Genomic DNA, 576,716 nt, shown 5'->3' with positions numbered 1-576,716 from the left:
CATTATGGGGTTGATCACTTTTTAAATTTTATATTTTTAGTGAGTTATATCCTTATGTTATGAATAAATCATTACATGTAACATTTAGTTTCATTATTTCCTCAAATTTGATATTAAAAATTTAAATTTTTCTTTTTAATCTAATTGAGAAACATTAAAGAATACAAGAGTAGAATAAATTTATTTTAAAGCTGCATAAAAAATTCTAATTTCACCTCGAATAAATTCCTGGAAATTCCGGAAAATTCTTAGGAACTCCTTTTACAAAATTTGGATAAGCATCCTAATATATAAAATATTAAGGACCTTACGAAAACATAAATTTTCGTCATTTTTGTCACATAAACTATGCAAGTCAGTTGATTCTCTTGTTAATACTTGCTCGACATTATGTTAATAATATTCAAATAGCATTTCGCGTACAATCGTTGGCTGCTCGGCGTATTTGATAATATAACGGAATAATTCATGCCATCAACCCATTGACTCCCTCGATGCTTCCGTTTCGCAAAGAACGCGCAAATCTCAAAGGCTAACGCTCCCGTAATTTACTTAAAAATTTCGTCACGTCTCCGCAAGTTTCGGAAACTTGCAAGCGATCTCATCTATCGTTCAGCCCTGTTCCATCAAGCTGAGCCACGGCGCAATTTAACGGTCTACCGACGATCGCGATTTTGCAGCTTACACGCGGGAAGGGGAGTCCATTAAGTTGCGATCATCGTCTCGGTCGCGATCGCGCGATCGCAGTGCGGAAGGAGAACGTTGTGAAAGGTTTACCAGGGGCGGTAAGGCTAGTGTGTACCTCTCGGTTAAGTGATCGATAAGCTATCCGTGAAACGGGTAAGAAGCACACGCGCGCTCTATTTGCTCGCCGTCAAGCTTGCCGATCGCTGCGGTAAACGCAACGCGTTCGCAGTCGCGAATCGTTTGCGAGGCAATGCGTAAAACACGGCGGATTTACAGGACATTATCCCGAAGTCGAGATCGAGAATTAATCCCCGGTAATACCCGATACACGGCGGAAACTCGAGTAATCCCCGCGTCTCGGCGAACGATCCGGGGCTCTAGCTGTCATTCCTGAATTTATTACGACGGGCAGTTGATTATTTCATTTAATATTCCGAGCGTTGTTCTCTCCACCGCACCAGGTACCGTGCAACAAATCGTTAACTCTAATGAATTCTTGCAAATTAATTTATTCCGTTGGTGACGGATATTCGCGATGAATGTGTAGACCGTCGTAAAAAAACGCACGTTTTCTTCCTCCGTCGTCGTAAAAACGTATATTTAAAATTGTTTAAATAAAATCTGTGATTTTTATACATTAAAATAGTACTTGGAGTTTTCAATTATTTGATTCTTTAATGACTTTTAACTTGTTTTTGTAAATTATAAAATAATTGTGTTATATATAAATGAATTTGTAAAATTATCTTTAATTTTTATCCATAAAAGAAATATATTTTTATAGAAATAAAATAATAAGTGTGAGGAGATATTTAAAGAAGTAATAGATATTTGAAAAATGCGGAAGTAGTTCAAATATAAATAAGACCCTTGCGTGAATATAAATCAATATAAATAGATGTGATTACTGAAGATTTAATTATACATCTCACAAATTTTGAATAGTTGGATATTAAAATAAGAAAATTTGATAAAGTAATATGCAACATTCTAGGCGCTAATGGGTTGTAGTTAGAAAACATTTTTTTTGCAGACAATATTTTTTTTTAATATTTATTTTTTAAAATTTATTCAAAAAAAATTGTTAACAGTCTTATATACGTATATAACATTTCCCTTTGCAAGAAACCTGATAACGCTTTGCACAATAACGCTCGCTATTATTTGTATTTAAAAGTACTGTTTGCAGTTGGATTAAATTTCAGATAGATTATATTTAACATACGATTATAGAAATACGATATAAATAACAGATTTTCATATGACGAACTCCAATTTATAAAGTAATACTACAGAGATGTTTGCTTGTGATTTAGCCTCGGAATACGAGAGGGTTGTTAAGCCACCGCTAATTCCAATTGCTTGGCGCGATCCTAAATTTCTGATCCTCAGCAGACTTATCTACGGTACGACGGTGAAAGCAACTCCCTTACAGTTTCGTTTACGAATCCTCGAGAGCTCTAGAAGGCGGCACGGCTTACTCTAAGGGGGGTAGTAGGGAATAGGCTGCGAACAGCTATTTCCCTCGTCTCGGCACTTAGAAGAGAAAACATTTCTTCTCCGTCACGAGTGTCGATTGCCAGCGCTAAGGATATACCGTCACATAATTGCATCCACTCGCCGTATTCAGTAGCGACATCGTCACGGGGTGTCTTGTAACGCTCGGTACAAATATTTAAGGGACAAGGGAATGAGACTGGGGTGCCACGGCACAGAAAGAAGCCGCTGCAGCCCGCGAATCGGCACGATAAGAAGTTGAAGCGAATATTTTGTTTCCCGGCGTAGAAAATCGATTCGAGGTTTTTCCCCCGCGTCGCCCGAAAACTTGGGGAATACTTTTTGCGGGGTTGAAGTTCCCAGGAAACGCGCCAAGGGGGGTTGCGTCATCGAAGCGAAACGCGATCTCCTTCTCCCCCTCTCCCCCCCCCCCTCCCCTCCCGCCGAACTTCAGCCCTGATCGCAAACTTTTGCAAAAATACACGGCGGACGCATAAAGTGCACTTCGGTATTTCGTACCCGACGTCGGCGAATTGGCGAATATATAACGTAGAGAGAAAGGGAGAAAGGGGTGGCACATCGGGGAGACGCGCGGACTGCATAAAGCAGGTCTCTTCCGTCTGATGTCTCTGGTTCGCGCGCAAGAGGAGACGTGAGACGGAGAACGGAGATTATATTCGTTTTGCGGGACGACAGGCGCGACAGTGTACCCCCTTGCCGCCTCTTGCAGCCCTTCCGCAGGGAGGAAAATATCTCGCCACGGCGGGAATTCGCGGCGACGCGGAACGACGAGCGTCTTGAATATAAACCGACTACGGGAGTGATTCCGGTTGCACGCCGCCTACGAGAGAACGGCTGTCGCCGTTCGTTTGGGGCGGGAGGAGAAAGGAGGGGAGAGGGAGCTGGGGGTGGCGAACGGGGGCTAGGGGCGCTCATCCATTTTCGTTCGGGATCTGAAATTCAGCCGCGCTTCTTCAGCCGCAAACCTCTCGAAATCCGGAAGCGAAGGGGGGAAGTGGCGGGGCGGGGGAGGCGAGGGGGGGGGCGGTGAGATCGAGCCAGCTTGAATCTAAATCCTCAACGTTGCCGCTGCGCCGGTAACGATTTCCTTCCTGCGACGAGAGACGAGACGATGAGACGGCACCGGCTCCTTCTCCGAATTCCTCGGTCGTTCTTTCCGCGGGGCAATGAAGAATCACCGCCCGCGCGAAGCTCGTTTCCCCCTCGCGCGACGAGGATGCCGGGCTTGATTTCACTTCCCAATCATATCCCGCATTCTCCGCGATCTCCCACCCTCCCCCTCGCTGCCCCTCCTCTAGCGACTCCCTGATTCGGAAACGCGGGAGGTCGCGAGAAGTACGTGACGAGGTAGACAAACTTCTCAGACAAACGCATATGCATTAGGCACCCGGTCGCAACGGTGCAGCGTAATAAATTTATAATTTAGGTTTAATTAACTCGTTTCTTAATTCTTAAGCCTGGACAGAGATAGGGGGTAGGTAAAATCGTGTTCAAAGTTAAGCTACATCGGCGCAACTGTGGCCTCGGACGCCTCAAAACCCATTTAATCCACAAGGTGGTTAATACCCGGGGTGAATAAAGTCCACTTGATTTATTTTCTAAAACTTTTTATTTAATAAAGTTTCTTAAAAGCCAAATTAAGCGAGCCTTGTTCGACCCAGGTCGCGATTTCTCAGCCCTCGCGTGCCTGCATAAGCGTCGATCAAAATTCCCGAACGATCGAGGAGCCGCGCGAGGAAACGTATCGGATTTGCGCGAAATACACACACGGACGAAATTGTTTGCTTTCAGGATAGCGCGGAATGGCGGCGCAGCTGCCGCGCGACGATGGCGGCGTACAAATTGTCAGTGGGAGAACACGTTTCGGATTCCTCGGTGAAATAAGCAGCCGGTTGGATACCGTAAGTGGTAAAGCCGCTTATTCGGGCCGGCGGCGGAGGACTTGCAGCCGTAGTAGAGACTTCCAGACTCCCGCGCGGCGCCGCGCTGCCGTGTGGTGAAATGAAACTTTTTGTCGCACCTGTTGCACAACAGGTGTATTTTTGACGGATGCGCGCGCCCCCGTGCGCCATGTGAAGCTCGCTCGTACTGACTCGAGTCTGACGATTCTGGCCTGACGGAAGAAAGGTGTCCCCAACTCGGAAGAACGCGACTTTTCTCTCAGGCAATTATTGATCGGACAAGATGAGCGTGCGGCGGCTGACCGAACGAGTTCGAAGATGGATCCGCGTGTGCGATAGGACGGAAGGATTTATTGCGAACTGTGCTGAGAGGTGCTGAAGCGTGAAAGAAAGAGAGAAAGAAAGAGAGAGAGAGAGAGAGAGAGAGAGAGAGAGAGAGAGAGATCGCGGCAAGATGACGGGCTTGTTCAATACGAGCGAGATTCGGAATATCTGCCTGCTACCGGAAGACCTGGAAATGCTGGAAGATCCCCGTACACCGACTTTGAGAAGGGTCAGTTATGGTATCGTGTTGCCGGCCATTTGTTGCCTCGGCATCATCGGGAACATTTTGAATCTCGTCGTCCTCACGAGGAAAAATATGCGCGGCACCGCTTACATCTACATGAGAGGTAAGCATCATTCACATCTGTATACCGTTACTTGTTTCCGCATCGCGAAACCTATTTTACGCCTTGGCCGAGAATATATAATATTTTGGCCGAAAAATCGAGAGTGTTGTCGTAATAATCCATTTATTATTATAAATATTACAATTAAACTGTTAATCAGGCAAAATAACAATTAAATCTTGTAATTTAATGAATTACTGTTTAATTATAAAAGCACATTTAATTGACAAAAACCTTCCTCTGATCTCTATAGAGTTAATACATTATATTTATTTGTCACAAGAACATAGTTCATTCAAGGTTGGTAAAAGAATGAAGTTATCGACGTCGCGGCGCATTTTCTCGGCGGTGAAACAGAAACGAGCTTATAACAACGAAAAGTAGATGCGAAAGTAGCTTTCCGTGTTGACAACATCTTCCTAGACAAAAGAAAATGTCGAGCTGGGTGCATTGAAATAAGAAACGACAGGGGGGAGAGGAAGGAGTGGCGCCATTAGCAGTGTAATACCTTTCAATAAAATTATTCCATGTTTATGTAATATAGGGACAGGAAGCTCGATTGCATTATTTTCAGAAATGCATTATCGGATGCTCGCGAGCGATCACGTTAGCACATGCGTTTGTGCACATCGATTATCCACATTTATTATCCGCTAATTATTTTAAAAAATTACATCTCTAGAGAAATTGAAAAAGAAATGACACATCCACACATACACACACACACACACACACACACACACACACACATACAGTACACACATAAAGAAAATTTTATGTAGCTGAAGCTAGCAGCAAAAGGCAGGAGCCAAACGCCGAGCAGCCAGAGCCGAACGTCATATAGACGTTTCCAGGGGACAACATTCAATCAAACGTTAAATTAAAAATTCTCTGGATATGAGATTTTCATTCGCGATCGTTATTAATTGTTTAATAGTGGTTTTTTAAATTGTTAATTACGTTAGCCAAATAAATACAAAAAACGCTGTCTTCAAATTTCTAGGAAAATATTGTTTGAAGTCCAGAACGACTTAATTAACCGTATATGAGAAATTTTTATAAAAATGCATTTTTGCAAAACATAGTAAATTACCAGAATAATGCAGCGATTTCTTTTGTAAAGTACATTACCGCTTTTTGCCGCACCCAGAGCCGACGACAAGGACGTAGAGGTTTCACGGCTACAAACGATAAAAATTAATTTAAAAAATATTCATAACAATTAGGAAAATGCACGTCCTCTCGCGAATGATTGATCAGTCGATTGTACGTCACGGAATGATATTTTCAGCCAAATTTGGAGGAAATCGTACATTGCGTTTAGGCGTGAGGCGCAAAGAATGATAAAAATTAATTTTTTAAATATTTATAACAATTAGGAAAATGCACATCCTCTCGCGAATGATCGATCAGTCGATTGTACGTTACGTAAAGATATTTCCACCCAAATTTTGAGGACATCATATTTTGCGTTTAGGCGTGAGGCGCAAAAAACGATATAAATTAGTTTAAAAAATTTATAACAATTGGTAAATTACAAGTCTTGTCGCAAATAATTGATTATGTATTATAATGACTAAACTCTATGCAAATTTTTCAAAGTTTGTTAAAAATCTCCTAACCAGGGAATTTTTAACGTTTGATTGAATGGTGCCCCCTGGAAACGCCTATATGACGTTCGACTCTGGCCGCTGGACTTTTGGCTGCTGCCTTTGGCTGCTAGCTTCAGCTACATGAAAATTTTATAGTAAAAATTATTATGGTAAATGGTAAGCGCGGACTAAGAAAGGAATTATGAAAATTTTTACTATGTTTTTCATCAAATTACCATAGTATTAATACTTATGGTATAATTCTTTGAAATTTCTTTTTATGGTTCATAACTACTACAGAACATAGTAATTTTTTTCCGCGTGTATACATATTAATCCTTTTTATGATCCAAACTTTTTTTTGTAAAGAGAATTCATCAAGCATTTATCTAATAAGTTAATCTAACATAAAATTGTAATGACAATTTGATCAGCTATGCGAGTCTGGGCCATAGTAATACAAATAAAATTTTATAATATGTATAAATAATTATAACGTATAGAATTAAATATATTAAAAAAATATATTTAAAAAAGCTACAAAAATATTTAGCACCAAATCCCACTTTGATTGAAAAAGTGGCACTTTTTTGCTCCTTAATTTATTCATGTCGATATAATATCTCAATGTATTATTACAAGTAATTTATATTATGATTGTGATTCTCAAAATCAATTTTGATTTCTACTGAAATCCTCTTCATACTCTTTGATTGAGTGAGCACATTGCTGAGTTCGTTACTCCGGTCGAGAGAAGTAATTATTTATATTATAAAATTTTGTCGCACGATACAACTGCGTCAAATTTGCACTGGTCTTACGGAATAGTAACTACGATTGCTAATGAGACAAACATATTTATTTAATCATGAATTTTTATTATTAATCACTTATAATTAAGCGATGCGCGCAATTTTGTGTTTCTTTTCTTTCAATTGGACCATCACTTACACGCGCGAAATTACCTAAGAAAACTTAAGCGAAGGCTTTCGATCTATCCTTCTCGTTTTCTTCCTCCTCTGTTTTAGAAGAAAACACTCCACCCGTAGAATGCTCGTGCAAAGAGCAGTTTGTTCGCACCTCGTCCTGAAAGCAATCATGGCATTTCTCCTTCGAAACCTCGAAAATTCGACGTTACACATACGCCACGCGAATTTTCCGCGAAGATTAACGATCTGTTTTTCCCCGACCGGAAAAGGACGAGCATTACTCTCAATTAACCTACCAATCGTTATGCCCGCCGATTCCAACCATTTTACTGTAGAGCGTCATCATCAATATTCATCACCATAGTTTCACGGGACAACGCGATCGGATAACGTGTATCCGTTTCGGAAACGCGCGTATTGGATACGTCGGAAAGCGCTTTCGGCACGTTTAACACTTTGACTTCCAAGTTGATTTCGGCATCGAGCTCCGGAAGAAGTGAAGAATCAAAGTGTCTGCGAGAAATGCACGGCTGTTCGTAAAGTCTGCAGTTAGATTACAAAAAAAAATAAATAAATAAATAAATAATGAATAAATAAATGTGAAAGAAAGATTATGCTAATTTGATATGTGATCTCTCAAAAGTCGCAAATTAAAATATTATAGAAAAAAAATTATTTAAAAAATGAAGTAAAATAGTTACATGTAAAGTTTATCTCAAAAAGTAATTTTTGAGACATAAGAATTTAAAGCTCACCAATCACAAACTACGTGTGGACAATATGTTCATGCATGCAATAGTGTTAGTAACGATACGAAAGGTGACTATCGAAATGCAACCTCTGATTGGCTAATTTTTAATTCTATTTCAAAAATTACTTTTTAAAATAAAGATTTACATATAATTATTATACTTATTTTTTTGAGAACTTTTTTGCTCTAGTATTTTATTTGCAAATTCCGAGATATTTTGTACATTATTTAGATATTATTTATTATTATATAATTAATAATATATAATTTTGGACGTATGTAGAAAATATTTGAAAATGGAACAGTTATTTGTAATTAATAATTTTTTGTGATAACTGTTTTTATTATATTTTGTGTTATTTTAATATTTTATTACTTTCTATGTGTAATATCTTGTAATTTATTATATGTTGTTGTTTAATGTCTTCAAGTAGTCAGTAAAACTATTTGAATAAATAAATTTCATTTATGAACGACGTGCGAGTAATAAACATCACTTGCAAATGGCTAAACGAATCGTTATAGAAGCATATATCACTCAGATGTGGGTTACATGGCAGTTAAAGTATTAAATAGGCGTGAATCTTGTCATATACCGAAAATAAACGACGATATTTTAGTCGATGATTAGACGCGCGTATGGTTCAAGCCGATTATGAGGGAACCTGTTTTTCATACGGGAAGGTGTTGGGATGCGATTATAGCCAGTAAAAATCTCGCGATCGCGCGCTTCTTGTGGCAACACAGCCCGAGGATACCGCCAAATGGATCGACAATTTTGACACGGGGCCAAAGTAATCGGCGACTTGTTTCCAATCCCGAGCCTCCTTAACCGAGATTCCGAATCACCGTGCATATCGCCCTCGACGACTCGGTTTATTTTTTGGCGGCGCGCCATTATTCGTGCCGAGCACCGCCCACGATTTCGATCATTAGCCGCGTTTCGCCCTTATTAATAGTCCTTTCAGCCGCCCCGTGTATTTATAGACATTCGTGAAAGAGGACGGTATGTGCTATTGACATTGAACCTGTTGCTGCGGCGATCGATATCGATGAATTAATTTGTCGTGTGAAATAGAGAAAGGGTCCGTTATAGGCAAATAAAGTTACAAAATTATTTTAATACATACATATTTATTTAACTCCAGCAATATCGATTATATCTGCATGACGGTTAAATTTATTTAACACTCTGTACACGCGATTTAACACGAGTAAACTAATATATTTCTTTTTTTTTTAATACGATTAACAGGTGGTTAAATAACGGTCTTTATTCTTTCTCTAAAAAAAATAATATCTAGGGAACAGGTGTTGCCAGTCTCAATTCGTGAATGTTTTTTATTCAGAAAGAAATAAATATATCATCTACTCTAGTAAAATTTTATTTTTTTATTTTTTTATTTTTAACTAATTTTCGTTTATATCGAAGGAATTTTATAAAGTTGAAAAAAATTAAAATTTAGCAATAATTTTGATCTAAAATACGAGAGGTATTATTATATATTCAATATAAATAATAATATAAATAATATTAACAAATGCTCCTTGTGAATTATGTGTATATAAAATACATTTTCAGATTACTCAGCTTCTAAATAGCCATTCTTCTTGTTATTTTTTAAATTTCTCTAAAATGTCATACAAAAGCATTTTTTCTACTATTATTTAAAAGATATTGTTACTATTGTTTCAAAGATATTGCACATAAAAATGCATTTTCCTGATTTTGTTCGCCATTATCAGATGACATTTATATATCTATATTTATCATATAATTTTTTAATATTAGCAATTATACAAAATTTTTCAACCGATGTTAAACTATGTAAAGATATGTAAGAATCACTGTCGAATTTTTTGCACTTGTAATAAAAATTGACTCAAATGCGAACGACCAAGTCTTACGCAGAGAAAGTGCCTGAGACACAACAATAGGGTATTAATAGCCAGAATGGTTATTGTCTTTTCGATTCTTCTTTCCACTTCGATCAAAGAGTGTTGAACTTTAAGAGAATAAAAAAGAATTTCGTGTTTTCAAAATATACACATTCTTACACGCGCATATATCGCGCAAGTCTCTTACTCTCTACATACTTTACCGTACAAAATACGTTGCCCCCGAAAAACTGTTAATTTATTTTTCAATTTGGAGAGTGGCGTAGATATATAGTATATCGCGCATACAGAAGTACAGCGGTCGCCTTCGGGGAGAAGAACAACAACGAGATTTCCCGCGACGCGACGACGACGGTCGGGTCCGGCTTTCTCGGGTTCGTGCTCGCTAGCTGTGTCCTCTATAGCTTCCGTTCCGAGGGGACACAGGAGGATTCAGCGGTTTTTGCGGCGCCCGCCGACGTCCGCGCCCGTTTCCGGGACAACGTGGCCAGCGCGCATTAGGAGAGGAAATTACTCGGCAATTCGATTTTCGCATTTTCGCCGTTGGCGCGTTTTCGGAATGGAAACCGGATTCACGACGCTCCGTGCCTGCCGAGGGAAAGGGCCGGCACGTGTCCTTCCGTGAACCGTGTCCTTATCGCCCGGTGTGTTTCTTAAGGATTATAGACCTCGTCCACGGCCATAACACGTCTCCGGCTCACGTATATGCCGAGGCTTTCTTCCTTTCGCGCTTAACTCCGGCGCGGCTGCAAAGCCACGGGAATACAGCCCGGAGCTCTTACGCTCCCACGGAATCGCGCCGCAAGAGTGCAAAGCCGGGCTCTAAGTGGTTTACGCTACCGAAGTGCGCTCCGTTGCGGAAGCATTGTCTCACGTGCGCTCAATTTCGCCTTAGTCTAGTCCCGAGCTAACGTCTTTTTCCTACAAATCTGTCCTGGATTAGCGTGAAGCTAAATCTCTTTCTACGCGAATGCAAGACGCGTCGGGGATAAAAGGGGGATCACGCTGCATCGAGTAGAAATAATAAGAAAAGACCAAAGCGGTCTTTTTGTTTCTTAAATAAGAAACTCGATGAGTATTTGACGTTGCAACCCGTTGAAATTCTCCGTACGACATTTGCATCGAAATTCCTTTCCCCCTAATCGAAGAATATTGCGAGACCCGCCGTGGAAGTTCGTCAGCCAGGCACGTTGCACATTGGATCACGAAATCCGGTGAAGATATTCTGGAAGATATCAGGCAAGGCCCCGCGTGTGCAAACGATCGTGCGAAATTTCCGATTCGCGCTGTTTCCACGCGCGTGTTGGGAACGCAATCCTAGAGGGGTTTAGAGGATTAGAGAAGAGGTCGACGAAACAGAAAGAGATGGAAAGATAAGAAAAGAGAGAGAGAGACATAAAGAGGAAAGGTACAAGGTGCAACCTTGCTTGTTCATAGTTGGAGCCTTTTTTGCCTAGCTCTCTTCCTCTCTCTCTCTCTCTCTTTCTGTCGACTCTCTATAGCCAATGTATATATGTATTCCAGATCCTTTATCCAGATCCTTTAATTGCCTTCCTCCGAGTTTCTATGATGCCCGGCTCAGCCGTCCTTGATCCCGGTATCCATCAAGGAATTTGGTATTCGGACTAGGTGTGCCGACATGTTACTCTCCCGTGAAAATTTCTCACTCGGTTTCACCATCAGGCTCGTCAAGATTAATGATTTAATTAGTAGTCAGCGAATAACGAAACTAACGAAACCTCTCACATCCGAGAGAGCCATAAATAGAGTAAAAGTCACCGCAAATTACGACCGGTTCGTAGCGCGGGATGAATAAGGTCGTTTATTACAGTCACTTAGAGTTAGATATTACGTACTCATCGTATCTTACGTGATAGAAACACGCGCTAAGTGTTGCACTTTATTATATAACAACTAAAGCTAATCGTGCCGATTAAATAATGGTAGAAACGATCGGAGAGAGTCCGTTAGCAATTTTATGAAGGTATAGAAATTAAATATTAACACAACGAAAATACAAAAAGTTTACCGGCGTGACTAATACTTCTATCGAGAAATCTGTCTTACGGGAAGGGACGTTCTGTACACGCACGTAGTGTGGCTGTAATCCGACTTTGTGTAGGAATGATGGAATAAAATCTTCGGAGTATCTCGTTTCTACAGTGGTGTGTGGGAATTGGAGTTTCCATTGATCCACTATCCTTGATCTTGCTACCGAGCAAGGGTATCCGCCTACGCATAAAGGAAACGCGCAAGGAAAGAAAGTGCCCCTCGCGAGGACTCGTATTCGTCTATCAACGTGCATCCTTTGCCGTTGTAGAAAGAACACGAAGCTTAAACGTATTTTACAGAACGCTCTGCATACGGTGGAAAACATTTGACCGATAAAAATAGTAAGATCAAGAATGTCAAATTATTAACTATCGTGTAATATTCCTATCTATTATGACTCAATCATTTGTATTCATATTGTTTTGCATTACTTTCTATTTTGCTAATTGCTTGCTCAAGAAATATTAATATTATTATTATTTTGTTATTGTAGAGGAGAAAGTGATATTGTTGCCCTTGTAACTACATACAATGTCCACTTGTTATATTTCTATAATTATAATAACGATACGCAATAGCTGATATTTGTTGAGTCATTTTTACTTTGGAACATTTTCAAACTTTTTCAAATTTTCACATTTTAGTATTTAATTACACATACTTCTGTATTCATTTTAAACTTGATGGTATTACATGAAAATACGCTGCAGTATGCTTGAGTATTTATTTTATTGTTTAACACTTTCACACATTTCAGGTTGTGCACAGTTAATCAATAGCATTAGATTTTGCTAATGTAGCCCTTTAATCATACTAATATCTCAACAGGCTTCTGTTTCGAAATTTTTATATCAAAATTCGATCTGTTTATTATAGTTCTACTGCTGTATTCTATAACTTTTGTTATATATACTATAGATTTCTAATATTTTAGTCTATATGAGGAAGGATTATTATGTACATTTGCATTGTATATATTTTGCAATAAATTTTCTCTTTATGCTGAATAAACATAATAAATATTTTCTTTTGGAGGAAAGCTTAATTACTATCTTTATTCTTTTTTAATTTATTATATTTCACATATTTCACATTTTCATATGTTATAGAATATATCTTATATATTTTTTTAAGTAATAAATATTTTATAATTTTGAGCCAAGAATCATTTAAACATTTTGATGAATGTAATTATAAAATGTTCAACTTAAAATTAATGTTAATTAAATAAAGTTATTGCATAAAATGTAAATTGGGATCCGTACACCATTTTTTTTTATCAACATTTGATTTTAACTATTTAACTATTTAACTATTTAAATTCCATCTAATTCTGAAATAAACTGTTTATCATTATTTTTTAGCTACTTTTAATCTCTTTTACACTGAGAAAAAAAATTGCTAGATACAAATAAATATTTTTTTGAATAGTGCTAATAACATATTTTATAGAAAATCAATAATATTTATTTCAAACAAGTAATTTTTTCTAAATTATAGAAAACTAGTACTTGTTTGAAATAAATATTATTGATTTTCTATAGAATAACGTTATTAGCACTATTCCAAGAAATATTTATTTGAATCTAGTATTTTTTTTCTCAGTGTACTATATCCTGTAACAAGCTCGTCGTAAGCGTCGATAAGATAAGGAACTTTCGGAAATCACGGAAACTCGTCAGAGAGATTTCCCGCTTGTGGGGATTTATCGCACGGCAAATAGGATATCAACGCTACATGAGAAAATTGAGCGGCGGCGAGACGACCTTCGCTATTCTACCCGAAATGACAGACGATGGGGCGCGCTCCCGCGTCATCCGTATGCGCATACGTGTTGCACCGCCGTCGTTAGAATTCCGAATAAGTCGGCGCCAATTCCGTAGATAAGTAAACGCGCGTGTAGCGCGCTGGGAGAAGACCGCGCGTCCTCCGCGTATCCCCGGGCGCGCGCGGCGCGGGGTGGAGCATCAAAATTCTGACCGCGTCAAATATCAGAGCGACGGCGGCGACCGTCACCCGGGTGAGGGGCGAAGGGAGGAGTCGGGTGGAAGGGGGTGAAGAAAGGCGAGAGTCTTTACGCTCCGTGCACGCGCGGCATCGCAGCGGCGCGTATATGTAAATAAGCGACGTGTTCGTCGCAGCAGTTCGGAGCAGGCGTGTATCATCGATATGCGCGACGTGCGTCGTCGCCGAGGACGAGGATGCGGGCGGACAGAATTTAGGGGATGCACGGGATGCGGGAGGAGAGGCGGGGGGCCTTTGAGCGCGCGCGGCCCGGAAGTGTCGCGCGAAATGTCGGGGACGGAAGATGGTCTCATCCGCGCCCGCCCGGCGCTATCGCGACCCGTTAGAGTCAGGCAAAATTCGCCGTGGATTTTTCTGCCGTAACGCGGAAAAGAGGAAAAACAACCGCCGATTACGCCGGAACGACATCGTTGGATCTGCACGTCGCCGAAAGACGGCGCGGCGCCGCGAGTAAGCGGCTCTTCCGCGGTTTTCACGTGGCTTTACCGCGCGCCACGACCTATTATCCGTAACACCTTTTACCGTAACCATTCTCTGAGCTCCATGGTGACCCACTTTGTATCCCCGTCTCGTTTACAAATGCCCGACATGCCCTTCGCTTCTTCATCTCTCGATTCGCTCGATTGTTGTCGCGAGCGAAGCGCGTCTTTGCTTACGGACTTGCTACATGGAGTGCAAACTTTCGCGGCACGCGAAATTATTTCGAGACCGAGAACCAACGTCACCGGGCGATTTATTTGGAATTTTCTAAATCCAGAGATCCGCGAAAAGACGGTGAAACGTGTCCCGACATAGCGACGCAGAGAAATAAAGGAACCTTTTTCTAAATATTTTTCTTTGACGGATGCGAGACACCTGTTAACGCCGTCTGGAAAAATTCTTTAGCGGAAACTGCTGTATTATCGAATTGTAATGTTGCGTAGCGAAAGTTGAAAAAAATACCGAACCACGATGGTTTTTTTTTATTAAGAAGAAGAAACGTTTTGTTAAAAAAAAAAAACCAGATTTGTTTCTTTCTAAAAAAAAAGTCTTTGTGGTTTGTCGCACAATCTTATTGATGCATCGAGATACAACGAGGAATATGGTGGAATAAAAAGACTATTCAAATTTGATTATTCCACCGAGAAGACAATTCCGTAACAAACGCTGATCAAAGGCATCATTAGAAGTGGAGTACATGTATCTGCCTCTCAAAGTAATTTCTTTAACATGTAGCACCTGCGAGCACGAGCACGTGCAAATTATTTATTGCATTTTTGATACTTTATTTTCTTTAAGGATATTTATTGAACCAATTCTGTTGTCTGTTTATTGATAAAATACTTCTTAAACAAGTTATGCTTCTCGCGCATTGGTTTTACAGAAATATAATTTTTTTAACCAATAACTAATGCATACAGTTTTAGTCTAGTGCTATAAAAAAAGAAAAAATAAAGAAAAATTAAAGATTTTTTATTAATTATACCAGCGTTAAAGAAAACAAAGAGATTCATTTAGCACAATATTGATTTCAGTCAATTTGTTCAATGAAGAACGCTTGGGAAGGAATGGGGTACATTTATAACCCATTTTATTTCTTACTTTTTAAAAATAAATCACAATGATAATTGTATAACCATCTATAGAAAAACAGCTGTCAAAATTCAATCGCAGTTACTCTCGCAGAAGTAAGCGCAGCGAAAGAACCAATCAACATCGCGGAAAAACGGCAATGCAATCGGTAACATCTCTTTAAAAGTGGAACAATCAACAAAATTAACAATGTATAGAAATCTTTCACCCTTGTTATTTTGTGTACGATAAAAGTATTATCACAAACAATATTAGCTAATATGTATCGTAAAAGTATAATCAAATAACTTATAAGAAGATTATGGGACTCTGTAATTTAACAAACCTCCTGGTTGAATTACGCTGCGACGTATCGAATGTTGCTAAAGTAGAGGAAGCGGATAAGTGTACGACATCTATGCGTACGACTCTGACGTTTGCCCGAAGGCAAAGGCCAAAAGTCCGCCGGTAGGCGAAAGCCAAGGTCAGCCTAAGGCAAAAGTCAATGGTCAGTTCATTAAAAGCGAATCTACGGTGAATGCGCGATTTAATAACAGCATACTTTAAGTAAGCATAGAAACCGAAATACGCGCCGTAGAAAATGCGCTAACGTAATCTTATGTTGCCCCATTTATTCATGCACGCGTTCTATTAGACCAGACGATTCTCCGCAACAGATTCAGATTCGCAACACTCTAAATTTCCTAGCGTGAAACATTACTCTAAAAGAGTGAAAATCGTATCTAAGTTCGATTTTCACTCTTTTAGAGTAATGTTTCACTCTAGGAAATTTAGAGAGCACACGCAAGTAATTCATAACTTTGAACGCAGACAATATAACTTTACACACTAATGCATGCACACATTAGATCAAACATTAAATTACATCTTTTAAAAACCATTCTAGCTCAACACTATAATGTTAAGAATTAATGTTAAAAATTAATACCCAATATATATCTCCAAACAACATCAAGATTTCACATCTATAAAACTTTCAGTTATTTGCAATATTAATTGCAATATTAAAATGTAGTTTTAGATGTAGTTGTAATAACTTAATAAACACTAATAATCAGTAACCATGCATGTTATGACATACAACAGTATGTAAAGAAGTAACTTAGACGATTATTCTCGGAACATAATATATGTATAGCTTCACTTAACGTCGCGGCGCGTCTCTCCAAGCCACAGTATACACATTTTTTAATACACAGATGAAATCTGTCGCAGGTTACACATGTGATTCTTTTTCCGTGATACTGCACATCAAGTATCGTAACGATTATTTATTAACAGAACCGTGGGTATGCGAAAACTCGCGAATTTACACTCTTATTACGTGAATCGAGGAAGGAGAATTACTTTGAAAGATTTGAAAAAAAGAAACAAAAAAAATAATTAAAGACTATTTTACATAAGACGTAGAAAGACTTAAAGAATATGAGTCGCAATTCACAAATGTGAACGCAACAGTCAATCAGGGTCAATGGTATTAATTCTTTTGTTATTGCATTCTCGACCTGAGATCAACGTTTTATGTATTATAGATAGAAGAACGCTGAGTTTTACTTAACGATAATAATGGCAAAACAAAACGTTATCTGAACTGAAAAAAATCCGTTTGATTGAATAAAACAAAATTTGATTAAATCAAACTGTTTGGATATGGGCAAACAAATGTAATTTTTTGATGCAACAAAACGATTTAGTTGAAAATTTTGTAATACTAAAGAATAACATCACGCGTCATTGAAATTATAAATTACAGTCTTGTTTACAATCTCGAATTCAAAACTATAAATGAGACAGTTGTAATTTACAAAATTTTCCAAAAATAGTATATTGTGTAACAATTGGGGAACGTCGACTATTCCCTGCGAGCAGTGGCGCCTACACTGGAACCCCGCGTTAGCGTACTCCGCGTTAGCGGAAACTATCCCTTCCATATGCACTCGGCTCACATGAGTAGCGTGTGTGGGGGATAGCAATGAGCAATGCAGTCGCGTATTTCACGGAGTGGGAGTGAAATCAAGCAATAGGAGATAACCCCGCGTTAGCGGACCAAAGCCCCGAACAGTCCGCTAACGCGGGGTTCCAGTGTACTTGGAAAACTTTTTTGGGGGGGGGGGGCAAGAGAAAAATTTTTAACAATTTTTTTTTAGGCCAGAGAAATAAAAGTTAAAAACACTTTTACATATTACATTATATCATTTCTTATCGAAAGTTGGAAAGTTCCTTAGCATTTTACAAACAGCCCGCAAGAATGATGCCGCAGGTTCTAAAATAGCTTCAAATATAAGTATGCGAGCTTTAATATCTTATATACTTACATATATTTTTATTTACATTGCACAAAATCAAGAAAGTTTATTTCAAATATTCGAGAAAGGAAGCTTATTTTCTTTATTTTTAGTTGGTAGTCTGATACGGGCTTAAGCAGTGCGCGCGGTTTAAAAAAAAAAAACTTTTTCAAAAAAATAAAAATTATTGGCGGGGGGAGAGGGGGGCGTCGCCTAACCCTAACTAACTCAGTAATCTGATTGGTGGTGTCCATTTTACACTGTGCACATCTAAGACGTTCTCGCACAATCGGCGACTTTGCGACCATAGGAAGCCATGAAAAAAGTCACTTTTGAAACAAAAAAAAATTAAATTATTAAAATTGTTTAGAAGCAAAAATAATATGATAAACAGATCAATGTATCAAGACAAATTTTCTTAATACATTATAATTAATTAGATAAACATTGTATAATTATAATCGCGACTAATAACACTGTGTTAACGATTGTTGAAACGTTCCGACTATACTTAGTTCTCTTCAATCATAATACATTACCAATATGTATGAACTTAAAACATGAATGAAATGATGGACAAATGTAATTAAACAGTTAAAAAAGATGAATATTGAACAACCATAAAACTGCTCATTGCGTATCAAATTATGTCATAATAAATAAAAACGTAAACCAATTAATAATACAATTAATAAATAATATGAATTATTGAAAAATTAATGAATAATAAAATGAAAAATAATGAAATTTTTTCATAAGTCGGTTTTCATATTAAAATAAATTTATAAGATCAAAAACGATGGAAACCGTGTTATGAATAACATAAACTGGTATGCGTATTGTAGAAAACTGTCAACTCATATATGTTAATCGCAGATCTTAAAACACAATATTAAAAAGATCAACAACACACAGAGTATTCGACAAAGCGCTAGAGACAAGTGTAATATTCGGTAGTCAGAGGCAGAATGAGCGAGACTTATTTTCTGTTAGTCATTTTCGACAAAATGTCAAACAAACAATAATAAGAGTTGTCAAAACACTCCGTGTCCTTATGTAAATTGATGTCATTAACTTGCTCCTTAATATTATAATTAATTAATTATAATGTATTAAGAAAATTTGTGTTGGCTAGATACATTGACCTATTTATCATATTATTTTGGCATTAACGAGCCCTTTATAATTGTTTGTATTTATGTTTAGAAGGTTAATTTAGAGAATATATTTGACAAATTATGAATATGTGTATATAAGAGTTAAATATAAAAGTACGTAGAGAACATTCGTTGATATTTCATAAGTAATATATTATGTATGTATTGCAAATTATATGAGTAAATCGAGTTTAATCTGATGGCACCAACATATTTATAATACGCAAAGTAACTTTGTTACGCGACGATTTCAAGGAAAAAGAGAAACAAAGATTTGGATCTTTATTAATGTGTACCTACATTATATTCTATCGTGACATTCACAAACAGTACAAAAAATTTTGCACGGTAGTGTCCTAGAGCTCTAAATTATTAAACCATTATTTATTTTACTCTCATACATATTAAAAAATTTTTTATTATGTTAAAATATCAATATTTTATTTTATCTACTTTATGTTGCAATGTTACAATAATATTAAATTTAAGATATAGTACCTTATTTATGTAATAATCGTATTTCGGATATTATATGTTCTTCTTTGTTCAACATTTTTATACGTTATAGATTCCGTGTTTTGACTATAATTTTTAATGGCTCTAAGGTTATTAATTCTGTATTCATGTTTAATTTAATTTTGTCGATTTCAATAATTTCATTCACTTTAAAAACAAACGTTCTTATTAACGTTGCCAGAATAACCTTCATTCCCATCATTGCGTATTTTTCACCTGTAAGTTTGTCAATTATGAAATGATTTTATTAGGGACTAGATGACAAGTATTTTTAACATCTTAAAATGTTGTTATCAATCTGTGACGTTAGTTCATCATTTTGTCGTTATTTTTTCGTCATTTTAATGTCTTCACATTAATTATTTGGGTTATTCTCTAATCAAATTCTGATGTCACTTTCCAAAATTTATTGACAATACTGAAAATTTATAATTCATGTATGTATAATATAGATTTTTAGTATTGGCAGTAAATTTCGGAATATAATCTTTGACGTCTGTTAGCTGAGTTATAATTTATTTATACATACCTATGCAATTTCTTGGCCCGCTACTAAAAGGCATATAGCAAGATAATTCAGAATTTTGTAGGTTTTGCGGAAGAAATCTCTCTGGATCAAATTTTAATGGATTTGGCCAATATGTTTCGTCTCGATGCATTTGGAGAATTGATATACTAATATTGGTACCTTTTGGAATAATATTATTTCCTAAAATATATTTTAAAATATAATGTTTAAATATATTTAAATATTCAGTAATAAAAATATAATAGAAGCAATAAATAATACAAGTTAATTTTTACTAATAGACTAATAAGTAAAATTTTTTTTGAATTTTTAATATATATTTTTATTTTTTGAACATAAAATACAATTAATCATTTTAACTTTAATATAATTAGGAACTTTGCATTTGGAATTGTTTAATTAATATAAATAATTCATGTAAAAGAAATTATTAGTGACGTGATCAAAGTTGTAATTAATTTTAAAGTGTTTAAAAATGTATCGCAATAAGTCTAAGCATAGTTTAATAGCATAATTTAATAGATTTTGTGTTACTGATATTTTCAACGAATAAATCGTTTTTTATGCACCTATATTTTGTGATGACTGAATTAAAGAAATTAACAAAAAGAAAAAAAATTGTTGCATCCACGTTAGTTAAAAGATCGTGTCCGCGGTACAGAGTAGTATTGTGATAAATTTTGTCACTGATAATAAGGAATATATTTATTGTGTAAAATTAAAAATACATACATTGTGTTATCTTTATCCTTTTTTTAGTAAAATAGTTTTTGTAGTAAAATATATACTATTTACAAAATATATACAATTTTACGTTTCTCTTTCTAATAGACCATTTTTATATATAGAAATCATAATAAATAAGTTTCATGGATTTTTTAGCAGCTGCTGCAGCCTCTTGCTGCGTAGTACACGCGTGTGGAAGGGGGAATTGGCGGAGACTCTTAAGCCTATATCTCTGCGAATCTATTTCTTTGGATGAATTTAAAATGTTGAGAGAACAATTTTAAGACGTTCTATTTTAAGAAAAAAAATTTTTCAGAAAATTGATATTTTTAAGATTACTGACTGCATATAACGCATTAAGATTTGCTTTGATCGTTTATGCGTCTATCTCTACTTAAATCATAAAATAATTAAATAATTATTTGTTTACAGTAATAATTTAATTATAAAAAAAGTGAACAAACCTATTTTTAAGTCAGTCTCTAGATATCGTCCAATTAAAGGAAAAGTGGGGAAAAGTCTTAGAGTTTCCTTAATAACGCAAGTCAAATAATGCATACGTTCTAAATCTTCATATTTAATTGGTGCATCTTTTGGAGTTTTTGTGCCATAAATTTCTAACAATTCTTTATATACTTTCTCCTATTATAAAATAAAATAATAATAGATATTACGAAGTAAAATAAACATATCAGTGTATATTATAGATTTTTTATTAATTAATATTTTCTTATTAGTTTAATTTAACTATATTTTAAGTTTACTTTAAAATAATACATACTTGTATTTCTGAGAAATTTGCTAACATAAAGGTCGCAAAATTTATTGTAACGGCCGTGCTAGCATAGGACTGTAATTAAAAAAATATTATATTGTGTAATAGGTGTAAGAAGTCGGCTATTATCTACGAATGCGGAAAATAAACGCACAAGCCAAAAGCGAGTACGTTTACCTGCACGCATGACTTTTTCTTTTTTTATTACAAGTGAAACGTCCCCTTTTGGGTCATTGTGTCCTCTTTTTTAATAAAACAAATTTATAGCTAAGGTTAGGTTTATGAATGCTACAAAGTATTTTGCAATATTGTAAGAGTTTGTACATGTTACGTATGCGCAAGATGACAAGCTTGCAAATGTATTTACGAGAGGCAGCGTATGTAAAACGAGCGGAAAAGTAATACGAGAATGTATTGCTGCATTGTTTGCACTAACTATCGACAGGACAAAATTTATGAAATAATAAATTATTTGTATAAGAAAATTGTTTCTTTGGACATGGCAATTTTCTGTACAAAAAGGGACGCGTAATGAACAAATTTCCACGTATATGTAACGTAATATTGCTTTATATAATAAAAGCGTAAAGTAGGCGTTTTGTACAGTGCGTTTACACGCATGAATGCAAAAGGCCGTTACGCCCGTGTTGCACATTGTATTTTGTATTACTTGTGCGTCAATGTACGGATCTTTAAATATCTTAGATTTTTGCAAATTGACAGCTTAGCCAAGATTAAGTTTTCAAAAGCGCCGAATTATAACAAGATGGCGTGCATACGAGTGTTGAAATTAATCAGTGTTGAAAAAGTTCTGGAATATTTTTCACCACGATTCACGCCATTTATTAGAAAACAAGAACTGTGCAATAATGTTAAAGTGCTAAAATTAATAACTTTATCCCCCAAAAATAATAAGAAAAGGAATATTTTCAACTTACATGTAACAAAAATATATTTTATAATCTTTTTGTATGTACTAAAAGTTTTGTATACGCACCCCTGTCAGCAGTGTAATTATATTGAAGTGAATGTCCTTTTGCGTGAATTGTTTGTTATGAGACGAATTCATTAAAATGTCAAGAAATCTGTTATCTATATTATTAATATATACAAAGAAAAAGAATATTTAATTTATTATATGATTAGTTTCATATGTTTTGCCAAATATTTATGACAAATTAAAACTTTGAAAGAAAAAAATTACTTTTTAATAATAAGAAGTAAGTAATAAATATATAGAAACAAATAGATAAATAAATAAAACAGAAAATAAAAACTGTTTTAATATATTTTTTTAATTACAAGTTTTAAAAACAATTTATTTTGGAACTAATTTTAAATATAATGTAATATTATAATACAAAGAAATGACATAATAAACTTTAAAAACTTACAAGCTGTGTCACTGTTAGCGGTTGTTGTATTCATTTTACTTGCCCATTGTTGTATAATCTATTTAATAATAAAAAATGTGTAGAAAAATAGTAACGTGTAAAATATTAACAAATATGAATGTACCTTATCAGAAAGAGTTTTCCAAAAGGCTATATTATTTTGCTGTATTTGTGCAATGGAAGTGAAATTAAATGGAAAATCAAAAGACATGATTAAGTTGCGGAATCTATATCCTATTCCGTTACACGCACTAAAAGATATTTAAAAAAATATATTTTTTAATATGTCACGTGCAAACACACACACACACACACACACACACACACACACACAAGACGTTCCACGTCAAATGGAACAAGTGTCTATGCAAATTATAAGATTAAGACTGTTTCAACGTAAAACCCAAAGAATTTTACAGACAATGCAGCAATTTTGAATTCGCTATTTAAAATTTCGAAAATCTGACTATTGTTTAGGAGGGTCCGAAAAGAGGGGGCACTTGCCTACAATCCCAATTGCCTGCAGCTTCGTTTGCACACAAATTTAACAGAGCTCGATTGCCTACATTCCTAATTGCCTACAATCTCAATTGCCTACAGCTTTATTTGCACACACGAAAATAATTAAGGTACAAGTGTAGGATTGCACATGACATTATTGCCCCCATACATATCACACACGACAATATTGCGCGCAGACATATTGCACACATGATATTATTTTGCTCATACACATGGCACCCATGATATTGTTGTGCCCTTTATTTAGAGATACGGTATTTGGGGATCGCTGCCGTAACTTCTCGGGATCAGGTTTCGTAAGAGATAAACCCGGTAATGATTTAAACACAATATATATTCTTTTAACCGAATTACACTAACTTGTTACTGAATAAACCCGTGACAAGATATAGTATCGCGCGACATACGTTCGTCGCTGAATAATGTACAAGTAAGCCCGCTCGTTGTCTTTACAGCGGTGTTTATATACACCGATTTTTGGCATATAATCGGGGAGGGTACTTCCGCGGTCATTGGTCTTCGGTCAGTGCACTTGCTTAGCCAGCAATTGCTGGCTACACAGATTCCACCCCAAAATCAGGAGATTTTGGGTGTTCTTTATTAAGCAACCGGGTGCGTTGCCCGGTGCGACGCCCGGTATGTAGGCCGGGAAATGTTGCACGCGCGAGGTGTCACTTGACACCTTTATCGCTTGCGATATTCTTTGTGTGAGTGCATCACACTTACAACAATATTATTATGTTCATACACATTACACACATGACATTATTGCGCATATGCACATTGCACACATGGTATCATTGCGCTCATACACTCTGAAGCACGATTCCAATAACTTGGGCGCCTTGATTTGACAGTGGTTTTTGATAATAATTTTTATGTTTAACAAAAAATTGTATAGATCTTATTATAGAGCTAACTGCTTTAGTTTTTGAGATATACCATATTAAAAATAAAAATAAAAGTAGATTAAAAATGAAAAAAAAGTAGGTACACCTCGCTTTGCAGGGAAAGTCGCAAACTCATGTGGTAATTGTCATGTGTGCAATATGCACGTGCGCAATAATGTTATGTGTGCAATGTGTATGAATGTAATAATATCATGTGTGCAATGTGTATGAACGTTTTAATATCTTGTGTGCAATGTGTTAATATTGTTTCTTTAACTTATGTGTGCAATAATGTCAAGTCTGCAATGTGTATGAGTGTAATAATATCATGTGTGAAATGTGTATTAGTGCAATATTATTATGTGTGCAATGTGCATGTGCGAAATAATGTCGTGTGGAATGTGTATGGGCGCAATAATGTCATGTGTGCAATTCTACTCTTGTACCTTAATTATTTTCGTGTGTGCAAACGAAGCTGTAGGCAATTGAGATTGTAGGCAATTGGGAATGTGGGCAATCGAGCAGCTCTGCTAAATTTGTGTGCAAATGAAAATGTAAGCAATTGGGATTGTAGGCAAGTGGGACACTTCCGTTCAAAAATTCTAAGATATTTATTTTTATAGAAATTTAATAAATTTTGGACCATGGATAAATAAATTTAATGCTTTTAATAAGTTTTTTATCTACTCTAGTCATATTGGAACGGTCATTTTGAATTATTTAAAAAGTTATTTCTTTCTTTAAGACACACAAAAACAAATATTTTGAACTTTCAAACAATATGAATATTTCTCATTTCGACTTAATAAATTTTGCATAGACTTGTTTCTCTTGACGTGGAATGTTCCATATAAAATATATAAAATTTAAAAAATTTAAATATTTTATTTAGATATGTACATCCTTATATATTTTGCATTTATGTTAATTATATATTTACCTTTATAAGAATTAACGTTTTTAGAAGAAATTATATACCTGTTAACAGTTTTCAAAGTTTCGTTGATTGTATTTGTGTCCATTTTAATGCCAAACATAGTGTCTTTACACAACAATATATAAAAAATTGAGTTTTTGATTAATGTAATGTATCATGTATAAATAAAAAATACTAATTAAAAATAAAAAAGTAATGGATCACGTATGAAGATGTAATGTATTATGTATAAAAATAATAATTAAAAATATAAAAGTACTTTACTATTTTTATTGCTTGTATTGTTATGCTTATTATTCGACATATATAATTTTTAAATTATTATTATACGTCATAATTACTGTTTTGGTATAGCTTGTTTTAACAATTTTTATATCAAAATATCTTAGACAATAATATAATCAAATGTAGAAATTGCCAGTTTTATATTATTAGCTTCTAACAAATTTGTAAAAATAAGCAATATGCAAATAAGATTTATGAATATGATTTTACTTCTATAAAATTGTTTCACAAATTTAAATGTAATATATTATATATTATTTTAATTTTATAATACTTTTTTGAAATTAATAAAATTTAATTTATAATTAATAATTAATTTTAATAAATATTTAAAAGTACTACTTTAGAAACACAAGTTTTCTTCATAGCAATTAGCAAAATTAATAATGTAAAAAATTTTTGACTCTTGCGGATTTGCGTACATTAAAAGTATTATCACAAACAATATTAGCTAACAAGTATTGTAAAAGTATAATTAAATTACGTACGAAGAATCTATACTTGGATTTACAAGTAATCCATAATCCTGAACGCAAACAATATAATTTTACATGTCAAATGCACGTACACATCAGACCAAATATTAAATTTAATTACGTCATTTAAAAGCCATATTCAAGCTCTTCAAGTTACACTAACTAATGTTAAAAATTAATACTCGATATATATCTTAAAATGACATAAAGTATGTACATCTTTAAAACTTTAGTTACCTGCAATATTAAAATGCAGATTTAATTTAAATGCTGATTTCCAGAATTCAACATAAAGTATACGATATATTAAAAATTCCATAACTTTACATCTCCATAATCGCCTCTTCTCTATTATACAAAAAGAAATATTTGATAGTTTTTAGGTGAGAATATGTCTGTATTAAATAGTTATTAACAATTATTTAAAGAATACGAGATTAGTTATGTAGGAATTTAGTAATATAGATAGACGTCATTTTGCTTTGTAAGCATGGAGAAGTGGAGTGGACATCATTTTGTGATACAAAGTCGAAAACTTATGAAACAAAACAATTCTAGATTTCGTGATTTTTACAAACAAGCAAAATGCATTCTATACCCTCCTATGCTTACAGTTTGAAATGAGATTTATAATTATTCCCACACGAGTTTCCGAGTTTCCATGTAAAGCGAAATTCACTCCACCTTCATTGTGTTTACGGCACAAAATGAGATTTATGTTTACATTATTTCACATGTATATCTTACAAATATTTTTGTCTTAATAACCTTTAATAAAGAGATGCTTTTTCTTAAAAACCATTATATATTTTTGTACTAATTTTATATACTATTTTATTGATTGCTATAGAGAAAACTTGTGTGGGTTTGAAGGAGTAGCATTTTTAAATATTTAAATATTTATCCTAATTTTTTAATTATATTATTAATATATTAGTAGTTTTTAATTTTTATTATTTTTATTATTTTGATCGTAATTATAATATATTTTTGGTCTTTATGTTTATATTTACGATACTAACGTTATATTGAAATAAAAGAAATTGTGTTGCCTTACCAAATGAAGTTCTTAAAGTACATTTTTGTATATGTTCAAGAAAAATAACTTCGTTTCCATTAATTGTTTCTAATTCTTCAATGAACGTTAAAGATTCTTGAACAAAGGTATCAAAATAGTTTTGCAACATGCTTGCATTAAAAGCTGGAGCTATTATTCTCCGATTTTTAACCCATATGTTTCCTAAATTAAATATATTACAAAAATTAACAAAGAAAAATAACACAAAGTATTATATATGTAATATACAATAAGAAAAGTATTAATAAAATAGACTGCTCTTTATAAGAAACTCGTGCAGTTTTTAAGCTACTAATATATATATTTTATAAAAATTATTAAGAATTGATAGAAATACAGTTAAATATATAAGTATAAAAATAAAAGAGTGCAGTTATAATATAATTAATTTATATTGCATTTTTTATACACTACTACTAGAAAAAATAAGAAATATTCTTTGTATATTAAAAATTTGGGTCATTTTCAAATCGCTGAAACTTAACAAAAAATTATCGTAGAAACAAAATTCAAAAAAGATCTTAAAGCCTGAAACTTCTTCTTTTAAACATTTTTTTACCAATTTTAATTATCTTTTTTTCTGTAAACATGACACAATAATAAAGCTTGATCCATTGAAATAAAAATTTTTAATACCACTTTGCTGCCTTACATTTGGCGTAAAAAGAATTATAAAAAATTTTTGTTATTTGCCTTTTCCCTTTATTTTGAATGGTTGCTGATTGCTGTGGGATTTTTTAAACCGAGTTATTACAATTTTGATAAAAAATAGTTACTTCGACTTTCATTGCTTATTACTCATAAACAGATAAGCGTACAGCGCTCCGCAAAAAAGCGATGGAAAGATGAAAGTTTGTAAACTTTTAAATGTTATTATTGTTTTTCATAGATTTAATTTTTTCCAACAACAAATCGCATTCAAAAATTACGTAAAAAACCGCATATTTTACGCTTTTTATTTAATTCGATATATTATCGTAAAAAAATATTCAACCACATCGTTAAAGAAAAATTTATAGTATGATTTCTCCCCAATAATAAACACTAACGTTTATGGAACAAAATATTTTTATTTCATGTGTTTATCATTTTTGGAATTATTAAAATTCCAAATGTTTTTAGTAATGTATTACATCGTACTATATTACCAAGTAATTATACAATGGTCATAATGGTTTATTATGTGAATTAAATAATTTTTAAAAAATTTTACAATTAGATAAGTGTTTTATTTCCTTAATTATATCTTACCAGAAATCGTTACTAATCCTGTGCCAAATATTGGTTTGTAAATTTTATATATCTTATGTTTATTTAAACAAAAGCGACTTTTTAAAATAGTCTGTAAAGTATGTAATATTAATTTATTAACACTATTATAATATAAAAGTTTGAAGTCCAATGGGATTGAGCTTTATTTATAAATATTTGTAGCACAATTTATTACAGATATTGTCGGAGGTGAGGTATATATAGTAAACTAAATAAAAAATACAAAATCTGAGCACTTATACAGAGAGCCCGAAAATTTTTGACATAGCGCTTGCACAGAGGTAGAACGGACTTTTCTACTTAGTTTGGTCCGTTCTCCCTCTGTACAAGCGTTATGCCAAAGATTTTCAGATTCTCTGTACTTGGCTATTGCATTTTAACTTTAATTATCTCTCTGTATTTAATGTATCGCAAAATAACCATTAAATCTTTTACATTTATTACAGTCTGTTACAGTTTACTACAATAATTTTACATTATTTGTTATTAATGTTGTAAGGTAAGGCATTTAATTACATGAATCTAGATTTAATGCAAAATGGCGTGTGAATTGAATTAAGAAATAAAACTAATAAAATTTACAGATACTTTATCTAGATACTTTTTGTGTATCTGCATATGTAATTAGTCTTATTTCTTAATTCAATATTGTAACTGTAACTATAAGTAACTATAAGTTATGCTTTTTGTATCTTATCTAAAATGACATTTTAGATACATTAAAAATACGTTCAGTATATACAACTGAGTACCTCAGTAAATAGCTGAGTAACTATTTATTGTGATGGATTGGATTTAAAAGTAAGAATCACATTCGGTTACACACACACACACACACACACACACACACACACACACACACACACACACACACACACACACACACACACACACACACACACACACACACACACAACTTAGTCTCTCAGTGAGTGACCATATTGAATGCACCTAAACAATATGCGCAAAAAAGTATAGGGTGAATCTTCATACAGCTCAGGAAAGTAATTTGAGGGATAAAATTTCGTTTTTTGTTTTGTTTTTCTTTTTTGTTTTTTGTAGCTTGTTTTTTAAATAATTAATTTTTTGAATGTAACAAAACATGTAAACAATCTCTGAAACTTTGATAATATTCTAAAAAATTAAATTTTAATTTGATTAATTGTGAATTGCTTCTTATATGGATTACTAACACGTTGTTATTTTTAACTTTTTTTTCGCCATCTAGCGATAACAAAAGAATTATACTTAAGATATTAGAAAAAATTTATAATTGTATTGTGCAAAAAGGTTTTTTATTAAAACTTTATTCAATTTGTTCTAAATATAAGTCCAAGATTTTCTAAACATAAGTTTACTATTTTTAAGAGCAAATATAAAATAATTCTAATTTGCAATTTAACATTTTTATGTTTTTAGTTATTGAAACAAAAAAAGGTCATAATCATTATAAATACTCAAATATTTTGTAATTTAGAAACACGCTATTTTGCATTAATAATTTTTTAATCTAATTGGAAATTTAAAATCCAAATTTTAATCAATTTTAATATTTTCTATAAGTTACAATAAATAATCTTGTACGTCTATAAATGTCATGCACACTTAAGAAATTAAAATTATCCATTTTGTGCAAGATACATTTTGATGATTATGGATTTATATGTACAAAACGTAAATATTACTACAATATTACATTATACCTTGACTTGATTTGGTTCATATATTACGATCGTTAAATATGAACCAATCCATATTTGGAACGGAGACGAAAATTTTTTGCACAAGTAATCCATAGCATCAAAAAGACCTAAAAAATTTTTAATGTCTTAGAAACATATAATTATTTACAATCTATTATATTGTTCAAAGTTTTTATTACGTTAAATGGTCTATGTAAAGATAGCACCGCATCTTCCAAAATTGGAAGTTTTATCAAGAGTACTATTTGCATCTCGAAGAGTACTAGAGTTTCTGATAGGTATTAACCAAAGTACCGCCGAAATACTTAGAAAGTATAAGGTGCTAACTTCCCGTGATACCGCGACATGAAAAATATATTGTTTTAATAATCCTATCTTAAAGTACTTGAAAAGTACTAGAGTTTCTGATACATTTTAACAATAGTACCAACCGCAAAATATTTTTTTTTAATTATTTAAATTTGGGGATGGCACCGCAAAATAAAAAAAATATTATTTTAATGGTTCTATCTAAAAGTACTCGAAGAATTGTACTTGATACATTTTAATAATAGTGCCAATAATAATAGTACCAAGTAAATACTAACAAAAATTTTTGAAAGTTACAGCCGACACCTAATTTTTCATAAAAATGACCGTAACTCTTTTGTCTTAAGTTTTACAGCTTTGTGCCTTAATAACTTTCGAAAGTACTTGCTGGGATGCCAAAAGTACTCCAGTTCAAACCCGGGAATTGTGAAAAAATTTCATCTCTCTCTGGGAAATTGACTCTTTCTAAAAGTGGCCATAACTGTTTTATCTTAAGCTTTGTGCCTTAATAACTTTTGAAAGTACTCGCTGGAGTACCAAAAGTACTGTAGTTAAAACGCCGAAATTTTTTTATTTCATGAAATAAATTTAATATGAAAACGAATTACCATTTAACTTTCCACAAAGTCAAATTAAAAAGTAAATCAATTGTTCTCTTCATAGTTGCTTTGTGTGATACATGAAAAGAATAACTTTTGAAATTTAATACATATATATTTATAAATACAAGTTTTTGGAAAACATAGACTAATATATATATATATATATGACGTGCAATTTGCCGGCACTTTAAAGGTACAAACCTATGAAATTAAAAGCAAAAGAGCCACTTTTAATTATGTTAAGTCCTCAAAAAAGATAAAATTTATTCGCGATTCCGGCGTTTTAACCAGAGTACTTTTGGCACCCCAGCGAATACTTTCGAAAGTTATTAAGGCACAAAGCTGTGAAACTTAAGGCAAAGGAGTTACGGGCACTTTTATGAAAGATGAAGTGCCAGCTGTAATCTTCAAAAATTTTATTTCGTTTTTATCAGTTGGTATTATTATTAAAATGTATCAAGTACTCTAGTACTCTTTGAGTACTTTTAGATAGGACCATTAAAACATAATTTTTTCCATTTTGCATTGTTATTCCCAAATTTCAATAATTTTAAAAAAATATTTGGCGATACTATTGTTAAAATGTATCAGGAACTCTAGTACATTTTGAGTATTTTAAGATAGAATCATTAAAACAATATATCTTTTATGTCGCAGTGCCACGAGAAGTTTAGCACTTCATATTTTCAGATTGTCATTTCTCTAAGTATTTCGGCGGTACTCTTGGTAATACTTTGATAATCATGATCTCTAGTACTTTTTGGAGTGCAAATAGTACTCTTGATAAAACTTCCAATTTTGGAAGATGCGGTGCTAACTTCACACATGCGTTTAAATGTACGTTTTAAAATATTTGTAAAAAATTAGATACATATCTTAACTTTGTTTATATATATTATATTTTTTATATTATGTTAAGTAATTTTTGTAATAATTAAAAAAGTAGAATTCCTTAGAATAAATCAAAAATAAACAAAAATAAAGATTACCAATGTGACCCACCAATCCCACCATTGCAATTGACACAATGCATGAGTTTAGAAATTATTTATAAAAAATTAATTAACGCAATGCGTTATCGATATATGCTGCAAACGTTTAAATCCTTGGTTCTTCCTCAATGCCATAGAAAAGCTGAATGTAGAAATGAAATAGAAACAATTTTTCCGATGTTTTGTTTGACCCATTATTTATCCCAATCATTGTTTGATCTATCTATTCAAATCTTTTAAACTTTTAAATGATATCGTTATCTAGGAATAGTAATAAAATTTTATTGGGGGGGATATATTTATATTTTACATTTTGCATTTCTCCTTTTTTCATTTTTGTTTCTTATATTAATTTGTTATTGCTTTTATCATGTTTCAATCTCTTTCACGTAGTTTATATGTTCCTACTATGTTTTACAATGTGACAGTTATTTTAACAATTTTTGACGTGCATTTAATTTAAAATTAAGTTTTTTTTAAGCTAGATTATTATTTGCCTGTTGATATATTATATCTGACGTTTGGCTTCTTCGATTTTTCATTATTGTTGGAAGTGGCATTAATATTAAAGAAAAACTTAACACCAAGGATCGAAATGTTTGTGTCAGTACATTTATTTGGTGCCAATATATAATGAAATTCCGTTAATTAATTTTTTGTAAATAATTTTCGAACTCATTCAATGTGCGCACGCACATGTGGTGTGTGTTTGTATTTGTGTATCAGTTTCGTCAATTTACATTGACAATCTTAATTTTTCTTTAATTTTTATAAATAGTGCTCTCGAAATCAAAATAATGTGTATAAAGTGAATTTATTAATATTTAATTGAAATATTAAAATTGAACTTCTCTTTATATTATTATATTAAATTTGTAGTAGAGAAAGCAGATGTATCTCTTTTTTGAATTATATTACTTACAGAAAAATTAAAAATAAAATTTTAAAAACTAAATAAATATAAGAAAATAAATATACCATAAATTAAAAAGCGTCCCATATCAAATAATATAACAGTTGTTATGATCGTGTTGAATGTGGTAATAATTAAATTTATCATAAAGTAAGAAGAAACAAGGGCTTAAAAAAATTCCAAAACGACACAACTACATACACTTTTTTTTTTAACTTAAACTATCTGTTAAAATACTTGTTATGAGAATTAATGTATGTGAGAATTTCTAAAAGGCTTTTAATTCAATGTGTACAATGTTCTTTTTGAATTATAAAAATATCATTTGTATAAATTTTCCGGAAAACGCAACATGTAGCGTAAAAAAAATATATACTATAAAGATTAGGTTATTAATTTAATAATTAGGTCTTATAATGTATTTTTTTATTCTGCACGATTTTACTATTTATATAATTTGTCTTTATTGATAAGTGTATAAGTTTATGCCATATTCCTATGATTTAACATTTAAAATCGCAAAAAATATAAGAAAAAGAAAAGAGTCAGTTTTAGAAATTTATAAACACGTAAAATAATTTATTATAGTATTATGAATAATACATTTACTACTGCATGCAATTTATAAAAGAAAATTGTAAGAATATTATTCACATATCTTAAAAATTTGTTTTTAACAGATTTTATATAAAAAAGTTACTAATAAATACATTAAAAAATTTTAATTATTTAAGCAGATCATATTTCTGTCAGTATTAATTTTATTAATTAAGTGTTATGTTTAATTTTTCTGAAATAAAGGGATATAGGTTTAGAAAACCTATATTGATTTGTTATCTGATTTCCTTTAAAGTTAAGTAATTAATTTTATTCAAAATGTGTTCAATTTTAAAAAATTTTTATGTTAATTTTATAAATTTGTATAAATAAGGTTTATCATTACCTTTTTGTAGAAAAATATATGAACTACCGATAAGTGGCAGTCGTATTGGACCGGGTAACGATTTCATTGTCCGAAAAGGAAATATAAAATAATAATTCCAAATAAAATAAATTATTGTACACATTATACTCAATACAACAACAATGAACAGCATTGTTTCGACAACAATAAAATATTGTAGTACTGCTCGATAGTAAAGTTATTTCTGAAATGCGGATGTCACTAATCGACAATGATTTTATAATTGTTTCCCCACTCAGTTAAAGAATTAATGCTAACGCGTTTGTCGATAAATTTTACGAAATTAAAAACTCCCACACAGAAGTATCAGACAATTTTGTGGTACATGTGTACTATATGAAAGATATGTATGGGTTTTTGGTTTTTAGCAGACAAAACATCTTCGGTATTAACCGTTTTAAATTTTGATAATTTTCTATTGAGAAAAAGGAATATGCCATAAGACAGTGGCATATCATAAATTTTACTTATGATACACACAATTAAGTAATAAAAGCAGTGATGTATAAAAAATTTTTATTAAAATGTATTTAAATACGGATACCAATTAATATAAATATAGATCTACATACTCAGAGATTTTTAAATTATTTTTTATTGTAATAATATTAAAAAATACGCACAAAATATATTAAATAAATTATTCATTAATGCTTTTTATTTACATTATTATAAAACATTTCATTGATGTATTTATTTTTGTTATATATTTAAACAATATTAATAATTTAAATAATATGAATCTTATTGACAACGATAACATTAATATACGTTTGTAAAAGGCCAAGATGCATTAAAAATAAGTAATAAATACTAACTTACTCTTAAAATCTAAAAAGTACAATATATTTAAGTTTTAAGTTTAAAATACATTTTTTTTTAATTTTTAAACATCTTAAATTTATAAGTAAATTTATAATATTAATTACTCACAATTAATAATATGTAGAAAAAGTAGAAACATATCAAATAATTTTTTAATAAATAAATATTGTTATAAAATTTAAAGAACATTAATATTCTTTATAAAATTGTAAAAATAGCGCTGCACGCAAATTAGAAAACGTGTGTTTGCAGAAGTATGCCAGTACACCGCCATTTTAAACAATTACAAATAAATAAATTTTTTAAGAACAATTTTATATGTTTATAATAAAATAGTTTATATTTGTTTTTTCAATAAAACTGTTTATTTGGTCACAAAAAATTCCCGAATTTAGGTAATTATTTAATTAAGAATAGCGTTACCCTTAACATACCGTTTCTTTATTCTTTTTTAGCATTTATTACGACAAAGACAGTATCGCAGATGAAAACCGATTACTTATTCCGATTACTATGGAAACTTTGAACGGAAACTTACATTAGACTTTTAAATATCAGTAATTGTTTAATTTTCTGTATTATGATGTTGACTTTATTCATTAGTTTTACAAATCAAATACGTTAAAGAAATTATCATTCATTTTCATTGCGACACTAAAGAACAATGTAAAAAAATCGTCGATTTTAGCCTGTGGTTTTAAGCGGAAAATTTGAATTTTCATCGGTTTTCTACAGATTTTGACCCACTGCATATTACTATTAATTTTTAGGTAAAGTAAAGGGAACATAACAATTTTTAGACTAATATATGATTTTTACTTTGTCATAAGATAAATCGCTACAGAATCTATCGTGAAGACAGTACTTATTCAACTTAATTTATTCAGATTCAACTAGGTAAATCTACGTAAAATATTTGTTTATATTATATTTATGATATATAAAGGAAAAAGTGGTATTATGGCCACTATCGACAATATAACCACTATATTATCTCCGTTATCTCTATTATTAGCTGACAAATTCTAGTAATTACTTATGGAATTATTTATTTAGTAGCCTGCTGTTATGAAGTAGCGCTAATATGACAATTCACAATACCCAACGTTTGTTATAAAGCATTTTTAGAATTTTGAAACTTTTTTAAGGTACATTTTAACATTAAATTACACATATTTTCTAAACTTAAACGCATTATCACCACAAATGTATATGCACTTAAGGATTTTTTTCTTATTTAACTTTTTATTTGGTTGTACACATTTTGAGTTACACAAAGTTAAACAATGACATAGGATTTTCTTAATATAACCATCTAAGCATGCTGGTAATATGGTCACTTTCGATCGTCTTTTAAGTAAGTCTGTCTACCTTTATCTCTCTTCGTAATTATGCTACAGTTTTTTCAAATCTAACAATTTATTTTATTTAAATATATAATTTTGCAACAAAATATTGTGACTTTTTTTAAACAAAACCATTTTTTTACATTAATTTCTGTGATGATCATATTACTATCTTTTCCTGTATTATGCAATATATACTTTGAGGAGAGTTAGGATGAGTTATTTATTTACACAAAAACAATTCGTCAAAACCGAGTAGCAATTATTAAATTACAAGATATTTTTTCTTAATTGTTTTGGTAATTATTGTAATATAAAATTATTTTCTTAATCATTATTTATATTAAAGAAGGGCGGAAAATTACATATAACCTCTCTACTCTCTAAGTTTTGTAAATACTTCTATAACAATTCCTTGGAATTATCCATGGATATCCATAGATGTTATTCAGTACATAATACAAAATGTTATTAAATATATAATAACATATATTAAAAAGAATATTAACATACAATAACGCGCGTTTAATTATACCGGTTCTTAATTAGAATATATATATAAACATTTTATAATTATATATACACAGTAACAGGATAACAAGATAATGTAAAATAAAAACACAACAATCTTTAATATTTTTCGGATAAGAAAATCTTACAGATGCTTCAAAAGTTAGTATTAAATAAATAAGACAATTATATTATAATATTACTTATAAATTTCAGAACTGTGTTGAGAGCGAAAGTAACGATGCACGGTTCAAAGAATTGGAAAATGTATTTAAAAATTACATATAAAATATTATTTCTCCACTAAGATTTTACTATGACCATATATAAATCTTTTCTCAATTGATTTGAATTGAATTATACAAATTGCAATCTTATTTTAATCATACAGTAATTTTTTTATAAAACTGTCATGTACATGTTTACTCTTTTTACATTAATATTAACATGTTTTTTAAATGGTAGATCTTTAAATTTTACGCAAATAAAAATTTTTTAATCTTAAATATGACCTATTGAAAACATTACTTTACGACTTTACAAAGCATACCTCGCGTGTTTCTCATTGCACATTCTCGATAAAAATTAAAAGTCCTCTAAACAACTGTTACATTCTTATATCGCTCAATGACAATAGGTCAACTCCAACATATTCACTCCGCGGAACCTAGCACGCAATTTAAACATCTTCAACGTTAAATGGATGCGCTATCGAGAATCCATTAATGTTTACATGTAAATAAAACAAGCCTGTGGCCAGTTTTTATTTTTCAGTCGATTTTTGCAACAGTATCCCCTTTTTAATTACTCCATCTCATTTTAAGTTGCTTATGGAAACGTAAGACGCCTAGAGACAATGTGAGCTATGTAAGTTACATGGACGCTTTAACATATGTATCCAAAACGTTATGCGCAGTTTACAGCATTTTTTTCTTATTATTTTTTACTTCTGGGAATCGGTTTTTAAACAGTTGGTGTCAAAGTGGACTTGAAACAGTTTGCATTCTATTGTATATTTAAGAATCTGTATATTATTGTAGTTATAATGATATAGATTAGCCTTGACTCTGAGTCAAGTATTGACAGCCAATTAGATGCGCGTGACAAGTAAAATTCAAATAATATTACGTTAAATGTTAATTATGCAACGAGAATAAGTACTCCATTCCGATTTTTAGAGTTTCAATATATTGCCGCCGTTCCAATATATATGATTAAATCGAGCTGTAGACCGAGCACTGAGATATCATTATATAGGCTGCGTTCTAAAATTTATTGTCAATACTGAAAGTTTATAGTTCATGTTACGTGTACTATACATTTTCAGTATTGGCAGTAAATTTAGGAACGCAGCCACAGCTTTATTAATTAACAGAATCGCGTGTGCAAAAACTCGCGAATTTACACTCTTATTATGTGGATTGAAAGAACTAAATTACTGACGAAATTACCTTGAAAAATTTAAAAAACAAAAAGAAAATTAAAGAAGATTGTACATAAGACGTAGAAAGAGACTTAGAATATGCGTTGCAATTTACAAATGCAAACGCGAGAGTCAATTGGGGCAACGTTATTAAACTTTTGTTTTGTTATCGCATCCGCATTTGCGACCTAAGAACGCGGGTACTGATTTTGCATAACGCATAATGCATAATGCATAAGAGAATTAATCAATCAGAGGTCTTTATTTTTATCCTAGGGAAGGAAATAGGTGATTCTGATTGACTGATTCTTTTATGCGTTATACATTATGCGTTATGCAAAATTCTGCGTCCAGGCTTTTAGAGCCATTACATACGAAATGATATAAGCAATCCCTGATAGCACAAAGAGTTTCAGTTATGTTGCAGAGACGTTTCAATGTTTCAATTGTGTATTATCACATTTTTAATATTTCTCAGACTATCTTTTTTTTAAACATTACATTTGCAACATTTCTGCAATCATCTTAATTGAAACTTTACATTTGAAATGTACCTGCAATGTAGTATTTTGTAATATTACAAATACAAAGTTTCTGAAACCTTTCATATATGTTTGGTGCACATTCTCGGCAACGTGGGTACAGCGCCAAAAAGCATTGTCCAAGTTACGTCTCATGTCATGGCATCCTCATGTATATGCATGTAGATTATAGGTGTGTTTATAATAAATAAATATATAATTATATATAATTTATTTATGGTAAATAAAAAATAAAGATTTGTACAAGTAATATTCATGGATCATCGCGAAGTGCTAGGTTGCGTACAATTTTCGAAGTCAAGCAGTGTCGACGGCGGTTCAGAATTGGATGGGTGACCGCAGAAGTTAGGTAATGCCAGATGTGACAAACGATGCTTGTTGAGAAACAACGTAAATTTACCTCTTTTTTACATTATAATTATGTTATTTTAATATTTTCACAATGGAAGTGCTGCATATATAGAACATGTATCCAAAATGTTTTCTAAAACATCAAAATAACGGCGACTTTTATTACCTGGAATAGTCATATTCCCGTAATATTTTAGAAACGTTCTTGCGGACCAAAGCGGACATTTTGACATTGCTCAAACCAGCCGCTGCAAACCAGGCGCCTCCACCCAAGTCTATGGTGCGAGGTATTCGTCTCCCATCCTAGACCGATCCACGCCTTAGAGCAATCCAGCGTCCTCCAAATAGTAATAATTGTCGCGCGAAGCATTGACCAAACGCGCCGCCCGACAAATCAAATCGCAATTTCTTATTCCGCGCACTTCTTAAATAGAGAGAACTAAAAGATATGGCATTCCCCGTTGCGGGACGGGAAGATCAATTAATAAAAATACGATTAAACTCAACTTCACATAATGTGCTAACCGTGCTGCATATCCAACTCTCTCTGTTTCCGCTCGGCAGAGAAGAGCTTAAATTATTATAAAAATACGGAAAAATAATAGCTTTCGCGATCCTGACCCCGCCGGACGTAATAATGTTGTAATTTACAAAATTTTCCAAAAATAGTATATTGTGTAATAATTTGGGGAACGTTGGCTATTCCCTGCGAGTATGTTCACCCACCGAGTAAGGAACAGTTGATCCACACGTATTGCACATGATATTTTTTGTTATCTGTGCGTCGAAATGTTCTTTTAGAGTATGAATAATTTATAAGTTAACCAATGTTAGAGTGCGAAAGCAATAAGGAATCGATAAATGTTGATTATGTCTGAAAGAGTTACCATACGCTTATTGCGAGATGACGTGTCTGTGGTATGATGCGAATGTGGAAATGAAGGCAAAGGTGTAAAATAATAATTAAATATGCTGAAATATTATTCTTATACAACTATTCCAGCACGGTTGATCGGTGGGAGAATAAGTTACTTGTGTGAAAGAACTGTCCGTGCACAATCGAGTGAGTTCCAAATGCGCACCACGTAAAACGGACATCACCAATCAAATTTTATAAATTTATCCTAACCCTAACTAACTCAGCAATCTCATTGGTGGTGTCTATTTTACACTGTGCACATCTAAGACGTTCCCGCACAATCGGCGACTTTGCGGCCATAGGAAGCCACAAAAAGGGTCACTTTCGAAACACATGTAACGAAAAAAAATTAAATTATTACAATTATGTTTAGAATGTTAATTTAGAGAATATATTTGACAAATTATAAATATGTATACATATATAAGAGTTAAATGTAATAGTATGTAGAGAACATCCGTCGATGTTCTATAAGTAATATATTATGTATATATTGTAAATTATATTATAAATCGAGTTTAATCTTTAAAAACTGACGACACCGTCAAATCAATCGACGATATTTTTTTAAAAGGCAAAGAAACTTTGTTACGCGACGACTTCAAGAAGAAAGAAAAACGAAGATTTGGATTTTTGTTAATGTGTACTTACATTATATTTTATCGCGACATTCACGAACAGTACAAAAAATTTTGCACGGTAGTTTTCTAGAGCTCTAAATTATTAAAACATTATTTATTTTACTGTCATACATATTAAAGAATTTTTTATCATGTTAAAATATTATTGTAACATTGCAAAATAAAGTAGATAAAATAAAATAATAATATTTTATTTTATCTATCTTTATTTTGCAATGTTACAATAATATTAAATCTTAAGATTAACTTATTTATATAACCTTATTTATATAATATTATCTTATTTATATAATAAAAGTAGTTTACATTTCGGATATTATATGTTCTTCTTTGTTCAACACTTTTGTACGTTATAGATTTCGTTTCTCGACTATAATTTTTAATGGCTCTACGGTGATTAATTCTACATTCATGTCTAATTTAATTTTGTCGATCTCAATTTTGTCGGTTTCACTTACTTTAAAAACAAACGTTCTTATTAACGTTGCCAGAATAACCTTCATTTTTATCATTGCGTATTTTTCAGCTGTAAGTTTATCAATTGATGAATTATGAATTAATTTCACTAGGGACTAGATAACAAGTATTTTTAACATCTTGAAATGTTAAATTGTCATCAATTTGTGACATTAGTCCATCATTTTCTTGTTATTTTTTCGTCATTTTAATGTCTTCCCAAAAAAATGTTTCATATAAAAACATATATAAAAATATATAAAAAATATGTCCATATATGATTATAACTGTTTCCTTTCTTTTGTAAAATTTCTGTTTAATATAAAAAAATAATAGTCATACTGAAAAGACAGAAATTAATTTAAAAAATAATTTTTGTATCGTTTCTTTTAAAAAAACTAAGTGTAAAAAATTGTCCATATATAATCATATATATTTTGGAATATATAAGATTGGACAATTTTTCACACTTTTTAAAAAACTTTTTTAAAAGAAGCAATGCAAAAATTATTTTTTAAATTAGTTTCTGTCTTTTCAGAATAATTATTACTTTTTCATATCAAACAGAAATTTTACAAAAGAAAGGAAACTAGTATAAACATATATAGACATATGTTATATATATTTATATATGTTTTTATATAAAACATTTTTTTCCGAGTTCACATTAATTATTTTGGTTATTCTTTAATCAAATTCTGATGTCATTTTGCAAAATTCACTGACAGTACCGAAAATCCATAATTCATGTATGTATAACATAGATTTTTAGCATTGACAGTAAATTTCGAAATATAACCTTTGACGTCTGTTAGCTGAGTTATAATTTATTTATACATACCTATGCAATTTCTTGGCCCGCTACTAAAAGGCATGTAACAAAATAATTGAGAATTTTGTAAGTTTTGCGGAAGAAATCTCTCTGGATCAAATTTTAATGGATTCGGCCAATATGTTTCGTCTCGATGCATTTGGAAAATTGATATACCAATATTGGTACCTTTTGGAACAACATTATTTCCTAAAACATATTTAAAAATATAATGTTTAAATATATTTAAATATTTAGTAATAAAAACATAATAGAAGCAATAAATAATACAAGTTGATTTTTACTAATAGACTAATAAGTAAAATTTTTTTTGAACTTTTAATATATATTTTTATTTTTTGAACATAAAATACAATCAAGCATTTTAACTTTAGTATAATTAGAATCTTTGCATTTGGAATTACTTAATTAATATAAATAATTCATGTAAAAGAAATTATTAGTGATGTGATCAAGGTTGTAATTAATTTTAAAGTGTTTAAAAATGTATCGCAATAAGTACAATTCTAAGCATAGTTTAATAGATTTTGTGTCACTGATATTTTCAACGAATAAATCGTTTATTTACGCACCTATATTTTGTAATGATAGAATTAAAGAAATTAACAAAAAGAAAAATAATTGTTGCATCCACGTCAGTTGAAATATCGTGTTCGCGATACAGAGTCGTATTCAGATAAATTCTGTCACTGATAATAAAGAACATATTTATTGTATAAAATTAAAAATACATTCACATTGTGTTATCTTTATTTTTTTTTAGGTATTTTAATAATTTAATACTTTACTTGAATTAATACAATAACAATATGTTAAAGTGTAACAAGCAAATGTATTAAATTTTAACAAGGACCAATTTTAAATACAAAATGCTTTTTACTGTGTATCAAAAGGCATGGTAGTGCCTCACGCCAAGTGTACGCGCGCGACGCACCGCCGTGCATCTATTACGCGAGATGCCGTTTACGAGATTCCGTTATCAGATTCTCAATAACGACTGAATCGATTAATTTCTAAATAGACTTAATGGATAGCTTGCATTCGATTAATAAAACAAAAGTGTTTTTATTTTTCTATTACGTGACTTACGAGCAAAGATATCGCGATTTAAAGTTTCGCATCAAGAGTAAAATATAAAATATTTTTAAGAAATGTCGTAGTCATTTTTATTATTATTGTCGTCGTCGCCCGGGACAGATGGTGGAGATTTGCTTTCCTCGCGATAGATGGCTTACGATTTTATTTATTTATCAGTTGACACGGACACGAGAAGTTCGTGTCATGATTAGCGGTCGCGTCCGCGCCGTCCGCGTGTCGAGGTAATGGTTAATCCGCGGCGAATTTCATGTCTATGATGTGATAGTTCGAGATTAGTGACGTGTTGACATGCGGTTAATGGCGAGTTAGTTTTTAGTTTTATGCATTATTTGCATATGACATTATGGATTACATCGTGGAAAGGGATACAATTGTGCCTAATTTAAAGATTAGTATAATACTATAATTGTATTATATAATTAGATAAGTTACACAATTGCGTCGTATAATTAAATAAGTTACACAAAATTTTATATGTTGTATGGTATAAGTATTCTGAGATAAACGTAATACTTTGTGTTATGTTTTATTTTTATTTGTTTTAAAAGAAATTTAGGAAGAAACACTTTACTTGAACATAAAGTAGAAGAATAGAACAAGAAAAAAAAGTGGACGAGTAAGGAAAGACACATATAATTAACCACAAAGCTCGGAGTTTACAATGTGCCCGACAGAATATGTGGACCTCTTGAAGGTATCATATAACGTAGTTTAAAAAAAAAAAGATAGGATAAAATGAACGATTTACTTATTGTGTCAGAAAGTATCTGTACTACAAGCTTTAACTTGTTTGCAAAGGAAACCTTTGCAAAAGATTTAAGAAAGACCAAGCTATTTGATGAGTTTAGCATATTAATATTATCATTTGATTATTTACTATTTGAATTTATGAAAAATTGTTGGCTGTTACACCAAAATTCTTTTTCTTCTAAGCCGGTGTATGCTGCTATTGATAAGAAGTCCACCGAGGTTTATCTCTTTTTAAATTCAACGAACCATCATAGAGAATTGGCAGTGCAATTCGTATCAAACAAATTATCTGAAGATGTACTTCTTAGTTTTTAAAGTATGTCACTATTTTATGGCAGGCCAAGTAAGAGAATAGTTACAAGTGTAATATTTTTATTTCAAAAAAATATCGTATTGCAACTATGTGGCTTTTAATGATACGTACAATCATCTCTTTTAGGTCTGAAATAGGTAAAAAATGTGATATCTTGTCTCGAACTATTACAACAATATACAGACTATAGTGTCACCCAGCTGGCTTGTCGATGACGTAGTCATAGGCTGTAATATCGGAGATATGTTTATATGGATGCCAAGGATCATCTTTATGGTCTATTACTATGAATTTTATGCTAGTCAGATATATGGATAAGGCACAAAAATATACCAATAAGGCTCTTAGTCAAATCAAAAACTAAAAAGTAAGTATTTTAATACTTTATTGTTCCCGAAACAATTTATTCTAATTAATAAAATTCTCTTCATATGTTCACAAAGATTACATTCAAAATTTTTATTTATATTTTTAATTGTCTAACTTATTTTTTTGTAAATTGAGACATACATAAGAAAGACTACAAAATGACTACGAATTGACTTCTCAAATATGAAACGCCATATTTTATTTTTATTACTTTTGCATTAATTTAATATAGCATTATATTTAATTGTATTTATTGTCAATTTACATTTAAATTTGTAGTTAAATCGTAATTGTACATTTATAATTGTATTCATTGTTTTTTTATTGATAATAAACTTATTTTGCCCATGTCTTAAGTAATGCTTTTGGAACATATAATCGTATGCCGGCTTGTAATGGGAAATATATAAAAGCGTGGCTCTTACGAAAATTTTTTAAGTTTGCCAACTTTGCAGGTAACAGTCTAAGTTACTAAAGGCCATAGACCACATTCACAATTTCTATAAGAGCCACGCTTTTATTTCCCGATACATAAATATATGTTTCTAGAGCATTAAGTGAAACATGGACAAAATAGATTTATTATCAATAACTGTAAAGAAAACAATAAACATAATTATAAAAGTACAATTATAATTTAACTACAAAAAAAATTTTCTGAATGTGATCTTTGTGAATGTATGGAGAGAATTGTATTAATTATAATAAATTGTTTTGGAAACAACAAAATATTTAAATAATTACTCTAAAAAAAGTAATATTTTAATTGATAAAAAATTATTTTTTAAAAAAGTAATTTTTTAATTGATCAATTAAAAACATTTCCGAACAGCACATATTAATTGTTGCAAATAGTAAGCCAATATTGCCAATATTTAAGATTAGCCAACAGTTGACCAATGGTAGGCCAATGAACTGTGCTACTATTGAACGAATAACTCCATCCTCTCTCTTCATCTTCAACCCTACCACCAGGACAAAGGGTATATAAAGACAGGTACAATCACAGAGAGCTCAATATCGGAGTTCCTAGCCCTAATGATGCAAACTGCAATGTTTGCGAAACGTTGGCACAACGCTGTACCAAGACGCGGCATGTACGGAAACCCTTTCTATTGGAAGCAACATCAATGGCCGTGAAAGCTTTAAGTCTAAAATTACGTTTCAGTTTTTCATTTTGACTAACAAGGAAACCTCGCCAACTCGAAAATTCTGATTTTAATGAAACTTGGCATAAATGTAGAGGGGGTAAATACATGAATTTAGAAATTTTTCGTAGCTGCCCAAAAACGGTTTAAAAGGGTGAAACCACCCTTCAAAGATTGAGACATTTTTCATTTTCTTGATATATCTCGTAAACTAAACAAAATATTGTTGAGTGCCGCGTGTCGCCCGATACATCCCTGAAGCGCCAGTCAGCTGACGGACCGATCGATATTTTCGATCGGCCGGTTGCCGGAAGAATTTGTTATTTAAATAAATGAATTAAACGGCTGGTTGCCGGGAAATATTTTGTAAACAAATATTGTAGACAGTTTAACGTCGGACTCCTGCCGAGGAGGACGTGTCACGCGCTTTCTCTGTTGCAATAAAGCTTTTTGAGTTCCATAGACGTTTTGATTTTCTCGACGCGAGTGTGTGTGTGAGTGCGGGAGTGTCTTTCGACGTTTCGGCGCAACAATATTAAAAAACGTTTTAGACAAAAGTTTTACAATAAAAGTACTTCTATCTAACTACAGTAATTAAATTAACAAAAAAATTTTTTTTTACAATTTTTTTTAATTTAAAACAAAAATTTTTTTTCAAAATTTTATTAATATAGTTAGATAGAGATATTGTTACTATAAAACTTTTGTGTAAAACATTTTTTGATATCCTCAACACTTTTCGAGATGTATCGGAAAAAGCAAAAATCTGCTCTACACTATGCACTAAAAAAAGCTTGAGAGAATGCGATAGCACCGCGACGGAGACCGTTAAAAAATATTTTAAAGAAATTTTTTATTAAGATTTATTTATGATATTGAATATAATATGAGAATATAATATGAGTTTACGAGATATATCGAGAAAACGAAAAATGTCTCAATCTTTGAAGGGTAGTTTCACCCTTTTAAACCGTTTTTGGGCAGCTACAAAAAATTCCTAAATTCATGTATTTACCCCCTCTACATTTATGCCAAGTTTCATTAAAATCAAAATTTTCGAGTTTGCGAGGTTCCCTTGTAAGAGCCTTATATTTTTGTGACTTATCCATATATTCGGCTTGCATAGAATGCGTGACAGTTACTAAATAGTTAAGACAATTCTTACAAATTATTTTTGGGCATCTATATAAACATATTTCCAATATTGCAGCCTGTGATCACGTCATTGGCAGGTCAGCTGGATGACATTATAGTCTGTATACTTTGTTGTAATTGTTTCAGGCAAGATTTCATGCTTTTTACCTATTTCAATACATTGTACAAGAATAAAAACCATTCGCTCCATCTTATCATTTTTTTTGTAAAACTACGTTATATTCGGTCAAGTGGATACATTTTGTCGGCTACACTGTTAATTCCGAGTTTTGAAATTATTTATATTATTATACAATATTCAGAGAAGAGAATTACTTATGTAAAGAAAAAGAGAAAGATATAAAATACACACACATGCATATATATGTACATAAATGTTCATACATATATATGCGCATACGTATATGTATAGACATTATTACACAATGCTATTCTCTCTCTCCATCTTTCTCTCTCTCTCTCTCTCTCTCTCTCTCTCTCTCTCTCTCTCTCTCTCATTTTAACAATAATATTTTTTTAGAACAATAATTATAATTTATTTACATGTATAAATAACGTACTTTATGTTACTTTTCCAACTTTTTCTTTTTATTATTTCTTAAATACTTCTAACTTTCTCGCTCTCTCTCTCTCTCTCTCTCTCCTCTCTCTCTCTCTCTCTCGTCTCTCTCTCTCATCTCTCTCTCTCTCTCTCTCTCTCTCTCTCTCTCTCTCTCTCCTCCCTCCCTCCCTCCCTCCCTCCCCTCCCTCCCTCCCTCCCTCCCTCCCTCCCTTCCTCCCTCCCTCCCTCCCCCCCTCTCTCTCTCCTTACTCGTCTACTCATTTTTCTTTTTCTATCCTTCTACTCAAGTTCAAATAAAGTTTTTTTTCTTCTCTTTTTTTCAATATAACAACTAAAAATAAACCATAACACAAAATATTAACTTATTTCCATAAAATATGAAAATTTTGTGTAATATATATACTTATTTAATTGTACAACGCATAGTGTTATATTAATCTTCAAATTAGGTACAGCTTTTTTTTTCCTCCACGATGTAATAGGCATATTGTAAAAATGAATTAAAATATAATCAGAAAAGAAAACAAAACCAATATAACTTTGTTTTGTCATTTTAATTCAGTCTCAATTTCGGCCTTTAATTTGATATGATATAGACTTCAAAATTGTTTTATAAATCTTCACATATATTATAAAAAGAATAAGATACTTATCTACAAAATAAGTAAAATCACAACAAAATTACGTTTAAAAAAAAAAGGTATAAAAAAGTGCCAAGTATACGCGCGCAAGAAACGTCTTCAAAAATCTATTCTTGTACAAAATAATTTTAATTTGGCACTACAAATATGTGAAATTTTAATAAAATAATCTTTTTCTAAAAAAGAACAAAAAATTTGTTTTTTCTACAAAAGTAATAATATAAAAAAATAGGCCACCTATGAAAATGGATGTTTATATAACTAGAACATTTATTTTTACAAATAATTATTTGTACAAATATTACAAATAAGTATTTTAGTACAAAAACTTGGCGCTGCTAAACCGAATAATTTGCCAGCTCTCTTTCTTTTTCTTTTGTGTGTGCATCTGAATATATATATGTGTGTGTGTGTGTGTGTGTGTGTGTGTGTGTGTTTAGTACATAACTTCGTTTATAAAGAAGCGATTTTTAATATTTTAGTCTCTTATGCGTGAGTACGTTAGAATGTCTCTTTCTCTTTCTTTCATGTGTGCGTGTATAATGTTATATGTGTATAATGCCATTACAATTTTGATTGTAAAAAAATTGTAATTTTAGTAATTATTATTTGTTATTAAGTAATTATTATTTTAATATGTAACTTAGACTGTAAGAAATTAATTTTGTATTAAGGAAATCAATCGGTTTAGCGGCGCCAAGTTTTTGTAATAAAATATTTACTACAATTTCACGTTTCTCTAATAGAGCATCTTTATATATATAAAAATCAAAATAAATAGGTTCCATGGATTTTTTAGCGTTTGCTACAGCCTCTTGCTGCGTACACGCGTGCGAAAGGGAAAATTGGCAGAGACTCTTAAACCTGTATCTCTGCGAATGTATTTCTTTGAATGGATTTGAAATGTGGAGACAACAATTTTAAGTTGTTCTATTTTAAGCAAAAATACTTTTTAGAAAATCAATATTTTTAAGATTACTAACTGCATATAACCCATTAAGATTTGCTTCGATCATTTATGCGTCTCTACTTAAATCGTAAAATAATTAAATAATTATTTGCTTAGAGTAATAATTTAATTATAAAAAAGTCAACAAACCTATTTTTAAGTCTGCCTCTAGATATCGTCCAATTATAGGAAAAGTGGGAAAAAGTCTTAGAGTTTCCTTAATAACGCAAGTCAAATAATGCATATGTTCTAAATCTTCATATTTAATTGGTGTATCCTTTGGAGTTTTTGTGCCATAAATTTCTAACAATTCTTTATATACTTTCTCCTATTATAAAATAAAATAATAATAGATATTACAAAATAAAATAAATATATCAATGACATCAATGTATATTATAGATTTTTTATTAATTAATATTTGGCTACTAGTTTAATTTAACTATGTTATAAGTTTATTTTAAAATAATACATACTTGTATTTCTGGGAAAATTGCTAACATAAAAATCACAAAATTTATTGTAGCGGCCGTGGAAGCATGGGACTGCAATTAAAAAATATTATATTGTATAATAAGTGTGAGAAGTCGGCTATTATCTACAAGTGCGGGAAATAAACACACAAACCAAAGGCGACTACTTTTACCTGCATGCATGCCTTTTTCTTTTTTTATTACAAGTGAAACGTCATTGCATCTCTTTTTTTAAATAAAACAAATTTATAGCTAAGGTTAGATTTATGCAAGTAACAAAGCGTTTTGCAATATTGTAAGAGTTTGTACATGTTACGTATGCGCAAGATGGCAAGCCTGTAAGTGTAATTACGAGAGGAAGCGTATGTAGAACGAGTTAAACGCACGGAAAAGTAATACGAGAATGTATTGCTGCCATGTTTGCACCAACTATTGACAGGACAAAAATTATGAAATAATAAATTATTGTGTATGTATAAGAAAATTGTTTCTTTGGACATGGCAATTTTCCGTACAAAAAGGGACGCGAAATGGACAAATTTCCACGCATATGTAATGTAATAGTGCTTTATATAATAAGGGCGTAAAGTGGGCGTTTTGTACACGAGTGCGTTTACATGCATGAATGCAAAAGGCTGTTACGCCTATATTGCATATTGTACTTTGTATTATACTTGTGCGTCAATATGTGGACCCTTAAATGTCTTGGATTCTCGCAAATTGACAGCCAAGGTTAGTTTTTTAAAAGCGACGAATTGTAACAAGATGGTGTGCATACGAGTGCTAAAATAATCAGACGTGCTGAAAAAATTCTGGAATATTTTTCGCCACGATTCACGCCATTTATTAAAAAACAAGAAATGTACAATAATGTTAAAGTGCTAAAATCAATGACTTTATCAAAAAAAATGATAAGAAAAGGACCAATTTCAACTCACATGTAACAAAAATATATTTTATAATCTTTTTGTACCAGGGGTTTTGCATACGTACCGCTAGCATCATTGTAATTATATTGAAGTGAATGTCCTTTTGCGTGAATTGTTTGTTATGAGACGAACTCATTAAAATATCAAGAAACCTGTTATCTATATTATTAATATTTACAGAGAAAAAGATAATTTAATTTATTATTTGATTAGCTCCATATGTTTTATTAAATATTTATGACAAATTAAAAACTTTGAAAGAAAAAAATTACTTTTTTAATAATAAGAAGTAAGTAATAAATATATAAAAACAAATAGATAATAAATAAAGCAGAAAATAAAAAGCGTTTTAGTATTTTTTTTAAATAATTACAAGTTTTAAAAACAATTTATTTTGGAACTAATTTTAAATATAATGTAATATTATAATACAAAGAAATGACATAATAAACTTTAAAAACTTACGAGCTGTGTCACTGTTAGCGGTTGTTGTATTCATTTTACTTGTCCATTGCTGTATAACCTATTTAATAATAGAGAATGTGTAGAAAAATAATAATGTGTAAAATATTAACAAACATGAATGTACCTTATCAGAAAACGATTCCGCAAAGGCTACAACATTTCGCTGTACTTGTGCAATAGAAGTGAAATTAAATAGAAAATCAGAAGACATGATTAAGTTGTGTAATTTATATCGTACTATGTTATTTCCACTGAAAGATATTTTCAAAAATATTTTTTTTAATATGTCACGTGTACACACACACACACACACACACACACACACACACACACACACACACACACACACACACACACACACACATACACAAAACATTCCACGTAAAATGGAACAAGTATCTATGCAAATTACAAGATTAAGACTGTTTCAACGTAAAATACGAAGAGTTTTACGGACAATGTAGCCATATTGGATTCGTTATTTTGAATTTCAAAAATCTGACTATTATTCATGAAGACCCGGGAAGAAAATTCCAAGATACTAATTTTTATAAAAATTTAGTAAATTTTGGACCATGGATCAATGAATTTAATGCTTTCGGTAAGTTTTTTATCTACTCGATCTAGTCATATGGGAACGGTCATTTTGAATTATTTAAAAAGCTATGTTTTTTTCTTTAAGACATACAAAAGTAAATATTTTGAACTTTCAATTTTGAGTATTTCGACTTAATAAATTTTGCGTAGACTTGTTTCTCTTGACGTGGAATGTCCCATATAAAATATGTAAAATTAACAAATTTAAACATTTTATTTAGATATACAAGGCGTTTTATATGTGGTATGAACGTCTTCATGGGAAGATAGACAGGATCAAGATGGACATAAAAATCCACCATAGTTGTTGGTTATTTCCAATGATAGCCAAGATATTAATTTTTCAAATTACGTGAATGAGAGCACGTCCTGCGCGCCGAGGGAAGGACTCGAGTCGCTCGAGTAATAACACGGCTCACTGTGTCAAGCATTGGCTGCCGGCGGCAAGCTTCTTCTCCTTCCCTTCTGCCGCTGAAAAACTTTCAAGCCACATATGGGACACCCTGTATATATTCTTATATATTTACATTTATGTTAATTATATATTTACTTTTACAAGAATTATTTACAACGATTTTAGAAGAAATTATATACCTGTTAACAAATTTCAAACTTTCGTTGATTGTATTTGTGTCCAGTTTAATGCCACACATAGTGTCTTTACACAACAATATATAAAAAATTGAGTTTTTGATTAATGTAATGTATCATGTATAAATAAAAAATACTAATTAAAAATAAAAAAGTAATGGATCACGTATAAAGATGTAATGTATTATGTATAAAAATAATAATTAAAAATATAAAAGTACTTTACTATTTTTATTGCTTGTATTGTTATGCTTATTATTCGACATAAATAATTTTTAAATAATTATTATACATTATATATTATTATTGTTTTGATATAGCTTGTTTTAACGATTTTTACATCAAAATATCTTAGACAATAATCAAATATAGAAACTGTCCATTTTATGTTATTAGCTTCTAACAAATTTGTAAAAACAATATGCAAATAAGATTTATGAATATGATTTTACTTCTATAAAATTGTTTCACGAATTTAAATGTAATATATATTATTTTAATTTTATAGTACTTTTTCAAAAGTAATAAAATTTAATTTATAATTAATAATTAATCTTAGTAAATATTTAAAAGTGCCACTTTAAAAACAGAAGTCTTTTTATAGCAATCAGAAAAATTAATAATGTAAACAATTTTTGACTTGCAATTTTGCGAACATTAAAAGTATTATCACAAACAATATTGGCTAACAAGTATCGTAAAAATATAATCCAATTACGTATGAGGAGTTATAGGACTTAGATTCGCAAGTAGTCCATAACCCTGAACGCAAACAATATAATTTTACATGTCAAATGCATGTACATACACATTAGACCAAACATTAAATTCAATTACGTCATTTAAAAGCCATATTCAAGTTCTTTAAGTTACACTAACTGATTAAAAACTAATACTTGATATATATCTTAAAATAACATAAAATATGCACACCTTTAAAACTTTTAGTTACCTACAATATTAAAATGCAGATTTAATTTAAAGGCTGATTCCCAGAATTCAACATAAAGTATACGATTTATTATAAATTCCATAACTTTACATCTCCATAATAGCTTTTTCTCTACTATACAAAAAAAGAAATACTTGATAGTTTTTAGGGGGGAATATGTTTGTATTAAATAGTAGGGTTGGGAAAGTTACTTTTTAAAAGTATCTTGTTACCGTTACCGTTACTCTTAATAAAAAGTAACTCGTTACCGTTACTCGTTACCGGTCGTAAAAAGTAACGCGTTACCGTTATTTTAAAAATAACGAAAAATTGTTACTTATAAAATAGGATACTAAGACGTACAGAATATAAAATTGGAAGATATTTATCTTTAAATACTTTTATATATTTTCAGTACACATCTATATTACATTTTTTATATACTTTGTACACTTTAAACGTTTATTTCATATACCTATTATCCAGATAGCACAAAGAATCCAAAATAATTTTATATATTTTTTTAATTTTTAATCTACTTTTATTTTTATTTTTAATATTGTATATCTTGAAAACTAAAGCAGTCAGTTCTATAATAAGATGTATACAATTTTTTGTTGAGCATAAAAAATATCAAGAATCATTGTCAAATCAAGGCGTCCAAGTTATTGGAATCGTGCTTTCAGAGTATATGAACGCAATAATATCATGTGTACAATGTGCACGTGTGCAATAATATCATGTATGCAACGTGTATGAACGTTTTAATATCATGTGTGCAATATGTTAATATTGTTTCTTTACCTTATGTGTGCAATAATGTCATGTGTGTAATGTGCATGTGCGAAATAATGTCATGTGTGCAATGTGTATGAGTGAAATAATATCGTCACGTGTGCAATGTGTCTGCGCGCAATATTGTTATGTGTGCAATGTGTATGGGCGCAACAATATCTGAAATGAGTTTTATAATTATTCCCACACGAGTTTCTGAGTTTCCATGTAAAGCGAGATTCAATCCACCTTCATTATGTTTACAGCACAAAATGAGATTTATATTTACATTATTTTACATGTATATCTTACAAATATTTTTGTCTTAATAACTGCCTAATAAAAAGATGTCTTTTCTTAAAAACTATCATATCTTTTTATACTAATTTTATATATAATTTTATATATTATTTTATTGATTGCTATAGAGAAAACTTATGTAGGTTTGAGGAAGTAGCATTTTTAAATATTTAAATATTTATCCTAATTTTTAAATTATATTATTAATATTTATATTAGAACTTTTCAATTTTTATAATTTTTACTATTTTGATCATAATTATAATATATTTTTGGTCTTTATGTTTATATTTACGATACTAACGTTATATTGAAATGAAAGAAATTGTGTTGCCTTACCAATTGAAATTCTTAAAGCACATTTTTGTATATGTTCAAAAAAAATAACTTTTTTTCCACTAATTGTTTTTAATTCTTCAATGAACGTTAAAGATTCTTGAACAAAGGTATCAAAATAATTATGCAACATGCTTGTATTGAAAGCTGGAGCTATCGTTTTCCGATTTTTAGTCCACATGTCTCCTAAATTAAATATATTACAAAAATTAACAAAGAAAACATAACACAAAGTATTATATATATAATATACAATAAGAGAAGTATTAATAAAATAGACTACTCTTCACAAGAGACTCGTAGTGCAGTCTTTAAGCTACTAATAGGTATATTTTATAAAAATTATTAAGAATTGATAGAAATACAGTTAAATATATAAGTAAAAATAAAAGAGTGCAGCTATAATATAATTTATGTTGCATTCTTTACTACTAAAAAATAAGGAATATTCTTTGTATATTAAAAATTTAGGTCATTTTCAAACCGCTGAAACTTAACAAAAAATTATCGTAGAAACAAAATTCAAAAAAGATCTTAAAGCCTAAAATTTCTTAATCTTTCAAACTCTTTTTACCGATTTCAATTATCTTTTTTTCTGTACATGACATAATAATGAAGCTTGATCCATTAAAATAAAAATTTTTAATACGACTTTGCTGTCTTACATTTGGCGTAAAAAATCATTAAAAAATTTTGTTATTTGCATCTTTTCTCTTTATTTTGAATGGTTGCTGATTGCTGTGCGATTTTTTAAACTGAGTTATTATAATATGATTTTGATAAAAAATAGTTATTTTGACTTTTATTGCTTATTACTCGTAAACAGATGAGCTCCGCAAAAAAGCGGAAAGATAAAAGTTTGCACTTTTAAATGCTATTATTGTTTTTTTACAGATTTATTTTTTTCCAACAACAAATTGCGTTCAAAAATTACATAAAAAACCGCATATTTTACGCTTTTTATTTAATTTGATATATTGTCGTAAAAAAATATTTAACCACATCGTTAAAGCAAAATTTTATAGTATGATTTCTCCCCAATAATAAACATTAACGTTCATGGAACGAAACATTTTTATTCTATATGTTTATCATTTTTGGAATTGTTGAAATTTCGTATTTTTTTAGTAGTGTATTACATTGTACTATATTACCAAGTAATTATACAATGGTCATAATGGTTTATTATGTGAATTAAATAATTTTAAAAAAATTCCACAATTAGATAAGTGTTTTATTTCCTTAATTATATCTTACCAGAAATCGTTACTAATCCTGTGCCAAATATTGGTTTGTAAATTTTATATCCCTTATGTTTATTTAAACAAAAGCGACTTTTTAAAACAGTCTGTAAAATATGCAATATTAATTTATTAATATTATTATAATATAAAAGTTTAAAATCCAATGAGATTGAGCTTTGTTTATAAATATTTATAGCACGATTTATTATAGATATTGTCGGAGGTGAAGTATATAAGCTAAATAAAAAGTGTACAAAATCTAAGCATTTATATAGAGAGCCCGAAAATTTTTGTCATAGTGCTTGCATAGAGCTATGCCAAAATTTTCGGATTCCACGTCTATTAAGCTGGCAAAGCCACTTTAGCACAATCGAATAAAACTTACAGAAATTTAGTGCTCTTTAATTGCTTTTTTGTTACTCAAGTCCCGATCTTTTTGCTCCAACCGTTTGGGAGAAAATGGTGGCTGTGCTAACTCAAGATTAAAGTTAACACAGCCATAGAAAAAAATTTTTTTATTAAAAAAACGGAAGATTTTTTAGAACTAATTTTTTGCTAATTATTTACTCTAATATCGATTTATTTTCTCCATTTTTAAACTCCAAAAACCACCTTTAAATTTACTCCCTAGTAAAAAAACATTCTAAAAATTAAAACAATAAGATTTTTCAATTAATAACGCTTCTGGAATTTTGTTGCTCACCGTTTATAATAAATTTAATTTTGTTGCTCCAGTTTTAACCCTTAAAAACTACTCCCAACCATTGTACATTAGCACAATACTTTAAAATTGTAAATTAATAAAATATATCAATTGACAGCGTTTCTTAGAATTTATTTCTCGCAAAATACACCGGTTAAAAATTTATTGCTAATTGTTTATTGCAAAATTCCGTGGCTGGGCTATATTCGACTCAAGAATAAAGTACTCCAAAAAAATTTATTACTTAGCGGATTTCTTTTCCAATGTGTTTCTAGATTTTGTTGCTTGCGAAATACACCAAATAAAAATTTATTGCTAATTGTTTATTGCAAAATTCCGTGGCTGTGCTAGATTCGACTCAAGAATAAAGTACCCTAAAAAAATTTGTTACTTAGCGGATTTCTTCTCCAAAGTGTTTCTAGATTTTATTACTCGTGAAATATGCCGGTTAATAATTTGTTGCTAATTGTTGCTATTTTTGCTATTGTTGCTATTTATTGCTATTTGTTGCTAATTAGCAATAAATTTTTATTTGATGTATTTCACGAGCAACAAAATCTAGAAACACATTAGAGAAAAAATCCGCTGTGTAACAAATTTTTTTATAGTACTTTACTCTTGAGTTGAATTCAGCCCAGCCACGGAATTTTGCAATAAACAATTAACAACAAATTATTAACCGACGTATTTCACAAGCAATAAAATCTAGAAACACTTTGGAGAAGAAATCCGTTGAGTAACAACTTTTTAAGGGTACTTTATTCTTGAATCGAATTTAGTACAGCCACGGAATTTTGCAATAGACAATTAGCAATAAATTTTTATTTGGTGTATTTCACGAGCAACAAAATCTAGAAACACATTGAAAAAAAAATTCGCTGAATAACAAATTTTTGTAGAGTACTTTACTCTTGATTTGAATCTAGCCTAGCCACGGAATTTTGCAATAAACAATTAGCAATAAATTTTTAACCGGTGTATTTTGCAAGAAATAAATTCTAAGAAACGCTGTATATCTTATTAATTTACAATTTTAAAGTATTGTGCTAATGTACAGTGGCTAAGGATGGTTTTTAAGGGTTAAAACTGGAGCAACAAAATTAAATTTATTATAAACGGTGAGCAACAAAATCCCAGAAGCGTTATTAATTAAAAAATCTTATTGTTTTAATTTTTAGAATATTTTTTTACTGAGGGGATACTTTAGGGGTGGTTTTTGGAGTTTAAAAATGGAGCAAATAAATTGGCATTAGGGTAAATAATTAGCAAAAAATTAGTTCTAAAAAAATCTACCTTTTTTTTATTAAAAAAATTTTTTTTGTAACTGTGCTAACTTTAATCTTAAGTTAGCACAGTCATCATTTTTTCCCAAACGGCTGGAGTAAAAAAATTGGTACTAGAGTAACAAATTAGCAATTAAAGAACACTAAATTTGTATGTAAGTTTTATTCGATTGTGCTAAAGTGACTGTGCCAGCATATAATAGACGTTCGGATTTCTTGTATTTGGCTATTGTATTTTTTCTTTAACTATCCTTCTGCATTTAACGTATCGCGAAATAACCATTAAGTCTTTTTTGCATTACAGTCTATTACAGTCTACTACAATCATTTTACATTCTTTGTTATTAATGTTGTAAGGTAAGGTATTTAACTACACAAATCTAGCTGCTTTATCTAGATACTTTTTGTGTATCTGCATATGTAATTAGTTTTATTTCTTAATTCAATATTGTAACTGTAACTATAAGTTACGCTTTATGTGATTGATTGGATCTAAAAGTAAGAATCACATTCAGTTTTATATATATATATATATATATATATGTATATATATATATATATATATATACACACACACACATATACATATATATACATATACATATACATATACATATACATATACATATACATATACATATACATATACATATACATATACATATACATATACATATACATATACATATACACACACTACTTAGTCCCTCAGTGAGTGACCATACTGATGCATCTAAACTTTATTCTAAACAATAAGCGCAAAAAAGTATAGGGTGAATCTTCATACAGTGCAGGAAAATAATTTGAAAGAATAAAATTTTGTTTTTTTGTTTTGTTTTCCTTTTTTGTTTTTTGTATCTTGTTTTTTAAATAATTAATTTTTTTAATGTAACAATACATGTAAACAATTTCTGAAACTTTGGTAATATTCTAAAAAATTAAATTTTTATTTGACTAATTGTGAATTGCTCCTGATATGCATTAATAACATGTTACTTTTAATTTTTTTTACGCTATCTAGTAATAATAAAAAAATTATACTTAAGATATTAGGAAAAATTTATATCTGTATTGTGCAAAAAATTTTTTTATTAAAATTTTATTTAATTTATTTTAAATATAAGTCCGATATTTTCTAAACATAAGTTTACTACTTTTAAAAGCAAATTTAAAATAATCTTAATTTGCAATTTAACATTTTTATGTTTTTAGTTATTAAAACAAAAAAGATCATAATCAAGCGACGCGGTAGCGGCGCGACGCCAATGTACATAAAGAATCGTGCTGCATGACGCAAACTTCAGTGCGCAAATGTCACGCCGCTACTAAGCTTTGTCTGGAATTTAGCTGTCAAATTCACTTTCAGTTAAAATATCTCAGAAATTAAAATCATAATCAAAAATCTAATAGCAATTTTGTTATATAATATTGATGTGAGCGTTCGATTGCGACCAGTCCGATTAAAATTGGTACACTTATTTCTGAGATCTCGTAATCTTTTGCGCAAAAAAGCTCACTTGAATTATTTTCCACAGATTCACATGTACACACATACGTAAAGCCAGTTTGTTCTTCAAGGGGCTTCACAATGTGCCTACATACAATTTTATAAAACTAAAATATATAAAAACTATTTTTTTATGTAAGTGGTGAATATTAATTGGTACGCGAGAAAAGTATAATAAGTTAATATATATAAAATAAATGTATAACATAAATAAATACATGATATATATGTAAATGTGAAAAATAATATAAAAAATTAATAAAATTACAAGCTTCTGAATATTCAAGTTATACCTACAGTAAAAATATTTGTTAATACATATATGTATAAAATTAGCACAATAATATAATTACAATCATATATGTATAATATGCATGTATATACATATATGTATATACGTAATGTAAGTGATAAATACTGGTACGCGAAAAAATTTTAAAAATTAAAAAATAAAATAATAATAATTAACATAAACAAATAATATACGTGATATATATATATATAATAAATGTCAAAAAATTATATTATTAATATAAAAATAATAAAATTACAAGCCTCTGAATATTCAAGCTATACCTACGGTAAAGTTACTTGTTAATGCAAATAAATGATGTATATTTCATACATATCAAATTAACACATTTAAAGTATGTACTTGGTAAAAACTTGGCGTGCCGGCTCATTAAAACGCAATGACCCATCAATGTTATACAATATGAAAATTATTTATACGAATAAAATAATAAAAAAACAATAATCTATAAAAAACTTTACAACGTTAAAAAAGATATGTCAAGTATATAAACGCATTAAAAAATTGTTTTATTCAAAAATTATTTGAAAAATGGGAATATCAATAATAACATATAATGAAGCAAAAACTGACAAATAGTAAAACAATATCCGAGTTACACATTAATTGCATTCTTATATATACATTTATCAATATTAATAACATAGAGTCTTGGAAATTCAGAAAAAATACGAGCCGGGCACGCCAAGTTTTTGCTTCACTATAATCCTGTTGGTTGATTTCATCATTTAATCATTTAATCTATTTAAACAAGCCTGTTTAAACAATTTTTAAATAGATGTTTATTAAACTTTTTTTAAATTACTTGGCTAACTGCATTGATCTCAAATTTATTTTGGAAAGCACGCGTTTATGTACTTGGCGTATCTTTTTTACCTTTTCAAGATTTTTTGATGGGATCAATTATAAATTCTCAAACATTTTGTAATTTGTAAACACGCCATTTTGCATTAATCATTTTTTAATCTAATTGGAAATTTAAAATCCAAATTTTGATAAATTTTAACAATATTTACTACAAGTTACAATAAATAATCTTGTACGTCTATAAATGTCACGCACACTTAAGAAATTAGAATTATCCATTTTGTGTAAGATACATTTTGATGATTATGGATTTATATGTACAGAATGTAAATATTACTATAATATTACTTTATACCTTGACTTGATTTGGTTCATACATCATGATTATTAAATTTGAACCAACCCATATTTGGAACGAAGATGACCATTTTTTGAAAAAGTAATCCACAGCATCAAAATAACCTAAAAAATTCTTATTGCGTTAGAAATATAATTATTCACAATCTATTATGTTGTTCAAAGTTTTTATTACGTTATCACGGCCTGTGTGAAATTAGCACCGCATCTTCCAAAATTGGAAGTTTCATCAAAAGTACTATTTGCACACCGAAGAGTATACTAGAGTTCCTGATAGGTATTAACAAGAATACCGCCGAAATACTTAGAAAAATGGCAATTTGAAAATATGAGGTGCTAACTTCTCGTAGTATTGTGACATAAAAAATATATTGTTTTAATGATCCTATCTTAAAGTACTTGAAAAGTACTAGAGTTTCTGATACATTTTAACAATAGTATCAACCGCCAAATATTTTGAAAAAATTTTTGAAATCTAAAAGTTTGAAGAGTTGTAAAGTACTTGATACATTTTAATAATAGTACCAACTGATAAATACTAAAAAAAATCTTTGAAGATTACAGCCGACATCTCATTTTTTATAAAAGTGACCGTAACTCCTTTGTTTTAAGTTTCACAGCTTTGTGCCTTAAGGGGGCATAGCAGTTTGGCGCTACCAAAAAAAGACATTTTTCATGAATTTTTTTCACAGCCAAGAGACTAACTATAAAAATGAGACTTTTTGCATAATAAAGTACACCTTTTGTAATTCTAGTACAAATTTTATTGTACTAGTTTAGTTAAAAAATTCGTCCCTTTCACCGTCGTGTAGTTACTCGTGCGCGCCACGCATGACCTTCTGCGGTAACCATAATATCTCCTTGCCCGTTCATCCGAAACACAAAAACCAAACGGGATCTTAAAGAAGAGTAAATTCCCTTGTCCTTGTCGTATCCGATTTTTAAAATTCAAATTTTAAACAAAATGGCGGACCTTTAAAATTAGAATGCCAATTTTCGGCCAAAAATTTTATTTTTGTTTGTTAAAAAAAAATAGAAAAAATTTGAATTTTAAAAATCGGATACGACAAAGACAAGCGAATTTCATAAGCTTTTAGTTAAAAAAAAAAAGGTAGATCGGTTGATCCGTTTTCAAGTTATCATGGTTACCGACTTTAAAAACATGGTTTTGAGAAAAACGCGTTTAAAATTTTCGAACGATGTTACTCTATTGTAAAACTGAATTCATTAAACTTATTATCGTCAATTCCTGGGCCATTACAGGGAACCCTCCTGTTTAAGATCTGTCTCTATTTGTTCATTTTTAGAGAGACGGCGAATTATACGAGCCTTCCGTGTCGCGTGCTGTGCCCGGATGTCAAAAAGGGCAAGCGCACGCCTGTGCACTGCTCGATAAAATATATTGTGTAACTTTTTTACTTATTGGAATTTAAAAAAACAGTTTTAGGACAACATTCTTGAAGGTTTAAACTGTCGAAAAATGCAATAAAAAAAATATCGATTTTTTGAACCCGACAAACTGCTATGCCCCCTTTAACTTTTAAAAGTACTTGCTGGGATGCCAAAAGTACTCCAGTTCAAACCCCGGAATTGTGAGAAAAATTCATCTCTCTCTGGGGAATTGACTCTATCTAAAAGTGGTTGTAACTCTTTGTCTTAAGTTTCACAATTTTGTGCCTTAATAATTTACGGAAGTATTCGTTGGGGTACCAAAAGTACTGTAGTTAAAACGCCGGAATTATTATTTTATGAAATAAATTTAATACGAAAACGAATTACCATTTAACTTTCCACGAAGTCAAATTAAAAAATAACTCTACTGTCCTCTTCATAGTTGCTTTGTGTGATACACGAAAAGAATAACTTTTGAAATTTAATCCATATATATACATAAATACAAGTTTTTAGGAAAAATAGACTAATATATGACGTGCAATTTGTCGACCCTTTAAAAGTCAAGGTACAAACCTATAAAATCAAAAGCAAAAGAGCCGCTTTTAATTATGTTAAGTCCTCAAAAAAGATAAATTTTTTTCGCAATTCCGCCGTTTTAACCAGAGTACTTTTGGCACCCCAACGAATACTTTCGAGAGTTATTACGGCACAAAGCTGTAAAACTTAAGGCAAAGGAGTTACGGCCATTTTTATGAAAGTTGAAGTTCCAGCTGTAATCTTCAAAAATTTTATTTCAGTTTTAATTAGTTGGTACTATTATTAAAATGTATCAAATACTCTAGTACTCTTTGAGTACTTTTAAATAAGACCATTAAAACATTTTTTTTGCGCTGTCATCCCCAAATTTCAATAATTTTTTAAAAATATTTGGCGGTTAGTACTATTGGTAAAATGTATCAAAAACTCTAGTACATTTTAAGTATTTTAAGATAGGATCATTAAAACAATATATCTTTTATGTCGTGGTGCCACGAGAAGTTAGCACCTCATATTTTCAGATTGTCATTTCTCTACGTATTTCGGCGGTACTCTTGGTAATACTTTGGTAATCATGATCTCTAGTACTTTTCGGAGTGCAAATAGTACTCTTGATGAAACTTCCAATTTTGGAAGATGCGGTGCTAACTTCACATAGGCGTTTAAATGTACGTTTTAAAATATTTGTAAAAGATTTAGATACATATCTTAACTTTGTTTATATGTATACAGGGTGTTAATAAACCTTCGCATAATATTTATACTATCGTGTTGCCCACGAAAATCGAAGACGAAAAGCTCTCTAAATTTTTTCGATTCCATGCGTACAGTTCTTATAATTATTGTCGGAAAATAGTGAAATATTGCCAATGTACGCACGGCTACAACGGAAACACGAGTGCAGTGGGAAACAAAACGATCGTCGCTCGTCGCAAGGCGAAAAGAGCGCAAACAAAATTCATTGCTATCCGCAACTCTGTTCGTAACGGTCAGCGATAGGGACTAAGGATGGTCGACGATAGCTTATAACTAAAATTTACACATAGACTTTTAAACTGTACTACATAAATTGCAAAGTTAAAAAAAAATTAAAAGTTGATTGAAAGCTTTCAGAGAATTATTTCATAGTATTTTCATTGATATACTTAAATTTTAAATCAATGAAGACGGATAATTCGTTGAAAATCCACTACAGCTTATGCCCTCTCGTAATTTTGCAAACTTATCAGAACTCTATGTAAAATTAATATTTTTTATTACTCTCTTTATACTAGCAGGCCACTTTACAGCTTTCAGAAGATGCGCCATAATATTTTCAATAATAATCTAGAGTTTTAAATCAATAAAAGGGAATAATTCATTAAAAGTCTACCGCTTCTGATTTTTTCTCCCAATTTTCCAACTTTATTGATTAAATATGTAAGGTTAATATTTTTGGCCACATATTTTATACTTGCATTTAACAGTTTCCAAAGAATATATCATATTAATTTTATTGATATACTTGAATTTTAAATAAATAAAAGCGAATAATTCGTGAACAATTAATTGTTCTCTATTCGTTTTGGAAATTTTGCACGTTGGAATAAATTCCACAAATGGTGAAGTCCGGTGTCCGTGAAAATGTCTACTTTCATTTTATAAATATTACGTTTTGTGTACGTTTACGATTTGTGACAATACAATTGCCAATAATGTATAAAAAGTTTTGGTATGGCAACATAATTCCTTTTTCCCTTATCAGGATTGTCGTGTATGTAATATTAAATAACGAATATTTTAGTTTAATTTCTTGATGTGACTCATATATATTTGGTTTTTATGGCTAGAATTGTAGTTAGCTTTTGTATCATGAAAATAATTAAAGTACATTGTCATTTTATTGTAGTATATGGAAAGTTTTAAATGATACTTTTCAGAGTGTATAATAATATAATACTTGAAAAAATGAACGACTAAATTTGAATGCCAATGTTAATCATTGATTATTTATCAATTCAAACGAGTAAAATAATTTTGAGTTCATAAAGTAATACTATCTTACTAACATAAGTGAAGGGCAAGTATGATTAACGAAATAATGAAGAAGTTACAATAAAGTTTAATAATTAACGTCAATAATTATAATTTATTTTATCAGTGAGTACAAAATAAAGTCAACATTTCTTCAAAGTTAGATAATAAAAAGGTATATGCAGCAATAATTTTATTAACGAATAATTGTATGAAAAACAATTTTATTGTATATGCTCAAAGTGACCACCCATAATAAACTTTTCGTTGATTAATTTCTTGTAAATAATTTCCAAACTCACTCAATGTGCGCACGCGCATGTGGTCTGTGTTGTGTGTATTAGTTTCGTCAATTTATATTGACAATTTTAATTTTTCTTTGATTTTTATGAATAGTGCTCTTGAAATCAAAATAATGTGTAAAAACTGAATTTATTAATATTTAGTTGAAATATTGAAATTAAGCTTCTTTTTATAATTATTTGTTTTTAACAAATTTTATATAAAAAAGTTACTAATGAATAAATTATAAAATCTTAATTTTTTAAGCAGATCATGTTTCTGTCAGTATTAATTTTATCAATTAAGTGTTATGTTTAATTTTTCTGAAATAAAAGGATGGTTTAGAAACTCTATATTGATTTGCAATTTAATTTTCTTTAAATTTAAGTAATTAATTTTATTCTAAATGTGTTCAATTAAAAAAAATTTTTATGTTAATTTTATAAGTTTGTATTAATAAGGATTATCATTACCTTTCTGTAGAAAAATATATGAACTACCGATAAGTGGTAGTCGTATTGGACCGGGTAACGATTTCATTGTCCAAAAAGGAAACATAAAATAATAATTCCAAATAAAATAAATTATTGTACACATTATACTCAATACAACAACAATGAACAGCATTGTTTCGACAACAATAAAATATTGTAGTACTGCTCGATAGTAAAGTTATTTCTGAATTGCGGGTATCAGTAGTTGACAATGATTTTATAATAGTTTCCCCACTCAGTTAAAGAATTAATGCTAACGCTTAAGTTTGTCGAGAAATTTCATGGAATTAGAAACTCCAACATAGAAGTATGAGACAATTTTGTGGTACATGTGTACTATATGAATGATATGGCTATCTTTTTGGTTTTTAGCAGACTTTGATAATTTTCTTGATAATTTTCGCCCTCATTTTAAATTCGCTATTTGGCCATAATTTCAAATCTAATGTCGCAAATCCTTGTGGTAAAGTACAAGCGTGAACGTCGTTTCGCTTTGTAAGCAGGGGGGAGAGGTAAACCTCGCTACACGTGGAAAGTTGCAAACTCATCTGATATACTTTTATACTGAATAATTATATGTCGTAATTGACAACATATGTCAAGGCCAAGATTATCGCAGCGGGCTCCCCTAATCGGTATATTTACCATATATGTTTCTAACAAAATACTGTGACCTTTTTAAACAAAACCAATTCTTTACATTTATTTTTGTAGTGGCTATATTACCCTCCCTATTTCTCTTAGGCTCATTATGTAGTATTGTTATATTTTTATAAATAATGTATAATATACTAAATATTTTATAACTTTGAATTGAAAATGTAATGAGCAACACTTTGATGAATATAATCGTAAAATTTCAACTCAAAACATTGATTATTAAAAAAGTTATTAAATAAAATATAATTGGGTGGCTATATTACCACCTTCTCCTCTAATAATTTAAATAATATGAATCTTATTAATAACGATAACATTAATATACGTTTGTAAAATAGGCTTCTAAAGGCCAAGAATCATTAAAAATGAATAATAAATACTAACTTACTCTTATCTAAAATCTATAAAAATAAAATCTAAAAAGTACAATATATTGAAGTTTTAAGTTTAAAATACAATATATTGTTTTTAATTTTTAAACATCTTAAATTTAAGTAAATTTATTATATTAATTACTCACAATTAATAATGTGTAGAAAAAATAGACAAATATTAAATAATTTTTTAATAAATAAATATAATTATAAAATTTAAGGAACATTAATATTCTTTATAAAATTCTAAGAATAGCGCTGCACGCAAATTAGAAAACGTGTGTTTGTGGAAGTATGCCAGTACTTCCGCCATTTTAAACAATTATAAATAAATAAATAAATTTTTTTTTAATAATTTTATATGTTTATAATAATTTTATATGTTTATAATAACATAGTTTATAAACTACAGGACAAAATTAAAGGAACAAAAGTTTAAAGTAGCGCCATGTTCGTAAAAGTTGAGCAAAAAATCTGAATTTTTTATATGATATAGCCCAAAGTGTCGACCTAATCCCTGCAAAATCTCCCCGCTGTGGGTCTAGCAGTTTTGAAGTTATGCCTCTCGAAGCAACTCTGGGTCAAAAACAAAAGTTGCAAGGTTGTAATTTGTAAAGTACAGGACAATCTGATGCGAAAAACGAATCAGAAAAAATCGGAAATGGGGTAAACCGGTTCTGTAGGTGTCGCTCAGAGTGTCCCTGGTGCGCCCTGATATCCTCATCCTTTTTCAATTCTGATTCACAACCCCTTAGGACTGACAGTGGTGACAGCGTTTTGCGTCGCGTCCGTCCGAGGACAACTTTCTAGCACGGCTCGACTTTAAAACCGTTACATGTCGAAGGTCTCATCCTTCTATGACCCTTACCCCCCGAGGATGGGTTAGACAACTACCCCTAACACTAATCAGCACCCGCAGGTGCTTCCATGCGTCCGGAAAATTCAGAAATGGGCCGAATTGTACCCGTAGAGGTTTCTGGTTCTCCTCCCTAACCACGCACGAAATCAACTCCTTTTAATTTTTACCTGCTACTTCTTCAGTCGGACGGCGAGTCGCGGTTGTGCTAAACTACAGATGATCGCTTTAGGGCACGACTTGCATTCGAGATCAAAAAATCCTTGTTCTCTCCAGCCATTTCCTTTTCATCCCCTCTTTTTGTGTTAGGTTTCCTTCTCTTTCTAGATTGTAAGTTGTGCCCTGAAGCAATCACTTGTAGCTTAGCGCAACCGCGACTCGCTGTCCGAATGAAAGAGTAGCAGGTAGAGATTAAAAGAGGTGGATTTTGTGCGTGGTTAGGGAGGAGTGCCAGAGACCTCTACGGGTGCGATTCGGTCCATTTCCGAATTTTCCGGACGCATGGAGGCACCTGCGGGTGTTGATTGGTGTTAGGGGTGGTTGCCTAATCCATTCTCGCGGGGTCATAGAAAGGTGAGACTTTTGACATTTAACGGTTTTAAAACCAAGCGGTACTAGAGAGCAGTCCTCGGTTGGACGAACGTGACGCAAAACGGTGTCACCACTGTCAGTCCTAAGCGGTTGCGAATCAGGGTTGAAAAGGGATGGGAGTATCAGGGCGCACCAGGGACACTCTGAGCGACACCTACAGAACCGGCTTAGCCCATTTCCGAATTTCTGATTCGTTTTTCGCATCAGATTGTCCTGTACTTTACAAACTACAACCTTGCAACTTTTGTTTTTAACCGGGAGTTGCTTCGAGGGGCATAACTCTGAAACTACTGGACCCATAGCGGGGAGATTTTGCAGAGGTCAAGTCAACACTTTGGGCTATGTCATGTAAAAAATTCAGATTTTTTTGCGCAACTTTTACGAACATGGCGCTACCTCAAATTTTTGTTCCTTTAATTTTGTCCTGTAATTTATATATATTATATATGTTTTTTTCAATAAAACTGTTTATTTGCCCACAAAAAATTCCTGAATTTAGGTAATTATTTAATTAAGATCTCAAGAATAGTGTTATCTTTAACATACCGTTTTTTAATTTTTTTTTGCATTCATTACGACAAAGACAGTATTGCAAACTGATTACTTATTCCGATTATTATGGAATCTTCGAACGGAAATGACTTACATTAGACTTTTAAATATCAATAATTGTTTAATTTTCTGCATTATGTCGACTTTATTCATTAGTTGTACAAATCAAATGCTTTAAAGGTATTATCACTCATTTTCATTGCGACACTAAAGAACAATGTAAGAAAATCGTCCATTTTAGCCTGGGATTTTAAGTAAAAAATCTGAATTTCCACCGATTTTCTATAGATTTTGACCCACTGCATACTGCTATTAATTTTTGAGCAAAGTGAAGGGAACATAACGATTTTTAGACTCATATACGATTTTTACTTTGTCGTAAGGTAAATCGTTACAGAATTTATCGTGAAGACGATATTTATTCAACTTAATTTATTCAGATTCAACTAGGCAAATCTACGTAAATATTTGTTTATATTATATTTATGATATATAGAGAAGAAGGTATTATGGCCACTATTGACAATATGGCCACTATATTATCTCCGTTATTTCCATTATTAGCTGACAAATTCTAGTAATTACTTAATTATGGAATTATTTGTTTAGTAGCCTGCTGTTATGAAGTGACGCTAATATGACAATACACAATACCCAACGTTTGTTATAAAGCATTTTTAGAATTTCAAAACTTTTTTAAGGTACATTTTAATATCAAATCACACATATTTCCTCATTCATTTTAAACGCATTATTACCCAAATGTATATGCACTTTTTTCTTATTTAATATTTTATTTGGTTGTACACATTTTGAGTTATACAATGTTAAACGATGACATATAATTTTTTTAATATAGCCATCTAAGCATGCTGGTAATATGGTCACTTTCAATCGTCTTTAAAGTAAGTCTATCTATCTTTATCTCTCTTCGCAATTATGCTACAGTTTTTTCAAACCTAACAATTTATTTTATATAAATATATAATTTTGTAACAAAATATTGTGACTTTTTTAAACAAAACCATTTTTTTACATTTATTTTTGTGGTGACCATATTACCATCTTTCTATTATGCAATATATACTTTGAGGGGAGTTGGGGTTAGGATGAGTTATTTATTTACACAAAAACAATGTCGAAACCGAGTAGTAATTATTAAATTACAGGATATTTTTTCTTAACTTTTTTTGTAATTATTATAATATAAAATTATTTTTTTAATCATTGTTTATATTAAACAAAATGGAAAATTACATTTAATAACTCTACTGAGTTCTGTAAATACTTCTATAACAATTCCTTGAAATTATGATATTCATAGATGTTATTCAGTACATAATACACAATGTTATTAAATATATAATAACATATATTAAACAGGATATTAACATACGATAACGCGCGTTTAATTATACCGATTCTTAATTAGAATATATATAAACATTTTATAATTATATATATATATATATATATATATATATATATACATACATACAGTAACAGGATAACAAGATAATATAAAATAAAAACACAACAATCCTTAATATTTTTCAGAAAAGGAAATCTTACAGATGTTTCAAATGTTAGTATTATTAAATAAATAAGTCAATTTGATACTGTGATATTACTTTTAAATTTAAGAACTGTGTTGAGACCGAAAATAACGATGCACAATTCGAAGAATTGAAAAATGTATTTAAAAATTATATATGAAATATTATTTCACCACTAACAATAAGATTTTGCTATAACCATATATGAATTTTTTCTCAATTGATTTGAACTGAATTATACAAATTGCGATCTTATTTTAATTATATATACAGTAATGTTTTTATAAAACTGTCATATACATTTTTCTTCTTACATTGATATTAACTTTTTTTTTTATGGTAGATCTTTAAATTTTACGCAAATTAATAAAAACATTTTAATCTTAAATATGACCTATTGAAAACATTACTTTACGGCTTTACAAAGCGTATTTTTTGTGTGTTTCTCACTACACATCCTCGATAAAGATTAAAAGTCCTCTAAACAATTGTTACATTCTCATATCGCTCGATGACAATAGGTTAACTCTAACATATTCATTCCGCGGAACCTGGCATTCAATTTAAACATCGTTAACGTTAAGTGGACGCGCTATCGAGAATCCATTAATATTTACATACATGCAAATAAAACAAGCCTGTGGCCAGTTTTTATTTTTCAGCCGATTTTCGCAACAGTATCCCCTTTTTAATTACTTCGTCTCATTTCAAGTTGCTTATGGAAACGTAAGACGCCCAAGGACAATGTGAGCTATATAAGTTACATGGACGCTTTAACATATGTATCCAAAACGTTATTCGCAGTTTACAGTATTTTTTTCTTATTATTTTTTACTTCTGGGAATCGGTTAAGCAGTTGCTGTCAGAGTGGACTTGAAACAGTTTGCATTCTATTGTATATTTAAGAATTTGAATATTATTGTAGTTATGATGATATAGATTAGCTTTGACTTTAAATCAAGTATTAGACAGTCAATTAGATGCGCGTAACAGGTAAAATTCAAATAATATTACATCAAATGTTAATTATGCAACGAGAATACATGCAAAGTACTCCATTCCGATCTTTAGAGTTTCAATATATTGCCGCCGTTCCAATATATATGATTAAATCAAGCTGTAGACCGAGCACTGAGATATCATTATACAGGCTGCGTTCTGAAATTCACTGTCAGTACTGAAAGTCTATAGTTCATGTTACGTGTACTATACATTTTCAGTGCTGGCAGTAAATTTGGGAACGCAGCCATAGCTTTATTAATTAACAGAATCGCGTGTGCAAAAATTCGCAAATTTACACTTTCATTATGTGGATTGAAAGAAGGAAATTACTAACGGATTTACCTCGAAAAATTTTAAAAACAAAAAGAAAATTAAAGACCATTGTACACAAGACGTAGAAAGAGACTTAGAATATGCGTTGCAATTTACAAATGCAAACGCGAGAGTCAATTAAGGCAACGTTATTAAACTTTTGTTTAGTTATCGCATCCGCATTTGTGACCTAAGAACCCGGGTATTGATTTTTCATAACGCATAATGCATAATGCATAAGTGAATTAATCAATCAGAGGTCTTTATTTCTATCCTAGGGAGGGAAATAGGCGATTCAGATTGACTGATTCTTTTATGCGTTGTACATTATGCGTTATACAAAAGTCTGTGTCCGGGAATTAAGAGCCATCACATACGAAATAACCTTCATGAGCAATAGTATAAGACCGTTGAACTAATCAGTTCCCATAAGCATAAAGTCGCCATATTTATTTACGTAAGATGCGTATTGGCCTAGCGGTCTTATGCTATGCATATGTAGGTTATGCCATTTCGTGTGTGATGGCCTTTAGACCTCTAAGTTTTATGTATTATGCTAGCGCCACACGTGCCAGTGCAGAGAGCGTTTTGTTTTACATTATTATCGATGCGTAAAACTCAGCGTTTTTTTATTTATAATGCTAGCGCTACACTATGCGTGTATTCGCGATTCGTAATTCGTAATTCGCGATTTATCTGACTACTCGACCAGCGAATCAGTGCGAATGACGAATCGCATGATGAATCAACGAATTTTCTCACCACACTGTTTATGAACGTCAGATAAATCGCGAATTACGAATTACAAATCGCGAATACGCGCATAGTGTAGCGCTAGCATTATAAATAAAAAAAACGCTGAGTTTTACGCACCAATAATAATGGTAAAACAAAACGTTCTCTGCACTGACACCCATTTGATTGAATAAAACGAAATTTGATTAATCAATTCAACTGTTATTTGGATATGGGCAAACAAATGTAATTTGTTGATGAAACAAAACAATTTAGTTGAAAAGTTTTGTAATACTAAAATACAACAACGCGCGTTATCAGAATATAAATTACAGTTTTGTTTATGGTCTCGAATTCGAAATTATAAATAAAACTGTCGTGACTTACACTAGAATCAATAGAGTCAAATCAAGCATTAACGCATGCTTGAGATTCGATCACCTATTAGAAATAAAACAAATTTGTACGTTAACTTTTACAATTGCTTTTTTTTCAATTACGTTGCAATTATTATTTTTGCTAACACTTTAATACTAATTTTTGTCCTATTTCACACATAATTCTATCTTCCAATTTCAAGCGATTTAAATTATCCGCGGGATTATGCTCGTTTAGTTTTTAATTCGATCTGAGTTTATAATGAGATTAACGCGTTAGGAAGTACGCCACGTCTCCGTGGGACACGTGGGCCAAGTTCTCTGAGCGAAACAATTTGCGCCACGTTGTCGCGCTGCAAGATCCGTCTTCGCCGACGGATACATCCGTCTCAACCGTCGTTTAATTTTTTTGATATAACAACCGGAGGAGGGCCGGATTTCACAGCGGATATATACGGATGCGTTGGTGTCCGATTGCCGGGCGCGATTTAGGACAACGGTTAATCTTCCGGGAAAGTTTCGTCGTGCCGTTCCGACGTTCACCCAACTTTTCTGACGCTCAACATAGCGAAACGCTCAATCGCGGCTGTCACGTCTTACCGCCAGCGGATCCTTTTTGCTCCCGTTTTCTCGTCTACGCTGCTGTTCCGCGGCGACGACGACGATGACTATGCCAGTCAATCGAAATTTGCGACATAGAGGAGACACCGGAGCTCGCTGGCACAAGAAGCAAAGTTGCCATCACATTTATGTATTTATGGCGAAAGAAACAATGGAAAAGTTATCGCAAAATATCTGTTTTGTGACAAAGGGGTAATTTCTCCTAACAATAAGTTTTAGTTAAATCAAAACAAGTATACTATATATATGGTGAAACAAAAAGAGCAATTTGAAGATAAAGCAAGTAAATGGCTGACTTGCGCAAATAAGTTTGTTCAGAAACGGATCAAAGTAAAAGTACACAAAAGACAGAAAATTATTTTGAAACAAAGTGACGAAAACAACGTTTTGTTAACTGTTGTTTTTATTTAGCTGTTTTTATTTATTACATGTAAGATATTTAGCAAAAATTGTAAAACCAGCAGAAATTTTAAGTCGTCTTTTTATTGAAAATTATAACACTGCAGTAATTAATGAAGACAGTAAGTAATGAAGACTGACCTAAAATTAATATTTTAATTATATATTTATAGATACATTGTTTTTGTATTAAAAATATTTTTAAAACCTTGTAGTATTATATAATTATATTTATAATTGTTACAAGAAAATAAATAATTTTATTGTTAAAATAATAAAAAAAAAGATTATTATTTTAATTTTTTTGCTATGTTGCACCAACTCAAAAAGTTGAAAAAATTTGAAAGTAATAAGATATAAAAATAATATAAAAAGAATATTCCGTAAAAGCTTGGTAATTAAACCTCGAAAGGAATACATTAAAAAAGTCATTTCATAATTTTATTTCTTTTTCAATCGGGTTTTTATTTAAAATTAATAAAAAATATTTTTTGTGTCCTTTGTCAATAAGTAATCTATGATGTTAGATTATATTAAACTACAGTAGAAAAAAATAAAAACTAAAAATGACATTTTTTGCGATAACTCAGAAAATAATAGTTAGAGAATAAAAATTTTGAGGAAAATTTTTTTCAGTCAGGAAATGTCAAGCTAAATGTTATTTTGATAATCGCCGGGGGCACATTTGGTATGCCTATTTGACTATTGCTTTTGTAACGAGTATAGTTTAAGACAATTATTAAGAAAATATTCTTTATTAAAGATAAAATGTCAATACTCACTAGAAAAAAGAAAGTATAAAAATTGAGTTTCTTGGCAGTATTTTTCTATGTGGGCAATGCAGCATGTTGATATTTCATTTATCTAAAAAAAAAAATCGTATCATATATCGAATCGTTCACAGCACGAAAATGTAGAAAAAGCTTTTATCTTATTAGTACAGTTTAATCATAATAATTGGTTGTTTAAAAAGTCAATAAGTACGTAATTGTAAAAACTATGTCAACGAGAGTTGGTTTCCCCCGTCCGACGTGCGACATTCATACATTTGGGCACAGAAAGCGCCGGAAGCTCTCGTCGAAGATAGCAAACGACTAAAACGACTCGTAACTTAAGTTACGTATGTTTACGATCGTAGGGAAGATGTGACTTCGCTACGGGCTATAAACCCCCGCTGCTGATCGTTCCGATCGATATTTTCGTCACAAGCACGTAGCGTGGGCATATCTTCGGCGAGGTCGATTTATTTTGATAAGGCCGCCCTCGGTTTACCTCGTCGGCGCCGTGTAACTTTATGAAATTACGACTCGGAAGAGAACAGAGGTGGGTAAACGCGGTTCACTGGCTCGCCAATTAACTTACACGTGGTCGTTCGCCGGAAGATTCTGAGAATCAATTTCTTATCATTAAAAATAGAACCAATCCGCTGTTACTGAAAGAAATATATGTGTAGTTTACGAGATATTTAACCCGGAGCATTCTCTGAGTGGAGGCGGCTAAAACTGTTTCGGACGGACTCGACTACGGATTAGAGTAGATTTCTTTTTGTATACTGCTGTTTTCACGCGGAATAATTAACACCATGATCTATTCTCAATCACTGAGGGTGACTAAAGTGAAGTCAAGCTGAAACGTCGGCACAGTTTACCCCCACAACTGCTGCCCAATAAGCGTTTTGAAAAAGTGGTACTTTGTCTCGGCAGAGACAGCAATCCATTGGGCAAAAGAAGAAGAAGAAGAAGCTGAAACGTCCGCAAAATTATTTTGGCAGGTTATAGCAACACATTTTAACACAAGTCGCTAATTTTCTTACGCACCGATCACTGCGTCTGACCTCTCACATGGCCGATTTACCATTAATTTCATTGTTGAATAATTAGAAGCTCTTAACAATTTGCATTAATTACTTTTATAACTCCATTTTTATTACTTAAAAAGGTCTAGAAAGAGAATTCACTCCATAGGGGACTTTTATTTCCTGGCAAAGGTTCCAAAGATAAAGATAAAGTGTCCGCGCGAAGTTAAATCCATCACCTAACACAAGCTTAGCGCCGTAACGTCCGTCCGCGCGCCATTATTCGCGCCTGCGTGTCCCCACCTCATGATAATAAGGGACAAACGACGTTACATAATATTTTTCATCCAACTTCGCCTCTGTATGAGGCGCTGTAAAACGAATCCTACCCCGGAGTTTGTAAACCTGCATACACCGCCAATAACGGAGTAAATTGAGCGCCGTAAACGCGGCGAGCGTCATTGTCGTCGTCGTTGTCGTCGTCTGCGGCGTCGACGACGGCGGGCGTCCCGGAATCCCGGATATGGATAACGATTTAATTTCTTTCGCACACCGGAGTGTCTATTCCCGGCGGAAGGCCTCGCATTCGCGGAGAGCTCCCCAGGGGCGTCGCGCAGTAAAAAGGATAACGAGGGCCCGGCGGCGCGGAGGAGAATGCACTTTGTATGCAAACGCACGGCGAGGACAGTCGTTAATTCCCAAGCACCGAACGAACCGAGCGTGCGGCTCGTCTCTCTCTCTCTCTCTCTCTCTCTCACTCCTTAGATAACCCCTCGTTATGTCGAATGACTAGTTAAAACTTCTCTCCAGAGCCGCCGACGAGAGTGCAACTCAAATCCTACGGAGTGGTCGCGCTCCGACGCACGAATGCATCATGCACCGACTCGTTAACGACGATCTTCTCTCTCGTCGTCGTCGTCGTCGTCGGGGGGCAAGTCGATTATGTATTTTTGTGCGCGACATTGGAAAGAGAGAAAGAAAATTACTTTCTAGCGGTCCCACGTGCGTTATTCCAACCAGCGGGAGGATCTATCCCCGTAAGCTTCCCCGTTGTCCCTTCGAATCGTCTCGTACATTTTTAATCGAACGAGTCGCGTCGTCGTCGGTGGACCGGTTGCATAGGAGAGATGTTTCTGCAGACAAACGCGACGGGGAAAGAAAAAGAGTTATTGTGTAATTCCCCTCGCGCGCGTCTATCATCTAAGGACGGTTCCTTCGGATGCTCGGAATATCGAGCGATATGCACGGCGATACTCGACGGTATTTCCCCGGAGATGCGTGTCTAGGACACATGCGAATTAAATCTCTCTATGTCGCGCGGTATAGGGAAAAGGGGGATGAGATGACAAATTGATGATTTAAGCTAATAACAAGTAATAAACAGATGCTCAACTCATTAGAGATTTTAAATGATAATAAATAATCTCTTATAGTTTGACTTCAATTTGTCAATAATAATATAATAAGAAAATTGATATAAATAACAAACAATTGAAATGTTATTTAAATATTTCATAAGTCATTAAAGCAATCAAATTTCAAAATATTCTGAGTATTAACAATTTAATATTTCAATGAAGAATTTTAAGATTTATTTCAAAAAATTAAAGTAAAATCACAATTCTATAATATTTCATTCATTAGTTTAACTTTTTCTAAAGAAAATAAAATTTTCTTTAGAAGAGCATACATTTTTTCTTTGAATATATATGTTAATAATAAATATATATGAAAATTTTTTTCAAATTTGTAATAAATAAATTTTAAGATCAAAAATATTTTTGTTAAATATAATTGTACACAAATTTATTTTAACAGTATTAGTTGTTTTAAGTAAATTATATTTTAAGCCTGTTATCAGAAAGAAAATATTTTTTGTAAAGATATCTGTTTAAAAGAAGAAAGAGTAAAATTGAGTAACTACTTTTCTTAGTACAAATGATATTTCTTTACTTGTAGAATTATATGATAGAAATATGGTAAATAAAAAATTATCCGCATCTCTATTACATTACTGAGGTGACCGGACGCACTGCTCCACACATCACAAAAAAAACAAATCACTGCACGCTGCTCTTCCTTGATACGAATTACAAGTGGGGCAGCCATTGTTTATCACATCGCAAGCATGAATGAAATGACATGAAAAGTTCAAACATGCACAGAAGAGAACTGCAGGGACAGTGTTCTCATACGGAAATGTATATGGGGCAGTGCGCCCGGTCACATCAGTAATATAAAAGGAATACGGATAATTTTTTATTCATCCTACAAGTATGAGAAAACATCTTTTTGAGCCTTGCTAATGCTCTCGAGTTTGGATAGTTTTACTTTTAAACCTTGAGTAATATTTTATAAATTTATTTAAAAAAAACCAAAAATTGTATATAGAATTAAGAATTAAGGTACTTTATTTTTGTTGTCTTTTGTTTTATTATTCTTGGATTGCTAAAGATTATTTATTAAAAAGAGCTTATCAATACTTATTAATTGTGTCATAAATAAAACTGAAGAGATAATTAAAAATGTCTTTATAAAATAAAATTTAATTGAATTTAAAAAATTATATCCAAATGATTTATGTCGACTTCCGAAATCGTCCCGCAACTCTTCGTATCGCTAATAACTCGTGTCACTGCGCGAGATATGCAATTTATCTGTCTAAAAAGAAAAAAAAAGGAATCTCGGACAAACGTGTCCCCTTTATAATCTGTTAGCTTTGTCCATGTCGTCTGATATAAGCAGCGATTAAAGGGACGACGGTAAATCTCGAGGCATCTCGGCGTGAACACATCGATAATGTTCCGAGGGCCCTTTTTTTCGTTGTCCTCGGGCTACGATATTACCGCGGCACAGTTTATTACCGGGTGTGCAATATTGCAGCACTCACCCTCGTTTCTCCCGCTACAATTTCCAGTCGTTATGAATTTCCAACAGCGACCGGGTCGCCGTCCCGGTTTCAACGCCCAACCCTTTCTCGTTTCAACAGGTCTCCACCTGTATCTCTACGAATTATTGCACTAATAAACTACAGATAAAAATTACAAATTCTATGGATTCTTCTAACGTTTAACGAGAGTGTCAACGAATCTATCCGTCATCGGTTTGACCCTGTGTGTCTGCAACAGATCATAGTTATCACAAGGTTCTATTGTGCCGTAGCGAAATTTAATTCCAAGCTAAGATTAGCGGAGATCCTGGAGGGCGTCTAATAACTATTGTTCGGGAATATCTACCTGGAGCAGTTTATTAACTCGAGAATGAATGCAGCGGCTGCACTCGACGGAGATGCGAGTAAGATATAGGACGCATCGGGCGTCTGTAGAAGTAATGGGAACTTCGTATTACGTGCGTTTTTCAACAGGTGGTGTGTACACGGCGCAGAGGCGCGATGAGTACGTATCTGCTAACTGCAGAAGGAAAACACTCCGCTAAATTCAAAGTATGACTTCTGCTGCGCTTCCTCGGATTAAACATATTTTTTAATAAATGCTATAAATAATTATTCACAGCATATGTTACATTATTTATTATTTAGTTTTGGATTTCTTATCAGAGTAGGAGAGATCGGGATGAAATAATCGTCAAAAAGCTCAATATCAGTATGTCGTAGGATTTTCTCTTTTTTATATTATATATCAGGAATTTGTCAAAATATGAGTCAAAATATGAGTCACGAAAAATTTTTTAAAGGTAGGAATTGAATTAATTCAAAATAAACTATACAATTATTAAGTTTTTTGTTTTTGAAAATAATTCGCGTCAATGCGACATCCAAAATAAAAATAGAAATAGAAAATAAACGCATTATCTTGATATTACTGACAATGAATGAGGTCTGCTTGAGAGAAATGGATTATAAAATTATATTTAATAAGAAAGTAAAAAGTACAATAGAAGGAGTAAAATAATATAAATAAATAATATAATTCTCCTTTTTATAATCTTTAAACTTAAAGCTACTTAGATCATGAATGTTTGCTGTTTTAACAAATCGATTATGATTCATATAATTTTGAAAAATCCTGCTTTAGATTACTGATGTAGTATTAATTTATTGTGCAAAATAGTTTGTACCAAAACCATCGTGCATATTACATAATTACTTTTAAGAAAATAAAATTTATGAGTAAATATATTTCCTATCTCTTCTTTTATTTCTTTTTGTTAGTTTATTAGTAGGCGTAATTTCTTTGATCCCTGTAATCGTAGAAAATAAATGTCTTTAATTATTTTTACTGTATTTAATTAATCATTGCTGTAATAAAGTTTGTGAATATAAGTATAAGGTAGATTGACCCAATTGAGGTGAGATTAGTGACAGCCAATTTTATCCTCTTTGAATCAATATGTCTTGAACTGTTATTTAGGGATTATGTTTACGAATACAGTATTTTTTGTTTTTTTCATTTTTCATCAAAATTATGGAATGAAAACAAAAAGGATGATGGATTAAAATAAAATTCTACTTGACATTATTTTTAAAGCTCTCAGGGTCGTGAAAATACATAAATTATCTCTCCAATAAATCATTTTAGAATTTAATATAAATTACTGTCGTTACTGCAAAAAGACTTTCCATTACAAATTTCCATGACAACCAATTCCAAGTATGCAACAAATTATTACATTTTCCCTTTTTATTAAAAGTTAAGTAACTTATTTTTATATACAATATAATTTAAACTAATAAAAATTTTTTTAAATATTTACCCCTTCGAAGTAGATTAATTTTTTCTGTTTATATTAAAAAATAGAGTAGAATAGAAATAAAATGCGTCACAATAGTTACACACTGCACTTTAACATTATGATATCGTTGTGATACTAAGCTTGAAAGGGTTAAGGAATGTACTTTAATATATAGTACATCTGTAAGAAAAAATTACATCTTTCTTTCACTTTTTTTAAAAATAATTATTCAAAACTGACAACCAGTCTATTCACAACTGTAGACAATTTTTGTAGGAGAATTTTAATGCGACTTAATACAATTAAGTATTTCTACATTAATTGATAAAAAATAAACTTGGTTGCAATTTGGCCTCGATTTTGTTTGATGTAGATGTGGGTTCAGCCAGTCTTGGCCTTCATCCGGGAATAACATCTGGACATGTGTCGTGCCGTTGTCATTTGTGTAAGAAAATGTTTTCTTCTTTCTTATATCATTTCGAACGCGAGACATTGATATTCCATAGATAACACCCGGCGATGTGACACGAGTAAGGATATACCAACATAGGAGGGGGGGTCATCCTATTTTCGAAATTCGTTCACCCCGATCGGCCGCGAGTCATTCGAGCCACGCGTGTACCGTAGCTCTCTCGGCATGATAAACGACGCGTTTAACGATCTGCGCGAAAACAGCCGCTTTTATGGAGTTAAAGTGGCCGTTCAGGTGCGCGACGTCCCGTCGTAGCGTATAGTTGCACCACCGCCGCGGGGATGTTGACAAATGGACGCTACAGCTGGCTTCTCCCTCAGGATTTCGATAAATTAAACATGCCGGGAGGACGCGATTTGTAAAATGTCGCCGCGAGATGCTGGGCGACAACGTCGCCCCGGCTAGACATCGCGACATTTTTCTTTACTATTCCTGTATTTGTCGACACATACACATACACACACACACACACATTCTCGTATGAGAATAGATGCAAAATATTAACTTCAGACAATGATGAGCATCTTGTATATGAGCATGGTATCTACCAGTGGTGAGAATTTCATTATGTAAGTAATTTGAATGTGATTATAAACGAAGTGACGTTAATTGCGTAGACTGAATGATCTTTACGATTCACTCGAGATGCTCGTAAAAGATATCAAACTATGACACGTTGTTGACTTCATGATGCAAAGAGCGCGGAGAGATGCAAAGGAAAAGGAAAGAGAGATTATTTACGTGTTTTATGTTATGTACATATTCGTTCCAATGTTAATTAAAAAAAAAAAAAAAAAACGTAGAACACTAATTTTCAAAATAATAAAAAAGTTATTAAAAACTTATTAAAAAATTGCCGTTTTATATTTTATTTAAAATTAATGTAAACAATTTTACGATTTTCTACTTGGAGTAAAAATTATTTCAATAAGAAATAAAAATATGCTTTAACAGAAATACATTAAAAAGAAAAACAAATCTGAATTTCTTATATACGGTAAATAAACTATTATACATATGTTAAATAATACTTTATGATAAATAAACTATGTACGTACATGAAAGTTGTGTTTATAAATTCCATTTTTTATTCCATTTTTATTAAATAACATATTTTTATGATCTATTTTATTTGTTATTATTTTTTATTGTTATAATACTAAAATTTAATAAATAATAGTAATAATCTAAATTTTCTTTATACAAGTATTTTAACTATTTAACGTGATTTAAATTTTATTGTGACGCAGAGATTAATAAAAACAAACAATACTTATTTATTTATTTATTTATTTATTCATAAAACTAAGGTAAAAAATGGCAATAATATTTGGCATAAATTACTTTACCTACACACTAGGTACGTTATATATTGTTTAATATTCCTTATCACGTAGTATTATATTTATATATAGTTTATTTAGAGTCTAAATATAAACATTTGTAATATATCCTTAGTGTAAAAAATGAATCCGGTTAGAACTTGTCCATTCAGCATTTATGTAATCAAATAGAATAATCGCGCATTGTTTGCAAAGTTTGAATACTTGATTTTATCAATGATTCAAGTAATATAGATATCATCACTGAATATAGGTAGTCTGTACGACTCACTCGAGATGCTTATAAGAGATATCAAACATAAAAGATAATACTGGCGCTTTCATCAGATGTAAAGGAAAGGGAAAGAGTTTTATCCACATTTTATATCACATAAATCAGTGATACAGCTGTTTCAGAAAGGGGGAAGAGGATGGAGACAAAATAATCCGCATTTCATGAGAGTTCGCCGACCTTTGTTTCGCACGTGAGAGGCATCCGCGCTAAATGTGCGCCTTAGGATTTACTTCCGTCCGGTGGATTTTTACCAATCGGGAATCTGTCACTTCTCTCGCGCCCCTTCCTCGTGTCGGCGTGCCGGTGGACGAGGGCGAGCAAGAAAACGCCGGGGAATCAACGTGATAGGGTTTGGTAAACGAACCGTGACCCGAAAACGGGTCACTGACACATTAATTCCAGCCGCAGCGTCTGCGTGCGTTAACGAGCGTCGACGCCCACCAACATCCGTCTTCCAGAAAAATGGAATTCGCGGATCAGCCGCGATGCTTTCCGGTAATTCAGGCGGGACGGTCATTTTGATGCTGCTTCCTCCCGTCTAACTAAACTCTGAGCTAAAACTATGTTCTTCGTACGTGACAAAAAATAAATGACTACAGCTTGAAAGCCTACATCAGATTATTGAAGACTGAGATTGCGTGTTTGAGATTAGATTCTGATCAATTAGAAAAAAAAACAGAGATTAAAGTTACAGATTAAAAGTAGAGGTCAATCTAGTTTCTCATTTTTCAATTGCAATATTAACTAATGTCTTTGATAATTTTTTGGTCAAGTAATGATAAATACTTGATATTTGTATGGTGAGAAATGTTGTACAGTAATGTAATTAGTTTATATTTTGTTAATATAATTATCCACAAAGCAATATTATTGTGTTAAGACTTTCTACAACACATACCTTTCTCTCTTAAAGAAAGAATTTGTCTATACAGAAAAAACTGACTTTTAAATTAAAATTTATGTATTTAAATTAATGCAATCATCGTTTCATATATCTAAGCAACAATATGTAATTTTCTTAGACAAATTTGAAGATCTTAAATTTTAAAATATTATAGTCTTATTTCCATACTATAAGTGTTATTTCAAGAATATAATATAATTGTTTTATTACCTTAGATAATTTTATTCTAAGCAATTATAATCTTCGATTTGAACATGAGACAATAATTTTCTATTCAAGAAAATTATTCTTAAATAACAACAATTATTTTTGGGAGGGTTAAATTATATAAAATTTTAAAATAAATGTTCATTCAAGTAAATCTTTTCGATTTAACACAATATAATTTCATTTCAAGATTTCCGTTTTGAAAGTAAAGATATTGTCAAAGCAATAATATTCTTTTTTTTCTATGTACGTACGACGATGATTTTTATGCATGCGTTTCCTTTTATTCCGGTAATTGTTAATAAGAAAGCAGCAACATCAATATTATGTTTCTTTTAGCTTATATTTATGCGATTTATTTCTTAAATAAAAATGATCATCATAATATCGATTGCAATGCATGATTGCAGATCATAATAATAGTGAGATTGGACAATCTTACGTCTTTAACCGATAATCTTCAATGCGTATCTGATACGGGCTTAAGGCTTATTACGCTGACTCGTTACATTAGGTTACATCGCATTATTACGTCAATGCGATGAAGAAAGAAAACTTTACGGATGCGAAAGGTTCAAAGCATATAAATTACGAGGCAATAATTCTTGCATAATTTTCGATTTTAAAAGTACTTCTGTTACTGCAATTTCAACCAATAAAGAGAGAGAACGGAACAATTTGTATACTGCAAAAGTTTAATTTCGTAACTCCGTTCTTCTTCGCACGTAAATAACGATGGTTTTAAGGCTTATTAGGATTATTACATTAGATTACATCGCATTATATATTAATGCGATGGAGAAAGAAAGCCTCGCGCACGTAAAAAGTCAAAGCATGTAAACTATGTAAAGGAATAATTATTACGCAATTTCTCGATTTTAGAAACATTTCTGATACTTTAATTTCAATTAAGAGAGAATGCAGCAATTTATATATCGCATTTCGGCGGTATACAAATTTCCGCACAAGTTTAGTTTTTCTCGATAAACCAATATTTGATATTACATAAACAAATAATGTTGTAACACTATCTGGATTGCAGAATTTTACTCGAGTACTCGTCATTGTTTTGCCAAAGTAGATACTTACGTTGCGATAAATGCTTGATACGTGCGTATATATAATGTACGTACGCGTGTTTATTCGCGGGCAGGTTTGCATTTGCGGAATTCCGTTCACGCGTCAAGGGAGTAATTTCAGGAAAGCGACGAAAGCGAAGGGAAGGTCGAGAGTAGTAAGACCCCGCTCACTCACCGATACGCGAAGAGATCGAGAGACCCATTGAAATCTAACTGGTTCTTCGCGACTGTTACTAACGGACGAAAGACGACGAGAGATCGTAATTTAAATGGAAAGATGCAATTTCGCCTTAATGCGCGACGGCACTGACGTAAAAGTTTTACGAGCCTCTCCGCGACTCGTAGCGGAAGCCGGGCGGAAAACTCGACTTTCATTCGCGCGGCATTAGCCAATTGCCGATCCTCACGACTTTCATACTCCGACGAGCGTGTACCGCACGCTTTAATAAACTTTCGGGAAGGAAGGAAGGAACTTTTCTCTCGCAATTAAAGTGACTGCCGCTCTACGGGGAGACGAAGGCGCCTTAGGGAAGGCTCTACGGGGCGGCTACGGAACGTGAGACCCGCGGGGTCGGTTGGTAACGGAGGCAGCGGCTGGTAAGGGGTTGAAACTACCCTTCCCGTTCACTGCTCGGTTATCATCGACCAAAGAAAGCTTACCAGCCAGGCCCGTCGAGCTTATCGGCAGCTGAAAGCCTCGAGGTCGACAGGCTAACTGTGATGTCGGTGATTGCGACAAAGCAAGGGTTGATAAAACTGTCTTGGCTGAAGTGCGCTCGTTGCATACTGATTGAGGATAATTCAGAAATAATTAAACTGAAATTAATGCGCATCTTTTATTCGCCTTGTATAATTATCGAGCGATATTTTAACGCTAAATAACTAAAGGCTTCGTCAATTTTATACAAAGTAAGAGTAATTGTTTTAAATGTAAACAGTTTTTCTGAATCCAAGAAATGTTCTTTTTATCGCACTTTGGAATATGTGCGCCATCCAATTTGCAGCCGCACGAGGCAGCAAAGGACAGGAACGTCTAATTGCGCTTAGGAAATTCCGCGAAGCAAAACGGTAAATACGGGCGTTAATTGGTTTCAATGAACGGTAAAAGCGTAATAGGAGACGAAGCGGCAACTAGCGGCGCGGCCGACCGCGTACGAAAACAGAAAATCAATGGAGATTGGCAAAAGGCGCGTATTCGATTAATGTCCGGGCGAGCTTCGATTTTCGATTGAAACGCGCGGAGAGTAAAAAAAAGAATATCGCGCGCGCGTTCGCCCGGTGCTAAGTGGCCGATTAACGACTGTAAACCGAAATACAATTCCGCACAGTGACACTTTAGAGCCGAGGGGAAGAATTCAGATGGAAGACATTAACAATTTTATGCGACTAGGAACTGGCGGGTATCAAATGCCCGACGGGTATAAAACGATGGGTAACGGCTAAGAACACTCGGGGCTCTCGTAATAGATCCTGAAGAATGATTTAATCCTATTTCCGCGTCGTTCCGCACGACGCGGTCCCGTGGAGGCGGAATGAAAAAATTCCACCCGCGCGGTGACAGAGAATATTCAGGGAAGTTGCGAGAATGATTAAGTGAATCGCGCGCAACGTCCCGCCCGCTGCTCTGGATTTATGAAATCAAGTTAACTCGGTCTCGGTGCCTTTGCCTCTTACTTCCCCCCCGCCCCGCCCCTTCTCAACCGCGAGTTCGACTCTCCCCGCCTTTTTTTTCTCTTCTGTTGCAGGTTATTCCGCGGCGGCGCTTCTCGCGATCCTCTTCTGCATCCCCTTCGCGCTGAGGGTGCTCATCCACAAGGAGACCGGTGGATGGACCAGCTGGCTGCAGGCCTTCTATCACGCTCATCTCGAGCTCTTCCTCGGGAACGGCTGCCTGGGTACGGCGAAATTGCTGCCGACGCGACGAAGAATTCCGTGGAACGTGCCGCAAAATTCCACCCCGCGAATAGTTCAATAAACTTGCTCCCTTTTCCTCTCCCCTCCCCCTCTTTAAAAAGTCTGAGCACACAAAATAATGCAATAACACAATCGATATGCACTCAACGTAAAATCGATATATTGATTTATGTGAGATGCTCATTAGTCCAGCGGTCTTGTACTATTTTTGCGTTGGATTATACGTTTTGTGTATTATAATCCTTTTTACAACTCTTTTTGTAACTTATTAATTTATATTATATGCATATTCAATCGCTATTTTAAATTATTCTTACAAATATACACATTTAAAGTAATATTAAAGGAAAGCATTTACTTAACGTTAATTTTATATTTTTATTGTAATTAAAAAAATGTTTTAATGTTTCTCTTATTTATTTAATGTTTAGCTTACAATTTTGATTGTTACTGTTTCAGTATTCTTTACCAATTTCTTTCATTTTCCTTTTACTTAACACCTTTATCTTTTAAAGGGCAAATTTACCTTAAAATATGAATAAACGTCTTTATCTATTAATACTCTTCTCTCTTTTTTCTTTTAGTTGTCCGCTCGCTCACTCTTGCACTTCTTATCCCTCGTTAACACGATTCTCGCGTAAACTGATACAATCCTCGCGACGGAGGAGAGGGAGGAATAAATTTATTTGCGTTATCTGCTCTCTGCTCCCTTTTCCGCGCGCCGAAAGAAATAGAGGATCGCCCGCTGCGGAAAACTTTTGCTTCTCCGCGTGTATCTCGCAACCTTGTAAGTTGCGGCGATCACGGCGATTAGAAGTTCGTCCCGGTTCAAAGAAAGAGAATTGGAGAAAATGGGGCGGAAGAGGGGAAAAAGATTAAAATGTCGTGGATATGACGAAAGTGTGTTGCAAAAGTTTTTTTTACGGCCGACACTGTTGTATAATATCGCGTGCGCGCAAAACGCACAAGTGCCTACGTGACGGGGAGTGCTTTTAAGGCTTACTCAATATAGCACTATATTCGAGAGATATAGGGGTTAATCGTATGCACAGGGGTTGGAGTAATGATGCTTCTGGCATTGACAGTGGAGCGTTACGTAAGCGTCTGTCACCCTGGACAACACACGCGGCCACTCTGCGGACCACCTCACCTAACAGTGGTGCTCATCCCACTGGCTACATTTCTCGTTTATCTGCCGGTCGTATTTCGAGGTGAAATTACAACCTGCCTGCTGGCGCCCGACGGTCCCCTGATCTACCAGAGGAGAGACAATCAGCCGTTTCTCGACTCGTGGTACTATCAGGTAATGTTCATGTTTCCTTTTCCCTCGATATGTTCCTTTTTCTGCTCTTTCCTTCCAGCAACAACTTTGAAACGTTTTACTTTGTGTGCTAATGCATTAATTACACTAATTTAGAAATTTTACAGTAATTTTAATGCAAAAAAAGAAACAATTTGTTAAAAATGTCTTTATGCTGACTTCAAATCTGTCGTTCTTAAAAATATCACGTAGAATTGTTGCTTTAGTTTATTTGCGTAAAAATATCGAGAAAAATTTTTAAGACTAATGTAAATTATTTTTTTTACGTTTGTGTGTAATTGTTGAAAAAAATCTCATAATCACAGAATTACTTAAATGTACCTATTTACATAATTTTTCATATAAAAAACAAACACTTATTATTACTGATTATTTCCTAGTTTCACCAAAACTTTACTATATGTTGGAAAAACGTTTTTCCTTATATCTTAAAAACTAACGGAATCATTTTGATGGCAGATTTTCTACGTCAAAAATTAAAAGGTTTTTTTTACACTCTTGCACAAAACCTTTGTAAATTATCTAATTAATATCTAATACAATTAATGCTGCGTTGTATAGAATGTGTTCCATTGATCTAAATTCATAGAAGTATCCAACGTCCAAAAAGGGATCTGACATTTAGATTAAGGTCAGCATTTCTAGAACGTTCAGTGTATTTAGTTATATTCTGTTATGAGAGCTTAAAACGAGCCGTACCATATTTAACTGGAAATTCTAATTTTAACGGGCCCTTACGTGTGTATGTGACGCAAACGTAACATTTCAGGTTTACAAGGTGGTGCTGGAAGTTGTTTTTAAAGTGGCGCCGACGATCCTCCTCGCCGGATTCAATCTGAGAATAATGATAGTGTACAGAAGGTCCTGCGAGCGGCGCCGGCGGATGACCTTATCGAGAACCGTCAGCAGCGACGAGGATCCGAGAACTTTCGCCGAGGAGCGGAGGCTCATTCTCCTGTTAGGCAGCACCAGCATCCTCTTCCTAGTCTGCGTCAGTCCCATGGTTATCTTGAACGTCACACTCAGCGAGAGTAATCTCAACAATTATCCTTACCAGGTAAGGAGAACGAAATGTTTACATTACATATATCGCCCGCCTCACGTGCCGAACGTGAACAATTACCGGCCGGATATTCAACCCTTGCGATTCAATGTGAATCAACAGAGCGGAGCTGAATTCCAAATTGAAAGTTAATTTACGAAAACAACTCCGCGCCCTTCCGCCGACCCATTTTTTTACCCTCGTCGTTTTATTGCCTTGCGAGCGAATGCTTGAACGAAATTTACTTTTCCCCGCCTTGCACTCTCTGAATAATTGATTTAATTATACCGGCACATCCTCCCACCTCCCTCCCTCCCTCCCTCCCTCTCTCCCACCCTTCCTCCCACCCCTCGCGCGCCTAATACGCGACTTCATCAATTATGAATCCGTCCATTAATTCGCCGTGTTCGGTTGCAGGTGTTCCGAGCGCTGGCCAATCTGCTGGAAGTGATCAATTACTCGATCACGTTCTACATTTATTGCCTCTTTTCCGAAGACTTTCGAAACACTCTAATTCGTACTCTGCAGTGGCCGTGGGTCAAGAGCGACCAGGGCGGCAGGAGCCTGCCTATGAAACGCTCGCCGATCCCGAGGCCGACGACGACGACGACGACGACGACGACCCCGCCGACCACCACCGTCGCCACCCCCGGACATCTGACGCGCGCCAGCGTTTAACGCGGATCCTTTGCCGTCGATCCTCTGGCGTCGACCGCCGGAACAGAGGGACTAGAGTCTAGCGCGAGAGCGGGGGGAAAAAAAAAAAACTTTATAAAATGGAGCGACGCGCGAGACAGCGTGCAATTGTCGCGCGGGACAATCGCGCGTGTACAAACGTTTGCACGACGGTGATAATGGAGGATTGATTAAACACGGTCGATCGTCGATTTCTCTCTTGGTTTCATTTTATTTCCCACAAACGACTGCGGCGAATTGCGGACGTCGATTTTCAGCATTCTTCCAGCATTTCCGGCGAATCTTCCGATTACTTACGGGTCCCCTGTCCACGAGGAAGGTATTCGAGCTATGTGTATTCTCTGCGTACCCGGTGAACTCCGGAATAGTTGCCAGGGTGTACGTCCATTTACGAAACATTCCTGCGTACTAGCGCTGCTTAAAGCCGGGCGTGTCCTGCACCGGCTGTGTCGTTGCTACTGCCGCTGCTGCAAATTTGAACGTTTGACCATTCCGGGGGTTACCGGGGGGTCAAATCGACCGACCTGATTAAATTGCCGATATCCCATTATCATTCCCCGTCGAACGATGCGCTCGAGAGAGAGAGAGAGAGAGAGAGACCGTGAGTGCTGAAATCGATTTTGCGAAATAACGACGAAAGCGTGTAAAGACGAGGAATTTTGTGTAAGCGCCATCGCCGGCTGCCCCGCAGGACTCCTTCGTGCTCCGAAGTACAAGCTGGAAAAGTTTCTAACGTTGTCGACCAAGTTTGCGTGAAGACGGGAGTTGTGCAGGGAGCGAGGAGAGAGAGAGAGAGAAAGAGAGAGAGAGAGAGAGAGATGCAGACGAATAACCGTTGGCGGAGAAGAAGCGGGAGTCGCTGCAATGCGTCCATTGCGACGCAAGAGAAGAATTTATCAGAATTCGCCACGGAGACGTGGCGACAAGACTTGTGCATCGGGTCGCGCGAGCAATCGCCGTCGCGCTCGTTGTAAATTAAACGAGAGGGAGCGCTCGCCGGCCGGTTGAAGCCGGGGAGGGTGAGGGAGCAGGAGAAGGAGGGAAAAGTCGAAATGCGTCGAGTACCTGATCGTACAAAGGAACCTTTCCCGCGAGGATCTCCACGGAGGATCGCCGAGGCGAAATCGAGATGGAGAAACGGGAGCGCGAGTTAATTCCGGACCCGCCGGAAACTAGAGACTCTAAGAGTGAGAGCTCGGCTGTAGAGAGACGACTTTATCAATGAATAATGATTTCGTTAAGGAGATCCTAAAGCCGTTTGTTTTCCGTTACCGAGATTTTCTGTTTTGACTATATTTTTGAGTGCCTTTATAAAATGTAAAATTTTCTTATCAGAATTTAAGTACGTTACAAAAATGTAGGGGTGGATCAAGTTTATTATATTATAAAAAACAAAAAAAAATTATGTTTAATACGTCACGGTCGATAACTGCTGCCACTTTACGATGATATTTGCTTAATATACGAAGTTTACGATATATATATATATATATATATGTACAAAATAAGACCAGTCCTTCCTAGGAATATAATATAAGAATATCCTGAATTTGAATAAAATTAAAAGTCTAGAAAAAAAGGTATTCTTTTTTAAAAAGCAAATTTTTTTATTATAAAATATCTTTGAAATAGTTTCACGGAATTAAACATTTTTTTACACAATTATAGTTTGCACCAAAATAAAAAGTACAAAGGGCAATTTTATGTCAATAAAAAAATGTTAACATTAAAAAATTAATAAAATTTTTTCTTATTATTAACATAAAATTGCCTTTTGTTCATTTCCTTATCGTCCCTCTTCATTTTTGTGCTTACTTCGATTGTGTAGAGAATTTTGAAATTCCATAGCCAATTTAAAGTTATTTTCTAATAAAGAAAGTAGGCGATTTGACTTTAGGATCCCCTTAATGTACAATGAAAAGCACAGGCAAAAGAAACAGAAAATAAGAAATAGTTTGATATGTTGCATAAGAAGAACATATAAAGCGTTTCTTATTCAGCATATTGAATTTTTCCTTATTTCCTGTTCTCCATTCCCAGTTCCGCTTCCGAAATGGCTGCCTTTGGAACAAAGTCCTATTAGCTGTTCAGAAATGTGCGGCTCCCCAACATCTTATCCTTTATCTTCTATTCACTAGCTCTTCTTCTCTTCCATCTTTTTCATCCTTTTCTCTTCCTTCCTCTCCTGGGCTGACAAAACATGGCGGACCAAATCAAAACTGACTGCCTTAGGGCCATCACACACGAAATGACATAAGCTGCATAAGCATAAGATCGTTGAACCAATTAGTTCTCAGCATAAAATCGCCATATTGATATACATAAGATGCTTATTGGCCTAGAGCTCTTATGCTTGTATGCTTATGTAGCTTATGACATTTCGTGTGTGATGGCCCTTACAGTCGGATGCTAGGGACTCTACCGGAGACAGAAGGCAGGGCGCGCGATAAAGGCGTGCGGCCGCTCCTCTTTTAAAATAACGCCGGGAAACGTTTTAACGTCGCCCGGTGAATCGTCGTGTGATTTATTTCCGTGCGTGCGTGTGTGTGTGTTATATAATTAAAGAGCTGCCGAGCGCACCAGTGAGAATTATCCGCCCCGTCTTCATCCCCTGTTATCGGCATTAATCTTTCACACGCGGCGATGTATCTTCGCCGTCGATAAGCTACGTTCGATTAGACCTAAGCAATTTATGTATGGCGATTCCCGATAACGTTCCCCCTCTCCCCTTCTTCTCCTTCCTCGTCCCTCGGGAGAACGGGAATTGAATTTCAAGGAGGTCCGCGTGCTGAAAGAGCGAAAGGGCGATATCACAATACACGAGCGCGATATATAAACCGTTCTGGCCTCGCCTTTCGGATCTAACGAAAGGACCGCTGCCGGCTACAATAATAATTCCATCGAACTATCCCCCTCTCTGTCTCTCTTTCGCCCTTTCTCCGAAATAAACCGCTATCTCCTGGTTGCATCGCGTTTCGAAAATAAACGTCGCGCACCTTGCCGAGAGATATTCTCTCCCGCGGGGAATCGATAATTAAATTTGTCGCAACTGGTCCGTCCGCGCTCCCGGTTCGATGGTAATATTATTTCGCTTATTTGCATACGTAAATCCCCCAAAACAAAGAATATTTCGCGGGCGCACGTACCTCCCGGGCGTGGGCGTCTGTACGTGCCCGAGGTCTTCGTGGGAAGTGTGCGCGTGAATGGAAAAATAAACGCGGAGGGACTGTCCATTTTCTGATTTTCTCGCGAATCCCTGCGTCCCCCTCGTCCTCATTATGCAAACGGGAGCGCGAAAGGGACGGCGGACCTGTAATTTTGCTCAGAAATCGAGAAACGTCGCGTGGGAGGGTCGATCACCGTTTCCCCCCTCCCCTCCCCTTTCCCAAAAGTCCTCCGTGTTTTTATTGCACTTTGCTCCTCGTAAAAAACGAATTACGGTTTATTAGTGTTCACGAACCTCCCACGTTCCCCGAGTCCCGCGAATCGGGACCCCGTACGAGCGATTCACGCAGACGCACCTCGGGCTTTTATTTTCTATTTTTTCGACGACCTGTAAAAATATCCGCTGGAGGTGCTTCAGCCGACGCTCGTCATCACGTCGAATGCGACAGCGGCGCGGCTCCGCTGTCGGACCAGATGACGAGCGCGTGACGACTCTCGGGGCATCCCCGGCCCCGCGGAGGAACTCGTGGAAACCGGGCCGCCGCGCCGTCCGATCGTTCCGCGCCGATCGATTTTTGCGTCATGCGTCAGTCCGTGAAATTTTGATATTTACCGCGCGGATCGATCAACCCTCTCGCGTGCAAAGCTTCGCGTGGAAGGAGGAGGGGGAGGGGGGACGGATAACACGCGGGGGTGGATAGCACGTGCATGTTCTCGCAATGTGGAGCACCGATTAAGCGCGACGGAAGAGCGGCGGAGGGGGGGGGAGGGGAGTGAAAATCTCCGGCGCGGAGACGTACCGGTTTCCGTTCCGCTGCGCGGGGAAGAGAGAACCACCCTCCGCTGCGGCGCGGCGGGAGGGGGACGAATACAGGAAAGAGCGGAATTTTCACCGGGAGTTAAAGAGGCGGGGGCGGTGACCGAGCTCCTCCGCATCGTCGGTACACCGCTATTTGGAAATAATTCAAACCGTTAGCGATGCACACCGTGGGGGGAGAGGGGGATGAGGCGAGGAGGGACAAGGGGGTTTATTTCGACCACTGCACGCCCAACGGGGATGGGCGAAACACATCGCGCGCGTACACAATAACGCGCGCGCACGGCGAAATGGATGGGTCCCGTCATGGGTTTCGGGGGGGGGGGATAATTTAAGGGGGGCGTATTTCCTACGTCCGCGGGAATAACCGGGATATATACTGCGGCGAGAAGTGTGTTAGGGGAGCGAATATACCACGTACGTCATAATAAAGTTTCGAAATACGTAGGCGTCCGGGATATTTACCGTCGACAGTGCACCATCACTCGCCTTGATGTAACGTGGATCTCTCCCTTTCTCTCTCTCTCTCTTTCTCTCTTCTAGGTAGAAAGAGAAAGAGGGGGAAGAATCCTCAGTTGTATCTAAAGAATAAAATCGCTTCGCGACCAATAGTCCTCTGCACGATGAAGACGGGGCCCAGCGGCTGCTGTGAAACGGCTGCGGCGGGTTCAGCGACGGTCTCCGTCGTATTCTTTTTTTTTTTATACGCGCCGACACACGGTGACGTGATAAATTTCGCCGGATGATTTACGCGGTTTACTTCTCGCGGGGCTCACCCCGCGCCACTCGTTCCGCCTCGTTCCTCGTGTACCGTGTAGCTCTTCCTTTGATTTGGAGTTGTCTCATGAATTATTTTTCCCACGTCGTTGTTAGCCCATAAATCACACGCGCGGTGCGCGTCGGGCACGAGGGAATGTTTCACGTCGGGAGCACGAGAGCGACAATTTGGACGGCCGTATTATTCCCAATGTATCGCGATATGTCGCGTCGCGCGGTTCCGCCACGTCTATGATTCGCGGACTCTCGGGTCTCGGTTTTTCGCGGCTGCGGCAAATCCGTATTCGGAATCTCGTCGGAATGTCGTCCGACCAAAAAAAAAAAGCCAGCGGCAACTTGGCGCGCTCCGGAATTTTTGGGTGAAACGGTCGCCGGTGGATGGGGTCATCCATGGTAGGGGGAGGAGGGATTGCTCTTTGGGGTGGGCGTCGCACTGGGTCGATACAGGGTGGCTGCGTTCGCCGTCGAAGACACCGCCACGGGGGTGAACGGGTACCTTGTCTAACCTTCGGCCTCACTTTCGGGGAGGGAAGGGGGGCTACGGAGGTCGCGCGACTCCTCCTCGGCGAATTAACTTGTCCTTTTTAAGCGTTCCCGCTTATTCATTGTTTGCCGAAGGGGAACGTCAATCGAAGACACGTTACGGAGGCAATTCGTCACGTTTATTAATTACCTTTTTCCTATGAGTATATAGGGACACTACGAGCTCCTCTTAAAAGGAGTAAAATGTCACGACGGCGGAATCGTTACTCAATTTGTGAAATTGAAGAGCAAATTAAATATAAATTAAATTGGAGGAGTATTTCGGTTGTTAATAATATCGTAAGAGTTACTCGAAAGGAGAAGGAGGAGGGCGCACGAATTTCAAACGACATTCTATTGATATTCGATATTTGAGTACGCTTATAATTGTTTACGTCTACCTTACAACTAAATGCAGACATTCGTCGCGCCTCTCAATTACATTTCTTTATATATACACCATTATGTATGCACCTGATTAATAATGCGGTGGACTGTACTACCATAATTGTCGTTAAAAATACGCACGAAATTGCGAGACGTGTTTTATGACGTGAATAAATGAACAGTCGGCTCAAATCCCGCAGATGGATCCACCAGACTGATAAAAGGGAGCGAATGACGATCGGGGGATTGTAGTATATGCACGGAATTCCGGGAATGGACATAAAGCGCGACTCTCGCACGTTATGTATACGTTACGCGCACGTAACGTGATTCGATTGTGCCTCGCATATTGCATAATGTGACGCGCGCCGGTAGGGCTGTACGTCGGTGCAATAATTATTGTTGGAAATTTATTAGGGTGTAAATGGAGCCCCGCGCTAGGCGACCTCGGGCACACAGGCTGCTTATATCGGTGCGCGTGCGAAATTGGCGGTCATGCAAATTGCTCGCGTGTACTTTGCTGCCCGTAGTTAACGACTCTTCCGGCCGGCTGAGCCTCTAACGAAGCCGTTTTACTCGCACGCGCGCACGTTCCCCAACACGCCGCGCTGATGAAGAAGCGATTGCATCACGTACATACGGCGGAAGAGACATTCGGCCGGAAATAGATCGATAAATCACAGATCCAGCGTCGCCGTAGCGCCGTCTCGCCCCCGCTCTAATTGCCGCCCGTTGCGAGGGCCCCGTACGTTAACTCGTAATTATCCTAACAATCGCGGAACGTAAATGAGATGCATTTACATGCTTTGGAATTGCATATCGGGGACAGTGCATATAACACCGATTACGTCTGTAACACGGTCCGGCCGCCAATCACTTCTGATCGTCGGACAACCAAAAGGGATTAAGGTAAGTGAAAGGATTAATTATCACCGCTAGAAGAAGGATCGATATATCTGCTTGAGAATTTGCATTTGATAGCCGCTTCCGACGTACGTGATCTGGCGATTAAATTCGTAAGCTCGAAGCTTATTTAAATTCTCGCGTCACGTTTTTCCAAATGCGAGATAAAATCAAATGTAGTATATGAAATGTCGACACAAAATACCTTCCATTTCGCCGGAAGCTGATCAAAAAGCGCGACATGTAAGATACTGATTGAGTCAAATAAGGCCAATTTAACTTATTCTTTAAAAACTAAAATTACACAAGGATATATTTTGAAATAAACTAGCAAAATAAAATCTTTGTGTTAATAACTCGTAAAAATGTTTTATATAAAATATTTGTAAACAAAAAAAAAAATTTATATTGTAACATCAAACCTTGTGCTTTCGAATATAATATTTTGAATGTAAACATTATTTCCCAAAATAAGTTTTAAAAAATTATTAATCATAAAAACAAAATTTTTTACGATAACTCTACTGTTAAACATTTACACCCTGTTAAACACAATTATCTCTTGTTTAATTTTTAATTAATCTTTTAATTTTTAAAAAGTTTTAACAATTTGGATATAATGTTGGCTTCTCAAAAGTTAACCGCATTTGAAACTATTATCCTCTGATATAAGCTTCATGCATATATAACAAGCAAATAATATTATATAAATGATCTAGTTAATGAAAAGTTAAATTGTTTCTAAAAAGATACACTTATTTTAAAAAACGATATGCATATGTTATAATATTATTCAACTTCTTAGCTTTAAAAAATATTATATCTGTGTGTACATATGTACGTGTGGGTATGTTATTTTTTATATGTAGTTAGGATGTTGAGTAATATTATAATATATTCTGTAATAAATCATAAATTAATGTATACTTAATAAACTTTGTAACGAATTTTCATAGAAACAACTCATATACCAAGTTTGTCGCGAGTTTACACTAAACGATGATAAGGCATCTTTAAGTAGTAAATTTAAAAATGAGTTTTAATTATTTAGGGTCGGTTGTTTCAACTTCTTGGTAAATTTACTTATTAGGTACACAGGAATAAAATTACTCTCAAATTGAAACTTATGTATATTCAAATTAACGATCCTTATTTCATATATAAGCAACAATATATAATCTTGTTTGAAAAATTTAAAAATCTTGAATTTCAAGATATCATAGTCATATTTCAATACCATAAGTACTATTTAAAAAATATGATATAATTGTTTTGATAATCTAATTCTAAGAAAATTATAATCTTTGATTTAAACATGTAGTATTTTCTATGCAATATTTTTCTTTTCCATTCAAGAAAATTATTCTTAAATAACAAGAATATTATTTTCTTGGTTAAACTATATAAAATTTTGAAATAAACCTTTTTGATTTAACGTGATATAATCTCATTTCAAAAGATTTCAGTTTTGAAACTGGAGATATTGTCAAAACAAGAATATTCTTTTTTTCTGTGTAAATATATGTTTGTCTTTATTTATTTAAAAAAAGAAACGAAGATAGACACATGCTTACCTGGTATATAAGTTTACCAAAAAGTTGGAACAACCGACCTTTAGTTCTGAACTTACTCGGTTCAGGTGCAAATAAGCAAATTAGTCGAGCGAGGCATTAACGCGTGGTGGCCAGTTTGAAAGCAGGAACTCGCGAAATTCGAATCACACGGCTCTCTCATGGAGCGTTTGAAAAAGAGAAACCGCTGCTGTTTGTCCCTCGCTTCGAAACATCGAGAATCCAGGCGCAACCTGGTCAAACGGAGAACTGACCAAGAACTGTACGCCGGCTGCGTAATTCTCGTTAAGTCCCGAGCTTAACCACGACGGAGACAAAGATGGCTGGTCGAGTTCTAGCGGCGGCAATTTACCTCGCAATTAACGTGGCTATCGCTAAAGTAAATCACCAAAGTAGTGAACGCTCTCCCGCGAGAAGGCGAATGCAGGAAAACGTAGACGGCGACGTCGACAGCAGCGACTCGGTCTCGCGGATGCGAAAACTCTCGGCTAGATCGGATTTTTTTCCTTCGGAGATGGTTAAATGTATTTTTCAGCGACGGACTAATCCGATTCTCGCAGCGGACTTTCATGCACTTTCGTAATTGCTTCACTTGTTACAGAAATATTCAATAAGCGCGACCTCATCCCGCCCTCTCTCCTCCCCTTTCCCGACTTTGGTGTACGCTTTTTCGCAGGGCAGGGGAAATTCCGGCAGGAACGGGAACGACAACAAAAATGGAGGATAATAATAAAAATAAAATGTAAAATTCAAAACAAGCGCATAAATCCAAGCGACGCATCGCGCATGCAGATATTCAGGTTAGATGTGTGTTGCAATTCCGACGCTGCCATTCCAGACGCGCTTTTAGCGCGGAGAGATTCCATTTTCCGCTCGGAACATCCTCCCCATCGCCGTCTTACGCCCGTATCCCGTGCACCTCTGTCTCGGCCCCGCAAATAGAATCATATATATCCCACCAAGGGATCACGAGAGTCACGTTTCCCCGCGATTTATTTCGTCGGCAAATCGACCAGCTCTTACCGCAATTTTCGCGCGGATACTCGAGGGTACGCGTGACTTGCCAAAGCACCACCGAGATTTTCTTTCGATTTCGTCAGCCCGTCACGACGAGGAAGGGAAAACCCTGTTGCGCCGGAATTTTGCATTTCCCCTCGCCTCCTACAAAAGAGAGGATTACTGAGGGATCGATGAATCTTAAAGTGAGGCTCGCCCTTCTCAGGATCTTGAAGAGTGCTTCATTAAGTAAAGTGCAAAGGGGTTAAATATTAAATATTAAAGTTACGTCATGGACTACGTAAAGCTGACGGGATATATCGCGTTTAACTGCCTTGAAAGGGAATAAATAAAACGTTACTCTTTATGCGCGGCCGTACAATGCAAACGTATATAGATTTAATTGTGATTCGCTATTTCAAGAAACGAATGTGCATTGTTACTTCCCGAGAGAAGATCAGAATAGCACCACCGTGGAAATATTATGTGTGAATATTTATAACCGCCCGCGAAATAATACCCATCGAGCATCGAGCTCCCGCGTCTTCAGTCCCTTTTCTCGTTAGCGCGCTTACCATTTTCTGCGCGGGGTGGATGGTTGGAGATACGACTTTAATTTCGCGAAGCGCAGCGAAAGAGCGGTTCATTCCCGCGAGATGTATCTTATACCTTCTTCTTGAATCTTAATAAAGCAACGACGGTAAGCCGTCAAAGATACATTAGACAAATAAGAGCGGCGCGTATTAAATAATAATTTTTTAAAAGGGGGAGAGAATCTTCGGGAGCTAAAAATTAATTCGCCGTGAAACGACGATCGTTTCGCACGGCGAGTTTGTCGCGGCGCGAAAGTGTCGTTTTCACGTGCGCTGCATCAATTACGGCGAGCGTTATTTCGCTTTATCAACGTGTGGCTTCCTCCGCCGGGTAAATCGGTGCAGGACCCGCGACGGCTGAGGTTGAAGGATCGTCCTGCCGAGGAAACGGACCGGCCACTCGCGCCGGGCGAGACGACGACAGGCGGCAATTATTCACCGTGTGCGATCGCGATGGCTGTAAACAGTTTGACGAATCGCGCTTTACGCTCTGCCGCGCGTATCTCTACGGGAATGTATGTTATTGTCGTCGACACTCTGTTGTTGATCGCGGCTCCATTTTCGCGGCAAGAGAGAGAGAGGGCGAGAGAGAGAGAGAGAGAAGATCATCGACGTTTTTATTCCAGGGGCTGCTGCGGCGCGGAGGACAACTGACGTGCTCCACTTTCGTTTACGCTTTGTTCGTTACCATTCGACGTACGCCGCATCGAACACTTTTGTTATTACTTCAGGAGGAGGAGGAGGAGGAGGAGGAGGTAGAAGTGGAGGGAGATAATACTGTGTTTTCTAGAGGATGATGCACACTCACGATGTGCGACTTTCGTAGTTAGATCACAAAGACGGGATTAAATCAAATTGCCGCAGCGTCCCGGCGATAGTCAGCGAAAAACTGTCACGAGTTTCGAACGTGGTCTTCAAGAGAGGAAAGCACGTAGCGCACTTCAAATTATTATTACTGGGAGGTAATTAGAACGTCGCTGAAAACTTATTATCGCGGTGTCACTTGATTGATTATAAAAAAGATTGTAAAAAAGAGAGGATTAAAATTTTAAAAAATGTTACAAGGGAATATGCCACTCCACGAGCCGTTCTAAAAAGCTCTCTTAAATATTTTATGATATTCTTTTTCAAATGTAATTTTCATTTATTTCAAAATTTAATTTTTCTATTATTATATTACACGGAGGGAGAATAATTTTACCGCGGTAACTAAAAATTTAGCTAGGTACAGATCACAAAATATATTTATGTTTTAATTATCAAAATAATTACACCAGACCTTACAAATTTTACATTAATTTTAGTACAAAAAAAGAAAATATTTTTAATGTATTTTAGAGCGTTAAATTTAAATCTACCGCCAGAAAAAAGTATAAAATTTTCAAGATATATATTTATGTTTAAAATTTTGTCAACAATAAAAGAAGTTTTATTATTGTAAATTATGATAATTTTAAAATATTAAATGATAAAATACCAAGAGAAAGAAAGAAGTGCATATTAAAACTGCAATGCATATTTTTAAGTAATAAATGCAGTTATAAGTATCCTTTTTAATATTTGTTTACTATTTATTTAGTAATATTATCTAATAGCAATAATTTGCATAATGAATATTTAAAACAATTATAAATACATAGCCGGCATAATAAATTACTGAAAATTATAGTTAAATTTTAAATAATGTTAATTATAATATTAAATATTTACAATACATACAGTATATGTTTATCATATAGATAATATATATTTATAATAATTTTAATCACCTTTTTACTTTCAGTATAGCGTAACACTGTCAAAAAGATTATGTAATCTAAATTATTGCTGCTTAGTGGGAAATATATTGGAAAGAAGGACTATGTAATAAAACTGATTAAATTTGCCTATTAGCATTATTCTTCCACATAAAATATACAAATTAAACGCTTAATATCATTTTTATATTTCCAAAATCAAACCTGATAAAAATATTTCAATGCTTAATGATAAAAATTATTCTTGAAACAGTTTTCATAAATCTTTCTCTCTTGAGAGCAAAACCTTGTAAACCAGTGTTATGTAGAACGCTTAAACTAATGATAATATTGCTGCAAAATGTTTTGACATTTTAGCAATCAACTTAAATATTCAATATAAATACTTTAACATTCCAACACAATTATTTTCAGATCTGTATTTCAGCAAAATCGTTCTTTCCGTGTATATATCTCTTATTACATATATCGTGCAATATATAGCAATTATGTAACAAGTTTGACGATAATGTAAACAACCCCACCGATGCAGCATCGCTGCATCGGTGGAGATAAACGTGGAAGTCGAAATAAACCGTTTTGTCATCGAACCAACGAATCAGCGATATCACGCAAACCTTTTCTTTTATTCATGTATCTACCCCGCGAATCCGCGTCGATTTAAATCCATCGCGTCGAATTCATCGTGCAGACTCAGAGAACGCGGTCAAAATGCGAAAATCCGCTACCGACGAAATACATAGTCCGCGAGCGTCGGTATCTTCTCCGTCCCTTAAGTTCCGTTCAATCGAAAAAATGTTGTTCCGCAAACCGCACATCGCTTTTCCCGCAACTCCACAAATTACGATGTTTTTAAGTGATTGATCTCATCACGATAAAACACGACGACGAAAAACTTTCGCTTCAAAATTCTACACGTATATCACTTTATGCGATTCATATCTTCCCCTGCACGCTTCATATCTCATTTTGATTCCGTCTTCGGAATAAATGTATTAATGGACCGTAGCACGATCGTTTCATTAATCTATCTCAAGTCTTTGGCACATTCTATTTAATAGCACAACGATAATTGATCTTATCATTATATCGTTAGAAAAAAAAAAATTTATTAAATTTTACATTTACTTTATGCTTATTTTTCACGTATACAACGCATTATTTCAATTTTACAATAAAAATGTAATTCTATATACACAAAAAAGTAATTTTCTCAAATTAAAAATTTTCTTATTATAATATTTTTTTGTAAAGTAGATACCAAGAAGATTTTTTTGCTTCGCCGAAAGTTCTTCTAAAATAGATTAGTAGTAAGATATTCTTAATTTTTATAAAGATATGTAAATAAGATAATATTTTATAAGTTTAACTAAAGGAATAACTTTATACAAATATAAGAAACCAATGTGTGTTATTTTTAAATATTATATTTTAATAAAATATACAGTTTTCATTAAAAAGATTAAAGTAAACTAATAAAAATTATAAGCACTCATATTATTATTTTAAAACGTGCATGTTGTCTATGTTGATTAGGCTAAGTCTTCAACCTATTGTTTATTGTGCCACGTTATTCACTATTTGAATATCACAAAATTTAAGATTTTAAGTACTAGACACTACACTGATCATGCTAAATTATATAATTGTTGCAAGCACCTGAAACGTGATTCGCATACAATGTCATTGTTCAAAAGTTTGTCAGGAAGGATATATTCTTAGCTTTCAGAGAATATTTTTGAAAAGAGAATACATTTCTATTCATTAGGAATGTTTTAAGAGGACTTGCAAAGTATATACTCTATAGAAAATAGAAATAGATAAACGAGCTTACAAAGTATATAATCCCTTTATTAAAAAAATACAATTCTACCAGCGTTACGTATTCTAGTAGAGCATTTTTACTTCTCCTTACTTTCTGAATTTGATTGATCAAAAACAATAGTAAAAAGAATTCCAAACCCGAAACGAGAGACGCGAGCGAGCAGAGCAAAGTGATATTTATAGTTCATGATAAAGTTGGAAACGGGAACGAACGGCGGTGGCGACAACGACGGGCAATAAAAGACTATGATAAATAATAATAAAAACGCGAGCTTTTCTCCCTCGAATACGAATATTCGCCCGGGTTAATTTCATAATGGAACTTTACGAGGCGCGCCGGGACCGAAGTTTCCCCCGTAAAGCGTCAAGGGTGCTAACAATATTTGTAAGACGAGACTTATGGTCAAATGGAAGTGAAGAGGTAAGGGTATCTCTCGATGTGGACGGCAGGGGATGAAGTGGCAGAAACGGATCTGCGAAAGAGACGACGCGCGGAGAGACGAGCGCGAGAAATCGAGGGAAACGATAGCGCACTCGTGCGTGCAGCCGAGACGGAAAAATCGCCAGCGAGGGAGATGGAGGAAGAAGGAGAGCGAGCGGAGGGGAAGCATTTGGAAAAATCGGGAAAGGGGAGAGAGAGAGAGAGAGAGAGAGAGACAAGGGTGAAAACGACGCAGAACGCGATCGACCGAGACGGCGAGAGAGCGTAGGGACGAGAGAGGGAGCGAGAGAGGGTGAGAATGCGCGAGGAGGATCGAAGGAGACGGCGGCGGCGGCGGCGGCGACGGAATCGGAGGAACCGCGCTGCGTGGAGGAGAGAACGGGAGGGTGGACAGTCGAGCATCCTCCTCGAAGTTCGAGAAGCCGCGCCTGCGCCAACGTGAACTCTCCCCCCTCCCCTCCTCCAGCACACGTCCACGTAATGCCATCGCCGAGCCAGTCTGACGCCAGGCGCCGCGACGCTATGACGTCACTGATCCGCGCTTCGCCGACGAACACACCTCGCCTAACGGTTGAGAATTCATGAATGAAATCCTATTTACTATCAAGTATCCGGATAGAGTACGCGCCTGTACGTGGCGGAGGTTCGCACGAGCGCGCGCTACCCCGGGGTTCGTGAGGTCCGTTGGTGAACGACCGTTGGGGACCAACTGGTCCGCGAACTGGGGCTGGGGGTTCGCCAGTTTCCCAAGCGCGGATTCTGCCTATGTTAAATGCCGTGTCAAGTTAAATGCGTGTGGCGGGGGCAATTTCGCGCAATCCCGCGACGCGATCGCAACGCGATGCAATCGCGCGGCGAATCGATACGGTTCGAATAGCCGGGATGCCGATTCGCGTCGTCGGGAGGAGAGGAGAGAGCGTATCGCTAGCTAATTATCGGAACGCGATATCCCGGGCAGTGTGTATCCCCGATCGGACCTGTCCAGCGGCTTAATCTCCGCCAGTGATGGTCCCTGTTGATAGCGAGCACGTTTCGCGAATGACGCGCAAGATTCCCGCCCACTCAGCTGGTCTCTTCCCCCTCCCCCCCCCCCTGCCCGCGCTGTCTTCATTCAGTGCGCCCGATGGTGCTTCTCCATCGGCGGCCTATCGACGTTTTTGTGCGAAATTTACGCGTGCAGCACATGACGATAATACCCTTTATCGCTGCACTATCGGCTGTCACGATCGAAAGCTACGGCGGAGACACGGCGCTTTAGTGCACCTTGGAGAACACGGGAGCTCACCCGTCGATATCCGGTTCTGTTTTATGAATGGGCTACGCTATTGCGCCAGGAGAGAGCCTCTCGATAATCAGGCTTTCGTGGCCTTTCAACACAAACGTTCTCCGGAGAATTCGTGAAACGGGAAATTGCTACCATATTTCCTCATTCGGTTCCGCTCTCTCGCTTTGCGCGCTCTTCCAATTTTTCCCCTCCCCATCACCGATCAGCTTGATTACGTTAAAACGTTACGATGTGACGATAATAGAAATTTCGCGTCCGATCTTCAAAGATCCAGGCTCAAGTTTATATCAGATTTTTAATTGATTATTATCTTTCGGCTTTCCGAAATGGCAAAACCAAGTACATCTTTGCCAAGACCAGTCATCATGCATGAACATGCATGAGCATACGTCAAACAAAGACGACAATCTTTAGTCATGAAGGATCAATTTGGAACAAAGAGAGGAAGAGAGAAAGAGAGAGAGAAAGGCACTGATCATATTCTATACAAAATAATTGTTAAAACTGCTCACTAGACAGTTTGTCTACGCACAATATATCCGTGTGCAATTTTTAATTCAAGGATAATTCTTGTGCACAATTTTTCCACGTACACAATTTTTTGTGTACAATACATTTGTGTAGAATATTCTGATCGTGTACAAGTATTTTGTGTAGATTACGATCAGTGCTAAGAGAAATGATCATTTCTTTGCAGGAAATGTACATCCAGATGTAATATGAGGTCAGGAGTGCAGCACGACCTCGACCAGAAGTTAATTGTTCGGCAAGGACCCCCCCCTCTCTCTCTCTTCCTCTTCCTCTCGTCCCGTCCTTCGATATGCCCGAATCTCGCTTGAAGGCCGCTTGCATGAAGGTTGATATCGCGCGTCTCACTCTCTCTCTCTTTCCCTCTCTCTCTCTCTCTCATGCAGATCGACTTCCGCAATTTCAGTCGCGCGACACGGCATGAACAACGCATGAATCAAAATCTCCGCGGTATCGGGGGCGCTTAACCGAACTTCGCGGGGAACGCGACCACGACGTGACGTGAATTCGCATTAGCCGACTGATCCGTACTCGGTTTCATGGATTCTCCCTGCGAGAGTGAGATCTCGCTCAATTCCTCGCTCGCCTCGTCTTTTCGCCGTGCCGCATTACAGAAATATGCGGAGATCTTCATATTAAAAGAGGAAAAGGTAGGGAGGAGGAGCCAACTTTGCCGCAACTTCATCCCGGGAACCCGCTCTCTCGCGCGAGGACCGCGCGTCCTATTCGCCCATTGTTATTCCGTTCTCAAGTTTTTACAAAGTTCCGGGGAACACGGTGAACGACGGGTTCTCGTTCCGAATCAGCTCACGGCGTGTCGAACCGTATTTTCCATCCTCGTTCGATCTCCGCAAATCGGAGCTTTTTCCCTCAGCCGGGAATTTTCGCTGCCTTCAATCGTGACTCAATTAATCCGCCTGGGCGCTGCGAGGAGATTTGAGGCAGATATAAAAGGTACGGGAAAGGGCGCGATTCATTATTCATTGACACTAATGACGTCTCGATAAATACGCTGGGTATAACCGAGTCCACGTTTCCTTCTGTCGTATAATCAATTCGCTCATCTCTAGTATGATTACTTCAACGTTTCTTTAACAATTCATTGTCTTCCCTGATTGTTATTTACTGCATCTTGAAAGAGATAATCTACCGACAATAAATTAATTTCCTTTTGCCATTTTGCAAATATTCAGGAAAGTCGAATTAATTTTTTTTCTGCAATAAGTAAATTGAACTAGACGGACATTTAATTATGACATAAGTAGAAAAGGATGAGTTTTCTTTTAAAATCAAAAGATCTAATAATATTTTCTGTCTAAATTTATATCTTCGCCGACAATTTTATTGATTTTATAACGCAGTTCTGATAATCAATTTTTTGTAATAAAAATTTCTGTAATAAAAAAATCCGTAATAATAAACGGATGGAAAAAAGCGTGGGGGAAAAAGAGAACTACAGCATAGTTATTGCTTCGGAGTAACAAACGCTCTGGTATACATTCTTTCATGGCATCCGGAAAACGATAGGATTAAAGACGGTCGTAGCGGAACAAGCAAATCGCGACAGCGAGAGCTAAGGAAATACATTTAGTGGAAATTCCGTTTAATCCCGGGATAAGGCCGGGGGTATCGTAACGCCGTTGGCCTTTAAAGCCCTTCACATAATGGCCCAGAAGGGATTGGCTAGCGCAAGTTCTGGGAGTGGTTTGTATTGGTCGTCTGGTCTCGCGACCTTTGAAACTTTAATGCGCTCGACATCCGAGGCAACATTGTATCTTTTGCATGTGACATTTATTTTGCATTACACTCGAACGTCTCGACATCTGTCTCGAAAGAGAGAGAGATAAAAATACGCTCGTTCGACGAATCCGTTTGGCCTTCAATTAGGAACGAGTTTCTAATGTAACGCAAAGTTTGCCAGCCTCTTCTCCTCGGGCTCGTCTTAATTTTCCGATACGATCTCTGCGAATTGAAGCGCTCGTTGGCGCCCCTTCAAAACTTCGCCGAAGAGACCGAGCGATGCGATTAATGATCCCGCGCAGCTTATCGCGGCGGAAAATTGTCCCCCTCCCCCACCCCCCGTTCGTCTCACGATGCTCGCCTTCAATTCGCGGTTGAAACGCGGTTGAGCCTCTAATTTCTGGCACTAATTTCCGCGCTGACGCCGCAAAGTGGTTTGCGCATCGGGTTGCGAAAGAAAAATGGGAAACTGCGAATCCGCGGCTTTCAAGCTCAACGGGGAAAAACCTCCTCGCGTGAATTCCTCATTAAAATTCTCTCTTGTCTTCTTCGCAGAGAGAACAATATCGTCGAAAGGAAAATCTACGTGGGAGGTATATCAACGAATCGACACGGTTAGCAAGACAACGTCGCGAGTGCCACCGAATCTTGCGTCGTAATTAAATCGATTGGGGACGCTTCCGCTCTCCCTCCTTCCCTGCCCCCTTCTCTCTCTCTCCGCCTGCACACCTCGAGCAAATTAAATCAAACTGTATCGCTCGCGTTTCGGCACCTGCCTCGATCGCAGATTAATTCGTCGCGGGAAGCAAGGCTTCCGCCTGCGGATTGAGATTCACCGGCGAGCTCGCCGAGTGGCGACGTAGTGTACTGGAGGCTCGGGTCAACGAGGGAGGAAGCGTCGCGGTCGCACGCGGCCGAGTGGAACTTAGCGAGTGGAATTCGACAAGGGATATCTCCCCGTGGCTACAAAGGAGAACTTCCCCGGGCGGGGTTTCTAAGAGGGACGTGAGAAATCCCGCGCCTCGAGAAACTTATCGTCCAGCAAATCCCACCTGTCTTCTCTGGGAGACCAGCGCGGAAACGTCGTACGTCACACGTCGGTTGAACTCCCGGGCGCAACGCTCCTCGGTGGTCTGTCGTCTGTAATTTAGCGAGATCAAGAGATGCGAGGCGGACGGTGAAAATCCGCAACGAAAGAGAGAGAGAGAGAGAGAGAGAAGGAAAGAGACTAGACAGAAGCGAAGTACTCTTTTAGGATCCTCTCGGCGAGGGGTAGATCGGTGCGAAACACTCGCGCGCGTTCAGCTCCAGGTTACGAGGATGGGTAAGAAGAACAGCAAGCTCAAGCAGGCTACCATCGATCGCCTCACCACCGACACGTACTGTAAGTAGCAATAACCTTCTTAGCTGTTGTGAACGCTATAACGCCGTTGCTCGTTCGTCGCGTCGTGCAAGTGCGTGCGAAACCGCGCGATGCCGATTTCAAGATCAGAGACCGGACGAGGGTCGAGTAGAGGAGACGACGCGCATATTGACAAAGCACGCGAGTGTGGTTTACTAGACGCGCCACTTGTAATCGGCAACGCCGCGCCGCCGGTGTGAAATCGCGTCAGCGGATTAGATGTTACATCACACCCTGGATGGCGCGTTGTCCTCGATTATCGCAGCCATCCCGTAAATTCCGGAGCCGCACGATATTTCCGTGGTCCGCCGGTCGTAAACGCCGAGTTAAATCGTCCGGCGCGGCCCTTTTTGAAAAAGTGGGTCTTCCGAGTCGCGGATTCTTCCGGGCGAGCTGGCGCGAGGCTCGCGGATGCTCGAAAGGCGGGCTCCTACGATCCTTCCGACTGACCTGTCGCAATTATTTTCGGCGATCCAGCGACCGCAGCCTCCGCTATGACTCATCCCTCTCTCTCATTCTTTTCTCTCTCTCTCTCTCTTTCTCTTTCTCTCCTAATCCGTTTATTGCTTTCTCTCCGCATTCCCTCTGTCTACACGCTAAACGTGCATCGATCGCACGGTCGTTCAATACGCGCCGCAACGACGACGTACCCTCCTTCATTCGATAAAACGCGTTTAATCCATTCCGCAAAGTTTGCCTGTCGGAAGCGACGGTACACCGCGCTTCCACGCCACCACGTGGCTTTGTTTCCGTTGAACGAGAGCGCGATTCGATAGCGAGCGCGACGCGACGTCTACAACCGCGGACTACTATTTAATCTTTCAGCAAAAAGTTGTGTAACACTGGCGACTGCATTTACCAGCTCGTAAGTCTAATATTTATGCATCAAGCGGTTTTACACTGGGTCTGAATAGTCTAGGGAACAATCGTAAGCGCGGACGGTAAAAAATCCCGTTGTGTAAAAATCCCGGTGGCGGGCGAACGGCGAACGCGGACATTTCCCTCCCCCCACCAGACGTTATATAATACACGTATGATTTTCACACGTGAAAATTATCGCATCGTTAACGAACGGCCGCGTACTTCCATGGTCACCGGACGCGCAAAAATTGGACAGCGCGGCGGGCTGAGTTACTCGGGTGAAAATGCAAAGGACAGGTAAATGCTTTTAGACCGGACATTTCCAAGTGATTACTCTGGCACTAATGATAGCCTTCACCGTGAAACCCTTATTAGGATTTTCGCCCTTACCCGTCGGATCTCGTGCGCGGAGCAGAGATTCAATTAATAAACATCACGCGCAAATCGTTTGACAAGCGTTTTCGTTAAGGCGGCAACGACAGGTCTGAGACTTCGAGTCAACATTTTTCTATGCCAGTGTCCTTTGTAAACGCGGACCTCTTTGGATATCGATCGTAACGTGATTAATGATAAAGGGACATCGTCCTTTATATCGTGTTGTTCGGTCGTTTGCTCGCGTCATACAGAAAATAATTACTATAATAGATGAGAATGATATGAACCCTGTAAGATTATCTTTTTTTTCAAAATATTATAATCATCACGTTGTCGCCAGTAATGAATAATAAAAAAATTATCGTTTTTAGATTATTCATTACGGGCGACAATATAAGTTTTAACTACATTTTTACTCTCTTTCTTTATTGTAGAATCCATAGAATTTGCATTACTTCTTAAAATTTTCGTTATCGATACGTATAATACTTAAAATTTAATAGATGTTTACGTTTCTAGAGAAATCTGGAACATGCATTAAACGAAAACAACATTTCCGTTTTGCACTCTGTTAACAGTTTCTATAATTAGACGAAACTGTGTCATGTTGTTTAATCGTTTACTCAAATTGTACAGGGAGCAATTATTGTAATAGACCGGAATATTATCATTGTTACAAAGGTACATTCGTATTTCATAACATTTGCATTACATTTCTTCGTTTTTTCTTTTGCTCATAATATTAAAGTTTAACGGATGTGTACTTGTCCTACGGAAATCTCGAACATACACTAAATAAGAACAATATTCCTTAATATCCTTTCACACTTCCTTAATAGTTTCTAGTTTCATATAGTTCATATAATAGAAAATGATTATTATACCCAAAAAAGTTTTTTGCTGATATTTCTTGATATTACAACCAAAATGTATTGCTAATTTTTGTATCAGCTAGAATTTTGGCTGTCACGTATAGAATTTGAAAATTCTGCTTCTATCAGTTGGATTGATTAGGTGCGATACATACACATATCACAGTATTTGCTAATTATTTATCTATTTCAGCTAAATTTTACACGCATACAATTTTTGTTAAAATTGCAAGATTATTTCTTTGAGTGTATGACAGAAACATGCCAATTTTATAAAATTGTATTTGTATTTTATGGAATTCGCATCACCTTTTAGTTCCTGTTTTCGCTTGCAATTTTTAAAATTTAATAGAGTACAGTGTAGTTACAAAATTATAGTACATTTTCTACAGAAGTGTGACACATATATACACTAAACATTCCTGTTTTGCGTCCTGCTTACAGTTTGCAGTTTGACAAAACTGTGCCATGTCCTTCAGTCGCTTGCTCACATTTTGTACAGAAAATAATTACTCTAATAGATGAAAGTATCACTTTCGTAAGTTTAACCCTTACCTTTTAGAATTAATTTCTTAGATTTCATTTTAGTACGACTTACGATATTCAAAATTTAACAGATATGCATTTTTCTTTTAAGAAACTGGAGCACACGCTAAACGAAAATGACATTTGTCTTGCACTCCGCTGACAGTTTCTAGTTAAACAAAACTGTGTCAAATATAGACAGAAGTGTATATGTAAGATCTCCGTCAGTCCGGTTATCGTAACTTATCTGTCTTTGCACCTCAACCGCCTATTTGTTACTTCGACCAGCTGGATGACCCAGTATAATAAAAAGTTGCGTGCGTCGGGGGATACCGCGAAGTACACCGGCGGCAAGACCAACTTTATTAAACAAGTGGCTCCGCGTGGGCTTGCGTCCGCATTAATAATGCTTACCAACGTGCATTCTATCACCGCATCACATTTAATATTATACGCCATTGTCGACGTCATCGCGCTTTGATCTCGAGAATGAAGTAAATCGTGCCAGAGGCTTGAATGCAAAGTGCGCACGTGGCGACGCTTACGTGGACGTTTACCCCGTTTCCGAACGGGGTATTATCGATGCGAAATATTACTTTGCTTGAACGCGCGGCCGCATAAATATTTATCGACACGCAAGGAAATTGACCAGGCTTCAATCAGTTGCGCGCGCGTGTTTGCCCTGCAATTAATATACAAACATGATAAAGAGACCTGGAATAACGTCATCACGCCTTGATAATGCAGGATACGAGTTTATTAATCCCAAAGCGCGACTGCTTGCCGAAATTGACCGAGAGCTGAAAGCGTTTTGTGGCATTTATTGTGATGTGACGTTGAGTCGCGTCGACAAAAAAAAAAGTGTAATCTCGTCCGACAATATTCTCCGGTTTCCCGCTTTTCTTTCAAGCACAGAGGGCGGCTCATCGTACTGTAAAATTCGCACATCGCGCTCGTTTACCGTCCCGTTTCCGCTATGTCCCATGTATAGGAATAATCCAGGTGCAACTTTACGCGCCTAACGAACATCAAAGCCTTGCTTTGAATTACCTTTTCCACAACGATATTCTATTCGCTTGTTTGTAGTGTAAAAAAATTATTTTGACTACCGTCGATTTGAACAGTTTGTTTAAAGAGGTTGTAATCAAACAATTTTTTAACATTGCTATTTATACGGTATGTAATTAAATTCGTTAGATATTCATGCGACAATAATTTTCATCCAATTCATAAATTTAAAATAAAAATATTTTTATTATATATTTTTTCAAAAATATTTATGGCATGTAATGTTTGTAAATCAAATAATTGTTGACAAATTATTAATATTAATTTTAGAGTGCTACTCAGGTTTCTTTATTATTACTCTAACTGAAAATTTATCTTACGCAATTAAAAATTATTTAACATTTTTTGTATACTATATATTTATGCAATGATAGATACAATGTTTGTGGCAGAATGAACTAACATTAATGTAAAATGAATAAAATTTAATTTTTAAGTCAGCTGTAAAATTGGATATATTATTTTAAAAAAGATATTAAAAAATTGAAGTAAAAGATGTAAGTAATCCCAGCTCTTTTTATTAATAAATACTTAATTAATAATCTCGTCTACTTTTTTTAGTAGAATAAATAGATATAATTATTCTATAAACATAATATTAAATGACGTATAATAATTATAAATTGATTTATTCTATTCAAATTATATTGACTTTTCTCTGTTACAGTCGAAAAAATTATTGCATTAATTTATTCAAAATTATTAAAATAATTCTTTTGTAAGAGTATTTTTCTATTTATGTTAAGTAGTTTAATAGTAGTTTACTAATTTTTAAAACGATCTCATTCTCCCCCCTAAATCAAATATAATTTGTAAAAAATTTTGAATAGAAAAAAATTACATTGTGGATAAATATTTACTCAGGCAAGATTAAAATCATAGGTCATTTATGAAGAACGTAATACAAACTTGATATTTACGAGCGCAGATATAAAGAGGAAAACAGATAGAATCACAAGCCCTTAGCGCTGCTATTTAGCGTTGCTGCACAATTAATAGGAAATACTTGAGTTAACCTCTGAATGAAAATTCATCCACAGTAGCACTTAAGAGTTAAATATCAGGATGAAAACAAGCTAATTTTATTACTGCTTATATAGGATGTAAAATATCTCTTCTTGGCTTTGTAAACTGAAGCTGTTAGATATTATCAGAATATATAAAGTCAGAATAATATTGATTATATAGTCTTGACAAATAAAAATTAATTTTCTGCTAATTTAATATCGTACAAAATAATTGCCACTAATGTCTTTATATCATTAGAATAAATTACAAGACTGGGCTGGGAAGAATCTTGATGGATAGTTTTAGTCTTCAGATGGCAGGTCCGAACTCTCATCTAGAGCACCGCGGATGGAAGGCCCTTTGTCGAAGATACGCACGCCTCGATGATCAGCCGCGAGGTTGAAAATCTTCCGCTGTCGCGTCTATTATTCCACCCGAACGGACAGACCTTTCGATGATTCGCTCCTTCGATAACTTCCGATTCGTGCACGACTCGTTGTCGGGAGGCGCAACTGCCGAGAGTATCTTCAAGGATCGCTCGAGAAAACCCTACCCCGGAAATTTACCGTTGATCGCGTTTTAAAAACCCACGCCGTCGGGATCTTTAAATTATTTTGCGCAAAGGGAAAATTTCTCGAAAGTCGCTAGACACTAAACCACGCTCTTGAACTTTAATTGCAATCGTTGAGAGTAGACTTCTACGGAAACGAATTTAAACTGCGCATCGCTTTTAGCGTGCTTAACGCGGCGGAAAATACCTGTCTTATCCGAAAACCAATTTGGAGGTCCGCAATTTCTGAACAAGTCGATCGATAGGAGAAAGGGATTTTCGTGAATAATATCTCCATAAAATTTTCCATGAACGCATGAGTGGCCTCATAGATAGATCGGGCCATAAAAAAGCAGAATGACAGCGCTGACCCTACGCGAAATTTACGGCAATGTTGGCGTTGTCTATTTTACCGATAGAAACACCATTTTGTTGTACAATTTCTATTGATCGCATTAATAGAATTATAGTTATTTTTATATAATTAAAATACAAGTGTATTAATGTGGTATGGCTCTAGTAATTGTCACCAAAAACAAAAAAAATAGATTTATTATTAATTTTCATCTCAACATAACGACCAAAGCTGTTAATTTACCAAGACTTACTTTTTAGAAAAATTATGCAGGTCATATGTATCAAATAAAGGCCGAATCAAGCGTAAAATAAATGAATAAATAATGATGAATTGCTAAAATTAAGTTTAGAAGACTAATTTATTGAATATAATGTTTGATAAATTTGTATATATATGCATAAAATTTCGATGATAGTATAATATATACATGTTGATGCAAATCATGTAAATCATAAGTAAGTGTTATAAACATTTTTGCTAGCTCTACATTTTCAGCTGGAGATTCCAGCTCTTCAAATAAACATCCGGCTCTTTAACAGACTGAAAAAGATCTCTTAATCTTGATGATTTTTTTTTAAGTAGCGTAGCTACGTGTTTGGTTTACAGTCGAAGATTTGTGAATGAATCTTTAGTCAGATAACCCTTTTTTATAAAGTTAAACAATTTAGATAGTGTGTTTAAGCTTCGGTAATTTCAGACAGAAGACCTCCAATAAAACATTCATAACCATAATTTTTAAATCATACATAAAAAAAAATTACTCTCAAATAAAACTTATGTACACAAACAATATATGTATAATCTTCTTAGAAGAATGTAAAAATTTTGAATTTTAAAATATTATAGTCTTTTTTCAATGTTATAAGTATTATTTCAAAAGTATAATATAATTATTTTAATAATTTTATTCTAAGAAAATTATAATCTTTGACTTGAACACGTAGTATTTTTTTATCCAACATTTTTTCCTTTCCATTCAAGAAACTTATTCTCAAATAACAAGAATATTATTTTCTTAGTTAAACTATATAAAATCTTAAAATAAATCTTCAATCAAATATATATTTTTGATTTAACGCAATATAATTTCATTTCAAAATTTCCGTTTTGAAACCAAAGATATTGTCAAAACAACAATATTCTTCTTTTTTGTGTATAAGTCACGTTCAATCGGTAAAATCTAATGACACCAGCACCTTACTCTGAGATTAGACTCGACAACGGATCAATCGCGAAAAAAAAATTGGCACAGTAATATCACTGCCCAACAGCGTTTACCTCGAATCGAACGTTAAAAAAAAAAACGTTACAAAGCAATTGCGAAATTAAACGCCGCTCCGAATTGCGAGGCTGGGGGATATGCATAACGCATTAAACGGGCAAATCGATCGTCGATGATGGAAACATGACATGGAGATCGCACGAAACGGACACGAAACACGAGAGTGCGTGGGATTATATAATATTCAGTATCGCAAATCGTCACGAGCGGATGGAGATCGCCCGGCGGCGCAGTCGGATGTGATCTCGCCGTAACGTCCAAATTATGGGCTATCGGTGCGACGTGTATACGCGCCAGCAGGCGAACGTCGAGCTCCGTGTCCGTCGCGATTCAACGCGATAGCGCCGCGCCGGGAAGCGTCCCACTAACCCCCATCCCTCCCCCCCCCACCCCTCGGCGATAAATTACTGTCGCGAGTTTGTCAGCTGGACGGATCTCGTGTGCTGGGGAGATCCGGGCGCGCTCATTACGGGAATAATAACTGTAAAATTACGAGTTATAATACGGATTGCGGGGCTTGTTGGAGGCCGGTCACGAGGAATTTCACGCGCGGATGCATCTTTAGGGGGGGCCACACCGCCGCGGCCGTCCTGCTGTATTACAAATTCAGACTCGCGGTTGGATAATCCGATTCCAACTTTCAAGCGAGCGCGACCGCACCGAGCTCTGCGAGAACCGGGCTGCGCGGGGACAAAGGCGCGACTGTTCTCGCCGCGCAACTGCGCTGCTGCGAGTAATTAATGATCAGTAAGTATTAATTACGGAACGTAGAGAACGCGCCGTATACGCGGGTAATGTTTCCGAGGGCGCGTGTAACCCCCGATAAAATTCAAATTAGCAGGTACCCTTGACATAACTGGGAAATATCTAATTGATAGCGACGTGTGTGTGTAATGCACCCTCGTCCGCGATCGTTATATTTAGCGCGTTATATTTAGATCAAATTTACTGCAACTTTTTGCTCCCCTCCCTCTCCCCGCGTCGCGCATGCGCTCGCGCGAGTAGAGTTCCGCCCTTTAAGCGGATCGCTATACATGACAAATTATTCTGGCATATGAAATTAACCGGCAAGTTATAAATTGTACTATATATCGTGTGCAAGCAATTTCATCATCGATTTACAAGTGCTCTTTTTTCTTCGTGTCTGCGTAATTCAACGAAATCGTAACGAATAACCCCAACGCTTGCAGCGGCGATTCGAATCTCGCTCTCCAATCCCGTATCACGTGTTACGTTCTATTATGGTACAACGCGATATTACATGAGCGACGGTGTAAGGAAGTGCCGCATTAACCCTAGTTGAACGCTAATGCCGACTACAAAGCTAATTATGTCAGTAATTAGATTTATATAAATTTTAATGTACAACTAACCAAATTAACTCTAATTTACATTCAGAGCAATCTCAGGTATGTAAATAAATTTCTATTTGTACGTGACGATAAATTTCCCGAAAAAAAAAAGAAATGTCGGCTTTGTAGAAACAAACTCACATTGTTGACGAAAATCCCACTCGATTTCCCGATTAAGCCTGACATAATCCCGAGCAATAAAAGCAGTGGTTTCGTTAATGCCACATTCACGAAAAAGACACTCGAGATAACCACCGAGCTCGAAATTAGAATGAACCGTGCTGCGGAGCATATTGTAATGAAATTAACAGTAGATATATAGGTATATATTTCATAACTACATTTGTAATTTCTGGAAACTTCTACCAACATAAATCAAGACAATAGAATTTATTCAAACATGCATTTTCCCTGAACAGGAGATTCTCATGCCATAAAACAGTCAATAAACAAAACATAACAATATCTCTGACTTGACATTATTTTCATTCCGTTACTTATTAATGCTCTACGTTAAATATCCATAAAATACATTTTATTAATAATTAATAAGTTATATTTAAATAAAAAATCTAAATAAGGAATCGTCTAATTATTTTATAGTTTTGTATTTAATAATAATTTTAATTATTGTTAAATAATTATAATAATAAAATAATGACAATAATAATTTTTATTGCATTTATTATTTAATAATATTCTAAATGCTGTTTTTGTAAATATTTACTTAAGTTTTGAGCTTAATCATAGAATGAAATATGTTAGGTATATGACGTATTATAGGGAAGTCAAATATATTTTATAATATTGCATTTTATTCATTTAAAAGTTTCACAAATAATAAAATTTATTATTCAACCGTGCAATTTCTTGAACAGGGGATTTGCATATTCCATTTAACATGAATATACAAAACATAAAATTACTGGGTATCATTTTTATTCCGTCATTTGTCAATGTCACTTCGACATTGGGTATTCATAAAATATTCTTAGTAAGTAATAAATTATACTTAAATAAGTAAAATTATTTAAACATTTTACAGTTTTGTATTTAATGGTAATTTTATCTCTACTTAATTGTCGTTTGTGTAAGTATTCACTTATTTTTCTGATTAAACTTGACATAATCCAGAGGAACAAAAGCTTCGTATTTTCATGACACATTTATGAACAAGATATTTGAGATAATTATTAATTACAGAGTTTGTGAAATGAAATATGATACGCGATATTGTAATACAATCAATGATATACATTTCACAACTGTATTTCTAATTCCTAGAAACTTCATATACCGAGATAATAGAATAATCGTTCAGCTATGCAATTTTCCTGAATAGGGGATTTTCATTCTATAGGGCATAGTTAATATACAAAGTACTACAAAATTACTGACTCGGTATTATTTTCATTCCGTTATTTCTCAATGCTATATATGTTCAGTATTACTTAAATATTCATGAAGTACTTTAAAAAATAATAAATTATATTAAAATACGAAATTATCTAAATATTTTATTTTATATAATAATAATAATTTTAACTCTATTTAACTTTTGTATAAATTTTTAGATAAGTATTCACTTAATTTTCCAATTAAGCTTAGTTTAATTTGAAGCAATGAGATTAGACAAAATCCTAAATAGCAATTTTGTTCGATTTCAAAAAAAGTCATTCGATATAATAATTGTCAATTTCGCCTAAACATAGATTAAAGCCTACTACATAGCGTATTGTAATAAAATCGATGCACATAAATGCACTTGTAGCTCGCGGAAGCTTCGTATACCAAAACAATAGAATTCATCATTCAATCATGCAATTATCTTTAATAGAAAATTCTCATAAAATAATTATTATACAAAACACCATACAATCACTGCACTGGTTTAACTATTTACAGACTGTTATTCATCAATGTCACTTCGATATTGAATATCCATAAAATACTTTTAAAATCAATTAAGAATAAGTTGTATCTAAATTAAAAAGGTATTTGAATATATCATTGAATAGAAAAGTACTTGATATTATAATCAAACACATTAACATTTAATAATTAAACTTGATAATAAAATTGATATTTTACAAAAACACATTATTTGTTACAATGTAACATAACAATTTTATTTTTTCTATAAATTATTTATGTTAAAGAGAAATCAGTAAAGTGACACTACAGTTACGTGGCATAAATCACAAAACAATTTCAGCGGACATATTATATTCAGCACATATGCAACTCACACTTGATTCTTTTATACGTATAAACAATTTTTAACTTTTACATGTATTTTTGCTAATTTATAAAAAATATTAATCTTAGTATAAATATAAAATTTATAAGCTTATCTAACAGTACTTTGTTCTTTTCAAGTAACCTCTCAAAAATTAGTCTTTTTTTAAAGTGGCGTCATTCTGTAAATTTACCCTAATAATTAAAAATATAACTCCTAATTATAATTATTTTAACATTCAACTATAATTACAAATATCAATACAAGTATTTGAATCTCAATGTGGCTTTGTATCTAATAATACTATTTAATTCTACTTAACTTTTGCCTGTATAAATATTTACTCAATTTTCTAATAAACTTGACAAGTTATCTTAATCCCGAACAAAAGCAGCGATTTTGTTACTGCAAAATTCAGAAAAAGACATTCGAGATAACTGGTAAGTACTGCGTCCGAAAATCACGTAGAATATTACAATATGCTACGTAGTATATTGTAATGAAACAACGATATATACATTTTATAACTGTACTTGGAGCTCCCGGAAGCTTCATATACCAAGACAATGGAATTTATCGTTTAACCTTGCAATTTCCTTTGATAGAGGATTTTCACCTCATATAATACTCAATATACAAAACATCATATCTTTTACTCGGCATTATTTTTATTCTATTATTTATTAATATCGCTTCTTTCCGACATTGAATATCCATAAAATATTTTTAATAATAATAAAAAAGTTGTATTTAAATCAAAAATATAAATATTTCTTAATTTCGTATATCTATCCTAAAGTTTTTAACTCTGCCTAATTGCCGTATAAACATTCACTCAATTTTTCGATAAATTCGACATAATCCCTCGGTAAAAGCAGCGATTTTGTTAATGCTACATTCATAAAAAAGACACTCGAGATAACTGGTGGAGTACCGCGCTCGAAAATCGCGTAGAAAATGAAACGTGTTACGCGGCATATTGTAATGAAATCGACGATATACACATTTCATAACTGCACTTGTAATTCTCGGTAACTTCATATATCAAGACAATAGAATTCATCGTTCAACCAGGCAATTTCCTTTGAAAGAAGGGGAGGGGGGGAGATGAAGGGTTTTCACCTCATAAAATCACGGAATATACAATCAATGTACAAAACAACATAAAATCTGGCTTATCGTTCTATTATTTATCGACGTCGCTTCGACATAGAATATCCATAAAATATTTTCAAGAATAACAAATTTGTTTTATCTAGACAAAAAATCGTCCGAACATTTCATGCTCTGCAGTCACAACGATAATTTTAATTCTACCAATGTAATTGTCACGTGTGTATATAACACGTTTATTTCAAACGCGCCATTACCCGAGCACTAGTTCGCTTGTTTCAAGAAACGATTAAGAGCCGGGAGGACGTCCGGCTGAGTTAAAAGTTACCCGGACATTATCTGTACCATTTCCCTCCATAAAACTACTCGGTGGCAATTCCGTTCGGTGGTTAACACTCGCGCGCAAATGACTGAATGAAATACAAACACATTTGGAGTTTTATTACGTCCATTCTCGTAAGGTTGAGCACCGTCCGCGTGTATCAGGAAACTTCCACTTAATCTGCCCGCGAAAATCAATAATAGGTAGTCGAGCGATGGCAATGTTTCGCGACTGCACATTACGCTACGAGCGTTTACACGAGAAGCCCGTGCTCGAGCAGCCGGCATTCGTTTCCCGCGATCGCGTGATACACGCGCCCCGTTTTATCAAGAGGGGGGTAGCTTATTAATTTATCTGATGCGAGATTACGCCTCTCGCCTTTCCCGTCCCGACTTTATCTCGAGTATGCTCCTGATCTACTACGTTCCTTGCGTAGTTTCTTACTCGCTTACGCACGCTCGCGCGAGCCTCCACGGTGAAGTTCGCGCGGGCGCGCAATTTGTCTGCATATATGTAATTTCATGCTCTCAGCCTCCTCGCGACGCTTCTCGCGCACTCTCCGCTACGCGACGGTGAACTGCGAAAAGTGTCGTCTATCTTCAGTTACTCGCGGGAGAGCTTTCGTTACTCAATTTCTTTCCGGAATCTAGCCAAAGTATTGCCACGACGAACAATCGAGTGTCGCGTTACGACGAAGTTCCGCCGTTTCTTTCGATCGACGGCCGCCCGCAGATTCTGGCCCGCACACGTGGAAGAGTTTATGACTTTATTTACGAGCGTTTAAAAGGAATACCGACGGTTAAATCCCTGATATTTACTTGGTCCCACCTATCTTATTTCCCACGTTCTGTGATGCACGGAAAAATAACCATGCTTTTATCAAAATTTGTAGATTCACTGAATATGTATTATAAATAGATGTTCAAGCTAAAAACAAAAAATCAGTATTGAGAATTTTATCAAAATTTTTTACATATATTTTAATATATTCTATTAAAACTCTAATAAATATTTATATGAAAATTCATAAATTTTCAATAAAGTTTATTTGGATTTACTCTTTTAGAAGTAATATATCTAAAATTGCAACAAAATTACTTATTGTTTTATTTTTTGCAGCATATTTCAGAGTGTTTATAACGAAAACTGTTTTTGTTAATAAAAAACATTGAAAAAGACATTTTTTAGCGACGATATTATTGGTCTTTATAGCTGCACTGAACTGCTCTACTGAACCAGTGCAATAAGTTAAAAGTCAGTATAATTAAATATGTTAATGTATATTCATGTTTATTAATACGTTAATATATATTTTTTTATGTGTATTATTATATGTTTAGTGTTTTAAATACTAAATATGATCATAATTTTGGAAAAATTATTGAAAAGATATTTATAGAATTTATTAAAGAGAACTTTATTAATGATTACTTTTCGTTTTTTCCTAAATATTAGTAATAATTAAGCGTGTAATTTTATATTACAATAATCACCAAAAATTCTGGAATGTAAAAAATTTTCTGTAATTTTATTGCTACATATATATTAGTAAAATATTTAATTTTGTAAATTCGACTCGTAATTGAGACCGTAATTTAAACCGTAGAGATTTATACATTTTTAATTTTGATTATAACTTTCGGTTGACATTAGCAAAATGAACTTTAACAAATACCGATATGGACGTCGATTGATCTTTATTTCGTCCCGTTTCATGCTATTCTCCACGTCCGGCGAGACAAATTGAAATACCTGCGTGAAGCTGCATGGGAGAAGGGGGACTCCGCTTTTATCGCCATATGACTCCGGCGTATCCCTGGCTTATGGCTTCCTTATGTACTGCTTGAATGGTATTGGATACTCCGCGCTTTTACGTCGTGTTACATTACAAAGTCAACGAAAATGATAAATTCACCGGCACTTTTATGGCAGACGTTTCGCCCCGTTCATTTTTCCCGCATCAGCTTTATGTCCGAGCGAAGTCCTTACCGTCGGGCGAGAGAAAAGTAATACTTGCCGAGTTTCGTGCCGACTTCAATCCCCGGCTTAAATCCCGCCATCGAGCGACGGCGGCGGGCGCATCGACCGTGAATCATCCAGAAACTCTCGGAATCACGTTTCATCCTTCGGGGAATCACGAAAGATAGAGAGAGAGAGAGAGAAATAGGGCTGCGCGTACAACAATTTCCCCGGAAGTTCGTGATACCCGCAAAAGATCGATGGTTTATTTAGGATCATATTGAATGTTATTTCTTGCCACTGACCCTCCCCCTCCCCCCCCCCGCTTTTCTCTACAAAAGAACCGGAGCGGAAAAATCGAACAAACGCGGTATCGCGATGAAAGTTGATACCCCCCTTGACTTGGCTCGCGCCGGCAAAACGCCTCCGCGACGCGTCGGCGTCACTTTAAAACCGCCGCGCGATTCGTCCCCCGGCATTTCTTCCTTCCCTCCGGCGCGGCGTCGTCGCGAGAAACGTTTGCCCGGGTGGTCCCCGTCATCCCCCGGCCGCGCCGTCCGCCTTTCACCCTCGCGTCTCGCGCCCCGATCCGGGATGGAAACGACGATCGTGATACGTGAAGCGTTTCCTTTTTTTCACGTCTTTTGTAGACGTGACGTCGACGGGTTATTATTCATTTTTACCCGTCGGTCGTCCCTCTCCTCTCCCCCTCCGCACCTCACGGAACGTCCCACCGTCATCGTCGTCGGCGTTGTTGTCGTCGTCGTCGTCGTCTGTCACGGCGAACGATCGATGCATATGATGCTTTTTCACCCTAGCCTATGCGCCTGCACGGGGATGTAATGCACCACGCGTGCGAAAACTTAGACGTCGACGATTACATCGCCGCGGTTGCATATGTAATCGTTTCCGCCTGTCGAGCCTCGCGTTTTGCGCCGCGAGTTTCTAACTCCGGTGTATACACGCCCGTCAACCTCCCGCGAAATGCAAAGCCCGCGTGCGAGAGATTTCTAAATATCTCTCCGCTACTTGCGCTCTGGATGAAATTAACTAGAAACTTCGCTCCGGCAACATTAATACACTTGCAGAGCCCAGTTTCGATATTTACATTGTATTAAAATATTTATGCATCTAAAGTAAATTGAAAAGTTTCATCTAGTTGCTTGGCAGCTGGGGGGCAGCTAACGTTAAATCGAAAGTTCGAAAGCTCCCGGAACGTACTTTCGAACCGTTTCAGATCGACGAATCCGCCAAATTCGACATGAAGTTTGACACGAACCTCTCTAAGTTGTTCTACCCGAAGATGAATAAGAGAAATGTCTGGAGTAATTCCACGTCTAAACGGATTAAATGCAACATTAAGTGAAATTTGATCAATAAAAATGTCAGAAATGAGAAAACCATTTTGATCATAAAGGACCTTGGTATCTAATATTAATTTTTGTGTGAATCCTTTTACAATTTTCAGCTCGTGCAAACTGCGCGCCGCATATTCCTTTGGTCTTGAAGTACGATCCTAAACTAAGAATAAAATACGTAATATAATAAATTAAATTAACAAACATTTTTTTTTTTTCCTCCTAGAAGCGAACGTCTGAGTTCTTGAATTGCAGAGATGTAGCATAAAAGTTGATTCTGAAATTTTATGATTTTTTATTTTTACACACAATACTTCTACATTATTTTTATATGGTTATTCCTTTAATTTTATTTAATACAATTTTTGTTAAAGACTGAAAATGTATGTTTGTTGAACAAGAATGAGGATTAATAATACTGATGCTAATAAACATTTTTAAAAACCGTAAAGAATTTACTGTTTTTTATTTTCGAAGATTCCCGCCACGGAATGTATACGGAGAGAATCATTAGATTTTATCACAAGACTTGCTACAAATTTTATCATGGATGATTAACTTGGAATAATTTGGTAACCTATCAAATATTATGTGAGTAACAACAGGAATTGTGAAATAAGTAAAAGACATTTAAATTGTACAAGATACAAAGAATTTTTATAAATTGCTTAATAAAAATTATCATGCAGCATTACAAAATATTCTAAGGGAAAATTTTTACAATTTGAAACAAAATTTCCTTATATAATAATATATAATTATATACAAAATTTATCTATACTATGACTACTTTTAATGTATTTTTAATATTATATTTTTTGAAAAATACGTTTACTCTAATTGAACTCAAATTTGAGACCTTTGAATTATAAATTTTCTGTCCTGTGTGCTACACCATTTCTTTTATTAATAAATGTATTATTTATTATCAATTTATGATATAAACAGCAAGTCAACAAATTACTATGTTGCATGATAAAATTATCATGATTGACTGTCAGATTGAAAATATGATAATGTGTGTGCATTGTAAAATTTATGTTAATATTATATATTGTCGTTATTTATTCTATTAAAAACAATAAAGAGTCATAAACCATTCAACATATTTTATTTTATTCTTACTGTGTTAAAATGTGTAATATGTGTAGCACATGTTAACAAATTAGATAAAATCATATAAAATTCTTTGAAATACAATATTGTGCTACGGCTACCATTTTCAGAATAAATTTAATGAAAAATTTCTCTCTCCGTGTAGCAAATTCCAAGTTTGAATCCTGACTGTAATGTGATTTTGTTTTTTTGCAATAAATTATTCATTGCGTTATAACATGCTTATCATCAATATTATTAAATTATTTGTCTATTTAATTTGTGATATTAAGTTCTCCGTCCATTTCGCAGATGTGTGAGCTGAAAATTGTAAAACAATTTACGAAAATATTATTATTATGCATCAGGATTTGCTACGTCTGAAAATCCTTATATTCAAATGGATTAAATTGCGCGATTCAAGTTTCCGAAAGGAATTATTTAATGAAAGTGATGTTCAACAAAGGATCTTCGCGAGACGCTCCGAGAGCTCTGCAAACGATATTCCTCCTTACATATCCTCTGACAATAAAAATGTAACAAGCCGCGTAAACATAAAATAAAACCGTTTTATGAAATTGTATTATACGCGTGCAGCCCTGCCGTTTTCTTTCTCGACGAGAGTGCCCGCCTTCCTTCTCCCCCCATCTCGAGCTGCTGTCGCCCTAAATTTTTCAGCCACTTGCACGAACGCGTGCGTGCTTAATTTAATTTCTCAAAGACACAGCAGCCGCAGCGAAAAGTGCATTCTCTTGCATGCACGTCCTTTATACGTCCGTTATACCCCCGCGGGACAAGTTCCTTTCGCCGGGTTACGCTCGTCTACTAACTCCGCATGCTGACGGGGAGAGAAATCCTACCCGATCAGTTCTGCTCCGTTTTCCTAGAGAGACGTAGCGCACAAAAGCACCGCGAGGCACGGCGCGCAGCAATTATCCCGACGGAAAGAAGTTCGAACATCAGTGCGAATAACGTTGAATTGAAACGACGCCCGACTCATTTATCGACACGTGCGATATCTGCCGTTAAACGAGCGCTAATTGACTATCGAGCGGTCGTCGTTTCCCTCCTCCTCGGCGTCGCGAGGAGAACGCGCGGCGCGACCAGCTTCTCCCCGACGTTAATTTCCAGGCGCCTGTAATCTCGTTACACACAGAAGCGTCCTGAAAACGCGCGCCATTGAAACTAGAATCTGGGACGGGGCGATAGATACACCGGCGCCCGGCTGCTGGGACCGCCGGGAGGAGCCCGGATGTGCCCCGAGAATCCGCCCTTTGTTCAAAACGGAGGTGAATTTATGGGACCGCTCTTCCCGCGTAATCCCGCGGGCCCCTGCGAGCACGGGGCTGCACGGTGTTACACCGCGCGCCCTGATACCGTCGGACGTCCTGTTAATGATTCATACGTCAGCGATTCCGGCGAGACCGGGGTTTTGCAACGTGAGAAAATTTTAGAGAGGATAAAAAACTGTTTTTTTACAGAAGTGGAAATGCGAACGTGAAGTGCCGAAGTGAAAGCATCCTAAAAATTGTGAAAACACCCCCTGAATGTCATATTGCGTTTAACTCTCGTTTTAACGAAAGCGACAGCTGCACTGTAATGAAATCACTGAAGCAAAAAATTAAAAAAAGTGCAATATTATAACGAGGAGAAAAGGTAAGGTAGGGCTGAAAAGTAAAGCGTTGCATTTTTACATCAACAAATGTGATTGTTATTTTTACTGTTACATTATAAACTACAATATAATTATGCGTAAATGTAACATTATGATTAACCAAAACCATTATTAGATGTAATATCGTAAATAATAATATAGACATACTGTGAATTCCATTCTAAAAAAAATTAAATAAAACTGAATTACTTTTTTACTGAAATGACGGATACAAAAACGTAAGCAGTCAGCAAGCGAATCGGTCGATCACAAGTGAAAAATTTAAACAGCAAAGTGTAAAAGGCAGCAAATTAAATATGTCGACTTTCTTATTGCTTACATCTTACTGCTCAAGTTTTTTTTTTCTGCGCGCCTTACTTCCTAATGAACGGTCGGGAATTACTTTCCGCACAAAGAAGTATTAACGACAACTTTTACAAAGTTTGCAGCTCTGATTAATGGCGCAGTGCTTTGACAAATTTAGTTTCTCATTTAATGTACCGCAAACTGAAAAAGACTGAGGAAAACGCCGCGGTCTGCCGCCCGAAGTTTCGAAGTAACGAAGAAATAGATGAAACGAAAACGCAGAGGAATATAGGGATACCGCGCGATCAGCTCCTCTCGCGCGCGTGCACCCGAAACTATGCGAGCGCATAGATATTTCCTTTGTATCGTGTGCGCCGCGTTGTATCGTGCAGATTACGAGACCGTGCGATTACAAATTCGTACGTTACACGTTCGCGTTTCCATCTACCTTCGATCTACCGCACGGTCGGCGAAACTATTCCCCGATGCACACGCGGCTCTCCGTTTCTCTCCCAAAGACCGTTCCATGTACGCCGGAGTACATACGAGAGATTTACGATATGTATGCGTGTTATATGTGCTTAAGAGAGAGAGACTTTTTATTAAACCGAACAAAAATATCATTGCGTGAGTAAGTTATGGCGAATGAGTTAAGCTGCAATCGGAGAGAGGTAATTGGAATCCGAATGGAACTGTTCCATTTTTTTTTGCGCGCGCGCCTTCATACGCCGCGGCACAACGATAAAAATAAAATTATTGCCGGTGTCATTGCTGCATCGAAATACCTATAAATCTACATTTCAGTGATTTCAAAGCGGCGAGATTATCTTACAGGAACCTGAGTCACCGGGAATACATTGACATATTTTTTTTGCTCGGGTTTTAACAGCGTCGGATGCCGCTATACAATTTTTATCCGGGAAGCTGTTTCGTGATGAATATTTAGAGATCTGATCCAATCAAGTTATATGTAACCTTTCCCTGACCGTGGCAAAATGAGGAGTAGCTCAAAGGAAAATATTCGGTACATATATAACATTGCGGGAACATACATAATGTTGCGTTTCTCATGCTGAAGAAGACCAAATGCGATTGAGATCAAGAGCACATGGTAAAAATTTTTCGCCTGGCCTAATTCACACATTATGGCACAGTTTTGCGTAAGAAATGCAGCAACAAGATCGCGTACATTTTCCTTTTTTTTCATACACATACAAAATAATTAGTATCGAATCATCAACAATCTTATATATAATTTTAATTTTTTTCCATAATCATTTTCATGAGTTGTGAGAGAAAATACATACTGCATAAAAAATACAAAGAAAATGAGAATATCTTTGAATCAAGAATTAGCATTTAACTTTAAAGGTTATTAAAAAGTATAAGGAAAAAAAGAATTTTATTATTTATTTACTCTACTCTTTATACTTTTCAATTTTTTATTACAAATATAATTTTACATATTTATTTTTTTTTAATATATTGAAAAAAGTAGGTGTGAAAAATACGCTTATTATCTATTTGATGATAGTTTTTATTTTATTGCATTAAATTACTTTCATGTACAAAGATAATTTAACATTTGCTTATTTCAAAATTTGTTTTCAATTCGTCATATTTTTGGAATTTTTGCTTTAGATAGTTGTTATTAAAAGTAATTAAAATAAAAATATAATATTTTGTTAAAATGTAATATTACTCTTAAAAAAAATTTTATATAAAATAAAATACTTATTTATTTTTTTATTAAGAGGAGAAATTTTGTTTGATTGATTCATTATGAAATAATGATTGTTATTTTGATACTAATTTTTTTTGCATCTACATATGATATAATACAAATGTAAGAATATTTATTAGCAAAGGGATATGAAAAATTCCGAGCGCTTTAACGAACTTAATGAGATCAAAGCACACAGTTCCTTGCGAAGAAAAAGTTGGCCTCCGTGCCGTTCGATCGATAGAGGAAATTCGATTAATGAACGTAAACGAGTGGAACGAGTATATTTCAGGCGAGCCGGAGAGAGAAGACCTCAAAGACGTCTTCGGGTGTTCGACTTTAATCAAACGACAGCAAAAGCGGTTTCCTTTTATAACGTAAAAGAACGTTAGCGTGTTCTTTACATAGAATTGCTCGATAATGTTAATTAAATATCTATCGAATGTACCGAAAAATCTTATGTACTCTACATTATTACCGAGTCTGAGAAGAGCAATCACTTTATACATTAAGCTCACCGCCGCTATATTAAGTCGTTTCGCCGTGCAAAAAAGGTACAATAGTATCGCATAGTATTTCTGTGCATTTACCTCGACTCGGTAGTCATTTCTTTCTCGAACATTTCCGCGCCATTTAAAAAACACGATCGCACGCGATAAAATTCGCGATTAACAGACAAAGAGCATAGCCTCCGATGGACTAGGTTTTTTTTTTTTTTTCAATTCGAACAGCTGCTAATCTTCGAACGATTTTGCCTTCGCGTGGAATGAAGATAAGCTGGATAGACAAAGTAAAACGAATTGTTTCGCGATTAGCGTCGACATGAATTAGTACGAACGTGAAAGTGATTTTTATTAGCCGGTAAAATCTAAGCCGGGTATTAAGCGGCTCCGCCATGTTCCGTATCGTAATGTTCCGTAAGCGAAATATCGATTACGTTTGATTTTGCGAGCCTCGGTTTTTCATAGAACATAAAAGCGCGATGCACTCGGCTGGAACACGGACTGCAAGATTACGAATGATTTAAGGTGGCTCGTCCGTTGCCGTAGGTCTCTTTTGTCTCTCAAGAAATGCAGAACACGCGCAATTGCGTTCATATTTTTCTCCTGATATTTATCCTCTATTTACGACCATTTATTTAATATTTAAAATACCACGTGACTCTGTGTGTGTGTGCGTGTGTGTGTACAGTACGACAGCAAAGAAAAATGTGATCAATTTTTATTAACACGTTAATAAAAATGGGTAATTCAGTTGTCACCTGAGGATTTGTTTTCTTTTGTTGCGAATACTTCCAAAAGTATTTATAAAATAACAATACCTATCGTTGTTTTAATGAAAATCTCTCGTAACTCAATTTTTACAGGAAACAGACTTTAATAAACGGTTTTGTTTAAAATTCGATAGTCGTGCACGGGACTTAGACTCAAATGTTTACAAACGACGTATTGTAAATAAAAGTAAAAAAATTTTTTATATCGTTGTAAAATGTAACCAAAAAGTGCTACCGAATTTTTTTTCAGTCATGCGTATTAAAATTCGAAAAGATTTTTGGTTCAAAAATTTAAAAAAGGTTTCAAAGATTAAAAAAATAACTATTTTTACTTGTCAAGATCCCTCATTTATGATATATTTTTTTGAAACGATAAATTTTTTAAACGTTAAAAAATATTTAATCTAAATTTTTGTCCTTAAAATACTTTGATACTGCGTGGATTATTTTTTCATCCCTCACCGCGACTTAGCCTTTGTGACTTTTTTTTTTAATGAATGAAATCGGATTCGAGTGGAAAAAAATTTGCCGGTGATGAAGAAGTAATCTCCGCAAAGTTAATCCATTTCAAAGGCAAACTATTTTAATATTTTTTTATTAACATAAAAAAAATTATTTTTATTCTAAAAAGTACATTAAAATATAAGCGTAATAATATTATTAAAACTAGTTTTTTATTTTACCACTTTCCCATTTCCCGGAGCTGAAAACTTTTGGAACCTGTTAACTTTTCCCCTTTAGATAGAAAAATGTGCAAATTTCTCGTACGTAACGCGACGCTAATTAACACGCCGCAGAAATTTTAGATACAGACCAATATCTCTGTTTTTTTTTTTGCAACCCAAGGTAATAGAAATCGCGGGACAGCGAATGCGAGCGGTGAACATGAAATGCATTTATTTTCGGAATGCCATCCACGCGGGGTGCCATTCGCGTGAGAGGTTTTTTTCCCCCCGGTTATTCGAACGTATCGCACGCGCCTGCCATCGCAGCAGCCCCCCGAGTGATTTCCAGTAGTAAAATCAGGAGATACGGTGCACCACGGCGCCGATGGAGATAACTTCTTATTATAAGAAAATGGAATACAGATGGGCCGGGCTAGGTCTTTTGCTCGGCGTCGGGGCCGTCTCTTTACCTCTTCTTAGAATTCCCCTACCAAGCTCCGTCATGACCGCGCAAACACAATTCTCATTTTTATGCCAAGAGTGGAAGATGAAGATAAGGAGAATAAGGATGACGGACAATCTAATAGAACGAGCGAACGAACGGACGGACGGACGGACGGACGAATGGACGAACGAGATCGTAGATCTTCTCGCAAAGTTATGGCTATTACTCCTGCCGTGTTTTCCATTCGCTTTAAGTAGATTTTTTTATGAAAACGAGACTACGGCAAAGAAATACTAAAGACGTATCCAGCGTGGCCGGAGAAATTTATTCTGACAGTCAAGTTTTATTTAGAAAATGTATGAATTTTATCAGGGAACATAGAAATTCAAGAGGGTCGAGCATTTGGAGCGCGCGCGTACCTTCGAATGTGACCGACACCGCTGGCATCGTCGGTTCACCGAATAAATCATATTTTTCCTTCGTTCGATTCATGAGAGATCGCTGGGAACGATAAAACAATAGCGATCAAATCGCGAGTCTTGCGTGAATAACTGTAAACTCGACGTTGCCACGACGATGATGATTTTGGCGACAAAAATCTGTAATTCCTACAAATCGCAACGAATATGTATAAAACTTTATATACGAGGATTTTCGAGATTGTTGAATCTGAAAAAAGTGCCTAAATTGTACGAATCAAAATGGCGAATTTAATATGATTGTCGCAAAACCATATTTGGCCTGAAAGCACAAGTATTTTACACATGATTCACTGTAAACCATACTGTAGCACCTTAAACTAAGCAATCTCGAATCAAGAACCGAAAATAAACGTAAATCCTTAACTAAATAAATAAATCAAACAATAAAAAATATTTTGGCTATAAATATTTGTTAAGAGTTTCACAGTTAGTAATTTTAAGCTTAAAGGTTTAGCTAGGTGTTTTAGAGTTTTAAGGTTTTTCGTTTTGGACATTGACATAGTTTAAAATTTGATTTGTGGCTAATTGTTTAGATTTAATAGGTTAAGGGTCAATTAGTTAAGAGTTGATGAATGTACGTTTATTTTCGGTTCTTGATTCGAGATTGTTTAGTTTAAAGTGCTACAATATAGTTTACAGTGAAATATCCTATGCTTTCAGGCAAATGAGGTTTTGCGACGGCTATTTTAGATTTTCCATTTTGATTCGTACAATTTAGACACTTTTTTCGGATTCAGCGAGCTAAAAAAACCCTTATATATAAAGTTTCACACATATCCGTTGCGATTTGTATGAATTATAGATTTTTGTCGCCGAAATCATAATTTTCACCCACTGTGCGACGACTTGATTTTACGGTAATAACATTGATGGAAGCGGATGATAATAATTAGGTAAATTATAACAAACAAACTGTATCTGCCACTTGAAGATCCTCATTCACACGGATACGGAGTCGACCGGAAAAACACGGCTAATTACGCACCGTTAATTAATCCGATGTATTTTGTTCGACACACTCCCACCTACGCGCGGCGGCGATGTTTACACGCACGAATCGCTTTCAGCGCGCTGAAAAGTATATTAATAAACTCAGACGCGGTACAACAGTTGTGCGAGGATTGCGCGCGTTAATTAACGCTACAGTAATCACCCTTATTCTATTCCACGCTCCCTCCGCGCTCGATCGTGCGAACGCGAGGGGAATGCGCGTTACGAGTGTCAAATTACTCATCGTGTTTGATCGACGTTCGACCGTGTAGACCGCGTTTTTCGACCGAGTTTCTGCTCCTCGTTTCGCGAACGCGGGATTAATTTTGGATTCGAAATGCGGCGTACTGCACCTTTCTCTTTTCCCCCGATAAATCGCGCGTACCCGACCGCTCCGCCGGTTGGAAAAGGAGATTGAAAGGGAGGGAGATTAAAAATCGACTCTCGGCCCGGCTCCGTTTCGCGCGTGCACGCGACTGCCGCTGTCTCCTGTCGCGTTTCGAGAGACAGCAGCCGAGACAATGTCTCACGTCGCACGGAAGCCCGAACCGCGACGCACGTTTCCGCCGTCTGTCAAATCCGGCGTTATGTGTATCCCCAGTAATTGGAGATTGCGAGTGGAGACGAGGCCGGGGAGCGGGACGCAACGTGCGGGAATTAACGCGAGCTTTAGCCGTAGGATCGACGGCTTATCGATCGGCGAGAATCTTGCCCGAGTTTGTCCCGCAAGATTGACAAAGGAATTAGCGCATTAGCGAGGAATTTCGCGACGTTCATGCGACCTACACGCAACCGCGAATTGATGCAAACAACGAGCAATTTGATTAATTATTGCCATTAATTAACTTCGTTCCCTACTTACATGTATGTACATATTAGAGGAGAGCCACCAATACCGACATAAATTTTCTAAAGCGATTCCCTTATTTCTCAGAAACTAAACATTGGATTATTAATATCAATGAAACTTATATATTTATAGTTCATATATTTATAGCTTTTTTTCATATAAATTCTGCTAAAAATGTTTTTTTTTTTTAATAAGAATAAAATTTACACGATTTTCTTTTACAAATTGTACAATTGAAACAATGGCAAGTATGTAAATGATAACATTGTATATAATAAATAATAACATTAAATAACATTAAATTTACATTTGTAGCATTTTATATTTTTATTATAACTCAATTTTAAATATAAAATTGAGATATAAATGGGCACTTGTCGATAAAACAGACTATAAAAAATAATTAAAATTATATAAGATAAAATAAAAGACAGCGGAAATCAATTTACCTGTTGAAATATTTATAAATATATATACATCGACAAAAAACGTTTTACATAGAAGTAAAAAATAATCTAGAAATTATCATATAAGAATTCTAATTATTGCAAACTTTAAAATATTATAAAAACTATTACCTTATATAATAAAAAACTTTCTTAATTTAATTTAACTTTTATTTTAAACTGCGCGCCGACAGGATTTGTTAGACTTAGGGTGCGTTCGGGAAGACGCTATTAGCGCTATCAGCATCAGTCTATCCTTGTTCTACTTTTAATGAGTAATGAAGACAGACTGATGCTGATAGCGCTAATAGCGTCTTCCCGAACGCATCCTTAAGACACAGTTTATAAACCAAATTTCGATGCTCGAGAGCATCCTACAATCCCCCCTTTTCTATCTTAAAAGCTAAAGAAAATTAAATTTAATAGAGAAAAAATCATATCCATCACTAAAATCTGATGTTTGACCGTTATAAACGAGTTACAACTCATAGATTTCTTAATTTAGTTTTAATTTTAGTTTTTGTTTAAGAAATGCAATCCAAAAACAAAATGACATGTCGACATTAGCGATATTCCTTTATTAATTATCAATTGTCAGCTACACAGATTGCCATTAAATAATTACTATTCACCCAATTCCAACAATTAGACTATTATTTGCAATAATTAAGATTGTCTAGCGTAAACTCATGTTAAAAAGACTAGCCAATATGAATAATAATAAATATGATTGGACCAATATTCCGCGAAGTCGGGACGAAAGCGCTTTTTGTGATTTTTCTCGTTTCTCGCTTTCCACTAATAACACACGCAGAGAGATCCAATATACCGCTGGACCATGTGCCGCGTTGTACGAGCGACTAGAAATTTAATTTACGTGACATACCATGGCATGCATCCTCCTCTCCCACCGCGATGATATTTTATTATAAAATAATATAATAAAACGCATAAAGTCGCATTTTCCATTTTCCCCGAGCACAAGCTTTCCGTGCGCAAAGATAATCGCGATGGGCGCGAGAGTCGTCAAAATTTAATTCAATTCGCTTCTATCAACGCGCGTGAGATATCGTCGCAATTGTGTTACACGATTGCGCGCGAGACACTGTACCTCAATTGCGCCCGCGTAAATAGTTCGCACGAGTCGTTATACCATATTCACGCGGGGTATCGCGCAACCGCGTATTCACAATGCGTTCCACCGGATTCGATCGCGTTACATCCGGGACAGAGTCGTTAATTCGAGCGTTCTATTAAAATACGCTTTGCAACCAGTTGTTTCGCGAAAATACACGGAAATACCGCGAATCTGTTCGTCTCATCGAGCGAATTTGGTTCGAAGATCACACAACTGTTCTTCAATTGGTGATACAGTAGATCACGATGAGATTGTTTAATTAAATTAGTCGAAAAGATATTTTACAAGTTAAAACAAATTGAAAAGAAACTAAATATCCAGCGAATTAAATTTACTCTCGATCAACTAATTATTAAAAGGAACTTTTTTTTTCGTTTTTGCGATTGTTACATCCATGAATTGAAATCTAAATTAAAACATTCCAAGCAAAAGTTGTGCATTACAATAATAGTGTTAAAAAAGTTGTGAGTTACATTGTACGGTACGCTGTTTGAGACCAGGTAGATTATTACGTTTACAAATCTTCTTTGTTTACGATGTATGTTACATCTCAAAGCATTACGAAAAATACAGAAATTTTTTAGGTTGTTATATTATTACGAGTGTAAAGTTTGAGAACAAAAAGTTTTTCTTATTAACTTAGAGATTTTTTGTTTGCGTTAGTTTTTATTTAAAATTGCGTTTTGTAGTACATATTTAACAAAGAAGTAGTATTATAAATTAAATCAAAGTTTTTTACATATTTACTACTAAATGAAATCGATAGTCAAATCTGTCGAAATGTCACCATTTATCCGCGACGCTGATTGATTCTTTTACTATGCTAACATCATAAGCGATTGTTATCATGAGTTAGTAAATGATAATTTATATAGATGTAGTTTATTGCAATTTAGTTTTGAAATGTAGAAAGTAAAACATTAAATACTGCGCGGAAAACGCACTATAGTGTCTATTTCGTAAATAGCTTACGACGAATAAACATATATCTGCTCTGTAGTAATCTTTTTTACCTTCTACATAATTGTTTTCATTGACAATTTATAGATTGATAATACTCTATACATCCTATACACATACATTCTTGTATTATTTTTCTATATAATATTTAAGAAAGTATCAAAATATTTTTACAGTGATAATAAATATTAAAGACATATGTAAAAATATATGTAAAATTTTCATAATATTATTATATTAAAGAGAAACCATATTGGGAAAGAAAAACAGTGACAAAACATCTATTTTTCTCTATTAAAGAACTTGGAAAGAATACGACAAAAAAAGAAATAAATTTTCAGAATTACTCTTCTGAAGAATTAAAATAGGAAAATTCGAAAATTCTGCAAAATTTAGAAAAATATTATTCAGATGTTTAATTAGAAACATTTTTATATTTATTATTGATCTATGATCTAACTTTTGTTGAGTACACAAAAAATTTGTCTAATATAGATTTAACAATTAATTCTACGTTTCCAACAAATAAATATGTAACAACTTATGAAAGAATATGTACATATTTAATATAAATCTGCACTACCGACTGCTTAGCCATCAGTATTTATAGCATTTTATGAGCATTTTACTTACTCCAGAACTCGAGTGATCACTGTGATCATTAACTAAGAAAGAGAAGAAAAAAAAGAAGTACAGAACTCTTTAAAGTTTCAAAAAAATTCCATAGAAAATCGATCAAATACGAAGAATTCGTATTAATACATTAAAAATAGAGTTTTATAATAATAATCAAGTTTATATGATAGTTACTAAACTTTAATGAAATAGTTTCAATTAAATGTTCAATTAATATAACTAATATTGAGTAATATTCAATATTATTCAGTAATATTTAGTAACATTCACCATTTAATAACCATTTAATTAACAATGGGTTACTATTAATATAATTATCAAGTATGCCGGATTACATTAATCAATTAGTTAATTGAAATTATTTCACCACAGCTTAATTATTGTTAGCAGATTCTTTTTTTCAATTTAAAGTAGGGTTTAGTCGAGTATGAGGAACGAAGCTAAAAATTGGAATTCCGCCTCGAGTACATCAAGATCGGTCCTCTAATAGGGGGCGTGACGTGACCCTTTCGTCGACGATTTTCCGTCGTTATCGTCGTCGTCGTCGTCGTCGTCGTCATCGTAACGATACGTCGGTTATCGTCGCAAATTACGAAGGCGCCGTGTTACGCACGTGCACGTGCATCGGATAAGCGGGGCGATTGCGTCGTAAATTGTCGATGCCGGTGATAAGAGGCGACGATAGGATGCAGTGAACGCGTCGGCGACGGATCTGCAGTCTGCATAGCGTAGGAGGCGGCGGAGGTGTACGGTCCTCGATAACGCTCGCGTGGAAATTGAATTCCGTCCGGAAACGAAAAGAGAGAGAGAGAGAGAGACTCGGTCACCAAACTACTACCGTTGCTGCATCGGGAGTTGCATTGTACATCGTCGCCGATGGCGATGCGACGCGGGGAATTCCCCGATCGAGACCCCGAAACCCGTCTGTTTTCACAGAAATAAAATTGCACGATTTGCCAGCACTTCCCAGCCAAATCTCCCGCACACGAATAAAGAACCGTACGTATTAACTCGGTTGAAAAAGAACCGCGACGCCCGCGACGGGGGTTTCAGACTCCCGGATTTTGACGCCGGGACCGCGGGGGACGCGTTGCGGGGATTTAAATCGGCAATGAGAGCTGCGACAACAACCCGTTAGAACTTATACCGCGCAGCCCCCGGCAACCCCGCGGATCCGCGTCTACGACCAGAACACGCGGAACTTCGAAAATTAATCCTTTACGCCGTATGCTCGCGCGTTCTCCGTTCCAATTACGGAGCGCTCGAGCGGGGGTGCGGCGGGGGGGGGTGGAGTATGGCGTATGCGCAAACTCGTGAACGTAACAACTATCCGTGTATATAAATTGTATTTGCACTCGCGCGCATAATGCCCCCAAAATTTCTCTCTCTCTCTCTCTCGTCTCTCTTTCCCTCCCTTTCTCTTTATCTTTCTCCCTCTCTCGCCCTCCCGGCGAAGCTTACCGCATTGCATCGCCGGGCGCGTCCGTCGTATTTGCGCAATCGTTCACGTTCCCTTGCGTACGTGTGTGCAAACAGAATGCATACCTGTGCAGCGGCACACGGCCGCGCGCGGCGGCGAATCCGCATTTACGTGCAACCGTGCGTTGTATATCGCCGCGGAGAGAGAAGCTTACGTAGTAGCGCGCGCATTACGACGACGCATATTTCGCAGCGACCGAGCATTCCCGTCCGCATTATGCCCTTTAAACGAACTGAATGCCGCACGCCTCCACGCGTCAACCGTCGCAAAAAGAGAAAATACAACCTCTTCTTTTTTTTATCGCGAGAGCATTCTCTTGTCACGATAAAAAATTGTCCCGCTCTCGTTTTTCCCTCCCTCCTTCTTTTCCTCGTAAACTTTAGTTTCTGGAATAGTTTTACCCGAAACGAGATATGTATTTTATCATTCGCAGATCGTTTCATTGGTCTTCTCTCGTCGCTTTTATTTTTAAACGTAATTAGGAAAGTTGATTTCTCAAAATATATCCGGACACACGTACGTAACGAATTAATTACATTTAATTTTGAATGCTGAAAACGTTCGTTTACTTTTACGTCACCTCTGAATATCTTTTTATCAAGTATAAGCTATATGTATGAGATAAATAAAGATTTAATTCATTAAAGCGCACCGAAAATCGAGTCTGTCAAAAAGTGTCGCATAAAAAGTGATAAAATGAAACAGGCGTGATACCTGTGTATTGCGTAACAGTCACATTTAGCATGTTAATCGTTAATCCTAAAATAAACGCGCGAGCTGCATTTTACAAAACGTTCATAAATTATCATTTGTATATATTGCATATAAAAATACACATTTCATAGAGACATATAAGGTGATGTCCTAATTATGGGTCTAATTTCGAAATTTGATTGCAAAATTATGTTTTTCAAACACATATGTATTTATGAAATTATAGAAAAATTTTTTTATATTTCTTAATTTTAAAAAATTATTATAATACGAAATCATTTTCTCAATCATTGCTAATATTTAAGAAAAAAAGGTACATTTAATAATCTCTCTAATATGCTTTTTAAATACTTTATTAATAATTCCTTATAATACTCTTGTTAGATTAGATCATATTTAGTATACTAAACTTATAATAACATACAATACATTAAATGTACGTGTAATTATATCGACCAATAATTGAGATTTATATATAATTTTCAATATTTTTTTAATTTACAATCAAAATTTATTAAAATAATTTTAATTTAAAATATTATAGTATTTATTACTTGCATTAACATTAGCAAAATTTTTAAATGTTTGTTTATTAAATTTACACAAATTGATAAAAATTATTTTAATTTTAAATGATTTTTAATTGAGACCGTTACTTTACAGAATGATTTTAGTAATCAAGTTGAATTACAATTCTTTCCCGAAGCAAAATAAAATAAAATGAGAGAAAAATGTTTTTTATTGTTTTAATTTAAACTACTACTCTGTGGTTTATATTTTTTAAATAATAGCACTGTGCTCTTCTATGATGTAATTGCATTTTTTAAATAGAAATATATTTTCTTTTCAACAAATAATTTCTTTCATTTCTATGTGTAAAAGTAGAATTTTTAATAAAGATAATTTAATAATTTGAAAGATAATTTGTATTTATAAAAATTTATTTTAAAAAGTTACTTGAAAAAATAAAATTACAAGTTATTCTATAATATAACTACGTAAAGTATTTTATTGAAATATGATAAATTTAGCTACACATGAGTGCAGATTTCAAAATAATTTTGGACTACTAGAATAATTATGTTATTCTACACTAAAGCAAAGCTGCAAAAAGTTTAACATTCTAGCAACCAATTCTAGCGTCCTACATAATTATTTTGATGGTTCAAAAATTACTTTTAGAATCTAGCTAAATTTTTAAACATTTCAAAACGGTCCTTTCCATATAGTGACTAGCTTAACAGTATTATAAAAAACATGGAAAATATTAACAAATATTTAAAATGTCAGTATATTTGAGTATATGATATAATTATATAGAATAATGAATGTTGCACAAAAAAAAGAAAGATTCTTCTCTATCTTGATTTAATAAAAAAACTATAACTTGATTATTAAAATCACTCTGTATATCTTACCGCAATACTCCGTCAGTCGCACTATCGGAACTCGAAATCGTAACATTTTATTCCCAGGGGTCATTCGTTCCGGTTAACGGAGAAATAAAGCTTATTAATAATTCCGACGACTCAGCACGAAACGGGAGTAATGGTTTTTCGATTATGAGTCTCCAAGGCGTAAATTACATCTCTCCCGCAACCAATCCTCGTTAACCCGGGTTAACGAGACTTTAAGGAAGATCGGAGAGAGACTTACCATAAGCTTACAGAACGATCACCTTTTGCGTGCGACAGCCGTTAACAACGCTCGAAAGTTTTCCCATCTCCATGTCATCGCGCGCGTCCTAACGCTCAAGAGTTTCCGAGGGCTATTTTAATTAACGACCCTCGCCAACTCCCGAGGACTTCTAAACGCGGTCAAAGAGGACGCCTTTTTTACTTTCGTATGATATAATTCGCAGGGAGGCGCGTCATCCGGGGATCTAAAAAAAATTGCGCGATTATCATCCGTGCTCGAAATGGCTGTTCGCCATTTTCGAGTAACGCGTACGTCGAGACGCCCTTTAATTGCACCAAGTTATTACGCGGCGATAACGAGTCCACAGCGAAACCCCGCAGCAACGGTCCGTAAGCGAGCATCCGAGACTTGATTGCTCGTAACGTCAATCTGCTGCTCTCGACAACGCTGCGCATTCGCGAAATGGACCCGGTGTTCACCCGTCTAACAGTTTTCTGAGACCGACAACTTCGGAAAAATAATCCCGCCGCTCAATCAGAATTACTCGCGGGGAAACTGGCATTCCTGGCAAAAGTTTTTATGCCTCTTTTATTCCGACGCCACTTCTTTCGCCCATAAAGAACAACGCGTAACCTGCGGGAAATACACCGGAGACAATGGACCCCGAGGAGGTCGAGGAGAAATAATAAGAGGAAACGCCTATCCTGCATCCGTCGAGATGAAATCACGGACATCGTGAAAAATGGATCGCTATCAGAGATCTGGTATCCCTTCGCAAATTTCCGTCTGATTTTTTCTCTCTCTCTCTCTCTCTCTCTCTCTCTCTCTCTCTCGCTATTATCCGACCGACTGGCTAATAAAACTTGCGCAAAGATCGACGAGGTGGTTTCTCTCGATGAGCTACGGGAAGGGAAATGGGGGGTAGTATTTTATTTCGGAAGGATCGAGGATTCCGACCGATTGATCGAAACCCTGGCCCAATGAGTCGGCGGCGGGGGAGGATTCCTGCCGGCTCTCCGCCGGGAAAATAAGCGGAGATTACGTTCTCGTGGGATAAAGGCGGTATACATCGAGATGAGTTTTCGGAGCAACTACGCTTCGAAAAGGCGTACTCGGTGAGGCGCTCTTCTCTGCCCGCCTTTGCTTCTTCTCTTATCTATCGATGCTCCACCATGCGCCAGTCCAAATGATTAAATGGACCCTGGAACTCAACGAAGTATCTCAAGATAATGCTGTTCTTACGCGCACTCGTTCGAAATAAGATAACTCCAGTATTTAAGTAAAGATTTTTACTCCGCAAAAGTCAGAAAGAACGTGAATAGTAAAGATAACTTGCTCGCAACTACCCTGTTATATGCTTTTATATCATATTAGTATTGTAGTGTAATTTCAGTTCTTTACTGTTAGTATTAACAAAACCATCGTGAGTTGAATCAATTTCTCAATGCAGTAAGCATCATGTATTATGACCTACGTAAAATGTTTATTGCAAGAACCGTAAAAGGCTTAATGGTTATTTCACGATACATAAGCGCACAGTAAAGGATGGAATATAGCGAAATGTACAAGGGCTCAGCTTTCGTAGCCTTCATCATAGCTTGATATCTTATATGTCCCACTTATGTTTGAGATATATTGTTAGAGCGCGTTGTGATTGGAAAGCAACATTTCTTTCTTAAAGTTTTTCTAAAAAAATTAATATTTCATCAATATTTCATTTTTTTTCTAACAGTATAAAGTTTTTATTAATAGTATAACTCATTTTTCTTTAACATAATATTTAATAAATTAAGCTTTTGTTAGCGTATATGTAATGTATCAGAGTTACATACATTACGACTCTACATTTGTTCGTTGTGTTACATAAGCCGCAAAGAGAAACTGCGTAAAAGTACCATCTTTTTAAGAGTACTATAAAAATTTCACACGTACTCAAATTACTATAAAATGTTAGCCACCCAATTTAATCTTTTTCGTTTACATTAGTTGAATGTGAAAAGCGACGAGTAGAATTGCGTGTTTATTTTTGATTCAAAAACATTTTAATAAACTCGCAGCGTTTTTAGTAATAACGAAATTAAAAAATTAATGTTGAACAACTTTCCACTCGGTATTTAATATATATTTAATAAAAAATTGAGTTTTATAAGGTCCACACGTAGAGAAATGATTTAATAATGTTAGCTAAATATCGTAAGTTAAAAATTTGTCTGTCGTTGCCAAAAGTTGAGTGTTAAAGGTAAAATATATTTGCTGCGAAATATAAATCTATTAGCTATTTTAGAAGCGTACTTTAACATGAGTAGCCAAGAATATGGCATCTCAATATCTCACGCATGTGAAACCGAGCGTTCGATTCGCAATTGCGCACAGCACCGTCGACAAATCGACACGGTAAAGTGTTTCTCGTATATAAAGAATTACACGGAATAGAATAAAAGGGGAAGCATTATTTGATTTTTCACTCTTGCTTGAAATAAGAGGATCCCATTTTTATGAAAGGATTCCTCGAAGTCGAGTTTCCAAGATTGGTTCTAAGATAAAAATAGAATTGTAGATTTGACAGTACAATTTCGTTTATTTATTTCTGCTTACAAATCAATTTGGAAACACGATACTTCCCTTAGGAAAGATTCAAAGCATCGAAGCATGTAATCCCAACTAAAATCCTTAATTTCGCTACAAATATTATTTTCTATTGCGAAAGAAAATAACATTATAAAACAGCACAATAAATTCAGCCGAACATCATTTAGTTCTAGCGAATACTTTTTTTTTTGTAGCATTTCTATTTTAACGCGCGGTGAAACATGAGCTTCGGCAACGACGACATTAGCCGTTCTTATACTTTAAGGACACATTTAAGTTGCCACGGCTATTTTAGCCCCGTGTTTGACCAACTCTTTCTACACGTGCATAATTACTATGCATTACAGATTAGTCATGTCTCGTCTTTGGGACGCGCGAAAAATTAAAATGCAAATAGTACACGTGTCCCGGGAGATTGCACAATGCCGCGCGCAAACGTGCTCGTCCCTCTAAAATAAGAATGGCCGTGTTTAAGGCAAGTCATTTTGATAAACGCCTCGTATTATACCCGTCCCGGCAGTCAGTTGGCAGGCGTTTCTCTCTCCCCCCCCCCCGGTGAAACGGGCAAATTTGAATAACGGCGGAGCGTGAGGGAAGCCGAGCTCCGCGGCATTAATTCAAGACTCGTGCACCGCACTTACGGCACGCGATTAAACACAACCTCGTGCTTACCCCGATGGTACTAAGCGCGGTCGCGCAATATCGCGCGTTTATACATCTGTCCTATATCCTATTTAAAAATTCATCAGGCCTTGAGGCAAGTTTTCCCGATATTTGGCAAACTGACGGCGAGTAGGAGGCGCGCACTTTTTACCTTGGCGTCGCGTCACCCGCGCGTACGTCTCTGCGAGAACAAACCGCGGGCAAAAACTATGACGGGCGAGCGAGGAATTCATTTGAAAGTCGGAGGGACGTCGCGTCGGTTTGCCAAAGCGTACGTCGATTGATTCGACAGTTTCAACTTTATCGTCGGGACGAGCGGCGAGCGCGAATGAGACCCGGGGAGGCCAGGAAAAATGCCAACTTGGATCGACCACTAAAAAATAAGCTGAGATTACGTTAGCATGTGGTGACAGACGGGCTGGCAGTAATATCACTGAATTTCTGGGCGATGGTCCCCTCTGACGCGACACTCCTCGACGCTTCCATTTACGAGCGTCGTTGAGAGCCGCAGATTAGAAAAACTTGCTCGCCATGACTGAAAATGCGCTTGAGAGAAGCATCTCCCGAGATTATTATCAAACGGAGAGAGAAAAACAGAGTGAAAACGAAAGAGAGAGAGAGAGAGAGAGTCTGTGACAAAGTAATGTATGAGAGACATCTTTAGTATTGCGTTTAAATAAGTGAGAATTATTTAAATAAAGATGTGATAAATTAAGACGAGAATGTTTTCTTCTTTTAAATTTATCCTGATAAAATATGAAAATTATAGAGGAGAAAGTCACTAATACAGGCATAGGTCTCTTAAAACGACATCCTTTTATTTCTCGATAAGTAAACATTGTATTATATATTAATACAAGGTAAAACATGATTTGCTTAGACGTGAAATAAAAATCTATAGTATGTACATTCATTTCTTTCCTATTAAATTGATTAAAAATCAATACTTTAAAAGCTGGAATAAAATTTGCACAATTTTCTTTTGCAAATTGTATAATTTAAACATTATTGAATATATTATAGATAATTAAGTATTTGTAGCGTTCTAAAATTGCTTTATTTTTCTTTTTTTCTTTTTTTCTCTAATGCAGCTTTAACATAAAGTCATGCAGTACAATGCACACTTGTCGATAAGACAGACTATAAGATAGTAAAAACTATAGAATAGAATAAAAGACACGACATTAAAAGACCAATCTATATTAAATTAATAACATAATTTAATTTTTATATAGTTTTTGTTCTACTTTATATTACATTTTGTAGAACAGAATAAGTAAAAAGCTTTTAGAAATTCCCAAGATATATATACATTAACTTCTGAGTGTTTTGTACAGACAACTCATGTAAAAGAAAAATTCAAGAAGAATGTTGCGTTATTGTCTGCTATGTTCGTTGTAGGGTTTATTTTGTCAAACACTCATTATTGCTTATCTTATGAAAAACTTAATTATTACAAAATTAAAAGTGAATGTTATAAAAACTGCTACATCATTGGATAGAAGACATTTTCTAATTTGTATTCATGTTTTAAGATAAAACTCTCATTATCTTATTTATCAAAGGAATGTATTCTTTTTACTGACTTACGATAAATAAGAACGGGAAATCGATAAGCGGCATCATAAAATATTTAAAAATTAAACGTCCACGTGTGCATATGTACGCGTAGTTTTAGTTTGTGTGAAGTTTTAATCTAAATGTTAATTCTTATTTTTAACGAACATGAGCTTCATTGCTTATTCGTTCATTACCCTCGGCGTCTCAAAGGAATAAATGTCGACAAGCTTTTTCTTCGACCATTTCCTGGCTCGTCCAACCGTTATATTATTTTTCTAAATAGTGCCTTTTTCTAAAAAGCACAAATGACATGGCTCTCGTATCCGAGGCGTGACATTTAAAATTAAATGCTATTCGCTTTTATCGGCCTTTTATAGCCTTTACATCGTTCGCTACGTAGTCAATCATTGATACACACAATGCAATATGTAACGCGGCGGTACAGTGTATTTAACACTTTACACAAAATCCCCTAAAATTTGCATTCTCTATTACAATTGATTTTCAGCGATATTTCAGTGGAACGATTAAATGGGCACGTAGTTGCGGTAAAGTAATTTCATATTTAAACGATAAATATCACTCGGAGTTCTCGGTGCCGCGGGTAATCCTCGTTTCGCGAGCGCATTTGTACAAATTAACGTGATAAAGCGGATCATATTATTCCGAGCGGCGCGTTCTTTTTTTTTCCCCCATTCGGGGGAAAAAAATTCAGCAGCGGCAGAGATATCGAGAGATTTAATGGAAAACGTGGAAGAGGCGGTAAATGAAGGCTGCGAACGGCGAGAAGAAGAAGAGCGGTGCAATTTGGTCGGTTGGCATGCTCTAACTCCTACGCCCACTAAACCGGTTAAAGTATTTAAGTATTAAGTATTAAGTAACTACGGCCAATTAAGTCGATTCGAGCGTAAATTGAGCAGAAAGGGAGAGAGAGAGGAGGAGTGACGTGAACTCGCGCGCTCGCGAAACATATATATATATATATATATATATATAGCTCGTGCACAAGTTTCGCAGGTAACTCGTACGTAGCTCGATATTTTTACTCTGTGGGAATTACTCGTTTAAACGAGCCGCGAAAGGTCCGCCGCTGTGCCCCCGGCGTGCACCGGAATAATTAAACGGACCGCGAGAACCTGACGCAACGGGCGCGAATCCGTGTGTCGCTCCCGAATATCCCCCTCCGAATCAATCGCGTCGAAAAACGAAAAGAGAAAACTCTCGTTCCCGCGTCGACCCGTTGCCCCTGCCGACGCTCCTCGTCGTCTAGACACCACCCCGAACTTTCTCGACGAACGGTGATTCCACGTCGGAAATCGCCAAGCGCTCGATCGTACTTGAGATAAACACGAGATCGATATCCCCCGAGATAACCCTTCGGGGACTATCGGCGGTTAATCTGGCGACCGATACAGCCGGGATTCAAGGAGGCGGACGAAAGCGGGGAATCCCTCAAGAGTCACAAATGTCGCGCGTCACGCGCGTAAATCGAATTAGTAATCGGAGTTTAAGTGAGCTTCTTTCCCTTTCGTCACGCGCGAAACTCCCTCGGAGTGGAGGGAGGAAGAAAGGAAGGTCTACGCGACCGAATCGTTTCCTCCCACGCCTCCCACGCGAATCTGATTTGCATAGTTATAGGAATATTTCGGTCGACCGTCCCGGGCCACCGCCCCGTCAGCCCCGAGGAATAACGATCGGCTCGCGAGCTCTCGCGATCGATCCTCGCGACAATCGCCGAGACGATCTGCCGCGCATAATTACACGCCTCGACATTCCCGCTCCGGGTGAGTCGGTCTTTCGCGAGCGGAAATATCCAATCTGGCGAAAAAGTAAGGGAGACAGATAGAGAAAGATAGAGAGAGAAAAAAAGAGTGATTTTATTTTTGCGCTGAGAGGCAAAAATATCCCGCGAAAACATGCTGTCCTCCCGCAGAAACGCGGTGTCGCAGAAACTTTCCGTGCCGCCTTCCTCGAAAGGGAAGGAAAATCGCACGACTGTAATATCGCGATAATGTCCTGATTAGAGCGGAGAGACATCGCACGTGCATTATCCCGCGCAGCGCGGGAGTTTCTGCGCGAGGCGAGACGCGCGGCTGTTTGCCGAAAGCTAATGGTATACTCGGGGCGACGCAAGATTACCATATAAACCGCAAAACTCTTCATATTCTCTCGTAGTTCTATCGATCCCGAGAGCGTTTGCCTCTCCCCGCGCCCTTTACCCTTTGTCCCCTTCCCGCGGCACAGGCACATTCGGTTCAGCTGACGTGTGTGGGGGGTAGCGAAGCGCTCGTACGCGGCACATGTACTTTAGAGAGTATAACCTGCAACCTACCCACATCCGGTTGCCAATTAGAATGTAATCCCGAATAAAATAGTTTTCTATTATTAAAAAAAAAAAATTGTATCTCCGCGCTCGTCGTTTCGGAGTAAACCCCCGGGCCGTGCCGAGAAATATCCATTTCGCATTACGATTTCAGCACGTTAAACCAACGTTCTCCATCGCGCTCGTTTTGCGCTCTCATTGAAAAACCCCGCTTCGACAGATGCGTCGCGCGTGAAAAAAATTTTGAGAAACTCGAAATTTAAGAAAACAAATCGGCGAGAGGTATCTGCACCTCCCTTCACCGTTCTCCCTATTTCTTTCCCCGACCTCCGTCGTCAAAAAAGAAAAAAGAAAGAAAAGAAAAAAGAAAACGCCGAGTAATCAGTTCGTTTAAGCACGAAAGGTTCGAAGGGAAAACTTTCGTTACTTCAGCGGCTCGCACATCCGTCTTGAGATGGGGACAAACGCCGTTATCGATTGTCGTTCGCGGTGATATTGGTTCCCCTTTCGCGCAAATAAATTCAATCCGCCGAACGAATCGCCCCTGCATTGCGACGACTTTTCCCTTTCCCCCTCTTCTTCTTCTTTTTTTTTTTATATTAGTCACCTCCAGTCTCCGGGGGATACATTTTTGTTTCATGTCCCGTCGAAGTAAACGCGAACGTCCCACTTTTCGTCCGGTGACGCAAAGAGAAACGATTCGGCGGACCCCGCCCACTTGCCACGGCGCCGTATAAAAATTTGATCGCTTTCACGGGGACAATCGGGTTTTTCAGTGACACGTACCTCCGTACTGAATTTACCGAGTAAATCCGTCGCGCAGTAAATCACACGGCAGTTGATACGAGCCCATGGCGGGCGCGCGCCCGAGAACAATATACGAGGAGCCACTCTCCGCCCCGCGCTCACTCACGGACTCTTTCCGTCGCGCTTTTTTCCTCGCCGCGGGCACTTTTCACGCGCGGAATAACTCACCCGATACACATCGGCTGCCCCCGATAATTAATTATCGCTCCAAATGTCGTTTCCCGTTTCTGTTTCAGTTACCGAGAAGGAGATACGTCAATGGTAAGTCCGACTCTAAGAAAGGTAATGGGCTATTATGCGAACTTGCACGAGCACCGACAGGATGATTAAAGATCCCGTCTACAATCGGAGAAAACGATTTAACGAGGGAATCGATTTAATTTTGCGCCAGATTATATATAGAGCAAAACATCGTTCGGATAACTGGACTATAGAAAATCTTTCGTAATTTCTAACTGTTACGCAAAATGATTTCTTTTCAAAGTCTAGTCATTTTCTATAGTTTTTTGGACGCCGAATACGAACTCGGTGTCCAAATTGCTTCATTATGTCAAGATTTTAAGAAATTTGTAATTAAATTTAATTACATTTAATTTTAATAAATAAAATTTTTTTAAATATTTTGTTGTATGCGACATGCTGCAGAAATTGTATTGGAATCAAATCATTAAGTACGTTATCAGTATCTTCAGCTCTCAAAAAGAGTTATTTGCCAAATATAATTAAAAAGAGGTTTAAATATATATTAGATTTATTGCGGAAAAGCTTTGCGGAAAATTAAATTAATTGACAATTTACCAAATAAATTTCAATTTCGTTCATTTAAATTTAATGCTTTCTTTAGGTCGCTGAATGCAAACCTAATATCAAAAATTGATCAATTTAGTATCATAAAAGATCTGTAGATATAATCTTTTAAGTTTTAAAATTTTCTATATAAAATCCATCATTTCTTTACAATAATCTAATTTATGCCTTTTTTCTATATAAACTCAAAAAATTTACACAAAAATTTTTTAAGAGCTACAAAGCTTAACAATTCTTTTAATTTTAATTGTAACAAATTTTTTCCAGCACGTTACATGTCGTAATTATAATATGACGGAATAAAAAATGCGTGAAAATAACGTAATTTTTGCAACTAATTACAAATTTTTTAAAATTATGACGGAGTAATTTGTAAACCAAATTAATATTCAGCATCCAAAGAAACTGCGAAATAAAGAAATAATTAGTCTCGCTCAGGTGTTGAACTGTGTTATTAACGTTGCAAAACTTTTACTTTAATTTTCCCGAAAGAAATAATTACTGATACAAGAACTATATATCATGTAGGCACAAAGGATTCCTGAAGGATTGCCCCGATGGATTACTAAAGGAACAGGTATGTACTGTCATATGTATAATGTCGAAACTACTATATTAACTCTTTCCTTTCTTTTCGCCTGCAAGAAAACGTCGTTTGCAATATAAGTGAGACGTGTGGCGAGAAATTAAATTGATATAAATAGCTGAGTGCGATACCCAGGACGGAAAGTACATTAATCAAATGTCACGTGGCGACAATAGCGGAGGAAAGGGTTAATCACTCGCAATAATCAATACAGCGGGTAAGAAACTCACGATGAACATGGCGCTCGCGTGATTTCAGGGCTTCATAAAGATCTACAAGCAGTTCTTCCCTCACGGTGACCCGTCAAAGTTCGCCTCCCTCGTCTTCAGAGTCTTCGACGAGAATGCCGTGAGTTTCTTCTTGTCACGTGTGTAAACGCCGTGGTTTTCCGCGAGCCTTCGTGCCCCCTTCGGATTCGCGTCCGTCAGATATTCGACGTTCGCGTGCAAAAACGACGGATCACGCGATTCTCTCCCGGCACTATCTCTTACTCAAATTATTTTCCCTCCCCTACGCTGTACGGCGCTGCCCCTCGCAACGTCTTTATTGCCCGTTTAACCGTCCGGTTGGGCATTCGGTTCTGGTTTCAGGTAAGAATAGCCTGTTAATTTGCATTGCAAATTGCACGCTGAACAAATTCACGCGCCAGGACCAAGATAACGATCGTATATTGATAACCGCAATGTTTAATCAGTTCGCTTCCTTTCAAGCGTGAATATATTTAGCGTTCGCGCCGCGAAATTGAGTATGTTTACTGAAAATATTGGGAAAAATATTTGAGACGGAAATTTTCCTCGGATTTCTCTCTCGCGAGACTATTCGATTTGCGGCCCGAGAGAAAAATACAAATACCCGGGAGAGGGAAAACTATTTGCACAATGTATGCCGACACAATTGTCAGACTGGCAGGTCGATAGCTATTCGCCTTTGAAGAAACGCGATCGCAAAGTGATCCTCGAATATACCGCGATCAATACGAGAGAACATCTCGCGTGCGACAAAATAAAGATACGTCGAATTGTTGTTTCAGGACGGCACGATAGAGTTCGAGGAGTTCATAAGAGCGCTCTCGGTGACGTCGCGCGGCAACCTAGACGAAAAGCTTCAATGTGAGTACCTTGCCTTTTATTTCTTATGGAAAACTTATCTACTTGAATTTCAAAGTATTCTCCCGCGTGGGTACTCTGTTTACATATTTACTTTAGACACATCGCGGTCAGTCGCTGGAGTCGCGCCGCGAGTTCTCTTTGATTAACCTAACGCGATTAAGTCAATTAAATTGAATTTTATTAAGAAGTAAAAAGCTAGTAACTTTTGGCACAGTAACATTGCACAAAAAATTAGAATAGATATCGGAGACGAATCTCAACTGCTCTTACGTTTTGATAAAATCGATGGAAAGACACGGTTTCATCAATAAAAACATATATTTTTATCATTCAATAATAATTTTTATAAGCTAAGAGAAAAAAATATCGAATGTGTGTTACATACGTCACTTATATACATACTCTCTTGAAATAAGATACTATTTTATATTTCGATATGTCATGAATCAATAAATTTTCTTTAAAAAAATAGTACTACTTTATTTTTTCATATTTCTCTGGAAAAATTTTTCTCAGAACTTTTATGTAAATTTTAAAATTATTCAGAATTTCTGTAACATTTTGTAAATATCTCAAATTTTTAAATAAGTTTTATAAATCTTTAAATATTTCAGATTTTATATATCAATAAAATTCTGAGAAAAAAAATATTGATTTTCCCATTATTTCTGGTGTTTTAATTTGTATAAAAATTTTTATCAGGAATATTACGCAATACTTATTTCAAATATTGTTTCTCATAGATACACGTTTTAAATGAAATATTTTTATTAAATCTATTTCAATTTTTGCCTAGTGAAAATTTTATTGCTCAAATAAAAGCAGAAAAATTTTAGTAAAACTGTATTCAATTAAAACAAAGTAATTTTATTTCATTGTCAAGCAATAACGTCTACGCTTTTTGCAAATTCAAATCTAATAGTGCAATTCTGTAATTTGATGAAAAATGTTGGTAGATATATATCGCGCAGTTTTTTTATCATATATAATATTTGCGACAGTGTAATAATATTGACATAGTCTTATCGAGTTACAGAATCGCGCGACAGAAAGGATTTGCATATTGTAATCGTTACACATAAAATTCATGTTGACCTATGAAAGGCGATCGCTACGTAATAATATGACCTCGATTGTTCGTCTCGAGGGAAAACTGTTATTGATGAACGATCATAATCCGAACAAAAGTAAAGAATGAAAGCGTTGTCGAGAATGTCGCGGTCAGAATATCATCGAAGAAAATCAAACTCACGAGCTCGCGAACGAATCGTGCGTGAAACGAAAGATACCGGTTTCTCATCCGAACAAAGCGCACCTTTGTGGATTTTGTGTGTCCTCCAAGAATTTCAGTACCAGAACTCAATTGCGTTTTTCTCCCTTCTCTCGTCTCTTTTCAGGGGCCTTTCGTTTGTACGACTTGGACAACGACGGCTTCATCACAAGGGCTGAGATGTACAATATAGTCGACGCGATATATCGGATGGTTGTAAGTACATCTACTTCAAATTACTTTCTGACCCGCGTGGAAGCTTTCGAAACGTGAAACCTTGCTTGCTCTCCGATTGAGTCGAGCTCTAATACGTTTTTCTTACCAATGCCTATTCTGAGATTTTCTCAAAATAACTATCTTCGCTTTACTAACGTCATCTGAATTTGAATTTCAAATTTGTTAAGTTCTTCCTACGGAAGTATGTTGCTTCGATAAAATAAACAAAACTGAATAATCTGTATATCGCAATATTCTATTATGCGTTCACTTGTTTGATATGTGTAATATTGTGTTCCGCTCATTTCACGTTTATATCATTGCATTTCACTTATTCGTCTGTAAATAAGGTCACGATAGCACAAGATTTTCGTATTTAACAACTTGGTAGCTGCGATCCAATCGTAAATGCATTGCAGCGTACAAACGCTTAACATCAAGTCGATATTTTATCTGAACGCGGCGCGTTATGTGTAACCTATATAGTGGAAGTTATAATCTTCCTCTGCAGTTTCCGAGCAATACATGTTACAAGCGAGTTAGCAACGTAAACTATAACGTCACCTCCACCCGGCTATTACTCCTGACGAGCACTCGTACGCGCGGCTTCTTTTGAGTTACAATGCATCTTCGTACTATGCAACCCGCACTCTAATCTTTCGTCGTTTGTAACATCTACTAAAACTTTAAAACCCATATTTACATATAATCGTTACTCGCGAATCTCGCCTCAAATATCAGCCGAGATATCCAAGATGACGTTTCATATTTTAGACGTGTCATATTTTAATTAGAGATAAAATGAAGAGACTTAAATGGGAAGCAAAACAATTACTCATGTTTGCGAAAGCACCGAAGTTTCCGTTTCGCATTTGTTACGATTGTTAAGAGTTTAATATACTGCCCCGATTATTTGAAACTGAAACGCTATTTTGTTACATTATTTTTCACTTTGTTTTAACTGATATGAAATATGAATATACATAGAGAAATGAATAGATTTAAAAAAGTATATATAAGGTAAACGCCGAATAAAAATAAGGAAGAAACAGTTCTATTCAAGCTAAAGATTTACCTAGTTACAAATCTGACAATAACTTTTTATTGGATTATCAAAATAATTATGAAAGATGATTATCAAGCATGGTGATTAAAAATTTTTACTAATTTTAATAATCTCGAGTCTTTAACTCAAAAGATTAATCTGTCACTTACCAATACGACGCACAGCAGCAAAGTTGGAACTTACCTTGCAATTATGTTAATCTGTAAAATACAAATAAGATCAAAATTATAGCAATGCACAAAAAAATTAAGATATATTTTATTAGTAATAAAATCAACGAATTATATAATTTTCGAAAAACTTTATAAATATAACTTTTTATCAAATTTTATAAATAAAAGTTTTTTGCTTCCATTTTTATAAATTATCCAAACAAATCTAATAAGTAGATAAAAGAAATTTCCTCGGTTGTCATGATTAACGACAAATAATTATTAAATGCAATTTTAAAATCACCCTTAAAAATTATTTAAAATAATTAAATAATTTTAAAAAATTAATCTTTTTAAATACATGCCTTTGTAAAATTTTATATAAAAAATCTCACTTTAATTCCTTCTTTAAATCATCAAAATAAACAATTAACAGCAAATAATTTGTTATATATAAATAATAATACACTCACCCTCTCTTTCGCTCGATGCCGCTTAAGTTTCCTTCTCCTCCTTCTCCTCTTCTCACTATCAGATTTCTTGGTAGTCCAACACTCGTGTAAATACTATTAATTATGATCACGCGCGAACGAATATAATAAAGAACGCGACAATCAAGTGACACTTTATATAGCACTCCCGTTAAAATAATTGTTCACGACACTTTGTTCTTTCAACCGCATTTCCCCGACGCGTAAAACGAGTTCGTCGCATAAGAGCCATGACTTGTCTCACAATCTCTACGTTTCTTCCTTTGTTTCTGGTATAAAGATGTCAAATCTTCGAGCTAAGACCCCATCATTTGCGTCATAATATCAGGTCAGTCTAAAAACAAGCTCCAAGTGCCAATTTGTCTCCGTTATAATATTTAATTATAAAATCCATTAAAAAAAATTTATACTATAAGAAATTTATTATATTTAAATATCGGATATTTCGTCCGGTGCGTTACAATTTCAATATTAATAAATGGTCGATATGTAGCGGGTCCCCGTTAATTGAATCGTTCGATCGTTCGCATTTAATTCTGCACTTTAAACCCGTTAATGATTTTTGCTTTAGAATTCACGAAAGATTCACAGAGCGCGACGAGAAATGATATAATTCCCAAGTAACATTAAAGGAATTAATTATTAATTAAGTAACCCAAATATCGCAACGGAACAGTATAGATACCGATGTAGTAACATAGTCCCGTTAATAATCCCATACATTCTCTATTACTTCAACTTCTATTTCAAATCTAATGCTTCAAGTGAATCGCGCGAGATATCCGCTAAATAATTGTTGTCGATAAGCACGATACACGCGAGTCATTAGCCACGGGAGTTAATTAATCGCTCGAAATATCGTAAACTACTGCAATCGGAAACGATCGCGTTTCAAAAGATAATAACGTGGCGACACGCACGTGTCCCGTTTCAACGTCTGCGGCGGCACATCACAATACAAACACCGAGGCCGTGTGCTCGTTTATTGTCCCGAACATCTGACGTGTTGAAAAATAAAAATGCATTCCGTTATATCAAATAGTAGTTTCGACAAATATTATCTCTACAGCTCCATTGCCGCGTATTTTACGGACGTTAGCGTCGTCTATGATAATGATTTCTACTCATGAGAACATTTGTGAATCATTCATTACGTGTATTCTATTCAACAAGTATGTAATAATTTAGTTGATAAAACAAATAAATATGAGGTAAATCTATTTTACCTGTACTAATTAAAATTTATCATATATAATTATATATATGTATTAATAATAAAAATTAAATTATTTCATATAAAAGTAGAAATTAATGTGTTTTTATTTTTGTTTATGTAAATAAATAATTTTACAAGTAATCACTAGAACTCTTACGGAGATATTACAATAATGGATCACCACTTTCTTTTCTACTATTACTCTTCTTTTAAATTTTTATCAAAACGTGTGAAATTGTGTAATTCTATTAAATAAAAGATTTATAAAATGTAATTTATAAATATTGTGAATTTTAATTGCAAATAATTTAAATTGCTATAAAAAGTATAATTTAATTTCATATCTTTCTATTAATTTCTTCGGAAATCATACAATTTTGCTATCAAATAATATAAGGAAAATAATAAAAAGAAGTTAATTTCTATAAATACTTTTTAATTAACACTAAAATAAACTTTATTCTCTTCAAATGAATATTTGATTGCCGTTGATATCTTGATATGTTTGCAAAAAGCAAATTGATTTCTAAATAATTATGCATTATTGATCGATATGCGATGCAAAAATATTATTATCCAACATTATTGCTGTACGTACACAAATAAAAGTAGTGTTCTATATTTCTTGTTGTCACACTGACAAAGTCAGTTTTTTTAACCTAAATCTAGTTATTTGTATGAAAAATCATGCAATCTTCTCATCTGAAATGGAGTTATTTTAAATGCAATTTTTTCCTCCAATCACATCTCTCTTTAGAATCGACTATTAAGTCAGAAGAAACAAAGAATTCGAGCTTTATTTTAAAGCAAACTTTATTTGAGTTTCTCATTTAAATCACGACAAATATAACATTACAATTGCAAATATTAAATTCATTTTCAAGATATAATCAAGATTAATTAAACGATACTATGTTTCAAGATCGATTTTAACCTACGTATTTTAATAAAGTTTTGCTCAAGTATTTAAAAATTTAAGTTAGAATGAAAATAATATTTTGTTGGATCATTAAAATAACTGTAGAATGTTCAAAATGGTTGCTTGAATGACCAAACTTTTTATTTATCATGCTTCCGCATCCTGCATAATTACTTTGATGGACCAAGAAAATGATTTTTCAGAACTATATCTCTTTCGCTAAATTTTTAGATACTTCAAAAGAATCATTTTTTCTGTGCGGGTTTAATTTTTGTTGTTTAGGATCGCATCCCTTAAAGTGCGTAGAAAATCTACACTAGTAAATTTGCGTGCAGTTTACGTCGTAACACTAATTAAATTATGAAGTCGCATATATTTATGATTATACTTTACGTTAAAACTAAATTAAAACTTTTTATGAAAACTATGTTACTTCCACCGAGACGCGAATAACTCATAAACTGTCCACTTAGAAAACCCTAGAGAAATCCGGTAAAATATCTCAATGTATTCATAAGGCTATACAGATGTGGGCCCAGGCAGATTTTAACGTAAAATTCGACGCGGCAAATCCGTCTCGCGACAATGGTTCGCCATTAATCACCTTGAAGTCTCGTTAATATTAATTTCAAAGAGAAATACAGTGACGTATTATATACATACCTGCGAAGCGTGCACATAGTAATCCATAAACACGCAGGTCGACAAAGGCGTATGAAACTTTGAGGGTCGACTTTAAAACAATAAGCCCTATCAAGCCGCGTAATGCGATTGAACGCAATTGATAAAGTCAGATCGTGATGTAGAGAATTTAGTGCAGATCAGCCGATATCAATTAAAACCCACTAGATCAAACGAATGCATTAAAAGTCAATATCGTGAATCATCATCTATCAGCACTATCAGCAATGGATTTCGGGCAATAAAATATTAACGGGTAATGAAATCCGTCGTATTTACCGCGCGTTGTTGTAGTAACGTTGAAATCTCACGATAATAGGTATTACATTTTTTGCATGTCACAAGTGATAATAAATGTTCAACAAGGGACAGAAATTTTCTAACGAAGTGACATTTTCTATCCAATAAAGTTTGTAATCAACTCTATAATCAAATATAAATACAATTACACATATAAAATATATATATTAATATATGTTTTCTTTTTCATATAAAATCTCTGTCTAAACATGTAGGAAAAACATAATAAAATAAGAATAATTAAAAGATAACTAAAATAACACTTTTATATTTTTTGTTACAGAAAGTAAATTTCGATTACATTTATATATAATTACATATATAATTTTATACATTATTATATTAAAGTAATTTTTTCACATTTTCTCAAGCTTCGTTTTTCATTTAAAAAATGAGAAAATTATCTTTTATTATTTTAAAGAAGAAAATCTTCTTTTATTATTTTTCTTGTATACGTATATAACACACATGTTATACAAGGGAAAACAGATATATGCACATATTTTATACATATAATATTTTGTATATTTATATTCGATTATATAAGTTTCTTTATTGGACGAAAACTTTGTTCGGTAATTTTTTTTTCTAATTTAAGGAATGGCGTGCTATTATAGCCTCGTAAACTGTAATAAAGATCTATTTTAGCGCGCTGTAATAAAAGTAGAATGGCAATTTGATAATCCCCCATTGATCAACGGGAACACTGAGCGGAGAACAAATGTCGGATGTTCCAGGGACAGCAGCCGCAGGGCGAGGACGAGACCCCGAAGAAGAGGGTCGACAAAATCTTCGATCAGATGGACAAGAATCACGACGACAAGCTCACGCTCGAGGAATTCCGGGAGGGTAGCAAGGCCGACCCGAGGATCGTCCAGGCGCTCTCGCTGGGCGGCGGCGAGTAACCCCTATTTTCATCGCAGGCGGCACGCGATCCTTCGAAAACGGAATTCTCCACGTCGTCGTCGTTATCGTAATTGTGTCGACGTCGAGCTGGGCGAGCCGCCCGTCCCGATAATCGGCCGACGAGAAAAGACCTCGGGTGAGAGAAAAAGGCAAGTCCACATCCGCGCGATTTGGCATGCACGTGCGAGTAATAAGATAAGGCAATAACGGTGAGCGAGGCCGGGGGACGTCGTCGTCGTCGGTGATGCTGAGACTTACGAATACATTTTCGGAGAGATCTTTCTCTCTCGTCTCGAAGAGGAGCTAGTCTACCACTTCTTTTCTACTCTCTTATTCTAATACCGATCTCGTTCTCTCTACACTGTACTTCTTGCTCTCTCTCGGAGAAGATCGGTTCTCGTTTCCCCGTTGGCGAATCGATCCCTCCACCTTAACGAATCCGATTTCGAAGATCTCGATAGTGTGACAGTAGATGTCTAGCAGTTTTCGAGCAGTCGTAGCTTTCAAGGAGACTGGGACATTTTTAGCCTAGGAAGCATGCGGGATTTTTGACTACGAATAAATTGTTAGTACGAACGATGAAGACATACAAATCACGGGGGAGAGAATCCCCCGTTCGGGGCGGTTCTCTCGAAAGTTGCAGTTTCCTTTGTCACGTCGTTTCCTTCCCTTCCCACCCCCCTCCCCCTTTCCTTCGCGTCTCCGTTATTCCGTTGGCAATGTAACGTCACGGTAATACGGGTAACGAGTGAAATTCGAATACACTCGGCGCGAGCACGCGGCTCAGAATTTCAACGAGGCTCGCCGGGGTTATTTCCGATTACTGCGAGCGCGCGCGATGCCACATTAGGGAAAATGGAAAGAAAAACGAAAAAGGGTCGGATGGCACGAGAATAAGCATTCAAATGTGGACAACTGATCGCGCATTGCGCGTGAAGCGGACGCGACCGCAAACAAACATTCCAGGAAGTTACAATGAGCCCGTGCGTATTTCAATAACGTCGAGTGAAACAGCCGGGAGAGACACGTGAATTTCCGCGATGGATAGCACAGTGACAACACCGCGGTAACGAATTCCACTACGGAAAGGTTTGATGATAATAATAATCAAGCCTACACCCAGAAAAATGCTACTGCGGAGAAAAGCGATTGCTCAGTTCACGTCTTTTCCTCTAATAAGTAACAATTATTTTCAATGAAGGATATTTTTTTGATTATAGTCTTAAAATATATTTATACACATATTTTAGAAAACACTCATGTTGTACTTGAAAAAAGAATTTTTATTCTTTTGAAAAATATTATAAAACTGAATCGAAGAGAAAAGTCTAAATAATTATTTTAACTTAATGTTCTTAAAATATTAAATTACTAGGATTCAGAATCTATTTTGAATAATAGATTTGCGAATATGTGAACTTCTGAATTATTCGATTATATTTATTTAATTCAATACATATTTTTTTGTGTGTACACAGAAGTTTATTTTAAATAACTTGTTTTAAATAAATGATGAGTATTTTGAAACTATTACCAAGAAGATATTTTTTGCAAAGATTATCTTTAAAAAATTAAAAAAATGATTAAATTGTTTTTCTTAGTACAAGAATATTTTTATGTGTGTAGATAATTGTTACTAAGTTTTGATGAAATGATTTCAATTTAATGCTTAGCTAATGTAATCAAATATTTAGTAACCATTTGGTAATCGAGTGGTTATTATTGTCATTGATTACTATTAATATAATTATTAAACATTACTGAATATTTGGTTAGGGTAAGTTAGGGTATGATGATCATACGGAAAAAAATGGCCAATGGTTATAATTCCTCCAATAATTGCTAAATAATGTGTTCTCGTAATTATTTTCAAAGATAATCAATATTTACTGTAGTTTATGTCTATATACTATTCGAAATAACGATATTGTGGATGTCATATCACGTTTTTTACTTTTGACTGCCTGCAAAGTTTTTCATGTGTTCATTAAAAATTACCACAATGTCAAATAAATTACAGTTGTGCTGTCGCAATAAACGTTACCCACGTAACAAAAGTATATATGTAAATTGTAATGTGTAACTATGATTATGTTTTTCTCACAGTTTGGGCAAGATAGCCATGACATTTCGGGGAAAGTATGTATATATTTTATTAAAAAAGACGAGAATTAAATTGTGCATCTAATATTTTATCTTGACATATCATATATTGCGGCGGCTATGATCGTCGACAATTGACAGCCGCACATATTCTGAATTTGGCCTCGTCTGAATTTAACTTCAAACAAATTGAAGAATTTCTTTCTCGCCGACAAACGTCGCATAGTGAATTTACTCATAATTAAGATAACTAATCAAACTGTATATAAGAAGGGACGATTCGATGTCTTTTTGCTTACTGAGCGAATGTAATACTTGCTCCTACTTAAGCGAAGATTTTCCTGCTGTCTGAGAGATATACGGAATACTTCCCTTGGACATCAGGAAGATCTTCGCTCAAGTAGGAGCAAGTATTACATTCGCTCAGCGAGCGAAGAGACGTCGAATCGTCCCTTCTTATATACAGTTTGATTAGTCATCTTAATTATGAGTAAATTCATTATGCGACGTCTGTCGGCGAGAAAGAAATTCTTCAATTTGTTTGAAGTTAAATTCAAACGAAGCCAAATTCAGAATATGTGCGGCTGCCAATTGTCAACGATTATAGTCGCCACAGAACCTCTCTTATATATTTTTTTTTCTTTTTTAATAGTGACAATAAGTTAAATTAATCCTAAACTTGTGTGAACATTTAATATTAAAAATGTTTAAAAATAAAATTAAATATGTGATAATATGTGGCAATAAAACTAAATTATAAGTTTTTTTATTATTCTATAAATGTTAAGTACATAAAAAATGTATAGCCAACTGTTCTATAATACTATAACCGTCTTTTCCCTAAAAGTTGTGAAAGGCCAATGTTCATGTTTAAATTTTGATTATAAAAAATTTTTATTAAGTATTTTCTCTTTAATGCCGATAATTTTACATACTTAAAGCTTCAGTGAAGTAATATACCAAACGTTATTGAGAAATAATAAAAATCAAAGTATGTTCTTTGCATTTAAAAGAACTATGGCCATCTTACCCGAGTTTACCCTATATTATTTAAAAATTTAATTGAAACTATTTCAGAGCTTTGCTATTATTACCACATTTCAGTTTATTCTTCGTTACTTTCTTCCATTTCCTCTTTTTACGCAACGCGCGCTCCACTGAACTCCCGCGTCATTCCGAATTCAATCGCCGAGTCGTGAATATTAACGCGGGCATTCATGTAACGCTACTTTATGTAACGCTATCATCTAGAAGCGCCGCGCGCGGATTATTCATTTTCAAATGTCAAAAAGCATCGAGTACTAACGACCGTTGCGTGCCACCGACAAAATTGCAGCGAGTCGGATTCGACGCCGGACACGGCGTCATTTGCGCCGCGCGATTTCTTAACAAAACGCGGCGGCGCGCGCGCGCGTGTGTGGCGTAACACGCGCGGTATTGAGAGCGCGGGCGCGCGCAAAAATTCGGAGATACGGAGACGGTGACTAAGCGAAAGGGGGAAGATGAATAATGGCAATCTGCTTTCCGATATTAATGAGCGTTTTACGTCGGTTACGCGACGTGGTGGTCGGCCGTTGCCAATTCGCCAGCTGCGGCACGCGTATTATCAATGGATATCTTAGCTTCAATAGAATTGAGGAGCAGCGCGAGGAGGATAAATTCAAAGTGAGTGTGAAGTGTAATTACATCTTGCTTATTTCTTAATTATAATAGGAGAAGTTGCGTTATTATTGATCTCCCGGCTCCCGTAATGGGATATCCGTCAGAAGCTACGCAAACAGAATTATACGAGAAACCGGGACCGGCGAGAGAGAGAGACAGAGAGACTAATGGATGGTTCTTATTAAAAGCGAATATACCGCGTCATAATAGCGGCCGATCGTCGGATATTAATGAGCAAAGTTGCATCTGGCTCGTGGATCTCTTGTATTGTTATCCCCGCGGGGCTCACTTTTTAATCGCAATCTCTTCAATCGCAGTCATTGACGGCGTTCTCGATGCTCCACTTTTGAACTTCGACGACCCAAATCTTCATATTCAAGATTGGAATAAGGGTGACGATCGATTAAAAAAAAAAAAAAAAGAAAAAAAGATACGCCCGCCGTCATTCGGAACGAGTATTTTTACCTGGCATAAAATTACGCGAAAAAAGGGAGACAAAAGGCAGAAGTGGCGTAAGGTGATCTGCATCCTTTGCGAGCAACGGCGATCGATTAATCATCGTCGCAACGAATGTCTCTCCGTAGAATATTAAACCGGAGCCGCGGAGCAGCGGAAGGCGGGCGACATCAGAGATTGAAATAAAGCGAGCGCGGATCAGGGGGGGGATGATTGAGTTAAAAGGATCGCCCGATATCTCGGATACTTGCACGTCGCGACGGGGATGCGGTTGAGGAACGAAACCGTAGAGGACGTCGGGAATTCGGCGCAACTTGACTTTCCGTAATCGCGGAGAGAAGACAATAAAGCGGGGGCGGCGGCAGGAGCGAAATGCGATAACGACTTGCGTTTAGTTAGTGAGCAACGGCCAACATTACTGGTACACGGATTTATCGGAATTTCGGATCTCTCTCCTATTCCCCGATATTAAGGAGAGAGCGTCAGATGGTCGTCGAATAAGAACGGAAGGTGAGGAGGGGAAGGGCAGGAAGGGGGAGGAAGTCCAACGCGATAGAGAGAGAGAGAGAGAACGCCAAGGACGATTAAGGGGAGTCAGGTGCGGGTAGAGGTGAATAGATAGAGAGACGCGTCTCTCTCACGTCTCTCGCCGATCGATCCGTTATAACGTTCTGCATTCCGCGGGATACGGACGCGGCGGCCGGGCTTGTGCGGTTGGAACAAAGGGACGAGGAGCGCGTGGTGCGAGAATCGCGGAGAAACGAGACGAGAAAAGCCGCGTGGGCGGGCGAGAGGAAGGAACGAAGGGAGGAGGGTGTGCGTGACCGACTACGTCGATGGCATTTCTTATAGGTGCGGGGTTGGATTCCTCTCGATCCTCTTGACAATGAGGGACGAGCGGAGGAAGACGGGAGGGGAGGGGACACCCTGATTAAGTCCGGGGTTGGGAAGTACTTGTACACGTTACTTGTAACGCCGTTACAGTCATTTTTCTTATTAGTAACGGAATGATTGTTTTTTTTTTTTTTTTATAATGATTGTAACGATATTTAAGAGTTACCTTTATCATTATTTGTTTAACTACGAGTTTAAAGTTGTTATAATTTTTATACGCAGAATTGAGCGCGTAAAAAGATATAAACTCCGCTGCATTTAATAAATTTAATAAGAACAGAAAAAAAGTTTAATTTATATTCTCTTTAAACTCTTTCCGGTCTTGCAAAAATTGAAATACAAAATTAATATTGTTTTTATTAATATTTCAACAAGAAGCGTTAGAAAAGAACATTTCATCAATCAGATTTTATTTTAGCACAAGGAAGAAACGAAAAAAGTAGTCAATCGTTACTTTTCAAGTAACGATAATGGTTACTTTCAAAAAGTAAAAATTCTCCCAATCCTGCATGGTTCGTGATTCTCTGGACTTCTCCCGTGCAGGGGAAAACCCCTTTAAAAAATAAACTAACGTTTACACGCAACCGCGGGGCGTCGTCGTTGCCGAGGAAATTGGGAAAATATCTCGTGGGGGCAAATACCACTCCGCGCTCGGACAGAGATAGCGGCAAGTTAAATAAGCCCCGGACGATTTATGAAAAATGCATAGCCACTCGGTCCTGGTGCCGGCTATGCAATATGTAGCCCGGCTGCAGCCCAAAACTGCATGACGGCGCTGTTAAGGTCGTCACGCTCCCGCGCGTAAAAATGAGGTTTCGGGTGGCAAAGCTCGTCTATCAGGGCGGAGGGGTGGCGATGTGCCGAAAATCCCTATTTTCTCTTCGGTAACGCGCGCGTAGCTGCCATCATTCGATTTCGCACATTACGCGGCGCGAAATGGGAATTAAAATTGCGAAAGTGCCAAAAAAAGGGGAGGAAAATTAATTTGTTCCGTCCCGGCAAAAAAAAACGGGACAAATAAGAATGCAATCGCGTTAATGAGCGAATTTTCAAACGAGCTTACAAAACGCGTGAAAAAAAAAGAGAGAGATGAGTTTCCCGAGTTGAATGAAGAAAGGTCGCCTTTTGGATGGCTGGAATTCACGATGTACCATTGAATTTTCAAAGCAGCGCGGTATTTCTTTTCGTCGCTGCCGTTACTATATATCTATTCACCGATTGGGTGACTGTAAAGCGAAAGGAGATACGAATCCCAACCTACTATGCATAGAAATGAGAATCCGTGCGAGAAAAATGTCGCGTAACCAGCAGGAAAAATTCACAAGCGCGGGAATGCCCCCAGAGACGTAAATGCGACGCACCGCGCTGCAAAGCGCATGTTATTGCTCTAAATAACGCGTGTACGCGTGGGGCGACGAAAAAAAAAATTCAGGCACCAGAGATAGAATCTGAAAGTAGAGCGCAAAAATAGACTCGACAGACATAATGGAACGGACTGGCCCGGCATGATAAATATTAATTTCGCAAGAATGTACTCGTTGTGCCGCAAGTCCACTGCAAAAGGTAAATTGCCATTTAAAACTCCACTATTATCTCGCGTGATTTAAGAACCGTGTATTCATTTTGCGCGTAGGTATCAAACGTGCGCGGAACAATTCAAGGAAGCTTCATGAATCTCCCTGCTGTTTGTCGCTTTTTTGGCACTACACTAATTATCACGGTGCACTACATTAATTGATTCTGGATACGCTGAAAAAAAATCTGATAATAATAATCAAGCCAAAGTAATAGTTAGTAAAGTTTTGATAAAATAATTTTAATCACATATTCGGTGAATATAAACAAAATTAAAAATTATTAACAAATGGTTCGATTATTACAAAAGAAACTATAGTGTTAAATTCGTAATGTCGAATTATAACTTGAGATATTTTTCAATTATTCCTACTTTTATTTAAGGTGTCGTTAAAACTAACTGAAACAATACAATTAAATAATTTCATTTAAGAAATGTATTAAGTTAGGCTCAAATTTAATTAATTATTTATTAAATGCATTAATTAATAAACACTACTCACTTTAATACTACAACAATCTATTTATAGAAATAAATTAATATAAATTTAATATTTTGTTATTTAAAATAAAAATGTAGTGATTATTGTCAAATTATTTATTATTACTATTATTGTTATGTAATATTTACCAATATTGCATATCAAATAATATGATATGAGAATTTTTCCTCAGTGTATTACTTTTATACGCATTTTCATATACGTAAAACACTTCCTTTTTTCCAGATTTATGCGAGTTTGCGTACGATCTTCCGCGCACGGAGAATTATGAACGGTTCGCCTAACATTCGCATTGCGATAAACACCACCTTGCTCGGCACATAGCAACCCCTTCTCCTCTCGGCGAGAACGAAATAGCGGATCGTATCGAAATTCTTCGCGAGACGTCGCGCTCAGCACTGGCATTTTTCGGAACGCTCGATGAATACAACTGTAAAAATAGTTCGTATTTCAGTGCTTAACACTCTGTGCACACGTTTTCTTTAAATATTCTTTAAATGTTATACTTATATAATTATAACCGACAAAATCAGAGAAATAAACGTTTTCATAGATAAATTCATGATTTTGAAGCAAACGTAACTTAAAGAAAAATACTTTTACGCCTTAAATTTGATATTTCAAACAACAAAAGAAAAACTAAGTTTAAATTTAAGTTTGGCTGTTTAAAAAATTGAATCTTTAGTAATTCAAAAACGATATGTTAATAAATAAGTAAATAAATATAAATTTAAGATATATTGCATTTACATTTTAAACGATGTATTTTTTACTAGCTCAACGTTAAGAACTCAACGTTAAAATTAATTGTAAGAAATATTTGTCAATATTATTTATAATATACAATTAACACAAACATAATAGTGAAGTTTTTCGCATTTTAACGCAAAATTTTTGCTTAAATTTTATTTCTTTTTCAATAACTTGTGAAATCTTTCGGATATAAACAATTAGTTAGAAATAAAGAAAAAAAAAATTTACAAGTATAAAACAACCAGTCATTCTATGCATCATAGAATAATCCAAGGCAGTTTTCTAAAACTTCCTGAATAAAAGACTTGCCTGAACTGAGGCTGGCAACTCACCAGCCCTGTTTCCTAGATGCCAAATTTCTTTTTTAGAGATCGTTATTTGGCCAAGTGTTTTTTAGTACTTCAAAAAAAATATATATGCACTGGGTCACTCGTGTCGAACCGTACACAGTAGAGCTATTATTTTCTACCAGTTTAAATATTTAAAAGGATTTGAAGCTTCGAAGTTTCCAATCTTCTAAGTTAACTTCGAAGATTCGAGGTTTCAAATTCTTTCGAAACCTTGAATATTAAAAATTGCCAAACGTAACAGTTCCAGTACAGAGTGTTAAAATTACAAAAGAGCCCGAGAATCGCGTCCATATTTCTGCAGTCTTTATCTACCAAGGCCTCCGTCCCCATCTGTTCCCGTCACGTCGCAAATTTGCAACATCCGGCGTCGCAGGCATCTGCATATCGTCTCACTCTCTCTCTCTCTCTCTCTCGTCTTTTCTTAATTTTTCAACCCCGTGCGAAACTCGCAGTCGCGTCGGCTCGCCATAAATTCAAGACGCGCGCGTGCCTGCACCTCCAGCGTCCTCCGCGTCCTTCCCACCCCGGCAATTTTACCGTATCGCCTCCCCCCCCCCCCCTTTGCCGCATTCTCGCTCTCGTGTGGCGAGAATTTCAGTGGCCGGCCGTGTGGATAAGTTTATTTCCGAATAAAACTTGAACGATGGCCAAAGGCGCCCCCGACTCTCCGGGCGCTCGCAAAACTCATTTTCCTCGGTAACGGCGTACCCAACGAACGGCGTTCGTCGCCTCCCGGTTCCGTCGTTAATTTCACCGCCCGACTAGCTGCAGATTTCCCCGCGAATAAGAATTTACAATCTGAAATTCGCGCCATTCCTCATCCCTTTCTTTACCTTTCGCACGCTTCCATTCGCAAAATCGTCGAACGCATTTTTCGTTCGCTCCGCATTCTCCTTTCACGCTTACCTTACCTCCCTCCTCCCTCTCACGGCGTTGTTACACTCGTTTCTTTATCGCAGGCAGATGCGCTACGTTGAATGCAACGTATATACAACGAGCGGCGGTGCGGTTAGCGAGTTTCCCGGCGAGGTAAAATCGTCCAGGGCGATAACAACAACGGCGCGGGGCGAATTCCATGCAGGATAAATGTTTGCATACTGCAATACATCAGCAGCCAAGAGCGACGATTAATTACACCCATGATAAACTCGAAAGCCATTACGGCCCTCGGCATTGTGCTCGTGTTGCGCGCTCGTGGAGCAACTCCACCGCGCTTCAAAGACATTTAAGAGTTATCGCGCGCACATATCATTTTCCTTCAAGAAGTTCTAATGACCTGGCACTGCTCCGTTTCATATGTACGATTTCAAAACGCCATTTGGACAAGGCGGAAGCCGGATCGCGAAATTCGCATCCGCGACCTGCCGTCCCTCCCAATCCGCTCCGAGCGGGGCGACAATTAATCGACGGACAAAGGAACAAGGAACCCCGAAACTCGGAGGGGTACAGAGCGGTGCCGCCAATGCGCCATCAATCACTTTCCCGGATTCGGCTCGTTATTCAGCCGCTTCGAATATTTATTTGCGATACCCGGAGAGTCGGGAAGACGTCGTCGTCGTCGTCGTCGTCGTCTGCGGAACGGCTGCAATTGGCAAACCTCCCGGCGACAAATTTTTCTCCCCCCTTCCCTTCTCTTTCGAGATTAAGTGCTGTGGAGTAGCTCCATACCGCGAGGAACCGATATTGGCAAGTAACGTACTCCGAGGCGCAGCATTAACGTTATTACCTGCAATCCATTTTCCGCGCGGAAGCGCGAAATAGCGCGCCGCGCGATCCGACATCGTGCGCGGCGACTATTGGCCGCGATATATATTCTCGTTTACATAATTCGCGGGTCAGGGATTATGACGCATCGCCTTCGAGGGGGATACTTTGTCATGTCGCGCGACGCCGGGGAGGGGAAGGGGTGCCGCGCTTAAGGGCTTCTCGTCCTCGAAAACGTCAGCTAATGCCGTCGATCACAGGAGGGGAGGGGGGAGGGGAGGAAATAGAAAGTTGTTAAACTTCGAGGAAACGCGGAGCGGACAATGATTAACGGTGTTTTGGCCTCCGCCTTAATTGGCGATGCGATAGAGACGGAGGGAATAAAATCTGGCGAAACAGTCGCGACTCGACAACATCGACTTGTTGACTACGCGAGCGTAATTGCGAGAGGAGGGGAGGGGCTGCCCTCGGGGAGGATTTATTTGTCATGTTTGCGTCGATCAGGATTTAAGCGCGGATAGCCGTCGCTGGAACTTCAGCGAGAGGACGCGTAAGGCTCTTAAGTCCAAGTCCATCCCGTTCAATCATTCCGCTCTCGGGCTACGAGAGAGTTGCGCGCGTTCTCACTCGCGCGGAAGTTAAGGCGAGGCGACGGCGAAGCTGCAGTGCACGAACTACCCGCGCGGTAATCGCTACCCGGGTTGCATCCGGGATCGATCCCGGGTATAGTACGCGTTTCGACGTAACTCCCGCTCTCTCACGAAGTAACTCGCGCTTCACGTCTCGGCGGACCGAACGCGATACGCGGATGTGCAGCGGGAGCAGCCCGAATTCCGGGTGGGCATTCCGATATCCGTTCAATTGAGAGAATTGCTCCGCTAACTTTCGCGACATTACGAACTTTACGGTGTCGGGGTTCCGCTCCAGATCGCGCGTCGGCGGAACTCCGCCGCGAAAGTGCGCGCCCGCGGCTGTCAAACTTCCCTCAATATTTGAACCGCGTGTAAACACATAAATTCCCCACGCGATCTGCCGATACGTCTCCCCGATATCTGCTCCGGCGATATCTGCTCCGATGTATCGCTACCCTTCACGTTTCGCGTTTCCACCGCCGGACCCGTCACCTGTCCATCGTGTAAACGCAAAACGTTACGGCGAGAGATAATATTTATGAAACCCAAGGAAAAATAGTTTGTGCGGTAGCAACGACGGCGAAGCGCTTGAAAAACATTTCGAGCGACGAGACGCAAAGTCGCGCGAATGTTGGCGAAGCGCCATCACGCGAGGCTCTCGCGGCTTTAACGCAGCTTTGACTCGAAGTTTGCGGTACTCTCTCTCTCTCTTTCTCTCTTTCTCCCTCCCCTCTTCAATTGTCACGCGCACCCTGGCATTTAATCAACGCGTTAAACAACAAACAGCAGCGAGAATTCATCCGCAACGTCGGCCCACGCGGGTCACCTCGAGACAATGCGCGCGCCCGCACGTGCACACACACACACACACACACACACACACACACAAAGTTCTCTTAATCGAGTATAAATATTGGCGAAGATCAACACGTGTCGCGCGCGCCTCTCATTAGAACCGCACTGCGGGGTTTCCCGATGCGTTCAAATAATGACCACCATTTCCCGTCGCGTGTTTTACGCCCGAATCACACTAGCATCAATGATTGTCTCTTGACCAATCGGTGGGCAGCTGCTGGCGATTACGATTAGCGAGTCTTATTTAGCCGTCCGTCTATTGGTCAAGAGACAGTCGTAGACGCAAACGCGAACGCAGACGCAATCGCTAGTGTGATTCGGGCATTACGCCGGCGCGCAAATTCACCCTACATCCCGACGCCGCGAAGGTCTATTCGCGAGCCTGTCATCGAACACGTGGAAAAAAAAAACTCGATGTCACTTTCCGACGTTTCCTCGCTTCGAGTTGTCGCAGTCGTTATACACGACCGTCGAGAACCCGATCTATTTTTCACGGCGATGTATAGCGTGCAGTGGATTCAGATTAATGTGAACGCTATATGCCGTTAACGGCCGACTACTCGGGGTAGCGCGGAATAAAATCAAAATAACATAATAGCGATTATGAGAATTCTAATAGGATGTGTGACACTCGTCCACATTAATCTAGCATGACGAAAATTCTGTGTATGTTCTTCATCGTTCGTACGACTAGTATTCGAGAAATATATTACTGTTACCAACCATTGTAGCGCCATTAAAAAAGAATAGTGTTTAGTGGAAATATCTTTAAAAAGATTCAACCTTGTCACGGTCGCTTGGACTTACTTGTGCATTTTCAGTCTCTTACTTTGAAAGTTACTCGCACGGGGGAATTCCGGACGTGAATCGTCAGCTCGTTATTTTTATACTTCTACGTTACGCTAAGGTAAGGCTTTAAAAGCTCTCTCGACTTCACGTTACTATCATTGTACTACGTAAGACGTACTATCTACATTTTTCCTGGTAAAAATACTTTACACATAAGACTTTACGATATTCTAGGATTACGTGTAAGGTGACGGTCTAATTTCGGTTTCCGTTTAAGTAATTTTTATTAATATAATTACAAGTATTAAATATATTATAATTTTAAAGAGAAATTATTATATATTTAATAAACCGATTGTAAATTTTGGAAAAATATTAAGAATGTTTATGCATAAATCTTAATTATGACATTTAGCACAATCAAATATTAATGTTTACTAATGTACGTTAATGTACACTTTTAATGTATGTTATTATACGTTTATTATGTGTGAATGAAATCCGTTTGAATATCACAGTTTCAAAAAATTTAGAGAAATTATAAGAAAAATTATTAATAGTAACTTTCAACATTTTTCATAAATATTATTTCTCAACGATTGAAAACGTGATTTCATTTTACAATAATTATACAGAAATTTTCTGCAATTTTACTAATACATGTATGTCCATAAAGTACTTAATTTTGCAAATTAGATCCCTAAATTGAAACCGTCACCTTAACTCACATGCGTGCCCGCCACGCGGAACTGTGGACGTTGCCCGAGCGAGCGGTCGATGAAACATCATTTTTGTAGCATGCCTCGAACACGTCCTTGGCTCTGACAAGTCGGAGTGAGAAACCTTTCGACTTCGCGAGCAAAGCGATTTTTCCTACAGGGAGGGAGAAAAGCAAGTGCAACGCGCCGCTGGTAGCGCCGGCTCCTCCTGGCTCACTCCGACCTGTCCGAAAGAAATGGATGCAACCACGTTTTAAAGTCTGCTCCGCGAACGCGGCCTGGATATCACATGAACCTTAGCAATAATCGTGGAACACTTTGTTAGAGGGTGGCGATGGCTTTTTTAATCGCTGTCGAGCGCTAAGAGCTGGTTGCACCAACATTAATTAAACGTGAAACATTTCTCTCTCCGTCTTGCGCGATATCTGCCGCGAGAGCTCTCCGCCGCGTATATATATATATATATATATATATATATATATATATATATATAAAAGCAGTTGCGCATATATATATATATATATACAAGCGCAACTCCGATGAGAAGTTGAAGAATTTCGTATTTCTGATGCCGCCGGAGCACTTCGCTACGTCGCGAATTTAAAGGCCTCCTCGAGATAAACGCGCCCGGGAATTAGTTGAAAAATAAATGAACGCCTCCCCCTCCCCCTCTCTTTCTTCCCGTTGTCTTATTCGCGCTTGTGGGATTTACTTCCACCGCGTAACTTTGACTTCATCAGCGTTAATCAAATCCGGTCTCCAAATTTATCAAAGGACTCGCATTAAGTGGAATTACAATCCCCGGCTGAAGGTATATAATGTGAATCACTGACCTGGAGTTGGTTAAATCAGATTGTCGGCCCGAGTTGCGGACGGCGCGTGTACCCGCGCGAAATGGAGGATGTTGAATCTTGCATCACTCCCCGCCGGGGCGGGACGTGACTTTCCCAGCGATCGACTTCAGCGGGAGAGCCTCCCTCCTCCGCAGCTCCTTCGTTTCGAGTTATCACGGCGACCGAGAGTTCTATTTTTCTAACACACTTTTCCCGATTTGGCGTCGACGCGTCCGACAGCGTTGTTGCGACAAATGTTGCAAGATCGGGGGAAACGCATCACATTGCCGTCACCGAAAGCGAATTTTCGATCGGGGACTTCTGTCGCGGGCGTTTCGCACATCGATCTTGGCGACGGCGTGTCAAGTGGGAGAAGATTGCGCCAGCAGAGGTAATCATGCGCCACAATAGAGAGAGAGAGAGAGAGAGAGAGAAAGGTGTAGAAATTTTTTAAACGTTTAATGGGAAGAGAAATAATCCATCAGCTTTAGCAAGCTTAGCTTTTCCAATATCCGCGGGCATCTCCGTGGCCCTGATTATTTTCTTATAAACGCCGGCTTTGAGGCTGTTTCTCTACTCTGGCGCAGTGAGTTACTCTGCCGATGGACTCTTGCCCCGAGATTAGCGCGGAGAGCGGAAAAACGCGCGCGTGAGAAAGAGAGAGAAACGAGCGATGTGTATCTGGTTAGGTTTACCTCACGTACGAGGAATTATTAAGCGAAAACAAAAGAAAAAGGGAGAATCGTCTTAAGCAATTTTTACAATTTTCAACGGGAAGCATAAGTGTAAGAGCCGAATCTCGCTTAGTGGAAATTCCTAGATGCTTTTCGTGTTAACTGAATTCTCGTAGCGAACGCTTTGTGAACGCGAAGCCGAAAGTCTTCACGTGATGAAGAATAAGCAGCGAAGAGGGATGGGCGGGAGGTAAACGGCGCGCGGCGAAAAGTCGCCGAGAGAGGGGGGGGGGGGAGAAAAGGAAAGCGCGGAAGAAAATCAAAAAGCCCAAACGTGCCTGCTCCAGGCGATGTTTCCCCATTTTTCTCTCACGCTCGTCTCTCGGCGGCGACGACGCGTCTTTCCGCGAGCGCAATTAACGTTTGATGATTAACGATTGGCCGGGCAAACACGCCGGTGACGTGAATCGGCATGACGGAAGTCGAAGGAGGAAAGGCACACCGCGCCGCGAAAAGTAATCGCGGCGGGGGACCCCGTCGGGTTGGTTTGTTACGCAACTATCGGCCCGGGATAATTATTCCATTTGTATTCGTTAAGCGCGGGCTTGTGCGCGCGATTTATCGCGCGCGGGATCGGAACGCGACGGGGAATATCTGTCCGTTGCGTCGCGCGGTTGCGCAAGTTTATTCTTTACGGTTTAGCATAATTTTAAAATCCCCGCTCGGGTCGACTCAATTCCATTTCGATAGCGCTAATGGCTGTGAAATAAGCGTTTTCAATGCAAATTTAATCCGGCAAACAAGTCTCAACGTCGCATTCGTACCTGTAACCGCGTTTATCGCGCGTATAATGCAACGCGGCAATCGGCTCGAATCTCCCCTACCCCCCTCCTCCCCCCCCCCTCGAAACGCATTAAAGATAATTAATTTAAAGCCGCCGCACCGGTGACAGATTTAATTTCGCCATATTATAGCGGCGCGAGAACGAGAAATTAGTCATTCCGCAGGTGGCCTTCTCGCGAGTATCGCAGTCGCAATCGGCCACTCTCGCGGGGGTAACCGCCCCCTTTCTAATTTGCGACAAAGGCTTTTGAGACGCGCGGCGGGCCGTCGGTGACACGCCACGCCGGAGAGACAAAAGGCCGCGCGCGGCTTTCGAGGATAAAGCTGTCCCGGACGATCGCGCGTCCGTGAGAGCGGACTGTTCCCGTCCGAGCGGAATCGCGCTCCAGAGATTTGGAATTTTTTATCGCGATCTCGCGAATTTCGCCCGTACCTTTCCCGCGGCGCGCTCGCCGCAGAGATAAACGGCACACCGTTTTATGGTGATTAGATTCGATCGACGCGTGCCGCGAGATTTCGATAAGATTTTTCGAGATTTACATTTCCGTATTTCCGACCTTCTCTCCCGTTCCGCTTCTAATTTTTTTTTTTTTTTCTGTTATTAATAGTCAGAGATAAATCAGTTGCAGCTTTATACGTGCCTCGTAAAGGATTGTGAGGCTTAACCTTCTGTAACCCATTTTCCGATTGTTATTGAGCCACTCGGAGTGTATTACTCCTCCGGGAAGCGTTGGTTATTTCACACAGAGGTATACATACATGAATCGATATATCTATCACGATAAGCGTGAAAATAGATGTTAGGACGTTATTTCACTGTGAGTTATAGAAGGTTGACGTTAACAAGAGCGTTTACGTGATAATATAGCGTATCCAAAACTGTTGCCGCTTCTCCCATTTAACGAATCCTTTGACCACGCGCGAGACAATTTAGCTAGAATATCTCGTTTCCGTTGTACTCTCCGACGTTTTACGTTGTCCAAAGATCGCTTAATTATAATTTGAAATAAACTTTTAATACGCCTAAGTGTAAATTATCAGTACGTACAAATTTAATATTAACTAATAACTGAGCGTAAAAAAAAAAAAAACAATTTGAAGTCGAGAAAACATCATTCGGCTATATTTCTCTAAGAATTGCAAACGGTTTAAGAAATCGTAGGTGGAAAGAGTAACGGCAGTTTTGGAACAGTCTCGGTGTACTAATCCTAAGTTTCACTCTGCGGTAAGCGGATTTTAAGTTGTAAGCATCCTCGCGTTAAATATACTACTTGAACGGCATTGCGAAATTGCAAAGTGTAAATACGGCGGTCAATACCGTGAATTATTCATACGTTTCCTTCGATAGTCACTTCCGAGGACAAGCGCTCTGGGAGGCGACAAATCTAAAACGGAATTGCAATGGAATTGAACGGAGACACGATAACCTGGGATAAGCATGAGTTTTTTCCGACATTTCTCTCTCCGCACAATTATATACCTTCTCTCACACTCCTTCTATTGTTCTCTCACACACTCTCTCTCTCTCTCTATTCCTCGCCACTTGTTTTACGCATCGGCGACCTCGGAAAGGGCAACTTTTCGACGATAATGTTAAAAATAAAATGGAAAAGTATATTCTCTATACTATAGTAAGATATCGCTATTCTTAAGCGTGCGAGATGCACGAAGGCTATTCTAATGTGTACCGTTATATACTTATCGCTACTTGTACCGCTACTGTTACCGCTAGTATGTACTCTAACGCTAAACTACTGTTACTATATTTGCAGCAACATGCGAAACTTTTCCGTCTAAAATGCATAATATACATTCTCGAGGGAGACACGCCCATAAACACATCGTATACTGTCCACACACGTACACGCGCGCAAACACACTCGAAACAATTGCATCCGCTCCGTGCACACGGAAGGAGGGGAACACGACACGTACACTTAATAAACGGCAACATCATTGTTTTACGAACTTTCTGTGATAATTATTAACAATCACTAAATACGAGGAGAAATACTAAGTATGGAGCGAAGAAGATGGAGCGAGATGACGGAAACGAGGGAGGGAAGGAAAGGCACGATGTTAAACGATAGGGAGGTAGAAGCGCGGTGCTGATGGAACGAAAGGCGACCTTGTTAGGTGATGTAAAATTATTGTTCCGTAGTTTGTTGTACGATCGACGATCCGTTGAAATGGTTGCATTTGCTCTGAGTCTGCAACGGAGAGGGAAAAGGCAAAAAAAAAATGGGGAGAAAGAGCAGGTGGAGAAAAAGAACGGAAGCAGAGAGCGAATGCAAGCAGGTGACGCGACCTCGAGACGTTGCTCGGTTACCACAAAAATCTAAGCGCATTGTTATTTTGTATGGCCCCATGCGTTTTTTCTAAATGACGACATCGTGACATACGATATGATGGCGAATAATAAAAATAACTTCAAGCACACACGGCTGTTTTTCTTTCTACGTAACTTCCGGCGCCTGTCCTTCTTGTAGAATCCTTCCAGCTGCTATTCCTTCCTGTAGAACTGCGTAATCCTTAAATATTCAGTCTTTGGGTATTCTGTTAATAAAAACAAAATCTTTATGCATCATCCCTAAAGTACAGAATGTACAAGTACACTTATCTCTAATTAGTATCGCTATTTCTCATCTTTTTACAATATCGCACAAAAGTATTGTGCCTGTGGAAACAAGAGAGTCGTTTCTTTAAAAAAGAAAAGTTTACATAAATAATATAAAATTTTCTTCTAACAAATTTTTCGTCAATATAATGGTTGCCCCATTTTATTAATTATTTAATATATAATCCTTTAACCTGCAATGTTAACGTGATTCAATACATTGAATTATTGCAAAACGGAAAAAATAATGTACACTTAAACTATATATCGTATATTTAAAAAAGTGCTTTTCAATAAAAAATATATAGTTTTCTACACTTTATATGCTGTATAAATATCCCTCAAGGCTTTACTTTTGTATATCTATTCACAGTATATGTTACCAAAAATTAACAAAGGCAAAAATTTAATTTACCTGAAAAATATTAATGGAGTAATAATTGAGATATTTTTTAGATTTTCGCAAGATGTCGTGCAAATATTAAAGTCAAGGGACTTTATTTTACCGCAAAATAAATTCAAACGACACGTAAGTAATCACGAGGCTCATTCCGCGTTGCAACATTGACGCTATAAACCTTCTGTACAATGTCGCAAAGGGTATTACGTGAAAATATGTTTCCATGAAAAATATTTTCCTTAACGATTACGGTAGATTTATATTCGAAGGCCAGAAAAAGCTCTTCGATTGAACGAGACATTAGATTATCGGGTCCCTCGCGAAGAAATCAAACGACACAAAACTGGCGCGCGCACGCGCGCGTGTAAAGGAAAAGGTAAGAGATAAAAAAATAATGAACCTATTGACTGCGGACGACAAAAGCGTATTGCGGAGAATAGCGCTTTTGCGCTATCGCGTTGGCAAGAGATTCGATCGGGCTTACCGCTTGAGCCGTCGCAAGTGCCAGATGCAACTCGTGCAGCTCATCCGCGCGTCGAATGTCCTCGTTCAGAGCCCGGATCCTGAATCGAATCTCCTGAATAGCCATCTCAGCGATTTTCACTTTCAGCCGCTTCTCCTCGGTCTGCAACATAATCGTTCTCTGTAGTCGCCGAGTTCCGCTCTCCCCGCAGAATTGGGGGGGGGGGGGGGGGGAAATCGCGTACTTCCAGCCGGTGCAGCGTCAACCGGTAGTTCAGCTCGTCCCGCAGCGCCGATTCGACCGGATCAGCCCGATCCCGATCCCGTAATCGCGCATCTGGAACACACAGCCCCGCAACCCCGTCGTTCGCCTCACTTCCGTCGGAATCGTCGTCCCGCTGACTGCGCGACGTTGCGCCCCCGCCAACTTTCGATTCCTCGTGTCTTCCTTTGCGGCATATCGAATCTCGGCTGTCCCGGATATCAGCAGCAGCAGCAGCAGCAGAATCTTCCTTTGCCGAGTCTTCTTTGGTCGTTACAGAAACCTTCTTCGTTGATACCGTGCACGAAACTTTATCCCGAGACGCGAGTTTCAACGGCAGAACGGCGGCAGACTCTTCCTTCGCCGAACCCAATTTCCGGCGTCCTTCAATTGCATTCCTTCGGTTGCTAATTACTTCACCGTGATTATCAGTCTGCCGGGGCTGCAGCAAGAAGCAGCGTCCTTTCGCCGCGCCCGCAGCGGTCGGGAAAATGGACTGATCGTCGTCCCTGCGTTTCTTGCCCGACGGTGCAGCTGGTGGTTAAACGGAGAGATGAAATTTTTTGTCGCCCGGCGACGCGCCAGCCATTTGTCTCCAATTTCGACTCTACTTCTTGCGTTCTTTTTATTCGGAGTATCGCGGGGTCGTATTTATTGAAGCAAGAAATAACGTTGACATCTTTCTTCCCGATAAAATGATCTTTTGAATTTCACCGAACGAACGCGGCGTAGGAAATTCGATTAGCACACTAACTTTCATATGTAAAAAGATTAATCGCTAGAAGTTTATCGCGTTACGCTTTTCTTCCTGCGTACATTTTTTTGCGTGTTGTAATATCAAGCTAGAAAAAACTTGTATTTGATTATTCTTCTACTAAGCGCGCTAATTTCCTTCGCTGTATGATTGAATAAAGAATTTCGCGTGTCATAGATGATTAATAGTAAAAATAAAAATGGAATAAGAAAATAACAGTTACGGAGTTGTTCACGTTATTACATTGGCTTAATGCACAGCCAATCGAGAAAATTGAACGACGAGTAAAATAAAATTATTAAATTCTTTCACCTGCGACGGCGGAAACGCCGCTTTGAAGAGAGAATCTATCTAGAGGCGCGTCGCCCTCGCGTTTTCTTTTCGGCTGATTCTTGCTGAAAAGCTCGGGGGTCCTTTCAGGGCAAATCACTGACACAGTCACGCTATTGTCCGAGACGTCGGTGTTAGATACTATCACGTCAGTGCCTATTGGTTTCTCCAGTTCACGGTCTATCACTCCCGATGGCCTTGGCTCTTCGTAAACCTCACTCGAGAATCTCTTATTCTGCGAGATTTCCGAGCCAGATCGATTTTCTCCAAGTGAATCTAAATCTAAAAGTTATAAGCCGCTTTATAGCATTTATCTATTACCCGATATCTGCAACTCCTTCTATTTTTTTTTAACTTGGAAACTCATATTTTTCTTAAACTAACAGAACTCTGAGTGGAAATTCAGTTACAGGATTTTAAAAATGTATCATATTCTTTAATGTTTACTTCACCTCTATTTTTTTACGTTTAAAGTTACGACGTGTTACAAATAATTGCACTAACACTACTTTATGTAAAAGAAATCTTACGTTATTTTAAGCTATCAAAATTTCAATAACAAAACTGTACTAAATTAGCACTTACAAATAAAAATTCATTCACCGTACCATTCCAGAAACAATATACTTTTCCTTTTTAATTTGTAAAGTAAATATTCCGTAAAAATTGTAAGTTTAAAATTTCATGAAAACATTTTTTCGTACGCAGCAGCATAGATGGAATGAATAAAACTGTCATATATATCTATCGGACAAAATCGTAAAACGATGGATGGCTGTTGGAGATACTACCCTTTTTTTTAACGGCGCGGTTGATAGCCCGCACGAGGGCCTGAAAGGTCCGTGACGACGAAAGTCACGACACTCTCCGGGTACACTTACGATAAACGAGTAGAATAATAAAAGGTATAAAGAACTCGGCCGCATTATTGAGCCTCGATAAAAGCTGCGGTCTCGAAACGATCGAGCGAATCTAAAGGAGAAGCTTATCGACTCACGAGAGCCCGACAGGTTTGAAGAAGCGCACGAAATATTCTTTACAGCGACGACGACGATAAGCGAATGGAGTCGTAATAAGGATAAGGGACGTAATAAAACTTAGGGCTTCATAGAAAACAGCCAAGTACTTTCGCAAAAGTGGCTTATCGTCACGAGGCACGCGTTAAGAGATTGAAAAGTTTAGATATTATTTCAGAATACCCATAAAAACGATATTAACGTTGAAGCAAAGTAAAAATCGTCGTCCCTTTTATTGCACGCAAACATACTGTCTATATAGAGTCACTACACCATTCATGAACAAATAAAAAGTCACACCAATCAATGAGCAAAAAAACAATTTATCTACGAAAACCAAACAATTTTTAGCGTCAAATGGTGAACAATTTTGTTTCGACAGGAATTAAAGAAAAAATAGAAATTATAAATATAATAAGTAATACATACACAATTTTTGACAAGAATCCAATGAGGCTAGAAGTGTTTTAATTTTTAAAATAGATTTCTGAAAATATTAATTTGAAAGTCTAAATCTTTACTGATAACTTTATATCTTATATATTTTTATAAAAATGAACTTATTTATATAATAATATAAATAAATATAAAAAAAATAATGTTATTCAAAGCAATTTGTAAAATTTTGTAAATAAAAAGTTAAAATATTGTTTTTTTATTTCAAATAATATTTTCTTTTTCATATTTTATCAATTATTTATTACCGTATATTATTATAAAATATGTATGTACTATATGTAAAAAAATAAATTTAAAATAACATGGGATAAATAAATAATAAAAGTAAAATTTTCGTAAGAACCAAATAAGAGAATCTATATGTTTTTTATTTTACTTTCTTTTAAATATAGATCTTTAAAATTAAAGTCTATAATTTTATTCTTACATTTATTATATTTAAAAGAATTATATTTATGTATTGAACGCTTTAAATAAAAAGACTTTTATTTCTTAAAAATTTAATCTTTTAGTTTAACTTGTAGTTTGTGACTTTTCGTGGAAATTATCCAATTACATTTGCCAGTAAAAAATTATATTTTAATCAAATCTGCATAAAAGCTAGCTCTAAAAATATTAATAGACTTGCAATTTATAATTTCTTATTATTCAATATTTTTTTACAATAGCCACTAATTATTTAACGACTGGTGCAGTGTAACCTTAATATAATTCAGTGCTGACATAAAAGACATTTTCAACGTTTGCGCGCACGTGGTTGTAACATCGTGAAACGATTATTTCTATTATTTATTTATCCCATGTTATTTCAAATTTATCTTTTTACATATAGTACATACATATTTTTAAATAATATACGGTAATAAATAATTAATAAAATATAAAGAAGAAAATATTATTTAAAATATAAAACAATATTTTAACTTTTTATTTACAAAATTTTACAAATTGCTTTGAATAAAATTATTCTTTTATATTTCTTGTTATATAAATAAGTTCATTTTTATGAAAATATATGAGGTATAAGGTTATCCGTGAAGATTTAGACTTTCAAATTAATATTTTCAGAAATCTATTAAAAAAATTAAAACACTTGTAGCCTCATTGGATTCTTGTCAAAAATTTTGTATGTATTACTTATTTACATTTCACTTTCCATATTGCAATTCGGACAATGCATCTTCTGACAGCGTCCCGTTAAATCGCCCTAATTTGCGAAAGTGAATAATTACAAGTCGGAAGAGATCGATGGATGGATTAGATGCGTCACTGCCGCGAGGGACCTTAAAAACGGAGACATTTCCTTAAAGGACGGATGGAGGGGAAGCGAGATAAGCACACATACCGGTCGGGTGGATCGGCGTGGCACTTAATTTCCGGAAGAACGTCCCATTATTCTCGTGTACCTCGCGCCGACGAGCCGATCCCGACTCGTCGATGTTCCGCAGCGACGCGTCGTGGCGAGCGGCGACGCGGGGAGCGGCTGCTGGTTGCTTGACGTTCTTGGTTACATAGCGATCACCACGGTTTTCGGGGACCACTTCCGGCTGCGGCGGCGCGCCTCCCTCCGCCGCGTCTCTCGAGGTCCCGCTCGGCGGATGCTTCCTCACACCCTGCACACGAGTTTTCGATTTACGAGAGAGAGCGTGGTGCGGCTTGCGGTGAGATAACAGCACGAAAATGGAAAATATGACCGGGAAGATGTAAATGAAGCCCCCGAGTAACTTTTGGCAAACGTTCAAGCGCACTGGCATGAGCGGCGTGCCGCTGCTCGTAATCGTGACTTCGGTGAGATATTTTGCTCTCGCGAGAAAAACAAAAGGGCTAAAAACGGAAACGGATCGACGGAAGGGAACCGCATCGTTCTTTCGTAACGTTTAAAGGACCGTTCGGTGACGCGTATAAGCTGTTGTTGTACATCTATAATTTGTTATCTTACAAGATTACAGATCTCGAGCTCTTAAGAATACAAGAGAGAGAAAGAGAGAGAAAGAGTAAGATAAGATCGCGTCCGATAAGCGAGACAGCCGAAGGCGAGTCCGGGGTGCAGAAGGGGAAGAAAGAAAAGAACGAGGAGCGTCGTTTAGCAGGCGCGCAGTTACAGGCGCCGCGCGTCCTGTCGGTGCTAATTTCATTTCGCGCGCGAGCGAGAAATCCGGGCCGCGATGGTCTCTTTACCGCCTGGGCTACCCTCCTGCCGTGGTATTTGTAGTTCTGCCAGTACTTCTTGAGCTGCGCGGACGTCTTCCCGGTGAAGCCCGCCTGATGGAAATCCCGCTCGATCGCGCGCCAGATCTCCCGGCGGTCAAACACCGACGCGCTCTTGTTGTCCAGCAGTGGCGCGTACTGACTCATCACCCTCAGCAGATGCAGACGCTCGTCCTTGCTGAACTGATTCCTCCGCGGTGCGTTGTCCTCCTCCTCCTCCTCCTCCTCCTCCTCCTCCACCACCTCCTCCGCGACCCGCGACAGACGGCACGGCCACATCCTTCTTGCGAAATCCCAACCCGGTCGCGCTGAACTTTCGCACGCTGAACTTTTTGCGAGACGCCAAACTCTCGGGAGAAGAGAGAAAGAGGGAGAGAGAGAGAGAGAGATAGAGAGAGAAAGAGAGTGACACGGTCTCTTCACTTCCGCGATCTCCCCGAGCGGACTCGCGCGAGCGAGCCTTTTCGCGGAGCAGTCGTCGACCCTAATCTCGGCTTTTGTTTCGACATGCGAAACATCGCTATACGCGATGCGCAGATTTTTCGTCGCGATGCATGCGCGTTTGAAACGCTTGACCCGCGTTGGTAGGAGGAAGAAAGGAGCCGTCGGCGGTTTTAATCGGACGGTCGTAGAGTACGCAGCTCCGTCCTTGCGCAATCTCCCGGGGAGATCGAGGAAGGAGGAGGGGGGGGGGGAGAGATTTTTACGAGGCGCTCGAATGAAATGAGCAGCAACAATTGTAATGATCGTGTACGGCGGTATTATATAGGCATAAGCTATTCATCTACTCCACGGTGCTCCTTCACGCTGCACTTATCCCCCTTATGTGCCTCCGATATTACAGGAGCGTATCGTCGCTCAATTGTAATTGTATGCCCACGGGACACACTTAACTTTCTATCGTCCGAACGGACCTCGCGTCTCCAAACGTGATGACTACATCGGCGTATCGTTGTTTGCGTAATGTTTGCCGTCCTCGGGCTTCCTGAAGAGAATCTCATTGCCGGGCAAACCGGGCAGGAGTTAACGCAACTTACGACAGTTCGGGAAGCGGTTTCGACCTACCCAAAATAAAAAAAGGAGAAAAAGACGGAAAAAAGAAACCAGAGGGAGATCCGGTCAGCCTTGTTTGCACGGGAGAGAAACCGTACGGGTACAAAACAAATGCCACGTGCCACGGGCCTTTGTCCGTCGTAAAAAAAAAAAAAAAACGAGAGAACGTTAATTTCACGTGAGATAATCCCGTGAGGGAATCGGCCGTCGCCGGACCGTCTACGCAAATTTATTTCGCGCTCCTTTTCCTCTTCCTGCCCCTTCCGCCATTTTCCCTTTTGTTAACGCAACGACCGTAATATCTGTAACCCGGGATCGTCGTCCGGTGGTATTCTGAAAGAACGTCCCGAGAAAGTGACAGCGCTCTTTGTGCCGGCGATAGTAAGGTCGTAAAGCGCGCGCGCGCGCGCGCGCGCAACCGTCACGACGACGCGCCGAGCGGTTCAACAATATATCCGCTGATTAATTACACATTTTCTCCGCGGTCCACCACCGCCGCCGCCGCCGCCGCCGCCGCTGCCGGGCCGGAGGACTTTGCATAATCCCGGCGGCGAACGACAGGTGGTAACCCAGAAAGCGAATCGATGGACGGACGAACGGACGGACGGACGGACGGACGGAGATCGCTTCACGCTTCAGGAACCTCAAAGAAGCCAGCTCGAAAATTCGTCTTTAGCGCCTCTTGAAGTGCCTCATTCTTTTTTTTTTTTGCGAGCGGAGAGACTCTCGCCCCCGTGAAACGAGGTATTCTCGTCTCTCTGGTGTGAACCGCTTATTACGCAGACCGGAATAATTGGCGCGCGCGAACAATTGCGAGAGAGAGATAGAGAGAGAGAGAGAAGCATGAGAGATTGGCTTGGATATCGATATTGCGAAATCGCAATCAAACGGCGCCCGAGAATGTGCACGAGATTAACGCACCGAGAAAGTTACAAGAGCTCCGGAGTGGTATAAACTGGCCGCGCGCGCGCGAGAGTTTGTACGTATTATTATCGCGAAGTGACGCGGGATAAAGCGTTGCGAAATTGCACGTTTAAACGTCGCGGGGAAACGCGACTCGCGATCGATTTTCGGATGCACAGTAAACTTTATGGCTCCCTTCCGCTCGCTTGATACGGGTACAGCTTCAGTTAACCGCTCTAATCTCGCTACCGATTAAAACGCTCCCCTTCCGCTCCGGATTTTCCCTCGTAAATCTTGTACGGTCTCTATATCCGCGCGACGTGAATTAAAAATCGGACGCCCGGGTAAGGATGCGGGGCGAGCGCCAGCGATTTTTCAACCGTCACGAGAAGAACCGCGCGCGATTTTTAAACGATACAGAAATCTGGCGATTCAAATTAAAGTCATAAATCCACTTTGCTGTAAATAACGCGACGCCACGAAACGCGGCATACCGAAGCATTAATATAATATGCATCTGCCGGGAAAGTATAGTTTGACGATTTTTGGTATACGTTGCCGAATAAGGTCAATAAATTTCCGATAAGATAATCTTAACGGAATGAGGAGCTTTAATAAATAACGGGGTTTAATAAATAGCGAACGGAGAGCGTTTCATCAAAATTCCTCGATCGTTAGCACGGCGTGAGTAACGTTGACAAACTGACACGAAAATAATAATCCTAAGCGGCGTTTTTCGGTGAAAGAAATCAGTGATAAATGGAACTCGGATGAACTGGCTAATCTCGCAAAATCCTCGATGAGGTTATTTCCGACGTGAAGTAATTACCAGATTTTCGTCGCGAAAAACTGGTGACAAAAGCCGTCTCGACTTTCGGCACGAATTAATTCGCGTATGATCATCGTTGATCGTGATTAGGAGATGACTCAACGTGATTTAAGCTAAACGGGTAGTGTGTACCGTTATCTATGTGTAATTATCTAGATAATTATCTAGCTGAAGAAATGGTTTCATATTATCTTGATCTAAATTACTGGAATGTACATTATCTCCATCTTCATCTTAGCTAAAAAAAATTGTTATCTTTTCCAAGTTAATGTAAACAACTATGAAATAAAGTATTATCCTTAATCGTCAACCTCTTTTACCATTTATTCTAACAGGACAGTTCTTTGAAGTGATAACAATGAATCGTATAGATCAGAAAATAAGCACAACGTAATAATTTGCCTCAAAACTATGTAATTCGAAAAACTTTTACAAGGAACACTGTCAGTCATTATAATGTGGTTTACACATTGCCTTTATATTTTTCAATTTTTATTTGCGTATTAATTTGAATAAAAAAAAAAGGAACTTTTTGTCAGATTAAATTATTTGAAGAACTCTTGTCTTTTCTTAAGAGAAATAAAGACATTTATAAATGCAAATTGAAATATAATGTTTTTATATCCTAAATTATTTTTCCCAACAGCGATATTATCTTGAAATTATCTAGATAAATTTTAATCATGTTTACTTGACCTAAGATAAATTTACATATAATTTATCCTGTCTTTATCCGAATAATTCTAAATTATATCAAAGCACAACATTGCCACGCCGGGCAAATTCCAGATGAGAAGACTGCGAAGGCAATTGTGTTACACGAGGACAGAACCGTGGCACTTCGGTTTCCAAATATCTCGAAGCGAACAACGAAATATGATTTCATTAATAACCGGCACACGCTCCCGTATTTGCGTTGTAAATATCGCATCTGGCAAACTAACCGACGAGCGAAATTAATGCCTCGCAACGAAACACACCTCCCCCTCTCCCCGTCCTCGCCCCGACTGTATTTACCATTTGTAACACAGTACAAACGTGCAAAATACGTGATCTGTTTAAATAAATAGAGGATTCGGGAGGATATGTACGCATTGCGAAGATAGAATTTCAGCTCTCCTCTCCACGCCGATTCGGAAAAAGCCATTTGCGAACGGCCAGGAATAATTTTCGCGCCTGCCGACGAGAGCGTTTCCGCATTCGTCTGCCGAATATCGAAAAATTAGACGGGAAGCTATCGGATATTAAGTGCCTGTTGGTAACTTGATAATTATCTCGGAAACTTGTGCCGGAGTGCCGGCGCGGGCAATTGATGGCACTTTAGGCACGGCAGCACGGGGTAATTAATAATCTCGAGCGAGGATCGGAGAAACAGAGGCTCGCGCAACAGCGGGGTATCCAATCTCGCCGTCGACCGGCGAGAGTTTGGCTGCGATACCCGTGTGGACACCGCGTGTGCACGCGGGGTCCTACGACGAGCGTGATGCCGACGTGATTGATGACAAGTGGTTATCACGCGGTGCCGATATGACGCCGCGCGACCATCGTCACCGTGTTTCGACACGCACCGCAGGACATAAGGCGATCCAGCGAGGATTGTGTAAACGTCCCGGCTGTGTAATGGGTCAGCTAATACTTTTATCTTACGATTCTGTGCGTGTTTGGTGTGTGTGTGTGTGTGTGTGTGTGTGTGTGTGTGTGTGTGTGTGTGTGTGTGTGTGTGTGTGTGTGTGTGTGTGTGTGTGTGTGTGTGTGCGCGCGCGCGTGTGTGTATGAGAACCGTGCAATCGCGCGTGCGGAGGTGCGCGATTACGATCGCGTCGTAGACGCGGAATAGCGGAAAGTCACGGATTTCCCGGAGATGAACTCGTTCGATCATGTTTTGCCACGGTTTCTGGTAATTTGTACGCTACGCAAGACACTTCCGATATTATTATTGTAAATGAATATTGATACCGTTTCGAATAATTACTCTGTTTGGTTAACTCGTAACAAACCTTAAAAATTATGATAAATGGAATGAAATTTGTTATTGTCACGTGTTATTGATCTCCGCGGTTTGCCACAATTTAATGCTGAATACAGATCTGTTTAATATTCATTGTGAGTAACAGCAAATCGCATGAAAAAATGGCAATATTCATATTTTAATATATACACTTGTCACAATAAAAAAAATTTTTTTTTTTTAATTCCTTTAATTTTGTAAAATTAATTAACAAATAGTACATGCATTTTTATCTTATTTATTTCTAAATCACAAAATCTAAGGTACTTGAACTGAATAAGGTTTATTTGTTTTACTTTCTACAAATTTTGATATAGTTTTTAAAATAAAATTTAAAAAGCTTTATTTTTAATAAGAGTATTTCTGATTATTGTTAAATAATACTCAACAACAAAAATTAAATTAATTATCACTAATTCTTTAACAATAAGCAAACTTTAGGAGAATGTGATTTCATAAAAAATAATTACAATATAATGAAATTTTTCAGAAGCCTTTTACAGCTTGAAATTTTTATTTTTTAAATTACTTTTTAAATCATGACTAATTTTTTATCTTTTAACATTAAATAACTCAGTGTAAAAAATCGGACTGCGCTCAACGCAAATTAAAGAGAGTCATGCTTTCGAAAACTGTCGTAACTGTGTGTGGTTTTTAATTCACGCCATGGAAGTTTACAAATGTCATTTAAAAAAAATGTAATTGACACTTTTCCATTTGTGTAGCTTTGTAGCTTTGTAAACATCAGAAAGTTGTTTACAAGGTATTAATTTAAAAAATAAAATTTACTGGTTGTAAAAAATTCTTTTTAGCAAATTTTATTAAAATATATTATTTTTAACAAAGATGCACTCTTTGGAAATTTGCCAATTTTTGAGAGGCAGAATAAATAATGCTTTTATTTTGTTGTCGCGAATAAATAAATTAAAATAGAACAAATTAAATTTTATATTCAGTCCAAAGACGTTAAAAATATTTTAATTCTAAAATATCAACTAAAAGTTATCAAAATTGAAAAACTGAAGACTTTTATGGTTATTCTTGTTGTCTCCTAATTAAGGACAAAAATTTTAGTTGCAAATACTTGAATTTGGACCCTGAAATCAATTGCAAAAAAGTAAACAATAAAAAATTTGGTTTACAATGGCTTATGTAACAAAAATAACCTTATTTTGCTGTAATTTTAAGCAAATAATTAATATTAATTGATAATAAATAATTGATAATAATGAGCAAGTAGATCCAAATACATTTTTGCATAAATATTCATTAGAGTTTTATTAGTAAAAAAAGGTCGCCAAATACTAGCACAGGTCTTTACTTTTTTGAAAATTAAATCAACCTCTATTAATACTGATAGAGTACAATCTATATATATAATATCTACTTAAATATTATATAATATTTGAAGAAATAAAAAACCTTCATACATTTATGTGTCTTCTTTTTATACAAAATTTGCTAAAAACGAATAAAATCCTCATAAGCGATAATAAAATTTGCATAATTTTCTTTTGTAAATTGCATAATTTAAACAAAAGTGGATATATTATCGGCAATAATAGATTATTTTATATATCAACATAGAGTATGAACTGCGCAACACGAGTCGAAAGTAAATCCAACTATGGAAGGACAGCACAAATTGTCGACCAATATCTATCTTTTTCTAATCAAGACAGTAACATCTGTTTATAAAACCTCGTGCAAGCATGTCTCCATTTACACAGAAAACATTTATACACCATTGTTTATTTTTAATAACGTATAGTAGCATTCATAATAATAATAATAATAATAATAATAATAATAATAATAATAATAATAATAATAATAATAATAATAATAATAATAATAAATAGTAATAATAATTAATAACAAATAGTTCTTATCAATTTAACCTTACTGTTGTAAAAAGAATAAAAGTATGTATCACATTTAGACATCTACATTTCTGAGCAACCGGCTCTTAACTAATTAAATTTACAAACTAAAACGGAGCAATGTGACGATCACTTGTTATCTCACTCAATTTTCCTGAACCCAGTTCCGCGTATGAATAAAATAGGGATGACACAGCCATCTCCATGCTCTATGTCGATAAGTTTATATTATATGTATATATATATATATATATGTATATATATATACATGTTTGTAGAGTCTTCCTTAAAACTGTTTGTTTAAATTTTTCTCTTTCGTATTTTTCTCATGATGCAGACTGAAACATAGAATTGTTGTGTTGTCGTGTAGCATAAACCGATTTTCTTTGTTAACGACAGATCATAAATATGTATTCTGTTTTTTTCATAATATAATTTTATTTCATTTTTCAGTCACTTTATATTACTTTTATTTTTTTAATGTTTATTTAGGTATAATCTCTACATAACAAGAGACATTTTCTCCTTTACGTATGTTTCCAAAGTTTTACTTTTTGCTTTTGTTTACTATCTAAATCTAAACAACAAAGTGACGCGCTAGTATTGACCTTCCTCTGTAAAAAATATTAATTAAAAATTTAATTTATAATACTACTTCCCCTTCTTAATTTCAATTTACAAATAAGTACTATGAAATGTAATTTTACAGATTTGAGAATCAACGACAAACAAAAAATTAAATCATAAAAGAAGAATAACAGTTAGTTATATTGGACTCACCAAATTTAAAAATACAAATTGATGAATATACGGGTGATGTGAGTCAGCGCGGAAATCAAAGCGCAAATAACAAAAGCTTACAAATTTATACAACACGAAAAATATTAATTTAACTTAAAATATCAAAACAACCGCTTGGTATATAAAAGGTGACACCACAACGCTTTAAAAATTAAAAAACTTTTATAAGAAAAAATTGTGCTTGAATTTTACATGGCTACTCAAACGTTGTGATAAAACAATCTATTGAATTAAAAAATTTTTGGAAATAATACTTTGAGAGATAACACGTGCATTTTTAAGATTCAACATAATATATTCCAAACTTTATTAATTATTTATAACATGTTTCTCTGCAGATATAAACTATGTATATCGTATACGTTTATATACATTTCTCCCACATAATTCCTTTCTACATGTTTTCCATAGTACTATCTCTTACTATCTCCTACTACGCATATAATACGTAAGACGTATATTTCATTCCTCCGTTCCGTCTTTAAATCGTACGTTTAAGGCGTAATAGCGCGCGAGGCTTACCGGCAATTTTTCTCCGCGGTTCTCCGCGCGCGATGTGCGTGTATGGAAGTAATTGGTGCCGGGGCACGTGATGGTTTTATTATTTGGCGTAACGGGGATGCTTAGGAGAGTTATGGTAATGAGGTATAATTATATAGGCCCCCGGTAATTCGTCGATTGTACGATAACGGATATACCGCCGTATAGCCAGCGGGGAGCCGTCCCGGAGGAAATAAAATATTGCCGAAATAAAAAGTGTCGTTGTAAACCGGGAGAAACGCAACTTAATTTCGTTATTTATAATCTACCCCCGCGCGTAATTTTCCAAACGGCCTTGCGCTCGCGTGTGCGAGACGCGACGGCACGCGAATGAAACTCGTGAAGCGCGAACCGGTGAGTAACCCCCCGGATTATCTCGTTAAATTTACGGAGCCGCGCGTGGGCCCCGAATGGCGAATTCCGGGAAAAAAAAAACGCAACGGCCGCGCTTCGAGACGCGATTCCAATAACCGTGGAACGTTCCCGCTCGCGTACGTCCCGTCCAGTTCCTGGCGGCGATGCGCGTTGCTCAACCGCTAATCACACCGCACCGGCCACGGAGAAAACTCTAACCACGCCGTAAACTTTTTCCCCGAACGTAACAGCGCGCGATTTAATAATAACTCGCGCGCGTTTCTCGCGTAAAACGCATCCCGACGGACGTATTGATACAGCCCGAGATAGCTCGGTCGCGATGATGGCCCGTTGCAGCTTTTGCGTCAGAGGCGCAGAGGCAAGTCCGGCCAGATGCACTTTGCCGCACTTTCGACGAAATGCGTAACGCACGCGACCGACGAGATTCCAGCTGCGAAATTTAGACCCCCGCCAAATGCGCCGGAGGCGCTAATGACACCCTAATGACGTGTGATGGGCAGTTGCGGCGCATCGGATGCATCACGTTGCACTCACGTCGTCGCCCCTGCACCCACCCTCGCGTGGACGGGAAGCGCGAATGAATATTTAACACGTCACGATGGCCGATATTCGGCGATGTTGGGATTTTTCGCGCGCACCAGAGGCGATTTTTTCCCCCCTTCTCGCTCCGGCACGATAAGCCCGACGAAATTTTATCGACAGATCAGCGCGCGCGCGCGCGCAAAAGAGGATACTTTTGTCCGACATCAAAATTGGCCGTAAATATATTTTCGTTCGTATATTGTTCCCATATCGACTTTCTCTTTTATAAAATCCTCTCCTTGGCGAAAGGTCAGTAAAATCTTCAAAATTTGTCACGGTTCTAATCTCCATCATCCCATACTTGGCCGAAGGTGATTCGCGAATGACGCAGGACCGAGTCTCGTAATAATAGTTTAACTAAAATTCAATCTGTGATTCCACGGCGTTTTATAGCTCAGTCTCTTAGAGAAAGCCAGAGAAGAAGAAGTATGCGATGGCGACGTTAACACGGATTGTACTTCAGCTTTAACGTACTTTAATGTTGAGGAAAGGAAAAGTAGTAAATTAAATTCGATGAAATTGATAATTGTGTTAATTACGTTATTCTTAAACCGATTAACTTATGTTAGCTATCTAGAAATTTTCGCGCGTTTTGTTTAATAAGTATCGCAGAATCAGAACGACGTGTCAAGCGCGCAAAGGAAAACAGCCTCTTTTTAATTATCTCGTTATTTCGAGTAATACGGCCACGCGCGATTACCATAGAATACCGTAGAAAAGTTTTCAAGGCACAGTTGCATAAGGATCGTAACACGTTCCATCTGTCATGTGAATTATAAGCGAATTCGGAGCGGATGAATTAGGTCGCGCCCGGAAAATTCATTTCTCCTTCCCCGGCTAAAGAGGGAACGATCATATTTCACCCGCGCGAAAATATAGGTTCGCCAAATTAGGGATTACACTGGGATACCCGGAAGCGAGACGTCTCGTCTCCTTGTAAGGGTGACGAATAACTGGATGTAGAAATTCATATATTATCATCATTATTCGCAAACGTGACTCGGAAAGCCACTTTCCTGAAGACAAATCTCGCGAAGCTACGTTGAACCGACGATAATACCGCGCTGATAAATCATTTAACGGTTTGCCCATTGATTTACTTTTATTTTGTAGAACGCTCAATCAACGCTCTTATGGACAGGACGGAGGATGTGGGATACGTGAAACTATTTTTACACAGAAGAGAGTATTCTTGGTCTTTCGTCGATGCCCCAAATTACATTGACCTCACAATCAAAGTTTTACACTGTTATCTTTGAATTAAATATCGATATACCGAAGCTCTATTTTTACTTTTACATATTTTAAAGTAATTAATAAGTATTGCAAGAAAACTCGCATAAAAATGCGATTTTAAATAACATTGCATGCCACACCGTATATAATTTCGTTTACTCTTTTATCCCCCCTAGAATGTCCCATTTATTGGTAAAAATTTATTTCTTTGTGATTATAACAAAATATGTTTTTAAAATGACAGCGACATTGGTACAAAAATATAACTATTTTCTAACAAAGTTAGCGATTAAAGTAAGTCAGGGGCTAAACTTTGGCGGACATTAGAACATGAAATAATTTTGCTTAATGCAATTTCGTCAACAAGTACTTTTTTCATCTCACTGATGATAAAATTACAGCGGACACGGTAAGAGAGATGGCACGCTCTTTCTACAGAGTCTACCTAGGTAAGGGGGTACAATACCTATATAAAGCTTGAATGAAGATGCTCCCAGCTATTCACTCTCACCTTTCTCATAAGCGCGCGCACAACGCAAATCTTCCGGCCGAATCGTGAAGGAAGATCGACTTCAGCTACCTTGGTGGCAATAATTTTCTACGGAAAGGATTTCACTTACAGGTGAGTGTCTCTCTATCAGGCTTTAATATTTATTGAATATAAAATAGACGCATAAACGTTGGAGAACAGATAATTTTCATACTAATTTTATTAATTATTTTATACTCGACGTTTAAAAAAAAATTTAACATCTCTCATTTATCACTTCGCACATAACACACAAACACATATGCGTACATTTATTTGTTTAATTTTTAGAATATATCATCAAATTATGAACGTAACATGATCATGTATGTTAAAACGCAAGTTAAATTTGATTTGTTATTACAAGCAGCGATAAAAATATTAAATAGTAAATTAAAACGTTTGCAAGTCATTTCGTGTTTCTTATCCAACACATCTGACATTAACATTAGCAGCATCTTTCATAAGCAGTGGTCGCAAGTTTGCACTTTTAAAGATTATTCGGTAGATTTCGTCGGGGAGATTAAGATCTCTGACGTAAATAGATTTTTTTTTTAAATAAAATTGTTCTATTGGTCGCGCGACTTTCCTTGAACGCATATGATGTCAAAACCGCAAGTAAACTGCAGTTGAGGGAGAAAAGAGAAGCGAGTGTGAGAATCATTGTGCGAGAGTGAGAGTGAGAAATGATGATTGCTCGTTTTGGTCACCGCATCCTCGAAGAAAGTGAGTACACGTGTGAATATATATATGCATATATATATATATATACGTACATACATGCGAGGACGGCACGCACCGCACTACGACGATGGTGCAGAAACACACTTGTTGCACGCATGTATAGAGATACGCAAATGTCGTAGAGTCCCTCTCTTCAAGTATCTCTGACAACAAACAGAGTCAATCGCGTCAAGTATCGAAAAACAAACCGCAAAGTCTTTACCCTTTGACCGCAGTAACCATCTCTGTATCAAAATACACTTTCTAGGTATTAAATAATTAAAATTTAAACTTTGAAAATATAAACTTATACGTGGCAATCACAATCGGAAGTAGAACGACGCGGCATCGATAGGCTACGGAAGACGGCAAATTTATATATCGGCATTAAGGATCTTTACGAAGATCCCGAAACCATGCGGAAATAATACCGAAGTTCAAAAGCAGGCGTATTTTATTTTCCATTCGGTACGTGGGAAGAAGATAAAATCATATTGCTCGTTCGTACAATAGTAAAAGTCATTTCGCACGTCTTCCGGCACAGGCCGAGACTTCGCGCGGAGATACGGAAGAAAAAAAATGATTATTGGAGTTTTCGTTGCACACGCCTCGTGACATTTATCTTCGCGGATTAGACGTTACGAAACGCACGGGGGAACAAGAAGAGTTTGCGACACGCTTGGGGCTCTATCGTATCTGAATAAAAATATAAACGCAGTGATGCAAGAGTGACGAGGTCTAACCTCTTGTATATCAAGAGTTATGTCATTATTACTTGTATTAATATTATAGTAATTATTAATAATCGTTGAAATTGACACCGTTCGTCTGTACATCGGGCTCGTAATTATGGAATTCGCAATGGATCTGTTGCATCTAAAAAGAAAGAAATTCATCAACAACAACTTTTCCGTGTTAAGTAACACGGATTCGAGAGCATAATGGAGTACAAAGAATTGTGAAATACGCGCTATGTAAACTCTCCAGCAAAATTTTTGATGTCATACGAAATTGATTTAAGAGAGAAATAATATTCGAGTAACTGACGGTGATATTCTCCAATGCATTTGTAATGAGAGAATGTATGACAACGATGTTGCGTTGCATATATCCGACTTAATATTCTGCAATTCAATCGTGATGGGAAATAAGTTTGGCCCGAAAGGAAAGTAATTTCGTTTTCGTCGTAGAAAAACAATGACTTTAAAACCACACAAGTTTCGAAAAGATTTCCAGATACATTATTTGGAAAAAAGAACACTTTACAAAACAATTAACACAAGTATTTTAAATAGATTTTTAATCGTGCAAGCCAATAATCTGACTTTACAATGTAACCTACACGTTCCAAAGTTTTTCAGCTTAAATGCATCATTTTTAAGAAGAAATTATTTCTACAAAGCCATAATTAAAAAAAATGTTATCAAATTATCATATATTATTACAAATTTTGTTAAATTCATCTGATATATTTATAGATTTTGTTGAATAAAATTGTTGAAATAAATTTTTCGTAGTAAAAATCGACGACCTACTTTAAAAACATTAAGCTTCCAACAAAATTTTTAGCTTAAACACGTTGTTTAAATACTATCAGAACGTACCTACAAAAAATTTAGTCACAAAACACGATGCGACATACGTGTCAAGATTTTTATCGAATAAATATTTCAAGTTGACTTTTTCGAAGCAAGAAGTTTGCAAAATATTTTCTACAGTGAGTCGTCAAAAGTGTCCCGCAATGTTTCATATAACGTCGCACTTTTGTACCGCCGTCCTTACGGTATTGACATCCTTTCGCTAGTCACGATACTTAAAATGCGTTTTCTACAGCACTACATAATAGTAAAGACACGTGCGTGAAGAGCTTGACAAAAAAAAAAAGGTGAAAAGAAGGGGATCGCGCTAGGAGAAAGAGGAGGATAGACCACATGCTCGTACGTGCGCAAAGAATATATTAAATGTCAATGAACGGGCTTGAAAAACGCGCATACCTCACCACGCCGAGGAATTTAACAGTAAGGTTCACGCTTTCCCAGCGTACCCGGGGGGGAAGCGCGTTATTTTTGCCGCCGCGACTTAAAAATTCGCGAGCGTCGTTCGTCGCAAGACAAATTATCCCCCCGGCGCGGAATCCCCGCGGCCCCCGGAATCTCAGATTACAATCGTAGATTTTTTTTCCTCTCGAACACGTGACAGTTGCTCCTTCTCGAAAGGGGGAGGAGGGAGAGCGGACAGTGCGTAAATCGTTCGGCGCGAGAAAAACGCGGTGATGAACGGCGAGGGGGAAAAAACCGCGGGCGAAGATGCAAGATCCCCGGTCGGATAACACGGTCAAGGAGTACGAGCTCCTCTCGCGCGGCTTTTCGCCGAATGTGGCGCGCGTCGCCGAATAGAAGACCCATTTTTTCCCCTACTGTCGCGCATTACACCCGGGGGGGGTGTAACGTATTTGGCATGGCTGACAAGACGCGCCGACATTGTGCCGTGTAGAAATCATCGGCGATTTTTCACGCCGACACGGCCAGCTTCAGCGGCACACCGGCGCGCAACGCCGATGTATAAGGAAATCGATGTCCCGGTAACCCAGACCTATTGGACGTAACAGTTTTCACTGCGCGAGATCTCGCGAGTCGCCGGCGGTTACAAGCCGCGCTGCGCTGTCGCGCTGCTGTTGTACACTTAAATCGTTTCGTCGTTAGCATCATTCGCGCCATTAGCGTCCGGCAGCTTGCTCCCCCACCACCCCCCCCCCCTCCCCTCTCTCCCTCTCTCCCGGGCTGACGTCGAACTTAATTGAACGTGCTACGAATAATTTCGCGCTCGCCGTCGCTGAAATATTGCGCGTTTCTCGGAAAGAGATGCATCGCTGTAATTTCGTCTGCCACCTGCCGCTTATGCAGTGCCGTTGGATAGTATCGACTCCATTATATCGCACGTGTAGTATAAAGAACGTATACCCAGCGGAAAGTCAGATATGACCTTTGAATGGCGATTTTAAAATTTAATTGCCGCAAGTGGAAGTGGAATTCCGATAATCTTAAAGACACCGTCGGAGTACTGTCTACCTACCGTGTCGGAAGTTCGACGTAAAGAGAATTTTGTCCTAAATCAGAACGCGCGCGTGATTTTTTACGTCCTTTCGTTGTACGTAAGAACCACGCAAAATGAATTAGCGTGAATGATGCGACTTACTCGGCAGTTAATTATCCTCAAGCGGGTTACAAAGAAAAACTTTAACTTTCTATGTTATATAATTGAGGATATTTTACATTAACGATATTTCGTTCGATTTCGATTTTGATTCCCGGCGCGTCGGTGCGCCAAGCGGGAGATCTCTACGCATCTGATTTAAAAGACAAACAATAACGTCGAGTAGCCCAGTTCCACGAGGCGAGACACAGTCCCCCCCCCGATCGTTACGAAATAATAAACGAGTGCTGGTCCCGCCTCGTTATTAAAATGCCGACATCGACGATGAAGCGGGCCGGCGGTGCGGCGGGAGAGAAAACCGCAGCATCTCAAGTGCACGCTACACTTGCCTAATCGCGCGACCGCAAACAGCGACGTTACGGCCGGACTGCCTGCGCGGAGTTACACGAAATTCGCACGACAATTGCGACGCGGGCGTCACGGCGTCTTTCTTTTCAGGCGCAAATTATGATAACCTAATACGCCGGCGCGACGTCGGCGAGGATTTCGAAAGAGTGCGCGCCTTCCCCACGCAGCGACGGGGAAGAGCGCGAGGTAGGGCGGGCGTTAATTAACGCGTAATTAGTACCGGCGCGTTAATTTGATTTGCGACGTGACGGGGGACCCCCCAACGAGATCGGGAATATCGTGCCGGGCGGCGTATGTACCGTACCGCGGTATTGCGTCCGCCAGATTATGGAAGCGAACGGGAAAAATGAGACGCGCGCATAAATCCCGCGCGGCTCTCGCACGCGTCGCGAAACCGCAAACAATCAGCCGTTCATCGCTCGGCAGTTTAATGATATCGACGTGGGTATCAATTACATGTTGCGCGTATAGACGATTACGTTAAGCAGAAGTGATGACTAATGTTGTCACACGGAAAAAAAAGAACATGAGTAAATTACGGCTAATGTATTTTAATTGTTTTTATAAGAAAATGACTTTTCTTTCTTATATATGAAATAATGACCTGTTGATACGTAATCTTGTCTTAGAAATTTAGTAATGTTAAATTTATAATGCAAAATGTTATATTTTTATTTTAATGTTATAATAGTTACCTAAAATATAATTATTTCGATGATGATAATAATAATATTAAAAAATTCTAATTTCTTAAAATATACTTTTTTTTAACTTATAAAATTATTGTCGAATAATAACAAATTTGTTTCTTAATAAAATTTTATAAAATATTTTATATAAGTAAATCATGTCTATTTAACGTTCATATAATTTTCCTTTTAATGTTGAACACTTTGAAATAAAAATATTATCAAAAGAATGTTCTCTTATTCTGTGTGGATATAATAATTATATAGCACTTGGCAATGAAGATTTTCATTTAATCTCAACTGTAAATATAGAATCTCTGGGATCTCTGCTTCTTATTTCATTATATTTCTCTTAAAGAGAGATGAATAAAATTGAATTTCGTGCGCAATTAACGCTAAGAAATATTACATTAAAAAATACAATAGGTAGTATACCAAATAGAAAGCAATTACTCCCTTTTTTTATATTTATAAAAACAGAAGTCCTTTAAGATTACGATGTGATATAATCTACTATTACGTAATACTCATACATGTTACACAATAAAAATTAATCGATTAAATAAGTTTTTAGATTCTTTGTCTTTTTTCTGAAAATAAAAATTATTACTACATAACAATTTGTTTTCTTTCGAAATAAATTCTTAAATCGGGTTATCTTAATGGGTTTGTTTTGCCATCACACACTCTACATATATTTTGCAATTTTTATTTGATTAAGCCTAATTGGAATCTCGGATGTGTGCAATCGAGTCAATCCCCCCGCTATCACAACGGAAATTTCTTTCCCACACTTATTTTCGTAATTTAATGTATCCATCGTGAGACTCGAGAAAATCCTCACAGACTCGTTGCAATAAAAATCATCGGTCCCGAAATGAGATTGATACGTGTATAAAATCAGAGATTCGAAAAAGCAAGAGTTCTACAATCAGAACTTCGCGGGGATGAGTATTTTTATTCGACCGATTCCAAATACGGAACTAAAATTCTAGAAATCCTAGAAGGTTAAGAATCCACAGCTGTAAACGATCAATAAAAAAAAAAAAAAACCCGAACAAATAAGTGGAACGTATAAGTGGAAAACACACTGATTTATCTGATTTATCGGACGATAGAAAGATCTCGCGATAGATTTCGCATTGCGTACGTATACGGTCTAACGTAAACACGTGTAGAAGTAAGCGCGTGTATCTGTACGTTCCACTAGCCGGCGCGGTGCGACTTTCACCTTTCACCTTGCTCAAGCACGATTCCACTGTTGACTTCTCGATCTTTTACCCCACCGGGACCCGATGCGGCATCGGCACTCGGATCGCATCAGATCGTAGCGGAGTTGCGGGTAGGAACCAAAGGCGGCCGCGCGTCACGATTCGGTTTCACTGGCGGGATTCGTGGCATAAAACTAAGGCGATGGAAAGCATCGGTGCATCTCCACTCGCACGGACATGCTTTCCCGTCCTTCCCGTAGGTATACAGCATAGGATTAACCGAGAGCGGCCGATTTCAAGTTCGTGTAATGAGATAATGACGCCCGTTCAGGCGCGGGGACCCCGAAGGAAAAGGTTCATTAAACCGAGGGAGAAGTCGTGCGGAATCCGCATTTCGTAATGCCGGCAACGAGTAATAATTATCTGTCAGGTCGTGCGGATGATTGAATATCGCAATATGTGGTCGATATCACTACCGCAATTATCGCATTCTAGTAATTATTTTAATGATTACTGCTTTGACTAGTTGTCGCATGTCGAGAGAAAGAGAGATAGGGAATCGGAATTGTTGCTTACTTATTTGTAATCGCGAATTTAATCAAATTAAATATTCAAATTTTAATCGTAATTGACAATACCGTCCGTTTTACTTGTAAATTAAATGATAAATATCATTCCAGGCGTCAACAGAGATAAAGAAGTTGTACGTACATAATTATCATCCATAATAAATGTATTATAATTTATTTGCTTTTTACCGGAACAGAAACGAGATTAAGTAACGTGCGAACGAAATCCTGCTGGTTTAAAGACGCTAGATTTACGACTCGGGCTCGCTATTAATGACAGGAATCACCGTGAAAGGACATCTTCGCGAAAGAAAGCAACGCCGGGGGGATCCGGGCTGACTAAAAATACGAGATTAAGTGCTCGTGAAACATCACACTCATAAATTATCTCAACTAGGTAGCCTAGGAATTACGGGACATGTGGGACACAAGACGGAGCGCGCGATTACGCGCGCGCGCGTAATCCGCCCTGACGAAACGCACGCCGCGCCGCGGCACGTGAGAAGACCGCGAACAATAATGGAAACGACGCCGGCTCCGAATTAAAAGATGTTTAGCGATCGCGATCCGAGATTAGGGAAGCGGGCGCCATTACTCGCACGCTAAATTTTCCGCCGAAGCTCTCTGTCGTAACAATTATTACGCGCGGTCTCTCTGTTTCCTTTTTTTTTTCCCCCCCCTCTATTCTCTTCTTTCTTTCTTTCTCCATAGCGATTAATTTCGCCACGTTCTCGGGGGAGACCTTGGAAGAATGATCCATCAACACAGGCCGGCTGCAGCCTGCCGGCGGCAGGACAATTATTGCGTACAGTCGCCGCGTTGCCGAAATAATCCTTGCCTGTTAATCCTCGCGGGAAGGATGGGATTTCATTTCGCGTCCGCGATACGGAACCTTGAGCATATTCCATCACGGCAAATTACGGTCCAATTAAAAAACCACCGTGATATCCTTCGGTGATGCTACTTTCGAAATTCGCGATGGATAGTCGGCGGTCGGGCGCTTAAAGTAGTCAGGCTCTTTGTGCAGGCTCATCGCGCGTTCCGCGGCGACGCACGCGGAGACCTTGAAGAGGCGGCTCTCTGATCAGCGCGCTCTTAAATCCATAGAGCACGCATGACGTGTAAATGGCGATTTTCATAACCGATAGAGACGCGTAATTTTTCACGTACGTACGTACATACGCCGCGCGGGACGAACGCGGAAGCCCCAGACCTTGAGGAGAAATCACACGCGCTCTCGCTCCCTATTCTCGCAATAAGTCATCTCGCTTGCACGGTGACGTCAACTGTCAAAAGCTGCGATCACGGTCATAGATTTCATAATGATCACTTTCTACTTTCGACGAGGAGGCCGGCCTGCGCCGCATCCGCGCGACTCATCATCCTTGGATGAATCCTACGTACCTTCGTGTATTCTCAGCCGTGTGTCAATGGCACTTGACCCTCACACACACACACACACATACATGCACGCGCGCGCGCGCGCGCACATCGAAAGCGATTTCGCGCGGGCCTATTACTTCTATTGAAATCCTGAAATCGAGAGTATTGACGTAGCGTGACGAGGAGAGAAGAAAGAGAGTCCCTGATCATTAACTGAAATAAAATTTGCAGGTCAAGGATGAGGCTCGTCGCCGAGGCGATTCTCGTCGTCGCTCTCTCGGGTGCAGCAATGTGCGGTCAGGACTTCGGCGGTCACGCGCTCTTCGTGAGAACCGCGGACGTGGATCCCGGTAAGAAAAAAATTTACGAGAGAGAGAGATTCCGCGAGAGAGTCCGCCTTTTAAACGCGATTGGCGAAGGAAAGAGAGAGGCGCCTGCAATATTTTCTTTTTATTCTTCTGCGGCGTACGATAAGTGTGGATCTGATCATAAATGAATGGTTTGAAATTCATTAGCGCACACGAGAGTCCAACGGGCCGCTGCCACGGTATCGCCGGCAGACGTGATGGCGCAAAATATCCTAGAGTGGATTCAAGGGATCTACCAGCAGGGCACACGTAAAAGTAGGTTTTCTCCGAGGTTTCATCCTCGTCGCCTCGACAGGAAACGGCGCGGATACGAACCCGTCCCGCCGCCCGCAAAATTAACTAGCATTCTTTCTCCCGTTTTATGATCGAGATTTAGCTGTCCAACGTTGCGCGCTGATTTATAGACAGTTCAGTGCCGCCGGTGGTCAGAGATGGACGCTATTTACCACGGACGTGTATTGCGCAAAAGAAAGTTGCGACTATGCGCAACCCGATACTAGCCGCACTAATTTAGACGCACAAAATTGTTAATCCATAACTCGCCGCGCTATTAATCAATCATTTTAACGTGGCACTTAGACGACACGGAAGTATTATGGCTTCACGTTCGACGCTGGGATTGGCTTTTGATGCACGCTTGTTCCGACCGACAATAAATCGTTTTCTCTTACGGAGCACCATTAAGTCGATGTACTCTTAATTAACTCTTCAGAACACACTTCTTTTTATACTCCTTGCTTTAAATTAAAATTCAAAGAGCTAATGAACATACATGTATATAGTCCTACTATAATTTCTATTATTATTAAGAAAACCGGATTTATTTCATAACTGATATAAAGAGCATGGAATGTATATTTGTTGCGAATTGACTAATTACGGTATAAAAATAGCCATGACTATTAAAATCCTACCTTTTGATTTTACGATTTTTTTCGAAACAATCCGGATTTGAATTCTTACGGTACATAAAACCTCAATGAGTATTGACGTTCCCTTCATCAAATAAATCTTTTAGAGACTCGATATTTCCGTGAGATTGAGAGTTTTCTTTCCTTTCCTATAAAATTTAAATGAAAAAACGTGTTTTAACCTTCACCGAAATATCGAGGTTGAAGATCGATCTGATAAAAACAGTAGCATCAAGATTTTCTGCGTTGATGTAAGAACCCTTATAAAAATATAATACTGAGCAGTGTTGAATTGGCCAGTAATTATTACTTATTTCAAGTATTAAATGTACTAACGGCAGTGGTTTTAATACTTAATATAAGTATTAATTACTGGCCAATTTAATATTGTGCAGTATCAAATTTGTATAAGGGAATTTAAAGTCTGACCGCTTGAAGAAAGTTGTGAGATCAAAAGGTAGACCTTTTAATAAGTTACGTAGTTTCGCAATACTTTAATATCTTTCATTCTTGCGCCGTCGTCATGTTTACGGAAATTATTACAATGGATTCTTACTCCCGACGAGCCCGTGTATTTTTACAGTTCGCCAGCAATCAGATTCAAATGCGTACTTGCCGCCCTACAGCACGCAACGACCGCCCGAAAAACCGCGACCCTTCCAGACGGCTTCTCAACAGAACGAAGTAACGGGCTACACTCCTCAGCGGCCATCAACAATTTACACCCCGCCGAATGTCGGTTACCCGGGATCCGGGCAGCCATCCACGCCATTTTCTACTCCAAGACCAAGCCAGCCGCCCTCGTCAACGTATGTGCCGCAAGGCTTCAGAGGCTCCACGTCCTACAATCCTCCGAGACCGAGCCAGCCCTCGTATTCGAACGCAGGTTCGTCAGCTTTTCCACCATTGAGTTCCCCGGAATCGTTGTCTACTTACCTTCCGCCGCAGCCGCCGCTTTTCCCATCGACCAGTCCAAGACCGTTTCCTTCCGAATCCATGATCGGTAAGCCCCTCTCTTTGGGTGGAGGTACAAGTATAGTATCAGGCATCCAAAAATTACCAAGGATGATACTCTGAAAGAACCTTTGAGTATAATAAGTGACGTAAAAAATAAATTTTGTACATTAAATCAACTGAAGATTACCTGGATTACGCCACCTGCTAATTCTTTAGGATCCACGGGACCTTCAAGACCTTCAGGACCACCCCCGACCAGAGGCTATCCTAGTTCAGGTTATCCTAGTTCGAACGGGGGAGCTACTCCGACAGCTGGATATCCATCTACCGGAAGACCGCAACCTCCCTTTCCTACACCAGGAGAAGTTACACCAGGAGGAGGCGTAGAGATTGGTACTGATGGAGGTACAGCTACCGAAGGAGAAGGTCCTCGAACGCCTGAAACCGATGTTACTGGTACAGGTACTGGTGTTACAAGTCCTGATACTGGTGTTACAGGTACTGGTACTGGTACTGGTGTTACAGATACTGGTACTGGTGTTACAAGTACTGGTGCAGGTACGTATATTTTGTTACAATCAATAAAATATCAACATAGAAAATACATGAAAAAATAATATACAATTTCTTTTTCCAGAGAGTACTGACGACGATCTCAATCATCCCCCGCATATCCATAGTCTTGATGTCGAATGCAGTAAAACCATGATGACGATCAATATTGAGTTCAATCGTGCTTACGACGGCATTATTTATTCTAAGGTAAACACGAAATAAAACAATTTCTTATATTAAAAATCATTGACAATAATACGTGTATATATATTATATATGTTTGTTTAATTTCAGGGATTTTTTATGAACCCCGATTGTACATATGTAAAACAGAATTCTGGCTCAACACAATATTCTTTCACTGTGAATCTCGACTCCTGCGGAACTCAATTCATAAACGATTTCGAGGGTGAAGCTGGTCAAGCGTATTTGGAAAACGTCCTCGTGTTACAAGTCGGTGTCGAACTAACTAAAATTATTAGCTTCATTTTTCATCTTTTCCTCGGATTTTATTTATCTACATTAAGCTCGCAAAAAACATCGCTTATAAATTATTAGACTTTGAAATAAAAAATTCTTATTGCTAAAGAATGAACCTGGTATACAAGAAGTCTGGGATACAGTTCGAAGAGTGCGATGCCTCTGGGAAGGAAACATCAATAAGGCCCTAACGGTGAATCTCTCAGTAGATATGTTGAACCAGGAGATTGTTACCTTCAGCGGCGATACCGCGACGGCTAAACTAGATATTCAAATCGGCAGAGGACCTTTCGCACCCGCAGCCGATGGACTCGTAAAGATCGGAGAAACAATGACCCTGGTAGTCTCCGTAGAAGGTGATCCTGGTTTTGATCTCCAGGTGCGCAAAAATTGTCTTAATAACGCGTAATGATAATTTATGTAATAGAATTATGTGTTTCAACATATAGAAAAATGTTCTCGGTGTAATTAATTTATAAATATATATAAGGAATAATTGCAAGCTAATAATTTGTCCTCGACAAGTTTTAGTTTCATTTTTAGGAAAATAGAATTTTGTCTGCAAAAGTTTGATTGTAAATAAGAAATATGAATTAAACAAATATTTGTAATTGCTTTCAAGGTGCGCGACTGTTTGGCACGAGACGAAGCATCGACGAACATGCTGCAGCTCACCGACGAAAGAGGCTGCATTTTGAAACCGAAGCTATTCGGTGCCTTCCAAAAAACAAATGATACCGGCAATACTGGCGCTTCTATTATCGCTTACGCGTTCTTCCAGGCCTTCAAATTCCCCGATGTTATGGATCTGTTCATCGAATGTAATGTGGAATTATGTAAAACTAATTGCGAACCTTGTCCGGATGAAAATCAAGTAAGGCACAAATATCAATTCAAATGCAATATATAATATTATATAAATTAATTAATAAGTAAAATTATCTATCACATTCCCTGAAATCAATGTACGATGCATGATCCTCGAACTGTATCCTAACATAATCCTATTTTTATAACTTGAACAAATCTTTCATAAAATACTTTAAAATAAATTGTTATTAATTTTGATTAAAACAATTATACTTGACATGTTATACTTAATAAAACAATTTATTTTAGCAAATTGAACCAGGAAGACGTCGTCGATCGATAATGTATGCACCATCTTCGAACAATTCGACGAATGCGATTCTGCTGTCGGATCCGGTTCGTGTCGGACGGCGTTTCAAAGTGATCATGTTAGATGATCTCAGCACAGCATCCAGTCAGGTCCTGGATAGAATGGAGGAAACAGCCGTTGAGGAGATGATAAAAACGAAAGAGGTCTGCATGAGTAACAGTGGATTTTACACGACTTTCTCTCTTATGTTGAGCACCATCTTCGTCGCGACCATAAGCGCGGCTGTGTTATATATTAAATTGCAACGGATTCGTAGTCCGAAATTTGTGGATTCGTAGGATGGTATTATTTTTGCGACATCTTTATTGTAATAATACCACAGAAAAGGAGTTGTGTAGGAAATGACGAGCGCGTGCCAGTAATCAAATAATAATTTAAACGATAAGAGATTATTATTTTATCTTAATCATTCGCTTAATCATTCAATCACGAAAAAATTTCCAGAATATGGAAAGAAAGCATATACCGAGATATTTTAAATAACCAATAGCTGAGAAATAGCCAAACTATTATCAAGAATCTGTTGCTTCTAAGTATTTATATAATAAAGTTTTTTTTATCTTCACAAATATAGAAAATTTATTCTGCATAGCAGAACAGGGAAGCAGCCATATTTATATTATATATCAATTTATAAATATCATAAATAACAAACTACTCGTGCAGTCCTCGGACGACGATAGTGCTCATTTCGCGTAATCCTTGAATACCAATACGATATGGTGTTTATTGCGATATTTCAATATCAGAATAATGTAAATCTTAAGTATTCGAAAATAAATTATATTTTTAAAAAAGATATAGCTTTTTTATCATCTCCTTCTTTGAACAAACAATTATAATTATTGCATAGTCAGAAACATATAGTTGATTTTAATACACACACAAAACGTTGAATATATCAAAAAACTGATATCGACATTAATTCGACGTTAAATCAATTATATGTTTTTTAAATGTAAAAATAGTAAAAGTATACATGGACAAGGAATTATATTGTTACAGGTAATATGCGATTATGCATGTATTAATTGCAATTATGTAGTACATAACAAGAGTTTACAAATGATATAAATAGTGTTACAATTAACTACAAAAAGTACAAGGTAACATGATCTAAATAAATGTAATTCAGTTTACTTATCCTTATAAATCTGTAAATAGTAATTAGACCTAGCAATAAAATGTCTTTTTCATTCCATAAAATTACAAACTTTTATAAAATCTCCTACGGATGATATACCCTGATGTTATCTTTCTGTTTCCTTGATTTTACGAAAACGTAAAACGTACAAATGCTCTCCTCTTATCTTCCGCTCGTGAACAATTTCACCGGACATACTCAATTTTTGTAAAGCACTCAAGATATATTCAGGATCATTTTCTTTGATAACGACTAAATAAAACAATCCTGCATCTGACAGAATTTCGGGAATCGTAGCGAATACCTGTTCCATAACTTGCCTACCATTTTTACCACCTGCCCAAGTCTTAAATAAAAGTCTGTCGTCTAATACTTCCTCATATTCTGTGACTACATATGGAGGATTAAATAGAATAATGTCAAATGTACATTTAACTTGTAAACAATCTAATAAATTCATTTGAAGGACGTCTACATCGACTGAATTAATCAGACTAGTTTTTCTCGTGGCCCTGCATGCATTAGGATTAATATCAATTGCAATAAAGTGACTGTTATGTCGCTTTAGTGCCATTGCCAAAGCCGTGATAATTATGCCGGAGCCGCTACCTATTTCTAAACAAATCCTTGGTCTCATCGCCTGCAGAATCTTCAGATCCGCTTCCAAAGCATCAATCAAAAGATACGAATCCTCAGAAGGCTCATATACCGTTATGAGCTCCTCATCAGATAGTTGAACTACTGGAGTCTCCATAATTAATAAAAAAAATGTAACAGAAATTAATATACAAAACTTATACAAAATCTTTTAGTAACAACTTGGACATGATGTTCTATCAATCAAACATGTAATGATATTAGAAATTATTGCTGCTTATCAGTCTCAGCTTTAGCTGCTTCCTCTTTGTCCGTGTCGCTAGTTGTGCTGCTGTAAGCAGAACTATTGTCTAAGAGAGTCTTTCGTTTGGCAGTACTCTTCTCGACAGCCTGATGCACCTTATTCAGGCGTTCCTGGGTGGTTTGTAAAATGTTACTAACAATGGTGATCTTATGCTTGGCATTAACAAGTTTTTTTACATAGGTGTCTATATCTAGCGGATACTGCAGCGCTTCATTGATCCTCTGAAGTTCCTCCGTTAAGGATTCAATCCGCTGCTTCAACTCAATTTGGCATATTCTACACAGAGGAAAAAATAGTTATATGAATATAAACTTTTGTTGAGTTTTGCTCGTAACCTAATGTATCGAATAAATAAGTAAATAAATAAGAAAAGGTAAACATAATGTTGTTCAATATATGAAAAAATTTCGGAAACAAGCGCACAAAGTGTGACTATATACGATCGAAGAGAAGTTCATCGCTCGTGCATGCGCCTTGCGATGAAAAGAATGGATTGCAATGAAAAAAATCGCGATTACCTTGTAGAGCGAATTTTATCGTCCAGTTGGTCCACTGTCGGTTTCAGAAGGCTCATAAGACCCTCCGTCAACGCATCCCGCGTGGGATTTTCGCAAAAGTCGTCTATCTTGTCGTCAATGGACGTATTGTCACTCGCCGTATCGACATCCATATTGCAAGTTGCCGTACGCTCTGAGGTTAGGTGCGGCTGCGACTTAACTGCCTGAGCCTGACTTCACTATGAAGCGCCTCTAGCTGTGTCCATAAAATGCGGATATTGAACTGCATAATGAAACTCGTAGGTAATATCCGCGATTTTGTGGTTCTTTTCCGTGCTATAACCAGATAAATTATATAAATTGGATAAGCTTATTCACTATATTTTTATTTTTTCTTTCTTTTACACCGTAAATCCCGTGCAGTATAAATACCGAGGTATTATTACATAGCTCGTTATTAGTGTTACACTTAAATAACTTAAAATTGTTTGGATAAACATAAAATTAATTACATATAAACGTATATTTTATAAATAAAAAAAAGATGATTTAATTTTAAATTTGTCTAAATAAAAGATAAATTTAAATCGTTTCTTAATTATTTATAAATTTAATTGTTTATGTCATAGAGCATTTAATCAAATTCTTATACAGAATATATAATAGTATATACTTATTACTATTTTTATTTAAAAAACAGTATTTAAACTTAATTTCTATTTAAATATCTGAAGTTATGTTTATGTAAAGTTTTTGTTCTTATATATTCCAAGTTCGAATATTTTTCTTTATATTTATATTTTAATTGAACGGAGTAATATTTAAACTCAATTTATTTTAACATAATTAACAACACAAGTGTACATTAGGACAAACATATAAAAGAATGCAAATGATATTTCTTGCCACACCATATCATAACATTTTGTTTAATATCTATTCCTTTTAAAACATATTTTTAATTGCTAAAAATAACTTAATTGTTATCACAAGATTAAACCATTATTAAATATTGTATGATGATAGCAATGTAAATAAAATAACAATTATTTTTGTTAATTTTGATAAATTTAATTTGACCGAAATTGATGGAAATTGAATGTGTAATCTTTAATGAAACTTTGAATATAGAATTTTTCTAATGCAATTTCATAAACACAGTAAATACTTTTTTATCATATACTAATGATAAAATTACGACATACATAATGAGAGTGATGGTACGCTCTTTTTGCAGAGTCTATATCTAGAAAGTACAATATCTATATAAAGCTAAAATGAAGAAGTGCTTCCAACAATTCACTTTTACTTTTCTCATAAGCGCGTGCGCAAAGCAAAATTATTTGGCCATTAAAACTTTAGTTATAATTATTTATGTGCTGTGCAAATCATTTTCTATAAAAAAAGGATTTAATTTATAGGTGAGTTTTGCAAATGCAATAATTTAAATATATGTACAAAAAGATTTATTATATATATTATTTTATATACATATATGAAAACAAATTGTATACAAACGTTTATTAAAGAGGTATAATAATTTATTTATTCTTTTAAATTATTATTTATTTTACTTGTACATTGATAGATCAGATATGTTAAAAAGCAAAGCAACTAAATTAAAAAATATTAAATATTAAATTGAAATATTTGCAAATCATTCAGTTTCTTAGTCAATATCTGATACAAGCATTAGCAGTATTTTTATTTTAAAAATTGTATTCTTGCAACGTGTTAATAAAACCAAAAATAAAAAAATGTATGTATGCTTATATCTAAAAATGCTTTAAATAAAAAATTATAAACGTTCAATAATTGTTATTACTGTTGTAATACAATAAGTATAATAATTAAAATAAATGTTTAAAAATGTTTTCTTCTGCAGGAACAGAGACTTCTATTCGGTAAACTATAATTGAATAATAATTGAATTTTTTAAAATGTTTTTCTAATACTTATTATAATTATTTTAACAATGATAAAAATCTTTAAACGTTCATAACTTTTTAATAAAGCACTTATAAACTTTGTTAAAAATTAATATAAACAAAGTTTATGTAAACTTTTTTAACTTAATCGACATTATGTTTATAAATTTGGTCCGGACTTTTCTAAATATTCTGTATTACAGATTTTATCGGAGAGATTAAAATATTTGATACAACTAAATATTTTAATAAAATCACTCATTTATTTATTTTTTTTTTCAAACATATATAACATTAAAGCGGCAAATAAACTGTCGACAAGAAAGCAAATGTAAGAGTCAATGTAAGACTAAAAAAATGATGACTGCGTTTGGTCATTATCGAAGAGAAATGGATATATATCTATATGCATGTAAGTGTAAATATATATACATATATGCATATGTAATATGTAAATATATCAAGCATTACATGATGATTACGACGTATGAATATTTTTATAGATATACATATTTATTTGGTCTTGTAATAAATATACGGATGTTGTAAAGTATGTCTCTTACTATATCCTTTGGCAAGAAATAATTAACCGTGATTATCAATATTGAAAAATATATTATAGATTTTTTATATATATAAGCTGTCCTAAATCCTTATAAAATATATATTAGTTATAATTGTCTTTATTTTTTAATATATTTTAATTAAAAAGAGAGGTTGTATTATTATAATTTAAAGTTCAAGTTTAAAATTTAAATTTACGTTAATTATTACGTTACAATCATAAAATTTACAAATCACGATATCAAAACATATGTATAGGAAATACAGCATACGTTTTCAGTACTAACTGTATCTTTCAAAGTTTTTATAAAAACTTTGAAATGGAAATAATACTGTAAAAGTTTAAAAGTGAATGTATTTTATTGTCTATTACGTGAAATGAAGATGAAAATTATTTTGCTCATTCACGCAGTAATAAAAGTTATTTCGCACAAGATGACTTCGCGCAAAGATGCGAAAGAAAAAATTATTTTTGTTGCACACACTTCGTGACATTTAACTTCGCAGATTAGGTATTATGAAACGCACGAAGGAATAAAAAGAGTTTGCGGCATTCTTGGGCTCTATCAAATATAATTATGTATACAATAATATAAAAATGACATTTTAACTTCTTTTGTATCGACTTGTGTAATTATTATTCATAGTAATATAGTAAATATTAATTTTTGAAATTTATGCAATTTTTCAATACATTTGATCTATTTATAATTATAAATTTGTAATGAGTAAATTAAGCTTATAATATTCATGAAGTAAAAATATTTATATACATATATTTGCAATTTAAATATTAAGTAACATGATCCAAAATATAACAATACGTACAAAGAATTATGTAATATGCGCCATGTAAATTTTCTCATCCTTAATTTTATATTTGTAATTGATTTGAATAGAAAAAAAAATCTTTGATGAAGATGTTCTTTAAAGTTTCTTAATACGACACGCATTAAGGATTGACAAATCGCAAATCATGGTACTTAAAATGCATTTTCTATAGCACTAACGGTAAAGACATGTGCATGAAGAACAAAAAGAAGAAAAATACTTGAAGTCGGAGAAAAAGATAAATGCAGAGTGAAAGGATCAGATATGTGCATAACGAATATTAAATGTCAATGAACAGGAAACATATGTATACTATCATTTAATAAAAAAATATTTTTTCAATCACATGTACCTAGCTATAAGAATACACTTTTTACAGCTGCTTAAAAATTTTATTTATAAACCCGTATTGAAAAACAAATTCTTTCATTAAAGAATTTACGGCCAATTCTTTGTCAGACGACTATAAATTTTTCCTCTCAAATGCGATAGCTATTTTTTTTATTGAAGTGCGAAAAATGACTACACAATAAATCATTTCTAAAAAAGAAAAATAACACAAAAATCAACAAAAAAAATAGAACAAATAAAAAATCCATTGGTTAATACGATAACAAAGTTACACTTTCGTAATTCTTGCAGTTGAATGAAGTGATATAAGCAAAAATCTATTCTCCCGATTATCGTGCTTATGAAATTATGTACATGAAGTCGTCAATTGTAAATATCGTGATGCAACTGTACGCAAATCAGAGCGCTCATATATTTCTTTGAAATGTAAATTGTGATATTTAATAATGTCTATAGAAAATATTAAATAATATACAACTGCATCTTCTACATGTATCGTTAAAAATGTAAGAAGAGGGAATAATTAGCATCGACATGTCAATTTGATTTGCGATAAGGGGAACTCTAACTATCTAAATGACTTAAAAATCTTGTCTCAATATGTACACTACCACCAGAGTGTCTAATTACGGAAACAAATAAAAAAAGGACGAGCGTAAATCCTAGCATGTATGCTATAAATGACAATTACGTCATAAATGACAAAATTGCAAAACAACAAATGCAATGACAAATGTAATTTTCTTAGATATAACGACTTACCTCTGATGATTTTTGTTCTACTTTAATCGGTAAAATGTGCTGTTTCTACATAACTTTTTTTATATACTTTTTCAAGAACTGTGTCATCAAACTGTATTACGAGACAATTTCTTTCTACCAATAACAACTTAAATTGCAATTTATCATGATATTGCATTTTATGAAATTTTAATTTAATTTAACTTGTAAAAATGTTAATTGATGCAATTGGACAATTTTCTATTATTATTGCAAAGCAGTAACTTTTTTCTTATATTTATTTTAACAATTTAATGTTTTTTCCGTTGTGAAATTCAAGAAAATCTTTACATATACTTACATGTTAATTGTTATAAAAGTTTGTCGCTTAAAAATTTGAGGAATTATCTTTATGTGGATAGAAATTTATAAACTTTGGTCAAAAGTATTTTCGTGGGATATTTAAAAAATAATAAAAAATAAAAAATAGAGTAATAAAAATTTCTATAATTGGAAGTTTATAAATAAGTTGCTCTCTACCTCATTAACGTAAAGCACGAAAGTAATAATTTAGAAAATCAAAAAGTTGAAATGTTATTGATCAAAATGAATAAACATATGACAGGAAAAAATGCATTAATCCTATAGATTTATTAGATTAATTGAACGATAAATTATAGATAAAATCCCGCAATAAATCTCACAATGCGTACATATACATGTCTTCGATGTAAATACATGTCAAAGCAGGCGTACTTGCTAATATCTGTACGTTCTTCAAACTTGGTATGGTGCGACTTTCACCTTTCACGTTGCTGAAGCACGATTCTGTTGTTGACTTTCCGATCTGTTATCCTATCGATCCGATGAGATATCGAACGAGTACGGCCAATAAAATACACCAAATGTGGTGTGCGACGACTCGGTTTCACTAATGGATTAATGAAACATAAGACTTGGATAAAGATGCACGGTACTTTATCACACTTTCGCAAATAGATGAAATGTCGAATCAGTGAAGAGTGATTTAAAGTTCACGGAGGATTTTAAGTCCACATTAGAAAAGAACAACCAAAACAGTCATTTTATCTATTTTATTTTCTTTTTAAATATTAAATCTTTTTTATTTTGTTATCTGTCATAAGTATATCCTTTTTTGTTTCAAACACAATTAAAGAGACTATTCAGCAAATAAGTACCCAAATTAATATTCTTATTTAAAATTTATTTAAAATTTTTATAATAATTCCGGATTCTATAAATTAATGAAGAGCAATTATCAATCAAAGAAAAGTGCTATACGTAAATAGAAAAAGCTGCAACATTTGAATGATTAAAAATAAAAAATTAAATATTTGTGAACACATCCATATTTTTATTCGTTTAATCACATTCTTAATCTAATCAAGTAAATTAGAATTTTGGGCAACAAAGTGAATCGGATTATACAATGCACGCGGTTCTTTTTCCTTTATTTTTCTACATTTAATGATTAACTCTTTTACATGTTTTGAGATCATCTAGAAAAACTGTAACTTACCGGCAGAATAATTATCTTAAGGTCATTGCATTGCCGAAATAACCTTCACTCTTAATTCTCACAAAATAAACTTGCGTTCCCAATTTGAAATACTTTGAGATACCTAGAAATACCTATTCCGTTGCCAATTATAAAACAAATTAGAAAACCACTGCGTATCCTTCAGTGTGCTGCTTTCACAATTTGTAATAATCAAGTTATGACATTCTTTATGTATCTTATGCGTTTTAACATGCACGGAAAGAAAGATTTCTTTAAATTTAATAAAATTGATTGAAAACAAAGAAGAATGTATGCTTTGAAATAGTCAAATAAAATTATTTATTTAAAGAAAACAAATACGGTTATTTAATTATTTATTAATAATGCTACTTGATTCAGTGAAACAATATTTTTTTTAGTCAATAAATATAACGTTTTCTATAATATAATGTTGTTTGAATAAAATTAATAAAATAAGTAAATCCAAATAAGCGGAGAAAAAGTATTGAAAAAAATCGTTCTCCTTGTATGCAAAGAACTTTTAAAAAATATATGTATACCCTATAAATATAATACAACATATAAAATATATTTGTGTATTTGTATCTGTGTATAGATACATTTTTTCATATGTATCTGCAACTGTCCGTATTAAGATATATTTTTATCCGTATTAAGATATATTTTTAAAATATTTTATTTATTATTACATATATGCAAATGATAATTATGTAAGTAGTAATTTTTACAATCATTGATAAATTTTTGTATGGTTTAATCCAAAATACAGAAATTCAAATCTTTATGACTCAACACTTACAACACTCGCATACACTAGTTCTTTTTCTTATTACATATTACCTTCTCTATTGTAGCTGTCTATTGTCAAATGTCGAAAGCTGTAATTACAGTCATCGTTTTCTGCTTTTTACAAGAAAACCAATTTACCGCATCCAAGACTCATCATCTTTAAATATACTTTATCTATTCTCAGTTGTCATCATTTAACTTTTATAACAACAAATTTACATGCAATGATCATTTCTGTTGATAGAGTTCTATCCAAATTATTAATAATAATTAATTAATCATCAAATTATCAATGCTAAGAAATAAAGAACAAAGCCATTAATTAAAATAAAATTTATATTTTAAGGATGAAGTTCATCACGGTGATTGTTATCATAACATTTTCGCATATAATAGTACACAGTCAAGATTTCGATGGTCACTTTTTTGAGAGAATCATGAACAAGGATCCTGGTAAGAACAAAAAAGTTAATCAAAGATTTCTCTTTAAATGCAATCAATGAAAAAAAAGTTTAACTGTTTTAATATTTAATGCAAAGATTATTAAACAATAACAATTTTTTAAAAATTTATTTATTAATTAGAGTTTAACTTAAAAACTCAATAAGCTATTGCACTAGACATATTGCGGTTTTAGCACAAAAAAACTGCAGCTATGCGCAGTCAAAGCTAATTTAAACATTAAATAATTCCTAACTCGCCGCACAATTAATCATAATTTATCATAATTATCGTGATACTTAAAGATTACTCAAGTGACTTTACGTTCGTCACTGAGATTTACTATGATACATGCCTGTCCCAATGACAAATTATTTTCTTTTGTAAAACATTATTAAATAAATGTATACTTAATTAACTCTCAAATTAACTCTCAAAAATATATTTTTAATAACTTTTCTTTACTATTTTTTAAATTGCGTTTTTTACAACTAAAATTTAAGAAGTAAAATAAAATACATAAAAAACAAATTAAAGTTTATAGATTCTAGATGATATAATATAGATATCATTGCGAATTTTATAATAAAGAATATAACATTTTGATATTTCTCGATTACACTCTTTCCAATTTTATTTTATTGTTAGTACAAGTCTTTAAAAAGTAAAAAAATACTAATTTATGTAGTAAATTTAATTTATGTATATTACACATTTATTATATATAAACACATACATTAATTTATTTTTAAAAAATTACGATTCTAGTGATAAAGTAATTTTCTAATATTTTGCAATACTTCTTACTTTTCATATTATATTCTTATGTTCACGAAGACGATGAATTCTCACTTCCTCTAGTAAGAACTAAATATCTAATTACTAAAAGATTTATATTTTTACAGTTCGTCCGCAATCGGATTCAAACACATATTTGCCGATCATGAATATTCAACAATTCGAAAAATCACAAAACCTCATGTCGGGAATAAACTCTCAACAGAATGACGTAACGAATTACAACATCCAACGGCCGTCATCACTCTTTACTCCGCCAAAGATCAGTTATTTGGCATGTGGGCAACCTTTCTTTACCTCAAGTTCGAGTAACCAGCATTACTTCTCAATGTGCGTGCCACAAGGATTTAAAGATATCTCGTCCTACAACTCTCAGCCTTTATCGTCTTCTTTGTCACTAAACATCCCGGAATCATCGTCCACTCAATCTTCACCACAATTTCCGCTTTTTCCAACGACCAGTCAAAGATCTTTCCGTTCGGCTTCTAGAACTGAGAAACAATTGGGTAGATCTACTGGTGGAAATAAAGGCATTTCGACATTCGAAATCGCCGCACCTGCCTTACCTGCAGATATAGAAGATAATCTTTTTCTCTCTAGTCCTGCCAGACCCTTATTTCGTATTGATGAGAGTACGTTATTTTTTGTTACAGTTAGTATAATATAAACGCAAGAGTAAATAGAAAATAATTTCCGATTTTAACATTTAAAAACCACTCAAGCTGGCTACGATCTCAAACATCCCCCACATATCCATAGTCTTGATGTCGAATGCAGTAAAACCATGATGACTATAAAAATCGAATTCAATCGTGCTTTCAATGGCATTATTTATTCTAAGGTAAGAGTAAAACACACCAGAAACAAACTAAATTACTGACAATAATATATTGATTTTATTCAATTTTAGGGATATTACACGAATCCGGAATGTCTCTACGTAAAACAGAACTCTGGCTTAACCCAATATTCATTCACTGTAAATCTAGATTCCTGCGGAACTCAATTCATTAACGATTTTAAGGGTGCGGTTGGCCAAGCATATTTGGAAAATGTCCTCGTATTACAAGTCAGTGTCGTACTAATTAAATTTATTAGTTTATTTTTGCACATCTTTTTAAGATTTCAATAGTTGTTAGTCCGCAAAAAATATAATTATTAAAATAAATTCTTTTTGTTAAAGAATGAACCGGATATACAAGAAGTCTGGGATTCAATACGAAGAATACGATGCCTCTGGGAGGGAAATATTGATAAAGCTCTAACGGTGAATCTCTCAGTAGATATGTTGAACCAGGAGATCGTTACCTTCAGTGGCGACACTGCAGTAGCCAAACTAGATATTCAACTCGGTAAAGGACCTTTCGCACCAACAGCCGATGGACTCATAAAAATTGGAGAACCAATGACCCTAGTAGTCTCCGTAGAAGGTGATCCTGGTTTTGATCTCCAGGTGCGCATTAAAAATCATCTTAATAACGCATAATGATAATTTATGTAATAGAATTATATGTTTTAACATATAGAAAAATGTTCTAAATATAATTAATCCATAAATATATATAAGGAATAATTGCAAGCTAATAATTTGTTTTTGACATGTTTTAATTTTATTTTTAAGAAAACAGAATTCTTTAAAAATAAAATTTTGTTTAAAAAAATTTGATTGTAAATAAGAAATATAAATTAGACAAATATTTTTAATTTCTTTCAAGGTGCGTGACTGTTTGGCACGAGACAAAACATCGGTAAACACGCTGCAGCTCACCGACGAAAGAGGCTGCATTTTGAAACCGAAGCTGTTTGGTGCTTTTCAAAAGACAAAAGATACTGGCAATACAGGTGCTTCTATCATCGCTTATGCGTTCTTCCAAGCCTTTAAGTTTCCCGATGTTATGGATCTATTCATCGAATGTAATGTGGAATTATGTAAAACCAATTGCAAACCTTGTCCGCAGATAAGTCAAGTAAGCGCCACAAATATCAATTTAAATACGATATACTATTATATGTAATATTAAATATAAATTATCTATTACATCCAATAAAATTAACATTGTATGGCATGTTCTAAAATAATACATTTTGATGATAACTTATAAAATTTTTATACATACGAGAGTTTATAAAATATTTTTAAATAAATTATTCTAAATTCTATCAAATTTCTTATTTTACAAGATAAATTGTGCTTTATATTCTTCTATGCAATATTACAATTAACTCGTTATATTTAAAACAATTATTTATTATACTATTTAAAATAATTACATTTTACATTATATTTGAAACATGTTTCAGCAAATCGAACCAAGAAGACGTCGATCAGTGACATATGCATCACGTTTAAATAACTCGACAAAATCGATTTTATTATCTGATCCATTTCGTGTTCAACGACGGATTAAAGTGATTCTGTTAGACGATTTAAGCACAGTATCCAATCACATTCTGGATAACATAGAAGAAACAACAGTCAAGGCAATATTAAAAGCGAAAGAAGTTTGCATAAGCAATAGAAAATTTTATACGATTATTTTTCTTGCGTTAAGCATGCTTTTCATCGCGATTATAAGCGTAATTGTGCTATATGTTAAATTACAAACCCATAGCCCACAACTTGTAGAGTCTCAAACATAGTATTATTTTTGTATAATATTTTTTTTGTAATAATATTTAAAAAAAATTGCGAAAAAAACCAATAAAACAGGCAGAAATTTAATAACATCTTATTAAGCTAATAGACCGTTATTTTGTCTTTGTAATTATTTAGTTGCAAAAAAATGCTAAAGATCTAAAAAATAATAATTTTATGAAATAATGTAAGAGCTGGTTTGTATGTTCCGTGTTGTGTAAAATTCATTATCATACGCCATCATTCATAAGGCAATAGAGCCTCTATGAGAAATTTATTCGTTTATTTGTGTAAGTAACCGAAAAATTTAGTTCATTAATATTTAAACTCTTCGTTTAATTCTTCATTCTCACTTCTACTGTACTTAGGCCTTACACAACTGTTTCACTTCTCTCATAAACATTTCAATATCAATATCTAATCTGTCTCATGTATATTTTTACATTTGTTTCTTGAAAAGAATTTGTTTCAATCTTTTTCTGCCCTTTGTTTTGGATAAACTTTGGTCTCTATCTCGAATTTTGTTGATTTTAATTCTTCAAAGTAAGCTAGTATTAATTATTAATTACATATTCATATATTACTATTAGAGTATTTCATTGTTCAAAGAAAACTTTAATTATAAAATATATGATATCGTATCATATCAGTTTCTCGATATTATCATATTATGCATCAAAATACATCAAGATATCATACTTATCTTTTATTTCTAATTATAAAATAACTGACCTAAATAATATATAATAATATAAGAAATTTTTATAGAGCAGCAAAATTAATATAATTATTAATGTTTCAAATTTGTCAAATTGTCAATAACATCTGGTTTTTTATTAAACTAGACACTAGAGATCCTTCAATTAGAGTTGCGTCAAGTTAGAAGAAAAATAGCGGATAAAAAGATATAACAATATTTACTCTCTTTTTTGCATGAACTCATGCGCAGAAAAACCAACATTAACATTTTCTATTTTACCTTATAAAAATTATATGCACAATGGTTTTTATGTTATACAATAATTATTTCTTACTTTTACAACTTGTTAATTAACTTTCAACTTATAATATTATATTATAATATTAATTTTATATATTAAATATTATGTAATAAATATTAATATGTTATCTTTTTATTTTCATTACACTCATTTCTCTTATATTTGTCTTTATTTTTCTCGCTTTTTCATTGCCCGAAAATGTACGAAGTTATCCGGCATGTACCGAATGGAACAAAAATGGCAGACCAATCAAAAGTCCTGGGTCGACTTGACGTAACTCTAATTAAAGGATCTTTACAGTTAGTTCAGCGGCCTGTTCTGCATCGGCGACTCCTGCACCAGCAAGTCTATCAGCAGCTTGTCTAGCCGCAGCTTGTCCCGCATCAGCGAGTTCCGCGCCAGCGAGTTCACGTCAGCGCAACCCGCGCCAGCGCGTCCCCCGCCAGGGAGTCCCAAAGAAAAGTGGGCATTTAATCGCAAAAATAGGTTCACGAATGACAATAACAAAAGATATATGATGCCTTTGATGAATTTCTTATTGCTTACAAATCGGTGTAATAGGCTAATCCGCTGCTTGTATACTTGCTTCGTGTACTTACACGGGGATTTTTCAATTTAAACTGTCATTACGATTACTATTTACATTATGAAACAGTTTGCTGACCCATTTGGGGAAAAACAGAGTCTGGTATTTCAAAAAAACATTCTGATAAATAAAATTTATTCTTATCAATGGTTTTTGCGTAAAAGAAAAATATGATGCCATTCCTTCAAAAAAAAAAAAAAAAAAAGTAATTTGAGGTAATGCTAAAAGCCAATATAATAACCGAATGAGCAAAGTAATTACAGAAATTATACAAAACCATTCATTTAAAAATATCACGAAATTGTAACCGTCACGCGGTGTGTCTTAACGGAGGCAGCTTGAGTATCAGCAGCCTGACCAGCGCCAGCTACTCCCACAAAACCTTGACCAGTAACAGTCTGTTCAACAGTAGCACGTTCTGCGGCGGCTTGTTCAGTGACAGTTTGTCCAGTAGCAGCGTGTTCATAGGCAGTCTGTCCAGCGGCAGCCTGTCCAGCGGCAGCCTGTCTATAGACAACTTGAGTAGCAGCTGCCTGACCAGCATTAGCTACTCCCATAAAATCTTGACCAGCAGCACCCTGTCCAGCAACAGCATGTCCTGCGGCAGTTTGTCCAGCAGCAGCGTATTCATAGGCAGTCTGTCTAGCGGCAGCCTGTCCAATGTTAGCCTGTTCAGCGGCAGCCTGTCCATAGGCAGCTTGAGTAGCAGCTGCCTGACCAGCATTAATAACTACCGTAAACCCTTGACCAGTGGCAGTCTGTCCAGCAGCAGCATGTCCTGCGGCAGCTTGTTCAGTGGCAGTTTGTCCAGCAGCAGCGTGTTCAAAGGTAATCTGTCCAGCGGCAGCCTCACCAGCGGTAGCTTGTCCAGCGGCAGTCTGTCTATAGACAACTTGAGTAGCAGCTGCCTGACCAGCATTAGCTACTCCCATAAAATCTTGACTAGCGGCAGCCTGTTTAGCAACAGCATGTCTTGCGGCGGCTTGTTCAGTGGTAGCTTGTCCAGCAGCAGCGTGTATATAAGCAGTCTGTCCAGCGGCAGCCTGTCTATAGGCAGCTTGAGTAGCAGCTGCCTGATCAGTATTAATAACTACCGTAAACCCTTGACCAGTGGCAGTCTGTCCAGCAGCAGCATGTCTTGCGGCAGCTTGTTCAGTCGCAGCTTGTCCAGCAGCAGCGTGTTCAAAGGCAATCTGTCCAGCGGCAGCCTGTCCAGCGGTAGCTTGTCCAGCGGTAGCTTGTCCAGCGGCAGCCTGTCTATAGACAGCTTGAGTAGCAGCTGCCTGACCAGCACTAGCTACTCCCATAAAATCTTGACCAGCGGCAGCCTGTCCACCAGCAACATGTCCTGCGGTGGCTTGTTCAGCAGCAGCCTGCCTAGCGGCAAAATTGATACAAGCTGCTTGAGTAGCAGCAGCCTGACCAGTGCCAGCTACTCTTGCAAATGTTTTAATCTGTCCAGCGGCAATAAGTCCAGCAGCAATTTGTGCAACAGTTTGATCAACGACAGTTAATTTAGCCAAGGTCTGTCCAGAGGCAATTTGTAAAGCGGCAATTTGTACAGCAGCTTGTTTAGCAGCAGCAGCATGTCCTGCAACAGTATAACCGGCGACAATCTGTCTAGCAACAGCCTCTGCAGTAGCTTGTTCTGCAGCAGTTAGTCCTGCAAAAATCTGCCTTGCAGCAGTCTGTCCAGCGGCAACTTGTGCAGCAATAGCCTGTGCAACAGCTTGTCCAGCGGCAGTTTTTTTTGCAGAAGCTTGTGCGGCAACATGTCTAGCCGCAATTTGTCCTGCGGCAATCTGTGCAGCGGCTTGTTCAGCGGCACTTAGTCCTGCAGTGACCTGGGCAACGACAATTCGTGCAGCAGCAATTTGTGCAGCAGCTTGTTCAGCAGCAGTTAGTTTATCGAAAGCCTGTCCAGCAACAACGAATTCAGCAGCAATTTGGGCAGCAACTTGTTCAGTGGCAACCTGTCCGGCGGCAGCCTGTTCAGCAGCAACTTGTCTAGCAGCAGCCTGTTCAGCGGCAATTTGTGCAGCAGCTTGTCCAGCAGCAGTTTGTTCAACATCAATATATTTAGCAACAATCTGTGCAATAGCTTGTATAGCGGGAATATGTCCCGCAAAAACCTGTGCAGCGGTAACCTGTCCAGCGGCAGTTAATCCAGAGGCCTGTCCTGCATCGGCGACTCTTGCACCAGCAAATTTATCAGCAGTTTGTCTAGCGGCAATCTGTTCTGCGAAAACCTGTTCCGTACCAGCGAATTCCTTGCCCACAAGTCCCGTACCAGCGAATTTTTCATCAGCGCGTCCTGCGCCAGCGAATCCCGCGCCAGCAAGTTCTGCACCAGTGAGTTTTACGTCAGCGCGTCCCGCGCCAGTAAGTTTCACGTCAGCGCGTTCCGCGCTAACAAGTCCCGCGCCAGCGAGTCCTGTGTCAGCGAGTCCCGCGCCAATGAGTCCCGCGCCAGCGAATCCCGCGCCAGTGAATTTCACGTCAGCGCGTCCTGCGCCTGCGAGTCCTGCGCCAGCGAGTCCCGCGCCAGCAAATTCTGCACCAGTGAGTTTTACGTCAGCGCGTCCCGCGCCAGTAAGTTTCACGTCAGCGCGTTCCGCGCTAACAAGTCCCGCGCCAGCGAGTCCTGTGTCAGCGAGTCCCGCGCCAATGAGTCCCGCGCCAGCGAATCCCGCGCCAGTGAATTTCACGTCAGCGCGTCCTGCGCCTGCGAGTCCTGCGCCAGCAAGTCCCGCGCCAGCGAGTCCCGTGCCAGCGAGTCCCGCGCCAGCGACTCCCGCGCCTGCGAGTCCCGCGCCAGCGAGTCCCGCGCCAGCGAGACGCGCAGCAGCGAGACCCGCACCAGCGAGTCCCGCTCCAGCGAGTCCCGCTCCAGCGAGTCCCGCTCCAGCGAGTCCCGCGCCAGCGAGTCCGGCTCCAGCGAGTCCCGCGCCAGCGAGTCCCGCTCCAGCGAGTCCCGCTCCAGCAAGACCCGCGCCAGCGAGTCCCGCGCCAACGAGTCCCGCGCCAGCGAGTCCCGCGCCAGCGAGTCCCGCGCCAGCAAGACCCGCGCCGGCAAGTCCCGCGTCACCAAGTCCGGCGCCAGCGAGTTTCACATTAGCGAGTCCCGCGCCAGCGAGTTTCACGTCAGCGCGTCCCGCGCCAGCAAGACCAAAAGTGAAGTGGGCGTTCAATCCCACAAATAGGTTCACAAATAACAATGGCAAAATATACATGATGCCTTCGATAGGTTTCTTTTTGCTTACAAATCGGTGTAATAGACTAAATGGCTGCTTGTGTACTTACTTTATGTACTTGCACAGGGATTCTTTAACTTAAACTGCCGTTACAACTACTACTTATATGAAACAGTTTACTGACCTCGTGGGGGAAAAACAAAGTCTGGTGTTCCAAAAAAATATAATAATGAATAAAATTTATTCATATCAGTAGTTTTTGCATAAAAAAGGTATAATGCCATTTATTCCAAAAAGTTAAGTAAATCAAGATAATGCTAAAAACCAATACGATAACTAAATGAGCAAAGTAATTACAGAAATTATACAAAACCATTCATTTAGAAATTGTAACCGTCACGCGGTGTGTTTTAACAGTTTGCTGCGACACGTGTGAGACGCAATTTAAACAGGTGTGTAAAAATTCTTATGCCGCCACGACTCAGATGCACGTGGAGTTAATCAGTATTGCTGGTAAACGTTTGTCAGCAATACTGATCAACTTCACATCCATCTGAGTCGTGGCGGCGCAAGAATTTTTACACACTTGTGTAAATTACGTCTCACACATGTCGCAGCGAACTGTTAAGACACACCGCGTGACGGTTACAATTGCGTAATATTCCTAAATAAATAGTTTTATATAATTTCTGTAATTACTTTGCACATTCGGTTATCGTATTGATTTTTAGTCATTATCTCAATTTACTTAATTTTTAAAATAAATTAATAGTACCATACCTTTCTTTTATGCAGAAACCATCCATATGAATAAATTTTATTCATCAGAATATTTTTTGGAAACATCAGACTTTGTTTTATCCCCACGGGGTCAGTAAACTATTTCATATAAATAGTAGTCGTAACGACAGATTAAGTTGAAAAATCCCCGTACAAGTACACGAAGCAAGTACACAAGCAGCGAATTAACCTATTACACCGATTCGTAAGAAAGAAGAAACTCGTCGAAGGCATTATGTATCTTTTGCTATTGTTATTCGTGAACTTATTTTGGGGTTTAAACGCCCACTTCGCTTTGGGAGTCTCTGGAAGCGCGGGACTTGCTGGCGCGGGAGTCGCTGGCGCGGGACTCGCAGGCATGGGAGTTGCTGGCGCGGGACTCGCAGGCGCGGGACTCGCCGGCGCGGGACTCGCTGGCGCGGGAGTCGCTGGCGCGGGACTCGCAGGCGCGGGACTTGCTGGCGCGGGACTCGCAGGCGCGGGACTCGCTGGAGCAGGAGTCGCAGGAGCGGGACTCGCAGGTGCGGGACTTGCAGGCGCGGGACTTGCAGGCGCGGGAGTCGCAGGCGCGGGACTCGCAGGCGCGGGACTCGCTGGCGCGGGACTCGCTGGCACGGGAATGGCAGGTGCGGGAATCGCAGGCGCGGGACTTGCAGGCGCGGGAGTCGCAGGCGCGGGACTTGCAGGCGCGGGACTCGCAGGCGCGGGACTCGCTGGCGCGGGACTCGCAGGCGCGGGACTCGCTGGCGCGGGACTCGCTGGCACGGGAATGGCAGGTGCGGGAATCGCAGGCGCGGGAGTCGCTGGAGCGGGTGTCGCTGGCGCGGGACTCGGTGGAGCGGGATTCGCTGGAGCGGGACTCGCTGGAGCGGGACTCGCTGGAGCGGGACTCGCTGGCGCGGGACTCGTTCGCATGAGACGCGCTGACGTGAAACTCATTGGCGCGGGACGCGCTGACGTGAAACTCGCTGGCGCGGGACTCGCTGGCGCTGGTCAGGCAATTGCTACTCAAGCTGCTTATAGAGAGGCTGCCGATGGACAGGCTATCGCTGGACAGGCTGCCGCTGGACCGATTGTCTATGAACACGCTGCTGCTAGACAAGCTGCCACTGAACAAGCCGCCGCAGGACATGCTGCTGCTGGACAGGCTGCCACTGGTCTAGGTTTTATGGGAGTAGATGGTTCTGTTCAGGTAGCTGCTACTGAAGCTGCCTATAGTCAGGTTGCCGCTGGACAGGCTACCGCTGGACAAGCTGCTGCTGGACAGACTGCCGATGGACAGACTGCCTATGAACACGGTGCTGCTGAACAAGCTGCCACTGAACAAGCCGCCGCAGGATATGCCTCTGCTGAACAGACTGCTACTAGTCAAGGTTTTATGGGAGTAGTTGGCAATGGTCAAGCAGCTGCTACTCAAGCTGCCTCTAGACAGGCTACCGCTGGACAGGCTGCTGCTGGACAGACTGCCTATGAACACGGTGCTGCTGAACAAGCTGCCACTAAACAAGCCGCCACAGAACATGCCTCTGCTGGACAGACTGCTACTGGTCAAAGTTTTATGGGAGTAACTGACGCTGGTCAGGCTGCTGCTATTCAAACTGCCTATAGACAGACTGCTGCTGGACAAACTAGTACAGGATTGGTTGGCGCGTTGAGGATTGGCGCAGGAAGAACTAGTGCTTTAGCGGTAGCTGCTTAAAAGCAAATGGAAATAATTTTTTGAAAATAACTAACGACGGCGCAAGCAGAAAGGAAGATCAAAACCTCTTACGCAACAGTTAACTAAATTACAATTTTTTTATCTTTTATTTGATGCATACTTTTGCAAGCATTAAATGTATTATTCATGTTTTGCGCCTAATTTAACCTCGAGAAAAATGTAGTGTGATTTTATTTTAATAATAAAGTAAAAGATTTTTATCAGCATTTATTGTTATATTATTTCTTTCATATTATTTAATGTTATGTTTGATTATAATAGAAGTCATATTTCTTTAAATCTTCGTAAATTAACCTGTTTTTCTCTATTTAATTACACCTGATTCACTGTGTAAACTTATACTTTTTGAAGAATTTTTGAGCTCAAAAAATAAAAACTAATACTGGTATACTTATTTAACATTTAAGAATACGATTGTGTTGTAAATGTTACTTAAACAGATTAGAAATTTTGAGTCTTCTTTAGTACAAAGTGTAAAAATGTAAAAATGTTTGTAGTTTTAATTAGTTTGTAGTAAAACATAAAAGTATAATATAATTTATAATTTAATTAAAAATTTTACTTTAAAATAATTCATAAAATATGTCATATAATGATACTATCTTTTAAATTTTAAAATCTTTCAGAAAGAAAGAAGTAGGAAAGGAAAGAGATAAGTAGATAGATTAATATAGAGATAGAATGAGAGAGAAAGAGAGAGAGAGAGAGAGAGAGAGAGAGAGAAAGAAAAAATGATAAGGAAGAAGGAAAAAGAAAACATATTAAATAATAATAACATAGAAAATAACATTACAACATTATAAAATGTGTAGTTGCGGATTATCAACTACAGATATACTCAATACAATAAAATTTGCTGTTAATGCAAATACAACGGTCTCGATTAAATTAAAGCGTTATAATATTGCAATAACATAAATTATTATACTGATATATCTGTAGTTGACAGCCCATAACACATTATGCTGAATCAATTACTTTTTTACATTATAAATCTTAAATTTTGTAAGTACAAATAATAGTTGTGTAATAATATAGTATTATTAAACATCTCCAAATAGTCTCGCATTTTTGTGCAAGGTCATCAATTTTCTAAGTTTAAAATGGTTTGCGGTTTTTCTTTATCGTTCTTTATCGGGAAACAAAAATGTTTCTCGCAATTATGTCACGGTCATTACACAATTACATAATGGCTATTTCGAAACGATCTTTTCCTTTATAATGTTCATAAATTGCGCGATAACCTCGTCTTCCGATTTAGTTTTTTAATTCCATGTCTCGTTCATTTATCAACAATTACGATTAACTCCACGTGCGTCTAAGTCGTAACGACGCGAGAATTTTTACACACCTGTTTAAATTGCGTCTCACACGTGTCGCAGCGATCCGTTAAGACACACCGCGTGATGGTTACAATTGCGCGATATTTCTAAATGAATGGTTTTGTATAATTTCTGTAAATACTTTGCTCATTTGGTTATCGTATTGACTTTTAGCATTATCTCGATTTATTAAGTAATCGAGATAATGCTAAAAGTCAATACGATAACCAAATGAGCAAAGTAATTACAGAAATTATACAAAACCATTTATTTAGGAATATCGCGCAATTGTAACCATCACGCGGTGTGTCTTAACGAATCGCTGTGACACATGTGAGACGCAATTTAAACAGGTGTGTAAAAATTCTCGCGCTGCCACGACTCAGACGCACGTGGAGTTAATCGGTACTGCTGATAAACTCCGTGTAAAAATTTTACCTAGCATATAGCTAGGTTTTGGACAGTTCTTCTAGATTCTGTCTAGTATCTATTCAGAAAAAATGGCTAGTACAGAGTTATATATGTAACTTTCTGCATCCTTGCCCCAAAATATATAATCTATCCAGAAACTAGCTAGTGTTTCTCACTATTTCCTGCCAATTGCATAAGGCTAGGGAAGCTTAAAATTTTATTTTTATTTTTTTTCTTAGATATTAAACATTAGGAAATAAATAAAAAATACACTTTTATTTAATTTAAAAACATTTTTCTTGTATATATTTGTATTATATATACATTAAGATTTTGACTTGATTACAGTTTTCAATTTTTATGCATAAATTATTATTTTCATAATTTTTTTTACCTAGCAAACACTTCGAAAAAGATGTATCTTTAAAAAACTCTTTTCCATCAACTTTTTTCTGTGCTGTAAACATTAATGCTATATCTTTTGATATAAATCTTTTTAAAGCAGCATTTGTAATTTTGTGTTCTATCACTATCAAAATTTGATACAACAGTTGCACCAGAAATAGCAATAATCTTATTATTGCTAGAAATTTCATACCAAAATAAGCTCACATGACTTACAAAATGTATCCGGCACTCCTTATTTGTTTCCAACATTTAATCATATTCTTTAAATTCTTGTAATGTTTTTAATGGTAACGTTAAATTGTAATGAGTTACAAACATGAAGAGACAATAAAAAGACATTTTAAAATATGTTGTATAAATTATCTTATTAGCTACGAAATATATCTCACAATAAACAAAAACCGAATTTCAATAAAATAAAAAGTTTAAATGTAATATAGCTCATATTATATACAAATATAATCAGAGATCTTTTTACAGACAATACGTGATATTGAGTAATGATGCAAGTAATGATAATCCTGCAGAATTCTATGAATATCTGACAATAAAATATCTTAAAATAGATTGAAAATTGTAAACACAAAGGTATCTGATATATTTAATATACCTGATTATTTTTCATAAATTTTAATGTATGAGTATCATCATGTTCGATAAGTGAAAACATTAAAGATAAAAAGATGTTTTCTTGTGGTAAAAAAACAACCGAGATTGTACGGGATAAATTAGTCTTATAGCAGAAAAAAGAAAAATGTTTAAATAAAACGTTGCCTTTTTAATTTTTTGCGTTTTATTGTATTTACGTACATATGATTTATGTATTTATATTTATAGCATTTTAATAATATAATTCAGGACAATTTATAATAATTTGTAAATATACTTTGTAACTGTTTTTTCACGATTTTTCCGGTAAGTGTACGCGGAAGTTTATCTATAAACTTGACACCAGCCCGGAGTCTGCAATGATCGGGCAAACTTTTTTCTACGAATTCGATAAGTTCTTGTTCTGTTACCTGTAAAACGCATCATTTAATAAATAAATATGTTGTTAAATAAATCTAAAAAAGATTATTTATTGTATTACATACTTCGTATTTGTTACAATTTTTGTATGATTTTTGAACATTGATCGTGATACCTACCGTTTTACCTGGCACCACAGAAACAACAGCCATAGGACGTTGCCCATCGATTTCATGAGGCATTCCTATTACCGCCGCTTCGAATACCGCGGGATGATTCTGTAAAACAGTTTCAATTTCCGTAGGCGAAACATTGATTGATCTAAAAAGAATGAAATCTGATATTCGACCAACAACGAAGAGTTCTCCATCATTGTCATAGTATCCCAAATCGCCAGTGCATAACCAACCTGAAACGTTTCATTTATTTTCTCTCTGTTGCAGCTTCGGTCATTTAAATGTTAATATGGCTAAATAAAAATTTTGTGTAGTGTCTAAGTTATCTACCGTCTGAATCGAAAGTTTTTTTAGTTGCTTCAGGATTCTTATAGTAGCCAATCATTACGAAGGGCGCTTTAATACGTATTTCTCCAATTTTGTTAACCTCCAAGACACTTTCAGTTTTTGTATCTGTTATTTTTATTTGGACATTATGCGCAGGAAAACCAACAGATCCGGGTTTACTATATTTATTTTGGCCAGCAATTGGACCTCCTGAATCGGTAGATCCTTGCACAAAGCATTAACAATATTATATAATATTGATAAGAATATAATATAAAATTAATATTTTAATTAATGAATAACTCAAAACATATCTGATTAGTTTTTAATAAAAATTTAAACAGAAAATTTTCTCTTCTCAAACATTTACTTTTTAATAAAAATTTAAGCAGAAAGTTTTCTCTTCTCAAACATTTTGAAGAAATTTAATATATTTATTGTTGCACGTGCATGTTTAAAATATTAATTTCTATTATTTAACTAATTATTATAAATAATTATGTAACATAAGGCAATTAGAGATATCTTCTAGAGAACTAATAAAATACAAATTTTAGCATGACTAATTTAGAAAAACAAATTTGTTTAAAAAAAAATTAATCAGTAACTTTTCTTAAATTTAATTTGATAACTTACCATAATCGTTAAAAATTAAAACATGTGGAATTTTTTTTGTTAATGCTTCTTGCTGTTGCTTCGAGAAGACAGCACCGGCGCTAATAATAACTTTTAATGTCGGCAATTGATATTTCTCTAACACATCTGTTTTTACGAACTGGATTAGAATGAATGGATCGGTAGCAAAAATCGTTACCTAAAAGTTACCAAGTCAAATATAACAGAGAAGATAGTGTTATGGCCTTATTAGATATTATGAGCACTCGTAATCTCTGTTATCAGATAAAGAATTCTAATAATTACTTATGGAATTATTTAATAGCTGGCAGTTATGCAGTGTTAATATTAAAACAACTAATATTTGTACAAGGAATTTTTATTTTTAAGCATTTTAAATCTTGTTTGCAATACACAATTTTTTAGCATTAAATTATGCATATTTTTTCAATTTTTTAAAAATTTGAGCCTATTATCATACGAATAAAGATACACTTGAATACATTGTGTTTAACATTTTATTTGACTACAAACCTTTCGAGTTATACAAAATTAAACAATAGCATGGAATTTTGTTATTGTATTAGTTCCCTAAGCGCGCTGATGTCTCAACAGTCCTAAGACTCTTTTCAAAAGTTTTTATATCAAAAGTTATTTGTTAAATTCACTGTAGTTCTATTGCTTATTTATAATGTACACATATTACATGTATTATATTACAGATTTTTATTGTTGCCTATATGTATACTAAAAAAATTAGTGTAGGTACATACAGTTGTATATGTTCTACAGTATTTGTTTTTTTATTAAATATATAATTTGGATAAAATATTATATATTTAAAACCAATTTTTAAAAGAATGGCCACGTTTTTACCTTTTTTTGTTCGATCTTTTGTTTGTTTAAAAACAATGTTAACATATTTTTTAAAATACTAGAACATTACAGGTGCGCGCTGCGCGCGCGCTATTTGACTTTTCACTTTAAAAATAATAATAATTGCAATTTGATCTTCTCTATTTTTTGTTTACATAAATCAAACGTTTTCGGCAATTTTGAATAAAAAATGTAAAGTTTAATTATACATATATATACATACATACATACATACATACATACATACCTACATACCTACCTAGATACATACAGACCAACATACATACCTACTTGCATACTTACTGCTACCTAGCTACCTAGCTACCTAGCTACCCAGCTACATATTTATCTAGTTACGCTCGCTCGTTGGCTCACTCCCTCCCTCCCTTTTTCACTCACTCCTGGCTCACTCCTCGCTCACTTCTCGCTCACTCACTCGCTCACTCCTCGCTCACTCCTCGTTCACTCCTGGCTCACTCTTCACTCACTCACTCACTCTTCACTCATTCTTTACTCAATCACTTACTCACTCACTGCCAACCAGCCAGCCAGTCAGCCAGCCAGTCGCTCACTCGCTCACTCCTGACTCACTCCTTGCTCACTCCTGGCTCACTCCCGGCTCACTCCCGGCTTACTCCCGGCTCACTCCCGGCTCACTCCCGGCTCACTCCCGGCTCACTCCTCGCTCACTCCTCGCTCACTCCTCGCTCACTCCCGGCTCACTCCCGGCTCACTCCTTGCTCACTCCTGGCTCACTCTTGGCTCACTCCTGGCTTACTCCCGACTCACTCCTCGCTCACTCCCCGCTCACTCCCGGCTCACTCCTCGCTCACTCCTCGCTCACTCCTCGCTCACTCCCGACTCACTCCTTGCTCACTCCCGGCTCACTCCCGGCTCACTCCCGGTTCACTCCCGGCTCACTCCCGGCTCACTCCTTGCTCACTCCCGGCTCACTCCCGGCTCACTCCCGGTTCACTCCCGGCTCACTCCCGGCTCACTCCTGGCTCACTCCCGGCTCACTCCCGGCTCACTCCCGGTTCACTCTCGGCTCACTCCCGGCTCACTCCTGGCTCACTCCCGGCTTACTCCCGGCTCACTCCCGGCTCACTCCTCGCTCACTTTTAGCTCACTCACTCGCTCACTCCTCGCTTACTCCTCGCTCCCTCCTCGCCCGCTCCTTGCTCACTCCTCGCTCCCTTCTCGCTCCCTCCTCGCTCAGTCACTCGCTCCCTCCTCGCTCCCTCCTCGCTCCCTCTTCGCTCCCTCCTCGCTCCCTCCTCCTTGCGCCCTCCTCGCTCCCTCTTCGCTCACTCCTCTCTCACTTCTCCCTCACTCCTCGCTCACTCACTCGCTCACTTCTCGCTCACTCCTGGCTTACTCTTGACTCACTTCTGGCTCACTCCCGGCTCACTCCTCGCTCACTCCTTGCTCACTCCTCGCTCACTCCCGGCTCACTCCTTGCTCACTCCCCGCTCACTCCCGGCTCACTCCTCGCTCACTTCTGGCTTACTCCTGACTCACTTCTGGCTCACTCCCGGCTCACTTCCGGCTCACTCCCGGCTCACTCCCGGCTCACTCCCGACTCACTCCCGACTCACTCCCGGCTCACTCCCGGCTTACTCCCGGTTCACTCCTGGCTCACTCCCGGCTCACTCCTCGCTCACTCCTTGCTCACTCCTTGCTCACTCCTCGTTCACTCCTGACTCACTCCTTGCTCACTCCCGGCTCACTCCCGGCTCACTCCCGACTCACTCCCGGCTTACTCCCGGTTCACTCCTGGCTCACTCCCGGCTCACTCCTCGCTCACTCACTCGCTCACTCCTCGCTCACTCCTCGTTCACTCCTGACTCACTCCTCGCTCACTCCCGGCTCACTCCTCGCTCACTCCCCGCTCACTCCCGGCTCACTCCTCGCTCACTCCCCGCTCACTCCCGGCTCACTCCTCGCTTACTCCTGGCTCACTCCTGGCTCACTCCTGGCTTACTCTTGACTCACTTCTGGCTCACTCCCGGCTCACTCCTCGCTCACTCCTCGCTCACTCCTCGCTCACTCCCGGCTCACTCCTCGCTCACTCCCCGCTCACTCCCGGTTCACTCCTCGCTCACTCCCGGCTTACTCCCGGCTCACTCCTCGCTCACTCCTGGCTCACTCCTGGCTCACTCCTGGCTTACTCCCGACTTACTTCTGGCTCACTCCCGGCTCACTCCCGGCTCACTCCCGGCTCACTCCCGGCTCACTCCCGGCTCACTCCCGACTCACTCCCGACTCACTCCCGGCTTACTCCCGGTTCACTCCTGGCTCACTCCCGGCTCACTCCTCGTTCACTCCTCGCTCACTCTTAGCTCACTCCTCGCTCACTTCTCGCTCACTCTTAGCTCACTCCTCGCTCACTCCTCGCTCACTCACTCGCTCACTCCTCGCTCCCTCCTCGCTCACTCACTCGCTCACTCCGTGCTCCCTCCTCGCTTTGCGCGCGCTACTTAGCTCTTTATTTTTTACTTTTTAAAAATAAATTACAACAATAAATGTATAAATAATATTTGTACAAATTTGACAGCTGTCAAAATTGCAATGACAGCTACTCTTGCAACACGAAGTATGCGCAGCAAGAGAACCAATCGGCATCGCGGAAAAGCGACAACAATAAACTTCGAGAAATGCGAGCAATCGACTTTACATGCCTTTTTTAGATAGGAACATTTTAAATTAATAACATTTTATTTAGATAGCTTATAATTTTGAGATTTTTGACTAAAATTAAATAAATAACATATAATGAATGTCAATTTTTTAGTTTAAAATATTAAATATTAACAAAGGTATTGTATAAAAAGTAACTGGAAAACACAATATTACCTATTCTATTAATTATAAAAATCAAATACTTCAACTCTATTTCAAAATTAAGTACTTAAAGCTTTGCTTAAAAATTACTTTTACTTACTCGATATTTCTTGATAAAACTGCAATATTTAGTACATGCATCTTCAGCGTCGTCTGTGACACAGTCAGGTGCAACAATTCTGGTGAAATATTCCAAAATAGCGTTAAAAGCGAGCATAATGCCATAGAGCCAACGTAGTGTTGGTGTAAATAAGCAAATGTGCCCGTTCATTTCATCAACTTTTGCAGGAAACAGACGATTGTGCATAAAGAAATGCGAGAGTTCAGTAGCTTTTGGCATACCCGTAGTACCTGAAGAAAGAACAATAAGACAAACTTCATCCGGATTGCTGATCGGAGTACAGGTAAATTCGGCAATCTCGCGACTATTGTGACCCCTTAAAATATCATCTAATGATTCATATCCATCTAGCTTGCCAAGAACCACTATTTTTACATCCATTTTTAGTTCCTTTGCTGCTTCTGTTAAATTTCCAGCTGATAACGGGATCGTAAAAATGATTTTTGGTGATGTCAGAGAGAGAAAGTATCGTGCCGTTACTGAAATACAAATAAATAATTGTGACTAATAAATGTTTAAAAATTATGCTACATCAATTTTCTGTTTAATTTTTTAATTTTTAAAAAAAGTGCAAGTCTAAAATATTGAAATCTTCTTTATAAATTCTAAACCTTGTAATTATATTAAATAATTACATAAAATACATTTCAAAGTATATATTTTACAAATTATGTGTAAGTTTTAATTTAAGTATAAAACAAGCATAATTCAATACATATACTCTTATAAAATGTTTTTCTTTAGGGTATAGTTATTATAATATTAATAATAACAAATTAACAATAATAAGCGGGATTACATACTTAAAGACAGTTCATGATCCCACGTATTGCATTTTCCGTTTAGATACATAACGCCCAACAATACCATAATCGCATCTAAATTATTATCAGTACATAGACCAATTATGTCACCTGCTTTCACGCCTTGTTTTTTCAGCCAAAGTGCACATTTAATACTACGTTCACTCATTTCGGCATATGTGTTTTTTTTATCCGTAAGAGCATCTATCTGTAGACTCACACATATGTTGATCATTTATGATAGTTATATAATGCAATAAAAGAATTAAAAAATATCAAATTATATATTTAAAGATATTGTTTATTTTTAATATACCTGGCCGATAAAATCAGGCTTGCTTTTTAAGGTTTTTAAAATTGTTTCAGCAATGTTGACAGATTCTTTATGTATTGGATATTCTGGTCCTAATAAGATATTATCCTTGATATTTTTAAATCTTGATGCTTGGACCTTTATCATAAAATAATTCGTTAGGTAATTATTAGTAAGACATAATAATGATATTTTATATAATTTGTAATTTTTATAAAATATGGAATATATAAATTACAAAAATTATAAAAAAAGGGTTACAAAGCTAAACTATTAAAAAAAAAAACGGTAATTATGTTATGAAATGAGTAAGATTTCATTATACTTTTTTATTACATTTTTTATTATATTTTTTTATTGGATATGTAATATGTGTAATTGATAATTAAAATTGCTGTTGCAAAGTGATATTTTAATATTAAAATATTATAATATTATTTTGCAACAGCAATTCCTAGTCGTCATAGTCGCAACTATATTCGCAAATATATCCAATAATTATTGTGTGTAAATCAAACGGAAGTCATTTCTTAAATTATCCATTTTTTTTAAACTAGTATAACTGTTATAGTCAAAGCCCGTATCGCGGGCGTTTCTAGGATTGACTGGTCAATGCGCGGAACAACCAAGCGTTTGGTCAAAGTCTGAAGTAATTTTTTTAATTTTTAACTTTGACCAGTCATGTTAGTCACTCTTAGAATGGACTAAAAACACATCTAACAAAAGCCAAAATACAAAACTATTTCGGACTTTGATCAAAACGCTTGGTTGTTCCGCGCATTGACCAGTCAATCCTAGGAACGCCCGCGCTATGGGCTTTGACCATAACATAACTACTGTATTTTCCATATTTGAACAACTTTTTAACAAAAATATTATGACAATACAAACAAATATAAAGGGCTCGTAAAAATATTATGACCAAATGCAAAATAATACTTTGTTTAGTTTGTATTGCTGTATTTTTATATTTTCGCTTGTAATTTATACCCTTATGTGTGTTAAAATTATTGTTATTAAATTAATCTTATTCTATGATAAATCCTGTCCGTACTCTCTAAATTTCTTAGAGTGATAATTCACTCGAAAAATTAAGTGACTGGTCGAATCATTCGAGTTAGAGTGACTTTTTATTCATATGAAGTTAATTCTCTTACTTTTTGTTGTAGAATAAATTTTTAATTTTACAAAATAAAGTAAAAAATGTGTACTTTATTATATAGAGTATATTTTCACTCTATGCAGTAAATATTTTTACTCTACATAATCTGAAATGGAATATTTTCATTCGTAGAGAGTGAAAAACACATGAAATACGCACGAGTGTGAAACACGTTTGCGCTTGTTTGCGGCAAAGACCGAAACTACGGCACAAATCAGCTTGTTGTCTCGCGACGTTAATGTGTCTCGCGTGTGTACGTGCTCAATACGTAGTTTTGAGAAAGATTTATTTGCGGTAAAGACCGAGATTACGGTACAAGTCGGCTCGTTGTCTCGCGACGTTAACGTGTCTCGCGTGTATGTGTTCGATACATTGTTATGAGAATAGATTTATTATGTTTAGAGGCTAAGGTACTATGTTAATACATACCATGTATAAACATGTATGATTTATAATTTGATATAATTTTTTTTTAACTTGTGATGTTTTTTTCTTAATTTATTTGTGTGAAAGCCGACTTACATTACAGATTTATAAGGTCTGAAGCAGAATGGTTTATAATTTTAAGACAATGTTTTATATATATATATATATATATATATATATATATATATGGTTTAAGTCTTTGTCTTTGAGTAACGCACAATAACTGTCTTGTATGTTATCGTTGATTCTATAATCGCATCCACATAAATTCTAGTACCGTTTTTGAGCGGATGTTCATTCGAATATTACGTGGATTTCACGTTGCCGATCCACGTAGCATTAACGTGGATATCATGTACTGTTTTATTGGAGTAAGGCCCTATGATATGAGTGAATCTGTTCATTCGTAACATAAAAAAGAAAAATCCACTTATAACATAAAAGAGAAAAATTCACTCGATGAAATAGTAAAGACTTTATTTTCTCATCGAGTAAATTTACTTTGAAATGAGTAACGTTTTACTCTATGTTCAGAGTTGAAACAATCATTTTTGTAAAAAGTAGATTTTCACTATCGAGGAGTTGCAGTATTTCCATTATCCCTTGATACGTAAAATCAATTTATTTGGAGTAATATTTTACTCTAAGAAATGTGGAGAGTATATTGAGAACACAACATTTAAATTTAAAACATTTTTATTACGTATTTTTTAAGTTTAAATTTATACTAACATTATGACGAACTAGTGCGTTTTGTCAATTCATCTTTTATTATCTCGATTTTTGTTAAACCTATATATATAGTTTTAATTCTTAAAATGTAAATTGTAAAATTAGAAAGTATTAATATAGAATAAATAAGAATGTTATAATTAGAAATAGCAGATTTAAAATTGTATAGCAAATAGAAGAAATTGTATATAATTGTATTAATATTATAAAGTTATTACATTGAAAATAAAATTATTATACCTCATTTTTATTAGTAGTTGAGTTTGGTTCACACATTTTCACACATAAATTATATACAATCTTTATTAAATGCTTCTCATTTAATAATACGATTGCCAAGTGATCACTGAAAAGTCACTGAAAATCATTGAAAGTTTGATTAAGATAATTTGTGAGTTTTATCATGAACAGATAAATAGCGTAAAATTAGAAGAAAAAGGTGCTGTATACAAATATCTCTTTGGAGAAAAATTACTATTAAAATTGTAGAAAGAAGATATCTTTTTTGGGAGAAAATGAGTTTCTGGAGGAAGATCTAGAAAATGCACTTTCCAATTGTGAAGAGAGAAATCATAATATATGTAAAGAAGACTTACGTTATCAAAATATATTATCATTTATTCTTATAAATTATTTTATTACTATTCGTTATTATACAATCTCAAAAAATTTAAATTAATTTACGTAAATGTATAGTTATATGTATATTTTTTTATGCATATTTAAAAGTTTAAAAAGTAATAACATTATTTTAATATTTAACTAATTTAGTTACCTGGTTCATACTTTTATTATTGTATAAGCTACCATTACAGCACCAAATATTGCAATAAAATTATAGATACGTTACAATCTTACATATGTTAGTGACAATTAGTATATTATTGACATATCCCACTAAGGCGTCAATAATACCTTCCTACATGAAATAAGTCGCATTCAAGACCAGTAATAACTAGGCGCATCACATCAAGCTATTCGTTCATCATGACTGTTGGTTTAAAAAAGATATTATTTTCAAATGGTGTGCACGCACGTTCTCGACAGCTTTAAATGCACTTTGCAAAATATTGTGTCATGTAGTTAAAAGACAATAATTATTTATGCTAATTTTGCGTATATAATCAAAGCAGCATATATTTATAAAAAGTTAAAGTAGATTAAAATTATCTTTATATATTGTTAAAAAGACTAAGTAGATCAAAATAATACAAAGATATACAATAAATTAGAGAAACCTAATAAAAAATTTTTTATACAAAATATATATAAATATATATAATTATATACCAAATATGTCCATATATTTCTATATTAATTTATTTTTGTAAAATTTTTATTTAATATCAAATAATAATTATTATACTGAAATGACGGAAATCAATTTAAAAAATTTTTGTACTGTTTCTTTTACTAAATTTAAATATAAAGAATAAGAAAAAAAATGTTTATGTATAATCATATATACATACATATATATATATATATATATATATATATATATATATATATATATAGTCGCGCGTGTCGCGTTCCGCGCTACGGAACCGCGACACGGAGCAAAAACGGTACGAGAGGGAAAGGAGGATGAATGGCCCCTCAAGCATCCTTCGAATTATCGCCGAGCCATCCGCGGGAATTATTAAATGTGAGACGCCAAACGCGCGGTTCCGTCGCGTCGAATCACCAAACGAGCGATCCCGCAAAAGTAGCTCCAAAGTCCCGCTTCACGCTCGATCAGGGTAATTAGCCAGCCGCTCCGATTTCGGTAGAGGGGCGGGAGGCAGCATGCCACAGACGGACGTTCGTTCACGCGAGACAAGAAAAGAAATAATTTATACTCCTATTGTAGAACAAATTAAGAGCGCGTTTATTTGAGAGAAAGAAAATAACAATAATAATTAACAAGATAGCAAAAAATGGAACAGAAGTTTTGCTTAACGCGCAAGTTACAGAATTTAAGAGGAAAATCGAAAATAACAGAATTAATCAGAAAGCGCGAAAAGAACAGCAAAAATAGAAGGAGGCACAAAACTAATGATAATGATAAGACACAGGATTGCGAATAACGTTAGGACGTAAAAGTAACGTAAAAAACGGAAATAGCGCGACGCGGAATTAACAATACGATTAAGACGCGATATCAACGGAACAGGATGAACAGAGATAATAATGACTCAAAAATATTGGAGAAGCCGGAGCCCAATGCACAATCGCACGAACTGCGGCGCGAATGCGCGACGTACGCACTACGATCCGACGAGGAGTGCAAGGGGATGGCGGCCGCACTACCGGCTTTTTCTCGCGAACGGATGCTTTTTCCATCGTCACCGAGAGCCATAATCTTTAGCGAGCGCGTCTGACGCACGCGACGCTTCGATACGCGAACTCCAGCCTCCACGAACTCTCGACGGTCCGTCGCGCTTGGCCATCGATCGCTTGTTCCACTCAAAACTAATTAGTACGTCCTCGCGTACTGCGCTACATCAAAGAGCTCGACCCCAAAACGCGGGAACGATCCGCCGACTCACGAGTGGCTTTACAACGACATTAATACGCTTCGGGCAACCTCACCGGCTTCCTGGTTCTTCCGGGTCCTCGTCAAGGCCCTCGCTCAGCACGGGACACTCGTCCTTCTCTCACCACGATAATGATCAGAGGCCGGCCGGGTTGCCGAAACGACACAGGCTGGTGCGGAAGAGAGCGATCGAGACAAGAGGTGCCCAATTGCGAGTCGATGGTACTCCTCCACGCAGGGGGAATGCGTTACTTGGCTGACGCGTGGGGTCCGCCAATAAGGGGTACGCGTTACGCGCTTCGCGACAGGTTGCTATCAACTAATCAACGGCGTACGCGTCCCAATTTCGCGAGGCGTTCCTTCGATCGCGGGGCCCTCGATCCATCTCTCTGGCTGGCGGCCTTCTGGTTCGTCTGGTCTCTCCGGAGCCGATACGGGAGGTTTGCTACAGCTGGAGGGTCCTCCGCCGTTGCTGGCCTTGTCGACTTTTCCGCTGTGACGTCTCGTCGAGTTTTCTGCCGTGCCGCCTTTCCGCGGCTTAAATCGGGAGTCTCAAGCCCCCGCGATACTTTTCTCGTATCCCGGCCCTGTCCTCTATTTTCCTTTGCTTCGCCAAGACTGATTTTCTGCGCGACGTCCCTCGACTCCCTCGGTATTTCTCGCGATACGCTACCCACACCTCACGGCCGCTCTCTCGAGCGCGAGCTCGCATTCTTCTTGCAAATGGGCAGCTCACGGTAAACGCCTTTGGCATCTTTTAAAAACTAGCCAGCTCACCATGAACGCCTCAGGCTCTACTACTACCACTATCACTATTACTTAAAAACAAAGCAAAGAATAATGAATTTTACATGTAATCTCGTTGCAATAATTTTATATGCTTATCCCTTTTTAGAAATACAGATTAGGAATATAACGTGCAACTACAAAATGTACAATTAAAATAAAGTTACTGTTAAGAATATCTTATATGACAAAAGAACGGCAAATCTGACTTAATTCTTTAAGAGAATGATGTGCACATAAGAATAAAGGCGAGTAGATTTAACGAAAGTTGTTACACTGGGTACAGTGTATCCATGTGTCAACTTTAAAGTCAAATAAGTCTTACTTATAGCCTGCTTATGGCACTAGTTACGCTATTTGTTGCAAGATTGAAGTATCCTCTATGACGCCTAGCTATTGTGAATCCGCGAAACGCGTCAGTTTAATTTTGGCATTCAATAGAATCAGGTCTAGGGTACGCTGTACTCAAATGTGATAACGGTGTCGTTTTTTGTTGTCTGAGAAACACTTCTGTTTTCACGTGGTTCTTAAATTAAAAAGGATAAATATAGGGTGCAATACTAAAGAATTTTTTTTCAACTTAGTGATTAATTTTTAAGGTTATGTATGTTGTAAATGTGTAGCGCTATGGCATATAATCTACGAAGCAGCCGTATTCAAAAAACGTATTGTTGAAAATTAACAATGCGGTATTTACATACCCTCAAAAGACCGGAAGACGTGGCTCCAGTGTCCGTCATGCTGACGGCCAATGTGACAAGCATAGAGTATATATCTATGCACAGACTGTAGGGACTCTGATTAATTTTATTACTTATTTTTATATATTCTAAAGAAGCAGTAATAAAACTATTTTTGTACGTTTTCCTAAGAATTAATTAATCTTTTTTACATAAGCGTATCATTTTTTTATTCAAAAAATGCCTTACTTCTATCTTTAAAATAAATACTCTTATTAAAGCGCAGATTAAAAAACTATTTTTTTCCCTTAAATTACTATATATCAACAGTATCCATCTACATTTTTAACTTAAAATATTTAATATTAAAAAAGATATGATTATTTTTTGTAAAAACTGAATTTTTGCGGAAATTACAATTTTCAAGACTTTTTTTTAACATAAAGTTTTTCAAATTTTAATATTATAATAATTAAATAATATTCTAAAAGGTTTGAAGTTAATCCCCAATTTTTTTGGTACCAAGAAAACGTTAATCGGTGACATATGTGTTATGGTCAAAGTCAATGCCCCGGGCGTTTCTAGGTTGACTGGTTAATGCGCGGAATAACCAAGCGTTTTGATCAACGCCCGAAATAGTTTTGTATTTCGGTCTTTGACTGATATGTTTTTAGTCCATCCTAGGAGTGACTAACATAGCCGGTCAAAGTTAGAAACTTTGACCAAAACGTTTGGTTATTCCGCGCATTGACCAGTCAATCCTAGAAACGCCCGCGCAACGGGGTTTGACCATGACATATGCATTACGTTTAAATAGCTCGACAAAATCGGTTTTATTATCTGATCCATTTCGTGTTCGACGACGTATAAAGTGATTATGTTAGACAATTTAAACACAGTATCCAATCAGATTCTGGATAATATAGAAACAACTGTCAAGGCAATGATAAAAGCGAAAGAGGTTTGCATAAGCAATAGGAAATTTTATACGATTATTTTTTTGCGTTAAGCATGCTTTTTATCGCGATTATAAGCGTAATTGTGCTATATGTTAAATCACGAACCCATGGATCACAACTTGTAAAGTCCCAAACATAGTATTATTTATATAACATTTTTGTCGTAATAATATTCAAAAAAGAATTGCAAAAGAACCGATAAAGCAGGCAGAAATTTAAAATAACGAAACCGTTATTTTATGTCTTCGTAATTATTCAGTTGCAAAGAAATGCTAAAGATCTAAAAAATAATAATTTTGTAAAATAATGTAAGAGCTGGTTTGCATGTTTCGTGTTGTGCAAAATTCATAATCACTTGTTATCATTCGTAAGGCAATAGTCTCTATAAGAACTTTATTCGTCTATTTGTGTAAGTAATCAAAAAATTTAGTTGATTGAAATTTAAACTCTTTGTTTAATTCTTTATTCTCACTTTTACTATACATAGTCCTTACACAACTACTACTTCTCTTATAAACATTTCAATATCAATATTTAATCTGTCTTACGTATGTATATTTTTACATTTGTTTCTTGAAAAGAATTTGTTTCAATCTCTTTCTGCCATTTGTTTTGAATGAACTTTGGTTTTTATCTGGAATTTTGTTGATTTCAACTTTTCAAAGTAAGCTAATATTAATTACCAATTATATATTCACGTTTTACTATTATAGTATTTTATTGTTCAAAGAAGACTTTAATTATGAAATATATAATATGATATCGTATCATATCGTTTTCTCGATATCATATCATGCATCAAAATATATGATATTACACTTATCTTTTATTTCTTATTATAAAAACACTGACCTAAATAGTATATTTAATATAGGAAATTCTTATGGAACAGCAGAATTAATATAATATAATTATTGATGTTTTAAATATAAAACTTGCTAATAACATCTAATTTCTTATTAAATATTTTGGATTAAAACAAAAAGATACTATACATCGGGAATAAAAGAAACTTATTCCTGATGAATTCGAGGAAATATTTGTGTAATAATTGGAGAATATATACATGTACTACAGGAAAACAAAAAAGCTCTTCTCTAACGAAATATAATTCTAAATGTTTAAGTTGTAAGAATAAGTGAAGTAAGTTACAGGTATTTTGGAATACATCTTGAATAAACAGCCTTTCAGAAATGTAAATACATATATCTTATCAGATATACATTTATCAGTTAAACAATTTCGATAATTGGATAAACCAATATTACCTAACAAATACCAAATAAAAATTATTTAACTGTAATATAATTTTGAGCAATTTTAATGCGCGATAATGAACTGGAAAATCCCACTTTGTCAGAGAATAATAAGTGCAAATAAAAAGAAAAAAAAAACAGTTTAAAATTTAATTATTCGCTGGTTTATATGTTCCAAGAAAGTATATACATATATTATATGTAGAAAGACTACTCACACAGCAAAACATATCATACAGATATATTAAGAATATATGTTGCATAGCATTGTGAAGAATGTTTCTGCGATATCTCTAAGATAGTAAAAAGTCTTGATAATTTCATCTCAAATGTGATATTTAATTTTTATGCTTAATTTTAATTTTAATTCTTATATCTAAAAGTCTGAAATTTATTTTAAGATCTGTTGTATAAATTATCTTATTGGCTACGAAATATATCCCAAAATAAACATAAAACAAATTTAAATATAATAAAAAGTTTAATTGTAATATGGATCATATTATATACAAATGTTCTAAAGATCTTTTTACAGACAATACGTGATATCGAGTAATAAAGCAAGTAATGATGATCCTGCAGAATTTTACGAATATCTGACAATAAATATTTCAAAATTGATTTAAAATTGTAAACACAAAGATCTGATTACATCTCATATATTTTGCTGTATGGGTATCATGTTCGATTAAATGCAAACGTTAAAGATAAAAGGATGTTTTCCTCGTGGTAAGAAAAAACAACCGAGATTGTACGAGATAGATTAGATCTTAGAGCAGAAAAAAGAAGAATGTTCAATTAAAACGTCGCCTTTTTTATTTTTTGCATCATCATTTTTTGCATTTATCATATTTACGTACGTATGATTTACGTATTTACATTTATAGTATTTTAATAATATAATTCAGGACAATTTATAATAATTCGTAAACATACTTTGTAATTGCCTCTTTACGATTTTGCCGGTAAGTGTATGCGGAAGTTCATCCACAAACTTGACACCAGCCCGGAGTCTGCAATGATTGGGCAAATTTTTTTCCACCAATTTGATAAGTTCTTGTTCTGTTACCTGTAAAACAGATTATTTGATAAATAAATATACTGTTACATAAATCTAAAAAAAAGTTATTGTATTACGTGCTTCATATTTGATGCAATTGAACATTGATCGTGATACCTACCGTTTTACCTGGCACCACAGAAACAACAGCCATAGGACGTTGCCCATCGACTTCATGGGGCATTCCTATTACCGCCGCTTCGAATACCGCGGGATGATTCTGTAAAATAGTTTCAATTTCTGTGGGCGAAACATTAATTGATCTAAAAAGAATGAAATCTGATATTCGACCAACAACGAAGAGTTCGCCATCATTGTCATAGTATCCCAAATCGCCGGTGCATAACCAACCTGAAACGTTTCATTTATTATGTCTCTGTTGCAGTTTCGGCCATTTAAATGTTAACATTGCTAATTAAAAATTTTGTGGAGTATTTAAGTTGTGTACCGTCTGAATCGAAAGCTTTTTTAGTTGCTTCGGGATTTTTATAGTAGCCGTTCATTACAGTGGGCAATTTAATACGTATTTCTCCAACTTCGTTAACACCTAAGACACTTTCAGTTTTTGTATCTGTTATTTTTATTTGGATATTAGGCGCAGGAAAACCAACAGATCCCGGTTTACTATATTCATTTTGGCCAGCGATTTCACCTCCTGCATCGGTAGATCCTTGCAGAAAAGATTAACAATATTATATTAATATCACCAAGAATATATAACATAAAATTAATATTTTAATTAATAAATAAATCAAAACATCTAATTATATTTCATAATAAATATTTAAACAAAAAATCTTTTTTTTTAATTTTTTGAAAAAATTTAACATATTATTGTTACACATGCATGCTTAAAATATTAAATCCTTTTATTTATTAATTATTATAATTAATTATGGAACATAAAGTAATTAGAAATATTTTCTAGAGGACTAATTAAATATAAATTTCAGCATGACTAATTGAGAGAAACAAATTAATTCAAAAAGAAATTCTTAAATTTCTTAAAACTTTTCTTAAATTTAATTTAATGACTTACCATAACCGTTAAAAATTAAAACATGTAAAATTTTTTTTGACAATGCTTCTTTCTGTTGCTTCGAGAAGACAGCACCGGCGCTAATAATAATTTTTAATGTCGGTAATCGATATTTTTCTAACACATCTGTTTTTATTAACTGGATTAGAATAAATGGATCGGTACCAAAATATGTTACCTAAAAATTACCAAGTCAAATATAACAGAAAAGATAATGTTAATAGATATTATGGTCATTTGTAATGGTCCTAAGACTTTTTTTAAAAGTTGTTATATCAGAAGTTATTTAATAAATTAATTTTAGTTCTGCTTATTTCTAATTTATAGATACTAGAACACAACAATGCGCGCTTCGCGCGCGCCACTTAGCATTTTTATATTGAACATGGCACTTTTTTTTCATCTGTAATATTACTCTCACACACTTTATCATATTTAATGCCCTCCTCTATCTCACGCTCCTTCACCCCCTCTCTAAATTACTAATTATATTATTAATGATATTAATTATATTATTTTCATATTGTTCAATATTACTCTTACATTTTACTTTCTTATTTAATCCTCGTCTTTATCTCTCACGCTCTCCCACCCTACGCCCCTCTCTCTCTCTCTAAATACAAATTAGTAATTATATTATATTTTCATGTTTCTTAATATCACTCTTACATACTTTCACTCCATACTTAATCCCCTTTAAATAAATTAAAAATTATAATATATTATATGTAATGTTACCTGTTAATTTTCAATCAATTTTCAAAACTTTTACTTTCTGGCGAACTCTTTAGAAAATTATTGTACGCGTCCGGAACTATATGAAAACTGCGTTAAAATAAATAAATCTGTCGATATTCTATTAGCACTTCACGTCTAGCCCAAAAATTCAAGTTTTTCGGGCAAAATAATTGTTTAAAAAATGTTCTAATTAATTATATCACCTGAACTTTATAGAAACATATTGTACGCGTCCCGAACTATATGAGAAATACGTTAAAATAAATAGATCTGTCGATATTCGATTAGCACTTGACGTGTAGCCTTAGAAATTCAAGTTTTTCGGGCAAAATAATTGTTTAAAAAATGTTTTAATTAATTATAACACCAGAACTCTATAGAAACATATTGTACGCGTCGCGAACTATATGAGAATTACGTTAAAATAAATAGATCTGTCGATACTCGATTAGCACTTGACGTATAGCCTTAAAAATTCAAGTTTTTCGGGCAAAATAATTGTTAAAAAAATGTTCTAATTGATTATATCACCTGAACTTTATAGAAACATATTGTACGCGTCCCGAACTATATGAAAATTGCGTTAAAATAAATAGATCTGTCGATATTCGATTAGCACTTGACGTATAGCCTTAGAAATTCAAGTTTTTCGGGCAAAATAATTGTTTAAAAAATGTTCTAATTAATTATATCATCTGAACTGTATAGATACATATTGTACGCGTCCCAAACTATATGAGGATTACGTTAAAATATATAGATCTGTCGATATTCGATTAGCACTTGACGTGTAGCCTTAGAAATTCAAGTTTTTCGAACATAATAATTGTTTAAAAAATGTTTTAATTAATTATAACACCTGAACTCTATGGAAACATATTGTACGCGTCCCGAACTATATGAGAAATACGTTAAAATAAATAGATCTGTCGATATTCGATTAGCACTTGACGTGTAGCCTTAGAAATTCAAGTTTTTCGGGCAAAATAATTGTTTAAAAAATGTTTTAATTAATTATAACACCAGAATTCTATAGAAACATATTGTACGCGTCGCGAACTATATGAGAATTACGTTAAAATAAATAGATCTGTCGATACTCGATTAGCACTTGACGTATAGCCTTAAAAATTCAAGTTTTTCGGGCAAAATAATTGTTTAAAAAATGTTCTAATTGATTATATCACCTGAACTTTATAGAAACATATTGTACGCGTCCCGAACTATATGAAAATTGCGTTAAAATAAATAGATCTGTCGATATTCGATTAGCACTTGACGTGTAGCCTTAGAAATTCAAGTTTTTCGGGCAAAATAATTGTTTAAAAAATGTTTTAATTAATTATAACACCAGAACTCTATAGAAACATATTGTACGCGTCGCGAACTATATGAGAATTACGTTAAAATAAATAGATCTGTCGATACTCGATTAGCACTTGACGTATAGCCTTAGAAATTCAAGTTTTTCGGGCAAAATAATTGTTTAAAAAATGTTCTAATTGATTATATCACCTGAACTTTATAGAAACATATTGTACGCGTCCCGAACTATATGAAAATTGCGTTAAAATAAATAGATCTGTCGATATTCGATTAGCACTTGACGTGTAGCCTTAGAAATTCAAGTTTTTCGAACATAATAATTGTTTAAAAAATGTTTTAATTAATTATAACACCAAAACTCTATGGAAACATATTGTACGCGTCCCGAACTATATGAGAAATACGTTAAAATAAATAGATCTGTCGATATTCGATTAGCACTTGACGTGTAGCCTTAGAAATTCAAGTTTTTGGGGCAAAATAATTGTTTAAAAAATGTTTTAATTAATTATAACACCAGAACTCTATAGAAACATATTGTACGCGTCCCGAACTATATGAGAATTACGTTAAAATAAATAGATCTGTCGATACTCGATTAGCACTTAACGTATAGCCTTAGAAATTCAAGTTTTTGGGGCAAAATAATTGTTTAAAAAATGTTTTAATTAATTATAACACCAGAACTCTATAGAAACATATTGTACGCGTCCCGAACTATATGAGAATTACGTTAAAATAAATAGATCTGTCGATACTCGATTAGCACTTAACGTATAGCCTTAGAAATTCAAGTTTTTCGGGCAAAATAATTGTTTAAAAAATGTTCTAATTAATTATATCATCTGAACTGTATAGATACATATTGTACGCGTCCCAAACTATATGAGGATTACGTTAAAATATATAGATCTGTCGATATTCGATTAGCACTTGACGTGTAGCCTTAGAAATTCAAGTTTTTCGGGCAAAATAATTGTTTAAAAAATGCTCTAATTAATTATATCACCTGAACTTTATAGAAACATATTGTACGCGTCCCGGACTATATGAGAATTGCGTTCAAATAAATAGATCTGTCGATATTCGATTAGCACTTGACGTGTAGCCTTAGAAATTCAAGTTTTTCGGGAAAATAATTGTTTAAAAAATGTTCTAATTAATTATATCACCTGAACTTCATAGAAACATATTGTACGCGTCCCAAACTATATGAGAATTACGTTAAAATAAATAGATCTGTCGATATTTGATTAGCACTTGACGTGTAGCCTTAGAAATTCAAGTTTTTCGAACATAATAATTGTTTAAAAAATGTTTTAATTAATTATAACACCTGAACTCTATAGAAACATATTGTACACGTCCCGAACTATATGAGATATACATTAAAATAAATAGATCTGTCGATATTCGATTAGCACTTGACGTGTAGCCTTAGAAATTCAAGTTTTTCGGGCAAAATAATTGTTTAAAAAATGTTCTAATTAATTATATCATATGAACTGTATAGATACATATTGTACGCGTCCCGAACTATATGAAAACTGCGTTAAAATAAATAAATCTGTCAATATTCTATTAGCACTTCGCGTCTAGCCTTCAAAATTCAAGTTTTTCGGGCAAAATAATTGTTTAAAAATTGTTTTAATTAATTATATCACCTGAACTTTATAGAAACATATTGTACGCGTCCCGAACTATATGAGAATTACGTTAAAATAAATAGATCTGTCGATATTCGATTAGCACTTGACGTGTACCCTTAGAAATTCAAGTTTTTCGGGCAAAATAATTGTTTAAAAAATGTTCTAATTAATTATAACACCAGAACTTTATAGAAACATATTGTACGCGTCCCGCACTATATGAGAAATACGTTAAAATAAATAGATCTGTTGATATTCGATTAGCACTTGACGTGTAGCCTTAGAAATTCAAGTTTTTCGGGCAAAATAATTGTTTAAAAAATGTTTTAATTAATTATAACACCAGAACTCTATAGAAACATATTGTACGCGTCCCGAACTATATGAGAATTACGTTAAAATAAATAGATCTGTCGATACTCGATTAGCACTTGACGTATAGCCTTAGAAATTCAAGTTTTTCGGGCAAAATAATTGTTTAAAAAATGTTCTAATTAATTATATCATCTGAACTGTATAGATACATATTGTACGCGTCCCAAACTATATGAGAATTACGTTAAAATAAATAAATGTGTCGATATTCGATTAGCACTTGACGTGTAGCCTTAGAAATTCAAGTTTTTCGAACATAATAATTGTTTAAAAAATGTTTTAATTAATTATAACACCTGAACTCTATAGAAACATATTGTACACGTCCCGAACTATATGAGATATACATTAAAATAAATAGATCTGTCGATATTCGATTAGCACTTGACGTGTAGCCTTAGAAATTCAAGTTTTTCAAACATAATAATTGTTTAAAAAATGTTTTAATTAATTATATCATATGAACTGTATAGATACATATTGTACGCGTCCCGAACTATATGAGAATTACGTTAAAATAAATAAATGTGTCGATACTCGATTAGCACTTAACGTATAGCCTTAGAAATTCAAGTTTTTGGGGCAAAATAATTGTTTAAAAAATGTTTTAATTAATTATAACACCAGAACTCTATAGAAACATATTGTACGCGTCCCGAACTATATGAGAATTACGTTAAAATAAATAGATCTGTCGATACTCGATTAGCACTTAACGTATAGCCTTAGAAATTCAAGTTTTTCGGGCAAAATAATTGTTTAAAAAATGTTCTAATTAATTATATCATCTGAACTGTATAGATACATATTGTACGCGTCCCAAACTATATGAGGATTACGTTAAAATATATAGATCTGTCGATATTCGATTAGCACTTGACGTGTAGCCTTAGAAATTCAAGTTTTTCGGGCAAAATAATTGTTTAAAAAATGCTCTAATTAATTATATCACCTGAACTTTATAGAAACATATTGTACGCGTCCCGGACTATATGAGAATTGCGTTCAAATAAATAGATCTGTCGATATTCGATTAGCACTTGACGTGTAGCCTTAGAAATTCAAGTTTTTCGGGAAAATAATTGTTTAAAAAATGTTCTAATTAATTATATCACCTGAACTTCATAGAAACATATTGTACGCGTCCCAAACTATATGAGAATTACGTTAAAATAAATAGATCTGTCGATATTTGATTAGCACTTGACGTGTAGCCTTAGAAATTCAAGTTTTTCGAACATAATAATTGTTTAAAAAATGTTTTAATTAATTATAACACCTGAACTCTATAGAAACATATTGTACACGTCCCGAACTATATGAGATATACATTAAAATAAATAGATCTGTCGATATTCGATTAGCACTTGACGTGTAGCCTTAGAAATTCAAGTTTTTCGGGCAAAATAATTGTTTAAAAAATGTTCTAATTAATTATATCATATGAACTGTATAGATACATATTGTACGCGTCCCGAACTATATGAAAACTGCGTTAAAATAAATAAATCTGTCAATATTCTATTAGCACTTCGCGTCTAGCCTTCAAAATTCAAGTTTTTCGGGCAAAATAATTGTTTAAAAATTGTTTTAATTAATTATATCACCTGAACTTTATAGAAACATATTGTACGCGTCCCGAACTATATGAGAATTACGTTAAAATAAATAGATCTGTCGATATTCGATTAGCACTTGACGTGTACCCTTAGAAATTCAAGTTTTTCGGGCAAAATAATTGTTTAAAAAATGTTCTAATTAATTATAACACCAGAACTTTATAGAAACATATTGTACGCGTCCCGCACTATATGAGAAATACGTTAAAATAAATAGATCTGTTGATATTCGATTAGCACTTGACGTGTAGCCTTAGAAATTCAAGTTTTTCGGGCAAAATAATTGTTTAAAAAATGTTTTAATTAATTATAACACCAGAACTCTATAGAAACATATTGTACGCGTCCCGAACTATATGAGAATTACGTTAAAATAAATAGATCTGTCGATACTCGATTAGCACTTGACGTATAGCCTTAGAAATTCAAGTTTTTCGGGCAAAATAATTGTTTAAAAAATGTTCTAATTAATTATATCATCTGAACTGTATAGATACATATTGTACGCGTCCCAAACTATATGAGAATTACGTTAAAATAAATAAATGTGTCGATATTCGATTAGCACTTGACGTGTAGCCTTAGAAATTCAAGTTTTTCGAACATAATAATTGTTTAAAAAATGTTTTAATTAATTATAACACCTGAACTCTATAGAAACATATTGTACACGTCCCGAACTATATGAGATATACATTAAAATAAATAGATCTGTCGATATTCGATTAGCACTTGACGTGTAGCCTTAGAAATTCAAGTTTTTCAAACATAATAATTGTTTAAAAAATGTTTTAATTAATTATAACACCTAAATTCTATAAAAACATATTGTACGCGTCCCGAACTATATGAGATATACGTTAAAATAAATAGATCTGTCGATATTCGATTAGCACTTGACGTGTAGCCTTAGAAATTCAAGTTTTTCGAACATAATAATTGTTTAAAAAATGTTTTAATTAATTATATCATATGAACTGTATAGATACATATTGTACGCGTCCCGAACTATATGAGAATTACGTTAAAATAAATAAATGTGTCGATATTCGATTAGCACTTGACGTGTAGCCTTAGAAATTCAAGTTTTTCGGGCAAAATAATTGTTTAAAAAATGTTCTAATTAATTATAACACCAGAACTTTATAGAAACATATTGTACGCGTCCCGAACTATATGAGAAATACGTTAAAATAAATAGATCTGTCGATATTCGATTAGCACTTGACGTGTAGCCTTAGAAATTCAAGTTTTTCGGGCAAAATAATTGTTTAAAAAATGTTTTAATTAATTATAACACCAGAACTCTATAGAAACATATTGTACGCGTCCCGAACTATATGAGATATACGTTAAAATAAATAGATCTGTCGATACTCGATTAGCACTTGACGTGTAGCCTTAGAAATTCAAGTTTTTTGAACATAATAATTGTTTAAAAAATGTTTTAATTAATTATAACACCGTAACTTTTTAAAAAACTATTGTACGCGTCTAGAACTATATGAAAACTGCGTTAAAATAAATAGAACTGTTGACATTCGATTAGCATTTCACGTCTAGCCCTCAAAATTCAAGTTTTTCGGGCAAAATAATTGTTTAAAAAATGTTTTAATTAATTATATTACCGGAACTCTTTAGAAACTTATATAACGCGTCCGGAACGGTATATGATTTGCGTTAAAATAAATGGAACTGTCGATATTTGAACAGCATCTCACCTTTAGCTTTCAAAAGTCATGTTTTTCGGCAAAATAATTGTTTAAAAAATGTTTTAACTAATTATATCACTGGAACTTTTTTGAAAATTATTGGACGCGTCCGGAACTATATGAAAACTGCGTTAAAATAAGTAAATCTGTTGATATTCAACTAGCTTTTCACGTCCAGTCTTCAAAATTTAAGTTTTCCGGGCAAAATAATTTTCAAAAAAATGTTTTTATTAATTATAACACCATAACTTTTTTAAAAACTATTGTACGCGTCCGTATCTATATGGGAACTGCGTTAAAAAAAACAGAACTATTAATATTCAACCAGTATCTCATGTCTAGACCTATAAATATAAGTTTCCCATCTAGATAGTTGTTGAAAAATACTTTAAAAATTTTTAAATTAATTAATTTTGTCTATCTGAGATGCCAGTTACACCAAATCCACGTGCGCAGACGTTAACGCATATATACGTATGTTTTGTAACAAAAAATTATTTTTTCATTAATTTAATCATCAGAACTATTGATAGAACGTCTCTAAATGATAGGACTCTATAGATTTAGTCTTCTCTGTGGTCGTATATTCGAAATACGGTGAGATGCTATAATGTGATTTTGGAAGTTAGCATCTCATTTATAAAATTTTAATTAAAATAGATAATTCAATGGAACTATTGTTGATACCTATCAAGAACTGTAGAACTATGCTGGAGGCAAGTAATTCTGCAGTATTTTTATGAGATGCTAAACTTTGAGATGCTAACTTCACACACGTTTAATCGGCATCGCGGAAAAGCGACAACAATACTTCGAGAGATGCGAGTATCGATGCCATGCCCTTTTTTAGAAAAGATTACTTGTATTATATTACAGATTTTTATTGCTGCTTATATATATATATATATATATATACACTGACGAGATTAATGTAGGTACACATAGTTGCATAATTATTTTTTTTTATTAATTGTAAATGTAATTAATAAAATAATTAATAAATATATTTTTAATTAAACACTATTTTAAAAATTAATTTTTAAAAAAATAGCCACATTTTCACTCTAATTTAATCGATTTTTTATACAATGTTGACACATTTTTTAAATAAATATTTTAAATTAATAACATTTTATTTAGATATCTTATAATTTTGAGACTTTTGTCTATAGAATTAATTGAACAACATATGGTGAATATTAATTTTTTAGTTTAAAATATTGAATATTAAGAAAATTATTGTCTAAAAAGTAACTAGAAAACACAATATCACTTACTCCATTAATTATTAAAATCAAATTCTACTCTATTTCCTTCCAAATTAAATACTTAAAACTTTACTTAAAGATTTTTTTTACTTACCCGATATTTCTCGATAAAACTGCAATATTTACTACATGCATCCTCGACGTCGTCTGTGTCATAGTCAGGCACAACAACTCTGGTAGAATATGCCAGAATAGCCTTAAAAGCGAGCAAAACGCCATAGTGCCAACGTAGTGTTGGTGTAAATAAGCAAATGTGTCCGTTCATTTCAGCAACTTTTGCAGGAAGCAGACAATTGTGCATAGAAGAATGCGAGATCTCAGTAGCTTTTGGCATACCCGTAGTACCTGAAGAAAGAACAAGAACACCAACTTCGTCCGGATTGTTGATCGGAGCACAATTAAATTCGGCAATCTCGTGACTATCGTGACCCCTTAAAATATCATCTAATGATTCATATCCATCTAGCTTGCCAAGAACCACTATTTTTACATTCATTTTTAGTTCCTTTGCTGCTTCTGTTAGATTTGCAGCTGATAACGGGATCGTAAAAATGATGGTTGGTGATGTTAGAGAGAGAAAGTATCGTGCCGTTGCTGAAATACAAATAAATGATTGTGACTAAAAAATATTTAAAAGTTATGCTATATCAATTTCTTGTTTAATTTCTTAATTTCTAAAAAAGTGTCTAAAAAATTGCATTCTTCTTTATAAACTGTAAACTTCACGATTAAAACAATTACATAAAGTACATTTCACAGTATGTATTTTACAATATTATGTGTAAGTTTTAATTTAAGTATAAAACAAGCATAATTAAATACATATACTCTTATAAAATGTTATTCTTTAGGGTATAGTTATTATAACATTAATAATAACAAATTAACAATAATAAGCGGTATTACATACTTAAGGACAGTTCATGATCCCACGTATTGCATTTTCCGTTTAGATACATAACGCCCAACAATACCATAATCGCATCTAAATTATTATCAGTACATAGACCAATTATGTCACCTGCATTTACGCCTTGTTTTTTCAACCAAAGTGCACATTTAATACTACGTTCACTCATTTCGGCATATGTGTTTTTTTTATCCGTAAGAGCATCTATCTGTAGACTCACACATATGTTGATCATTTATGACAGTTATATAATGCAATAAAAGAATTAAAAAATATTAAATTATATATTTAAAGATATTGTTTATTTTTTGGATATACCTGGCCGATAAAATCAGGCTTGCTTTTTAAGGTTTTTAAAATCGTTTCAGCAATGTTAACAGATTCTTTATGTATTGGATATTCTGGTCCTAATAAGATATTATCCTTGATGTTTTTAAATTTTGGTGCTTGGACCTTTATCATAAAAGGATTTGTTAGGTAATTATTATTAAGACATAATAATGATATTTTATATAATTTGTAATTTTTATAAAATATGAAATATATAAATTACAAAAATTATAAAAAAAGTGTTACTAAGCTAAACTATAAAAAAAAACGGTAATTATGTTATGAAATGAGTAAAATTTTATTATACTTTTTTATTACATTTTTTATTATTTTTTTTTATTGGATATGTAATATGTGTGATTGACAATTAAAATTGCTGTTGCAAAGTGATAATATAATATTAAAATATTATAATATTACTTTGCAACAGCAATTCATAGTCGCCATAGTCGCAACTATAATCGCAAATATATCCAATAATTATTGTGCGTAAAAATCAAACGGAAGTCATTTCTTAAATAAGATTTATCCATATATTTAAATTAGTATGGCCACTGTATTTTTTATATTTAAACAACTTTTTGACAAAAATATTAATATCAAATACAAAATAATAATACTTCTTTAATTTGTATTTTTGTACTTTTATATTTTTGTTTATAACTTATATTCTTATGTGTGTGTTAAAATTATTATTATCAAATTAATCTTATTCTGTGTTAAACAATGTCCGCATATTGAGAACACAACATTTAAATTTAAGACATTTTTATTACATATTTTATAAGTTTATATTTATACTAGGATTATGACAAACTAGTACGTTTTGTTAATTTATCCTTTATTATCTCGATTTTTATTGAGCCTATATATGTATAATTTTAAGTTTTAAAATGTAAATGTTAAAATTAAAAAGTATAAATAAGGTAATTTATTTTAGAATAAATAAAAATGTTCTAATTAGAAATAGCAGATTTGCAAATAAAAAAATATAGTAATGATATTACACAGTTTTATTACATTTGATATAAACAAAATTATTATACCTTATTTTTATTAGTAGTTGAGTTTTGTTCACACATTTTTGCACATAAATTATATAATGATCTTAATTAAATGCTTTTCACGATTGCCAAGTGATCACTGAATGATTACTAAAATGTCACTGAAAATCATTGAAACTTGATTAAGATAATTTATGAATTTTATCATAGACAGATAAAAAGCGTAAAGTCAGAAGTAAAAGGTGCTGTATACAAATATCTCTTTCAAGAAAATTACTATTAAAATTGTGGAGAAGCGATATTTTTCTTGGGAGGAAATAACTTTCTGGAGGAAGCTCTAGAATGCACTATACAATTGTGAAAAAAAATCATATAATATATGCAGAGAAGACTCATATTATCAAAATATTTTAGCATATCTTTATAAATTATTTTATTACAACACGTTATTATATGCTATCAAAAAATTGAAATTATTTTACTTTAATGCATAGTTTATATCCATAAATTTATTTATATAATTATTAAAATGTAATAAAATTATTTTAATATTTAACTAATTTTATTAACTGGTTCATATTTTTATTATTGATAAATTAAACCCTCACACCACCAAACATTGCAATAAGATTATAAGTATGTTACAATCTTACATATGTTATTGACAATATTGGCGTATCCCACTAAACTTATAATATAAATATTGATTTAATATTGTAAAAGATTAATAAAATGTTATTGTAATATTTCAGCAACATTACGCGTTACAATTATATCATTTTACTTATATGTAACAGGTATATTTTTATATCTGTTATTAATACATATATGTAAGTGATAATTATGTAAGTGGTAATTTTTATAATTGTTGACAGATTTCCGTATAAGTACATACTTTAATTTATAATAAAAATTTACCATTCTAGTAATGAAGCAATTAGGAGGTTCTATCATCGCTTATGCGTTCTTCCAAGCCTTTAAGCTTCCCCATGTTATGGATCTATTCATCGAATGTAATGTGAAATTATGTAAAACTAATTGCAAAACTTGTCCAGAGATAAGTCAAGTAAGCCACAGAAATTAATTTAAATACAATATACTATTATATGTAATATTAAACATAAATTATTTATTGCATGCAATAAAATTAACATTGTACTTATGACGTATTCTAAAATAATACGTTTTGATAAAAACTTTTAAAATTTTTGTATATACAATAGTTCATAAAATATTTCTGAATAATTATTTAATTAACTTAAGTTATTCTAAATTCTATCAAATTTCTTATTTTATAAAATAACTTGTGCTTTATATTTTTCCATGCAATATTATAATTAACGTGTTATATTTAAAAGTAATCATTTATTATACTATTCACTATTTAAGACAATTATATTTCACATTGTATTTGAAACATGTTGCAGCAGATCGAACCAAGAAGACTTCGTCGGTCAGTGACATATACATCACATTTAAATAACTCGACAAAATCGGTTTATTATCTGATCCATTTCGTCTTGGACGACGTGTTAAAGTGATTTTATTATGATTTAAGCATAGTATCCAATTAGATTCTGAATAATATAGAGGAAACAACTGTCAAGGTGATGATAAAAGCAAAAGAGGTTTGCATAAGCAATAGTAAATTTTATATCATCATTTTTCTTGCATTATTATATTATACATGTTAAATTACAAACGCATAGATCACTACTTGTAGAGTTCCAAACATAGTATTATTTTTGTATAATATTTTTGTCGTAATAACACTCAAAAAAGAGTAACAAAAAAACCGTTAAAAACAGGCAAAAATTTAATAATAACTTAAGCTAAGAAACCGTTATTTTATGTCTTCGTAAATATTTAGTTGCAAAGAATGCTAAAAATATAAAAAGTAATAATTTTGTAAAATAATGTAAGAGCTGGTTTCGCATGCTTGGAGTTGTGTAAAATTTATTATCACTTACCATCATTCATAAAGCATAGTTTCTATGAAAAATTTATTTGTTTATTTGTGTGACCAAAATATTTAGGCGATTAAAATTTAAACTCTTTGTTTAATTCATTTTCAGACCTAATATACTTAGGCCTTACACAACTGCTCCACTTCTCTCATAAACGTTTCAATATTAATATTCAATTTGTCTTACGGAATTATATTTTTACATTTGTTTCTTGAGAATAATTTGTTTCAATCTCTTTCTGCCGTTTGTTTTGAGTGAACTTTGGTCTTTATCTCAAATTGAGTTAATTTCAATTCTTCAAAATAAGCTAGTATTAATTACCAATTATATATTCATATTTTACTATTTACCTATTTACTATAGTATCTTATTGTTCAAAGAAGACTTAAATTATAGAATGTATGATATCGTATTGTATCATCTTTTCGATACCATATCACATTATGCAACAAATTACATGATATCACACTTATCTTTCATTTTAATTATGAAATAACTGACCTAAATAATATCTAATAACATACAAAATCCTTATAGAACAGTAAAATTAAAATAATATAATTGTTTATGTTTTAAATTTGCTAATAACATCTAGTTTTTTTATTAAGTACTTTTGACACATGGATTGAAACAAAAAGTTACTAATATTGCAAATAAAATAAAATTATTTCTGAATTCAAGAAAATATTTCTGCAATAATTTGAGAAATACTGGGACTATACTAGGACTATTAGGTAATATGTACAAATTGTGTTTTAATTAGCGCAATTTTTTAATATAATTATTTTTTTAAAAGAGGATTGTAATTTTGAATTTTATTTTTCTCTTTAATTAAAGATACTAAGGTTTTATTTCTATAAATTAGATACATAATAATCATTTTTCGAAGAATGCACACACTTAGTTTTTTCACATAACAATTTATGATAATGCTCTTTATGCAACATTTCCACAAATTTTGAAGAACGAGAAAATAAAGAAAGCTCTATTCTAACAAAATATAATTCTAAATGTTTAAGTTGTAAAAATAAGTAAATTAAGTTATCGATATTTTAGAATACATCTTGAATAAACAGCCTTTCAAAAACGTAAATACATATATCTTATCAGACATATATTCATCAGTTAAAAAATTCTGATGATATGATAAATCAGTGTCACTTAACAAACACCAAATAAAAATTATTTAACTGTAATGTAATTTTGGGCAATTTTAATGCGCGATGAATTGGAAAATCCAACTTTGTTAGATAGAGAATAATAAGTATAAATATTTAAAAAAAACAGTTAAAAATTTAACCATTTGCTGGCCTATATGTTCCAAGAAAGTATTATGTGTAGAAAACTATCCTCAGTGAGGCGCCCTCACAGAAAAATATATCATAAAATATATCTTGAAAATACCTGTATTGAAAATAACTGTTGCAAGACACGGTCAAGATATCTTAAGATTGTTTCTGAGATATATCTAAGATAATAAAAAGTATTGATAATTTCTTAAATATGATATTTGATTTTTATTGTATAATTTTAACTTTAATTCGTGTAATAAAAATAGTCTAAAATTTATTTTAAGATATGTTATATAAATTATCTTACTGGCTACGAAATATATCTCAAAACAAACAAAAAATGTATGTAAATAAAATAAAAAGTTTATCTGTCATATCGATCATATTATATACAAATATACCAGAGATTTTTTTACAGACAATACGTGATCAAGTAATGATGCAAGTAATGATGATCCTGCAGAATTCTATGAATATCTGATAATAAAATATCTCGAAATTGATTTAAAATTGAGAACACAAAGATCTGATTACATCTCATATATTTTGCTGTATGGATATCATGTTCGATTAAGTGTAAACGTTAAAAATAAAAAGGTGCTTTTTTCGTGGTAAAAAAACGAACGAGATTGTACGGGATAGATTAGTCTTAGCGTAGAACATAGAAAAATGTTTAAATGGAACGTTGCCTTTTTTATTTTTTTGTCATCATTTTTTGCGTTTATCATTTACGTACGTATGATTTACGTACTTACATTTATAGTATTTTAATAATATAATTCAGGACAATTTCTAATAATTCGTAAACATACTTTGTAACTGTCTCTTTACGATTTTGCCGGTAAGTGTATGCGGAAGTTCATCCACAAACTTGACACCAGCCCGGAGTCTGCAATAATCGGGCAAACTTTTTTCCACTAACTCGATAAGTTCTTGTTCTGTTACCTGTAAAACGGATTATTTAATAAATAAATATACTGTTACATAAATCTAATAAAAAGTTATTGTATTACGTGTTTTATATTTGATGCAATTAAACATTGATCGTGATACTTACCGTTTTACCTGGCACCACAGAAACAACAGCCATAGGACGTTCTCCATCGACTTCATGAGGCATTCCTATTACCGCCACTTCGAATACCGCGGGATGATTCTCTAAAACAGTTTCAATTTCCGTGGGCAAAACATTAATTGATCTAAAAAGAATGAAATCTGATATTCGACCAACAACGAAGAGTTCTCCATCATTGTCATAGTATCCCAAATCGCCGGTGCATAACCAACCTGAAACGTTTCATTTATTATGTCTCTGTTGCAGTTTTGCTCATTTAAATGTTAACATTGCTAATTAAAAATTTCGTGGAGTATCTAAGTTGTGTACCGTCTGAATCGAAAGTTTTTTTAGTTGCTTCAGGATTCTTATAGTAACCAATCATTACGAAAGGTGCTTTAACACGTATTTCTCCAATTTTGTTAACCCCCAAGACACTTTCAGTTTTTGTATCTGTTATTTTTATTTGGACATTATACGTAGGAAAACCAACAGATCCCGGTTTACTATATTTATTTTGGTTAACAATTGCACCTCCTGAATCGGTGGATCCTTGCACAAAGCATTAACAATATTATATAATATCACTAAGAATATAACATAAAATTAATATTTTAATTAACGAATAAATTAAAACATGTCTGATTATATATTTTAATAAAAATTTAAGCAGAAAATTTTGTTTTCTTAAACTTTTTAAAAAAATTTAACATATTTATTATTGCACATGCATGCTTAAAATATTAACATCTATTATTTAATTAATTATTACAATTAATTATGGAACATAAAGTAATTACAGAACTAATTAAATATCTTCTAAAGAACTATTTAAATATAAATTTTAGTATGACTAATTTAAAGATAAAAAAATTTATTCAAAAAGAAATTAATCAGTAACTTTTCTTAAATTTAATTTGATAACTTACCATAACAGTTAAAAATTAAAACATGTGGAATTTTTTTTGTCAATGTTTCTTGCTGTTGCTTCGAGAAGAAAGCACCGGTGCTAATAATAACTTTTAATGTCGGTAATCGATATTTTTCTAACACATCTGTTTTTATTAACTGGATTAGAATGAATGGATCGACAGCGAAAAACGTTACCTAAAAGTTACCAAGTCAAATATAATAGAGAAGATAGTGTTACGGTTTTTATAGATATTATGATCATTTGTAATCAGATGTTTTATATGATCATTTGTAATCACTTGTTATCAGATGAAGAATTCTAGTAATTACTTATGGATTTATTAAGACTGCATTCCGATATTTACTGCCAGTACTGAAATATGTAGTTTACGTCACTGAAGATTTTCAGTACTGGCAGTGAATATCAGAACACAGCCTTAGTAGCCGGCAGTTATGCAGTGTTAATATTAGAACAACGAATATTTGTTACAAGGGATTTTTTAAGCATTTTAAGTTTTGTTTTTAATATACAATATTTTAACATTAAATTGTACATATTTTTTTAATTTTTTAGAAATTTGGGTCTATTTTTATACGAATAAAGATACACTTGAATACTTTGTGTTTAACGTTTTATTCGACTACAAATCTTTCGAGTTATACAAAGTTAAACAATAGCATGGATATTTGCTAATGTATTAGTTCCCTAAGCGTGCTAATGTCTTAACAGTTCTAAGACGTACCCTTATTAAAAGTTATTATATCAAAAGTTATTTAATAAATTAATTGTATTCTATCGTTTATTCGTAATTTACAAATACATACATGTATTATAATACAATTTTCATTGCTGCCTAAATGTGTATTGAAGAGATTAGTGTGATTACGTATAGTTTCATATATTCTGCAATATTTTCTTCTTATTTTATTAAATATAGTTTTAATAAAACTATATTTTAAAAATCAATTTTTAATTGAATGACCACGTTTTCACTCTTGTTTGTTAGATCTTTTATACGATGTTGACACATTTTTTTAAGAAACATTTTTAATTAATAACATTTTATTTAGATATCTTATAATTTTGAGACTGTTGTCTAGAATTAATTGAACAACATATGGTAAACGTCAATTTTTCAGTTTAAAATATTAATTATTAACAATGTTATTGTATAAAAAGTAACTGAAAAACACAATATCACATACTCCATTAATTATTAAAATCAAATTCTACGACTCTATTTCCTTCCAAATTAAATACTTAAAACTTTACTTGAAAATTCTTTTTACTTACCCGATATTTCTCGATAAAACTGCAATATTTACTACATGCATCATCAACGTCGTCTGTGTCATAGTCAGGCACAACAATTCTGGTAGAATATGCCAGAATAGCTCTAAAAGCGAGCAAAACGCCATAGTGCCAACGTAGTGTTGGTGTAAATAAGCAAATGTGTCCGTTCATTTTAGTAAATCTTGCAACAAACAGACGATTGTGCATCGAAAAATGCGATATCTCAGTAGCCTTTGGCATACCCGTAGTACCTGAAGAATGAATAATAAGACAAACTTCATCCGGATTGCTGATTGGAGTACAGTTAAATTCGGCAATCTCGCGACTATCATGTCCTTTTAAAATATCATCTAATGATTCATATCCATCTAGATTGCCAAGAACCACTATTTTTACATCCATTTTTAGTTCCTTTGCTGCTTCTGTTAGATTCGCGGCTGATAATGGGATCGTAAAAATGATGGTTGGTGATGTTAGAGAGAGAAAGTATCGTGCCGTTGCTGAAATACAAATAAATAATTGTGACTAAAAAATATTTAAAAGTTATGCTATATCAATTTCTTGTTTAATTTCTTAAATTGCATTCTTCTTTATAAACTGTAAACTTCGTGATTAAAACAATTACATAAAATACATTTCACAGTATGTATTTTACAATATTATGTGTAAGTTTTAATTTAAGTATAAAATAAGCATAATTCAATACATATACTCTCATAAAATGTTATTCTTTAGGGTATAGTTATTATAACATTAATAATAACAAATTAACAAGAATAAGCGGTATTACATACTTAAGGACAGTTCATGATCCCACGTATTGCATTTTCCGTTTAGATATATAACGCCCAACAATACCATAATCGCACCTAAATTATTATCAGTACATAGACCAATTATGTCACCTGCTTTCACGCCTTGTTTTTTCAGCCAAAGTGCACATTTAATACTACGTTCACTCATTTCGGCATATGTGTTTTTTTTATCCGTAAGAGCATCTATCTGTAGACTCACACATATGTTGATCATTTATGATAGTTATATAATGCAATAAAAGAATTAAAAAATATCAAATTATATATTAAAAGATATTGTTTATTTTTAATATACCTGGCCGATAAAATCAGGCTTGCTTTTTAAGATTTTTAAAATCGTTTCAGCAATGTTGACAGATTCTTTATGTATTGGATATTCTGGTCCTAATAAGATATTATCATTGATGTTTTTAAATTTTGCTTGGACCTTTATTATAAAATAATTCGTTAGGTAATTATTAGTAAGACATAATAATAATAGTTTAAATAATTTAAAACTTTTTAAAACTATAAAGTACGGAACATATAAATAAAATGCAAATTATAATATTGACATATGTCATAACAACAAGTATATCGGACAATTATTGTATATAAGTCAAACGGAAGTTATTTCTTAAATAAGATTTATCCATTTTTAAACTAGTATAATTACTGTATTTTCCATATTTAAACAATTTTTTGATAAAAATCTTATTACCAAAAATGATAATATTTTTTTAGTTTGTATTGCTGTAGTTTTGTAATTTAGTTTTATAATTTTGCTTATTACTTCTACCCTTATGTGGGTGTTAAAATTATTGTTATTAAATTAATCTTATTCTACGGTAAGTCCTGTTTTTATATTGAGAACACGTTAAATTTAAGACATTTTTATTACATATTTTTCAAGTTTAAATTTACTACTGTGATAAAAAAATAAGATGAATTTTTCATATAAACTTTGCGAATACTATAAAATCATAAAATTATTTTTTTGTAGATTAGTAGTACTATCTTTGACATCTATGCAGAATTTCATGTCAATATATTCAATTGCTGTAGAGCTACACGTGTGTTTGTAAACAAAAGTGTTTTTGTATACAAAAGTGAGTTTTTCGATTTTTACTATGTCTGATCTGATTTTGTTGAGCAAAAAATTTGCATTAAAGGCTGACACCAACAAAGCTATGGGCCATGGATTTATTTTTTTGCCAGTAAAATTTGCATGGAAACTTGGTATGGAATGAAAGATCTCATCGTCCTCATTACAACGATGTATATCATTAGTGGTACCGGCTTGTCGTTCCAGAAAAAATGGACTTTTTGTAAAAATAATAACTGTATTGATGGGATGGGGTAAAAAAAATAAATGTTAAATAAATAAATATCAAATAAATGTTTTTTTTTGCGTCCAAATGTAATTGCAACTGTTTCTGATTACAATTGATCCGGTGTCCAATAGATTTTTTAAAAGTTTTTTACAGCTTGAACTATATTGCAGTTTGATCTAGAAACCCGCCCCTAGGGCCCCAAAAAGTTGAATATTCATTTTTGAGCATATAACATATCAAATATGACTGCTAGAACCATAAACATAGTAAGATTCTCCTTATCAATCGACGCGAGGAGATGAGGAAAAGTGCTCCCCACTTCTCCGGCATTAAAAAGAGAAAGAAGGTCTTCTTATATTTTTGCTCTTTCTTTTCGTATGCATCAACGCTTATACAGTGGATGCCCGGTCTATACTTACTATGTCTATGGCTGGAACAAATTATAATCCATTTAGTGAACCGAAATTGCTGTCTTTGTCGTAGCGCCACTTGTCGGACTTGGAACACAAAAGGTCCATTTTCTCTGGAACGACAAGCCAGTATCACTAATGATATACATCGTTGTAATCAGGACGATGAGATCTTTTATTCCATACCAAATTTGCATGCAAATTTTACTGGCAAAAAAATGGGTCCATTGTTGGCGTCGGCCTTTTGTTTGCGGAATAAATATTCTACCGCGGAAACGTTGAGGATGTTGCAGGAGGCCTTTGGTGATAAAGCTATGTCGCAAAAAAATGTTTACAAATGGTACAAAGACTTGAAAGAAGGCCGAGAACGAGTTCAAGACGAACAGCGCCCCGGACGACCATCAATATCTACCGATGAAAGCCACGTCAAGAAAATGAAAGATTTGGTGCTCGAAAATCGTCGATTGACAATTAGAGATCTTGCTGATGCTGCGGGCATTTCATTTAGATCAACACAAACCATTTAAAAAAATATTTTGTGCCTCAAACGCGTCAAATATCAATTGGTTCCAAAAACACTCAATTTTTTAGAAAAAAAGCGTCGCGTTGACATATGTGAAACAATGATTTCTGACTACCAGGACGTCATGAAACGCATCATTACGGGAGATGAGACTTGGATTTATGCATACGACCCGGAAACAAAATTTAATGCAAATTCTTTGCTCAACAAAATCAGACATAGTAAAAATAAAAAAACTCACTTTTATATATTTACAAAAACATGTGTAGCTCTGCAGCAATTGAATATATTGACATCAAACTCTGCATAGATGTCAAAGATAGTACTACCAACCCACAAAAAAATAATTTTATGATTCTATAGTACCGCGAAGTTTAAATAAAAAATTTACCTTATTTTTTTATTACAGTAGTATATTAGTATTATGATGAACTAGTGCTTATCTTCTATTATTTCCAATTTCTATTGAACGTATATATATTTTTAATTTTTTAAATGTAAATATTAAAAGTAGAAAGTATGAATATAAAATAAATAGTAATGTTATAATTAGAAATAGCAGGAATTTATAAATAGGAAAAATAGTATAATAATGACATTACGAAGTTTCATTATATTTGAAATAATTAGAATTAGTATACCTTATTTTTATTAGTAGTTGAGTTTGGTTCACACATTTTTACACATAAATTATATAATGACCTTTATTAAATACTTCTCACGATTGCCAAGTGATCACTGACAAGTTATTGAAAAGTCACTGAAAATCATTGAAACTTAAGATAATTTGTGAGTTTTATCATGGACAGATAAATAACGTAAAGTCAGAAGAAGCTGCTGTACACAAATATCTCTTTAGAAAAAAATTACTATTAAAATCGTGGAGTAGAGGTATCTTTGTTGGGAGGAAATAACTTTCTGGAGAAAGATCTAGAAAGCACTTTACAATTGTAAAGAGATAAATCGCGTAATATATGCAGAAGAGACTCACGTTATCAATATATTTTACCGTCTATCTTTATAAATTATTTTATTACTACACGTTATTACACAATCTCAAAAAATTTAAATTATTTTATCTAAATGCATAGTTATATGTATATTTTTTTATGCATATTTAAAAGTTTAAAAAGTAATAACATTATTTTAATATTTAACTAATATAGTTAACTTTTATTATTATATAAACTATATCGAACAATACCAAATATTACAATAAGATTACAGGTACGTTACAATCTTACATATGTTATTGACAATGAGTATATTATTAGTATATCCCATTAAACTTACAATATAATTTTTTATTTAATATTGTAAAAGATTAATAAAATATTATTTTAATATTTCAGAAACCTTACGCGTAATTATATCATTTTTCTAATATTTAATAAGTATATTTTTATATTTCTATAATGTTTTATTCATTGAAAATTGTATTGAAATTAAATTAAAACATTAAATAAATATTAAATACTGTATAATTTAAAAATATTAAATATAAAAAATATAAAAAATATTTAATTACATTCATATGAATGTCATGTCGATATAGGCCACGTGGATGCAACATGAAATCCACTTACCTGTTTTCATTGAGCGTGTTTGTTAATATCTTTTTTTCGTAAAATTTATGCATGGCAACATGTGATCTATATTTGTCATATACACTGAGAAAAATGGTTTTATTATAATAATAAAACGGTTCTGGTTGAGCGTATTCTTATTAAACTGTTTGGAATTCGAGATTCGGGGAGAATATTCGAGTTCTACAACATATGATTTCCATCATCTTTTGTTTATCGTTGGTAAAGCGTCGTGCCAGTGGAGTGCGATCGTATACCAATATTTCGATTGTTGCGAGCCGTGATGCTCGAGCTCCGCGGACGCGTCGGCGCTGCATGATCGAGTCGTGATCGTGGGATGCTGCATGTATTTCCTACATGCTACACTCCCTCCTGTTATGAGGGAGAGTCTTTGGAGCGATCGCTTGCTGAGCGACGTTCAGAATGTTTTCTGCAAACGCTCTCGCCTCTCAAACTTTCGCTCTCGTTTTTTCTCGATCGTGCGGCTCGCCGTTCGACGTGTCGTTAAGGAACACTGATCACTCGCCTGATCATTAGTGCGGGTTAATCGCTTTGTTTGTGACGTTTAATGTGTGACGCAAAGATTAGGAGGATCGACGGGTGATTCGCTCGCGAGAGTACGTACGCTTCGCGGATCTCAGTGCGGCGCCCTCGGTCAAGATCTCCGATCCGACGGGGCGTACCGGCTTACGCTCGGCCAGATCTCCGTCGCGCCGACGAACAGCATTTCGATAACGTATTCACCACGAAGATCTCCGCACGTCTAGTTACTCCGTCGCTCCTCCGGGTCTGCGCAACGTTAATTATATGGTGGAATTGATGTGTGAATCAAACAAATACATTTTCTTGTCAGTACAAGTCTGAGTAATCTGTCAATTATTTCTCTGTGCACTCGCCCAGTCCTCCAGCGGATTCACGGATTCGCGTAACGAGCACTCCGCGCTCATTACTGAGCGGTGCCGGCATCTCGCGCTATCGATCGCATTCGCTCGATTCTCGCGCGAACATAGTTTTGGTCCTTCGAGCCGGATCGCGAGTGTTGGTGGAGGATAACACATTACTTCAGGGACTTGATCATCAATTTCATCATGTCAGAAGCCTTATCAGGTCAACTGATGCGACAGCATTCAATTGAGCGGGCATTGGAAAACTTCAAAAAGATTGGCCGCAATAATCTAACGCCGGCGAAGATTCGGTCACGGGCCGCTTCTCTCAAGGATCTCTGGCGCGCTTACCAGGATGGTCACGTCACCTTAACGCAGGTGATTCCGGTTCCCACTCAGGCAACACTGGACTACTTCTCCAAGACTCAATTTGATAAAACTGAAGAAGTGTACAATGCCACCCTGGATTACATGATGGACTGCTTGGAGGATCTCGAACCTGTCGTGAGTCAACACAATCAGTCGAATGAAACTGTCCATTCGATTCATGACGCATCCTCTCTTTCGTTGATGCATCTGCCGTCTATTGATATGCCGCCCTTCGACGGAAACTACGCCGACTGGGAAACGTTTCGCGATCGCTTCACTTCCCTCATTATTCAAAATAAAGATTTAACGGATTTTAGTCGCATGCATTTTCTCGCGTCAGCATTAAAAGGCCGCGCAAGGGAATCTATCGCGAGTCTAGCCATAACTGCGAACAATTTCAAGATTGCGTGGCGAACGCTGTCGGGACGATACGAAAGTAAGCGACGACTCCTTTCGTTCCATCTATCCGCGCTACTCGATTTACCCCCTGTAACTCGGGAATCCGCAACAGAACTACAGCTCTTATGTGACAAGGTCAACATCGCCATCTCTTCGTTACAAAAATTAGACCGAACCCCGAGTGAGTTGTGGGATGACTTTCTTGTGTACTTAACGTCAAAAAAATTGGATTCGAACACACGGAAAGCATGGACGCTTCACACGAATCAAGCAGCTTCACCATCTACATTCGAGGTATTAAGTCGATTCCTCGACTCTCGCATTCGCGCTTTAGAGGAGTGTCAACAAAATCCTAACTCGAAAGCAACAACAAAATCTGCATCGTCGGCGCGCGTTCATGTTGCGACGGCATCCGACAGCGCTACGTTGACTTGTCCGTTGTGCAAGTCTCGTCATTTCATAAATGCCTGTCCACAGTTTACCGCAAAAAATGCTTGTCAGCGTCGCGAACTCGTAAAGCGGTTTAAGCGTTGTTTCAATTGTCTAAGCACTCGCCACTCTGCGTCGGAATGTCCTAGCAAGTACAGTTGTCGGTTATGTGACAAAAAACATCATACGACGTTACATATCGAATCTGAAACGAGCTCTGGTCCAGCAACAGTTACGTCGCAAACGGCGCAAGCATCTCCATCCGTCGAGCACGCGGATGAAATTAATTCTTTGCTCACCTCCGCGAAACCGGGCATGACCGCTCAGGTGCTTTTAGCTACCGCTTGGGTCAACCTCAAAGTTGCTTCCGGTCGATCTGCGACGGTAAGGGCCTTGCTCGACCAGGGCTCTGAAGCCACGTTCATATCCGAGAACGTAGCGCAACTGTTGCGCGCGAAGCGCATTCGAATGCCGGTCTCGATTTCTGCCGTCGGCGGAACTCGCGTTGGTACGGTTCAACATGCCGCCTCTGTTATTATATCTCCTCGCGTCTCTAATACTCCGGCTCTCGAAACGACGGCACTCATTCTCCCCTCGCTAACGTCTTACGCTCCGAAACGTGTGTCTGAACCGTATTGTCTGGCGCACCTCGCTGATCTGTCATGGGCTGATTCGAAGCCAACAAGCTCCGATCCGATTCAAATCATTATCGGCGCCGATCTTTATGGCGATATCATTCAGGCGGGCGTTCGCAAGGGGAAAACTGGCCAGCCGTTTGCGCAAAACTCTATTTTTGGCTGGATTATTTCCGGGCCTCTCGAAACAACGTCTGTCGCGTCGCGATATACCGACTATTTCTCTGCGAATTCGCGAAATTCCGCTCATCTAACCGTTCATCATTGCTCCTCTTTAGATTCTCTCGCCGGCGAGATTAAACGATTCTGGGAGATCGAGGAAGTTCCTCGATCCCCATCGCTAACGCCACAGGAAGATATTTGCGAGTCTCACTTTCGCGCCACGCATTCACGTCAACAGGACGGCCGATATATCGTTCGGTTGCCTTTTAAAAGAGATCCTCCCATTGAAATCGGTAGTTCACGGCGCTCTGCCGAACGTCTGTACAATACATTGCTACGTCGTTTTCGTTTGCACCCGGAATTAGAAAAGGAATACGATAAATTCATGCGTGAGTACGAACAGCTCGGCCATATGCGACGGGCGTTACCCCCTCTCGACTCACTTCAGCAGCACGTTCACATCCCTCATCATCCAGTCATTCGGGAGGATAGCGCTACAACGCGCCTGCGCGTCGTGTTCAACGCGTCGTGTGTCACGTCAAACGGATCGTCATTAAACGATCACTTACTCGCTGGTCCGAAACTGCAGGCGGATCTACCCACTATATTATTACAATGGCGTCATTTCAAATTTGTTTGCACGGCTGATATCGCAAAAATGTATCGACAAATCTTGGTCGACCAACGAGATGTTGACTACCAGCGTGTTATCTGGAAAGGAGAACAGAACGAGCCTGTCGAGTATCAGCTGCTTACCGTCACCTACGGAATGACGTGCGCTCCTTTTCTCGCGCTTCGCGTGCTTCAAAAATTAATCGACGACGACGGACAGCGATTTCCGCTCGCAATCCCGATCCTGCGTGGTCAAATCTATGTCGACGACGTCCTGTTCGGCGGTGACGATATTGAGTTCGTTCGGCAATCTCGCGATCATCTTGTCGGTCTACTGCGTTCCGGCAAATTCGAGTTGCGCAAATGGGCCAGCAATTCCCAGGAATTGCTTGACGACATTGATCCGTCGGATCACGGCTTGGCGTGTAACAAACAGATCGCAGCCGACGACAGAGTCAAAGTTCTTGGCATTGTCTGGAACCCGGTTCGCGATATTTTTCAAGTAAAGGTATCTCTCCTTACGGTCATCCCTCGAAGCAAACGGTCAATTCTTTCAACCATTGCAAAACTTTACGATCCATTAGGCTGGGTTACTCCGGCTACAATTTCGGCTAAAATATATATGCAACAGCTATGGCGCCTACACATAACCTGGGATGAGGACATTCCTGAGCCTCTTCTCAGCAAATGGATATCAATCTACTCCAAACTTTCTTTCCTAAACGACCTTCAACTATCCCGGTGGACGGGCGTTCATTCGAACATCTCATATGTCGAATTACACGGTTTTGCCGATGCATCCACCCTCGCTTACGCGGCTTCCGTGTATTTGAGGGTTATTTCCGATTATGGGAGCGTCACCATCTCATTGCTTGCCGGCAAATCAAAGGTAGCTCCCCTTGCCCCCCTCACCGTCCCTCGCCTTGAGCTGTCCGCGGCGTTACTTCTCACTCGCCTCATGACCTTCGTGTTAAAGTCTCTCGCGATGCCATCCGTTCCATGCGTTTGTTGGACGGACTCAACGATCGTGTTGACGTGGGTACGCGCTCATCCATCGCGTTGGAAAACGTTTGTCGCCAACCGAGTAAACGCGATTCAAAGTCAGCTGCCTGATGCCGAGTGGCATCACGTGCCGACTTCGGATAACCCCGCGGACTGTGCGTCGCGAGGGCTGCCCGGTGACGAACTGATCCGTCATGACCTGTGGTGGCAAGGACCTTCCTGGTTACGAGCTCCAAGAGAGGACTGGCCTTCCGAGCCTACCTCCCAGACCATGGATGCTGGTATTGAGGAAAGAATTGTTGCTTTACATTCTGAAACGTCTGCTAGCTGGGATCTTGCTACTCGATACTCGTCATGGCCACGATTGGTTCGCATTACGGCATATCTCTTCAGATTTCTAAAGGCTTGTCGACGCTCTAATGTCGATCCGCCTCCCCTCTCCTCTCCGAATAAATCTCTTTCCTGCCTCGAATTCCGCTCAGCCAAGACATTTTGGCTCAAATGCATACAAGCCGAACTTTTTTCAGATGAGATTAGCTCGTTAAGTAAAGGGAATCAAATCTCTCCAAAAAATAAATTAACCGCTCTGCGGCCTTTCCTCGATCGTGACGGGGTGCTCCGCGTGGGGGGCCGTCTTCGCCAGGCTCCGCTCCCATATACTGTGAAACATCCCGTGTTACTCGCATCTCACCATCTGGTGCATCTCATCGTCCTGCAAGCTCATTCGCGGGTTTTACACGGGGGCTTGCAGCTCACTCTGAGCACCCTCCGCCATGATTTCTGGATCATTCGCGCTCGAAGTCTGGTCAAGGCTGTAATCCATAAATGTATCGTATGCTGTCGGGAGCGGGCCGCGATTCCCGTGCAGCTAATGGGAGACCTTCCCCCCATGCGCGTCTCGGTACCTTCTCGTCCCTTTTCTCACTGTGGCGTTGATTATGCCGGGCCGATCAAAGTGCGTTCGGCAACCGGTCGCGGTATAACGGCGAGAAAAGCTTATATCGCTTTATTTATCTGTTTGGCCACGCGAGCTATCCATTTAGAGTTGGTCGGGGATTACTCGACTCCGGCATTTCTCAATGCATATTTGCGATTCTGTTCTCGCCGTGGTCTCCCGTCTGATATGTACTCGGACAATGGAACGACATTCGTGGGCGCTGAGAGAGAGCTTCGATCCGCTTATCAATCTGCTATGCGCGACCCCAATTTTCAAAATAAAATCGCGACTGATGGTGTTTCCTGGCACTTCATTCCTCCGTCTGCACCGCATTTCGGCGGAATGTGGGAAGCGGGCGTCCGCAGCGTGAAGCACCATCTGCGTCGCATTTTAGGTGAACACACTCTCTCCTTCGAAGAGTTCACCACTCTTTTATGTAAAATCGAGGCATGTCTGAACTCGCGTCCAGTCGCTCCATTGTCCGATTCCTACGACGATTATGAGATCCTCACTCCGGGGCATTTTCTAATAGGCTCCGCTCTGACCGTCCCGCCTGAACCTTCGCTGTTGCATCTGAGGGAAAATCGATTGTCTCGATGGCAGCTCGTTCGTCACATAACCGAGCGTTTCTGGAGGGTATGGACAAGCGATTACCTCAACACTCTGCAGCAGCGAGGCAAATGGCGAAAGGTCCAAGCAAATATAAAAATCGGACAAATGATTCTCTTACGCAATGCGACGTTGCCCCCGTGTAAATGGGAACTCGGACGGGTCACGCAAATTCACCCTGGCCCCGACGGTTTAGTGCGCGTCGTGACCGTGAGAACCGCGACTTCGGAGTATAAGCGTCCGATTACGAAGCTATGCCTTCTACCGATCGAGAATGTGACGCCGAGCAATGACGATTGCACCGTTGGCAGTGTTTAGTTTTAGTTTAAGCTGCGCCGCTACTGTATATTCTCTGTTCGTATTACTATTAAGATTCGTTTGTTCAACTTCGCTTTCTTCTGTTCAATATGTTATGTTCGTCTCGAATTTGAATCTGTATTGTATTGCGGAGCGAATAATTAAGCATCATTTTGAAACGTGCGTTTCAAGGCGGCCGGTATGTTTGGAATTCGAGATTCGGGGAGAATATTCGAGTTCTACAACATATGATTTCCATCATCTTTTGTTTATCGTTGGTAAAGCGTCGTGCCAGTGGAGTGCGATCGTATACCAATATTTCGATTGTTGCGAGCCGTGATGCTCGAGCTCCGCGGACGCGTCGGCGCTGCATGATCGAGTCGTGATCGTGGGATGCTGCATGTATTTCCTACATGCTACACTCCCTCCTGTTATGAGGGAGAGTCTTTGGAGCGATCGCTTGCTGAGCGACGTTCAGAATGTTTTCTGCAAACGCTCTCGCCTCTCAAACTTTCGCTCTCGTTTTTTCTCGATCGTGCGGCTCGCCGTTCGACGTGTCGTTAAGGAACACTGATCACTCGCCTGATCATTAGTGCGGGTTAATCGCTTTGTTTGTGACGTTTAATGTGTGACGCAAAGATTAGGAGGATCGACGGGTGATTCGCTCGCGAGAGTACGTACGCTTCGCGGATCTCAGTGCGGCGCCCTCGGTCAAGATCTCCGATCCGACGGGGCGTACCGGCTTACGCTCGGCCAGATCTCCGTCGCGCCGACGAACAGCATTTCGATAACGTATTCACCACGAAGATCTCCGCACGTCTAGTTACTCCGTCGCTCCTCCGGGTCTGCGCAACGTTAATTATATGGTGGAATTGATGTGTGAATCAAACAAATACATTTTCTTGTCAGTACAAGTCTGAGTAATCTGTCAATTATTTCTCTGTGCACTCGCCCAGTCCTCCAGCGGATTCACGGATTCGCGTAACGAGCACTCCGCGCTCATTACTGAGCGGTGCCGGCATCTCGCGCTATCGATCGCATTCGCTCGATTCTCGCGCGAACATAAACGAAACAGAATTTCTGGTTATCATAACAAGATTTTACAGCTTATAACTACACCGTTTGGTTAACTGTACTATAAGGATTTGATTAAGTTTTTCTTGTTGGATCTACAAAACTTCTTGTTGAATCTACAAAATAATACAAAACTTCTTGTTATATTTACAAAAATAGCGATAGTGCTGGCGCCTTCGTTCTCGCAGCGCAAGTCGGTACATGCCAATCTCGCGCAAACCAACGCGGTATCGATGCGATACTAATATCACGCGGTACCCATAAGGTAGCTTTTATATTTGTTTCGTGTATCTTACAATCGTGTATTTACATTATTCTGTTCAACGGCATGGCGGACGAAAAAACGTCTTCTCTTCTGCGCGAATGGAATTTCGACAGATATATAGAGATTTTTAGAGGTTAGTAAAATATATGTAAAATATATGCAGTGTACTTTAAACCAAGATATATTGTTATTATTTTAAAAACTCTATCCGAACTCGTTTTTTAATCAAAAAATTGTGTTAACCTAATAAAACAATATAATAAGATTAACAAGAAATTTTTGTAGAGTTTTGTAAACCTAACAAAACGATGTAGTAAGATTAAAAAGAAATTCTGGTAGATTCAAACAGGATGGAATTAACCAGAATCCTCTGGTAATTCCAACTACAAAATTTGTATCGTCCATTTTCGAACAAACGGACAGGTTGAATCAACCAGAATTTCTCATAAAACAACAAAACTTTTTTTCCAGTGTAGTAATGTGTAAGTTTTACATAATATAAAAATTATCTATAAAAATATTCTACGGTTATACACACATTGTTGAGATTAGATTATCTTTACACTTGCATAAGTCGTACAGAAAGTATAAAGATGCAATTCAAAAATTGGCTAACTCAGATTCGTAAAAATTCTCCAAGATGCAATTCAAAGTTGCTAATTCCGATTCGTAACAATTATTTCTTCTAGTAATATTCTTTTTATCGGGGAATAACGTCACTAGCAATTCGACTGATAAAGTCATGAACAACCCTCTGGCACAAGCAAAAAATCCTTTGCTATAGCCAAATGTCTTGATTTTGCAATTACATTGCCACAATCGTGCAGGAACTAATTTAGACAAATTCGGAAAGGTGAGATTATGTCTGTTACATTGAACCCATATGAATTCTATTTTTAACAATATCAAATTGATAGCAACGTGTCAGCATTAATTTGTTATCAATCATTTGTTGTTGCCATGTTGCTGTTCTATCACAAACAATATAATGTATCATATTATTATTAACTGTTTCCTTTTTTAAATGTTTTTAACTGATTGCATGTATAAGTAATCATGTTGCTGAATTCATAATATGTTTTATTATAATGTCAACAAATGCATAATAATAAATGAATAATAATACATGCAATGCATTAGTTTGCTCAAAATGCTATATCACGCTTGTTTGTCTGAGACGGCTACTTAGACTTTCAAAGTTTACTGCCAGCACTAAAAATCTATAGTATACATAATTAAATGGCCTATTCTTTTCTGTTGTACTGCTGCACTAGTGCGATAAGTTAGAATAAAAAAAAAAGTTTGCCTTACTCTAACTTGTTGCACTAGTTCAGCAGTGCAATAAAAAAGAACAAGCTAAAAGATTTTCAATACTGGCAATAAAATTCAAAAGGCAGCCTTAATGTCCACGAGCCACTATGCAGCGCTGCATGACATTCCTACCTTTTTACGTTTGGTTTCCACGATTTTTACAGTGCATGTAACGTATGCTATATAGAGTATATAGAAATCGGAACACAGTTAACTTTATATGGCCAGGCATTCTTGTTCGCGCATGCATGTTTTTTTTCTCAGTGTATGCAATATTAGAATTTCAATTGTGTGTATTATAATATATTCGTGCACACTCACGCGCACACACATTATAATACATAATAACTTCTAGTGTTTTAAAAAAATTATGTTTGTATGATAATCAGTAGCATTTTTTCACAACAAATGCTTTTAATAGTTTGTTATAATTAGCCAACATATGCCTCCAGCAGTAAATAAAAAATAGTCTAATACAATCAGCTCTGTATTTTCCTTGTAAATAGCTTGCTCATGATAAACGCCTCTGGTATTTTCTTACTAATAACTAGTTTACGATGAACGCCTCTGGCACTACTACTACTACTTCCACTATTACTTAACTTAAAAATAAAGTAAAGATTAATAAATTTTACCTGTAATCTCGTTGCAATAATCTTATATGCTTATCCTTTTTTACGAATACAGATTAGGAATATAACGTAAAACTACAAAATTTACAATTAAAACAAAGTTACAGTTGCAAACTTACAAGTCTATTCCAACACAGCGCGCAAAAGTCGTGAGTCACGAGCCGAATGCACTGCACTTGGTTTTTACCTCTCCGCCCGCCGTTGTTGTTTAGATAGAATGAGTCGGAGAATAAACAAAATAGATAGTGACAAAGTATAGGCATTTTGTCTATCTTTTTTTGTTTATTCTCTGTCTTTATTAAAACGACGCGCGGCGGAGAGACGAAAGTGCATGCATGGCTCAGTGGCCGAGTTGGCGGTCCGTATGCGATTACCGATAGTTATCGGTTCGATAAATGTCGTTGCGCACGTATTTTGATGTTTGAAAATATATGCTTTTTTATCGTATAAAATACCGTATAACGATACCAACACCTTTTAACAAGTTACAGAATCGCACTACAGTAGGCCTATTCTGTAACTTCCCAGACAGCACAAAGACGTCTAAAAGACGACTAAGGGTAGGTGGTTCCACCTTCACGTAAACCGTAAATTATCTAATAATTTAACTGACAGTTAAAAGTCTGACTTGCGTTGTTTCACTTTTCAACAAAATTTATCTCTCTGGTAAATGGCCAATACCGACAAATAAATTATACAGTGCTCTGACTACTGTGTAAGCCACTTAACCAACAGATAAGTGTACGTACTACGGTGGAAACAGAAAAATATTGGAAGATTGAAGCACATTGAAGCACAATATTACTGTGGATTAAAGTGTAGGTTACTCTGATAGCACAAATAATTTCAGTTATGTTGCAGAGACGTTTCAATTGTGCATCATCACATTTGTAATATTTCTGAGACTACCTTTTTTTTTAAACATTACATTTGCAACATTTCTATAATCATCTTGATTGGAACTTTACATTTGAAATGTACCTGCAACGTAATATTTTGTAATATTACAAATACATAATTTCTGAAACCTTTCATATGATATTTTTGGCACACATTTTCGGCAACGCGGGTACAGCGCTAAAGAGCATTATGCAAGTTACGCCTCATGTTATGGCATCCTCATGTATATGCATATGAGTTACCCTTTTTTAGACAAACCGTTTGTTCAGATGGCCAACTATTGATCCATTTTCTCCTGTCTCCACCCGAATTATTCTAAGTTTGAGTGTGTAGGAGTGGGAGTTAAATTTTCTCGCGTTTTCTTATCAAAGGGGAGAAAAATAAAATTTTCGTGTTTCCTATCGCGCCGTTAATGTTATATCTGGGCATGAGGACCGTGTTTCGTTTCAAACAAAATTTTATTGCTTTCGGAAGTTCTTGGATAACCCGTTTAAGATAATATGGTTTTCGTTTGTTTTTTTTTATGGTTCTAAACCTAACACAGCCTTAGGCCTCTCCCTAATATCTAAATTACACCCGGCGCTTATAGGCGATCGTAAAAGAAAAATCCCGTGAACACGCTTAAACGGTTATGTCCATATTTTAAATTTTATCTCGAGAGAAACTCGAGCCCCCCGAATTTAACGGCTCTAGTACTCGACTTTCTTTGATTTTGGCAAACACCCTCGCGACGCAGTGTTTGACTCTGTATCCCTCAGCTCGCTGATAACTACCAGATAGTTCCTTCTTACCATAATAGCAAAAAACATTGGTGCAATATTGGAAAGTAATATAAAAACAATATTCCCAATATTGGTCCAATATTGTAAAGTTGACGCTTTATCTTATTTAGTCAATTTGTCTAAGAAGAAATATTGGTTTAATATTGGTTCAGCATTGGGCCAATATTGAACCAATCGATTTTTCATATTGAACATTAATTGCATTTTAATTTGAAACCAATATTTTATAACCAATATTGACGTTACATTGAGAAACATTGGAAAAACATTGGTCAATGCATTACCAATATAATCAATATTTAACCAATATTAGCCAATAATGGCCAATATACTGCCAATGTATTTCGCTACTAGGGTACTTATTTATTTCTCTAAGAGTCAGTAGACAATGGAAACGTGAAGTCTCCCGGACGTAACACTTTTAATATTTTATTATAACTAGCTTCTGGCAGTAAATAAAGAACAGTCTACTACAATCAGTTCTGGCATTTTCCTTGTAAATAGCTAGCTCACGATTTATGCTTCTGGCAACAAATTAAATATTAGCTGACTTATGACAATTGGTTCTAGCATTTTTCTTGCAAGTAGCCAGCTCACGTCTCTGGCATTTTTTAAAAACTAACCCGCTCACAACAAATGCCTTTAGCATTATTACTACTACTATTACTTAAAAAAAATAAAGAACTACAAATTTTACATATAATCTCGTTGCAATAATCTTATATAATCTTATATAATCTTATATATACTTATCCTTTTACATCCTTTTACGTCTCATTTTGACATTTTGATTAGTTTGCGAGATATATCGAGAAATAGCCAAAACCCTCAACTTTTAAGGGTGGTTTCAACCCTTTAAAACGTTTATAAGCTCAAACAAAAAATTTCTAAATTTATGTATTTACCCCCTCTACATTTCTGATAAATTTCATTAAAATTAGAATTTTTTGGTTCACGAGGTTCTCTTGTTAGACATTACACGAAATTTTTAATTAATGATATTAACATTTAAATGACTGAAACTGCAACAGAAAAATGATAAATGAAATGTTTCAGGTTGGTTATGCACTGGCAATTTGGGATATTATGATAATGATGGAAAACTCTTCGTTGTTGGTCAAATATCAGATTTCATTCTTTTTGGAGCAATCAATGTTTTGCCCATGGAAATTGAAACTATTTTACAGAATTATCCCGCGGTATTCGAAGCGGCGGTAAAAAGAATGTCTCATGAAGTCGATGAGCAGCATCCTATGAAATGGTTATTGTTTCTGTCAGGTAAAATGGTAGGTATCATGATCAATGTTCAATTGTATCTAGGGCTTTCAATACTAGTATCCCGGGATCCCGGTTGAATCGGGACTCTTTTTCAATACCGTTATTACCTGACCAATACCGAAATTACAATAAAAAATGTAATATAAAGATTCGAATTTACGCGCGCTTCTTCGCTGTTTCCTTGTGACGTCAGCCGACGCAACTAGGGCTACGGTTTACTTGACGCTACAAACGTTTCGAAGCATTCTTTGATTGGTCAATTCGTAAAATTCTTTGTTTTGATTGGTCAACTAAACGCTTCGAAGCATTTGTAGCGTCAAGTGGACCGCAGCCTGAGGCTGCGTTCCGTAAAGATCCTTGCACAATACCAGGCAACAGAGAATGGAAACAAGACATACACAAAGAGAAAAAAAGAAAAGATCTTTTCTCTCTTTCTCTCTTTCATTATTTCTCTCTGTCTTACATTCTTATTGCCTGTTGCCTAGCATTGTGCAATGGACTTAAGGCTGGAGTCCCATGGATGGAAATTGACAACGGAATGACACGATCAATCACGAAATCATTCTGATAGAGATCTTTCAAACATTCCGTCGAAGCGGTCCCGTGATTGGTCGTGTCATTCCGTTCCGTTGTCAATTTCCGTTCATGAAACTCTAATCTAAGAGCGCATATGCGAAAAATTAAAAACTGTTAAGAAAAAATATGTATTTAATTTTATTTAATTAACATCTCAATTTAGGCACCCCTCCAATACCGGAATTCCGGAATTCCGGTATTGGATAGACTAAAACCGGTATTAGTACCGATATTGAAGAAGTCCGATATTTGAAAGCCCTACTATCACCGCAAGAAGAAGGGAAACTCAATTTGAAATTTTTCTGGGAATAATATATTTCATCCTAAACTTTTATTTAACACAATTTAGCAGTCAATTTAAAGTTCAGAAAACAGGCGATTTTTGGCTATTTTTAAGGTTACTCATTTGCAGACAGAAATAATACACAATGTTAATATTTTATTTAAAAATAATACAACTACATATGATGTATACTGCACGATTTGTGACGTAGTATCGAAAGAGCAATAAAAATATACCAAACGCTCAAATATGGATAAATTTAATTTTTCAATTAAAATTAATTATAAATATTTGATACAATAATAAAAAAAGTAAAAAAGTTTTAATAGAAATATATTTATAAGAATTTTTTCTTGATGTACACCACCGTTCAAAATTTTCGAATAAGATGTTTTTGCATTTCACGAAAAATTAGCGAAGTCAACAAATTATTAAAAATTTTAATTTTCTTAATTTATATATACAATGCAAACATATTGTAAAAATATTTCTTTAAGTTTGATTAATTTTTATTATATTTAAATGTATCCCATCTTTTGGTACTAATAATAGAAACATTTTAGGATCGTTTACATAGAGCAGTGGAGTTTTATCACAAGTATAAACTTTATAATTCCGTAATATCTTTATAAGTCCAAGTTTAGTCTGATACACAGCAAAGCGAGCTCCTGAAATTAAAGAAATATTAAGATACAAACTCATTACATTGATAATATGAACTGGATACAAATCAAATCCAATTTTTTTGTTAATTAAAAATATTTTTACTGCAAATAAATGGAAAGTAGTGTTTGAAATTATTTCATTTTACCGATGCAATTCCGTGGTCCATCGCCAAAAGGTAAATAAGACATAGGATGTCTGCTTTGCACAGCTTCTTCATTAAATCTTTCTGGATCGAAAACATCTGGCTTTGGATAAATATTCGGATTTCGATGAATTGCGAGAATTGGAATCCATATTGTTTGTCCTTTTAATATATTAACTTTGGGACTCTCAAAAGTATAACTCGATACGGATTTTCTCATAAGAATTGGCGCTATTGGATATTTTCGTAAGGTTTCTGCATGCATTAAAAACAGTGTTAAATTATAAAAATGCATATATATGCATCAGCAAACTACATTTAAAAGCAATTATCAATAAAATCATATTTCAATATAATTGAAAAAGAAGATAACAATATATGTTTTTTTTATTTAATTTTTTTCAAACAACGTACCTTTGAAAATTTTATTTAAATAGCTCATTTCGTTAATATTATCGTATGTTAAATCTTTACCATGTTTCATATAGATCTCATCAATTTCTTTACGTAAATTTTCTTGTATATTTTGATTTAATGCTAACTCATACAACGCGTTGCTTATCGTCGTCGACGAAGTTTCAAAACCAGCACCGAAAAATACGAACGCTTGAGCGGCTATTAAAGAATCTGTCAAATCTGAAATATTTTTTATATTTTACTGTAAATAATTTCAGTTTTTAACAAATTTATTAATCACTTATTAGTATATAAGACATATTTTTTTCAAAATTATATATTTAAAATTAAATTAAGTTATATTTATGTTCAAACAGCTATTATTGAAATAACCGTAACAAAAAATCTTGTTCTAATAAAAAAAATGTATACTCTTTTATTGTAAAATTTTAAAATTATTTTTAACACACATAAACTTATATATTTATTTTTGACGTAGAAAAAGTGTTATTATAACAGAAAAAAATAAACAACACATACGAGATCAATACATACCGATATCGTCTAATTTATCTGGATGTTTCTTTAATTCACGCAATTTATCAACAAAATCGTTTCGAATAACATTATTCGTTTCTCTGTAATCTATAGTTTCCACAACAATACGTGTAAAGAATTTGGTAATTTCCGTTTGTGGCAGGATGTAACCGAGCTTATTATAAAAGTTCGGAAACGATGTTCTCAGTCTTGATCGTAAAATATTCTTCCAGGTCGGAGTGAATATTTTTCTTCCCATGTTACGAAATTCACTATCTTTGTTCGACAATGCATTCATCTCGATCCCAAAGGCACAGCTGCCAATGACATCCGTCGTATATTTGGCCGTCAATTCACGGCATTCTACCGATTCGCTTTTGCTTACTATTTTTTCCATGTATTCGACAAGACAATCGGCACATTCTGATATTAAAGAGAACATCTCCTTCAGTTTACTTGATGTAAAAACAGAAGACAATTTCATCCTCAACGGTCGCCATCTCTTCGGTTCCAAATGGAAAAGATTTTGTGTTAACGGCTCGACCTATAATGCGATAAACAATTATAATTAAGTAAATTTAACTTAAAATCAAGTTCTACCAATTTATAAATATTTATATTTAAGATTTTTTATAATTTTACAATTTTTAATAAATCCTGTCGTATAAAACCTAATATTATACATAAAACTTTAAAACGTACCTTTAAAATGTGTATATTCCTAAATAAATACAAAACATTTAAACTTTTTTTAAATTTTCAAATTATAACAAAAGAAATTCTTTTGTGGTCTGTAAGAAGTTGCAATAAAAAGAATTTTTTTTATTTTTAATCTTACTTGTATTATTTAAATCGTTTATACTTCAAATAAACTTATAGAATAATATTCTCACCTTTTCGGTAACAGGAAATCCTCTATCAGAAAAACAGGTAAAATCTTTGATAAGAACATCTTTAATAAGATCTAAATCTTTTACAATAAGAATAGGTGTCTTTCTCGAGAATATTCCAATCAGAGCTTTGTTTTTATATTCGTTATATATTTTCGTTACATAATCACCCAAATGTATTTTCGCTAACAAAACATCTTTGAGATTACCAAAACCCGGTATCGGTTGTGGACCCTGAACATCACGTGACTTCCAAAAGTTAAAAGTTGATATGAGGTAATAATAAAGAGCAATAATTACGGCGACAATGCCACATAGAATTTCGGAAAGTTCCATTGTCCAGCAACTGCTGATTGATTGATATTTACTATTTTAAACAAGTAATGTGTTATTAAATAAATTTTTGTCTTAAGAGAATTATAAAGTTTAATTGAAATATATCTTTAATAGAATATAAGTTTAAATTACATTTGATAAAATTTTATCGACACTAAAATTATCGGGATAGTAAAATCATATTTTATAGAAAAACTGACAAGCTTGCTATTGAAATTATATCGTCGCTCAAACGTTTGATTTTTAACGCATAATGAAATATTTGAGACATAAACGAAATAATAATAACCACTTATCAATACAACAGATATCGATATTGTTTTATTCTCCTTGCAACAACAATGAAGCGATTTTTTTCAAAATACTTACATGCAAAGATAAAATTGCAGAAATTGTTTCTATCTTATTGTATTTGCTGAGTGTTGAGTTGACATTAATATAATTAATGCAAGCAAAACAAACAAAATATCCGATTACAAATAGTAATGCGATGGAAGCGTATCAGCGATACTACTGCGGACCGAATCGTACACAGTTCATACACGGAAGAGTTTGGCAATACAGAAACACTCATAGACATAGTATATATAGTCTGAGAATGGCGGGAGAAGGGATAAAATTTTGAGGGAAAAGGCTAGCATGCTTTGGGTCATACCTTTCTCTCTCGTTCGTACACATGTACATGTGTACAGCTATCTCTTATATTCAGATCAGTAATTTTAAATTTCCACCGATGAATTTCAGAGCCACATAAAGTGCGAAATCTGATCCTCAACTTCAACGTGGTCCACATTGAGTTAATCTGATGACGACAGTATGATTGAATTAAACACAAATAAAATCAATATGCAATATCATACTGATACTGTTTTATGATGTCCAAAAAATACTGTATTTGTTTGCTAAAATACAGTGTTTTAAACTCGTATATAAAATCAACAAAAAACACCGTCAAACAATTGACATGTATTTTTTTGAAATTGCTTAGAAAAAAGCGAGCTTTAAGAATCTAGATTAACATTAGCAAGATTTTAACAAGAAACTTGTGAAAAATGATAATAAATTTTTTCAATAAAAAAAAAACGTGTTCGCTTTTCATGCAATATAAAAAAGTCACCCTTAAGGCGATGCTGGACTGCCTCTCAAACTTGATCGAGGTCGATAATGTAGAGTCATTCATGCACATTATTAATGAGATTTCGTATATATCTCTTTTATAAATTTGGAAATTCTATTCCAGAATTAAAGTACACATATTAATATCTATCTGTGAATTGGACTTTATATCAAGGACAAAAAATATTTTTTTTATTGCTCTACTTATCGACTTTTTACGCGTATATAACCTAAATTTTTGTTTCACAATTTCGTCTCAATTAGGCACTAAAATCTAATTTTTGAAACTCGACACTGTTTGTTCTCGTCGTCTACTAGTCTGTGAATACGAATTTTGTAGGTACAAACTGTAGATCTTTTATATTAAGCAAACATTGTTATGATGTGACAGCAAATTAACAATTTTTTCTCGTTTTTGGAGGAAATTCCACTCCACAGACTGATAGCAATACGTATTCTTTTATTTTGGAGAAAGATTTCCAAATCTATAAAAGAAATAAAAAGATATTGTTAAACAAAAATTACTATCTTTTTGTTGGTAAAACAGACAACTCGAGCATCCCCTTAACAAATCAAATTTTTGCCTAAAAATTCTTAAAGTAGAGTCTTTGCCATTTAATTTAAAAAAAGTTCATGTAATTTGGATAATTCTTTGGCCATAAATGAGCGATTTGCGACGCTTGTTGTTAATGTCTTGTATGCCAGCTTGTCGCTTTCCTAGAGCAAATTTTTGACCAACAAAATTCGCTCTGTGCTGAATTATTTATACTTTGTTGATAAGCAAATGAAGTCGCTAGCATTCGTCATGGCGTCACAGAATGATATAACTCGAGCCACTATTGTCGTACAAAAAAACTTACAATTAGTCATGAATACAAATTAGTCGTGAATTCGTCATATTTTATTTTATAATTCTAATCGTAGAATTCTAATCTTGGAATTGTAAGCAACCTGTGATTTCAATGTTTTGTTCAGTCAAAAAAATGTGTTCATCAAAGAGTTAATACAAAAAGACAAGAGCCTTAAAACGGAATGACTTTCATTTTTTAACAAGCGTCTTAATTTGTTAGCAAATTTTTAGCATCCCCTTAATGTCTTGTATCGCCATCTTGTCATTTTCTTAAAGCGAATTTTTGACCGACAAAATTCGCTCTGTGCTGAACTATTTACACGTTGTTGATAAGCAAATAAAGTCGCTAGCATTCGTCATGGCGTCACAGAATGATATAACTTGAACTAGAGACCCTCTAATCAGAGACTGGCCATCAGTTTTTATCTAATTCCTACGAGTGAGAGAGAAATATAGGCTATCTCGCTTCTGCTCACTTCTGCTCGCTTCTCGCTCTTCCATGCGCGCATGCGCGCCGTGCGAATGTTTCGTGCAACGTGATTGAGTTTATTATTGTAAAAATGGTTGGGGTTGTTCCGCCGAATTTTGCAATAATTCGACAAAGAAGGGCTATGCAAATATTTCCAACAAATTGTGAACGTCGTGCAACGTGGGCAAAAAATGTTGGCCGTAAAAATTTGACACCTATGAATAATTCATTTCTTTATGAGGTTAAGTATCATGTTCATAACAAAATTACAAACAATTTAATTTAATAAAAGTTATGTCATAAAACTTGTTTTTTATCTTTAATTTGTATAGTGATATTTATTTTCCTCATTGTATGTAACGTATATATTGTTCTTATTTATTTTTATTTGTATTTCTGAATTATAATATTAATGGTAAGATGTGTTTCAAATATAAGTGGGAAGAGACAAAAATTGTCGGACCAATCAAAAGTGGCTCCCTGATGGCCAGTCTCTGATTAGAGGGTCTCTAACTTGAACCGCTATTGTTAAATGAAAAACTTTAATTTAATTCAAACTAGTCATAAATTCGTCATTTTTTATTATGTAATTTTAATCTCAGAATTTTAATCAAACCCAAAACTTATTATTTCAATGATTCGTTTAGTAAAAAAGTGTGCTCATTAAAGGATTAATATAATATAAAAAGATAAGAGCCTTAAAAAAATGTTTTCTTTCACAAAAAATATTTCCAAGAATATGCATATTATTATAATCTTTTAGTTTAATGTTCTAAATAATTGGATAATTTTCTAATATTTCCAAGCATGTGCTTGTTTCACTGTTTTTTAATTTTTTTAACGACATTTTGCATATATATAGAAAACAGAAGCCAACACATACTGTTGCGGGATGCGCGAGGGAGCCTACGCGACCACGACCATGCGGGCACGTACCGATCACTCTATCCGAGCGTGATCCGCGGGACTCGATCCACGCGTAGTGTGCGTGCTACCGCTCGCTTTTTGAAATCAGGAAAACAAACCAAGGGTCCTTTCCCTTGTTCACTTGGCGAAAATTATCCTGACGTACGCAGCCCTGATTGGATAGAAGGGATTTTACGATCCTTCCCTCGCGAGCTCCGCCGCGCACCCGTCTTCAAGAGCAGAGCGTTTTCAAACGGAAACCGGAGCAGTCATCTCTCCGTGTCTCGCGGATTTTCTCGTATTCGGTCAATCGCGCCACCGAATATCCGTGCTCCGAGTTTCCGCAGTTCTCTGGATTCAGTTCGCGAGTCTCGCTCCGCCGATTCCAGACCCGGGATATCAGCGAAATCATTTGTGTGTGCGACTCTCCTTCACCTCTCAAAAAAAAAAAAAGAGAGAGAGAGAGAGAGAAAATCTACACCGTGCGGTGCTGGCGAGCCAATCGGCTCGTGTTCCGGCGTTCAAACTAAACGCGTGCAAAATTCGAACGCGTGAACGAGAACACACACCCTTAGGCAAATTTACTTTAAAAAAAGTTGAAGTTTTCAAAATTATCTTACAAATCTATAAGTGTACAACTTTGTTTCCGCCGTTTTCCAATATATTGTCGTTCATTTGAAAATGTGTTTTTTTTATAATTGTTTTTTTTTTTAATTTTTTTTTTTACACAAATAAATTTTTAAAACTTTGAAAAACAGTTAATAAGTTAAAGTTTATGTAAAAATATTTCAAACATATCTAGTTAAAGTTAAATTAAAATTTAAAATTTAAAAAAAACTAAAAGTGTTATCTACAAAAATAAAGAAACGAATACGTTCTTTATTTTAAAAAGAATTATTTTTTAAATAAGACAAGATATTCGTTTCTTTATTTTTGTAAATTTTACTTTTAGCTAAAACTAGAATTTACAAAACAAATATGTGGTCTTATTTAAAAAATAATAATTTTTTTTTTAGAAAAAAGAATTTATTATGACCAGCTCACAAAGTGCTCATTTAGGTAGCGCATAAGATCACGAGCACCTTAATACCTTTTTTCAGGAAAATTGAGGAACTTATAAAAATTTATGTAATTTATAAAGAGCTACTATAACATGTCTTCTTACTGTCTGGGAAGATATTTTGTATAAATCTTTTATTAAGATATCTTTGACATGTCTAATTCGAAAATTTTTATGACATCTTTTAAGATATTTTATGTCCTTTAGATATTTTTTAGAAAATCTATGAAAATATGTTCAACAAAATCTTTTTAGATATCTTTTAAATATCTTTTAGAAATGTTTTGAAGACATCTTGAATAAGATGTTTTTTCAATTTCTACAAGATATCGATATTTACTGGGTAACACGATGTTAAGATTTCATTAAAATATGATACAACTACATATGATGTATACTGCACGATTTGTGGCGTACAGTATCGAAATAGCAATAAAAATATATCAAAAGCTCAAATATGGATAAATTTAACTTTTCAATTAAAATTAATTATAAATATTTGATACAATAATAAAAAAAGTAAAAAAGTTTTAATAAAAATATATTTATAAGAATTTTTTCTTGATGTACACCACCGTTCAAAATTTTCGAATAAGATGTTTTGCATTTCACGAAAAATTAGCGAAGTCAACAAATTATTAAAAATTTTAATTTTCTTAATTTATATATACAATGCAAACATATTGTAAAAATATTTCTTTAAGTTTGATTAATTTTTATTATATTTAAATGTATCCCACCTTTTGGTACTAATAATAGAGACATTTTAGGATCGTTTACATAGAGGAGTGGAGTTTTATCACAAGTATGAATTTTATAATTCCGTAATATCTTTATAAGTCCAAGTTTAGTCTGATACACAGCAAAGCGAGCTCCTGAAATTAAAGAAATATTGAGATACAAACTCATTACATTGATAATATGAACTAGATACAAATCAAATCCAATTTTTTTGTTAATTAAAAATATTTTTACTGCAAATAAATGGAAAGTAGTGTTTGAAATTATTTCATTTTACCGATGCAATTCCGTGGTCCATCGCCAAAAGGTAAATAAGACATAGGATGTCTGCTTTGCACAGCTTCTTCATTAAATCTTTCTGGATCGAAAACATCTGGCTTTGGATAAATATTCGGATTTCGATGAATTGCGAGAACTGGAATCCATATTGTTTGTCCTTTTGATATATTAACTTTGGGACTCTCAAAAGTATAACTCGATACGGATTTTCTCATAAGAACTGGCACTGGTGGATATTTTCGTAAGGTTTCTGCATGCATTAAAAACAGTGTTAAATTATAAAAATGCATATATATGCATCAGCAAACTACATTTAAAAGCAATTATCAATAAAATAATATTTCAATATAATTGAAAAAGAAGATAACAATATATGTTTTTTAATTTAATTGTTTTCAAACAACGTACCTTTGAAAATTTTATTTAAATAGCCCATTTCGTTAATATTATCGTATGTTAAATCTTTACCATGTTTCATATAGATCTCATCAATTTCTTTACGTAAATTTTCTTGTATATTTTGATTTAATGCTAACTCATACAACGCGTTGCTTATCGTCGACGACGAAGTTTTAAAACCAGCACCGAAAAATGCGAACGCTTGAGCGGCTATTAAAGAATCTGTCAAATCTGAAATATTATTTATATTTTACTATAAATAATTTCAGTTTTTAACAAATTTATTAATTACTTATTAGTATATAAGACATATTTTTTTCAAAATTATATATTTAAAATTAAATTAAGTTATATTTATGTTCAAACAGCTATTATCGAAATAACCGTAACAAAAAATCTTGTTCTAATAAAAAAAATGTATGTCCTTTTATTGTAAAATTTTAAAATTATTTTTAACACACATAAACTTATATATTTATTTTCTACGTAAAAAAAATGTTATTATAACATAAAAAAATAAACAACACATACGAGATCAATACATACCGATATCGTCTAATTTATCTGGATGTTTCTTTAATTCACGCAATTTATCAACAAAATCGTTTCGAATAACATTATTCGTTTCTCTGTAATCTATAGTTTCCACAACAATACGTGTAAAGAATTTGGTAATTTCCGTTTGTGGCAGAATGTAACCGAGCTTATTATAAAACTTAGGAAACGATGTTCTCAGTCTTGATCGTAACATATTCTTCCAGGTCGGAGTGAATATTTTTCTTCCCATGTTACGAAATTCACTATCTTTGTTCGACAATGCATTCATCTCGATCCCAAAGGCACAACTGCCAATGACATCCGTTGTATATTTGGCCGTCAATTCACGGCATTCTACCGATTCGCTTTTGCTTACTATTTTTTCCATGTATTCGACAAGACAATCGGCACATTCTAATATTAAAGAGAACATCTCCTTCAGTTTACCTGATGTAAAAACAGAAGACAATTTCATCCTCAACGGTCGCCATCTCTTCGGTTCCAAATTGAAAAGATTTTGTGTTAACGGCTCGACCTATAATGCGATAAACAATTATAATTAAGTAAATTTAACTTAAAATCAAGTTCTACCAATATATAAATATTTATATTTGAGATTTTTTATAATCTTACAATTTTTAATAAATCCTGTCGTATAAAACCTAATATTATACATGAAACTTTAAAACGCACCTTTAAAATGAGTATATTTCTAAATAAATACAAAACATTTAAACTGTTTTTAAATTTCCAAATTATAACAAAAGAAATTCTTTTGTGGTCTGTAAGAAGTTGCAATAAAAAGAATTTTTTAATTTTTAATTCTACTTGTATCATTTAAATCGTTTATACTTCAGATAAACTTATAGAATAATATTCTCACCTTTTCGGTAACAGGAAATCCTCTGTCAGGGAAACTTGTAAAATCTTTGATAAGAACATCTTTAATAAGATCTAAATCTTTTACAATAAGAATGGGTGTCTTTCTCGAGAATATTCCAATCAGAGCTTCGTTTTTATATTCGTTATATATTTTTGTTACATAATCACCCAAATGTATCTTCGCTAACAAAACATCTTTGAGATTACCAAATCCCGGTATCGGTTGTGGACCCTGAATGCCACGTGACTTCCAAAAGTCAAAAGTTGATGTGAGATAATAATAAAGAGCGATAATTACGGTGACAATACCGCATAGAATTTCGAAAAGTCCCATTGTCCACCAATTGCCGATTGATTGATATTTACTATTTTAAAATAATAATGTGCTATTACATAAATCTACGACTTAAAAGAATTATAAAGCTTAAATAAAATATATCTTTAATAGAATATGAATTTACACTGCATTTGATGAAATTTTATTGACATTAAAATTATCGAGATAGTAAAATCATATTTTATGGAACATATAGCGTATGTGTAAGGGTAATTAAAATTTTTTTTTGCAAAATTAATGTTAATATTTAAAAAATGCATTTTTTGTTTAGTATTATACATCTTATAAGATATACACACTAAAATATATTTGAAAAACGTTAACTTCTCAAAGATAGTTCTTGTATTGTTTTTTTCCTTTTTTGTAAATTACTTAAAATATTCGTATACATATTATATTGAAGATTTTTGTCATTAAATGAATAATTTATCGATGTAACAGCTATTCCAATTTTTTGCACTGTATTATTTTTATATCAAAAATATTACTTTGTTTATTTTGTGCCAAATATTTCATTTTCCTTGTTTTTCAGTGATAACTAACATATACTTCAAATAAAATAATTTAATATAAAATATTAATCATTTGAAATGCTATATTTCTTTTCATGTATATTATATATGTCCCATTTTTTATAAGACTAAAATATACATGAAAGAAATATAACTGATTTCAAACTTCTATAAAAAAACGTGCTAAATGAATTAATATTTGCCCAAATGCGCTGCAGTATCAAAGCTAATAAATTATTTAAATAAAAAAAAAAACACTGTAACATTTTTTTCTCAATGTAGCACTTTAATTAGATATAGGCCTTGTTTGATACGCGTATCAAGTAGTAAATTTAAGCTGATGAGCCAATGATTAAACACATTCGCTAGTTATTTACTATTTGATACGTGTATCAAACAATCGGTGTAAACAAGGCCATTATATTACGTTACGATGCATTACGCAAATCATTTTAAGATCAGAAACGCTTTAATAGAGCTTATTATCAGCTAACAAAAGAAAAAGAAATAAAGTGAGATATTTTTAATAAATTCCATAAAGTCTGATTACTTTATAATTTCTGTCAATTAATAATTATAATAGTTTCTATTTGAATGTTATTTAAATAAACATCTTTCTTAGCGCCAACAGGTTAGGACTAAGTTCACTTTAATGCTTACAATATTTCAATAAAGTATTACTTTTTTTTGTGCTGTTAAATGAAGACTATAATATTTATAAACGTTGTAAGTGTCATTGTAAATGTCACTTTGAAGCAATATTTGATATTTCTTACGTTAAATTAGAAAAAAACAAGAAACACAAGAAACGAAAGATCGTCCTTTTATTTTAAAATTCCAGCTTATGAGAAGAGCCCATTCTCAACCTCAAAAGAATCAATTTAACAGTGAAATGGAGATAAAATGAGAAAGACGTAGAAGACACACACACACACACACACACACACACACACAAATTAATATGCACATAAAAATTATGTTGTTTTACTAACGGTTATTCGTGCACACAAGAAATGAGTAATTAAATTCTCACACACACACACACACACACGCACGCACGCACGCGCGCGCACGGTAAACCAACTATTCAAAAAGATTGAGAAGCTCGCCGTTGAAATTACTTAAACGTTCGATTTTTAACGTATGATGAAATATTTGAGAAATAAAGGAAATAATATGCATTTATTAATACAACAGGTATCGATATTGTTTTATTCTTCTTCCAACAACGATGAAGCGATTTTTTTTTAAATACTTACATGCAAATATAAAATTACAGAATTCTTTTCCTTCTTTTTTTCTGAAAGTGTCGATTTAATACTGATATGATTAATACAAGCAAAACACAAAATATCCAATTATAAATAAGTACGATGGAAGCGTATCAGCGATGCTGCTGCGTACCAAATCGTATGCAGCTCATGGGTGAACTGATATCAACTCACAATTATGTAATTCGAGATAACATTAAATGTTCAGATTATTTGAAATTATATACGAAATTATCTTCCTATCTTGATGAGATACTGGTAATTACGTAAGTCACAGTTATTTGTCGATGACATATTTATCTCCGTCGCATCAAGTGACTCTGCAAAACAGTAAATACTTAGAGCATTCTCAATCATTCATATAAAATCTTACATTATACTTATACACGCATATATTGATGTATATGCGAATTTTGATGCTAAACGATCGCTCCTGATCCCTTTATAATTATCTCCATCAATTAGTAATCAATTAAATTCTCTCAACTGTCTAACAATTAGACTCGACTAAGCGATAATACGAAAAAAAAACAAATGAACGTTGCTAACAAAGTCGCCAGCGTTTTAGCGTTTTCTATTTGCTAGCATCTACAATTGCATCAGAGATAACAATTTATTTCAGAATACGCATATTCGTAGCATATTATAACTGAGAATCAATGATTTCTTGAACATTTTTTGTTCTAAAACATTTGTTAACAACATAATCTTGAAATATTAGTAAATTTTTATCAGTATAATATACTCTTTTGTGTGCGAAAATGTCGAATTTTGAGCCGAATAAGCGTCATTTGAGGGAACTTTTGATTTACCTCTTCAATTTGAAGAAATCTGCAGCTGAGACGCATCGATTGCTTGTAGAAGCATATGGTGAGGCTGCCTTAAGTAAGACAAATTGTCGCGAGTGGTTTCAAATGTTTAAAAACGGTAAAATTGACATCGAAGAGACAAAGAACGTAGCGGGAGGCCGAAAGTATACGAAGACGCGGAATTGGAAGCATTATTGGATCAAGATTCGTGCCAAACGCAAAATAGTGGTAAGCGATGGACAATACTTCGAATAAAACATAAGGTTCCGTTCTTTCACAATAAATGCCTAATTTTTGATAAAAAACGGCGGAAACTTATTTGTACACCTAATACAACTATACCTTAAAGAATTACATTGTATAAAAATATATGTATTGAATTGTGCTCGTTTCATACTTAAATTAAAACTTACACTACTAGTATTGTGAAAAATATACTTTGAAATGTATTTTACGTAATTATTTCTATCACAAAGCTTAGAATTTATAAAGAAGAATTCAATATTTTAAACTTGCCCTTTTTTTAAAAATTAAGAAATTAAACAAGAAATTAATATAGCATAACTTTTAAACATTTTTTAGTCACAATTATTTATTTTTATTTCAGCAATAGCACGATACTTTCTCTCTCTAACATCACAAATCATTTTTAAGATCCTGTTATCAACCGCGAATTTAACAGAAGCAGCAATGGAACTAAAAATGGGTGTAAAAATAGTGGTTCTTGGTAAGCAAGATGGAATGAATCAGTAGATGATATTTTAAAAGGTCATGATAGTAGCGAGATTGCAGAATTTAACTGTACTCCGATCAGGACGAAATTAGTCTTATTGTTCTTTCTTCAAGTACGACGAGTATATCAAAGGTTACTGAGATATCGCATTTTTTGATGCACAATCGTCTGCTTTTTGCAAATGTTATTGAAATAAACGGACACATTTGCTTATTTACCAACACTATGTTGGTATTATGACGTTCTGTTTGCTTGTATGGCTACTCTGGCATATTCTACCAGAATTGTTGCACCTGACTGTGTCACAGATGACGTCGAAGATGTGTGTAGTAAATATTGCAGTTTTATCGAGAAATATCGAGTAAGTAAAAAGAATTTTTAAGTAAAATTTTAAGTATTTAATTTGGAAAGAAATAGAGTCAAAAAATTTGATTTTAATAATTAATGGAGTAGGTGATATTGTGTTTCTTAGTTACTTTTTATACAATAACATTGTTAATAACATTTTAAATGGAAAAGTTCACGTTCACCATATGTTGTTCAATTAATTCTAGACAAAAGTCTCAAAATTATAAGATATCTAAATAAAATGGTATAAATTTAAAATGTTTTTTTAAAGAATGTGTCGATATTGTATAAAAGATCGAACATACAAAACAAGGGTTAAAACGTGGTCATTCTTGTAAAAATTAATTTTTAAAATAATGTTTTATTAAAATTATATTTAATGGCCGAATGCAGTGCAAATTTCAAACTCGTGTGCAATCAACAAAAAACATCGTATCGACATGTTTTTTTTTTTTTTTTTTTTGAAATTGCTTAGAAAACAATGAACTTTCAGAATCTGAATTAATATTAGCAAGATTTTAACGAGAAACTTGTGCAAAATGATAACAAACTTTTACTTTTTTCAATTAAAAAACACATGTTTGGTTTTTATGCGATACAAAAGGTTCGCACTTAACAAATCAAACTTTCGCGTAGGGATTCTCAAAGTAGAGTCTTTGCCCTTTAATTTAAAAAAAAGTACATGTAATTTGGATGATTTTTCGCAAAGTTGCATCACTTTGAATATTGCCTAAAAATCCGTCAAAAATTTTGTTTTGTTTTTTTTTTGCGCCAGTGTATTTATAAGAATTTTTTCTTGATGTACACCACCGTTCAAAATTTTCGAATAAGATGTTTTTGCATTTCACAAAAAATTATTTAAAATACTTTATATATAATAAAATAATTATATATACAATGCAAACCTATTGTAAAAATATTTCTTTAAGTTCGATTAATTTTTATTATATTCAAATGTATCCCACCTTTTGGTGCTAATAATAGAGACATTTTAGGATCGATTACATAGGGTACTGGAGTTTTATCACAAGTATGAATTTTATAATTCCGTAATATCTTTATAAGTCCAAGTTTAGTCTGATACACAGCAAAGCGAGCTCCTGAAATTAAAGAAATATTGAGATACAAACTCATTACATTGATAATATAAACTGGATACAAATCAAATCCAATTTCTTTGTTAGAAATATTTTCCAATAAAAAATATTTTTACTGCAAATAAATGGAAAGTAGTGTTTAAAATTATTTCATTTTACCGATGCAATTCCGTGGTCCATCGCCAAAAGGTAAATAAGACATAAAATGTCTGCTTTGCACAGCTTCTTCATTAAATCTTTCTGGATCGAAAACATCTGGTTTTGGATAAATATTCGGATTTCGATGAATTGCAAGAACTGGAATCCATATTGTTTGTCCTTGAGGTATATTAACTTTGGGACTCTCGAAAGTATAACTCGATATGGATTTTCTCATAAGAACTGGCACTGGTGGATATTTTCGTAAGGTTTCTGCATGCATTAAAAACAGTGTAAAATTATAAAAATGCATATATATGCATTAACAAACTACATTTAAAAGCAATTATCAATGAAATCATATTTTAATATAATTGAAAAACAAGATAACAATATATGTTTTTTTTATTTAATTTTTTTCAAACAACGTACCTTTGAAAATTTTATTTAAATAGCCCATTTCATTGATATTATCGTATGTTAAATCTTTACCGTGTTTCATATAGATCTCATCAATTTCTTTACGTAAATTTTCTTGTATATTTTGATTTAATGCTAACTCATACAACGCGTTGCTTATCGTCGTCGACGAAGTTTCAAAACCAGCACCGAAAAATACGAACGCTTGAGCGGCTATTAAAAAATCTGTCAAATCTAAAATATTATTTATATTTTATTATAAATAATTTCAGTTTTTAACAAATTTATTAATCACTTATTAGTATATAAGACATATTTTTTTTGAAATTATATATTTAAAATTAAATTAAGTTATATTTATGTTCAAACAGCTATTATCGAAATAACCGTAACAAAAAATCTTGTTCTAATAAAAAAAATGTATACCCTTTTATTGTAAAATTTTAAAATTATTTTTAATACACATAAACTTATATATTTATTTTTGACGTAGAAAAAATGTTATTATAAAAGAAAAAAATAAACAACACATACGAGATCAATACATACCGATATCGTCTAGTTTATCTGGATGTTTCTTTAATTCACGCAATTTATCAACAAAATCGTTTCGAATAATATTATTCGTTTCTCTGTAATCTATAGTTTCCACAACAATACGTGTAAAGAATTTGGTAATTTCCGTTTGCGGCAGGATGTAACCAAGCTTATTATAAAACTTAGGAAACGATATTCTCAGTCTTAATCGTAACAAATTCTTCCAGGTCGGAGTGAATATTTTTTTTCCCATATTACGAAATTCACTTTCTTTGTTCGACAATGCATTCATCTCGATCCCAAAAGCACAACTGCCAATGACGTCCGTCGTATATTTGGCCGTCAATTCACGGCATTCTACCGATTCGCTTTTGCTTACTATTTTTTCCATGTGTTCAACAAGACAATCGGCACATTCTGATATTAAAGAGAACATCTCCTTCAGTTTACCTGATGTAAAAACAGGAGACAATTTCATCCTCAACGGTCGCCATCTCTTCGGTTCCAAAGTGAAAAGATTTTGTGTTAACGGCTCAACCTGTAATGCGATAAACATAATTATAATTAAATAAATTTAACTCAAAATCAAGTTCTATCAATTTATAAATATTTATATTTGAGATTTTTTATAATCTTACAATTTTTAATAAATCCTGTCGTATAAAACCTAATATTATACATGAAACTTTAAAACGCACCTTTAAAATGCGTATATTTCTAAATAAATACAAAACATTTAAACTGTTTTTAAATTTTTAAATTATAACAAAAGAAATTCTTTTGTGGTCTGTAAGAAGTTGCAATAAAAAGAATTTTTTAATTTTTAATTCTACTTGTATCATTTAAATCGTTTATACTTCAGATAAACTTATGAATATATAAACTTATGAATATACTTCAGAATAATATTCTCACCTTTTCGGTAACAGGAATTCCTCTATCAGGGAAACAGGTAAAATCTTTGATAAGAACATCTTTAATAAGATCTAAATCTTTTACAATAAGAATGGGTGTCTTTGTCGAGAATATTCCAATCAGAGCTTCGTTTTTGTATTCGTTATATATTTTCGTTACATAATCACCCAAATATACTTTCGCTAACAAAACGTCTTTGAGATTACCAAAACCTGGTATCGGTTGTGGACCCTGAACACCACGTGACTTCCAAAAGTTAAAAGTTGATACGAGGTAATAATAAAGAACAACAATTACGGCGACAATGCCGCATAGAATTTCGGAAAGTTCCATTGTCCAGCAACTGCTGATTGATGTCGATTCAATACTGATATGGTTAACGCAAGTAAGACACAAAATATCCAATTATAAATAAGTACGATGGCAGCGATGCTGCTGCGTACCAAATCGTATGCAGCTCATACGTGAACTGATATCAACTCACAATGATGTAATCCGAGATAACATTAAATGTTCAGATTATTTGAAATTATATACGAAATTATCTTCCGATCTTGATGAGACACGGGTAATTACATAAGTCACAGTTATTTATCGATGACATTTATCTCCGTCGCATCAAGTGACTCTGCAAAACAGTAAATACTTAGAGCATTCTCAATCGTTTATATGAAATTTTACATTATACTTATACACGCATATATTGATGTATATGCGAATTTTGATGCTAAACGATCGCTCCTGATCCCTTTATAATTATCTCCATCAATTAGTAATCAATTAAATTCTCTCAACTGTCTAACAATTAGACTCGACTAAGCGATAATACGAAAAAAAAACAAATAAACGTTGCTAAAGAAATAAAAGAGGAAAAGAATAGTTTGGTTGAAGTTAAATGTTCTCGTGGACAAAATTAAAATTAATAATCGGTCAGTATGTTTATTCTTCGATATAATAAAAAAACTCTTATATATGATAATTAACATGTGTGTGCTATAATATGCTACAAATATGCGTATTTTGAAATACATTGTTATCGCGGATAGAATTGTTTTTACACATAATAATTTATTATGTGTGAAAACAATTCCATCCGCGATAACAATGTATTTCAAGATACGCATATTCGTAGCATATTATAGCTGAGAGTCAATGATTTCTTAAACTTTTTTTGTTATAAAATTCTTTGTTTTTGCGTATAAAAATTGTTAAAGTGTAATTAAAAAGATCTGACAGTCATCAGAGAAAATTTTAATTAATTAATTACACAGGCACACAAAAAAAAGTGGTTGATCCGGCGGACTAAACTAGTCAATCCTTATGTATTTTGACCCGCTGAATCCGAATTCAAGGTCAGAATTACAAAGTTAGCTCGTATTTCCTAACCTCAAAAAAAAATTTTTTTTAATGTTGGTCCGGCAACCAACCACTTTTTTTTTAAGAGTAGGAAAAATTGAGCCAATAAATTGGTTCATTTTTTCCTAATCTCAAAAAAACACCTTGTAAAAGCAGTTTGGGTCACAAATGTATAATCCGGAGCGTGCAGACTTGCGTAACCACATTACCTGGGGAATAATTCAATACGTATGACAAATCTGAGCTTCTGTGAATAAATAGCGTAGAAAATTCACTCCCTTTTTCTAATATATCTAACTCTTTTATTCTCGAAGATTCTGTGCAATAGCTTTCTCTTACGTTTCTTCCCTTTCACAGAGACATCTTGTTTGAGCGTCCAGCAGAAGTCAGCCATTATATTCACATCCCACTTGCCTTTTGATATCAATATTCTACCTTCTTGATGTCCTGATGAAATCTTTTTCCCTGTTCTTCATCTAGATTTTCTGGGAAGCAGTCGATATGAGAATCCAAGAAATGCAACTTAAGATTGCAACCTAGTTTTCTATAGTTTTCCATCATTTCCGCCTTTCTCTGTAATCTTGACTTTTGTGGTTTCCTAGAAAATTTTCTGTGACACCTTTGAAACTCGGCCATGCTGCTCTCTCGTCTTTATTCATTTTGGTGACAAAATTGTCATCTCTCAACATTTTACGTATTTGAGGTCCATCAAAAATTCCTTTCTACAATTTTGCATCAGAGATGTTGGAAAATTTTTCTTGTAAATACTGATAGCATTCACCTTTTTTATTCAGAGCTTTCACCCATTGTTTCATGAGTCCTAATTTGATATGAAGAGGTGGAAGAACTTTTAAAGGCTCAACTAACGGTTTATTTATGATGTTTTTAGACCCAGGTAGCACAGATGTTCTTATCGGCCATTCTTATGTAATAGTTCGTTCGATTTCTACTATCCCATTCACATAGGAAACATGGATTTTTTGTGTAACCTGATTGTTGACCCAATAATATGGTGAGAATTTTTAGATCCCCACAAATTTGCCATCTATGTTCTATGTATTTAATTTTTTCAAGAATTGTTTTCAGGTTTGTGTACTCTTGTTTTATCACTACTGAGTGCGCTACAGGAATGGATGCATATACATATATTAGTATTGCATCTTTACTCGATATCACGTATTGTCTGTAAAAAGATTTCTGAAACTTTTGTATTATTTGATAAAAATAGAGATATGTGAGTTTAAAGGAATGCTGGAGTCGTATGTTTTACCGATTGAACGCTAATTATTTTTGCACAAGCTTGACTCTTAATTGATTTCATATAGAATTATAAATTCTTCTCCAGAATTAAAGTGTAGACAATAACAAACCCTGCTAGGTACAATTACATTATTTAAAAAACAAGAGAAAATTAGAAAATTATACTTTTGTGCAGTCGTCTCGTGACTGGCTACGTTCAGAAAACACAACCGTTGCACAACAGTTGAGTAATTTGCTAATATAATTGATCCAAATTTAGAGATCTAACAATAAAGACCAATAATCACTGATCGCTCACTGATCACTTGTGTTTTCTAAATGTAACAATTCATCTGCAACACTATGGCCAGTATTCATAGTCGGATCTTATATTTAAGATCATCTTAAGTACTGTCTTAAAATGCCATCAGCCAATCACAGAGCTGTATTAGCATCTTAAGATATTGCTTGAGACGATCTTGAAATAAGATTCGACTATGAATACCAGCCTATATGTTCAAATTCTGATTATATAATTCCCTAGCCTAACGACCAACGGTATCAGTATAACGATGGGATAAAGTTTCGTTGTTACGCCAATAAATGTCGCCACTATATCCATTTGGTTTTATTTCAATTTATCACTGACTTGTATCATAAAATTTTTTTGAAATTAATACATAAAATTAATGAACATAATTCATTAATTATGTGCATTTGTTGTGTTCAAATATTTTGAAAATATTCGTGCAAAAAATGAACTAATTAAAAAAGTTATAAAGACAAATTTAAAATAGTTTAAATCTATGCATCTTTTTAGTACAGTTTATTAAAATAAAAATATTTATAATTAATTAAATTAATTAAAAATTATTATTCATAAATTTATTGCAATACAGTAATTAAAATTAAAATTATATACACATATTTTAATAAACAATAATTCTAAAGAAAGTATTAATTTGTTATTCACACATAATAGAAAAGTAAAATTATTTTAAAACACTAAAGTTTATTTATGTACATATAATATAAAATTACATAAGGTTACAATTATTTTTATTTTATTAGTTTTTAATTATCATCCTCATCAATAAATAAAAATTCAACTTTAATTATAAACGACACAACAATTTTCAAAGCAACAATTAAAATAATTGTAATATAATTTTATATAAGCATAATTTTCTCCTTATCAGTTTAAACATTTGTAGAAGAGCATTGCATAAAGTTTTAAAAGGATCTTTCTAGAAATTTCGCAAAACTTGTTGCTAATAAAATAAAGAAATTTTTTACCTTACCAAATTAAGCATTCATAAAAATCGAAATAAGTAATTTCTGTAACCGATTAATGTACAGAAACTTAAGTTCTTTAATAAATTGTAAAATGTAGATACATTCCGGTATGTAGCTTATAAGTAATAGCTGTTTAGTTTTCTACTGTTTTCTTACAATTACTTCCTGAATAAATAAGTGTCTGCACATATGTTTTTATGCAATTACTATTGTCACATTTAGTCAATTTACTTTATACGCTTATATGACACCGTCGCATTTTTTTTTTTTTTTCAAGAAGAACAAGCGATTAAAATTTTTTTCATTGATTCCAAACATTTATATCAAGTTTTACAAGAACCTATAACTGGGCTCTTTTTGAAACTGTTCTTGGAGCATTCTTTACGTCTAATTTGCCGGCAATATTTGGTAGCAAACAGGCAAGTGTAGCTCTGAATCTATCGACCGCAAATACCGAATAGGCGAAGATCAGAGTAGGATCCCCAGGACGGAGGATGCTGCGACCGCATACAGCGTCCGTGCAGAATTCACTAAGGGGTGAGGGATGAGGGGAACGGTTTGGAATTAATCAGTACCGGTCTTCGGTAAATAACCGTAACGAGGATCCCTCGGTCAACTCGGCGAGCTCTCTAAGAATTCAACGAAAGACTACAACACACGCCGAGGACGAACGATAATGAAGCCTGAGGCTTTTCCGATAGCGTTCGAGAAACGCTTGGTAATTTATTTTGGCAGAGTAGATTGCTACTCTCTTTCACGAATATACTCGTGATGAATGACAATAGAGCTGCTTAGCACTTAATTGTCTACAGCTTTAAAAAGAAAGAGATTAAACGAAATCGATAGAAATGCATTCTGCGAAATGATACCCAAATTCTCAAAGAACTCCTAATTCCGGAGACCTATCTTTGTAATTGTTGGATTGTTTCCTGTTTCCTTTTATCTGCTTATTAACAACTCTCTCATTCAAAATTGGAATCTATATGTTAAAGCAGATTTTCTTCGTATTTTTATAATCACTGAAATTCCGAGGATTCACAAAGAGAATGGAGATAAATGAAATAATATCGATTACATGTAAATGTTTTGCGATATGTTACACCGGGAATATTTGATACCAATTATTAACCATTCAGCAAATTGGCACAATGTAAATGGATAGCTGGTTATATGTGCATTATCTGTCTGCATATATATTATTAATATATTCTGTAATATATAATAAATATAATAAAATTATGTTTCGTGCAGTGTTATGCCCGATTCTCTCGGTAACAATGAAAGAAGAAAACTAAATTAAACAAAAAAAATCCTTTACAGTTCTCCTTTACAGTCCTTTACAGTTAATTGTCAAATAACAGAACCTTGAATTTATCAATTAGAAATAAAAATAACGAAATTCGTAGCACTGTCAAATTTATCAGAGATAACACACACACACACACACACACACACACACACACACACACACACACACACACACACATACAAAAGCCACATTTAGAAATAATAAATTATCTAGCAATGATGAATCATTTAATGATACTACACGATTGTAATTATTTGTTAAATATTAGCATTAATAATATATTAATTTATCGTTACCGCCAATAATTTTCAATACAAATATTAAATTTTCAATATGTTTTTTTCAACTACATATTGCATTCGTTGCTGCATTTCATTTTTGTATTGAAAAAAATATTAGTAGATCAAAATAGTCAGAGTAACTTACGTGTCTCGTGACTTATTTCGTGCGAGTCCTCGCTGAACATCCTCTCGAGGGATCGTTTCGATTATCGACGCTGAGATTTCTCCGCGTGACACTTGTAGACCGTGATCCCCCGGGGATGAAAAAAATTGTAGGAGAGCCGCGCACTCTTTCGCGAACAGGATCAAGTAGCAGCAAATTACAGCGATTACTCCACTAAATCCTGCATCAGGAGTTTGGATTCCAAGAGAAATCTTTCGGGGCTCGCTCGCTGATTGCATTCGCGTCGCGAACGGAGATTGATAAACCGCCGTGTAGCTACCAATTAACGTTTTTTTTTTTTTTGCGCGCGCGCGGAACGTGCCTTCACGTATTATGCATTATCTTTAGCCGGTTTTGAGGTAAAACTTCGCCGACTTCCTCCCGCCGGTGATTTATGCCCGCGCCGTTTAACAAAGTTTTTATTCGCGGCCCGCTGTTGTAAAGATGATTTATACGCAGCCCCCTCCCCTTAACCCTCCGGATCTTGCGGGATTTCGCTTCGACGTGGAAAAGCTCACGGCATTTGACGGCGCCTTTGTGGCAATCGTACGTTGAATAAGGATGCATTTTTTTTTTTTTGCAGAACGCCATGAATACCGACGATCTACATATACAAACTTCCTGCGCGAAAGCTCTTTCTTTTCTCCCTCGAAAATTCCAAGTCGAATGTACGAATTAAGCTTTTATGAATGTAAAACGTGTTTAGTCTGTGTTTTAAAAGGGAGAAAAAATATATACTGTCGCGAACTACGAATTGGCCACTTCTCCATGAACATCTCGCTAGAAGTGCTCCGCTCTTTAACGCCGAGATGAATTTCAAACGCCGCTCGCGCTTTCCGCGAGAGCGACTCGCGACGAAAAGGAAGTTACACGAAGAGTTTCGGGCATGTAAATGTACGAGGCATTCGTGACTGGCTGCTGACTGAGTTTGTGCGCGCAAACTTAACTTAAACGTACGCGGCCAAACGTGAAATCATAAAAGTTTCAGTTCGAGGTGGATGTAACGGCAGCGGCGTCGCCGGAGCGACATTCGAAGGGCCAGATAATACATATATATATAAGCGAGTCGATGCGCCGTGGTATATTTTAACCCGTAATCGCTCGAAGGATTAAACTCTCTCGCCCGAACCTTCCGAATTCGTTGTTTGAGTTTGATCCTGATCCCCGCACGACTTATTCTGACTAACTCCCTCGAAGGAGCCCGTCACGTGCGACTCGGAACGTTCGCCGCAGGGCGAGCCTGATCCCTTTTATCCCTCGGCTAAATTATCGAACGGATCAAGATTTTTCGTTTCAATTTTCTGGTATACGGATGCGAATTTATTTCGGTAAAAAAAAAAAAAAATTGCGCCAGCGCGCAATTCTGAATGTGAAGCAAAGCGTAAACGAGAGGAATTGCGGAGTTTTTTTCTCCGTAAAATTGAAGGTTCTCGAATATCGGGGTTGCAATTACGTTGATTTTTACGACTCGAGAAACACCACAATTGCTCTTCCGTATTTTTCCCCCGGTTGCCATCCGAGCTCCCATCACGCTAGCACTAAATGCACATGTTATTTTTATCAGACGGCTGAAGCTCGATAGCTAACAGCCCGCGTTTAAGCTGAATGCGCGCTGAGTATATGGATTTGTGTCTGTCGTGTTGCCGCGGGTTATACGGAACTGCTGCGCTTTTATCCACCGCGTATTTTTATCCGCCATCGTTCGGCAGCATAGGGGGAAGGGCGCATAAACGCAAATCGACAATAGCGGTGCACAGGGGGATAGTCCACGCGAATGGCAGACGGTGCACTTTGCATCTCCAATGGCCAATTACGTGCTCAGCTTGAAATACGCCACATTAAAGCGCTATACTCCAGCGAAAGAGAACAAAATTTACGTATCATAATTCACTGTCGTTCGTCAGAGACGCAAAGAATCCACCAAACGTTTCCTCCGATACCATTAACATAATATATCGCTATTAATGTTTTCATTATTTAAAACACTAACCAGAAAGAATCGTTATGAACCGGTCCGAAAATTTAACACCGAGGTTAAACATAAAGTAAGTAAGAAAGTAAGAGATAAAAGTTATCTTTAATTATTTGGGATTAAGAAAGTTTGGTAATTCTGCTAATTCGAGTTTCTTACGACTTCACTTTAATTTTTGCAACAAGAGGAACGATATAATTGACAAGAAAGGAATCGTTTGAGACAGAAGCTTTTTAAAATAATGGAAAGCTCTTCATGTGTTCCAACGTTATGTCGTTTATCCGCGGTGGCGATTTCACGCATTTAACTGCGGAATAAACCATCAAAGTTGAGAAAATAACCATGAGAAAATAAAAGGGACAGAAGAATTTTTAGGACGCACTTAAAAAGGACTCCATTTCACAGCGAGAAAATCGGCGATGAAAGGAGGCCATGGAAAGATGCTGCTAGTTTCTCGCTGCGATGCAGTTATGCTTTATGCGATTTACTTCGTGATGCCGCTCTCTCGCGCTCTCGTTGCGCTTTTCCTCGCAGGATAACGCGCGCCGTGCTGTCGCCACTTCGTACGAAGAAAACGTGGATTGCACCGTAAAAGCGGCAAACAGAGGACCTTTGAATAAGTGGATCAGCTTGTATAAAATAAACGTCGGATTTCCCGTGCAATTCGCTTTTCAATTTACGGAGCTTATATTTCTCCGAAAAATTCGGTGTCAATTTTTTTTTCAACGGGAAATAACTTATAATTTTGGAAAATTAGATCCTGATGCAGGCTATCGAGGAGAGATCAGATTGCGAGGCCAAAAGTCAATTCCCCCCCCAAAAATATAAAAATACATCAAATACGAAATTTCACGACTAAATTCAATTAAAAATAGAAATATATGAATTATTTTTATATACATATTGCAATAGTCTTTTTTATACGAGTCCCAATCACGTATTTATGTTCGTGACAATTTTTCGTTTACTTTACATTTTGTCTGACGATCTCGTGTGAAAACATTTATGATAATATGTTCTTTCTTTTTAAATATAGATCTCATACCTGCGAAAATGGCGATGATTCTCGTGATGATTCTCGTCGACGAAAATGAGACGCGGCATAGAAAAGGTTGTAACACGAAAAAGTGTTTTATTTATATACAATATTTACAAAGGCGTAGTGTGAATCAAGTGGATATATAAATGACTTTGGTAACGCTTGAACGCGTGCAAAACGTGGCACAAGCGTGGTAGCTCCATTCTCCCTCGCCTCCGTGCTCCCAGTCTCCATCATGCCATGGTCCAGGGGCCTCCTATACCCTGTTGAACGATGGTCGACGACCCGGAAGTTGGGCGACGCAGCAGACGTCTGGGTCTTCTCGTCCATCCGTCTAGACTGTCGTCTGCCCACTTCTCTTAATGTCCCCGGCCGGCGTTTGACCCTTAAATGCAACTCTCCTGAATGCTCCTGCTGATCGACTCCGAGTGCGGCCTTTGGAGAGTGTAGAATGTCTGAATAGACCAAGACAAAAATAAGATGAGAAATCCAAAAGAGTAAACGACTTCTAGAAAGATAAAGTAAGAGAGAGAGAAAGAGAGAGAGGAGGAAGGGAATCTGATTAATCGTAGAATGTAAAATTATCGCTGCAAAATAAGATCCTCGCTGAACGGAAAGCACCGCGAGACAGTTAAGATTTGCACTTTCGCTATTATTGTTGTAGCAAAGTATTTATGAAGCAACAGTTCCATTTAAAAAGTTTCATTTAAAACTGTACATCGAGAAAAAAGCGCGATAGAATTTTTATATTATATATCATGATACCGTTGACATTTGATACGATATCATTGCTGGGTTAAATCGAATTTGAAAGATATTTGTTTAGGGTTTAAAGTTGAAAGACCTGTCTCGCTAGAGATAATATGGTATCACTTAGAAAAATGTCGAAGCTACAACCGGGAATTGAATTCGATCCATCCGTAGGAAACTTCTCTTATTCACCAGACGAGTATAGAATTTTTATATGCCCTCCTCCTCTCTCCCTACTTTTTACGATATTTTTATAATATTAGAATATGCATATATCATCGGAGCGATGGATCCCACGAATTTTCGACGCGGCGACGGAAAGCCGAAATCGAAAAATACGCTTTCAAATAAACAAATTTTATTACAGTTACGTTTTATAAAAGTAATTTATATATTCCTCGAGAAAGAAAATTATGTAAAATTTTTGTACAAAACGCATACTTTACCGTAATATAAAGTTTGCACAGGAAATCATTGTAGGATAAAATTTCCATAAGAGAAAAGCATTTTGCGACTTATAACGTATCGTAAGGAAAACGTGAACTTTTGAGGTATTTCGACCCGATTATTACGCTCATCCGTTATCCGAAATAAGTGTGTCAGGCGCAACGGAAACGTTCTCGTTCGCTAAATCTGGTCCGCAAGAAAACGGCGATAAGCGGAATCGTAAAGCAGACCGGATCGAATTCGAAAGTGGTTTTCTGTGTTAGGGGCTATCGGGGAGCCCATGCAGGTATACACGTTCACCGTGGATCGCTTTAGATCAGAGGTTCCCAAATTTTACGACTCTTCATGCCTTCCGTTAAATATTTTAAAGATCTCTTAAAAAATATTTTAAACGTCTTGTTCCATCCTTCCCTCCGGAAAATGTCGCGGTGGAATATTTAAAGTCGATACATACGAAAGTATGATACTTTAGTTTGATGTATAACTTCAATTTTTCAATATTATAGTCAAGATTAAATTAATCACACGTTTAGGGGAAAAAATGCTTGCAAAACAATTTTCTCTTACTTTTCCACTCAAATTTGTAAATAAATAAACTTAACAATACTAGAAGTTCTAGATAATGCAGACTGAGAAAAAATGTTAATTTAACTAAGTTTTTCAACGTAATTAAATTTATTCAGTTCAAATATTTATATATTTGATTAAAATACATAGATGTTTGAATTAAAGAAATTTAATCAAATTAAGAATTTTTTTTTTAGTGCATATATGTACAATACTTTCATAGTACTAACTTCTTGCTTCAAAAAATTATTTGAAACATCTCCCAAGGGGGCAGTTTCGACGAGGGGGTGCACAGTTTGGGAACCAATGCCTTAGATGAAATCGGATTACTCACGTTTGGCGATGCTCTCGGATAATCTGAATCTTCTAGGACGTCGTGGGACATCCCGCGTCCTTCCAGCTGACGTGGTCTTCGTGGCAGGGACCCGTAACGAGGAAGCTTTCTGTCTGGAAGAAGTCCCAGGACGGACTTAGCGTCAATCGTATAATCGGTTTGAAGTAAGCCCGCGGATTTCGCGAAAGTATTTTGAACTTCTCTCGATGGCAACTTTAGCGGCGCTCGCTTCTTTCTCCGTGAACTGCATTCATCCGATCGCTTCTTACTGTTTTGTTTGCGGAAGTCGAGAATTCGCGTTGCTCGTGAAAAGGAATCGGCAATGCCTAGATACAATGCGCGGCTCGAGGGACCATTCCGAGGAACCATCCAAAAACTAGATTTACCGGAATTTAAAAAAAATGGCGACACACATTTTAATCTTTCAAATGAGCTGCTACTTGATCGGCATATGAATATTCATTTGACGCTGTGACACCGTTATTAAATTACTTTTGTTCGACTACCTTCAAATTTCATGAAATGTTAGATAACTACCGGGTTTTTATTTTAACAAAGTAATTACTACTAAAGTATGAAAAACGGTGTGTGGATATCGTAATTATTGAATTTTAGATTCGCTAGAGTAAATTTGAAAAGGGATACTTTTAAGTACAACAGGAACTCATTTTCCATGATATCTCGCGAATTCATTTTAAGTAGTTACTCAGCTCTAAAGCGTATTTGATTCTTGTTAAATATTAATTAAATTAATAACAAACGTTTCGTGGATCTAAATTTCCGCGCAGGAAATGAGTGAACTCTGATCCGGAAAACACCGCTACTTTCTTCGCGACTCTCTGCAGATGCGTTTTTTTTCTCTCCTAGAATGGCCATATGTGTTCCCTACGTTTATACATGTATACGCATGCATTCCTATTCTATGTCGATACGGTACACTAACACCGTTTGCATATTGTATGTGCAATTTTCTTGAGAGTACCGTTAACGCATGCTCCCCGATTTAGAGAAAAACCGATATTCTTAAAATCCTCGTACAAATGCGCCAGTTCCATCAGCCTAAGTAGAAATTCACCGAATGGGATGGCCGGTTATGCCCGAACGATATGCCTCCTCTCTTAAAGGGGCGCGCTTGTAAGAACCAAACGGTAAATCTCTGTCCTATTTAAGCGATTCAATCTTTCGTCGTCTGATATAGTAAATTTTCCCGCATTACTTCGATAATGTCGTACTAACAGTAAAATACAGCGGTTTACAAATGATCGATTTTTTCATGCTTGTATCTACTTCTTACGTTTATTCTACGTTTCATGATTAGATTAAATAATGCAATTCTTTAAGAGCCAATATAATTGAAATAATAGCATACAAAAAAATAAAGCAGCTAAGAAAAGAGAACAATACAGTAGGTAATTGCTATCAGCAAATATAACCATTGTAAAAATTATTTAAAAGATAACTGCAATAATACAAGAAATTACAGAAAGATATAAAAAAAAAGTAATAAAACTGAAAGTAAAGAAAATTAAGCAAATCAGTAAACATTATCTGAGATTATTACAAAAACGAATAAACTGAGAAACAGAAGTGAAAGAGGAAGATCAAATATCCGGAGGAAGAGAGTTTAACAGCGTAAGAAAGGCAGCCTGAAATTTAGACGTATAATGCAACAGATACGATAGAAGTGACTGAAAACAGGAGGTAGACATCGATGATGAATGAAATTCACTTATAATGCAAACAGTCGCGTAAGATGGAATATTGTAGTAACATACATTATACATTATAGACAATATGGATGTCACATAATCTGTATTTTATGGAAACTCGAGTCGACTCAGGTAGATACATTAAGCAAGCTTACCAGTGAGATGGTTGGTCAAGGCCGTTGTGGGTATAAGATCCGGATTGCCGTCCTCCTCCTCGCCCTTCCCCGCGAAAGTCGCGATGGTAGGCTGCTGCGGCGGCTTCGGCTTCGCCGGGGTAGCCGCGTGCCTCCTCCAGAGTGCCATTAACACACCGGTCACGATTAATCCCAGACCGGTCGCCGTGCCACCAAGCCCAATCAAGATCGGTGACATGTCAGTCGAGGACGTCGATTCGCCTACGAACGAAAATTCTACTAGACTCTCCCCGTTCGTAAGTAACATAGAGAAAAAAAAAGAATATTGTTCTTTTGACAATATCTTTAGTTTCAAAATGAACATCTTAAAATGAGATTATACGGCATTAAATAAAAAAAAATTACTTGAATGAAGACTTATTTCAAGATTTTATATAGTTTAATCAAGAAGATAATATTCTTGTTATTTAAGAATAATGTTCTTGAATAAAAAGGAAAAAATGTTGGAATAGAAAATACTGTATGTTCAAATCAAAGATTGTAATTTTCTTAGAATCAAATTATTAAAATAATTATATTATATTCTTGAAATAATAATTATAGTATTAAAATAGGATTATAATATTGTTGAAATTCAAGATATTCAAATTCTTCTAAGAAGATTATATGTATATTGTTGCGTATACAATGGAACAATAAGCGCGTTCATATGAGTATATAAGAGTTAATTTGACGCTTGCTTTTTTCTGTGTATGGAGTTCTGCAATCTTTTCCCATAAGGATCGTATAAATCTTGTTACTTTTTATCATTCTAGTATTTCGCTATTATCAGAACAAAAACGTGTTGCTTCTGCTTATTCATTATGATGTTATTGTCAATACCGCATTCACTATTCTCTATAACAAATTCTACAGCTGTATATTCAGGAAAATTTTCTAATAATTATACATTCAAAAATAAAGACGTGAAGATACGACGTGCTAATGTTTTATTATATAAAAAGTAGTCATAACTTTTTCTTACTTTAATCACAATCAATTTTAATGTTTATCGCGTACTCTTTAAAAAAGAATTAAAATTTTATTAACTACGCTAGAAAATTTTAAAATAAGATGCATTATAGACTTAAGCTCATTAATATTATCTTTCGACCGTCACTGATAAAAGTCTTACTAATTGTAAGTCCGCTGGTAAACTGATAAAAGTATTACTAAGAAGTATTATTAAGAAAAAAAGAAATCTATATATTTCATTTTAATCATTAATTTGACTTAATCAACATATCATAAAATTATTTATACTATTATTAATTGATCACATACATCAAAGCCCTTACCAATTCTAATTAAAATAGCAGAAACTCTTTTCAAATACCCATCTATCAAGGATGTACTTCCATATTGCGTTCCACGACAAATTGCTACGTTCGCGCGCGGCGTACGCCCGCCCGCTCAAGATTTCGCGCAGTAGCTGCGGTCAGCCGCGGATCAGACGCGACCGGGCGTTCCAATTTACCTGTCCGACATCCTCCCGGAGAGCAGGAGAGAGAGACTCCCGCGCGTCGGCACGAACGTAATCTGTTTCCAATTAAGGCGCGGCGCCCGGAGTCGATCATTCCGAACTTCGTGGCAGGTTGCATTACGGTGGTCTAACGCTGCGGCTGATTTGTGAGTCGCTCGTTCCGCACGGGAGAAGCGGGAGGAAATGGCGAACGGTGGGGTAGAGAGCTGCAGCAGCTAGCGGATTAGGAATAGCTCCGGCTCTGCGGGAACGACGCGCCCGACACCCGCAGTCGTTTCCGCGCCGTCGTTAATCATTCGGCTTAAACCGCGACGCGGATAAGTGTAAGCGCGTGTGTACGTGTGTACATCTCGGTCCTCTAGAGTCTACCGCTTCTCTTCTCCTTTGACTGAGAGCCACCGCCTCGTCGGGAGACTCGGGAGAGAGCTTCCACCTCGCCCGATAAAAATCCTACTGACTCCGAAAGAGGGCCGGACGCAGAATTTTTGGGGGCAATCAGATCGACACGAAGAGGGCAGATGAACTTTCGGCAATTACTAAGATATTGCGCCACTCTAAGATTTTATCCGAGACCTCTTACGCGATAAAAAGCGGGGAAATTCCCGCTTTTTCAGGAATCCCCTCGTTGCTGCAGCGTAGTCCGAAAGTTTATAAGTATCCTAATTTAGCGCACTTCGCGGTAACTGAAATCTTATATTAAGATTCTGTTAAAGTTCACTTGAAATTACCCGAAGATTGTAGATATCACACGCTCGCAGTCGGAGGATTACCCGGAGTAATCGGCGCCGCCGCCGATCCACGCACATAAATTTTTTATCGCAATCTTTAAATTTTTATCGGCAGACGTCCCGATAATTAAATCGCAAATTACGTTCCTATACGTTCCGAGAGAGATTAGACGAGAGGGAAGCGCTGTCTCTAACGTTAACTTATAATTCACAGCCTAGCGCTGTTTTAATCGTTCGCGACGCGAGAGCTGTCTCAACACTTTCATTAATAAAAAAGCTTTAATCGTAAGTCGAAGATCCGTAAGAGGAATACTTCTCCAGGATCGTTCGATGTAAAATGCGAGTATCAAGAGCCGTAATTCGATCACCTTGTAAACAGGTATCTAGCCAAAGTTGCGCGTCGCATCGGCACGACGACGATGACGACGCAAACAACCGACCAGCTAATTTGTTTCCAATTAACAATCAAGTTTCAGTTAAATGCTAATTAACAAAGCACAAAGCGCATCTATTCTCCGCCATTGGTTACGAGGTGTAATTGAATACGAACGAAGCGCCGAGGGGACACGTTAAAGGAACGTCGTACTGACGACGGAACACGATCCTCCTTTCCCTTAACCGTAACGAAGGACTACGTCCCGTCGCTTTGCGTTAAAATGAGATACTGTGGCATGCGTCTCGATTTCGCGATACTTCCCATTGATAGTTCCGACGGCCCTCTCGACAAGTTACAGAACGGCTTGCACAAAGCAAGGGTGCTTAAATGAAACATCTTCTCTTCTGTTTATGCCGCTAAAATATGACGAGTGAAGCTAAATGAGATATTTTTTTTTACTCCAATATTTCCTTAAGTACCATTTGACTGTAGTAGTCTTTAACGGGCAAAAATTCCTTAAAAAATTCTTTCTTAAATTGTTGTTTCTCGATGAAGTTCAAGCTGAGTTTATATTAATAGAATTCCATTTATATTTCAATTAATTAATACCGATTAAAATTATAACGTTGCAAACGTTGACTGGGAACGTTGAAATTTTCAGGAGAAAACCCGCCGACATTTCCAATTCATTTTGCATATCAAAAGGGATCCGATACATAATTCAGGAGTCCGCATTTGCGGACTTATCCTTATTATATCTCTGCGCTCTCGGAACGTTCAAGGATTAACGAAAAGCGACGATCGTTTTCGATTAACGAAAATCGGATGCCGCCAGCGCGGGTGTCGGGAAAATGGAGGAGAGCGGACGCGATGCGGACGTGGCGGAGAGCAGAATGCATAATAATGGCTCATAAATTTTGACGCTCATAAATTTTACGCGGGGCTCGACCGCGCATGTTTCAGCGAAACCGGCAACGAGCTAGACCAGGGGTTGACCTAGCGCGCGCGGCGAACTGTTCAACAGGGATCATTTGCATGTCGCCGCCAGCGTTTCCGGTCGAGATAACGTCACGGTCATCTAAATTGAAGGGCGAAACTTGACGCGTTTGCTCCCCAAATACGCGAACAAGAGTAAGACGAAAGCGAGTCGAATGTAAATTAACAGCGCGTTACCACGCTGGAATTTCTACGGCGCGTTATTGTGCTCGTACCTCCGGATGCAAATGTTGTACTTTAATCTTTTATACGTTAAATTTCATTAGCTTTTTAATACGTATCTCTTGACATTATATTAATTTTATGAAATATTAATGTTTGAACAATTTATTTGACATGCGAAGGTGTGCGAATATAATAAATTCGCATATGAATATATTAATCAATTCTCCAGTAATTGGCATATTTTTTACACTTTCCTCTTTCGATGGATAAAGGTCGGTTCGCGAACATTCGGAATTTCCAAGCGCACCGTTTTATTAAAACCACGCTCGTCCGGAATCTTTTGTAGTTAAACAAAGCGGAACTCTTCATCATCTGTAATTTCTGCAGTACGCACTTTTTTATCGGGCACCTTTTTTTCTAACAATACGGAAGTTTATACACGGGAGCCGCTAGAGTGCGGATTTCCCGCGCAATATGCGCTATTTTTACCACCATCGTATTTTTATCCAAGTTCGAATAACAGGCGAACGGCCGGCTGACCGATCGATAAGCTGCGATTTGACGCGAACGTCAGCTCGCCGGGGGTTCGAAAACGGAATGAAGAGGGCGCGAGGAAATGAAGAAAAAAGCATTGGTTCCAGTGCGGGTTCGGGAGATATCGATTTCTGTGCACTCAGGATTATTTGCATCGCGATTGAAAGGATTAAGGAGGGCTTCTCGGAATTTTTTCCAGAGTTGTTTTCCACCGATTTTTTAACTATGTATAATTTATGAACCTTTTTATCGTGTCAACTGTATGAGAAGCATGGCAAAACGCATACAAAAGAGAATTTACTAATTAGAATTGTATTCCAGAGCTTTGTCGTGCAAAAAAATGTGTGTAATTACAACTTAGGGAATATATACAATATTTTTTATAACGTTGTATTTTAACGCTAAAAAAGTTTCTTGCACTTCCAGTTTTATTAATTTTAATTCTGGACGGGAGCAAGGACAAAATAACAGATTAAAAAATAAAGTTCAAAATTACGAATATTAGAAACGCCCGATATTTCGCGACAAGCACATTTTCAAATTGCACCGTCAATTGCTAAACGCCTCGAAATCAAATCGTTACGTCACGGCTCTTTGCGGCGAAGCGCTCTGAGTGAATTGTCTCACCGCTATTTCGAAGATCGTCCTGATTGCACTTGGCAAAGACTTACCAGTGAATTTAGCCACCCCTTTTAAGACGACTTCTATGGCGTACGGCTCGCTCGAACCCTTCGCGTTCACCGCGTAAAGGGCGACCTTCGCTGGCTTGAGCATCGGAAACTCCCAGAAAGGAAGAGATGATTCCAGACGTCGTTTACCCACGATGGCGACGAATTTCTGCGGTAGACCGCCGTCGTATCCCTCGACGCAGGATATCCTAACCCAGGAACCGTTCGTGTTGTAGGTCGTACAGTTCTGCAACGGGTAAGGTCTGCCTGCGAAGAAAATGCGGCTTTGGAGATCGTGAGAGCGAGAGGGGGAGGAGGGGGGAGACGCAATCTCCGATTAGAGAGATCGCGAGGTCGCCTTCAAAGGAAATACGTGTCCATTTTTCAAACAGGATCCTCCTCATCTTATCTCTCGTCGTCCCATTCTATCGCGTACCTTATCTTTTATAGATATTTTGCGTCCTTTGTACGTACAAACGAGAGGAAGACATGATTGCTTCAAGAAAATGACACGCAAGTATAGTGAAATGGAAGCTGACAAATTACATAACGTTTGTTCATTATTGGTTAAGAATTATAATTAATAATAACGTTAATATTATTATTATTATTAATATTCAGAATTAAATCCTCTCTTCCTTTATATTATATGTATAAATTTTAATATACAAACTTTTACAAATATAGAAAAATAGAAAAATATTAACAAAAAAATTTATATTTTGTGTAAAAATGTGACAATCTATATATCTCGCAAATATAAAAAGATATTCTATGCTCTTTTTATATTTTTTAACTTGTTTCAATAGCATGTACCATATTGGAAAAAAAATCAAAATAAATTAAAACTGCGAAAATCTCGCCGATACTATTTCGAGTGTTCCACAAACCTTAATAAAAATATTCATCTGATGCAATTTTTATTAATATAATAACTGGAACCTACTAATCTACTGAAAACATATCGTTGTTATACAAAAATTTAAGAATATTTTGCAGCATTTACGTAGTTTAATTCCTGCAATTAATTTTTTCATGTAATGTGTTTGTTTTTATTCTTCTTTCAGCACGTCTCACTAGATGTATTTTAAATTTTCATATAGTTTTGTTACATTCTTCATACGTTTGTTTATTTAACAAGTTGCATGTTATCTCTTCACTTTCTTCCGTTTCTCTTTAACAAAAAATGTTGACCTAAATATTATAATCGAAAATCTGGCAAAGTGAAAAAAAAATAAGAGCAATTCTTACGCGGGGCAAGCAAAATTCGTTTTATTGTCCACTGAAAATTACCGCCGCGATGCCGCCGGTCCGTTTTCAGGGCAATAAAATTACGCGTATTATCGACTACCGCGCGATGGTGCATTAATCGAAAACGTTATAACATAAATGCGACTAAAGCATTATATCGACCGCCATTAATGCATCTTTTTATTGGTCTCTTTTTCGAGTATATTAAAGTTATTTTTTTATTTATTTACAATCGCATAATATTGACTGTTAAAAATGATTTTATTAATAAAATCTCTACAAGAACATTTACAATAGTAATACGTTATATATCTATATCATTTTTGCGTGAATTTTGCGAGTATTAAAATATATATAGTTTCATATATGTAATAGAAAATTTGATTAGACTGTATAGGATTATTATACATTAAAATTGTTGTACACAAATCGACGTAAAAATGTATGTGATATAAATATATAAATGAGTTCAACTGTCCTTATTACTATTTGATAAAACATAAATTTTATTATTTAAAATATATTTGTTTGTCATTTTTGCACATAATTAGATCACTAAACAACAATTATTGATAACTAAAATCAGAATAATATAAAAAAGTAATGCGAGCTGAAATCATTAAATAAATTTATTTTAAAAAATTAGAATCAGCACCAAGATTTAACTGCAGACCGTTTAGGCTTTCTCAACTTATGTTTAACGAAAAAGTAAATTTACTTCGTTGTATATTATCAACAATTTTAACTAATGTAAAATTTAGTAACAAAAGAAACGTAAATATACGAAGAGTGATTTTCAATAACGTGATTTTCAGTAAAGCATATCACAGCCAAGATTTTCCGATTTTAATAAAAAAACTAGAAGTGGATGCAGCGCGTTAAGATTTTTCTCAATGCGAATTTCTCCAAGAGTGTTCGATAGACATCGCGCTGTTGCGAGTGCAATGCGAAAAATCGTCTCACGATGTCGACGCGTGTGCGTCTCCTGCCATTATTGCATGGTTTCGCTACGTTTGTTTTTGTCGCGCAATTGCTTTTACCATTACTAATCTCCTCGGAAAGTGCAAAACGGAAGAAAATAGTCCGGAAGGGTGGAGGGGGCTAAATAGCACCGCCGTTGTTCACGGACGGCGGCTGCGGATTAAAGCGCCGGTTTAAAGCGTTTGTTTTTCGTCATCTGCTTTATTATCCGTGCTCATATCTCGTATAACTCGAGGCCGGCGCTCCGTTCTCCAGGGAGAAAGACAATAATTCATAATTATCTCTCGTTTCCCTAAAATACAAAATTACGTCGAATTTAGAGAACATTTAATACGGGCTTTCACAATAACTCCGACCCATTACCTTTAACGGTGTATTTTTTTCGGCAAATTCGCAGCCAATTATTTTTTGGTGGAAATTTCGTATCATATTTTATCCACGAGGGGTGGTATATTTAATTTTCTACCTCATAATTCCCTCTATATTATTATAATCTAAATTAAATTAAATTCTGAAAAAATAATATTTTCTCTTGAAAAAACAATTTTATCTATTTATTTTAAAGCTTAATTAAAAAGGTTTGATTTATTTATATTTTATCGCATATACAATTCTCGCGTTCTCTCAGCTATAGGCTTTCGTTATTTCTTATTTAAGAAAAAAAAAGCGGCGGAATAACTGGAGCACTTGTAAAACTAACTCAATTAAGAGCACTCGCGCGCGATTTTATTAAAAGCCATTAATACCCAAAAATATATTGTCGAGGCTTCGCGTTTTGGCAATCCTCTAGCACGACGTCACAGTCGTGATATTATGTTATTAAATTAGAATTTTATGTTCGGTTGATATTTAGAATGCCTCAGAACTCTCATAGTTGTTTACATCCACGAATTCTTTGGCCCGTTCGAAATTCTTCCGCCCTAAGGATCGAAGACAAGAGAGGCGACGACGTCTCGCGTTTGCAGTAAATTTATGGCCGCTGCAGCCAAGAGCATCAGCGACGAATCGAGGTCGACCCATGGATCTTATCACTCTGCTCCTTTGCGGCCGCCCCACCGTAAAGATTACACATCGCATCGCGGTGTCTTCGCATCCGCGTGTTCCTTGTTTATGGCTCTCTTCGAGATCAGCTCACGAGAGCAAATGTATCGGGAAATAACGACACCATCGTTTACCATCTCGCGTTATCATTTCCCTCAAATACTTACGTCACTAAAAGTGACGTTTTTCAATGTTACGTCAATTGCTACTCGTTTTTAATGAGAGATGTTGGCGAGCTATCGCTCCTCTGATATCGATAAAGTCCGCGAAGTGACGATGGAAAGTAATTGGCGATCAAGGTGATTTTTTGTATGTTTGCGTTCAGAGTTAGTTATTAATTGTCTCCTGTGAGGCTACATTTATTCAATCCGATATCATAAATTGAAAACGTAAAACAAAATTATTCATGGAAATTTTGTGATTCTAAGGAACAATAAAAAATAACAAAAATTTCATAGATAATATTTTTCCAATATCGATAGATTATTTAACTCAAAGTTACACAAACAAAAAATTAGAATTAATTCAATATTCATTGCCTCGTATGCAAACAAGAATATAAAATCTTAAAGAGTTCGATCATTTTTAATTTCAGAAAAATATTGTTTTTTATTTCAATATTATTTATACTCGTCTAAAGAGCTATATAATTGTGTTAATAATATTAATATTAAGAATATCTATTTTTTTTCTCGGTGTAAAAATATCACTATTCCTTGCCCGATATTCTTTTATTCTCCATTCGTGAAATTAACATTAAAATAAATATATTTTTCTCGATAAAGTTATACAAAATTTCTTTATGTGAGCAAATTATCTCTACAAGATTATAAAATTCCCGGGAGATTTTATATTCTTAATTATATGTATGAGACAATGATTGTAGATTTGAGATTAATTTTTTTCTGCGCGAGGACTTCCGGGGCGCTCTGCATATAATTAATTTCTAACAGCGATTAATATTCGTTCGTGCATATTAAATATCCCCGGTAACATTCGGGCCATATGTTGCGTAATTGTCGACCGGTATCGACGCGAGAGACGAGCACCGCGCGAGATGCTGCGCCCGAGAAAACTGCCATCCGGTAATTACGTAAGAAGCGCATCGGGCCGACGCGTGAAATAAATTACGCGTCCAATTACCGCGGGGGAACGGGCGGTTCAACGCGGCGAAAGTATAGTCCGCGACGCGGTACCGCATCCCGTGGACCAAATCGATCTGGTTGTCTGTCCGACAACCCCAGCGACGGTTGGGCACGCGGAGGAGCCCGCGGGTCCGGACAGGACTTTCCCGGTGCGCGCCCTGGATCCAGGAACCAGCACTGACGACGGTCGGCGGCGCGACAGGCGTTATACCTCGTAATGAACATATTCAATTACGGTTTTCATTAAATTCCCGCAAAAAAAAAGAAACGCGCGACCAACGCGACGCGAGCGAATTTCAGCGTCTCTCGTTGTGCAACGTCGCATTTTTTTTTTCTTTCCCTTACTCTCGATCTTCCTCCTCTTTTCTCCTTTCTCTGCTCTTCTTAATTCCCGCGACCGTTCCCTGTATCCTGGACTCCTGTGGTCTCCGCGCAAATCGTAGCACAAGCGTAAAAAAAGCGTATGTTTAGCAGGTTTTTTAATCCATTGCTTAAAAGTGTGTATTTTAATCCCTGTTTCGTAAAAGGTTTTGATAATAATAATACGAGTTAAGAAACACATGACGTTTAGGAAAATCTTCTAAAAGATATAGAGACAAAGTTGACTTCAATTTAGGTTGAAAATTTTGCGTTTCAGAGCAATTGATAAACTTGGAGCAATCTGTATGTTTGCGATTCGTAGTATTGAATTTCGAAAAGCTGCGAAAGACTGATTTGCAAATATTATCTGCGCGATACGTATGTTATTATGGTAGGCTTATAATATGGCTCTGCGGATATTTTGTTACTTAATTGCAAAATTAATTAAAAAATGCTTTTAATTATGGCGCTATAAACTGTTAAATTATTCGAATGCAATAATAGTTACGTCCCTGCTAATTATGGATTAACATTTGTACGCATAATAATAACGCGTACGGTGAATACGGAACGTATATAACAATTGATAATAAATAGCAATCAGGTGGAACGCGTATCTCGAATAGATAATGTCGCGCTCCGGGGAATCCGCTCGTCCGTTTTATAAATAGTTAAATACGTTAAACATGCTGCTGTAGCTTTAAATGGCTCTTTTGCGACAGACGGAAATGTGAAAAATAAACGGCATGCATTATTCAATTTTCATGAAGGTGAATAATAATTAAAAATTATTATTCCCTCTGCGAAAAAATGAGCGGTTTCAAACCAAGAAATGAAAAGTTCATGCACGCGGTACATGAGAATTCCTTTATGTATATATATTTTACTTATATTATATTATAAAATTATAAAAAAATATGACTAGTACAAGAAACTCAAACATTTTCAAAATAAAAGTCTTTTAACCTTCTCATAAATTCTGCATTTCCGTGTTTGGTAAAATTTAAAAGTATTTCAAGAGAACAATATTTTTATACCCTGAAACATATGTATAGTTGTATAATCATCGCTAGAAGGTATTTAAATCAGTAAACAATTTTCCAATAGAAAGCTACACTAAAACTACGCCGTTGCAAGTTGAATATTTGTTGTGCGCCGACAACCGATAGTTTATGAATTCTGTAAATATTTTGTTATTTTTTTGCGCATTTCTCTGTTTAATAATATTTTGAGTTGTACAAACAGATGTAAATTGAAACGAATCAGTTCTGACATAATAATCGAGTTTAACGAAAAGCGAAAATAAATACAATTTACATTGACCGATAAAGTATACTGTTTAGTATCACGCTTCGTATATATAATCAAATATATATCAAATATAGAATTATTAACAAAATATTTATGTTAAAAAATGTTTACAACTTTTAAAATGTTCAAGATGTTTAAAAGAATATATTACAGCCTGTGATCTGCAAGCTAATCAGTCAATTGTGCTACAACTTGAATGCCCTTCACGTCTTACTGTTCGTAAACCGTAAACGTTTCTTTGGGGCTAACAATTAAGACAAAAGAAAGAGAGAAGGATAGCGCAAAACTCGGACGAACCTGCGGCGATGACCTGATAGAGGCAAGGTTGCTTGGAATGACCGATGGAATTGCTGGCCCAGCAGCCCAGGACCCCGTAATCCCTATCGGTTACCGGGGTGTAATTAAGCCTGCTGATTGTGCCCTCGTTGGTGTAGATGGTGGACGGAACGTCGTTGAGGTCGCCACTGTTGTTGAGGGTCCAATGGAAGGTCACGTTGGTAGGGTTAGCCTCGACCTCGCAAACTAAACTTATGGTCTCGTGCTTGAGGGCGCCGTGCACCTCCTCGGGCACGTTGAACGGCGGTGGTGTGGCGTTCTGGTGCCTCCAGCCTCCACCCGAGTTCAGCACGTACTTGCAAACGGGCGCGACTGCGGCATAACGTATGGATTTTAACACCTTACTACGTATTCCGGGAAGCAGATCCGCGAGAGCAATATGATCGGGGTACATGTAGCAAATGACGAGGAGAGAAGAATGCAAAACAGAATATATAACGCGATAACCATAAATACTGAATCAAAAGTAGAATTGCAAGCAAAAGTGTATCGTAGTTGTTTTCAGAAAGCTAACGAATGCACATGACGTTTATGAAAATTAAAATTAATGTAGAATACGCGACACCGACTTCCGTCTCGGATTTTTAAATCTTTTTGCTTCGTTGATATTAATTTTAATAAATGAAGACATTAATTTTTTATTATCAAGAAATTTGGAAAACTTATTAAAGTAAACAAACGCTTTATATATAAAAGCAATTTACACAAGCATAATTTATCAAACAATTTATATAGGCTAATTTTTTGGACATAAAGTATTTTCCAATTATTTCGATAACAAAATATTATTACATAGATATATAAATATTAATAATTACGTGTACATCTTAAATATGCATTACGTATACATGGTGTTTGTTTGTAACGTATTAAATTTAGCGTAATACATGGAATAACACGAGCTATGCGTGTTCGTTTAACCAAAATACATGCGAGATAAGTTATCGCATAGCGCAAGTGAGTCCACAATTCATTAGACGATTTAATTAATAATTATATCTTGTGTGCAAACTATGGTCAGTTCTAGAACGTGACGGTTCACTGAGCCGACGTATGTATCTCCATTATGGTTTTGGGGAACGAAAACTGCCGTACAACTACATATGCACGTATCGGTAAGATAAATGCGGCATATTTCAAATTTCTAGCTTTTTTTGCCGGGTTTTCGACGCGCGTCGAGGTGTACCAGTAAGAAGTTACGACTTGCGGTAACATTTGCCGCTGCAAAACTACGTACGCTGCACTTCAAACGGATATGTGTGTTTATGTGTGTTTATGTGTGTGTATGTATGTACACTAAATTTTCGGAAAAATTCTGCGTCATTGCGCGCAGCCGGTAGTGAAACATGCGTCGGACAAGAAATCCGCGTTTCACGCGATTTCTTTGTATAAATATTGCAGTTTGTCTAATAAGAGCGTGACCGGCATGACTTTTGTTTGGAAAACGTTTGAGAGATGAAAAATTCTGGTGGCAAAGTAAATAGCGAGACTTCCTCTACGACGTGTTTTAAATAAAACATTATTTATTCCGACCTTTTCAAGAAGCAGACATATTTAACGAGTGCTGTGCACAAAACGATTCAAAAGTGTGTTTCTCCGCGCACACTTAAAAGACGTGCGCACTGAAAACATCGTGCGAAACAAATCCTACAGAAAACGTGGCATATATAAAGCTTTTTAGAAAGAAAATATGGAAATTAAAACAGTTGGTTCGACAGATTCATTCTGTATTGACATCTTCGTCTCAACAGCACTGTCAATTTAATGGAAAACATCGGAGATGCCAGGCCACAATGACAAGTGAATGATTTACTAATATAAAAGCGTCAAGCATTGTTAATTGTTCTAAGCTAATAAAAAATAACGAATTAATTATAAACACACTCATTAGAAATTTTAAATAACAACAAATAATCTCTTGTATGATTTGATTTCAATCTGTCACAAAAATGAATAATACCTGTAATAAAAATTGTACTTTGCACTGATTTATATATATATTTTTGTATTTGTTCATAAAAAATGACACAGTAATACAATAATAATAAATATTTCTTTTTTTGTTATAAATTTTTATGTTTTATTTTTCGCATTGCAATATTTTTATAAAATATAATAAATAAATAAACACAATAACCGCGAATAAGATGACGAAAGATAAACGAATGTCATGCGTGGACATGATGACGCATTCATGCATGTAGATTATAAGTACAATTTGTAATATTTGTACTGCATAAAATAATCATACCTAATAATACCTTTATATATATTTTTCTTTTATTGCGTTTAAATATTAATATAAAAATAGTATAAGAAATTAATGACAATACAATAAGTCTTTTTATTCATAAAAAATACATTTTATTTTAATTTTTCGTCATCTTATTCACTACTGAAATTCATTTTAGCCACACGGAAAAGCAAGATGATAAAATTAACACGTTTTCAAAAAAATAAAAAATTATTTCAATTTTAATGTATTGTTTATTAATTTTTAATTTTTACAACTACTAAGGCTTTAGAGAATTTAGAAAAAAAGATCAATATTATTACATTCACACGGAAATTACGAAAAATCGGTCATCATCTGACCTTTTCTCTTACTAGTCCACTAGTAGGTATTCACTTTTTATTATAATAAATGGTTTCGAAGTTATGCCGGTCACGTTCTTGTTAGATTGTAAATATTATATACACGCAGTTGCGGGGGGGATCGGTCCGCGGATAAGGGATCGATAACTGTTCCCCGGAGGAGGAAAGAGAGCCTCCACCGTGAAACCGGCCGTTTTATTTATACTTTCCGATACTGCAAAATCGGGACGCGGGGATTTACGCGACAGCGCGGATATTCCGTGAAATATCGGCGACGTTGGCGAAGTATCAGTGGCTGTTCGTGGTCAGCCGCGTGGTAAGAGCCAGAGGGGTAAGCGCTAAATCGCCCCCTCGACCGTGTGTTTCGCCGCGTATCTTAAACTTTATTTCTCGCCATTTTTGTTCCTAAATCTTCCCCCTGGACATACAGCAGTAAACGGAGCGTAGGATCGAGACTATCGTGACAGACGTCGAAAGAGGGAACGATATCGAGGTAATTGATTGCGACTACATTGATCAACTATAAAAAGCATTTAAAAAAGTGTTGTACACATTTTCCTCATATTACGTGGTATTCGAAAACCTGACCACTGAGATTAATTCCGAGATGTGAATTGCCGATTTTTGAAGTAAAAGAGCATATGTTTGCGATTTGCAAAGCCGAATATAGAAGTCTCTTCGAAAGCATAAGATATTGTTCCCATTTTCTTTAAATAAAGATCGATCAAAAAACAACGATACAAGAAAAGATCGTCGATGCTTCGATATCCTCCTCTTTCGAGATGTCTCTAGAATTTAGAATCTAAATAAAAAATCAAAGAAATTCGAGTGCACACTCCGCCTACACGTGCAATGATCTTTTCTTGATATCTTCCATTTCTAGTCTAGACTTCTGAATTTTTTTTTATTTTAAATCCCGAAGAACTTCAAACTGATCGCCTCAAATAGCGACGAGAAACTGACAGCGCAAAACCACCAGTTCTACTTGCGGCGTTCCACATCGTGAGAAGTGCCATGCCACCGGGGCCATTAACCGGCACTTTCATGAGGGTTTCCGCTCTCTATTTCTCTCTCTCTCTCTCTCTCTCTCTCTCTCTCTCTTTCTCTCTCACTCTCTGATTATCGAGCAGGAGCGCGTAAAACATACTTACACATAACCTCGAGATTGACTACGTTGGACTTGGCACGGCCCTCGACGTTTGCGGCCATGCAGGTGTACCCTCCGGCAGACTCTCGAGTTATGCTCTGCAGCACCAACGAGTGATCCGAGAGCACCACGCCGGCGGTGACATTGTGATGTAGCTCCTCCTTCTGCATAAACAAACGAGATCAGGTGTCTGAGTATCAAAGAACTGTCATGCTGCACACGTGTGGAAACAACAATCCCGAATACGTTTATGTACGTAATGTAACTCTTGTTTGAATAACATTAATTAGTTACGTACAATATTCCCCCCCTGAACTACGTAATAGTTTGACCCAGCCTTAGCAAACTGTACAGACAACTTTGATCCATCTGGATCAGTTCGCAGTCCTAGGTTGAGAAAGCAACTCTCGTTTTACTTACGGATTATAGGAATTATTTAGAACAAATCTACGAGCGTTAATCTGCTGGTTTAAAAAAAGTTGTAGAAAGAGTTGAGAATCAATCCCCCTGAATGTTAAGCATATCCAAAGACCTCTATAAGATTTGTCGATTATCGGATTTTAACAAATGAAGCATATTGACGCTTGATTATGTCTAATGCCATCCACACGACTTTGTTCTTCTACGTCAAATTTCCGCAAGACCAAGCTACGAGCTCTCATTGTTGCCCGTCGCAAATAAACAAATTTGTCTTAGTCTTGGCATTCAGCGCCACTTCCGCTTCGGCAAAGATCGCAGTTGCTCAGGAGGAAACAACCGCGGCCCGCTGCGGGTTGTCGTCCGCTCGAGAAGGTCGGACAAAGGGAATTTACGATGTACACTTGTACTCCTCCCTTTACCTTCTCTCTCTCTCTCTCTCTCTCTCTCTCTCTCTCTCTCTCTCTCTCTCTCTCTCTCTCTTTTTCATTCTCTTACAGGACAATCCCACTTTCTTGTACTTTATCGCTCGTCTTTTCTCGTCCACACCCTTCCTCTTCATTCGTCTTTATCATTGCTTTCGTAATTCTCTTTTATTTTTCATCTTTTTGTCCAAATCCCGACGCGTAAAATGTCACAAAAGTTGCAAGTGCATACTTGGCTGGCAAATCTGCGAAGAATTTGGACTCCTCGATAAAAATTGTGAGAATAACATTTCTTGCAGTGTTGTAATTCCTTAAATTAAACATTTTATTAACGCATTTTCATTAAACTTTTTCGTAAAACATATTAAAAATTAATTATAAACACGAATTTATATTATCTGTATGAAATATCAATAATTTCTTTTCACTTGCAATCGTTTGTGAATTATATTTATCTGAACGATCTTTCAGAGTTGAATTTTCATTATTTATACAACCAATAAACTCCTTGTGTAAATTTTTACTTTTAATCTTTCTAACTGTGTTTTTCACCACACATATATCGAGATCCAACTCATTGTTGTCTCTCTAACATATCGAGGAACGATAACGCGAATCCGCTTTCCGCTTCTGCTCGGCACGGATTTACATTGCGCGAGAAGAAAATTTCGCTCGGTCGGAAGCATCAGTGCGATTGCGATGCAAAATATTTGCACACTTTAAATCACGAAGTCTAGATAACGGCACGTTTTTTTTCTCTCCCCCCCCCCCCGAGGCACCGGGAAAAATACGAATCAACTGCACTGAAAATTTTAGGATGCGGTTCAATGTGTATTCTCGCTTATTTCGAATAAAATTTTCCAACAATACGTATTCACGCGTATAAAAGGTTCTTATTATGAGATTATTTAAAGCTTTGTTGCAATAACTCAAAACATTATATTATATGAAGTGTTTATTAATCTTGTCGATTTAGGCAGACATTTGCAGGATACAAGATCTTTGAAAACGTTTCAAAGATAAAGGGAAGTTGACACAAATATTTAAACTTGACTTAAAATTGACTATGTCCCGTTTCTACCAACGTAGATTAACTTTAATCTCGGTTTAATTTGCTCCTTATCTTTTTCTAATTTTTGCAAACCAGAATGAGATAACAAGTAAGTTAAACCGAGATTAAGTTAATCTACGTTGGTAGAAACGAGCCTATAAGAGTTTATAGCAATCTTGCATGGATAATAATTTTCCTCGATTAAAAAACTGAATATCACATACACTGATAGAAAAATATATTGTATTTGTAACTATAACTGCATAGTAAAATAATCAGCAGTAATTATTACAATAATATTGGTAATAATAAGTATATATTTATGGTAAATGCTTATAATGATCATTTTATGGTACAACTAACTGTATAAAAATCTCCATTATGGTTATAACAACCATATCATAAGTTGCGTTAACTAATAATTACTATAAAAATGATATTCCTAACTATGATTATTTTACTATGCAATTATATAGTTACAAATACAACATATTTTTCTATCAGTGTACAGCAAAAAAATCATCATCAAGTTTTAAACAGGACTGAACAGAATGGCAGGATACGGAACGCCGTTCTATTTGTCGAAATTAGTTCGGACCGGAAGAGGATAAGGATGCTCCGACAATGTTTGCGGAGGAGAACTGCGAGCCTCGAGACCGACATCTATTGATAAGATCGAACGAAACGGGGTCGTGAACAATGTCGAGTGGGGGGCGGATATGCAGCGAGGGAAGAGAGATTTGCGCGTGTACGTCCCGTCGCGCTTGTTTTAGATGAGTAACGAGCTTCGTATCTATTTCTCCTCGGCATTTCTCCGCGGAAACCGGTACGTGCCGAGGTGCATCGGACGCCTGCAGCGGCGAGGCGTCGCTGCAGGATCGGGAAGCGATACGTCTTCGCGAGAGACAGTAGATATAGCAGTGTAATGCGCGACCAGCAATGCGCATTCATGCGATTATCTCTGTGTCTTAAGCTTTAAGCGCCTGGCGAAAAGCTGAGGTTGCTTTCAAACACAGTAGCCGAATTCCGCGAGTCTCGATTTATTGCGCGAATTATTGCGCGCGATAATATAAGTGAAAATAATTCCTTTCGGTACAATTAAAAGATTCAAAAAGAACTACGAGATTATTAAAGTCTAAATTTAAGAATTAGAATACAAATTAGAATCAAGAGGAACTAAGGATGTGATTGGAAAGACACAATTAACAATATAAATTTTACCAATGCTACTTTTTTTTAAAAGTGGAGTTAGATAAACAGATTTACTTGTGTAATAGTTATGAATAAATGTTATTTTATTGCGCACGTCTCAAATCTACGTATAAATAATATAATTGGAGGGTTATAAATCTTATAATTTGTTTTTGTATTACGTTATCCAATTTTAATCATTTATATTGCTTGTTTTGTCTACATGAAACAATGTAAATACAACGTAAACAATATTGTATAATAAACATAAATAATCGTAGTCATAACCCTAAAATGTACAGCACAGACAACTCTGGTTAGCATTACTAGCGTTATAACATCGTTTCGCAGCTTCTTCGAGTTAGAACAGTTGATAATAGTCCATCATGAGCAGCGACGTAGAATAATGTTCGTGGAGTTTGCAGATGCTCACTACCATCACACTATCTCGGAAAGAATCACGTTTGTAGTGCGCCAGTTATAATATAACACATTACGCATTAGCGGCATCACGATTACGTTCTGATCCACGAGAGAGAACAGCTTTTAGCATCATTAAATAATACTAACATCGTCTTCCCTAACGCACCCTAAATAAGATATATGTCACCACTTTTTTACAAAAAAATAGTCTAATCACTTATCTCATTATACACTAAATCAGAAAGTTTAGTACCAAGGATCTATTTGCTATTATTTTAAATATGCTATATAGTATGCTACTATTTTAAAAGAGTTAATATTGCCTAAAAACGATTAGGTTTTGCTTATTAAATTTTGCATTAATTGACAATGATAACATCAAAATCTAATAAGCAAGAGCTGATTGTTTGAAATATTAAATATAACATTACAATATTAACCAATTTTGAAAATGGTAACGTATAGATTAGTCTTAAACTTTTCGAAGGGTAAATATATTTCCTTTATAATTCTTTTAATAACGTTAACATTTTTAGCAACGTTTTTTATAGTCGAGTATTTGTATTTTTCAACGAATTATCCGCGATAAATAACGCGTTGTCAACGAACGTGAACTATTTCCATCTCTCAGAAACTCTCGCGGCGCAAATGGAATTTCCTATTTCGACGGCCATCTCCAGGATATGCTACGGCCGTCGTCCTAGGGGATTCCCGTATGGAGAGGACTCTCTCTCTCTCTCTCTCTCTCTCTCTCTTTCCATCCTGATACCGTGTGAATTCTCGCGTAACACGACGCCGTCGTATTAGACGTTAAATATACGTAGCTGTGTCGGGGGCCGGATGATACGAGCGCGTGCCTCGTTCCGGGACGAGCGCGGAATATATCCGCGTCACCGAGTATAATATACACGAAGACCTCTTCCTTCCCGTCCCCCTACCCCTCAAATGCGAGCGCGAGACAGGGGCGATAAGTTCCTTCGCCCTGTTCTCACGATAGCACTCCCCCGCCCGTTATGGGCACGTGCGTCTTATATCGCGTATCCTACGTCGCGAAGTTTCGCCATCCGTTCGAGTTATGCATAAGTAACGACCAAATCCTCCTTTTAACTTTCGACTCGCGGCCCTAGCGAGATATACTGTCTGTCAATGCGAACTATTCTTGACGGAAAATTACTGGAGCAGAGATTCAAAGGATACGATTTCGGAAAGTTAAGATTAGATTGACACTTTAGGGTCAACTTTCTTGAAATGTGAGAATTGTAATAGCAACGTGATAATATAAATAAACGATATACACAGAAAAAAAAATTATCTTTGTAAAATCTTTATCTTTGAAATGTTGAATATTGAAATGCGATTACATAGGGTTAGACAGATATAACTTGCACAAAAAATTTTGTATAGTTTTATCAAGAAAGAGTACAGTATGTATAATATGAGTGTAAGATCGATCCTTTACGCACGAGTGCGGATGAACGCACTCGTGCACAAAAGGTCGACTTTATGCTCTTGTCACATAATGTACTGTTTCAATAATAAATTCTACAAATTAGAGGAAAGAAAGAAATATCGAAAAAACAATACTTTTAAACAACTTAAAGAATTAACACTTGTTAACACAGTTATTAAAACAATCATACATATTGTGCTCTTTAAATAACTGTTATAATATTAAAATAAAAATATATTCGCTAAAATTTAAGATTATTTAAATTATTAATTTATGAATAATTAAATTCTTTAAAAAAGATTATATTATATATAAGCAAGATTATCACTATTTCATATATGTATAAAAATATAATTTCTTGCTTATACATGCAATAATAATTATTAATTTTTATTTAATGCTAATATTTGATACTGTTTCTTCTCTATGTTGAGCATAACAAGAGAAAAATCCATGCACAGAGTTTAAAAGATGTAATTTTGGAAAATTCATACTTAAATATAAACAGACAAAAATGAACGCAAGAAAATTCTGCTGCGCGAGCGACTTTTTCCTGCACGTATTTTCGTCGATGAGGCGAAGCTCGCCGATATCGAATTATTTCTAACGTTGGACGTTTCAAATTCCCAAAATACGCATGACGACATTAATTGACGGAGATTCGATTTTCATTCGGCTGTCGCAAAACGCGAAATGTCGTCTCTATAATATGATGTAATGATGTTATATCATAGCGCACTATGTAACACATACCGCAACGCTAACATAATAATCATGTCCTGCCGATTTCGGATTTACGTTCCGCTCGATCGGATCCTTTACGCGGTATCCGTAACACAATGTAACGAAATTTCATGAAATATCATATAAAGCGAGAGACGGAATAACCGATTTGCGGTCAGCATTAAAGCAACGATATTCAAATGAAGAATAAAATACCTGAACGTTTAATGGCAATTGTTAAATCGATTCAGTCCAGATTTTTATCGTGACCACTATTCTCGATAAATTTTTTCCGCATACACGAACGCTGGTGGAAAATATTCAACCACCCGTTCCGGGCACCGAAAACACCGGGCAGGCCCCCGTATTTGTAGTCAACAGCGCTAAATTATACCGGAAACATTAAACAATCGGCATTAAATAAACAGGCTTGAGTTATCTTATGAATGTAATCATGCGTACGTTATTTCGCGAAATAAAGCGAAATCGGCCAGTGCGGTTTCAAAGGTGCGTCCAAATATTTGTTTGCAATTCTCTTTCGATTTCCAGACGAAATGGCAGCAACTGCGAATCCGAACTGCGAATGAATCCGACTGCGTCGCCATTCGCCCGGATGATACTTGTCTATCAGCACGATTCGGCTGCGTGCACGATTTCAGTTCGCGCGAAACGTCCTGCGCACGCTGCAGAAAAAATATTCTCGCCCGCAGCCTTGCCTCGTGGAATTCTGCATATTCTCCCATTCTTCATTTTTTTTTTCATACGAGTTAAAGAAACTTTTTCTGCGCGATCGTTGCTACGCAAAAAATGTGATCGAGTTTAAACAATGTGTTTCCCGAGCAGAGATTCAATTGTTAATCTATTTTATATCTAACATCATGATCCTACAACTTGTGCAACTGAAAATAATAGAGAAAAAGAAAATAGAAAATTATAGTGTTATTGTAAACAATACACGATTTCAAAAAGTATTTCTAATAAAAAAGATTAAAAATATTCTTGGTATACTTAATTTTACCGCCATTTCTAATAAAAATAAAGTAATATTAAGAAGGCATTTAGAAGGGAAGGATTAACCAATTTAAGAAAGTGAAGTAAGTTTAGTTAGTGTTTTAGAGTTGTATTTCAAAAAATAAACAATCGGTATGATATAAGTTTTTGTCTGTAATAGCAATTAAGAATATATATGATAACGTAAGCAACAAAAAGTAAGAAAAAAAGGAAAAAGAAGATTCTAAAAATCTTCACACAACAGAACATTTTCGAAAATCAAGAAGCAAGAAACATGCATCTCCCAAAAATCGATATCGGGCTTTGAGCATACAGTAGAAAGTATTAATCTGCCAAAAAATTAAAAAAAGTTGTTTAATATTATTGGAAGAGAAGCAAGAGAATATCGCATTTTTAATTTTATAAGACTTTACGGCAAAATTTTAGAATATTTTCTTGTAAAATATGTGATAGAAAAGTGAGAACTTTGAACCAGACAGAGTACTCGAAACTTTGGGTTTAAAATATTCGTGTTGTATGAATCGTACAAGCATCAATTCTATCGTGTCCTTACCATCCAGTCTTGATGCAAAATCAATAGGCGAAATCAATAGGTTGGTATGCCATGTATATCATCGATTGCGTTCCAATATGTTGCACAGTATGTTTCATTTCACATTCAAAACGCTATATAAATATTAACAGCTATCTCGAGTGCCTTTTTCATGAGCGTGTCATTAAATGCGAAACTATATTTTTATTACTCGGGATTATGTCAAGTATACACCTGCATATACCACTACAGAAAACAGCATACTTCAGATGCAAACAAACAAGAATAAAGCAATTTTTTTTTTAGAACCATCTACCTCGGTAGAAGATCTACTTGCTCGGTAGAAGATTATATCTTGAAACTGACTTGACCGATTAACCTGACTTGTTATTTTAAATATTTTCTTATATACTAAAAATTAGTTTAAAAGAGATTTTTTGTTTTTCCGCAGTTAAAAACCATTAAAAAATAAACATTTTTCAAAAATGGTGTGTTGATTTTGACTAGCTATCATTTTAAATACAATATTTAAAAAAACGAGTTAAGAGCTAGAGTATTTTTTCATTTTTCTTAAAAAAAACCTGTATTTATTATTTTTCAGATGAGTTTTATAGAAGCAACAATAAGCGCTGCATACATTAATTTTTAAAACATAATCTAGAAAAACTTGAGCAGCGCCATTACTTTATATTCTTTCTTAATAAAATTTAAATATCAAATGGAAAAAAATTTTGCAAAGTTAGATTTTCTTTTGATACTTTTATGTAGTATATGCTCGCTTTAGATAAAATAAATCAAAATCAACAATCTCTATTCTCATATGTCAAATTAAATAAAATTAATTTGATACTTCTTGTCTTGAAACATAAAAGTGACACATATAAACTTATATTTTTTTAAATTTCGAATAAATATTTATTTAACGTTATTATCATTAAATACAATGATTAATCGCTAGTCTGTTGACCAGACAAACTCTTCCGTAAGAAAAATTCGACACGTTAAATGCATTCGTGAAAAAGATACACACACGTGCGCTCATGCACATTTGAAATTTTACAAACTCTTTTTGCAATAATAAGAAATTTTTTTCAAATGTCCATCTACCGTTGAAACAAAAATATTAAAATAGCTATAAATTTCCATTGTCTAATCTAAATCTATCTGAGAACATTTAATGAAACTGCACCAAAATAATTTTATTGTAAATAAAAAATTTTTTCATTAAAAGTAAAATACTTTTTTCTCAACAATTATGACTTGTTCTTCTCCTAAATTAATCTCATTTTATAATACACGGAAGAGCAATAATATTAAACCCTGAAATTTTTTCTGCGGATAGATTTATGGTGAATATTCACATTTTCTGTTTCCTCTTAAAACACGTTTCATAACTTTGTTATAGCATGAGAATTGTGCTTAATGATTAAAAATTTATGACCGAGAGGATAATAAGTAATTTAATGCCCTGGAAAAGGGGTAGAGCAAAAATCTGGATAAATATGCGTTCGAATGCTGGTCAAGCCCGGATTAATTCTGAATCTTTGATAAGAACGCGGCTGGAGCACGGGTCTCGTCATTGCGAACGAGTCGCCGCAATTTTCGTTCGATGCGTTCTCGTACATACACACACGTGTAAGCGCGCGCGCGCATCAGCCGTTGCAATAAAATTTTCGTCGTACGGACGTTTTTACGGATTGGTAAACCAACGGCGGGCCGGTGATTCGTGGGCAATTTATCGGTTCGGTTCGACGAGCAGAACGGGATGCGGACCGTCGAACGGGAGGTGTGACAACGCGGTGCTCGTAAATTTACAATAATTTCGACGAGAGTGCACACCAACACTCGCGCGGCCGCACGAATGGCTGCAGACATTCCAAATTATCCTTGCTCTAAAATTCCATTCGAATGGCGGTGAACTTACCCGAACCGCCCCGTCACCGCCTCCGAAAATTCACCGCACCGCGCGGATCGGACTCTTAAATCCTTCATGAGAAACTTGAACATTGGTGGTAATAATTTTATCCCGAACAGGAAAATGCAACGAAGTAAATCAAAGTCGGCGTTTGAAAGCGCAACGGATAAGTAAAAAAGAAAAGGAAAAAAAAGGGTATTAAAAAAACATTCAGCTCGGTTTTTTCTCCCCATATAATTATTTCCTTCATCTCTCGAAAAGAAAGTTCTCTTATGAATATTTTTTGTACCATTAAAGCATTTCAAACGAGAGTAAGAGAAAAAGATGCGCAAGAATATCTCCAAAATGTCTACAACTTCGTTCCTTGTGAAATACCGTCCAATTAAAAGTTCTCTTTCTGCCGGGGCTCGCGGCGGGAAAAGAAAATTTTCTTGATGCTGCTCGAATGATACCGAGTGCCACCTTCGATTTCCTCGTGCGATTCGCCAGATCGTTTATCCGAGACGTGCAACCTCACACCTCCCGTCGGCTCGTCGTCGTCGTCGTCTCTCCGCCCTCTCGGCATGCAGCACCGGGCCGATAAATAATTCGCGAAATTTCGCCTGGAATTCCCCGGAGTCGCGTTACGGCATCCTGCCCCTCTAAGGAAAAATTTTCGTCCCCTCGGGCAGCGCACGCGACTATCCGAGGGAGAAAATCGTCCTTACAAGAGCGCGTACGAGAGCAGCGACGATCCTCCTCCTTTGTGCAGTGAAGACCTTCGTCCTGCCTCTTACAAATTTAAAGAGGACAGTCAACGTTCTTCCTTTCGCACCCGTCTTCTCGCTTAAATATGCAACAGCGTCGCGCTGCTGGAACCGAGACAAACGATCCGCGAAATTGTCCGAAGCAAAGAGTATGCAAGAAAGAAAGGAAGAGGAAGGAGAAGGAAAGAGAGAGAAAGAGAGCAGGAAAGAAGGCGAAACAAAAAGAAACATTGAGTAAAAACTACTTCCTGTCTAGGACAGCGTGTATCCTCATTCTTTACGTTTCTCTTTACGTTGTATAAATTTATGTTTTAAGTGGCTGATTGAGATCTACTCCCTGAATTACAATCAGTGAGAAATCAGTGAAATCAATGAAAGTACATTGATTTTCAGTAGTATACTTGTAATTTGTCGATCAGTAAAACAAATACTGATCTTTCAGTGATTGTACATTCTGAAGTGAAAATCACTAGAAAGCAATAAACACTCACTAATTATCAGCTGTAAGAAATTCAAATCAGTGATAACATCGATTGCAGTTTAGAAGATAAATAAACGTCTAATGCATTAAATGACCAATTAATTAACAAATAATATCTTTTACCGAAAGTGTCGTAGGATAAATTTATACAGATATTTATATAAATACTTATATCAATCCTTTAGTTACTTTAGAGTTAAGAAAAGATTATGCGGCGCAAAAATTTTTGTTAAATTTTTTTTCCCTTTACTTTATCATTTTTTATATTATCGTTTATCGTTTATGCGTAAAAAAAGTCTCTCTCTCTCTCCCTCTCACGTCAAAACTGATAGCATCAAAATGAATAAATTAAAATATCTACTTTTTTTATTTTATATGTTGAATCTTTGCTCGACCGAAACCGAGAAAAGCAAACAGCTTTGCCGCTGGAGATTTCCTTTGCAATCTCGTCGGGCAATTCCAAGAAAATATTTGTATGTCACTTGATTTGCATTATTTATCTCACAGCGTACGCGAATGGGAGCAATTGTTGCGGAAAGATATTATCGCAATTCTGTAAATCCATTTGGAGTATTGGCTCGCTCGCCGATGAGGCCAACGTCGTCGGAAATTTTATAAATAATATTAAGTATTAGTAATAATTGACAAGTTTTATTAAGGATTAACTAACTATTGATTTAAACATGCGATGTATTTTTTACGGAGTGTACGTAGGACGTTGCATTGCAACCTAATATCCTTGCAAAACGGTAAGGATATTACGAGAGAACTGGGTAAACGCTGGCAGGATTTCGTGATCTCGTGGGAGTGACAAAGTGAATGAGAGAGAGAGAAAGAGAATGTAGAAAATGATGGAAGACGTAATCCTGCTTAAGAGGCTTAACTCTGGCGATCCTTGAGTGACCGAAGACAAAGAGAATCTGCGCAACGTGCTTCTGACGATCGCCTCGTTGGGGGGGAGAAAAAAAGACAGTGAAATTTTTCTTTGCTTACGTTTAACATCGCGTTTACCAAAGCAAAGCGCCCGGGCAAGGTAGAGACAGACGAGTTAGACATCGATATTTCGACGCGAATGAATCGTTTGCGTGGAAACGCGCGCGCGATGCGAGACGACGTAATTCCGCTCGGAGATATATTCGGAGTTGTGCACGAGCGCGGGATTTTCCGGTGAATCGAGACGTGCAGGAAGAAAATTGGTGGCGTGTTTTGCTCCGCAGTTTCCTTGGAGACTAATCCGAGAGTGGATCGTCTCGCGCCGGCGTGCCTTCAAATCTGATTAATTGCGTCGCCGCAGTGAAGCCTCCGCTTTGATCGCCGTGATTATTCGAGGTCTGAGGATCTTTCCGCGCCAACTTTGGTAATTCGTTTCCTGGCAAACGGTGTCTCCGGAGGCGCTATGGTAATGCGGAAAAGCATCGCTTTAACTTGTCTCAATTCAAAACGATATCCCTCTTCGATATTTGGATTTTATGCAAGTAGCATTTGCTGTCTAACTTGATTAAATCAATTAATCTTTAAATTGCAATCAGTGTATTATCACTAATTTGCAGCGGTATGCTTATAATTGTGATAATTAGTGAGTATTCACTGTCTTCTAGTGATTTTCGCTTCAGAGTTAGTGTACAATCACTGAAAGATCTGGTGTATTTATTTCACAGATTGGCAAGTTATAAGTATACCACTCACTAAAAAAAAATTATCTTGCAACTTCAACAAAAATTATATGTGTAAAAATTAGCTGAGATTAGCTAAGATTAGCTAAAATTAGCAAATACTGTGATATGTATATGTGTTGCACCTAATCAATCTAGCTGAGAGAAGCAGAATTTTCAAATTCTATACGTGACAGCCAAAATTCTAGCAGATACAAAAATTAGCGATAAATTTTGGTTATAATATCAAGAAATCTGTCTATATTAGCGAAAAAAATTTTCGACTGCTTAAAAACAGTGTATTTTCACTCATTTCACTGATTGCAATTTAGAGAGTGGATATTGGGTAAAGAAGAAAATCATTGAATCCCAGTTAATAATCCGAACAATAACCATTGCGTCGTTAAATTTCCGAAAGTCCATGCTTTTGTACTGCCGTCGGCAATTGTGTAATTATTGTTTGAATATCTCTTTTTCCGATTTCGTAACGTTTCGTATTTTGTAAATATTTTTTTTAATATTGCAAAAGTGTCATACTGGACCCCATTCGGTATTGCGCAATGATTCGTGTAATCCATTTCGTTTAATGCCGCATGCACCGAATAGCGCCGTAGGCGGATGAATCCGATGCGCAATGTTAATGTCGAGCAGAATAGGCGTTCTAATTACAGGATATTTCATTAGAATCCGCGTAAATAGCCAGTAAAATCGGTCGCCCCTGAAATTCCGCCCTGTGGCCGTTTGCAATCGTTAAATACATGTACGCGCGCCCCCATACGTACGCATCGCCGCACTTTTGTCTCCTCGAAACTAATAGCACTGAAAGCTGGATGTTAATAATTGGAATTTCGAAAAGCCGACGAGACAGTAGTCGGCGCGAGACGCTGCGTTTTATAGATAATATTATCTGACGTTACAGAGCGCGATAATTAATTACGCGCGCAGTTAAAATTAAGTGTCTCTCTGCAACGGGCAGACAAGAAAAGGCAAGATTAAAATCTGTCACTTCGAAAAAATTAATGTTTCACACACATACGACGCGGCGTCTCCTCGTTTGCGAAGATGCGGAGGACAAAATTGAAGATCTTTTTATCCTGTACATGTAAAATATCAAGTCCAGTTTTTTTTTTCTTATCTTCACGCGTACGACTTATTCGACGACAATTTTATGTATATATTTAAGTCTGATAAGGTGACTGTAATTTATTAAAGTTTCCTAATTCCCCGAGACGACGGGAACTTTGTGGAGAATATAACGGGATTGCGCGACGAGATGCATATTGCGCAATTTGGAATAGGTTAAAGGGTCATGTTAGAAGTGTTCGACCACTGCCCTGCAGGTTCAATTGCAACTAACCCAGATAACCTTCGGATACCGATTCGACTAATTTCTCTATGGTCTATGCCGTTCGCCTAAAATTATCCTTGTCCGGATAATTGTACGAGAATAAACGATGATAAACAAATATAGAGATTGTCTCATTGAGAGCCATCGAAACTGCTTCAATAATGGATTCTTAATTAATTTATGGACCTCGTGACCTCGTGTTACCACTTCATGTTTTGCGTTGTGTGTCGCACATACGCAATTAAAATTCCGTCTATATTTATTTCAACACTCGCGAGTTGTTACTCTGCCCGCTGGTTACGAAATATTTGCACGTTCTCGGTTCACCGTTAAAATGTTCGATTTACAACGGGGACCACATATTCGTGATTCGTGATTTGCAAAAAAAAAAAGAGAGAGAGAAAACGGTCGATGCAGCGCCTACCTCGTGGAACCAGGTCAGTTTGTACGATCTGGGATTCGCCCTGACGTTGCACTCAAAGTAAACGTCGGAGCCCTCCTTGATGTTCTTTGGATTCAAAGTGGAACCTATCTTGAGGCTGGCGATGGGCGCAACTGTAATCAGAATTAAAAATCGAATTGAATTAAAAATTAAAAATCGAATGATAAACAAAAAATAACAAATATTATCCATATGCAAAGCATGGTATACACGCTTAAGCATGTATCGCCAAAAATTGGTACATATTAAAATAAAAACTTCGTGTAATTATAAAGAATACAAGTATATATACATATAATGAGAAATAAGAAAAAAATTATATCTCAAATCAAAAGTTCTCCATACCAAAAAATTATATTTTTGACATAAAAATTTTTCTCTTTATTATACTTAAAGATATCATCGTTTTCTTTATTTTACTTGAAACTTTAACTACGTAAATTAATTTAATTATATATATTATCTTTGAAAAATACATTTATTCTAGGAGAGCTTTTGGACTTTCGGATCTCAAGTTTTCTGTGTTATGTACAAAGAGAGAAAGATTTTTTAGATTTAATAAACAGTTTTGTTCGACCATTTCAAAGTATAATTTAAAGTTTCTTTGTTTTTAAAAAATTTTATTAAACCTAAAAAAATGTGTATAAAATTGATTAAAAATAAAGTAATGGCTTAAAGTAGCCCATCAAAAACTATTTAATAAACCATTTATTAAATCTAAAGAAATCTTTCTCTCTGTGCACATACCATTTCTATCTATTGTCCATTTATAGTATAATTACACTGTGCACATAATTACATATTTCTTTAAACATAATTTAATACTTAAAAAATAAACAATTGGTATAACAATTATTGTAAAAATTGGTTAACATTGCTTAAACCGATGTCGCAAATCATGTAAAATTGCCCTGTATTTTCTACTACGTACATACACGAGAGATGTTAGTGAAAAAAAAAAGTTTATAAGAGCAATGTCCCCAATAATATTGCTGAAATTATTATAACATTTATTCTATATCTAGTACTAATGTATTAGTGTGTAACTCGGTGTAACTCGAAATGTCATTTCCATTTAGAAATTAATATTTCAAATTTAAAGATACTATGTCATACTATTTGTGATTTAAAAAATTTTAACGATATACTCTAATATTGTACATATTTATTTCGGTTTTATTATTTATCTTATAAAATAGTTTATATAGTGTATAATAGTTTTACAGTTAATATTTTGTATTATTTCGTATAACATAGAAGTATCTTCAAATACAGAAAACTACTGAAAATAATTTTCTTCATTTTAAGTCAACAGATTTCAGCTTCCATAAAAAAAATTATATAACGTTTCTAAACTTCGTAACTAAAATATAAAAAAATATGTATTTTCAAAATCCATATTTCCTACCCTTCGGGCAATAGCGACAAAAATAATTTCAGGTTTTGTGATGTTTAGTTACGTTAGAATATTTAACATATCACGCGCAATATTCAAGCGAGATTGCGAAAAAAGCACTGAACGCCGCGGGTGTATCGAAGTGTGACATCATCGGTAATTTATAAACGTCGCTTTGACACAGCGTTATTTATGAACCGATGAATAGCAATGCATGGCAGAATAATATTGCGGATATTAACGGGCTGGAGTTTAATGAAATCTGCATTTTCGGCAGTAAAGTCAAAGCGAAAACGCGTCACGTTAGCTCGGAATTTTATCGCTTGTGATTTTCTCGTATAATGAAAATCGCGCGATTGATCACTACGTCAATTCTAATATGGATGCATGTGTGTATGTGTGTGTGTGTGTGTGCGAGCGCGCAACTCTGTGTAGAGTTAATTTGCGAATAATGATGATAATGATAAAGGACGATGATTAGGGACCAGAATTTCATTTCGCTAACAATCGAATGCGCGTTTGTTCCAACAAAAATGCACGAATTTTACATTTATGTAATAATACGATCGATTTAATAGATTGACCGAATAATCGCGACAAAGGAATAAATAAAAATATGTTACAATTATCATAAATGAATACTTTGATAACAGATTTTATTATTAATTTCGTAATATATCTGATAATTTTATTTAAAGTCATTTTATCGAGAAAGAATGTAAAACTTCCGCAATAACTCTTGAATTCGTTTTAATTAATTACAATTACGCAAATATCACCAATAAATTAGTGATATAAACGTGAATTATTCAATGCTTTCAATTAATATAAACGCACGAAATTTCTTTGAAGCCTTTTAAATTTATTACAGTTAGCTCATATAAAATTATACAATGAATTTCGAAGTTAATGTAATAACATGTATAGATTGTTTGATCTTTTCCTTTTACAACATGCGCATGTATAATATATTCTTGTTACTCGCTTTCAATTAATTACAGTCTTATAACGTGAATAAAACAATCTATAACTTCACTCGCGCGGTATGACAATATTATATGACGCTGCAAATAGGATCTCAACGTTCAATGAGGAAGAAAAGAGGCACAGTAAGGGCTCTTGAAACAGGATTTCAGGTTCATAAGGCTATTTAAATAATAAATCAAAGCGAACTAATTTAAAGCTTCTAATGGCATTAGGGGAAATGTAAACGAACGCGGCGCTGAGTAGACGCTATTAATAATGACACTTTGATCAAAGCTTTGAAATTTCCGTCACATCGTGATATCTTCGACGTACCTAGGTGGAATAATTATAATACGCGCGTGTATTATAATCAGGTTCCCGTTTATGAATTATTTAATTAACTAATAATAAATTTCGTTAGTGCAACATCATGAATTTCTCCACGTATTGAGTTTAGCTATCTATTGCCGAGAGGAAGCGGTCGTTGTTTCGGATACCTTGTGCGCGAACCGGAATATTTGTAACAATGCAATAGCGTATAATTACAATTACGTCGTATATGGCGCATTGCCGCATCGCGCATAACGTTGCGAGATAATAATTGCGCGTTGATTCAATCCATTCTCGTAACACACGGAGAAAATGGCCGATGAGAATCGTGAGAGTGCTTCGATAAACAAAGTAGCATTGATTTCCCGTTTTGCGCGAAATTGAACGAAATCAGATGAGCGGAAAAACGGCATGCGCATCCTCCTCCCCCTTCCTCCCCCAGCTTTCTTTTGCAATATTTTCCTTCGATTTCCCGTGTAGCGTTGATTCGAAGCTAAACGAGAAAAAAAAAATTATTATTTCTTCCGAGTGAGTGCGGACGACTTTTAATTAACGTGACTTTAATAAAACCACGAGTTATATCGAATATCATGAAAATCGGCGGTCTAGCGCTCCCGTATCCGGGAAAACATGAGACTCTTTCAGAGAAATCACCGAAAGAGAGAGAGTACGAATAGTTCTTTCAGCTTCCGTTTTCCCGTTTTCCCCATCTAAAATAATTGAAGAGAAACATATAAAAGATGATTTTACTGGTTACTATCAACCTTTTGATTGAACGGCTAGTAACTCGAGATTGAAACGTTAGAAAATTCAACAGGAGAAAATGTGGGAAATTAATATAAAATCATATAATTTGTGCTCATTCCTTAAACACAATTAACGAGATGAGATATTGTTAATTGTTTAAATATACAATAATGCATGGAATACAAAGCACTACAATATATTCTATAAAATAAAAAGATTCTGTTTGAGCGAAGAAATGGATATCATATTATAGTGACAGAGAATTGGTTGCCTATATGATTATTCAAATAGTTTCCGACATTAATAGCAATCGTGAAGGATTTCATTTCAACTCGTTTGCTCGCCGGGGTTTGAACTGGTCTAGCATAATTACCCTCCACGCCGTAGCGAATCTACGCAGCAGAAATAGAAGACGCGGGGAATGGAAGTAAGAGTACTGGCGACGAGAGAGAATCAACGGGGCGGAAAACATGACTTATGACAGAACCTCCCCTGATAATCTTATAGAATACGATGAGTCGGGCAATTACACGTCGAAAAAATTGTATTTTCGGACTTAAAATTTTGCTTTTATTTTTATAATGATCCAAAATCTAAAATAAGCATCACAAACATTTTCTTAACTTTAGGAGAAATTTATTTAGAAGATAAATTAGTGTAGATATTTCTAATTTTTATAAAAATATATAACTGAAACAAGATTTATAGAATTTACTCTAGGACTAATTTTCCAACAAAAGAAACAAATTTTAATTTTAAAATATTAAATCTTGACACATGCACGTTTTTCTACGCCTATTAAATATAAAAACAAACTGATGAAAATTGTAAATATTAATCTCCAAACATGCATATTGAAACAATTAAGTTAGTTCTTCAAATCAATTCTTTGTTAACGTCTCAATTATTTATTAAATATCAATTTAAATATTAGAGAATGCCCCGATTGACCACGTCCCAATTGACCACAACTTTTCTAATTGGCGGTCCAACAGAAAAACTCTAAGCATTCATTGCTGTAAATGGTTGTAGTCAATTGCAACGGGGCGCTCCCAATATTATGATGTTTAAGTTAAGCACCAAATACTATACTGAACTAGTAATTATAATATATAGTTAAATTATATATAGAATGTCATTGTCCAGAAGTTAGAAAAATTATTAAATATATATATATATATATATCTTTCTTATTTTAAAGAATATTCTTGAAAAGAATGTAATTTCATCTATTAAGAATATATGGGGTATTGTAAGATACACAGTCCTTTTATTTCAAAATTCTTTTTAGAGAGACAATTTTTCTGATATATACAGTGGCGTGCAAAAGTTTCCGGCCAGTAACATTTTGTACTCTAATTTATTCTAAAAAAAGACTAACGATTTTTAATTATTATGAGATATGATTATGAGATATAGGAAACAAAATAATATTGTAAAACAATATTATTTATGTTTGTAAATACATTTATTATTATAATTGTTATATTTGCATGTGCAAAAGTTTCCGGCCACATAATATATTTGACGTAGTAGGACTTCAAAAATTTATTTACGAATAGAGTATAGCGTTGAATATTTACATTTAGTTCATAGAAGGTCGTGGAAGCATAAACATGGCTCGGCATACGCAAATTCAAATTCGTGAAAGAATAATAAAATTTTCAAAAGAAGGAAAGTCTTCTCGTGAGATTGCTTCATTATTATCGATAGGTAAATCAACCGTGAATGATATTATTGTAAAATACAGTTGTGGGTATGGTTTAAAAGATCGTCCGCGTAGTGGAAGACCAAGAAAGACATCTAAAAAGGTAGATCGTATCATTAAACGCAAATCAACTGCAGATGTTAAGAAAACTGCTGCCGAAATTGCACGCGAGCTAAAGGATGAAAACTTAGCTAATGTTAGTCGTAGTACTGTGACACGAAGACTACATGATGTGGGACTTTTTGGCCGTATAGGTATTAAAAAACCATTAATCAGTAAAAAGAATAAGAAGGCCCGATTACAATTTGCCAAAGATCATCTAAATTGGACAGTCGAAGATTGGAAAAAAGTAGCTTTCTCAGACGAATCTAAATTTAATCTTTTTGGAAGCGATGGTAGACAACATATACGACGTCCTGTTGGTACCAGAAATGACGTTCGGTATCAAATTCCTACTGTGAAGCACGGTGGAGGAAGTGTGATGGTTTGGGGAATTTTTTCTGCACAAGGAGTTGGTCCATTGGTCGAGATCAACGGAAATATGAACGCTGCTATTTACAAAGACATTTTAGAAAAAAATTTATTAACATATGCTAAAGAAACAATGCCGCATAATTGGATATTTCAGCAGGATAATGATCCCAAACACACATCCAAGTTATTAAAACAGTGGTTTTCCTCTTCAAATGTGAGAGTTTTAAGTTGGCCATCTCAATCACCGGACTTGAACCCCATAGAACATTTATGGGAAACGTTAGACCGTCAAGTTCGAAAGCATACATATTCAAATAAAGCCGCATTATTCAAATCGTTGAAGGAAGAATGGGCTAAAATTTCACCTGTTTGTATTAATCGATTAATTGAGTCGATGCCACATCGTTGTGCGGCTGTTATCGCTGCAAATGGTATGGCTACAAAATATTAATACTAAAATATAATTTAAGTGTATTACAGAACATGTAGACTAATAATTTTTCTCGTAATACAAAGTGGCCGGAAACTTTTGCACATCCAAATATAACAATTATAATAATAAATATATTTACAAACATAAATAATATTGTTTTACTATATTATTTTGTTTCCTATATCTCATACTCACATCTCATAATAATTAAAAATCATTAATCTTTTTTTAAAATAAATTAGAGTACAAAATGTCACTGGCCGGAAACTTTTGCACGCCACTGTACATATATATATAAAGAACGTCAATATCATATCCCGAAAAGTAAATATAACAAATGAAAAATGTCAATTTAAATTTTAGAACGAAAACCATTACAATTTTAACTTTTATCGAATAACAAGATCTTTGAAATAAATTCTCCATATATTTTTATCCTAAATTCAAGTAATATTTTAGCTTAATCGGAATACACGTCACTGTGTTCGCATAACGTTACAGCGGGTCTGAAAATTCTCAAGCAAATTAGATTCGCACGATAGTCTGTGTTGGCTGTTCCTCTCGCGCGGAATTTACCGAATCGCGTCTTCGCGATTGCAGCACGGAATCCGCGATCGCGTTGCGCGCGTGAGATTATAATGGAACCGCGCGGTATTGCGATATTCATATCGCGAGCTGCTGATTACGTCGGCAAACACGATCGTCGCAGCTCAGGAAATGCGGCTCTCGCGACTACCGTATGTAATCTCGAAATAAATCTTACATCGGTGCATATAGCGCGCGACGCTTCCCGGATTGTGTTGCCCCGTTACGTAGCGCGCGTTCGATATAAACGCGCGTGCATGCGGCGACACCACAATATGCGTCCCGACGATGCAGCCGCGGCTGCACTCAGCCGCTCTGAAATTCGCGGAGTACGTGCAACCGCATCCGCAAACCCCTCTTCCGCGGGATGCTTCTTCGCACGTACACTCAAACGCTTAAGCCACGTTTAATCCCTTTGCCTAGCGGTTCCTTACTTGAGAAAGGAAAGCGCGTATTTTCCTTTTTACACAGCGACTTATGGACACCTCGCAAGATTCTTTACAATTTTTTTTTAAACAATTTTATTTCACTTAAACGTGAATTGCCTTTGACTACTAAGTTACGTCGTTTAAAAAATTCTATTGTATAAAGATGCTCGACGTGAGATAATTTACTTTGCATAAGAATTAAAGTGCCGCTGGTCACAAATAAATCACGTTTCTTTATTCGCGAGTATTCTATTGCAGAATTATTAAGCCGTCTTTCTCCCCGTCTTTAAATATTTAATCAACTCGGAATCTAATTAACCGAGTTTCGATTATCTCAATATTTTTTAACGGTTTTATTCCTCTCTTCCTTTTCTCTCCTTCACGAGCCTATTAATATTATTTTACGAAATTGGTTTTTAAGCGGCGCTCGTGGTACGTGGCGTTGTATATTTTTTTGCGTATCCTGCAGTCGAACGAAATTGGCCGGATGATTGGTTAGCGGTTTCCGATCGCGCTTGCGATCGCGCCTCGATAGAAACTCGCGAAAGCGACACGTCGCGAGCAATTATCGTGGCGCGTCGGGCATTTTCATTTCTGCGAGAGCACTCAAATCGCGACACTATCTCTCTTTTTTTTTCCCTCCCCTCCGCCGGACACGCGTCGCGTATCCGGTTCCGCGTGAACCGCCGACCGGGTATCCCTGTATTGAATTCGTCCCCGCCCCGCTTATTATTCCACTACGCTTCTGGGACCGTGAGTCCCCTCGGTAATAGCGCGTCGTTGAAAAATATGAAAAATGATATTGCACCCTGCGCGTAGGAAATTTTACAACAACTGGTTCTCGTCAAACTCTCTCTTTAAACGTACTTTTGACCATTCTTTTTAATAATCGTCAAATTATGAGCAATTGAAGCAATGTAGATCAGACATCTTTAATTTTTTATTCTTACAGCGTTGAAATAATTATCAGTCTTGAGATGGTGAAGACAACTCATCGAATGATTAAATCGGAGACTCATTTCACTTTAATTCGGTTCATTTGCGTCACTATAATCTTTACTATAATCTACCGCAGCGAATTTCGCGATGCTCAAGAATCCGCAACCATTCGTAGCAGTCGCCAACGTTATCTTCTGGATAATGAAACTCTTTTCTCTTCGGCGATCGGTAGATAACGGCAGTCCATCCTCGACGGCATCCCGCGCGATCGTCCCGGAATAAAGCTTGGCACTCGGATCGCATTGTTCGTTCGGGCACCTCGCGGAGGCCGCCTGGTGGACCACTGTTGCCACCCCCCCCCCCCCCCGGAGGATTCGATTCATCAAAGTTCTTGCCAAACGAAAAGTCTCGATAAGGAGGGCGAGAAGAGTGCAAATGAAAAAAAGTCGGAATAGCGGAGAAAGACAAAGTGGAAAGGAAGACCGAGTGGGACAGTGTGTGTCAGGTGTGAGCAAGAGAAAAATTTATTGTTTGCAAAGAAGAGAATAAAAGGATTAAGAATTTCTTTAATCTGGAGCAAGCTCTTCAAAAATAGAAAAAAAATCGAAGAAGAGCGTATAAATTGAATAAAATATCAGTTTAATTCTTTTATACTTTGACAGATTAAATGCGAGAAAAGTGATCTTCCACAGACCAATTAAGCAAAACAATTTTTCAATTTTGCCGATTCTGCCATAAATTAGGACATAAAAGAGTGAAAAGGAAAGTTTTGTTTTATATAATTCTGAAACCATATTTCTAAATGTTAAAAAAGTATATTGGAGTATACCAGAATTTTTTTAAAATTAAAATTTTTTAAAAAAATTAAACTAATCACGAATGACCCAGTTGATCTGACTAAACTAAACTGAAAAAGTCAGTCTGGAGGGTTAATGGAAAAAAATTTTTGGTAGAATTGTCGACGGTGTGCTTATCAAAAATTGTAATTAAAAAAAACAAGTATAGTTTTCTTAAAGGCTACACAGTTTCTTTTCCAACAAGAAATGTCAAAAATAAGGAAAGAGCCTTAAATTTAAAGTGAGAAAGGAATTCACTTGTAACGTACGAGAAACGAGAATGAAGAAGAATGTAATAGGGGCGGCACGGAAAAGACGGAGAAGAGACGGGACGTGCTGGAAGACAGCGGAGAAAAGAAGATGAATGTCGGTGAAGAAATGCTGACGAAAAACCGCGTGAGTATGCAGAGCAGCGGAGAAGAAGATGCAAAGGAAGAAAGAGCGAGTACGAGGCGCCGAGGAACGCGGTGAGAAACGAAGGCGAAGCGTAAAGAAACCTAGTGATAAACGGCGAAAATGTGGAGAAACAATAGAAGTAGCTGGAATTGCGAGCAAGATGGAGAGCAGTACAGAAAGACGGGTTAAGAATTCAGGAGAATAAGGGAAAAATATGTTTGCGTTAACTTTGAATATGTGCCGTCGCAAAAATTGAAATACCTCGAGTGATGCATCACATTTCAATGTATCCCCCTTCTGACTTAAGGTCCAAAGTTATTGCAAAAATATGTTTCCTACCAGGTCTTGTTGTAAAATAAAATTTTACATAAATTAATGCGACATAATTATTGATAATAATCATGCATCAATAATACATAATTAATGTGATTATTAATTTAAAATACAATAATAGTAAGTTAATTCAACCGATAATTGTTTTACATGTAACTTAAAATAATTACCTTCAATCATTTTAAATTAATAATGCACAACTTCATATTATTCCACACGAGAATTCACATATCCACAAAGATAAAAAATTGTGAAATAATTTTCAGAAAAAACAGCAGCACGAGATAAACTTCCTTATATATTATCACTTCGTGTCGTATGTTTGCGTTTCGTGTGTAAACAAGGGGAAGAAGATGGAATAAAAGTTAAGGAGAAGCGAAAATGAGACAAGGTTTCCATGGAGATGATGGCCGAGGTAAGAAGTAAGAAAGAGAGAAAGATTGAGAAGAGATTTTTCAAATCCTTGGCGGCTATGCGATATGAATTCTGCGACGTGTGCGATAGATCGGCGCGATATCATCTGGGAAATTCTTCCTCGGCCGGTTGTCCCGTCGCGCGATAAATCCGATTGATATCGACGTTCTGGCCAGCGCGAAATTTTTGGGAAGGGTCGAATCGTGCGATCCATTCAATCTGGGTTACGTGTTGATCCTGCCGAGTCGACAAGTCGGGTCGAAACGCGACGAGCAACCGAAAACACGAAGATTCCACGTACGATAATGATAGACTTTTAAAATGCGATTACATATCTATGTGCATTGAAGCAGAAACACGGCGGAAAAACGCTAAAAATAAGGAATTCGTAGCGTTTAGTCAAACGGGCGCAAGATTTGTTATCAAAAGAAATCCAAAAATATATTTTTAAAAATAGATATATTCTACGATGCTCGCGTTTTTATTTTCATAGAAAGTCGGTCTTATCTGCAATAAATTTTCACTCAAAACATATATTAAATCAAATTCAGGTTTGTAAAGTAAATTCTATCTCGAGTTAAACTTTCGCGGAGAACGGTAAATTCCGGAATCAAGGAATTCGCGGCAGAGTGAAAAAGCGAGCGAGCTTTTGCGATTTTCAGCGACACGGCGAAATCAACGGGATCACCTTTCAAAGGCTACTAATTTTTAATTAAAACTTCATTGTCCTTGTCTATTATTCGGAAGGCGGAGATTAGCAACGAGCAGAATGGTGAATTCGGCACACACCCGCCGCAATGTCGTACTGTGTTAACGTTGTTGCGACCGAAGGAATGTCGAACGCGGTTCTGTCAATTTTTAATTAAAAACTTTGCGGTTACCGTTTGAAAATGAAAACGACGTTGAGTAATGAAGACATGCTTTTACAAAATTAAAACGGAAATACAATTAAAGGATAACTTCACACAATCGTTAAATCTATTATATTATGCTGTTATCCTATTATGAAATAGTTACATATTTTAATTACTATTATTTTTATTATTTTTTCGAAAATAAAATCAATGCTTTTCTATATGTGTTTATATAGATATACAGAGTGAAATATTTAAATTAAGACTTTTCAGTATCTTAAAGAAAAAAACGTTTCAAAAACAAAAATTGTAAAGTTTGAAAAAATAAATAATAAAATAAATTTTTCAAGCTATAAAGATCATTGCCATTTTTTTAAATAGAATTATATGATTTTTTTCTTAATAATATAATTCCTCCTATCTTAATACTTAGAGTCTAATCTAAATTATAAGAAAATACAATTTAAAAAAAATACAAAATATTTCATGTTAAAATACTTGTATATCAGAATAAAAGTATAAAATATTTTCTAGTTTTATTAATTTTTAATAAACTCTATTTTATTACTTTATATATATGTATATGTACAAAACATAATTAAAAATTACATTGGATAAAAAATATAAATTCCATTTAACAAATAATGATAATTTTCATGCAACCTTAAATCGATTTTTTCGAAAATTAATTTTACCATCTTATTTATCCTTCTCTTTCTTTTACAGATTATACTTTTAAAACATCTTAAAAAAATTCTTTTCAAGATATTCAAATGTCTCAATTTAAATGTCTCACCTTATATGTATAATCATTCAATTATTTTATAAGAAATTTAAAAATTATAAAATATTCTTTTAATAGCTTTTCTATTCTTTCTTTTGCTGTATAACTTATTTGTATTTTGTGTCGTAAAGTTTCTTAACATAATATTAGAGAATATTAGATAAGTAGCAATGAGAAACGCAACTATATTGCGACTCGTTTAATTCCTGTCCAAAGGAGGATTGAGAATGTTAATTAAGGTATTGGTTCGCGAGGTAGAGCCCGACATATCGGCCACCGTGAAATTGACAGGAGTCGTGATTTAGAGTCCGAGCGATCGAGGTTAACGATGAAGCTTAACGATTCAAGGAACGCGAAATTTCCTCGTTGGCGTTACTCAGGTATCGAACTGCGCTCGGGTTCTCCTTGCAGTTCGGGACCATTTAGCTCCGCGAGTAATGGCGTTCGATAATGGCTTTCCAACGTTTGAAGACAATGCTTGGATTTATCGTTTTTGCGCGGCGCTGACGCTCGTGCAATTACGTTCGCGGTTTCCTGATGAATCCATAACTTATTCATACGCGCGCATCGCCTTTTACAAGATATATCGCGGCGATAAGTTCTGCAGACAACATCCAGTTAAAAATATCAAGATAATTATTAACAATCGCAAAGACAAAATCTCTTGAAGTTTATTCTATAACTATTAAACATTACACAAATATTTCTTATTTTGTCTTTAATTAATCTTTTAATTTTTGAAAAATTTTTAGAATCTCAAGTAGAATTTTAGCTTCTTAAAAGCAGCATGAAAGCAAATTGAAAATCATCCTCTAGTGCAAACCTCACAACACGTAACAAATAAACAACAATATATACCCATAATAATAGCCAAATGTCTTTATTTAATAAGTATATCGTTTTTATGAAATTTGTTTTAGAAAAATTGCTACAAACATTAATTACTTTTTATTCTCTAGTTAGAAAATTAAATTAAAAAAACGTATATACATAATAAACTTTGCAATGTTTTATAAAAAAAATTGTTTATATACCCACTTTGTCATATTTTGAACAAATGCATTGTTAATCGGTTTCAATTCCCCAGCCTCTATTTATTTAAGGCACATCCTTTAAGCATATACCTTAAGTGTTTTTAAGTAGTAAATTCAAAAATGGATCTTATTTTTTGCTGAGTATTATTTGATTTAGGTATCTGAGAGAGAAAGAAGAGAGGAAGAGGGAGAGAAAATGTAACAAATCATAAATATAAATTGAAAACATCATAAATCTATCAGAAAAGTACATTATTTGCAAAACTGTGTTATGGATTTCTAAAGAAATGCATTCGATCGCATTCTCTTATTTCCTCTGTTCATTACCGAAGACGCAGATTGATACGGACGAATGCACATTGATAAGTAGAACGCGCTGAAATGATCAGGCTTTCGCTAACGATTGGCGGTGCACCGTGTTATATGCATACGTCGAGTGGAACAACACCGCGGATTACGTGAGCGCACACGTACGACGGCGCAAGTAGTGGTAGTCAATTAGGAAGCGACAGTAGTACATGTCAATATCGTACCGACAGCGGTAAAGCTCAAACATGTAGGCAGACTCACGCCCGCGCGCGCGAGGATTACCGCACACCAGGTTAATTTTGGGGATGATAACGAAGGTTCGCGGACTATGATAGTCAATTAAAGTGCAGCAGACTATTACAATGGGGAGTTTGCGCTGCTATGCTGGCTGTAGCCGAACGACGGCAGTGGCTTCGCAGTAGTTAACTCCGCTCGTAGTTACGGGGATACGGATAAACACTTAAATGCTCATCGAGGCGATAATTGATAATTGCCTATTTGTCGTGCCGTGAATGACGGCGGTTGCATCTCGCAAAAACGTGTGCGAACATTTATGAACCCGCGGAGAACAATTAGTCGTAAAATTAGAGTAAAACAATAAACTAATTTTATGCTCATTTGACAAGATAATAAATTTTTTCAATCATATTATCTTCTTACATTATAAAGAAGAATGGCCACTTAGATGTAGGCCACTTAAGTCGTATTTCATCAATATTTTATATTTTTACTTAATAAAAGCACAACATTTAATAACAAAAATATAAAATAAATGAGAAATACATTATATAATGTAAAAATTTGGTTTGATTTTGTTCTACATTCAATACTTTCAAAGACGATATAAGTTAGGATATCATAGGTACGATTTGCTTAAATCAAATATTATATTTAGAGTAATAAATACTCTTAAAATATCAACCATCTATAATTTCCATACTTGCATAATTTTCATAATTTGCATATAAATCAATACCAAATAAAAAATATAATAAAAAATTACTTAAATGGTACAAATGGTAATTTTTTTTATTGTTGTATAAGAATAAAAATTATTCTTTTGACATGAGATTTATTCTAAAAAGATTTATTACTTTCTTATCTTGTAGCTCAATGCATGCATTTGTTCTTATTGGCGTTTCGCAATTTTAATCAAGGTGACTATCGATCGTGGGCATTATCACTCCTAAACCACGTGAAACCGTGCGAGCATAAATCATTCACCGACGCGAGGACATAAATCTTTCCGCGTCAACAACGTGAATCCTTTCCATTCCGATAATCGAACGTTACCCGATCCGGCTCGTTGGGCCGTGACGACCTCATTAAAATTACTTTTCTTCCAATCTAAGACAGTTTTATCGCAAGGAATTCGTAACGATTGATAGTTTTTAAACATAGCAATTAATAATAATACGTAAAGATTTTTGCAAAGATACAGCCAATTAATCAAGCAATGAATGCATTAAAAATGATTTCAGACTAATAACTTCCTCTTTAAAATTATTATGAACTATATTTCTCCACGTTGATCTTTTCAGTCATAAAAAAGAGAAATATATGTTAAGAAAAAAAAAGTAAACATACAATATTAATAAAGAGTAAAAAATTTTTCGAAAGGAAGAGTTTCACTTAAATATGCTCTAAATCACTTAAATACGCTGCTAAATCAAAATGAACAGATTTTCATGAAACTTTGTAGAGAAGTTCAAATTAGTGATATAAATTGACTGTCAAAATTTCATAAACTGAACTAGTTAGTTATTTAGATATTAAATATTTTATTAACACGGGCTCTTATGGAAATCGATAAATTTTCAGGATTTTTCAGTTTTTATTGTCGTATTAAACATAGAAGTAATGAACAGATATTAGTGAAACTTTACAACAATACATCTTAGCTGTCCAGAAAAGTACTGTTAGATTTTTGAAACGCTGCACTTAATTGCTCGTTTGAGTGAAATAATTGACAAGATAGAAAAAGTTTACAATAATCGAAATAATACGGCACGTAAGTGTGGTAAAAGTATGCTAGTGATATAACATGAATTTCAAATTGTTGTATTCAATTATCTAATGGTGGTATAATGATGAAAAATGTTTATTCTCAATTTTTAAAAAAATTATTTCTGTAATAAAGGTAGTACTTCATAGCCAAATTTTTTCTTATATTTACCATTATTAACTTTAGACCATATACAGCAAAAAAAGGAGGCAACAAAATGGTCATCTAAATATTTTTCTTTACTTAAACCCCTGTGCCACTTGTTGTACCGGGCCTGAGCAGAGGAACTCCTTTTAAATGTATCTTCCACGAAAAATTATTCTCATCCGCGGCATGTGCTATTTCTCGCGTATTACAAGCATCCACAAATTTAAATCCCCCTTCCAACGACATAAAGTCATTCTCAGAAGTGGATTATCCGCTGCCGAGCGGATATGTCGTTCTCCCCGTATAGTAGCGGTTCCGACCGTCATCCGTAAATCAACGGATTCGTCGGCACTCGCAAATTGGACACTCAACCACAATATCGATACCTCGGAACCGCAGACGCGGGTGTGCTTAAACCGCAAAATTGTCGAAGCTACCGTCCGTCCGGCCTGGTCGATGCATACGTATGCACGCATCGTCGTAGATAACGAATTGACAGACATTACTTAGGACCCCGTTAATTAATCACGAGCGACAGCTGCGTTTCTGGACGTTTGTGGTCACCTTCGGCGAGAAACGATTCTATAGCATCCTTGTATCTTTTGCATCATTATTTTTCAAAGTAACGATAAGAGAGAAAGATAATATTCCTTGGAGTCACTGTATTTTTCACAATGTTACCCGGTCAAAAATTTTTCATGTAAAAGTATGTAAAAAGCTATCAACAAAATAAGCAGATTTTCACTTTTGACGAATAATAGATATTGTACCTTAAAAAAAAATGAAGTAAAGGTAAAGCAAAGGTAAAAATCATGATATAAAATATTTACATTACTATATTTTAGATTATTCAAGTTAATTTTCATATATATTATATAAAACTTTATAAAATGTTAAAAAATATCAAAAATAAATATAAAAATGTGTAATATTACCTGAACTTCACTTTATACGCACTTTTTATTTATATTGTCAGAGTTACATAGTATTGTGTATTTTTCATCAAAATTCAGATTTTTTCTAACGTTAAAAAAAATATATATAAAATAATTTAAATACACAAAATATATATCAATACTAATACCCGAGAGAAAAAGAATATTTCAGAATTTGTTTTATATTTTATTAGTTCTATATTTTAAATATCAAAATAAAAACTCAATAAAAACTTTTAAAATTGATCAAAAATACATCTTCCTCTACCATGTAATAATGTTTTACGTTTCTGTTTAATTTTTACTCCAAAGTTTATCACATTAATGAAATAATTTAAACATTTTCAATATCCATCTACTTAAATATAAGAGTTCTATTAAACTACTTAAATATAAGAATCTACTTAAAGAATCTACATAAAAAGTTCACAAAAAATACAAATTTTGAATTCTTAGAATTTAAAGTTCCGCTCGTTAACAGTGATTATTCATAGACGTAAACTCCAAGGATTACGGAATTTAAAAACTCTTGTTCATATCACTAATTTAATTATTAAATTCTTATGTTTTATAAAGCAGTGTAGCAAAATATAATGATCTCTCGATGGCTTTTCTGTTATTACTCTCTTCAAAAGATAGTGAAATAATAAATATGCGAATTTGTTCTGTCCGCGTGAATAATCGAAACAATCGCGTGCCTGCACGCCAGACGCTATTTAATTAATCTAAATACGGCTTTATTTCGTTCGTGCTCGCGCCGTTAATTGAATACCAAATGCGCAGGATTCAATAAAAAGCACGATCGTCTACGGCATATTTGTCAGTCTGGATTTTAGGCTGGATGAACGAAGCAAAAATGATTAATGGTTTACTTAAGGTTTCTCATCAACGAAAATCACTCAAGCAGTTCTTTCGCTTTAATTATTTTCAAAAATTACACAAGCATTCTATTTTGTTTTCGAACATTAAGAAATTATAAAAATGTTAGAAAATGTTTTAATAAATTATCAAAGAAAAATTTATTTTGCGCAAAGCCGATTTCGAACTTTATAAAAATGAAAAAATGGCTAATGGTTTTAGAGCACTCCGTAGTCAGATATTTAAAAGCACTTCACGTTACCACTTACATTGTAAAAATTCATGTTACCATCCTGGTTGGTAGCGCAAAAAAAGCTGCACGTAAATAGCGAACGAGAGGTAGAAAGCTTCGACGAGTAAGGAAGGACCGTGACGAGGTTGAAAGGTGTTGCGATGTCCTTATTACTTGGCACGATGGCCCGACGAGTCTTCCCCGCCTAAAAGCCTTCTGTAAAGTTACTGTAAAGTTACTTTGCTAGGATGCACCACCTGTCGAGATGCAGCAACGTTCAAAAGAAAAAGAGACCGACGACGGTAGCGGCGGTTGTCTCTGTTCGCGCGTTTCTTGCAACGCTCATTAACACTCATAATTCATTAGGGCTCTTTTGTTGTTGACCCAATCTCCTTAAAGCACTGTCAAGTAAATCGCACCCCCGCATTGTATTCATGTATTCTACTTAATCTTTAAATCTATGTAAAAAAGTACATTAACTTTTTCTATATTTATCTAATATAGATATCAACATTGTTTATAAGTATCTTAATTATTGCTACATTTAGAAGAAGGTTGTGGATCTTTGATAAATTTTGATTTTTTTTTCAAATATTAAAAAATTCTAAGTTCTTTCAAATATTGACTTTAATATATTTCTTGTTATTAGATTTATATTATTATTTTATATATTTTTTTTCAGGTTAGTTATAAGAAAAACACTTATAATTGTTTACTTTGTATATACTCAAACAATGAATGATTTCTAATATAGCAGCATAATTCTGTTATCAAAGTTGTAGATTATAAAGCTCTTTTATTAATAGTCAGACTGCTACATATTTTTATTTTTACAAATATCCAATAGAGAGTTTCACAAGATAACATGGTCGAAGTGCGGATCAAGAAAGGTAAAGGAAAGGCACCATCCTCTAATATTAAAATAAACATTGCTTTCGTGAGGCATCCTGTGTAGCTTCTTCAAGCATCGAATCGCAATTTTGAAGAGTTCAAGGCTTAACACGTTAAGTGCCGTATGGGTCATCGTTGGCTACGCTGAACTTTACGCTCAAGCTAATCTAAGAATTTCGTATAAAATAAACATAATCATGAGGTGTTTTAAAATATCATTAACTGATTCATAATTATAAGAATATTTGTTTTAATAGAGCATATTATATGTTTCCTTTTCTTTCTACTAATCATTTTTGTAGTCTTATAAACATCATATCTTATAAACGATTACATAGACATAACGTAGACCATCCGTGGCCTAAATGAAAAGTTACGTGAATAACAAAAATACGAGAAAATAATATTTCATCTTCAATGGAAGCATATCGTACGCACTATCGCATTAGACTGCATTTGTAAAAGCAGCCGTGGAAGTTCCGAGTAAATGAAAAACTGCGTAGATACATGCGTGTTATCATCCTCATAAACAAGACCAAGCAAGTCATCACCAAGAGAAAAGACATTGTCGTGCAACGTTCTGTTTCATTACGACGAATGTAACATGTGCGAGAAAACAAGAGATCGATGAGATCTCGGACTGGTTTATGACGGTGAACTAAAAAATTTATTGCTATGACCTGGGCAGGTGCGTCGGGTAAAAATGTAACGCCGATGTAACATCAATTTTTTTTTACTCGCATGCGAGCAATCATAAACTGAAACTTATAAAAGAATAGATCTCAATGTGATGTAATTTATTCTTTATTCATCAATGATAAGTAAAATGTTCTGATCATAATTAAATAAAATTATGTCAAAATCTAAAATAAATTCGAATCAGTTTTATTCCGACGTCTTTATCTTTTCATTTTTGTTATTTATTATTAATTAAATATTTGATAATTTTTTGATAAATTATAAAATAAGTATTAATTAATAAAACCTCTTACCTTTTTTTTTATTTAATTATTTTAATTTACAAATTTTTTTGATACTTTTAAAAGTGATAAGATGATTCAAGAGAAGAAAGTTGATTAAGTTTTATTTTTCTAATCTATTGCACAAAAAAGCTTGTAATAAATTAATTTATTATTAACTAATATAATAATAAATATTATATAGAGTGATTCATCGAGCTACAATTTCCAATTTATTTTTACGCACACAAATTAGCACTAAATAAAAATATAACAAACAATACCTTAAGAAGTATTTGACAACTCTCTCTTAATCACAAGATATTGTGTACAGTCAGGAATGAGTTATAAAAACCATAAAAATTCCGCACGCGACTGCGTTTAAATGAAAATGTAAAAAGAGAATATTTTGTTGCATTGCGAAACATCAACTATCAAGTTAATATTCCGGACTTTTATTACTTGCGGCATTCGCGGGTTTAAGCTCGGTTCCGCTTAAATGCCTCCGTATAGATCGTAGCCACCTTGTAAATCGCGAGCCGTCGCGTTAAACAAGATCAGGAGTTAGACACCAACACGCAATACACCCTTGTCCAAGAAATCGTGACTATTGGAACGAATGAATTTGTCGTGGGTGGCAGACGCAGCTACCAGGAATCGTAATAACGGATTTTACGATCCTCACCCGGCATTCGAGGAGCGTAAAATGAGCTCCTTCGAAGATATTCGCAGTCCGAGCGAGACGCGCGGTTACTGCATCACGGGATTTACGGCGCGATTCTGCTTGTTAAGTGTCAGAGTTTAAAACTTCGGTTATGCGTCGGATTACGGACACCGCTTCTTCCAATTTTTTTTTTCTTTCCCGTTTTTTTCTTTATGAGCGAGAGTTCTGCCCAAGTTGCACTTCTCCGCGAGATCGCAGCGTACTTGTTTCAAAAGAATTCGAAATCGCGTTATCGAACGTGTTAATTAAAGTTTACATTAAGCTTGTTACGCTATAAATATAAAAGTACCCTTTATAAATGTATACAAAATACAATATACTACATAATAATTAAAACAGAAAGAAGAAAAAAGAAAGAACGCACCAAATATTAAATTCTATTACATTAATTTAAAAAACTGCACTATGCATATTTCCATATTTAAAAAAAAAAAATTGTTAGAAAGGCCAAGAATTGATTGATTGTGCTAACCCAGTTTCGATAGAGTTCAATATTTTCCTCTTTAAGGGAAAAAATAACTTTGTTCGTGACAGGTTGCTAAATTATAAATCGCTGCGATTATTATAAATTCTATTTTGAATGACAACATTTTGCAGAAGTCAAAAATAAAAAGCCCTCATATTTGACTAATGTATAGCGTACATACGAAAAGTTCAGACACGGGAAAAGACATCGACATTTTGGACTCTTCTGGGACGTTGAATTTATGAATCCTACGAAATGTAATCTTAAAGTATTCGCGTCACTTCTTTTTTAACTTCCACCTTCTGATGAGTTCTAAACTTCATCCTCAGCTCTATTCCTATGACATCTGCCTTACTTTTCTTCCTTAAATTTTTTTTTCTTTTGCCAGTACAACCGCAACTGTTTTTAAAAACTATAACTTTTGTTGCACCGTTCAGTATTATAACGCATTTATCATCGCGATAATTTCCATTTATACCCCTTGAAGAATTACATTCGTTCATTCACGCGAATTTCGAAAGATAGAACTTGAGACATTTCTGAAGATCTCATTTATTCTACTTCAATTCGAAGTTAAAGCTGTTTTGAATATACATTAAAGTCGCTACAAAGGTGATTTTTGACCCCTCGTGTCTCATAAATAAACTGTCAGAAATTTACCGAAGAAAGATGGTAGGAGGAATCGAAACTTGGACTACAAATGAAGCATTCGTAAATATTCATGGACTTTTCCGACGAATTTGTAACGGTTTTCTTAAAGCAACTGTCACAGTCTCGTTGCGATAATTATAGCAATTAATATACAAGCTAAAAAAATCAGCGGTAACATGACGGCTTCAATTATAAGTCCTAATAAAATATCGTAAAATTTAATGTTTTACAGATATACGTGTATTTAAAAAATCGTAGAACAAATTTTTTTACATTAAAGTTTTTTTTGAATTATTAATATAGTAATATAAAATTTTTCTTATTCATTGCTGATATTTAAGAAAAACGTGCATAGTTACCTTTAAATAACTTCTTTGTAACTTTTTTAAATACCTCTTTAACAATCCCTTAAAATTATAATTCTCTTAAATTATATTTAGCACACTCTAAACATATATACATTAAATTATGCCAATCCATAATTGGAATTTATATAAATATTTTTAAACATTATCCTAAATATATTCACAATTGAATATATCTGAATTTTTCAGTGAAAAAATTATAATATTTATTGCTTATATTAACATTAATAACTTTTTAAAATTTTATTTTTTTAATTTACATAAATCAATAAAATTATTTTAACTTTAAATGACCCATAATTAAAACCGTCACCTTAATTACGAAACAAAAACTTCTCGTTTTTTTTCCCCCGAAATCCATCAATAACATTAGCCAGTAGCGAATACCAAATATATATATATATGTATGTATGTATGTATCCAGGTAAAGCCATTCGCGCAAATGGCTGACTAACGAGGGCATTTATTATGAAATTATGGATTATTATTCCATACACACAGGTATTCAAAGTAAATTTATCGATCGGTTATATTTCTATTAACGGTGTACTGTTTCATAAATCAATCTTTTCGATAAAATTAGGTCAACATAATTAAACATAAAAAAATAATAATATACAAATATACATTTTTCAAATAAATTGGTAAATGGATAGACGTAAAGTAATTAAAAAATAATAATTATTGATTAATTGGTAATCAAAAAGTTTATTATAATTAGTCGTTTAAATAGTTATTCAATAAGACTATAGTAATTTACAAACAATTTATAAAAAATTATTTTATTCGTTAAAATTAATTAAATATATAATTAAAGGGTTAAAATTTTATCGACTGTTTAATCGTATATTATGACTGCTAAAAAAAGAGCTATACAAATTTTTATCACATTTCATTTAATGTAAAATAAAAAAATATAACAGATATCTAAGCAAAACAATACATTTTTTTTTTTATAAAGAAAAAAACGTTGCAAATAATTTTAAAGAGGCTGCTGAATTAAGTTGAAAAACGTACCTATCGCGAATAGATCGCCACGATCGTAAAAGTTCACGTTTGCAGTTCCGATTCACGTGTGCATCTATCAAAATGTTCAGAATGTAAAGATACGGCGGTTGTGAATGCGCGAGGCATACAAGCGTTCGGCAGGAAGTAGCCATATAAAATCTAAATAGCCGCTCGTAAAATGCGAAACGCATCGTTCTTACTTCCACTCGCGAGATAAAAGCAACGTTATCTGTATCCACCCTCCTTCCACTTCGATTCGATTCGCCCTCAAAGAATCGCTAAAACCCACCGAAGCTGTTGTCTGGCTTCTTCGTTCCCGACATTCTTTACCTGCATTGTAATATTTCTTTAATGGCCGATATATCTTGTAAGGCCGCTTGAAAAACGGTCGTCTTGATATAAAAATACTAAAAGACACGCAATGAAACTTTATATATGTACATCAGGGTTCTAAATAATGCATTACTTCTTGTAATGCATTAGGTTTCATTAAATATTTTTTCAATAACCAATACGAAGGTTCTTAATTACACATTACTTTTGAAATAATCAATGCAATTTTGTTCATTACGCATTACTGTTGAAATAATCAATGCAATTTTTTTATTACGCATTATTTCTTAAATAATCAATGCAATTTTTGCCATTTCGGATTACTGTTTTAATAATTATAGAGTAAAAAAATAATTACTTGTTAAAAAATTAATAAGTAATGCATTATTTTTTAATTTGCATTTTCATCACCCTGATGTACATATATAAAGAAATAAATATGTTTTTTGTTTTTCCACAGAAAAGATAATAGACGCGAAAAGTTACGTTTTAAATCGTCTAAGGATGAAAATAAAGAAAACTTAAAGAAAACTCTTCTACAAAAAGTCGTTAAGGAATCTGCAAAAAAAGAAGTATTTAATTTCTGACGTACTTTACGTCCTTACGGTTTATCATACACTATTTCACGGTGTGGATCGTTAAAATGAAACGATAATAAAAATGATAGCGAAAATAAATGAGTAGAAATAAATGAAATCGCTTTCCTTTGAGGAAGATATCGTATTTTCGTTCTCTTCTTTTTTTGTCATTTCGTCCGCGAGGCACACGAGGAAAAACAATTGCAGCCGCGGCTTTGTGCAGAAAAGTGCATAATACCGTCATAAACGTAGCGCGTAGCGGACGCGAACGCGGACACGGTGATGCACGTATAAAAATGCAAAATCGGGGAAACTCCCTGACGGCGAGAACAAAAACAGATACGGCAAACGCCGACGTGCGCCCGCAACAAAATCCCAGCAATTCCGGCACAAATGAAGCATGCAAAGTGTACAAATGTAGTGGTGCTTCATTTACTCCGCCGTTATCGACATTCCGTGGGTTTTATCTCGACCGTCTGCGCGTAGCCGTACGGCGGAATCGTCTGACGACTCTAACGAAACACTCGCCGCGCCACCGACCGCCGCGCGCCGGTGGGACGCTAGCATTTTTTTCGCCGGCTATATCGAGGGAGGAAAAAAATTCCAATGTCCATATTTCATATTCGACCGCGGTATTAGTCGTATCGATCTCTGCGGAATCCGAGGACGTAAGCGCGGCGTAAAAGCGGACACAGATCACGCGCGAACGTTTCGTGAACGCAGAGCGTGTGTATTCAAGGGGTGGAATAAGATTTCACGTCGGAAATTCTTCTACGCGTTTTCTACGAATCACGAAGAATATATTTAAAAATGGTAAGTATCCAAATAACAATTGCTTTTCATCTAAATGAAATATAATTACTTCAGAATATTAAAACTCATCATAAATCCTTGGAGTGCTATTCATATTTTTCTTACAGTAACACTATTCTGGGTGGGAATTGATAAAGTTAAAATTTTTTTACTTTCAAGAACTTTGAAACACTTTTTTTCTACTTTACAAGTTGCAAAGTGTTAGAATAGCCGAACAATATTTTAATGTAAGCAAACTCTTATTAAATATTATTGTAAGCTTTAAGAATTTAATAAAAACTGTAATAAATTTGTATTAACATTTACGTGAAAATTTACCCGCGGTAGCACTTCAAGGTTAAGAATCCGAAAGTAACGCGGATGGATTTGAAAGGATTTGGAAAAATCTGAGAAAAATTTGAAATCTAAAAACTTCACGCTTTTATTTCAACTATAATAGCGTTGTGACTTTCGGGTTTTCATCGACGGTACGTTTTTCACGTAGTTTGGAAGAGAGTCTGTCGCTTTAGGCATAACATATGTCTTCTGCATTCCATATATCTACCATTTGCACATCGTCCGGCATTCGGCGTGACGTTCTCTACGTCGGACAAGTCATACGAACCGCCGGACAAGCTTGTTTTTTTCATTTCTTTTTCCGTCGGAGAACGAACGCTGCCAGAAACGTTTTAAAATCCTGTTCGTCGGATGGGATTCGAGGTGTCGGATCGAGGCTACTGCGTTTTTCGATGACAATGCTTTCGACCGACGAGCATTTTCGTCCGTAGCTCGGCGGCGTTCGCAAAGCGATCCATCAATTAAATCGCGTTTTGTCGAACGCGCCGCGCATATCGATCATCGGCTTTCGTTCATCCAAAGAAAAAGCAATTTGATGAGAAAGAATCCGCGGCTGATTTCCCTTCAGATAGTTAGCGCTAAATTCTATTTTAAATCCTATCATGCCACATATTCGTTATAAAACATCGGCGTAGATCTAGAAGGAGGGGAGGAGGAAGAGATCAAATATCGAGTAGACGTTAAAATTCTTGTCACGAGTGCAATCTAATGGTCTTTTAAAGTATGAATTTTTAAATTCTTAAATCGCGCAAAATTTCTTTCGCAAATGTCAAAATGGTAGATATTTAAATCCCCCTACAAATCACAAGATTCTGTAATATTTTTCTTAGCCGAGTCTTTAAACACAGAAAGGTTTTCCGAATTCTAAGATTAGAAAATCTATAAATTCTTAGATTTATTAACTTTTTCAGGTCTGACTTTTTTTAAAAAAATGTGGAATATATATTGTATAACTATAGTTACTTTTTAAAGATTGGAAAAATGGGAAATACATACATAAATAATGTTAAAACAAAAATTCAAAATGGCGCATATAATATAGCAAAAGGAATAAAATATTAAATTGTGTAATAAAACCGTTTATTATAAGCCCTGTTTCCTTGTATTTATAAGTATCAATCAATAGCACTCTTCTATCAGTAGTTATTTTTCATTGATATATGAAAAGCTTGAAAATTACGCGTATTTATACAAGTAATTAAGTAAACTAACAGAAAAAGATACTTAATTCAAATAAGTTATTTGAACTGTACAAATAACACATTTTATAAAGAAAGTAAATAATATTTATTTCAAATAAGTAATATTTTCTAATAATTTAGAAAATTTTATTTGCTTGAAATAAATATTATACATTTTTATAAAATCTGTTAGTAGTATTCAAATAACTGTTTATTTGAATCAAACATCCTTCTCTGCCAGTGTATAGTACAAATATTTTCCAACTAAAGTTTAAATACTTTTCTTCAAAGTAAAGTCCAATTAAATTAAATAACTTAATATTTACCAATGATATGCTTTCGTAAAGACACTAGAACATGTCTCACTAGATCCGAAAGAGTTACACCTTACAATCATCGGGTTTCGACAGATGCTTTTTACAAAATCGGCAGATATTTTCGCAAAGGTTTTTCAATGCGACGTGAATCGCGCGCACTCGAACGATCGATGCTGCGATCGAAGGGTCGCCATTAAGAACACATAGGGTGCAACCAGGGCTGCATCCGTTCCGGAAGTGGTTCGTGCAACGTCGAAGGAATTTGTCGTCGCTGATGGTCACCACGCAGTACGGGTCGTCGCGATATATCTCGCACGACGTGCGTCGACCCGAGTCCCTTATCTTTCGGTCTCCACCTCTACCCTCTGACCCTTCTCCTGCTGCTCCTTACCCATCTGTTTTCCCGCTCGTCACCGGCGGTTACACACCGACTGTGTGTCCGGTTGATGCGCCGAACGATTACGGACCGATCGTCACCAATACACGGATATCCGATGTGAAAAAAGGGGTTTGCCATAACAGCAAATTACTTTTTTTTTTTCAATTTGTTTTACCCTGTAAAAATTTGTCGAGAATCTTAATTCATTTCATGTATGTAGTAAGAGTGTAGGTAAAGGTTTGATAATTCAGTAAAAAAAAAAATTAATTAAAGATAACTAAGTATTTAATTAGATATCGTTAAATGTAGCTATTACTATTATTAAACATTGCGAGGTTACTGTAAGTTAAATCAACATATACTTCTTAATGTCACAATTACGTAAAATAAGCATTTTTTTAAATAATATTTTTTGTTAATATCTACTTACTCTCTATATGAAAAGAACAGCTTTGTTAAAGTATTTAAAAATTTAGCTAAATATAAATTTGAAATCAATTTTACTTAATCATCAAAATAAGAGTTTAATTGGTTCCTAAAATGTCGGTATTTTTTATAGCATTATTATGCTTGAACATTATTATTACATAATTACTTTGGTCTCAAATGATTTTCAAGTTTATACAACAAACTAATTTTAAATACTTCAGCAAAATCATTTTTTCCGAATTGTTTTCAAATTATACTAATACAATAGTATATTTTTTTGTATTATCCTTTTACATAATAATATATTTTTGTTACTTTCTAACATATTTATCTTGTGTTAAATTTAACACAGACTTGTTTACTGTGTACTTACAAATAATTCTTGCTTATTAATTTATGTCAGCTTCGAGTACCAGCTAGCGAGTGAAAGAAAATATATCTATAAGAAATTTGCTACTAAACGAGACATCGTGTTTACCGAAGGAAAAGCGTATTACGCTTCCTTCTTTTCCTGCTTGACGTAGCTAAATCCTGCAGACCCTCGTTTACGTTCTTTATAACCGTAAGCGCGAAGTTTGTTAAATATTAAACGCGAGTGTCCACCATTGCTTCCCTTCCCAGCGCTCTCTGACTTCTTCCCGCGTCTCGAACTTTCAAGTTTCACCTTTTTCGAATTCAGGCTCTAAAGTTACGAAATTGTAAAGTTTTAACGACTGCGATATTTTAAGGCGGAAAACAAGGGGAACGTTCGGAAGATGCGAGAAATGCGGTACCCGGAACCCACAGTGAAAAGGGCTCGCGCGCAACCAAATTTGCAAAATCTAAAAATTCTACAAAGTAACGGTACGCAGAATAAAATTGAGGAAAAGATAAGGTATCAAAGGACGAATCTTTTATGAAAGAAGGTATCTTATAAAACTGCAAGGCTCCAAGGGAAGTGGTATCATCTTCCTGTACTTTCTTTCTCGGCATGAACGAGAGTTTCTGGGGCATAAGCCAAGTATACCGTAGACGATGTATTAATAGCTTGTATCGATTTTAATACTCGAGGAAAATTCTCCGGATTCTTTAATGTCGGATCGAAATACATTTTACATATCTTCGCGGTGAAGAATTAAAAAGATCCTTCCACGAGTAACATAACCTTTGATCCTTTCGATTACGATTGGTTTCGCGACGCTCAATTTATCACTGAAGATTCGAAGCATTTTTCTTTATCTTACGTGCGCGCGGATAGGTGAGGATTCTCGATGGTTTCGCGAAGCAGCGCGCGATTCCGCAAAGTGTTTCTTTGCATTTCGTGCAAAGCAATGGATAGCTAGACGAACGAACGAATGGACCAATCAGTCAGCCGTCGAGATGGCTTTTTATCAGCGCGAACGGATCCGAAGGTGAGGTTCCGTAGATGTATCGACGGAAAATCGAAAGATCCGCGAGGATAAAAGAGGAGCTCGTTCTTCAAGGTACAACCGCACTTTTAATCCTGAACATCTAATCCCGCGGAGGTACGTACGAGCTGCCCGTTTCCGTAATTTATCGACGACCAGCGAGAATTGTCTCCGCTTTCTTGTAAGCGACTAACACTGCAACGTGCCGCTCAAGAGAATTGTTGAAAATTTATATAAAAAGGATCCAATTTCTGTCGGGGCTACAAAAAAAAAAGAGGAGTAATTAGACTTAATCGCTTAAAATATAACCGGATCTTTAATGCTGCTCATAAATTGTGCGTCCTTGTTACTAAATAATATTATTATACATATTCGTTTCCGTAACGAGAATTTTATTGTAATTTACACACAAGCGACGAATTGTTCATCGATTTTGCGATTCAATGTGCATTACAAATGCCGAACAGTGACGTAAAGAACGAACCCGATATGCATGGTTAAAAACGTAATTTAATATAGAAAAGTCCTTTTACTGAAATACAAAGCACTGGATAATACATGATATTATTACGTTACATCGAGAGATCATATATGAAATACAATATCGACTTTTAATGCTAACGACTCGCGACGGAAGTGCAGTGATATTTACATAACTAAATGTTCGTTCGTCACGAAACGCTTATTACAAAAAAAAAAAAAAAATAGTTGCCGAAAGATTATCATCTCGTTTTACGCTTCTAAAAGCTCGACGTTGTAAACGATATCTACGTGTACGTGCTTGTGTGCGTATAACGGACATTTGAGCATTTAATATCGGTGAAGTCGCGCGCAATTAAATCGCATCGCGCTTAAACAAATTAAATTCAATCCATTCGCGTCAATCTAAATCAGATAATGGATATGGATAACGTTTCATTCGCCGGCAGATTAAATATCGATAGCACGACAAGCCCCCGCCGCCGCCGCCGCCGTCCGCGCACAAAGTATTCACGTCGAAAGTAAATGAAGGAGGTAATTCACTGTGCTCGGGCGGGACGTGTGTTTCACACGATAAAATATTTACAGCGTGATAAATTCGTGAACGCGATAATCCCGGTGACCGAGGGGGGTAGTGAAAAAAAATCCAGAGATAAGGGATTCACTGCTCTTCCAGGATTCTCCGGAGCAGTGGCGAAGAGAGCGAAGGTAGCAAAATATCTAAGGTATCCGAATATCAAGAACCGCTGCATTCAAGAATCCCGATTGTCCCGACATTCGAGAAAGTTATTAAGTCAAGTTTCAGCGATAAGGATTGAATTTAGATTTTACTTGATACGGCATTTCAATTAGACGGTACAGATGTACATGTAGAAATACATTTAATTCAAGGAACATAATGACAAAACCTCAATTATCCAAGATACACAGGGGATCGCAAAAGTCAAATATTTGAAGAATATTGAAAGAATTCTTCAATTAAGAACCGCGCGATTTTAAGAATCGAACGTCAAACGCGCAAGAGCATGAAATTCTTAAAAAAACTCCAGGAATCCAAACATTCCCATTCACGAGGACCCAGAACATCCGACAACCAGATTTCCAGTATTCCCAACAATCTGACGTATTTTTTTTTTTCTGGACGACATTCCTATCGCGCGTGTATCGATCTACCAGCTCGCTTCGCGCCGGAATCCAGCGCGTTGTTACCCGAACGAAGAACGAAGTGTGGGGACGAGAAATGGGAAAAAAAGGAGAGTGGAAAAAAAAAACTACACGCGAGTGGAGGAGCGTGCGACTACGCCGACGTGATGGAAGTGATTGATGAGCGGCGTTGGTGATCGGCTCGAATTCCGCGGCCAATATTTTCGGGAGAAACACGGCGCCGCTGTTCCGCGACGCCTGCTATCGCTGGCGCGCGCCGGATTTCCCCGAGTTTGCATTTATGATCCCCCCAATTAGCGTACTCTTCGGACGGGAGCAGCGAAAGGGTGGCCGGCCGTAGTTAGGGGCGGAACGGGGGAGGGGGGCGATTTTGCCGGTTCGTTACGCTTCAATGCATAAATGAGCAAACGTTCATTAAAGCAGAAACCGTTTTTTTCGGCCATCGCTAATTGTCGAGTAGCGCTCGCGCGGCCCGCCGATCGACATCGTCCATTTTCCGTCCACTTTTCCCCCGCCGCGGCGCACGGCGGGCGTTTTTCCCGAGAGGGGCGCGCACCCTTGAATCACTCCCTACTACAGATATCGAGTTCTGCGTCAACAGCCGGCTTTTTCAGTATTTTATCACTGTTAAAAAGCTATTCCTTCGATGTCATCAGTGACGAGATATGCACTATTTTTTGCTCTCACTTTATTTAAATTTAAATCTATAGTTTACCTATAAATGTAGTAGTATAATGTTATGTAGTAGAGTTACAAATTGCACATACATTCAAATATCTCCATCACAAAATATTATATTATTTATTACACCTGAATTTTATTTAAAAATTATCTGAAAATTTCTAATTTTTCAAAAAATATTATTCCAAAATGCCAGCTAAGATTAAAGAATTTTTTAATGCAGCTTTAAAATGAACTTATTTTATTATACTTTTTAATGTCACTTCATCATACAAAGGAAAGTCAATCGAGTTTTTAATATTAAATTTCAGAAAGTACTAAAAAAAAGTAATATGAATTAAACGGTAAATTTATCTACAATAACACAGCTAACTAAAAGCACAAAACGCACAATGCCAATGTATTGTAGAACAATGTAGTTTTTTATTGTAACTTTTTAAATAAAAACTCACAAAAATGTAGATGAATGAATGTGTATGCCACATTTACAGTTAATAGTCGACATTTTGTATTATCAAAATTAATTAAAATTGTATTATTAAATATTAGATTAAAAAATTAAACAAATGATAAAAGAAATATTTTTCCTAGAAAGAAATAGTATTTAAATTTAAAAATAAAATTTCAAAAATTTCCTTCAGTTTCACAACAAAATTCCATGAAAATTCATAATTTACAAGGATAACAAAGAAATTTTCTGAAAATTCTAGATTTTCCCGGTTTTTCTCATAATACATTCTAGATGTATTTAAATAAGGATCGGTGATTCTCAAATATCCTGGATATGGGAACGTATGATGAATGTACCGAGGTAATCGCGTAACGAGCCGAGGATGACGAGCCATGCTAAAGCAATATCAAGGTGGTTTAACATCGCGGACGCCTTGGATTTACGATGCAGATTCGTCAGATCTACGGAACGGCGCATATGAGGGCAAAGTGGCATGCGTTATCGAGATTGAGAACAAGGGCGACAAGAGCGGTAGCGTGAAATTTTCCTCCATCTACGCGTCACTCTCGCACACATTACCACATTCCGATTAATGCGCTGATCACGGCCAAAAAAAACCACTTCGCTCTTCTCGCTAAAATGCCCGCGGTTCCAAACGATCGACGCACACAAATGTAATAATGCATTTTCTTTTCTTGCGCGCTCTTTTAGAATTATCCCGGAAAATGTGTCGCGAGTTAGCGAAAATTGAAAATTGGCGCGTCCTACGCTTCACGGTTCACTGACTCCCACCGAGCTTTGTTAAGCGTTTTAACACGCGGCTCCATGTTACATTACATTAATGATATTTGCCTAATGACACCCTAAATTGACTTTAAAATCTTTAATTCGTTTTAGCGCATTTTCTCATAATGCGCTATTAAAATAATATACGTTAGCACAATATATTTTGTGATGCAAAATTTTATCCTTAAAAAGTTAATAAAAGTACAATAAAGGTACGTAGTTTTTAATTTTATAACTTATTCTGAACTAAGTACAATAAAGTTGGATTATAATAAAGCAAATATTAATAACCGAAACACCGTGCAGGTAACATCACGTGTAAAAGTTTATGAAAGATAAGTTTATAAATGATTTTGTTTGTAAAAAAACCTGAGAATGATAAAGTATATAAATAATATTATGAAGCAAAGAAAAAATTTGGCGAAAATAATCAAGATTTGATAAAATAATTTCAATTGAATGTATAATTAATATTTAATAATACATATAGTAAATGTACTAATAGTTAACCAAACAATTACTAAAAATTACCGAATGCTTGGTTATATTAAAATCAAGCTGTATAAAATTATTTCATGAAAATTTAATAACTTATTTAGGCTTCATTATTATTATAAATTCTTTTTTTTTAATGTACCTTTTTAATGTATACTCCTAAATACATTCTAATCAGTGTGCAAAATGATGTTAATAATATGTGAAAAGTTAACATGATCGGCAATGATCACAATCACAACTTTTTGCCCAACATCGACAAATTTCACACATTATCGCGGATCACAATTTTTTCGCGAGAAAAAATATCATTGAGCAATGCGACGTGCTTGCATGCCGGAGGCCATAAGTCCTTTATGGATATCCAGGCTCGTCGTAATAACTTTCGTCGTTAGGCAAATGATCCGCCCCGTGGCCCGCGAAAGCACGACCATTTTTCCGCTCTCGTAGGATTTACTTAACTCGGCGTTTCCTTTTTTTTTTTTTTTCATGAGAAAATCGTACGCGGCACGGAGTAAAGAGCGCCCGTTCCGCAACAAAAATGATGTAACTCGGCGATGCGGATGTCGCGCGGGATACATCTCGTGCTGAACGTGCTTTTACAACGTACCGGATTACGTCGCAGCGTCTGCAGCGTTATTTCTTTCTCGCAAGAGTCGCGTATTTGTGCGCGACGCGCTTTAAATTCAATCTTCCATAACTGAGCCGTGCATAATGCAAACGTACGCGTTACATCTTCCTGTGAGTAAGCGCGCTCACGGGAAGCTGATTTTTTACAACAAGGCAAAAATTAGCTATGCTTTGCACGATGTAACGTCTGGAATGGCCTACATTTTACGCGAGCTTCGCTTTAAATATAAATAAAGTTGATAAAATTGTTCGCTTTTTATGTACAAATGGAATTAATGACAATATTTTTCTATAGATTGTTTGCACACGACGTGTTTTTTATGACTGAAAATGCTAAACAATAATAATTGTAACTGGGAAAATACGAATTTTCCAAATTGTGCCACTTTCAAACCAGCGGCACAACGTATCGAAAATCGAATTAACCGACCGTATCGGAAATAAAAAATTTCTATCTCGGATGCCTATAGTTTTCCACGGGAATAATTCGGAGAAATAAACTCGACTAGATCAAATAATGCTTTATTTGCCGTGAATGTTTATCCTTTGTGATCCACGTCTCGTGCATATTTCATCATAACGACACTTACGGTAGGAACCGTTTATGTTAATTTTCTTCCATCGAAGTGATATTCGCTCCTGCTGTCGCACGTTACACGTCAGGCACGAAATTAATTACGGCGACACGCGAATTTCATTCTCACGCGCCGACCGACACCGCGTTTGCTAAACGATAACGTGCGCGACGTGACATAATTAATTACGGATTTACGACGATCCGTTATGAGTCATTTGTCCGGCAAGCCGCGTTTACGCGCGTCCACATTGCACATCGCCACACACATTTTCGTGCCGTCGTCGCGTTCAAGGCTCAATTTTGTCACCGCAATTTCGCCTATCGCAATTACGTGACATCTAAATGAAGTGCACAGGCTGTATCTAAACAGAATTTCTCTATCAAAGACAGAGAAATTTTAAACTCACGACAATTGAAGCTAAAGCTGAAACTATGTTTCGATGCACTGAGAAAGAAAAGTTGTTAATTTAACTAAATTTTGTAACTTGATTAAATTTCATTAAATTAATTTTAGCATTTAATATAAATACATAAAATATTTTCACTTTAATTTTAATTATTGTATATTCAACTCGGAAATATACATAAATACTTAAACTAAAGGAATTTACTTGTGTTGAAAATTTATTCAAATTAAGTAGCAACTGTTTTTTTCTCAGTATAATATTCTCATCTTTTCTTTATACTAATTCACGACCTCAAACTTAAATTTTGTTAAATTTCATAAAAATATATCTATGAGTTTTAAACTTTATCGTCGATATTCGCAAGCGCTCTCTCTCTCTCTCTTTCTCTCTTCCTGTCGATCGTTTCTCGAGACGAGGCTCTCACCGAGACCCATATTTTTTCGACGCCGGAACCGAATCCGGCTCGATATCGCGTTCGATTCCTCGCCGGATTTATCGCGAATAAATTGCATCAAGAGACTCAAGCGTGCATGTGTGTGTGTATACTGAGTGTCTTAAAATTTTCGAATCAAAATACTATAGTAAGAAATTTCTCGAAAAATCAAATAGAATTATTAGTAAATTCTTATTCACACGTAGTTTTTGCGTGTAAGAATTTAAAACTGAAAAATTATGCACAAACTAAACTATTTAGAAATTTAGCTGATATACATCTAAAATTTTTGTTAGACTATCAAAATAATTATGTAGGACGCTCAAGCAAATTACTAGAATGTCAAAACTTTTTGAATTACTCAATGTGCTCCTTCATAATTATTTCAAATCATCAAAATTATTTTCAGATTCGTATACAACTAAATGTTTACATACTTTACGAAAAACCACCTCTTTCCGTGACCGTCTAATCTCTGATTGCTTGACAGCTTCTTATATCTCAAAAACTACAGCTTGAATTAAAGATCTACAAATAATCATTTTACTTATTAATTTTTTAACAATTTTCTTGTTGTAGTATTTTAATACACGGATTTCGGGATACTCTGATAATACATTCACCTGCACACACACACACACACATACGCAGGAAAAGTCGCTGCTGCTTTCTGGAAAAGTCCGGCATAGCGGAGATGCGTTCTCGTGCACGCGGGTCTGCTCGTAAAGTCGTGCGGGAAACTTGTCGCGAAAGTCGTTCGCAAAAGCTCGACTTTCGCAAATCTCGCTTCTTGTTCCCTCCCTCCTCTCACTTTCCCACCCACTCGGTGAACAGACTCGAATGCAACAGCCGGGAAGACGGCCCGCAATTTTCCGGACGAGCGCGTCTCGCGTCGTACGTTTCTCGATTATAAGTCACGCTGTATCGCGCGCGTGTGTATATTGCTTTTGTATGCAATGGTGTGGGGGGGGGGGGGAAGGGGGAAGAGATGCGTCGGTCTCAAGCGTGATCTACGGCGGATGAAAGTTTCGAAGAATAGATGTAAAGGACCGCGCCACGTCTGTAGCGTAATGATATTTCGCACAGGAAATTCGAAAGATGGCAAACGCCTCTTCAGCTTTGTTATGGCATTTTCCGCAATATGTGCGTGCATATGTATATACAAGAAATCTCAGCATAATTAGAATTTCTAAATATAAATGATAAATACGGCCATCTAACCATCTTTATCGTCATCATATCAAATCTTAACCCTCAATGACACTAATAAAAAAGTTTCAGTCAAATCCTATTTCTGTACGTTTAAAATCCTATGAAAATTTCAATTAGTATAGATAAAATCGTTTTAAACCTTTTTCTATTAATTGCTATATAACAGTGGTTCAATTGTGTGTGCAAACGGAATGTTTAAATGATCTAGAAAATGTTCAGATTTATCATTAACACATATTTAGAATAAAATAATAAAATAATAAACACACTTAATAAAAAAAGGTTTTATTAATAGAAAACGCATTTTTATTATAAAATTAAAATTACTATTACCACTTATTTTAAATAAAATCGTAAGTAAAAAATAACAAGACAATTTTTTAATCAGAGATATTTAATTGCTAGATAAAGATATTTTTAAGAAATTTGTGGGAGATGCAGTAAAAAGAAAGAATGTTGAACTCAAAATAACCATAAATATAGACGTTAAAATGACTTTTTTACTAGATGTAGTTAAAGATTAATATATTTCTAAAGAATCTTAAATTGACTTCTACTATATTTTTACTATTTATAAAAAATAGTATAATTATTACTTTTTATTTAATTTTAATTCATCCGACTAAATATTATTTTTCTTAAGAATCAAATAAAACTTATAAACCTCATAATAATTAAGCGCGCAAAATGCGATATTATTATTTTAACTCAAATTTCCAAAATTTCAAATAAAAAATCCTTTAACGCTGACAATCTCCATTAAACCTGTCGGACATCGAACTGTCGCTAGAAATATAAAAAGTCCAAATTTTTTAATTCCACTTTTTCAAATATCATTTGCACTACCATCCTGCCCAAATACTTATATCAATTCACAGTTAAAATCGAAAAACGTGCGTTTTTTTACTCTGCTTTCAAATTACGTTTAATTTCGCGTAATTGCTACAAATATCTCGGAAGCAGTACGACCTCCTGTCGACATAATTAAGCTAACACTAATTTACACGTTGCCGATCTTATGGTAGCTCCATTTCGATTTCCGTGCACTCGAGTCGTGCTGTAATTAAAAGTATCAGCTCAGCCGATGGCTTCATTTAACGCGGATCTAACGAGGTCGTCGCCGACCGTCAATCAGTCAATCAATGATCAACCGAATGCCGAGCCCCCGCGCTCGATAAACAATTCGCCCCACGGCTTGAAATGGCATCGACATTCGATGCATTCGCGAGAGACGCGTCTCCTTTTGTCCGGCGACGGGTCCGGGATTGATAGGAAGCCCGGGCCCGGAATCGAAATCCGAGATCGAATCTAGTCAATTAAAGTTCGATAGTAATTAAACGCGAGAGAGCGACGCGACGCGAAGCCGCCGTTCGTCGTCCGATGGCTATGCAACCGCATAACTAACGGCAAACTTTAGCGAGACCGGCCAATCTCGACGAGCCAATTCATTGTTCGTACGCGGTCGTCGCTCAAAGCTAAATCAAACGACGAGATTACTAGCGTCGACAATATTCCCTCTTCAACCTGAAGATTGTATTCCAGAGGCTTCCATCCTCCCTCGCTATATTCGTCCGGCTTTTGTCCGATCGTATGGAGGAGGAAGAGATCTAAACAAAATCGCTCTTACTTTCAACTGCAAAACGACCGGTGGCCCGATCATCGAAACCGAAGCGTGCAAATTTGCGTGCATAAACAGAAACTCGGGGGGGACTCCGCAAGCGGTCGCGCCGTTTACGCGGTGAAATGGAACGACGGCGGGGAGGTTGCGAGTTTGATCGACGGAGCAATTTCGACGTACGGTCCACACCGCGCACGCTATTCCATTTGTAGGCGGCCGAGCGTGCAGCGTGCGTGTACACATTGTGCTCGCGGTCGTGGATAAGTGCACGCGGCGCGACGCGATGCGTTGCGTACACGTCGCGACGCCCAAATTCGCGTACTCATATACACACACACACACACACGGCCGGACTCGCGAGGTTAACCCGGCCGTCGATTAATCGGCTTCGCCTCGAGTCGACGAACTAATCTGTTTACAATGTACACGGTCGGATCTAATGGCCGAGTGGATCCGATCGGGCGACACGCGCGATACATGATTATATTCCGGAAGTTCCGCGGGAAATCGAATCGCGTCGGGGCCGGCCCGCCATCCGCTTTCACCTCGTTATTACGCGCGAACCCGAATCGGATTAATAGCCGCCGCCGTCGTCCGGTTTCTGGCCCGGACACCTGAACTAAATATAATTACCTGCCGCGACGCGCATCGGGGACGATAGGGAGCGAAACGGAAAACAAGAGAGTTTGGCGGTGCAAATGAATGAAATATCTCTTCTTTGGCTTGGAACCGTTGGAGTGTTTTTTTTTTTAATACTTTCGCTTCGAAAAAATAAAAATAAAAATTATATACAGCAAATCTTTTTATTAATTAAAAATGCATGCCTATGCAGTTGGGAAGTCTGTGTTAAATTTTATAAATATTGCATGTCCCACGTGGTTCGCTTTGTGTTAATTTAGCATAAGATGAATACATTAGAAAATAACATAAATATTAAAAAGTAAAAATGTTACACTTCGACACAATTTGGAAACAGAGTGTAAAAACATATCTTTTTAGTATCATATTATAAGTATAAATTAACAATTATGATATGTTAACGCGTACATTTTATATTCATTAATCTTAGAATTTATATTTTAACACCATGTTATTCGTATGTCATTCATCTATAAATTGTAATATTTTTACATTTAAGAAAAATTATTAATACTTTATAATTACCTTTAACGTTTAATGAATAATTGAACAATCACATATAGATATACAATATGCAATTAATATAATATGTAATACAACTTTAACTAAAATATTAGAAATACTAGTAATTGTCCACACAAAAAAAGAGTAACCAAATCAACGAATAATAGATGAAAAAAGATAAAGAGAAGTAGATTTGTAAGATAAAGATTTATGTATAAAATAGTTTTTAATTAAATTCTAAAAAGAAGATAATTTTGCAAGGATCCTTTGGATTCTCGGTTTGTAAAATATTAATGCAAACTCGAGCAAGTAAAACGAGGCTGGCGAAAGGGAGATAACTCTTGAGCCGCCGCCGTGCTGAATAACCGGCAGTATTAATATTTGCACGCACGCGCACGCACACTTGTACAAGAAAATTGAACAAGAGAGCCGAATATTATCTCGGCAATTAACCCGTTCACGCACGTGTTTTGACTTACGCCGCGCAGTTTGCCTCGAAATTTGGTCGCGGTAATTGCAGTATTTAGACATTATTACGTAATAAATATACGCCCTCCCCCCCTCTCTCTCACTCTCTCTTTCTCCTTCTACGAACGCCATCCAGCCGAACGCGATACATTATTTTCCTTCGTTTTTTCTCGGCAAGGCGGGTGATTTTTACGTGCGATTACGACGCGGAGGCTAATTAATTAGACGGCGATCTCGTGTTCACAAAGTTCCGGCTCTCCCCGTGATTTCGCAGGATTATGCGGCACAAACAATCGGGCGAATAGTTACTTACGCCGTTTCTTGTTTCGCGGCAACAGTCGCGCGCGACGCTAGTTATTAATTAGATGCCCACCGCCGTCGCCACTGCCGCCATCGTCGTTGTCGTCGTCGTCGTCGTCGTCGTCGTCGTTGTTTCACTCTCTCCCTTTTGATGCGCATTTCTACGCCCGTTCTCCGACGCGCCGTTCTTCAGCGACCCGAATTCGCGATTTACGACGGGTAACTTTGGTAACTACGTCTATTTTGCGCGCGCGAAATCGGCAGATTGCCGCCGGGAGCTGTGTATTCGGGATCGGCAATTCCCCCGGAAGACCCCGACGCTCGACGCCAAATTCCCGTGGGAATTGCGTTATCCATTTACCTTCTTCGAGCTAATCTCATTCAGTTTAATTCGTCATAATTAGTAAATCCGTCGTAAGCGTCTTTAGGAGTCCAAACTTCAGAAGACACGCCAGTAATATCAAAGATATACTTTATCCAACGTTTTTTATTTTTTAATACTTTGAATTAAATACCGATTATAAATTTAATCTATAAAAGGGCATTTTAGAAACTTAATGCATTTTAAAAACACTTGACGATATTATGTACATACATCAAAAATTGTTTTATAACTTCAAAGAAAAAAAATAAGGTGCGTAACTCATGTCAATATAAGTCAGAGAATTAAATATAAAATGACACAAAATCAATATTTGGAATATTTAGATATATTCTAGGAAGATAATATTAAATATTGACAATTTTTATTCTAACTCATCTATTTCAGATTAATAAATCCATAAAATGTTATATTTATCTGCAACATTCCAATTCTTAATTAATTTGATATGTACATTATATCATCTGCCTATGTCTTAAACGTACTTATTTGGTATAATTCTCATAAAGAATAATTAATATCTCGAATTAAAATAATATATAATATCTCTCAAATTCGTCAAACACATCGAACTGCAGAATAAAAACATATTGGAATTGTGCTCTAAATAATTAATATTTTTAAAAATATTTTGTGCACTAAATAATTTTAAATAAGTACGCAAGAGTAAAGAAATAATAAGATAATAAATTATAGATTATTCATTGTTTGGTTCTTCATTGATAGATTATTTATTTCCGCCGTTGCTTGATGCCTCCAAGGCTTCTTCCTTCTCTTGTGTTCCTTCCATTGCTGTTTCTTCACGATAGTGCAAAGCTCACTCACGAAAACAATGTTAATTACGATCGCTCATTTTGCACAACATTTACTGATGTTAGGGCCAGTTGTTCCAACTTCTTGCCAAACTTATCTACCAGATAAGCATGTGTCTATTTTCATTTCTTTTCTTAAACAAATAAAGACAAACATATATTTACCTGATAGGTAAGTTTATCAAGAAGTTGGAACAATCGACCCTTAATCATATTACAAGACAACGCCAATTGTATTATTTCAGAAGGCTAAAGAGTAAAATAGCTTTAACATCATTAATTGATCGTAAGAGGAATGATCCTTGTGACATCTTGAATTGTCGTTGTTTAAAAAAGTATGATGAAACACTTAGGTTGATACCTGCTTACGTCTTTGTTCGACTAATGGCATGACCACTTTATATTGCTGCACTACGTCAAATGAAAAAGTGGACTTGCCTAAGAAAACAGAGACGTACCATATTACGTATGCTGAATTATTTTGCTTTCCGCATTTCAAATTAATTTCAAAATAAATGAATGAGTTATTTATAGTACATTTTTATATGCTTTGGCACATGGATTCATTAACGTTCTTTGAAAAAATAATAAATTCCGCTTGATATTGAGAATGCTTTAATGGCATCATTATTCAAATTTCAATTTAACAAATGTATGTAATTTAATGGATTAAATACGCAAATTATTTAATTTATTTTATTATTTTATTTTAATAACTAAAGCAGTTTTTAAAAGCTTTATTGTAATTAAAAATTTAATATTTGATAAATTGTTGTACTTGAAAAGGCTATTGAAAGTATATAATGCCTAAAATAAAACTGAAAAATAAAATTAGGTTTGATTCAGTAAAGAGTACTTATATATTAATGCTTATTATTATATAATTTATTTCTCTTCACTAAAAAAGAATATTATTATATATATAGAATATTATTTTTACAAATCGATCAATCACCTTAAATAATACGCTAATTTTTTTCTACATAAAGTCTTCTTTTAAAATTTACTCTTAAAATCCCAGTAATCTCGGGGCAATATGGACATCCAAAAACTTTATTGTAATTTTAGTAAAAGTATACAGTAAATTTTACTAAAATTATAATCAAATTATTTCAAGTTGTCTCACAACTATAATTTTTAGTCGTCAACGATATATCATATGTAGAGAGAATTTTCTCTTGGAATTTATTTTTAAAAATAAATTCTAAGAGAAAATTCTCTCTACATATGATATATCGTTGTACTATTAATTAATACGAATACAAGCTTAAGTCGTGTTAACGGATTGACTGATTGATTGATCGTGCTTAATGAATAATTAGTGCACACGAATCATTAACCCGGGGGATCTGCAAGTTATTCCATCACAGTCGTGTAAAGAGCACACAAGTGCTCGTTGCAAAACGCGCTCTCCGCTTCTACGGCGATAAATAATCGTACGAGACCGACCGCGAACATTTATCGCGAGCTGTGATTTGTGGAGGACCACTGGGGGGACAGCGGGATGGGGGAGCGGGCGGATCGAGAAATCATTTTTGCTGGTCGGAAAAACTGTTTTTTTTTTATATGCTCTTTGCAAGATTCATTTCACCTAATCGATTTTCCACTGACAGCTCCGAGACCGCGGGCATTTTTGCTTTTACCTTGGCGCGACGATACTTCGACAATATATAAATACAGCGGCATTCTATTTTTCTTCTCGATTAATTCACACGGCGGGACTATCTCAGCGGAAATTCCATCGTGGAGATTTACCGCGATATTTTACTCCGAAGATTGGAAAGTTACGGATATGACAGCGCATAAAAGTGGAAAGGCATTTGCTTTTCTTTCTCTCTTCAATAGCATAGATATTAAAAACCAAGGAAAAAGGAAGACAAGGGAGGCTTTTAATATTGGCCGTGGACGATCGCGTCGAACGATAATTCCTCACAGGTTAAAAATGCATTAAATTGCAAAAATAACTCGACTTTTGTTTCCTTCACTTCCCGACAGATAGGCAATAACTTTTTTTCTCACAACGGGCAACTAATTATCCTAAAGAATTAATAAAGAGAGCTCTGCGTTCGCACTCGGCATTCGCACAATAATCACAATTTCGCAGCCGTTCCGTTTACATTGGTTTCTTCCTCACTTAAGATGATTCATTCGTGACAATGATGGCAAATAAGTCGTGTGGGCTCGCTTAAAGTAAGGTTCATTTATATAGTAGGCACGCGTGCCCGGCTGCAATTGCGGATACCCGTCCATGGGGTCGCACGAACGTTACCGCGCGACCCGGACACCGTCCGGTAATGGACGGTCGGGAAATAGCTTTCCGGTAAATGAACACGCGCTATGCCCTCCCCGCATTCCGTCCCGGGACGACGATTCTCGTTCTCGTGCGACCGAACAGATCGTTAACCACGTGACACGGGACGATGCCGTCGACCTCCTTCCTTCCGTTTTCTCCGTCGGGCACTGAGTGCGCCCAGCATCCTGCTTCCTTCCGTTTCATCATAAACTCACCGCCTGACCGCGGCGACCCTCCGCGCTTTAAATCGCAATTCCGAAAGCTCGTCCCGCGCACATTGTCGGTAAAATGTCGACCCAACGTTTCTTTTTATCGCGGTATGCCCTGCACGGAAAGAACGGTTTTATTGAAGTATCAAAAAATTTAACTAGATCGGAAAATCATTTTTCAGACCATCGATAGAATTAGAAAGGACGCCCCAGCATGATGAACAATGCTACAAAAAGTTTTGACATTTTAGCAGCTCTTAAATTTCCTACATAATTATATTGATAGCCTAACAAAACTGTTTTCGCATTTGTAATCAGTTAAATTCTTAGATACTTTAGCAAAATCGTTCTTTCCGTATATTTCATACTTTGAGTTCTGTGTATTTTTATCTTATTGTACCAGCTGACTGAAACAAACTACAGTTATAAAAAAATATATAAAAGCACCTAATAAGTATTTTGTGTTTTGTTTTTAATAAAGTTTGATATCCTTATGTCGCAATGACGCCGCATTATTAAGCACAATTTTATATAATTTTAATTTGCATAAAAATATATAAAAATAACGTCTGCGTTATAAAATGTAAATATTAGTGATTTCTTGTTTTTGAAATACGTTGTTCTAAACTGTAATAAAATCGCCACCATTAAGTAACCAAAAGTATCAAGTTATTCTGCATTTAACATTCGTTGGAATATTTTCCTTTACTTGTAATATGAAAAGATATATCCGAATTATACATCTTAACATTGTTGCATATATTTCATTCATGCATATATTTTGATTTGGAAATAAGTGTAAATTTTTCAAGGAAATGATAAATACAAGAAACTCGAGTCGTGTAGACCGGATAAACTTCAAGCTTCTCGACTAAAGTTTCCTCCATTACTGTAGATTAATTAATTCACGAATACATTAGAGAGGATCTATGTCACGGTAGATTTATTTTCACGCGTCGTCGCCGATTGACATTCGAGTAAATTATTACTCGCAGTCACGCTCGTTTCTTCCGGGAGCAACGAGCATTCTAAATTTATACCTATTAGTTCTCCCGGTGGGTAATGGACAACGTATCTCGACCGTGGAATCTCCCCCTCCTGAAAATTCTTGCGTACGACACGAGTTATTAAATTCTTCGATTATAGATAGGGACGGAGGACAAAAAGCTTAATGTTGAACCCCGTGCTCAAGCAACGGACGGTTCGGCCAGCCACAGGTGGGCAACGTCGTCCATCCCTTTCAATCCTTCTTTTGTTTTACTCCAATAATTCCTCACGAGATCTTACCAGAGAGATATTTAATAGATCGACGTAGGGCTTTAACGATTCCAATCTTTCTTAAGAAGTATCCCACGTACTCTCGGCTACAATAAAATTAGATTATTGAATCCTACACAATAGAAAACATTTTGTATTTTGTATTTATGTTAAAACCAGTCCTCGTAAAAATTTTTGTGTAGGATTTTTAACCAAGCATTAATTTGATATAATATAATTTGAATCTTTGTATTAAATTCAGACACTTTTTAATTAAAACAATTTATAGATAAAGAAATAAATAACATAAAAATAATGTAATTTTGAAACTACATATCTTAAATTCTAAGATAAATAAATAAAATGTAGATACGTGTCACAACATATTACAACTGTTAATTTTAATAAAAAGGTTTCTAAATTGTATAAAAGATAATTAAGACGTAGAAGTTTCAAAGTCGAGATAGGAAACCATTGACTCGGGCACAATTAAATTCAGAGATTTTTATCTCTGCAAAGTGTCAAGCCTTATGCGGGTGCATTAATTATAATGCACCGCATGATATTCTTTTTATGAGAAAATATCCAGTCGTATACGTTTCTCTAGGGATAGTCCTCTACTACTTAGCGGTTTTAATGCGTTTATCATTGTTACTATAAAATTTTGTTGAAATAAATAAATTCATGCAAGCAAAAAGTTTAGTTATCGTAATAATTTACTTGGTTCTGATAACATAATTGTTTATTAAATTAAAAATGTATTGATTGCATTAATTGGAAATCTGGTAGATTCAATCAGTACGTCTGTTCAAAAACGGACGAATCAGAAAACTTGTAGGCATTATCGGAAAATAATCAATCAAACGTTCTAATTATAAAATTATTATTATTATTAACCTAATTAACTATCATAATAATAATAAATGTAGCTGAAGCTAGCAGCCAAAGACAGCAGCCAAACGTCGAGCGGCCAGGGCTGAACGTCATATAGGCGTTTCCAGGGGGCACCATTCAATTAAACGTTAAAAATTCTCTGGTTATGAGATTTTTAAAAATCTTTTTTTAAAAACTGAGATTTTTAAAAACAAACTTTGAAAAATTTGCATAGAGTTTAGTCATTATAATACATAATCGATCATTTGCGACAAGACTTGTAATTTACCAATTGTTATAAATTTTTTAAACTAATTTTTATCATTTTCCGCGCCTCACGCCTAAACGCAAAATACGATTTCCTTCAAATTTGGCTGGAGATATCTTTCCGTAACGCACAATCGACTGATCGATCATTCACGGGAGAACGTGCATTTTCCTAATTGTTATAAATATTTTTTAAATTAATTTTTATCGTTTAGAGCCGTGAAACCGCTGCGTCCTCGTCGTCGGCTCTAGGTGCGGCAAAAAGCGGTAATGTACTTTACAAAAAAAAATCGCTGCATTATTCTGGTAATCAACTATGTTTTGCAAAAATGCATTTTCATAAAAATTTCTCATATACGGTTAATTAAGTCATTCTAGACTTCAAAAAATATTTTCGTAGAAATTTGAAGACAGCGTTCCTTGTATTTATCTGACTAACGTAATTAACAATTTAAAAAACCACTAAACAATTAATAACGATCGCGAATGAAAATCTCATAACCAGAAAATTTTTAACGTTTGATTGAATGGTGTCCCCTGGAAACAACCTATATGACGTTCGGCCCTGGCTGCTCGGCGTTTGGCTGCTGCCTTTGGCTGCTAGCTTCAGCTACATTCATTATAACCAGAAATTCTGCTTGATTTTCATCAAAACACATTTCATAATCATATATGTCTTGTTGATAATAGTCAAACCATTTTCCTCAGCATAATACAAATTATAAATTCAATTAAATTAAGTAAAGTAATCAAAAACTTTTATTTTGCTTAATCAAATAAGTTTTTTTCAGTATGTGTAATATATAGCTCGGACTAAAAATATTAAGCATCTATATTTTTTTCACTTATCGGTATTGTTTTCTATATATTGCTCATCACCTATTACATTATACATCAACTTAAATTTCCTGAAACAAAAGATAAATTATTTTAATTTTTGTTTAAATTCTCTCCAATTAAAAATATTTTCAAAAATAAAATTGCGCGCGCACTTAATATAATATACATATATGTATTTCAATATTATATTTATATTATATTTATACCCTTGATAATTATATCCTTAATATCAAAGTTAGACTTCGCATAAGTACAAAATAAAAAGGTTTCAAGTTATTTCTTTCGAGAGAAATAAAACCGCATTCATTCCTCGTCAATTCTCGGACACGTTGCGGTTATGTTCCAGATCGATTGCAGGCGACGAAAGGCCTCACTTTCAATTAATTTCGGTTTTGGGGCGCTCTATTATGCGGATTACAGCATTACAACGCGAATTCGAATGAGCGAATGCGAGGCTGCGTCTGACGAAGTACGCGCCGTTACCACTGCCGCCGACTCGAGCCTGACGTTGATAGATTCGTCGTTGTACCATTAGGTAGGATAGACTGCGCAGTTATGGGATGCTTTATTACAATAATGGCCGCCCATTTTCCCGATGAACGACTCGAGTTCGCCTGCGGTTACGCGGGATACGAATGCCGATGTTCAGAAACTCTGGGTATCGATACCATTAGTCATGTTATACCTGAAAAATTCGTATCGCTGCTATCAAACTCTTTACACGTCACATTCTAACGCACAAGCAGGGATATTTTTCGCAGATATCGGACATCGATTCGCTTGTTACTTAAAAAGATAAGAATCGATATTAGCTACTAATTTTTTCACCGAGAAAAAATGTCGAAATACCATAGGCATCTGTTACTTGTGGCATTTCTTTAATATTTATTTATTCGTTATAAAAAAAAATTTGAAATGTATGTTTATGACATGTGAAATATGTCTCATTTTTCTTATTACTATGTTAACTGACATTTTTGCTAAAGATAAAGTTTTATTTAAATAAATATTTAAATAAAGTAAAATAAGTTTACATTACACAAATATAAACTTTTAAGTATCTTTTCCTTAGCGTGGAAACATTTATTATGAAAATAATGTATAAAAACTGTGCTCTTTTAAAAAACTCTTTACATATCTTTCACTTTACAAATCTTTTTGCGTTTATCAATTTTAAAGATTTATGAACTATTTTTTCAAAAGCAAAAAAATATTATAAACAAGCAACTGACAAATTTTCAAATAACTTGAAATTTTAAAAATGCTATATATATATATTTGTATTTATTCTTATTTTTCTGTGTGTTTGTGTGGAGGGGAGGGTCTTAATAAAAACTATTGAAACAACGTCAATATCCACAGAGTATGATCAAATGAAAACAAAATTCAACTGAATAGAAAATGTCAACAAATCGAAATAACTAAAAATACGATTGTCACTTCAATTATATGAATGATCTGAAAGTCGTTTTAGAAAATTGATCAGTTTCTCGATCGTTTGTTAAACGAATATCGACAGTTGTAGTTGAAATGCATTTATAAAAATTTTGCCGGACGCCCTTTGTGACAAGATAATAGATTTTACCTTGCCGTAATTTTATATCGTTGATCAAGAACGATAGGCGTTTTGTACAACCACTGTTTTTCGCAAACGTTTTAAAATTATTGAGTTTCTATGCGACACGAACACTGCGCTTTTATTGTAATTGCGATTCACATGCTTTTTGATTTTACAAATTAAACGATTGCGGTTATACGATAACAATTTTTTTTTTTTTTTTTTTTTTTTTCAAAAAAAATTTGTTTTCGAAGTTACCACGTATTTAAAATATATGCGCATCTCTCTAAAAAAAAAATTATATTTTACCTGAATAATCTTTCGAATATGCTTCCAGCATGGTCCCTCATTTTGGTCAGATTTTATTTATTAATTGGTTTTCTATTTTTTTTAAATAACGTCTTGTGTTTTATGGCAAAATCGAAAATATTTGTTTCGTTGTTTACGTGAGCCATTTAGTAATTAAATAATTCCGCTGCAATTACTTTGGTATATAATAAAATGTTTTCATACGTGCACATTACCTTTGGGAGACCAATAGTGTATTATCCGTAATGTCGCATTTTTCACGAGTATACGTTCAACGGCACGTTCACGGTGCGTTTATAGCCCGATCATAATTGCTATTTGTTACTGCGCATTGTTTAGTACCGCGATATACGGGCAATTGCCATTTGGAACTTATCCAAGGTTAGTATCCAGATTTCGCATATTTTCAGCAGGCTGCGTACAAGCAATATCATGCGAATCTCGATTTCGCAATTGTATCTTCCAAACAATTGAATTTCTAAAGAATACCATAGATGGAAAAATCTTGGGACAAGTTTTGATATACTTTACTGTAACTTCCAACGGTGTAACACAATTATTTTAACTCTTATATACATTCTTTGATTTGTATCAATACAAATCATTCTTTATTAAACAGAGAAATATTACTTTGTAATTTTTTTAAACAAAAGTAGTGTCCCAAATAAAAATGACTTGAGACACGTGTTTTATAAAGATCTCAATGCGTGTGTGTGTGTTTGGAATTTTGACATGCGTCAAGCAATCAAAAGAGAAAAAGTAACTTGGAACAATAATAATATAATTTAAAAATTAAAACAAAATAAAATTAAAAAATTGCTAAAATAATTTGCTGTTACAATTTACACTTGCTTGAGATATTGTAATTTAAAAAATTCTTTTTTATAACAAAAAGTATTTTAAACGTTGATTAAACATTTCTATGCATAACATTTTGATAATTTTTCCTTAAAATATAAAATAACGAGAGAAAAAGAATTTAATTGACTAAAATTCAGTTATATAAAGTCTGTATTTTTTTCTACAAAAAATTATAATTTTCATTTAATTAGTCTTAATGTTAAAAAATTTTTAATTTAATAATATATTGATATTTCTTTCACTAAGCAATTTCTTCTGACAATATCTTCAAAATTCATATAACATAAATATTCCCTATTTGGAGAGACAGCAGTAGAACTGTTCAGTATATCTCGTATAAGATATATTTCATATTTATCCTCATCCAATATGTTAATAATTTATGAAACAAATTTCTTTCTTTTTCCTAAACGTTGTCCCAAGCTACCTTAAAAACAGTTTATTTAAAAAAATAATTGTGTTACAAAAATAATTATTATGTTTATAATCCCAGAGTTTGCTTTATTTGCCAATTTGCTTCATGTTTTGTTAAATTAATTAATCTAACAAAACATGCCATTTTACAGTATGTATATATATATGTATATGTAACAAGATTATAATTTAAAAAATTTATTACTTGAATTATATTAAGTCAAAATAGCCTTTTAAAAACTTAAATTTATCTTTCATTTTTCTGAGTTTTTTTATGACCATTGTTAAAGCCCAATTAACGATTGTCATAGTAATTCTGTTATACGTATCTATAAAAAAAACTGGAATTTTTAATTTGTTTTTAACAACTTATAAACCATATATATTGTGGCTAAATTTAACAAAAATCTTTTTTGTTCCAAGTCACCTGCATTATTCCAAGGTTAGGTCCGGAGAGCTTTTGGCGCTATGAGAGTGCTCTATCTTTCTTTGACATTCACCGAGTAAAAAGGATAGAATGATACTTTTAGCGCTAATAGCGTCTCCCCAAATCCAGCCCAAGTCTTTTCCATTCACAGTACTGAAATCTGACATTTTAACTCAATTTTTATTTCGTTTAAAAATTAAACATATATTACTCCTTATATGCAAGATTAAATTCTAGTATTATGTTCAACATTAACAATTAATGTTTAATAAAATAAAGCGGGGCATTGTACTCAAGTACTTCGGACTAATTACATTTTTACACGAACTATAAATTAAAATTTTACAGAACAATTCTATTATACACAGATTCTAAATGTATTGTTTATTTACGTATCCTCAAAACTACTTGTCAGGTTAAAAGCATGGAGTGTGACGAAATTTGATAAACGTCAAGGCCGAGAGGTCGAATCAAATTTCATTTCGCCGCGACATTTTACGTTGCGCCACCAACGTGAAGTCATAACGAAAGCGCGCGGAGGAGCTGACTAACAAGAACGAATTTTATTTCGCGTTCGTATCCTCCCGGAGATAAACTCATTTTACGAGCGGGACAAATAGAAAAATCCGTACGATGGACGCGCCGCATTGTTCTCCCGCAAAAGTATGTCGCACGGTATAGGCGAAGTCGCGGTCGAAAGTTTGTTGCATCTGAAATTTGTTGTCAAACAAATTGTGAACAATTATCAAGTTACGCATACGATATTCTCTTAACAACGTTAGAATGTTATTATAGCATGTTCAAATTTTGTAAAAATATTCTTTGAGAATTCTCGGATTTTCTCGGATTTTTATTTAAAATTCCAGACAAGATTACAGAATTTTTAATGCAGCTATGAAATAAATTTATTTTCATCTTTCAACGTTATCCTTAATTATACAATTACAAAAAGAGCTACTTTTTAGTTTTAAAGATCAAATTTAAAAACCTTTTATAATATTATATAATATGAATTAGAAATGGCATATAATAATTTGTCCAAAATACACAAATACAATTCATCGAAAGTATATACAAACTTCAAAAAATTAAATATTAATAGAATGATGTATCTTCTATTATCATTAATTTTTTAATAAAAACTCATACATTTCGAGTTTCACGTGAAAATGTATATTGTCATCAATCGATTGCCAACATTTTGCATTATCAAGAAAAAAAATTTTTTTAACAATTTTTTGTCAGAAAAAAATAGAATTTAAATTTAAAAGTAAAATTTAAAAAATGTCCCATTATAATAAAATTTGTATAATTCTCATGATAAACAAAAAATATTCTATAAGTTCCAGATTTCCCGATTTTTCTCGATAGTAAAAATCATAATTAATAATAATTTTCATAAATTCTATTGATACAAGCATTTCTTCTTTTAAAACCGGGAATTCTGTCGGAAACCGTAAACACGAGAATCCTTTCTATCGCAGGATACAATGAGTACATATGGGGAGTTCATGTTTAGCATTGTAAACTGGCGTGTAACGAGAGCTGATTTCTCGACGGCAGCTGTCACGTATAGCTCGTGGGGAAATGTCAGTTTCTGAGATAAACAAAAGGGAAATGATGCGGTTGCGTCGGACAGTTGCACGCATCGCTTACGTCGCTTTTGCATCGATGATGTTCCTCGTGCTTATGGAAACGTCACCGTGAATAAGACTACTGCGGATTCCCATGCAAGCATTCGCATCACCCTAATAAACCGTATAAGAGAAGAGCAAAACGTGAGGAACGTGTGCATTAATGAAATAAAATTATAAGATGTGAGTTAAAAGCGAAGTTAATATATTTACTTTCGTGATCTTTTAAAGTTTTTAAAAGCAGTACTTTTCTAAGTAAAACGAGTGTTTGATTCTTAAAGGGATACTAAATTTTGCCAAAGATCAAAACTCCGCATGGTCAACGCACGATTTCAAAGGAAATACTCTCCGTTGATCAGCGTGTTGACTCGCGTGGTTAACCGGACGAGCCCTCGAGAATTCCTCGCGGCTACGCCGGTGGCGATTAACCGTCGAGCTAATGCCAAATGCCCGCATATAACGCCGGACGCGAGGATAATACCGGATGCATCGTGCGACGGGGCGGTCGATCGGACGGACGGCCGTAAATAAACGGATAACGATAGCTCTCGTATCTCCGCGGCGCGAGCGTGAGCAGACGTTTCTGAATCGCGCGTTTACGCACAACGGATTGGACAGCCATGTAATTTCGAGGTGGAGGTGAAGCGGCCAAAATGGTATTGAATCACGCGGTACCTATAGAGAGTCATATGCGCGCGACGAGATACTCGTGCTTTCATTATCCCGTGCTGTCGCGTGCACAACGAGACCTTACACAGTTACTATGGGCAAGATAGTGATTGCGAGGAAAATAAAACAATTCTCGCAACGGTTCCCTATTGACAGTTGAAAGAGCCTGCGAGAATAATTATGAAGTAAATTCAAAATGAGAGTAAATCAAGAGAGAATTAATAATGCCGAAATTTAACGTAATTACCATAATTAATTTCATTAATTTAATAGAATATTGCCTCTTGCCTATAGAAGTGCTATAATCAAATTAAATTCGTTCATTTGTAAATTGATTGTAATTGATTAATTTCGAAACTTAACAATTACACGTATGCTGCAAAGTTAAATCAGATATTCTCTACGATTTCAAGATATAGCTTCGCAACGTGAATCTAAATCTCTATGTAAAACTGTGAACGCGGAAAGGATCTTGTCACGCACGAGCGCCACGGTGAAAAGGTTTTACATGGCACGAAGGCTTTTCTACTTCATCCTTTTACTTTCGAATCCGGTCGCTTAAGTAAGCGTGTTACTTTTGCGTACGCTCTCTCACTGACGCATCCATGCATCGCGCAAGCTATCGGAATCGAATTAACGTTCCCTTTACGTTCGCGCAAGGACACTTCAGACTGATAGAACCAATCCAAATTGTTACGCCGCGGCTCAAAGGATCGTTTCGGACCCTTGAGCAGGGCACGGCCGCCGACGTTCTCTATACGATCATCGGATCGGAAACGACGTCTCGCTAATATACGTTAACTTTTGGGAAACGTAATTGCCGATATTGCTCGGCGAACTCTCTAGATTGACTAATTCGCCATTCTCAATTAAGATGGTATTTTCCCTTAGAGCGCTGATAAAAAAAATAGCGTTTAACAAGCACTGTACGTATTCCTTCTTTTTTTATTATTCGTATACATCTACTATAATTGTACATATTAAATAATGTCTACAAATTATGGCTAATTCTTTATTAGTTTTTACGATAAATTTAAAAATAAATTTTTTAAGTTAGCTCATACGATTTTTCGAAAATTACCAAAGTTATCGACTTTAACTTTTCATGGTCTTCATTTTATCATTGTATCAAACTAATAAATAAATATCAAGGAGATTCTCAAAGTTCAACGATAGATTAATGAGAATAAATAAGCGCGGTTAACTGCAAACTAAAATATAAAAGTATAACTTGATTATTATGTGTTGGTCAGAAAATATTTTTGTATTCTTCCTATCTTTTCATATCTTTGTATTTTCCTTTTGCATAAAATACAAAAAGACTTTTTAATCTGATGCACAAAGACGAAATAATTTATTTTTCTTCATTAGCTAGATGTTTACTTTAGATTTTGCAATTCGAAAGTAGCTCAACAATATGAGACTAGAAAAATGATTTCTATGAGACTCATTGTTCAATGATGAGTCAAAACGTTCAGTTTTGTGATTGATACAGTTGTACTTTAATATAACCTGTATTGTTTTTTTGTTTTTTTTAATTTCAATCAATTTAGTCTAACTTTAATCAATTATCATTTCTGGAATATTTCGACGTTTAAAAATATGTAAAATATAAAAAATAAAATTTTACCTCTATTGAATTTTACATCACATAAGAAATAATTTTGATATTTCTATAGAAAAGTCCAATATTTACAAGTATGGTTCTTATAATCGATACCAAGTCATTTCTCAGAGATTGATTTCATCCGCCGAATGTAATGTCTAGCAGTTTGGCGTAAAAATGGCGTTTGCACGATTCTCAATTCCCAGCAAACCATTATTGGTTTTGGTAGCGATACCGGCCACGTACTGGCGATCTTATAACGGCGAAAGTATCAACTACGGTTACTTCCGGCTATTTACTTCCGCGCCGCGTGGTCAACGCAAGCAATTACGTACACTGTGCAAAGTTCAGCCTCAGTTGCTCCAATTTGCACTCAGCAACAGAAAGAAGGCTGTTACGTGCAGAGTGGACAGCGAATACCTATTTGAAACAATCGACTTAAGTGTTTTCGTGCATTTTCTCTTACAGATATAAATTAGAAAACAAGAAGCTTATGAGCAAATGTTTCGAATGCTATACACGTGTCTTGTCGGTGAATTGTTTACAATTTTGCCATATTGATTATTTTAACTTTGTTAAAGAAACCAGTTGATTAGAGAATTAAAAATAGTTGAAAAGAGAAATAAATTACATATGTCAGAAATGCTATTTTTAACATGTGTGTTATATTAAAAATAATTTTAAAGAGAAAAAATTTCCTGTTTCCTATTTAGAGTTTATATCTCAATTTCCAAGTTTCAAAAATAAAAAAGAGTAATTATGTAATTATTTATGACTTACTATAACGTTTTACCACAGGTTCGCGTAACCGTTTATTACACCATGTTGTTCTGTAATACTGCTTAACGTTTATTAACGTTTAATAACGTTTACAGCCCGATGTTCAACGTTATCTGATAGCCCTGTGTTATGCCCAACTAACTTTTTAATGGATAATGAACCTGTTATCGTATCTCCCATCCCACAAGTATTTAAATTTGCTGGCTAATTACACGGACTTCCTTTTTGCTCGATTATTACCATGATTTCGGTACCGCAAATGGCAATATTTACCCATAGGGAGTTGATTCAGCCAATTTCGAAAGTATCTCTTTACACATATATTTTATAATACGGTCGGTATATAACAGATAAATATGTATTTAGCAATGAGGGCTGGAGTTAAAACAGCAAATAATCTGTTAAATTTCAATTAATGATTAAATAAACAATTTATACCACTCTCTCACAAACTAGACTTAGAAATTACTCTAAATGTCCATAAAAATAAGTAATTATGTATATGTAATTATATATATAATATACATGAAATGTACGCTGTTCTGTAAACAATATATTTTTTTTAAATTATTTAAAGAGATATAATAAAATAATATAAAATTTTTGTAAAATTATATCGCACTTGATCTCTTGGAAATTGATTTTTTTTCAAGTTCCTTTTGGGAAAATTAAAAAGAGAGAAATGTATGTACGCACACGCGCGCGCGCGCGCGCGCGCGCGCGCACACACACACACACACACACACACACACACACACATATATATATATATATATACATACATGAGTGTTACGAGCACTATTTCTCCTTAAGGATGACCGAGAGACTTACGAGAATCGTTCTTGTTTGAAAGTGATCGCATGAGACGGCTGTTATCCAAGCTCGTTCGAATGAAATTCCAATCGCCTCCCCGAGCTTTTGTCCTCAAGGAGATCTCAGAAATTTATCGGTACAATCAAATTCATTCTTCCTCTCGGAGTGATGATTGGCAAAAAAAATCATTACGCCAACCGTATGCGATATTTCGAAAAATTTCACGTGTTTACGTTAAGCATCTAAAAAGTGCTTTTTCGTGTTCTCAACCTTTAATTATACTGCTCAACAAAAAAATTACTTTTTCTTCTTTCCAAAGTTTTCTGTGGATCAAGTATTTTGTACATTTTTCCACGCTGAATGCAATGTTTTTAAAATTTGCGCAATACGTTAGGATATAGAATACATTAAAGTGAAATAGATAAAAATAGTGTTTTTACGATTTTCAAACTTTTACATTTAAAAAACTCGTTCAAAAACATTTAAAAGTATAATTTTAAATAAACTTTCAAATAAACAATTTTAAGTTTTCAAATAAATTTTAGCTCATGATCGTATGACTCATTTTCATGAAATTATGTTTTAACTTTAGACTTTTTGTATAAACTATAATATAATAAAGATAAATATACACTTAAATACAAGGTAAGAAATAAATAATGACACTCTGAATTTAGCTGTAGAAAATAGTGTACAAATCTTGTGTAAAAAATAGTGTACAAAACACACACACGCTATTAAACAAAATTATTAATTCCAAATGGCGACATTATTAACATTATTAACACGTTAGTGTATAAGTTTACTTAAATACAAGGTAAGAAATAAATAAATGTTTGCCTTTTGGATTTGTGATAGCACTTATCATTTTTTCCTGTAAATGCAACATATTTAAATCATGTATTGTTTTTTTTTAAATAAATTATATAGAAAGTCTGTGTGTAATTCAATCATAACTTTATAAAAATAAGTCATATAATTATAGATTAAAATTCATTTAAAAATAAACTCTTTAATTGTATTTATAGATACTGCTGACTGTTTGAAAATTGTACACAGTAAAAAATATTTTGTATTTGTGTTAAAATTTTTCCTTGTAAAAAGTTTTGTGTTAAATTTTTAACACAGTTGTGTGTTAATTTACCATATTACTGTTGTGTTATTTGGACTTTTGTATGTTAAATTAATATTAACTATTTTTAAAAGTTAAAATAACACAATTTATACGTAAATACATGAAATCTTGGTGACGTATTTTATATGTTAAAGTGAACAAATAAAATATGTTACTTTCCTCTTTGTAACAGTTACCATGTGTTAAATGAACATATTTCTCATGTTATTATAAAGAGATCGTTGTCTTATACCGTTTGATTCCCCCCAAACCCCACGCAACGCGACGTTCTTGTGTTTATAGCCGCTGCAACAGACCAACAAGTCCCTGCGTGTAGCGAACACGGATGGCGTAGCGTATGTACCTCACTTTTCTCACTTTAGTGATTATGTGTAAGTGTGAAGTTATCGCTTGAGACTACCGTGTTTTTTTCTGCATAAGAAGCATTTTTCTAATTCCCACTCAGTGATCTCAGTGTGTCGATTACGACCGTCGTAAGTATTATGCGAAATCTTGTAATTTAGTCTTTATAACCTCTTAAGTAAAATTAAGGACTATCACTAATACGGCTGTGTGACAACGATTTGCAGATAATTAGCTCGCCGGCTATTGAATTCCATTGAAAACGAAATTAATTGTATAAGCATCAACTACGTCGATAAAGAATTATAGTCGCAGAATAGCGCCAAACGAATTTGAAAAACAAGGGGATTGTTTTATTTTTCTACGCAAGAGTAAAATCGTGTGCGAATACGAAACTCTGGACAAAATTCTTATTCCGTATGTATAAATTTTTCATCGAAATTTTCATTGTTCTTCATTGTTATAATTTTATTGTAGACCTTGCTTGAATTTTATACTCTTAATTCATTAAAGAGATATTTTCATTTGTAATGTAAAAATAATGTTAGAGCTAATATCACAGAAGCATATTTATTTTATATGTTTATTTTTTGTTATATCTATTTATATCTATATTTATATGTTTTGTGTTATTCTTATATTATTATTTACAATTTAATTTTCTACATATATTTTAGTCTTTTCGTAATCTTTATTATTTTTCCAGTCTATATTTATCGTTAAACATGCAGGAAATTAATATAAATTATTTATTCTGCGTTTTGCAATATAAAGATGATAAAGTATGGGTAAAAATTGAAGAGCCATGTAATTTTCACCATTTTATTGTAAAAGGTTATTTTTAATATATTTTCTAAACATATACATTAATACATTAAAGCATTATTTATTTTATTTAATAGTAATATATGTATTGTCTATAGCCGAAGAAACTTTTCCCTCATTAAGAAATACAGATTTCATATTCACTGACATAAACAATGCTAAACTGGAATCAGATATTTTATTGGATTATGTTCGAATAAATCCACGAGGAGTTATAATTAAAATAAAAACTGTTACAAATATCATTGATATCTGTAAGATATAAAAGATTTTTATTTTATTATAATAAGTGTTATTAAATTGATTTTCTTTAATATGATTTTTTTTAGCATTTTCGCAAACTTCTGAAGAAATAAATATACCATCTACAAGTTCAGATAGAGATGCAGGTAGTTCTATTGTAGTATCAGATATTTCTGATATTAGATCGGATAGTGATCCTGAAGAATATGCATCATCCTCAAAAAAATGCAAATTAAATACTACCGCTTTGGAAAATGAAATTATATCAAAAAATGTATGATAAGTAAATTTCTTTTTGTTTTGCTTTATTACGTTTATTTCGTTTTATTATTTTATTAATACGTATTGTAATTTTTTTCTAGAAATTACGTAAAATAATAAAAGATTCGGCGTGCGGACAAGAAATACTTAACGATTATGAAAAAAATAAATATTTATCGGAAAGGAGTAGAAGGCTTGTAGTAAAAATTGTTGTGCAACATTTAATAAAATATAAAGAGAAAGTAAACAGACAAATTTTATCTCATGAAAAATGTAGTTATGCACAAGCTATTATTGACCTCTTTCCAAATTTAAAAAACACTGAAGGTGATCTTGGCTATGTAAGTTATATTTCATTATTATAATATTAATCTTTGTCCATACTGCGGTTTCTCAAATTAGTTATATCATCTTTTAAGTGATACAATAAATTTCTGGTTTCAAATATCTTTAGAACTGGACGTCCAACAATCTTTTGTTAGTTAAATTTGAATTTAGTCTTGAAAAAATTACAAAAATGAATTATTCTGATAATATGGAAAATTTCATATTATACGTAATTATATAATGTAATGTAATGTAATTTGTACAATCTGTATACTTCTGCATTGAATATTTCTTTATTAATATATTTTTATTTATAAATCTAATTTATGTCTTTTTATAGGAACATTTTTATAATCCTGAAACTGGTACTGGATATATTGCTTCACGTTTATCGAACGTACAACGAAAGAAAAGCGTTTCAAAAATTGTTTTTAATAAAAAACAAAAAGAAAATATCGAAAATATCAATATAAGAACTGAGTATGCTGATGAAACAGATACTATTAAAGACTCTATAGATTTTATGAAACATGCAACATTGGAACAGAAAGATAAAATTATAGAAAAAACTAAAGAAACTTTTAAAGTTAGACGATATTTATATATGAATGAAAATTTTTTTAATGTATTTCCGAGATTTTTGGACATCCCGGATTTGGTAACAATCATGATTAATTTCTAGTTTTTTTAAATTTTTTATTTTTATATGTAATTTTTTATATATTATATACATGTATATATAGTAATTTGGATTTTATATAATTTAATAACTGTGAATAAATATTTATAAAGTATCTAATAAAAAATATGGTTTTAGATTGATGTAGAATTTAATCTACTTTTTCCTGAAGTTGAACAAGACAAATTTTGCCAAATATATGTAGAATATGTTAATGCTATTTTATCAGTTTACGAGACTGAAAAGAATAACATTTCTCTTGGTGTGTTTATTTTTTTATTTAAATTGTTTTAACGTAAAATTACATTTAAATTAATGCTTTAATTAATTTTAATATGTTTCAATATGTTTTAATTTTATTTTTAAGAATGGAGTCGTGTTACTAACTCCTTTATTGCCTTGACACTATTGTTACCACCAACAGCAAGAGGAAAAAAATTAGCTGCAAGAGATAAAGCAAACAATATTGTCAAAAAATTGATTGTTTTTGTGCAGGTTCGTATAATTATATATTTTAAATGTTAAAATTTATTTTATTTTATTAATAATAATAACGCTATATAACATTAATAATTTTTTTATTTTTCAGAACGGAACACCGTTGCATTCAAATGAAAACGTTAATCAACCAAGACTTGTCGTTGTCGGTCCTAACAAAATAGCATTTGAACAATGTTTTCTTGAAATAGACAAGAAATTTATTTTACTACCAACGAATGATATAATTAAGTCAATTGATTATTTGTTCAAAGCTCACTATGTTTTTCATGTCGAATTTGAGAATGATCTTAAAAATTTTTGGATTTTTCTTCAACATTATTATTACAAAATTCCAAGTAAGTGTACAAGTAAACTAATTGAAGTACACACAAAACTTGAGGTTGCAAAAAACAAATTATTAACTAATTAAAAGAATTTATAACTTTTTTACTTATATTTTTAGTATTATTTTAAATTCTTTTATTTTCATTGAAAAATATATATATTATATATATTTATAATATATTTTTGTCTAATTATAATATCTTATAATAGTATTAAAGTTTAGTTCTTGCAAAAATTGATTATATTGCAATATCTTTGTTGATAAAAACGCCAAAGAAAATTATATTAACATATATGTATAATTTTTTTATTTTAGAAAATAAGAATATATAATAAAATAATATTAATTAAAATTAACATTCTTTTTTTGTAAATTCTACGCTTTTTCCAACGTAATAAAATTGTAATTAAAAATGTTTTTTCAGTGTTACTTATGCAAATATAAAACATTAAAGATTAAAGACATATCTCGTCACTTACGTGATGTACATATATTGTTTGAGAGCTCTAATCTTATTTTAAAATGTTGCGCAAATACAGATTGTCCTGCTGTTTTTAGAACATATTGTGGCTTTACAAAACATTTAAAAAAATGCATTCTTCTAAAAGAATCTGTACCTTCCACAAGTAACGATTATGCACAACCAAATATTAAAAGTTATGAGGATTTTGAAGATCTTGATATTACAATTGATAGTTGTAATTCAGCTAATAATGTAGATTTATTAAATAAATCATATATTGAAAAAAATCAACTAACAGAAACAAGTATAAAGAAAAATCAACTACAGAAAACTATTTCGAATTACGTAGCACATTTATATTCTTTACGTTTGCCTGATCTCGTTATAACAAATATTTTAGAAACAACATTAAACTTAATATTTCCACTTATTGATGATATATCATTGATTTCAAATTTGGATGAGCGTCAAAGTCTTACTAATGACTTTAAAGTTACATTTGAAAATCATTTGACCGTGTATAAACGAAATAAAAATTTGTCACCAAATTTTATTCAGCCTATTAAAAAAGCTCATGGTGTTGGAATAAAAAAAAAATATGATAGTAAAATACAATGCTATAAACAAGTTCCAGTAACACGTACGTTTACGTATGTACCTATATTAAAAACTCTTCAGTTTATATTAAACAATAAAGCTGTTCAACAATACTTTACTAATGATATTACGGTAAATAGTAATGCTTACACTCATTTCGTTGATGGTAAAGTTTATAAAACTAATAATTTTTTTCAATTAAATAAAAATGCAATTCAAATTCAACTTTATTTCGATGAATTTGAAGTATGTAATCCTTTAGGAAGCAAAACTGGAACTCATAAAATTGGAGCATTTTATTTTACAATTAATAACTTTCCTATTTATATTAATTCAAAATTAAAAAATATTTTTTTGGCAGCGTTATGTTATAATGCTAATATTAAACAATTTGGAATAAATCCTGTATTAGAAGTAATTGTCAATGATATTAAAATTCTCGAAAATCACGGAATATTTATTGAGTCTTTAAACACATACTTAAAAGGTACACTAATATCTACATCTTGCGATAATTTAGCAGCAGTTATGTTGTTGGGCATGAATGAATCATTTAATTCTCATTATTATTGTAAAATCTGTACAATGAATAAAAAAGAAGCCCAAAAAGCATGTATTGCAAACTCAAGTTTATTACGAAGTACGGAAAGTTTTGTTTATTTAGCAGAGCAACAAAAGTATGCAAACAACGATACAATAAATTTTTTTGGAATAAAACATAAAAGTGCACTGTTAAATTTAGCTTATTTTAAAATTTCAAAAAATCTCAATATTGATGTAATGCATGATTTCTTAGAAGGAATTTGCCAAAGAGATTTAAAATTATTTATAAATTTTTGTAAAGAATCTGGACTTATTACTTTAAATGATTTAAATGATAAAATACAAGCGTTTGATTATGGCTTATGTAATAAACAAAATCATCCAAGCATTATACTTCTCAATAAACATTCAAATTTAATAGGACAACGTGCAGCACAAACTCTTTGTTTAATAATTTTTTTGCCTTTAATTTTACAAGATGTAGTTCCAAAACTTTATGAGAATTTTAATAAATGGAAAGTAATTTTACTACTCTTAAAAATGTTAAAAATTGTTTTATCACCAAGGATTACACCTAGTATGTTAAATGATTTACAAACAACCATAAAAGAACATCATGAACTTATAATTAAAGAATATTCTGTTTTTTTAACACCAAAAGATCATTTTATCACTCATTATCCTATGATAATAGAAGAAATGGGTCCTCCTAGAGCTTACTGGACCATGCGATTTGAGAGCAAGAATGGCTATTTTAAAGATTTAGCTCATAAATTAAAAAATTTTATAGATGTTGCATTCACTCTATCAGTACGTCATCAAAAATATATTATCTTTGAGTGGGAAAACAGATTTAGTTTTTTAGATGAACCAATCCTCAAAAATTTTAAAAAAGAAAGTTTAAAATCTACTGATTATGCAACAATAATTGCAAAAAATTTAAATATTACATGTAATACTTTTATTTACGTTGGAAAAAGTGTACAATTTAGGGGTACAAATTTAATATTAAATAAGTTTATATGTACATCTTTTTCTGAAAAGTTTCCCAATTTTGGTAAAACAAAGTTATTTTTTGCTCTAAATTCTGTAGTGTATGTTTTATTTGAAAGTTGGAGTACTATTGATATATCTCCAATAAATTTAGGATATATTGTAAAAAATAATTCTTTATTATTTACAATAAAAATGGTAAATTTACCATTTACTAAAGCTTGGGAAGCGTACACTTCAGAAAATCATACGACAGTTATTACTGAATATTTTTTATAATATAATATATATAATGTAACAGTACACTGACAGAAAAGAATGCTTAATTTAAATAAATATGTATTTGAATCAAGCATCCTTTTCTGTTAGTGCAATGTATAATACTCTTGTATCTTATATAATACTTTTATATTGAATAAATATTGAATAAAACTAATTTGTGCAAAAAAGTGTGCTATTTTTTAAATAAATAATTTTACAACAATAATATTGAAGTAGTACTAATACCAATTAATATTTATATAACGTTAATATTTTTTGTATGTAAAATGTTGGATTTTCAACACATAGAATATGTTAACATTTTAAAAATAAACAACATTTTTTATATGTAAAAGTATAAGATTTTTAACACATACATTTAGTTAGATTAACGTTTTAAATACGTAACATCAACATTTTTTGTATGTAAAATGTTGAATCTTTAACACATAGAATATGTTAACAACATTTTAAATATAAACTATTAACATTTTTTAATGTAAAAGTATCGGGTTTTTAACACATACACTTAATTAATTTAACGTTTTAAATACGTAATATTAACATTTTTATATGTAAATGTGAAAGGTTTTTAATACATAAATTATGTGAATTTAACATTTTAATTTCTTCAAAAGTATAAATAGCTATTTCTTTAAAATGTTAAAATAACATTTTGTTTTAGTTCCATTTAACATTATACATCTGTTAATTTAACTAAAGTTTTCGTTCCTGATACTGTCAAAATGTTAAGTTTTTGTGTTAATTCATTACATATTATTTATGTTACTTTTTAACATATTTGCTTTATGTTACATTAACACAAAAATTTGAGTGGATGATTTGGGACATGTAAAATGTGTTAAATTTAACACAAAATTTTTAACTGTGTACTTTTTTCGTTAAAAAGTTTTGAAAAATGATCAAAAACGTCATTTTATTCCAACTTGTTCAAAATTCGGATAATTGTGTTGAACACAAACAAACCTTTCGTATATGTATTATATGGCACTTTAAAGAGAATTTTAGGAGAAAATATTAAACAGTGTTATTAGACGTACACCAAAAATGTCCCGCGATTATCAATTTCATCTAACACAATGACAAAATCTAAAAGCTTCCAAATTTGTCAATGTAAAAAGCAAAGCGGCAGAGAACCGATGATCGTTTATCGCGAGCTATGAATAACATGCGCAAAGCAACTAATTCACATTCGCTGCTATCAAAAAACAAATCAATTATTTTTACGCCGATTTTTTTATACGGCTTGCGCAGCCTTGCCCGCGCCGCACGTACACATATATATAGTATATAACTGGTCGTAGCGAGAACATTATTTGTATCGTGACGTAGCCACGTTTCGCGAATACGCAAGTCACCACCATATTATCGACCATCATTCGACCTGGTACTTACAGTGCACTCTCAGCTTCCATCGGTCCTCGATACCGGCTTCCGGCAGCTTCGGATTCTCGGCACGACACACCAAGAACTTCCCCTCGTCCTCCACCGTCGGCGTGAATTGCAGACTCACGCCGTCCTGCAATTGCGAATAGCAGTCATTCGTCTTCACCGTTCGCTCAGGATACTGATTTATCAGAAGTTCTTATACGAAGCTCGCGCTTCGCGCCTTTTAAACGAATCGACACAGTCAAAATTTTCACTCCATCTCCAATTCTGCCACGATTGATTAATTATGGATATTAGAGCATAAATTTCAACATTATTTGTTAGGAAATATTAAATTATAGTACAATTATATTGCAAGCTTATTCGCGTTAACATAATAATAATAATTGACTCAAAGCAGATTTAGAAATATTACATTAAAGATATTAGATAAATAAATAATTTGCATTTTAGTGGATAATCACATTTAACGCGTCGAATCAGAATAAATTTAAAATTTATACCAAATTTCATATCATTACAAACTTCATCGCTATTTCATCACGTCGATTTATGCCTGCGTCGCATTTTAAGAATAATTATCATTTGTGCTTGTATTATCTCATTATAGAGATTACAATCAGAATGAATCGTAATGCAAGAAGAGCGGAAAATAAACGATTTCATAATATTCTCGTAGCATTTTTTAGTTTTTTGCTTTTCTCCTCGTCTCTCTCTCTCTCTCTCTCTCTCTCTCTCTCTCTCTCTCTCTCTCTCTCTCTCTCTCTCTCTCTCTCTCTCTCTCTTTCTCTCTCTGCTACGGAAAAATTGCGGTCGCGCCGCATTTTTGTTTTATCTCACATAACTAGCAGCTCGCGCTGTTTACGAGACTTTAAACAGGGCGCCGAACAGCCCAGCAAAGCGTACGTTTTATCGTAACAGCGAGACCGTACATTTTTCAAACGCGAACAATGGATGCGTGAAATGTTAAAATAAATACGTGTGTTTTCGTTTCCAGAAATGTGTCCGTATTTGTTCTCGCGCGAGCGCGATCGCGCTCGCGGAAACTCGCAGTCGCAAAATTACGGGATATTACATCGCTTTAGTATTATTATTTTCAAAGCTTTTTTCACTTACTGCAAATAATATTCGGGGTTACCGTTGACATATTAGCAGCGATCTTTGTTTTTTTTTTTTTTTTTTTATAGTACAACTTCCTCAAATTTTATGAAGATCCTTTCATCGTTTGTACACATGGCTCTTCCGAAAACGCTCACCTTTTAGAGCTCATGAAAGCGATAGCAAAATCCTTTAACGATTAGGATACCGTCGCAAGATGCAGAGAAACAAGCGCGATTCGCGCGCGACAGAACGATTTTTCGCCGCAGAAATTGATTTAATGCAAATTGCGAAACCCCACTGAATTTCGGTGACTAAACGCGACTATTCCAGGTATTTTAATCCCGCCCCATAAAATTTCCATGACAATCGAATCGTTGCAGCGAGGGAGCTCGCGTAATGCTTTCTTATTTCGCACGGATTTTGTTCCCGTGAAAAGAGAGCCGAGATCGCGAATACCCGATTTTTCCCATCGAGAAAAATCTACTACGTCATCGCATTAATGATGCTCCATCAGTCCTGCGTCTCCGATGAAATTTTCACTATCACCGCATAAGAAAAGAAACGTGCCTTTTCAATCCATTTTATTTCTCAATTTACACGTCACAATTTTAAATCAAGTTTCTTTACAACCCATTATTTATTAATGATATAATATTATTATTAAAACGCGTCATATCCTCAATATTACTGTTGTCTCCGTGTCATTATGCGAAAGGAATTTCGTAATTAATCTTATGCAACATACATTAATCTTACACAATTATTTTGTATACAAATTCTCTAAATTACACAGTAAAAAATGTATAATTAATTAAATTTAAATTATATTTTACATCTGTCCTAAATAATCCATCTAAATTTTTGTGTTAATTTAAAACAAGCAAATATTATATGTTAAAAAATAACACAAATATTATGTAACAGATTAACACAAACGTTAATACAATTAGGTACAATAAAGTATAGAAACTTTATATATATTTTTCATACGTATTTTATAGTAAAATTAATATTTATAATATGTACATTTTATTTGTTTATCTTAAAATTCATATACGTTTTAAAATAATATCATTGTTATGTTTATTTAACTGTAAATTATGTTATTTTAACACTAAAAAGTGCCGAAGCAATTTAATACAAAATTTTCAAATAACACAATTACACTACGTTCAGTTAACAAAGAAAATCGATTTTAAACATAAACACAAAATGTTTTTGTTGTATAAATTAAATTAAATTATATTTAAATTAAACAATTACTATTGTATACTAGTCTAAATGTATCCCCCAAATTTCAAAACCAATGCAAAATTAACAAAAACGAATATGCTGGAAATTTATTTATTTACAAATTTTCAAATACGATACCAATAGACTAAAAAAATAAAATTAATTTTCGTTATATATATATATATATATATATATATATATATATATATTAACCATATATTTAACTGACATTATTTGTCAGTTAAATATATGGCAAAAATATGTGTAGTAAAATTTTTTTCTGCGTATTACTTTTAAAGTGCTTTTATTAAAGCTTTTTCGTTTTATATACCGTTTTATATACGTACTACCGTTTCTATTTACAAAATCCTTCAATACACCGAGTAAAATGGGTATTGGTAGATCTCTAATTGCTGAATCTCATCGCGAGAAAAGAATGACAAGAGCCGCGGTATCTCTCCGCTCTTTGAAACGCCGCATCTCAATTTCAAATATCGTATCGGCGTACACTCGAAAACGGAAACGCGAACGGTCGGCTCGAACGAAAAACGAGATACGCGTCGCCGTATCCCGAGAAACGCGCCCCCGAGAACATGCTCCTTCGCGGAATTTATGACGACGCCGCCCAAAATTTCGGTACCGTTACTCATGCAGATTCGCGGACGGAAAATATGCGCGGATGCGGACCATGTGTAGCGGTTTTGTGCATGTGTGCATGCGGGTGTGTATGCGCGCAACCACCTTTTCTAGTTGCACCATCCTACACATCAAATTCCTCTCTCACCAACGCTCTTGGTATTTTCCGTTTTCCTACATTCTTTCCTTGCATTTCCCTTCGCTCTTCCTTTTTTATCTATTTTTCCTACGTTAATGTCGCGCGTTTCTGTTTTTCGCTCGAGCTAGTCGAAAACAATAGAAGAACAAACACCAAGATTAAAAAGGGGCGAGAGCCGATGAACTCTTTGAGAAAAATTAAAATCAAATCCCCGACGGGCGGATACTTGACTCTGGCTGGCCCCCGGTTGTGTGCCGGCCACGTCTTCGGAATTCAAAAAAACTTCGGCCGGAGTTTACCGGCGAAAATTCCGACAATGTCTTAGCTGGTAGTGCGGAATTTTCGAAATTCCGGTTGGCATAGTCGTATTACGCTGCGCACGTCTCGTATAAGATTATGCGTTTAATTAGAGATTTGTAAGCTCGTCAACAACTATATAAATAATTGTGGAAAATATGTGTAATAATAGATTTAAAAAAATTTTAAATTAGCAAATATAAAAATACAAAAGTATATTAAAAAATTAAAAGGTTGCATTTTCCAAATCAATTCATAGATATATTTTCGAAAATTTTGGAAATAAAATAAAAATTTTTTCATTCCTTAATTAAACTATTTAATTTAGAGGATAATAAATAAGATCTTAATGAATTTGTAACAAATACGTTGGAGTTTACGAACTCTATTCATTAATTCCATCAGGATCGATGTCCTTTACGTGTGCTTGAGAGAATAAACAAGAGTTTTGCGAGAATATCCCTTCCATTTGCAGAAGGTAATTGTACGTTACGTTGTAGGTAAGACGCAATTTGCGTAGCGCATTCCATCCCTTTGTGAAACGCCACTGTTACGATCCCCATGAAAGGGCTGGGATTAACTTCTTCTTACCTTCGTGATGGAGACACGGGAGAGAGGATGGGCAATAGAGGACAGAGAGCCCTTCCATCTTTCCGTGTGCATACACACGACGCAAATGTGTACACACACCGACGTTTGTGTACAGACAAAACCGCAGCACCGATCCGCTCGCCCGGAAACTCGCCTGTGTCTTCAGTTACCCGGGTATATTCCCCTCCCCCTGAGCAAGAAAGGTTTCCACAAGGCTTCGCGTCGCACATGTTAAATACATTTGTGCGGTATCACGCGGTTAACGATGTTCCATCGTCATGGAGTCATTCGCTAGTTAGCCAGCTTAAAGCAAATGAAATTCCGTAGTATATCCCGCTCTCTATATAAATGAAATTACATTCATCTCGGTATCGACTGAAAAGAAGTCATCACTATTAAAAAATTTATAAACTTAAAGTCATCAAATCATGTAATAAGACTACAGCGGAATTCAAATAATATGATCGAAATGTGGAATATGTCAATTGTTTCAATCTCTTTATCTTACTCGTCTTCAATCATATTTTATTTTTGTATAATAAATTTTAGACTATTTTTTTCTTACGTAGCAGACAAATATTTCAATACCATTTCCCAGCATACATCATGCATATGTACATCAATTTTTACTTTCAAAGCAATTTCTGCTTCTCTTTACGTCGATTCACACTTTTAAATTTAAGTGTAATTCTTATCATTTATTAATTATACCCTAATTATTTACATACATCATGCTTATATACATAGCATATATTTTATATGCGTAACTTTTACTTCTTAATATATCGATACTCTTTTCGTATTTATGCACATTATACATATCTTCTAAATTGGAATCAGTATATTATTCATCAATTTGTAGCGCTATATACTTATAATCTGTAATCATTAATGACTGTTCTTTCTGTGCTTTTGATTAGTAGAAAGATACTTTCACTATATTCTCACTATCAGAATCAATATATTATAACTGAGAAACAGTGCATATTTCACTAATTGATATAGTTATAAGTATAGCATAAAAATAATATTAGTTAAATTTTCATAATTTAGAGAGTACATCATACATTTTTAATAAAATTTTCACCATCTAATTTGTATTGTTTCTCTTTTGTTTTATTCTTATGCTTTATATATTATAAAGTCAAGACTTACAAACTATGCGCTACTGTTGATATCATTTTTGAAGTGCCGTTTTTAAATTAAAATGCACTTCCGCGTATAAATAATATAAATACGTCAACACTTATATTTCAATAAATGCTATAATTATTGTTGTTGTTATTATTATTATTATTCTGTTGCATTTTGAAAAATAGATGCGATTATATTCTCATACTCCCTATCTTCATATAAAGGAATGCGTTTTATCCGTAAGGTGAACGCCCGTCGTTTTATTCGCACGGAAACTTTCAAGAGGCGAAATAAATCCGCGTCGTTCCTTCACGTTGCGCTCTTTCTTCTTCGTCTCCATCTGCCGCATTAAAAGCGGACGAGCCCGGACGTAAGAAAGCACGTGTGTCGACTGGTCTCGCTCACCTTCTGGCTGACGCAATAGCGGTAGTATCCCTTGGACCGGATCGGACTTGCGACGAAATAGATGGCTGCTGCCATCGAAAGCGTTTCACGTTATTGCTGTCCCAAGCAGCCGCAAATGTTGAAGCACGTAAACGCGGCTTAGTGCCACTGTGGAACTCGATAAAATTTAGTAACCAGTGTCACTAATGAAAAATTCGCCACCACCTCGGACGAAGTAGAATTTTTAAACTGCGGTGAGATCAAAGAGACTCCGATTTCTCTCACTTTCATTGCTCTTATTTACTAATACCCGGCATACGAGGATTATTGGTATAAAATTGTCAAAAGATCAAACGGATATTTTCTGCAAGGGCTGAACACGCGCATTCATGCGTGTAAAAAGAACAAGTCCGTTCAAACATTCTCTTTTTAAATGTAAAAAAAAATGGAAAAGAGAAAGCCTAGTCTCCTTCATATAAATGCCATTTAAGCTGCTATAGCTTAACATAACTCGTTTTCGCAATGGCGTTCAAGTATTTGCAATTAAATACGCCTGCCAAGAACTTTTAGCAGAAAGCAGACGTAATAAATTTTACTGCGCGCGCAAATCGCACGACGCCCGCTTTCATCCCGTGCTTCCTCCGTCAAATAAGCTCCGCGCGGAATGAGCTTTTAATTGTAAAGCGCAGCGTCGGGCATTTCGTCTCTTGTTCACGAGCGATTTTTGCGACACATCCAAAAGCATCGAGTTACCAAGAGAAATGAGGTTTTTAATTCGTTTCTCACATAAACGTGCGCGCGCGCGCGCGGTCATTATTTTATTCATATAATAGTCCGCCGCGTTGTATCACTTTTATTGCATTTGTCTCGGACAATTTTTCGGACTCCCTCGCATATCATATGACGCGATACGGTGCACTATGCGCTATTACGATAATTGTATTTCTGATAAATTCCTCTCGCTCTTTGCGCGACGGCTCATGATCGAATTCCACATACAATAACGCAGTATTGAAATTATTTATGCGGCCGATTAATTCCTCATGATCGTCATCGTTGTCGTGTAAAATTGCACGGCCCAGGACAAAGGCTTTTGCGCTTCTCTCAAATAAATGAGGAATATGTTAATGGAATTCATCAAATTCGTCGAGCTATGTAAAGTGCATTATAAATCAAATAAACGTAAATTATTAATGAAAAAATGACCAGTATATAAGCTGTTTTGCATTTTGTCGAATTAAACTAAAAATGATAATAAAACCATAAATGGCCACGTAATTCTTTACGTAATAATTTCATCACTTTTATAAATATATACGTACGTATGTGTACTCTATACATCGATTTTGTGTATTCACAACATTGCGAAGAGTTCAAGTAAAATAGAAGAAAAAGAGTTTTTACACATATAAACGTAAACCGAAAAAAATGTAACAAAAATTGCAAGGAATATTGGATTTTCCATTTTTCGTTGTCAAGTCGAATAACGAGACTGACGACATCCCGAAAGCGGCTGTGAAACGCCGACAATGAGAAATTTCCGGCCGGTCGAAAAATAATAACTCACCGCGTGCCGCGCGCGCGCGCGTAAATGGAACTTTCGTTTCGTGACGCATATTTCTCGTCGCGCGAGATATCGCACGGCATATTTCCGCCGGTAGGCAACGCGGCCGTGTGATAAAACTGTGAGTCTAATAACTCGCGGTGATAAAATCTGTCGACTAAATAATGCGCAAAACTACGACAAATTAATGCTTGAGGCGTCTTATCTACCGAAAAATATTACGGAGGAAATCAATTTTGTTGAAAATTGAATCCAAATTTTACTGATTTTGCCGTCGTGCCATCACCCTTTCCATAAAAAAAAGGATTTTACGGATGTGTACAAAATATTCGCTTCTGAAAAATTTTTGCTGTTTCGATGTAACAATTATTTGAACCAAGCGCTGATTAGAAATTAATTATCTTGATGTAACGATTGAGATAATTTTACAAAATGATTTTAGAATCGAATATTACTTCGTTTAGTTTTACTTTGTTCAATCTTTCCTCACAAAAGGAGATAACTTTTATTAACTTTGTCAAAGTTATTTTATTAAAAAAGAAATATTAAATAACAAATTTAAAATTTAATTTTGAAGAAGATAATTTAAAATTTTATTCGCATTCTAAAATTGTTTATAATTTAAGATTTTAGAATCAATCAGGTACATATAAAAATATCTGTGGGAGAGTTGCCAAATACATATTAAAATTAAGTTCTTGTTTATTTTCTATTATATCTCCCATTTAATTTGTATACAAATAAATATTACAAATTGTAAATTAATATATTAGGTACTTATTACTACAATTGTTTAACTTTTCTCCATCAAATTAATTTATTAAAAGCCTGTGCAATACACTGCAAAAAATACAACTTAGACAAATCCTATAGTATTTCTAAATTGTAATTCTTACTTTTATAAAGATATAAAACATTAGATCAACATTAATTGTGTAATTATATTATTAGTTAAATAAATATAGATATCAAATATATAAATATATCATAAATTAATATAGGTTGTATCTGATTTCGAAATGCTAGTATCCAAAACAAGATATTATATAATATATTACATTTTTGTCTATACTATTCTCATTTATTTTACATTATTAATATTAAAAATGTCTTTATTAAGTAAAAATAAAAAATATTAACAAGTTACGATTTAGGCAATCAGCAACTCTCGTTGAAATATATTTGCATTTGTTCCATAAATACACTGAAAAAAAAAAGTAATATATTCAATAAGATATGTTATTGCGGGCTGCCAATTAAAAATATACTCAACACAATAATATATGCTATTGCAGTATCAACATTGTACTTGCATTAATAGCAAATATTATTGTATTGAGTATTTTATGTAGTTGGCAGCCCGCAATCACATATGTTATTGGCTGTATTACTTTTTTTTTCTGTGTACTTATATATCTACGGATAAAGATATATGTTCTTTCATATTTCTTTTATATCATTTTCACTTTTTTTGCTTATTCATAGCAAATTTTAAAAATCAGCTGCAATAAGCAAAATGCTAAACAACAAAAACATTAATAGATAAACATTAATACAACAATTTCTAATTTTTGGTTTCTAAAATAAAAACAGTCTATTCGAAATACTTCAACCAAAACTAAAGTCCAAGACAGATTATACGGAACGTCTCGCGTTTTCCCACGCTTGTACTTAACATTCCGTAAAAATAATACAGTTGAGGAATCGTCACGTTTTGCGTGCCGTCTACGGCGTTGTGTACCACTCCTTAATCCAGTAGTACAACTCAAGCAAGCGCGAAGACGGTCTTATGGTCCAGTGACGTTTCAACCGTGCGGAAAAAAAAGATGGAAAGGTACTAACGTAAATACATTTGCTTGGTGGAGGCTTTCATGTAACGAAATATATGCCGGAATTTACTTTAGCGCGTCTTTTTACCTTAAAATGTAATCTACAAACGCGATTACATAAGTCGTTTGCAGCTGCTTCAATGTTAAACTGAGTTTCTCTCCTGACTTACATTCGTTTAAAGTTAACGACTGGTAACGACTTCCATGTTAAGTAACTTTCTCTTAGCCATCTCTTCTCTTCAATACTTTAAATAATCTTTGAAATTAAGAAGTGTTCTTTAGATCGATTTCAAGTGCGGTTCGATGAAGTTTTAATTTGCGGACTAATTGCCATAGATATTTTATTCTAAGGGACAAAAAATTTGTGACATTAAATACTCGTCAGAGAAGTTGGCAAATAAGGAAGATGGGAAAAGATCTGCCTTTAGCAGCTCAAATTTTTTTTCACATCTTTCATAAATTTTTTATGAGGTAGCTGCAAAAGACTTTTGTTTATCTGACAATGTATTTAACAGATGTGTGGCACATTTTTCCCCGAGCGAGTTAATTTACATAAAAGTCGAATGCATGCTCATAGGCGCGAGAAGCGTTTTAAGGTCAATTTATATTCGTGGGTCGCATAAGTGACGCGATAAGATAATACCTTTAATGGAAAAAGTATTATCCGTCATGAACTCTACATATAAGACCAATTCTTAAAAAGAAAGAAAAAAGATCAATAATCGCGGTTTTTTGTCCCTTCGAGATTTTCAAAAAACAATATTTTTTTGTATAAGGAATGTTAAAAATAGCCAAGTAAGAAAATAACTCGACACAACTTAACACAGTATAGAGAAACTTAAATGTAGGCAACCAATAGTGATCATCTATTGTATGAATATGCGTACTCATACACGTATCAGGATAATAAAATATTAATTTTATAACCACCTTTATCTTGACAAACGTTAACAATGTTGCAATCTAAGATAATATTGATATAATGGCAAGGCAGTAGAATGAGTGAAAATATTTTATTAAGTTACTTATTAATCATAAAGAAGACTTAAGTATCACATGGTATAATAATTAATTTTATTATGATATAATAATTTAATTTCAGAATAATAAATAATTTTGACCTCATTAATAAAGCTTTTTTTTACCTATGGCTATTTTTGATACTTTTAATAATAATACAATACTAAAAAAAATGTTTTTTTGAAAATTCTGAAAGGGCACAAAAATGCAATTATTTACTCTCCTCCTATTCAACGATTTTATATTATTAAAAAAAATATGTTTAATGTTCTTCTCTTTCACTTATCTTTAATAATTAAATATAAATATTTCATAATATTTCGTACATTAAATATACATTTTTCAAACATAAATAAATATTAGTAATATAATAGATAATAATACATTTAATAATTGGTTTTAAAATTTGAGTTATTTTTATCTGTTAAAATTTTTCTTTTCAATTATCACAAATGAAAAATATAAAAAATAGAAGCGATAATTGATATACTTGCAATGTTTGCTTTCATTCTTCATATTCTTCTAGAAATAATTATGCATAAATATGTATTGTGTATATATTAGTATAAAAATAAACATAAGAATCAATAGAAACATTCAATATAAGAATCAATTTCAACTTAAGTTATTTTTATCATAGTTGAGAGTTCTCTTTTAAATTACCAAAAGAAAAAAACAAAGTAAAAGATACGAAAAGTATAAATAATAGCCAACGCTTATCATATTTCATACTTCATTTAAATTATACATTTCTATATAAATATGACTGTCGTACATTCCATGAAAATTGATTAACAACGCTATGTCATTCGTACGAACAGATTTATGTTCGCATTTTACGTAGAGCTTTTGCCTCTAAGCGCTCGCGTGTCTAACGACGCTGCATGGAGGCGTCGATTATTATCATCGCGCTATCCCATTACTCTCATCGCTAGAGCCTCTCTCAGGGAATGGCCAAACACATGCGGGGTGGCTACCCGCGAGGGCTCTTTCCCTAGACTAATGGATTCCACGAATTAGATGTCGCCATCCGAGCCATCGCCGTCACCGTCGCCGTCGCCATCAAGACGACGACGGCGATGCCTTAACTCAAGGACCAACGATGTCTGATTAAACACAGAGCAATTCCCTTAAAACAGCGCGCTAGTGCCGAGCTATCAACTCCGAAAGAGAGAAAGAGAGAGAGAGGGGGGGAGGGGGAGTGGCGCTCTGTGTTTATCCATTTTATTCGGATCGATCCGGCATCCCCGCGAGAGCCGTTTGGTCGCACAAGAGTACCCCGATTAATGGAATATCCTCTTTGTACGCTTTTCCAATAATCGATTAACGAGCAAAGAATTTCATGTTTCCTTTCTGCAACGCGCGTCTTTCTATAATAGCCTCTAACAAGTTCGCGCCTGCAAATGCGATATTTTAATGAGATCAAACCAAAATAAACTGACAAGAAAGTCCTTTTTAAAATATTAGACATGGATAAATCAGGTGATCAGATTTTACAAATACTGCGTGAATATCGAAGGCATATTCCGTAAAGAGATTTTTAATTCTCCAACGCATAGCTTATCTTTCTTTTACGGTCCATTCTCCAGGGCATTTTCGATCACAAACTCGAAAAGTAATTCCTAAAATTATCTTAATACTAATTCACATAAGCAAAATCGATGCGATAATATCGGCAACATTCTACTCGGGTATCTAATCACAATTAAACCCGGGAGGGAGAGTGAAACGTGCGACGTGGGCAAATATTTCTATAGGCGGTCGTGATCCCCATTCGCCATCATTAATTACCCAAAACACACGGTAGTCCTGACCAGTGATCGGACGCGTGTTGACAAACATGTTTAGCAAACGCACACAAATGCCACACGCAATTCATGCGGGCCGATTTTCGAGGCTACACTTCCTCGAGCATCATTATACATTCGTCGGCGACGATTATTGATGACACCGATGCCGATCAATCCAACGCTCCCAGATGGCTCGCGATCGCAATTACACGGACGCGCCGATAAATTATTATCAAGCTGTCTGTCACCCCCATGAAACTATTAATTCAGTCGCGCCGGTGCATCGACGCGCCGATAAATTATCACGGCCGATCGCTCTTGCATCCCCTCCCCCCCTCCCCACGTGCGCGCATACACATTTCCCTCTTTCTCCTTCTTTTTTTATGTACATATTTCCTTTCGGCAATATTCGCGGCGTTATTTAACGACCGGGCCGTTTAATGAAAATTTTCCCGGCTGGAACGGAGCATTCATCGCGCCAACAAGATTCTGACATGACCGATGATTTATTTGTTTCGACAACACACGATCGTGGCTTTTCGATGCAATCATCCGGCAAAAACGTCAAAATGTTTCGATAGATCCACGGACGGTTCGCGATATCCTGCTTTGGATACAACGTTATACCTTCCGTATCAAATAGCTTTACCGTATTATCGAAATTGAAAAGGTAAAAACGCCGTGATGGTATAATTCCGAATTTTACGCGTTTTACAACGCACATCATTATTTCATCAATTTTGGTTATTAACTTGTTATGTGCGCGGCATAAAGTTTTCCGTTATTTATCGCGAACTAACGGCAACAGCGCAAATCAGGGAATAATGCCGATAGTATTTGAAAACGAGAAAAAAACACACCAGTCTGTGAAATTGATGCACACCTATAAGTAGATGCAGTGTAATGCTTTTATCATGTGCAGCTTTTGTTATTGAGTTTAATTTTCCAAACAATTCCAATTAATTTTTACATTGTTTTGGAACACAGCAAACGGTAACTAAATTACTAAAAATTACAACAGCCAGTAAAAATATTCCGAGCGATTGTAATGCTCTTTTAACGGAAATAATTTAAAAGCGTACGGATATCTAATTAACGTCACATTGTACACGTAGTCGCTTTGTCTCGAATCCGCTCTCGCGCGGGATTAACAGGCTCGATTCTGTTATGCGAATGCTCGCGTTCGTGGATTCTCGTGCTGATTTCATTAAAATAAGACCGAGTCCACTCTTTTTCTTTTTTTACAAGAGATCGGTACACCGGCTATTCTGCATTGAAATAACATCCTCGTTTTAATTAAAGTAGTTTGAATGAACGAGGCATACTAGATATACTGCATTATTCTTCAATTATAAGCATTAAGAGTCAATGTAGAAGAACAAAACTGTTTCGGCATTGAAGCACCAAGCTAATTCTTTTGGATTCGATTTCTTACTTAGAGATCAAATTTTTAATAAAATTTTATATTAATTTAGTTATCAAAGAAAGAAGAATTTAATCTGGGAAAAGATTCTTGGGGATGATAAACTGCCACTGAAAATTCCCCTAAGCAAAAATCAACTCCAAATTCATCAAAGTAGCAGATAGCTGCAGGTTTGCATAACACGTGTGGAATATTCCGTATACGTTCTATCACTCTCGGAAGGCTGCTAGTAGAAGTCTTTATAAAAGAACCCTCGGTTCATCGTCCCTCTGCGTAAATATACTCTCCGTCTTTCTGCCGACATAATCGAGAGGAAAATACATTTCAGTTCGTATACCGAGGATCCAATCCTTAGAGCGCGAGATACGAGATCCTCACGAGTGCTTCGTAATAAAGATGTTTCTTATATTTTCAACATGTGACTTTCTATATTATCCAAGAAAAAGTAAAGAAAGGAAGAGGGATGTTCTCTTAAAAAAGAAAAAAATCTTGTCGCTTGCAACTTGAACGCTATGTCGCTATATTAGAACAAACATCTCTTTTAAATCGATTTTCAATAGTCGCCAAAAGAAGCGTCTTTTAATAGATATAATTAGTAATATTAGATAAGACACAGATTTTAAAAGTATTTCAGATACTTTTAAATATATTATATTTTATAATAATAATAATATATATGCACAAAATATGTTGTATAAATGTTTTATCAATTTAATTAATAATGTTTTTGTTTATATTACAATTTTTATGTTATTCGTTGTGAATCTAACATACCAAATATTGCAAAAGTATCACTCTATTTTGCCACTAATTGTAAAATTTGACCAAATAATCACTAAATCAGCATTGATAAAGAATTTTAAAAATAAATGTTTCATATATTATAAAAACGTGCAATCAATGCAATATATACCTTTTTGTTTATCTGACAAATAATAAAAAAAGAGAATATCTATACTGATAAATGTCAGTTATTATTTCTACGTGGTCTTGAACTTTTAATAATTTAAAGAGCCATCTTTTGTGGAAACTGTTAAAACCATTTAATTAAAAATTATTCTGATTTTATTTTTTAAAGCAGCACTTTTTACTTCTAAAAGCAAGTTTTTACAATATTCGTGGTCCAGAATTATTTTTAGATAAATTCCTGTTTGTATTACGTTTAAGCATTTCAACTTAAATTTAGAAACAGTCACCATCTATTATTATCGATACTTATAACACTGAAAATGTATCTGAAATGCTGTTCAGACATCCAAATGCCATTGTATTTTGTATCGAAATACAGATATAAATATTTTACAATTGAATTTGTCTTAAATACAAGTTTAGAGACACAAAATGTGTGTGTGTGTATATCTCTCTACATATATGTACCCATGTACTGCTCAACGTTGAATGTAACTAAATACTAAATTTTATAAGTTGTAAGAGATAAAGTTATTAGATATAACTTATCACGCATCAGTTTTCGAAGACGCACAAATCCAAACCATCTGTCAAATCGCGGAATATCTGCGTGAGATTCTTTCGCTGTAGCATCTCCCACGGGAAGAGGATCAGAGACGTTAAGACTTTACCTGTCTCGACGATGAAGGGAAAGACGGCCTGGATTTATAAGATGGCAGCCGATTTCTTTCGTGCCCCGATCTGGCCAACATACCGGGAAACTTTCTCCACGATTATCCGCCTCTCTGTTTCATCCCCAAGGATTTTCGCCGACTGTTATCCCGATATCCAAGACGATCATCTTTAAGGGACGCTTTAAGGAACGAGCTTGGCAACGAGTCCGCGAGATGGATGTTATAGAGGAACGTTTGAACGTTCTTTGACGTCGCCTTACACAAAGGTCCCTCGCCGTAAAAATTACTATCAAAATTCCACATCAGCCACAAACGGAATTCAACGCATTATACACGGAAAGTGCATCGAGTGATTTGATGTTTGTGAAAAAAAACAAGCGTAAAGAATCGAGTATTGGGAAAATGGTTAAAGGCGAGTCATGTGGTGCCAACGTTTAATTAGACAAACGGCCTTCTCGTAGCGCGTTCTCTCGTGGTTAATCCCTATCCGTAATAAAAGAACTTTTAGGGCTTTCTCATTCGTGAAATCCTTCGACGCGCACGTGGACGAATGTACGTCTCTCAAAAGTAATTGAACCTGAAATTAGTACGAGATCGTGCGAGCAAATCGCGACTGAATGGCACTATCGTTACCCGCGTTTTCACAATTCGAAGAGTCGTAAAGGATCTGACGGAATTTAATTCCGATTTTGATCAAATGGAGAGGAAATATTTTTAAGTTGTACGTATGCGCTATATTTCAATATTAATAAAAACAGATTAATGATGTACATTAAACAGAGATATTTCGACAATAAAAATAGAATACTAAATAATATAATATTTCGACGATAATGATAATACATTAACGTTCATAACAAATGCACAAACGGACAAATAAAATATGCATTTCATACACGATGCAAAATTCTTTGTCCACGGACAAATCCATCGATCGGCTCGCGGGCTCGCTTGCTAGCTCGGTCCGTATCGGATTAAATCCCCACTCAAAATGAAGCGAATCGATATAGATTTTTATTCTGATCCCACGAGAGTAGCTTGAAGTTATGCCAGCCAGCGCGAAAAACGATCTCTACGATAATATGTAAGACAGAACACGTCGAGAATTACGATCCGTCCTGTCGTTGGCACGCTACCACGCCTGCCGCATCGTCGAGTAGGTATTTTTTTCCAGGGCCATTTCTCTTTATGCGGAAATTTTTCCCCGCGTCGCTGTCCAACGCATTTCTCACGATCCTCCCACCTTAGCCGTGCGAACGCGTGACAACGTAAAATCAATAACAAAATTCAAGAAAATGCCGACTGATTTTATTCAATTAGTAGAATACTTTCGTGAACTCTAAACGTGAAAACGATTCAGAACATTAAAGTATGGAATAAAACGTCACTTTAGGCATAAATCAATTTTTGAGTATTATTAGATAAGACTAATCTGAATTTATAGTTAATATTGTAAATTAGCGAAAACACATATAATAGTTAAAAATAAATAAAATTATTAGTATGTACAAAAGAATTAAATGCAGTCTGGAAATGTCCTGAATTACGCCTATTGAAATTGTACGATATCCCAATTTACGTCACTGATTTGCACCATATAATGCCACCTTATCTGATTTGTTTTCAAATAAATAATTATAGTAAGAAAATAAAATTTTTACATTATAATAGATATATAATACCTTTATAAAATATCAATTTTGTTAGAAATTTTACCTACCATATATCTAAATAAATATGTCAATGAATAAAACCAATGTATTTATACAATTTTCCCATTTTTCAAGTTCTAAATTAATTAATGATATTATTACATTATTCACATTATTAAATTTATAAATAATACAAAATTGTATATCTTACAAATTTTTATTCTTACTAATTTTTAAAAATATATTATTGCACTAGAAAGAAGATTTTGTTGAAGTCTAAAAATTTAATTATCAAATCCATGGTGCTTTTTGCAGACACACAAATTCGTTAAATAAATCATTATGTTATACAAAAATCGTATAGTTGTATAATTTTACTTTTTTACCATCTTTCAAATATATTAATCGTACAAAACTAACACTTTATTAGAACCTTAAAATATCTCATTTTATTACTTTATACAATAAAATAATCACTGTCGCAGTGGACATTTAAGAACAAGCTCGTAGACATAAAAAGTATTAAATTTTCGACATGAGTTTTTGAAATTGCTTCTCACAAAAATACAAATTACATTTGTATATACTTATTTTATGTATATACTTATACTATGGCAGAGCCATTTTTGCGCAATTTTATAATTGTTTTCGGACTTTTAGACACTCTCGGTTTTATTACGCGCACAAAACAAATTATACGATGGCGTCATTTAGTGTCAGTGGCGTTATTTCATACGTTCTTATTAAAAAAAATGTTTTCCGTTTTCTTCTTGAATGGTTTTCTCTAACGCGAAGCATCGAAAATCCGTACGTCACAATTTTGCAATCGCGCGGCGCTATTACCAAGCTCATAATATCAAAACTGTGAAACGTGTAACGAGGAGAAAAGATAAAAGTATTCTGGAAATAATTACCACTGTATGCGAGGTAATATCTCGCGGAAGGACTTATCGCAATTATTAGGCGGACAGTTCCACTGATCCAATTAATTACCGGACGGTCCGAGCTGGTTATTGCCGTGTCGTGGCGGACATCGCTCCCGACGAACATCGTGTTGTTCCTTAACAGTTTGAAATTCGCCGTGGATTTCGCAGGCGAAACTTTCGGATTCAATTTGCAGTGTAAAAACTTACCCCGCTATACTTGCTCACTAAGTAGCTTATGAAGTCTTTTATTAATGGAAATCGATTATTTCCCGTTATCGCCTGCGACACATTATTATTACAAGACTAGAGTGTTAATACGAAAATCGAAACTGTTAGTCATCCTGATTTCATCCAATTGATTTGTTCAAATTAATATGTCATCATAATATAATAAGACCAATAATATCACAATTATTTTTTTCTGTCTAAAGGCTGTAAGTGTATTTGCAAATGGCACAAATTTAAGGCACAAATAATAAAATATAATATAAGTATATTACAGCATTCTTCAAACTATTACGAAACAAAAATAATCGTAAGATTATTTCAATTATCACGCGCGTACAGAATTTACGGGAGAAAGTTTTGATTGAAGCAAACGTTATTACAGAACTTTTTAATTACAAATCCCACGAGAAAGCTCTCACAAACAATCAGCTGAGAATTGCTAACATAGATAATACAAAGGTATATACAACCTCGAGGTGTAATTCCAAATTATCGCGAAAAAGTGGAGGGGGATAAAAATATATGACGACGAACAAGGGGCGAGTTCAATCTCCCCCAGTTAATCGTCCCGAAAAAACAACCTCGTCAGATTCTCTTCTCCATTCCACTGGTTTTATCGGAAATCCATGTATGTAGACATAGTCTTTCCGCTTGTGGAGGGGAGAAACGGCGAATTTTGTCGGTATAATGATACGTCGGGCCTAATCTTTTTCCGGTAGTATAAAAGTCGATTGAGCTTTTTGTCATTGAGCTCGTTACACGTTCCTGATCTTACGAGCTTGCGAGCTGATTCACCTTCCAGCAAAGAGCCGCAATGACCTCGTTTCTTCCAACATCCTCGCACTCCGACGACGTTGGAAAATCGCCGTTAGCGTTCCTCTTACGACAAGGCAAACGACTTAGAGAAATAAGGTCCGGCTTATTCCTTATTCCTTTCTTACGTCGCCTCATAATGTGGACCAAATAAAATTACAACCATGTACGAAATAATACAAGTGGAAGAAATAACAGAAAATAAGATGTAATAATTAAAATGCTGTAAAAAATTGTTTTTCTTGTGAGTGATGTTTTAAATTAATATGTTTTTACTTAAGCTAGGGTAGAGTTACGAAATGCGTATCACTTAAATTATTTTTAATTATATTTCCCATTTGCACTGATTTATACGCAAATGAATATACGCGTCTGCTTTCTTTATCAAAGATTCGAGTTTAAATCCATCCAAAATATATCAGTTTTTAATTGATCACCATTTCTCAAAACAATAACAAATCTAAGTACCTTTCTCAAGATAATCATTATACAGCATATACGAACATGTCTCAAATACAGACAATCTACAATCATGGATCCATATAAAAAGATCTTTTAATTATACCGCCTTTGAAAGTATCGAATTTATAAATTTATAATTTAAAAAATAGACAATTATTAACTAATACTTATTTTGTTAATAATTTCAAAAAAATAATCAAATATTTAATAATAAATAGATAAACTCAAAATACAACTGACTTGAATTTATTTTTGCAATTTACATATTTCAAATATTTTTATTCATATCAATTACTTAATTTTACGATTATCACTTAACAAAAATCTTGTATGTATGATATAGGAAACTTGATAAATTTTATAAAAATATAAAAATCTTTATAATAATTGCAAATGTATAAATACACAATAAATATAAATATAAAGTATTTTACAATTATACTTCTTTCACAAAATAAAAATTTAATATAAAATTGCTTGATTGTATTATTATCAAATCTGTAAAATAATCAAAGATTAACATCATTTGTACCTAATTGTTTTAAGATGTTGATACACATAAAACAAGACGTAATGTATTAAAAATTTTCTTATAGGGTAAAGGCGGGCATTATGACCAGACAGGTAATATGGTCACAATGTCAGTATTAAATATTCTAAACATTGATAAACGTCGTGTAAATAATGTATAAAAATCAATTATTGTAGCTATTCTTGAAGTTTGGTAACAAAAACCTTTCTATTTTGTTGTTATTCGTGGTTTGGTGCTTCATTGTTCTCCATAACCATCAAAATATACACGTCAAAGTCAGATATCGCACTTCCAACTAAGATTTTCAAATTAAAACAAAATAATTTCGGCTTTTCTCATTACACATTTCAAAACCTGAACCTTGGCTATATTTTTATAATAAATTTATTGTGCTTTGCCCATTATTTTTGTAATTATAATGCACATTATTAAATGTATGCTCGGCTAATATGGCCAGCGAGTGCAACGAGAGACTAGCGAGTACAACAGAGTGTAGAGTACGCCAGTGCTGACAACTGAGAGTGACAATAACAGCGAAGCAAAATAGTGATTGTGAGAGCACGACAGCGTTACGTAGAGAGAGTGGAGAAGAGAGAGAAAAAGAGAGAGAGAGAGAGAGAGAGAGAGAGAGAGAGAGAAAGCGAGCCCGAGATTCAATGTTTTTTTTATTAAATGTTTATTTTTCAAATGTGTATGTTTCAAATGTTTCAATGTTTATGTTCTGTACGATTAAAATTACCTCACTTTTGCAAAATATTATTGTTTTGTACACTTTTCTTATAGTTGGCCATATTACCCACCCCATTTTAATATGGCCAAAACGCATGCTTTCAGATTCTTTTTTTTTTCTTCGAATATGGACAGATTTTAATGGATCAAGACATTTTGTCATCAAAGTTTATTAAATACACTAGAATTTCAGAAAGTTACGAAATAAAAAAACCAGCGTTTTAAAAATTATGACCTCAAATAAAAACAATGACCATAATGCCTGCCTTTACCCTATTACTCACTTCTCTCATTTGTTTCATATAGTTTTGTCATTAAGGCCGGTATTCATAGTCGGATCTTTTATCTAAGATCATCTTAAGTACTGTCTTAAGATGCTATCAGCCAATCACAGAGCTGTATTAGCATTTTAAGACATTGCTTGAAACAATCTTGAAATAAGATTCGACTATGAATACAAGCTTAAGTATTGCTTACGTTGAATAAAAATACAAAAAATTAATAAGATACGATTTAAGTGACACATCTATCAATTCTTTTCTGCAATTATAAAATATTTTCAGACATTATCATGCAAATGAATTTTTTGTATATCATTGTTCTGGTATTAAATAAAGATGAAACGCCTGTATAACTAAAACAAAAGCATGTATAACACGTAGTGACGTTCTTGTATCTCTATATAAACTTGACAACGGGGACCTTTTCCCTCTTATTTGACCGTCTTAATTAGAGGAAAAGTTTCCAAAACAGACGCAGCAGGTCTGAAGTACAAAAGAAATGAAGGAAAAAAGCACAAGAGAACCGGATGCAAGAACGGACTGACCACGGAGGGTAGAAATTGCGCGAGATAAAGGCGAATTTATTTCCACGAGTTCCCATTTACGTCGGACGGACGAAGAGCTTCCAGCAGTATTTCGTGTATCGAGACACTGTCATTTTTATTTTCGTTCCTCCGCGGACGGAGGGAACGCAACGAGGATCGATGCGCCGCGGAAGCGGCTCACTGTCGCCTTAAGACGGGAGAGACCGCGCAGCGCGCGCGCGTCTTCCGGCAATGTCATTACTTCCGGCGTTATTCGAACCAACGTTCTTCCCATTATTCCTCGTTTAATCGCGGGAGAGACGGATTTTTCGCGCCACGTCGATTTTGCAGGCGCCACGAACGAGCTCTCGCGTGATTGATATTGCGAAGGGATGTATGTTATCGCAATCAACGGAGATAGAGATAGGTAGATGGATGGAGTAAGAGAGGGGGAGGAGAGGGGGGGGGGGTCACGATTTCCGATTCGTTCGTGCGCAGTGGCGGCGGCGGCGGCGGCGATTGCGGTGACGAGGGCGGTGAATCGAAGATTTCAATTTCTAGACGTTGATAGAATGAATCGCGGCGCGACAGTTATATAAAAGTAATACGGAGGACGAAGACTGAAATAGCACTCGCGAAAATTAAGATTTTGATTGGAATCTGAGTTATATGAAATAAAACAATAATAGCCTCCGAGTAAATTAACAACAGTCTGAAATAATAACGGGACTTATTTTTTATTGGAGAATAGCGATAGCGATCCTCGTTCGTCTCGCTTGTTTCGTCCCGGAAGCTGAAAAAGTGCGCGCGCTCAAAGTAACATGTTGATAAAGAGACTCGCGTGTATATTCGTTACATAAGGTAATATAGAAAACTAATCGAATAAAATAATTGTTGCAAAAATACGCATTCCAATCGAGATCCACGCGGTGCAAAATAATAGCGCGCGCTCTCCGATTGAACGGCCAACAAATGCTCTAAAATAACGCTTTCATCGCCCGCGATAATTCGTTCGCCGCGCCGCGCCGCGCCGCTGTGAAAATATTTGTGTTTAAATGAAGTGGTCCGTTTCATTAGGGTAACCAGGTTAGCCGACGTAATAAAGCAGAGTGGATTTGTGTAATCGAGAGAACGTTTCTCCGTATCTCGAAACAGAGCGGTTAAGTAGAGGAGATGCAATTAAGCGCGGCAGCTAGCTCGCCCCGTTCGAGTGCGGCACGTTTCTCTTTTTTTTTTTCTTTTTACTTCGCGCAAACGTAGAGAGGAAGAGAGATCTTTTGGCATCACTCACGTTTTTCTTCTGTCCCTTCAGCTGCTTCGAGGATTTCCACCAAGTCAGGACCGCCGGCGGCCTCGAACCGGCGCTCTGACATCTCACGTCATACGTCTTCCCTGCCGATAGGATCTGGTCCTTCCCCAAAATCTCCACCTTGAGCGGCTTCACTGCAAGAACCCGATGAATTTACTTGATATCGAAGCGAACATCAAACGTGTACGTGCGAGGAAAACAAGACTACATAGTTGAGAAAAAAATTCGTAAAGCGTATAATTTACCTTCTCACATGTATTTACGGCAATTATTACTGCAGAATTTTGAACAAAGACCTAATATGCGTATATTAAATATTGTTGCGAATGGAAGATTAAATTTTCGCTTAAAATTCCAATCTTGCCGGCGAATCTGTTAGCCGAGGAAAGTTACGTGTAATCTTAAACTTTGAAAATTGAATTAAAACAACTCTTATTTTCTTGTCTGCCTGTTCGAATTTATGAATAACATTAACTTTACGATCTTTCTCTCTCTTTCTTTTTCAATAATATATCAATAATACATTTTCATTTACTCTGTTTTATATTGTTGCAATAGAACTTGCGCACGAACTTTCTTTCTACCTATATCAATAATCCAATTTGATACAAAATAATTTACTGCACGCAACAAGAAAGACATTTCAATGGCAATCACGTACAGGTCATAAGCGCGACTCCGCATGGACGCTCGCTTTTCTGATTTCCACTCCACCTCGGTGTCCACTTCCGTCTCTTTCCAAAATACGTCTTTTTTTTTTTTGCAACGTGCGGTAGCGCATAACGAAGAACGCGGTCCGGCGAATGCAAGGAAGAAAAAAAGAGAAGAAGCGGAACATGGAGAACGCGCGAAAGAAACGCCGGGATAATTAGAATTCAGTTCGCTCGCGAATTTCATGCCGAGCTCCTTTTCTGTCCGACATTCTCTGCGGAAGTTCCGACTAATAGGAAAAAAGAAAATGCAGATCGATGTCGACGACGGGGGACAGAGGAAGGCGGACAGATCGAGAAAAAGTGGAGCGGGATGAAAGACGAACGCAGATGAAAGGAATCGGGATGAGAGAATGGTCCGTATAATTGGTGCTCGCCGTGAAAAGCTGCCGAAAACAAAGGCGGCCGAGAGAGAAATTGCCGGGTGCGAAACTCCCGATGAAGTTGGGATTTCATTTGCAAATCAAAATTCATGTCGTCAGGTGTGCAGACGGGAAGAATTCGACGAGGCTTTTAGTATCCTTCCCTAGACGAGCGGAGATGTTATACGTTTCATCGTTTTACTTTCTCCTACATACATCTCACTCCACTTCAACTTAGTCGTCTTTTCGAATTAACTGCATTAACTTGAGAAGCTAACCTTGTGACCTCGAAGAAGCATTCGCACACACGCATAAGCTTTTTCATAATATATAAATACACACGCATAAGCTTTTTCATAATATATAAATACGGCACACCTAATTTTAAAAAATCTATAATTTCCCAAGTTTAAAGAAAAAAAATAATGAAAAGTTACTTAAAACCACCAATTAAAAATAATGATGCTTCTATGTCAGAAGAAAATTTAAAATAAAAATTCGTCGCTAAAAGAGTTAATGCTGAAAGTTTATACATTATAAAAGTAATAGTATTTATTTTAAATATACTTTAAATCAATTTCGAAAAACGTGTATTTTAACATTAACAGCATTATATTTGCAAATATTAATATCACTCAACTCTCTCAACTATGATTCAATTATTTATCTTTGAAAAATATTTACAAAGATTAATATTACATGTCTCTCCATTATCAAATCCTTTTATCTTATATTAAATTTCAATGCGTAACAATGAAATTATGTATATTTGTATTTTACAATATAAATAAATATGTATATTATATTAAAATTCTTCAAAAAATCCCACTATTTTTTTTTTATTTCCATTCATGTGTACTTTTTTCTCCATTTATGCGATTTTTGCGTAAATTCCTTTTCACGAATTTGTATTTTCAATCAAACGCCCTTTCAACAAATAGAAGTGCAAACTTGAAGACTTTCGTCGTCTCTTCGGAAGCTTTAATGAGTCGCTATTATTATTATTCGCGCGCATGGAGTGGCTTTAATCGAGTTACGAAGCGGTTCAATAAGGCGCGCTTCGTTCAAGACACGCGAGACATTCACGCGTTTATCGTGTGACTTCTGAAAGGCGAGTTCGAGGAGGAGTACCATTTTATCCGTTAGAGAATAACGCCTAAGTGCGACGCTTAAGAGTGAAGAGGTTTGTAAGGACTTGTGAAGATACTAGATCCAAGATAGAAATTAACTAAAATTTCGGAAAACAGACTTGAAGCCGTAAAATAGAGAAACGTTATTAAAAGTTATTGAGAAATAATAATAAATGCAAGATAAAACAGAAAGATTCTTTAATTTTATTTTTAAGTTTACGATAAAGATTAGGTAGAGAGTGATCAATTTTAGAAAATTATTCCAAAGTTAATCTTTGCGCGCCTGAAACTTTATACTTATTCGAGAGAAAAAGTTAACTAAACTCTTTTAAGACAGTTCAATCCTGTTTCAGCTTTCTCAGTGACTGAAGATCAGAAAAGGAAATCGATTTATCCGTTAAAAGATAAACTTTGAATTTTATCTTGATCGAAACGGTATCGAAAGGTATGAGACAATTTTCTTATTAGAGAGACTAAAAAATGTATATTAAAGAATTTTATATTTGAGCTGTTTCATATTTTCTGACAAACAATTAAAAAAAAAAGATTATATAAATTCTAAAGGATAACTATGTTTTAATTCATTACAAATTATGTAAATTAAAATTATAAAAATAAATATAAATTAGATTTGCTTTTGTGAGCAAAATTAAGGTCTTCATAAAAATAATTTAAAATACTCGAAAAATTTCCATATTTGTACGCAATTATCACAGTAAAATAAACAATTCTGTATTGTTAACAAGTTGAATATATAGTCACAAAACTAATTGTGCAAACACATAAGATATTAGAAATTTATTTTGTTATAAATAATACTTTTGATAAAAATGCATTTAGTAAAAATTTCCATTTCCAATAAAGAATAAATTTTTCCCTTAAAAAATATAATATTTGAGGAATTTGTAACATAAAATAAACTTTGATATCTTGTATCTGGACAATTAGTAATTATACATTATCGTGATTATAAATTATATCAATTTCAATTTTAGCTTTAAGATAGCTTATGCAAATAACGAAAAGCGGTGAAGAAGTCGAAGTGGAATTAGAGTGTGCAGAGAGGTGTGGAAGAAAACTGGTCGTTAAGCGGCTCGTTTATAGGTTAAAGTCGGTTGTTTCGAGAACGACTGAACATTAGAGGACTCGCACGTCTAAGTTCGTACCTATGCGCCGATCTCGCGAACCGCCAGCTTAAGTGAAATTTTGCCGAGACCCGCAATATGCGATTCTAAGTGATATTATTATCATAATTTGGCAAAGTCGCCGTGAGCTCATATCGTTAGAGTCTCATTGGAATGAAAGGGGTGGCAAAACAAAGGAGAGAAGAACCGTTCTTCGCGGTCTGTTCTCGTTTCAATTTTAACGAAAGCCTGTAAACGAGGCGGCGATGTACGGTCCTCGTGCGGCTCGGAAAATACAGGGAAATGTACGAGGCGTGCAGTGGAATAACACTTGCTAGGAGTTTCTGGGTAAACTAATTAATTCCGGGGGCGAAGAATCCAAGCTCGGTAGAAACAAATCACCGTCAAAGTACTAATTCTCTTACGTATTCACAGTAAGAAGGTATGTGTGTATATTAACGGTGCTTTATGTGTTTGCGAGACCTTCGAATTAGCATAAAAAGCAATTTTTTGCCAATTAATGATTCTTTAAAATTAATTTAAATTACTAATTAAATAATGTTTCAATATTTAATCTTAATGAGGAAATAATTGCTGAATACGTACCGGTTGCCTAAAATGCCTGAATCATATCGCGTCAATATTTTATATTTTTGCATAATAGAAAAATTGCACTCGGCAACTTTTTCCATATAAAAGTACAAATAATTTTTTTTATAGAATTCTATTCTACAGCATCCGGGAAAGAATATCACTGTCTCTAAAACCTGATTTTTCCAATTAATAGTTATTAATATAAAAGTCTGCTTATACCTTATTGTCAAAATGCATGAAAATTAGGGTTTTCTAGCGACTGATGACGAAAATATAACATTGTCAAGCTGGATGGGCTTCATGCCGCGGCATTAAGGGAACAATTCGCGTCAGAATAGAGAATTATTAGCTCCCCGCGGATTGAGTTATCAAGGCACCGGGAGTAACATTTCTGAAGTTCACTCGTCTCCGGAGTGAGCTAAACCCTTCTTCCGTGGCACTGCCAGCGAGAGAGCACTTTCGAGAGTCGTTATGCCGTTTGCGACTCCCGCGGATTCGCAAACGTCCTCGTTTTGTCGCTAAAATCTGTTCGGTGCTCGCCCGGGTTCGTTACGAAACTACTTTGTATCGCGAGATCGTCGAGAATATCCGCCCGACGGATTGATAGCGTCCGTAAAACGAACGACTTGGCCTGATAGGGAACGGTCTAACAGGGAGACAGTCAAATTGCGAACTACATTTACGCTTTGTTTCCTGCTCCATCTTCAGATGGTACTTTCTTGGCACAAAAACCAGGAAGATAGCTCCTAGTAAATTTAATTCTGTACTCTTTCCGTTTGTGCAACTTTTTTTAATTTTGAAGAGGAGATGGTATAATATTATGATCTCCTAATTTACATTGTGTACAATAACTTTATTAATAATCAACGTTTTAAATTAAAAACTCAACATACAATTTCACCAAAGTGTTGTTTAATTGATTCTAAACTCAAAATTATTAAATATCTAATACTTAGGAAGTTGTTTACAAAAATATGACGACACTGCATAAAAAAGAGACTACGTTAGGTCTGTTGAGACATCAGCACACTGAGGGAACTCAGCGTTTATTACATTAACATAATCTATTCACGTTATTGTTTAACTTTGTTTAACTCTATACTTAACTATCTTAACTATTTACTATTATATTTGATACATATATATATATATCAAATAAAATAGTAAATAGAAAAAAAATAAGAACCATTATCTTCTCTATCACTGAACACAATGTCCAAATTAAAATATTGTTAAAGCTCGTTTAAAATTAATAGTAAAATGTATTGTTTTTATTTACAATGTATTATTTCAATAATCTTTATTTTTATAGTTTTGTTAAATCTCTTTTCCTTTGTAAACAATTATATAATTATTACTTAAAATTTCCCGCCAAAAAAGGAAAGATTGACTTATAAAAAAACTACCGAAGTGTTGCGCACACTTGTGTATCATTTCTTCTCATTCCTTTATTATTCATAATGCTATTGTAAAAACTTTATAAGTTATAAATATCAGAGTTATTGGTTGGCCAAGAAAAGTAACGGTGGTACAGTCAGCAAGTTCGACCTTAATTAGGAATTTCTTTTGATGTCTGATTCGTCAGGTCGTTACTACTAGTAGACAAGTAATCGCCTGACTCTATCAGGGGCTGCATCTACTACTACTTTCGTTAATACTCGAGCTATATAAAAGACTAATGAGCCTCGCGCGAGCAAAGTTTGTGCTCACGGAGGCGGCTTCATTAATTTTCTTACTAATTAATGAAGGACACCGATCGAAGGAGGAGCGACGAAGAGAATTTTTGCCGAATGGAATTTCTGTGTCGGCGGAATGCGACGGGAAAAGGCCGGGGATTCTTTGACTTGTTACCTAACTTGATTATTCTTCTCGTGCAAGCTACGTTCTGTTCGGAATCAAACGCCTCTGTAGAATGAGTCATTAAAAGTTGAACAAGTTCGCGAGGCGATCGTCTCTGCTCCTGTCGCAATGGTGCCGATTTGCAACCTTGTTGTGAAAGAAAAAGTACACGGCGATTTAATACAATCGTAATAAATGAAACGAGCTAACGGCGGTACTGTTGTTGCCGGTGATAATAATATCGTTATTTCGTAGCGCTGTTTCTTTTGACATTAGCGGCGTACAAAACAATAATTGCATTAGTTTAGCAACATTTATCAACCTAATTCTTTTAATTATACAAATTTATTTAAAGCTTTATTTCGTAATTATTAATTTATTTATCTTTTAAATGCATTTAACAATGCATAAACAAATTTATTGTTCTGTGTGCTTATTGTGATTTAAAAAAACAATTAAATTTGTGCAAATATATATTATACATGATTTTATTAAATCCTTGTAAATGGACCTTTTGCATAATTTTCGTTGTATTTCGTATGCGTTTCTACACATCACTTTGATCGATTTTGCGACGACTATAAAAATCAGCAGCAATACTATAAAATTTCTGCTGATCTCGCAAGAAAATACCTCACAAGATGAACAGCGACACGAGGGTAGGAAAGTTGGCGTTGATAAAAATAATAAAATTTTTAGCGGTGTGTGTACATGTGTCGTTTCAAGATATTATATGGAAAAATATACAATATTTTCCTTCGGACGGGAGAGTTCTGCTAAGAACTCGGTATTTTCCGCACTTTCGAGGAGCGCACATCGTCCATCTCTTGAAAGCAACACAAAATTGTATAAATTATCGAATCCACCGATAACGAAACACCGATAACTCTTTCATAAATATCAGAATTTAACTCGATAAATAAACAAAGCAAGGAATCACCTAAAAATCTAGTAATTATGAAAAAAAAAGATACGTATATGCGCGGCTCAAATAATTACTACCATTTATAAATTACCGACCATTAAAAGGTAACAAATTATTCAGCATGGTTATTGGATGCAACTCCCTGTGCAACTCCCGTTTTTAGCGTTCGTTACGATTTGTTTCGCGTGTAACTTCGACTTAGCGCGCACACGAACCATACGAGCGCCGGTACCGTATTCTATTTCCAATTTCGGGATTTCCATTACGCGGAGCTATCGAATAATTATTAACGACGACGGTCCGCCCGTGAAACGTTCGCATATACACGACGGACTTCACTTCGGGACACAAGTCCCGGCGGTGGCATGAAAAATTAATGGGATACATCGCCCGATTCCGAATGCAATCCACTTTCCCTCCACTCGAACGCCGTGGAGTGTTCGTCGACCTCACGCTGTCGATTGTCGTGGAAATCGTTTTCGCAAGTCGATCGACTTTCAACCGACCCTCCAATGACTCGTTAGCGCTCCGTGCGATCGTACAGGCAACGAGATCACGGTTTATGCAGATACGATTATGCAGACAGCGGCTCCTCGTACACTTCCAATTAGCAAGGGATCGAGAGGTTGCAAAGTTGCGAGATGAATTTCAACGTACGATCCTCGACCGAGAAAAACGAAGCACACGCTAGAAGCTGAGTGTCACGTCAATTGAAATCGTTTCGAAAATGCGACAAAATTTGATTACATTTGATTACGTTTGATTTACATTTAATTTGATCACCAATCTTACAACGACATTTAATGTTCTCTCGACAACAATTCTCTCGACCATGCATATTTTCTGTAACGAGTTCTATAATTAATTGATCGCGCGCTTCCGCAATAGAAAAGAATTACAGTGGTTGTCGCTTTTACGATATTTATAAAAAACATAGGGACGAATTACTAAATACATATTACTTAAGTTTTTTAATTATATTTATATTAGCATTATATATATTTATTTTTTTCAAATACATGAAATGTATTTATGTATATTATAGTTCATTTTTTATTATATTTAGATTAATAACAATTGTAGCTGATTTTTTTAAGTATTGTTATTAGCACGCACAAAACAGGAAGATCTGTTAAATTTTGTTTGTATTATTCATTTTTCTTTTCTACTTCAGATTTTTCACTATATTTGTCACTAAAAACATTACTTAAATAAAAATATTGATAAAATACGATTTAAACGATCTATATAAATTTGGCAACTCTGTTCTAATCTCATAATAATTTTGAGAGTATTAAAAAAAATAACAGATTAAAAGTGCGGTATTTAGTTTCTAACTTGTAAAGTCTGTCTATTATTATTCTCATTTGAAATAAAGTATAATAGGATTATTTAAAATCAATTGTAAAGTTCCAGTTGTGTGTATTCTATCTCTTACATCTGTATAATTTGTTCGTAATTCTACTCTTGAAGTAATGGTCAATCGATATCAAAATCCACTTGTTACAGAATTTCAATATCAAAACGTACAACGGCACTAATAATCTTCATTAACGTTCTTTGAACAATTATTAATAGTTTCAAGTGAAGAAAAAAAAAACAAAAGTGTCTAATAAGAAATATACTGCTTTTGCGGAAGATTATGCGGAAGTATGATAAAAGCGTCTCATTTTTTAATCTAAACAATCGAGCATATTCAAAATATTTCACGATCGATACTTGTTTGCACTCGAAGTTTTTACGTCATACGCAAGTAGCCTCTAAGGCAATTTACGGAGTGTCTGCCTCGGATTCTCGGTTCAAGCAGGCAGCTTCCGGCGATTTAATTTAAACTTGTTTGTCTGATGCCTAAAGTTTCTTGTCGGATAAATCTCGGCCGTGCCGATGAGCCGCCGTGCTGCTTATACAATTATGAATATTAATTTTCCATTCTCACAACTGCCATCAAGAGACGCGGAGGAAGGGATGTACAATATATGCGACAGAATCTAAAAATGTATATACGGAAATATGTATAAAACAGCTGTCTCTCAATCGTGAAAATTAGAAAAAAAGAAAGAGAGTAGATAAACAATTACATTGGCATTTGAGAATTAGTGTATCATGAATGATTCGACATTTGTTGTAATATTAATAATAATTAATTATACTTCAGTTGTCAGGTTAGACAATCTCATTATGCATGGATTAATATAAAACTTTGTCTTCTCTTTGTCTGGAATAATTGTATAATCACTTCGCAAAGTTGCAATTTTAGCTTTGCCATATAGAAGAAAAGTTATTTTAAAAATGCAAGGCAAATAATTTCCGGCAGATCCCGGTCCATTGAATATGTGAAGGAACATATTACCAAATTATTTTGGTGCATGCATTCAAAGAGTGAGCAATGAATAATTCAGTCTGCTCGGCGGTTTTAAATTTTTGGCTACGCGTGTGATATCACACGTGAATGGCTGCAATCTGTTTGTGCCTGAATCGTCCATTTTCAATCGTCAAATCCGACAGGAATTATTTCGCACCGATCAATTAAAATGACCCTCCGGTTGTCCTTTGACGAACTGTCGATGGTCAATTAGTCGATGAGAAAATTGAAGGATTTTTCATTTCGTGCGTCGTTCGATTTTTTTTTTTAAATCCATTTTTGCGAAACATGGTAGAGTCCAGCGAAATCTGATAAGCCAGGTACACGCTATCAGATACTCGCGTACGTTTGCTGCATTGCCGAATAGAAATGTAACACTCGAATCGTATTTTTTTTCCAATAACCGCTATCCTTTTTCACAATGTTCTTAATTTTTAATGTCGGAATTTTTAATATTTTAGTCTCATATCTAATACATTAAGAGAAAGATACTTAAAAATTTACTTGAGAGATTTAAATACGGCAAAATTTTATCCCTACTAAATAAATCAAGATCCAATAACATCCAACAAATTGAAACATCCTTAAAGAATAAAAATGCGCTTAATGTTCGACTTATTTGCAAAAAAGTCTAAATAACTAATAATATTAATAATATTTTAAATATATTTTATATAATTTTTGAGTTGATATCCAATGCAGACATGTAAAAGCGTAAAACTTGATAACAATTTCATCACATCCGCCGAAAGCTACAGGCGAAAGGTAACGGTTTTCATATTTAATTATAGCAACATATTACAATCTCGCAGGCAAAAGAACTTTTCATTACGAGTTCTCTACACTTCGAAATAATTGCGAACGAATTACTTGCTCCGAGTCGATCTTGCGGTCAAAGAAAATCGCTTGAATCGCAATTTTCCACAGTCACCACCGTTGTTTCCGGGTTAGAGGAAAGTGGGGAAAGCGGAGAGGGATACGTATATTTCCTTTCTACCTCTGTTTTTCATGGAGATTAATCGAACGCTGTCGTGACCGCGGCATGTTACCCGACGCCATGCGATTCGTCGCGTTTCGAAGCGATTCCGGAAGTGGCGTTATTAATGACATCGTGGGGTTGATTGCTTTTCGACGGGAGGGTACGAAATCCTGTCGCTACCGTTCCCTTCTCGTCGAAATTCCCACCGCTGCCGCCCTCTTCCCCTTGTAATCGATGAAAAATGTTTCAATTTCGTCTCGTCGAGAATCCGGTTTCATTTTCAAAAAAAAAAAAAAAAAAAATAGATCCCGGCCGGACAAATCGGATCACGCGCCGGTTAAATATTCGCTCTGCCCTCTTTCGCAGCGAGAAAATATTGATATCGATACACATGGGACGGGGGAGGAAGGTAGAGAGAAACAGGAATCGAAAGTATCGCGCAGCGTTAAAATTGACGGTCTTTTGCATATTCATAACGTCGGTAACTTGTTTCGCGGCTATTCGAGAAATTCGAGACATTTCCCGGGAAAATATTCGGTACCTCTTTTTTTTTTGTACGTAATAGCCGGGCATACGAGTGAGTGATTCACGGTCGTTATTTTACAGGCGAATAAAGAGCTTCTGACGCATGAAAACCACAGTTTTCTTTTGTAAACCGCGTTCAAACGAAGCTTTAACGCGCGAACGGAAGTTCGAGTATCTTTATGGAGACGAAGGTGAAGAAAGCCGCGTCATCATGAATCGCTGTGTAAGAATACTTATTTTTATACGTAAAGAACATTTTTGCTGGATAACCACAAAAGAATTTTTCTAGCTTAATAATAGTCCCTTTAACAATTGTTATTTAAAAAATTAAATTGATACTCAATATTATGACAAACCATTTAAAGAAAAAATGTGTTTGTTTATAAATATTATTTTGATTGTTTAACAAAACACTTTTAAAATATCAAAATTTTTATCACCAACGCGATATCAGCAACACTAATGTTAGATACTTTATCTTTAACTTGCACGCGTCTATTTTAGAACCGAGGACCTCATACCACTGTGACTCTGCAAAATCAGAAATCTATCTATAAAAAGATGAAGAATGATATGTCGAAATAGCTCGTAATGAATGCTATAATAAGATAAAATTATATAATTCTAAATTTTTTTCTGTAGCTGCAATAAAATACTTTAGCAGCTTTCTAGCTGTGTTAATAATTGATCAATCTTGTAAATTCTTCGCCAAATTGGTTTCTCGATGAATACTTTAATAATATATTTTGTGGCTAATACATATTGTAATTTGTAATAAATATTATTATTCTAAATAATTTTTTTGTAGAAATAATTTTGTGGGAATAAACGTATTTAATATTCCAGCAAAAACGTTTTTCTGTATTTATAGAGTCTTATTCTAAATAATAAAAACAATTCATTAATCATCAAAACTACTTTGTCATAAAATCATATAAATATTATATATCTCGAAATCGTAGAATTTTATTAAAGAGTCGAAAACAAATTAGCAAGATAACTTTAATTATTGAAAAAATAATCATTTTTAAATCTATCTGACAGAAACATTCAAACGGACTATCCAAATTTTTACATACGCTATCAAAATTGTTCTTTCCGTGTATTGCAATTAAATTGTTTCTTTCGCGTTTATGTTTCTTTCGAGCTTGCAGATAAAAAAGAACCGTCTGATTAAGCCTGAGTTTCTCACAAAAAATTCATTCTAGAGAAGAGCAAAGGTCGACGCGGCATCGTGTCGCGTCGCATGCAATTAACGTTAATTGGAATGAGCGCACTCACTGTTAAGCTCTATGACGACGGTGGTGGTGGGTGGCGGTGCTAATTGAGTGTTATTCGCTCGGCAGGACAGCTTGGCATGATGATGCCTCCTCGTGAGAGCTTTCACAGTCACGTTGCTGATGGTTACGACATTGGTCTCGCCGCCCGGCCCCTGCGTCTCTCGAACTTCGGTAGACGCATGGATATTCTGCGATTCGAAGTACCACGAAACTTGCGGTCTGGGTTTACCTGCACAGATAAAATAACATTCTGACTAAAGGAGTACAGCAGAATGACATGTATTGAGTTAAAACTATCTTCCAAAATTCAATTACTTAAAATTTAGTGAAACGAGATATTGTCAAATTATAGCGAAGGTAATCGACATAATATGTGAAACGTATGTAAGAACTAAAAGGTGAAAAAATGAGGAATATTATAAGTAATTAAAAATAAAATATGATATGTAAACAAAACTATATAAGAGATAAAGACTAGACAAATTTTATAAAATGCAATTTCTTAAAGTTCAAACAAAAGAAAAATATCCTGCTACAAAGAAAAGGTCTAAGAAATATATAGGATTTCAAATATCTCTTATTATACTAAATACACACGATTTATTCAAAACTATGACATGCAAAGTGTTTCAAATTCTATCAACTACAAATATTGAGAACGTCCTAAAAAAAAATTTCCATGTCCAATTAGCTATCAAAGAGAAGATTATGAGCTCCCTTAGAAATCTGTAAAATAAAATCTCTTAAAATCTCTCGTAAAACTTTAATTAGAAAGCACAAATTCGTATTATGATTGCAACGTTGTTAATATGATTCAAGACTAAAAAACATCCGAGTCGTATCGATACCAGCAGAAGGCACATTTGTCATTATTCTTCTGCCAATAAGTGAGTCAACATCGGGGGTAATTCGAGTGGTATATCCCGAGGGCCTCAAGGTGAACGTCACCGTCAATCACAACGACGGACGGGACTCATTCGACCAAAACAAGGAGAGACTCCATTTCGCCTTCCATTCTCGAGAGATCGCTACTTGTGGTTCACCGCTGTCGACTGTTACAGCTAATTATGACGAAAGGGAATTCCGAAAGTGCGCGCCACTGAGGTAAATCCACACCCGTGAATGTACCAAAGGCGCCTCATGTCACTGGTTTACTTCTGGTTAATTAGCAAGGTATACTTGTCGTCCGGGAATGTTGATAAGGAAGCTGGTAAACTATCAGAGACAGAGAATTGTCTGCCACGGGAGAATACTGAAAAATAATCAGAACCAACAATGTAACCGGTTATATTATTTGATATAATTTCAAAAGAATATTCTTTCTTAATTATTTAAAATAAATTTTTAGTTTTATACACAAAAGACTTGCTAAATATACATACGAATCAATCTAAAGTAAAAAATGTAATTTCAAAAATAACTTTAATAGTACGGAAATATTTTCCCTGCACATATACAATAATCATAAATATTATTTATTAATAACTTCCGAGGAGCAAATTTCTTCTTATTTTGTACTGTTGTAAAAGTATAAAATATTTAAATAAAATTCTCTTCTAACAGAACTCTTTTCTACTGATAAAAATATTTTAAATTATTATGATATTATTTTAATAAAAAAACTAATTATTGAATTTCAAACAATTTTTTTCTTATTAGTAATAAACGTACATTTTTATAATTTTAGAAATGTAGTTTTAAAGCTTGATTTAAAGTCAAATATAAGCAAAATTTTAGAATTCTAATCTAAAATAATGTTTCCATCTTGATTCCGAAGATGCCATATTGCATATCTACTATTGCCCAAGCAAACAACGGCGTGTAACTATTGAACGCTGTCCAGTATTAACGGATACCTATCGCCTAATCAACAGTTATTCTAGATGAACCATCTGTCTATCTAGCTCAAAGAGAGAGAGAAGGGAGGGAGCAGGGAGAGAGAGAGAGAGAGACGAGCTGTCCATCCTAGCTGTCTACATGGATATCTATCCAATCAAAGTCCGTACATCACGTATACATCTTGTTGAAAGCCCTGATCATTAATATTGATAGTTAGGACGTAATAATTAGGAATGACTATTTGCTCAGTTGGAGCTCTATATTAATATCGAAAGACTGGCATTTGCCCAGTTAGTGTCTATTGTAATTGATGAATGTCGAAATTTGTTACGTGTTTGATTAAACATTTTCTTAATTTTCCTTATCTTTTGTACTTTGAGCAAAAATTTTCCTAACTTGCGTAGTTTCTTTTTTAACTAAGCTATTTAAGCAAAGATAAATATAAAATATTTATTATTGAATTCAGCCATCAAAAATCAAATAAGTTTTATATTTCTATTTGATTTAAAAAAAAAAACTGTTTTAAGAAAAATTTGCTTTGAAGTTTATTCAATATGTCATGCTTTTGTTTTAATAAATATTTGTTTCCGATACATAATTATTCTTTCGTGTACAACAAATTAATATCAATAAATTTAAAAAAGCCGTATAATTAAAAATGCATTTGCTCTGGACCAAGATGCTTGCATAAAATTGTTATTTGCGTCACACCGGAGGATTCGTATTTGTATGTGACGCAGAGTGCCTGATGCAGTTTATTTTGCGTCTACCTGCAGTGTTGGAACAACTGCAAATGTTTGTCCTCTCACTGTTCTTAACGCGCGGGCGACACGGATTTGCGTATTTTCCGAGACAAGCTTTACAGTAGTATAGAATAGTTGAAGCTTAAAATAATTTATCAAATGCAGATTATGAATGAGCATAACAAACGAACGGAAGTACGGAAAGAAACAAACAGGTAATCCTATACGCGCGTTATGGCGGAATACGTATTATCTACAATCGCGTTAATTTCCCGGGCACAATGCGCTGAAATCGCATTAATTTCCACAGAGTACACGTTCATTAAACAATAACCAGGAAATGAACAGACTCCGCGTCGCGAGATCGAAGCTACTCTACGCGTTCAGGAAACGCGTCTGTTGACCCGACTGGATGACCCGAGGAAAGAGCTTCTAATTAATACTAAATGACACAATAGTGAGCAACACATACGTATCGAGATACCAGTTGGAAACAATTAAAGCGTATTTTTCGATATAAATGTGCATAACACAGAATCACCAAATTAATATTCTTCCCATCATAGATTTCCATCCTATTTATTGCAAATTTTTTCACTATTACACCATTACTAAATTATGATTTTACATAATTCTGCAGTTTAGTAGAATATTAAACGTGATACTAAAAAATCCAAAATTTTACTTGTAGAAAAATCGTCGAAATGATGAAGGAATTTCTGTTCGAATTGAAAAGCATCGACGTATCGTGCACGAGTTTCGCACGCAAAGAAATTATTATCGTAATTTATATTCGCAGATAATGTCGCATGCTTTCGCGACTTCCCGTCGCGACGGCGTTTCCGCATTATCTCGCGAGATAACTCCGTCTGAAAAAGAGGGCGATAATAAGCGTTCATTAAGTCCTACACTATAATTAATTCCGCCATCGAAACCACCGCTCCTATTGTTCCCAACGGAATAATTTCCTGCCGTCCCGCAGGATACAAATATATCCCGTCGGTGGTACCTCGGAGGCTTTTCCCCATCCGTTTCCTTGTGTTTCCCAGCGAACTCGCCGTAGACCGAAACCCTCACAGACGTAATATATGAAACATAGCGTGTATACAGTGTAACCATAAATTCTTTCTCGAGAAAGAGAATATCGAAATCGCCGATGCTTAATTAATGAGTTATTGAAAACTGAAATCTCCTCGCGAATAAAGTTTCGCTATTCGAATAAATCTTTGTCTTACACAACAGTAAAAATTTTAAAACTTGAGATATTTTCGCTATCAAAGTGAAAATACCGGTGAGCTACTGGCTCAATTATTGAATATTTACCCAATATTAGAGATCAATACTAGTAGAAGATTAATAGCATGAGATAATAGCAATGGACCTTAATGGGACTTAAATAATACCAAAAATCTCTGTATTTCTGAAACGGTCCAAAATTAATTTTTTTAAAATCGCCAAATACGTGTTTGAACATTTTGAGGGGAGGCAACTCTTTTAAAAGGGTTGAGAAATTTGAACACAGCCAGTACCGAAATACGGAACTATTTATCGCTACAAAATCGATATCTCGCCAAAATCTGATATAATTTAAATATATTATCAATCGATTGTGAAGTGGATAAGAGGATCCTAAAGTCGTCTGTTTTAGCATCATAGTTGCCAACTACAATTTCATGTAAAAATAGAAAAAGAATTAAAAAATTATACTTTTGTGAAGTCGTCTCGCTATTTTTATCTGCAGCACTAAGTTTTAAATACTTTATACGTACAAAATAACTGTTAAGCACCATTACAGGAAAGAATGATAATATGCTTTCAGAAATAAGCTAAAAGCTTTGGTATAAGAAAATAATGTAATTGAAAATGTCATGTGTGTGTAAGCGCGAATTCGGAAGAAGTCGATAAGTAGAGTAATATGAAAAAAAATGTTTTCCCCTTAAGGGGGGGAGGGGGAAGGGTACCTTTTATACGTGACTGCTTTAAATTGCATTTATGCGTGCCGAATAATAAAGTGACGCAGGTTATTACGGTTATTACGACTTCTGTGCCAGATCGCGCGCGCACCGAGAAAAACCTCGCGTATTAAAAGTCGTCGCGAACTAAACTCATTATCGTCCCGTTACTTTGTCGCGTTACCCACTGCCGCAACGTATTTTTACGACGTTACGGCATTTTAAGCGCAGTCACCGCGTAAACGCATCCCGGGATCGTAGTCGGCTTCCCCTCGTTCTCGTTAAGAAACGTGAAACAACGATGCCGAGTATATTCGCACGGATACTTTCGCGGCGCGAATATCCATTTCCCGGAGAGGAAGGGGAGGGGGGGCAGGATGTTACCTCGTCGTTTTACGTATTTCAACCCTCGATAACTTTGCCGCCGAACAACTCGCGCGATACCGTCGAGTATCGCGTTGAAATAAACGAAAGGCAGTGATCGCACGAAGTTGTAAGGATAAATACGTATCGGTGTGGAATACCATCGTGTGGATTACCGCGTAATAAAAGCTATCGAATGTAAAAACCGATAAACAAATAATCCTACGATGAACTCTTCAATTTAATAAACTGACAGCGAGGTGAACGAGAATCGATGTTAGACCACGTCATTCGAAACTCTGCGCGATTGAACTTTTAACGTTTAATCGACGTATCAATGATAAAATTCCCCGGATGAAGTATCAGTTCACCGAGAGGACAAACTCTCGAGTTCACCCGTGAGCTCGCTTGTTCGTCGAAACTACGTGTTTTTTTTTTCCCTCCCCCGTTATTAGCACGAGTGAAACGTGCACACGCCTCTTGCGGTGGGCGCATATAGGTGGGAGAGGGCATAATCGGGATGCGCGAGACGTGCACACGCAAAATACGTGGGTGGGAATAAAAACGTCGTTTCGCCGCGAGACGGGAGGAGAGTGAGGAACGTGAATGGAGGAGAAACGCCGCGTTACGGCTGCTGGGTCGCGTTAAAACAAACATTTCGCTCCGTGACGCTGTAAAATTGCGTTCGATGCAACGCCGAGCGCCGACAATGCGGGCAGCCGGACAGCGGCCGTGGCGCGAGGGAGGAGGGTGAGGAGGGGTAGGGGGAGCACACCGGTGGAAATACACCGTGTATTGTGTGGTAACAATACGCGGCAGAATGAGCGGCCGACGCGCGCGCATTGCCGGCGTTTCGCCGACGCTTTTCGAGGAGTATACCCGCAGAGCGCGAAGCCGGGGGTTTAAACGCGAGGGCCGTTCGCCCGCTCGCTTGCTCCCTCGCTCCCTCGTTTTACGCGACGGCGAATGCTCGAAATACGAGCAGAGTGGGGTCAATTATTTCCAACTGCCGGCCGCGCTGAATCGAGGGTGACCGCGGGCGAGCACAAGAGCACCGTGATTGGGAAAGAAACCCTCGCTGAACTTTACGTGACGATACGTGGCGGGGGTTTTTTTTCCTCCCCCTCTCCTCCCTTTATTTTACACGGAAACGAAAGAACCAAGTATTTTTACATTGAAAGCATTTCCGCGGAGCTTTTATTTACTTAAGGCGATTGCAACTGATTGTTTTTGCAAATTGAGTTCTAAAATAACCCGTTACGGCTCGCGTGGGAGATTTGCAAATGAAAGTTTCCCTCGGGATTCGGGAAAATCTACGTGAGTCGTGCAATTTACATTTGAAAAGTCAAACAGCTCTCAAATCTGACAAGAATCTCTACAATAACAGTCAATCGGGAAATGGAAATTCGATCCCTGCTAACATAGATAATATTTGCCATCGCGAAATTAGATAAATTCTACTCAAGAGAGGAATAAAATAATTTAATTTAATTTCTAATTCGTGATCATAAAAAATATGTAAAATGAGAGAAGGATTAATTCGGCGTTAATGACGTGTACGTAATAAAACGACAAATTTACCACCACAATTGGATATCATTAAACATAGGCAAATGCCAGGCAGTGAATTAGAAACAAATATAATGTTACGGGATATCCGTTTATGCTGATCGGAGACAAAGTTTCCTTTTTAGACAGCGTTTGCACAATGCAAATCTCTGAGCATCGTTGCGCGGTAGTTCCCCTCGGTATACTCCGAAGTTCTGTTGATATTAGGAATTACAGTCAATGCGTTATGTAGTTTGAATTTCTGCAAGATACACTGCGCACGGATTTCCCGGCCCCAGCCATTTGCAAACCTCAAAGCGAAATGAAAGAAGCATTACCGCTAAGAATCGCAAATATGAAAATACGAAACCAACGAAGCCCGAGTTACCGCAAACTTTGCCACTCACAAGGCGCGCGTAAAATAGAAAATATTAATGCTCGATTTATTTGCGAAGTTTCGTCGTTTCGCATTTTGAGCGGAGAATGATTTCGTGTGCGCGACAATAAATTATTTCGCCTCGAAACTTGCCTCGACGGAGGTAAGAAATAAAAAAAATAAGAACTTTATAGAAGTCGTTAAACTCGTCGTTAAAAATCAGTATTATTGACTTCCTCCCGCGTTCTCGCGATATTCCGTATACGGAAAATAATAATTTCATGTTTAACGGAGCATGATTCTCGCCAAATTGCACATAAAGCAGGACCCATTAACGTAAAAAACTGTAATTTTACATTCTCCCCACGGCGATAATCCCTTGAATAATTTCATAAATTGGTTCGTTTTAAAAACGCGGTACACAAAGATACTTTTGGATAAATTGGAGAATTTTCTCTCGCGTCCTTAAATAACACCTCACGCAGCAGGAATATCTTTTGCATGCTGGTATGCGAGGATATCGCAGGACTAACGACGAGAAGCCACGAGGTCAAACGAGGTCAACCCGTAAGGGACGGCATGCATTTTGCAGGATTTTATGTCACAGTAAAATAAATTAAACCCCCATCGCTGCTGCTATTCTCTCGTGAGTAGAACAAACCAGAAATTTTCCGATATACGGTCTTTCAAAATTAAATGTAAAAGATTTTAAATATAATTAAAAAGTAAGATAAAATACGCAACCTGACTTTTATGATCTATATCTGATTACATTAAATTATAAATACAATTGAAATCGATTTTTATTGAAACCGTTACAAATAATTTATTTGACGAATGTTCTACGGTACACTGAAAAAAATATTCTTTACAATATCAATGTATGACGTTTATCGACTAAAATTCATTGACACAATAAACTTTTTGTTAATAGTATAAATATCACATTGAACTTTTTCATTAGCCATAAATAAATTTATTAATATAACAAATTATTCTTTGTTACAATAAATAAAACATCATGATAATAAAACAATTCATTGGACCAATTTTAATAAATTTTTCATTAGCAGAATGAACATTTCATTGAAATTTATGTATAGTTTTGGTTCAGTGTGCTCGAATTTCAACAGAATTTCTACGTAGGGGGAGAATCGTGTTCACGCACAATACCAAACGTGACATGTCAGGCAACAAAGTTTAGAATTGAAAGTGCAACATGTAGCCACAGCAGCACAAGCGCACAAAAATGTAGCCTCCAATGTCTAATGACACGTGTCGAACGATACATTTCATTCCGCGTCCCCGCATCGAAAAACGGAACGTGACACCGCATGGCGGTGCTTATGAAACGCCCTGTACGAAGCGGGAAGAGAATTTCGCTTTGCATATGCAGTGCACAGTAAACAGAAGCGTCATGTCGGATTTTATCCCGCATCGGCCGTCCTTTCGAGCTGTCCGCCGCACTTTGTGCCCGACGTCCGACTCGGATTCCGCGTTGCAAACCACTCTCCCGCGATCTCCGCAGACGAGTTGCTTGTTACGCGTTGCAAAGTACCGCGTTTCGGCCCAGTCGAAATGTCGGGAGCACCGGTATTGTGCTATCGGTTAGCTTCGCTCGAGCCATCCCGGTTACACACCGAGGAAACGGGAGGGAGAAGAGAGAGAGAGAGAGAGAAAACGTCCATTTTAGACGTGTCACTCATTAATTAGTCTCGCAAACGTAGTCTGTTACGTAATAATAGCATAATACATCAATATAGAACTGTGTATTAATATAATATTGTTAATATAATATTCTGACACAATAATACGTTGATCAAAGGAGCCCGGGCTCGTTGGCACAGTTTTCACTACAATTTCTCCATTCGACATTTCAAACAATTAATTATTATAATTAAACTGTACTAATGTAGTAGAGAAAATCTTTCTTTACACACACATACCAAGAACGATTTTGTAAACGATATAATTTCTTTGTAATAAATAAAATACGAACGTACTGTATTATAACCAACTCTCCCTGATGGCAAGATAAATTGGCACATATCGCGGTGTAAATTACCTATAACCTGACAAATCCATATGAAATCAACGAAAACGTAATAAAAGGAAAGAATAAATCGCATGCATATAATTCTTGATAAACGGTGTAGCTTTTAAAACGATGCTACTTTACAATGATCGAATAGCGAAATACTGTTACAGAAAAACAAACTATTTTAGTAAACTATTTTAGTTCAGTTATAATATAGAAATATTTAAAAAATATTAAAATTTATTAAAGCAACGTTGTATTTCTCACTCACGCGTAAGTCAAATTTGCCTTAATATGAGTCAATGTACATTTAATTCCATTCACTTTATTACAATAAAAATTACAGTTATTATTTAAAATAACGTACAGTAACAGAAACTCTTCTTTTAACTAATAGTATGTGATTTAAATTTATTCTTTCAAGCTGAAGAACATTAATACAATTTCTTTTTAATTATTTGTTTTCTCTAAATCAAATTTCTCTTTTTCTTCATAACGCTTAAAATAAAACTTTGAGAATAGTATTTACATTATAAAAGAGATATTTTGCGAAAAAAACTGTTCCATAATTTCATTCACCATAAACACATAAACCGAACGCAATGCCAACTTGTCTCTTGTGTCAACGATTTCCTCTACGCCTGCATTCGAATTTGCGTACGAAAAACTTACGAATTAAAAAAATGCACGTCGGACGATATCAGCCACCAATTTATGAAACAATTATATTTCCGTAACATTGCTCGAACGTGACGTTTCCGTTTCCCTCGGATACGGAAACTTTGTACCTTATGTTTTTGTACCTTGTCTTCTGAGATACATTTCTCTTCGCAAACGGTAACAAGCGACAATCCCCTTTTTGTAGTAGCTCCTTGTTCGCGTCTAAGGATAGTGACATTAAGGAAGACGGAAGGCGATTTACGTCAGTACAGGGCATTACAAACATAGCTATCGTCCGACACACTAAAATTGCCGCGTTGTACATCCCGTACTGAAGACATTCATGCGAAATGATAACGCGCTCTCTTGCACGTTGATAGCATTTGCACAAAATCACCATTTAATAAAAATGATATACAGTAAACTATTGTGATTACAATAAAAAGTATAAAAGTAGCGTATAAATATATCCCCCAAAAATTTGATCTATAAATACAAAAAGAATTCAAACTGCCAGATTACCAGAGAAATTTATTATATATCTGCGAAGAATTGATCTCACGTCTTTCCAAATACGTTGGCTACATAATTTTATCGATGCTCACCGAATAATAACAAAGAGATGAAATAGCGCATTGTGCTATTCTGAATTTGCGCGCGCGATATCTCAGGTCAGTCATACGTTCCGCTCTGGTTTATTCCGGGGAAGCATCCTCGGGGATAACTAAGTAACAATTTGGGACGGCGAGTAATATTCGCCCGGGCACGAGTCTGACGGCGAAAATGGTGCCTCGAATCGTTATCCGAAAATTCGGCCACGAGCTGCAGGATGCGAGCAGCCGCGAAAGCTGCACTCCGGCGTGCTATCCTAATCCCGCTTCGCATTAATAGGGTCTTTATTTCTCGCTGACGTTGCTAGCTCAATAAACCGGCTGCACCGAATTCGTACGGCGCTGTGCTAAATCGTGTGCCGCGAATAAACTGCGATTACGGGCCAGGTGAGCAGCTCGAAGAACTCGCCGAGCCATGGTTAAATCGATGGCGATCATTAGAACTGAATTATATACCCTGCGTATTAATGCTGGAATTATGTGCCACAAACGGATCATTATTACTGCAATTACGATATTTTTGTTCTTGCTTATCGATAACATTACTATAATCTTTAGACGCAGAGAGAAAAATTTCTAATGAACTGCTTTAATAAACAATTTTGTTCAACTATTTCAAAATATATATTTCTTTGTTTTTAACAAATTTTTATTTAGTTTTAATAAATCTTATTAAATCTAAATAAATGTATAAAATTTATCAAAACAGAAAAATGTGTTTAAAAATAGTCAAACAAAACTGTTTATAAAATCTAAAGACATTTTTTCCGTATAATTAGTTTTTAAATTTTTGTTATCAAAATTTTCTTTTTTTTTCTTTAGTAAATAAACTTTCGAAATAATATCTGCGTAACTGTAGAATCAACGAATGTGTCGCAATTGGCAAACTTCCTCCCTAAGATTAATGTTCGGGGTACTTTTTTTTTTATTGATGCTGAAAGTGTCGTCAGTTTTCTGGAACGCGGAAATTAATAACCGCCAAAAAAGTTATTGAACGGTTATTATTCGCGCGAAACACTTCGCAAACGCAATATATTTTCCGAGATGGCAATTTTGGTGTTTTCCCTCGGGGTACCTGGGACCCGCTTTATTTCCTTTCGTATCGGTCAACGATTTCCGCTCGGCGCACCCCGCGCGTCCGATATCCTAAATTAAGCCGCAAAATACTCGCGTTTCTCCACACATCCCCCTCCGGTCTTTTTTCCCCTCCGTTTAATACGTGCGAGGACTGCCGCAGCAGCAGCGGCAGCGGCAGCGATGGCGGCGAACGCTGCATTATGAAATTGGCATGGACGTATTATATTTTGCGACGCAGGTGTTAAATGCACACCGGCGCTATACCCGGATGCTTTTCATGGTTTTGCCGTTAGAGTAAAAGAGCTTTCTGCGTTGTCCGGCAAAAAAGTACGCGCAATTATCGCGCTCATTGACGCAAAAGAGAGAAATAATCCCGTAAAAGTGCGCGTCTGCGTCAAGCCAGACAAATATTTTGCATAAATGCTTCAAAACGTGTGCAAATGCACATATTTGTTGGGCTCTAAATTTATTATTTATTTATTAACGTAATAATATAATTTTCAGTCTAAATTGAGTTTCGAAATTAAAGCCTTGTGCCACAAAATCATAAAACTATACTGAAAGGTTCAGAAAAAATTGATTACGTTCAAGTGCAGATGTTATAACAAAAGGAAAAAGAAGAAGCACACTGAAAGTCATGGCAGTACGACGAAGTTCGCAGGGGAGCAACGAGCAGAAAAGTCGTGCAAACAAGTGGCGTTCTGTATTTCTCGGCGAATGAGAAATACGAGCAATCAGCTGTTCCCGAAGAGATCAGACAGGCGAGCGAGAGAGTTTTACTATCGGAAAGGGAAACGAGAGCGAGAGAAACATGCTAGTTTCAGGGAAAAGACGGGAGTACAAATGCGCCGAAAGTTCGCTCGTCGCGTCTTCCGCTTGACGTTGCGGTGCAGCGGCTTTTCTTACTATTTCGCCCCCTCCCTCTCGCTCTCTTTCTGTTATTTCCTTTTCTGTCGTATCGCGCGCATTTCGTCACGAGCTTTCCGCCCCGAAGTCATCAGCTACCTGTACGCGAGTGCGAAAAACTCCACCGGCAAGTCGGACGAGGCGAGCTCGTTTCGTTCCCGTGTGACAAATCACCTGTCCTGAAGAGCACGCTTCCGCTCGACGCCGAAACGCGGCGAAAGGTGAAATTGCAACGACAGTAAAAACGCGTCGCGCTGCGGGAAATTATGCTATATCTCTTTAAATTATAATACAATGCTCTTTAATGTGGAAGCTAATTTGAAAGGTCTTCTCGCTTCATGTCGTGATAAATATAAAGAGTATCAGCTCTTTGCATTCCTTCGAATAAAATTTCACTCAAAAAATGGTTGCCTTATCACAATTGGAGCACAACGGATTTACTAAATATGAATAAAAATTAACATGAAAAGAATTCTGTCATTCTTCGTATCGTAGAGTGAATCCTTGTGTATAATGAAGTGTTATATTTTTGCTCGTAATTAAAGAGTAAATCTGATATGCTCTACATCATGGACAGTTCATGTGTAAGAAAGAAGATCGCTGGGAGCAAATTACATTAATTTAATCGTCGTGTCGACGTTGTGTTAAGTTCACATTATAAAGAAAAATGTTGACAATGTTTCTTCTAGAATGCTAACAAGGATGTACATATACTGAGACAAAAAGATATTAATTCGAATAAATTTTTCAACTTGATTAAATTTCTTCAGTTCAAGTATTTACAAATTTAAATCAAGTGCGTAAATATTTGAATTAATGAAATTTGATTAAACTGAAAAGTTTAATCAAATTGACAACTTTTGCCTCGGTGCTAACGCTTATTTGTTTGGAAATCAGTACTGCAATAAATTGGAAATGTAATAAACAATAATTTGCAAGGGATACAGTTATTCGATAACTCTCGCCTAAAAATATATGTAACAATAAGCAAAATATTTACACAATAAACACGGTATATCTGATGTTAACGGTACATCTAATGATATTTCGATTAAGATTGCGAAGCTGAACACAATACTCTGAGAAAATCCTTGTCCGCTTCGACAGCGAAAAAACATTTTCACAACGAAAGCGCTAGATGAACCGCGCGCGGTCCCCCGGGAATCCTCAACAAGACGCAACAATAGAAACGTAATAATAAATAAGAAGCGCATGAAAACGTAACAATAGAAGGGTAACAATAAACAGAATGAGATAGAAAGACGGAGCCAGGACGTGCAATAATTTCAAATCATTGCTATGCCGCGCGGAATGTGAAATGCGGATGCAATCGTTGATTCTTGACATTTCTGAAAAATACTTGAAATCGTCAATTCTTCGAGTAATTTCATATCAAGAATACGTCTGTTTTGTTTTTCATATAAATTATATTACAATAATCACAAAACAAAAATTATATTTATTTTTAATTAAAAAAGATTAAAAGTGAAAACAATTGATACAATTAAAAATCAACTAAAAAAAACTGCCTGACTGCTTAAATTAGAAATCTGATAGATTCAACCAGTATTTGATTAAAAAATAAATTCTTTTATGAATTATCTATTGCCATAAGAATGATTAATTCCTTCCTATTAAATATATCATGATTCTTGAGAATAATAGTATTATATTATTTATATTTAGTTGGGTCAACTTAACGTTTTTTAAAAGAAACGTTTACTGAATATTTAGAAATATTTGCAATTTAAAATTTAAAATTTTGGTAGAATTTTATTTTTTAACAGGAAAATGCCACTCAAATCCTTATATAGTTAATTTTATCAAAACATTCTAGCTATAAAATATCGAGTCTAATCTTGATAAACAGAAATTCAGATTGCTCTTGCCAAAAATGCATTTTACATATTTACATGTACAATCTTGTTAAAGAATTGATATTCAAAAAGGGAGTGAGACTTATTGACTCTGAATAATTTTTCACTCTCCGAAAATGTTTCTCGACATACATAACAATATCTAACGGCTTACAGTCTTATAAATTATATCATCGCATGCCTTGCGATTGCAGAAGCCTAATAAGTATTTCAGCAGTCGGTGCAGGGCGCGCTATTAATTATTTATCCGCCGTTTTGAAATTCAATGGTATCGACGCGTGATACGTTTGCCAACGTGACGCGGCAGCCAGCTCACGGAGGGCATCGGGCATTCTCGGGAAATGGAACTTAGTTCAAAACTATCCGCAATCCCGCGATGGAATTGCGCGAGAGGGCGGACAACATCGAGGCAGGTCGTGGCTCGTGTTAAACTGGAAATAGTGGCTTGGCTATGTCGGCGGAGATTGGCATGGATCCAACGGATTCATCGCGCCCCGGCAGAGGCGACGAAGTCAACTATACGTTAATCTTCTGCCAGGGCGCTTTTCATTTTCTACTCGCTCCCTCCCCGGGTCTTTGAAGGAGGTTCATTCTCTACCCCATCAACTGTACTTTCGTACTTTTACCAAGAGAACTGTCATCTTCATCGTCTAACGACGAATTCAAAATTCAGAAAAGTCGTAAAAATCCTCCGCGATTTAATGTCTCGGAATATCTTTCATCTAATACTTGGTGCTCAGAGATAATAAAGGTAATAGTTAAACGGTTTATCGAATGCGCTTTTGAAAATGTGCTCTTAGAAAAAGATGCTGTGTGTCACGGCAGAAGCACGTATAAATTTCCTGAATCGAATTTGGCGGCTTTTCAAGAAGTTGATTACACAACAACGCGGCGAACTGCGAGGTCACTTCCGCCTCCTCTTCTCCTTCTTGATTTTTCTTAGATACGAAACTTCTCATCTCTTCCTACATTTGCCATTTTCGTAAAACGTTAATATAGAAGGAAAAATAAAAGTGTTTTTACTCCGTCATCTCACAGATTTTTATCGAGAGGAAGATGTAATGCTCTCAAAAATTTTCACGTGATATGTCTCCAGTAAGAAACGCCGGAATTTCTTCGAACTTTCACGCTAAAGTTACCCATTTCGAAATCTTTATAAAAGCGAAGTAGTCGCGCTGCCCAAAAATAAGTAGTTCTAAAGCTACTTTCAACAACAAACCTACAGCGCGTTGACGACCAAAAACCTTATCATAGATCTCAAAATTACTTCAAGAAAATATTTTTTAAAAAAAGTAAAACTTATTGTATCCTAAAGATGTAAGGTCCAAGATCGACGCTTAAAAAGCCATGTTTCTTATACGGACTCGCAATCAGTCCTGAAAGGGTTAAAGATATAGTCGCCGCGGGTGGAGGCCTCGGGCGCGATAATTTATTTCCGACGACGACGGAAGCGAGCGCACGATTTCTGGCGGGTGCATCGGAACGGTGGCAGTTACAGGGGATCAGAATTGGCGTGGATCCAAGCGAGGATTCGGCCGTCGCGCGACAAGTCGCTCCACCAAGCGTCGTTTCGGTGCCTATGGGGAAAAAGCGGGCGGACTCTTTTAAGCTCCTCCGCCCTTCCCGTTCTCGCGACTCCCTAGATCCCCCCCCGCTGCTGCACCAGCCTCGCGGCGTTTCTCCTCGAGTGCGTTGTGCAGAGGACTCTAAATGGAATTGGCCTCGCGCCAGTGAATACCCGCGATTCTTCGGCGAGATGGGATTTTTCGTTCGGCACGCACGACGTACATTTGCGCCTCTCACCGTTTTCCTCGAGTAATTCGCGCGCGTTGATCGCATCCATGAAGCGATTCACGCGGAGGCTGCTCGAATCGAGATCCGAACACTTTTGATCGGTGTAAGTCGTCTTTAGTCATGTAAAGCTGATGTAACACGCTTTTCTGAATTATGCAGTTAAAGTGCATGAATCGGCTACTGTATACCTTTCCTTGCCTTCGAGCCTCGGATTTGGCTCGGTATTAGACTTTAGATCAGGATTTCCCAAACTTGTGTGAGCAGCGAGACATTTTTCAAAAATCGACAAACATCTATAACATATATACTTTAATAAATATAAAAAATCATGAAAAAAAATAAATTGATTGTTCATTTACATTACTTCATTTTACTTCCTACTTTATAATTTTTTATTAAATGTAATTTATAAAATATAATGAGGGTATGAAAATATGAAAAACTTATTTCCTATATGTGTTATGTAATCTTGATAACGGATATCGATACGAATCATTTTTACGTACAAAAACTTTGTAATTTATTTCGAAATTGCATTTTTCCTTTCCTTTACTGAAAAATTTTTTACGACTCACACTTTGGAAAATTCTGCTTCAAACAATTTATTTGCAATAGAGAGCTTTGCATTAAGCTTCTCACGTGTAATAAAATAAAGTTCAAAATCTCAGTGTGAATTTCAAAGTATAATTTAAAACGCTTGATTAAAATTAAACATTAACGTGCAATTGGTTCTTGCCAGCTATTCACTAAGGCAACAATTAAAAGTGTGCGTAAAGTTATGTTGACATTATACATAGCTGTCATTTACCTCCATGCACCTCGCAAACCAGGAACAGGTCAGCTCCCTCCGGGTAAGCCTCGAGAAGTTTACTCATGTCTCGCCTCTTCGCGTCATAGATTATCGGCTTCATCGGTGGCACTGTAAACAGAAAAACCGACGTGTAAACGATGTGTGCATTTTCCAGTTTGATTGCTCAGGCTGCTCAGGCTGTCGCCCGAGGAAATTTTTAAAGAGGATAACTTTATGTTTTGAAAATTACAGTTATATTTATCATATATTGTATGTAATATATTATGTGTATACGTATATAAAATATACATTTCTATATTTAAAACAAAAAAAATAAATATTTATATACAATATAGTTCTTTTTTTATTTCAAAAAGAATTACGTATGAAAAATTACATCAATACCATTAAGCGTGACCAAAAAAACTTTTGTATAATACATCGCACGTATCTAGCTTTAGACAATTATAATAAACAAAAATCTGGAGAAAAAAGTAAAAAGCGAAAAAGTAAAGCAGCGACAGACTTCACTTGATATCGCTAGACTTTCTTTTTCGCTTTCATCGTCAGCCCGATGCATTCACGATACAGCCGAGGTAAACGCATACAAGTCGACGAGATTCTCATCCCAATATGTCGCGCCCGGATGTCGGACGGGGATTGCTCTCAGTTATTGTCGCGACGACGTAGATGACGACGACGACGACGACGACGACGACGACGACGACGACGACGCCGATCGACGTTCCACTCGCGTTCGTGTCTCCTCTTCCTTTTGGGAAGGTACGAGCGAAGAGATCGCGCTCGTAAGGGCTTTCGCGGTAGGGCCAAACTCGATAAGCAATATCGATCAGGCCGTCTTCGACGCACGGCAAAATGTTCTGATTTTTATCTCGGTTTACTCGGTTTCGCGCGGTTCGACACGTACACAACCCTCGCGCGATTACGATTGCGCTATCGTACGGTTATAAGTTACGCAGGAATCGATTTCGTATCTTTGAGGCGATCGCGCGAAAGCTTCGTGGGGATCTTTATGTAAATAGTCCGAATCACTGCTCTCGAGCCGAAGGTGCGGTGCCATAATGTCGCCGGCGTGACTTGTTTGTTCATATCGTCGATCGTATTCGGGCTGTATCCGAAGTACGTGGCGATATTTTCGAAACGTGTTCTATGAGCGCAAACAAAAGTCAGTATTGTCGACCCGCGTTTAAAGCTGTGTGGCGCGAGGCAAGATAGAAAAATGTATAACGAATACGCACTTGATATAAACACGTGAATTTTAGTTTCACAAACAGCAGCGTGTGAATACGCATTGTCCAATCGCTTTCAGTAAGGAGATAAGGTTTAGGAAGTAAGACATTTTGTTTCATCTTTGATTCGTATTGTAGCACACTAATATAAATTTAAAAGAACAATTATTTATTAATTGTAATTTTTCAACTCTTTCTTCACTCCAAGTACACGGAGAGAATTTTCTCTTAAAAATTACCTTGAAAATCGTGATAATTGTGAGACAACGTAAACCTTGAAGAATTTTACCATACTTTTAACAAAATTTACCAAAATTTATTATAATTTACTAAAATTGTAATAAAATTGGGCAAAGTTTTAGTAAATTTTGTTAGAAGTATAGTAAAATTTACAAAATTTTGCCAAATTTTATTAAAATTTTAGTAAATTTTGTTAAAGATATAGTTAAATTCTTTCAGGTTTACGTTGTCCTACAATTACCATAATTTTCAGGGTAATTTTTAAGAGAAAATTCTTCTCGTGTAGCCACTATAATATGATAATTGTTATTGCATGTTTACACACTGAAAACAAATATAATATATGCAATAAGATATATAGTTGCGGTTTGCCAACTACAGATATACTCAATACAATAATATATGCTATTGCAGTATCAACATTGTACTTGTATTAATAGCAAATATTATTGCATTGAGTATTTTATGTAGTTGGCAGCCCGTAATTACATACGTTATTGGCTATATTACTTTTTTTGTGTGTATTAAAACATTCGATGTTATTATATATACTCGTCTTTAAAATATTTTATCTTTGTTAATCTTTCCGTGACAAACTGTAGTGCGCACTGCAATACGCAGACTCGCCTCCCGTATGGCGATCAATGCTGCCGTCGCGAAAGGGTTAACAGTAAAATTTCGAAAAAGAAAGAGCACATTGGCATTATCGCAGGCCGCAAGTGCAATTAAGACTAAATCGATTCTAATTACAGATCGTCCGTCCTGTATGCAAGGAGATATCGCCCCATTATGATTAAATTAGCGACGCGGAAAGAATTCAATAATCATTGTCGAGTAATTGCTGTTTCCGACATGCGATGCGATCGCTGTCGGCTCGAATCGATATGCTGAAGAGCAGAAACTTCGCCCGGGAGAGTGGGAAGGAGCGTTCCGTTCCCACGGGATTCCGCAGACGGACGTCGTAATCTCGACGGAGATTACACAAGGGCGGCGCAAGACGGCGCTTTAGTGGCGCTAATACCCCGCATTCACGGCCTTTTATAGCGGCGTTTATCCGGAAAGATATCCCGTCCTCTCCCAAAGCGCAAATCCTCCCCCCCTTCCCCCGCCACCGAACCCCACGACCATTGTTACAATGACAATTGACTCGCTCGCGAGAAAAACCCGTAAGATGCGCTCGAAGTTTAGTTGTACCACAAGCGCGTCTGATACGCAATGAACCTCTACTACTTCCTGAGTCGTAGCCTCGGAATACCTTCGAATGGTTGCCATATCTACTTACTACAATGCATACAATTGTAGTAAGTATCGTAGAGATAATAATCAATGTTCAAAAATTAAAGAAATGTGACAAATTATAATTTAACTTTACTTACATAATATGACATTTTATATTGTTTACACTTTCATTCTTATAATCCTAAAAAAATTAACATTTTCCACAAAAATAGAGATAGCAACTTCTTTCTGTGCTCATTTTAAAAGTCAACATAATTTTATTTTAAAAATCACTGCTTAATTTCAAAATGGTGGGTTTAATACGACGGACCAAAATCTTATATCGTAGATAAATATGTCAACTCTTACAGAGTTTTCCAACTCTTTAGTCTAGTGTTAATTATAATTAAAATTAATTAAATGTATTCATTGTGTTGACTTTTTATCACAGCACAATTTAAAAGTCGTTAAAAATATGCATATTTGTTATAAAGGACTTTTATAAAAATTGTCACAGAAACTCAAATACTAGCAATCCATACTATATCATGTTCTGTATGTACATTTCGTAATGCTCCGATATCGTACATAAAACCATATTAGTACTAATTAGCAATAACTTTACATTAGCTTTCCGCGATTAATTACAGAATAAATTGCTGTCACGGGAGCTAATCTCATGAATATTCAAACGATCGTTAGTATAGTATACGGCATTATTATATTATTATCTAAAGCATATGCATATATATATGCTCAGGTATATATGTATATTACTGACATAATAGACCGATACAAGTTGCCCACCCAAAAAGCCAGCCTATCAAAGTCGAAGCTATTGATAACGCGGAAGTAGCCGTGCGTGCTGCGTGAAGAGGTCTTCCTCCCCCCCACGTTCACGGCCAACACCCTGGTGAGAATTGCTCATTAATCTTCCCGCACGCGATTCACCCTCCGAGTTTTACATATTTATGACCGTCCCCGCGCGATGTGGTCGTGGGACGGCTGTTTTGGTATTCGGCCCGTTACGTCGCGCTCGCAGCATCGAAACCCCGCTAAAATCCGTCCAAAGTCGGTACAAAGCCAGCTCGTGTAGCCCAGCACAACCCGGGAACAATCTCCGCATCTCTTTCTCCCTTTCGTTATCCTTCTCACCTCATAGCTCGCGGATATGATTTGCGGTATTCACGTATCCTTCTCGAGAGAAAGAGAACCGGGGTGAACCCCGTCGTCGTGTGGCTCACGTAGACGGTAGGTAAGCCGCCGGTCCACACCCGCGAATCCCGTTCGACGTTTTCCCCCAGAAATTCGCAGGGTAAAACGAGACAGCGGTAACATATGCGGACCTCGGTATCTCGCTCGCGAAACTTTTACTGAAATTCTCTCCCGCGCGGAGAGAGCCCAGCGAAATACGCCGCTGTCTTGTACGGTACGACCGGTTATAAATGGGAGACACGAGGTGGTGCACCTGAAAAGTCGGCGCTTGCTAGCTTCTTCCAAGGATCGTGTTTCGCTGTGTTGCTTTTCTTTTTCTTTCCTCCTTTTATGGGCCACTGCAAACACGGTCGAGCATTACGCGAATGTCTACCGTGATTTTCCGGGGCACCATTCACGGAACAAAAGCGTTAAAAAGTATCGGTGTCGGTCCCAACATCGCTCAGTTAGCCAAACTATAAACATTAATTTTTATTGTACTAACTGCATCATGCACCAAACTAAATTCCTTTGTCGGGGTGTACCGAATTAAATTTAAAATCGTTACGACGAGACGAAGGATACTCCCAAGTCCTTCCAACAAATCACAATTATGCCCCTGATAGCATTTGGAAACAGGATTCCCGAGAGGCATTTAACCATCATCCGGCGAATCAACAGGCCGCTGTGTTAAGGGCTCGAGAGGTCGGCCAAAAAATCGAGAAGAATTTACCCGGTGGGCGCACAAATCTGCCGCGTCTACGAGGGTCAGCATCAGGGAACGAGATGGGGATCGATGAGCGGGCTTCCGGCCCACGGGACTGAAAATCTCACTGGACGCGCGCGGCGCGCTTCCAACGACAACGTGTAAACCCTTCGGCCGGCAACACAATGGCAAGCCGAAGGTCCGACGGAGCGAGGAAAATATATTGCTAATAGGGTTTGCAACACGGCCCGTTAGTCGAGAGTAATGCCTTACCACGAGGTGGCACACGTTAAGCTCGTTTAACGAACCATCCCCCTCTCCGCTTCTCTCTCTCTCTCTCCCTCTCTCTCGAGCCCCTTCTCTCGCTTCCACCACCCTCACCTTTCGCCTTTTTTGCCCTTCTACTCTCCCGCGTTCGTGCTTCCGTGGACGTCGATTAGATTTATGGACTTCCATCGTGTGTCACGCGCTCGCCCTCTCGTCGCCGTGCTCTCATTCGTCGAGGGATTTCATCTTCCAGCCGCGATAACCGCACGTGACCATTTCGAGTCTCTCGATTAGAGAGGTATTCTTCTTCGCAAATCGAATAGAATGGATTGCCCGTCGCTTTTACGCGACTTTAGTGAGTTATTATCTTCTGATGCACTTTGAGGTCGAAGTAATCACAAAGCTACGTATAATCTTATAACAAACGCTATTTTAAAATCCTCGGTATTGTCTGTCTCCCCCACCTCTCCTCTCTCTCTTTCTCTCTCTCTCTCTCTTTTTCTCTCTCTGTTGCATAAACTATCTCGTAGTAGTTGTTAAGTAAAAAAAAACATAAATGAATAATGTAGATTGCTATCGTTTGTGCAAGTAATATACGCAAACTATCCTGCTAAAATGATTTCTCTTCTCTTCTCCCTCTCTGTGAACTCTTTCTGTCATCTGCAGCTACACAGTGCCATATCCCTTCTAACCAGTTGATTACGTGTGTTGGCTTTCTCATCTCATAAAACATTTTTTCGTATACTATATGCTTTTTACTTTTATCTTCGTTCGCATTTCATATCTTCTTCCGTCTCACATTTATACTTTATCTTATTTTATGTTTATTTTCATTTATCAGTTTAATACTTGTGTAACTATTTACTTGTATTTTCTATTGTACTTCTTTCTGTATTATTTCTGATTTCTGTATCATTTTTGTTTATTCTTGAGAGGGCTTGCCCTAAAAACGTTAATAAACTCTCTCTCTCTCTCTCTCTCTCTCTCTCTCTCTCTCTCTCTCTCTCTCTCTCTCTCCCCCTCTCTCTCTCTCCCTTCTTCTCCCTTGCTAGGTTTACACGTACGTACATATGAAGGATACATACGGATCATAAAACTATATTAAAGTGAATTCTACGGCGCACTTCAAGTCCCGTCACGTTCGACAGATATCCGAATGACTCTTCGAAGTACTAACGTCCTGCTCTGCTCCTTATTTCATCGACCATGTACGTTGACGGTACCATGTTTGACCCCGCATATGTTGCGCGCAAACATTGGATGTGCTATGTTGGGGCTGTTTCAAATATATCATGTGAACCACATTTTCCTTAGCACGTAGATTCCATACGATAAACTAAGAAAATTGCTCGAGACTGAGCAGCGGAAGTGATTAAAATTTAAAAGCCATTTACCAATATACTTCGTGCTCACAATGCCTTTGTTCAAAGTTTTTTATTAAATTGTTACATAAACGAGTTTAAAGAGATATCGATTTACCGAGAGATTTTTATTTTCTATTACACTTATCGGGTTACTCTTTGTACGGAGAAGACAATAATTTAATTGATAAAAATTTTACTGTCATTTCAAAATATAATTTATATACAGGATGTTGTAATTTGATTATGATATTATTTTCAGATCAGAAACATTTTTTTAAATAGGATGACATATTTTCCACATAGTAATATAATTCATATATTAAATCAAGATATGTTGGTCTTAAGATAATTTTAAACACAAAAAAATCACATTTGAAAAAACGTTGATAACTTAAAAAGCTCGTAAAATAATAAAAAATGCGGCCTTTTACAATATTTACTCTTTACAAAATTTTTTTTTGTTTTTTCAAAACAAGATATTTCTAGATGATCAAGTTACAAGGAACATTCTGTGTATTTTTTTAGTTTTGAACTTTCTATATGTGTTATGCTTTTATATCAGATTTCATTCAATATTTCTAAAATTAAGTAAAATAAAAAGCAAAAGTAAAAAAAAGAGAGAAAGAGAGAAAACATAAGTGAACTAGTCCACTATTATAAGCCAATTAAAACGTGTCGACGTTTGTTTATTCCCGATGTTCTACAACATGCGAACCTCTGTAAGTCTTTGTGAACTCCGATGAACCCTTATGAGAAGGCCACTTTCTCCAGCTTATTCATGCAGAATCTAGGTAATGCGAGACGTGCCTGATCCGAGACACCTCGTATACTACGTTACGTGCGTTCATAGCACGGGTGGGCGCGCGCCTTGCAGTGTACATGTGTGTTAGATACACGTATATATACAGATGCAGCCCGGAGAGATGCACCTATCTTTCTCGCCACGAGCCGGATGCACCATTTGCGGGATATTCTCCGACGCTATCGGCGCGGGACGTGCTCGGGCGTGCATCCTTTCTCCCGTTACCTCTTTATGAGCACACCCGCTGTAGATTCAAAGGCGTCGTCCATCGCCTACGAGTTACGAGACCAGCTAACGCGCGTCGTGACAATCTATGACAATTACTATAACTCAGCCGTCACTGTGCCAGCTTTTTCTTTTTCTTCCTCTCGTTTGACGTCGCTTGTTCGTGCCGACGTTGCTTGTCCGGCTTGATTGCCCCAATCCTGACCAGAAAAGATCGTCTTTCTTTTGTCATCGCGAATTCGTAGAACGATATGTGTATGATAATATTTTAACATTTTTTATATTTCATATATTATAAGGAAAATATTACTAATAAAATGTTTACATATCGAAATAATATTTCATAAGCTAGAAAAATTATTTTAATTTAACGTCTCTGTAAATTTCAAAGAGTAAAAATACTGTCACTATAATGTCTCAAGTATAAATTTTTACTTTAATAAAAATTAAATTTTATTTTATAAAAATGAACTTCTTATTAGAGTGAAACGTCACTTAAAAATTATAGTTTTACTCTATGAAATATATTGTTAGAAAGATCGGTTTAATTTTAAGGTATATATGCAGAAAAGAAGCAATTAAATATGTAAAAAAAAATTTAAAGATTAAATTAAGAATATATAACGATAATTCCTTACTATTGTGTCCCTTTAAACGTGTAAATTATATATAAACCTTTATTATTTCTAAGGCTGTAAAAAAATATCAAAATTTTAATTGTTAGCTAATTACAAATAAATTCTGTTTTAATTCGAGACTCAATTATCTCATAAATACCTCATGAGATTTAATTACCTCAGAAATAACAAGGAAAATTTGAAAAACAACAATTAAACAAATATATAAATCACTGACTTTTGTTCGTATAGAAATTCGGGGCAAATTCGAAATTATGATTTGTCGTTTCTGTGAACGCGACAGAAATATACAATATAACGCAAAGCTCGATAGAGAGACTGCGAAAAAGTCATGTAACATTGCACATGTATTAGTGCATTACTAACGGTATTATCCCGGGAAAATTATTACCAGAGCGAGGTAATACCTGCCATATTTCAGGCATTACGAATATTGCGATACGGCCACCGTATTTTAAGAGCGATAGTTTTATCGCTCAATGTTACGATACCCGGCTGCCCACATCTATCCTTTTTATGCTATTCGACGTGCATCGATTAAATATTGCGAACATGAATGACGCGGCAGTCTGACCTGGGAGAGACATTTTCCAGCATCAAGTGCCAATTTTTCCTGCACGAATAACGTCTTTTAAAATATCTGCCATATTTTTAAACGGAGAGATTGTAAAATATTATTAACATCATTTTGTTAACAAATCCCGCTTTCCGTTCTTTGATAATTAATGATAAATTTTTGGTAATTGCATGGATATTTTAAAAAATTATCACTACTTTATCATATTAACAGATTATTATGATATAAATTTAAAGATTGTGACATAACAAAGTATAATTTTTTATTCAATTCAATTTTTTGCATTTTTATCTTAAAAGAAAATATACAATTTTCGATGCAATTTGTGTGAGATATTCCGCGAGAGAAGAGCTCAATATTTCTTGTTCACACTAACTATTTCGTGACCTCTTAGAGTATTGAACTTTCCTAACAAGACGCTCCATGCTATGTGTATAACTTCGACATTATTTCGATGTCACATCTCGAGGAGGGAGTGTCAAAGAATCATTTATCATCATGTTATGGCGCAACGGATGCAAGATATCTGTTTGAGGCAACCCGCTGACGATCGACGAGAGACACTTCTATGATATTTATGACACGAGTAGAATAATTTATGCGCCATTTGAGAAAAGGAAGAAGGAAACGTGTATGCGTCGCAAGTGAATTGACCCCCTGGAAACAAAGTGGCGGAGTAAGAAGGCATGTGGGATCGATAGTCACGTTGTCACGCGTCATTGAAAAACTCGTAAACTTCGCTCAAGCTTGATCGTATCTTGTGTGTACATATAGTCAACGATAGATCGCCCGTGGCAATATCGTGGAGAGACATGAAAAATAAGTGCCATTTTTGTATGACATAATTAACATCCCAAAGGAGAATTCATTCATCATTACCACCTGCTCAACATATAATTTACTTCTTAGTAGTTGTTGCTTTTTTTTTTCTCCCCCAGAAAATTGCAAATATGGAAGAAACATGAAAGGATTTTTATCTTAAAAAATTACGCAAAATAAAAAATATCAAAATTAAGATTTTTCCCAAATGTCTTTTTACTGCAAACTTTACGGACGTAATTCTCGAAGGAAAGGGGGAGGGGGAGAATCGTGTTAAATGCATGCATTTAACAGAGAAATTACAAAAACATTCGTGGCGCCGCTGAGCGTGATGATTCGTGGCTTTGAAGGGCGTAAAATATCCAAGCGGTTCGGACTTATTGAATTCTTGCAGCATAGGTTCCGTTCCCCCGTACGCGTGTAGCTGCACACGATGCTGGCGCGAATGCGCTACGTGTATACCCTCTGAATTATGAACTGCCAAGCACTCTCTATCTGTCTCTCTCTATCTCTTTCTTTCTTTCCCCCATATACACACATTCACACAATATAATAGTAACAGTCCACGTCCACCATCCAACCTCTGTGCGGTTGACGGGCTGCGTGACCTGGGTATCGAACTAAGGCTACGTAACGATTACCGTTAAAAATTTAGGAAAATTCCTACGACGCGCCACCACGGTTACCGCAGAGCCAATGCTATTTTCATGCGGCGGTCAAAGTGACGGGCAACACCCCCGTCCCATCGTATTTTCAATCCGCACACGTATCCCTTTGTGTGAGCGCGCCGTCCGTCTATTTCTCTCGCTACCGCCGATCTCGCGTTTTACCATGAAAAATCTCGCGGCTCGTCGAGGGCCGTCGAAATGGGGAAACGATAGGCTATTTCTCTCGTAACGCGAACAAAAATTCAACTGTATTATTTGCAAATGGATATTTTTGGACGGAGTTTTGGAGAGTTACTTTTTAAAAGTAATTCGTTATCGTTATTTAAAAAGTAACGATTCGCTACTCTTTTTCATATTATTTTTTGAAACAAGAATAAATAAAATGAAATTTATGTTTCTAACATTTTTGTTAAAATATTAATAAGAACATTATTTTATACCCTAAAACATTTTTTGCTAATACAAACAAATTTCTTGATATCGTAACCAAAATGTATCGCCAATTTTCGTATCTGCTAGAATTTTGGCTGTCACGTATAGAATTTGAAAATTCTATCAGCTAGAATAGCTAGATTGATTAGGTGCAATACATATACATATCACAGTATTTGCTAATTATTTATTTATCTCAGCTAATTTTTCCACACATATAATTTTTGATGCAAGATCATTTTTTTTAAATGCACATCTTAAATTCGAAAGAAAACACGAGAAATTTAAAGAGAGATGTAAAAATGCAAGGGTAGAAGGATCATTGTACTTTAAAGTCCCTAATAACTGCATAAGATAATGTCAACGATAGAATTGCATAAGACAATGTCTAAGGTAAATTGAAGTCTGATGGACAGAAAATTGGATACGTTTTATGAAATGTATACCTAACATTTCATCTGCGACGATCTGCAGCAAGATAAATTGGTGGAATTATATCGTCGAGTTTCATTTGCTGAAGTTCGAGAACGCGGCGTTGCTCGGAACGAGAAACGATATTTCTCGCGACAATAGAATCCAACGGCGCTTCTCATTATTTATTAACGGGCAACGGGAGTATGCTTCCAGCTTGATATTTTTATCACGGAAGCGTTTCATAAAGCACGCGCCGTCGTAGTTCACCGGCGGCGGAATTAAAGCACGCCTCTCGTCGCAAATTGATGCGACCCCGAAACGCACACGCCGACAACGCGCGGGACATTGTTGAACGAAGCCGCGTATCCCGTAGGATTTACCGGCGAGATCCCTGTTTAATAAAAGCGCGTCTGGTTCTTCTCCCTCGTCCTATTTATAAACGTTATTAAAACATTTCTCGCGAAACGCACGGGATAAAAAACAATTGGTCAAGATATGGATGTGTATAAGATATGTGTGTGCGTGTCCAATATACGCTGTCGTTTCCCCCCCTTCTCACCGTCATCTTCCCACCGTCCGCCATAAATTTCACCGTACAATTCCGCTTTTTTATCCGTGGAAGTCATGAAAGGGGATTCCCATCAAACATTTATTAACTAACGGCGAACGTAATAATAAAGAGTCCGCCTCGCTGCGCCGTTCATTCCTTCGTATCCGCTCACGGGAGCCGCACGCCTGTTTATTTCCGGAAGTGGCCACTTATCCGGCCACTCGATCTCTCTCGCCGAGAGCCGAGAAGGCCACCGCTTTCTCCATCCCGGCATCGTAAATCCTTCTCGATCTGAAGGAACTCTCGACCACCAAGAAAAAGAGAGAAGCAGGTCCTACGGGCTTTCCTTCTTCTTCATGATGCGGTCATTAAAATCTTTCACATGATAAGAACTGCCAATCGCATATCGTACTTATAAATATGTACGTAATAAAAATTTTTGAAAAGTATCAAAAATAGGGCAGACAAGTAAGCTTAAAGATTTTTACAACTATTAGAAAGATTTCGTTATAATCGCGGAAATGTTTAACTTTTTTTCATAAGAAGGCCACGTTTAATTAATCCTTAATCTTTTCGGCACACTCTAACACAACCTACGGGGTCGTTTTCATTTTCGCCCTTATAACCATATAAATAATGATTTAAAAAATCTGAAAAAATTCACGTGTACTCTTTAAACATTTCTCTTCAAAAAACTATCATTACATTACCCTCCCCCCTAAAAAAATTAATGTATATTTTTTAGCAAACAGTGAGAAAAATCGATAAAAATTAAAGATAGTAAATTTTAAGCAAGACGAAAATACCCATAGGTTGAGTTCGAGGGTTAAATATTCATTGTTTCACAACGCTAATTTCATTTATAAATTATTCGTGTGGAATCCACAGATAATATGAAGTGCTATAATTATATTGTCGCTCAAACTTCAGAGTTTGCGTTCATTAACAGATACGTGCTATATTGCGTCGAAAACACTGAATGCTCCCAAGTTATTATCGCTTCGTGAACTGATTTTCAAGTTATATTATAGATAAAGTTACGTATTATAGATCAACGTAAGAAATTTTGAATATTTAATATTGTGTTTTGTAATATTATACAATAGTAATACTATCATGAATTTGTTTCTTGAATAGATATTATATGAAAGGAATTAACTAATACTCTTGTCCTACGAGTTTGAAAAAGAAACTTTTTCTATAGCTGATTGTGCTTATCGGATAAGAGAAACGACTGTCAAATGAAAACTTCTGGAGTCTTCGTATAAAGTTTTACTAACTAGAAGTTTCCACCAGCTAGCAAATTCATCTGACAAGTAGGTTGATCAGAAACCGGAATACCAGTCTAACTAAACCGTATTTCCGATAATTTTCAATTGAATCCGATTTTATTATAATGCATCATATATTTTTAAAAAATACATTTTTAATTATTACAGAAGATAATGGTGGGATATTATTATTGTTATAAAATATTACAAAAAACTTTATACTTAAATAAAATCTATAAAATAATTGTTCTTGTATATAATTAGAAATAAAAGTACTAATTCATGCAAAAACATTTTCATACATTTTTTCATACATTTTTACTAAGTTGTGTAATACTTTTGTACGTATTTACTTATATATTTTTTTATCGTGTACGTATCAATCAATTACATCAAATGAAATAGGAAGGAAAAAAAATTAAAAAGTTGAGAGAAACTTGATCGAGCTACTCAAAGTCTTAATTAGCGAAAGGTAAATCATACTCGCTTGGACTCTTGCATGCACCATCTTTTACGAATGCACTCGATATTCTCGATAACGAAATCAAAGAACAAGCATTAATTTTTCAGAGTGGCGATTCAAATGAAGTTATCAGTTTCGCGATTCCCTGGAAAAGCTTCATCATCTAACGAGAGGAAAAAACAAGAATTGTTTAACGATTTCACATCGTTAACTACTCGAAGGTAATTTCCATGTCATAGATAAATATGTATATTCATATCCAATATTTCTCGTCGTACAGTTATCAGGTTTACAGTTACGAAGTAGATACGCGATTTTCCATTTTGTACGTAATAGCATCGTGATAGCAGTGAATGCTCGGTGATCATAGACATATCTTTTTCATTATCGTACTTTACGACAGAACACCCATGTGAACTTTCATGATTGTCGAATCGCGCGTCAGTGACACGTAATCGCGAATAAAACGGACGTATAAACGATAAGTTGGCGAGATAACACGAGACTACGTTTCCATTCCCGTTTTCCATCCCGATCAACTTCCCGTACGTAGTTGTGGATTCCACTTGCAACGAACACACCGGAAAAAGTTTTCCGGTTTGAATTCCGCGGTTTTTATTCCGCACGAGTGATTCCGCAATAGCGGTCGTTCGAATTTGAACTATCGTATTTTCTTTCAGTAATTACTCCAGAAAAACTCACCCTAAAACGCTGACAAGACACTCCGTGACTTTTGTTCAATCGATGAACGTAATCCTCCACGTTCGATAATGCCCATCAAATTCCTTTATCGAGTGACATTTAGCCGAAGAGTTTAATCGCGCGTGCGATTTTTTCGTATAAGTCAAACTGTCAATGCGTCGAAGAATTTCTACATGAGATTTCAGATATAATCGTTCACTATTTGTTCGCCAATTGGTAATAAAATCGACTTTTATTATTGTGATAGAAAATTGACACCGATGGAATAATCCAAAAACTAAAGAATGCATTTATTTATATACAATACAATATAATAAAAAGAATAAAAATACAAAATATAAATCTATTATTGCCAATCAATATCCTGCTCCTCTGCTCTTCCTTCTATTTACAGCTACAGAAATCTAATAATGTTCCCGCCTTATTTATTGTTATTTATTTATATATATGATAATCTTAGTTTAATATTAAAACATTTTAATACATAACGTTTCCTATCGTTTCATTCTGATATTGTAATTGACAAGAAAGCAGTAGTACCTAATTAGAACACTGGTGGTAAGTGAGACAGTTCTGTTTTTGCTTCGTCGTATCTCTTTACAAGTTTACATTAACTTTTCCTAAGCTACAATTTAACTTTAAAGATTTCGCTTTATTCATGATTAAAGCGCGTAAACAATCATTGCCAGTAGTATAGTAAACTAACCTACATTTACGCCATCAGCTGATTGTTGGCGATCAGCTGATCATCGCGTAAGCGTAGCATAACATGTGATTACTCAAAATCACAAAAAAAATCGTAGCACACAAGAAGATAGTTTTCTTTCTCTAATAAAATTAAACAGATTTTCCCAGAGAAGTTATCTACCAGTTGTTCTGATTAATTAAAAATTCTCTTGTCTCTATTGCAAAGTTGATTGCCTACGTAAATTATAATTTAATTTAAAGTGACGTCATGCTTAAAAAATTCTGCCGCATTTTAAAATAACATTTTTGAAAAGAATTATATTCTACTTCTCTGTGGCAGAATTATTCTATCAATAAGATCATTATAATAATCATAAGAAAAAGATAATTCTTAATAAAAAAAAAAAACTTGTCCATTAATTAATAAAAACAATTGTCTTCCAAAATGTTCCGCGAGAATTTATTAATTAAAATGAACTTTGTTCGGAAAGACATTAAGACACTACGCATTCTCTGAGATATTGCCGTGAATATTCTATCTACGTACTGGCGGGCGTAGTTTCATACCTAAATCAACAAGAATGATATCCCATAGGCTTACAGCTGTATAGTTACTGTACACACTAGTTGCATGCACATAATACTCGCAGACACGTACATGCGGATCACTTCTCCTATTTCACCTCGACTCGAAGATCACTTGTCAAACACGAACGATCAATGTCACGATTGGAGAGACGGATGATAAGGAGCAACCACACAACCAAGATCGACAACGCAAACGTAGGATCATGTTTCCCTCCCGCGTCGGCAAGGATGTTCATAAAAAGTTCCAATTTCCGCGTGAGGTGTAAACCGTAAAACTCCACGGTGTTTCTATTTCGATACGACGAAACGACGGCGATTCGATCCGGCCAATAGTAGATCGCGCGCTTTTAATACAATTTTTATGGCCGGCCCGAGGAAGATATAGTGGATCGTGACAGGACGATCAAGAGATGGGAATCGAAGGAGAGGGGGAGGAATGATCGAGAAAAGAGGAGTACGGTCCTGGATCGAATATTCGCGGCACGTTTCGTAATTTATACAGGCTTTTATCTCCGGAACGGATTAAGGCGACGAATGTGGCGATAAAGGATCGATTGTGGGACGCGAAAATTGTACCCAAAGGACACGAAAATTGCACTTTTAGGACGACAGATAGAGAGAAGGAAAGAGAAAAAGTACCATAAAACTAAGAAAACTTATCTAAAAGGAAACAATTAATAAGAGATAATTGTAAATTCTGCTTTGATAATTTTTTCTTTTCTTCTCTTACATACATTCGTAAATAACTGTCATATAAATTACATTAGAATAAACATTTTGTAGCACTGCCAGAAACTTTCCTCTCTCGCCCATAACTCCTATTTTATATCTTATAGTAAGTGCACAAACGCAGCAGCACTTTTAACATAATCGTGAGATACCGACATGCAGTTTTCGCCGAGAGAGACGTTGTTCACCTACTTGCTGCGACGCGGCGAATTATTTCGATACCGCGCGAGTCATGATCGCCGAGGATAGAAGAGGGTACGCTATCTCGCGCGCAAAATTTATATTCATGAGTACCCAAGTGAGAGAGAACACGACCGCTTTGATACATCTCTCGTCGACGATCGAAGGCACCAGGTGGATCGTGCGCGACGGACAAAGGGTGCGTATAATGGAGAATCGACGAGCTCTAGCTAGCTGCACCGAGATCTTCCCTTCGAACGGGAACGCAACGTTGTTTCTGAGTTACCCGAGATTCCCCGTCTCGTCTCTATGTGTGCACGTGTATGTGTAGCAGAAACTCGGAGGAATCGAATTCCCCCCCCCCTCCATCCCTTTTTTCTCGAAGTGTCGTCTTCGAGTGCTTTCGCTTCTCGCTCGCGCTTCTTCTGCACGTATGCCGAAATGTCTTAACCCCTGCGGTCCCAGCGCAACGATGCAACGTCTCTCGTCTTGCAAAGCGACAAGAAAATGCATCCAAGGAAAAATGGCAGATAAAAATGACGGGCGATGGATTATCTTGGCTTTCAACAGTTCCTTCGAATTTTTGAAGACCGTATTCTTGCCATTACCAAAGATTTCTTCGCGAGAAATAGAAGACAATGCTTCACTCTCTAAAGTTCTACTCGAAAAATAGAATGCTTACCCTATCACTCCAGTTGACTTTTCATTGTATGGAGTTTCTCCATATTTTTGTGTCATGATATAAATATTTTCACTCATAATTATTGTAAATAGTTAATCTCATATGTTCCCTTCACAGTTAGAAATAATGTGAAAAAGAAAATTGCTCGAAATAAGCCACACTGATTGTCTCATATCGAGTCCATTATGTAAAAAATTTTGACAACGCTTTTTCCAGCGTGCTAAAAAAATGTACATTAAGTTTCTCTATTACTGAGTTTAAAAAATTTATAATAGCTTGCTATGAATCGACGAGTCGATTACTACGCGCCATCATTTTAAAAAGAAATGAAAAATTCATTCTAATCGGAAGTGAACCATTTGGAAGTAAAACATTTATTCCAAACGGGTAAAAGAATCACTTTACGGTTGGAATTAAACATTTACTTTTAGTGAAATGTCACTGCATTCCAAGTGATAATATTTCACTATCAATCGGAGTAAATTTTCATTCGTCTTGAGATTTCACTCTAAAAAATTTATAGAGTACAATTACATTAATAAAAAGAAGTGTACGGATTGGAACAAAGTTTAATTCATAAATAGCATCTGTAATATTAATAAACAATATATAAATACTCTTTTAATACCATAACTGCGCTACAACTTCTTGTTGATATTTAAAGGTCTTTGCTCTTTATATCGAGACCTTTTTCTTCTCATTAATTTTACGACAAATGTTTGAACCAGCAAAACTATTAGCACGAAACAACTATCAGTCTCGGTCTTTTATGGTCTTATATTCTGCAGAATCGAAACTGCCAAACTCGCCCGTCTTCGTACGAAAATATAAACGCGCGGGTTTACGGCGCGATAAAATTTGCCAGCGGTCGCTGGTCGAAGCAGACTACGCGCCGCGATGATATCGAGCGCGATGATATCGAGATTTATCGGACAGCCGTTTTCAGCGCGAATTGAATCTCAAGCTTTACGAATCTTAAATCTTCGTGCGTCGCTTTTATGCTGTTTTTGTTCTCTTAGAGAATAAGATTTATGTTCCTGATTTCGCGAGAAATTCTACAAAAATTAACATAATTGAATGACATATTTGATATTTTCCTAGAAAAGATTTCTAAATTGTCAGTTAAAAAAAAATGAAATAAAGTAGCATTGCTACTTTATTTGAAAATAAATACGTATTAAATCGAAACTCTGAGCGATAAAAAGGATGCATTTTGCTCTCGGCGGTAAATATAGATTGACGAGAAAACGGAAATGAATCGAACCGGACTGACAACGTTGATCTGCTGGAAAAGTTTAAATGCCTGAGCTTTTTTGTTTTGATCTTGTGCCGCACCTGGCCAAATGACAAAGAATTTTTTTCCGATTGCGGTGGCCGAAGATTGTATTTCGTTCACGGTGAAGGAGCGGTTCTTTATTACGGACTACGGACAACCTTTCGTCGACAAATCGCGGAATATTTCGGTGAATGGTCTGATCGTAAATCGATTCGCGCATCCGGACGAGATAGAGGGAAACGTTGAATGGTTGCAGGATCGCGCGAATTCTCGGGTATCGATCGTATCGACCAGTGAAAGAAGGTCTCTCTTTCTCTCTTCGCGCTCCCTTCCATCCTAACTTCCTCTTTTTCTCACTTCCCAGATTCAATCAGAATCGCTGCCGGCGGTGCCGCGAAGACGAAGCTCAGGAGAATCGCACGGAACGATAAATCTCGATATCCCACTCGATATTACTTGGCCCCGACCAGCAACGTCTGACAAATTTTATCGCATTCGTTTTAAATCGTTCTCGCTACTTCATACAATATACACAGTGTTTCGTAAACTTTACATCGTATTACAGAAACATATTCTTTGATTTCACGATAAACATTGCTAGAAAAAGATTTTATCTTATTAAACAGATGTTATCTTATTAAATTTTTTAATTTTAGAAATTAAAATTCTCTTCAAAGAAATTTAAATAAAAGATACACTTTTGTTTCATCTATCTAAAAAATCTATTTCAAAATTATTATAAATTTTACAGTAAGTGTATTGTTTAATATTTTAAATTTATTTATCTCAATAATTTATATGAAGAAATATAAACATGCAAAAAGATCCCGTCACAATAATTTTCCAAGATCTCAACGAAGAATTCGTTACAGTAAGTCGCATATCGAAGCATCAAACTTCGATTTCGTTTGAAATGTAGATTTAATCCGTTTCGTTTGATTACTTTAGATCGAATTGACCATTGACTTGGAATTATTTTTACATATATTACGCCGCATGCAAAACAAATCGAGAAACTGCAGCGATCGTTTTTTAACGGAAATTCTTCAAATCGCCAAATTACTCGAATATTACCGAAAAATCATAAAGTTATTAAAAATAAAATATATATACATAGTGTGAAATTTTACCGAGAACATTTCTGTTGTCCAATGCGAATGGCGCAAACAGAATAAACGGCTAATTAATAATTTATCACTGTACCCAAAATGTGTAACGGTACTAAAAACTAGAGTTCAAAATTAAAGAAGAAACATTTTTCAACAATAAAAATATCGCATAAATAAAATACATCAAATTAAAATAATTGTACAGATTTATTATTTCGAATATTATAAAAAAACTATTATAATAATAATCATAATACAAGATGCTTGAAATAATAAAATAATAATGAGTTTAAACTGAATATGTATTCAAAGAAAACTAAAAAATATTACATAAATATAAATTTATTTTATTATAACATTTTCCTCGGTTTTTAGAGGAATCAGACTTATACCTTTCTTCTTTTAGTCCAAAGATAGTGGCAAAATATAGCTATTAATATTTCAAATATTTTTCCTGTATAATGTATTAGATTTATATATTAAGCGTGATAAAAAAATCAAACGACCAAGGGTGAGAAAGAATGCGGGAACATGTTTGAAAAAGGGGTTACACGTGCACCTTACGCGCAAAGTGAATGGTGACATCAAGGGAGGAACGCGATGGGGCGAGATGGGGCCGAAAGAAAGCGCGATCATGTCAATGGAAAGCACAGGGGCGAAAGATATTAGGGTGCTCAAGGAGCAAGCAAGGATGCTGGTTGCGTCACGGGGACACAGAGAGACCGTTTACGAGCTCGTAAAATTCGCCATTCCTCACCGCGTTCGTGTTTTGTGCGAGGACTTTCCCGCCATTTTCACAAAGAAATCGTTCGCGACCAAATTTGTCACTTTTTACGTAAAACTGAATTGGCAACACCTAAGAAATTTCTTGACAACGTTCAATAAGCAGATCAGACACATGCTCAGATCACTAACAAATAGTTCAACTATCTATATTTTTTAGCAGATAATTGTTATAGCTTTGCGTATATTATGCACTGATTAAAATCGAGAAAGATGTCAATTGGGAAAAGAAATCACTTTGATTATAGTGTCTTCAAAAATTAGCTATTGATTGTGCATATGTATAGACAAAACATTTTTTGCGCGAACTTGATAATCTCATTTAAAATAGTTTTAAGAATTAAAATATATTTTAGAGAGGCTTTATATAATTCTAAACATGTTAAGTTTGTGAAATATTATTTAAACCTGTAAAAATGTAAAAGTATAAGAAATAGGTTTTTAAATTATTCATTTCTATTTCTTCACTTTTGAACTCTTATAATGTAAACTTGATTATCTGTAAATAAGTAATATATATAAATTCCTATGCAGTGTTAATTAAGTTGCTTACGATATTTTCTTTTATAAATAATTTTTGTTCATATACATTACAAAATTTTTACAGGTCTTAATTGACCTTAATTAATTTTTTTTCCTCAAAATTAAGAATATTAAAACTTTAACTATTTTATTTGTAAAAATAAATAAAGATCTCAAGAATATTATATTAAATTTTTGTAGCTTAATTCCATAACATGATAAAGTTATACTACATAAAAGACTCAAGTTCGTGTGTGTATGTGTGTGGGTATGGGTGATATATATACATCTTTTCTTCATTCTAATATTATATTATCCTGTTAGAGATCTGAGCACGTATCTATTTATTAGACTATTATACTGTAGAAGCGTTTTCAATTTAAAATATGATTACATTCTTTTTATTTTATAGTGTAATATTTTTTATACCTTTATACAATATTTTCAGTCTGACATTTTTGAATACCTATGGAGCAAAGAGTAGTTTTTTACGATACTCAGTAATCTGGTTGTTAAAAGCATTTCGGTGTGTATATTCTGGATTTAATGCGATATATTCAGGGCAAGCTACTATTTTACGATTTAATCGTTAAAAGCAGAATGGATTATGGAATAAAACAGGTTAGAGAATTCGTTATTTAGCAAATTAATGATTTGCCACTTCACTGCGCTCGGAAAATTATCCTCACGGAAGATTTTCTCTTTCTCACAGCGAGATTGCGTTTATCTTGTTTGGGCAATAAATCAAGTGTGCGATACGGCGACTAATGAGTCTTATCATAAATCATAATACAGGTTGTTCCCGCGTTTTACCTCGAACACTAAACGCCACATAAAACAACGAAGAAAAGAGAAGAATACCGTTAGCCTCAATGTGAACGCATCGATCATTTTTCAGCGATTAAAAATCGAGAAGCTTTTGTGAATCAAGTTTCGACGGGCGCGGATAGAGGCAAGCAACAAAGATACTGTTCCTCCAAGTGAGTCCCGTTTTTAATCCAATTTTAATTTGCGATTTAATTACAAGAACTTAACCTCTATCAAACAATGAAGAACAATTCTACACATTTTGAAATTAGCTTCGTATAATAAACTACTCGTTACTTCATAAACTAGTTTACGAAGACTACTATATAGATACTTGCTACCAAAGTTTGACGTTAACGAAAACTTTAACGCGTAAAATTATATTAAATTTCTTGGAACTCTATACATTTTAATAAAAGTTACATTTCAGCGAAAAGTACGACATATCGATAAAGCTAATTGCGCATGTATCGCGTATGTAACGACGTTTCGCACGATTGCAACGTGTACTCCTCATAACTGTTCGCATAAATACCGCAACCTCACCAATTCGCCTTGTACATCTTCAAATGCGAGTATAAGCCTCGCTATATTCCATCAAATTACCATTTTTGTAACGCGGAGGCTCGAAAGTTCCACGCCATACGGCTGTGCGAATATATAGGATCTCGTGTTCCATGGAAAAATATATCGTCTACGGTTCGAAGGAAGGCTCTTTTCCTCGACAATGCGTCGGTGAAATCGAGTCGGTGTCATCGTAGTCGTCGCGTTCGCTCAAAGGTGTCGATACAGCGACTCTATCCCGGCAAAGTTGGTAACCGAAAAGTGTGACAAAGCGAGGAATCTCGTAAAACTCTCAGTGAGACTCCGGGGCCGGGCATGAGCAAGCCGATGCGGCGCACTCCGCCCGGCGCCGCGCCGGAGTACGTGTATTCAGATGCCTGCGAAAATACCCGGGATATCCCGCAGGGAAGGAACGAGCTGACAACACGTTCTTCGGAATCGAGTTGCTGTCGATGCCGGTGCAACTTCAAAGGCGTTTGTCTCTCAGGACGTGTCGCCGTAACGCGCGCGCGCACGCGCGCGCGGAAACGCGTCCGAGAGATCTTTATACCCCCATTCTTTCCTCGAGAATATCATCGCCATCGTACCGTCGAGAACGAGTCTGCATATTTCAGGGCTCCGAGGCATAGAGGCGAGGAATTCTCCTCTCCAAAAACTTCGCGCTGACAAAGAGAAACACGTCTCGGTGCGGAAAGGAATCAAGCATCGGATTGTGTTATTGCCGTCTTCCCCTCCCCCACCCCCCTTCGATTTCTGATCAGTTATCGGGGTGTGAAAAGTCGGCGACAGAAAAGTGACTAGTTACGGAAAGATTGGAACTAACCCCTGACTTCATTGAAAATCTTGCGGGATGTCTGTGTCGGGAGACTAGCACGTTTCGCGACTGGTGGTCGAGAATTGGAACCTATACATCCGCCGGAAATCAATTTGAAACACGACATTGCGCGTCAAAGAAAGTTTTCGCGGGTTTGACTCGCCGCGATCCATGGAATCTAAAAGTATGACAACCGCGTATTTTCAAGAAAGCAATTTCATAATAAAATAAAGTAGCTATACATGTACAGTGCTTTTGCCTTCTTTTCGAAAACTTATTTTAAGACAAGTGCGAAGGCGCGCAGCTAGAAGTGCGAAAAGAACTTTTATGGCAGAACACGTAGAGATTGTAAAAAGCTCATTTATTATTGCTTAATTAAACCGTGACAGCTCCTTCGTATGCCATTTGACGCGAGAAGATTTATCGTCATATTTGCGAAGTTTAGCATTTGTTTTTTGTTTATTTGTTTTATTTTAATTTTTTATTTTCTACCATTTGAAAGATAAAGGATTCGTATATAAATTGCTAAATGTTTCAGTAAAAGCGTGTAATAAATATAAATTAAGATAGATTAAAACAGGATAGGTATTCAAATAAGGTAAACGTTACGAAAGGAACATAAAGAAAGATAATGAAATAATGAAAATGCAAGAATGCAATAGAGAAGAGAATGTAAAAGAAAGAAAACAGAAATAGCTCTTAAATAATCACGTATTGTACAACTTGTTAGCTGTATTGTTATAACTAAAGCGCGCGTTTGTTTTAATATCCTTTACGAAACTGTTTATCGTTCCTTAAAACTTTCACCATTGTGCTATCAAGGATTAGAGTCAACGCTCAGTTACATTTTATGCTATGACGTACGTCAACGACTCAACGTAGGATTAACTAAAGTTCTGTGACAACTAACTCTCCGCTTAATCCTTCTTATTCTGAATTCTATTTCACAAACATGAGATTGTATTGTTATTAGCAAATTAAGCAGTATTTTTTAAAAATATATCACATATATGAAATTTTTCACATATTACTAAATAAGTATGTACCAAAAATTTTTTTAATCTTTATATAATATTATTTGAATAATATTACATTTTCAAATTAACACACTCAATAATAAATTCATGATAAATTTTTTTTATTATAAATTTATGATGAACTTTTATATTAAATTATCAATCATTATTCAAAACACTAGAGGACACTTGCTGCTCGTATTCCGTTTAAACCATAAATATTCCATATTTTTACTAAACGTTTAATAAAAAAATATAACCTAAATAAAAAAATAAATAATATTGACAGAAATTTAATAAGTTTTATTTTGTTTTATGCGTGCAAACAGTACTTTAGAAACTCAAATACAATTCATATTAATTTTTGATCAATTTTTTGATCACAAATTAATATTTCGACAGTAATTAAGCAATTTTGTTACTATCGCTAAACTTTAATATATTCTATAGAGTTTATTATAAATTATTTTACAGTCATTATATGTATGCATATACAATTATAAAGATTAAATTATTATTTTTATAAAAAATATTGACTTTCTTAAGTCATACCACCAAAACTTTTATTACAACAAATAATAATAATGTAAGATTGATAAGTGATAGTAGTAAAAGTAATAATATGAATACGTCAATTAAAAACATATTCTTGGAGCAAATTTTATTTTAATATTATTTCATCCAACATTTTTCATTAGTTATTTATTAATTCTAAATATTTAATCTTTCCAAAAAGTTATTAATAAAATATATATTTGTTAATGATTTAAATTTGCGCGATTACCTAAATCAGCCTTACACCTTTTGCACATTGCTAAAAGGTTCGTAATAAATAAATGAATCTGTTATTAATAAAAAGTTAAACATTACAGTAATAGATACCTAAAATATCAAATCATAATTCCCAACGTTTACTTGCGTATAAATCAAAGTAATTGGAAAAATATATAAAATATAATATGTATAAAATATAAACTTTAAAAATAATATATAGAACATCTGTATATAAAATCTGTCTCCATCTCTTATATTTTGAAATTATGCATAATAAAAAATATCAAAATTGTCACCTCTTTCTCTAACGTGTTTTTATAATCAATGTTGAATGTTTTTATATCAATTTGATATTTTCATATATTTCAATATTACACTCGTAGCAAATTTTAAAATTATTCACTGTTTTATTCATTGTATATCATATATAACTAGACATCGCGGAAGTTACTCGTATATAGATGATTCGTCACGCGCGCAAGAGAAGAAGCGCGTTCTTGCATTTCTTTGCAGAAATTTGCTGCAGTCAATAGTTTAAAGAAAAAAAAAGGGAGAGAGAGAGAGAGAGAAAAGTGCCGTCGTTTTGTGATAGTCGCGACGGACGAAAGTACGAAAGAAAAGCTCGATAGAAACGAGCGACGAGGTATTCGCAAGAATCGCGCCGCCGGACTATCTTCCTCCCCCTTCAACGCCTACTCTCCGAGTGCACTTCGGATTTCTATCTTCCGGGCGCCTCTTCGCTGGAATTTGCCGAGTATTAAAAGAACAAGATATCCCGCCGCGGTCTCCTCCTCCTTTATTTACCGCGGGCGAGAAAACGTTCTGCGATGGAAAAGGAGCGACGGGAAATAATGCCCGGAGAGAGGAACATAATCCTGTAACCGCGGCGCGCGCGATGTACTCGGCGCGTTACACGACTCAGGGAATGCGAGGAATGACGTGCCGGTACAAGGGAAGGTATGAGGAATATTCTTTCACGCTTGTGCATGCATTTTCTACGCTTTCTTTCGCGTTAGCGTCTGAGAACAAATGACGTTGCGATACTCAAACATTTTTACTTTGCTCTCCCCTCTCCATCAACACAAAAAAAAACTAAATACGATGCATGAATTCTCCGAAAAGAAATTTTATCTCAAAAGATACTGCATTGTTATCAAGTAAATTAAAACGTTGTAAAAAGAATTCAGGTAAATTAAAATGTAAACGCAAATTTTTAGTTTTAAATTTTAAAAAATTGTCGAAAGCATATCTTTAAATTACCTTTTATATATGTATACTATAATATCTATAAAAACATTTAAAAAAAAAACGTGTTTGTTTTGAGAGGCTACTTTTTTAATGAAATTGGGGTAAAATAACCTTCCATAATAATCAAACATACATATATTTCATAATTTTTCAAGTTTTTGAATCACTATATCACTAATATACATAAAAAATGTATATTAAAAAAGTAGAAATATTTTGATATTTTTATATTTATATTTTTATATTTTTCTATATTGTTTTATAAAAAAATATGGAAATTAATTAAAACTAAAAGTAGTGAAACAAGAAAACAATTTCGTATTATAAATTTAATCTTAATAAAAATAAAATTTATTTGTAATACTTTTTTATAAGAACTTTTCTTTATCTTTACTTCGTCCTTTTCAAAGTACATCCATTTCTGATCAAAAATACAATACAATTTGCTTACTTTCTATTTGTTGATAATTTTATAAATTGCAGGTTAAAACTGAGTGTTAAATTTTGAAATAATTTTTTTCTAAATAACTACTTAATTATAATCAATTCAAACAAAATATATATGCAACGTTTAATAAAATTTAAAAAAAACTCTTAAAATTACTTTTTATGTATGTATGTTAAAACAATAAATGCAAATTAAGCATGTACTTTTAGTAATCAAGCATATCTTTGGCAATATACATATTTTTACATTTACAAATATTTAATAAATAATTTCACATAATAACATAGTTAAAGGTACAACATATGAAAGAAACAGCATTTTCCCTTATTTGAATTTTCAATAAATTTCAATTTGTCTTGTATATATTATTTTTTACATTTTTCAGATATTACATATAATTAGCATAATCAAAATTAAATCTTAACTTACGCTTCATAAATATTTTATAAATATTTATTCAAAGTTCACAGAAATAAATCTACGATCGAAAAGTTTTAGCATAGGTTTTAGCATAGTTTTTAAAGAAACGGAAAGAAATGCACTTTACACGGAGCCGAGAAAGGCATGTGAAAAGACGCAGTCACGCGCTTCGTATCTCGCGATTCGTCGTACATCTCGAATTTTCCCGACGCCGCCATCGTCGACATCTCGCTTGACTTTTATAGTGGCTTCATATCAATCCTCGCCGAACTTTACGATTCCCCGAAAGCTGAGGCGTAATCGTCGTTGCGGGACGAATTTTCGGGCGCGACGAATTTCGAGCATCGCGTAATCTTTTTAGAGGCCATTACGGCGCGTAATCGACGGCGGTTAAGGAGCAAAGGGTCGTCGGCTTCGCGAAAATCTTTCGACATTACCGGAACGTTATCGCTATCGTCGTCGATACGAATGGCCTGAAGAACAATATCGTCGATTTTACGATCGTAGAGACATTCGCCCGGCCAATTTACTCTAGTGCAAATTTGCCCCGCTACCTTTTCACATCATTCGCAAAAATCGTCATTCAAATCGTTCGTTTAATCGCTTAAGTTATTTGTATAGGAAAACATTCTCGATCTCGTAATCTACGGCCGTTACCTCGCCCGGCACATGTTATAAAAATAAATCAACGAATAAGGGATTTACCGTAATGAAATTGCCGTGTCTCACAACGCCAGTAACAAACGCTTTCCGCATTCCGCGTTCCGCATCGGGCTTACCGCGGGACATTTTCGGTCGTTTACTCGAGTCACGTGGATATTCCCCGGAGAGAATCTCTTTGCGAGTCGTTTAGCTCTCTAGTGAGGATAGATCACGCGCGCGCGAAGTCCCGGAAGAATTTTTACTGCCGACCCAGAACGATATTACATACTTAGTCGCCGTTGCACCTGCTACTTCGCCGAAGATCCGGGCGTTTGTCACACGAAGGATTCGTTGCCGGTTTTTTAAAAGATCGCCGGCCCCATATCTCCGGATCTCGACCCTTCCCCTTTCGTTTTATCCGAACCACCTCGTCATTTCAACTTCGAACGTTAGCTTGCCCAGAAAAAATTCCTTTTATTCCGCGGGACTTCCGTGAATATTCAGAACTTTGCCGAATAGTTTACAACAGTATGTATATCGTCAATTGACATCTATTCTTTTTATTCACAAATTTTTGAATTAATTAGAAATTCATCTTCTAAACATTATATATAATATATTTCTTCTTTAAACTTTTTCTATTAAAAAATAAATAGGCCAAAAGAAATATCATGAAAACCTTTCTACTGCAGGCAGCAATTCAAACAAAGAGAGATCAATTTCATCAAGGAATATGTAGAATATGATAATTGCTTGCCACTAACGTTCACATTATTCGATAATGGATTACTGGCGGATGGAGGTTACCGTCGCGGAATCGATGTAATTCTGTTAATAACAGTCGCGGTTTCCCACGTTATTGTCGCTTCATTATCGACCATAAGTGATTAGTAATTAATCTCACCGTGTAATTAATCGAAGCAGCTGCGCAACTGTAACACAATTATACAATTCTAACAGTAAGATACAGCAGGCGCATTTTGCAGTTTTTTAGCAGAAAGAATAAGCGAGACAAAAAAAAGTATTATAAAGTAATTTCGAAATACAGAGTATTAATTATTTATAAGAAATATTGTCGCAAGGTTAGGTTAAAATGCACTGACAAATAATTAGACACTATAAAAAAGTACAAAATCAATTATACAAAATCAAGTAAAATAAAATTTAATCCAGATTTACTCAGCATTATTTGGGCGATCAATCGATCATCATCTGTAAATGGTCCAACAAAACGCGCGGAAGCTTCTCTTCACGCGAGAATAACATAAAAGGAAGGGAAGAGTCGAGGCACGTCTGAGGGTAGGCACAGTCCCTCAAGCAGACACAGGCGACAGAGCACGCCGAATCGAGATATCTCGAGGATGAATCCCACTCGTGACCGGAATAACTGACCGCAACTTCCATCGATACCGTCGTCGGAGCGACTTACAAAAGATAGGATTCCGTCGAAACTGGAATTCCGAGTGTCCTGTCGAATCCCGAAACCCGGATAGAGATTGCTGCTAAGAAGAATATGACGTACGACCGCCTGGAACGTCGACACAATTCAATTGTAATGCATGCCCCTGCAAGTTTTATCAGGACACGCGAGCGAGACGAGATGTCGTGAAACATGCGAGAATTTGTCGCGATTCGTGATTTATTTGCCTCGATGCCAGGACGGATTTAGTTTTGCAAAAATGTATACGTGCGATCGTGCAGGACGATCAATTCTCGCGCGACTGCGAAATCGTAAACGAGATTAAAACTTTTTGCGATACTGTCGTCCTGACGTATTTATAATTTTCAGGCACGTCATAATTAATGTTTAATCTAGTTTTTATCAAAATATTACATATATAAAGCTATATAAAGCTACGAACGCGACACACCAAAATACCTACCAACTGTGTTATTACTTTCGATTTATTTGGATTAAAAAAAAAGTTATGTACACACAAGGTCTTCCGCAGCAATCGTGTAGCAAATAATAGCATATTTCGGAGATTAATAAGGGACGGTAGATATATCGCGATTAAAACAATATTTAAATTATAAGCCATAGAATTAGCTAATGGCATCGTCCAAAATTCAAGCGTTCAAATCCGTAATTGTGCTTAAATATGATCTGTTATTCGATATTAATTTTCAAATAATATTAATTTCTATTGCTTAACTGATTTTCGTATGCTATAACAATTAGCTAACATAAATAAATTGATTACTAACAGATAATTGTAACTTATAAATTTAAATTAAAAAAACAAACTCGAAACACTAAAAAATGTCCCAGTAAAAATATTAATGTATCGTATTCTCATTATGTATTCTGTAAATAATATTGTTCAAAGATTTTATTTATGTATAGATATCTAGTAACTTTAGATACTTATGCAGAGTTATTTATGTTTGTTTAATAAAAAATATTTAAAAAATTACCAATAATAAATAAATTACAGCAAAAAATTAGATTAAAAATTAATAATAATAAAAATAAATAATATAAAAGATAGTAAGCAAGAATATGCATCATTACTGACTTGCTCAAGCATATAATATAAACGATAGCACGGCAATTTTGTGCACACTACACTAGCGCGTTACATGCCTCACAAAAAATGAGTGACATGCGCCGCGATATCGAGCGCTACGAAATATGTAACATATTACAAAACAAATATACGTCAAATTAATCTGTTATTCGCATTTCAAAATAAATTTAATTATTTTACGTTATATTTTATATTTTATTTAGTTAAAACAACAATTAATCATCGCCTGAAATAACAATTATTTAAAAGAGTGAGAGGGGAGGGGGGGGAGAAAGAAAAGGAGAGAGAAAAAGAGAAAGAGAGAAACATTAATAACAGATATGTGTACTATTAATTATGCATTTAATCATTACAAATTATTTTATCACTCTTCATAGCCAATTTGTTTATAATCAATTGTCATAATTAATTACTACACTTAAAATGTTACATTTATTTTCATTAAAATCATATAATTTTACTTGCTCCAAAAAAATGGTAATAAATTAATTTACATTTTCCGGTTACGCCAAATATAAAAAGCAACACTTTTTAATAAATATAAATATATGAATTTAAATAAAATACATAGCATAAAAAATTTGCTATTAATAATCAATTTATTATGAGCAATTGATTGCTGTATACAATATACGTGCAAATAATATCAGTTGAATAAAAATCAATATCTTAAATTTGAAAATCTAATAATACGTGGCAGATTAATAAATGCTATTAAATGTCAAAAGGCACAAAATAATATTAAATAAATTTTTTAATTAAAACGTATTTTGTGTTCAATCATCATATTTTTGTATAAAAATTTTTATCTTTATTTAATATTCGGTATAGGAACTGAGATATTGCATAGTGATTATATTCAATATATAACAGATTAATATCAATGTTATTATTTATTATAGGTTATTAATTATTTAGAGTTAAATCAGAATATTTAAAATTTATCAACATCGTGCGGAGAATCATTAAATTTATCAGTTAATACTAAATACAATTATTTAAAATTAATATCCCATTAGCCTATGTAAATAACAGACGATAAATGACAATTGATTCAACTTAAATAAATATTACAAATTACTCAATTTTATTCGCCCTAGTGATCCTTTCATCGGAATGCGAAACAATTCCATCGGGATAGCCACGTTGTTGGTTGACGATCGCTCGTCTAACTCATGGTAGAGAAATATACGGCCCTTTGAACTAGCGCGTTAAAAAGAAAAGGCAGAGCCGATAGGGACGATAGAAAGATGGAATTCTGTGGGATATCGAACGTTCGCTCGAAGACGGACGAGCTTTTCGAGGTGGAAAAATATAGCAGGTGGACCGTTCGCGAATCTCCCTGTCGATTTTCTTTTGATGTCGGGATGCGGTTGTAGCGAGAGAAAAGAACCGAGAAATCCCAAGGGTCAGGAATCTGTTATGATTCACGACGTGCCACGCCATCGACCTTAATTTTTTTCTATATCACGATATTCATCAGGATGATTACACACGTAGTGAATGCATGAACGGTACAATCAAAACCGTTCTCGCGTGTCTGTAAATGTTCCAGTTAATCAAATAATTCATTTAATTTTAAGATATACCATACGTTATATTAAAAATTCTCTGTATAAAATCTGAGAGAGAGAGAGAGAGAGAGAGAGAGAGAGAGAGAGAGAGAGAGAGAGAGAGAGAGAGAATTAAAACAAATCCCTTGAATTTAATTTATAAAGAATTTTTTCTTCGACATTTAAAAACTATTTTTATAATATCAATATAAATTACATTTTAATAAAAAAAAATAATTACGGTACAAATATACTTCATGCATGTTTTAAAAAACGTTAATTCCGGTATTCACTGATTTTACTCTATCAGCATTTCTTAAAAAACAAATGTTGATAAATTTTTATCGAGAAAAGCTTTTATCGATCCCTCCACTTGACCGATCAAGATAGTGTAGGGGATCCGTGTAAAGCGGACGATCCGAAGCACGGGTCAAGGGACAGATAAAAAATATCGAAGAAACAACAAAGAATATGGAAATGGAGGTGCCCGTCACGTGGTTGATGGACAGCTCCTTGAGTTTTGCTCATAGCATTCTGTTCGAAAATATCGTGATATTTTACGATAGAAATTCCGTTCATTTCTCGTGCGTCGAAAACAGATCGAACGAGATTCAATTTAAAAAATAAATTTGCACTAGATAATTTTCGTGTTATGTCAAAATTTATCACCTTAATATAACCACCTATTTATTATAATAGCATTACTGACTACATAAAATCTTTGAATTTCTTTTTAAGAAAATAAGAATGTCCTAATAACAATTTCATAGGTTTGACAAAGAATTAATAAAAAATACTATTCTGTGTAAATGTACCAATGTTCAATCATATTTTACTCGCTGATGATAGCTTAAAAAGAAGATAAAATATCTGAATATCTGCCAATCTCGTTTAACCGATATAACATCAAGAAAAATACACAAAGAATTTTTTGCGAATAAAAAAACAACGTCGCTCTATTGTCCGTTTCCTCACTTCCTCTTTCGTATTAATAAAGAAAATTATTTTAATTTTAATTGTATCGTTTAGTGACATATTCGAGCTTCATGCTTGATATTTCCATTAAAAATAAAATTGTCCATTTCATGCAAAGATTATTTTAGAAATTACATGTAACGAATATTTAAATCTATATGTTATAAAATTTTATGTTATAAAATTTTTAACTCTCTAAAGCAATTAAATCTCCTTCTCTCGAATAATGATCCTCTTAACGTGAAAATACAGAGAGTGATTGTTTTTATAAACGTAAAAGTACTCAAATAATACTAAAAATGATATATAACTGGCCGGAGGTATTGCGCTGTGATAAGGGAAACAAATTTCAGCTCGCAATTATAAATTTTTTTCACATTAAATAAAATATCAAGCGACGCTTTAGATTGTTTCCAGAAGAAAGAGCGGCGACCTATTTACTACTTTTACTGCATTACACGAAACGCAATATACGAATCACAATAACGTCGTGCAAGTTTTCGACCAATGAAAATTTTTCTTCGCCCGTTAGCTTTCTGCGGAGTTTTCACGAAGAGATCGCAAATATATTTGATGTCATGCGACGGAGAAAGCGTAATATGGCAGTATAAGTCTTCGTCGCGTTCGTTTTCTGCTCTTTAAGCGGTCAACGTTCCTCGGAATGGGCGATTGCGAGATTTCCTTGGAAAACAGGGTCCTTTGAAATCCCTATGAGACTTCAACTAATGAGCGTTGTGATGTTTTCGCAGCGCGGATGATAAAAGAAAACAAGAGATCGGCTCGTTATTTCCGCAAATATAAATTCTCTATTTTATCTTGTGTTTCTAACAATTAAATGTTATCTTCATTATGCAGCAATAGTAACATTGCATTGACTTTAATATTGTTTAACGTAATTAAACTGACACGATAAGAAACATAGCTATCTTTTTAAGACAACGTATAAAATGATCAAATGCTTTACATAAAATAATGTTATTCAAAAGAAGAAGAATTGACAAGAATAAATGATTCGTGAGAGATATCACTATTTTGACGATAAAATTAAAATATAATTGTAAAAATCATATCTTGAAGTTTATAAACGAAATAAACAATACATCGTACTCGCGATCGTACTTTTAGTAATAAAAACTGTAACATGTCGTAGGAAAGTCAAGTTTTACACTTCCGTGGCACAAGTTCCACGCGGCTTCGCCATCATCCTTCAGACCTATCCCGCGGCAAAGTTTTTGGATTGGACGATCCATTATTGAGGCTCGTTTCGTCTCTGATTCATGATTTTTTTAGAATCGCACCTAACCGCAAGCCTGGGGCAAACTTCCGCCATCCTTCCTCCTTTTATGTCTTTCCTCGTCCGCTCGGCCGAGTCGCGTTTTCCGCTTCGAGAGAAACTTTCCCGGATCGCGTCGGTCTACGGACACGGAAATGCATCGACTTTGCTGAACGTACGTTTTCATTATCATGTAACGACGAATCATAGCGGCAATAAATCCACGAGATTCGGAACGAGCGCATCGACGGATAATATACATTTATCTATGGTAGCAAAAGTAATAGTAAACTTTTTTACAAGATCTTCCAGAATTATGCGAAACGCTAATTTTCATAAAATAAAAATACTCCGTAAGATGTAATTATGCGAATATTAACTAAATGTACTAATTACACGGATACACATTCGCTAAAATTAAGCTGTAACCAGATAAATGCCCTTTTGAAATTAAACACGCTTTACTTTGACAGAAACTTAATTTAAGCACTAATTACTAGAATATTCAAAGTAAAACATATAAAGTTGTTACAAATTGCGGTCTTGTTTATGAGTCGGCTCCAAATATATATCAAAGAATATTTTCTTAACATCTATATATATAACGTCAACAGCAATAGCACGCACACGCAATGCTAAATAGTTTAATTTGCAATAAATTAATAGCTGTATGCTTACTAACTAAATTCAGCGAATGCATTTCTCTTCATCGTTATTTGTATACAAATTAACGGTGAAGCAAAACGCACCACCATTTGCCGAGTTAGTAAGCGCGGTGTATTGTGTGTATTGGGTGAAAAAGAAACTTCTCAAGCGGCATCGGGGAAACAAAGATGCGTTCATGTAGGAGAGTCGAGGAACGCGCGAAAAAATATAACCGGATGACCGAACGCTCATTTGCCAGCAGCAGACAACGGCACACGAGCGAGACTCGACCCCGGTGGGAAATGGCGGTCGGGCCGCGCCCGAGTCGCAGCGGGGCTCTGAATTTTCTATGGAATCTGCTAACGATAAAATACGAGCTCGCCCGTTCCGTCATACTAAATTTCAGAATGTGTCCGCCCGGCTTCGTTCTTCCTCCTATTCGGGGCAAGTGCCACCCTTTCCCGCCGCCCCTCTGCCGCAGGGGGCACGAGCGATGTGAAACGTCGTTCGCGGGATATATCCATCATCCTCAAGCTCGCGGTATTTAATTTTCATGAAAGATTCCGGATCGCAGACGCGTTCGAGAAGAAAAACAGTCGGGATGAGATGACTACCGTTTATCGAGGACAACGCGCAAGAAGGGTAAACTCGGAAGAAAAAGGCTTTGATGGTGGGGAGCGATTTTAAGGCATTATCCCTCGTTAACCCCCCACGTGAACGTTAAAAAATTATACGTCAGTAGACACTAGACAACGCGCTATGGTGTATTTTTTAGACAACTGACGGCTGAAAAAGAAGTACTTTCTTATTATAAAATTTTATTTAATTTGCATTTTAAACAAAATTTAATTAATTTATTAATTATATTAAGGCAATTTATAATAAGTATTAAATATTTCGTTGTCTTTCTCATTTAAGATAAATGATATTTGAAATATATATTGTAAGTCTTATAGAAAGTTTTTTTTTTTTAATAAAATGAAGATAAAGTGGTGACCTTTTTTCATTTTCGTAGTTTCTGTAGAGAAAAGATTGCTAATATTAGCATAGAGCTCTTAAAAATCCCTTATCTTTTGGAAACTAAATATTGTATTATATAAATACTAAAAACAAACGTGATCTATTTAGACAATTAAAGAACCAAAAACCATTAAAGCTACGTTCATTGTCATACATTTATAGTTTTCTTTATAGTGGGATTAAAATTTGAATGATTTTCTGTTACAATTGCATAGTAAATAACAGTAAGTATATTAATAATAATACTAAATTATTTTACATATTTATTTCGTAAAATGATTTTGTATATATCTTATTTTTCATATTTTACAATGATATAAAATCGTCAAATCTGTTCTTTTCACATAATTTTATTTTATTGTCTATTTCTTAAATTATTCATTTTAATTTCTTAGTTCTTAAGTTGCTTTTATTTTTAAAATGTTCAATTATAATCTTTTCATAACCTTTGTTATTTAATATATATAAATATATTTTGTTGCTTAGTTCATCAATTTTTATTTAACAATTAATTTCTTTACTACGAAATTGCATTTGAATTCTCTTATTACTACTTATTATATCAGTTTTTGCATTACAAAAACTGCCATACCAAATAGAAGGCACTTTTCAGTTTACGTTCATGTTTTTTTAAACAGACTTGATCATCGACCTTTTTCGATAATGAGATGCACGTCATTCGCAAAAAAAAAAGAGGAAATAGATCAAGGATGACAAAGCCTGTTTTTGTATGCCCTTCGGCAATATCGGCAAATTTTTGATCATCTTTCGAGTGTATCGTGCCGCTCTTTCTTCCTGACGAGTAATCACCGATAAAGACGCTTAAACAAGGATATCCAGCGTGAAGTATCGATTTCAGGGAATCACGCAGTACCACTTGGCCTGACGAGACGTAATTCCAGGACGCAATTCCAATGCAACACGTCCGGGATTACAAGATCTGTACCCTACGGAAAGCTCGTAGACAAGAGAAGAAAGAAATTCGCTCGAGAATGCAAAACATCACAAAATGCGCGGAATTAACGTCATTATTGATTCTGTCGTTTCTTATTTAACTCAACACGTACCTCGTAGAATTTAAGACAAGTAGAATTTTCACAAGCTTAAAATTTATTAATAATTTATTAATATTTAAAAAATTAAATCATTATGCAGGTTAATTCATTCGAGAAAAATGTATTGTAATCTAATTTTTTCAATTTATCGAGTTTCCGTACCGTTTATATCCGAGACCCGCGTTAATTCTTTTAACCGTAGCCTCGATTGAATTTCAACATAGATAATTGATTAATTGGTCACCCACATATGCAGGTGCGCGCGCGCGCGCGCATGCACGCACGCCGTAGGTGGAAAGATAACTACTGGAACGATCAATTAAGTGGATAAAGACCAACATGGCGGTACGTTAAATAAGTGGGCAAGATAGGTGAGACACAGACGAGAGATGGTACGAAACTAATTTGGCCGTAAGCGGCGATTAGGCGTCCCCGAGGCGCGCATAGAAGGAGATGGAGGGGATCTAGCGCTCGTCAAAATCTAAAGTAAATCCTAATCGGATTAGCATGAGTCGACTCAACACCCGAGCAGCTTTTGTTCCCAAGTTTCAACGACGACGTCTTGGGCTCCTTCGGGCGTGCGTCTCCTTTATCCAATGAGTTAACGACTCGAAGTCTCCAGGCAGGAAAATTGCAACGACACGACGACGCCGACGGAGGAAGGCGCGCGATGGTACGAGCGCGCGATGCACGGTAGCATCGAGAAGCATCGCCGATGCGAGCGGGGTGGTTTATTTTTGGCTTATGAGAATAACTTTTTTAATAAGCAACTTAAAAGCGCTGGATACCGGGGAACGATATAGCAAACTTAATTAAAGGGATTCAAAAGGGAGAGAGCTCAAGACGCGAGAAAACGCGTGAATAAACGTAGTTCGAAAGGTAATTGTAATCAGTAGGGAAAAGAGGGTAAAATGTGAAGAAAATAAAGAGGAAGAGAGAGAGAGAGAGAGAGAGTAGAAACATAAGCGTCGGATATCGCGTCAGTGAGTTTAGTCATGGGATTGTTTCAACTCTCGTTCCGAGAGCGAATACACAACCGTCCTGCAACGAATCCTGCTGTGTTCCTTCCTTCCACGTACACATTAACACATACACTACTCGCTTGCCCCTATCTCCCCCTCCCTCTCTCACCCTCTCTCTATATCGGGGTACCGTACGACTCTGAATTAACTCGAGCTCCGACGGGCGCTGCGCCCGGGCGCGTCGAAGCGTAAAACGAAGCTCCGCCGCTATCGCGGTGTTTCGATGGCCTTTCGCCTGCGAGATGTATCCCTATTCGATTACGCTCCTTCCGTCTGCCGCCCTCCCCGCCTCACGGATGAGCACGGGATACTCTGGCCCGGGCACTAACAACGAAGGTAAATTGTTTAAGTTAGCGACGCGCGACGACCCGACTCATTCCGCGACGCTTGGCCGAGCCCTGATTAAAAGAAAACAGCGCCGATCGGCCAACTTTGAATCGAGCGCCCGATTTTGACACGATCTTTGCACTTTAGTTTGCGCGTTTATTCAACGAACTAGGCCAATCCTGCAACGCGTAATACCTCCAACTGATCGATTAATTTTCTTCGACTGAAAATTGAAGTTTACGAGTTTACACCTCTAATGTCCAGATAAAGAGGAAAAAAATTATGATGGATGAGGTGAAATAAACTAGAAAAGAGAATGATATATCGAGATTGTTTTGCGAAAGTTCTTTTTAGTAATGTATGATGACCAATTGACGATTAATTCGATTAACAGCGTTCCCCCCGTTCTAATCAATTCAAACAATGAAAAAAGTTATTTCAAGTAAAAGTGGAAAAAGAGAGAGATGACGGAGTTTGAAAAACCGTATTACCTAACTTTCCAAGAGGTTTCGCTTTTTTAGAATACGTTACATCGTGTATAGAATTATTAATGCGCTTCTGTTATTATTTTTTATAAATAAATTTAATTTAATAATTTAAACTTGAGCTATAGTCACTTAATGTAGCCCATCAGCGCGATTATATTACAGTGCCACGTAATTTCATTTTATATCCATATATATGTATATATGGGTTTCTTTATGAATTTCAGAAGAACCTCATCTAAAACCTCGTCAGTTCTCATCTCAACAGAACACGAAATCGGCAACCCGCGTTTTAAATTAACTTAACGGCCGATCGATGGTCAAATTGGGTTAGGTTGCTTCGTGAAAGCTTCTCGCTACGGTGCACCATAGAGAGCTCCTCCCTAAGGCCCGACGAAGATATTGCTCTGACTCTATTAAGAGACAAGAGCGACAAGCCCATCTTGGACTTTCGGTGCTTTCCAGAAGATGCCTCTCGAACTTCCGGTTTGGCTGCACGGCAAAACCGGTATGGCAAATACGTGCCGTCGATGATCGAAGCTATTACGAAACTAGGATAAAGCTGTAAATCACTTATTAAGAGTAGCGGACTTCCGGAAGAAGAAAATGCATTGTCATTATGGTGGATAAGAAACTTATCAAACCAAAGAATGCGCTTATATACAAACTTATAACTCCAGAATCACAAAAATTACATTTTTTGTCAAAGAGACTTAAGACACTCATTTTAATTACAATAATTAACTCTTGCGATATTACAATATAAAAAAAAGGTATGTTACTAGCCTAATTATATTGATATTTTGTGTCGAATCACTTTTTCATCTATTAAAGTGATTCACAAAAATATCTAAAACTTGGTAAACATACTTTTAATTTTTTAGAACAATGTCTGTATTTCATTTGGTAAAACATAAAATGTAACATAATTTAATCATTTTTTAAATCTCGAGAAACTATCATGGAAATTGAACATTGGAATAATTAATCCTTCAGGATTAAAATAGTTTTATTCAAAATGTTTGTCTGATTCGTTTGATCTAAAGATAGATTTTTGTGTCGAGAACAAAAACCGACCACATTTATTATATTATCGTTTAACATATGTTAATTCTTGCATAATTATTTTAACATTGATATCACATTTATTTTCGGATTTCTATTTAAACATTTTCAATACTTTCAGTAATTATATACATATAATCATATGCTCGGTAATTACATTTGATTTTGCTTGTACATCGGATAATGTTATTTGCCATTATGGAAACGTGAAACGCTGTTGTAACTTTCTAAAAGTGGAAATTGAACTTTCTGTACGGGTTGACGCGCATCGATTTGGCATCGAGTATTAATTACCGCATTGTAATATTCATTCCGCGCCGTCAAGTTGGTGGCGTTATAAATGCGATGGTGATTATTTTACATGAGATAAAATAATATTAAAACACGCTGTTATTTTGACTGTACATGAAAGCTTATTATAATTTAAAATCTACATCGCATTTGTTGAAATAATAAATATAATACATAAAAAATAAAATTATTATCATGTATGCATTTCTATATAAACTTGTATAAAAGAAATTAAAAGCGCTGCCTAGATACATCATAATATCATAAACATTTTTTTAATTATACTGATCTTTCTGTTTATATGTTTTAATATTGAAAAAATAAATATTTCAATATTTTTTGTTAATAGCAAATTTTGCTTATATTTCCATTTTATAACAAAGCTGATGCATTATGCAATACAATTTACCATTATTTAAATAAAAATATTATTCACGCAGAAAATAGGAGAAATAAAAGAACAAGGCTTTATCTTTTTCCACGCGCAAAGAGAGAAAGAGAGATAATATTTTACATCGAATGGAAATTTATTCGTAAATTTGATACTGCATCATTATTTAAATTAAAATATATTTATATATACATATGTATTCGAAAATCGAGAGATACCGAATTATCCGACACAAAGAACTGATTGATTCACCGATTAATAAAAAGTATCCTTTGTTTCCTCGAATAAATAAATCATCTTCAAAATAAATTTCTATTCAAATAAATTCGCTAAACGTGGTATAGCTGCAATCATATTACAGTATTTTATCTTGTTGTATTTACAATTCGAATTTGTCAATTCAGATAAAACTGTCAATGCAAATGTGAAATGACCCGAGATTAGTTCATCATGATATGTAAAATCATGTCGTTAAATCATGTCATTAAATGAAAAACTCTCGACTGCAATTATCGACGACTTGCAAATAATTCCGGAGTTTTGTTCTCAAAGGAGATCCGACTCGACGATTTAACGATCACGTCAACGAAAGAGCGAATCAAACAACATACGAGCCGGCGGCTCTCTCAACGCGATCGTTTGCAGAGGATCGCTTTCAATGATCCGCTGATTGTACGAGTGGTCCTTCGATCTCGGATTAACGACCATTCTTGAAACCGGCTTGCGAGCGACGATCGCCACCGACATATCGGCGGTCAGTTCCGCTGAGTTTCTTTCGTCGAGTACAATTTGTGAAAGTTTAACGAGCCTCGAACTAGTTCCGCGCGGAAAAGTTCTAGTTTCCGCTCTTGAGAAACGGAAGACGGCTGAGTTCAGATCTCGAGATTTATATTATTAGAAAGGAGTGTCTATTCGGTAGCTTTCGACCGTCCGATAGTCACGATACTATCGTAGCTGACTGCTCCCATTACAAACAGTTGTAAACTACGATCGACACACACACACACACACAAAGAGTGAGAGAGGGAGAGCGTTTCTTTTTGTATCCTTAGATATTGACAATTACATTTCCGTCATGTGAACCAGTTTGAGAAGTATATTTGGAAAATGATTGATGTAGAAAATGAAGACTTCTTTACCAGGAACTAGTTTTCCACGTAAAGACAAAGTTACGACACAAAATAAAACCTACCGAGTCGATGTCTTGCGGTTCATATCGCAACAAGGAAGTTGCCTGTCCATAGCTTTCATCTATCGAATAATCGTGATATTATCGTGACTGATTGTTCGACAAATTGTTAACTGCGACTGTCACGTGATCCTATTCTAGATATCGACAATTGCATCAGCGTATATCGTCAATATCAATATTTCTTTTATATCTCGATAACAAATGTCTCTAATATAATGTCATTTATTAAAACACATTTTAATAAATGATTAATTAAATATACATATAATTCATTGAAATAAATAATTTTAATAATTGAGTAAATAATTATTAAAGCAATCTATTAATAAAAATTTTCAAATAAACTGTTTCATAAAATTAATAGGAAATACATGCAAAAATTATCGTACAAAAAGGCGTACTCGAGTTACTTCGCGAAAGTTTAACGAGATTCGATTTAATTCCACATCAAGAGTCCAAGTCCTTTCATGCTAAACGTAGATTTTTCGAGATGTGAATCGTCATAGGAAAATTGCTATGCATACTTTTCGTTCGTATGTAAATACATTCATGAACGATTTATTCTACCTAATTGTAAATTGTAACACACATAATTTTTCAACGTGCGTATTACAATATAATAATACATAATATTACTATTTAAAAGATATCCAACTTTGTACCAAAAATCTTAGAATAAGTAAAATATTTCTCAAATCTAATAATACAAAAATTAATAACAAATGTAAAAAAAAAAGCATATAAGTCGGTACCATCAGATTATTTATAGCTTTTGATATAAACGTTTCGCATGTACGTTATTCTAACGGAGTTTGACACGTCAATTAAAGACAAGATCAAGATACTTACCGATAACGGTGAGATTAACTTTCAAGTTTCTCGTCGGCGAGTTTCGAAAATCGACCCTGCACCTGTAAACACCCTCGTCACTTTGTCGAAGGTCCTGAAGTGTCAGCTGCGCCGGCGGGCTCGCACGAAAAGACGCCCGATGGCCCCAAAAATGCGCTGCACTCCACAATTTCGCTTTTCCAAACTGTCGACTTCTCGCGTCGTAACTGAAACACCAATCACGCGAATATAACAGCAAAATAATTTAATTAAGAAGTAACTAATTCTTATTTAACCTATTATGCGGGAATGCAAAATTATTATTAGGGAACAGTTTTCCTGCTAATATACTTATATTATTTTTTATTACTTAGAATGTAGCATATTAAATTTTTGTTTGTATTACTTATTTCTCATTTACTTCATATTTTTATCAATAAATTTTACTTATATAAAGTGAAAATGTAAAATATTGATAAGGCAGACGAAGAAACATACCAATATGTATTCAACCAAGTCATCTTCTCTACCAAAATTACTTACACATTGATCTCAAAATGTAAATATGTGACTTTAAAACCAAGAGCGTGGCTTGTGAAAAGAGACATCAAAATAAAATAAAAAATTAATTAACCTGTACATCTCGTGTTGCAAAGCGTATCAACTCCGCGAGAAGAGCGGCACGGTGCAGAAAAGATTTATGTCGCTGATTTAATATAACGCAAAAGATTCCAAAGTGAGTTCTTATCGCGAGTGCATTGCACGTTGCATTCACGGTGGGAAGTCTGTTTGCGACTGATATACCTCGTCTGTGCCCGGGGGCTTCGCGGAGTGTCCTCGGGCCGTGCATACAAATCACGGGATTACCGCCGCGAAATATGTCCGCCCGCGGAGTTAAATACCACACACAGTTTCGCGTGTCGCAAATCGCGGCGCCAAGTCGCGTAGCTCTCGCGACGCCGCCGCCGCCGCCGCCGTCCACCGCACGATACTCGCATTTGTCAGCTCGACGGAAACTTTCCTCCCGGGGCACGCAGGAGTTATTTTAAAATCTTTCCTTGCGCGACACTCGGAAAAAAAGACAAGCCGAGGAAGAGAGGGGAGAGGAGGGGAGGAGCGTAGAGGCTGAGGCGAGCTAAATAATGCGGGTTAGTTAAGTCAGCCAGCAGGATAAAAGTAAGCGGAGGAACGAATGGCCGACGACCAAAGTGCGATGCACAATACAACCCCCCCCCCCCCCCCCAGCCGTTCTTATCTGGCTTCGGCCAATTTTTCACCAAACTTTCACAATTCGTCATAGTCGAGGAGCCCGAGGAGAGGTGAAACTCTCTCTCTCTTTCTCTCTCGCCTATCCCCCTGCAAGTCGCCCGGGCAGCTCAAGAAGATCCAATACAGACCGAGAGAAGTGCACTCGACCGAGAGAGTCAGATAACCCCTTACTTCCCAGGTCAGAGCTTTACGGGGGGAAGGGGAACGGAGTATTAGATTCTCGCTGAAAGAAGGGACGGTCGCGCGCGGTTATATTGTTCGTTATGACCCGACGGCTAATCCGCGAATACAGACCGTGGTATATAATCTGATTTATCTCTCTTCAATTTATTTACGTCGGTAAATCCGCGGCGCTCTATCTCTTTTGCCGTACACAAGTGTCGTATAAATTCCCGGAATGCTTTAGGCGGAGAGGTTGTCGATTCTCAGCACTTTCGAACGTATAAGGATGTCATATCGCGTCTCCAAACGTATGCGTGTTTCCGCTCATTACGCATACGTCATACAAAATATCTTATTCACCATGACCGAGGGATTGTTGTCTGTTTCCATTACTCGCGGGGATCAACTCGTGACGCAGGTGCAGCTTGCTTCCTGTACGTGTCCTCAATTATTATCGAGGGTATGCTCGAACGTAAGTTCGTAAGTCTAATCGAGCGACGGGCGAAGTTGGCATAATAAGATCTCCAGACTCGCGTCGTCGATCGCGCCCGGAGCGTCGAGAACGACGTCAAAGTTTCCGGCGTTGCTCCCACCTCGGGATCCTCCGCGGTTGCCAAGACAAATTGGATCGGTTTTTAATGAGCACGATGACTCGTCGAGCGGGACTCAACCCGCAAATTTACCGGCGCGACACGACCGGCACGACTCCCGGCGTTAACCCGCCTGCTTTACATCCGTGATTTACATGGACTACGTGAAATTTAAAGGGCCCGCGAACACACGTTGACGGTAAAAAGGTCTAATTGCAACGGACGGCTGCTCTCCGAGGCCGAGCGAGTAAATCCCTCGGCGGGAAATTTTATTTGCGAAAGTCGGCCACGTTGTGTCGCGTGGATAATTAAGCGTGAAGGCGAATGCTGCCAGCGGAACGACGTTGAAAAAGCACGGCACTGCGTACAGCTGTATCGAATCATTTCGCTTCGATTAGACAAAAAACGCGCGTAGCACTTTTTACATATAACATTACTTTTGCAGAGAGTTTGTATTTTTTAACAATTATTACATTTTATATATACACTCATATGTGCTCAGTGAAAAAAATTACAAATTTTTCAGATTTGAGCGGATTTATTTCACGTAGAAATAAATATTACAAATTTAGGTGCGAGAGAGTCAAATATTTCGCAATATGTATTGTTTAAAAGTTAATAATTTTATTTCCTGTAATTAAATAAAATTTAATTTTAACTGTTTACATTAATTAAATTTTATTTTATTGAATATCACTTCATAATTTTACAAACCCATATTTTATTGGATAATAACAATTCATTTATACATTTCAATTCATTAAAGTTTTTCCAACTCATAAAGCGTACATAAATATACATTTATATCACAATACACAAACGCAGAGATAAATTTCGAACTATATACATTTAAAAAGATAAAATTATAAAAAAACAACGTACAACATGACATTTTGTAAAAATAAAATTTATTTCGTGAACAATCACGCGAAAACAAGTTAAAGAAAAACATTATAATCTGCGCAAAACATTATACATAAAATGTGTATGTGTGCTGTAAATGTACAATTATAAATCGTAAATTTTGTTATAAATTAAGTGGAGAATGTACTTTTTAAGCAAATAATGTATGTGTAAATTAATATGTCACGGAAATTTTGCTGATTAACAAAAATTAACATGTAAATAATTATGATTGTAATTCTCGGAATTTTGTCACGTTTTCAGAACACGTCAGGTATTTTTTAAATGATAATCATTTGGTGAAATTTTAATTAATACTGTCAACCATTCATTAGTGCTGTCGAAAATAGCAACTGCGAGCAATAAAACACGTCACGATCACATAAATTGCATCATGCGCTTTGACGGAAAATTTTTCACATATTTTATGTCCAGATTATCGGAATTGTATTATTAATTCAGTCTGAATACAAGAACGTCTGTCGCAGTTCGATGGAAATTTTTCTCCATATATGCTTTTATTATGCATGTATAAAGAAAGATTAATTATTTTTAAAAATTAATTTAAAATGTCAAAAATTTACATGTGTTAAATATATATGTGTACACAATTTTATACTAGATAATTGCAAATAGTGATACAAGCATTCTAAAGCGGATATTGTTATAAATACAATAACTAGAAAAACTGCTAAATTTTTTTTTATTATCGAATAATTTTAAAATAATTGTTAAAAACAATGTTTGAATTTGATATTTAATAAAATAAAATTTAATTTGATGCAATATAATATTATAATATTAATTTTTATTTTATCATTCTTTATGCAAACACCGCATAAAGAATGATAAATTAATGCATTGATGCAATTAGTTTCTGCTGTAACTCGGCAGGATTAGATAGCGGAACTTGAATCCGTAAATAAAGACGAGTAATAAGAGGAATTGACGCTGAGCGCAGAATGGAAAAAAAAAGAACTTAGATAAAATAAAAAGACAGATAGAAAATGGAATGAAAGTGGCAGATGGCTCCTAAACAAATTAAAATAATCGCTGGGTCCTGCCCGGAAGCAGCGCCGGCACCACCGGTCTAAAAGAAGGTCTCCCATGAATACGGACGACGTTGGCGAAACGAATGTTGCGCGGAGAGAGGGTGGAGTCGTAAGGGGGACTTAACCACTCTCGGAACTCTTAAAAGGAGCTTAACTTCGTGCATAAAATTAAAGCATTGTAATTGCAGACGGCGTCGCCACTGCGACAGCACGTTTCCCTCCCTTTTCTCCTCAGATTCCGTCTTCCGTTACCTTACTTCGCTGACCCATTCCTCGCAGCTATCTCCACTCCTTCCCCTCCAGCCCCTCGCTTTCGATACCAATCTCGTTCCTTCTTTTGCCGACATTGCCGACAAGGGAATTTTCCCTTGCTAACTGCATCGCGCGCTGTCACAGCGATGACGATGATAAAATTATTTTTAAGGAGCATATGCGTATCCGACCGTGAGTTCCTGTCAGATTTACGACAAATGATACGCGGAATATTACGAATCATCTTTTCCAGAAAGATATTTAGAAAATGTATTTCGAAAATATATATGTATATGTTCCTTGTTCATTTTTTTTTTTTAATAAAGAAATATTGTGCAGGATTTTGTGCCACCTTCACTTCACAATTCCCATATCAATTCTCGATTTTTAATATGCATATTAACATGGCAAAAATGTATTAAATTAAATACAAATATCAAATTTTTTTCTTGAATTTTATATAAACTTTTGGTCAAGTATATTTTACTACGTTTTAAATTAAATTTTGTAAACAAAAATTTAATTAAATCATTAATTTCTTTTGAAAGTTGAAAAACTTTCAAAAATTAAGTAACATCCTTGTATTAAAATTCCATAATTGCGATCACATTGATATAGAAATTTTACAATTTGAACATAAATCTCACTATATTTTCACATGTCATTATATCCATTTTGCCGCATAATAATTCGTCAAATTTTAACCACCATTTTATCCTTCGGCGGATAAATTAAAGCGTGAATTAATACACCGCGAAATGGCGTATCGAGCGACGTTAGAGTAAAATGAGGTCGGCCCTACCGATTTCTGTCGTTCATGAAATCCGTCCTCGTGCGTGTTTTCACTCGGAAGAAATGTGATTTTCCCGGGGACAACCTCGTTACGCTTCGCATTAGCCGTGGAAGCCCTCCCGGACGACGATGATAAAATGATTTTTAATTGCAGCGGATGTGCAAGCCGGAGACGAGCATCGCCACCGCCGCGCCGCAGGCTTCTCTCATGCAGATTACATCGCGTGGGATGAAGCATTAAATAAATCCCTCGATAAATCCACGATAAAATATGTACCAAGCGGTCTCGGGGGGGATTGCAGAAACTATTTAAGTCGCTTGATAACGCGGTCGCACTTTATCGTTACCTGGAGGCACGTTGTTAAAAATCGTTGCCGTGAAAATCTAAATAACGAGAACGTAATTAATTGCAAGATGGTATGCAAGAAAGATTTTCAGCTTTCTTTCACATTTAGATACTTCTTATCACTCTTAGAAGTATATAGAACAAAGATCTTATTTGTGCTTTTCTAATTTTAATAATTAAAATTATATTATTTCTATGTTGGATTATACATGCATTATAATGCGTTTTTATATAAAATAGAATTCTTTAATTAACTTAAGAGCACTATTGTGTGTATAAATTTTCACACAAGAGTTAATTTAAAATTAGAGCAGTTTCTTTATTAAAATTTTAAAAATAAAAAATAATATTTAATAAAATTGTTTATCCTACACATAACATAAAATTAACATACAATTTACATATAATTATAATAATAAATAAATTATTTTAATTATATGTAAATTAGTTAAGTTATTCTAATACTTTAGAACCTATAAAGAAAAAAAAGTCTTAAAAAATTATTAAAGTATAAAAAAATTTTATTGTAAATAAATTTTTAGTCAGACTATAAATATTAACAGCAGAAAAATATGATTAATACTCTAACATTAGATCTCATTCATTAATCAATTTATACAATATTTAAACAATGTCAACGAAAGCTTACATTGCTATCATTTATTAAAGCAAAAAAACTTTCCCATGGAAGAGAATGGCTTTGTAACGTTACGATCTGCCTGCGGCTTACCTATGTCGGACGTCATTGGTCGCGTTCAGCTACAAAGTGAGCTTTGCTGATCTCGACGAAACGACTTCAATCGGATCTGAACATTTTCGGATGCGATATCTTCATATCCATTCGCGTTCATTTTCGATTCGTTCGAAATAGCGAGATGCCGCGCGTTTATTTTAATCGTTTTTTTCCCCGTTTTCTCTGGTCCCGTTGTATCTCGTACCACTGTCCTTCTCGTCCTTTGCCAACTAAAACCTCTCGTAGCAATGATGGTCGACCTATCGCCACCGTTATCCCTCTATTCAAATATCATCGCGTTCCGTCATTATTCTTCCAAATGGGATTCATGCCGCGGTATAATAGGACAGAGATATCAATCCGATCGACGAATATAATATCCGATTACACAGTCGCAAATGGCTGCCTCATCCTGGGTGGACCCTGTATATGCTGCCAGGCCGCGCATTAAATCGCAACGGGCAGGCATACCACGCGCCGCACACCGGCCGATATTCGAGCAGAAAATCGAGAATCGGTTCGGCTAACGAGAGAGTCCCCAATAGCTCTCGACGGCCTCCCCCGATCGCAGAAAAAGCATGCTCGAAAACCGAGCGGACGATCGATTGACGCCGTGCGCGCCGAAATGGTGGAGTCTCTTGTATTCGCCATTTATGCAGTCACAGCTCGACATCCTGCAGGCGAATCGTATGCTCGCAAGTAAACAAATTCCACACGCGGTGTAAACCGTACGTTCAATACTTTCAAGAGGTTTACAGATCTCTAGAAATCAAAACGATTAAATTCACAGGGCGCTCGAATGTCCGATCGAATTCGTTCGCCAAGAGGAAGCCCTCTGTTCCGTATAAATATAAAGGAAGTAGAGGAAATGTCGTCGCATTTAAACATCAAATTGTCCGCACGTTTTGAATTAATAAATGTCTCGATCTAATAATAAGATTGAAACATTTGTGTTTGACGTTTCATTGTCCATCATTATTATAATATTTATTAAACCACCATCGAGCTCAATTTACATGCTTCTTATACCTCGGTTTCGTTATAAAAGAACCAGTTTTATTATTTTGCTTTACTAAGCGCGAAACACTGTAATCATCACGGAGAGACGCCTCATGCGATGCGCTCGTGAAAAGCCCGGGGACAGAGCCGCGGGTTTCAGAGGCGTATTTACGAAACGCGACGCTCGCGCGCTCACAATGCCGCGAAATAGCAAAACACCATCAACGTCGATTTAATTTCCTTCCGCGCGTTCGCGAACCCGCCGCGATATGGAAGAATCCGAGAGCGCGCGCAGCGGGCGCGGAACAAAGCAGGGAACGAGCAGGGGTGGGAGGGGGGGGGGGGGTAGAAGAACGAGGCGGAAGGAGCGACGCCGGGAAAGAGTATTGGTGACAAAAGAGCACGTCGCTGTGCCGCTGATGCCACGGCGAGAGGGAGGATGATCGGGAGAGGAGAATTTCACAATGCACTCGTTCCAGGCAATCCCCGGAAGACGGATGATCGCCCTGTATCGACTATCCCTCCCTCGTCGGCCGCGACGTTCCTTGCTTAAAGGGATTTCGTCGGATACCTTCAGAAAATCACGGCCGAATAGGCACGGCCACGCGTCGACGATTCGCTGCAGACGTCGTTCGAATTTCACGTCGAATCGCGCCGAATAATGTTGCGAGCGAATTGAAAATTGATTTCTCCCTCTCCCACACCCCGAAGAGGAGCGCCCGCGCCCGAGCGCTTGATGAGTCTGACTAGTGCCGGCTGTTTCCACTGCCGTAGTGGAGAACACGGCAGTTTCGATGGCGGTCAATATTTACCGTCTTACTCGGGTTAATTCGCCGTAGGATAGTCACTCATGAATATTATTTAGCCTGATGGCTGTTTGCCGTAGGGATAGATTGCTTATTCGTGAGAGATGTGTCAATTATGTAATTTAAAGTAAGACTTCTCGCGTGTCTGTTTACGTTTCATAAATGAGTTCCCGAAATGAGTATATTATAACGTAACTTTATCTTATCGATGTTTGCAGATTTGCGTGAAAATTTGCGATAAAAATCACGTGTGATTTAGCAATTTCTTGCCATCTGAAAATTTGCTTCACTGTACCTTCTCGCTTAAAGATTAAGATGGATAGGTACGTAAAAGCATGAATTAAACATTAGTTTAAAAATGTTATCCATATATTCTTCGGGGATAAAATCAGGAAACAGTGAAAAATTCAACGCGTAGAAAAAGTCGGATGACGTTCATTCGCGTAAATTGACCGAGAAATTGGAGAGGCAAATAGATAGTGATAGACGAAGAAACGAGATGAAAAGAGCCGTGATGAAAAGAAATTTCCGGAATGATTGAGGCTAAGTTAGCAGCAGGTGCAGAAATTGTATGTGCGACAACGATGTTCGACGAACACGGAACATAATTCTATCGCGTTGGGGAATGCCGAATGGATGTTCGAATCGAATTCCAGCCAAGATTGCGGCGGCAGCCGCATCAGACAATTGGGCGGGTCTATTTACGACGTCGGTCCGGGAACGCACCGCGAACGGGGGGGAGGAGAGTCAGAATTATTGTATTAAGGTAGAAGAGGACGGCAACCAGAATGTACGACATGCATTATCCTCCTACTTCATAAGCAGCCGGAGTAGCGCATAGAAAGAGCATATAAAATGTAAGAGAGCCGGGCACATGGTAATCCCACAAATACGTTTCTTCCCTTCTTCTGTTAACTGCCATCTGCTTTTTTTAATACGGTAGATAAATAAAGACGATAACAATGAGAGGGAAATGTAAAAGCAAAGGAAAAACCCTAAATAATTCCATCTACTACTCATAGCAGCTGCGAACCGCGGCTTTCTTCTTTGCATTTATTTGCCCTTTGTGTATTTAAAATGAAAAAAGCCTGTGACACATACTTCCACTCTGAAGATAAGGAAAAAAGGAACAGAGTAAATGTGCAACTGAAAAGAAGAGCCCTCATATCTGCATGCAAAATCGCAAAATTCTTGCAAGACGCGCCAAGCTTTCGTGTCGCACGGTAAAAGAAATCGAGTTTAATTTACCTTGTAAACTTAACGTGATTCTTGACGACTAATCTAAAAAGATTACATATCCCGCGAGAGTTTATATTACGTTTCTCACGTTTCTTTTAACTTGCGCGCTCACTTGTGCTAAGACCCAGTTAAGAAGGTAAACGAAATAAGCGAGTTACTTGACAAATTGCATTTCCAAACTGCAAATTTCGCACGGAGAAAACATGGCGCAGTAAAACACGCGAGGCAAAAATGTGTCGGCACTACAGAGATTTAACAAATCTATTTCCTCTCAGTTTACACAGAAACAAAACATATTTATCGATGGTCAAGACATAGTTTCTTTAAATTTAAAAAAATTAAGTTTGATAAAAATTAATCACCTGAAATATCATATCACCTGTTTTGCTGTCTTTCTCAAAATATCCCGCAAGTTTTGTAATATAATATGCATTTAAAAACGATACTTTTTTATTCGTAGTCTTTATGAAGGGAAAGTAACGCTAAGTCACGTAAATAGACATGGTTTATTATCATCTAAAAGTGCTTTTCTCGTACAATAAGGTAATTTATATGTAAATGTAATTAAACCGACATCATTGTGAAAGTTTACAGACAACATTCATTGATAACAGAGCATTTGCAGTTCTTCCGACATTTTCTTTCTGCAAAAACAATGTCGCTCTTGTTGGAGATATTATTCAGTAATAATAAATTATTACGTATATACATCATTAGTAACAATACTTAACTATGCCCGGTATTCATAGTCGAATCTTATTTCAAGATCGTCTCAAATAATGTCTTAAGATGCTAATACGTCAGTAGTTGATGACATCTTAAGCCTGTAGTTGAGATGATCTTAAATTATAAGGTTCGACTGTAAATACCGGCCTATAACTTTTAACTTTATGAATAAGAATTAAAACCATAATATCTAGGGTAGTTTCAGTATTTACGTCGCGCGAAGATTTATACCGCAAGTGAGAAAACAATAGAAATAGTGAGGATGATTTACATGCAACTACTCTGTAAATTTAAAAACATTGTGTTACTACCAACATTAAATTCGTACCGATATACTCATAATTTCCAGTTAGAAATGCGATAAAAAGTATTTTCTAAATTTTTTTCTCTATCTTTAACGAAAGGCTAATATAATTTGTCCGTCACTTTCTCGGGGAAAGGAATTCTTTGCTGACATTGGTAGAGAGAAATTTTATATCACAAAATTTCACCTAAAAGCACACGAATGCTGAAACGGATCTTTCTTTCTTCCTTTCTCTCTTCTCTTTGTTAAACAACATCAAATTAATGAGTTACCGAGAAGCGAGTTTCCGCTTTGCAGAACACAATGTATAAGAGCAAGAGAGGCGATGAAAGAGAGCGAAGTCTGAATGTGAGAAAGAGCGAGAAGACGAATACGCGAGCGGTGCGTAAAAGAATAGTGCACGACGGTATTTTACTAATTAATTACCCGCAAACTATATGTGACCCGTGGAAAAATTCATATCTCCATACGAGCTACGTGCTCGCGTTTATACTCGCGAGGAGAAATTTATCGTAAGAAACGGTGTTGAATCCGAGCCGACATTCAGTCACCATGGCAACGATGTCACCGCTTTTGCCATCTGATTACTAATTCAAATTATACACCATAATTATTGTTAGTGAGGAAACAAAGCTATAAAATCTTGTGACAAAAAAATATCAAAATGTGTGCGTGCGTGTGATATTATAAACAGTGTTTTACGTTTGTGTATCAAAAAAGAGAAAAAGAACTGCTTATTGAAGAAAATAGAAATAAATAAAAACGTTTCTGAATGCATTTAAAATAAAGATGCGACGTTCATGAACCTTAGCGATTTCCTTTCGTATAAATGGAGTTATGAAAATTCCACGAGTTCGCCGAGGGATTCCTTTGATCACCGACGAAGAATAAATACAACTTCCGTGTAACGTCTTTAATCTGATATAAAGAATACCAAAAACATTCTTCTTCTTTGATCATCCGTCGTGCCACACAGCGAAAGACTTTCTCCTCGAGTCATGCCGAGAGGGGCGTTTTTAGAAAATCGAAAATTGGGTTATTCGTTCGGAGTTCAGAACGCGAAAGTTAAAGCTTTTACAAATAGACGAACGGGCAGAAGTGAGGAAGAAAAGAAGGAGGGAGAAAGGAGTTTAGCAAGTGGCGGAACACTTCAAAGAAACGTCGGAGGGAAAAGTGGCCTTCATTTATTGTCAAGAAAAAAAACAACGAACCAGTTTTTTCCTTTCAGAAAACGCGATCTGGGATTATGGTGGGAATCGTGATCGCTATCGGGGACAGAGACGATGATGACTCCAGGGAAATCAAAATGGGGGAACGATGCTGAGAGCGCGCCGTTGTCCGAGGATGACGAAGGCGACGCAGATCGTTTTGCGTTACGATAGGAATGGTCGTCACTCGGTGGGACATGATGGCCGACAAAAATAAACCGAGAGCACTCATCCCAAATGGAACATATCAAATATGGCCAGTCCTAACATTTTGACAGAAGTTAGTAAAACGACCGGAAATCGAATCGTCATTATGTTGTAAAAAATTTCTTTGTAATTTTTGCGATATAGAAAAAATTTATGGCAGACTGATAAATAATAAAATAATTATAGAGAAATAATCATATTATCAGAGCTGAAATAATAATTAAAAGTGAATATATTTTTTTTAATATGTTAACTACGTAATTTTACGAGAATAAGACATGTATAAATATTTGATTGGGTATATTAATGTATTCATATACTACATAATAATACTAATTCTGGAAAAAACGATTTTGCTAAAGTATCTAAAAATGTAAGTAGATACAGATCAAAAAATAACTTCGTTTATCAAAGACTATCAAAATAACTGTAGGACTCAAGCATAAACAATGTTGCAAAAAATTTTGACATTTTAGCAACTAGCCACGCATCCTATGTAATTACTTTGATGATAACAGAAATTATATTCAAATTTATATGTGTATCTAAATTTTTAGATACTTTAGCAAAACAGTTTTTTCGTTCAAATTTTGTATATATTTTTGCAATTATTGTATGTAACAATATTATATGTATATATCAAACTCTCGTTTTGTTTTTCCCTCTTTCTTTCTCTCTCTAAATTAATACTTCATCAGTTGCGTGTTCCATGACTCTGTTCTATCATCTTGCCTTCATGTTTTACATCGTGTGAACTTGCTCAGCTTGTTCTTAAAATTTAATTACTCCCGGAACTGCTGAGCTTTACGGTCATATTTGCGTAATGTCGTTACTTCAAAATTACGTTACAATTCGGATTTCAAAATCGCAAAATAAAGCGGAGAGGAAACTGTATTAGCCCTCTGTATTAACTCGCGGTATTAGTGGCGTTTGAAACTCGGTTGTACATGCTGCAAATAGCAATAAAAAAAAAAGAATCGAAAAAAAAGCGGTTCCATTGTGCCGCGTATCCAAGAGCCATCAGCGCCCGATGAAACGCGTGACTTTTGCTTTCGAACTGGGGCGAACCGCGGCACGTTTTCGTGTTTCGCGTGAAATATCGCGTGCAAACCACGCGCGCACACACGGCATACACAAACATTACGTACACGCGCATACCATTCCCCCGTTTTCGCGCAAAACTCGGCGCTGTACCATTTTTCCCGTCATCTCGCCGCGGTTAAAATGCTCGTGGTGAAAACCTGGGATAAACACGTTTGAATCTTTGCCAGCTGTTCATCGACGCGACGTATGCGTGTTAAAATATATGTATATACATATATGTATGTATATATATATATATATATATATATATATATATATATATATATATATATATGAGGAGCAGGAGAGACAAGGAAAAAGAGGGAGACTGACTGTCAGATCGCGCACGAGCGCGGCATTATGCGAGAGCGAAAGAATCGATTTGACGTTCGGGCGGGTTGACGTGCGCTTCCGTAATGCGCGTCAAGCCGGCTGCATTTAACGTTTATCGACGGGAAATGTGGCGAAAAAGTTGACGGCGTAACGCGCGAGCGAACGAGCGAGCGATGTCTGCTTTTTTCTCTCTCCACTCCTGTCGATTCCGCATTCGAAACGTCGATTGCATTTTCTGAAGAATCGCTGATGCAAACGTCGTAGTTATGGCCGGTTTACGATAAAAGAAAAGCACGAGAGATTGTATGCCAACTCTCTCTCTCTTTCTCTCTCTTGCGCGCGCGCGCAACGTCTGGTGTACCTTTTCGGAGGGGAAAAATTTTCCAGATGGAAATATCCGCGCGTGTGCTCCAAACTCCCGGACTCGCAAAACTTTCGAGCCCTCAATTCTCTTAACTCGAGACTCTCGATTAGCGATTGTGTCGGCGTTTCCAACACTTAACTATCAATCGTCCACTCTCCCGGGCTCTCGATCGGAACTGGTCGACTTTCGAAATGTCAATTAAACGAGCTCGCCAAGTTAATGGGCGCAAAACGCCGGACCTGGTTTTAACGCGCTCCCAGCCAGCATCCACCGGGCGGGCAAACTAAATGCGCAAACGAAAGACCGAACGAGCGCGCGCGATCCGTTCCGCGAGCGCGGGCAAATAGGTCGCTACATCATTTGTGGTCGTGGGCCGGGAATTAATTTCGTACTAAGCGGTCGGGGGAAAGAGGGGAGAGGGTTATGATATCGCAAATTGCAAATACTTGATACGATCGCGAACGGGGAGGAGGGGGAAAGGGGTGAGACCGACCATATGATTTATCGAGCGCGCGCCGCTCGCACCGGGGGAGTAGTATCGGCTTTATCCCCAGGATTGACATCATTTATTAGACGTAGGAAACGCGGCCGCTCGCGCCAGCTCGTAACCGCAACGATATCGCGGCCGCAGATGTAAACGGGGTCGTCGACCGGCCGAATGGCCGACCGATCGCCATATCCATCTGGCCGATAGTTACGGTGGATCGTCAGCACGAGCGATTTCGATGTTCCTACAGCCGACGCTCTCAGCTTATCGTTGAATCTCTGCAGTTCGACAGTGGTCGCGCGATCCGAATGCGGTCAGAACCGCAATGATGACTAAATACCTAGACCGAACCGAATTGGCACCAGCCCGCCCGCCCGCCCGCCTGCTCACCCGCAGGATTTCAATGACGTAGCTGCACCTATTACGACGTCTTTGTAGCAATTTCAACTGGCGGATTCACCGAATGAAACTGCGATCGGTGATAGCCCGCTGCTTTGTTGGTTCTATTGATTTCCCTACGTATGCGCCTATGACATTCCCAGTCGTTTTGCTGCCGCTGTTTCGTACCTAAATTAATGTTAGGTACGTAACAGTAAGTGCAAACGACCTTTCAAAGTCTAATTTGATAATAAATTAAGTTGGACATAATCAGTTTATATTCTAACGACTTTTTTGTATCGGTTCTTAATAACTGAAAAATTGAAAATCATAATGATCTTTATTTTATGTATGTAATATTTATTTCTGCATCTTCGCAAAAATGGCAAAACAATCACCATGCATGCAACATATGCATAAGCATAGCAAACATACAGACGGTTTGCCATTGTCTTAATCCAGGAGCTTTTTGACACAGGAAAGTAAACGCATAACTTTTATGCTGCAATCATCACGCTTAAATAAATAATTAATGTAAATGAAATTATATTGTATAAATATATAATACTGTATAAATGTTAAAATAAATATTACATCAATGTTGAATAAATGTTAAATACGTATTGTTTAAAGCATTATTTTTAATAAGCAAGTAATTATTATAAAATATATATTAAATTAATATTAAATATATGTTTTTTCATATCATTATTATTAATAAACAATTAAAATTATATAAATATTAAATTAATGTTAAATAGACGTCAAATAAACATTAACATTAAATAAATATCTTCTCTGAATCATTATTTTATTTTTATTATTATTAAATAAATAATTAATGTGCAATAAACATTTAATAAATACTACTCTTGCAAATAAATTGTACAATGTATAATTAATGAAAGATAAATATTTGAAAAACATTTAATAAGCATTGTCTGCTAATTAGGTTAAGATTCCTAATATGAATCTGGCTTATTGTAAATATAGAATTCAAAAAGTTTATTAAACACACAGCGCTTGTTTAGAATAACGTATTGTCACTAGTTTTTCAAATCAAAACTTGTAGATGTTTATGTTATATTAATTGTTGATTGATTTTAAATTATTAAAATCAAAGAAAAACAGATTGATTTTGTCAAAAAAAAAGATAGAATTTAAATTTAAAAGTAAAATTTCAAAAATATTCCTAAGTATGAATAAAATTTTATAAAAATCTATGATTCAATTATAGATTTTCATAGATAAAAGTAAATCTCAACTTTGGTTTTTTTCTCACAAATAAGGATTATGCCCTGGATTAGGCATAATCAAAAATCAAATCTAAATTATTACTATATAAGATAAAAACTACATTAAATAAAACTACTTTTATTTGATGTAGTTTTTATCTTATATAGTAATAATTTAGATTTATTTCTCTCTCATTTCAGCCTTGTGTAAATTTATAGCCTATCCCAATTCAGAGTTATAATTATCGAAAAATGTCAAAATTATAATGTTCTGCATCTTTCTATAGCAGATTTCTTAAAATCCTAATATGACAAAGATATTTTACGTCCAGATTCGCGTTTAACAGTCAGAAACGTACAAAAAATTCTATATAAAATTTAAGGTAAAGAGAAATCTGATCATGTGACAAAAAACATTTTCTTTTCTTCAAATTATACATTTCTAGATTACATGTTTAAAACTTTATTTTAGTTTCTGTTTAAAAAGTATAATCCAAAAATAAATTCATATATCGGTGTCAACGAGCTTCCTCTAATATGCAAAATGTACCACATAAATGTCTAAAATTGTTGGGCTATCAATTCTAAATTCCAGAAATATTGCCCTGCCATTGATTTTCATTTTACGCCGAGCACTCTGTAAATTACTTCGTGCTCGGGGCAAGACGAGTTATGATTTTCATTACATTTCTACCAACATTGTAGCGTGTAATCAATTTAGAGTTCCTTAACTTCTACGGTTAGGAGAAGCTTATACGATTACACTTTGGCCGTATCTATTCCCATCTCGGTTATGGCAAAATCTATGTCGCGCACCGGTGCTCGTAGACTCGGTGCGGTCGCTCCGCAGTAGTAGCGGGCATTGGAATCCACTAGTGGTCGAGGAACGAGTGTGGTCAGACTGCGGTATCGACAACGTCTTCGCTCACTAGATAGTATTAACCCTTACACAATCCGTAATCTGTATAGGATTAGATGTCTCTTTTTATGCTCATCGGTTTGATACCGAATTCATCTTATGATACTAATTTCATCGATTTGATATATGCGTTGTAACTTGTATTTTAATTGTAATATTTCCCTGCGCAAATAAGATCTTTTGTTATTTCCCTTTTGCAACGAATTCAGTAACTTAATACCAGAGATACTAGGAACAACGGTAAGATAAATAAAACTTTAAACTGTTTTCCAATACAGCTTATAATCGCTTTAAAAAAAACACGGCGAGTGTTTATTTATTTCTTTTAATAAATTCACTGCTAAAACACTGGTCATATTTCTGTCATTTGAAAATATGGTGTACGCTCAACTATTAAAGCTATTTAATCTACCATCATTATTGTTGCAATCGACCTCAGGACAGTCCAGGTAATGACCCCTTTGTTTCGCCCGGCCGTGATTTTATTCCGGTCGGTGGACATAGTTATTTTAATCCGGCGAGCGCGTCAATAGGGAGGATAACGACGCGTAAAAATCGCGCGTAATAACGAACAGCACGGTTTGCCGGTTCGAGCGTATCGCAACGAGAAATCCGCCATTATGTCGCGTAACTACGCGGACAATGGCGCGATAATTCCAGCCGGTGGTACGCGCGTCCGGCCACGTGCGACACGTATACAGGCGTGTGCACGTGCACACAGATTCGCGCGTTTATCCGTCCACGCTACATAAGTCGACTGCACAATAGGAACGAGAAAGCAGAGGACAATTGACTCGTCGATTGAGAACATTTCCGCGCGGGGTTGCGTTTAACTGATTGAGAGTATTGGCGACATTTGACATCGCACAAGCAGTGCCGATATATCAAACGACGATGTCCAGGTGTCAGATTCGTAATCTCTTCATGAAAATGATCCTAACTGAGATTTCACGTGGAGTAATCTCGCGCGATCTTGTTAGGCCGCTACGTTTCATTTTGCAAACCGATTTTAAGAATAATTTAAATGTATTTTGACTAAAAAACCAGTTAAATATTATCGATATTTAAAAAATAAACGCTTTTAAAAGTTGTTCTTTTTTTCAAATCAACAATAACAAATTTTACAAATATTCAAATTTTCAAATAAACTAACTGCAAAAAAGAAAATAACGAACAATTTAGCTTATACAAAAATAATTTTGTAACAGTTAAATAAATAACTTTTAAGCAAATAAATGGATTCAAAATAAAACCAATTTTTGTATAAATATTAATTAGTATATATAAAAAATTCATTTAATTCGTAATGTCATTTCCTCATCTCACATTTGCAAATAAGTAACATAAAACACGATTTTATATAGGAATTAAAAACAAACAAAAAATTAAATAACTTTTAAAGCAATAAGAAAAACATAATAATAACACAAGTTATAGAATTTTTAAATTTTTGGTAATATTCTGAGTGACATACATCCTTAAGACGATTGACACACGGAAAAAACAATCATAATTGAATTGACAAAACATGTATGGCTTAATAAAATTTGGTTGGACTGAATAAAACTTAGTTATTATAATATAATAAAATATTCTGATACCCAATCAGAACATTTAGATCTAACAACGGTTAAAGTTTAATTATTGCTAATCTAATTATAATATCTAAATGTCTGGTGATTTTAACTACATACCTGAAAGAACATAAAACAATTGGTAAAAGTTAACAAAATTTTTGATTATTATAATTAAGATTACCATTAAATTACAATAAAGTGTAGTTGCTTTCATCAGAATGCAATCAGATTTATTTGGTTTACCCCCCCCCCCCCCCTACACCAGAATATATAAAACCAAACTTGGCTGCTTGTCTTTATCAGAATTGCCTTCTCACATTTGCTTAGTTAACTTAATTAAAAATTTGGATCGTTTATTTTTCACCAGATGGTTCATAGATTTCTAGTTAGTCCAACCAAATTTTTTTGTCTAGCAAAGAACGTTTTAGAGAATGTCTAACGAAAAACAGAAGAACATTCAAAAATTGGAATCCTTTCAATTTTCAATCCAGCGTTGAAAGAATAAAATACTCTCGTGTATGCAGCACTAGTCTTCTCTTACGAATTTCTTCCTCATTGTCTTTATAATTATTTTGATGTTTCAACAAAATTATTTTCTGTATCTGGGTAAATTTTTAGATATTTCAGCAAATTCTTTCTGTATAGGAATTAAACTTAATTCAAAACCTTAGCGACCTTAACATATCTCTCGGTCAAATTCTACAGTTAGATGTAACAAACGGTCTTATCAACTATTGAGATTTATGTTTATTCTTAGCTTATTAATTTGTTCGACTGTTAATCTCATCAGTATTTGCCCCAAGCTCAAGATGTAGCCGGAATTGCTAGCCTTAAAGGGATGCAATCGCACAGCGCCTATTCGGTTCGACAATTCGACGCAAGCTGTAATTTCAACACGTCTTCCCAAGCGCTTACTCCATTTACGATCTTGTGTAGTGCACGCACTTGCACTCCGCAATTGCTTTACAGAATAAATTTGAACATAAAAAGAAATCAATAAAACTCTAGTGTATTCATACATTTACTTCATACAGACCACAAACTGTTGTTTCTCACCCATGAAAACTTCGGGGATCTAAATGCCCATTGTTGGGGTATTTACCCGAAACTCGATTCGGAGCGATTAAAAATAACATAATTCTATTAATGCCAACAATAGCGTGACGATCCTTAAGATAAACGTTGTCGCTCAGCGCCAATAGAGTAGGAGACTTGATGTAATTCTAGCACCAATTGAGAACGTTTCCATAACGGGGCGATGACGACGCTGCCGCGAGTTGTGGCGTTAATACCTGGTGTCAGCCCCCCATCAGCGTGTCAGCGCGATCAGCACTTCCGTTCGACGGGAAGAGGGACAGGAGCCTCGAGCATTCGCAGCCGCTTGTCGCGAAACTCGCCAAGTTTCCCTTCGCGCACAATTGATTCAGTCACCGCCAGAAGGAATTACGGAATTCGCGCGGGCGGAAACTCGGCGGAGGATCCCGCCGATGAAGGCTGCAATAACATACAGTACACACGGTCGTGTAGTGTACTCACCGGAGACTATTCCCCCCCCCCCCCGCTTTGCGTCTGCGGTAGACGACATTTGCATAGGTAGACGCGCTCTGCACGCCGAGGCTGTGTTCGACAAGTCGCCTTCTTTGCGGCCGAATGAAAAATGGTCAGTGAAACGAATGCAAATGCGCGGCGAGGGTCGCTTCCGCAAAGATTCTTCTTTTTACCTCGAAATTAACTTAAATATTCCTCTGTCGGACTACTCAAGTTAGCAAGAAAGAAATGCCCTGTTTTTTACCTTCTTGAAATCATTGTTACCCAACACGAGCGGGACGATGAAAAAAAGAAAGGGGGAAAAAGAAAGGATTAAAGTAAGAGTACTGACGCAAGGTAACACAAGATTTTATGGGGGAAAGATCTCAACGAGGGCATCATTGGAGGGTTTTCAGCCAACGGATTTACGAGGAGACGTTATTATCTTACAAGCTTTCGTATACAGAGTAATTTTCAGGCATGCTCGATCGATCAAACTTGCCCGTCGTTGTAAGCTTTTTGCACACATGCATATAAACGTTAAACGAGTGTTATTCTGTAACCAATCAGGAAACATGCATCAATAAATATTTATGTACATATCGATAATGTCTCGATCATGCATTATTGCTGTAACGACATGGCTTTATAATGTCGCACGTAAACACGTATTGTTCGATCCAACAATTAGCCATAAATTATCGTCCCTCACAATCAACCTTTTATGATATGCGAACGCGAGCAAATTTTCAGTGCACAAAAGCGATCGCGCATTTCAGACAAATTCTGCCAATGATAATACGTAATTGTGATACGCGTTAGATAATAGAATTGCCTAATAATCATCGTGTAGATGAAATATCTTAATGGTAATGACTCTTATTAATATTTGTTACAACAAAAAAATGTTACAATTAAAAATTAATGAGCAAAGTACGGTTTATTTTAAAAAGTATTTGCTCAATAATACTAGCTAAAAGTTATTGAAATTCAAAAAATGCAGATTTATTCTCTTTTCTCCTAATCAACGACAAAAAATTTTGACAGTGAATGTTCGAATTTTGACCCTGAAGCCAGCTGCAAAAAAGAATACAACGAAAAATTAGGTTCACACAGCAAAAATTTTTCAAAAAATATTTATTATCGCAAAATTTAACATTTTTACTTTTCTTTTATTAATTTGAAGATAAGGTATTATTTATCAAAAATCAAGTTATGAATACGTCAAATCAAAAATAATAAGCAAAAAGGATCTTTAAATGGATTAAAGATCCAACGTTTAGTCATACCGCAAAGCCTGATTAGTTACTTGAATTCAATTTAATTGTATAGTATCAATGTTAATTAATTTGTTTAATGCCAAAACTGACATTTTATATCGAACAGAAACGACGAAAGCGTATCGTTGTGTAAAACGCGGATCGTTGCGGACTCGTGTCTACGTCGTAGTTGTCGAAAGTGCAATCACGCCGTGTTCGTTTCAAAGGGGGCTGGAAACCGAGAACGGAACGACGGAGGACGAAGGGAATGGGAAGGGGTAAAACTGCGTCCCGGCTGCGATATCACGTTGCTCGCGTTTAAGGGGGTTGAGGGCACGCCCGTTTGCATTCGCGACGAGTATCCCGCATGGTTAAGCGCCCTCGCCAAGTGGCATTCTCTCGTTAGCTGATGCGTCTGACGCTAAGTGCGTGACTACGCCGTATAATCTACCGACGCGTGTAATTGGAGAGGTTGCGCTATTTATATTTTTTGTTAACCGTGAATCATGATTATTCATTTTGAAATCACTACCGTTAAAGCTTATGCATTTATGTGCATCATAAATTATTCTATCTAGATTCATCGTGACGAGAGTATTTTTCAAACATTTTTTTCATTTTTACCAGAAAAACATGTTTCCTATATTCTTCTCTTTACTCAGTTAATTATTGCTATATTGAAAAGAACAAATAACAGATAAATCTACTAAATTTGTACAAAAATTGTTCGTGTTAATTGTTCGATTCTTTATATCTTTTCATTATCTTTTTTCTCATTTTTACTAAATAATTTATTTTGTTGTATTGCCATTATGTTTCATAAATTTATATATGTAATTAAACATATGTATTCTAATTATCATTAGATAACTGATTCTTATTATATAATCATCTGTAATCATTGTTATATAATTATATCAATTAACGATACTGCTAATTAATCTCTCATGTAAGAGTTGATACCTAAGTGCATAATAAATACTTTATCTATGATATTAATAGTAGTATGATATTTTGATTTTTAACTATCACTAATACCTAAATCACTATAAAAATTATTAAATTATTGCATATGCGCAAAATATAATACTTCCATAATTTCATTTATAACTTGCAAATTTTTCTGTTGTTGAAAAAAAAAACTTGTTTTTACCTTTGATGTCTTCTGGTGTAATTTAATAAAAATGATTTATTGTATTTTCTATAATTGTTCAAAATTAATTTTATTGATTTTAATTAGTTAATAATTCTTTCAATTTATTTGAACAATATTTTTCAAGTTAATTAAATTTCTATTTAAGAATAATAATAAATCTTATTAAACTCTATATTAAATTTGACTGCTTTTACTATGTGGACAAATTAAATTTGAAAATTTATAAAACATTTTTTAAAAGGTAAAAAACATTAAATGTATATTTTTTTATAACCAATAGGTTTTGAAATGTTAGTATGATATAAATAAAGAAATGCAATTGATAGCAAAAATCACAATTTCCATTCATCTTCATTATCCCATTTGTCTTTATTAAAATGTAAAAAATGTAAAAAATAATTATTGCATATGCAATCTAATACTTGAAGCAATAAAAAATGTTACGCAATATGGCAAAGGTGCCTTGATTTGTGCGAACGTCAAACGGGCACCACAATTTTTTTTTTCAAACGCAGTTCGCCTATAAATCCCAACATTTTTATCGCAAATCGTACATTATCCGAGAATGTATACAGCTCGCGCGCTTTTAGTAGGTCAGTGTATCATTTTATTCGCGAAAGAGCGTTCGTTCGTAGTAAACGCAACTCGTTCGGCGGACGTCGGGACTTTAAAGAGAATTTAAAGCTCCGCATCTCCCCGCAAGGAAATGATCCGTTGCCGTGCGGACGAAGAATGGTTTCGAAAAGCCCGTTTTCGTGGCGCTTACTACCGCGACGATTCCGCGGCTACATTTTACGACACAGAACACCGCAATTGTATACTGTTAAAACTAAAATATCGCCATCGAGGTAAAACTGCAGCTTCTTCAAACGGACACCATTTCTCTTTCGGGCGAGGATCACAGTTTTCTATCCTCGACTTGTCCTGACGAAGTTGCATTCATCAGTATAACTTTGTACTAAAAAACAACTTTGCTAACGCCTTAATTATAGTTAAAAATAAAAATATATAAATGTAAAAACGCCGCGAAAAAGAAATTTACATGCGAATAACAAAATTACACCAAGACTGTCTGAAAACCGCCACAAAAATACGTTCCAAAAACAAGCAATATTGTTTATCGTCAAAAAGTTGTGTAAGAAAAATCGAATCCGGACACTTTCCGCGTAATGATGTTAATAACTCGTCAGATTAAATAAAGCGCAATATTCTTGCCGTCCATCGGAATTTATGCAGAGGAACTGCTCTCGACGGTCCCGCCGCGCGCGTTATGCAAAACGTGACACTCTGCGTAACTCGATAATGTCACAACGAAAAGAAATTCGCGGTCGTGCAAGAAACGTTATTTACGGCAATGCAACCGCAATCATGCTGTCGGAGAAATCTGTTTACAGCGCTGCCAGTGGTTTCCGCTCGAATCGACTCTCTTAACTCCTAGCCCTGTTATAGGTATGGAATTCAATAATATCGCCACAACCGTTCGGCATAAGCGCTTTTTTTCGAAAACTTTTTCAACATAAATACATATTCGGTTTTACCGGGAAAAAACTTCAAAGAAAACATTTGTTTTTTTTTCGGCATAATATTTTAAAAAGTTTAAATCGCATTATATGCGCCATAAAAATAAAACAAAAAATATCAAGACGCAAAAGAGATGTAAAAGTACACGAAGAGAATTTTCTGTTGGAATTTACCCTTAAAATCATAGTAATTATGGAATAACATGAACTTCAAAGAGTTATAATTACTAAAATTTTACTAAATTTTATTAAAATTTTAGCAAACTTTACTAAACTTTCAGAATTTGACTAAATTCCACTTTCAATAAAATTTTTCAAAATCTAAATTTTCCGAAAAAGTTTCTCTGTATGTAGCAAATCTTATTTTTGTAATTATTTATACATATAACTTCAAATAATGCTAATTAGAAAATTTAATTTTTTTCAGGGATACAGACGTAAGTTGTTCATTGATTATTAATAATACATACTTCGTACAAGCAATATCATTACTTGATATCAAGCAAAACTCATAACAAAGCCATATGTAAGTTTCGTTTGAGTTATAAAATATTTACGTAACAAGCAATTTTTTGAAATTGAAGTAGGTAACAGAAACACAAAGAAACATTTACGATTTTACTAGCCATCAAACGCAATGGCAAATAAATAAAAATGCACACGTTATGGGACACATTCCACGCGAGAAAGGAGAAGTTGAAGTGTTTTTCACGATAAAAACGAAGGTGCTTTCAAACCCGAACGGTGATCCGGATTTCATGGGGTTGCTCAATAAAGACGATATTTACGAGGATCGAATTGGCTGTCGAGCGAAGTAACGTATAACAGATGGAACGTGGGGCCGATTTGTGGCTTAACGAAATCCTTGCTCCATCTCCTCGCATTCGAGTCTTCGTACACCGCGACGACGTATCGAAACGGTAAACTAACAGGATATACAAGCAATGAGATCGAAAATGCGGAAATCGAAAGGTGGAGTGCATGCCATCGCATCTCAAGTCCCCAAAGTCTGAAAGTTCTTCTTCGATTGCGGGCATAAAAGGTTCGTGTCCGCGAACATTAGACAAGTTGTTAAAAATTTTAATCTTTAGTACAAAAAAATATAATTTTTTGATTAAAATGTCGATACAAAAAAAAATTGGATATCTCCAAAATTCCAAAATAAAAAGAAATAAAAAGCTTCTAACTATTGCTTCTCGAGTAACAACTGTGTTTTGTCAAGAATGCGATTAAACACACGTTACAGAATATATGCAACAAGAAAATAGAGTAATGCCATTTTAATAATGATAATGGAGATTTACCGAAATTGAATTTAATTCGAAATGAGTAGCCAACAGTATTGATGATTATTGATATACCCGCAGTTTGAATCGAGACTGACACATTCGACATATGTCAATACAAGAAGCTAGATCGCACGAAATGTCGATAGCATTAAATTTACCCGGCGAATTTAATTAACTACTAAATTATTTTCATGTAAAATTCCGATCGGAGATGCGTCCTCCGCGACAGTGCTCAAACAACGTTCCATTGGATATCTGTATTAAAACGAGTAATATCACGGTTGCCACTTGACATAGCAATATCAATAAAGACCGGACAATGCCGCCGCGGTAATAATCGAACAAAGTTATTGCAAATTATCGTTTTATTCCGCAATTTGATACGCGATCGTAACGTGACGCAAATGACTTGTGACGTTTACTCGATAACGACGTTATTTCGTGACTGACGTGACTCTTCCTGCATTACGTCGCAGCGAAAAAAATCAAAACGACATATGTAATGTAATGTCATGCAGGCACAATCGCTTTCCACCGCTTACGTAACGCCTCTCACGAGAGACAACAAGATTTATGAATAAAACGCGACAGATTTATTGTTCAATTTTTGCATTTAGAGAGCTTTTGAATAATTTTGACTAAACTAATTATTGCTTATTTAATTTCGTGATTCCGTATTTTAAAATAATTCATGTGGAATACGACACAAGTTTCATTCCTATGCCTGTGTTAACGTATTAAAGTTTATCGAGTTTTCCGGCAAAGAAAAATTATGTAATAATTATGTAATATATTCGCTAATAAATGAATACCGACGATTTATCTCGGAAAGGAATTCCCAAACACCACATATAAACGCCAGATCTATGCATTTACCGCGCTCTCCGTGTTACGGCGGGATCTCCGAACCGGTTAAGTCCGCTTAGAAATCTATGGCGCCATAGAGATTCGCGTCGGGATCAGGTGAACGTGCGCTCCGGGGGCCATCGTTCATAAATATCAATGCGGCTTACCTGTACAGAGGTTCGCCGCTGTCCTCTTTGAACCAGAGCACCATGGAGACGGCGTCATTCGACTCGCGGGGCTGTATGTTACACGGCAAGATCGTCCTCTGACCCGCCACCCCCTGTATCGACTCCACGGGTACTGAAACATACATCGACGTCTCGTTTAGAAAAGCGTTTACTTCGCCGCAAAAAAATGAAAAATTAGAGAGCAAAGAGGAAACCGTCGGATAACAAAAAGTTATTATAAATTTTTTTAAGCTGTCCGTACAACTACCCCCTCGAATCCCTCGAGAGGATGTCGAAGGATCTTTCCGACATCTCTGACAAGATTTCCAGATATTATAATTTCATATTTTACCAACTTTGACTTTTCAACACGCCTTTTTTTTCGTGAGATATTCAAATCCCGTGCGATTCTTTAAGATTTATTTAATGTTAATATTGCAAACGACGTACATTCTACTTGTAAAATTTGCGAGACGTCGCTTTCGGGATTATGCCACCTGGGAAACTATGTATAATTTAAACGCAATACAATCTATTTATACGATCTTTTGATATTTTATCGTGACATGATGTATTGCAATATATATGTGCGTTTTCTCGCTCCTATATATTTAAACTATTTATAAAAATAAATTCTGGATACACACATTTTTGAATACATCATCTTTTTTTCTCATCCTTTGTTAATATTTACGATAGCCATAAATATAACAACATTGAGAAAAAAGTATTGTTACTGATATTATTACTTGTGACTACAATTGCATCATAAAATAATTACGGAAATGATTATTCTGTTTTTATAGTTTTATTATTAATATAATGTTAATAATAATAAAATCTTATATGTATAGTTCTATCAATTAAAATTAAAATGTTGAGAATTTCAGATATAAATTAATATAAATAAATATTAATATTAATATTTTCGCAGAAAGATATTATTTTTGATGTTACGAGTTGACATTACAATATTACGTTTTAATCTGACAATTATATCTGTACTGCAATACGTACTCGTAAATCCTTGCAGTAAATTATTAATATATGAAATTATAATATTCGCGGTTTTAGAAAGAACAATCAGCAATAAAATTAACTGAAGCATGTAAAAAATCAATTATACCACTTAAAGCGGCTTCGTAAACGATTCACGACACTTTTTCACTTCATCGCTCGACGACAAGTATGTCTGACAATAATACAGCTTTCTATCTAGTAACCTCTTTTTATCTCCCACAAAGACTTATGAATAATCCCTTAGCGTATTCTCCTTTAATAATCCTTATCCCCGGTAGAAATTTTCGATCCGAGCTAACAGTAATGTCGTTTTATTGCAGCTATTGAAGCGCGAGCTTTGATCTTTCATTAGAGTAAAATGAGAGATACAATGTTTTGTGCTAATTAGTAATAACAGTTTTCTGAGACATTAAACAAAAACATTTTTATTATTTACAAAACACCATTAATATTAGTAGATTTAAAAATAGAAGCACCCAAAATATAAATAAATAATAAGTCGTACGCCAATTCAATTTTGTCTATATTAACAGACAAAAAAACAAATTTTTGTTAATGCCGCATAACTAATATACCATATAATATGTATTATTAATCCTGTTATTAAAAACAAATTCTGTTGCTCTTCAACTTTTTAAAACAAAAGTTTATATATCGCAAAAATTACATCAAAAATAAAAAATCTAAATAATTGTTTGTTTTTTTCCATGAAATACACTTCTAAAAAATTTGAATTAATTTTGATGAACAATTAATATTTATGCATGTTTATCTTTAAAATAACTTTCCTGTTCCCATAAATGGTGCAATTTTGGAACGGTACATTATTGTATATATGTATAAGACAAATAACAATATCAATGAAAAGAGAATATAAATTCATATATTATTATTCTGACTCTCGTCTGAATTTCTACAGTAATTACAGAAAATGTGCTTGCGCGTCGTGACAACAGTTTGTGGCGCCGTTTGTGGCTGATTTTGCATTTTACTTTTCCGTAAGGCAGTAAAATGGAAGTTCTGCAAGGGAGGAGCTATACAGCACCACGACCAGTTCCTTCCTCGCTCGAAATTCGCTCAAGTTGACGCCACGCCACGCGCCGACCGACGATAGGATGACCTCATGCATGCACTTTCGTCACAGGAACACATATTACATTTATGCCAGCGTTACAATGACTTTATATAAGTACGTGTCCTTTTGGGAGCTGGGAAAATTCGCGACGTAAGAGCCACCGATCTCAGCATAAAGCTGCGGTGCATTATCATGCGCATGCATCACGATATTTAAAATTGTCTACATTTATTTACATTTTACGGAAGCAAATTCAAGATATTTTAATGTTTTTATACTTATATTAACTTTTTATGGAAAAGAGAAAGAAATGTGCATATTAAAAGAATCTTTTTCGAGATACTTTAGTTTTGGCTTTTAAACGTGCGAGCGTGCTGTACAATTAAAGAACATTTACACAAAGTAGTTCCGTAGATATTAGATTTTCTTACTTATTTTAAAATTATATATTGACTTTTCATTAATAGAATAAGACTGTAATCAATGAGAAACTTTACTATATTTGTACGCACAAGCATTATGGGTCAGCGATTCAATGAAAGTCGAAAGTAAGAAATAAAGTTATAGTAAGATTATAGCTCAGAAAAGTAAGTCTTTAGCAACAATCCCATACATAAATCTGAAGTAAAAGGAACTTTTTATTACATGTACTGTACACGTGGTCCACGATTGGTTGAATTCACATAATTTCGAATGAGCGGTAAGCAGTAATACGCGAGAACATATGTTATGTACGTGGAAATGCGGGTATCTCAATATTTTACGATACGGATTTTCTGCTTCGGAGGGATTTATAGGCGTGGCTGATACCTTGCGAAACGAAATATCGCCGTCTGCCAAATAAAAGCGACCGACGATGGCTGCGGTACAGCAACAGTTGCGTCTGAAAGGCGCTCTGCGATGTCGCCGTTGCGGATTTTTACGCTTCGGAGTCTCTCGTTGAGCATGTAACGAGCTATCGATTACACGCCGCATTACGGCGCACTAACTCGGCAGTTATGCAGGATAGTTACCTAGAGCTTAAAAGGAGAACTCTGAAGTTCCTCAAATGCTGTTTTATGGGAACTGGGTTCGCGAGATTCGACAGGAGAAAAAACTGCGCATCTCGTCGACTCAACGACGGGTGAAGGGCTCTGCAGATTGCATACGAGATTGCCTCATGGACAATAAAACCGACTCAGATTACATTCTAAGACGCGGTTGAATTTACAAGATTTGCTTTCGCAGCAGCACTCAGAGACGAAACGTGTTTCAGAGTGCCGTGTACGTGCGCTCATTGCAAATGCTTGACAAGAATTGTTCTTACGTTAAAATATAGAGAATTCCACCGGAATATAGAGAATACAACTGAAACAAATGTATACGTTCTTATAAATTTTTTATTTGTGACAATTTTTGATTAATTTTTATATTAAAAACTTTAATTACAGAGTTCTTTAAATTTTTATATTAATAATAGATATATAAATGCTAAAATTCAATAGATTTAAGACATTAAGCAGGCATTAACATTCTATTATAATTTAAATAGGTGTGCAAATATTAGCAAAAATATTTTCTAGTTAATTCTTTGTTAATTAAATTAAATTTCGAAGAAAAAATTTCGTATGTTAAATAAAGATACTGTTGGCCGAAAACAATTATGATTATTTACAAATTGCAATCAAAAATAGTGTTTATTATTCAAAATTAATTATGTGTGCAAATTTCATTATCTAACAAGAAAAAAAATGTTACGTTTCATTTTAACAGCGTCGCATTAGAGCTAGCCGTCGGCCGCCGTGTTAAGCTGCAATTTAAATTAAATTTCTCGTGGAACAATGACGCTCTACATGCACGTTGTCGAGCGGAAGTACCGGCCGAGCTCTGCCGGTGACACTTCCGTTAACTGGTGTAATTAACAAAACCGGAAAACCACGAAGGCTGGCTATTCGCGGAAGACTGTTGTTTGAGATCACCTGCCGCGAGATTCTCTGACGAATTTCTTATTACGTAATTACCTCCCTGCCAGACGCTCTGGATTGTTGAAACGTGCAAAAGGAGCGACTCTAGCTAAATATCACTCTTCGTTTGCTTTTTGAGATGAGAAGGGAAAGTGCGTTTGTCTTCCTTTGACTACTTCAAGAATTTTGCTTGCATTAATTATGCGCGTTTGTTACGCAATGAAATTTTCAATGGCAAATTTTGATGTTTAACATGTCCTTAATTAAAGAAAAATGCAAAAATACTTATTAAAATGTTTTTTCACTTTCTCTCATTTAAACATATCATTTATATCGTAAAATGAAGTGACTTTGACCCAGTCAAGATAATTTCGACTTTAATTTTTTTAATGTTGATTATACTGCTATACAGTTGATTAACCGATTTAAGTGCTTTTAATATAAAAATGTAGATAATGAAATTAGTTAAAAATTATAACAGCTTATTTATATATTCACGCTTTCCATCACGCATAGGCAGATAGGATATAATAAACTGTGTTGACTGCTGTAATAATATAACTTACAATATTAGTAAATTAATTCTCCGACCCCGATAAATGTTTTAAATATATAAAGTTAAAACCGCCTATTCAGTCTACAGCAAATTTTGGTGCTGAATATAACTTTTCCATTAATTTAATATTCCTAGCTCATATAAACTGTGCGCCAACAATTTCGTTAGTCTTGGAACACAGTTACTAAACTAAATATTAATGCTCAGAAGCATCTTTAATTCCCACTTGTAAAAACCTTAAAAAATTGTAAATAATTTATTGCCAAAAATAATATTTCAACCAGGATTTGAACTTTGCTCTCCCATCATTCCGTGAGCGCGTCTTAGCCAATTTGATCATCGAGGCATATGATATTATACTTTGCAATAACCAGTACATCTTAAAAAACATTATTTTTTATCTTAACTTTATAAGTAAAGTTTTCTTTACTAAGGGTATCTACTTTTATACATATTCTCCTAAGCTCAAATCTCGAAATTTATTACATATTTTGTGCATTATTAACATTTAAGTACTTTTTTTACAACATATATGTAAGCTTTGTACGGCAAAATGCTGCCTTGCAGCTTCTCTCTAACTTGTATGTACATATGTAGATTATACACAGATACATGGGATCTACAATTTAATATCAAGTTCAAAACAGTTAAAGTAGGGATTTCAAAGCATAGAATACTTTTGACGGCTTGCAAAACCATCAAAGAGAACAAGCGTATACAATTTTTCTAGTTTTGCCCTAAATTGAATATGAGACCTCGGTGTAACAAACCAGTGCTATCCGATATACGCTCGCTCTCTTTTGTTATAACATTGATCCACGGAATGTGCTACTCTCAAATCTGAAAAATATTGCACTTGGAACAAATATATTAGTAACATATTGTTTTCACGGAATTTTCAAAAAATTTTTTTTAATTTTTAAAAATTAAAAAAATTATTATTAATGTCATAAGATATTAAATAAAATTGTTTTTTTATTCATTATAAGAAAAAATTAGAAGCAATAATAACTAATACAATAGTTTTTAAATTTTATTTAACAAGTAGACGAAATTTAATTTTATGACAAAGTTACACCACTTTACGATATACTGTTTATATATTATTTCAAAGTTTTTCGTAGATTATACCTTTTTATAATACTCTAAAATTAATATAAATTCTTCTACATTAATATAAATTAATATAAATTCGTTAAGTTAACCTCGTAATACATATTAACATATTTCGTGCAATTTTTTCAAAACTGCAAAAATAAAATTTAAATTGAAATTTTAAGTTATTATAAATTAACTGATATAACGCGATCGCATTAAAACATTAATATAAATTTTGTAAAAATAAATTTGGTTATTTTATACTAAAATGAGGTTAAATATAAGTACAATTAAAATAAAGTAAGTTAAATTAAATACTTTACTACTGATACTATCTTTAGGTCTTTGTAGTGTTAAGAAAAATTAACCTTCGCATTGCCAATCGAATGATCATATTTCATAGAATCCGCGAGGTCGCAAAAGTCTGGCCATGACACTTTCTCGTGACATGGAGAAAAAGGAAGAAAAAAAGTACAGAGATAGAGCAATTAAAATGCGGCCTGGGCACAAAGGGCACGAGACCTACCGAAATTTCCACCCCGCACGTTCCACTTTTGTAGACATTTCTCAGCCGGTAATTGCCTTCCGGCCCGCGCGCACGAGAATAACGGACGGAAGGAATGGACCGCATGAAATATCTTTTCCATACCTTATACCCGTACCGACGAAACAGAAAGAAAGAAAGAAAATGTCTAAAGAGGTAAAAGTATAAAAAGAAAAGGTAGACTGAAAAGGAGATTAAGTCGCAGCTATCTTAATTACCTAAATATCAAACCTTTGGATATCAAAAAATCTGAAGTCTTAAAATTAATTATTATAACATATGTATATATGCAACACATTTATCAAACTTAAAAATAATTTAAAATATCAAACATAAACTCCATTAATGCAATTAGCATATTAAACTTCTTAAAACGTTGCTTACTCTCACAAGATTTTTCAAACTTATGTAAGTTTTTTTTATAATTCATTAAAAATTATTAGGTATATATATATATATATAACACATATACAAATACATAAAAGTTTTAAATCAAAATTACATAAAAAATATTATAAAATTATTCCTATCTTCGTTATTCAAAAAGATTCGATTAATTTTTTAATTTTAATAATTTATATAAAACATTCTTTTCTATTGAATGTTCTTTTGTTATTATAAATCATATTGTTTCAAACAGATAATATTCAGCTGCAAATATAAAAAAATATTTGTTTGCTTTAAAACATTCATAACTGTTCGCCAAAATTGAAGAAATCGAAAAGTCTCCATAACTCTTTTGGTGCAAGAACCATACGCTGATTGTGTCCGGTCGTGGATCTTAAAATATCATTTTTCAAACGATCGATAATGGCATGACGGCAGTGCAAACTTGCACGTGTAAGTCAAAATCGATGATTCAATATTATTCGAGCGGGCGCGATGCGCTCTCTCTCTCTCTCTCTCTCTCTCTCTCTCTCTCTCTCTCTCTCTCTCTCTCTCTCTCTCTCTTTTTCTCCGCATAACTTTTATCGACACGGCGCGGCGTGGCAAAAGACGCATGATCGCTATGCGATCTTGCAAAAATCAGCTTTTAGGAGTTCCCATTCTGCAGTAAAGGAAAACGACACGTTTGAAAAAGCACGGTGTGCAAGACGACGAAAGTTTTGAGAGAGGCGTGCTGGCAAAGGGGTGGACGCGAAATGCTGAATCGAAGCACGACAAAAGGCCGAAACTTTCCACGCTGCGAATTGTGAGCAAAGGAAATCCCGGCATTGCTGCGAGCTCGTCGCCGTCGCTTCGATAGTCGCGGTATTGTAAGAGCTCCGTGTACGAAATTCATTTCCGGCGAATAGATGAATATTTTGCTAAGGCGGCTTAAATTTTCGCTTGGATATGTCTCTCTTGTGTCGCATAAATCGTTACGCGACTAAGGCAGAAGATTTATATTTAGCTCCTCGGAAAACCTACTTAAAAGTTTAGCGGAAAGTTTTAAGAATCTATTAACAAAGTGGTAATGTCGTGTGCAAATAACAAATAAAAGTAAGTGTAACAAGTGATACAATGAATAATTACAAAAGTTTTGAAAGAAATTTAACAAAGACAATATTAGTTTACAAAAAAACTTTTTGAATTATTTTGAATTAGACAAGGTATTTTTTATACATTTTTTAATGCTAAACACAACCAAACTATATATACTATATATATAGCAAAACAGCAATAAAAAGTATAAAGATATCGTGATAAAAAAAATGCTTTTTATAGGGGACGTGCAAATACATTCATGATCAGAATTTTAAGATAAGTTAATTTAAAAAAACTCAAATTGCAAAAAAGCTATTAAACCTTAATTATTTCGGAAATCTACTGCTAAATTTAGTGCGACACATTTCAATATCCAAAAATCTATAAAAAAACGCCTTGTTTAATTTAAAATTATTCAAAATTATTTCTGTTGGAAAACCTAGTGTAATTAGAATCAGAATAAATGCTAAAATATATGCAACGTGTTAATGTCAATCAAAGAATTATATAATAAAATCATCTTTAAATTTTTAATAGACTCAAACAATCTGCAGCAATTAAAGTATCTTATAATAGATTTTGCAAATTTGTGCAGAGGCGTATGACATTTAAGCACGTTAAAAGATATAAAAAGCGAAGCCTATGCGAATGCCTCGTACAAATATCATTCTAATATCATAAAAATTCTTCCTCTGCTACACAGAGAGAATTTTCTCTTAAAAATTGTCCTTAAAATCGTGATAATTGTGAAACAATGTAAACCTCGAAGAATTTTGGTATACTTTTAACAAAATTTACTATAAGTATAATAAAATTCTTCAAGATTCACGTTGTCTAACAATTATCACGATTTTAAAGATAATTTTTAAGAAAAAATTCTCTCCGTATATAAAGATTTCTAAAAAAAGTTACGTCGCCGTCAAATTTCATTTCTAGTAGTTCATGAAAAACGACGAGACGATCCTCGCTCTCACTCGCCTACGTATTTCCATCCCACATGCTCCTTCTATTATATTCTTTTCCGGTCCTGCTCTTTCGCAGTGACCGCGAGACGAAAAGAAACGTATACTCAAGAGATTGGTTATAAAAAGCAAACAGAAAGGAATCGATGTAATTGAGGTGAGTCGAGTATCTTTTTCTCTCTCCCCCCCCCCTCTCTCTCTCTCTCTCTCTCTCTGTGTGTGTGTGTGTGTCTCTGTTTCTCGTTCTTTCTTCATCTCGTGGGGTCCAAGCTTTCCACGAGAAATTGTATCCGAGAAAATGGCAAAGATCACGTCAGAGACTGCATTATTCAGCACCGGCTCGGTAAATCTATATATACACGGCCACCCTTTTCATCCACAGTAATGTAAATCCTTTCCTCTTTCGTTTCCATTCTCCTCTCACTCTCTCCCTCCCTCTCTCTCCTTTTCTGTCTTCTCCCTTTAATTTTTTGAATTACGCGTCGAGCTGTTTGTACAATACTCCCGACGAACGTAGCCTCGAGATGGTTTGAGAGAACCGCTACCGCTTCATTCTCGACCCGATCCCGCGCGCAAACGCAAAATCACTTCTATTGCACCATTTATCATCGACCTCGCTGCTTTATTAGGCGTGACTGATTGATGTCCTTATTACCGGCCTCGAATTCGTGCCCGAAAAATTATCCCATTTCCACGGCCGTCCGCCCGCCGCCGCGCCGGCGTTTGGCCGACGAGTCGCTTTTCCGGATGCTGAATCGCGTCTCCGGACGCGAATTCAGCCTGCGTGAGAAATCCGGAAATCATAAATCACCAAGCGCGGCGAATTGTTGACGGAGTATACTTTCAAAAAGAACTCTCCTCTCCTGGCTCCATCATTGTCAGTTGTATAATTAATTGATCCATCGCGTGACAAGAGGACTGAAGAGAAGAGGGTAAACAGGCACAAAATTCTCGATCATTTAGCCGAAAGTTCCACCCGCCGCTCAATTTAAGGAGAGGAACCAGTTAAGGAGAGATCAATTTCTTAAACACAGTTTGCCGATGAAAATAAAAAACAATCGAAATGAATTCAATGACCTAATTTGTAGCAATCTTACGCTTTGCACGCAGTTTCATATATTTTAAATTAATCTAATTTTTAGTATTAAAAACTACACATTTTTCTACACGGAGAGAATTTTCTCTTAAAATTTATCCTCAAAATCTGGAAATTGTGAGATAATGTGTGACCTCGAGGAATTTTACTATACTTTTTAGTAAATTTTACTAAAAGTATAGTAAATTTTATTAAAACATATAGTAAAATTCCTCGAGATCACACATTATCTTAAAATTACCAGATTTTAAGGGTAGATTTTAAGAGAAAATTCTTTCCGTGTACTGTCCGAATCTCGCCGTGGAGACGAAACGTGTACAAGTCTGTCTCAATTTCCGAGTCAGAAATCTCATCAGGCGTCTTTCTGATGGTCGCATCAACTAAGTCTCTAGTATAAAAAGGGTTTGAATTTAACTTTTCTTTTCAGCTCTCTCTTCAATCATCTTTTCGTCGAATTACGAGCGAAAACGTCGCCGTTGTCTCTTAATGGAATAATAATGCGGCATTACGACGATCCCCGTGACGCGGGGAACGAAACGGACCGGGGCGGGGATTTCTTGGCCATCCGTTGAGAGCAATTTCTCGAATACTTGTTTACCCTCCCATTTACTCTTCTGTTTCTTCGATAAAGCGACGCCGGCGCCGCGACGGCCGCGACCCTCGAAGAAACTCCGGCTTCCGGCGTTTTCCGGCGTTCGCGGCAATTAACATCGCGCTTTACGGCGCTCCAATATCTTTCCGTATCCCGAGCACTGTGCTGCCGACCGGTTACCCGTGAGTGCTCGGAAATGGCATCGTCGTCCTGGGAAATATATCGCGACGTAGTAAGCGAGGGCTTACTCGGGGAAAGCGATTTTTCACGCGGTCGATCGGGCAGGCCGCGGTGGCGTAAAATATCGCACATATAGCTATTATAGACCGTTCGGAGAGAGCTCTTCCTGTACTCTTGTTCTGCTTATTTTATCTACTACGGAGATCTCACGTAACTTTTAAGCGCTAATAGCTCCAACGGTCTTAGCACGACATCCCGTGTGAGCGACTGCGAGTGCCGCTCCGCGTATTCCATCTGGCGCGTAGAGCGCTTTATCTTTAGCATTTTGCGCAGCTACTTTAATCACGTGATAAATAATGATTGGCGTGAGAAGAGAGACGTTCGAATTTAAATGTATCCATATGAAAGTTACCGATCAAGCTTGATAGAAGAATAAATAGAATGACAGCCATGACGTGTTTGCATAATTTATCTTAATCCTAATTAGCAATCCTAAACCGAGCGCAGATCCTATTTTATTCTCTCTTATCAATCTTGAAGAATATCGATTAGCATGGTAAAACGCTTTGGATTTAAATTTCATCGATCAATGTCCGAAATAAGTGATTTATTATTTATATAATAGAAAGATTTTCTCTTTATTTAATTTTACCTACAGTAATTTTCAATAATAATTTCCGATCTTAAAATTTATCATTTGATGTATATACTTTCATGCCTGATCCCAAATTTCATTCTTAACACTTTGCGCTTCCATATCCATACCGCGGATGAGTTTTGCCGAAAAAGGACAACTGACGCGAGTCGAACTCGTCATGTAACCGGAGCCTGTGATTTATTCACACTGGGAATTTGAAATTTACGAGCCAAAGGCTATTGGCTGAATGTAATCGGTTTCGCCTTTTCACGTCATCACGATACGCTAAATGCATCCGTTGAATTGAGAGCTCGCTCGATGCATCCAACCTATCCTCGCAACAGCGCATCTGCGTAAATATGCATGCGTGTAATCCGTACGTTTAGACTCATTCCGACTAATCGAAACCTGCGCGAACGTCAGCAGACACGCGGAAAGTACATTTACACACCATAAGACATTAATGCGTAACGAATATTAAAAAATTTTAAAATTTTCTGTTAAGTAAAATTTTATTTTCTAACATTAAATACGATTTTGCGAATGATGATTAAAACTTTAATAAAAAAATTATTTACAATTTATTTCTTTAAAAAAATATCAAATCAGTCTTAAAAAACATAAGTGTTAATTAATGTCACTTATATTATGGAAATAGAAAGTTTATTAATGACGAAAAAATCGTTATATAGACATAAGAATGAAATAAAACAAATTTCATTCTGAGCTACAATCGTAGCTCATTTATATTCTCACTCTCTCTCTCTCTCTTTTTCTATATATATATATATATGGTATTACTTGTTTATTCAATATGATAATTTCTAACTATCTATAATGCGGAAGTAATTGAGAATATTGTTACAACACACAATGTTCACTTTGAACAGTATTTGCGTATAAAACAGTATAAAACGCTAAGGTCTTACGCAGCAAATCATTTGTGCGCAGCGATATAGAATTAATGAGCCTAATTAAACTATGAAACTAATTAAAATCGTTTAAGAGCCGCGGAAAATCGTTGCTTTCCCGACATCGTCTTGATATATAAGTTTGAAGGAATAACAGTGCGGCGGCGAAGGGATAAAATAGGGCGTTATAGCAGAAAACTCGATTATCCTGCAAACGCTTTATAGCACGTATCGCAGTATACCGCATCATTGTGGTTCAGCGGTTTCCGAATTATAGCTTGCATGCTTAAAGAGAGATAGACTTTTATTAAGAAAGTGACGGCAAAGATAATTTGCATATTATAATAAATAAATATTCCTATATTATATTAAGTTAAAACTTCATTTTAACATTCAAAGATGTACATAATTATACACAGTAAAAGGTTTTGTGTTTTTTTTGTTAAAAAATATCCTGATTAAAACTTTTATGTTAAAACTTAACATGTTTAGTTGTTACTTTAACATATTGCTGTCCCCATGAAAGCACCAATATTGGCTAGTGAATAAGTCAAAATATATTGCAGTATAATAACTTATTATATTATTGCATTTACATTGGAAGTGCATTAGACAAGACTATAGCGACTTGCAGATTAGCTGCATGCGTGCGTGTTTTTTTCGTATTTATATAAATATAGTTTAACTCACTACAATAACATACACATATGTTATTTATCTCTCTGATAATATCTATTGAATTCATCTATAACAAATATATATTCATAAGCATCAAGTGCTCATGGGTCATCAGGATGTTAGTTGCGTAGAAACTCTGAGGTGAAGCATCATCGGCGGCAATTGGATAGAAAACCGTTTTTCTGATTATAAAAATTAAACAATGGATGAATACGTGTAACTAAGTTTGGGTGACCACGCTTACACAAAATTGTCGTAAAAATTAAGCGACACTAGATTTGGGAATTTAGATATTTCTAGAGAAAAATACAAATTTTCTCAATTTTTTAACTAGATTTGTTGTTCTGGAATTGGATAAATATTGTTTCTTAATATTGATCCAATATTATTGAACCAGTATTGGGTAAATAACACCAAGCGTCTACTTTACAATATTGGACCAATATTGGGAAACAATTCATACCCAAATATTTCCAATCATTTCCCAATATTGCGCCAAAGTGCGTCTTGTGCTACTATAGATGTTACATTAACATTATTATAATGTATTACATGTGTTACTTGGACATAATTTTCTCATTAAACTGTTACACAAAAATTATGTCAAATTATAAAATTTACATTTATTTTTATGTTAAAATATAACAATATTTATGTTGCTATTTAACATATGCTTAATATGTTAAATTAACAAAACAATTTCTGTGGACCGTTTTGAACATGCGATATCTGTTAAATTTAACACAAATTTTTTTACTGTGTAGTGCTGCAGCACATTAATAGACAATATATATTTTGTTGATAAAATAAAAAAGAAAAGGGAAATATAAAGCTAAAAAGGTCACTAAATAGATGGAATAACATACCCTTATGATTTATCCATATTTTTGTATTATTTTTGTATTATCACATAGCTGACGCAATGTGGCCGGAAAATGAGTTTTGCCGAAAAACGAAGCGACACAACAAAGAAACAGTCGTAATTAGCAGGTCTGGCTAATTGCATCGAGTGTCGCGCTCGTTGGAAACCATGTCACGACAAATTATTATGCGAAACGCTCAAAATGTACGTGGCGAAATAGGGAAAATAAACTCGCCCAACGCGCAATTAGCCGGATCCATGAATTTTTCAAGAATGGACGGCATATCGCTGCAAAGCAACGCATATGGCGATGCCAGGAAAATGCAGGCTCTCTCTCTCTCTCTCTCTCTCTCTCTCTCTCTCTCTCTCTCTCTCTCTCTCTCTCTCTCTCTCTCTCTCTCTCTCTCTCTCTCTCTCTCTCTCTCTCTCTCCCCCCTTTCTCTCTCAAATCAGAGCGCGCTAATATAATAAAAGTAATATAATAAAAGATATTAATGGGCGCATTATTAAAGCAGGTAAATTATTCGAAAGCCATTACTGCAGGAAATGCGTTACATTTCGAATAAATTTTTTAAAATTTCTCTTGATATACTCTGAGTTTTTAATTCTTTGCGAAAGTTAGTCAATAAGAATTACAAGTGTGATCTAACCTGAATTTTCGAAATTACGTTTCAGTTTTACGTTTTTCGTCGAGTTACGTACACATTAATTCTGTGATTATAAATTCTGAATATATATTGCCTAAAGCCATAAAAGCATTATCACGAACTTACTTAGTGTTAAATGCGATATTTTAACATATACTTTATGTGTTGGAAATACAAATGTTCTGACATAATCTTTCGTGGTTTCTTTACCTCGCCTTAAAGTTGGCATTACCTGTCCCCGTAGTAGGACGCTCGCGTGCTACTTCCTCTTGCGCGCGCACACTTACACACAGTTTTGTCATGCGTGCATTTTACATCCCGTTTGCCTCTTTTTGTACTGTGTAATCAAATACAATCTTTTCGCAAATATCTCTTTTTACTGTCATCCTCTAACAATATGTTATATTTTACATTATGTTTTATTTACCAATAGTCTGCTTAAAAATTATCTTATAAATAATAAATCTTAATAATAACAATTGATAATAAATATAAAATATCATATTTTATCACTTATATTATTAAATCTGAAATATTAATATTTCCATAATAGCATGTTCTCACAAAAAAGTACACTGCAAAACACATCCGCTCTAAATTCCGCGAAACTATAATGGAAAAAAATGACTTTTTTTCCACTTTAGATAAGTGTGAAATTAAAACGGAATTATATATGCAGGACATTGTCTTTAATGTCCTTCATAAATAGAACGGACTAATGTCCGCCCTAACGGCTGCCCTCCCCTCAGTTGCAATAAACATCTCTATTGCTAACCGTTGGTGCCAACACGGGCACTGATCGACGAGGCAACCACCGCGGCAAATGCACGGCATGCGACCGCGACGAATTTGAGTTGTCTCCCGCGGATGACAACGCAAACGTGTGCTTCTTTTCTCACACGCTCATGTAAAGGCGAATAATGCCCGCAAGAGGAGCACACACCCGCGTCACCATCCTCGGGAAGCAACCCAAATTCGCAATCACATGCCGCATACCCACCGCGACGGCCACCGCGCCGATCGACACCCACAACTAGCACCAACAATTAGCAACAAAAACACTCATCACAACTGCGAAGAGAACGTCCGTCAAAGCCGTCAAAGCAGACAAGCTAACAGACTGTTGTAACAGTGAACGACAAAGCTATCGCTACCGCTCGCGCCATATTGCGTTGCCAGCATAGTTTTGTTTATTTCGTCCGCTTTAATATACATGACGGACCACATCCTTTATAATGTCCGGACCACATCCTTTATAATGTCCGGTTTAACGTCTATTCTATAATAATTATTTTCAGTCCTATTTATATAAAAGACATTGTCATACATAGATAAAATGTCACATTAAGAATTGCGCCAGTCACGCTTAAGTAAAATGGACACGTAAGAAATCCGTTCTAATATTGTATATTCCGTTATAAAATATACATGTCCTTTATATATAAAGAGGATATGCTTTGCAGTGTACTTAAAAATTTATTTGTGAAATATAAATCCCCATGGAGGTCAAAATTTATTTCATTGAAAACAAATCTTTATTTAAATGCAATACAATTTTAATCCTAATATCAAAGAAATCAATTAATAAAAAAACATGAGACATATTTTACAGACATATTTCTCTCGTCCTCAGAATCAATTTTTGTATAATCAATAAATATCAAAGAAAACATCAAGCGTGCTTGCTAATATTTCAACTTTTTTCTCATTGGAGGTTTTTTTTATTTACGGATTTCCACAAAATGTCGATAGCTTTGGTTTCCAAGTATCCGATACGATCTTTCCCCGTTCAATCTCTGCATACATTACATCGGAAATTCCCGGACAACGAGTTTCATTTGCACGCAATGCACACACCAGTACATTACACGCCCCATATTTGTCGGATCGATACCCGCGATGCGAGATATGCGGATTGATGTTACGACAAAGTTATGTCATGCTATCTGCTTTCAGACTCTACGTGCCTCTAATTAGTACCAACTCTGTTCATTTGCTATTTGCTACGAGTAATGCAAATATTTTCTTTACTTCTGTTACTTCATTTACAATTTTCACATTTTATTTTTCATTAGAGCAAATAAATACAAAGAAAAAATGAAAAAATAAAACAAAATTTAAAAACTTGTTTATTGCTTGCATAAAATTTCATTCGAGTTACAATGTTTATAGTTGTTAGATGTAACCCAGCTGTATTATCCAATTATTTTTTATAATTTCAACTAAAATTTAATCTAAATTATTTTGCAATTCCATTCTTTTGTTATTACATACCATTTGTTTGTATGACAGTTTATATGAAATATTTCATATCTCAAATAATATTGCGTAAATGTTTAGAGAAAAACAAGACAAACATTTATGAATAAAAAACAATATATATTCTATATATTCCTTATAAAATATTTTTTTAGAAGAATAACATGTCGAACTAAAACAATCGTTATTAAAAAAAAGTTTATGTTTCATTTTGTCTGAAGAATATAGAAAGTAGGACAATTGCTACACGTAAATAGTTAAATTTGCATCGCACGGAACGTCATGTTACAGTCCGGTTAGTCAGAGTCATAGATTCCAATTACAACACGACAAATCTATCAACATTATTAATCGCCATCGCGTAATATTACGAGCATGTCCCCGGTTATCTTAATGGTCACCACTCGTGGATCTAACGGTGCGATATTCGCTGGTGCAATTTAGCAGGTCAGTCGAAGATTGTAGCAGATTGTAGCAATGGCATACGTATCCTTATCGTGCGCGTCATCCATCTCACTCCACGGTTTATAACTCGTACATAAAGCACGCATTAATATTCAGACCCAATCCAAATTATCGTCGACACTATACTCATGCGCTGCATAATTATCACAAATTGCATTGTGAGCTTCCAATTTACACAAAACATGTCGACATCGGCGGCACATCAAGCTCATTTTCCTGCAGTTAATTATGATCTGCGTGCTGCAATTCAAAACGTGCGAGTTTTACCACGAGAGTTACCCTGCTTCTATCTCGTCGCGGTAGCAAAACGTGCGGTAATTCAACGAGAAAAATCAATTAAATACTCTTCCGTAGTACGCAATCCCCATAATTTACGAAATTATCGCATGTACTTCGGTGTTCCTTTTTCGCTGTCGCGGCGAAATGCACGTTCACTCGCGGAATGCGTCCCGCGTATCTCGAGATACGTAGAAAGTTTACTCGAGATAATCGTAATCTCGCCCGGACTCGCGCGCGTACACCGTTAAAACTTCGGCACAATTATCCTCCTACGGATCTCTGAAAAAGGGTTGGAGCTAACTCGACCGGGTCAGTACGTCCGGGACAGTACTGATACTGCGAAGAAAAAAGAAGGTAGGAGGGGAGAAGAAAGAGAGAGAGAGAGAGAGAGAGAGAGAGAGAAGAGAACGGAGGGAAAATTAATAAAAATACCTCGAGGCCCGTGCCCCCGATTAATTAAAACTTCGGACGCCTCAGGCGATCCATTGGTCGACTTATACTACTGCGCCCCGCACGGAGATATACGTGCAGCAAAGTTTCCTTCGCGAAAGAGGCGAAGGCGTGCCGATCACCTTTGAGACGGATTACGAAGAACTGCGGTCCGAGTTCCGCTAGAAATTTCTCTTTATCATCTACGGTACTCCTGTTGGACGGCGACGGGGATCTTACGAAAAGGTAATTAACGGGAAATATTTGGCGCGAGTAATTCGAATGCGTCCGTGCGAGTAATTTAAATCCGATTTCCTTTCGAGAAAGATCTAACTTGGCGCTTAATTACTTAAATTCCTGCTCCTTACATCCGAATAATGCGAAGAGTACTGCGTAATTAAAGTATAATGTGATTGTAAATATTAAATGATTAAGAAAAGAACAAACAAGGAGCAAGATCGAACTGGTTGTACGATCAAATTTTATCAAATTTCTGTTTCCTTAAACATATTCTTTAATGCAGTGGCTCTTTTTATATCAAGAAATTATATATATATATATTTATATATATATTTATTCATTTATTTATCTGTATAACTCTATCTGTATATTTTTGTTTCAAGATGACTTATATTAAGAGAAAAGAAAAAATGTTATTACTATATTAAATTTAAAGTTTTTAAATCTTATTTTGTTAGACGCTTATTTTTGTTTATATCTCAACGAAAAATTTAATTATTTCAAAATTCGAAACATTATTACAAAAACTGCTACATCATCCAATGGAACACACTTTTTAGTTTGTATTTATGTTTCTAAAGTTTTTATTTTTAGTTTTTGTTTAGTTTTTGTTTAAGAAATACAGTGAAATGTGTCTACCACATCGGTATATCATCTGCTATTTATTTTTTTTATTTCGTTATTCAATAAAAACTTCTATTCTTCGGGTAAATTTTGGCAAGAGAAGTCATCGTGGCGCAAGCGTCGGTTTATATTTCACTAGTGCACACAGGATCTTTTGCCGGTGGCGCATTTGAGACAATAGCGAGAAAGATAGGCAAAGAGATAGAGCCATGACCGGCGGCACAGCTAACGAGCAGGACGTATCAATTAAAAGCCGGTTGGCGGCGGTAGCCAGTTTGGAAAACACAGGGCACAAAGTACGACGATAGAAAACCGGCTCGCGGAATAGTCCGCTGCGCATCCGCGGGCGGAACTCGATTAATTACGAGTTAGCCCGGAACCCTTTGACGATGACGACAGTGCGTCATCGCGTCCGCGCCCTACATACTATTCTCTCTCTCTCTCTCTCTCTCTCTCTCTCTCTCTCTCTCTCTCTCTCTCTCTCTCTCTCTCTCTCTCTCTCTCTCTCTCCCCCCCCCCCTCCATCCCTCTCCTTCGCCTTCGGTTTGTCGCTTTGCGTGGATAACTTCTCGTAATTCATAAACCGCAGCGTGAGGTTGTCGATTCGACCGGAACTACTGAAAGCGCTAAAGCGCTAACGCCGTTGGCCATTGACCCCGGTGGCGATTTCACTGTCCCCGAGTACGGTAAAGAAGAATAGAATTGTAAAGAGAATACAGGAACACGGGCAAGGGAAGAACAGGATTGATCGGGCCACGCAGATCCGAAAACGATGATGGTTTTAATGCATAAGAGCGCGCGAAAAAAGCGGTTTCTCGCGAGACAAATTTTACTGTCTATTTCCCTTGGTTACCGACTTTTTGTTGTTTTCAAATTGGAATGCCTTTCGTTAGTTACACAAATATTTTTTTTCACAAAACTTTCAGTTTTAACGTTAAATATTTTTCTTTATTAAATTTACGTATTTACATTCTTCAGCCCGTACGTATTTATTTCTCAATTGATGATGCACGCGAGCAAAATAATGATTGTGATGCAACATGAATAGTAATTAATTCTCGTCACGTTAAGTCCATCACGTTCGAATTTTAAGCTCTGAATATTTGCCCGACACTGGAAACGATTTCCGAGTTCACCAGCTGTGCCTGGCATTCAGCTAATAGTCGAGTTGCATTAGATTGCCGACATAACATGCTACGAACTCTACGAAACTCAATCATGGCAGAGCAAAATTTGTTAAATGAGTCTCTCCTGTTTTCGGAAGTTCTTCGCTACAAATGAATCGCTTATTTCAGAACGAACATGTGTACCAAGAGGTCAACTTTACAACAGTAATCTATGTCGAGCCAAATGCTTTTCTTCTCTGTAACAATAGAAACTTTAACAAGGTACTCATTGTGACCCTTGTAATACCACGTAAAATAATGTACAAACCTCGTAACGTATAATGGCAATATTGTTAGAATAGTTAACATATTGTCGTGAAAAGTTATTTTTTCTTGCATTACCTACTTTTGTATTTTCTAATAACAAAACACAATCAAGTGTCCTTTTACTGTTTTAGTAAATGTATTTTCTCATATTAAAAGAGTAAAATACCCCTTTGAAAAAAATCGGTTTCCTTCGAAACAAATATCATCGAAACAATAAAAGAAAGAAAAATTTTTTTTAATAAAAGTTAAATGGTTTCAAGAGTACTTACAATAATAATACAAACTTTTTTACTTTTATTTAAAAAACTTAAATTTTTATTAAAAAAATTATTTTTATTATTATTATAAAGAGTATTATTGCAGCCATTCAGCTTTTACTTAAATTTCTTTTTATCTTTTATAATTTCAATATTCATATTAAAAAAATAATCGATTTTTTCAAAGAGATATTTACCCCTTTAACATGTAAAAACACGTGCACGTTTATAAAAAAATATGTGCACATTCTTACTTTTATCTATATTTTACTTTACTTATATTTTACTTATTAAAATCAGAGCAGGATATTTCATTATGTTTTTGTAAGATTTACTTCATTTAAAAATATAACATGTATACTTTTAACAATTTGCTCTACATGTGACATTCATTTTTTTCTTTATAAATCTATTATAAGATAAAAAATTTGTTCTTTTAATTTTTCTTAAGTTTTATCTTTATATATTAAATGTAAAAAATATATATATATATAATACATAAATATAAAAATTAAAAATTATATCATGTAACGATAAATAGGTATATTTGTGTGAAATAAATTAAGTTACGCAATAATACATCTAAAAATTCTTTTTCCCGTCACATGCTCCGCTTTCCAATGTCCAAGCACAGTTTAAAGTCATAAAAATCGCATTCTTTTTAGTACGAACACAGAACAAATGACGAAATACATTGCGGTTTTTAGAATGGAGGTCAAATAATCTGTTTGTGTCGTTTAAATCTGACGGGTCGTGTCACTGTGACGTGGTCCTTTGCTCATCCGTGGCTGGTTAACAAGCTTAGTTTAAACACTCGTTAGAGGCGCCTGATAGTCGTAGCGAACAACCGGGCGCACAGCCACGAGTGTAAGACACGCCGCACTCGGTGTGCACGGCGCGAAGGCCGTTTATGATGGAAACTAGCTGCAAGTGTGTGCCCTGCGATACGGCGAATCTCATTAGATGCCACGACGACGATGGCTAAGGCTGATAATATCATGCGGAAACACGCGTAACGTCGTTTAGAACGAGCACGCTCCACCGCGCGGTTTTAACGCATGCGTGCGCGTGGCTTTGCCAGAGAATTACGTTTCGCAAGAATTTAAATAAATTACCGTGGCCGACAAATTCGACCGCTAATGCGGCCTTTCACGGCGAGTTAGTTTTAAGGACTGCAACTTTTTCTCGACGCTCGGTCTGATGTAACTCACCCAACCGTCGTGGTCAGAAGTTTTAACGCACGGATTAAATTAAAACATATTATAGTTAACTTGTCTACGAGAAAATTTTGGTCAAAGCTAACAAGAGAAATAAAAACATTAAAAAGTTTGTTCTATTTTGTATTTAATCTGAAGGTACTTTTAAAAGCGATAAAAACAAATTTTTTTCTGCTCGATCTTTTATACAAAGTTTTGAATTTGCAACATTTTTTATTTTAAGAAATATTTTGCAGATTATGTTCTTACTATATAAAATATATGATCCACATATGGACCATATATAAACGAGATTCTCAAACTATGTGAAAAATGGACAAAAGTCTCCTTACTTCTTGGCTCACTTAAGCACCTGCAGATAAATATATATATATTATGTATCCCGTTATAAGAAATAAGTCACAAAAGAATGCAAAAGTTAGCAGACCCGAGCTATATCGATGAACAAGAAGTTTAATTTATTAACGGAGCGATAGGATCCCCAACATCGACGTAACTTTTTTTTCACGGCGAAGCCCTCGAGTATTAATGTTAAATTGGCCGTAACCGTCCGGATTAAATTGAAGCGGCCTTTTTGCTTAGCTGGCCTGCAAATGTACAGGGACGAGCGCCTTTTTACGTGGCAGTTCCATCCGATCCGCCATTGAAGTAGAAAACTTTAATCTCCTACGCAAATGTACCGAACGAGCGGAATCGCTGACGAAGTTGCAAGCTCGATGACTACCATTGGGAAATTATCTTTCGCGAGCTCTTTCGCAAAAATCTTAATGAATAAAATTTATTTCAATTATTTTGTTTTTTATCCCGTGCACAATGTTCAGTATTGCATATCCGTTTGAAAATATCGTCGGAAATATCTTTTTATTTACGATCTCTTTCATCTACTTCTCTGGGAAAAATTTTGACCGTTTTTTTTTTAGTGAAGTAAATTAATATTTTGGTTAATATTACTCAAGTGAAAATTATCTTTGCGTAACTAGATAGACGGAATTAATTGAGAGATTTGACTAGTATGACTTAAAAATCTTTGAAGTAGATAGAATAGTTAATTGCAATTTTTAGTTACACACACTGAGAAAAAAATATTGTTGATTCGACAAAATTTCCAACTAAATAAAAATTTTGGCAGTTTAAGAATTTATGCATTTAACTTAAATGCACAAATTTCTATTCAAGTCTTTATATAGTTAATTGAATATTATATATGAATATTATATATGTATAAGTATTATATGTATAAATACTTGGATAGACAAAATTTAATTTAGTTAGAAAATTTAGTTAAATTAACAACACTTTTTTCTCAGTGCAGGGTTAATTAAAAAAAATAAACGTAAAATTAGCGTAATAAACGTAAAATTACGAGCAATCCAACTAACTTACTTAATCGTGGACCCCAAAGTGGGTTATAACCATTCTTTTTCTTCTCAGAGTTGGAAGAAAATATTTATTTAAAATAATGTGAAAACATAATTTGCAAGACAAAATTGGGAGCAATTGCACAAGTTTTGCTTTTTAAAAATCACACTTCAAAGCAGCTGATAAATAATATAAATTATATTCTTTAGTTAGATATTTAAATTTTTAGATAAAGTTTGTTTTAATTTATGTCTAACCGCCTTTTTTTGCAGAAACAAATAAATTTCATATTTTTTTTAATACACATCAACTACAGTTATATAATAAAACTTCAACATTTGATTCCAAGATATATTAAAAACAAAAAAGGATTCTTTAGAAAAATGTGCATGCAATTTTGCATTGTTAAAAAATAATTGTATGATGTAATTAATACCGGCCAACATCATGTAATCCATTTATATAACCGTGTAATGACCAGCACAATTACGTCATTATCATGACAAGTGTTAAGATGTTTAATACAAATATTAAATGTTTTTTACACCCACGTATATCTAATAAACACAAAGCAAGAACTAATTTCATTGATGTACGATATTTGTTTTTGTTATTTGCTTCTGTTATTAATAACACGCTGTAATGGCAGAATTAGTAACAGCGTTAACAAGCATCTCTACACATTTGCCTCGTCTGCTCCATTATGCTGACGGATTAGCCGATGCATCACGGCTTTGCTTTTTTCCTCGGTTTCCTTCTCGTTCGAATTACTCTCCATGTGGAAGCAAAAGATTTAATCCCTCACGCACGCGCAAGCGTGGTTGGGGAATGACGATGCTCGTGCAAATGCAACTGCTGGCGCAGTTAGGTAATCAAAATGACAATGACGGCCGATGCTTTCTGTAAGCTTTTGGAACATCCCAAACAGAAAGACAGAAAACGCGAGAAGGAAATTCGAATGGTTAAGCGGATCGATCGGGCGAGGAAGGGCTCGTCGGCACAATTGCCGCCATTAATCCCGACGCCTTTAATTAGGGAAGAGCGTGACAAACGTCGGAAATTTTTATCTGAATCGAGCCCGTTCGTCCACAGCATCCTCGTGGGAACAATTTTTTCGTCGTATTTCATTACCAGGCTCCCTACGAGGATTCTTCTCACCGCCGCGCCGCGACCACGACGCGACCACTTAAAGGGCCATGCATTCATCGCGGGACCTGTCGCCTCAACCTAAATTACGGCACGTAGACGAACCGCTCTTTTATTCTTCCTCTGTTTCGCGCTGCCTTGAATTCGCGAGATTTTCGTGCCCGGTGCTGAGCGTGCTAAACAAGTTAGAGAATCGCAACTCAAAATATGTCGAAATATCACGGCATGCAGAGTAAATAGAATATTTATCATAGTGTAGAAACATACGCGGGGTATTTCTATTGCTATTTCTATTTTCCGATTCTATTGATATTTCAGTTGCGGATTCCTGACGTTGTATTTTTTGACAGTATCAGAGAATCGTGCCATTTTTAGAGATTTTTACGTATTTGCTTTTGCCAGCGCACGTTTTTTCGGACATGCATTTTAAACAGGAAGCTTGCAAGAATATCGAATACTTTCCGACATTTTCGTATATTAGATATATTCATATGTCGTTATTTCGAGCGACCATCACGCAAAACAAAAAATCCTTTTCCGAGTAGAGTTATATAATACCGTATATTAATAGAATTATATAATATATTCATTCTGTTACATCGTATATATTTAATCTTTATCATTCTACCAATAGAAAATATCTGAAAAAAATAGAAAGTAGAACCTCTTTCATTTTAGCAGAAAAAAAATATTCAAATTAATGATCCAGATATAACAACCCGCCGTTATGCGATATATGATACTTTTTGCATGGCATTGTTCAAGATGTCGTGTTATTGAATATTGATCGTGGAAATGACAGTATAATACAATATCCACATGCGCGATTTCACAAAAACAGTACGCTGTTATTGGATAATTTAAACTGTTCTCAGACTCCATTGAGCGCATAATAAAAAAAGCACGAGAAATAATGGATATGCGTGCGCAAACGCAACATAAAGCGAGTGCTGCATTAACACCGAAAAAAAAAGAAGTTTAATTATTAAACATATAAAATTACATCACTTCCAATAGAAAATTAAAAAATTACATCGTTTATAATTTTCATATTCCCCTTGACATGATTTTTTAATTGCTATTTATCAATGCATTATTTCAATCGCAAGAAAACGTGAATTTTAAATTCCTGGTAAAGCACAATGTTAACCACTGGCGTCATCTGTTTGGTCTCACAAAGGCATCCTTTATCAAGTTAGCTCTTTTGTGTCACCGCTCATGGCAGAAACTTCTTTCTTAACCACTTTTTATGAGACGCTGATGAAGTAAAATTTTATTAAAACGATGATAATCGTTAAGACCGTGCTACCGGCTGTCAGACCGTAATATAATGGGTATGCATGCCACGTTCCCAGGATGCGCTCTAAGTATGACATAAAAAGTATTTAAAATCTCTTCCCCCGAAGAGAAATGCTTTTCGTAAAAAGTTATTTAAAGATAAAGAATAGATTTTTCTAATTGCATATTCTTTGGAGATTCAGTCAGTCATTCAGCATACTTAATTTGACGTCGAATAAAATATTAATATAAAAAAAAGAAGCATTGTCATAGACTTTTATATCTCTGAAAGGTCTATTTAAATGAATCCGCACGAAAACTCGCCGCCTAGTAATAAGCATCCAAAATTCGCTTTTTATTTTCTGCTGAGAAATGTCATTTTCTCTCTCTCTCTCTCTCTCTCTCTCTCTCTCTCTCTCTCTCTCTCTCTCTCTCTCTCTCTCTCTCTCTCTCTTTCTCTCTGCTAAGAATCTCTCAATTACCACAATAATACAAAGAAAATATTGCAATGAATGCTATTTCAATTTCCACAAAAGTATGAGAAGTTAATAAAATTTGAAACGAATCTTCCGCGTGGTTCTTCACAATATGGTTGTCAGCGTATCCAGTGTATCCCGGAGGACTTAAGTCCCCCTCTGACAGCCTCGCGTCCTTTTGTTCGTAAAGAGCGAAACCCAATAACCGTGAAAGGAGATTAAGCTTAACAAAGTGTCCTCGAGTTTACCAAAGCAACGAGTTAAGCGGAATCCCCAACTCGTTGTCGAGGCTACCCAAGACGGGACTTTGGCAAACTCGCGAACTCGTTAACGAGCGAGAGGGGCCTGTTGACCGCGGCGACCTCGATTTACAAACTGAACAACGCTACGCATTTTTGCGACTTAAAGCCCCTCCCCCTCCCCCAGCTTTTAATCGAATAAGTTTCGCACCTAAGAGTTAAAGTATGAAAATGAGATTTCGAGCTTCGTAGTTTCGTTATAAAATTCACTTCTCGAGCCAAACTGTCTTTCCCATAAAAACAAGGAAATAGAAACAGTTAAAGTAAGCACAAAGAATCGCAAATTCAAAAATAAATTTATTACTTATTATTTCATTTCAAATAGATTTTTGCTCAAACACGATTTTAATTTTAAAATTACTGCGCATTGCGTGTTTACATTTTCTGCAATTTACTTTTTCTAATTACTCACGTTTTCTAATTACACACACACACACACACACACACACACACACACACATATATATATATATATATATATATATTACCAACAGAAAATATATACATATATTAAAAATCCAAGTAATTTCTGAAAAAAACTGAAGGACCGTTTCAAGATTACAATCTAGAAAGAACAACGTACTTCCATTCACAATGAGCTACCATTCATGAACTTTTTAACCGAGCCGAGGCCCCTGGCGCTCTAACACATTGCAATTTCAACCTTAAAAATCGCAGAATTTGTCGGACGAATTCTGACTGTATGTCGTATACTCGTCAACGAGATTACCGTTAACCTGTAACTTCGACTGAGGTGGTCTCTAGAAGTTGCTCCGCTCGAAACTTGTCCCTTATTGGCGAGGGTAACTCCTGTGGGTTTGGTCACGGAACGAGATTATCGTTAACCCTGTAGTTAAAATAAACTAATTCCGGCCAAAATCCTATTTTTACTAAACAACTGCAAGTTTAAATTATAATGTAGTACTAATGGTTTTATTTATTCAAAATTATTAATATGTAAAAAAAAACTTTATATTTTTATCAAAACATAGACACATATTTCGTAAAACATTTTTTGTGCAGAGAAAAAGATAATCATCATAAATATAAAGTAGTATACCACTTTGTTTTTGGATAGTATTTTTTAATCAAAAGCTAAAAATAAAACTTTGAAAACATAAATGTAAATTAGAAAGTATTAGATGATATAACAATTTTTATAATAACTTTGTATTTTGTAAAGTTTAATGTTTTTGTAACATAACTAAAAATAAACTAAGAAATTTGATTAAACACCAAAACTTGCTGGTAGGCTATATTTTTCCTTTCTTTTCTTTTAACAGAAATACTTTGTATAAAATATTTGTATAAAATATAAATACAAGTTAATTATAAAAGAATTTCCAAAAATATTTTACTTTAATAAAGATTTAGTTATAATAATTGATTTGTAATTCACTACACTTTGTAAAAAGATGTTATTGATATTATTGTCGTTTTTCTGAGACGCTAATTAGCTGTCTCGCTATCTCTTTGTCAAGTGCGCTGTGATTTGCTTCACTTCGTGTCATTTCCAGCTGTCAAACTATCAATTTTGATAGTTACAATTATCGTTACAATTTATTTTTAAAAGGTAAAAAACAAAAAGTTAAATAGCGCGCGCAAAGCGTGCATCTGTAGTGTCTAGTAATACCAAAATAAAAAATAAACTTTATAAAAAAATTACAGACTTCATATAGTATACTTCTATTTATTTATATACTTTTATTTATTCTCAAAGTAAAATTTTTAAAATTAATTTATATCCCCATATTTTCGTAAGCTTCTATTGTAAAAAGGAAAATCTTATAATATTCTATTTTTTAAGATTCGTCGGCAATTTTATTATCATTAAAGACATCAAAAGTGTACGTATAAATGCACTTTCCTCTCGTTGTGTAATTTTGTTGCATATTATGTGAGTGTAGACGCGTCTTGTTTTACAATATTCTCCAGAGAAAAGACATCATGTAAAGTATACGAGAAAAGTGAGAATTAAAATCCGCCCGTTCATCGTTGCTGACTTTTAAATTTTTTAATTCGTTTTTATAAATGTCGAATTACATCCAATTTAAGTTATTTTTAATCATTCAAATAAATCGCCATTGCTTCTATTCAACGTTAATCAAACTCAACATTAATTTAACAAAAACAATTTTACACATAAATGTGAAATTTAACTGAAAGTTAGTTCGTTATTTACTAAGTGCATATACTAATATAAACGTTGCTTACATTGAAAATAAAGAATTCAACCATAAATATAACTTGATTAAATTATTCTTTTAATTGCATATATTGTATTAAAGGTAAATTTTAACACATATGGAAATTATAAATAACAGAAAATTAATTTAGAAATCGGTTTAAATTTGAGTCTTTAATATTTAACAAAATGTTATAAAACGCACATACCTAATGCTTACGGCGGAGCATATCATCTCCCAAAAAATATATGTAACTCATCATACGCATCTGACAAAGCAATCTGCATTTATTAGATGATGATAAGGATAAATAAAAGAACATATTACGAGATCTAATTTAACAAGATTTATCTCCCAAGCAAAATATGATTATCGTTTCCAAATTAACATTCTAACGTACAACTAAAACTATCTGAAAATTATGCATATCGTGCACACAAATAATTAAATGTTTATATTACACATGATCTTTAATTTAATAAACGGGGTATTTAAAATATAAGTTTCCACGCAATAATTTTTATAAAATTTAAATTTTTTTACGCTGTAAACGTGAATGGACAATTTATGTCAATTTTAATTCCGCGTGCAATGAAACGCGATAGCACCAGGCGCGAAATTAAGTCCTTACAACAGATTGTATGAAATTTTCCATTGCGACATTCAAGTAGACGGTCACGTACGGCGATAAATTTGTCCCAAGGAGCTGATGGTTTTATCGTGCATAAAGGAGATTTTCTTCTCAAAAAGAGAGAACCATGTGCGTCATGTGTTGTTGCACGAAGAACGTGCACGTTGCGTCGGGAAATCCTTTACTACGCCGAAAGATGGAACCCCGCGTGGTCATAGTTTTAGCATGTAATAATAGAGGAACTGGACGAGAGCCAGAGAAAAGAAGAGTGAGAGAGAGAGGGGGGGGGGGGAGAACACACACACGCACACACACACATCTCCAATTTCCATATTATAATTAATTTCTCACTTAGCCAGCGGGCCGCATTAATTATATGTCCCCGACCAACGCTCGGGCTATTCATACATATCTAATTAGTTTGGCCTCGTGCATGGAACTTATGAAGTACGCCAAGCTTTTGCCAGTATAAACTTCCAACGGCCAGTCAACATGCGAGGTCTCATAATTCGTTAGTATTGCTTTCATCCCGGCTAATTATTTTGTGGACTTTAATAAGTGACTCCAAGAACCTCCCAAAATAAAAGAATTTACGCGATTAAACGATTTATTTCGCACAATGGAACAGACGTTTTAAAATAAATATTTGTAATAGTAAAAAACGGGCAATCAAAATAAAAAATACATCGCGACCTTTTTTTTTTATTTTTATTCGAACAAGGTGCATTCAAAGACATAAAACGGAAAATGCAAGCCAAATGGATAACGAAGTAAGATATAAAAGATCGTCCGCCAGCATTAATAAAAAAAAAACTCGTAAAAATGTATACGACTCAAAGTGAATTGATAGCTGCGTCCCCTCAGCAAAGCGTGTGGCGAGATAAAACGAGAGATAGAAAATTACTCTCCCGGGGTAGAAGAAGTGTCACTCTTGTCGGCGTGATCATCAAACTTCTTGAGAGAACTCCAGAGAAAGTCAGGCATGGAAATTTAAAGCGACTAGGGTCGCTGCACGATCTTCACAACTTTCGCCTTTCGATTCTCGGTTGTGGGTGGGCGACCGGTAATTGCGATCTCGATATGTTTCGAAGAACTTCAACGTCGAAGTTGGCGCGAATCGGCTCTTCCGCTCGGTTCCTCCGTGGCCCATTCCCCTTTTTGAATGCTAATCTTAATATTCGTTTCGCGGGCAGTGCGGAAGTAAAAAAAGGAAAGTTTCGCGCTTGCGCGCGGCAATTTCTACGAGTGGTTTATCCCCCCGACATTTCGCCATCGCCTCGGCGCGTCATAAATCGGCAGAAGAAAGCGTCCTCGTACGTTCCCACGGCCATTTTACGAAATTGTACTCTGCAATTTTTGTTGCATATGTATATATGTATATATGCGTGGAAAAATGCATTACACTCGCGTGATGCACCGGAAAGGAAAACGCATTCGAGTTCCCCAACAGACTCGACACGTTTGAATTTTTCCACGAGCGACCCGTTTCTTTTTTTTTTTTCTTCTTTTTACAGTCACGATAGAAAATCAGATCACGGCGTTTCTTCAACGAGCACTATTTACACGTGTAGCTGAACCGGGTTTTAGAACCAGTAACTAAGTCAGACTCGTATTTGTCAACATCTAGTTAACCGTCACTCACATACATGGGGTAGCTGAAAACTCGGTCAAACTACTAAATACATATACCCTAAATAATTGGTTTGCATAACGCTAACGCGTGGACAGGTCAAACAGCAAGTAACTTCGTTACTGGCAAGCAATTTTTTCTAGTAATTTATATTCATTACTTATAAGAGGCAAGAAATATATTTTCTTCCTATATTATTTCCTACATATCTTACTTTATTTCACGAAAATGTTTATATTACTCACTCGGATGCTCAGGTTCATCGCTGTTCGCATCATTATCGAAAGAAGTAGTTCCTTTCGACTGTGCACTGGCGAACGTCGATATCTCGATGCACGTCACCACTATCAATATCCGCAGCATACTGACGAACGTCTCTTAGCGATTTCACCCTCGTACCATCCTAACGTAGTTCGCGTCTCATTCGATTCTCAAGAACCTGTCAACAAATAATGAGTTATTGTTAGTAAAATAGAAACAGAGTAAAATTACTCTAATCAGTATTGTATTATTTTATATTTTGAATCGGCTTAAATTTATCTTCTTAGAATTGAAATACTGTTCAATTGTGCATCTTTTCGTTTAGTTTACTTCTGTTTCCGTTTATTATTATTTATTCATAATGCTCAGGTACGACTTCAAATCAGTTCTTCAGGTGCTGCTCCACCTATTACGCGTGCACTTGATACCTTTATTAATTTTATTATTATATATGTATCTTAACTATTGTTTTGCAAATCACTCATACATTCAATAAAGTTATTATTATTATAAAATGCTTAAAATCTCTCTTCTATATTATCTATCAAATCGCATATAACATTCATGATTATTAATATAGTACGGAGAAAGAATTTTTTACAGCTAAAATTTTTCCTTCAAATAAAGATAACTAATGTTATTGCTACCGAAGTTCGTTTTATCAGTTATTTAAAAATATAAGTGATACAAAAAAGAAACGTTCACTGTTACAACCTGATAACGTTTAGCTGATTTCATTTCTATAACCAACATTTCTTTGTATGTAGCGTCACAATAAATCCTTTCTCTCGGGATTATTAAAAATATTAAATCGACAAAGTTTTACCTCAAATATTTTTGTAGAATTTTTTTGTTTTTAAAAATAAATATTATTATAAAATAGATTTCCCCTTACGGCTCAAGAAAAGTAGATTTTGTGACGTTGAAAAGTTCAAATATAAGTTTGAAATTCCGCGTCTCTGGACGGATAACGTTTTATTCGAATCGTTTTCAGTGAAATTTCACGCCACGATAGCATCGACACGTGTAGCTGGCATTTAGCAGCAACAACCACGTTTGATAACGTGTGACGCGTTTATTGTTAATTTCGCCGCCGCGTTTGGCGCGTACTACGATATCGGATTAACAACGATCGACGGTTTATCAGGGTAGGTTCCGGTATAAAACCAGGGTCAATCGATCATTCGAAACAACAGGCATCAAAAATGCTGTCAGCTATTTTGCCCTTTCCGGAAATTTTCACAAATAATGTTTTCCCAACGAAATTTTGCAGAATTGTTATGTAAATGTGAAAACTCTCCCGATGTTTCCGGCTAATGCCTGTTTTTTATTCAATTTTCATTTATTGATATTATAACTTTAATTAATAAATTAATTTTTACAATTGTCATGTCGATGTTGGGCACAGTCTGTACACGAAGAGAATTTTCTCTTAAAATTTACCCTCAAAATCTAGTAATTGTGGGATAATGTGTGACCTCAAGAAATTTTACTATACTTTTTAGTAAATTTTACTATACTTTTTAATAAAATTTACTATATTTTTAGTAAATTTTACTAAAGGTATAGTAAGCTTTACTATACTTTTAGTAAATTTTACTACAAAGTATAGTAAAATTTCTCGAGATTACACATTATCCTACAATTACCAGTGATTTTAAGGATAACTTTTCAGATAAAATTCTCTCCGTGTATGTGTTTGCTAAAAAAAACAAACTTTTAAAATAACAAAAACAACAACAAATAAAAATAAAATGTAAAAAATAAAAAAGCACGGATGAATTAAGGTAGATATAGCCATAGCAGTGCCAACAATTTTGCGTCAACAAAATATTTGTACCCGAATTTAATCCTTTTTTTGTTCGTTATTCGTTTTTACAGGCTTGAAGTATCACGATGACTTCAAAAAAATCGAAAAGGTTTGTTTATTTGTAACAAAAAAAAAAATAGTTATACTGTGTTGCTCCGTATTTGCACAACGCATCCAACCTTTCTGGTATTTTTGGGCGTTACCGAACGACTCTTTAAACTCGTTTCGACGACAATCCACCATAGGAGCTTACGCGTTCCGTTCTCTCGCGCAGGTTATTCTTCCCAGCAGAAAGATACGTCGTTGCGAAAAGGCGGGACAATGACGGGATTTCCGCGGGATTCGCGAGGAAAAGCGGGCAAAGCCACGGGACGAGCAAACCGACAGACGCGCGATCGATCGTGAGATATCAACCGATTATAACGGAAAATTGTCCGCTTCCCGCAATGCATTTTTCTTCACGATAGATTTCGCGCATCGTCGAGGAGAGGCTCGCGGATATGAAAGTAATGACGGTGCATGGAGAGAAAAATGTTCAGGTCTTCCGAAGCTCTACGCGCATATCATGAAACTCGTGGGAAATCTACGAAACGCGGCAGGTGGGTGGTGTCCTTTGTACGGGGACAATGCAACCTTATTTGCCCTGAGCCTCGCACACCGAGCCGTGAATCAGTTTATTGAGACAACATCTTATCGCTCTGATTACGTCATTATGCGACAGCCATTAGCAATTCATGAATCATTCTGTATCTTCATAAATCCAAACGTTGCTATTTTTGTGCTTGAAAAGATTTTGTTCCATTGTTGTATAAACAGATATGCAGAGTAATAAATCAAATATTTTCAATTCCATTTAGCAGATGTAAACGCTTAATAATAAACAAAAAGAATATGTATTGTAAAATGACATTTAAAAATTTTTGCAACGTGAGAAACGCGCAGTGTTTGTTATGCAAAAAAGCTGCAATAGCTAGAAATCAGATATTTTTAAATATTTGTCATCGTGTAACAAATGTTTCTCGATATAAAGATTTATTTTTCATAAAATTGAAATTTATAAAATAAAATGATAAAACTCTGTAAATTCACAACACATTCATTTAATTGTGAAAATAGATGTAACATGGGGATCTACGAAGCGTGGAAAAATATTCAAAAAATATCAAGTCATGTAAATCAATCAAAATTGAGAACATTCGTTTAAAATATTTTTAAAAATAAAAACGCGTAAGAAAATTATCCGATAAGCAAATAACAGTATTCGCTCTCAACTAAAAATAAGTTGTTTATTCGCATTTGTTCGTAATATGTGCTTATGGCGAATTTAATTAAACACATCAATGTACATATTAAAACTGTCGTACGTAACTCGATGTAAAGGCAACGTTTACTGTTTAATATAAATTGATATATAAATGACAAAAATCTTCAATATCGTACTTCATTGTGCTGTTTTACATACAATTTTAAAATATGTATTTTACAGGATTGGAAAGTAACACGTTACTTATAATATCATTACAATTACAATTACTTTTTTTAATATTAAACAGGTAATAAATAGATAACGACGTTATATTTCCTCATTTAATTTATTTTAATCTGTTTTTTCCTTATTAATATTTGTTTACTAAAAAATAAAATTCTATAAGGTACCTTTTATTTATATTTACCACAGAAATTCGTTTATAATATTTATTAATATCAAGAAAAAAGTAACGATTCAACTCTCTTGAACAACGGTAACAGTAACGAATTTCTTTTCAGAAAAAAAAAATGATAACGATTACGAGTTTCATTTCTGAAGTAATTTTGACAATTCCTTTACTTGACAATCAAAATGTTTGCATTTCACTTTTACAATTAGATTACAATGCAATTAGATCAATTCAAATCCAATCAATGTTGGTTTGACAATAATTACGGCGTTAAAAATTATAAACCTAAACGTATTTTATCAAAGCGATTAATCTTTCTCTATTCGCATGATTAATTTCATGCATGATGAATAATTTCGATTTTAAAAGTTAATGGTCGTAATTCTCAAGCTCTCTTACATCATAATAACAATATTTCTCCTGTAAATTAAATCAATTCTATCGCTACACAAGGAGAAACGTTTCACGATATATTACCACTTATTAAAAAAATGAATGCCATGCCGGTGATCAAAGTCCGATGTAAACGCGACTACTTGTTGACGAAAAACCTGCGGATATGTCCAGCGCGAATAAACAAAGTCGCAAAAAATCGGTGCCAACACGCACAAAATAACATACACTGTTTATCTGCAAGGGTTGTAGCGACAAAGAGAAATCATTACATTTCAAATTCTTTCCTATGAAAGCGCGAATATAAATGTAATATTATGTGGCTGTAATATAAAAACATGCAGGATATTGCATAAATTCCTCAAACATTGGGAGATGGGGAAGGAAGAATAAAAAAATTTGAAATGGCAAAAACTCGGTAAACTTGTTAATACAAGCAACTCTTTTATGCTATTTACATCTACTATATATTAACATGTAAGACTACTGCAGTTTGGTCCATTACGTGTAAATTGTGCTTCCGCAGAGATTGTGGATGATCTAGTAAATCTAGTTGACATATTAAACTAAATCAAACAGTATTATACTTCAGAAGCTTTCCACTGAACTACAATAAAAAATTTAGTACTCTCTAAATTTCTTAGAGTAAAACATTATTCTAAAAAAGTGAAAATCGAACTTAGATATGTTGTAGTAATGGCAAACAAAACATAAAAAAATAAAAATGTAGAGTACTTTTTATCTAAAATATAAATAATGCCAATTCACGTCGTATTTACATTTAAAACTATTTATTAGAAAAATAGAAAAAAGAGAAATACACAAATAAAACAGACTACAAACATGTATAAAATGATCTAATGTCATAAATAATATTATCAATATTAATTAATATTAAGGAAGTGCAATATTTAGTTTCCGAAAAACAAAGGAGTCATTTTAGAAGACCTATGTCGGTATAGATATAGAGTATAGACAACTTTTCTCCAAAAAATTCTCATTTCTCCGTTATGAATATTAAATCAATATTGTATGCCCTACAAATCTCCAAGCTGTTTTCTCTTCAACCTTCACAATCTTTCTTCGCAAAATTGACCAAAGATACACGGAGAGAATTTTCTCTTAAAAATTACCCTGAAAATCGTGGTAATTGTGAGACAACGTAAACCTTGAAGAATTTTACCATACTTTTAACAAAATTTACTAAAATTTACTAAAATTTAGTAAAATTTTGTCAAAAGTATAGTAAAATTCTTCAAGGTTTACGTACCACGATTTTCAGGGTAATTTTTAAGAGAAAATTCTTTCCGTGTAAGATCGCATCGACTAATAACGAAAAAATTAAAAACGATTCTGTGAGAATCGAATTATTGAAAATTGATCGGATAGAGACGAAGAGGCGGAAAAAATGAAAAAAAGCGAGATTGAATTTTATATGGTTGGTTTAATCGAAGGGCCGCTGGTCGCCTGATTTAATCGAAGATTCCTTCTCATCGACGCTATCCTCGATCCTTATCCATTCTTTCTCACTTCTTTGCCTTTTCATCCACGGATGGATCGTGCAATCTAACGCTTCCGGTCATTTCCGGCGAGTTGTAAAGCGACGAGCATACTATACCCCTCGAGAGCAGAACGCGAGATCGATGTTTCAGTGAGCGAACTACGTCACTTCCTCCCGCCGACGAGACTTGCGAGCATGATGATTTCGCGAGCAGAATACCAAAAGGATAATATAGACTAAAGTCGTGTTACAACTAACGAGAGAATGCCGTAGATAACAAAGAACGAGATCTACATCCCTTACGGCTGAATTTTCAGTTACGACAGTTAGTTAAATAGCTCGATGAGATTTTAATGTGAATTCTATCAATGGTAGTTCAAAATACTTATCATTAACTTCTTTAATATCTCTAGCTGTTATTGCCTAGATGTTATCTAAATTCATCTAAAAGAAATACTTTAAAACTTTAAACTATATCGATATTCATTTTTTTTTGTCTTGACATATATTGTACCAGTTTTGCATTTTTTTAATAACGAAACATCGTTTCCGATAAAATATGCAGTTTTCTGACGCTTCCGGCAACATTTTTATCGATAATCTTTATTGATGATTCTGTTCGTTATCGAAACACCTCGTTAGTATTTGCGTTTTTTACTCGATTAACCTCGGTCTGTAACCGAAATGTGATATTTTTAATGCGCAAGTTTATGTCTTGTTTCTTGAGATAAAGCGAGTTTCGATGCGCCTGGGGTAATAATTGAAATTCCTTTCATCTCGCTTCGATTCTTCGTACTTTACCTCGTATTTTTACACCTCGAGTAAAACAAACTTCTTGCTTTCGCCCGAGGAAAAACGCGACAACGTTGCCACCCAAAGTAAATGTATGAATCGATTACTCGAAAGGCGTGTCTACGCTTCCTCCCAACGATTTTTCGAAGTACAATAAACGAATAAACGACTGGTATCGATGTAATATCGATCCTTGACAATATAAATCTTTTCGCTATTATTTTCTATAACAGTACTATTTCTAAAAAAAAATTTCTTAAAAATTTTATTAATAATAACATGCCAATAATATCTTTACGCGTTATATATATATATATATATATATATATATATATATATATAATTTTAATTTAATATAATCAATGACCCAAAATATACGATTTTCTATCTCGTTACATTATCATTTGCTTCATAATGAAATTTGCATTTCAACAAACGGTAATATCATAATTAAGCGTGGCATATAATTAGAAGAAAAAAAATGTAAAATTTATAAAAGAAAATATACGTATCTCATAAATTCAAAACTTTTTCTCTCCATATAATTAAATTTAATTATACATACAATCACATATAATTATCTTTTATACAAAATCTCGTATTAGAAAAATATTTTTCTCTTTTATGTTTTTGCAATAATTACAATAAGTAAATTAAATTTTAAACAAAACAAAAAATGGCATTTATAAACAAAATTGTTTTTAACCTTTTTCGTTTTTTTATATCTCAGAAATTGTTCAAGGTACAAGAAAGTTTTATATAAAAGTTTCATAATAAGTTTCATAAAGTTTTATAACAATGTTTTTATAATAAAATTATCTCTACTTAACCACGTCACAATGTAAAAAAAATCATTTTAAGTTTTTACCTTTAAAAAATAAATTATTTTGTAATATTATTGACATAGACAAATAAAGATAATTTATTAGAAAACTTTTAAATTAAACATTTTTATATCTCGAATAATTTTGAAGGCATAATGTAATGAGCTAAAAGTCACTTTACTCGTAAAAAATCTGGTTTTATATACACAGTTTCATTACAATCAAAATTTTATATTTTATAAGGTTTCCTCATAAAGCGAAGAGATAGTGGATGATTCGATTTTTTTAACAGATTCTGACATAATCGAAACAGGCGCGCAGATCTTTTGCCGACATCGCTGAACACGTCCTCCATATACGTCCTTCGTGAGTGCTTTTTGTTCTTATCGGCCATTCGCTCCCTTCGGCTTTCGTCTTTATCGATGTGCCCACTCGAAACGAACGCCGGAAAGTGGTTACAGCTCGTGCTAATACGACCGACGGAAAAAAGTGTTATCCTTCTAACATATTCCAAGTTGGAACACAGAGTTCTACCTTCGCGCCGAATCGTCGTATTACACAACTATTACGCGACAAAAGATTTCTTAAAAAAAAAGTACTACGATAAAAGACAATAACCATTTTATGAAGATTGCGATTTTCGCGATAAGAGGTATTCTCGATTGTATCTTAGAATGTCAAACAAGTTAAATAAATTATCTTTAAAAATTAGAAGAAAAAAAATACAGTGCTTATACTTTCTTACTTATTCACTATTAGCCTGTGCGTCACATTTTGTCACATTAAAAATTTAAGTAGAAAATTAGAATTAGAATGTGCCAATAGATATTCTTGTCTTTCTATTTTTGCTACAAAAGCTACAAAATGACACTAAATATTTTTGTTTTAAGATATTAATGTAAGAAAAACACAACGGCAACTCGACTTTTTCAATGATTAATAATCATCTAAATATCTAAATATTGTAAATTAAAGCATTTAATGTATCTAAATTATCTAATCTTAAGGTATTAAAGTAGACATCAATATACCATTTGATATAATGCTTTTCCAATTTAACTACTTGTAAAATCTCATTTAAAAAAAACAACATTTCGTATGCAACATCCATAAAATCTTATAAACCAGTCACACAAACGTCGATTTGAAATAGGATCTAAAGTTTCCAGCTAATAATCATGACGTTGAATTAGCGCGAAGAATAATGGGATTTGGAGTGAACTGAGAGAATAGCTACCCTAGGAAATTCCGATAGACGAGATATCGAAGAACCCCGAGCCGCTTCTGAGCTTTTCACGGAGCTCTTAAACGACCATTAGTACTCGAGTTCGCGAGAGCGACCTTCCTGACCCTAAAGATCGAAGGAGAAATCCGCAAAGAAATTCATTGACAGACATCAAAAATGAGTGTTCGATAACAGCAAATGAACAGAACAATGAAATGAAAAATTAACACGGTTAAGAGAGAAACAACAATAATTTTCGAGAGAATAAAATTAATTCTTCTTACTTTCGTCCTTACTTTTTACAAATCATATTTATTAACTAATAAATGTTATTTTATTAGTTACTTGAGTCTTTCTTAAAGTTTTCAACAACTAATTAAAAATAATACGTACAAAATATTGGAAAACTGATTATTATAATTAATTCTGATCTTATTATAATAATCAGATTATTATAATTAATCTGATTACAAATATAAAAATTAGAAATTATATTTTTACATTAAAATAATATCGAAGAAGTATAATTTATAATTTATGACTGCTATTTTTATATTATATTACAGTAACTTATTGTTCAAACAGTGATATGACTTCCTTCCATTTATATTTTGCACAATAATTTTGTTAATAATCAATATTTTAAATTAAAAACTCAACACACACATTTTCATTTTTCAATATGTTGTTCAATCAATTTTATAGACTCAAAATTACACAACATTTAATATTTAAAATATTATTTATAAAAATTAATCAAAGAGAGAAACAGGGGTAACAATGTGCTCCTCCCCCATGTAAAATATATTTTAAAAAGTGGTTTTGTTTAAGAAACAGTGTTTTGTTATAAATAATATATTTAATTAAAATAAAGAGTAAACATTGCAAAATATACGCAAATATACTCAAATACGTACACATAATCTCTCCAATATATGTATAGTATGCAGTATTAAAAATCTATAATACATGTAAACTAAATTAGAGGTAGAGCTGCAATCAATCAATTTCAATAGCACTACGGTCCAAGTCGAGCCCTCTCTCTACGATTATCTGTGTATGCATATATAGGGTATGTGCCAATATACGGGACCTACAATTTAATGCCAATTTCAAACGGCTAAGAGAGATTTCAAGGTATAGAATAGTCTTGATGACCTACTATTTCATCGAAGAGGAGAACGAGCGTAACATTTTTCCGATTCTACACGAAACCACCAGCGTAATGGACCAGTACGCTATCCGCTACACCACGTTTGCCCTCACAGAACCACAATCAAACTTATCGAATAACTATTTCGATAAAAAAACTTGAAATTAATTGTTATATATTAACATATTAGCACCATAATTGCATAACTGCAAGCTACTAAACAAATAATTCTATAAGTAATCATTAGAATTCCTCATTTAATAACGAAGATCTTACGAGTGGCCATAATTCCTACAAAGACTGGCCATAATACCATCTTCTCCTCTAGTATGTTATGTGTTAAGACACATACAATTATGTAACTGTTAATAGTGTTCCTGTATTATTCTGTATTATAATTGTCTATTACCGTAACTTTAATATTGCATTTATATCAATAAATGTCTCGTCAAATTTAAATTTATACAACAAAATATACAAAATGCAATGAATGCAACATAGTATTCTACATAGTTTCATGTTTGGAACTATCTCTTGCAGCTTAGTAGAAACTTCCCCAAAGAGACATTGCAACAACAAACACGTCTTCGATGTCCCGAAGTAGAGATAGGGATCGTGTTCTAACAAGTTTTCGCAGAACACGAAAAGACGGCGGGCCGTTCACGAAACTGGAGGCAACGAATTTGTCGAAAGCTCGCTCGCAACGAAACACGCTGCCGGAATTTTAGGTCAATCGCTCGCGCAACTTCCTCCTCGAATAAACGTGCTGTCCATGCTACGAAAAGTATGTTGTTCCTGCTTCGACCCCAAATGTCTCCAAAGGGGCTAGCTTATGGCACGCAAACCACTTAATTTGCCTTAAGTGCGCGACTGGTCGATGAAGGTATACTCCCCTATTTTTTTATCCTCCAGTTAAATAAAGCTATAAATTGTACCGCGGAAGTTTCAAATAGGCAGCTATTTGTACTTTCGTAATACTTTGCAAGTTCACAAGCGAAAAGGGCTGTCTTTTAAAGCGTTATTTGCCCGACAAGAAGTCGCATTGTTTCTTCCAACGTTTGGATGCTGTCTATTCAAATGTCACGAACAAAAAAAGTTAGAAGAAAAGCGGGAAAACTGTACAGTGCTGAAAACCGTTTAATACCACGGAACATCAGTATTAACGCAAAATAACTAAATAGCTAAGTAATGAAATCAATTTTTTACATGGATAAAATTACATTCAAATATCGGATAATGTTATTTGATAATAATTTCTGAATTGATAAAAAATAGAAAAGAGCTAAATGTAAGTTCCTTACATTTATAACAATAAATTAAATTTAAAAAATCAAAACACATTTTATATTTCTAATTTCATTTTGTATTCATAATTCTATCGTGTGTGCTTATGAATTGATGTATAAATCATCGAATAATGACCGATTGTCGCTATAATCGAAAATATTTTTTATCAGTTGCTAATTGAAATGCATTTTCCGTACGCAAACCAGTTCACGTATGCATTCAATTTCATATTCGCACAATTCAATCATTATATATGCGCTAATAAATAAAAAATTTAAAAAGCTTTCAAAGCTGCTATAATGGCAGCTACATACATCATTGTACTGACAAAAATCAATTTGTCATCAAATAAATGACACAATTAAATAATTGAGCCTAGCTCTCGAGTGTGTTGCTTAAATAAATAACATTCACGATTAAAAAAAAAACTGACTAGAATACACTTTATACATCTTAATTTGTCATCTGCTATTAAATATTTCTCATGTTTTAAATGGGTACATATTATGATGGGTACTGTTCAGAATGAATTTTGATCAGAATTATTCAATTATTTCGTAGATTTCTATCTATTTTCTAGAAAAAACGTAATAATTCCGAATGAAATCCATTCCAAAAATAATACAATAAACAGGTCAATATATCGAGCCAAGACAAAATTTCCCTAATACGTTATAATTTATTATATAATTATAAACGTGACTAATAACACTGTGTTGAGAAATGTTCAAAACGTTTCGACTATACTTAGTCCTCTTCAGTCATAATAAATTACCAATATGTGTGAACTTAAACATAAATGAAATAATGGTTACGAAAATATAATTAAACAGTTAAAACAGGTGACCATAAAACAGCGCATTTCGTATTTATGGTTACCTGTTTTAACTGTTTAATTATATTTTCGTGTCCATTATTTCATTTATGTTTAAGTTCACACATATTATAATTTATTATGACTGAAGAGGACTAAATATAGTCGAAACGTTTTGAACATTTTTCAACACAGTGTTATTATTAATCACGTTTATAATCATATAATGTTTATTTAATAAATTACAACGTATTAGGGACATTTTGTCTTGGCTCGATATAGTGACCTGTTTATTGTATTATTTTTGCTTAGCACTAACGAGCCCTCTATAATTGTTTGTATTGTGCCATTCCAAAAAGTTTGATAATTCGTACCCTGAACTCATCTAATAATTTCTATCTTCCAATCGAGTGTACAGGAAATGTTAATAACAAAAGAAACAATAGGATTTACATATTCTAGGTAAAATGTATAAAACTATTTGATTAAGTCGGAAATATAATAAAAAATATAAAATCGGTAAATATATCATATACACATACATAGGAAATCGATAAATTTTTAGTAAATGTAAAGTCTATAGTACTGGAATATGATATGTCAATAAAAACGATTAATCAAAAAACTAACGAACCGAAAAGCTATTGATTTTGTTTGATCCTTTTACGTCTGCAAAAGGCATATTGTTTTATTCGCGTACATTTATATCAAAATCTAACTATTACGTTCTGTAGCAGTCACTTGTAGACAAGACGAGTCGTATAACTAAAGCGTGGCACATCCATCCTTTCGACTGTTAATGTTTTACCAGATTCGGAACGGAAAATGCTTTTGCGGCTCGCCATCAACGCATTCTCTGTCAATATAATTTCGACGGAAGCTTATTGATGCTGGCGGTACGCTGTGTGTTTGATTTTCTGCGGCGACTGTTATTTAACTTTCGTAATATTGCAACCGGGCACATCGAATACAGAGATCCCAATGTATTTACAAATAAAGCTCGGTGCTTTTTTCCCAAGCCGCATTTATTTTCTTGTTGTACATACATCATAATTATATTCGACGGCAAAAGAGCCTCTGGGCGTTACATCGAGTTGTATTGTTACTAAAATTATTGAGAGTATATGCCAACAAAATTCATAAATTGTAATTTATATTAAATATGTTAAATAAATTGTATTCCTTTGGATAAAATATATTAAGTGTATTAATATAAATGTCAAAATATAGATATTACATTTGTAAGTTAAACTCCGTTAAATTATTATAAAAAATATATATTATCTCTTCAGATTTAAATTCTTTAGAAATTATATTAAAATACATTTATAATAATACATAATATATAAATAATTAAATAATTTATTTAAAAAAATAATTTATTATGTTTTTATTAATGTTTTAGTAGTAAAAGATTTGCATATATTACAAAATATGCATTTTTATATTAAAAAATGTTTAGTAAAAAAATTGTCAATTTAATCAGAATTATATTTAAATTTGATTTAACCACGAGGTAAACCAATTTTTTTTGTTTTTTTTTTTTCAGTAATAATAATAAATAATTTAAATCCTTTGTAAAATAAAAATGAAAATATTTACATGCAAATAATATTATTCAATAACATAATGTATCTAATACATACAGCATGTAATTTAACAATACACAAAATTTGCAATTTAATCAAAACTTGAAGTTTACTAGAAACGAGAAAAAGAAACATGAGGTGAACATGTGATTGACTACAATACTACATTATACCTAATGTCCGAACACTTACACAAAAATATTATTATTAATCTTAAATATTTTTCCTGTTATAAGATTAAAGTTTATGATTGTATCTTGTAATTAACTTTTAATATTGTAAACAAAAAGTATTTAAACTTAGTAATAGCCAGGATCGAAATCGTGACATTGTAAAAGTAACACATTACTGTTACAGTTCCTTCTTTATAAAAAATAATTTTTTACCATTGTCGTTACTTAGAAAACATTTGTTACTGTTTGGCGTTTTTTAATACAATGTTAATGACTTTTCCTTAAAGTAGCATTCAATAATCTATTTGACCAGTATAACATGAAATATAGTGGTTTTGATTAATAGTAACATGGTCCACATGTATTATACGTTTATGAAGTAATGGGGAAAATAACGATAAAATTCTTACTATAAAAATGTAACGAAGTTACCGTTACAAACAAAAGCAACAATCATTACCAAAAAAAAAAGTAACAATAAAAAAAGTAACCCCACCTAATCTGTCAGCAACGGCGTTACGAGTAACGTGTTACTCTCCCACTCTGATAATAAGTTTTTGTGTAAATATCCGGATATAGGTACATGTCCGGTCACCAGAACGTTTATCTTATATACGAACGAAACTCAAGAAGAGAAAACTGATAGAGGAAGCACAATTATAATAAATTCGTATACGGGTCACATCTCTGGGTAATCTCCAATTTGTCAAAGTCGGAAACACATTGGACATCACGAACTACTGTGCGATTCGCGCTACAACAAGCATCACTAGGAAGATAAGCGGAATCAGGAACCGTTACCTGAGCCGTCAATCCCTTAACACTCGATCAAAACGTACTGCCAGATGCAGCTTGCACACACGTTACACGCATCGCGGCACTGCCGCGACAGATCGTCCCGGCGCCAACGTCACCTCCGATCGTCACCGTCACCGTCACCGACGTCGTCGTTGTCGTCGTCTTCGAATGACGTCGTGAACACGTGGTGTCACGAGCTGTCATCAGCGGTCGCGACGATTTGCAACCCTCTCGCCACTATTCACTGGATCCCGGAAACCATTCCCATCGTCGCATCGTTTTCGAACGTGTATCGCATTGTGTCGCACATTTATCGATTCGCATCACGCGGCTCACGCACGATTCTATTTCTTCTATTCCTTTTTCGTCGTTGATTTACACCGTACGTCACTTTGAAAGCAAACACTGTACCCTAGCGGCGGCGGGAGTAAAAAAAAAAAACGGAGGAGGATCGCCGATAGCGACGATCGCGATGGAGAGAAAACTGCACTAACGAATTTTAACGCGTTCCAAATCGCAGCTTTAATCGTTACCTGCTCGAGATGATTCGCGACGGATTGTAAAATCGGATTCGATCCTCCCGCGCGTCGGGCGGTGCGCGCGCGTCGAGCTCCGCGATGTCACTGGATGCTGCCGGCGAACTTTCGCGCACGGACAAACGTACTCCGACCTATTCCCACCCTTACCACCTCTCTCTGCCGCCCGGTTGGAGCGCGCTACCCATCCCGCCCCGCGTACACATGCAGACTCACCCTCCCGTGTGCCGATACCCGTGCTTCGTGCAAGCTCGATAATCTTCGTGCAAGCTCGCGAGCTTCAATTGGAAGACGGGGATGAGCACGCTACGGGGGTAACAGAATGACCAAGAGGCAGTTTGAAAAAAAAAACGCGCTTTCTCTCGATTAGCAGAAGCAAGAAATGACGGTGCACCAGTGGATCACCGATAAAAGTATGTGTATGATATATCTCATTTAAAAAAAACTTTATACATATAAAACAATACAATTAAAGAATTTTCTAGAAAAACCAAACAAGTCCAAAAAGTTTAATTTTCAAAAAACAAAAACGCTTCTCATCTTTAAATCGTTCATTGTTGAAATATAAGTTCTTCAAAATTAGCAAGAAAAAAAAACGGAGATTTGTTACATATAGTAATTTCTTTACTAGTTACTATTTCTCTCTCTCTCTCTCTCTCTCTCTCTCTCTCTCTCACATTATATTTATTAAATAATTACATAATTCCATTATATAAATTGCATTTAATGCCTTGCTGCTTTACGTTGCATAACTAATTATTAAACTCTAACTACAATAAATAAAATTAAAAGTAAACTGCGCAGGTAAAATTTATCTTAGCACAAGTTATTTTCTAAAATACATTGCAAAGCTATACGGCATGTTGCTATTTTCCTATGTTGCTAATGTTTCTTTACAATTTTGAAATTATTTTCCATATCACTGTAAAAACAGATAATAACCATCGTCAGATGTCAAAAGTCAAAAGTGTATCTTATAATTCTATCTATATAAATTGTAATTAATTAATTGAGCTCATCAGACTCAAATTTGGAATAAGAGAATTCATTGAGAGTTGATATTATGGCGGATGAAAGAGATAAGAAATGCGATGCGCGATAACTTCCGCGTTTCTTACTAGAGCTATTACTTGACAGTAATTAAGATCGTCTACTAGATTAAAGCTCTCATTTACATGAATGATAAATCGCATTTACGAGAAGTATTCGCCTTATTTCTCATAATTTTCTCGTTTTTTTTTTAATTTTAATAACGTTTATTATTATTGTTCTATTTATTGTTATTATATTATTTATTGTTAAAATAAAATTGAGTTCACTATTTATTCGTAAAGTAATATGTATTTTGTATTTATTTTTTCTTTTTTGCTTTACTCTGAAATTTGCCAAAAATATAAAACGATTAAGTGCATATAACAATTTCCAACGTATTACAAACAATTAATAAATTCCTCGACAAGTAGTAGTTTATGAACTCGATGTTCAAAGTGCGTGAAATGATTCCGTTTGATTCAATGTCCGTATTAATGAGGTTTAAAAATAATAACGAATTTCGATAAAAACGTCGTAGGAACATAAGCGGATTTGAACCGATGCACTAAAACGGTCAGCATTTCGACAAGCATGCGTATTTTTTCCGTTTCAAAGCGATTTATATATCTTTCAGCGTGCTGCGTCCATTGTAATCGCCGAGATTATAATAAGCGAGAGATCGAGCACATTAAATGCGGAGAGAATATTAAAATCCCTGAAATAAATTCCACTTATCAAACGTTCAAACAAATGAGACCGGATAATTGTTAATAACCAAAAACGCAGATCAGAATGCATTTGCCATAGTAAATATCCTCATTGTTTAATTCACAGTCATCAACATAATAAGCATATTACGCGAAACGTTATAAACACCTGAGTAATCTTTTTAATCTTTTTACTGTCAATATCTCTTCCATAGAATATATAGAAAAGAGTTGTTCAATGCGTACCAATCACCTAAACTGTATCTCATTAATATTATACATTTTTACTTAATATAAGCAACATTTAATGATAAAAATATGAAATAAATAAAAGAAAAAGTAATTAATAAACAAAAATTGAACAGAATCTCTTATTTTAATGCACTTACTTCACTTCAAATAATCCGATACAATTAATGTCAATTTTTAATCAACTTGTAAATGTAATAATTCCTTAAAAATTTTATTACAATAAATAATATATGTTAATGTAAGACTGATAAATGACAATAGTAAAATTAATAACTAAAACTAAGCTTAAAAAAAGACAATTGCAAAAATAAATTCAAGCTAGTTTAATTTTCAAAACATCCTTATCTTTACATTATTAATATTTATTAACTATTAAAATTTAGATTCTTTTTTTTCAATAAATTAATAAAATAAATATGATATACTATTAATAATTTCTTATATTTTCAGTCGTTTTTCAAATTTATTTTAAATTTATTTAATAATTTCAAAAACAATTTATGCAATTGATTTATGTAACTAAATCATATTTTTTACAGCATATTACAAAGAAGCTTATAATAAATTAATTGTCACTAACAAAAAATTAAATATTATTATAACAGACACTTGAAACATTAAGCTACAATTTCCATCGTTTTGTGTACAAATCAAATGAGAACATAAATAATTTAAATAGCATGCATTTGGCAATTCGTCTTTATATCTCTCAAAAAATTTAAAACAGTCATTGTTACTCGAGTGTCAAATTATTGTCTCGTAATAAATTTTCACGAAATATAATATATAAACCAAAAAAGTATTCTCTAAAATTTTAATTCTCACACACACATACATCTCATTGTACATTCTGAAAGTCGCGAACGAGTCAGACGGTGCATTTCATTCCGGCCTATTCCACAACTGTCGAGCGACGAAAAACTTTCTTACTTCAGACTCTGACGAACCAATTTGTGTTATAATCACTCCGGTTTTCGAATCGCTCGGCGCGCAGCGAACTTTGGGCGAACGCTAACGAGCAAGTCCGTCGCTCGTAATTAGCGCTTTCCAAAACTTAGTAGGAAACGTCAACGGCCGACTGGAATACAGCGCGAATGCGGGATGGGCGCGCAGATAGGCGCGCAAACTCGAAAGGGACTCGTCAGTCGGTCTCACCACAGAGGTGTGACCATGTGAAAAGTAGCTCGTTATACGCGCCATCGTGGCAGGCTAATTACCATACTGCTTGACCCTTCGTTATAAACCGGCGTAGTTTACGCAGCCCCGATCGCATAGAATCGACAAGGCATATATCTTCGTATGACGCGGGAATCGAATACGCGTCGCAATGATGTGCACGTACGTCGATGTTCTCCGCTATTTGCTGTCTAGTCGCGATTCTCCGACTCGGAAACCTAACTACGATTCCTCGCTATGCTGCGATAGAGAGAGAGATTCCGCGCAAGTAACGTCAGGCATTCCTATGGCTCGTTTATAGTTATATGGCTTTGTGATTGGCTATGTGAGACGACGTGATACGTCGTCAGGAAATATGGAAATGTTTCTGTCTTCTCGTGCGAATAAAACTAATGTACGCGTCTGCTGCGACGCGAAGTGCGTGACAATGCTGTGTTTAAAGTATCGCAATCAGCTTAATTTACAAATATTGGTAATTACAATCATGTTATTCTTTCATTTATCACATGGTACTTTCAGTTAATTTCGCATAACTTTCTAGGTAAAATAATAATTATACCAAATTATTATATTCAAAAAGATAGGCGAAATGATTTATTTGTTCAATATTTTGTTAGTAAAAAGGCACGAGTCTCTTTTTATCTCCACTTTCAAACTTTATATCTTCCTTTTCAAATGTCTCATCTCTTCGCCAACTAGATTTTCAGAAGGAGCAGCTCTCTTCATTTCTATAAGTTGCAATCTAAAAATTTTATTATGACTCGAGTTACAAGGATTTCAAACAGTAAAGTGCATAGGGTTTTCCTAGGACTGAATGAATTAAATTATGTTCTGCAATCTTAAAACAAAAGTTTCCAAACCAAATATATTTTTCACACTTATCTATTAATCCTCTCGTTCAATAAAGCTTATACGCAACATCGCCCTGTCTCATATCCAAGTGACATCAATTCGGTAACCGGAAATGACGGCGAATTCGATACATCCGGGTTTGAAATCTCTGATCAAAGCGACATCAAATTTACAGTCGGGTGCAAAAAGTCGTGTCAGGTCAATACCACTCGAAATATGCGAACGTGAACGCAAATATGAGAAGATATTCGCCGGTCTGGATATTATTTCGACAAACGAAAGAAAATCACAATGATCGATAAACGAAGGCACACCTCACTCCGTAACGTTGCTGAATATTTACGCATGCAAAACGTTGAAACATATTCACTAAAAGCATTTCAGAGATGGTAAGTTATTTTTTTTTTCTTCAATGCAAAGTTTCATAAAGAATAGTCCCTTTTTATAAAATTCCATTAAAGTTAAAAATTAACACATTTTCGATCTTTTTATTAGCTTTTAGTAAAAGTATTTTTAATTGCACGCTGTCAATTACGTATGACACTGTCTATGTCCCCATCTTTGAATCTCAGTCATTTCATATGTCCTGCATCTGCTCATCTATAACTGTCTCGAAACATCACGTAGCAATCTAGGTTGGTAACAAACGTTCACAATGTTCACTTTGAAGTGGTGGCTTCGCACGATTGCGCACGTCGGTGGCTTTCTGATTGCGAAGACAAGCGTTATCAATTCCGTTCCAGGCAACATGTACTTCCGCTTGCATACATAGATATACATATGTATGACTGCTGTTCGCGTGTAGCAAGCGAAGTAAATTCATGTTTTACCGTGCTATGAAGACCCGCGAAAGATACGACGCGTGCCTTAATACTCGCGTGTACGAGAAGTTTGATAGTAATCCTTTTCACAAGTTTAAGGTAAGCTAACACTCAAACGTTAAATCACTGCGTCACGCTACATACAAAAGTTAAAGAATTTCGCATTTTCAAAAATTGATATTGCTCAATGCTCCCGTTTGCTTGTTGAATATTCGACAAGCACAAGTGCACTACGTATACACAGTTAATTAAAGTACATTTTTTTGTACATAATAACAATTTTAATATATTTCGAATATATTAAAATCGCGCATATTAAAATAAAAATAAAAAATACTTTAAAAAATTAAAAAATGTCAATATCGTTTTTCCGAAATAAAATACATCATTGATAGAATCAATATTTTTCTACGTATTGACAAGAACATTTTCTTTTTGCAGAAGACAATTCGCTTGCGATATCGTCACGTAAGAAGAGAATATCTCGGGTGAGGATCTCTCTGGATTTCGGATTTTCTGATTGAAATCTTAAATCGACTAAAAGAACTTTGCCAGCGAACGTCGCCCTTCGTGATCGAAACCCGTGAGGACAGCGATCTTTTTCATCTGACTCGGACGGCCAAATTATATTCAGATAATTTGACTCCCTTCAAATCTCGCGTGCGGTCGCGTACGAAAAGAAGTGTACCTAGGATGCCCGTAGGACCTCGAAGGAGCCGATCTTACCGGAAGATTTTACTCCGTCGACTTCGTAAGCGTTCCCGAAATCCTCGCGCGCGGTAGAAAGGATTGGATCAGCGATTGGAATTCTGAATCCGGTGAAATCAGCGAGGCGAAAACGCTCGATACGGCAAGTTCGAGATCTTGGTCTCCATGAGAAGTGCGAGACGAGGGCAGAGAAAATGGCCAGGGCAGAGAGAAGAAGAAAAACAACGGACGTTTGGCGCGTGGAACGAAATAACGGACGTTCACGCGAAAGAAAAGGGGTCCAAACGGCAAACACGCGTTGCATTTCTCCAGTTCGATGCCGTTTCCACATTGCTCCTGCTTAGTGTCGACGGTTTCCTAACAGCCATTGCTTTTCATCGTCAAAATCCGCTGCACCTCGGAAATGCGTATCAAAAAGAATCGAAAAATTCGCGTGACGAAGCTGTTCGAAATCTAACGGATTATAGGATGCAATTATTCAACAGGAACTTTGTGATGAATACAGTTTTTCATACACCATACTTTGTATTACTTTTACTCAATGTTTACTTTACCGTTCGGTGTCGTTCGCGAATATATAGGAATCAGTGCACTAGAAAAGCAAAATGTTAATTTTAGTTTTTTATTCAAACTAATTACTTTTGACCGACGGAATAATTTAAAACTAGTAATACATGCATAAAATAAAATTATACATATTTAAACAAAGGGAAACGCGAAGAAAAGAAAATAATTCAAAAAAATTATTTTTTTTTAAACTAAAGTATTACTTACAAATTAATTATAACATATTAATTAATAATATTACTTACTAATTGCATATAATTAATTATGTGTGATTAATAAATGCAACCTCTAGATAATATGTTCAAGTAAGTCCAAAAAGATTATTTAAGTTCCACATTTATATGCAACTGACGTTTCGCGTTTATCTAAAAATATATATATTTTATGCACATCGTGAATCAAATCAAAACGAGGAAACTTGAGAAAATGAACCGAGTTTCCGATATCAAAATCTACGACATTAATTCCACTTCAGAAGCGTGTTCTCGTTAATAGCGAAGAAGCTCGCTACTTTTCGCGCGTTCGTTTCCGCGTGTTGCGTGCAACGAAAAGTTGCATCCGGCAAATATCCTCATTAGAGAGCGAATTTCCCGGCAGCCGTAACTTGTCAATCATGAGCGCGAAACTTAGCAAGTCAAACGTACTCCTCGATCAAAGAAGAAGGCCATTACCGCTACTCGCCATTATCACGTACGTCGAAATTCTCATAACGCATGGAAACGCGAATAAACTGCTCGCTCCGAAAGGAGTTCGCCGCGACGCGACGCGAACGCGACGGGTGCTTACCACTTCTGTCGTACCTGTCGAAATTCTCGGAGTTCCGTTAACTTGAAGGAACTGTTCTAGGCGGAAGTAGAGTGAAACGGCAGCTGTACTACCGTCGCACGAGTTTTATTGCCGGATCTACGTGACTTCACAGTCCAGGAATAAACGATGGACGTAGGGGACGTCAAGTTTTCCGGCCGAGGCGCAATCCGTATCGAAGTTATGGCGACGACAATAACGGCGCCGCACAAAACCAGACTGATTGGAAAATCGTCTCTCTCTTGTACTTTCTACAGTGCTCTTACCAATTGCGTTAATAAATGCTACGATAACCAACAGAAATACAGTCTACATTTGAATTAGTTTTAAAAATAAAAACGCATATCATCTCTTATTTATTTTCCATTTTGTGCATTTCAACTAAAATCAATGCTGAAGAAAATAGTTAAATGAAATGAAAATAGGAAATACTAATATAAATGTTTATTTCAAGAATGTTCCTATAAAAATACTATTTGAAATAAGTATTTTTCGTAATAAATATATAGAAAGCAAATATTAAAATATTCATATTCAACATTTACTTAAAATAAGTTATTTAATTATTTACATTTTGGTATGTCAAAAACATAAATTTTTTTATTTAAAAAATATAAAACTATAACACAAAATAATAAAATTAAAATGGGTGCATAGCTTGGTAATCTGTGACAAGTAAATTTAATTTAAAATATGTTTATAGAAAAATGAATTACATGTATATATCCATAAAATATGTGCTGTTTTTTTATTTTAGTCTTACAATTTTCTATTTTCGTGCTCGTAAAAAAATTAAAAAAAGTAAATAAATAATAGAAAATAAAAAACTTATTCATAACATTAAAATGTAAAATTAACATCTTATCAAGTAAATGCATTTATAAATGTTAAATAATATTTGTTCTTTTTACTACACAAAATATTTATTTCAAATATTTTTATAAATATATGCTTATAAATATCACCATTTAATATAAATGTTTCGAATGTTTCCCAGGTCAAATTAGTATTTAATAAAATTCTTATACATCTTTGTTTCTTCGAAAATAATTAAATATATATAGAGAGAGTGAAATCATAACGACTGTAATTTTTTGTATTAGCACGTGCGTTAACTCGAAAAGAACGAGTGCATTTATCACTACGAGAAAGAAATGAATATATATGCAGTGCAACGGGACTTCCACGGTCGAATGCACATTCGCCACGCTACGATCCATAGAAATTTTTGCGAACATTACGGCGACGTTCGATCATAACATGCTTGCACGGCCCGAAAAGAACGTAAAGACGCGTATCGCGGAAGCGAATGGGCAATCGATTACCATAATATGGCGATTCCGGTGCATTCAACGGACATTCCGGTGTATATCGACGGACGGAGCGTGATCTATATAAAGAATCGTCCAGATTAATGTATACGACGCACACACACATACACACACAGAGCAAGGATTCAATGAGATTTCACGCTATTGCTTTTTCCGAGCTTTATCCACTTTACCTGTTTCGTAAAATTATTTAAAAACGCAAAAAAGCATATTACCAAATAAATAATTGCCACGAACGTTCGATCTTTTAATCCGAGCTCGTTCCACTCATTGTTCCCGAACAACTCACGAATCCCCACGGCGCGCGGCGAGCTAAATTCGCAATTGCCCTTTTAATAGCATCTTTTTAATCATCATCGATTCTGCATTGCAGCAAATTTCGGGGAAACAAAAATTGCAATATCATTAAGCAAACACAACGCGCGGCGAGATCCAGCAAAACCGAAATTAAATTTACTCGTTGAATAGTCAAATGTGCTCACTGGAGCTATCGCATGGCATAATAATCGCGCAGCGGAATTCTCGCGCAGCGATTCGTGCCCTGTCCGACGATAACCCCCCCGGCTATAAATTGAGACAGATAGATCCGAAGGCGCGTATCGAGGAACCGTATGGGCGATAGATTATCATAATACGGCGATTCTGGTGCATTCCGCAGAGAACTCTGTTCGCGTAAAACGCGAATTCATGCGCGACCGTGCGCGATTTAAGCCGCCACGGTATTTACGTTCGCTTATTTGTAACTCGCCCCTCCTCCCCCTCTTCTAGCGGAAAGGCACCGCGGTCGCGCGTATTTTCACCCGAACGAGCGTTATTTCGCATGCGATTTCGGAGTCGCGCGGAAGTTAACGGTGATTAAATGATATGCCGCGTCGCCACGCCGCGCCGGAATGAGAATGCGCGGTTAGAAATAGTAGCTTTTTGCGAGACCCTGTGTGAAGTTCAACGATATATCTTGCGCGTGCGGAACTGGACGGATATTCTTACAAGATGAAGCTGTACAGGTCCCGACTACCGCATAATACAGCGTAATGTTTAATTAAGAATTCATTAGAGTCGAGAATCCTTGTACAAAGCTCTTTAATCATTTTCAGGTATAAGCAAAACAACAAAACTTGATTAGTGGTATAATAAAAAAAGATTGCTGACAAACCGTACTGCTTTTCACCCGAAGACTTTTATAACTTGGAAATTATAAATTTTTTTAAGATGCATTTATTTTTTATATTTTTTGAAGAGAAAAATATTATATATATTTCTATTAATTCCACCTTTAAAAGAGAAGTTTTATTTATTTTGTCACCGCTTTTCCGTGATGCTGATTGGTTGTTGATTGTCAAGTTCGTGCTATGTGACTTGCTTCACTCTGTCGTTTATTACTGTCAAACTTTTCACAGTTCGCCGTATTTGACAATTTTCAGAAACTTTTGACAGTTCCCCGTATTTGAAAAAAAGATAGAAATATTTGAGAAACAAAATTTGATTAAGAAAGAGAAAGAAAGCCAGTTCCCGTATTTGAGAAACGAAAGAAATTTGATAGAGAAAGAAAAAAAGATTAGTGTGAAAGAGAGAGTTTGAGTGTAAGAGGTAGAAGGTGCTGTAGTAATAAGACATAATATTAGGTATATAAGAATTTGACATTTCGCGTAATAATCTTTCTGTATTCTTTCCTTAGTAGGATAGGAAAGAAATAGTTTGATATATAATTTATAAGCGTACATTGATCGACAGTAGAGAGAGTTTGAAAGGACAATATATTATAATTTATAATTTATTTTAAAAATTTATTTAAAAAAAGTATATCTTTCAGAAAAAAAGAAGTTTGATTGGAAAGAGATATGTAGATAGATATTATAGATTAAGAGTTGGAAAAAGAGAGAGCGAGAGATTACGTTTGACAAGTAATCAGAAAAAGACACAGCGAGTGAGAAAGAGAGTTTCAGAGATGAGAAATAAGAAGAAATAACAGATAATTTTTAAATAAATATATTTCTTTTTAATATATCTTTTAAACTTTTAAACTTTTAACAGATCGCGTATTTTACGTTTTTGGCAGAAGATGATGTTTATTTAAAAGAGAGAAGGAAAGGAAAGTGTTTAGAGATAGAGGGGGGAGGAGAGCGTGAGAGGTAGAGAAGGGGATTAAATAAAGTAAATTGTGTGAGAGTAATATTGAACAACATGAAAATATAAAGCAAGAGATTACGCTTGGCAAGTAATTAGAAGGAGACACAGTGAGTGAGAAAGAGAGTAGAAAAAATTAGAGAGAAAAAATAAGAAATTAGAATAAATACAAAACATTCTCAGAATAAAATTATTTGTATATAAACTAAATATAAATACAAAAGAAGAATAAGTGCAACGTTCAATATAAAAAGGCTAAAATGGTGCGCGCAAAGCGCGCGCAATGTAGTGTTCTAGTATTATTAAATTGTTGATTTAATTATGCACAGTTCATATAAACTGGAGATAATAAAAATCACACAAAAAAATTATTCTAAGCACTAAGATCGTTATAGACCGTTATAGGCAATCTCATGTTCATTTTTATGATTTTAAGCTCTTTATCATAATAACATAATAAAGTATAAAACCATATTTTTCTTTTTTGTGTTATTTCTTT

At 35.1% G+C, this 576,716-nt stretch overlaps 21 protein-coding genes and 1 long non-coding RNA gene across 35 annotated transcripts in view; 8 read left to right on the top strand and 14 right to left on the bottom strand.

Moving 5' to 3' along the window:
* The window catches only part of LOC105830976 (probable G-protein coupled receptor B0563.6), a 107,956-nt gene extending 18,910 nt beyond the window's left edge, over window positions 1-89,046 (top strand). For both annotated transcript variants that reach the window (XM_036283844.1, XM_036283840.1), the window contains exons 2-6: window positions 3,997-4,777; window positions 85,630-85,779; window positions 86,851-87,101; window positions 87,889-88,176; window positions 88,579-89,046. In XM_036283844.1, coding sequence (XP_036139737.1) covers window positions 4,561-4,777; window positions 85,630-85,779; window positions 86,851-87,101; window positions 87,889-88,176; window positions 88,579-88,839 — 1,167 coding nt within the window. In that variant the 5' untranslated portion in view covers window positions 3,997-4,560 and the 3' untranslated portion in view covers window positions 88,840-89,046. The remainder of the gene's footprint in view (window positions 1-3,996; window positions 4,778-85,629; window positions 85,780-86,850; window positions 87,102-87,888; window positions 88,177-88,578) is intronic.
* Window positions 17,776-34,128, bottom strand: LOC105836146 (cytochrome P450 3A19). Of its 2 annotated transcripts, XM_036283829.1 has the most exons (13): window positions 33,902-34,128; window positions 30,143-30,249; window positions 28,419-28,509; window positions 27,147-27,329; window positions 25,370-25,433; window positions 23,104-23,230; window positions 22,980-23,037; window positions 22,583-22,677; window positions 21,592-21,660; window positions 21,275-21,452; window positions 20,085-20,264; window positions 19,538-19,771; window positions 17,776-18,211 (listed from the first exon to the last, which is right to left on the bottom strand). In XM_036283829.1, the coding sequence occupies exons 1-12, from the start codon at window positions 34,053-34,055 to the stop codon at window positions 19,602-19,604; spliced, it is 1,476 nt and encodes a 491-aa protein (XP_036139722.1). In that variant the 5' UTR covers window positions 34,056-34,128; the 3' UTR covers window positions 17,776-18,211; window positions 19,538-19,601. The 2 variants fall into 2 exon arrangements, with proteins under 2 accessions (XP_036139722.1, XP_036139724.1); XM_036283831.1 differs by lacking the exon at window positions 28,419-28,509 and having other exon boundaries at window positions 33,902-34,127.
* LOC105830973 (cytochrome P450 4C1) lies at window positions 40,787-65,294 on the bottom strand. The gene is made up of 12 exons (XM_036283820.1): window positions 65,063-65,294; window positions 60,361-60,467; window positions 55,406-55,496; window positions 54,152-54,334; window positions 51,811-51,874; window positions 50,744-50,870; window positions 50,620-50,677; window positions 50,219-50,313; window positions 49,229-49,297; window positions 48,903-49,080; window positions 41,777-41,956; window positions 40,787-41,005 (listed from the first exon to the last, which is right to left on the bottom strand). The coding sequence occupies exons 1-12, from the start codon at window positions 65,214-65,216 to the stop codon at window positions 40,830-40,832; spliced, it is 1,482 nt and encodes a 493-aa protein (XP_036139713.1). The 5' UTR covers window positions 65,217-65,294; the 3' UTR covers window positions 40,787-40,829.
* Window positions 89,047-103,091: 14,045 nt separating the features above from the next.
* LOC105828415 (frequenin-1) lies at window positions 103,092-158,767 on the top strand. Its single transcript, XM_028192109.2, has 8 exons — window positions 103,092-103,290; window positions 106,720-107,548; window positions 147,482-147,506; window positions 148,581-148,629; window positions 148,897-148,986; window positions 149,669-149,747; window positions 151,145-151,233; window positions 156,796-158,767. The coding sequence occupies exons 2-8, from the start codon at window positions 107,485-107,487 to the stop codon at window positions 156,961-156,963; spliced, it is 564 nt and encodes a 187-aa protein (XP_028047910.1). The 5' UTR covers window positions 103,092-103,290; window positions 106,720-107,484; the 3' UTR covers window positions 156,964-158,767.
* Window positions 158,768-172,889: 14,122 nt separating this feature from the next.
* LOC105830067 lies at window positions 172,890-176,639 on the bottom strand. Its single transcript, XM_036284443.1, has 3 exons — window positions 176,633-176,639; window positions 176,034-176,584; window positions 172,890-175,951 (listed from the first exon to the last, which is right to left on the bottom strand). The coding sequence occupies exons 1-3, from the start codon at window positions 176,637-176,639 to the stop codon at window positions 175,727-175,729; spliced, it is 783 nt and encodes a 260-aa protein (XP_036140336.1). The 3' UTR covers window positions 172,890-175,726.
* On the bottom strand, window positions 176,577-180,386 carry LOC118648907. The gene is made up of 2 exons (XM_036295476.1): window positions 179,955-180,386; window positions 176,577-177,416 (listed from the first exon to the last, which is right to left on the bottom strand). Exons 1-2 carry the CDS (start codon window positions 180,361-180,363, stop codon window positions 177,103-177,105), a joined length of 723 nt encoding a protein of 240 aa, XP_036151369.1. The 5' UTR covers window positions 180,364-180,386; the 3' UTR covers window positions 176,577-177,102.
* A 7,088-nt stretch (window positions 180,387-187,474) lies between these two features.
* Window positions 187,475-205,344, top strand: LOC105830069. Of its 3 annotated transcripts, XM_036295474.1 has the most exons (11): window positions 187,475-191,476; window positions 191,551-191,649; window positions 199,924-200,042; window positions 200,208-200,315; window positions 201,555-201,857; window positions 202,145-202,486; window positions 202,566-202,690; window positions 202,778-202,936; window positions 203,073-203,342; window positions 203,586-203,837; window positions 204,083-205,344. In XM_036295474.1, exons 3-11 carry the CDS (start codon window positions 199,931-199,933, stop codon window positions 204,419-204,421), a joined length of 2,010 nt encoding a protein of 669 aa, XP_036151367.1. In that variant the 5' UTR covers window positions 187,475-191,476; window positions 191,551-191,649; window positions 199,924-199,930; the 3' UTR covers window positions 204,422-205,344. The 3 variants fall into 3 exon arrangements, with proteins under 3 accessions (XP_036151367.1, XP_028047999.1, XP_036151368.1); XM_028192198.2 differs by having other exon boundaries at window positions 187,475-191,649; XM_036295475.1 differs by lacking the exon at window positions 200,208-200,315 and having other exon boundaries at window positions 187,475-191,649.
* On the bottom strand, window positions 205,155-206,075 carry LOC105830072 (methyltransferase N6AMT1). The gene has a single exon (XM_012669214.3). It carries the CDS (start codon window positions 206,039-206,041, stop codon window positions 205,394-205,396), a length of 648 nt encoding a protein of 215 aa, XP_012524668.2. The 5' UTR covers window positions 206,042-206,075; the 3' UTR covers window positions 205,155-205,393.
* Window positions 206,076-206,081: 6 nt separating this feature from the next.
* LOC105830073 (SNAPIN protein homolog) lies at window positions 206,082-206,926 on the bottom strand. Its single transcript, XM_012669215.3, has 2 exons — window positions 206,707-206,926; window positions 206,082-206,464 (listed from the first exon to the last, which is right to left on the bottom strand). Exons 1-2 carry the CDS (start codon window positions 206,856-206,858, stop codon window positions 206,152-206,154), a joined length of 465 nt encoding a protein of 154 aa, XP_012524669.1. The 5' UTR covers window positions 206,859-206,926; the 3' UTR covers window positions 206,082-206,151.
* An 8,867-nt stretch (window positions 206,927-215,793) lies between these two features.
* On the top strand, window positions 215,794-216,183 carry LOC105830068. The gene has a single exon (XM_012669211.3). It carries the CDS (start codon window positions 215,936-215,938, stop codon window positions 216,134-216,136), a length of 201 nt encoding a protein of 66 aa, XP_012524665.2. The 5' UTR covers window positions 215,794-215,935; the 3' UTR covers window positions 216,137-216,183.
* Window positions 216,184-219,165: 2,982 nt separating this feature from the next.
* Window positions 219,166-222,105, bottom strand: LOC105830070 (fibroin heavy chain). The gene has a single exon (XM_012669213.3). The coding sequence runs from the start codon at window positions 222,103-222,105 to the stop codon at window positions 219,166-219,168; it is 2,940 nt and encodes a 979-aa protein (XP_012524667.2).
* A 976-nt stretch (window positions 222,106-223,081) lies between these two features.
* LOC118644817 (uncharacterized PE-PGRS family protein PE_PGRS54-like) lies at window positions 223,082-224,772 on the top strand. The gene has a single exon (XM_036284435.1). The coding sequence runs from the start codon at window positions 223,082-223,084 to the stop codon at window positions 224,543-224,545; it is 1,464 nt and encodes a 487-aa protein (XP_036140328.1). The 3' UTR covers window positions 224,546-224,772.
* Window positions 224,773-225,382: 610 nt separating this feature from the next.
* Window positions 225,383-238,745, bottom strand: LOC105828258 (luciferin 4-monooxygenase-like). Of its 2 annotated transcripts, XM_036284053.1 has the most exons (9): window positions 238,646-238,745; window positions 236,312-236,428; window positions 233,755-233,889; window positions 233,439-233,646; window positions 232,615-233,114; window positions 228,816-228,993; window positions 228,183-228,404; window positions 227,856-228,085; window positions 225,383-227,726 (listed from the first exon to the last, which is right to left on the bottom strand). In XM_036284053.1, the coding sequence occupies exons 2-9, from the start codon at window positions 236,345-236,347 to the stop codon at window positions 227,562-227,564; spliced, it is 1,674 nt and encodes a 557-aa protein (XP_036139946.1). In that variant the 5' UTR covers window positions 236,348-236,428; window positions 238,646-238,745; the 3' UTR covers window positions 225,383-227,561. The 2 variants fall into 2 exon arrangements, with proteins under 2 accessions (XP_036139946.1, XP_036139947.1); XM_036284054.1 differs by lacking the exon at window positions 238,646-238,745 and having other exon boundaries at window positions 236,312-236,747.
* A 4,384-nt stretch (window positions 238,746-243,129) lies between these two features.
* On the bottom strand, window positions 243,130-255,777 carry LOC105828535 (luciferin 4-monooxygenase). Its single transcript, XM_036284056.1, has 8 exons — window positions 255,343-255,777; window positions 254,285-254,419; window positions 253,967-254,174; window positions 253,151-253,650; window positions 244,370-244,547; window positions 243,779-244,000; window positions 243,452-243,681; window positions 243,130-243,339 (listed from the first exon to the last, which is right to left on the bottom strand). The coding sequence occupies exons 1-8, from the start codon at window positions 255,376-255,378 to the stop codon at window positions 243,175-243,177; spliced, it is 1,674 nt and encodes a 557-aa protein (XP_036139949.1). The 5' UTR covers window positions 255,379-255,777; the 3' UTR covers window positions 243,130-243,174.
* Window positions 255,778-259,231: 3,454 nt separating this feature from the next.
* On the bottom strand, window positions 259,232-276,279 carry LOC105828536 (4-coumarate--CoA ligase 1). Of its 4 annotated transcripts, none has more exons than XM_036284017.1 (9): window positions 276,203-276,279; window positions 265,522-265,640; window positions 262,930-263,061; window positions 262,614-262,821; window positions 261,820-262,319; window positions 260,543-260,720; window positions 259,944-260,165; window positions 259,617-259,846; window positions 259,232-259,504 (listed from the first exon to the last, which is right to left on the bottom strand). In XM_036284017.1, exons 2-9 carry the CDS (start codon window positions 265,555-265,557, stop codon window positions 259,352-259,354), a joined length of 1,659 nt encoding a protein of 552 aa, XP_036139910.1. In that variant the 5' UTR covers window positions 265,558-265,640; window positions 276,203-276,279; the 3' UTR covers window positions 259,232-259,351. The 4 variants fall into 4 exon arrangements, with proteins under 4 accessions (XP_036139910.1, XP_036139913.1, XP_036139921.1 ...); XM_036284020.1 differs by lacking the exon at window positions 276,203-276,279 and adding an exon at window positions 276,087-276,166; XM_036284028.1 differs by lacking the exon at window positions 276,203-276,279 and adding an exon at window positions 266,467-266,608.
* Window positions 267,555-272,822, top strand: LOC118644815. Its single transcript, XM_036284431.1, has one exon. It carries the CDS (start codon window positions 267,555-267,557, stop codon window positions 272,820-272,822), a length of 5,268 nt encoding a protein of 1,755 aa, XP_036140324.1.
* Window positions 276,280-276,466: 187 nt separating the features above from the next.
* LOC118644740 lies at window positions 276,467-280,552 on the top strand. The gene is made up of 4 exons (XR_004962511.1): window positions 276,467-276,643; window positions 276,784-276,901; window positions 278,822-279,051; window positions 280,466-280,552. It is a non-coding gene; the product is annotated as an uncharacterized LOC118644740 (long non-coding RNA).
* Window positions 280,220-297,716, bottom strand: LOC118644092 (probable cytochrome P450 6a14). 2 transcript variants are annotated; one of them, XM_036284043.1, is made up of 6 exons: window positions 297,569-297,716; window positions 282,537-282,879; window positions 281,662-282,187; window positions 281,125-281,346; window positions 280,714-280,965; window positions 280,220-280,570 (listed from the first exon to the last, which is right to left on the bottom strand). In XM_036284043.1, the coding sequence occupies exons 2-6, from the start codon at window positions 282,867-282,869 to the stop codon at window positions 280,395-280,397; spliced, it is 1,509 nt and encodes a 502-aa protein (XP_036139936.1). In that variant the 5' UTR covers window positions 282,870-282,879; window positions 297,569-297,716; the 3' UTR covers window positions 280,220-280,394. The 2 variants fall into 2 exon arrangements, with proteins under 2 accessions (XP_036139936.1, XP_036139934.1); XM_036284041.1 differs by lacking the exon at window positions 297,569-297,716 and adding an exon at window positions 283,239-283,454 and having other exon boundaries at window positions 282,537-282,900.
* On the bottom strand, window positions 287,597-292,374 carry LOC105840649 (probable cytochrome P450 6a14). Of its 2 annotated transcripts, XM_036284032.1 has the most exons (6): window positions 292,217-292,374; window positions 290,110-290,473; window positions 289,236-289,761; window positions 288,699-288,920; window positions 288,289-288,540; window positions 287,970-288,145 (listed from the first exon to the last, which is right to left on the bottom strand). In XM_036284032.1, the coding sequence occupies exons 2-6, from the start codon at window positions 290,440-290,442 to the stop codon at window positions 287,970-287,972; spliced, it is 1,509 nt and encodes a 502-aa protein (XP_036139925.1). In that variant the 5' UTR covers window positions 290,443-290,473; window positions 292,217-292,374. The 2 variants fall into 2 exon arrangements, with proteins under 2 accessions (XP_036139928.1, XP_036139925.1); XM_036284035.1 differs by lacking the exon at window positions 292,217-292,374 and having other exon boundaries at window positions 287,597-288,145; window positions 290,110-290,442.
* Window positions 295,042-297,558, bottom strand: LOC118644738 (cytochrome P450 6A1-like). Its single transcript, XM_036284036.1, has 5 exons — window positions 297,226-297,558; window positions 296,323-296,848; window positions 295,786-296,007; window positions 295,375-295,626; window positions 295,042-295,218 (listed from the first exon to the last, which is right to left on the bottom strand). The coding sequence occupies exons 1-5, from the start codon at window positions 297,556-297,558 to the stop codon at window positions 295,043-295,045; spliced, it is 1,509 nt and encodes a 502-aa protein (XP_036139929.1). The 3' UTR covers window position 295,042.
* Window positions 297,717-305,949: 8,233 nt separating the features above from the next.
* On the bottom strand, window positions 305,950-565,931 carry LOC105833892 (nephrin). 3 transcript variants are annotated; one of them, XM_036292415.1, is made up of 15 exons: window positions 565,006-565,931; window positions 551,275-551,468; window positions 520,554-520,686; window positions 494,847-495,052; window positions 453,102-453,212; window positions 436,511-436,738; window positions 424,662-424,813; window positions 402,506-402,629; window positions 338,767-338,897; window positions 324,982-325,141; window positions 321,197-321,547; window positions 314,814-315,077; window positions 309,843-310,097; window positions 307,979-308,091; window positions 305,950-306,335 (listed from the first exon to the last, which is right to left on the bottom strand). In XM_036292415.1, exons 2-15 carry the CDS (start codon window positions 551,390-551,392, stop codon window positions 306,267-306,269), a joined length of 2,415 nt encoding a protein of 804 aa, XP_036148308.1. In that variant the 5' UTR covers window positions 551,393-551,468; window positions 565,006-565,931; the 3' UTR covers window positions 305,950-306,266. The 3 variants fall into 3 exon arrangements, with proteins under 3 accessions (XP_036148308.1, XP_036148303.1, XP_036148309.1); XM_036292410.1 differs by having other exon boundaries at window positions 565,311-565,931; XM_036292416.1 differs by having other exon boundaries at window positions 305,951-306,335; window positions 309,843-310,082; window positions 565,311-565,930.
* Window positions 394,162-401,277, top strand: LOC118647448. Of its 2 annotated transcripts, XM_036292422.1 has the most exons (11): window positions 394,162-395,202; window positions 395,299-395,488; window positions 395,778-395,905; window positions 395,995-396,150; window positions 396,226-396,413; window positions 396,502-396,741; window positions 397,068-397,385; window positions 397,545-397,668; window positions 397,774-397,901; window positions 397,996-398,242; window positions 398,657-401,277. In XM_036292422.1, the coding sequence occupies exons 3-11, from the start codon at window positions 395,797-395,799 to the stop codon at window positions 398,674-398,676; spliced, it is 1,530 nt and encodes a 509-aa protein (XP_036148315.1). In that variant the 5' UTR covers window positions 394,162-395,202; window positions 395,299-395,488; window positions 395,778-395,796; the 3' UTR covers window positions 398,677-401,277. The 2 variants fall into 2 exon arrangements, with proteins under 2 accessions (XP_036148315.1, XP_036148314.1); XM_036292421.1 differs by lacking the exon at window positions 398,657-401,277 and having other exon boundaries at window positions 397,996-398,390.
* Window positions 565,932-576,716: the final 10,785 nt, after the last annotated feature.

The sequence above is a fragment of the Monomorium pharaonis genome, chromosome 1 (genome assembly GCF_013373865.1).
Source record: "Monomorium pharaonis isolate MP-MQ-018 chromosome 1, ASM1337386v2, whole genome shotgun sequence".
NCBI lineage: Eukaryota > Metazoa > Arthropoda > Insecta > Hymenoptera > Formicidae > Monomorium > Monomorium pharaonis.
Note: the sequence above shows the minus strand (reverse complement) of the source record. Positions and strands in the feature narration are given on the sequence as shown.

Excerpts from the sequence above, each read along its gene's own strand:
- LOC105836146 (XM_036283829.1), bottom strand. The coding sequence starts at position 34,055 with ATGCTGTTCATTGTTGTTGTATTGAGTATAATGTGTACAATAATTTAT. Across the intron at positions 21,661-22,582 it reads TAATTACACTGCTGACAGGG|TCCTATGCTAGCACGGCCGT; the intron begins GTGCGTATACAA and ends TTTTAATTACAG. Across the intron at positions 19,772-20,084 it reads CGGGCCAAGAAATTGCATAG|GTGAAAAATACGCAATGATG; the intron begins GTATGTATAAAT and ends ACAAACTTACAG.
- LOC105830973 (XM_036283820.1), bottom strand. The coding sequence starts at position 65,216 with ATGCTGTTCATTGTTGTTGTATTGAGTATAATGTGTACAATAATTTAT. Across the intron at positions 54,335-55,405 it reads AGGATTAGTAACGATTTCTG|GAGACATGTGGACTAAAAAT; the intron begins GTAAGATATAAT and ends TATTTAATTTAG. Across the intron at positions 49,081-49,228 it reads CAATTTTCCCAGAAATACAA|GAGAAAGTATATAAAGAATT; the intron begins GTATGTATTATT and ends ATTTTATAATAG.
- LOC105828415 (XM_028192109.2), top strand. The coding sequence starts at position 107,485 with ATGGGTAAGAAGAACAGCAAGCTCAAGCAGGCTACCATCGATCGCCTC. Across the intron at positions 149,748-151,144 it reads CCTAGACGAAAAGCTTCAAT|GGGCCTTTCGTTTGTACGAC; the intron begins GTGAGTACCTTG and ends GTCTCTTTTCAG. Across the intron at positions 151,234-156,795 it reads ACGCGATATATCGGATGGTT|GGACAGCAGCCGCAGGGCGA; the intron begins GTAAGTACATCT and ends CGGATGTTCCAG.
- LOC105830067 (XM_036284443.1), bottom strand. Across the intron at positions 175,952-176,033 it reads TGACGCTGCACCGGCTGGAA|ACCGAGGAGAAGCGGCTGAA; the intron begins GTACGCGATTTC and ends ATTATGTTGCAG.
- LOC118648907 (XM_036295476.1), bottom strand. The coding sequence starts at position 180,363 with ATGCCAGTGCGCTTGAACGTTTGCCAAAAGTTACTCGGGGGCTTCATT. Across the intron at positions 177,417-179,954 it reads CACGCCGATCCACCCGACCG|ATTTAGATTCACTTGGAGAA; the intron begins GTATGTGTGCTT and ends TATAACTTTTAG.
- LOC105830069 (XM_036295474.1), top strand. The coding sequence starts at position 199,931 with ATGAGGCTCGTCGCCGAGGCGATTCTCGTCGTCGCTCTCTCGGGTGCA. Across the intron at positions 201,858-202,144 it reads GCCCTCGTATTCGAACGCAG|GATCCACGGGACCTTCAAGA; the intron begins GTTCGTCAGCTT and ends CTAATTCTTTAG. Across the intron at positions 202,937-203,072 it reads AAAACGTCCTCGTGTTACAA|AATGAACCTGGTATACAAGA; the intron begins GTCGGTGTCGAA and ends TTATTGCTAAAG.
- LOC105830072 (XM_012669214.3), bottom strand. The coding sequence starts at position 206,041 with ATGGAGACTCCAGTAGTTCAACTATCTGATGAGGAGCTCATAACGGTA.
- LOC105830073 (XM_012669215.3), bottom strand. The coding sequence starts at position 206,858 with ATGGATGTCGATACGGCGAGTGACAATACGTCCATTGACGACAAGATA. Across the intron at positions 206,465-206,706 it reads GATAAAATTCGCTCTACAAG|AATATGCCAAATTGAGTTGA; the intron begins GTAATCGCGATT and ends TCCTCTGTGTAG.
- LOC105830068 (XM_012669211.3), top strand. The coding sequence starts at position 215,936 with ATGTTGAACCAGGAGATCGTTACCTTCAGTGGCGACACTGCAGTAGCC.
- LOC105830070 (XM_012669213.3), bottom strand. The coding sequence starts at position 222,105 with ATGTATATTTTGCCATTGTTATTTGTGAACCTATTTGTGGGATTGAAC.
- LOC118644817 (XM_036284435.1), top strand. The coding sequence starts at position 223,082 with ATGTATCTTTTGCTATTGTTATTCGTGAACTTATTTTGGGGTTTAAAC.
- LOC105828258 (XM_036284053.1), bottom strand. The coding sequence starts at position 236,347 with ATGTGTGAACCAAACTCAACTACTAATAAAAATGAG. Across the intron at positions 233,890-236,311 it reads CAACTACTAATAAAAATGAG|GTCCAAGCATCAAGATTTAA; the intron begins GTATAATAATTT and ends TTTATGATAAAG. Across the intron at positions 233,647-233,754 it reads AGCCTGATTTTATCGGCCAG|ATAGATGCTCTTACGGATAA; the intron begins GTATATTAAAAA and ends GTGAGTCTACAG.
- LOC105828535 (XM_036284056.1), bottom strand. The coding sequence starts at position 255,378 with ATGTGTGAACAAAACTCAACTACTAATAAAAATAAG. Across the intron at positions 254,420-255,342 it reads CAACTACTAATAAAAATAAG|GTCCAAGCACCAAAATTTAA; the intron begins GTATAATAATTT and ends TTTATGATAAAG. Across the intron at positions 254,175-254,284 it reads AGCCTGATTTTATCGGCCAG|ATAGATGCTCTTACGGATAA; the intron begins GTATATCCAAAA and ends GTGAGTCTACAG.
- LOC105828536 (XM_036284017.1), bottom strand. The coding sequence starts at position 265,557 with ATGTGTGAACCAAACTCAACTACTAATAAAAATAAG. Across the intron at positions 262,822-262,929 it reads AGCCTGATTTTATCGGCCAG|ATAGATGCTCTTACGGATAA; the intron begins GTATATTAAAAA and ends GTGAGTCTACAG. Across the intron at positions 260,166-260,542 it reads TTTAATTTTTAACTGTTATG|GATCCACCGATTCAGGAGGT; the intron begins GTAAGTTATCAA and ends GCTTTGTGCAAG.
- LOC118644815 (XM_036284431.1), top strand. The coding sequence starts at position 267,555 with ATGTCAGAAGCCTTATCAGGTCAACTGATGCGACAGCATTCAATTGAG.
- LOC118644092 (XM_036284043.1), bottom strand. The coding sequence starts at position 282,869 with ATGGAACTTTCCGAAATTCTATGTGGCATTGTCGCCGTAATTATTGCT. Across the intron at positions 281,347-281,661 it reads AGATAAATTAGACGATATCG|ATTTGACAGATTCTTTAATA; the intron begins GTATGTATTGAT and ends AAAATATTTCAG. Across the intron at positions 280,571-280,713 it reads TGGACCACGGAATTGCATCG|GAGCTCGCTTTGCTGTGTAT; the intron begins GTAAAATGAAAT and ends CTTTAATTTCAG.
- LOC105840649 (XM_036284032.1), bottom strand. The coding sequence starts at position 290,442 with ATGGGACTTTTCGAAATTCTATGCGGTATTGTCACCGTAATTATCGCT. Across the intron at positions 289,762-290,109 it reads GATTTCCTGTTACCGAAAAG|GTCGAGCCGTTAACACAAAA; the intron begins GTGAGAATATTA and ends ATCGCATTATAG. Across the intron at positions 288,541-288,698 it reads TTTAAATAAAATTTTCAAAG|AAACCTTACGAAAATATCCA; the intron begins GTACGTTGTTTG and ends TAATGCATGCAG.
- LOC118644738 (XM_036284036.1), bottom strand. The coding sequence starts at position 297,558 with ATGGAACTTTCCGAAATTCTATGCGGCATTGTCGCCGTAATTGTTGTT. Across the intron at positions 295,627-295,785 it reads TTTAAATAAAATTTTCAAAG|AAACCTTACGAAAATATCCA; the intron begins GTACGTTGTTTG and ends TAATGCATGCAG. Across the intron at positions 295,219-295,374 it reads TGGACCACGGAATTGCATCG|GAGCTCGCTTTGCTGTGTAT; the intron begins GTAAAATGAAAT and ends CTTTAATTTCAG.
- LOC118647448 (XM_036292421.1), top strand. The coding sequence starts at position 395,797 with ATGCAGGAAATTAATATAAATTATTTATTCTGCGTTTTGCAATATAAA. Across the intron at positions 395,906-395,994 it reads TCACCATTTTATTGTAAAAG|CCGAAGAAACTTTTCCCTCA; the intron begins GTTATTTTTAAT and ends TATTGTCTATAG. Across the intron at positions 396,414-396,501 it reads ATGAAATTATATCAAAAAAT|AAATTACGTAAAATAATAAA; the intron begins GTATGATAAGTA and ends ATTTTTTTCTAG.
- LOC105833892 (XM_036292415.1), bottom strand. The coding sequence starts at position 551,392 with ATGCTGCGGATATTGATAGTGGTGACGTGCATCGAGATATCGACGTTC. Across the intron at positions 424,814-436,510 it reads CGTCGTCATAGAGCTTAACA|TGAAGCCGCTCAAGGTGGAG; the intron begins GTGAGTGCGCTC and ends GGGTTCTTGCAG. Across the intron at positions 402,630-424,661 it reads TGAAGGGACAGAAGAAAAAC|GACGGCGTGAGTCTGCAATT; the intron begins GTGAGTGATGCC and ends TCGCAATTGCAG.